Source organism: Ictidomys tridecemlineatus, chromosome 3 (genome assembly GCF_052094955.1).
Source record: "Ictidomys tridecemlineatus isolate mIctTri1 chromosome 3, mIctTri1.hap1, whole genome shotgun sequence".
Taxonomy (NCBI): Eukaryota; Metazoa; Chordata; class Mammalia; order Rodentia; family Sciuridae; genus Ictidomys; species Ictidomys tridecemlineatus.
The window spans coordinates 130030320-130585993 of record NC_135479.1 but is presented as its reverse complement, the minus strand read 5'-3'; the positions used below and the strand labels follow the sequence as shown (position 1 = coordinate 130585993).

The 555674-nt window shown below is 37.8% G+C and overlaps 5 protein-coding genes, 1 long non-coding RNA gene and 3 pseudogenes across 13 annotated transcripts; 5 read left to right on the top strand and 4 right to left on the bottom strand.

The window, feature by feature from the left end:
* The first annotated feature begins 13044 nt into the window (after positions 1–13044).
* LOC101954746 (peroxisomal bifunctional enzyme) lies at positions 13045–44471 on the top strand. Of its 2 annotated transcripts, XM_005331025.5 has the most exons (7): positions 13045–13204; positions 18139–18242; positions 21997–22169; positions 24448–24559; positions 29424–29528; positions 40047–40388; positions 41160–44471. In XM_005331025.5, exons 1-7 carry the CDS (start codon positions 13131–13133, stop codon positions 42419–42421), a joined length of 2172 nt encoding a protein of 723 aa, XP_005331082.2. In that variant the 5' UTR covers positions 13045–13130; the 3' UTR covers positions 42422–44471. The 2 variants fall into 2 exon arrangements, with proteins under 2 accessions (XP_005331082.2, XP_040126105.2); XM_040270171.2 differs by lacking the exons at positions 21997–22169; positions 24448–24559.
* An 8887-nt stretch (positions 44472–53358) lies between these two features.
* LOC120884689 (U2 spliceosomal RNA) lies at positions 53359–53451 on the bottom strand (annotated as a pseudogene).
* A 7479-nt stretch (positions 53452–60930) lies between these two features.
* Positions 60931–64432, bottom strand: LOC144375731 (transmembrane protein 101-like; annotated as a pseudogene).
* A 14793-nt stretch (positions 64433–79225) lies between these two features.
* On the bottom strand, positions 79226–84403 carry LOC144376346 (uncharacterized). Its single transcript, XR_013436697.1, has 2 exons — positions 82731–84403; positions 79226–79603 (listed from the first exon to the last, which is right to left on the bottom strand). It is a non-coding gene; the product is annotated as an uncharacterized LOC144376346 (long non-coding RNA).
* A 12-nt stretch (positions 84404–84415) lies between these two features.
* LOC144364734 (peroxisomal bifunctional enzyme-like) lies at positions 84416–118939 on the top strand. The gene is made up of 7 exons (XM_078043814.1): positions 84416–84620; positions 93447–93550; positions 99418–99590; positions 102773–102884; positions 106908–107012; positions 115295–115636; positions 116252–118939. Exons 1-7 carry the CDS (start codon positions 84547–84549, stop codon positions 117511–117513), a joined length of 2172 nt encoding a protein of 723 aa, XP_077899940.1. The 5' UTR covers positions 84416–84546; the 3' UTR covers positions 117514–118939.
* A 2462-nt stretch (positions 118940–121401) lies between these two features.
* Positions 121402–149727, top strand: LOC144376345 (uncharacterized). 2 transcript variants are annotated; one of them, XM_078043813.1, is made up of 4 exons: positions 121402–121855; positions 131767–131905; positions 145578–145643; positions 147947–149727. In XM_078043813.1, exons 1-4 carry the CDS (start codon positions 121712–121714, stop codon positions 148105–148107), a joined length of 510 nt encoding a protein of 169 aa, XP_077899939.1. In that variant the 5' UTR covers positions 121402–121711; the 3' UTR covers positions 148108–149727. The 2 variants fall into 2 exon arrangements, 1 of the variants encoding a protein (XP_077899939.1); XR_013436696.1 differs by having other exon boundaries at positions 121411–121855; positions 145546–145643.
* Positions 149728–165848: 16121 nt separating this feature from the next.
* Positions 165849–191502, top strand: LOC120884434 (peroxisomal bifunctional enzyme pseudogene; annotated as a pseudogene). The gene is made up of 7 exons (XR_013436695.1): positions 165849–167485; positions 178298–178372; positions 178900–179264; positions 179684–179803; positions 180053–183146; positions 185400–185511; positions 190205–191502. The product of XR_013436695.1 is annotated as a peroxisomal bifunctional enzyme pseudogene (transcript).
* A 17927-nt stretch (positions 191503–209429) lies between these two features.
* Positions 209430–285154, top strand: C3H3orf70 (chromosome 3 C3orf70 homolog). Of its 2 annotated transcripts, none has more exons than XM_005331026.3 (2): positions 209430–209765; positions 280377–285154. In XM_005331026.3, the coding sequence occupies exons 1-2, from the start codon at positions 209570–209572 to the stop codon at positions 280931–280933; spliced, it is 753 nt and encodes a 250-aa protein (XP_005331083.2). In that variant the 5' UTR covers positions 209430–209569; the 3' UTR covers positions 280934–285154. The 2 variants fall into 2 exon arrangements, with proteins under 2 accessions (XP_005331083.2, XP_077899938.1); XM_078043812.1 differs by lacking the exon at positions 209430–209765 and adding an exon at positions 224964–225215.
* An 8841-nt stretch (positions 285155–293995) lies between these two features.
* Positions 293996–550837, bottom strand: Vps8 (VPS8 subunit of CORVET complex). 4 transcript variants are annotated; one of them, XR_013436694.1, is made up of 48 exons: positions 550739–550837; positions 538623–538857; positions 537790–537858; positions 531216–531346; positions 529211–529304; positions 525009–525041; positions 523796–523850; positions 515334–515458; positions 514496–514582; positions 512086–512153; positions 510555–510708; positions 510386–510445; positions 508430–508537; positions 504480–504560; positions 494299–494469; positions 483913–483987; positions 483126–483161; positions 482310–482400; positions 482013–482059; positions 481335–481424; positions 468864–468910; positions 459844–460066; positions 457058–457147; positions 454567–454618; positions 446820–446862; positions 445050–445122; positions 444646–444765; positions 433758–433829; positions 428978–429097; positions 427693–427749; positions 423538–423620; positions 422485–422569; positions 421433–421531; positions 416921–417010; positions 412690–412736; positions 395530–395677; positions 390936–391025; positions 389044–389092; positions 385504–385607; positions 365554–365635; positions 365135–365217; positions 348814–348894; positions 346268–346437; positions 343011–343176; positions 327195–327240; positions 325227–325280; positions 299127–299207; positions 295482–295582 (listed from the first exon to the last, which is right to left on the bottom strand). XR_013436694.1 is itself a non-coding variant. In XM_013361064.4 (47 exons), exons 2-47 carry the CDS (start codon positions 538773–538775, stop codon positions 295433–295435), a joined length of 4287 nt encoding a protein of 1428 aa, XP_013216518.2. In that variant the 5' UTR covers positions 538776–538857; positions 550739–550837; the 3' UTR covers positions 293996–295432. The 4 variants fall into 4 exon arrangements, 3 of the variants coding, with proteins under 3 accessions (XP_013216518.2, XP_077899937.1, XP_040126107.2); XM_013361064.4 differs by lacking the exon at positions 327195–327240 and having other exon boundaries at positions 293996–295582; XM_078043811.1 differs by lacking the exons at positions 327195–327240; positions 494299–494469; positions 504480–504560; ... (11 more) ...; positions 538623–538857; positions 550739–550837 and adding an exon at positions 493256–493385 and having other exon boundaries at positions 293996–295582.
* Between the last annotated feature and the right edge of the window lie 4837 nt (positions 550838–555674).

Here is a 555674-nt window from a genome sequence, read left to right as displayed (position 1 = left end):
AGGCACTCAATAAATGGTTATAGAAGGAAGGAAAACCCAGAAAAAACACACATACACACACACACACACACACACACACACACACACACACGAGACCAGTTGAACTGAGAGTTTATCCTTAGGACAAAAATTTATGAGGGGGGGGGGAAGGAACTCTAGAGGTTCTTTTAGTCAACCTCTCGCCTTTTCAGGTAAGGAGAATTGGATCCAGAAAAGCAACTAAAAGTCACACTATTAATGACAATGCTAGGATCAGAAGTAGAGCTTTATAATGCTCACCACCTCTCCCCTTTTCCAAAATGTGCCTCGAAGTGTTAGTATGGTAAAAGCAGATTAGCTTTTGAGGTCATTGCTCTTAAGTGCAAAGGACTAGAAACAACCCCAGTCTAGGAGAGAGATGGCCAGTATAACCTAGCAGATGCCTCACAATTCTGATGATCCTTAGAATGCTCTGGTGTGGGCACTACTGGGTTCATTTCTAAAACATCCCTCCCCTGGCAAACTTCTCATACTGACAAAGAAGCATTTGGTAATGTGTGATCTCTATCTGCAATTTTAACTGACTGCACAGGAATAAGTAACTGATCCCAGCAGCTCTAGAAGGTAAACATAAACTGCAAATGCCTTGCCAATTACATGGAAAATTTTCATTTAAACTTCTTTTAATTGGAAAAAAATTTAACTGTTCAACCTTTGCTGTAGGGGATATTACAAAACTCCATAGCTATTATTACTATTATCATTAAAATATTGGTAATGGGTCTGTGGTCCAAATGAACCAGTAATCCCATAGACCCATAGAATATATTTGGAACAGATAAAATTTGAAGTTTCTTCCAATTCTATCATTAAATGCATCAGTGATATTTTTAGTAAATTTATGAGTGATACAAATTCAGTAATTTGCCCAAAGTCATAAAGTTAGCCAGTGGTAGTCAGTTCTAGAATCTCAGCCTCCTAATTCCATTTATGTATTTATTCAAATAAGACATTCAGCCAGGCATTATGGATACAAAAATGAATAAATTAATCCCTTGCCTTCGAGGATCTTCCTGTCTGATAAGGGAGACAGACCTCTTAATGGAAAAATAATTCAATTCCATGTTATAAGCTCACCTAGTTTCTTCATTCAACCAATGATGTTTCCCCATCGTTTGCTATCAACATAACTAATTTTTGTTAGACCAGGACACAAGAAAAGACCACTGACTCCAATTAAAATCAAATTAAAGCAAGCTTATTATTTCGACCGGCAGGGCTGCCTTTCCCTCCCAAAACAGCGGGAACAAAACAGCAGCCTCAGCTTTCCTGCAGCCCAGCTTTATAGCCCAGCAAGTTACACAAAAGGGGGGGTTACAGATAACAGAACTCTGACAGGCATCACACTAATGGTAGTTTACATTTTTTTTTTTTTGCTGGCCCCAACATCAGAATTTATGAGGACCATTAGAGCCTCAGAGAGGGTCGTTGTCTGGCCAGGGAAGGCCAATATTTATGAGGTGTCACTAAAGTTTCAGAGAGGGCTGCTATCTGGTCAGAGAGCCAGGCATGGGTGAGTTCAAGACAAGGGCAGGCATTCCAAGCAGGTTCAGAATTTGCAGTAATTTATAGTAAAGCCGAAATTATCTTTTCATCGCTTTGTGGCAAGATGGCTCCCAATTTTAATAAAAGATCAGGTTGGGTCTATCAATTTTAAATGAAAATATGATGTTTTAATCAAATTTTAAATCATTCATATCACACTTTTAAGAGTTTGAAGCATGGGCTGGGGATGTGGCTCAAGCGGTAGCGCGCTTGCCTGGCATGCGTGCGACCGGAGTTCGATCCTCAGCACCACATACCAACAAAGATGTTGTGTCCGCCAAGAACTAAAAAAAAATAAATATTAAAAATTCTCTCACTCTCTCTTTAAAAAAAAAAAAAAGAGTTTGAAGCAGGCACAATTTGCATAGGTCTAAAAGTTTATTTGAGTATAACAGACTTGGAGACTAAACCGTGTGACCTTGTGTTTCTTATTATCCAGTTTTTTTTTTTGAGGGCGGGTACTGGGGATTGAACTCAGGGACACTCGACCACTGAGCCACATCCCCAGCCCTATTTTGTATTTTATTTAGAGACAGAGTCTTACTGAGTTGCTTAGCACCTTGCTTTTGCTGAGGCTGGCTTTGAACCTGCAGTCCTCCTGCCTCAGCCTCCAAAGCCACTGGGATTACAGGTGTGCACCACCACAACCGGCTAATTATCCAGTCTCTAAATGAGGAAATTAGGACTTGAAAATGTCACAGTTCCTAAAGTCCATTCTTTCAATGGCATTCAAACTTCATCCATGGTACCACACCTTTTCCAGATAGCAAAGGAAGCAATAGCATATTAAGAACTGAGTTATTTTTCTCCTCATCTGCATATACTGAAGGTCTTATTCTCTGTCTTCTGTGATAGTTGATTTTATGTGAACTTACCTAGGCCACAGTACCCAAATATTTAATCAAACATTATTCTAGATGTTTCTGTAAAGTTATTTTTTAGATGCGACTAGGATTTCAGTCAGTAGGCTTTAAATAAAGCAGATAATCCTCCATAATTTGAGTGGGCCTCATTCAATCAGTTAAAGGTCTTAAAAAAAAAAAAAAGAGGTAGGTTCCCCGAGGAAATTGGAATTCTGCCTCCAAACAGCCTTTGAACTCAAGTTGCAAGATCATCTCTTATGAATCCACTTTGTTTGCCTACTCTTCAGATTTTGGACTGCTAGACTCCACAATTTTGTGACCAAGTTCCTTAAAATAAATAAATATTAACTAGCCTATGACCTTAAGCAAGTCAGTTTACTTATCTTGGCCTCAATATTCTTTTCAAGGAATTACTTGGACAAATCTTGTAGTGTTCTGTCCAGTAGAAAAAAAATGCACGATATCACTCCTAATGGAAGGTGGTGAGGGATTCTCTCTTTTAAACTTTATTTCTTGTTTCTTTTCCTTCCTTTTTACTTTTCTTTCCTTCTTCTTCTTCTTCCCCGCCCCCCTCTGGTTGATCTGATGAAAGACAGCACTGTGGCACCTATCTGAACAGCCACCTATATTGACAAAACTTGAGTTTCCCTAAGACTTTGGGAGATGATAATGTAATGGGGCTCACTTAAAATTAGAAATTTTCAAAGAACCCCCTAATTTTTTTCCTCAGTCCCTACCATTTCCTGCTAACCTGTTAGTTAAGCTATTTTCTCTATCCTAGCTTCCTATGGGTGATCATTTCAGGCTGAGAATGAGAGCTGAAAGTGTCCCCCAAAACCCCAGCCTGGTGCCAGAAGTATGCAACAAAAGTCAAAGAACCAGAATTATATTTCTTGATCACACAGCCTGGCTGAATCTACCTTTGTGTATTTCCTGGGTGTTTGATCCTGTGAATTGTAGTTCTGTAGTATGGGCAAAGGCAGATTAGCTGCCTTCCCAGTTTGGGTCAAATGGTCATGAAATTTGTTTTTCATTTTTATATCACCTTTCACTTATTTCTGATGTGGGTTGGTGACTTAAGTACAGTTAGTCAGGACCCTAGATTCAGGCCTCTGGCCTGGGCCCCAGTAACAGTAAGTCTAAAATGTTTGCTTAGTGAATCAAAGAATGAATGGATTCCACGATTACTTCCGGGCTCTTCCATTCCTTACTATTACTGCCCCTGACCCTTTTCCTATTGAAACACTTCATTTAAAAAAAAACTGTAGTAGTGGGGAAAGGAAGAAATGATGAGACAATAAATAAGAGTTAGATTGGGAGGTGAATGGAGAAAAATAGTGGCATTTCATTCCATTTCAAAGAAAACATTGATGCACTATAGTATTTATGAAAAGAATTATATATTGTCTAGGGATTATTTTAAAATAATGTGGGAGGGTAACAAATGATAAATATTTGTTATTTATTATATCATTGTTTAATTATAATCTATTTATTGCATATGCTTGAAAGTTTCCGTAATACAGAGTTAAAATTAGAAAGATTGTGAGTGCATTTTCTTTCCTCTAGATAAAACTGGGTTCAAAGTATCTCATGGAATCTCAGAATTCTTTTGCCTGATGTACAGAAAACTTGTCACAGATTGGATTTTCCAGCAGATCATGATATGGAAATGGGGAGGAAGTAGAATTATTCAGAGGAAGAAGTTAAACTGTTATTCAGGTCCAAAGAATCTGCAGGCATCTTGGGAGGGAGCCCTAGTTTAAGTATTGCCCATGGGAGTGCAACCTCCTTGTCAGGCAAAAAGGGCTAGCCTATTATTCTGCTTCCTTGAAAGAGAATCTGTGAAGTATATCTTTGTATCTTCCACAAAATGCATCACAAATTGGCCTAAACAATAAGTGATGTATTGACCTCTATCACTGGAATGTTATGATAGGAATCAGGGTTGGTTGCTCCAACAACTCAGTGGTATCATCCATAATCCATATTTTTCCCTCTTTGCTCTGCCTTCAGAATCATCTGCTTCCACTTATGAAGACCAGCTTTCCTCAAGGTGGTAAAACATCTACACACTGTGTCCACCCTCAGAAACAATGAACACAGTCAGTAATTCCAAGGAGACTCTCAGACTAGAAAAGAGAAAAATGCACATTAATATCTGAACCAGATCTGCTCCTCTGTACAATTTTAACTTTTCAACTGTAGTTAGTGGGTTTACATTAGTCACCATTAAATTTCATACTGTCATAAACTCATGCCAGAATCCTGTATCCCTTGAGATAGGCAGACTAGTATTGCAGTAACTCATTTCAGTTTCTTTAAGCAACACAGGTGTGTTTCTTACTCATGCTACAGAACTACTTGGGACTGCAGAGTAATTGCTCAATTGTGGTCACTCAAGAACCTGGGCTGACTGTATAACCACTATTTTAAACATTGTCAGTACCTAGGCCAGAAGTAAAAACAATCATTGGCCACAGCAATGCCACATGAGCTACCTACTTCAACAAGGCAGGCAAGTACAATTCTACCAAGGATGAGAAGGGCAGAAAAACTAAAAACATTTGTGAACAGCATTAATACTATTACAAATCCAGCTCTCTAAATGTGGGTCTCAGTGACACGAACCCTAGAATCCAACTGTACCAATTTGAATAAAGCATGAAGCAGCAGGAAATTTCCTTGATAGTTTCCCTTATTTAATGATGTTCTCATGTGAGCAGTTATACACAAGGTTGTTCTCACATTATGAGTTGCTTAGCTTGGAAAATATATAGTTCAAGGCAGGATGGTATCAAGAACAGTGTAGTCGAGTACAAAAACCTCCTTCTGAGAATTTCTTAACCAAAAATATAGGTAAGCACTTTATCACTAAAGTGAAGTGAACTAAACACACCCACATTGCTTAAAGAACACCCCCAGCCCTTGGGGAATTTTTAAAAACTGCTGAGTCCACCCAGAATCAGAATTTCCCAGAGTGAGTGCCAGATATATGTATTCAAAACATGCTTCTCTTTACCACTCCATCAGTTAAGAACTTGTCCCTTTGCTAGAAATGGTGGTGGGCACCTGTGGTCCCTGCTACTTCAGAAGCTGGAATGGGACATCACTTGAGCCCAGAAGTTTAAGACCAGCCTGGGCAACTGAGCAAGCCTATCTCAAAATTAAAAATATAAAAAGGGATGGGGTTTATCTCAGTGGCAGAGTACTTGTCTAGCATGGGAGTAGACCTTGGCTTCAATCCCCAGCACCACAAAGCAAACAGGCAAACAGTCCTCTAAATTCTATTTTGTAAGAAACACAAAGGCAGGTACCATGTCTGGGTTTTTGTTTTTTTTTTTATATTGCATCAGCAGTGCCTAATTGCTCAATAAAAATGTGATTGGTCAATGTTAATAGCAGCACAATTCACAAAAGCTAGAATGTGGAACCAACCTAGATGCCCTTCAATAGATGAATGGATTAAAAAAATGTGGCATTTATACACAATGGAGTATTACTCAGCACTAAAAAAATAAAAAAGATCATGGCATTTGCACGGAAATGGGTGGCATTAGAGCAGATTATGCTAAGTGAAGTTAGTCAATCCCTAAAAAACAAATGCCGAATGTCTTCTCTGATATAAGTGGGGTGACTCAAAATGGGATAGGGAGGAAGAGCATAAGAAGAAGACTACCACTAAATAGGGAAGAGAGATGGGAGGGAAAAAGAGGGAGAAGGGGAGTTGCACGGAAGATGGAAGGAGAACCTCATTGTTATACAGAATACATATTTGATGTTGTAATGTGAAAAAGAAAAAAAAGTGTGTCACATTAGATTGGATAGAGAGAAAGGATGGGAGAGGAGGGGAGGAGTAGGGGGATAGGAAGGAGAGCAGAATATAATAGACAATATAATTGATGTATGTACATTCCACGTATGTATTATATATCAAAATACATTCTGCTGTCATGTATGACTAAAAAAATAAAAATAAAAAAATGTAATTGGTCAAATATTTATTCCTAAAATGTGGTCATCAAATAACACACAAATATCCACAGAGTTCCTTTATTTAAATATGTGAAATTCCTTTAGAAGACTCAGTGCAACATTGATCTGATGTGTTAATCCTCTCAAAAATAGATATAAAACTAATTTGGTGTAACTTGTTCTTAGTGAACACTATATATCTTCTGATAATCACAAGTTCTTTAATTATTCCAATATTTCATAAGGTATCTATATAAAACCTACCAGTCTACAGCATCTTTTATCATCTTTTTGCCCATTACAAAACCCAACCATTTTCCCATTTTTAGTCTCTGCCCCTCCCATTTTCATTGGAATTTCTGAAAGCCATATCATATCAGCACAATCTTCATGCTTAAAAACAAATCACTTTATGGGAAAATGTGGAAAAAAATCTGGGAAAAAACCCTGGAAAGTTGTTAGAACATATGATTTACATCAAATTGTTTTACTTTGACCTTTACAATGAAGGGTATATATATATATATTTTGTTATTCAAAGAAAATAGAAATTCAATCATGGAAGAAAGACAATCTAATTTGATTCATCTCGAATGAACATAATTCTAATAATAGCTAATAATATGACTGTTTTTATTGAATGTTTTCCATAAACCAGGCAGATTTTAAATATGTATTCAGCCAGAAAGGAAGAAGACCACTCTTGATGATAGAGAAAGACATGATATAACTCATATCTAGGAACAACTAACCTAATAATAAAAGAGATTGATAAGAAATATTGGTGAAGACATGGAAAAAATGAAGACCTCCTACATTTCTAGTGGCAATGTGAAATGGGATAGCCACTTTAGAAAACAATTTGGCAATTCCTCAAAAAGTTAAACATAGTTACTATATGACCCACCAATTGTACTCCTATACATAGACTTAAAAGAATTATAAACATGGTTCACACAAACATTTGTACATGAAATGTTTGTAGCAAGATCATTCATAGTAACCACTCAAATATATTTCAACTGGTAAATGGATAATAATAATGCGGTTTATTTGTGCAATAAAATATTTAGTCAGGGGCTGGAGTGGTGGCTCAGTGGTAGAGCGCTTGCTTACCATGTGTTGAGGCAATGGGTTCGATGCTCAGCACCATGTACAAATAAATAAATAAGGATACCCAAAAAAAAAAAGTTTATGCTCTTCCTTTGGGCTGGGGCTGTGGCTCAGAGTAGAGCCCTTGCCTAGCATGTGTGAGACCCTGGGTTCGATTCTCAGCACCAATATAAACAAATAAATAAATAAAGGTCCATTAATAACTAATAAAAATATTTTTTAAAAAATTTGGTCATAAAAAGAAATGAAGTACTGATACATGCTACAACATGGATGGCACTTGAAAACATTATGCTAAATGAAAATAGCCAGGCTGGATGGGCTTAGTGGCATAAGCAGCTTGGAGGCTGAGACAGGAGAATTGCAAGTTCAGGGCTAACCTCAGCAACTTAGCAAGACCCTGTCTCAAAATTAAAATAAAATAAAAGATCATAGCCAGGCACAAAAGCCTATACAGTGTGATCCTAATTATATGAAATATCTAGAATAGGCAAATCCATGGAAACCAATTCCTTTATTAGAGAAGATTTGTGGTTGCCTGGGGATAGGGAGAAAGAGGAATAGTATATGACTGATTTGTGGGTCTAGGATTTCTTTTTGGAGTTATCAAAACATTTTATAATTAGATAGTGATGATCATTACTTAACATACTAAAAACCACTCAATTATACAATTTAAAAGGGAAAATTTCATGGTATGTGAATTTTATATCAATAAAAATGTAATTATCTTTTTATTTAAACAAAGCACAGTTGAGCATAGTGGCACATGCCTGTAATACCTGAGGCAGGAGGATCATGAGTTCAAAGCCAGGCTCAGTAACCAAGTGATATCTTAAGCAACTTTGCCAGACCCTGTCTCTAAATAAAATATTAAAAAGGGCTGGGAATGTGGCTGAGTGGTTAAGTGCCCCTGAGGTTCAGTCTCTAGTACAAAAAATAACTCACATTGCTTTAAATTTAAAAAGAAAAATGTCATTATGGTTAAGGAAAGAGAAAACAAGACTTAAGGAACAGGAATACTATAATACTGAATGGTGACAGGTGCACAGAGAATGGATGCTAGTAAAAAGGGTCATTGACAAATTGGGCTAGTGTCCTGAACCAACTGGAAATACCTTATTATACAAGAAATTTTAGCATGTAAGAAAAAGCCTAAGAAGAACAGCTTAGGATAGACTTGTTAGCATCTTGAAATAGTTGATGAAATACAACTATTAAAGGGAGATTTATTAATTATACATTAACTAATGTATAATTCCTAAAAACCAAAGAAGAATCAGGGAGTGGAAGTTCCCAGGGAACAGAACCATTATTTAAGTAGAACTGTCTATCACACAGAGAACTGGGTTCACAATCACTGGAAGGAATCACACAGAGGTGGGCCAGTAATCTTGTGCTAGGAATATTGTTGGAGCATTCCTGTTTTAGAAGGAGTGTCAGGCTAAGTAACTGGGGCATCTCCCAAACTGATGTCTCCTTTGCCTCTTTCTAAATAGTGTTAGTTGTCAGAAAAAGTGAAAGGGATCACCACTAGTAAATGAAATATTCTCTTTCCAGTAAAATAACATAGTGGGAAATTGTGACAAAGATCTGTGCACTCTAGCTTAATGGTTCTTTTGACACAAAATGAAAATGGACACAGGAAAATGTCAGAGATGCCATTGAAGTTGCTCATGCTGCCGGGAGCAGTGGTGTCTGCCTGTAATCCCAACGGCTCTGGAGGATGGGGAGGATCACAAGTTCAAAGCCAGCCTCAGCAACTTAGTAAGGCCCTCAGCAATTCAGCAAGACCTTGTCTCTAAATGTAAAAAGAGATGTAGATGTGGCTCAGTGGTTAAGTGCCCCCAGGTTAAAAAAAAAAAAAAGTTGCTCATGCTGTGCAAAGGGACATTTTCTGCAGCATTTTCAGTTTAGAAGCTGACAGAGATCAGAGATGACCTCATGGAAAACTACCTGCAAACCTGAGGTGGTAAGTGAAGCTCACTGAATAGTTCAGTGGTATACCCTCAGCTATGGTATTTGTACCTTTAAGAGGTGGGGCCTAGTGGGAGGTCTTAAGTCACTGAGGGCATGGCCCCAAAGGGGATTTGTGGGTTTGTTTGTTTTTTTTTTAAAGAGAGAGAGAGAGTTTTTAATTTTTTTTTTTTTTTTTTTTTTTTTTTTTTTTTTTTTTTTAGTTTTAGGCAGACACATCTTTGTTGGTATGAGGTGCTGAGAATCAAACCCGGGCTGCACACATGCCTGCCAGGCGAGCGCTACCGCTTGAGTCACATCCCCAGCTCCCCAAAGGGGATTTGATTTGGTCTTTGATTCTCTCTGTATATGCTTTCCAGCCACATGAGGTGAGCAACTTGCATTAGCACATTTTGCATCACCACAGGCCTAACAGCTATGGGACAGCCAACCATATACAGAAACCTCCAATACTGAGAGTCAAACTAGATCTGTCCTCTTTTAGCATTAAGTAACTTAGGTATTTATTAGAGTAACAGAAATCTGGCTATTGCATGCAGCATATGGGTGTGATCTTTAAATGTGCTCAATAATGCATCATGGAGCTGTACCTTATTTCACCCAGTGAAGATAATCAACAGGTGGGTCTTTTACACCACACATCATGTACGTTCTCTCTCTCTCTCTCTCTCTCTCTCTCTGTCCTCCCAAGTTTCAACAGTTGAGGCTTGAATGAGCCAAATGAAATGATTGTCATTATGAATATTATTGGTATAGTGAAGAAGTTCTTTTTTCAATTCCATCTCTCTTTCAAACACTTCTGTAAGCAACTTTTTTTTCTTTTTTCTTTCTCAATTGTCAGCCAGCTTTGTTCTGGAAGTGCAAACTCCCAGCTCTTTGTTTGTTGTCTCAGGACAGCTTAAACTTCTTTCACAAGTAACCAAATTTAGATATTGTTCTGTAACAGTCCATGCTGGTGCTGTCAGGGAACAGCCTTCCTCCTCAAACTATTTGGAAAGTCAGGCTTCTTTTATCTGTGGCTGTGTCCTCCCCTGGGCCTTGAGTACATCTGTATCTCACAGTGAAGTAAAGGGCATGGTAAACAGTGTGTGAGAGATTTTATCACCGAGTCAGGAAAGCATTATTTTGTTTGGTTCAGGAAAACCTGATTGGTTTACCAGAGAAGTCAGCTTTGAAGCCTTTATGTCATTATCAAATGAAGTTTCACACATAACACTCTGGGTTCCAGAGCCAATGGATCATCAATGCAGGTGAAAGTAGGTTTCATAGCCATTTCTGTTCTTACTATGAATAAGATTTGCATGATCCAGAGGTTCTGTATTTGCATTGGAATCCAGTTCTCTGCTTACCCTTTGGGTATTATGCTAAGTTGTAGGGTTTACATTCTTTTATTATTTTTTTAAGCTTTAATAAATCACTTCTGAACACTTTGCCTGTTTTTGTGAAATGGGGATATAATGCAACATAAAGGCAATGAAACAAGGAAAAGCAGTATCATTCAAATGATATGGAAGTGCATCAGCCAAAAGGAAAGGCATCCCATTAAATATCATGGTACCGTGACATTAAATGAGAAGATAATTTAAGAATACAACAACTCATACCGATGACCAAGCAAGCATTAAGCAGCAACATAGTGGCACCTGCTGTTAGATTTTCATACTTCCAATGAACTCAACATGTAAGGAGCCCACAGGAATATAGACAGTTTATTATTAACATAAACAGCAAAATAAAAATCACCATGCTATTAGCTCCCTATATCCCCAATCCCACAGCATGACACCAAAAAAAGAGACTAACATATCAGGAATGGTGAATTGCTCTGTGTGGAGGAACAGGCCAAGGCCAGTGTTGCATAAACCTGAGGGTGAGTGTCCTCTTAAATTTTGTCCCCTAGATACCTCATTTGTCTCATCTTGGTCAATGTCCAGTTGAGGAGCAACTTTAAACAACTGCCACACAGTTTTGTAGATTTACACCATAGATTTAACTCTACCCTAAGGTGGGAGCACAAGGCAAAGAGTTCTGCCTTCAACTGAAACTAGGGAGATAGATGAGAAATGACCTGTGACAGACTCCTAAAGACAGAGATGAGTCACTGCCCCAAGATGGTTCCACACCAGGCTGATTCTCTCCCTGACTGCAGAAGGAATCAGGCCACTGGGAGTTATTTGGCTTTACCTATGTGGACTTAGTGGAGATGCTCAGGTTGCTGGGATGCCACCGCAGAGTTGTTTCCCTAGAGATTAGTATCTGAAGAATGATAAATCTCAATTTATTGCTTTCTGTAGGAAAGTAGAATTGGACTGATCGTGCACATTCTCTCCAATCAGAACAAACTATTGATCTTAGACTTTTTTTTTTTTTTTTGGCAAAGAGGTGTTTAGATAGTAGTCATTTTCAGAGGCATTAGGTAGAGATTGGTACAAACAACCAAGGAGCTGGTTATTTCCATGAGGCTATTGACTCTCAGAGGTACCACACCCAGCTCTTGGAGATTAGCTGTCCTTAAAAGGCTGGCTTTGATCTTTGAGCTATTGGCCTTGCTGGATTGCATGAGGTCCTTACTGCTACTGGTTACTACGGCTTCAGGACCTTCATTACTTCTCTAGTTATGGGAACCTTTTTCTATTTTTATAGGTAAAAGAAAATCTATGTATTTTAGTCCTTAAACCTTTTAAAATTAATAAAACATCAGTGAAGCAAATTTTCATATCTACCTGTATACACACACTTTTTCCCCCCTCGGAAACTTCCAGAAAACTTTCTGATTACTTGACAATTTAGAACAGCAATGTCCTACCTGGAACTTTTTTTTTTTCTTTTTAACTTTTTTTTAGTTATACATGGACACAATATCTTTATTTTGTTTATCTATTTTTATGTGGTGCTGAGGATCGAACCCAGTGCCTCACATGCAAGCGCTCTGCCAGTTCCCCATCTGGAACTTTTGGAGGGAAAGGGTTGGGCTTTGTTTAGTCTCCAGCCTAGGTCCTGCATATGATTGGTACTTGATTCCCGGATGAATGGGTGAAGTATTAGAAACCCCAGCCCTTGGGAAGAGCCGCAGAAGAAAAACAGAAGGCAAACAAGGAGCTCCTAATGCGTTGCTAGGTTGCTCTGTAAGACAGGGAAGATGATTTTTGTAAATACTTAGGAGATATTAGTACCGTTCTTCATGTGGGTTACATGCACATTGTGTGTGTTACCTCAGTTCCAGGGTGCACTGTTTCACATAATTGTCAGGGCGCCAGCTACCTGGTACCTGTCCCAATTCATAAGGATTGTGAGGATGGATACTGGGATGAGGATAGCTTGGCCAAATCCAAGCGCTAGAACTTGGACGGAGGAGCCCTGGCCTCTGCGCTAGGGATTTGCGAAGCGAATGGTAATTCCGCCTTCCACAGGACAGGAGCCAGCGAAGAAAACAAGGCTAGGAGCGTTGCCAGAGCTGGGGCGTGGTGACGGTAGGGTGTCCCGGGAAGGAGTAGCGGGTGCGAGCTGGACTGCTGACTGGAGGAGGCCGTGGGGCGGCGGGAGGCGGAGCCCGGGCACGCCTACACAACTGGCCGTGCCTCGGGGCGGGCGGCACTGCAACGTAGGCAACAGAGGGAAATGGCTGAGTACTTGCGGCTGCCCCACTCCCTGGCGCAGATCCGCCTCCGAAACCCGCCGGTCAGCGCGATCAGGTAACGGGCTCCGTCCTCTCGGCGCGCAGCGTCGCTGGTCTGTGGCTCTGCAAACTTTGACTCTCCCTGCTGGTTGAAACTGAAGACACTAACAGTAGGGGCCATGGCTCACAGCAGGGCCTTTTAACCTAAACTGGCTGGGTTATGCTTGCCCAGGTAAGCGGGTGGAGGAAACTGTGAGTGATGGAACTGAGCGGTGGAGAGGGGCGTGCTAAACCTTTCTGCTTGCTTGCAACATCTACTTCTCAAACGTTCAGTTGCAAAGTTCTTGGGTGAGTGCAGGACCATGATCCAAAGCTCCAAGTGTCCTACAGTAAAGGGGCTAGATAAAGGAAAAGGGATGAGGGACTTGCTCTGGGGTAGAGACTTGCCTAACTATGCGTGAGGCCCGGGTTCATCCCTGGCCCAACATAAAATAGAAAGACACATAAAATAAAGTAAGTCCCAGTGAATGCCAACACAGTGAGTAAAGGAGATTTGTCCCTGGGTAGGAAACACTAAATTATTTCTCCTGATCTGTTCTAAATCTCAGGGTCAGAGAGCATCCCTAGAGGATCTATTCCGAGTAACCACTATGTTAGCAGTTTCTGAAAGATTACATTTTAACTAATTTAATTTAATTTGATTTATTTCTGCAGTGCATGTAGAGCGTTACTTTAAAAGTAAGACCAAAACTCCCGGTTTGAAAATTGATGAAGTTCATTTGGTGTGGTTCTTCTAGATCTCTGAATAAAGCCACCCATCCTCTGAGAGTCAGATTAGTGAAAATTATAATTTACAAAGAATATAATGAATAGATAGAAAGGTCTTTGATGAAATTCTCATTACATGTTGCGGGAGCAAATAGAGATGAAAAGAGACCTGCTAATTTTAACTGAGCTTTTATCCTATTGTCCTTGTATTGGACTTTCAGTCTTAGTTTTAATATTACCCTTCTTATAATTTGAAGGTAGGTAATTATACAAAAAGAGAAGAAATTAAATCACAAATCTGTAATTGTCATTCCCATAAAAATGTAAAATATCCATTATGTTGGTTTTGACAAACATGTAAGTAATATGATTCCATAGCCCTTTGGACTGCTTACTGATTGGATTATTAAATATTAGGATTCTGCTGCTACTGGAGTTTCTGCTCATAATGGACAGCTATTCCCATCAAGAAATTAGGGGGAAAACAGTTTCATAGCCTAATACTCATAACTAGCAATGTTTTGTGATAACTGCTTGATATATTTCTGGCATTTAACCTGATAGCCCCTCTACCCACCCAAGAGTAATGTATATACTTACCTCACAAAGTTGTTGTGTGGAGCCAGGCACAGTATTCATGCCTGTAGTTTCAGTTACTTGGGAGGCTAAGGTAGGAGGCTTGCAAGTTTGAGGCTAACCTCAACAACTTAGTGAGACCTTGTCTCAAAACAAAATTTAAAAAATGAGTGAGGTTGCAGCTCACTGGTAGAGCACCCCTGGATTCAATCACAAAAAATAAAAAAATATATATAGTTGTGAGGATTAAATGATATGAAGGTTTTAAACTTCCTGTTAGTGAGAAGGCCTGTTACAAGCCCTTGTCAGCAGACCTGATGCCCAGGATCCACTTCTGTTTTATCAAAAATTACTCCATTTGGGAACAAATCCTTTCCTGTCCTTACTCATTTGTCTTTCTCTGACCTTTTATTTTAGTTAGGGTATACATGCTGGTGTTCACCAAGTTTAACAGGTCTTTTTTTTGGAAGTTTTTTCTTCCAGGCTCACTGTTTCTTATTTGAATAACAATTTTTTTTGCTCAATTTAAATATAATTTCTAATTTAGCCAGCCATGTTTCCTTATTTTGGTGTCAGCCCCATCCATTGAGTGTAGGATGTGCATAAATATTAGGCCTATTCATTACAGAGAACAGAGATGACCCCAAATTTACCCAGAACAATGGCTGTAAGAAATCTCATGTTGTACAGGACTCAAGATATGTATACCTGCCTGCACATGCAAAACAGAAAAGAAAGTTTCCTGAAACTAGTCCTATCCTTTCATAGTATATAATTGGGGAAATTCTATTTTCTTTCTTAAAAAAAAAGAAAGGGGGGCTGGGATTGTGGCTCAGCGGTAGAGCACTCGCCTAGCATGGGCAGGACCCGGATTCGATCCTCAGCACCACATTAAAAATAAAGGCATTGTGTTGTGTCCATCTACACCTAAAAAATAAATATTAAAAAAAAAAGAAAGGAAGAAAGAAAAGAAAAGAAAAAAAGCTGGTAACAAGCCACTAATTGATTTGATGAACTTTGGGAAAAAAAGAGAGAGAGAGAGAGAGGGAGGGAGGGAGGGAGGGAGAGAGAGAGAGAGAGAGAGAGAGAGAGAGAGAGAGAGAGGGAGGGAGGGAGGGAGGGAGGGGTGTGAGAAAAGGCCAAGACCTACTCTGACAAAGAACCTGAAGCCTCCTGGTCAGCACTCAGGAATGTCATCTTCCCCCACACTCCATGCTCCACACCTGGCTGTGTTAAGATGGAGAAAATACTTTCTTAGCCCATGTGACCTTTACCTTACAGGGAAGCTGTGGTCCCTTCAGTCAGCAGAATCTAGTAAAACTGTCTGTTACAGCCATTTTCCTTAAATATATATTTTTAGTAGTTGATAGACCTTTATTTAATTTATTTATATATAGTGCTGAGAATAGAACCCAGTGCTTCACATATGCCAGGCACATGTACTACCACTGAGCCATAGTCCTAGCCCCTCCCCCTGTTTTTTGAGTTTTTCAAAATTAACAAGAGCATAAATAAAACAGGAAGGCTTGATTGGAATGAGAAAAGCTAGTCTTCTTTCCTCAGTGACCATGATGAAGATGATTTTGGCTCATTTTGTGGTCATCCTTTAACCCAGAAGAAAATACAGTCAGCTCTCTATATCCCCTGCCATTCAACTGTGGATAGAAAATGTTCTTTGGTACGTGATGGTTGAGTCTCTAATAAACATGTAGTCTTTTTCTTCTTATCATTATTTCCTGAACAATGTGGTATAATATGTATTTACATAGCATTTACATTTTGTTGGGTATACTAAGTAGTCTAGAGATGAGTAGGTTATGTACAAATCCTACCATTATTTTATATAAGGGACTAAGCATATGAGAAATTTGGTATTCTAGTTGGGGTGGGTAGTTCTTGGTACCAGTTTTCCATAGACACCAAGAGAACTGCATATGCCTTATGGATTTTTCAATATTGCATAATGGTGTAGTATCTGTTTTCATGGTCAGATGTGACTTTTAATTAACTGGTGGAAAACAAGTGGTATTGTTTGACTTCATCTAGGTTAAGAGGTGAAAATTAAGGAAGTAGAAGATAATTATCATACAAGAGAGCAAGTATCTCTTTTATGCTCTGAGGTTTTAACTCATAGTTGCTGGTTTTAACAATAAGGGGTTTACAGAGGTTTGTTGTTTGTTTTAAGATTGTTTTCACTCTGTATACAGAGATTACCCAAAATATGGAGAATTTTAAGGCAAAACTGATTATGGTCTGCTTCTATCAATTTTTTTAGGCAGTTTTTTACTATGTTTTGTAGTTCTCCCTTGCTAGATCTCTTGGCCCTATTAATCATGTGATTTATGGAAAACTTCCTCTCCTTGATCTTTATGAATTAGGTTTCACTGGTGCTGGATCACTGTGCTAGGACCCCCTGTGTCTTAAATGAAGACATATCCAGAGAATTTGCCCTCAGTTTACATTGGTTTTCATTTAGTGGACTCATCCAATCTTGGCTTTATCTGTCTTCTCTGGATGACTTCCTCATATACCGAAATTTGGCAAATTTTGCTCTACATGCCCTCACATTGCCTTTATACCTTAAATTATCTAGGATTGGATCAAATTTTAGTGGTAGAAAACTGATAGTAATAATGAATTAAACAAGCAAAAATTTTCTCTCAACAGCAGTATCCTGGAATGGTATTGATACTCCACAAACATTCATCCCCCCAATTCTCTCTTTTGCTCTGTTATCCTCAATACTTGACTTCTACCTGTTGGTCCAATAAGGCTGCTTCTCATCTAGTTATCACATCTGCCTTTCTGTCAAGAAAAGGGAGGGAAGAAAAAAAGAGGAAAGCATACCTAGTCCTTTAGGAACTCTTCCCCCAAATCGCATAAATATAATTCCATCTAATTGACCAGAACTTAAAGCCTTGAACAGAACTTACTTAAAGCAGGGTGGAAAATGTAGTCTTTTGGGGGGGTATCATGTATTCTCTTCAAATGTAGGCATTTTCATAATCTGGAGGAATGGGTAGCTGAGGTAACTAGCAGCTTCTGCCACATCTCCTGGGCCATTTCTCTGCTATTTTCCTTCTGTTTCTGTCAGCATGGCAAATTAAAAGTAACATGCTTGCCTTTGAACTTCCCCACCACTTTTTTTTTTAAATATTTACTTGTTGTCAATGGACTTTATTTTATTTATTTATATACAGTGCTGAGAATTGAACCCAGTGCCTCACTTATGCTAGGCAAGTGCTTTACCACTGAGCCACAATCGCAGCACCCCCATCATTTTCTTTGTACTTTTAGTGTAGCACTTACCTTACTGCACCTTACATGATAGTTGTATAGGTTTATCAGGTAATCCCTTGCACTTTTCTATATTAAGCGTAAGAATATATTAAAATTGGTTAGTGCTGATTCTAAGTGGTTAACATTAGAGCAGAGTGGAAGAAAATAATATTACTTTTCAAGGGGACTCATTTAATTCGCTCACTGCTTAATTCACAGTAGACATATTGTATGATGAAAAAATTAGTGAAAGCCTTAATGGTAAGTTTCTACGGCTTTTATACAACGTGCATGTGATTAATTTTTTAGGATTAAGAAAGGAAAAACTCTGAGATGGCAGAACTTTAATTATGAATAATTTGCATCATGTAAATTTTTTTCTTTTAGTTTGGCTGTATTCAATGGAATAAAAGAGGGACTAAAGAAAGCCATATCCGACCATACAGTAAAAGCCATTGTGATATCTGGAGAAAATGGAATATTCTGTGCAGGTAACACTTGTCTGACACTCTCCCATTATCTATAGAATCTAGTCACAGACTGAGATCCACACTGCATTAGCTGTCCCTCTAGGTAATAATATGAGAAATAAAGTAATGTGTGTGTTAGATACGGGAGACTAGAGTGGGACTGAGAAACACTGTGGAGAAAGGGACAGATCCCAAGTGAGACCCAGAGAAGACTCTGGCTTTGTCTCTTTTTTATTGAGTTGAGACTTTGGTGAACGTTCAGGCTTGATGGCCGTGACACCTGCTGCTATACACATGCTGATGCATATACTGGCTTTGTACATCTCCACCCTATCTCCATAATCTCCTGAACATCAACTTCTTTATCTATGAAGTAGGGACAGTAATGTCTATGTTAGGGGTGTTTGAAAGGTCCAGTGAGATGCCTTCTCTGAACTCTCTTCATACAGCATCTACACACAGAAGGTGATCAGCAAGGGTTACTGTTCACATATAGTCTTGAAATGAAGTTCTTTTTCCTTCTGGTGGGCACCTACCTCAGTGCCTGTGGCACTGCTTTATTGGGTCATTGTCTGAAGATGCTCAGATGTGGCAATAATATCTGAAGTGGTGATTTATTCAATGATATAGCACCTCTTCCTTTTTTCCCCAATGTATATATGGAATTATTTGACAAAAGGCACATGGATATTAAGGTTTGGTGAATTTTTCCTACTAGGGCTATGTAAGTTATTTATTAATTATAATGAAGATAGTAGTAGTGTTTACTTGTTATATTTTAAGCTGAGTAAATCCTACACTCCCCATTTACAGATGAGGAGGGTGAGGTGAGCATTGACTAGCTGTGAAATGGCTTACTCACTGTATACTTAAACTTTTTTAAAAATCTTCTTTTTATTTATTTATTTATTTTGATGGTGCTGAGGGTTGAACCCAGTGCCTCACACGTGCTAGGCGAAGCACTCTATCACTGAGCTATGCCTCCAGCCCTGGACACTTATACCTGATGGGCAGCTAACATGATGACTTTGGGGCACAAAAAGTGAGATCAGAATTATGAGAACTTTATATTTTATTGTAAGAAAGAGGTGAAAGGGGCTGGGGTGGTGGCTCAGTGATAGAGCATTTGCCTAACATGTGCGGGGCCCTGGGTTCGATCCTCAGCAGCACATATAAATCAATAAAATAAAGGTATTGTGTCCAACTACAACTAAAAAATAAATGTTAAAAAAGAGAAAGAGGTGGAAAATACAGAAAGTAATTAGAATTTGTGAGCAGAAAAAAATTATTCTTCTAGAAGAACATTAGAAATTCTCAAAGTTAACATAATGGAAAGGTCTAGTATAGTGTACCCAAACATTGGAAAATATGTGTTTTTCTTAAATACATGTACAAAAATTAAGCAGGTCCTAAGTACTTGGGAGGCTAAGGCAGGAGGATGGCAAGTTCGATACCAGTCTTAGCAAATGAGTGAGACGCTGCCTCAAGGTAAAAGATAAAAAGGGGTAGGGGTTTAACTCAATAGTAAAGTATCCTTGGTTCCATCTCCAATACTGAAAAAAAAATACTGAGCAAGGAAGGCCTGGATCATCAAAGTTTGTCTTAGGCTTAGGTATAGCCAGTGATAGAATACTGTTTCATGTTCTCCAGGCCTTGGGTTTACACTCCAGCACCAAAAAGAAAAAAGAAATCCATATGCAACAAAATGAAACTAAACCCCTCTCTCTCTCACCATGCACAAAACTCAATTCAAAATGGATCAAGAACCTAGGAATAAAACCAGGGAACCCTGCGTCTAATAAAAGAAAAAGTAGACCCTAATCTGCATCATGAGGGATTAGGCCCCAACTTCCTTAATTAGACTCCTATAGTGCAAGAATTAAATCAAGAATCAATAAATGGGATGGATTCAAACAAAAAAGTTTCTTCTCAGCAAAATAAACAATCTGTGAGGTAATTAGAGAGCCTACATCTTGGGAGCCAATTTTTACCTCTCACACATCAGATAGAGCATTAATCTCTAAGGTATATAAAGAACTAAAAAAACTAAACACCAAAAAAAAAATAATAACCCAATCAATAAATGGGCCAAAGACCTGAACAGACACTTCTCAAAAGATGATATGCAATCAATTAACAAATATATAAAAAAGTTCAACATCTCTAGCAATTAAAGAAATGCAAATCAAAACTACTCTTAAGATTTCATCTCACTCCAATCAGAATGGCAGCTATTATGAAGACAAACAACAATAAGTGCTGGCAAGGATGTGGGGAAAAATGTACACTCATACATTGCTGGTGGGACTGCAAATTGGTGCAGCCAAGATAGAAAGCAATATGGAGATTTCTTGGAAAATTGGGAATGGAACCACCATTTGACCCAGCTATCCCTCTCCTTGGTCTATACCCAAAGGACTTAAAAACAGCATAGTACAGGGACACAGCCACATCAATGTTTATAGCAGCACAATTCACAGTAGCTAAATTGTGGAACCAACCTAGATGCCCTTCAGTAGATGAATGGATTAAAAAATGTGGCATTTATACCCAATGGAATATTACTTGGCAATAAAAGAGAATAAAATCATGGCATTTGCAGGTAAATGGATGAAGTTGGAGCAGATTATGCTAAGTGAAATTAGCCAATCCCCCAAAACCAAATTTCGAATGTTTATCTGATATAATGAGGCTGATTCATAGTGGGGTAGGGAGTGGGAGCATGGGAGGAATAGACAAACTCTAGATAGGGCAGATGGGTTGGAGGGGAAGGGAGCGGGTATGGGATTAGAAATGATGGTGGAATGTGATGATCTTTACTATCCAAAGTACAGGTATGAAGACACGAATTGGTGTGAATATACTATGTATACAACCAGAGATATGAAAAATTATGCTCTATATATGTAATATGAATTGTAATGCTTTCTGCTGTCATATATAAATTAAAAAATTATATAAAAAGAGTTTATGATAATTTTTAAGATTTTACAGTATTCTTTCAATAATAAATATATTTATCAACCTTTACTTAATTCTCACATCAGTCATTTAAGATAGGTCATGAGACAAAAGATTCAATAACTTACTTAATGTCATAAAACCAATTACACATATTCATAGGGAAAAGACTAAGAATTTGCCAAGTCTTAAATTATTATTTCTGTGTGGTGATATTTAGGGTGATCCATATGTTCTTTATAATTCTGTACATTTTTCAACTTCCCAAAATGCATGTGTTATTTTTATAATCAGGAAAAGCAAGAAATATTGTTATTTTCACCAATCATAAAAAAATCTATCAAGGTATAATTCTAAGCCAGTCAATTAACACAGCTCACAAATATGTATACATTGTACCCTGACATTTTGTATTATGGCTCATAATATTAGCAAAGATAAGAGACTAAACTTCTGTGAATAAGATTGATAAACAGATAATGCAAAAAACCAGAGGCCAACTCAGTCTCAGAATGATGGTCTTGGGTGGAGACCCCTGTGTTCCTTCTCTGATATTTTAAATTTGCCTAGAGCTAGAATTGCTAGGTAGTATGTGGAAAGAAAGATCTTAGACTGTTACAGGGCTCATGGAAGATATTTAAAGATCTCATTTTGTTCTGCATCTCTCAAACTACTTGTTTCATGTGTGTCCAGCCTGAGGACAAAGTGTCTCCTGGGCCCAAAGAGATCTCAAGGTGATCAGGTCCCTACATATTAATAACAGAAGCATGTATCCTTCTCAGCCATCTTTTCTCCTTGTCTTTATGTCCTGTAGGTGTGGATATCCACAGCTTCAGCACTCCTGGATTCTCTGGCTTTGATTTGGGAAGTTTAGTAGATGAATTACAGAGATATCAGAAGCCCGTGGTAGCCGCTATCCAAGGTGTGGCCTTAGGAGGGGGACTGGAGCTGGCCTTGGGCTGTCACTATAGGATTGCTCACGCAGAGGTAACAGCTGAGCCTCGATGTGGAGGTTGGTGTGGGGCTTTTCTCTAGGGAAAGTTCTAACTGTAGCCATGAGCATCAGAGGTGGACATTTTGAATGGTTAGCTCTCTGGTTACAAGTCCTGGGTATCTCCAGCACTGGTGCTGAGCTGTCCTGTAGGGGTCCAGCTATTGTTTGGGGGATGAAATACTTGCATTCTGGTTGGTAAATAGCCGCTGCTCTGAGCCTTCTGTCTCTTTGCTTCCCTTAACCTCTCCAGGATCCACTAACTAAAGGGAAACTCCATTCTTTTTTACTTCCTACAGGTTTTTTCCCTATGTAATTTTTTTTATAGTCTATCCTCCCTTGACACACACAAAAAATAACATTGGGACTTTATTATATGTGGTTTATACTCTATTACAAATATATTGATATCATATTTATTTCATTATTAAACATTCTTTATCCTGCCTTGTTTTCTGTTTTTTTTTTAATTGAGGGGTTGGATGTGTGTGTGCGTGTGTATGTATGTGTGTGTGTGCATGCACACACATTACAGTGGATGAACCCAGGTCCTAAGCATTCCTAGGAAGGTGCTCTACCACTGAGCCATATCCCTTGCTCCATCTCTACCTTTAAATTAAAGAGTTTAATATATGCTTACATTTACTATATTTACTGATATAGAAAAATTAACTTATGACATTTTTCTCTTTGTTTTCTGCATTTTATGTCTTTGTTCCTTAGTTCTTTGGTTGATACTGTCACTTGTGATTAACAGGTATTTTTCTAGTGTGTCCTGTTAATTGTCCTCTGATATCTTTTAATGTATTCTTTTGAGTTATATTCTTAGTGGTGATGGCCTTAGTGATTGTAACTAATATCCTAATTTATAACAGTCTAGCTCAGATTTATATTAACTCCTTTTCAATAGTATGTAAACATTTTCTCCACTATTGCTATTACCCACCTCTTTATGCAGTTACTGTCCCAAATTATAAATTTATACATTGGATGTTCATTAGTATGTTTATGCGTATTGTTTTTTGTAGTTATCTTTTAAATTTGAGGATAAAAATGGATTGCAAACAAAGAAGTGTTAGCACTGTCTTTTATGTTTATCTACATAGCTGTGCTTAACCAGAGTCCTTTGTTTCTTCATGTAAATTCTAGTTACTATCTAGTATCCTTTCATACCAGCTGAAAGGATTTGTTGTAGGATTGGACTGCTAGCAATGAATTCAGTTTTTATTTACCTGGGAAGGTGTTAATTTTGCCTTTCTGCCTATTCTGGGTAGTTGATATAAATGAGTTCATACAATATGTGGTCTTTCATGACTGGTTTCTTTCATTTAGCATAATGCTTTTATGGTTCATCCATATGGTGGCAAAAATCAGTTCATTGTTCCTCTCTAGTATTGAATAATATTCTGTTGTATGGTTATACCACATTTTATTTATCCATTCATCAGTTGATGGATGTTTCAGTTGCTTCTATTTTTTTTTGTTTTTTAAGAACAATGATGCTTTGAAAACACCATTAAGATATTTTTGTGGGCTTATGTGTTCATTGCCCTTGGGTTTATACTACATGACCTTGCTGGGTCACATGATAAATCCACGTTTAACTTTTGAGAAATTGCCAAATTGTTTTCCAAAATTTCTGCACATTTTACCTTTTTGTCATCCATGTATGAGTGTTCTGTCTTCTCCATATTGTCTGCCTTTTTTCTTGAATTCATACTAATGGGTGTCAAGTTGTATCTCATTGTGCTTTAGGTTTGCATTTCCCTGATAGTTAATGATATTGAGCATCTTTTCATGTGTTGATTGGGCATTTTATCCCTTCTTTAGAGAGATCCTTTGTCCAGTTTTAATTGGTTGTCTTTTTATTTGGAGTTATGAAATTTCTTTGTGTATTCTGGATACAAGTCCTATATCAGATCTATAATCTGCCAATACTCTCTCCCATTCTGTGAGTTTCCTTTTCCTTTACCTATGCTTCCTGGCTCTTGCAAGTTCCCAGAAAGCTTTTCCTGAAGGATATTAAAATTTTGTTGTCTGAGACAGGTCATAATTGACTAAAAAAATGTGCCAGAGCTAGAAGTATGTTTAAGCATGAAGACTTAGAACAGCTCTGGTTATGCTGTTAATTAAAGGAGAGCATATATTTTAGTTTGCCCGGTGGAAATTCTTGCTGAATCCAATTAAACAATGTTTGGGGGGGTATAAGAAATCCAGGGGTTGTTAATCTTAGATATGAATGTATTACCTCATTGTCGGCCTTCAATCTGATAGGCTCATATTGGCTTCCCAGAAGTCACACTAGGAATTCTTCCTGGTGCAAGAGGAACCCAGCTTCTCCCCAGACTCATTGGAATTCCTGCTGCACTTGACTTAATTACATCAGGTCAGTGTAAACCTTGCCTGTGACTGTCTAGACCAACCTGAGGAACTGGACCAGCATTTAGGAAAATCCTGGCCTGGCCAGTAGCTACTATATAACCTTAAGGGGACAGTTTAACTTTGTCTTCAAATTTTCTCATCTATAAAATGGAAACAGTATTTCTCTTGACAGCTTCTCAAATGTTACTATAATGATCCCATGTGCAAATCATGGAAGGAAAGTATATGCAAAGCACTAATCAAATTTAGAGTTGTATTATAGTTTGTTGAATTATTGCTGTTCACATAGGGAACATTATATTCAAATCTTGTTTAGAAATTTTAATAATAATAAGATTCAAAGGGCTGGGGTTCTGGCTCAGTGGTAGAACACTTGCCCAGAATGTGTGAGACATCACATAAAAGTAAGTAAATACAATAAAAGTATAAAAAATTCATAATAAGTTTTTTTTAAAGAAAAGATTGAAAATCAAAATTTTCAAGGCAAGGTTTAAAGTTTTACTTTACAAATAACAAATTTTCATTTCTCAAGTATTAAGATATTAGCTACAAGTGGAAATTTTTCTTTTTAAATAGGGATTATGAATAATATAACACTAAATCAGCACAAAAAAGAAACTTGGTATCCTTTAGCAGTAACTGTCCACCCCCTTCTAGATTTACCAAATATTCAGGTTTGTAAGACAAACCTGAATTTACTCTAAACAAGTATAATTAATTATGAGATCCTGTGTTAGGCAATTTATCTTTCTTTTCCTTAGATTTCTCAAACATGCATTTAATAGTAGGGGTGATGTGGTGGTGAACACTAGGTAGGTTAATACATACAGTGTGCTTAAAACCCTCCTAGATATGACAGAACTTAGCTATTTACTGTTATTCATATATGTCTTTTTTCTGAGTAAAATTAAGATGAAAATCTTAGTAGTAGACTGACCCTGAAGAATGTATGAGAAAAAAGAGCAAATTATTAAATTTAAAAAATTATTTATTTTGCCTAAAGATATGTTAAACTATAATGAATTTATCACTATTATTTTAAAATTATTTAATATAAATATTTTTTAAAATTCTCAATTTTAATTCCTAATACAGTAAATATTGATAGATATAACCTATATAAACAATAGGATTTTGGAATTCTTTATAATATATAAGAATGCATAGGGGTTCTAAGACTGCAGTGTTTGAGAATTGCTAATAGATATCTGTATGTGTTGACAAAGAGACTGTGATATAAAAACTGCATATGAGACAATATCAAAAATAATGTGATTCTATATGCATTAAAATAGCTTTGTTGTTTTAGATGAGGTGGTGTTATAAGTCCTATAGACTATGAGAGGAGACTTAGAAAAACTGAAATATTAAATTTATTTTAAAAATCTAATGAAAATTGTTTTAATTTACAATGATAAGTACATTTTAAATAATGTGAGTCATTTTTAAGTGTCTGATTTAGAATTCTTCAGAGGATGCTCAAATCCAACATACTAGAGAAATTCACAGCCCATGACAGAGTTTATTGTGCAAAAGACAAAACAGAAAGGAAAAGAAGCAGCATGAAATATATCAAGAGTTGCAATGGTGTGAAATGAGTCTGTAAATCCTAAAGTTTACTGAATTAAGCATATAGAGGAACATTGAAGAATTTTGTGACCCTGTTTTCAGTAATTGGTCTGAAAGATGATAGTATCTTAGGGAAAATCAGGAAAAAAACTGGCTTCTTTGATAAGAAGAAATGAAGCAAACTACAATTGTTCTATTCTTAAAGCACCGCTTCAAGAAATGCCACCATATTTAACATGATGAAGAACAAGTAAAAACAGCAAGAAGGTGACAGATTTTTTGATTTGCATAGAAAAGGTCACAGTGAATTAAAAGAAAGCTACCATTAGAATCATACACCTGTCTTTTTGAGTAGACTGTATAATTTCAGGGAAACTTATGATTGACATCTGGGAAGTTTCCATGAAGAAAAAAAAAATGTAAAGTTTGGAAAAGAAGTGATGAAGAAAACAGGAAAAATTTGAGATTCTCTGGCTTGAAGAGAATGTTTTCTAACTCAGTTGCCATGGGATCTCCTGACATTGACCTACACAGAGCTCTTCTTGGAGCCTGTTGGACAAGGGTTGTTAACTATATTGGCATCAGATTTGCCATTTTAGGCTGGGAGCCATTTTATCTAGAGGCTCCAAAGTTTTGATTCTAAGGCAATGCTGCTTAACTTCCCATAAGAACACGTGCCTGCTGAATGATCAACCCCACCCCGGTTTACAACACAACTCCTAAGCAGCTTATGAAATTCCTCTGTGGGCTATAAAGCTGCTCTTTGAGGGTTGACACACTGCTGCTCTCCTCAAAGGCCAGCCATGTCGGTTTGCTTCATGCTACTGACAATAAATCTCTTGCATGAGATTCCAGTGTGTGGTGTGATCTCTGGACTTTGCATGGACTCTGTGGGTGTCCTTTCAATCTACACTGAGGGCTGCCCAAGGAAAAACAAGTTTAAAGCACAGCCTGAGGATTTGATTTGCACATCTTAAGTCCTTAGTGTTGCTGAAAGCTTGGTCCTTGTCCCTAATGCCAATCCAATAATGAGGACACAGTTTTGAGAAAAAGGAAAAATGTTTATTGCTTTGTTAGCAAAGGAGAATCACAGGGGACTCCTGTCTGAAAGGCTGTGTGATTCTGCCCATCGGCAGGAACAGGGAACTTTTAAAGAGGTGACTCAAATGCTACATTCCACATGTTCTCTGTTGGAGCTATAATTTCACTTGTTAATTTGGGAGATATCAGTTATTTCTGATATCTTCTGGTACCATCCCCAAAGTCTGCATTGGTTTTTCCTATCCAGAGAAGATAAATCTGCTTAAAATGGGGAAGAAAGGTAATCCTGTCCCTCCTGAGATTAGGGATAGGGAGAGATTAGGGAGGAGCAGGGAGAGAGGAAGAAAAAGAAACAGTCCATTATAAAAATAAACTGTAGGGCTGGGGCTGGGGCACAGTGCTGGTGCACTTGCCTAGCATGTGGGAGGCACTGGGTTTGATTCTCAGCACCACATTAAATAAATAAAATAAATGTCTATCCTCAACTAAAAAAAATAATAAAGTAAAAATAAACTGCAGTGGCAGAGCAGCAAGGGCTATATTCAAAGCATAAAGTGGACCACTGTTACATTTGTTCTTTGAAACAGAATAAGCATGCTTGGAACGTGATTGACACTGGAAGAACAGCAGTGGTACTCTCTTTTTCATGAAATTAAAGCCAGAAGAAATCAGTACAGATGAAGAGCTTTTCATTCTATTTGTGGGTGGCTCACATTCCCCTGCTTTGCTGTCCTAGAGATCCTTTTAGCACCCAGGTTTCCATCTTCCATTTATGTCCCCTCAGAGCCCTTAACCTGGTTAGGTTGATTTACTTAACCTTTACCCAAGTAACTGTGTACATGGAACACTTGACCCCTGACACCACTCACCTACTCCACACCCGCTCCACACTGCAGGAGAGGATCTGGAAGCCTGCTTTCAAGGCACTTCCAGAAAAGTGCCCCAAGACCGCTTTCCAGCAGGAACCCTGGAAAATCACTGAACTGTTCACCTGGTCACGAAAACCCATTTGTAGCTCTCTGAAGAACTCACGGGACCCAGGAATGGAGGTTTTTGTTGTAGAGGCGGCATCTACCAACACGTGAAGGGCAGGGAAGACCCAGGAATTATTGCCACCAAGACTGATTTGATGAACCCTTTTCCAAAGTTGCAAGTACGCAAATGCTTTGTCACTGTCTCCTTCTTACTGGCCCTGTGCTTAAGGCCACAACCCCCGCTTCAGAATATGCACATCGGATGACAAAGATAAAGAACTGCCAGGACAGATCTTTAGTGATGCAAACCCTGATAAACTTCTGTAACGCCCTTGACTTTCCATACTGAGGCTGCCAAGATGACCCTGAACACAGCAGGTTGCTAGCACTGCCACTCCTGACACCCAGTGTTGCCACCTGTGAGGTGAGATTTAAACTGTCGCTATTGCTTAGTGTCATTGACACCAGACTGATTCAGACCCTCAACAGAGCACTTGTTTCACCATTGCTTCTTGGGACTAGAAGAGCAATTACCTTTCAGCTGTTTTCTTTTCAGCTTACATAGTAGGAGCCAGGGCTCCCAACCACATAAAATATATTCTACAAACCAAGGAAGGGTGGAGAGTCTTGGTAGCCAATAACTATTGGAATACTATACCATTTGTCCTGTGTAACTTTCATTAGACCTATATAACATCAATTTAATTGATATAGTACTTTTTTCCCCCCATCTACTCAACTACATGTGTGTAACATCAATTTAATTGATATAGTACTTTTTTCCCCCCTATCTACTCAACTACATGTGTGTTTGGTGACCATTTTGTAAACCAACTTCAGTCCTGGTGTGTGGTAGGTACAAGGTAAATAGTAGTGCTGCTTTCACTTCTATTAATTTTATCCAACAGTCACCATCTTCTATATTTCTATAGAGATTTGTAGGTTGTAAAGTGCTTCTATAGTTACTTAGAGACTATTAGGAGAATAGATTATATGATTTTCACCCTAATACTCAGAATTACTGAGATAAGCATAATTATTCCTATTGATCGGTGAGGAAATTGTGTTCCTGGTGCACATCCTCCTGGTCACAAAAACAGGAAATGTGGGGCTGCACCCTGAATCCAAGATCTCTGGCTACATCTGCATGATGTTTCAACTCCAGCCATCAAGGGTCCTTGTTCTTTTCTCTTAATAGCAGATGTTTATATTTGGGGAAGACAGCAGGGCTCCCACTTTAATCTCACATCGCTCTTTGATTTGCTTTATTTTGTTTTGTTTTAGGGAGACACATTTTGGCGGATGAAGCACTTAAGCTGGGCATTCTAGATGAAGTTGTGGATTCAGATCCAGTAGAAGCAGCAATCAAATTTTCCCTGAGAATTTTAGGTAAGAAGATAAAGATGATAACTGCACAAGATTAGAAACAAGCTAATGTCCATTTTAATAAGACACTCCTTAAATACCTTAGGGGTCACCCATGTGATAGAGGATGATAAAACTTAAAAATGAATGTACTAACATGGCATAAATTCCATAAAATATTGCATTATTAATGATATCACATCAGTTGTGGTAGTTTGCCAATGGTCAGGGGTGATGGTATAGAATGTATATATGGGGAGACTGGATAGATGTCACTTTTGGCCTATGCACAAAATATTTATGCTAGAATCTCACAAGAAATGAGTAGTTGCCTCTGGGAAAGGTTCTTGTCAGCCAGCAGAAGCAGTTTATTTTTTTTTTATTTTTTATTTTTTTAGAGAGAGAGAGAGAGAGAGAGAGAGAGAGAGAGAGAGAGAGAGAGATTGTTTTTTTTTTTGTTGTTTGGTTTTTTTTGTTTTTTTAAAGAGAGAGAGAGAGGGGAGAGAGAGAGAATTTTTGATATTTATTTCTTAGTTCTCGGTGGATACAACATCTTTGTTGGTATGTGGTGCCGAGGATCGAACCTGGGCCGCACACATGCCAGGCGAGCGTGCTACCGCTTGAGCCACATCCCCAGCCCCAGCAGAAGCAGTTTAAAGGAGACTTTTTACAGTTCGCCCTTTTGTGCCATTGGAATTTTTAAAATCAGAAGTGGTTTTTCAGTGAAGAAATAGAATTAAAGCTGAAACAGATGGAGGAGCACACACACTTCAGCCAGTAGAAGTTACGCTCTCTAACTCCCCACAATAAAAGCCCTGGCCTTTGAAACTCCTGTCTCAGCAAGGCAAGTTCCATCCCTCAGGCCTTCTTGCCTTACACACTCAGGAGTGTGGAAGGGAACTCTAAGAGCTCCTTTCATGGCAAACTCCTTTGCTTGCTCATTTGCTTGATTTTTAACGGTTCCTTTTCAGTCTGTGGAGGTTGTGAGCTCTAAATGAGCAAGGAACAGGGTGGGGAAAAAATCCCAAAATAAATAACTGGGAGGAGTGTTGGGCCACAGGCAGGATGGAGTGTGTGCTGGTCTCCCGCTGGGTGGCAGCAAAGGCTCAGGGTAATTCCAGAGCTTTCCTGGGAAAGAGTTATTGTTTTGCTGACCCAGGCCAACACTCTCTTGAAGTCTTGTTTTCTTGTGAGTGTGGCTCCAGCCAGTTACTGTTCCAATGCAATGGTTAAGGCTTGCAATGGGGAGGCCAGGGACTGTGGGGAGAGAATACTGGTAGCTCCTACAGAGTTGGCAAGTTCCCACCCAAATGGAGGTGGACTCCCTGCTGTCCTCTGTCTCCAGGCTGTCTTCACTGGGTCTGCCCCACAGAGCTTCCTGAGGGGGCTGCTTATTTTGTTAGAAGTCATTTAGTTGTCTCAGAGCAAAGGCTGTGTACAATTGAGGGTCCTTATTTTATTCTTTGCACTGGGGCTCAAGGTATACCCAGGTCAACATTTACTCCCGGGGCTTTAGTTTATAAACACCTCAGCTGTTTTCCTGAATTTTTCTAGATTCTGATTTGAGAATTAAATTTCTTCAAGAAATAAATGAAAATCATGGTCTAGTGAACTTATAAAATGGTGTGATTTTCCTTTCTTACTCTGTTTTAAAGTTAATTTTAAGTGTTAAATTTAAAAATTCAAATGACATGTAACATTTCTGTTTTATCCACTTGAATTGAACCTTACACCATTTATCCACTTGGTGGCATCCTAACATTGAGGTTCATATGCTTTAAGCCAGTAATTTCACTAGTTCTGGCTTTGAACAATCACATGTAAAATTATAACCATGAGGACAATATACACATAAAGTCAAGTGCTTGTGATCCAGAAATGTTTTAAGATATTAATGTACATGGCTGCATAATTGCTCAGTGGTAGAGCAAGGCCTACCCCTGGATTCAAGCTTTAGCCACAGAAAAAACAAAGCAAAATAAAAACTATCTTTATCTATCTATCTATCTAAATTCATATATATCTTATAATTATACTTACATAGAATATGTATGAATACATACAAGAACTGAAAGGAAATAGGCACGAAGTAAAGATATTTTGTCCCACAATTTCCTAAACATTTAGTCTTTGCTTGTTTTGATTTTTTTCTAGCCTGCAGTATGCTAATTTTCTCAAGCATTCCAAAATTATTTTTGGTTCTGTTTCTGTTTTTTTCAGCTTCACATATTCATTTATTTATTTTGCAGGTCTATTTGGCTTCTTTTGTGACTCTAGAATCAAGTAGTATTTTTAGACCACCCACAGCTCAGAATGCCCCCTCAGCTTCACTGAGGTGTAATTTTCACACAATAAATTCATCCAAGCCAAGTATAGAGTGGTGAGTGTTGGTGACAGTGCATAGTCATGTGCCCAGTGCCACACCAAGGTGCAGCTCTGTCACCCAAGAAAGTATTCTCAAGACACTTTCTGGTAGGTCCCCTTGTCTTTCACTTGGCCACAGGCCACCAGTGACCTGCCTCCTGTCACTGAAGTATTATGTTTTTTAGAATTTCATGTAGATGGAATCCTGCATACAGAAGGTGTCTTTGTGTCCAGATTTTTTCATGTAGTACATTGCTTTTAAGTTCATATGTTTTTGTATCTTGAGTTAAGTTACACTGGATTACTGAAAAATGTCCATAATGTGGGTCAACTCCATTTTTTTTTAATCTATTCATCAGCTGATGAACATTTAAGTTGTTTCCACTCCAGAACTTCACAGGTCTTTGTAAGTGTATATTATCATGTCTCATGGGTAAATTAATACGAGTAGGATTACCAGGTTGTAAAGTAAGTGCATACTTAACTGTGAAATGCTTTCTAAACTTGATTAATGAAAGAATCATTAAAAGTCACTAAATTTTGCAAAGCAAATAAGAAAAGATAGAAAAATAATGGGGCGAGATTAAGTTTAAATAAGTGCTCATTGTACTGATTGTAATACATCCGATTAAGAGGGCAATTAGGCACTCAGGTATTGAGGTTTTAAAGTATTCATATCTTTGCCAGGCATGCCATTGCTAGCCTGTAATCCCAGAGGCTTGGGAGACTCAGGCAGGAGGATAGCAAGTTCAGAACCAGCCTCTGCAACATAGCAAGTCCCTAAAGCAACTTAGTGAGACTTTCTCTAAATAAAAAATAGAAAAGGACTTGGGATGTGGCTCAGTGGTTAAGCGCCTCTGGGTTCAATCCCCAATACCAAAAAATAAAAAGAGAGGCTGGGGTTGTGGCTCGGTGGTGGAATGCTTGTATGAGGCACTGGCTTCGACCCTCAGCCCCACATAAAATAAATAAAAGTTAAAAAAAAAAAAAAGAAAAAGAAAAAGAAATTACTCATGTCTTTGACTTAGTGTTTCTATTCTTGGTAATTTACTATAGAGAAATTATAACAGAAGTACAAAGATTTGAGCATAGTATTGATCACTGAAGCTTTGTCAATATAAAACATTGGAAACAACTTTTACCTTAATTTTATAGGATTAGTTACGTAATTAATGATGGAAATCAAAGAAGCAACTCCATTTAACCATTGGAACTTCGATTTTTGAAGAAAAATGAAAAACTTGCAAATACAGATACATATTATATATATTATATTATATACTATATATATGTGTGTGTGTGTATATATATATATATTTTTCCCCTTTTTTGGTACCAGGGATTGAACCCAAGGGTGCTCAACCACTGAGCCAGATTCCCAGCCCTTTTTATTTTTTAATTTTGAGACAGGGTTTCACTAAGTTGCTTAGGGTCTCTTCAGTTGTTGAAGTTGGCTTTTAATTTGTGATCCTTCTGCCTCAGGCTCCCAAGCCTCTAGGATCACAGGCATGTACCACAGAGCCCTGCTACATAAATATTAAGAAAAAGCCCAGAAAGGAAATTTCACAAATATCACTGGTTCATATACTTATTTGCATAAGGAAAACTCTTACCAGAAGATATAATAGTTTTTTAAACAGAAGTTTTACTGGAGTGGTAGGTAACTGAGATTCTTGGTTAAAAAAATATCTATGTACCTATCTATATATGTGTATGTGTGTGTGTATCTTTTCCTGGTATCTGAGTCATTAAATTTACTGAAAGAAAAAATGGAGGTCCTACCAATGTGGAAGGGGTGCAGTCTCATAGAGAAGGCTCAGGACTGGGTGATGGAAGACCTCGATTCAGATCTCAGCCTGAATCATGTGGACCACAACAGATCTCTTCTTTGGGGTCTTATTTTCATTATTCATAAAAGAAAAGTGCTCCTCAAAATTAATTGGTTTCAAACCGTATTGCAAGAATGCAAAGGCTACAAGTGAGCTCTCAGTGTTGGTTCTTTTTTTTTTAAATTTTATTTTATTGGTTCTTCTTAGTTATACATGACAGTCGAATCCATTTTGATAAAATTGTACAAGCATAGGATAGATCTTATTCTTATTAAGACCCCATTCTTTTGGGTGGGCAGGATGGTGAGTGTTTGGTTCTTAACTACAACTGAAGTGTCTGTCCTGCATCTCTTTTGGGGTTTAGTAATTAAAATCCCTTGGGAAACTCTAGGATGCTTACTGATTACTTTTATTTTTTAATGAGTACTAATGTTTGAAATTCTGTGATGTCTTGGTGCTGCTTTGTCATACATAAATGCTAGAGTCAGAAGGTAGAGAAATGGGGCTGATCAACAAAGGACTGACTCAGGGAATCTTATCTACACTTGCTGCTTGTTAGTTCACAAAATGTTTAGCTGTGCTTATTGATTTTTTTCCTTTTATTTGTCTTTGTGCACTCTCTCTCAATGCTTTCCTCTTTTTTTTGTTTAATTTTCCTTTGTTTGCTTTTAAAGGTAGCTATAGGAATGTGTTTTTTTGACAAAACAAAATTGGTATAAACTTGATGGGGAGGATCCACAAAATACTAATGCACTAATTAATATTAAATACATATAAGTTTATTATAAATGAATACATGCATGTGTGTTAATCTGTTTTTCAATAAAGCTAGTGCAATTGCCTTCACATGGAGCAATGGTTCTCTAATTTTACTGTGTATCAGAATCTCTTGATTGGCTTAAAACATAGATCGAAGGGATCCACTCATTATTTTCTGATTCACTACATAGAGGGTAAGGACCAAAAGTTTACATCTCTATCAAGTGCCTATGTGATGATAATGCTACCTTCTGGGGACCACTCTTTGAGAACCATTAAGGAAGGGAGGGTAAAAATGGAGACAACATTTTCTGGGATTTACTTTTTCTACATGGCTTGTAAATACTGCTTAAGGTCTTAAAGACATCAGTAAGTCAGTTATGAAAAGTGTGGTTAAAAAGCCATGTGACTTTTGAGGTATGTGAATGATATCACAATTTAAATAATGGATGTAAATGTTTTAAATTCCCATTTTTCATTTGAAAAAAAATTGTATTAATTCAGCCTGTTCCCTTACTCACTGCTCAAATGTTCAGTTAATAAATAAATAAATTAATTAATTAACAAATTAAAAGACACAAAAGGAAAATATTAGAAAGACTTATTTAATTTCCACATCCTATAGGAAAAGAGAGAGGGAAGGGGATTCGCAGTGGTCTATATTCTAGTCAATACTTTTGGAAACAGTTATGGGTAAGACAGGACTATAGAAGGTTACATATCTACAGATATGATTTGGGAAGTCGCTGTAGATTTCTCTACAAACTTTACAACATATTCTGGAGAGTTGGCTGTTTTAGCTAATTAGCTTTACACATCTTAATTTTCTTGTTATATGACGCCCCTTAGTCTACAGCAGTACAATAGACTTAGTGGAGGAATGCAGGATTCCTGGGTCAGACCTGCTTGCTTTGGCTCACCTGGAAATGGGAGGGTTGTGTGAGAGGCCATCTGTTTGCACTTGCATGTGGCCAGCAGCTGGCTTGTTCCAGAACTGAGTGAGAATTCCTAGTCCCCATGTGTGCATTTCTGGCATGAAGCTGCAAGTGAGAGCAAAGACCAACACCCTGTGGCTCTGTGCCCCCCTTTCCAGCAGGGATGGGCCCAGGGCATATCCACCTGGGAGCCTCAAGTCGGTGCTTTCTCTTTGTCTATTTGGCTATGGCTGTGCTGAGCTATTGGCTGTTTGAATAATTCAAATTCTGCCCAAAGAACTTAGTGTATTTGTTCATTTGGATTTGTAGCTTTTAAAAAACCTTGGGGCTGGGGATGTGGCTCAATCGCCTGGCATGCGCAGGGCGCTGGGTTCGATCCTCAGCACCACATGATAATAAAAATAAAAGTGTTGTGTCCACCAAAAACTAAAAAAAAAAAAAAAAAAAAAACATATTTAATAATTCTCTCTCTCTCTCTTTAAAAAAACAAAAACAAAACAACAACAACAAAAAAACCTTAGTGGTTTCCTGGGCCTTCTCCCTCATTTTACCTTTTGCTCTTTGTAATTTCTTTTTACTCTCTGTGAACATTTATATAAACAACTTTCAAAATACAGAGTGACCCTGTCTCACATTGGAGGCCTGAGCACATGTCCACATTGAGCTTCCTCTTGGCCACTTACTGTGGGTGATCTCCCTGAAGCCTGTGACTGTGCAGTTGTTTCATCCTTTGCAGAGCCTCAAGGGTGTACAGAGGCTACTGCTTATCACAGCTAGGGAGAAGACAAACGGTCCTGTGTGTCTGAGGAAGGGAATTCTATGAACTGCATGCTGAGTCGCTCTTTAGCTTAGGCAGAGAGAATCTCTTCCTGTCAAGTTAGCAGAAGGGTGAAGGAGAAATAATCAACTTCTTTTTTTCTTTCATAAGTACAATTTTGCACATTGTTTTATCAAAATTTGAGTATACTTCATCTTTATCTTTATGATCCTGAATAGAATGAAGTCAAAATTCATGTGAATGGGCCAAAGAAGAGTTCAGTTATGAGTACACTTGAATCACTACATAGTGCCTCTCTTCAGCTTTCCCTGGGCAGCTACTGCTGACCTGCCCACACTCGGCTCTTATTCTGTAGGTACTGCTGAGTGACTCATTTACAACTGTGTCATAACTTTATTTAACAACTTAGTAAGATCAAAAATGATACTTCTCACCATGGTATGTGGAGAACAAAATTAAACCATACACAGTGGCTAAAGAAAAAGTATTCCACTCAACACTGCTCTGAGTGACATTAAGATTACCAAGTGTAGAAGAAATACTTTCCAAACACTGTCCCTATAGATGTAAAGGGGAAGTTCTGCCTGTGTTCTTTGCTAATAACCCAACAGTGGAAGAAAACAGCATACTTCAACTACAGCCACAGAAAGAGAGAGACAGGAGACGAGGCAGGGAAAAGCTGGCTGACTGTGCCCTGACCAAACCTGTCCCATGGATGTGCTTCATTTGGCTCTAGGCTGTCCTGGACAGGTGCCTGGGAGAGCTCCCAGGATGACCACACACAGCCTGAGAGGTTCTGAGGATCCCAGGATAACAGGATTACGTGAATCAGAAATAATTGCTTCATTCCATTAAGCAGGCTTTTCTTTTCTGGTTGGTTTGCTCATTTTCTCCCTTTTATTCTTTCCAATTACTGGCCTCAGACAAACTTGCCAGACCCTGCGGCTGTCCCAGAGATAGTGGCTGACACACCCCCTGCTCTTGGACCTTTTAGAGGTATAGTTCAAAACAACTGTTAAAAACTCTTTTAAAAATCATCCTGCTCAGGCTGGGGTGGTGGCTCCATGGTAGAGTGCTTGTGTGAGGCACTGGGTTCAATCCTCAGCACCACATAAAAATATAAATAAATAAAGTTATTTTAAAAAGTCATTAATTGTTTAAAAAAAATTTGCCTGGCTCAGGCCCCACCCTTAAGGATTCTTAACTAAATCTGTGGTGGGCCCTGGGTGGGCATCTTCAACTCTTGAAAGAAATCTGATATGACTGTGCTTTGAGAGGCAGCCCCAGGCATGGTGGGAGCAGCAGTAGTGTGGCAGGACAGAGCTCCAGCTCTGGGACATCCAGACCCATCTGCCCTGTTCCATGGAGAGGGTTATGCCAGCAGTAGGTTCAGGTCACAATGCAGACAGCTGGGCCTCTTTCCTCATCCACTTGCCCTCTACATACATGTCCTCCCCTTCCTGCTCTCCCCCCTGTCCTCTCTTGCCTCCCTTCTAGGCCACCAGTGAATGGAGCCAGCAGTGGACTGTAGCTTGTCCCATCCTTCTCTGCTGAGCTTGCCTCTCCTCACATTGAGGACTGAATAGTTGAGCAAGTAATCTGTGGGTCTCTTGAGTACAGTTCACATTTCTCCAAAGCAGTAGGGTCAGCAGGGACCTCATGCTAATAACCACTGTCTTTGCTCCTCTCCTGAGTGCTGCTCTAACCATGTGACATCATTCATTTAGAAAAGCATTCTTCTCAACTCTGCAAGTAATCAAGTATTAGGAATAGGCTTGCTTCGTAGCTTAGAGCAAGGGGATGAGATTTCATAATGCCCGTGTGCACATGATGACATCCAGACTATGATCCGTTCCCTGGGACACCACAGGCTCCACACTAGTGCCAGGGTCAGAGGTCTTTTTGTAATGGAGCTGCTTTATAAGCTTGGTATGATTCCTGTGGACATAACTAAGACATACATTTTTCATACAATGATTTACTCTTGAAATAGTAGCACTGATAGAAAATAGTGTCTGTAATAGCTGGACATTTGGCATCTACAATTTGTCACACATTTACTCTTTTATACAAATGTTAGTAAAACTTGAGCACATACATAACCATGAGAGTATGATATCCAAATAGCTAATAAGCATGTGATAAAGGCTCAACATCACCATGAAGGAAAATGCACGTTAAAACTACAGTGAATGTGTAGACAGCCTCAAATAATAGGGCGTCATTTCTGAGGCTGGGTTACCAATGACTCTGGCTATAGTCTTGCCCATCTCTTGCTCACTCACTTGCCCACACTGACAGAAGCCAGTGACAGGATGTGAGCGGCCCTGAGGAGAAGCCATGTGGCAAAGAACTGAGGGTGACCTCAGCCCATAGTGAGGGAGGAACTGAGGCTCTTGATCCAAAAGCACAAAAGGGACTGAATCCAACTAACAACCCCTTGAGTGAGTCTGGAAGCAGGTCCTCCCCCAGTTATCCCTGAGATGACAATAGCTAGAAGCCAAATCTGGATCACAGCTTTGTATGAAATATGTGCTATAGATAGCTGATACAGAATCACTGGAATGAGTGTAGTAAAAATGACATCAATAACAAGTGTTATTTGGTATTAATATTTGATAATAATATGGAGTAACTAGAATCCTTCTCCCATATGAAATCCACAGCATTGCCAGCAGGTCCAGACTATCATATGGTATATCTCTGATCCTTTCTGTTTATTGAATTTCTCCCAGGTGATTATATTGGGCCACACAAATAATAGGTTACCTCCCATCTCGGTCTTTAATCTTAATTCCATGTATAAATCCATTTGCCAGATTAGTTGATTTGTTCATAGTTTCTGGGGATTGGGACATGGACATCTAGAGGATGACACTTTCTGCCCACCACTCTAATATTTTCTCCTATGGATCTTCATGTCATTTTATTAATGATGTCCTTTGTAGTATAAAAGTCTTTCATTTTAATTTGTTCAATTAATTAATTACTTTTCCTTTATGGATTATGCTTTTGGTGTTATATAAGCTATCACTTAGCCTAAGAACACAAAAATGTTCCTGTTTTCTTCTAGAAATTCTTACAGTACCCACCCCCTGACCTTTTTTTTAATACCAGGGATTGAACCCAGGGTAACCACTGAGCCACATCCCTACCCTTTTTTATCTTTTACTTAGAGAGGGTCTCGCTAAATTGCTCAGAGCATTGCTAAGCTGCTGAGGCAAGCTTTAAACTCACAGTCCTCCTGCCTCAGCCCCCAAAGATCAGTTTTTATTCTTCAATGGATTTATGATTCATTGATAGATTGTGCTAGGTAAGGATCTATGCATACCTCATTAATTAATTAATCAATTTTGTAATTGGGTATTCAGTTCTCCCAGCACTACTTGATTAATTTTTTTCTATGTGTTGAAAATCAAATAGCCAATCTTGAAAGATTTATAATGAACTTTCAGTTCTCTTCCATTGATATGTATACCTACCCTTCCAACCATATTACAATGTCTTCTATCATGGGTAATTGAAAGGTTTCATATTTTTAAGAATAGTGTTCAGATTATTTCAGATCTCAAATAGTAATTCTGAACTGTTTTCTATAACTAAAAATAATAGGGGATAAAAGAAAATATAACTTTTATGCATTCATTTGGTAACTTAAAAATCCTTTGATTCTCTTGGATTCTCTTATAGGACTAAGTTATAAAAATGTCAGAAATATGGTATTGGTGTTCCATTAAATATCTTGATGAACAGTATGTACTTCTGTACTTTGAATCTGAACCAGGTATTGTTGTTGCTGCTGCTGCTGTTATTATATAATCAATTTCCTTTGTTTAAGTAACATTCTCAAATCTCTGATCATGCTTATTCTTTTCAGATCAATCTCTAGAATCCCGCAGAATCTTGAACAAGACAGTGCCAAGCTTGCCCAACATGGACACCATTTTCAGGGAAGCCTTTGCAAAGATGCAGAAGCAGTACCCTGGGTGCCTGGCTCCGGAGACTTGTGTCCGTGCAGTCCAGGCCTCTGTGAAGTATCCCTATGAAGTGGGCATCAAGGAGGAAGCGGAGCTGTTAATGTACCTTCGGGGATCAGGGCAGGCTAGAGCCCTGCAGTATGCTTTCTTTGCTGAAAAGAATGCAAGTAAATGGTCCACTCCCTCTGGGGCCTCATGGAAAACAGCATCAGCACGACCCATCTCCTCCGTTGGTGTCCTTGGTAAGCAGGTGGGGGCAGTTCATGGGCTTCTCCAAATGTGTGCATGTCAAGAGCTAACTTTTACTTCAGGACACCAGGTCCCAGGTTCTATGCTGAAATCACTACTCCTGTTAGCTCCAGTAATTCTCTCCCAAGTCCTCAAACTGCCTTCATCTTATGTGTGAGGCCTAGAGATGCTAACCTTTTCCAGAGTGAGCTAAACTCTTGTGGTGTGAGGGCCTGACCTTGGCTGTCTGTCTCCAGACTGTGGGCACTATTTACTCCTCCTCTCTAACCCTTCTCTGTATGAATCTCTCGCTCCAGGATTTCCAAACAGTGATTGATATTTGTAGCACATTTCAAGCATGGCCTTTCACTCTTGCAGCTGAGTGATCAATTTTTGGGATCAATTTTCTTGTCTTTCTGGTCCCTGGATGTATTCACACCTCCTACCTCAAAACCACCATCAGTTTGTGATGTAGTCTTCCACTGCTCTCTTGTGCCCACTAGAAAGCTCTGACATCTATCTGGGTTGGATGTGGTTTGGAAAGTTTGCCAGGGGTAAGGTCTTACTGGACCCACATTGCCTCCGGGAACTTCTGCCAAAAAGTGAGATAATACAAGATACTACCCGATTCCTGATATGGTCTGTGAATCAGAACGATATGGGCAACAAGGCAGGGCAGGGCTGGTATCAGTATGGCACATTTCCATAGAAATTGTGGTCCAATAAGCTAGTTTCAAATTCCCCATCCATTGAATCATTCATTTTCTCCTTCACTGTCTCTGCAGGCTTGGGAACCATGGGCCGAAGCATTGTCATTACTTTTCTAAGGGCGAAAATTCCTGTGGTTGCTGTAGAAGTAGACCAAAAGCAGCTCAAAACTGCAAAGAAGATAATAACTTCCAGCTTGGAAAAGGCAGCATCCGAAATGCCACAGAATGACCAGCCTTGGTCAGGACCAAAACTCAGGTTCAGTTCATCTATGAAGGAACTTGCTAGCGTAGACTTAGTTGTCGAAGCAGTATTTGAGGATATGAAGCTGAAGAAACGAGTCTTTGCTGAACTGTCAGCCGTGTGCAAGCCAGAAGCATTTTTGTGCACCAATACTTCAGCCCTGGACGTGGATGAATTTGCTTCTTCCACGGATCGGCCGCATTTGGTCATTGGCATGCACTTCTTCACACCAGCTCATGTAAAGAAGTTGTTAGAGATTATTCCTAGCCAACACTCTTCCCCCACCACCATTGCCACTGTTATGAACTTAGCCAAAAAGATTAAGAAGATTGGCGTAGTCGTAGGCAACTGCCATGGCTTTGTTGGTAATCGAATGCTAGTCCCTTATTTTGACCAGACGTATTTCTTGGTAGAAGAAGGTAGCAAGCCAGAGGAGATAGATCAGGTGCTGGAGGAATTTGGTTTTAAAATGGGACCCTTTCGAGGGTCTGACCTTGCTGGTTTGGATGTGAGTTGGAAAGTTCGCCAGGAACAAGGTCTTACTGGACCCGCATTGCCTCCTGGTACTCCTGTCCGAAAGCGGGGTACTAGAAGATACTGCCCAATTCCTGATATGCTCTGTGAATCAGGACGCTATGGGCAGAAGACAGGGCGGGGGTGGTATCAGTATGACAAGCCATTGGGAAGGATTCACAAACCTGATCCCTGGCTTTCCAAATTTCTGTCACAGTACAGAGAAACCCATCATATTGAACCCCGTGTCATTAGCCAGGATGAGATCCTTGAGCGCTGCTTGTATGCACTCATCAATGAAGGGTTCCGTATCTTGGGAGAAGGGATGGCTGCTGGCCCAGAGCACATTGATGCCATCTACTTGAATGGGTATAGCTGGCCAAGGCACAAGGGTGGGCCCATGTTCTATGCTTCCACAATTGGGTTGCCCACAGTTCTGGAGAAGTTGCTGAAGTACTACAGGCAGAATCCTGATATTCCCCACCTGGAGCCCAGCAACTACCTAAAAAAGCTGGCTTCCCAGGGAAACCCTCCTCTGAAAGAATGGCAAAGCTTGGCAGGGCCCCCCAGCAGTAAATTGTGATTCAGGATGTGCCTCCCATGCTGGCATCGGGTAAAACTCACTGGATTTCAATAAAGTTAATTCCAAGAATCCAGAGTAAGAATACTCTGAAATGCAAAGCAAAGGAAGTAATTGGTTACTTAAACCTTCCTTCTTGATTCTAATGAAGGAAATCTTTATGAAAGTGCTTTCTATGCCTCTGAATGTGTTCCTTTCAGATAAATTTAGTAAATGAAGTTGTGTAAACATAATTCTACAATAGCTGATGAGAGAGCCTTAGGAATACGTTGAGGTTCCCAAGTGCTTTGATTGTTGGAGCAATGTTCAACATTTAATAAAATATAAATGTAGCTAAATCATAAACTTCTTTTGTCTTGGGCTGGGGATATAGCTCAGTTGGTAGAATGCTTACCTCACATGCACAAGGCCCTGGGTTCAATCCCCAGCATCACACATACACAGAAAATTTCTTTTGTCTTTTTAACCTCACATACGTATTCTTGATTGCAAATCCTATAGGTTATACAACTCCAAACAGTCACTGAGCACCCCCTGAGTTTCTTGCTCCACTTGAGAGCACATGACAGTCCTAGAGCCCAGAAAACAGCATCAGCACGACCCATCTCCTCCGTTGGTGTCCTTGGTAAGCAGGTGAGGGTATTAAACTAGTATAGAAGCCTGTGTTGCTGTTGGGTCCATACTTTCAGAGATGGAGATCATTGGCAGGGTAGAGTCTTCAATGAGGGTCTCTATGGGCGGGGGGCATGGAACACTGCCTAAGGATAAGTAGATTAGTAGCAAGAAAGAAGGCCCATCAGAGTTGGAAATTGGTGAGGGCTCCAAGTATTTGAGACCCAAACAGGGCACTTCAGGGCAGCTTGGCCAATCATGCTCATAAGATCAGTTCTGTCCAAGGCTCAGTCTCCTGTGCTTGCTGCTTTCAAGCGGCTCAGTGATATTTGTTGTTTATTCCCCAGGATGCAGAACATCTGCAACGTGGTCTTTATGGTCTTTTCTATTCAAGGAGAAGTAATAGAAAGACTAAGTTGTTCCCTTAGTTTAAGAAGGGATCTTAGTGAACATCTAACGTTCAAGGATTTCTTAATTAAAAAAAAAAAATTTTGTAGTTGTAGATGGACAGAATGCCTTTATTTGTATATTTTTTAAATATGGTGCTAAGGATCAAACCAGTGCCTCACACATGCTAGGCAAGCACTCTGCCACTGAGCTACAGCCCCAGCTCAAGGATTTCTTAGTTCTTAAGCAGTGTAACAATGCCAGTTTCCCTGTCAAGACAAGGACCTATGAATATGCATTTGGAAATGGTTGAATTTGAAAAATCTAAAATTATGGCAAAATAGATCATGCATAGTTTTGTTATTGCTGTTAATATCCTTCTCTTTTTGACTTTTTGACTTGTGTTGTTCAAAGTTAAGGCACTACGCAACAGAAAAACTTGTCAGAATTACACAGACAAAAATTCGAGACAACCCAAATGTCCACTAACCAAATGTCAACTAACAAATGTGGTCTGTTCATACAGTCAGCTATTACTCACAAAAAGAAATGAAGTCCTGGGCTGGGGTTGTGGCTCAGAGGTAGAACATTCACCTAGCATGTATGAGGCACTAGGTTCGATCCTCAGAACCACATTAAGTTGTAAGTGTCCACTTACAACTAAAAAATAAATGTTTTTTAAAAAAGAAAGAAATGAAGACCAGATATCTGCTACAGCATGAGGAACCTTGAATACACCAGGCTGAGTGAAAGAAGGCAGTCACAAAAGACCATATGTTATATAAACATTAAAGGGAATGTCCAGGGTAAACAAATAGAGACAGAAATAGAAGTTTCCCAAGACTGGAATTTTTGTTTAGTAGATAATGGGGATTGAATGCTAATGGGTACAGAATTTCCTTTGGGTTTTATGAAAATGTTCTAAAGTGATTGAATTGTGATGGCGGTGGTATAACTCAGTAAACTAAAAAATTGTTGAGTTGTTAATTTATAGGGATGAATTATTGGATATGTGAATTATATCTCAATAAAGTTATTAATAAATGGTGGGAAAGGTGTCCTTCAGTGTGGTATAAATGAAATGTTTTTACCACAGTTTCACCTGTGACCCTTAATAAAATCATCAAAAATCCTAATGGAGCCACATGTGGTAGAGTGAGCCTATGTCACCCTCTATCCAGGAGGCTGAGGTGGAGAATCACTTGATCCCAGGAGAAGCCTAGGCAATTTAGCAAAACTCTTGGCTCAAACAAAAAAGTCCTGATAGAGAAATCTTGAATGAACTGAGAACAAGTTTTCCATTTAAAAAAAAAAAAATCCGGGGCTTGGGTTGTGGCTCAGTGACAGAGCACTTGCCTTGCACATGTGAGGCACTGGGTTCGATCCTTAGCACCACATAAAAATAAACAAACAAGATAAAGATATTGTGTCCATGTAAAACTAAAAAATATATTTTTTAAAAATCCAAGAGCTTTTCTTTAATTGTGGTTTAATTGAGACTAATTTTTGAGTCATATACTACTAGATTTTATATAGTTCACTTTTTGAAATTAAAGATATCATGGGAAAAGTTCTTGAAAATAGTAACTATCTCCGGGGTGATTTGTTTTCAAATTAATGTAGAAAAAGAATCACATTAATGTATTTTTTTTGGGAAGAAAAGTCACCTTATTCTAATTAACTCACTAAGAATAACATCAAAACAGCTGGTGAAGGAGGCCACACAATTGCCCAGCCCCAAATTCAGTATCAACTTGGTGAACTCAGTTAAAACATCTTTCCATTGCCATTGGGAAACATGAAGCTACTAAGAGACATTTAACTTATGGTTTTACATTTTATACTTTCGCTATCAATTACATTTTATGCTAAGGTAACTTGGTTATCAAAGCCAATTTTCTACTTCTTCAATTTGAACTCCCACCCCACCCCCGCTGCCATACCAGGGATTGAACACAGGGAAGCTTAACCACTTAGTCACTTCCATCTCGGCCCTTTTTTATTTTTTATTTTGAAATGAGGTCTCACTAAGTTGCTGAGGCTGGCCTTGAACTTGGAGCCCCTTGCCTCAGCCTTCCAAATAACTGGGATTACAGGCATGTGCCATCACGCCTGGCAATTTGAACTTCTTGATTAGACGAACCATTTGAAATTCTGCACTGTTTTAGCACCTCACTGAAACCCTCACAGAGCTTAACAACACCCTGGTTCTGGGTGGACATCAAAAAAAATGTTTTACCTCATAAAAGCGAGGGCCACCAAGCAACTGCTACTGTGTGGGCTGGGTTCCCTGAGACTCCTGGTCATTTCAGGCTTTGAGGGCCTAGCATTACTTCCACCACTGAAGCCCCAGTGATGGCATGCCCAGTGTGTGCCCAGAGCAGAGCCCACTGCCACACCAGCTGCAGTGATTGCCCTCAGGCCATCAGACCTGGCTGCCGGGATCCAGCATCTGGTGAGCCAAATGCAAGTCGTGGGGGCGGTTGCTGGTGGCTGAGCTACTGGTGCTGGCCAGGGAGCAAGTCTCAGCTCAGGGTCCTGGCTGGCTCAAGGGCCACAAGAAATATGGCTTCGGCTCCCACACTGCTTCCACGCTGCTTCTGAAGTGTGCTGTGAATGAGCATCTGGAAGTGTGAAACTGCAAAAAGCCTGTGACTTCTACCAAGAAGGAGAACAGAAGACAGGCACGTTAACTTTTCTCCTACAACCCTGAATGAATTCTGTTTTGAGTTCTTAAAACTTCCTCCCTGCGCTAGCTTCTAGTTTGAAGTTTTGAAACTAGAGGGACTATGAGTAGATTTTATAAGTCAATAATATTTTATGATGAAGTTTGTATATGTGCAGTACTTGGAAGAGGCCTAGGACCCACTAAAACTTAAGTATCAATACTTTATATCAACAATGGGAAAAACAAGGATGGGCTCATGTATTCTTATTTTATAATCAAAGGAAGCAAAACTGATTCTAATTTGTCTGGTGTTACCTATAATTGCATTAATAAGATGAAGCTTTTAAGCATATTCTGTCCTGTTGTTGAAAGTGCACTTGCTTAAAAAGCTGATTTTGCTGTTGTTAATTTTTAAGCTACTCATCTTTATGGGGGAAAAAACCTTCCAAACCCCATTTTTAAAATGTGTTTTAATGGTAATTGATTCTGCAGAGGACTATATATTGGTAACATCCTTATACTTTTTTTTTGTATGACTCTAGCTTTAAAGATAAGACTGATACATCTCAAATCAATAAAGCTAATGGCTGCTATAGTTGCTAGTAGTCATTCATTTCCAGTGGGAACAGGTGTCCATGAAATTTCTGATTTCTAACTGCCTATTTTAAAGACAAGTGTAAGACCTACAAATTTCAGGTTTATATCCTAAAATGAAATGTTGCAGGCTCACTAGATAATCTAATATAAAGTAGTTGTAATTTTGGATACAAGATTCTTGGTTGGAATCCATTATCTTTCAACGTTTGAAATATTTTTTTTTAAAAAAACTGATTCTTAATAAAAAGAAAAAAACACAAGAGAACAGATTATTCTTGGGAAAGTTGGTACCATCGGCTCTTCTTGTCAGTTTATGTGTATTTTGAGTTTAACAGTTTAGTTACACATCATACCACTCTGAGGGACACCATTCATATAATATACCAATGGGTGGTCATTCAGATAGAAAAATGTGAAGACGCCACTCAGCATTGTGGAATACCCAGTGTTGTCCAGGGCTCTCTCTTCATGACCAAAAGTCTTCTGTTGATTACTGTAAATATCATTCTAAAAGAATGTTCATTGACAATGCTGTGGGAAAATCTCCATTTGAAGTGGGTTTCCAATGGTACCAAATATTTAGGAAGAACTTGCATCTTGTTTATTCTTTTTAATAGCTTCCCCAACCAAAGCCCCCTAAGAAAGAATGTGAGAGAGATGATCAGGTGTGGGAGTTGGACTAGCATGTGGAGTTGGACTAGCATGTGAATCTGTCTCCCCTTCTGATTGGTGCGACATCGTGGGTCAACCCAGATGATAGCCCCAATCTTTAGGGTGTGAGCAACTGTGTATTCATGCATGGGTGTGCCTTCCTACATCCCATGGGTGGAGCTATGCTCACCTGTCCCTTTATAATATTACCCCTTGCCCTGTTTGGGATAGAATATTCCATGGAAACACCCTTTGTGTGTCCCTTTCTCTTACTGTGCCTTTGGGTGTGGCCTTCTTAGATGTCAGTCAACCTGCTGAAAGCAGACATCATGAAGCTAGATTCAACCCCTTGAAACCTAACCCTCTGCCTCATTTGAATAGCTTCTCCTCAATAAAAGGGGTCAGCACATGCTCTCTCTCTCTCTCTCCCTGTGGATCCTTAAGGTCAGAGGAGCTGTCACAGCAACACCAAAGAAGAAAGTATTTCTGTCTCTTGTGTGGTTATTTCACGAAGCCCAATTAGCCCAGTTCCCCTGGAGTGACCCCTGAGTGTTTTAGTCGTGAACAAAACCTGGCAATCAGGGCTTTTCATTCTTCTCCCTAGAATTCTTAAGTTTCTCCATTGCAGTATTTATTTGTTGTCTTTTACCCAGTGTAAGATAACCTGTTAGAATGAGGGTCTGAGAGCCTCTTGGAATCTATCTGGGGGTCTCCTGTGGCAGCTTCAGGACTCTCCCTTAGGGGGGAAAAAAAGATGTGCATTCTTTTTCTTTTTTGTTCCTTTTTACACTTTGATGCCTGGAACACAAATGTGATGGTTGGAGCTCTATCCACTGTACTGAATGTGAAGACAAAGGCCACTCCATAGAATGGAGAGCAACAAGAATGGATCACCAAAGACCTCAGGGAGCATAGTTGCCACTATAAATACCTTCCCTCATAGTCATTTACGAGAGAGAGATCTAGCTCCTATCATGGGTGGGTCAGTATTACTGTAAGTCTTTACTCACAGTTAAGTCGAATCTAAACTAATGCAGGTGGGTTTGAGAAGTAGTGTTTTTTTGTTGTTGTTGTTTTCATTTTGCTTTGTTTTTTCTTTGTGCCATAGGTAATTCTGATGCACTGGCAATTTTGAGAATCTATTCTTATAAAACAATTTCTTCCTTTAATTTTTTTTGCCAACCTGTTTTTCAATTTTATGATGAATGCATATTTTTATATCATACTCAGCATATAATTGTTGTAAGCAGTTTGGGGAGCTGTCCACTATGAACCTGAGAGTAAAACTCTACATCAACATTTAGTAGATTTAGTAGGAAAGTCTCCGAGGCATACTTGAACCTCAAATTGCCCACTACATACTGAGAGAGAAAAGCACTCACAGTGAAAGTGCATTATCAGAGAGACGGTCAACAATGTCACAATGGGAAAGAAGAGCAATTGGAAAAGCAGTACCTCTTAGCCAGGACCAAAGGGGACATACCAAATTTTGGGGAATCAACCTTCTCACTAGATCACAGATCTCTAAAATGGGATCCCAACCCAAGGAGGTGTAAAAGATGATGCATAGAAGTGCAGGCAGAAGAAAATAACTTAGCATGCTGGATGCCCTGTGTTGAATTCCCAGCCTAAAATAAAAATAGAAGAGGGAGAATTTTAGCTGCAATGTAGTACTAATAAAGACCTCAATCCAGTTAACATCACTGGAAGCGCTAGAGCTATGTTGTCTCTGCAAGAGACCAAGCGCCCCTGGGAGGGTTGGAGATGAAGGGTTATGGAAAATGATAATTCTACAAGATAGCCACAGAGAAAAATAGAAAGATGGTGTGGCTCAGGAGGAAGGAGGGAAATTAGCCAACTATTAATCTTTTCCCAGTAAATCCTTTTCCAGTAACAATGGGCCCCAAAGGAAAAAGCAAACATTCACCCCTTGAGGAGCTCATCCCAGCATCTCCACCATTCATCCTTTCCCAACCACAATGGGTCCTGAAGGGAGGAGGTAGCGACTGGGCCCTGGACTTTTTTACCCTTTCCCATTTCCTAGAAGGAGAAGAACACGCCCCCCACCACACACACACACACACACACACACACACACACACACACACACACACAGAGAGAGAGAGAGAGAGAGAGAGAGAGAGAGAGAGAGAGAGAGAGAGTGTCTGCACCCAGCTCATTGCTCTTGCACTCAGCTAGCTCATTGCAGAACTAGACAAGTTTGGTCTGGGTGGGCTCGGGAAGGATCTGGTGAACTCGGGTGCCAAGGGAGTCGCTGGTCCCTGAGATGTGCCCACCAGAGCAGTAGCTTTGGAACGCAAGGGAAGCTGGTCGTGGAGGGTGTGCGCCCTCCAGGGACTCTACTTGATTCTGGAAGGGATGTTAGGAGGGATATATGAGACCTGTTCAGAGAGGGTGAGGCTGGGGCGGGGTGGGGTGGAGAGAGAAGAAATGAGCCCTGGAGCCGGAGCCGCCTGCACACCAGTCCTCCAACCATGCGATGGGCTCTCCAGTGCTTCAAGTTGCAGTGCTGTTGTCACCTAGGATGGTGTCACTGTAAGTGGAGCCGCGGTCCTGGGGTCGCCCGCGGGGCTGTTCAGATTGCTGCCCGCGCGCTGCGGCCGGTGGTTCCGCTCTCTCCGCACCTTGCCGCGCCGCGGGCTGGGGCCGCGCTGGGTTCGGGGTCTTTAGAACTGCCCTGGAGCGCGACGCCTGGGTTGGCGCTGCCTTGGCATCTAGAGGAATTCCAGGGGGTGGAAGCTAGCTCTGGACACTGGCACGAAAGGGGATGCCCTGGCCCCGGCAAGATCGGACTCCCTTTTTCTTTGGTACTGGAAACGCCCAGGCCGTGTGTTGAGAAGTGGCAGAGCGACGGCGGAATTGATGGTCGGTGGAGTTGATGGCCAGCGGAGTTGATGGCCAGCGGAGGGGAAGCCTCCGTTGCGGGGTCGGTGGTGCCAGAAGCGCCTCACTTTCTTCCTCACTTGGCTTCCCGACTGCTGTTTAAAAGTCTTGGAAATTGAACTTGTCCCATTGATCATATTCCAACTGAGAAAGCGCTGAAGGGTGAGGAATCGCTTCCAGGAAGGTAAAGGAACTGTTTTGGAGGGCACACTCTTTAGATACCCAGTTACAGCATTTAGAGCCAATATAGTGTCTAAGAATTACAAAATAAAGCAAATTAAGGTACACTTAAAGGATCTTAAACCAAAGTATGAAAGCCAGAAGTAAATAACCGAGGCTCTTTCTCTGTATTTTTCTTGCTTTTCGTTTTTAAGTAGATTAAACTTAAGTAGCCATTGAATCAGAATTCCACAATGTGATTAGTCCACGACATTTGGCCTGCTATATCTGGTGAATCATTTCTTTTTAAATATATTCCAAGGTCAGTTTTCACATAATCTTAGAATAGAGGGTTTTGGCTTGCTTATTTAGTGAAGGATATGGACAATAAGCCCCAGGGATGGAACTTCAGGTACAGTTCCCCCACCTGCCCAGCCCCTCCCTAAATGAACCCACCACCAAAACCCCTCTCCTGACCTGGCTCTGCCCGCCAAAAGGGCCAGCAAAAATAACTGTTCCCATGACCTGGCTCTGCTAAGGCCCTATAAAACCTAGTCCCTCATGATGGCCCACTGCCATTCCCCCCTACCCGCAAGATGTACCCCTGGTGCTTAGGTCTTCCCCCAGTTTCTTTTTCTTTTTGTATTCTCTTTCATGTGCTTTTATTTAGGACACAAATTTTTCCAAGTTAACTTAAGTGAAAATTATTTTTTTTTCTTGTTGGTTAGAAAAAAATAGCTCCCAACTGGAGGTGCAGTGTGTAACAAATTCTTATTTACATTAATTGAACATGGTTGAATACTGTTAATTGGATTCATGAATTAAAGGATGGAGAATCCTTGATTTTTTTTTTTTTTTTTACAAATTCAAGCCACATGGAACAGTATTGCTATTTTTGTGTCCCATCTGCTTGATGGGTCCTTTCTCTCATTATAGTTATTTGTGCTCAGAAATGTTCCAAATTAAAAGGCTTCAGAGGGGAGGTTACAGAATTGGAATTAGAAACTATGGGAAACCTGGAATGCTGAAGTACACAAGTAGATGAGTGCACTTCCTGGGAGAGTACAGGTCAGTGTGGAATGTGAGGATGGTTAAATATAGTCAAAGTCAGTACCTGCTTCATCTCAGCAGTATCCCTGGTAAATATGAAGCAGCTTCTTCAAAATTAAAAGCAACTTACAGAAAACTGCTTTTCTGCTTCTGGAGTTTCTACCTGACATTGGAAACTGAGAGGTTGGCATGCCCTAGCACCAAGGAAAGGAATTTTAACACATTCTCTGGCTGGCGCAGCCTACCTAAATCTACATATATTTATTTCCTGAAATTTTCCTATAAATTTTAATCACTTCTATAGGACTAGGGGAAAAGCAAGTTTGCTGATTCTCCAAGTTTTGGCCAAACTGCCTAAAGTCTTTTTTTTTTCTTTTACATTTTTTTTATTTCTTCTGCAGGCAGGCAACAGAATCCAGCCAGCTGGGATCTCCGTGTGTTCCCTGGCTTGGTTGCCAGTAACCAGTGAACCATTACAATCTAGTAGACAGGCTCTTCCTTTATTAGTCTTGATTTTTAAAAATACTCATCATTATAGTGAGCTGAACTTAGTTACTTTCGAACTGCTTTCCACTGGTCCTTTTTATATCACATGAAATGATGGAGAACCATCTAATTCTATTCCTGATCATGGCTGTTTGACCCTTCCAATAAATCCATCTGAATATATAATAGGAATTTCTTGCAGTGACAGCCTATCTCGTCTTTGTATCTCTGGGTCATTCTCAGAATGAAATAGGGTTTCTCAGTCTTTCCTGGATGTGGTATGGAATTCATGTTCATTAAATGACTAAATGAAGTTAGCATTTTCCTTTTCCCTCTACCTGTCCTTTTTTTTAGAGCAGTATCCAGGTTCTTAAACATCCTGGTGGTTCTGTTCTGAACATATGCTAATGTAGTTATAATCCCATGAAGACCATGACCCCCAGAAATGTAGGCAGTATCCCAGTTGTGGACTGATCTGTTCACAGTTGAGCAAGGCTGTTACCTCCCATCTCTGAGATACTTCTATTGCTGTATCTAGAGTCACATTAATCTCCTGATATCCACATGTCATCATACTGAGCTTACTATTGTCATATTGAATAAGCTTGCTACCCACTTGTATAGTCCCCAAAGGAAAGGGGAGACAGAATGTCAAGTCCTTGTCCCCCAAACCTAGCCAAGTTAAGGAAACAAAGAGCAAGCATGGGCCAGAAAGTCCAGATACATATTATCTTGAAGGACACTGGCTGTCTCTCAGGTACACTGGGAAGTGGAGCAAGTTAGTGTTATCTGTAGAAAGTCACTTTCTGGCAAGTACACTTAGACAGTTGCTGCTTGGAACGCTGGTCATACAAACAAACTTAGCAAGCTAATGCTGATGATGTCACTGCTTCTGCAGTACAAGATATGAAATCCCTCTCCGAGTGGAGACAGGCGGAACTGAGAGCGCTGTGGACAGGATACCTGTCATCTGTCCAGCTGAATGTCACCGGACAAAGGGAGAGAAGGCACTTCTTGACAAATCACTGTGAGGGACAGAGGTGCCATCAGCCTTTTACTACTGAACTGTTCTTGGAGCAGTCACTGATCTCTTGTAAACTTTTCCTGATAAACCATGCCTCCGATGCTGTCTCTGGGTACTTTCTTTGACTTGTTTGCAACCTGTTCCACTGTCCTGGCACAACTACACTATGGACAAGATACCACTTAAGCCACTAAATGGCCTTTTTATTTTTTAATTTCTATTTGTTTTACTTATTTACTATAATGATTATGATTGCTTTGTGGTACTCGGGAATGAACCCAGCCGTCCTCTACCCTTGGAGCTACATCATCAACCCTTTCTGTTTTTTTGAGACAAGGTCTCACTAAGTTGCCCAGCTTGGCCTTGAACTTGTGATCCTCCTGCCTCCACCTTCCAAGTCACTGGGATTACAGATGTGGGCCACTGCACCTAGCATATTTAAACTGATAAGAACAGATACTACACTTGATCTTAGCCAAAAGGCTGAGAAGCGGTAAACACCTAGCATATTTAAAAAAAAAAAAATTGTGACAATTAAACTACAACTTGTTCATCTTAAAGTTATAGGTATATTTTTGGACACAGGTGATAGATCCCTTAGGTATTTTTCCCTATTTTAAATCCTATTTGAGTTAACCCATTTTTCAGGTGTAGAATCAGATTCTGGGTGAGTTTCTTCCAGGGATAGATAAATTGAAAGCATCTTTCCATCTGACTGCTGCTTTGTCATTGATGCATCTGCCTCAGCAATAACTGCACGTGCTACTTATGTGCTGGCACATATTTTTTTCCCATGAGTTAGTTCATTTAATCCTCATAGTCTTATGAGGTAGATGCTCCTACTATCCTTATTTTTCAATTAAGAAACTTGCCCAAGGTCATATATAAATATGTGTGGCAGTGTGTGTGGCTGCACATCCGAATGTGACAGATTAACTGGCAACAGGGCAGCTGGTTTCTTGGTTCTACTGAAGGTACTGTGAGGGTGAGTTCAGCTGTTTTAAATTTTTTGGAACAAGCAGAAATTAATATAAATGAGAATGGCTTCTGGTTTTAAGAGAAGAGCAAATATATGTAATATGAACATTTCAGAGTAGTTTTGAGCTATATAAAACTGGTTTTAATTAAAACAATTGTTTGAATAACACATTTATTTTCTTTTTTCAGTGCTGGGGATCAAATCCAGGGCCTCATAGGTGCTAGGCAAGCCACTGAGCTATACCCTCAGCCCTTGAAAGAAAAACACATTTTTTTTTTTAAAATTGAGATAGGGTCTCACTAAGTAGCCCAGGCTGGGTTTAAACTTTGTGATCCTCTTGCCTCAGCCTCCCAAGTATACAGGCATGTGCCACCAGTCCTTCCTAGCTGTCTGGCTGGTTTCCTCTCTTTCTTCCCTCCTTCTTCCTTTTTTTCTTGGTACTGGGAATTGAATTCAGGAACATTCTGCCTCTGGACTACATTCTCAGCCCTTTTAAAAAAGATTCTATTCAGAGACAGAAACTTGCTAGGATACCCGGGCTGACCTGGGACATGTACCCCTCCTACTTCACTGCCCATATGGCAGGAATTTCAGGTGTGCACCACTTCACCCAGCTCAAAAAGGTTGTAAAAAGCAAAAATGTATTTGTATGGCATGAAGCCTTAGAGGTGTCTTATCCTCAACTAATTTCTAACTGATACAAGTCTTTTTTTGGTTAAACTTCCATATGTACCATTTTTACTAGTGGCTTCTAAGTTTATTGAATTTAGAGATTTGAACTTTGTGGGTTTTTATTGTTTTTATTAGTACATTGTAGCTACACATATCTACTAATTTCCATATAATCACACATACATAATCACATATAATTTGCTTCATATGTGTCCCCATTACCTCTTCTCTCACTCCCTTTCTCCCCCAACTTGTTCCCTCTCCTCTACTCCATTGGTATTCTCCAATTTTTTAAAAAATAAATTGGTACTTTATAGGTATACATATGAGTGGAATTCAACATGGTACATTCGCACATGTACACAGCATAATTTGATCTACCTCATTCTGCTGTTCTTCTACTTTCCCATTCCTCTCCCTTCCTCAACCCCCATCCTCCACTTCACTGATGACCCTTCCATTTTCATGGTGTCTCTCCTGCTTTTCCTCCCCTTACTTTGCTCTAGTTTCTGCATTTGAAAGAAAACATTCGACCTTTGATTTTCTGAGTCTGGCTTATTTCACTTAGCACCATGTTTTCCAGTTCCAACCATCTACAGGCAAAAGCCCTATTTTCTTTTCTTTTTTTCTCCCTGTTTTTTTGTTGGTACATTACAGTTATACATAGTCATGGGATTTGTTGTTACATATTCATACATGCACACAATATAACAATATAATTGGGCCAATATCGTTTCTCAGTATTTCCCCTTTTTCTCTCCCCTTCTCTTGGCCTTGTCCTTTTTCTCTACTGATGTCTCTTCAATTTTCATGAAATTTCCCCACTCTACCTTTTTTCCTTTCTTCTCTTTAGCTTCCACATATGAGTTTGGCTTGTTTCACTTAACATAATGTTCTCCAGCTCCATCCGCAAATGATATAATTTTGTTTTTGTTATAGCTGAATTAAAGTATATTGTGTATATATACACTCTATTTTCTTTATCCATTCATCTGTTGATGGGCATTTGGGCTGGTTCCATATATTGTATATTATGAATTGTGCTGCTACAAATATTGATGTGCTTATGTCACTATAGTATGCTGATTTTAGTTCTTTCAGATAAATACCAAGGAGTAGGATAACTGGGTTGTTTGGTGGTTTCATTCCTAGTCTTTTGAGGAATCTCCCTACTGCTTTTCCAAAGTGGTTGTATTCATTTACAGTCCCACTGACAATGTATGCATGTACCTTTTCCCCACATCCTCACCAACATTTATTATTCCTGTTATTGATGATTGTCATTCTAACTGTAATGAAATGAAATCTCAATGTAGTTTTGATTTGCATTTCCCTGATTACTAGAGATGTTGATCATTTTTTTCATATATTTATTGGCCACTTGTATTTCATCTTTTGAGAAGTGTCTGCTAGTACTTTTGCCCATTTATTGATTGGGTTCTTTGTATGTCTGTGTGTGTGTTAACTTTTTCTCAGTTCTTTATATATTCTGGATATTAATCCCCTGTCAGAGGAGTAGCTGGCCAAAATTATCTCCCATTCTGTAGTCTCTCTCTTCACGTTCTCAATTGTTTCCTTTGCTGTGCAGAAACTTTTTTTTCTTTAAGAGATTATTTTTTGGTGGACACAACATCTTTGTATGTGGTGCTGAGGATCGAACCCGGGCTGCATGCATGCCAGTAGAGCGCGCTCCTGCTTGAGCCACATCCCCAGCACCTGTGCAGAAACTTTTAAATTTGGTGCCATTGCACTTCTTGATTCTTGATTTTATTTATTCAGCTTTAGGAGTCTTGTTAAGGAAATCAGTACCTGTGCCAATATGTTGGAGCACTGACCCTTAGCTTTCTTTTAGCAGTTGCAAAGTTTCTGTTCTAATCCCTAGATCTTTGATCTACTTTGATTAGATTTTTGTGCAAGGTAAAAGGGATCTAGTTTCATTCTTCTACATATGAATATCCAATTTTCCCAGCACCACTTGTTAAAAAGGATATCTTTTCTCCAAGGTATGTTTTTGGAAACTTTGTCAAGTATCAGATTATGCGATCTATGTGGTTTTATCTCTGTGCATTCTATTTCATTCCATTTGTCTTCATGTTTGTTTTGATGCAAGTATCATGCTGTTTTTGTTACTATACCTCTGTAGTGTAAGTTGAAATCAAATATTGTGATGCTTTGGGCATGACTCTTGTCAGGATTGCTTTAGCTATTCAGAGTTTTTTATTCTTCCAAATAAATTTTCGGACAGTTTTTTCCTAGTTTTGTAAAGAATGTCATTGGTATTTTGATGGGGATTGCATTGAATATGTATATTGCTTTTGGTAGTTTGGCCATTTTGACAATATTAATTCTGCCTATCCAAGAACATGGAAGGTCTTATTCAATTTCTTTCTTCAGTGTTCTATAGTTTTCATTGCAGAGTCTTTCTCAGGTGTGTGCCACTGCATCTGGCTCCATGATTTCTTTTATGACCTATTCCTCATTCAAAATTATTACTTTATCTCCAGGTGTTAAAATGATTTGTTTTTGATCTTGTTGATTGATTTCTAATTTTATTCTATTATGATCTGTCAGGATTCAAGAAATTATCTCTATTTTTTTAATTTGCTAAGATTTGCTTTGTTTCCTAAAATATGGTCTATTTTAGAGAATATTTCATGGACAGTTGAAAAGAGTTAATTCAGTTTTTGGTGGATAAAATATTCTATAGATGCCTGTTATGTTCATTTGATTAATAATATTTTTTTAGTTCTGAATAGTCTTAGTTTATTTCTGGATGACCTATTAGTGAGAGAGGTATGTTGAAATCACCCAGTATTATTGTACTGGGATCTATTTGATTCTCTATATTGAGTAGAATTGTTTTATGTACATATGTGCACCAATATTAGTGGCTTAAATGTTTGCAATCATTATATTTTGTTGTTGGATGATTCCCTTATCCAGTATGAAGTGAGATTCTTTGTCTCTTCTGATTAATTTTGGCTTGAAGTCTACTTTATCAGATAGTTACTCTTCTTCTTCTTCTTCTTTTTTGGTGGCATAGGCAAGTTTATTCTAAATTTTACATGAAAAAGCACAAATACAATTTTTGAAAACAACTTTGAATGTGAGGAATGGAGTAAAAGGAATGATTCTACCTGATAAGGCTTTTTATATAGCCATATTTATAAAGGCAATGTGGTATTGGTGAAGGTACATAGATCAAAGGAACAGAATAGAAAACTCAGAAATAGACCCACATGCATATCCAAAATTTGAGAAAGATGTAAAAGCAATTTAATAGACCTATGTTGAGTGAAGAGGACCAATCTCAAAATTTTCCATACAATATTATTCCATTTATACAACATTATTAAAATGACAAAAACTGTAGAAATGGGGATGCCAGGGTTTAGGGAGATTAGAGGGTGGGAAGTGGATGTTTCTGTAGAAGGATAGCACAGGAGATCCTTGTGATGTAACTGTGTGTTATTTTTATTGTGGCGATGGTCAAAAAGCATATAGGTATTATAAAACTGCAAAGAACTGAACACAAACACACATTTACATGTATATAAAACTGATGAAAACGGAATAAGATTGGTAGATTGTATCAATATCAAATTCCTACTATTATTTCATTGTAGTTACACAATAAGTTACCACTAGGAAAATCTGATTGAATGATATCTTCTCTGCATTATTTCTTATCACTGCATGTGAATATACAGTTACTTCAAAATAAAGTGTTAATAAAAAGGATAGAAGAGTAAGTATTGTATTTTTCAGAGGAAAGCATTGTAAGCTTTCAAATATCACTGTTTGAAAATAGCCTTATTCAAGTGTTGGTGGTATTATGCATTAAATGATTGTTATAAAAACTATGGCTAGTTAGTCAAAACAATCAACTTTTATTACTAATGAGAAACTACAATTAGGAAATAAGAATATGATTTCTTGCTGAATGTCTTCTCTGACTCAAAATGACTCAAAATGGGCTTGGGAGGGAGAGCAAGGGAGGAAGATTACCTCAGATAGGGAATAGGGATGGGAGGGAAAGGGAGGGAGAAGGGGAATAGCATGGATGGTGGAAGGAGACCTCATCATTATACAAAATACGTGTATGAAAATATGAATTTGGTATCAACATACCTTATATACAATCAGAGATATGACAAATTGTGGTATAAAGGTGTATTAAGAATTGTAACGCAAAAATAAAAATAATAAAAAGAATATGATTTCTTAAAATAATGTTGAAATTATGCATAAGATAACTAAAGAACTCTACAAAACTAAAGCATGATAATTTATGACTGATAACCCATGACATCTATTCTGGAATAAACATTAAGTGATAATACACAAATTATAGATTATAAGTGATAAAATATCTGCATGCACTTATTTTTATAAAAATGGTTCTAGCAAAGAGAAGAGGAAATGATGTCCTGATATCATCCCCAAACAAACAAATAATGTAAATGACCTTTAACATATCTACATGGAGATTAAAAACTGAATCTAATTTACAATCAGCTTATCTGAGTAACAAATCTGTTTCTTACAAGAACATATTAGTTAATACTGGCTCCCTAGTAGCAACATTTTCTGAAAGAAATAATATTACAAAATGAAAGACTGACAACAAAATAGGCAAATGGAATCAAGTGAAAATTAAAGTCCCATGAAAACTTTGCCTTAAAAATCAAGATATACCTATGCTACAAGATTTGCTATTCCCAGTGAAGTTCTTATTTGAGGGGTAAGTATTTTGCTGTTAAAGACTAGCAAAATAAACATCTTTTTAGGGATGCTAATTAATGAGAGTAGCTACTCTTGCTTATTTTTGTTCTCTATTTGCCTAGTATATCTTATCCCATAATTTTGCCTTTAGCCTCTGGATGTCTTACCCTTATTCTGCCAACCAATGTCTTTTGATTGGAGAATTTAGAACATTAACATTCAGGGTTGTTATAGACAGATGATTTTTATTTTCTGCTATTTTGATTTATTTCTGATGTTTAAACCAGATTTGATTCTTCTTTAACTGACTTTTTCTAGTGAGATTTATTCATTTACAAGCTCTGATATTTATTTTTCATTTCTTCTTCATGAAATCTCTTATGGGGTATGTTTTGTAGTGCTGGCTTAGTAGTCATGAATTCTTTTATTTTCTGTTTATCATGCAAAGTTTTTATTTCATCTTTAATTATTTTTTAAAAGTATTTTTAGCTGTAGATGGACACAATATATGTATTTTATTTTTTTATGTGGTGCTGAGAACCGAACCCAGTGCCTTCCATACGTTAGACAAGTGCTCTACCACTGAGCCACAACTCCAGCCCTCATCTTCAAATCTTAATGATAGTTTTGCTGGCTATGGCAGTCTTGATTAAAACCAGTTATCTTTCAGGGCTTGGTAAGTATTATTCCATGCTCTCCTGGCTTTTAGGGTTGGGCTAAGTAATCAGTACAAGTTCTAACTGACTTATATCTAAATGTGACTTTTTATTTTTATTTTGTGACTTTTAGAATTCTGTCCTTGTTCTGTACATTAGGGATTTTAATTATAATGTGCCTTGAAGAGAAGCTGTTTTGATATTTTTTTGGGGGGGGGGAGGCTCTAAATCCATTCTATATTTGAATTTCCATCTTATATCTAAGGTTTGGAAGCTTTTCTAGTATCATTTCATTGAAAAGGTTGTACATTCCTTTATGTATGCCAATGATTCTTAGATTTTTTTTTTTTTTTGGTCTATATAAAGTGTTTATTTTTGGAGGACTGCGTGGTCTGGTGTTTGGGAGGACACTCTACTCCCACCAGGCCAAGCATACAGCTGGAAACAGACAGCAGGGATGGGAAGCTGGCTGCTGCCTGCTCCACCTCTGCATATCCCAGAGAGCTGGTACTGTTTCTGCCCCCAGCACGCCCTAAGAACTGTATGACTTCTGTACTGCCAACTCTTCTGCTCCTCTAGGGCCTGAGCCATATGTATCAACACAGTCTGAAAAGCACCACAGAGCTTAGCTGCATCTGCCACGTTCAAAAGGAAAATTTTCCCATTCATGTACTTCTCAGTCTCCATCTTCCTTCCTCTGTCACTCACTCTCAGCAGCTGCACCCAGCCTCACTCCCTTCTCAAGAATTCTCCCCTTCCTGGGGACCCAGGAAGCAGCTGGCCTCAGCTCTCCTCTCAACAAACAGGAAAACAAACAAACAAAAAATCATGAGGCATTAAGTTCAGGGATCCCACCTTCCCAAGGACAAGCCAGGAACCGAGAAAAAGAGACCTGTCTCTTAACTATGCAAAAAAAAAAAAAAAAAAAAAATGAGAGGGAGCCAAAGAATCAAACAGACCAAGAAGCATAAATAAACAGCAACAGGGCCAGCGAAGCAGTAGCTCCCTGTGCCCATATCAGCCTCTTGCTGTAAAACTCAGCCATCAGTGGCCAGAATGACAGCAGCCCCGAAGATGCCCACGCTCTCGCCGAGGAGTTTCATCTGGTTCCAGAATTTTACATGTCGCATGTTGTGCCAGTAGGCAATGTTGCCATCAATGAGCAGCATGACTGGGGGCAGCAGGACAGCCAGGATCTGAGCAGCCAGAGTTACATAGTAACCTGACAAGAAGGCCAGGGCCAGGATGCCGTACAGTACGAAGAACAGCTGGATCATCAGCTCCCCTCCTGGGAGATGGTTCAGATATGCCAGTCGGTCTTCCTTGCTGTGTTGCAGTGAGTAGGCCTGGAGACACACCATCCTCTAAGACTCTCCAACAGGCTGGGATGCCCATCTGGGGAAGGCCACCCATGGGATGGCACCTGCACATCAGCCCTGAAAAATGGGCCACTAAGTCCTCTCTCAGAATGGGGACTCTTTGAAAGTACGACCTGTTTCCTTCTCTAACTACAGGGCCCCAGCAGGTTAAGCTGTATTTCCTCTTCCCCAAGGGCTCCCCCCCCCCTGCTGGGAATGGAATATGCTAGGCAAACAGTCTGCCCCTGAGCTATACCCCTAGCCCTTTTAAATTTTTTGAGACAGTGCCTCCCTAAGTTGCTAAGGCTAGCCTCAAACTTGTAATTCTCCTGTGAGTCTCCTGAGAAACTGTGACTACAAGTGTGCAGCACTGTGCCTGGCCTCTGGGGCTACTGAAGAAAGGAAGTATATATCCACAGTCACACTGGGGAGGTCCCACCTCTGAATATACTATGGAATCCCACATGGAGTCCTGCACAAGGGTTTGATACCTGGCAACTAAGATGAGGCCAAGTACCTGGGGCCTGTTCATGTACTCTTCCACACTGGCCTCCCCTAGCACCAAGGAGAGTACCCAAGGTACTCCCCATCAGCTCTAGGTGGCAGAGTCCTAGCTCAATCCCATCAAACCTCTCCTCTGTCCACTTTCCCAGTCCTCTAGAGGCTGAACCCATAAGAGAAACCACCCTATCTTGTTCTCCTGTCTTTCAGGGTTGGAACTGAATGGTCAATCCAACTTCTCTACCTGGTGGGTTTAATGTTGGAAGAAGGGCTCTCAGCTAGTTCTAAGGTGCCTGGAGGGCTGGTGAGGCCCAGAAGCTGTCCAGGGCAACCACTGCCAGCCAGGCCATCAGCAAGCCCTTGTTCTGACTATCTTCCTGGGTTCTGTCAGGCCTGGGCTCACATTTCATTCCCAGTCAGGCACCTCCAGATATTGGAAACCCAACCTACCTCGCAGATGAGGTAGATGCCCAGGAACACCTGGCCAGTAGACTGAAGAGAGTGGCTGCGGGGTTTCCGACGGTATAGCTCCCCAGCACCGCTGGCTAGCACCAGAAAGCCACCGATAATGGCAACTGTACGTGAGTACATAAGAACCTAAGGCCAGGGCAAGGAGACTCCAGTCAGGAACTGCAGCCACCACATTTTTACTGGCTGCCCAGAGTATAGAACTGCCCATCTCTACACATCTGATTCCAACTGATAATCCCTCTTATTTCTAAGGGTGGTTGGAAGATACAGCAGAGATAGATATTTCTTTTTTACAGAAGTGGAAACTGAGGCCCAAAGGGGTTCAGAAAATTGTCCACAGTCTTACTGAAAGTAAGTGACAGAACTCAGACACCACACATTGCCCCTTTCCCCATCCTGCAGGTGTGGAGACTCTGCCGGTGTTCTTTCCTCTATACAGTATATAGAACAGAGTCAGAAAAAGGAAGAGAGGGAGAGAACAGAGTCAGAAAAAGGAAGAGAGGGAGAGACGGAGGGAAGAAGGGCTGAACTCACTCTCCTGTAACTGTGCACATATCTGCCTCCCCTATTGGACTGACAGTCCCTTCTGCGAAATCAGTCCTTTTCCAACCTTACCTTTAAGCCTGTAGTGCTCGGCATAGGTTCTGACATTTACAGGTTTAAATGCTGCACTAAGATTAATTACATTTCATAAAATGAGATGGTTGAACCAGATACTCACCAAGGTCCTTGTTGATGTATAAATCTGGGATTACTAAACTAATAGTTTAGAGGATTCTTAGCATATGTGACCTGGGTTCTGATCCTACCAAAGAATGATGTAATATGATCTCAGTAAAAAGTCTTTCCCATCTCTGGACCTCAGTTTCCACACACTGAAGGGGAGGTGTGTGTGCGCTCGCTTAAGGATCTTCCGTTTCTGCCCTTTTACACAAGTCTAAGGACTCCATCCTCCCAGGATTCACATCTGACGAGCACAACACGCAAGCCCACTAAGTGCCCTGGGAGATGGTCTGAAGCTCCCCCTTCTGGGGCCAAAACGCTCACCTTCAGCCAGTCCCCATAGTGGACGTAGCCAATGTAGGTGGCGTAGGTGCTAATAGCCAGGTGCAGTGCTGCCCCCAGTGCGAACCTGTTGAGAGCCACAGCCAAAGGGGCCCCAGCAAACTTGCAGCTGCCAGCAAACTTCCAGCTGCCGGCTGATGATTGGCTCACAGCAGCCCCAGCAACATCTAGCTGATTGGCTCCTCTGCGGTGATGTTCATTGGGCTGTTTCCCTGCCCTTCAGACTGCCAGCTGATGATTGGCTCACAGCGGCCCCAGCAACATCTAGTTGATTGGCTCCTCCACGGAGCTGCTCATTGGGGGACTTCTTTGGCTCCGCCCACACAACCCAGCCAATCGGCCTCAAGAGCAGGAGGATTGTGGGAGGTGGAGAGGCTGGTGTGAGTGAGAGGCTTGTGGAAGCCCGTGGTGGCAGTTGGGCTCTGAGGGTTTTTCCTGAGGAGCTGTTTTGCTTGGCGTTTGTAGTTCTAAAAATAAAGTTAGTTTCTTTTGACAAGTGGCTCCTGAATTGTGCCCAGCCAGACTGCAGCACGAACCAGCGCCGCTTCACTTGGAAGGACATGAAACTAGCACACAGCACGGCTGCCCCCATGTCGAAGTAAGGGTATGGCATTGGGATATCGGGCTTCCTGCGAGCCGAGAAGCAATGAGGACAGAATAAAACCGGGAAGAGCCTTGAGACCCCGTGAGTTCCCCCCAAGCCCCGCTGCTCCCTCAAATGAAGACCCCTCTCACGGCTAGAACCACCACATCAGATCTGGCCAGATGCCCAGACCATAGCACCCCTCCCAAGTTCAAGGCACCAATTCCTCCCAGTCCAAGAGTCCCAACTTCTGGGCCCCAACTTCTTTCCCACATCACTGCAACCCACTTCTCAGGACAGGCCGTATTGCCCCCCACCGCATTCAGCGGCTGCATGGGCATGCCTCGGCCCTTTTGGTGTTCTGCATGAGCTGACTAAAGCAGCCCCAAAATGGGCAGCGTGTCAGCAGCACGGAACCCAACTGCATGATCAGCTGCAGCATCCATCATCTCGAACCTATCTTCATGCCATCTTGGGAAAGGGCAGTTCTTGGCAGCCTCGATTCTTAGATTTTAAAAATTTTTAAAATTATTTTGGTACTAGGGATTGAACTCAGGGGCACTGGACCACTGAGCCACATCCCCAGCCCCATTTTGTATTTTACAGAGAGGCAGGGTCTCACTGAGTTACTTAGTGCCTTGCTGGGGCTGAGGCTGGCTTTGAACTTGTGATCCTCCTGCCTTAGCCTCTAGAGCAACTGGGATTACAGGCATGCACCACCACACCCGGCGATTCTTAGATTTTTAGTTATCCCAGATTTCTTGAATATTCTGGTCATGACCTCTTAACATTTTTTTCTTTATTGTCAACTTTATTTTCAAGATTATATACTTATCTTCAAGGTCTGAGAATATGTCTTCCAAATGGTCTAATCAATTGGTGATGCTTTCAACTGAATTTTTAATTTAATTCATTGAGTTTTTTAATTTCCAAGATTTGTTTAGTTCTTTTTCAGAATCTTTTATTCAAATGTTCTTTCACTTCCTATTTTTCTGTTAATTTATCCCTTAGATCTTCTTTTAGTTCACTGAACAGTTTGATTTTCAACCTACTAAATTATTTGTTTAGTATTTTCTCTACGATTGTGTACATGGGGTCAGTTGTGAGTTATTTGGGATGGTTTATTCCCTTGACTTTTCATATTGTTAGTATTTCTACCCAGATTCCGGAATAATTCTTTCTTCTAGTTTTATATTGGGAATTTTTTAGTGAGCTGCTTTCTCTTTACTATGTGCCCTGAGTTGGGCACATATCTTGGTGTCAATATTTTCACTTAATTTGAACTTGCTACTATGTCCAGTCTCTAACACCACATTGAGAGGAGATACTAATCCTGTAATTACAAAAAACAAAACTGGGGCTGGGGATGTGGCTCAAGGGGTAATGCGCTCTCCTGGCATGTGCAGGGGCGCTGGGTTTGATCATCAGCACCACTTTAAAAAATAAAATAAAGATGTTGTGTCCACCGAAAACTAAAAAATAAATATTAAAAAAAATTCTCTCTGGGGCTGGGATTGTGGCTCAGAGGTAGAGTGCTCGCCTAGTATGGGCAGAATCCAAGTTCGATCCTCAGCACCACATAAAAATAAAGGCATTGTGTTGTGTCCATCTACATTAAAAAAAAATATTAAAAAATAAAAATTAAAAAAATTCTCTCTCTTTCTCAAAAAAAACCCCCCAATAAATTAAAAGGAAAAAAACCCCAAAGAAATAAAAAAGTCACTACCTCTTAGAAAAACAGAATAGTAAAGGGTTAATAAAAGAAAAAGTAAAATATAGGAGAAAAAACTAGAAATATATGTGTATACATATATATAGATTAATCAATATATATTACAATATATTACAAATATATTCAGCACAACAAATAAAAAAGTGACAATACTAAAGAAGAAAAGAAGAAATTCTTAATTAAAAAATACTTAAATTTTCCAACTGAGGTAACTGAAGTTAAGTATTTGCATCCTACTCTAGACTTCCCTTCTCTCATTTGCTTCTTGGGCTATGAGCCTCTTAGAGGGGGCAGAGGCTGGGTGATACTAAACCCTGCCTCCTTTTGTGATTATTTTCCTGCTCTGCCTACTGGAATAGATCGCAAGTATATAGATGGTTGAAATGGCTCTCAGCTCCTCTGTTTGCCAGTCCAGGAGGATGGAACTCGAAGTACCGTCTATTAGGATTTTGTCTATATGTCTTAGATCATTGCTTTTTTTGGTTGGAAGTGGTGCAGAGCTCTATTTGGGAATTTCTGGCTTCTGGGGATGAGTTCAAAGCTGAACTTTGGACCTTGTTTGGGGTTTGTACTCTGGAATGCTTAAATCCTTATACCCCTAGGGCTGAGTAGATGTTTTTTTTTTTTTTTAAATTTTTTCTTTGAATACATAAAGTATTTTTTATTTGTATCCAAAAATTTCAACATCTAAATATTATGTATATCTGCTCCTCAGTCTATTTCTTGGCTTTCTTTCTTTTTTTGTGGGGGCAGGGCACCAGGGATTGAACCCTGGGCACTTGACCACTGAGATACATCCCCAGGCCTATTTTGAATTTTATTTACAGACAGGGTCTCACTGAGTTGCCTCACTTTTGCTGAGGCTGGCTTTGAACTCAAAATCTTCCTGCCTCAGCCTCCCAAGCCCCTGGGATTGTAAGTATATGCCACCACAACCAACTTTCCTGGCTTTCTTTAATGATGGTGATTTTCTGACATTTCAGGGATTTTTTTTTTTAACGTGAACTCATATTTTGAGAACTTTGCAGTTGGCAACTTTTTGCACATGGGTCAAGAATTGTTTCCATTATAGAGGTTTTTACTTGGCTTCTGTCTATTTCCAGGGCTACTACCAACCCCGCACACTTTAAAATAAATATTCACCTTGAAGATTTTTTGATAACCTAAGGTAATATGAAGCCCCATAAAATGTGGCTTATAGTTAAGAATACTCAGAATTGTTCTTCCTCCCACCATCCCCACAGTTTGAGAGACAGGAATGGAGCTGACCTTCTATGGACTGAGACCTCTGAAACCATGAACTCTCAAATAAATTCTTTCTCCTCTTTTAGCTCTTTGGTCTCAGTGGTGAAAAGGTTGACTGAAACAGGGAGAGGGACATTGAATGCTTTTATAAAATATGTTGAGTACAACTTCCTAAACCACCCCTTACCTGAGCATGTAGCCTTTGTAAGCTTTTATGGGGATCTCTTTTTTTTATTGGTTGTTCAAAACATTACAAAGCTCTTGACATATCATATTTCATACATTAGATTGAAGTGGGTTATGAACTCCCAATTTTACCCCAAATACAGATTGCAGAATCACATTGGTTACACATCCACATTTTTACATAATGCCCTATTAGTAACTGTTGTATTCTGCTACCTTTCCTATCCTCTACTATCCCCCTCCCCTCCCCTCCCATCTTCTCTCTCTACCCCATCTACTGTAATTCATTTCTCTCCTTGTTTATTTTCCCATTCCCCTCACAACCTCTTATATGTAATTTTGTATAACAATGAGGGTCTCCCTCCATTTCCATGCAATTTCCCTTTTCTCTCCCTTCCCTCCCACCTCACGTCTCTGTTTAATGTTAATCTTTTCTTCCTGCTCTTCCTCCCTGCTCTGTTCTTAGTTGTTCTCATTATATCAAAGAAGACATTTGGCATTTGTTTTTTTAGGGATTGGCTAGCTTCACTAAGCATAATCTGCTCTAGTGCCATCCATTTCCCTGCAAATTCCATGATTTTGTCATTTTTTAGTGCTGCGTAATACTCTATGGTGTGTAAATGCCACATTTTTTTTTTATCCATTCATCTATTGAAGGGCATCTGGGTTAGTTCCACAGTCTAGCTATTGTGAATTGTGCTGCTATGAACATCGATGTGGCAGTATCCCTGTAGTATGCTCTTTTAAGATCTTCAGGGAATAGTCCGAGAAGGGCAATAGCTGGGTCAAATGGTGGTTCCATTCCCAGCTTTCCCAGGAATCTCCATACTGCTTTCCAAATTGGCCGCACCAATTTGCAGTCCCACCAGCAATGTACAAGAGTACCCTTTTTCCCACATCTTTGCCAGCACTTGTTGTTGTTTGACTTCCTAATGGCTGCCAATCTTACTGGAGTGAGATGGTATCTTAGGGTGGTTTTGATTTGCATTTCTCTGACTGCTAGAGATGGTGAGCATTTTTTCATGTACTTGTTGATTGATTGTATGTCCTCCTCTGAGAAGTGTCTATTCAGGTCCTTGGCCCATTTGTTGATTGGGTTATTTGTTGTCTTTTTGTCTAATTTTTTGAGTTCTTTGTATACTCTGGATATTAGGGCTCTATCTGAAGTGTGAGGAGTAAAAATTTGTTCCCATGATATAGGCTCCCTATTTACCTCTCTTATTGTTTCTTTTGCTGAGAAAAAACTTTTTAGTTTGAGTAAGTCCCATTTGTTGATTCTAGTTATTAACTCTTGTGCTATGGGTGTCCTATTAAGGAATTTGGAGCCTGACCCCACAATATGTAGATCGGAGCCAACTTTTTCTTCTATCAGACGCAGAGTCTCTGATTTGATATCAAGCTCCTTGATCCATTTTGAGTTAACTTTTGTGCATGGCGAGAGGAGGGGATTCAGTTTCATTTTGTTGCATATGGATTTCCAGTTTTCCCAACACCATTTGTTGTAGATGCTATCCTTCCTCCATTGCATGCTTTTAGCCCCTTTATCAAATATAAGATAGTTGTAGCTTTGTGGATTAGTCTCTGTGTCCTCTATTCTGTACCATTGGTCCACCCGCCTGTTTTGGTACCAGTACCATGCTGTTTTTGACACTATTGCTCTGTAATATAGTTTGAAATCTGGTATCGATATACCGCCTGATTCACACTTCCTGCTTAGAATTGCTTTTGCTATTCTGGGTCTTTTATTTTTCCATATAAATTTCATGATTGCTTTATCTATTTCTACAAGAAATGCCGTTGGGATTTTGGTTGGCATTGCATTAAACCTATAGAGAACTTTTGGTAATATCGCCATTTTGATGATGTTAGTTCTGCCTATCCATGAACAGGGTATATTTTTCCATCTTCTAAGATCTTCTTCTACTTCTCTCTTTAGGGTTCTGTAGTTTTCATTGTATAAATCTTCACCTCTTTTGTTAGGTTGATTCCCAAGTATTTTATTTTTTTTGAGGATATTGTGAATGGAGTGTTTTTCCTCATTTTCGTTTCAGAAGTTTTGTCACTGATATACAGGAATGCCTTTGATTTATGCGTGTTGATTTTATATCCTGCCACTTTGCTGAATTCATTTATTAGTTCTAGTAGTTTTTTTGTAGACCCTTTTGGGTCTTCTAGGTATAGAATCATGTCATCCGCAAATAGTGATAATTTAAGTTCTTCTTTTCCTATTTTTATGCCTTTAATTTCTTTCGTCTGTCTAATTGCTCTGGCCAGTGTTTCGAGAACTATATTGAATAGAAGTGGTGATAGAGGGCATCCCTGTCTTGTTCCAGATTTTAGAGGGAATGGCTTCAATTTTTCTCCATTCAGAATGATGCTAGCCTGAGGCTTAGCATAGATAGCTTTTACAATGTCGAGGAAAGTTCCTGTTATCCCTGATGATGTCAGTCCATTTGGCATGGTCTCGACTGGAGGTATCATCAGTAGCCAGGAGTTGGTAATTCCTGAGGAGAAGCTGGTTAAAAGCTTAATTAGAAAATTTTTACCCACCTGAGTCTGAATGAACTTTAAAGGGAAGGAACAGACGCAGGGAGTTTTTATAGCCCAAATCTAATGGGGTCTCTGGGTCTGCAAGCTGCCTTGTTGGCACAAGGGGGGGGGGTTAAGTGTTCATCCTTAAGCGGAGGCGTGGGTGTTTGGGCTTGAAGCAAACCAGACAGAGGGTTTGAGAAGCCAGGTCATCCTGCAGCTAACTTTTGTTTGGCATTCCCTGCAGACCAACCTGTCCTGCACCTAACACCGTCAATTCCACTCTTCATTTCTAGCCCAATCTAGCTCCCTCCCCTCTCTATTAAGGTTGCAGGTTTTTTTTACAGGGCATGAAAATGTTCTGGAACCAGATAGTACTGATGTTCATAGAATTTTGTGAATATGCTAAATAAAACCATAGACTTCTTTTAGTACTTAAAAGGATGAATTTGGATGATTTGAATTTGGATTAAAAGGATGATGTGATAGTCACATGTTACCAATACAAATTGTATTAAAATACTTGTTTATTTCATTGCCTTTTGGATTGAGAAACAAATTTCTTTCAATATATTTATTTATTGGCACTGGAGATTGAACCCAGGGACACTTAACCACTGAGCCACGTCCCCAGCCCATTTTTTTATTTCTTATTTTGAGACAGGGTCTCACTAATTTGCTTAAGGTTTCACTAAGTTGCTGAGGCTAGCTTTCAACTTGTGATCCTCCTGCTTCAGCCTCCTGAACTACTAGGATTAAATGTGTGCACTCCATGCCTGGGTGTTTGCTTTTGGAGACAGAATCTTGCTAAGTTTTCCAGGGTGGACTGGAATTTGCAATCCTCTTGCTTCAGACTCCCAAGTTGCTGGGTTTAAGAGCCTGAACCATTATTTTAGTTGCCCACTTTGAGGATGTCTGTAAGCCAAGATATCAGTGGGTGTTTGACTTTTGTTTTATAATCATAATGAAAATATTATTTATATATTGATCTATTTCTTCTAATATGGACTTTTGTTCTGGTTGTCATATCACTTATTGCTTTTTTGTTTGTTCTCAGAGTTATATGAACAAGCATGTGAACACTCTTTTATTTTAATAAAAATAGTTTGGTATAATATAAAATATACTTAATTAGGCAATATGTAGATTATGTAGATAATTACATTATGTAGTTAATATTGTTAGCACATCTGTTTAAGTAATTACCTTTTATTGCACATAATTTTATCAATTTATGGTTTCACCCTTTCCCCTGTTGATAAGTTTCTTCCTCTTTTATTATTAATTTTGCTAAATAGCAGTGTTGATGTTGTTAGTCACATTGCTGTACCTGTATTTTATGATAGTATTTTTACAAAACATGGTTAAATTCATAGTCATTCTGTTAATTCATTAATTAGTATATCATGTGAGTGTCCTGTAACTGTTTATGAATACTATTGATCAGAATATAAAATTAGAGAAACTTGAAAATGATGTGAGACTAACCTGTTACTTTGGATCTTTTCTACATCAAAAATGGCCTTCAGCTTCTGTAAAGGCTTAGAAAGCCACTGATTCCATCACTGAACAGTGTTATTAGTAAGTTATTTCTTCTATTGAGAAACTTACTTTCTAATCCATCTTTGTGCTGGCTTGCTCACATTGAAGAGCTTCCTCACCCCATCTGTCATTCATCTCCTGCTGTCTGGAGCATTTCCTGTACAGATAGGTGCTAGGAATAGAGCATTGAAGAGGAGAGCCATGATTTCTGCTCTCCTGGCAGGTAAGACAGATATGAAATAACTGTTATACCAATAAGCATTTGATTACCACTGCCATTTCTGTTAAGAAAGAAGGTATGGAAACTTGGAGTTTGGGATAAGTTGCGGAAGGTGACAGTGGGGAAGGCTTGTTTGAGGAAGTGACCTTGGGTTGACAGCTCGAAGTGTAGGGAGGATCTGCCTGTGAAGGCCTCTGGGATGAGTAGGGAGGTGAGAGCAGTCCATACAGAGGAAGAGTATTAGGCAGTGGTTCAAGGAAGTAAAAAAGAGTACAGTGTGTATTTTTATTGTTGTATTTGTTATGTATGAGCTAGTTAGTTGGACATGTGAGTGGTTTGATCATAATTTGCATTTATTTATTTATTTATTTATTTAATTTGAAGCTCTTCATTTTGAAATAATTACATCCTTTAAAAATTATAAAATAGTCAAATATTTTTGACAACTTCTTATTCAAAGTTGTCAAAAATATTCAGTCTTTATTCAAATTTCCTATTGAATTCCAGTTCAATACTATAAATATCAAAATCAGACCTATTGCATTTTTGGTAAGGCCTTCAATTTAAAAACAGATTTCACTATTTTTTCCTGCACCGTGCTAGGGATTAAATTTAGGGTCTCATTCATCTTAGGCAAGTACCCTATCATTGAGCTACATCCTCAGCCCTATTTTGTTTTCATTTTGAGATAGGGTTTCTCTAAATTGCCCAGGCTGGTCTTGAATTTATAATCTTCCTGCTTCAGCCTCCTGAATACCTGGGATTACAAGTGTGCACTGTTTTGCTGACTAGATTTTACATTTTTTAAGGGTCATTAAAAATAGGATAGAAGAACATACTATAGAAACCTCATGTGGTCAATAAATCTTAAATATTTACTGTTATGCACTTTATACAAAAAAGTTTATACACAGTGATCTACCCCATACACTTCCCCATTTGTTCCACTTATGTGCTTTCCGAATATTTGTGTAAATGATTAAACTTGCATACATTATTTTTACTTACTTGATTAAACACTGTGCATTCAGATCTGTCTGTGTGTTTGTTTCTTGTTGTTCAGAATCAGATCCAGATGTCATGTTGCATTTAGTTGTTATGTTTCTTTAGTCTTCTGTAATCTTCTGTAATCTGAAAGTCTGAAGAATCCTCAGCCTTTTTTGATTGTTCATTTCATGACCTTGATCCTTTAAAAGAGAACTGACCAGTTATTTTATATAATGCCCCTCAATTTGGTCTTGTCTGATATTAAACTCAGGGAACATACAATTGACAAACTTACTTTTTGAGAAAGTCAAACATTATGCAGATTGCTGTCAAATGATTATAGAATTATAATCTCTCAATTTTCAGTCTGAGAACAATACAAATTGTAGACTATTCTTTCAAAGTGTTAGAGTAACTTTAAAAAAATTATGAACGATTGTTTTCAAAAAATATTATGCATGATATTTAAATTTAGGAGCTATTTCCTTTATTACAAATTTACAAAATTTTGTTTTCACTAAAATGAATCTATCAGTAAAGTGGTTTTACTGTTTTATAAAGTTCATCTAGTAATATGTCATATGAATAACAAAGAATTATTGCTAACAATTTTTAGCAGTTTGTGAAGCTGTGCATTATAGTGATATGTGTTTTATGCCGAGCTTGTTAAAATGTGACCAAAGTTGCGATGCTTTTTAAAGTATTTTATTTAGGAGCTACAGTCAGCCTGTTGAATTTATGTATTTAACTTTATATTCACTTTAAATAGGATCACAGATCACAGATGAGCTTATGTGAAAAGTTTTCCATTTTATATACAGTTATCATTTCGATAGCTCTTCACCTTGAAGAATGTGTAAAAGTGATATTTTGTTGCTAATCTTATTCAATCATTGCATCCCTTTAAAATAAAATAACTCAAGGGTCATGTTTATATACTTGGAGACTTTCTATTAATGAGAAGTCTATAATTGAAATTAAAAATTGTGATCCATATGGTGGGCACACAATGAATATTTTTTAAATGATTAAACTCAGACATTACTTTTAAGTATTTGATTAAATACCATGCATTCAGATCTGTCCCAGCATTTGATTCTTCTTATTCAATGTAGCCATCCTTAATAAAGACAGTGTATTAATAATGGCATTCTGTTTTATAGCATAAGTAAAATATTTCTGCCTAAAGTAAAACTTTAAAAAATCTAAATTTACCTGATTTTTATTACCAAATGCAATGACTCATACATTCTTAGAATGATAGAAATCACACCAAGATCTCTAGACATTAGAAAAGAAAGTAGCTAGAGATCAAAGCTGTGTTTCAGAGCTTTTCAGGTTATGCTGTAAGGTAGAGCTCAATGGAAGTGCCTGGGAAATTCACACTTCTACCAGGTGTCTATATATATGGAAATACTGGATAAATCATCAGTGTTGGGCTGGGGTTGTGGCTCAGTGGTAGAGCTTAGCACATGCGAGGCCCTGGGTTTGATCCTCAGCACTACATAAAAATAAATAAATATTAAAAAGAAACAAAACACTTTAAAAAATCATCAATGTTTTCATAAAAGAGAGAACGTTTTGTTTTTTCTAGACTTACTATCCTTCAAAGTTAATCAGATCTGAGGATTTTGGCAATATTTGCCTAAGAAGACAGGAAAATGGTATAGAACATTGGTGGATTGGGCCTTGTATTGACGTCCCCTGGACAACCTCCTTAGCTTTGGCAACTGCTGATCTGTTTTTATGCTCTGTAGCTTTGTCTTTTCCAGAATGTTTTCTAGTAGAATCATGCAATATGCAACCCTTTTTTGTACTTCTTGTAGTATTTCAGAATGTTATATAAATGGAATCATGGCAGATGTAGCTTCATCCACTCACTGTGGGTACCCTTGGATTCATCCCTACAGTTGAGTGTATCACTGGTCATTCCTTTCTTTTGTGGTTTACTATCAATGTGTGAATACATTGCAGTTTATTTATCCAGTCACTGTTGTTTATAGTTTTTGCCAATTAAGAGTAAAGCAGCTATAAACATTTGCATGCATGTTTTTGTGGAGACATATGTCTTCATTTCTTTGGGGGAAATACTTCCTAATGAGATTTCTGGTTCATATTAATGTGTGTTTTATTTTTAAGAGACAGCCAAACTGCTTTCCAAAGCAGCTGAGCTATTTTGCATTCTTATCAGCAAAGGAATGAATGCCTGTTGCTCCACATTCTTGTCAGTTCCTATCATCAGTTTTTTTAAATATATATTTATTTTTTGGTTGTAACTGGACACAATAGCTTTATTTATTTATTCATCTTTATGTGGTGCTGAGGATCGAACCAAGTGCCTTACACATGGTAGGCAAGTGCTTTGCCACTGAGCCACAACTCCAGACCCCTAGTGTCAGTTTTGTTCCCTCCCATATTATCTATTTAAATATGTATATGTAGTGGTATCTCACTGTAGTTTTAATGTGATTTCTTTGATAACTAATGATGTTGATTTTATGTGCTTACTTGTCGTTTGTATAATCTTTGGTGGAATATCTGTTCAAATTATAGACTCGCTTATTTTTTTATTTTTTTTTTTGTACTGGGGCCTGAATTCAGGGGCACTTATCCAATGAGCCACATCCTTGGCCCTTTTTTATATTTTATTAGAGTCAGGCTCTCACTGAATTACTCAGTGCCTCGCTAACTTGCTGAGGCTGACTTTGAACTCGTGATCCTCCTGCCTCAGCCTCCCTTGCTACTGGGATTACAGGTATGCACCATCACACCTGGCTTAATTTGTTTGTTTTTTAAACTATGTGGTAGAGAGAGTTCTTTGTAAATTCTGGATATTAGTTCTTGGAGACATGTGTTTGTAAATATTTCCCCTCAGTGACAGGATTCTTTTTTTATTTTGTAAATATATCCAGAGATGAGTTTCAATGTCAATGAGGCCCAATTAAACATTTTTTTTCCTATTTTGATTTGTGCTGTGTTTTGTTTAAGAATTCTTTGATCCACAGTCACTAAGTTTTCTTCCTGTGTGTTCTAGAAATTTTGTTTCACATTTAATTTTGTGACTCTTGCATTTTGAGATAATATTTTGCAAAATACAAAATAGATTTTGTTATTTTTGTATACAGTTAGATATTAGTTGGAATTTCTTTTGTTGCATATGGATAGTCAATTATGTGAGCACCCTTGGTTTAAAAGACTTGCTCTATGGAATTACATTGGCTCTTTTTTAAAAATATTTTTTAGTTGTAGTTGGGACACAATATCTTTATTTTATTTATTTATCCTTATATGGTGCTAAGGATCAAACCAGCATCCCACACGTGGTAGGCAGGGGCTCTACCACTGAGCCACAACCCCAGCCCCTCCTTTGGCTCTTATTTAAAAGTTATTGACTATAAATGTGCAGAGGTCCTCTGTTATGCTGCATTGATCTGTGTGTTTACCCTTTCACCAGTCCCACACTTAATTTATAGCTTTATTAGCAGTCTTGAAATTAGTCAGTATGAGCCCTCCAACTTTACTGTTCTTTTCCAAAGTTGTTTTAACTATTATAGTTCCTTTGCCTTTCCATGTATATTTTAGAGTCAGCTTTTGGATTTGTAAGACAAAACAAATACAGGATTTAAACTGGATTGGCACTGAATCTGTGTATCAATTTAGGGAGATTTTACTTTCTTTTGCATATTTTGAAGCTCTGTGTTTATGTTTTAGTATTTAGGATTGTATATTTTCTGGTCAACAAACCCTCTTCTTGTTAGGTAATATTCCTATTTACCCTTGGGAACAGTTCTTATTCTGAAATTTACTTTGATACAATTATTGCAGTTTTATTTTGAAGTATATCTCCTTTATACTTTTATTTTTAAGCAATTTATATCTTTGTGTTTAAAGAGGATTTCTTGTAGATAGCATACTATTGTGCCTGCATTTTAATACATCTAACATGGCTTTCTTTGAATGTCCTGCATGACCTGGCCTTCTCCCCCAACTTCTAGGATCTTATTTCACGCTCCCTCCTCTGCACTAATCTACCCTAATAATAGCCTTAATTCAGCTTGTAGAACTTGCAGAATTCTTTCTTGCAAAAGAGTCTTGTTCTTGCTGGTGTTTCTCATACCCCAGAGCATCCTATCATTCAACACCTTCTGGGCTCTCATGCTGTGAGCTTCACTTAGTAAACCTCCTCCTTATCCTTCAAATCCGCACTTAGCCACAGTATGACCTGCTCACAGGTGCCTTTCCTGACCACCCTCTATGGAGTAGGTCCAACCTATTCTTTGTAATAGAATCTTTCCTTCTAACCATAACCACAGTCTGGTATTGTTTATCTGCTTTTATGTCTGCATGTTTACTATATATCTACCTTTCTAGAATGACAAGGTTTTACAGGTAAAAGAAGCTTACCCATCTTGTTTTCCTTGAATGGTAATATTCAGTAGTACAATGTCTGGTATATAGTATGTATTTATTAGTGTATAAATCAGTAATTTTCAAAACTTGTTTCTTACTAGGAATTACAAAACCTCACAAACTTATATGTATTGACCATTAGGCAAAAATATATTTGCTAAATTATCCTGTAGCCATTTGGAATCACTTACACGACCCAAAAAATCCATATTAGTATTATTATATAACTAATAAAGGATCTTTGTAAGACATTTTATAAAGCTTATCTTCATTTTTCTAAAAGCAATCAAAATTCTCAACACACAGATACCCCCAGCAGACCCTAAACTGAAAATAGATTAGTGGTGTGCTTTTCTGACAAATTCAGTATTAATACAGCTGAAAGTCTAACTCAAAACTTTATAAACACTTACAAATGCCTTTTTAGTTCCTTTTCATGTTTGCATATGTAATGGGATGTGGTACACTGTGTTTAGATGTGACATTTGACAAGTAATGTGAAGCTCTATAAAATGGCAGTAAATCACTAATGAGAACTCAGAATCTGTTTATCTTCAGTTAATCATTAGAATCAACAAACTTTGATAGTAGGAAGAATAAATCTATTTGGAAAGTAATTAATACTTTTATTTTCAAAGAACATTTGTGAAGAATGTATGCTTAAAATAACATTTTAAAGAGTAATTTATGAGAATAGGGAATTTCCAGGTGAATAAGGAATTTTCCATAAGACAAAGTAATATCTTCCTCCTCCTGCAAACCCAGATAAATTTTGCATTAAATATAACAACAACTAGTTGGGTACAGTGGCATGCACTTGTAATCCCAGTGATTTGAGAGGCTGAGGGAGTAGCTTCTCAAGCTATAGGCTAGCCTCAGCAATTTAGCAAGACACTGTCTCAGAATAAGAAATAAAAAGAGTGGTGGATGTAGCACAGTGGTAAAACACCCTTGGGTTCAATTCAACTAGAATTACTTTTCATGTGTAGAACTTTTTTTTTTTAAGTTATAGATGGACACAATATCATTTTATTTATTTGTTGCTGAGAGCCATAGCCAAGTCCGAATGACACATGGCATTTTTGCCAGAATGGAGTGTTTGAGAGGTGACGCCAGCAAGCCATTGAGATGATAATGGTTATGTTAAGCTGCATATATTAGACCCCTATAGTCCCTCGGCCTGCTACTTTGGAGTTCTCAAGCTACTTTGGAGTTCTCACGGGGATTCCCGGAGAGTTCCCATTGGTTGGGGAAGTGCCGGAGGAGGGATTTCCGGTGGGTGGTTGCTGGAGGAGCCGCATGAGTGGCGTTTGGGAGAGTTCCCGGGGAGTGTGTGTGGAGTGTACTGGTGGACTTCAGAAATAAAGTTTGTTCCTGCTTCAGTGGCTCGTGATTTGTGCCCAGCCAGACTGCGGCAATTTGTTTTTTATGTGGTGCTGAGAATTGAACCCAGTGCTTCACATGTGCTATGTGAATCTTCTACCACTAAGCCACAACTCCAGCCCTCACATGTAGCACTTTTGAAGGCAGAAAAGGCCAAACTCTGGGTGCCAAAGGGAAATGAGATAGGAAGTTAAAGTCTGGGGATCCATGAGATAGGAACTGGATGAACTATTGACCAGGGCTGAGAATTGAGATCATGGCAGCACACATAAATCTTGAAAAAAGACAGGTTCCTGGAGTACTTTCACTTCAGGAATCAGATCATATGCAGGAAAAAGAATTGCTAGATAAAAATTATGACAGGGTGACCAGCACTCTGACAGAGTAGTTCCTGCTCAGAGGTGTGAGCTGCCTGGGAAAAAGTCTAAAATTAAATCAGTAAGAAATAAGACAAAGCCAAATATTAGATTTAAAAAGCGGAACACCTGATGGGTCTTCCAGTCCTGGTAGGAACTGGAACTGAACAATTTAAAAAGGCCCAATTCTTTATTTAAGGGGGAGTACATCATAAGCAGGGATAAAGTTTCAGTGGGAGGAGTCTTGTTTGGGTGCTTGCTTCTTGGTATGGTAGCGGTCTTGTACTAAACAGCTTGATTGGCATTTGGCAGGCTACACCCATCTCTGGGAGGCTGTGCTTGAACTTGAGCTGGGAGCTAGAACAGGGTGTCAAGGTGAAACGGGCATTCTCACATCAGGGGTTCTGCCTGGGAGTTCCCCAAACTGGGCTTCCCTGCCTAATGGCTGGATCAGGTCACACCCGGCTCATAGATGGCTATGGGGGGGGGGTGGGGAATAATCCAATTTTTGTTATAAAATAAAACAAATGATCTGCCCATTAGTTATCTATTTAGATTTGATCAAAGGTCAATGTGTTATTACTCATCTTTTACTACTAGAGGCCTGACTCTGGGAGTCCCAACAAATGGAGTCTAGCCATCGCTCCAAAAACCAAGCAGAGAAGGTAATGGTGAAAAGCAGGGAAGGAAACTTTAATCAATAGGTTCATTTTGGGGAAGGCAAAGTGAGATCTAGCATCTCAGCCCTGTCTTCAAACTGTTGACATGAGTCGTAGGTTTAAGTAGAGGAAGAACTGGGACAGGATGTACATAAATAATTAAGCAGTCTTGGTCAAATGGTGGTCTTGTTTGCATATTATTTCAGTTCTGGTTCTTCAAGATAACTCCAGAAAAATCTTTATCCCTTGAGGGGTGATCTCCACTTGTTGCTCAGGATGTTTTATCTATCAGATCCATGATCCTAGATGGGGATCAGTTGCCATGAGATGATTGCTCCTGCTTAGGGGCGCTGTCATCATGGGGTGCTGTGCCTGCCTTCTGCTGTTCCTGGAAGGAGTCAGACAATGACTGAAAACTTCTAGGCACTGCTCAAAGGGTCTGATGCTGTAAAAGCTGATAACAGAATCTCCCTGCACATCTTTTCTCAGTCTTGAAAGGGGATGAGACAAGTTAGATAAAATTAGGGCTAATAAACCTTAGATTACTAATTTTCAGATAAACAGACCTTAAATTGTTAACATGGCTCCATGTAGATCTGAGCATGTCAGAGTTTAAAGTAATAAATTAGACAGACATAAAATAAAGACAGGGATGTCAGGCTTTATTCTGCCTTTGATTACCCAGGAGCTATTGGCAGACCTAAAAAAAAAAAAAAAAGCTTTTAGGAAAAGCAGCCTCTCTAAATCCATGTTCCACTTTTGGTCTCTACCCTCTGTCGCCCCCTCTTTCCCTTTGAGTTTTCATTTTAATGCACTTCAATGTTGTAATGTACAAAAATGGGCAGTCTCTGGTCATTAACTTTGTTCAGGTTTCTTGAGTATAATTAATAAAAATTATACATATTCAAGGTGTACAATATGATGTTTTGATATACACACACATCGGGAAATGCTTCTCCCAGGCAAGATGTTAACACATCCATCACCTCACATTGTTACTTTCTGTGTGTATGCATGGGATAGTAAGATCTACACTCTTAGCAGATTTCAAGAATATATTATTATTAACTATGGTCACTATGCTGTAGAGAATCATATGCGATATATTAGTACATGAGAAAGAGCCTTAAAAGGGCTGCTTAGGATGGACTTGGTAGCATCCTTAAATATTTGACGAAAGACCATTCTAATAAAAAAAGAGTTAATATATAATTTCTGACATTTAAATAGAATTGGTGTGTGGAACATTCTGGGGGACAGAACTTTTTACCCCTTGTGTTGAGGATTGAAGTCAGAGCTTTGTACTTGCTAAATAGGTGTTGATCTACACTTCCAGTCTCAAGACCATTTGTTTTATTGAGCAGAACTAATTACTGTGTAGAGTATTGGGGTCTTCGTTACTAAAATCACTCAAAGAGGGGTGGGCCTACGAATGTTGTTGAGGACTTCTTATTTTAGAAGGCATATCAGCTAATTGAGTGTGATGGCACAACCCATAATCCCAACAGCTTGGCAGCCCGAGGCAGGAAGATTGCAAATTCAAAGCAACTTAGTGAGGCCCTGTCACTAAATAAAATATAAAAACTGAACTAGGATGTGGCTCAGTGGTTAAACACTCTGGGTTCAATCCTTGGTACAAACAAGACAGGAAGGAAGGAAGGAAGGAAGGAAGGAAGGAAGGAAGGAAGGAAGGAAGGAAGGAAGGAAGTTAGGATAAATTACCTGAGTATCTCTCAAACTTATGTCTATTTATAATGTCTTTCCAAATAGTGTCAATTTTTGGAAAAGATGAAAGAGATTATCATTAGAATGAAATATTATTTCTAGTAAAATACATGGTGGAACATTGGTAGAGAGAGCCTAATGTGGCACCCTTCTTACTTCCTTTCCAGTACTGGGGATTGAACTCAGGGATGTTATACCATTGAGCTACTTTTATTTTGAAACAGGGCCTCCAACTTGCAATCCTGCCTCCCAAGTCACAGGAACATGGGTGTGTGTCACTGTGACTAATAACTTAATGGCATTTTCTAAACAAAATGAAAGTGAATCATGAGAACACCACAATGCCAGGAAAGTTGCTTGTTCAGTGCAGAAGTTTCTTGTTCTTGCATGATTTTTAGTTCAGAATCTGAGAGAGATAACATCAAGGAAAGCTACCTGCAAACCTGAGGTGACAAGAAAAGTTCACTCAATAGCAAATCTCAATGCATGCTCATCTCAATTTTTGGCTGTGTTTAGCTCTGATGTGTAGCACATGGGCATGATCCTTGAACATGCTCAGTAAAACATTGTTGATGCATTTCAGCTGGTGAAGGTAATCAACATGTTATTGAGTCATTTTTGCCACAGTTGGTCTTTGGGTATCTTGGTAGCATATCTTTATCATTGAACACTGGACACATAAACTCACCCTCTTCTCCCACAAAGGTTAACACTTGACATTTGAACAAGTCACTGAAAATTATAATAAATAGGCATTTCTGATATTATTGGTATAGGGAAGAATTTCTTTTTTAATCCCATCTCTCATTTCAAACACTTCTCTGAACACTTTTTCTGCTCAAATGTCAGCCAGCTTCACTGTGGAAAACTATGCATGGCTTGTTTCTTCATTGTTATAGTTAGTACAGCATAAAATATCTTTCACACACAGAAGCAAATTTATGTCTTGCTTCTGTAACAGTCTATACTGGTTCCAATTAATGAATATCCCTCTTCCACAAACCAATTGGGCTTCTTTTATCTGTGGCTTCCCTCCCCTGGGCCTTGTGTCTCTCTCTATCCCATAGTGAAATAGGAAGATCATGGGAAACAGTGTGTGAGAGATTTTATCACCATAGCAAGAAAGCATTACTTTGTTTCAAAAAAAAAAAAAAAAAACAAAACAAAAATCTGAATGTCTTACTAGAGAAGTCAGCTTCAAGGACTTCAGGTCACTATTGAATGAAGTTTCACACACAACACTCTGAGTTCCAGGGCTAACAGATCACCAATGCAGCTTTACACAGACATTTCTGTTCTTACTACTAGAACAGATTTGCACATTCTAACTTGCAGAGGTTCTGTATTTGCATTGGAATCCAGCTCACAATTTACACTTTGGACTTTGTGCTTAGTTATAGTTTTACATTCTTTTATCTTTGTCTCAAGCTTTCATGAACCACTTCATGAAACACTGAATGACAACTGTGAAAACAATGTGCTTAACAAGCAAAAGCAGCAACATAACATGGCGTGCAGGTGCTTAGTCAGAAGGAATGACATCTTGTTGAGAAGTGTTCATTGATACAAATTAAATGAGAAGAAATTTTAAGAATTTAACAATTCATACCAACAATCAAGAGACCTTTGAATGATCAGGCAGTCTAAAAAACAACAGCATGGTGGCACCTACTGAATTAGTTTGTCACACTTCCTTGGACTCTGCAAGTAAGGAGGAGAGAGAGAGAGAGAGAGAGAGAGAGAGAGAGAGAGAGAGAGAGAGAGAGAGAGAGAGACACTTCATTACTTACACAGGCAGACAAATATCATCATCATCATGGTCTCAGCTCCCTGTATATCCATTTCCACAGTGTGGCAGCAAATAGAGTGGCGGATGAGTTGCTTTGTTGTTGAGGATCAGGACAAGGTCAGCACTGAGACAACTTAGAGCAAGTGTCTCCTTTATACGTTGTCCCTCAGGGGTCTCCTTGGTCTCACCCAAGCCCCTGCCTGGTAAGGAGGCAACTCAAAACGACCATGGGCAGTTTTATGGGTTTGCATGGAAGTTTGCAGGTGTATGCTAAGGTAGGGGTGCAAGACAGAAAAGTCTGCCTTCAAATGAACCTAGGGAGATAGAGGAGGAATGGCCTATCATTGACTCCTACAAGGCAGAGATGAGTAATTGCCTCAAGATGGCTTCACACCATGCTGATTCTCTCCTCCTGCTGCAGAGGAATTTCAAGCCAGTCAGAGCTGTTAAGCTTTACCTATTTGGCCCTTGTGGAGATGTTTCAGTAGGATGCCATGGCAGAATTGTTCCCCTACAGACCAGCAGCTCCATGAAGACAAAGCTCAATTTATTGCTTCATACTTCAAGGAGAACTAGGCTGGTCATGCAGTGTTTTTGCAAGCAGAACAGACCTTTGATCTTGTTTTGTTTTGTTTTTGGCAGGGTAGAATTAGGGATTAGCCATTTTCAGAGGCATTAGATCAAGATTGATATCACCTATAAAAGCTGATTGTTTCCCAAGAAGCTGTGGTTGGTTGTTTGCATTCAGAGGCACATGCACTGTGCTTTTAGTGATTTGGTATGTTGGCTTTGATGGTCAAGATAGTTGTCCTTGCTGGGCTGAATGGGTTGTGACTGCTATTTGTGACCAGGACTTTAGGGAAGTCAGTAATTCTCTAGTTGTGGGAAACTGCTTTTATTTTCAGCTATAAAAGAATATGAATAAAAATAATCCTTAGTCCTTGTTAAAATTTGTAAAACATCTGTGAAGAAAATTTTCACATATATTTTTTTCCTTGAAACTTCCCGACTGCCTCCTGACTACTTGATGGATTATGGTGATCAGGAGAGGAAAGCACATTTAGAAGAACCTTGTTCTACCTGGGACTTTTAAAGGGAAGGGCTTGGGTATTGTTATCTTCAGTCTTAAGCGTAGGTCCAGAACATGAGTGAGAGGTGCTCAGTTCCCAGACGAACAGATGAAGTATTAGAAACCCCAGCCCTTCGAAGAGCAGCAGAAAACGAAGGATTGGGCAGACAAAGAACTCTTAGAGTTGCAGGGTTGTTCTGTAAATTAGAGATGACTTTTGTAAATAATTGGTTGACATTAGTACCATCCTTATTTGAGTGGCATGAATGATATATGTAGTACTTCTATTCCAGGTGTGTATCATTTCACATAATTGTCAAGGCACCAGGTACTTGCTTCTGTACCTAAAGATCATGAGGATGAATACAGGGTTGCGAACAGCTTGCCTGACTCCAATAACCTAGAACCTGACCAAGAAGCTAACGCTTCTGGGCCAGGAAGTTGCAAAGCAAAAAGGCAATTCCACTAGATATATTGGTCATCTGTGCACAGCTCTGGGGTGAGAACAGGATAGGAAGGAATGAAAAGGACTAGGCTGCCAACATCGCCAGAGCATGGGGGCGGGTCCTGAGCAGAAGGAGCCCAGACGCTGTCGCCGGCCACAGACAGCGGTGGGGCAGCGGGAGGCGGCGCCAGGCTCGCATTGGCCCAGCGCACGCGGTCCTCCTCTTAAAGCTGGCCCAGCGCGCAGGGAAAAGCGGCTGTGTTCAGTGGCCGGAACTACAGGCAACTTTGGCGACAGAGGAAAATGGCTGAGTACTTGCGGCTGCCTCACTCCCTGGCGCTGATCCGCCTCCGAAACCCGCCGGTCAACGCGATCAGGTAACAGTCCCCTCTGCGCGCAGCTCGGGGACGGCAGGGCATTGCTGATCTTTGGGCTCTGCAACCTTTGACTCTTCCTGCTGGTTGAAACTGACATCAAGGACACTGACATCTGGAGCCAGAGTATATGCCAGAGTCTTTTCGTCTAGATTAGCTGGTTTAATCTTCGTGAAAACTCTCGACCCCTCTTGACTGGTCAGGAAACTGAGGCTGAGTGATGCTCCTGAGTGGTGGAGCTGGGCGTGGACCGAATCTGTCCTTGCCCACTGCGGGCTGAACCCTTCTGCTTGCTTGCAGCTTCTTCTCAAACTTTCAGTTCCAAAGGACTTGAGTTAGTGCAGAGCAGAACCTTGATCCAGCTGCACTCCCCCTATTGGGAGCGCAGGCTGGCTGCCCTTACAAGGAGTGGTAAAAGCTGCAGGTGTCCTACAGAAAGTGGCTGCCCATTTCTAAGAGAGAGTAAGGGGCTGAGGGCGTTGTTCCGTGGTAGAGCCTTGCCTAGCATGCCTGAGATCCTCGTTTCATCCCCAGCACCACTAAAAAATTAAAAAATACACAAAATGAAGCAGGTTCCGGTGAATGCCAACACGGTGAGTAAAGGGAATTTGTCCCTGGCCCAGAATTAGTTTCTCCTGATCTGTTCTAAACCTCAGGACCGAAGAACTTCCATGGAGTATCCATGTCACAGTAAGGCCCAAGTAGCATTAAAAACAAACAAACAAACAAAACAAACTGAGAAAGTTAATCTTTTATTTCATCCTGAGGTTCTTTCTGAGAAAGCCAAATGCACTTGGAGCATTACTTTTATTTTTTGTTTTTTTGTGGTGCTGGGGTTTGAACCCTGGGCCTTTTGAATAGAGGCAAGCACTCTACCAACCGAGTCATAACCCCAGTCCCCTGGGGTATTAGTTTTAGAAGTGAAATCAGCGCTGCCTTTATGAAAATTAATGAAGTTCACTTGGTGCAGTTCTTCCATATCTATGATATAGTTCTACATTTAGGTTGGGAAGAGCCACCCATCCTCAGAGTCAGATAAGCAGAAATTATAACTTATAGAAAATATATAAAGCATAGCTAGGTCTTTAGTGAAAATTCTCATCACACACTGCTGGAGCAAACAGAGATGGAAAGACAGCTGTTAATTTTAACTGATTTGTTTTTCTTTTTTATCCTACTGTCATTGTAGTTGATTCTTAGCCTTAGTTTTAATATTGCACTTATTATAATGTGAATAATAGGATTTAATAATACAAAAAAAGAGAAATTAAATCACAAAAATATCTGCTTGCCATTCCTAGAAAAAAAATGCAAAATACCCATTGTATTTGTTTTGACAAAGAAACATGTAAGTAATATGATTCCATATCCCTTTAGACTGAGTACTGATGGAATTATTACATATTGAGATTCTCCTGCTACTGGAGCTTCTGCTCATATTGGGCAACTATTCCCATCCAGAACTTAGGAAAAAAGGTTTCATAGTCTAATACCTCCAGCTATAATATTTTCTGGAAATTTCTTGATGTATTTCTGGTATTTAGCCTGCTAGCTCACCCCCAATCCAGGAATAATGTAAGTACTTAATTCATAATGTTGTATGGAGCCCCAGGAGTAATGTGCATATCTATAATTCTAGGATCTCAAGTTTGAGGCCAGCTTGGGCAGCCTAGTGAGACCCTGTCTCAAAATAAAAAGTGGGTGGGGATTCAGCTCAGTGGTAGAGCACTCCTGGGTTCAATCCCCAGTATCAATCAACCAATCAATCAACATTGTGAGGATTAAATGAGTTGGAGGTTTTAAATTGGCACTTAATTCCTGACTTAATTCCTGATAGGGGCTTGCAACAGGCCTTCTCACTATCAGCAGGCCTGATGCTTAGGATTCACTTCTGCTTTATCAAGATTAACTCTACTTGGGACTAAATCCTTCCCTGCCCTTTCCCATTTGTCTTTCTCTATCCTTTTATTTTAGTTAGAGTATATATGCCTATGTTCACCAACTTTAACAGTTCTGTTTGTTTGTTTTAAACTTTATACCTTTACTTCCTTTCCCATTCCCATTTCTCATTTCATGTAGGAAGTTTTCTCTTTCAGACTCACTGAGAGATCCTTATTGGAATAATTCTTTTTCTTTTATGTCCAGTTTAAATCCTGCCTTGCTACTTTAGCCAGCCATGTTTCATTCCATTCTCATGAGTGTCAACCCACTTCATCAGTGCAGGACATGCCTGAATACTAGGCCTGTCCTCCAGAATGGCGTTCATACATTTTTGTTATTGTTATTTTATTGCCACCCATATAGTAAGAACCTCATGTACAGAATAGCTCAAGATACTTATAATCCCAGCAGCTCGGGAGGCTGAGACAGTGGATAGTGAATTCAAAGCCAGCCAGCAACTTAGCAAGGCCCTCAGCAACTCAGTGAGACCCTGTCTTAAATAAAATATAAAAAAGGACTCGGGGAGGGGCTGGGTTGTAGCTCAGTGTTAGAGTGCTTGCCTAGCAAGGCACTGGGTTCAATCCTCAGCACTACATAATAAATAAATGAATAAATAAACAAAAAAATAAATAAAATAAACATGTTGTGTCCATCTACAACTAAAATAAATAAATAAATAAGAGAAAAAAAGGCCTGGGGATGTGGCTCCGTGGTTAAGCACCCTTAGGTTCAATCCTGGTGCCAAAACACAAAAAATAAGATACATATACATGAATAACTGAAAATAAAATTTCCTGAACCCAAACCTATTCTTAACATTTTCCAGAATTTGGGATAATCTAGTTTTTCTTCTATATTTTATTTATTTCTTTGAAAAAATGCTGAGGACAAGCCTCAAACTTGATTTGATGAATTTTGATTTAAAATAAAACTGACAAAAAGCAAAGACCTGCTATGATGGCAAACTGAAGCCTTGTGGTAGACACTCATGAATGTCATCATCCCCAATTTCATCCTCTACACCTGGCAGTGGTAAAGGCCACCACAAAGTGTTTTCCCCTAATCTGGCTGGGAGGCTGTGGTTCCTGTAAGCAGAATCTAGTAAAGTTGACAAAGAGGTAGCTGTTTTCCTTTTTTTTTTTTTTTGGTTTTGAATTTTTCCTGATTAATAAGAGCGTAATGAAACAGGAGAGGTTGGTTGAATGGGGAAAAGGGTGTCTCTTCTCCTCAGATGGCACTGACTAAGCTAATTTGGTCTCATTTTGTAGCCTTCTTTTTCCCCAAAGGAAATACTGTTAACCCTCTGTATCTCTGGGTTCCACATCTGCTATTCAGCTAACCATAGATTGGAAATGTACTCAGGGGGCTGGGGTTGTGGTTCAGTGGTAGAGCGCTCGCTTAGCATGTGCGAGGCCCTGGCTTCGATCCTCAGCATCATATAAAAATAAAATAAATTGTGTCCAATCAACTACAACTAAAAAATAAATATTAAAAAAAAAGAAAATATACTCAGTTCCATGATGGTTGGGTCTCCAGTGACTACATAGAGTGTGTGTATGAAAAAGAGAAAGGGAGAGAGAGATTATTCATTTCCTAAACAATGAATTATAACAACTATTTGCATAACATTTCTGTTTTATGGGGTCATATAAGTAATCTAGAGATGGTGATGTAGCCTAGCTTATATTCAGATACTCCACTATTTTATATAAGGGACTTGATCATATATGAGGAGTTTGATATGTTAAGGGGGCAGTGGGGTTGCTGGACCAGTTCTCCACAGACACTGAGGGACAGATGCATGTGCCTTTGGACTGCTCACTATTATGTAATGGCCCAAGATCTGTTGCTCAGGATGAGATTTGGTTTCTAATTAACCAGGCAAAAGCAACAGATTAGTGTTTGTTTTCCTCTAGGCTAAGAGGTGAAAAGTAACTAGGTGAAAGGTAATTATCATACAGGAGGGCAGATGTCTCCTGTATCTTAACAATAGTGCTTACACAGATGTTTGCTGCTGTTGGTTTTAAATTGTTTTTACCCATATACTAAAGCACAGAAATTTTAGATCCCAGCTTGTTCAGCAGGTCTAACAGTGTCTTGATTTTTTTTTCTTTATACTTTTCTTTCATTCCTTCCTTCCTTATTTACCCTTCCTATTATCATATTTGGGAAGTTACCACATCCTAGCTCAGTAAGTGAGAGATTCTTATTTTAATAATTATTTTTTCCCCAGATCGTTTAAATCCTTCATTGCTACTTTAGCCAGCCATGTTTCCCTTCTATTCAGATGAACATCATCCTCTTAATACATGTAGGACATGACTCTCAAGTAGGCCTGTTTCCTGGAGCAATGACTTTACACATTTAGAAAACTAATCCACATAGTAAGAAACCTTATATTTTACATAGCAACTAAAAACACACACATACAAATGTACACCCAGAAACAAGTTTCCTAAAACCAAAGCCGCCCTTCCTTGCTTGGCACATTCCTTGGTGCAGAAACTCTTGCTTTCTGTTTAGTTCTTTAGTCTCCGAGGCCTTTTCCTTGCCATATCTGTTTCATCCATGTGGTCTTTAGAGAGATTTGTTGTTTAAGATTTTTGTACCTCATGTTTTTCTTTTTTTCCTACTTCTGAGTTTGTCACTATTAACAAATGAATAAAACAAGGAGAGGTTGTTTGAAATGGGAAAAACCAGACACTTGTCCACAGTGGCACTGACTGAACTAATTTTGGCTCATTTGGTAGCCTTTCCTTACTCAGAAAGAAATACTCCGTATCCCTGGATTCCACATCTTCCATTGAGCCAACCTGTGGGAGGCCAACCTTATGGGTGACTGAGTTACACTCCCCAGCTGGGTGCTGAGGTGCTCAGTCACAGAAATGGATGTGTCTTGCTACAGCCCCATGGGTGAAGCTATGCTCACCTGTTCCTTTGTAATATAACCCCTTGCCCTGTTTAGGACAGAATCTTCCATGGAAGTGCCTTGTGTGTGTCCCCTCTCTTACTGTGTCCTTGGGTGTGGCCTACCCAGGTGTCAGTCAACCTGCTGACAGAAACCTGACCCCTTGCCTCATTTGAATAGCTTTTCCTCAATAAAAGGGGTCAGCGGGTGCTCCAACTCTCTCTTTCTTTCAGCGGACCCTTAAGGTCAGAGGAGCCATCACAGCAACCCCAAAGAAAAAGATATTTGTGTCTCTTGTGTGGTTATTTCGTGCAGCCCAGTTAGCCCAGTTTAACTGGAGTGACCCCTGAGCCTTTTAGTCTCGAACAGAAACCCGGCACCAACCCTGGATAAAACGTGGTTAGAGATCCAGGATGATTGGATCTCTAGTAAACCTTTAGAATATTTTTACCTGTCACCATTCTCAAATCAACATGGTATAGCAACTGTTTACATAGCATTTATATTTTATTGGTTATTAAAAGTAATCTAGAAATGATGCATGTAGTTTATATGCATATACTACACTATTTTTCATAAAGTATCTGAGAATATGAGGATTTTGGTTTCCCGAGGGTGGAGTGGTCTTGGATTCAGTTTCCCATAAATACTGAGAGATGGCTACATACGCCTTTTGGACTTCTCTGTATTATGTTAATGGTGCAGAAACTGTTTATATGATTAGATTTGATTTCTAATTAACCAGTTGAAAGCAAAAGGTCTTGTTTGATTTCCTAGGAGGTGAAAAGCCACTAGGTGAAAGGACAGTCCTAGTAATTTTTGACTCATTGCTGCCTGCCTTAACCATATGGCCTTTAGAGAGATTTGTTGTTTAAGAGATTTCATGTTTTTTGTTTTGTTCTGTTTTGGCTTTATACAGTTTTTTCCCCTCCCTTCCTTCCTTTTCCTCTTCCTATTTCTCATTTTATGGAGGAAGTTCTGTTATCTTAGTTCACTGAGAGCTTCTTATTTGTTATTTAATTTTGGGGTGCTGGGGATTGAACATGGGGTCTCATGCACACTAAGCAAGAACTCTACCACTGAGCTACATGTTTGGCTCAAGAAATCCTCATTTGAAAAATTAATTTTCCCTCCCAAGAAAATAGTTTAAATACTTCACTGCCAGTTTAGCCAGCCATGTGTCCTTCCATTCAGAAGAACATCAACCTTCCTTATAAATGTAGGACATGACTCATGCATGACTAGGCCTCTCTCCAGAATAAGGGCTTTCACACTTTTTTTAAAACTGTGTGCATATGTAAGAAACTGTATGTTTTAGAAGAGGAAATATGATCAGTCAACAAATATGAAAAAATGTTCAACATCTATAGCAATTAGAGAAATGCAAATCAAAACTACATTGAGATTTCATCTCACTCTAGTCAAAACAGCAATTATCAAGAATATAAGCAACAATAAATGTTGGCAAGGAGGTAGGGAAAAAGGTACACTTGTACATTGTTGGTGGGACTGCAAATTGGTGCAACCACTCTGGAAAACAGTATGGAGATTCCTCAGAAAACTTAGAATGGAACTACCATTTGTCTCAGTTATCTCATTCTCCTGTTTAAATCCAAAGGACTTAACATCAGCATACTACAGTGACTCGGCCACATGGATGTTTATAGCAGCTCAATTCAAAATAACTAAACTATGGAACTAACCTAGGTACCCTTCAATAGATGAATAGATAACAAAATGTGGCTTATATACACAATAGAATATTACTTAGCCATAAAGAAGAATAAAATTATGGCATTTGGTGGTAAATGAATGGAACTGGAGAATATTATGCTAAGCAAAATAAGCCAATCCCAGATAACCAAAGGCCAAATGTTTTCTCTGATATGTGGGTGCTAATTCACAATGTAGGGGTGGGGAGGTTAGGAAGAATAGAAGTACTTTGGATTAGACAAAGGGGAATGAAGGGAAGGGAAAGGGAATGGGAATAGGAAAGATAGAACAAATTGGACAGTATTATCCTCCTGTGCATATATGATTACATGACCAATGTCATTCTACATCACATCATGTAAACCAGAAGAATGAGAAGTTATACTCCATATATGTATAACATGTCAGAATAATTCTTTCATGTATAACTAATAAGAATAAATAAAAATATTTTTTAAATAAATGATAAGTAAAAAAAAATTGAAAACCTAAAACAAAGAGAAGGAAACTGTATGTTTTATATAACAACTGAAGATACAGATGTACATATGGATAAATGAAAAATATGAAAACTTGTTAAATAGTTTGACACATTCTGTTTTCTGTTTCTTTATTTGAAAAAAACTTTAGTTACAGCCACAGACTTGATGATGAACTTTCATTAACTAAATAAAACCCCAGTTGCCCCAAAGCAGAGGCCTTCTGTGGTCACAGAAGCTGAAGGCAGGAGAGAAAGAGAGAGTGTGGAAAACCAGCAAGGAAGGGGCTGGGGAAGAGAAATGCCCTTCCACAGCTCATCCCACCTCCTCCAACTAGGTCCCACTTCATGCAGTTTTTGCATCCAGCTGCGAATCTCTTACTGGATTCATCCATTAATGAGGTTAGAGTTTGCATGATCCAAACACTTCCCCAAATCCCCACCTCTGAACATGGCTGGTTGGGCACCAAGCCTTCAATACATGAGCCTTTGGGGGGACATTTCAGACACAACCATTGCACAGTACTCACTGTTTTTTGTAGGTCTTCCTCTTTCACTATTCCTTTTCCATGTTAATCTCCTGGTTCATGGAAAATCTACCCGCCATTGGTCTTTATGACTTGGGGTCCTTGGTGCAGGATTACTGTACTGAACCTCTCCTCCTTCTTGAACAAGGATGAATCCAGAGAATCTGCCCATGGGTCAAATTTCTTTTTATTTTCTGGACTCTTACAGTCTTGGCTTTAACTGTCTCTTCTGTGGATGACTCCCTCAGATACTGAAAACTGAAAAAAAATCTATTGTTGTACATGCCCTATCTTTCTCTGTCCTTTACCTCCTTAATTATTTGGGATTCAACTAAATATCAGTAACAGAAAACTCAAAAATGAATTAAATAAGAAGAAATTAATTTCTCTCACACTGGTATCCTGGAATGATATTGGATGCTTCACAAATATCAATGATCCCAATTCTATCTATCTTTTGCTCTTGTCTTATTATATGGCTTTTACCTGTTGGTCCAACATGGATGCTCCCCATCTATCTATCACATCTGCATTCCTGTCAGGTACAGAGAGAGAGGAAAAAAAAGGGAGGAAAGTATATTTAGTCCTTTAGGGACTCTTCCCCAAAATTGCATAAATATGGTTCATTGACGAGAACTTAAGACCTTGAGTCGAACTTACTTTAAAGCAAGATGGAAAATGTAGTCTTTGGGGCGGGGGGCTACAATGTATTCAACTAAAATGTAGGCATTTTCATTATTTGAAGAAGGCAAGGAGGGATGGATATCTGAGGTAACCAGCAGCCCTGCCACATCTCCTGGACCACTTCTCTTGTTACTTTTCTTCTCTTTCTGTCATTATGATAAATTGAAAGTCATTTGCTCCCCTCTGAACTTCCTCATTACTTTCTTTGTATCTTTAGTGTAGCACTTACCTTACTGCTCCTTACGTGATCATTGTGTATGTTTGTCAGTTTGTATGTTTTCTATAGTAAGTGTAATGATATTTTAAAATTGGTTAGTGCTGAATTCTAAGTGGTTAACATTAGAGCAGAGTACAAGAAAATAATATTACTTTTCAAGGGGACTCGTATAATTAGCTCACTGCTTAATTCACAATAGACAATATTGTATGATGAACAAATTAGTGAGCTTTAATGGTAACTTTCTATGGTTTTTATACAATGTGCATGTGTTTAAAGTTTCAGTATTAGGAAAGGAAAAACTCTGAGATGGTAGAACTTTAATTATTAATTATTACTTCGTGTATTTTTTTTCTTTTAGTTTGACTGTACTCAATGGAATAAAAGAGGGACTAAAGAAAGCCATATCCGACCATACAGTAAAAGCCATAGTGATATCTGGAGAAAATGGAATATTCTGTGCAGGTAACATTTGTCTGACCCTCTCAAATTATCTCTATAGAATCTAGTCACAGACCGAGATCCATACTGCAATAGTTGTCCCTCTGGGTAATAACTTAATGTGTGTGGTAGATACGGGAGACTAGAGTGGGACTGAGAAACACTGTGGAGAAAGAAACAGGTCCCAGGTGAGATGCAGAGAAGACTCTGGCTTTGTCTCTTTTTTATTGAGTTGCGACTTTGGTGGACATTTAGGTCCTGACACCTCTGCTATACACATGCTGATGCGTACTGGTTTTGCACATCTCCACCCTATCTCCATAATCTCCTGAACATCAACTTCTCTATATATGAAGTAGGGACAGTAATGTCTATGTTAGGGGTGTTTGAGAGGTTTGGTGAGATGCCTTCGCTAAACTCTCTTCATGCAGTGTCTGCCCACAGAAGGGGATCAGCAAGGGTTACTGTTCACACATAGTCTTAAAATGAAGTTCTTTTTCCTTCTGGTGGGCATCCACCTTAGTGCCTGTGGTACTGCTTTATTGGGTCATTGTCTGAAGATGCTCAGATGTGGCCACAATATCTGAAGTCGTAATTTATTCAATGATATAGCACCTCTTCCTTTTTTCCATCAATGAATGTATGAAGCTCTTTGACAGAAGGCACATGGATATTAGGGTTTAGTGAATTTCACCTACCAGTGGTATTTAATGTATATTAATGGTAGCCTGAAAAGACAGAGATGAGTGGAATCATGACAATAGATATTAGTACTGTGCTGGTTATATATTAATTATAATGAAAATAACAACATTCTTACATACATCATATTTTTATGCTGTGTAAATTCTATAATCTCCATTTACAAATGAGGATACCCAGTCTGAGAAGTTAAAATAATGTGCCAACCATTAACTAGTTATAAAATCATTTACTTATTAGAAATTTACACTTGGACAGCCAACGTGATGACTTTGGAGCACAGAAAGAGAGATCAGAATTATGGAGAATTTGATTTTTCTTGTAAGAAAGTGAAGATAGAATGTAATTAGAGTTCCTGGACAGAAAATAATATTATTCTAAAAAAGAAATGATCAGACTTGACATAACGGATATGTGTAGTATTGTGCACCCCAAATATTGGAAAATATACACACTTGTCAATTACATATGGAACATTTACAAAAATCAAGTGAGGCCTGGATTGTGAACGTCTAGTGCGTTCGGGTCCCTGGGTAAGGGTCTCGAAATCACCAGGACACAGGGGATGCAGAGCCAAGGCAGCAATTGCAACTGCATGCTGAGGTTTATTTGCAAGTTCCTTTTATATTCTTCTTCTAACAAAGCAAGCAATTCTTCAGTAACATTTCATCTACATTGCCCAAATATCATGCCTCAGCGGGTACACAGAGCTAAATTCAGATTGTTCCTGTTCATTTGATAAGTACCCTCCCAAAGTTCTTTGTAGACATTATCTAATCCCTGAATGTACTGTTCCCAGGTCCAGTATGCAGAAAGCTTCTTCCTCTAGGCCAAACCATGCAGAAGCTTGTGTCTTGTGATAAGGGGAAGAGGACTTTTCCTCCTCCTAGCGAGGCATGCCTTCAGCTCACCTAAATCACAGCCACAGCTTCTTGCAAAGTGTCAGGCTGAGGGAGCTAAACTCTGCACACTTAAACCCCAACACTGGATCATCAAAGTTTGTCTTTGTCTTGGATTTGGGGTTAATTCAGTGATGGGGCTTGTGCTTTGTTTTCTCCAGGCCTTGGGTTTACTCTCTAGTACCAAAAAGAAAAGAAAAAAAATAAAGATGTCTCAATAAATTTCATTTAGAATATATGCTCTGACAATAATGGGTTAGGCTAGAAATGAATAACAGGGATAAAACTCTATTATGTTTGGAAATTAATTTCTTAACCTGTTAGTCAAAACAGAAATCTTAATGGAATTCAGATAATATTCTAAACTGAAGGACAATGAACACATTTGAAACTTGAGGGATGAAGCCAGAGTAAAAGACCAAAGGAAAAAATGCTTTTAAAGTCTATATTAGAAAAGAAAAAAAGATTGAAACATAACGAAACATAACGAGCTAAACATCTCTATGGTGAAACTGGTAAAACAAGCAAACAGTAAAACAGACCCAAATAAAGTAGAAGGAAGGACATAATGAAATAGAAAAACAAGAGTGAATCAAGGGGAACAACACGGTCAAAGTTAGTTCTTTGAAAAAACTAATAAAATTGACAAGCCTCTGGGGAGATTGATCAGAGAAAAAGAGAAGGTGGAGCAATGCATATGAGGAGAGATCATAAAGTTTTCCCTGCAGATCATATCATCACTAAAAAAGAGAATGACAATATTATGAAGCAGGAGACACATATAGCTTGCCAAATGGACTCAAGGAAATATAGAAAACCCGAGAAGTTCTATAACCATTACAGAAATGCCATCAGTAATAAAAAACCTTACAAAATGAATTTCATGTCCAGATGACTTCCTTGGCAAACTGCTATAAAGTCAAGGAGAATATTATTCCAATGTCACACAAACATTTTAGAGAATCCAAGGGGAGGGAACCTTGCCTTTTTTAGTTTCCTAGGGCCACCTTAAGACATTTTCACACACCAAGTGGCTTAAAACAACAGAAACAAACAGCTGTTTGTTTCTCAGCTCTGCAAGCTAGATATTTGTAATCAGGATATCAATCGGGCCACTCTTCCTCCTAAGGCTTTAGGGAAGAATCCTACCTGTCTCTTCTAGGTGCTGCTGTTGCTGCTGCTCCTTCTTTTTCTCTTCCTCCTCCTCCTCCTCCATTCTCTTCCTCTTCCTCTTTTGTACTAGGGATTGAACCCAGGGATGCTTAACCAATGAGCCACATCCCCAGCCCTTTTTTATTTATTTTGGAACAGAGTCTTGCCGGGTTGCTTAGGGCCTTGCTAAGTTGCTGAGGCTGGCTTTGAACTTGCAGTCCTTCTGCCTCAGCCTCAAGTGGCAGGGATAACAAGTGTCTTCCAGCTTTTTGTGGTGCCACCAGTCCTTGGCTGGTAGATACTTTGCTCCAATCTGCTGCTTCTGTCTTCACATTGCTTTCTTCCCTATAGGTCCATATCAATTTCCTGAACTTACATAGGGCCACTATCTTCTTAACTTGATTACATCTGCAGAGACCATATTTCCAAATAAAGTCACTTCCCAGGTTCTGGGTGGGCACTATTCAACCCAGTCCATGTCTCAACTCCTTTTGAGAAGCTAACATAAGCTTAACCCCTATACTTTACTGTCAGTATAAAGAAGCAAAATCACAGGCCAATTTCATTCATAAATGTAAATATAAAAATCTTAGTGCATTCTGAAACTGAACCTAACAGTATATAAATGGTATAATATATCACTTATGTCCTAGAAATACCAATTGGTTGAACAATAGTTTAATGTTATTCATCCTGTTAAAAGATTCACCAGATCAATCATGATTATTTCAAGAAATGCAGGAAAAATATCCAATAACATTTGACATGTATTTAAAATAAAAACTGTTAATAAACTAGATAAAGAAAGGAAATGTTTCAATCGGTTAAAACATATCTTTTTTGGGGGGCTAGGATTGTGGGTCAGTGATAGAGTGCTGGCCTTGCATGCATGAGGCACTGGGTTGGATCTTCAATATCACATAAATGTAAAATTAAATACATTGTGTCCACCTAAAACTAAGAAATAAATATTTTTTAAAAAACATATCTTTCTTTAAAAAATCAGCATATATAAAGCAAATGGTCAATTAAAGGGTGTCTTTATAAGAAAGAAAGAATTGAAGGCTGACTAATCTTACTATTTCTACTTGATAGTGTATTTGAGGTCCTGTGTGGCCCAGTGAGCTAGAAAAAGAATGTTTGAAAGAAAGATATAGTAACGTTTGTAGAAAAAGGGAAAAAATCTTATCAGAAATTTATTAGGATTAAGAAAAGAATCTAGCAGTTTTGCTAGATATAAAATCAGTATTCAACAATTATTGGATTTCTCTGTGCTGGAAATAATTTAAAACAGATTTCTAAGCTGTGCCTTGGTTTCTGTCAAATTGGAGCAATAATAACACCACCCTTATATGATAAGAAGAAGACTCTAATACAGCATTTAAGCATCAGGATTTGTAACCAGACTGCCTGAGTATAAATCCTTAGCCTAGTTGTATGTCTCAACTCATCAGTTAACATCTCAAAACCTAACTTCTTTATTCATTAAAGGGAAATTGTTAAACTAGGTGTTTTGAAAACTAAGTGACATACTATATGAAATTGTTTAGTGTTTTAGTCAGCTTTTCCGCTGCTGTGACTAAAGGACCCCACAAGAGCAATTTTAGATGAGGAAAAGTTTATTTAGGGGCTCACAGTTTCAGAGGTCTCTGTCCATAGAAGGCCAGTTCCATTGCTCGGGGATTGAGGTGAGGTAGAACACCATGGCAGAAGAGTGTAGTGGAGGAAAGCAGAGAGAGACTCCACTGGCCAGATACAAAATATATACCCAAAGCCACACCACCAATGTCTACCTCCTCAGCCACACTCTACCTGCTTTCAGTTATCACTCAATTAATCCCAATTTGCTGATTGTGTTAAAGCTATTATAACCCAATCATTTCTCCTCTGAACCTTGCATTGTCTCACACATAAGCTTTCAGGGGACACCTCACATCCAAACCATAACCCTTAGCATAGAGCCTGATATATTTACTAATAAATGTTAATTTCTATTAGTCATTAGACTCCATCTCATTTTGAAGCTGCAGGAATGATGGGCCTGAGGCTCAAATTAGGAATTGATCTCATTTCTCTAGAACCAAAAGGAATCTTAAAAACACACAAAACACTGGGCTGGAAAGTTAAATACAAAGGATTGGTGAGAAAAAAGCAAAAGCCCTGAATTGATGCCCTGAATAGGTAGCAAGAAGAAAAAGAAAAAGAATAGGTGAATAGGCTAAGCATGAAATAATTAATTTTTAAACTGGTGCCATACTTATTGCTTTCAAAGAATAGATAATGCTATAGGAAAAAAGCTCACTGTGTATAATGACATGAAAATATAAAATGTAAAATAAGACTTTACAGTATGCTGTCGATATTCAAAATACCATTAAACTTTAATTCAATTCTCAAATCAGTTGTTTAAGAAAGGTATTGAGACAAGGATGAAATAACTTATTCAGGGTTACATAACTATTTATATATGCATGGAGAAAACTATTAATTCACCACATCTTAAATTATTATCTCCGTGTGGTAATATTTAGGGTGATCCATATGTTCTTTATAATTTTTTTGTTTTTCTACTTTTCTATAATGCATGTATTAATTTTGATAATCAGGAAAAGCAAGAAATATTGTTAGTTTCCCTAATCATAAAAAAAATCTATCAAGGTATAATTCTAAGCCAGTTGATTGACATATAGTTCACAAGTACGTATTTTACCCTGGCATTTTGTATTATAATGACTCATGCTCTTAGCAAAGATAAGAGACTAAATTACCATGAACAGGGTTGAGAACAGATCATGAAAACAATGGAGACCAACTGAATCTCAGAAGGATAGTCTTGGGTGGAGACCCCCTGTACCCCTTCTCTAAGCTTTAATTTTAAATTTGCTTAAAGCTAGAGTTGCTACCTACCATGGAAACACAGAGATGGTTACAGGATTCCTGGTAGAGATTTGAAGATTCTTCTCTCATTTAATTCTGTGTTTCCTGGACTAGTTGTTTTGTGTGTCTCCAGTATAAGGACAAAGTGTCTCCTGGACTCAGTGAGGTTTAAGCCTTCCTAAGAGTGATCGGGTCCCTTGTATTAATAACAAAGCACTTGTCTTTCTCAACCTCTTTTCTCTTTGTCTTTGTGTCCTATAGGTGCAGATATCCACAGCTTCAGCGCTCCTAGATCCTCTGGCGTTGGATTGGGAAGTTTAGTGGATGAAATACAGAGATACCAAAAGCCTGTGGTAGCTGCTATCCAAGGCGTGGCCTTAGGAGGGGGACTGGAGCTGGCCTTGGGCTGTCACTATAGGATTGCTCACGCAGAGGTAACAGCTGAGTCTCCTTGTGGAGGTTGGTGTGGGATTTTTCTTCAGGGCAAGTTCTAACTGTAGCCATGAGCATCAGAGGTGGGCACTTTGAATGGTGAACTCTCTGGTTAAAAGTCCTGGGTATTTCCAGCACTGGTGCTGAGCTGTCCTGTAGGGGTCCAGCTATTGTTTGTGGGCTGAAACACTTGCATTCTGGTTGGTAAATAGCCGCTGCTTTGAGCCTTCTATCTCTTTGCTTCCCTTAACCTTCACCCTAGCGCCTCCCAGGGAAGCTAAGGGGAACTCCATCCTGTTATACTTTCTATTAGTCTTTTTTCTTACGTAATTTTGTTCTTTGCAAGTGTTCCCTGCTTTGGTATCTTTTTATTTTTTTTAAACCAACATTTGGGATTTTATTGTACTTAGTATACTGTATTTTTATGCTTATATTCCATTTATCCCATCATTCAGTTGGACAGTTTAACATACATTTTATACTTAACATCTTTACTGATAAGAAAGCACTGACTTCTGCCACTCTGCTATTTGTTTTGTGTTTTTGTCTTTGTTCCTCAGTTCCTCCACTAGGGCTTTCTTTTGTGAAAAATAGGCATTTTATAGTGTGCCCTGTTAAGTCCCTTCTGGGTTTTTTTCCTATATACTTTTGAATTTTGTGTGTGTGTGTGTGTGTGTGTGTGTGTGTGTGTGATGGTGGTACTGGTGATTGCAATTAACATCTTAATATTTAACATTCTAGCTCAGATTCAGACCTCTTTAATTTTGATAGAATACAAAAAATGCTTCCCTTTATGTGGTTATTATCACAAATCATCTTTTTACATATCATAGACCCAACAATGCAGCTTTATCCTTATTGCTTTTTGTGGTGGTCTTTTCCATGATATGAGAAAGGAGGAATTATAAATTTAAAAATATATTAGTACTGTCTTTTATGCTTACTTACATAGTTATCCTTTATGAGTATTTTTCATTTCTTTCTGTGAATTCAGCTTACTCTCTGGTATCTTTTCATTTTAGCTTGAAGGGTTTCTTGTAGGACAGTTCTAGCAATAAGTTCAGTTTTTTTTTATCTGGAATGTGTTAATTTTGTTCTCATTTTCAAAAGGTATTTTGCTGGCTATTCAATTCTTAGTTTGGCAGTTTTTTCTTTCAGTGCTTTGAATGTCATGCCTGTCTTGGTCTTCAATGGTTTCAGATGAGAAATCATGTTATTTTTGTTATAACATTCTTTTAAAATGTCATTTAAAAAGATTACATAATTTTCCATCATATAAATACATAGATTGAGCATTTCTAATCCCAAAACCAAAGCCTCCAAAATCCAACAATTTTTAAGTGCCACAAGTGGAAAATTCCATACCTGATCCATCTCCTGTGGTAGGTGAACATTAAAAGGCAGGCACACTCAAATATTGTATAAAATTACCTTCTAGCAACATGCATCAGGTGTGTATGAAACATAAAGATGTTTAGCCTTGGGTCTCATCCACAGATCTCATTGTGTATATTCAGATATTGCAAAATCTGAAATCTGAAAACACTTCTAATCCCAGGTATTTAGGGTAAAGGATGCTCAACCAGTACTATATTCCATAGAGTGTTCAAATAAGACTTTGAAGACACATGCATATTGTAAGTGCTCCTTTAATGTGTTCCTCTCTCCCCAGCCTTCTGTATAGTGAGGGGAGATCTCAGTGACTAGTAGGTCAGGAGGTTGGGATGAGCAATGGGAACATGTGTGGTGATCTACTGTCAGGTAGACCTCCTGGGAGAGAGGCTCAAATAGGCAAGGTATTTTGGAACTGTTAGCGTAACCATCTGGGTATGTGGCAGCTTCCTTCAATCTGACTGTAAAGGAGTAACAGAGCTCTACCCACTTTTAAATGGCTGGGAAAGGCAGGGTGGTAAGGACTCAAGCTCACCCTCTTGTGTAAACTGAGGTTACTGTCAGGCCTGTATGTGTGCATATACGTGCCCTTTGTTGAGATGTAATTCACCTACCATACAATTCACCCCTGTAAAGCATACAGCTCAGCAGTATAGGAATATATTCACAGAGTTGTACAATCATTCCCACATTTAGAACATTTCACCACACCCAAAATAAACTGGATCAGTTAGTGGTAACCTTGTATCCTCTTCTTTTTGTAAGCAGTCACTAATTTGCTTTCTGTATCAATTGAATTGTCCATTCTGGATATTTGATATAAATGGATTCATCCAACATGTGGTCTTTTGTGACTGGCTTCTTTTACTTATCTTAATGCTTTCATGTTCACCCACATTGTGGGATGAATATGTTCATTATTCCTCTTTGGTGTTGAATGTATTGAATGGCTGTACGACATTTTGTTTATCTATTCATCAACTGGTGGACATTTGGGTTGTTTCTACTTTTTCAGCATAAGAGATTTTTGTGGCCATGTGTTTCCATTGCTCTTGGGTTTACAATAACTCTGTTTAACCTTTGAGGAATTGTCAAATTGTTTTCCATAGTGACTTCACCCTTTTACATTTCCACCATCAATGTATAAGTGCTCTGTCTTCTCCACATCTTCTCCAACACTTGTTATTGTCTGCTTTTTTTCTTGTACTCATTCTAGTGGGTGTGAAGTTGTATTTCATTGTGGTTTAGATTTGCATTCCCCTGATGGCTAATAATATTAAACACCTCTCCTTGTCCTTATCCCTTCTTTGAAGACATGTCTGTTCAGATCCCTTGTTCATTTTTAATTGATTTTTTTTTACTTTTTCACTATTGAGTTGTGAAAATTCTTAGTGTATTCTAGATACAAGTCCTTTATCACTGTCTATAATTTACCAATATTATCAACCCATTCTGTTGGTTCTCCTTTCAGTTTTTTATGCTTCCTGGCTCTTGCAGGTTACCAGAAAACTGTTCCTGGAGGCTATTTGTTTTGTTGTCATAATTGACTCAGAGAAGAAATGTACGAGATGTCTAGGGAGCATAAAGTCTTGGACATGTGAAACCTAGCACAGTTCTACTTGTGCTGTTAATTAAGGGAGAGGATATACACTAATTTTCCCTGCGGAAACTCTTGTTGAATCCAATGAAACAATGTTTTTGAGGGTATAGGAAACCAAGGGCATTAATCCAGTTTGTCTTAAAATCTGAATGTATTACTTCATTGTCGGCCTTTATACCTTCAATGTGATAGGCTCACGTTGGCTTCCCAGAAGTCACACTAGGAATTCTTCCTGGTGCAAGAGGAACCCAGCTTCTCCCCAGACTCATTGGAATTCCTGCTGCACTTGACTTAATTACCTCAGGTCAGTGTAAACCTTGCCCATGACTGTCTAGACCAGTGTGAGGCTGGCTTGACCACTTTTGCTACCACCTTAAAGGGATATTTTAACTTTTTTGTCTATAAATTGTCTTATCTGTAAAATGGAAACAATGTCTTCCTTGAGACTTTCTCAGATGTTACCATGAAGATCTCATTAATTATAAGATCTTGGGTCAGTCACTTTACCTCTCTGTTCTTTAGATTTCTCACATATGTGGATAATAATAGTGCCTATCATATAGTAATGTGGTGAAAATCAGGTAGGTTAATACATATCATGTGCTTAGAACCCTCCTAGACATGATAAGAACTCCATAAGGAAAGCATATGTGTGTGTTCATCAAATTTAGTTATATTATAGTTTAAGTGACTGTTCATAGACCCTGTGTTCATATAGGGAACATTATAATCAGATCTAATTTAGAAATTTTAATATCAATTAGAGTTAAAGCCAAAATTTTCAAGATGAACTTTCCAGTTTAAGTTTACAAATGACTGAATTATTCATTTCCCAAGTTTTAAGTTATTAGCTACAAATAGAAGTTTTTCTTTTCAGTGGAGAAGGTGAACAATATAACACTAAACCCTAGATTTGTCAAATGGTTATGTTTAAGATTATGGAGGCCTTCAGTTGAGGAAGCATTGGAGAAAAGAACAAATACATCTATTTACTCCAAACAAGTATAATTAATTCTGCCATCTTAGATCAGTCACTTTACCTTTCTTAGATTTCTCACATGTGTGTATATAATAGTACTGGCCCTATGATGATGTGGTGAGGATCAGATAGGTCAATACATATTAAGTGCTTTGAACCCGCCTAGACATGAGTAAGGACTCCATAAGCTTAGCTATATATTATTATTCTCATGTCTGACTCTTACTGAGTAAAACTAGGATAAGGATTTGGTGTTAGACTATATATATATAGTAAAAGGAGCAAATTTTTAAAATTTTGTAAATATAGTTATTTTGTATAAAAATGTTTTAAATAGAATGATTTTATCATTATTATTTTAAAATTATTTCATATGGGGTTAGAGTTGTAGCTTAGTGGCAGAGCACTTGCCTAGCACGTGTGATGTACTGGGTTTGATCCTCAGTGCCATATAAAAATAAATAAAAATAAAAGTATTGTGTCTATCTACAACTGAAGTTTTTTTTTAAAAAAAAGACCTTGTTAAAAAATTATTTTAGGCTGGGGCTGTGGCTCAATGGTAGCACACTTGCCTGGCATATGTAAAGCACTGGGTTTGAGTCTCAGCGCCACATATAAAAATAAATAAAATAAAGATCTACCAAAAACTAAAAAAATTTTTTTTTAATTTTTAAAATTCTCAGTTCTAATTTTTAATACAGTAAGTATTGATGGATATAACCTATATAAACAAGAACGTTTTGTAGTCCTTCATTAGTTTTAAGAATGTGAAGGGCTATATGACTTAAGCATTTGAGAATTGCTATTAGATATATGTTGTTTGTTTGTTTTGGTTTTTTTTTTTTTTCCTGCAAAACTGGGGATTCCATTCAGGGCCTTTTACACACTAGGCAAGCACTCTACCCCTTTGTTACAACCTCAGCCCTTTTAGTAAATTTTATTTTGAGACGGTGATACCAGAACAATACAAGGGAAAATTGGTCCAAGGGATAGAAAATAGACAAAGCTTTAGTTGGGGAACTTTTCCTCAAGGAGAGGGGAGTCAACTCTGGTAGAGATCACACTCCCTCTCTGAACAAATGAAAGAGCTAGTTTTATTTGTGTGGAGGAGTAGACTACAGTTTAGAAACTTTAATTGACTTTGGGTACATTACAAAAGTGTTTTCTTTTTCTATGTGAGCACTTGAGTCTCCGGGGAAGGGCAATCAGTTGTGCAGTCTGGAACCAGATGTTACAGTCTGTCCTACTGATGCTTCATTCTGTCTGTCATCCTTGTCCTGTAATGAGATGAGTTGCTGGCTGTTAGGAGGACACCTGGAGGGAGGAGTAGAAGAAAGCAAAATCATGGGGGTAACAGGTTGAGGGGCCAGGGAATTTGTCATTAGCCATTTGCAGCAATCCCCAAATAGTTTCACTCTGTTATCTAGTTTATCTTTGCAGATGTTAAGTCAAAGGCATCCTGACTTTAGCGATGTACCTGGTCTTTGAGGTCAGTAAGATTATGGAGTGAGGGATAGAGAAGAAACATACCACACTTTTCAATGTGGAACAGGCTATGAGTTCAAGGTTGGAGAGCAGGAAAAAGCAAATAGCACACATTTAATAGCTGTCAGGCTATGAATTAAGTCCCAGGACTGCATTTGTCCTTTGTCAGGGGGGCTCACTGTCTCAACAGGATCTCCCTAAGATGCCCAGACTGACTGTGAACTTATAAATTTCCTGCTTCGGCTTCATGAGTAGTTGATATTACAGTCCTGTGTCACTATGCCCAGCAAAATCTATATGTTTTGACACAAAAACTATAATACAAACTGTGTATACATTAGAAAATTATATCATGGTATATGCATTAATTTTTTTTTCTTTTGTGATACTGAGGATTGAACTCAGGACCTCAGGGATGCTAGCTAGGCAAACACTCTACCACTGAGCTATATCCACAGCCCTGACTTTATTCTTTAAAATGATGTGGGTAGCTTATTTTCCCTGGAGACAGCAAGATCTGGCCCTGCCAAGGACATCCACCTTCACTGTCCTTTTTAGTGCTTCTTTAGTACTATTTACCTCCAATTCCCTCAATAAAATTATTTGACTTCCCCCAAATAAGTACATTAATTAATTAATTAATTAAAATAAAATGAGATGGGACTTATAAATCCTATAAAATATGAAGGAAAATTAGAAAATTGAAAGCATTAAATTTATTTTAAAAATCAACTTACAAATTGTTTTAATTTATAATGCTATAAGATCCTTTTACAGAATGTGAACTATTTAAAGTATCTGATTTAGAATTCTTGCCTTGGGATCTTTTGACATTGACCTACACAGCGCTCTTCTTAGAGCCTGTTGGCAGGAGTTGTCATATACACTGAGGGCGGCCCAAGGGAAAAACAATTTTAAAGCACAGCCTGAGGATTTGGTTTGCCTATCTTAGTTCTTTGAAAGAGAGTAAGTTTGCTTGGAATGTGACTGACACTGGGAGAACAGTAGTGGTATTCCTTCATTTTTTGTGAAATCCAAGCCAGAAAGAAATCATTACAGATGAAGAGCTTTTCGTTCCATCTGTGGGTGGCTCATATTCCCCTGCTTTGTTGTCCCAGAGATCCTTTTAGTTTTCTATCTTCCATTTATGTCCCCTCAGTGCCCCTAACCTGGTTAGACTGATTTACTTAACTTCACTCAAAATGACTGTGTACATGGGACACTTGACCTCTGACACCACTCACCTACTCCACACCCCCTCTGCACTACAGGAGAGGATCTGGAAGCCTGATTTCAAGGGACTTCCAGAAAAGTGCCCCAAGACTGCTTTCCAGCAAGACCCCCTGGAAATCATTGAACTGTTCACCTGGTCACGAAAACCCATTTGTAGCTGTCTGAAGCACTCATAGGACCCAGGAATGGAGGTTTTTGTTGCAGAGGTGGCATCTGCCAATATTGTAAGGGCAGGGAAAACCTGGGAATTATTGCCACCAAGACTGATCTGATGATTGCTTTTCTGAGGTCAGGATAGTGCATTGCAAGAAAGAAAGTTCCTGTCATTTTCTCCTTCCTTCTGGCCCTGTGCTTAAGGCCACACCTGTACTTCAGAATATGCACATCAGATCACATCTTATAAGTGGTGAAGAACTGCCCAGACAGTTCTATAGTGATGCAAACCCTGATCAATTTCTGTAACTCCCTAGAGGTGACCTTCCTTCCAATACTAAGGTTGCTGGGACCACCCTGAACGCAGGAGGCTGGCAATTCATAGTAGATGTTTCTATCCTAACAAGACAGACTTCTCTACTAGAGAGAACAAGATTCTCACTTTAACCTCATATTCTTTGACTTGTTTTATTTTAGGAAGACACATTTTGGCCCGTGATGCACTCAAACTGGGCATTCTGGATGAAGTTGTGAACTCAGACCCAGTAGAAGCAGCAGTCAAATTTGCCCAGAGAATTTTAGGTAAGAAGATGATGATGATAATTTCACAAGATTGGAAACAAGCTAAATGTCCATTTTAACAAGACAGTCCTTAAATACCTTATGGGACACCCATGTGATAGAGGCTCTAGTGGTTGGGTTCTCTTTTGTGTAGTCCTTGCTACCCTCTGAGCAGCCTCACCCTGTCTGATTTGGAGTTCGATGACTAGAGTCCCAAGAAAATTTCCAGGACATTTACTGTTTATATTTTTAATGAGTACCAGTATTGAAATCCTGTGATGGCTTGATGCTGCTTTGTCATAGAACTTAAAAATGAATGTACTGATGTGGCATGAACCCATGATATATTATATTAGTTAGTGAAAAAAGCATCATTTGTGGTGGTTTGCCATTGTTGTTATAAAAAGAGGTGACGGATAGAATGTATTTTGGGGAGAATGGACAAATATAACTGTTGGTCCATGTGCAAAATGTATGTTAGGATTCACCAGAAATGGCATGGTTGCCTCTGGGAGTGGTGCTGTCAGTCAGCCAAAGCAGTTTTTTTTTTTTTACAGTTTACACAATAAATTTATCCAAGTTGACTGTAGGGTGGTGAGTGTTGGTAATGGTGCACAATCGTGTGCTCGGTGCCACACTAAAAAAGTATCCTCAAGCCACTTTCTGGTAGGTCCTTTTGTCTTTCCCTTGGCCACTGACCTGTCTCCTGTCACTGTAGTGTTATGTTTTTTAGAATTTCATGTAGATGGAATCCTGCATACAGTATGGTGTCTTCTGTGTCTGGCTTCTTTCACTTAGTGTAATGTTTATAGAGTCATAGTATTGTTGCATATATTTGGTTAGATTTGATTACTAAAATATATTTCATAAAATGAGAAAACCCCAATTTCTGTATGTGTTTATGAATTGGTGGACATTAAGTTGATTCTACTCTAGACCAATTTATAAATAGATATTATTTTGTCTGTTAGGTAAATACCTGAGAATGGGATAACTGGATTGTAAAATAAATGTGTAGTTAACTCTCACATGCTTTTTAAACCTCATAAATGGAAAGAAAAATTCAAAAGTCACTAATTTTTGCCAAGAAAATTAGAAAAAAACAGAAAACTAATGGAATAAGACTGAATATTTAATAAGCTTTCCTTGAACTATTTGTAATAATACATCCTATTTACAGGTCAATAGGCCACTGATATACTGAGGCATAAAAGTATTTATATTTTTTTTACTTAGTGTTTCTATTCCTGGTAATTAGAGAAATCATCACAGAATTATAAAAAGATTCAAGCATAGTAATGATTACTGAATCTTTATCATTGAAAAACAATGGAAACGGGCTGGGGTTGTGGCTCTGTGGCAGAATGCTTGGCTCGAAAATGTGAGGCACTGGGTTTGATCCTCAGCACCACATAAAAAATAAATAAACAAAGACATTGTGTCCATGTGTAACTAAAAAAAAAAAAAAAACTTTAAAACAAATGGAAACATCTCAAAAATCTAATTTTAGGGAATTAATTACCTAAAAGATGATCCATCTCAAAGACAATTCTATTCAGCCACTAAAACTTGTGTCTGAAGAAAACTGAAGAACTTGAGAAAATATTTACATGTAGTATTAAGAAGAAAACTGCCTGATGTGAAATTTCACAAATGTCTGGGTGTTCACGTACCTATTTGTATAAGGAACCAGTATAATGAACTATAATTGATTTTTTTAAACCTTATTTTTATGTGGTGCTGAGGATTGAACCCAGTACCTCACATGTGGGAAGCCAAAGTGCTCTACTGCTGAGCCACACCCCAGCCCTCACTATAGTAGATTTTTATCACAAGTTGTATTGGGATAATATATAATGAAAATCCTTAAGTTTTAAAAATATTTATCTCTCCCTATTACCCAAGTCACTAATTCGAAAGGAGAAAGGGGGAGCTGGGCCAGCATGCAAGGAGTGCATGAAATGGGCTTCGGACTAGACATCAGAAGAAATGTGGACCACAATAAATTTCCTTGTGGAGTTTTATGTTTTTTTTCATCCATAAAAGGAAAAGTATCCACAAAATTGTTTTCAAATCATATTCTGATACCACAAAGGCTCTAGTGGTTGGGTTCTCTTTTGTGTAGTCCTTGCTATCCTCTGAGCGGCCTCACCCTGTCAGATTTGGAGTTCAGTGACTAGAGTCCCAAGAAAATTTCCAGGACATTTACTGTTTATTTTTTAAATGAGTACCAGTGTTTGAAATCCTGTGATGGCTTGGTGCTGTTTTCTCATAGATAATAAATGCTAGAGATATAAGGTAGAGAAATCGGAGTGATCAAAACAGGACTGACTCAGAATTTTATCTCTACTTGCCACTTAGGTTCTCACAAAATGCATAGTTTTGCTGTGCCTATTCATTTTGTTCCTTTCATGTTCACTGTAGATTGTGTGCTTATCCTTTCTTTTTATGTTTCCCTTTTTTGTTGTTGTTTGCTTTTAAATATAGCTCTATGAGATCATTTGGCAAAACAAAATTGATGTTTTGACTTGATGGAGAGGTACCACAAAAATCTAATGCACTAGTTATTAAATATATATGCATTTATCATAGATAAACATATGAATACAAGGAGATTTATGCTTCTGTAATGCTGGTGCAATTGTCTTGATATGGAAAAATGGTTCCTTAACTTTCCTGTGTATCAGAAATTCTTGGATGGCTTCAAACACAGATTGCAGGCTCCACTCTTTGCTTTGTGATTCAATATATGGAGGGTGGGGGCAAAGAATTTGTCTCTGTCAAGTGCTTAGGTGATGTTAGTGCTGTGTTCTGGAGACCACCATTTGAGAACCATTGAGTAGAGGTCATAGGGGTAAGAATGGAGATTACATTTTCTAGGGTCTACTTTTTCCACGTGATGTGCAAGCAATGACTGCGGTCTTTTTTTTTTTTAAGAGAGAGAGGATTATTTTTTTTAATATTTATTTTTTAGTTTTTGGTGGACACAACATCTTTATTTTATTTTTATATGGTGCTGAGGATTGAACCCAGCGCCGCGCACATGCCAGGCGAGCGCACTACCACTTGAGTCACATCCCCCGCACCTGACTGCCGTCTTAAAACATCAGCAAGTCAGTTATGAAAAACATGGTTAAAAAGCCACATGACTTCTGTGGTATGTGAATGATATCTTAATTGAAACAATAAGTGCAAATATTTTTAATTCACTTTTTCCAGTTGAAAAATTTGAAAAAAATTTTCATTTGAAAAATTTTGATTTCGGCCTTTTTTCCCTAGTCACTACTGAAATATTGAATCAAAACAAACAAAAGTAAAGGTTAAGAAGATATATTTAGTTTCTATATCTCATGAGATAGGGAATTCCCTTTATATCCTATGGTTACTATTCCACTCATCAATTTTGGAACCAGTTATAGGTGGGAAAGGAGTATAAGAGGTTACATATCTACAAATGGGTCTACTAATGTACTGCAGATTTCTCTACAAACTTAACATATCCTGGCAAATTGGCTATTTTAGCTAATTAGCTTTACACATCTTAATTTTCTTGTTATATGAAGCCCCTTAGTCTATAGCAATACAATAGACTTAGTGGAGGAATGCAGGATTCCTGGGCCAGACCTGCTTGCTTTGGCTCACCTGGAAAGGGGAGGGTCCTGTGTAAGGCCATCTGTTTGCACTTGCATGTGGCCAGCAGCTGGCTTGTCCCAGAACTGAGTGAGAATTCCCAGTCTCCATGTGTGCATTTCTGGCGTGAAGCTGCAAGTGAGAGCAAAGACCAACACCCTGTGGCTCTGTGCCCCTCTTTCCAGCAGGGATGGGCCCAGGGCACATCCACCTGGGAGCCTCAAGTTGGTGCTCTCTCTGTGTCTATGTGGTAGTGGCTGCACTGGGCTGTTGGCCTTTTGAAGAACTCCAATTCTGCCCAAAGAACCTTGGTGTATTTGTTCATTTGGATTTGTGGCTTTTAAAAAACCTTACTGGTTTCCTGGGCCTTCTGCCTCCTTTTATCTTTTGCTCTTGTAGTTTAATTTTATTCTCTATGAACATTCTATATAAACAAGTTTCAAAACAGAAGAGTGACCCTGTCTCATGTTGGAGGCTCAGCACATGTCCACATTTAGTTTCCCCTTAACGTGCTACACACTCCCTGAAGCCTGTACAGTTGTTTCATCCTTTGCAGAGCCTAAAGGGTGCACAGAGGCTACTGCTTATCACAGCTAGGAAGGAGACAGAAGGTCCTGTGTGTCTGAGGAAAGGAATTCTGTGAACTGCATGCTGAGTTGGCTCTTTAGCTTAGGTAGAGAGAATCTGTTCCTGTCAGGTTAGCAAAAGGGTGAAGGAGAAATAATCTTTTTTTCCTCTCCTTCATAAGTACAATTTTACAGTATTTTTAATCAAAATTTGAATACACTTCATCTTCATCTTGATCCCAAATAGAATGAAGCCAAAATTCATGTGAATGGGCCCATGAAAGAGTTTAGTTATAAGTACACCTGAATCACTAGGCAGTGCCTCTCTTCCCCTTTCCCTGGGTAGGACTGCTGACCTGTCCACTTGACTCTCTTATTCTGTAGGTACCACAGAGTGATGTGGGAAGCCACTTGTGAATTACTTGAGAGTCTTCTCCTGGTATGGTATCCAGGGAGAATTTAGGTTTAACCTTGGGTACTATCTGTGACTCTCCCACACAATAGATTGTCCAAGGTACATGACCTTTATTTCTGCTCTATTAGGAAGATCCCTCATAGTATCTCTGGAGATGGGCATAACCCTATAGGAACTGGACAGCCCACCTATAACATTTTTTGGTAAAGAACATTCTATGGAATGCCTTTGATGTTCCCCAATATAAATAAAGCAAGCGGGGTCCATTTTGCCTTTTCGGTATAGAAGCTCCATCCTCTGTATGATTAGTTAGACTGACCTGCCCTCACTTTTTGAAACTATTTTCTGTGTCCTGTGATTCTTTCCCTGTTCCATTTTTCCTAGCTTTTATTTCTCAGCCAGCCCATTCCATCCAGGGGAACCTCATTCCCATCACCTGCACGGGACACAGGTGAGAGAGCCATCATAATTTCTCATGTATAGCTATTTAACAAGTTAGTAAAAGTCAAAATTGATAGTACTCATTATGATTCAGAGAGAAAGAATAGTTCTCACCATGGTTCAAAGTTAAAGAATACACAGTGACTAAAGGAAAAACATTCCACTCAGTGCTAGTCTGAGTGACTTTAAAACTAACTGGTCTGAGTGTAGAATAAATATTTTCACAACAACTCTCTCTGTAGACATAAGGGGGGGAAGTTCTGCCTGTGTTCTTTGCTAATAACCCAACGGTGGAAGAAAACGGCATCCTTCAACTACAGCCACAGAAGGAGAGAGACAGGAGACGAGGCAGGGAAAAGCTGGCTGACTGCGCCCTGACCAAACCTGTCCCATGGATGTGCTTCATTTGGCTCTAGGCTGTCCTGGACAGGAGCCTGGGAGAGCTCCCAGGATGCTCACACACAGCCTGAGAGGTTCTGAGGATCCCAGGATAACAGGATTATGTGGGTCAGAAATAATTGCTTCATTCCATTAAGCAGGCTTTTCTTTTCTGGTTGGTTTGCTCATTTTCTCCCTTTTATTCTTTCCAATTACTGGCCTCAGACAAACTTGCCAGACCCTGCAGCTGTCCTGATATAGTGGCTGACACCCCTCCCTGCTCTTGGACCTCCAGGAGAGATAGCTCAAAATGACTGTTAAAAACTCTTTTAAAAATCATCCTGCTCTGGCCCCACCCTTAAGGATCTTAACTGAGTCTTGGTGGGCCCCAGGCCATCTGAATGTCTTCAACTCGAAAGGAATCAAGAGTGAGTGTGCTTTGAAAAGCAGCCTCAGGCATCGTGGGAGCAGCAGCAGTGTGGGACAGAGCTCCAGCTTTGGGACATCCAGACCCATCTGCCCTGTTCCATGGAGAGGGTTATGCCAGCAGTAGGTTCAGGTCACAATGCAGAGAACTGGGCCTCTTTCCTCATCCACTTGCCCTCTACATACATGTCCTCCCCTTCCAGCTCTCCCCACTGTCCTCTCTTGCCTCCCTTCTAGGCCACCAGTGAATGGAGCCAGCAGTGGACTGTGGGTTGTCCCATCCTTCTCTGCTGAGCTTGTCTCCCCCTCAACACTGAGGACTGGGCTAACTCACTGGACAGTTGAGCAAGTAACCTGTGGGTCTCTTGGGTACAGTTCACTTGTCTCCAAAGCAGCAGGGTCAGCAGGGCCCTCATGCTAATAACCACTGTCTTTGCTCCTCTCCTGAGTGCTGCTCTTACCATGTGGGACATCATTCATTGAAAAGCATTCTTCTCAACACTGCAGATATTCAAGTATTAGGAAATAGTCTTGCCTCGTAGCTTACAGCAAGGGATGAGATTACATAATGCCCATGTGCACATGATGACATCCAGACCAGGCTCCCTCCCTGGGGACACATGTTCGCACATGGTACCAGAGTCATAAGTCTTTCTCTAATGGAGGTGCCTTGTAAGTGCTTGTAGATTTTCTGTCCATTTTTCATTTAATGATTTATTCTGGAGACAGTGGCATGTTGACAAAATAATTTCTCTAATACCTAGAGTTTACACATTTATTCTTTTATGTAAACATTAGGTTCATCCTGTTGAATTATTTAGTAAAATATAGAACCACAAGTGTTCTGAGTAGATGTTCCTATATAGTATATGTGGAAAATGTTTATATTTTTATATTATTAAATATGTATATCCAGGAACATGGGGTCTTTCTTTACTAAGGTTTGATTTTGTGTTCGTCTATAAGATGTTACAGTTATCTTCTGAAAGATCCTGTACCTGACTCAATTCTTTCATTTCCAGGTTACTTTTACAGCTTCAGTGAGTCCTAATTTGCTGTGCAGTATTCTGCAACTGTCCCTGTTAATCAATTAAAACTTTTTCACTTTCACAAAAAGTTATTTTATGCTCCTTATTGCTGACTCCTGCTCCAAGACCTAGAAAACCATTGTTTCTTTTTTTTTTCTTATGATAAATTTTCCTTTTCTGGGCATATTATAAATGGCATCCTATGATATGTGATCTCTTGCTTCTGGCTTCTTTCAGTGATCATAATGGTAGAGGCCCTTCTTAGTTGTTGAATTTCTCCCATCACAGTTGTGATTAGATTGGCCTACCCAGATAACAGAGGGAAATCTCCCCTTCTCAAAACCTTTAATTTAATCCTACCTATAAATTCCATTTGCCAGTTAAGTTTACCTGTTCACAGGTTCTAGGGATTGGGACATAGACATTTGTGGGATGGTACTATCCTGCCCACCACTTCAATTTTTCACCCACACTGTGGATCTTCATGCCATTTTACTAATGGGGTCCCTTGTAGAATGCAAGTCCTTAATTTTTATTTCATTCAATTTATTGATTATTTTTCTTTTATGGATCATGCTTTTGGTGCTATATATAAGAAGACATCATCTAACCAACATCACATATATATCCCTCTGTTTTCTTCCAGAAATTCTTATGGTTTTAGTCATTCAATTGATTTTATGACTAATTTTGAGGTTTTACAGAAGTTGCTAGGTAACAATCTGAGTTTAATTAATTAATCTTTTTTGCATATGGGTATTCAACATTTGTTCAAAAGACTCTCCTCCACTGAATTGCTTTCCACCTGTGTTAAACATCAATTAGCCATAATTTGATTTATTGATGAACTCTCAATTCTCTTCCATTAATATATATGCCTACCCTTGCATCAGTATCACACTGTATTCTTTTATATGTGTTTCTTAAAATATTATTTAGTTATCAATAGACCTTTATTTATTTATATGCAGTGCTGAGAATCAAACCCAGTGCCTCACGCATGCTAGGCAAGCTCTCTACCACTGAGCCACAGCTCCAGCCCCTTTTATATGTGTTTTAAAGGTTTTTTTAGTCATAAGAATTGAGTTAACTTTATTTTGTATATCAGATATTATCTCAGAACTGTTGTTAGACTCTTTGACACAATAATATTTAATCTATTATAAAATTATCTTGTCCTTGGAATAAAAATAGAATGTGACTTTCACGTGCGAATAAAGTAACTTAAAATTGTCTTGAATCGTTAAATTCTCTTAAATGACTAGTTACAACAATGACTAAGATTTTGGTATTAGTGTTCCATTAAATATATTAATAAATATTATTTACTTTGGAATTTGATTATCATTGTTATTATATAATCTAGTCCCTTTGTTTAAGTAACATTCCCAAATCTCTGATCATGCTTATTCCTTTCAGATCAACCTTTAGAATCTCGCAGAATCTTGAACAAGACAGTGCCAAGCTTGCCCAACATGGACACCATTTTCAGGGAAGCCTTTGCAAAGATGCAGAAGCAGTACCCTGGGTGCCTGGCTCCGGAGACTTGTGTCCGTGCAGTCCAGGCCTCTGTGAAGTATCCCTATGAAGTGGGCATCAAGGAGGAAGAGGAGCTATTTATGTACCTTCGGGGATCAGGGCAGGCTAGAGCCCTGCAGTATGCTTTCTTTGCTGAAAAGAATGCAAGTAAATGGTCCACTCCCTCTGGGGCCTCATGGAAAACAGCATCAGCACGACCCATCTCCTCCGTTGGTGTCCTTGGTAAGCAGGTGGGGGCAGTTCATGGGCTTCTCCAAATGTGTGCATGTCAAGAGCTAACTTTTACTTCAGGACACCAGGTCCCAGGTTCTGTGCTGAAATCACTACTTCTGTTAGCTCCAGTAATTCACTCCCAAGTCCTCGAACTGCCTTCATCTTATGTGTGAGGCCTAGAGATGCTAACCTTTTCCAGAATGAGCTAAACTCTTGTGGTGTGAGGGCCTGACCTTGGCTGTCTGTCTCCAGACTGTGGGCACTATTTACTCCTCCTCTCTAATCCTTCTCTGTATGAATCTCTCACTCCAGGATTTCCAAACAGTGGAAATTTGTAGCACATTTCAAGCATGGCCTTTCACTCTTGCAGCTAAGTATTTGGGATCAATTTTCTTGTCTTTCTGGTCCCTGGATGCATTCACACCTCCTACCTCAAAACCACCATCAGTTTGTGATGTATTCTTCCACTGCTCCCTTGTGCTCACTAAAATGCTCTGACATCCATTTGTGTCCTTGAATCAGTCTTTTTAAATGCCACATTGCCATAGAAACTGTGGCCCAATAAGTTAGTTTCTAATTCCCCATCCACTGAATCATTCATTTTCTCCTGCACTCTCTCTGCAGGCTTGGGAACAATGGGCCGAGGCATTGCCATTTCTTTTGCAAGGGCCAAGATTCCTGTGGTTGCTGTAGAAGTAGACCAAAAGCAGCTTGAAGCTGCAAAGAAGATAATAACTTCCATCTTGGAAAAGGAAGCATCCAAAATGCAGCAGAATGGCCAGCCTTGGTCAGGACCAAAACTCAGGTTCAGTTCATCTATGAAGGAGCTTGCTAGCGTAGACTTAGTTGTTGAAGCAGTATTTGAGGATATGAAGCTGAAGAAACGAGTCTTTGCTGAACTGTCAGCCGTGTGCAAACCTGAAGCATTTTTGTGCACCAATACTTCAGCCCTGGACGTGGATGAGATGGCTTCTGCCACCAATCGACCACACTTGGTCATTGGCACACACTTCTTCTCACCAGCTCATGTAATGAAATTGTTAGAGGTTATTCCTAGCCAACACTCTTCCCCCACCACCATTGCCACTGTAATGAACTTAGCTAAAAAGATTAAGAAGATTGGCGTAGTAGTGGGCAACTGCCGTGGCTTTGTTGGTAATCGAATGCTAGTCCCTTATTATAACCAGACGTATTTTTTGGTAGAAGAAGGTAGCAAGCCAGAGGAGGTAGATCAGGTGCTGGAGGAGTTTGGTTTTAAAATGGGACCCTTTCGAGTGTCTGACCTTGCTGGGTTGGATGTGGGTTGGAAAATTCGCCAGGAACAAGGTCTTACTGTACGCACACTGCCTCCTGGTACTCCTGTCCGAAAGCGGGGTACTAGAAGATACTGCCCAATTCCTGATATGCTCTGTGAATCAGGACGCTATGGGCAGAAGACAGGGCGGGGGTGGTATCAGTATGACAAGCCATTGGGAAAGGTTCACAAACCTGATCCCTGGCTTTCCAAATTTCTGTCACAGTATAGAGAAACCCATCATATTGAACCCCGTGTCATTAGCCAGGATGAGATTCTTGAGCGCTGCTTGTATGCACTCATCAATGAAGGGTTCCGTATCTTGGGAGAAGGGATGGCTGCTGGCCCAGAGCACATTGATGTCATCTACTTGAATGGGTATGGCTGGCCAAGGCACAGGGGTGGGCCCATGTTCTATGCTTCCACAATTGGGTTGCCCACAGTTCTGGAGAAGTTGCAGAAGTACTACAAGCAGAATCCTGATATTCCCCAACTGGAGCCCAGCGACTACCTAAAAAAGCTGGCTTCCCAGGGAAACCCGCCTCTGAAAGAATGGCAAAGCTTGGCAGGGCCCCCCAGCAGTAAATTGTGATTCAGGATGTGCCTCCCATGCTGGCATCGGGTAAAACTCACTGGATTTCAATAAAGTTAATTCCAAGAATCCAGAGTAAGAATACTCTGAAATGCAAAGCAAAGGAAGTAATTGGTTACTTAAACCTTTTTTTTGATGTTTTTTCTTTTTGATTCTAATGAAGGAAATCTTTATGAATGTGCTTTCTATGCCTCTGAATGTCTTCCTTTCAGATAAATTCCATGATTGATGCAGCTAAGTCATAAACTTCTTTTGGCTTTTTAATCTCACACATTATTAATGGAAAATCCTGTGGATCATATATGCCCCTCACCTCCTGAGCACATGGTGGACCTGGCATCCAGAGAGCATTAATCCAACATGGAATCCTGTGTTGAAGTTAGGTTTGTATCAGAGGTGGGGTGGAGATGGTTTGTAGGGTAGAGTCAGCCGTGAGGATCTCTATGGGAGGGGGCATGAAACACTGCCCAAGGATAAGCAGACTAGTAGCCAGAAAGAGGCCCAACATAGTTGGGAATTGGTGAGGGCACCAAGTATTTGAGACCCAAATAGGGCACACCAGGGCAGCTTGGCAAGTCATGTTCCTGGGATCACTTCTGTCCAAGGCCCGACTCCTGTGCACAGCTGTGCCTGCTGCTTGCAAGGGGCTCAGCAATGTTTGTAGTGTATCCCCTGGGACATAGAACATCTGCAACCTGATCTTTCCTATTCAAGGAGGAGTAACAGAAAGAATAAGTTGTTAGCTTACGGAAGGATCTTGGTGATCATCTAGCCTTTAAGGATTTCTTAATTCTTCAATAGTGTAACTATGCCAGTTTCCCTGTCAAAATAAACTTTTGTGAATTCACATGTGGATATGGTTGAATCTGAAATATCTAAATTGATTGCAAAGCAAGTTTTGTACAGTTTTGTTTCACTATAAGTGCCCTTCTTGTGTAACTTTTTGCCTTATGTGGTTCAAAGTTCAGGGACTAGTCAATATAAAAATCCATACAAATTTTAAGAGCTGAATTACTCATAATATCCAAAACTGTAAACAGCCCAAATGTCCATTAACTGATAACCATGTGGTATGTCCTTAGAGTAGACTCTTACTCATCCATGAAAAAAGATGAAGTCCTGATATCTGGTACAGCATTATAAACTTCCAATACATTTTACTAAGTGAAGGAAGCTAATCACAAAACACCTTACATTGTATAGACATTTAAGAACATGTCCAAGGTGGGCAAATAGAAACAAAGTAGATAAGAATTTTCCTGAGTCTGGAATACTGGAATGGGGAGTGACTACTAATGGTTTTCTTGGAAATGTTCTAAAATGATTGTGGTAATATACTAAAAAGCTGTTAAGTTTTGTAATTTAAAATAGTGACTTGCCTGGTATGTAAATTCTGTCTCAATAAAGTTATTACTCAACAGATAAATCGTTGCTAATATTGTTTTCCTTCAGTATGAAGCAGATGAGCTGCTTTTGCAATAGTTTCACCTGTGAGAGAAATTTGAAAAGCCAGGAATCAAGTTATTAGAAGTCCTAATAGAGCTGGGCATGGTGGTGCCAGCCTGTAGCCCCTGCGAGGAAGGAGACTGAAGTGGGAATATTGCTTGAACCCAGGAATTTTAGGCCATCCTGGACAACTTAGCAATACTCTAAGAAATCTTGAATGCATGGAATATGAGGTTTTCCATTGGAAAAAAAAATCAAAACTAAATATAAAAATCAAGTGTCTGTGTTTTCTTCTTATTGTTTGGCAATACTTAGAATGGAACCCACAGGTGCCATACCTCTGAGCTACATCCCTTTCATTATTTTGAGACTGCATCTTGTTATGTTGCTAAGGCTGGTCTGGACTTTACCATCCTCCTTTCTCAGTCTCCAGAGTCACTGGGATTACAGGACTGTGGCATTGTCCCTCGCTAAATTCCTTCCCTTCAGAGTAATTTTTAAAATGTATACTACTAGGTTTTATATAACTTGGTCTTTGAAATTAAAGGCATCAAAGGGAAAGATTCTTGAAAGTGGTAACTGTCTCCAATTTGTTTTATTTTCAAATGAATGTAGGCAAAAACCACATTAGCTTTTTCTTCTACAACCTTGAAGGAATTTTATTGTTCTTAAAACTGATTTTACTCCCACAGTATCTTCTAGTTTGAGGTTTTGGAACCATGAAGAGATTTCATGAGGCAATAACCCCTGAAATTTTATGATAAAGTTTGTGTAAAAGTATATGACATATGGAGGTTCCATATGTCACATCATTCCAAAAAGTGGTCTATGAACCCATAAAGGTGAAGGACCAATACCTCATATAGAAAATGAGAACAAATGTAAGTTCATGTATTATTTTATATCAAAGGAAGCAAAACTAATTGGGATCCTCAGTAGCAGAACTGGAAGTACTGTAATGTTAAGTACATTGCAAGGTAGAATGGTTACATCTGAGAAGAACTTGGCCAAAAATTTTTGATCCAGAAAAGTATCAGAAGTGTAGATTTTTGTTATCTAACATTTATGAAGTTTGCCCTACGTGTATATTTGCTTATGATATTAGCTAACAGTTATCTGAACCCATTCCCTATTACCAAACCATTTTAACATATTGCACCACCTCGTCATTTCTAAATTCCTTGTTACTGTGTTCTGCAATGTACACGTATATCAATATAACATTAAAATATGTAATTTGTAAGCCAATAATCATCCTTTTTAGAGATGTATCCTAAAAATTTAGATAATGTGTTTCCCAGCTCCTCTTTCAAGAATGGAAGGTTTTTTTTCCTCCTGGCTGCTACAAGGCTGCCAGAAGACAGCTTTTGCTCATCCATCTTCTCCCAAGTCATTGGCATCCTATGACTGTTCAATAATGTGGTTAGTTTATACCTGGTCCCCTTGCCCCAAAGCTGAAGGTCTGAGGTAGTCTGGAGCTCCCATTTTCATTGAGTGGGTTGAGGCCTTTGTTGGTACTGTATTGGAAGCTTGATTTCTTACATATATTTGTGTGTGTGTGTGTGGGGGGAATTCAACCCATGCCTCCTGCATGGTAAGCAGACTTTACCACTGACTTACATCCTCAACCCCCTACCCTTTCCAGAGGAATTGATGCCAAGATCACTGTCTCAACTCTGCAACCTCCATCTCTGAGTTACTTTATCATTAACATAGTCTGCACACAACTAATTGCTTTCACGCTAAGCTGGGAAGGCTGCAGCCCTAGACAAGCTCCGTGTTAGTGTGGAAAGGAACAGGGGAGCGCTGGAGCTGTGGGAACCGGGCCTCAAGCCGCCATGCACCACTAGAGACTAGGAAAGACACGTTTGGGAGTATGGGGCGCAGAGGGGCATGGGCGAATCCTGCCCCCTCTGCGCGCAGGGAGGCTTGCTAGACATTCTGGGAGGCTGTGTGTTGGGGGGAAAGGGAGAAAAAGACCTCGATCAGAAATGGCCCAGAGCCATCCACTGAGGGGGTCGGGAGGGGTATATGCGGTGTGCATAGCCTTCCGTGGAGGGCGTGTGTGTGTGTGTGTGTGTGTGTGTGTGTGTGTGTGTGTGTGTAAGATTCTCCAAATTCGGAGGGAAGCATTACAGGGAAGCGTGTGTGAGAGTACATTTTACATTGCAAGGTAGAATGGTTATATGTGAGAAGAACTTAGCCAAAAATTTTTGATCTGGAAAATGATCAGAAGTATAGATTTTTGTTATCTAACATTTATGAAGTTTGCCCTACGTACATATGATATTAGCTAATAGTAATCTGAACCCGTTACCTATTACCAAACCATTTTAACATATTTCACCACCTCATCATTTCTAAATTCCTTGTTATTGTGTTCTGTAATGTACACGTATATTAATATAACCTGGTTAGACCAAGAAACCGAGGTGTGGTGGCCCTGACGCCTTTGATCAGGGACTGTGGGAGGAACACAGGAGTGTGCGGGATGTGTTTGCCCCTGGTAGGAGGCGACACCAACGCCCACATTCCAGGGCCCGGCGTGCACGCGGAGGCCGGGCTCACCGAGGGGAGAATGACCGAAGCAGCCACGGCAGATCACTCCTGTCCATATGTGGGTGCACGTGAGTGTGGGACTCCAGAAGAGGAGCCAGACCCAGTCCGGTCGCAGCGCCCTCTAGCCCGAGACAGCCGCTGACGCCGCAGCGCCCTCCTGTGTCTGCAGCCAGCTGGCATTCAGTTCACCCAAATGCTGCTTCCTAGGATTTCTACCTGGGCTCCGCTCAGAGCTGCCGGATCCACGCCGCGCCCGCCCCGGCGCGGAGCTGCGCCGCCCGCAGACTGGACTTCCAGCAGTGCGACGGGCTTTCCATCAGTGCCACTCACAGCCATGGCAAGTACTTCAAGCTGCACTGGTGCAGTCACCTAGGATGATGACACTGTACGTGGAACCGCGGTCCTGGGGGCGCCCGCGGGGCTGTTCGGATTGTGCCCCGCGCGGTGCGGTTGGTGGCTCCTTGCTCTCCTGGGGCTGTTGTGCTGCAGGCTGGAGCCGCGCTGGGCTCCGGGTTGCTAGAATTGCCCTGGAGCGCAACGCCTGGCGCTGCCTTGGTAACGGGAGGAATTCCCGGGAGGGATGCTAGCTCTGGTCACTGGCAAGGCGTCCTCGTCCCGGCCAGACAGGACTCCCTTTTTCTTCTTCTTAAGGACCCGAAATGTTCAGGCCACGTGTTGAGAAGTGGTAGAGCGTCGGTGGAGTTGATGGCCAGCGGAGGGGAAGCTTCTTTTCGGGGTTAGATGGTGCAAGAAGCGCCTCACTTTCTTCCTCACTTGCCTTTCCGAATGCTGATTTAAAGTGTCCCTCAATAGGTGAATGGATAAAGAAAATGTGGTATATATACTAGGTGGAATATTACCCAGCTTTAAAGAAGAGTAAAATTATGGCATTTTCCAGTAAATGGTTGGAGTTGGGAGAACATCATGCTAAGCAAAATAAGCCAATCCCACAAAACCAAAGGCCAAATGTTTTCTCGAATATGCAGATGCTAATTCACAATAAAGCGCAGGGGTGGGGGCACTAGGGAAGAATAGCATTACCTTAGGTTAGGTAGAGAGAAGTGATGGGAGGGAAGGGGAGGGGATGTGGAGACAGGAAAGATAGTAGAATGAAACAGACATTATTACTGTAATAATATATCATATATCAATATATAACCTTGATATATGATATATATATTATTACTATAATAATACATCAATATATAACCTTGGTCTAACCAGGTTATATTGATATACGTGTACATTACAGAACACAATAACAAGGAATTTAGAAATGACGAGGTGGTGAAATATGTTAAAATGGTTTGGTAATAGGTATTGATTTCAGACTGTTAGCTAATATCATAAGCAAATATACACCTAGGGCAAACTTCATAAATGTTAGACAGCAAAAATCTATACTTCTGATCATTTTCCGGACCAATATGATTCTGCAACATGTACACTCAGAAAAATGACAGATTATATCCCATCTATGTATAATGTATCAAAGTGCATAAATGCATTCTACTGTCATGTATAACTAAAACAAATTTTTAAAAAAAATTTTAAAAAGAGTCTTGGAAATCAAACTTGTCCCATTGATCATATTTCAATTGAGAAAGCGCTGAAATGGGAAGAATTGCTTCCAGGAAGTTTAAAGGAACCATTTTGGAGGGCACACTCTTTAGATACCCAGTTGTAGCATTTAGAGCCAAGTGTATGAATGTATTTAAGAATTAGAAAATAAACTGACTTGTAGGTATGCTTAAAGGATCTTAATTTAATGCATGAAAGCCAAAACTACATTGTCTCGGACCTTTCTCTGTATCCTGCCTTTGATTTTTAAATACGTAGCCATTTAATCAGAATTCCACAATTTGATAAGTTCATGATTTTTGGCCTGTTCTATCTGATGAATCATTTATTTTTAGAAATACATTTTGAAGTTAGTTTTCACATAACTTAGAATAGAGGCTTTGGGGGTGCTTATTTCGAATGCAAAATTTTCAAGTGAACTTAAGTTGAATATTGTTTTTGTTGTTGGTTAGAAGAAAAATAGTTCACAACGGGAGAAGCCATATGTAATAAAATCCTTATTTACATTACTTGAACATGATTGAATATTTTGATTGAATTTATGAATTAAAGGATATATAATGTTTGCATTTTCTTTATAAATTCAACATACATGGAGATGTTCTGATTTTTTGTGTTCCCTCTGCTGATGGGTCAAGTTCTACCTATCTATTTTATGTGTGTGTGGGGGAGGGGGGGACAGGACTGTGGGGTCATTAATGGCATTTGAACTCTGGTCGTGACCATATTAGGCAAGTGCTTTACCTCTAAACTACATCCCCAGCCCTTCTTATTTTCTATTTTAAGAATTAGAAAATAAGCTGACTTGTAGGTATGCTTCAAGGATCTTAATTTAATGCATATTTTCTATTTTGAGACAAGATTTCAATAAGTTGCTCAAGCTGGTGTGTATTTTTTCCCTCCTTGTTGTTATTGTGGTCAGATATATTCCCAACTAGAAAACATTCCTTCTGGGAGTGGTTTACAGAGTTGGGAGTTGCAACTGTAGAAGACCCACAATGCTAACGTCTACACAAAATCTCTTTAAGAATCCATTTCCAGGGGAAGCATCAATCATAGTCCAAGGTGAGTATGGTTAAATATGGTTCAGATTAGTGCCGTTTTTATTTCAGCTGTGTCCCTTGTGAGTACACAGTTACTGATGGGAACCTTACCCTCCAATCAGATAGCATGCTCTTTCATTAGTCTTGATTCTTAAAATATTCTTCCTTCTATGAGTGAATGCATACTTTCTAACTTGTTTTCCACTGATCCTATTTGTACCTTCTTGTGTAGAAACAATCTAATTCTTTTTCTGATCATGACTGTTTCAGCTCTTCCGATAAACACATCTGAATATACATAGGAATTTCTTGCAGTCATAACCTATCCTTTGTATCCCTGGCCATTTACAAAATGAAATAAGTTCCCATGGGTTTTCCTGAAATTGTAGAATGCAATTTCACTAAATGAAGTTAGTTAGCATTTTCTCCCAAATCATTGTTTTGAACCCATCTTCTTCTTGGTAAGTTTCTTCTGGGATCCTAAGCATTCTGTTTTTTTTTTTTTTTTCTGAACATTCGCTAATGTATTTATGTTCCTGGGAAAACCGCAACCACCAGAAAGATAGGCAGTATCTCAGTTGTCATGTGATCAATCCAAAGTGGAGCAAAACTGATCTCTCTCATCTTGAAGTACATCTGCTGCTGCTAGAGTCCCATTAGCTATTCTGATATCTACATCTCATCATACTAAACCTACTGCTGTCACATTGAATTAAGCTTGCTTTCATCTAATGCTATTAAAAGGACTTTTAAATAAACATTTGTGGCAAATAAGTCACAGCTTATTCATTTTAATCTTAAGGGTATCTGTTTGGACACAGGTGACAGATCCCTTAGGTATTTTTCCCTATTAAATTTTGTTTCATTAGAGTTAGCCCATTATTCAACAGAGGTGTGGAATCAGGGTCTTGGTAAGTTTCTTCAAAGCTCCTCCATACATGAGAAAGTTGATAGGGGTCTTTCCATACAATGGATGTTCCAGTTTCATCAGCTTCAGCAATTAGAACGCACGTGATTTTTTTTGCATGAATTTATTCATTTAATCCTCACAACAGTCTTGTGAAGTAGATGCTCTTGCTATCTTCATTTTTTCAACTAAGAAGCTTGCCCATGGTCACAAATGCATGTGTAGTGGCCAGTGGTAGCTGTTCATCAGAATGTGACAGACCACCTGGCACCAGGGCCGCTGGTTACTTGGTTCCACAGAAGGAACTGTGAGGATGAGGTCAGCTGTTTTAGATGATTTTTGAAACAAGCAGAAATTAACTAAATAAGTAAAATGAGAATGACTTCTGATTTTAAGAGAAGGGCAATGATCTGCAGCATGGATGTTTTTGGTGTGATTTTGATTTCTATAAATAGATTTTAGTAAATAATAAATTATTTGAATAAAACATTCTATTTGTTTTGTTGTTGTTGTTTATTTGTGGTGTTGAAGATTGAACCCAGGGCCTTGGACATGTTAGTGCTCAACCACTGAGCAACATCCCCAGCCCTTTTTATTTAAAAATTTTTGTTGTTGTTGTAGATGGACAATAAATATTTATTTATTTTTATGTGGTGCTGAGGATCGAACCCAGTGCCTTACACAGGTGAGGCAGGAGCTTTACCACTGATACCACCCCATCCCCAGCTTTTTTAATTTTTTTTTTTCAGATAAGGTGTTGCTAAGTGGCCCAGGCTGGCCTTAAACTTGACATTCTTCTGCCTCAGCCTCTCTAATAGCTGAGACTATGGGTATATAACACCCACTCCTGTTGTTTTTAAAAAGGACAAAAGTTATTATTTGTATGAAATGAAGCTTCAGTCATGTCATATCCTCAATCAATTCCTAACTGGCACAAGCCTTTTTTTTTGGTTGATTTTTCATAAATCCTATTTTATTACTGGCTTCCAAACCTGTTGAACATGGGGATTTAAACCAGATACTTTGGAGGGCCCTTCCATGGTAATTTACCAGACTCTCACATCATTTCATGCCAAGAATGGAAAATGAGAAGCTGCCCCTTGGCCTGGGCTGGTGGAAGGGGAATAGTGACGTTTCTCTGGCTAGCACAGGCTGGATAAATCAACATAGGTAGGTTTCCTGGATTGTGTTCCCACAGATTGTAATGTTCCTTCAAGACTGGCAGAGGTAGATTAGCTACCTTTCCAGTTTGGGCCAAACTGCAATTAAATTCATTTTTCCATTGTTTGCTTATTTCTTATGGAGGTGACTGAATTCCATTTATGAGAACCCCACCGGGGCTGCTGGTCTGGAATGCTGGCAACCATCTGAATTCATTCTCTTATGTCATATAATCTCATTGATTACTGAAAAAAAAAATATTTCTGGAGAAATTGGTTTTTTATTCTGAACAAATATAGGAATACATGTTTGAGAACCAAACGTTGTCCAGTAGATTAGTTTTCTTAAAAAAAAAAAAAAAAGGAATGTTTTCTACACAGAATGTAGAGGGCAGAATGTTGATCTAGAAAGAGGGAGCACTGGAGTCAGATACACCTGTGCTTAATCATGGTCCTTTACACTATAGCAGTGTGACTGTAGACAGGTAACTCTCTCAGATTGTCTTCTCTTTTGCAAAATAGGAATAAAAACCCTACTTCACAGGGTTGTGAAGCTTAAACAAATGCAGAATTCAGTAAGAGTGGCATCAACTCCCCCCACCACCACACCACCAAAGAAAACGGTAAAAATACTTGATAATATAATGACCTCATGGCAGGCTCTTGACTTGGACTTTGTGCTTCAGAATGGCTGTGCCCATTTTCTAGTTATGGGGCTTTGAGAATTTAGGTAACTTCCTCATTTTCAATATGGGGATAATAATAATAGCAGCCTCATAGTGTTGTGATCATGCCTGGAGTTGTGTAGAAGCAAGAAAACAGAAGAGCTTGAAGGACACAAAAACATGCACACACACAAAAAAAATGACGGCTATGGCTAACTTTATATTTTCAACCCCAGGGTCCAATCCAGAGCTACATCTGTTTGTTGTATCACTTTAGTCTCCCTTAACCATTTTAAAGCAATTAGACATTTTTCTATAACATTGAATTTTTGAAGATTCCGGGTTAAGTATTTCTGAGTGTCCCATATTACAAACTTGCCTAATTGTTTCCTCATGATTAGATTTCGGTTAAAATTTTTGTCAGGTGACCTTGTATCCTTATAGCATCATAAGAGAAGGCACAAGATGTCAGGGGCTCCACTATTGCTGCTGCTGACATGGTTATTGCCAAGTTGCCCTGTTGTAAACATACCTTTTCCCTTTGGGATTTTTATTTATTTATTTATAAATTACAGTGTAATTTTTTTTTCAATGTGAAATTTGTCTGGAGAAACTTTAACACTGAGTGAATGTCCTGTTACTCAACCAACTTGCATGTCGTCATTTCAGCATCTGCTGACGATCCTTGAATGATTTCATATTACGTTGGTGGGTGCAAAAGAGTAATCTTCTCTAATCGACATTCCTCCAGCCCTTCTACGGCATCTTCTCTGTAAAGAGGATTTTCTCCTCTCTGCCTGCACTTTTTCATTTTATGTGTTATTAAAGATCAATTGATTCTTCTTATTCAGTGTGTTATAATAAAGCATCATAATTCTTTTCAGTGCTTTCATTGTCTTAAGTTTGGCCAGAAGAGCTCCTTCAAGCTGGCCCTTGTGTTCTGTGTCCTTTTGACATGTCAGCTGATGGTCCTTTGGAGGTTACCTACCTCTTTTCTCTCTAGCTGCCTATAAGGTAGTCTCTTTGTTTTTTAGTGCTTTATACTGCACTGTGTCCAAATGTGGAATTCTTTTTATATCCTATTTTGTATTAATTTAGTCTGTGAATTGATGTCTTCTATCAATTTGAGTAAGCCCTTGACACTCACTTTTCAAATACTGCACTTTCCACATTCACATTATTTTCTTCTTCTGGATCTGTGATTAGATGTGTAGTTTACATTTTTACTTCATCGCTTTTAACCACTGTTCATAGTGTGAGTCCCTGTGTCACTACCACTACATTCTGGAAAATTTCTTTGGATATGGCTTTCAGTTTATTAACTGTTCAGCTGGTTTAATCTACTGATAAACTACTTCATTGAGTTTTTCATCTTACTTTTTGTAGTACATTATAGCTCTTCTGTGTGTTTCTTTTTCAGGTAGCCATTTTGAAAAACCGACTTTCTCATTTTTTGCAGTTATTTCTCTATACTCCTGTTTTCAAGTCCTTTTATTTCTTCCAACAGGATAGACATGCTCATTTTATATTGTGTGTTCTAGTTTGGATCTTGAGTGTCACCCCTTAAAGGCTCCCCTTGACATCCCTTGAAGGCTTGGTTCCTAGACACAGGCTTTCCTGGAGGTGGTGAAAACTTCAGGAGGTAGGACCTAGATGGAGAAGGAAGGTCACTCGGGGCACACCTTTGAAGGGTGCACTTTGTCCCTGGCCCTTTCTTCTTTTTGCTTCCTGGCTGCCACGACATGAATAGCTCTCTTCCTGCTTGTACTTCTGCCATGATGGGCTGCCTCTTGGTAGGCTCAAAGCCACAGGGTCATGTGGTCATGTAACCATGGATTGGAGCCTCTGAAACCATGAACTCAGTAACTCTTTCCTCCTTTGTGATGGACAGCTGATTAACATGTTGTACTACTGAGAGTTCCAGTATTTTAAGTTTTGCAGATTTAATTCTACTGGATTCTACTATGGGCTTTGCTCATTTTGCATGTTTTGTGATTTTTTAAAAAAATATATTTTAGTTGTAGATGGACACAATACCTTTTTATTGATTTTTTTAAAAAAAATGACAGCTGAATGTATTACAGTTCATATTACACATATAGAGCACAATTTTTCATATCTCTGGTTGTATACAAAGTACATTCACACCAATTCGTGTCTTCATACATGTACTTTGGATAATGTCCGTCACATTCCATGCTAACCCCCTGCCCCCTCCCTCTTCTTTCCACCCTCTACCCTATTTAGAGTTCATCTATGCCTCCCATGCTCCCCCTCCCTACCTTACAATGAGTCAGTCACCTTATATCAGAGAAAAAATTCTGCATTTGATTTTTTGGGGATTGGCTAACTTCACTTAGCATTATCTTCTCCAATTCCATCCATTTACCTGCAAATGCCATGATTTCATTCTCTTATTGCTGAGTAATATTCTGCTGTATATATATGCCACATTTTTCTTTTTCCGTTCATCTACTGAAGGGCATCTAGGTTGGTTCTACAGTTTAGCTATTGTGAACTGTGCTTCTATAAATATTGATGTGGCTGTGTCCCTAAGGTATGCTGTTTTTAAGTCCTTTGGGTATAGATAGAGGAGAGGTATAACTGGGTCAAATGGTGGTTCCATTCCCAGTTTTGCAAGGTATCTCCAACAATACCTTTATTGTTTTATTTTTTTATCTGTATAGGGATCAAACTCAGTGCCTCATGCATACTAGTCAAGCACTCCACCACTGAGCCACAATCCTGGCCCCTGTTCTGTGATTGTTTTACTGTGAGCTCCTGTTTCTTGGAACATTATCCTTTGGGATTTCCTGCAAATGGGATTTGCTTTTCCTTTTTTGAGATGCCTGAGAGCACTATTGAAGCAGGATTGCTTTCAACTGAACAAATAGCTCAACATATCTAGGTTGCCTGAGAGATTTTCTTGGAACAACATGGAACGTAGACACATGTTTTTAGGAATTCAGTATAATGAGAGAAAGTGAGTAGATTAACATTCTGTTGAACCAGATGTTATCACGTGACTACTTTTTGTTGAGTGTTAAGCACCTCCTTTAGGAAAACTGTGGAAATTACCACCTAATTAGAGGCTTATTATGGTTAACTTCAGGTAAATTACAAATTTTGTAAAGTTATTTGCTTTGCCTAATGTGGAGAGTCACTTAATTGGTTACCTTTTCTATACTGTCAAACCATTTTAGGATAGTTTCATGTGTAGGGGGAAGAAATGGGGATGAACCCAGGGCCTTATGCATGCTAGGTAAGCACTCTACCACTGACCTACATCCCCAGCAGTAAGATCACTTCTTCAAGTAACAATGAGACACGAGTTTGCATCTGCTAGGATGGCAATAATCAAAAACACAGATAATAACAAATGTTGGTGAGAAGGTAAAGAAATTGGAGCTATCAAACATTGTTGATAATTCATCTAAAATGATAGAACCATTTGGAAAACTTTGGCAATCACTTAAATTATTAAGCAGTTCTACTCCTAGATAACCCAAGAGAAATGAAAACAAAAACATGTACACATACAATCATAGCAGCATTATTGAGTATAGCAAAAAAAATGGAAACACCCTGAATGTCTATCTATTATAAATGGATATGTATATATAATATGTATGTGTATCTATATGTGTATATATTCACATACATATGCATATATGTACACATGCATGGACTACTATTCAACAATAAAAACAAATGGCCTAGAGTAAAGAAACATACTAAAACATGGGTGAACCTTGAAAACATTATGTTCAGTGAAGGAAGCCAGACACAAACCCCTACATACTGTATTATTCCATTTATATAACTTGTACAGAATAGGCAAATTCAGAGACAGAAAGTAGGTTAGTGGGTGCCATGAGCCGGGGGATGGGTGTGTATTGGAGGCAGTGAAAATGTTCTACAATAAGATATTTGTGGAATTTTGTGAATATACTAAAACACACTGAATTGTATTTTTAAAAGATAAATTTTGAATTCTGTGCATAATAAAAATTACATTAAACACCCTTTATTATATAGCTTTTTATACTGAGAAACTGATTTCCTTCAATATGTTTGTTCATCTATTTATTGCAGTACTGGGGATAAAACCACATATAATCATAATGAAAGTATTGTTTATACTTTGATCTACTTTAATGTAGATTTTTTTCTGGATGTCATATAATTTACTGTTTCATAATCTGCTCTTAACTCAGTTCATATCAAGGTAGGCTTGATATGAACAGGCATATTATAATTTTCTTTTGTTTTAATATAAATAGTTTGGTCATAAAATAAGTCCACAAATTCCTTCTTAATTGGGCAGTAAGTAGATTAAGTAGGTGTTAATATCATTAGCATATATACTTAAATAATTATATTTTATTTCTTATAACTTTATCAATTTATGTTTTCACTATACTTACTCTTTCCCTAATGAGTTCTTAATAAATTTGTTCATCTCTTAATTTTGTTAAATGGTAGAGCTTAATTTTTTTTAAATTGGTACATTAAAATTATACATAATAACTGTATTTATATGGTGAGTCATATTAGTCATATTGCTCTACCTGGCTATTTTTATAAAATATTGTTAGACTTATAATTATTCTGCCAGTTCACTAATTAGTATACCATGTGAGTGTCCTCTAATTGCTTATGACTAATATTAGCCAGAATATAAAATTAGAAAAACTTAAAAAAATGTGAGACTAACCTGTTACTTTGGATCTTTTCTATATCTGTTTCAAAAATAGCTTTCAGCTTCTGTAGAGGCTTAGAAAGCCACTGATTATGTCCTCGGACAGTGTTATTAGTAGTTATTTCTTCTATTGAGAAGCTTACTTTCTAGTCCATCTCTGATACCGTCTCTTTGTGCTGGCTCCCTCTAGTGCCACACTGAAGAATTTCCTCACCCCACCTGTCATCCATCTCCTGCTGTCTGGAGCATTTCCTGTACACAGGGCCCTGAGCTAGATGCTGGGTATACAGCATTGAAGAGGAGAGCCATGATTTCTGCTCTCCTGGCAGGTAAGACACACATGAAATAACTGGTTACACCAATAAATGTTTAATTACCACTGTCATTTCTCCTTTTTAAAGAGAAAAATGCAGTGTGAGATAGAGGGGGAGAGGGTAATCGTGGGGAAGGCCTGTTTGAGTTAGCGTTCTTGTAGACAGCTCAAGTATAGGGAGGGTCTAACTGTGAAGGACTCTGGGATGGGAGGGAGGAGAGAGCAGTACATGGAGGGGGAGAGGATTCCCAAAGATCTTTAGGGACAATAGAGTATCTGTCAGTGGTACAAGGAAGTGAAGAGTCCAGTGTGTGTTTTTGTTATAGTTATTTTATATGAGCTAGCTTGTTGGATATGTGAATAGTTTGATCTTGATTTGTATTTTGTTCACTTATTTAACCTTAAAGTCTTCATTTTGAAGATTTCATACTTAGAAAATACCCCCATCCGGATTCCCTATTAATTTTGGAGTTCAATACTATGATTATCAAAGTCAGTATACTATAGCGACATCGATGTTTACAGCAGTTCAATTCACAATAGCTAAACTATGGAACCAACCTAGGTGTCCTTCAACAGATGAATGGATAAAGAAAATGTGGTTATATATGCACAATGGACTATTACTCAGCCTTAAAGAAGAATGAAAAGATGGCATTTGCCAGTAAATGAATGGAGCTGGAAAACATCAGGCTAAGATAAATAAGCCAGTCCCAAAGTATCAAAGGCAGAATGTTTTCTCTGATATGCATATTCTAATACACAACAAGGGGGCAGAAGCTAGGGAATAATATATATATATTTTGGATTAGACAGGGGAGTGAAGGGAGGGGAGGAGGTTTGGGGGTAGGAAGGATAATAGAATGAATCAGACATTATTACTCTCTGCACATATATGATTACACAATCTGTGTAATTCTACATCATGTACAACTAGAAGAATGAGAAGTTATATTCCATTTATGTATAATGTGTGGAAATGCATTCTACTGTGATATGTAACTAATTAGAACAAATTAAAAAAATCAGCCTATAGTATCTATGGTTAAGGCCTATGAGTTAAAAAACATATTTCACATTTTTAAGGAGTGATTAAAAATAAAGTGTAGAGGAATATGCCATAGAGCTCTTATGTGGTCCACCAGTCCTAAAATATTTACTATTTTGCACTTCACATGAAAAAAATTTGGATCACAGATCTGATCCATAGACTTTAGTGAAATTTCCCCATTTGTCTCATTTGTCCTTTTTATGGTTCAGAATCAAACCCAGGATGTCATGTTGAATTTCATTGTTATGTCTCTTTAGTTGTCTTTGATCTGGAAGAATTCCTCAGCCTTTTTTGTGTTTCATGACCTTGATCCTTTTAAAAAGAACTGGCCAATTATTTTGTAAGATGTCCTTCAATTTGGGTTTGTCTGAAGTTTGCTTGATATTAATTTCAGTGAATATACAATTTGTTAAACTTGCTTTTATTTTTAAAAAAGTAGGGGCTGGGGATGTGGCTCAAGCGGTAGTGTGCTCACCTGGCATGTATGCGGCCCGGGTTCGATCCTCAGCACCACATACAAACAAAGATGTTGTGTCCGCCGAAAACTAAAAAACAAATATTTTTTAAAAAAATTCTCTCTCTCTCTCCTCTCTCACTCTCTTTAAAAAAAATTTATTTTTAAAAAAGTCAAGCATTATATATATTGACATCAAATTATCATAGTTATAATTTTTCATTTTTTAGTTTGAGAACAATACAAATCATAGACTATTCTTCCTCAATTTCATATTTTAGAGTACATTAAAAATTTTTCTGAATGATATTAGTGTCTGTCTCTGTGTCTCTGTTTCTGTCTCTCTCTTTTTGACACTAGTAGCCAGCAGGGGAAATCTCTGATGGTATTTATATTGCTTTTTGTTCAAGAACTAATGAGTATAGTAGAATTGTTGGCAGAAATATAGTTTTGTCTTGGTCTTGCTATCTATCTGCTTTCAGCAAATAATATATATAATAAAGTTAAGCTATTGCCTTTATTATAATTTTGCAGAATTTTACATTCATTACAATGAATTCACCTCTAAAGTGTTTTTGTTTTATAAATCTCATTTAGTAATCTAAAACTTCATTTGAATAACAAAGAATTATTACAAGCTATTTTTAGCCACTTGCAAAGCTGTGTTTTAGTATTGATATATATGTCACACTGAACTTGTTTCCTTGTGGCTATAGCTGTGACACTTGTTTTCATATTTTAAAGCTACAATCAGTGTGGCTAGTTTCTGTATTTTATTATGGATTCACTTTAAACAGGATCGAAGATTCACAGATGAATTTACGTGAAAAGTTTTCCATTTTATGTACAGCTATCATTTTGATAGCTCTTCACTTTGAAAGTAGTATAAAAGTGATATTTTGTTGCAAATCTCATTCAATCATTGCATCCTTCAAAAATGTAAAAATTTAAGGGTCAAATTTATAGGCTTAGAAACTTCTTTTTAGAGACATAATTAAATTTAAAAATTTATGATCAGTATGGTGGGCACACACTGAATATTTTTTAAATGATTAAAAATCAGACATTATTTATTTTAAAGGACTTGATTAAATACCATACATTCAGATCTGTCCCAGCACTTGTTTCTTGTTTAGAGTAGCCAACCTTATAAGGACAGTGTATGAATAGTATGTGTTATAGCATACTATTTCTGTTTTGTGTAAAAATATACAAATATATAAACTTGTCACATTTTTGAAACCTGCAGTGACAGAATATATTCTTTAAAAATCCAGATGTTCTTAGTGTGATAGGAATTGCCACTAACTTCTCTAGAAGTTAGGAAGGAAAGCAGATAGAGATCTCTGTGTCAGAGCTTTTCAAGTTTGCTGTAAAGTCGGCTTGATTGAAGTGCCTGGGAAACTCACAGTGAGGGTACCGGGCTGTGGGACCCCATCCCACTTTACTCAGGCATCTGTTTATCTGGTTTACATAAAGTGGAAAAGCTGAGGAAATCATAAAAATTATCATAAAACAAGGAGAGTTATGTTTTTCTGGACTTAGTGTCCTTGAAGGTTAATCAGATACAAATCCATTCATTTTCAGAAAATGAATTAGTGTTTGCTAAATAGAATAGGCAGAAACCTCTCAGTTTCCTGACTCCTTGTTGTTGTTTTTCAGTGCTGGAGATGGAACCCAGTCCTCAAGTGTGCTAGGGCAAGCGCTCTACCACTGAGCTACACTCCCCACCCTCTAGCTTACTTATTTGCTCACTGATGGTTATACATTGTAAAGTTGTTGTGAATATTAGAAATAATGTAATACCTCATAGCACTGTCAACATCATTGCCGGTATAGTCTTGGTTTTCCACACTCCTGCCCAACAACAACAGTGACAATGAGAAGGCAAGTTCCAGGCTCATGGCTGAAAGTTTTCTGAACATGAATCTTAATTGAGTGAGGGGATGGATGTTTGGGGGAGCTAGTGAGGCCTTTGAAGTGCAGAAAAAGTGATAAGATCAATATCAACTTTACTTTAAAAGTCAAAAGAAGCCTTGTGATGATCCACTCTTGATGCAGCCACCATTTCTGTTCCCTGCCCCATAGTACAGGGTGCGAAGTTTTTGATATCAGCTTTTGATCTGAGTTTCCAATGTTGTGGACTCTTGGACTTGACTTGGTGCTACCAACACTATAGCAGAAATTTGAAGAGAAGATCCTAGAAGCAACAAAGCAAAATAAAACCCCTAAAACTCAAGTAAATAGAAACATTACTACTCTGGACTACAAAAAAAAAAAAAAAAAAAGTGAATCAGCAGGTGTGGAAAGGGAAAGCTGGTTTTCTGTGCCTGGCTATTTTGCATCTTTCCCTAAGATTATATCGTTTGACCTCACCAAGTGGAAAGAAAGGAAGTTGGGCAACATCTGGATTCTCTGTTATAGTGGCCACTCCCATTTCTCAGACTATATATATTTCCTGAGCCATTTTCAATGCTTCGATGTCACAGTGTAGGGATTGATTCTCTTCTCACTTTTCATATCCTGCTCTCCAAGATGTAGCAGGTTATGTGTTGGTGGTTTCTGCTTGCTTATTTTGAGCTTACTGAACATAGGGACTTATTGACAAGTTGTTCATTCACTTAAGGGTTTTTTTAGGGTCGGGATGAATTATGAATCATTTCTGGGCTTAGAGATCCTTCTTTCCTCATGGATCCATACTACTTATTTATGGTCTTTTTAAAACGCTTTTAGTATGCTATTGTATGGATGCAGTAGGTGGACATTCTCATTGTTCCTAGTTTTTGCTGATTAGTTTTTGCTGTGGTAAAGCTGCTATGAAGGTTTGCATGCATGTTTTATGGGATGTATGTCTTTATTTCTCCTGAGAAGGTACATAGTAATGAGATTGCTAGGTCATGTTAGTGTACGTTTAATTGTCTAAGAAACCACCAAGCAGTTTTCCAAAGTGGCCATGCTATTTTGCATTCCTACCAGCAATAAGCAAGTGTCTGTGGCTCCTTGTCCTTGTCAGCATCAGATGTGGCCTGTTTTTATAACAACTTCAATATGTATGCAGTAGCATCTCATTGTAGTTATTTTTAAATATTTTTTTAGTTGTAGATGGACACAATACCTTTATTTTATTTATTTATTTATTTATTCATTCATTCATTCATTTATTTATTTTTATGTGGTGCTGAGGATAAAACCCAGTGCCTTACCCATGCCAGACAAGTGCGCTACCACTGAGCCACAACCCCAGCCCTCATTATAGTTTTAATGGGATGTTTCTGATAATTAATGATGTTGAAGTCTTTTCATATGTTTATTTGCCATCTGTATAATCTTTATTGAAATAGCTGTTCAGATTGTTTGTTTGCTTATTTGTTCAGCTTGTTTTATTTTTTTAAAACTATTTGGTAGTGAGAGTTCTTTATATGTTCTGGATACCAGTCCTTTGAGACATATGTGTTTGCAAATATTTTCTCCCAGTGTGCATACTGTCTATTTTTTATTTTTTTGGTACTGGTGATTGAGTCTAGGGACACTTAACCATGGAGCCACATCCCCGGTCCTCATCCATGTCATTGGTTTAGTGAAGAAGTTCTTTTTCATCCCACCTCTCATTTATGGCACCACTTTGAGCAGCCTTTCCCCTCCAATGTCAGCCAGTTTCACTGTGGAAGAGTGTACCCCCTGCCTGTTACTTTAGTCAGGACAGGTAGGTCATCGTGGTCAGGCTGGGGTCTGGCGGATCATTGTCTCAGGACTGGTTCTGTGGAACTCTAGAAGGTCATCGTTACTTGAAATGGTGTCTTGGTTTCCTGCTTAGGAGGGTAGGTGATTCTGTCAGGGGGTAATTGCTCTCTCTTAGGGGGGTCAATCTCACAATGGAGTGATCTGTTCTATGAGTCCTGCTGAGGCTTGGGGATAGTTTAAGTTCCTGTCAAAAAGATACTTATTGACCAGGCCTGTTGTTCCTGGAATCTGAGGTACTTGCAGAAGAAAGTGGCTGAAATGGGGGCGAGTGGAGTTAAAAAGGCAAGTGGAATCAGAAAAGGACAAAATGGAGTTGGTCTGGTCTGTGACGGGGCCCTCCTTCAGTTTTGCAAACTTAGCAAGAACATAAATCTATTCTCTGCAGTGGCACTGATTGAGCTAATTTTGGCTTATTTTGTAGTTCTTTACCCAGAGGGAAATATATGCCTTTTGGACTTCTCAGAATTATGTAATGATTCAGAATCTATTTTTCACCATCAGATTTGATTTCTAATTAACCAGTAGAGGGCAAGAGGTTTTGTTTAATTTCATCTAGGGTAAGCGGTTAAAGGTAATTAGGTGAAAGAGAGTCATTATATTCAAGGGCAACCATTTTTCCTGAAATTGCAAGTTCTGTTACTGATGTTCAACCAAAAAAACTCAAGGAGAGAGAAGTTGTTAGAAGAAATGGGTTTATTCAAAGTTGGCTCTGAAGAAGTTAGAGAGGAAACTTGGCCATCTCAAATCTCCATCTTCTAAACGAGGAGGAGGTACTGTGCAACAACAGGCAGGAAATATGTTTGCTGGGCAGAGTTAACCCTTCTCAAAGTATACCTCCAAGTATCTGAGTCTCTGTTCCCTTCTCAGAGCATTAAAAGGAACCTAGATCTCCTGGGACCAGCATCTGCATTTTATTTTCAGATAGACACATTACCTTTTTTTTTTTTTTTTTTTTTGGTACTAGAAATTGAACCCAGGGTGCCTTACCACTAAGATACATTCCCAGTTCTTTTTTACTTTTTACTTTGAGACAGGGTCTGGCTAAGATATTGAGGGGCCTAAGCAGCTCAGTGAGACCCTGTCTCAAAATAAAAAATAAAAAGGGCTGGGGATGTGGCCCAGTGGTTAAGTGCCGGATTCAATCCCTGGTATCAAATAAAGAAAAGCACCTTACTGAAGGAATTGCTTTGATACAGTATCTCCTTTTTATCTGAATTTTGACTTCTTATGGCTGGCCTTAACTATGTGGCCTTTAGAGAAAGTTTGTTGTTCTTTAAGATTTTTCCCCTGCCTATGAAGAAATAGTGATTTTACTGCATCCCAACTTTCATCTAGCGTAACACGTTCTTCAAGTTTTTCTTCTTTATACTTTTTTTTTCCTTTCCTTCCTTTTCCCCTTTCTATTTTTAATTTTATTTGGGAAGTCATCTCATATTAGCTGGCTGAGAGATTCATATTGGAATGAATGGCTTTTATCCAAATACATTAACTCTTTCAATGCTACTTTAGTCAGTCTTGTTTCCTTCTATTCAGATCAATGTCAAGTCTATTTATAGGAGTAGGGCATGGCTGGGTACTCTGCCTGTCTTCAGAACAATGGCTCTCATGCTTTTATGAAAAATGGTAAGAAACATCATTTTTACGTAATAAAAATGCATAAACAAAAGAAAGTTTTGTTCAACCAGACCTGTCCTTGCATCTAACATATTCTGGCATGTAAACAAACAAGAAGCCTCTATAAAGGCTGATGGTTAAAACCAGCAACGATAAGCCAGAAACCATATGGAATACTGGAGACACCTGCCCTTTTGTACAATAATTACCTTTCTCCTAGTTACTTTTCACCTCCTAACCTTGACAATTAAACAAAACCTCTTGCTTTCCATTCGTTATTTAGACACCAAATCTGGTCATGAAAACAGATTCTGAACCATTACGTAATACTGAGATCAAGTCCAACAGGCATGCATCTCCTCAGGGTACAAAATGAGCAAAGTTATAGTACAATCAAGGCCACTGAGGAGAGAAGAGGAGCTTTTCCCATTTCAACCATTTTGTCTTCTATTTCTTTGTTCACAAACCACAATTTGATGACCTTTGGTTTAGAGATAAATAAATAAATAAAAGTTGTCCAAGGGAAATGTCTGCTGTCGTCAAAGAAGCTATAAGTGGTTCAGAAAGAAGAAGGAAAAAAGTTTAAAAAAGCACATGGAGTCAGAGAAGGACAAAAATGGTGTTGGTTTGGTCTGTGACTGAGCCCTCCTTCAGTTTTTCAAAATTAAGTGGAATGTAAGTAAAACAGGCGGGGTTTGTCACATGATCTTCAAGTTTCTCTAATTTTATATTGATTCTCTTTGTAAGCACTTATAGTATACTCACATGCTATACTAATTAATGAATTAGCAGAATGACTATAAATCTCACAATATTTTATAAAAATAGGGTTGAGGTTGTGGCTCAGCAGTGGAGAACTTGCCTAGTACATGTGAGGCCCTCAGCAACACATAAAAATAAATAAAATAAAGGTATTATGTCCAACTACAACTAAAAAAGTAAATAAATAAATAAAATAGCCATCATAAAATACAGGTAGAACATAATTATAATGTGTCCAGTTTTTTAATATTCATTTTTTAATTGTAGTTGAACACAATATCTTTATTTTATTTATTTTTATGTGGTGCTGAGGATCCAACCTGGGGCCTCACATGTGCTAGTCAAGCACTCTACCACTGAGCCATAATCCCAGCCCAATAAAGCATCCAGTTTTTAAAAAAAGATTACACGCAACTACTTAACAAAATTAAGAGAGGAACAAAAACTTATCAACAATTTGCCAGGGAAAAGGGTAAGTATAATAAAAATATAAATTGATAAATATATAATAAAGTGAAATTATTTAAATACATGCTAACAATATTAATGCCTATTTAATCTACTTACTGTCTAATTAATAAGGCAATCTTAGACTTACTTTTTCCCAAACTATTTATATTAAAACAACAAAAATAATAACATGCTTGTTCATATCATTGTGAGTTAAGAGTAAGTTGTAAAACAGTAAGTTCTATGACATCCAGAAAATAAAGTCTTCTACGTTAGAGTAGAGCAAAGTGTAGACAGGACTTTTGTTATGATTATACATGGGTTCAATCTCCAGGACACAATAAGTAAATAAACAAAAATATTGAAGGAAATTAGTTTCTCAATATAAAAAGCTATGAAATAAAAAGAGCATTTTAATAACAGTTTGAGTCGGTATCATTCACATACCTCAAAATTCATCCTTTAAAAAAATACAATTCAGTGGGTTTTAGTATATTCACAAAGTTCCACAAATAACACTACTATCTTATTCCAGAACATTTTTACTGCTCCCAAGAGAATTCCCATATTGAATCTCAGTCCCTCTGTATTCTTCCATCCCCCAGCCACAGCAATCATTAACCTCCTCTACCTGAATGGATTTGCCTATTACGAGCATTTCATGTAAATGGAATGATACAATATGTAGGGGTTTGTGCCTGGCTTCCTTCACTGAATGTGTTTTCAAGGTTTTAGTATGTACTCCTGGCCATTAATTTTTATTGTGAAATAGTAATCTGTGTGTACACATAAATACATGTGAATGTGAACAGATACATATATACAAACACATATGTATACCTACATATATACACATACATATCACATATCATAGACCTATTCATCAATTGATAGACATTCAGGGTGTTGCCACTTCTTTGCTCTACTCAATAATGCTGCTATGAATATATGTGCACGTTTTTATGTAGACATATTTCATTTCTGTTGGGTTATCTAGGAATAGAATTGCTCAATAATTTAAGTAACTGCCAAAGTTTTCCAAGTGGTTCTACCATTTTAGATTAGCTACCAACAATGTTTGATAGCTCCAATTTCTTCACCTTCTCACTAACATTTGTTTTTATCTGTATTTTTGATTATTTCCATCCTAGCAGGTGTAAACTCATATCTCATTGTTACTTGAAAAAGTTATCCTACCACTGGGCATATTGCTCAATGGTAGAGTACTTACCCAGCATGCATATGGCCCTGGGTTCCTCCCTAGCATCTCCTACCCAACCCACTCCCAAACCCCACCAAAGTAATTCCAAAATGGTTTGACAGTATAAAAAGGTAAACTAATGACTATCTACGTTAGCCAAATCAAAATAACTTTACAGAAGTTGCAATTTACCTGAAGTTAACCATAACAAGCCTCTGTTTACGTGATAATTTCCTCAGTGTCCCCAGTGGCGGTGCTTACCACTCAACAAAAAAGTAGACACGTGATAACATCTGGTTCACCAGAGCATTCATATACTCACTTTCTCTTATTATGCTGAATTCCTAAGTACATATATCTATATTCCATGTTGTTCAAAAAAGTTCTCATGCAACCTAGTAAAAGACACAATATAGTAGGAACTTTAAAAAAAAATATTTATTTTTCAGTTTTTACGTGGACACAATATCTTTATTTTACATTTATGTGGTGCTGAGGTTTGAACCCAGGGCTTCATGCATGCTAGGCAAGCACTCTACCACTGAGCCACAAACCCAGCCCGGAACTTTTTTAATAGACTTATTTTTGAACATGAAATATAGTAGGCAACCTGACTAACCTGCTGAAAATAACTGAGAAATGCTGGAAAAGATTCTGACATTTCTCAATATATCAATGAACTGAGGAAATGGTAATGCATAAGGAAAAAGTTATCCTATCACTTCAATAGGTTTCAACCAAACTTTGTATTTCCTTGGTAATACAAATATGTTGAACTGTTTGTTCGGTTGAAAGCAATACTGCTTCAATAATGCCTTCAGGCATCTTGCTAAAAAAAAAAGCAAATCCCATCTGCAGAAAATCCCAAAGGATAATGTTCCAAGAAACGGGAGCTCACAGTAAAAAAAATCACAAAACATGCAAACGAGCAAAGCTCATAATAGAATACAGTAGAATTAAATCTGCAAAACTTAAAATACTGGGACTCTCAGTATCCATCACTGTGACAAAATACTTGAGACAAAGGAGAAAAGAGTTATTGAGTTCATGGTTTCAGAGGCTCCAATCCGTGGTTACATGACCACATGACCCTGTGGCTTTGAGCCCACCAAGAGGCAGCCCATCATGGCAGAAATACGTGGAGGAGGAGAGCTATTCATGTCATGGCAGCCAGGAAGCAAAGAGAAGAAAGGGCCTGGGACAAAGGGCACCCTTCAAAGGTGCGCCCCCAGTGACCTTCTTCTCCATCCAGGTCCTACCTCCTGAAGTTTTCACCACCCCCAGGAAAGCCTGTGTCTAGGAACCAAGCCCTCAACACAGGAGCCTTTAAGGGGTGACACTCAAGATCCAAACCAGAACACACAATATAAAATGAGCATGTCTACCCTGTTGGAAGAAATAAAAGGACTTGAAAACAGGGGTATAAAGAAAGAACGATTAGCAGGCATGGTGGCACATGCCTGTAATCCCAGTGACTTTGGAGACTGAAACAGGAAGATCTCAATTTTGAGGCCAGCCTCAGCAACCTAGTAAGACCCTCTCTCAAAATAAAAAATAAAAAGGGGTGGTGATGTAACTCAGGGGTAAAGCATCCTGAATTAGATCCCAACTGGAAGCCATATCTAAAGAAACTTCCCAGAATGCAATAGTAGTGACATAGGAATTCACACTATCAAACAGTGGTTAAAAGCAATGTATATGTGATGACATGAAAAAATAGGATGCATGTCTAATCACAGATCCAGAAGAAAATAATGTGGATATGGAAAGCACAATATTTGAAGAATGAGTGGTCAAGAGCTTACTCAAATTGCTGAAAGACGTCAATTCACAAACTGAAGAATCTAATTTCTATTCTAATTTCAAACATTTTGAATTTAATTTCAAACATTTTATCTTCTGATTCTTTGTTCATAAGCCACAACATATTTGATGACCTTTGGTTGGGAGAAAAAAAAAAAGGACCATGACTGGGCCCTTTTTGAGTTGTTAAAAATTAACTAAAATAAACTAGAACCTAAGTCAAACAGGAAGGGTTGGTTGGAGTGGGAAAAGCCACTGTCCTCTCCTCAATGGCCCTGATTGTGCTAACTTGGCTCATTTTGTCTCCTCCTTTACCCGGAGGAAATGCGTGCGTGGTGGACATCTCAGTTCAGAATCTGTTTTCAGGATCAGATTTGGTGTCTAAATAGCTAATGGAAAACAAGAGGTTTTTGTTTGATTGTCTAGGTTAGAAGGTGAAAAGTAACTAGGAGAAAGGTAATTATCATGCAAGGGCAGGTGTGTCCTCTGTTCCATGTAGCTTCTGACTCATTGGTGTTCTTAACCACATAGCCTGTGTGGAGGTCTCTTATTGTTTAACATTTGTTTTTACAGACCCCCATTTTTTTCTTTCTTTCCTTCCTTTTTTGTTCCCTATTTCTAATTTTATGTAGGAAGCTCTTCCTGGCTCACTGAGAGATTCTTACTGTTTTGTTTTGTTTTTTTTTTAATTTGCTTGCTTAACCCCCTAAAGTGCTAGGAATTGAACCCAGGGCCTCACGAATGCTGGGCAAATGCTACATCCCCTGCCTGAATGTCAGTTCTCTTTACAAGTGTAGGATGTGACTGATGACTAGGCCTTTTCCAGAACAATGACTTTCATGACTTTCTTTTTTTTAAAACTATAATCCACATAGTAAGAATCCTAATGCTTTTCAAAGACAAATACATAAATGCAAAACTGGTATGAAATTTTCCTAAAACCAAACCTATCCTTACTTGTTATGCAGTTTGGCCGATTCTATTTTCTTTTTTTATTTCTTCATTTGAAAAATGACCATCACAAGCCAAAACCTTCATTTGACAAACTTTCATTAACAAAACCATAATGCCAAGGCATCCGTCCCAAAGCAAAGGACTGTGTCCCAGAATGGGAAGCCTTGTGGTTAGCCCTCGTGAATGTCATCTTCCTCCACACTCCATTCTCCACATCTGGCAGTGTTAAGGGGGAAAATATTTCCTTGGATGTTTTACTCTGCTGGGAGGCTGTGGTCCCTGTCACCTGAATCTGGTAAAGCTTTATCTGATACAAAGGTTTTCCTTTTCTTTTTTTCTGCTTTTGAATTTTTCAAAATTAATAAGTACAGGGGCTGGAGTGGTAGAGCACTTGCCTACCATGTGTGAGGCACCGGATTCATTTCTCCGCACCATATATAAATAAATAAAATGAAGGTCCATCGACAACTAAAAAAAATTAATTAAAAAATCAAAAAAATTAATAAGAACCTAAATAAAACAGGTGAGGTTGGTCAAAATGGGAAATGTTAGCCTCTTGTCAGTGGCACTAATTGGCCTAATTTGGGCTCATTTTGTGGCCATCCTCTATGCAGAAGGAAATGCAGCTGGTCCTCTATGTCACTAGGTTATATATCCACCATTCAACCAGTTATGGACAGAAAATGTAGTTGGGTCCATGATGTTTGGATCTCTAATAAGCATGTAGAATCTTTTTTTTCCTTATCATTTTTCCTGCACAATGCAGTCTAACAAATATTTACATAACATGTATCTTTCATTGTGTATTATAAATTGTTGATAAATAGAATTATACTGGAGCTGGGGTTGTGGCTTAGAGTGCTCGCCTAGCATGTGTGAGGCACTGGGTTCAATTCTCAGCACCATATAAAAATAAAAAAAGGTATTAAATATAGTATTATACTATTGTAGCATTATATTACTGTTATGCTATTATTATACCATTATACTAGTATTATACTGTTATGATGAATGTAATATTATATTATTATAGTACAGTATTATACAAGTTATATATAGTATAGTATTATAGTGTTATAATATTAAATTTCTTATAATATTATGAACACCATTTTTACTATTTCTCCTTTACTTTCCCTCTATTTCTGTCAATATGGCAAATTGTAAGTAATTTCGTTCCCCTCTGAATTTCTGCATCACTTTCTTTGTACCTTTAGTAGAGCATTCATCTTATTGCACCTTATATAATAGTTATATACATTTATCGGGTAATTCATTGTACTTTGCTATCTTAACATTTTTAATATCATCCTTAACTTAACAAAATATTAAGAATAATATTTTTGAAATAGTTACTGCTGAATCTAAGTGGTCAAATTAAAACACAGTACAAGAAAATAATAATGCTTTAAAAGTAGATTCATTAAATCACCTCACTGCTTAATTCACAATAGAAATGTACATTGTTTATTAAACCAATGAGTGAAAGTTTTAGGGAGGACTATCTATGGTTTTTATCCATTATTCATGAGCTTTGTTTTTCACTATTAGGGAAAGGCAAAATCTCTGAGATGGTAGAAATTTAATTCTAACTCATTTGCTTCATATAATTTTTTTTTCTTTTAGTCTGGCTGCATTCCCATGGAATAAAACTTCAGAGAGCTGTGTAGACAATATGATCAAAGCCATTGTGATTTCCAGAGCAGATGGAATGTTCTGTGCAGGTAACGCTTGTCTGACCCTCTCTCTTTATCTCTAGTATCCAGCCACAGACTGAGATCAATACTGCATTAGCTGTCCCTCTTAGTCATAACTTAGTGTGGTTAACAGATAGAGGGGACTAGAGAGGGACTGAGAAACATTTTAGAGAAAGGGATGGGTCTCTTCCAAGTGTCCCCCAGATGAGAACTTGGCCTTCATCTCTTGTGTACTAGGTTGGGCCTTTGGAAGACACTTAGGTCCAGGCGGGGGTAGCTGCTGATATGAATCTTTCTGCTCAGATCTCCATCCTGTCTGAGCCAGGGCAAATCTCCTTGATCTCCTAAATCTCAGTTTCTGTGTCTGTCGTGTAAGGACAGCTGTGTGTATCTTACAGTGGTTTTGGGAAGAGATTCCATAAGCATCACCCTTCAGTTCACACTGAGTCTTGAGGAGAAGTTCTTTTTCCTTCTGATGGGTACCCTCCTCAGTGCCCTTGGCACTGCTTTCTTGGGTCCTTTTGTGAAAATGCACAAGTATGGCAAAAGCGTCTGAAGTGGTGATTTATTCAGTGCTATCTTAAGCACCTCTTCTTTTTTTCCCCTGAATGAATGTATTAAACCTTCTCACAGAAATCCTGTGGATTTAATAAGTACTTCCCTCCCGTTCACAGTTGAGAAGTCTGAGCCTGAGAGAAATTAATGTGCTAATCATTAATCAGCTATGATATGCCTTCCTGGCTGTTTGGACACTGAAACTCGGGTGTTCAACACAATGACTTTAACATGTGGAATGAGGGACCAGAATTATGGAACACTTGACTTTTTTTTTTTTTTTGCAAGAATGTGTAATTAGAGTTCATAGCAAAAAATATATATATATATATATATATATATATATATATATATATATTGTTCTTCCAGATAAATATTAGCCCAAACAAAAAAGCTTGGGCTACAGAGAAAGTAAATTACTTTCTCCATGTTATACCTGTGTCATGAGTTAGCTAGGCCATTAACATAGACCCAACACATTTGTGTCTTTCCACAATGTCATAATTTATTGACTAACTTTTGTCAGTGGCAGTTCACTGGATACTTGTGAGTCGTCTCATAGTCATAAGCCAGGCAAATGGAAGTTCTTTTATTCCAATCATAACTCTGATATCTATAACACTCAAATCACACATCACACTTCACACAGTGACATATATGTTACAGAAAGGCTAAGGAAAGGTTAAGATAACCACAAGGGTTCAGGAGGCTGAACTGAGAGCAAAAGCAGAGAGTAGATAGAATGCAAGGAGTCACTATAGGGTCCAGACAGATGGCAATTTCACAGTGTCAGCTTGGAGTGGTTTGTGAATAGTTGGCAAGGGCAGGAGAAACTGTGCTCTGCTGAAGTCTCAGAATAGAGATTTTGAAGTTCCTCCCTGTGGCGATTTTCCTGGGCAAGGTTCATGATGAGGACTCAGGTGATAGGGTCAGGATATCGCAGTGTCCAGTTTTGGGATACATCTCCTTTTATGGGCCTTAAGTGAGGGGACTGCTTTATTCAGTGGTCTGATATGTTCTATAAGCTCAGTGGACCTGGTTTTTCAGATCAGAATTTGATAAGCCCATGCATCCATGTGCTTCTAATTAATTTGATAAGTCCACAGGTGGACATTTGATTAACACAGTGAATTTATTTATCAGTTTGTACATTATGGCTGTGCCAGGCAGATGGTGGTTGTTTACTTGTACAACAAGATTTAATCATTCCACCTCAGTCTCAATCTCAAAATGGAATATCTTATGGCAAACTACTGCTTTACAGAATGAAGTACTCAGATTTAGGCATAGCCTGAAAACTGATGTTCAATATGTCATGGAATAACTCTGAGCAGGGTACAGCCTGCTCTCCACAGCTGAACTAGAACTATATTTGTTTATTCTTTTCTCTTATTCTCACCCTGGTATAACAACTCTTTGTATTTGCTGACTAAGGATGAATGAAAAGTAACAATTGCTCTTCAGAATGTTGGATTTGCAATCATCAGCTTATTTATAGGAGGGACAGAGGTCCAGCACTAAGGGGTATTTGGACAAATGAAACAGAAGTAATTCAGAATTTACCTGCTGAGCTAATGCCACTTGCCTAAACTCAACATTTAAAGCTAACTTCCCACTCATCCTTTACACCTTTGGACCTGACCTGATTAATATAGTTGGATACAATTTTAGTTATTTTAGAGATGCCAAATTTTAGAGTTGTGTTCTTGGTTCCAATGTTCACATCTTCAAAAGAAAAAATTTTGTTGTTTGTTGGTTTGCTTTTTTCCCTACAGCTGGGGTAACAACTCTAATTGAATGGCTCATTGGACTTGGAGGAAACATAACCTACAGTGCACTGACTGCCAATAACATTTTAGCAACCATGGTGGGGCAGGCGTTGCCACCAAAACTGGACAAGACTTTAAATTGTCAGCACTATCTTTGGATTCATTAACCCAGATAGATAATAAATTAGCTCTAGATTATTTGTTAGCTCAGAAGGATGGAGTCGGCGCTTTGGCCAACACCTCCTGCTGTTTTCTGGGCACAAAGAAACTAGTGCTGAAGAGATTTTGCAAGAGGCTGCTTGGCTTAAAACTATTTACCAAGGTAATGCCAATGACATATGGAAAATTATTAGAGATCCCTTGCCTAAACTTCCTGGTTCTTGACACCATTAAGACCTTTGTTTCCTGTGCTTCTATTCCCATTGCTGTCTTTTAACCTCCTTGTTAAATTTGTCTCTTCTGGATTGCAACCATTTTGAATTACAATATTAGTCATTCAGGACTTCCAACTGCTTCCTGCAGAAGATGACCTGCCTTTGACAGTCACCAGTCATTTAGAGCTTAGGGCCAGAGAGTTTTACTCCTCCAGGAGAAAGTCCTAACCCGGAAGAAGCTACAGAAGATGGACCTTCGTTCCTCTATTCCCCTTAAAAATAAGGAGGATTAAGTCTTTTGGGGAGAGGGTTGAGACAAGAGTATGGGATTAAAGTTTAATTTGGTAACTGTTGAAAGAAAAGAACTATACACTCTATACTTGAGGTACGTGGTAGGAGAACCTTCCCAAACACATCCATTGCTTAACACAAACAACAAGAATTACTGCAAGCAGATCTGACCACACTGCTTGCCTGAAAGTAACCTGACCCTCATTTAGATGCATTCCCATGCTAAAAGATACACACAGGGTAGAAGAAAACACAATACTATTTCCATGGAAGGTTCTATCTTAAATAGGGCAAGGGGTTATATTACAAAGGAACAGGTGAGCATAGCTTCACCCATGGGGCTGTAGCAAGACACACCCATGAAGGAGACACCATCCCTAGTTGATATGCACACAGGAATGCAAAATGGTGAGGGCACAGTAATAACATAAGCATAGCTTATGAATATGCTAATTTTAACCCACAAACATATATATGCCATTCACCCTTTGATTTCCTGGCTACTCTGCCTATGGAGTAGCAACCTTGTGGGAGACCAACCTCACACATGACTGAGTCACACTCCCCGGCTGGGTGCTGAGGCACTCAGTCATAGAAATGTGGCAGAGTTTTCCCCACCCTTCTTGGGTTCCAGGGATGGTGCATGGGTGTGTCTTGCTACAGCCCCATGGGTGGAGCTATGCTCACCTGTTCCTTTGTAATATAACCCCTTGCCCTGTTTAGGATAGAATCTTCCATGGAAGTGCCTTGTGTGTGTCCCCTTCTCTTACTGTGCCCTTGGGTGTGGCCTACCCAGGTGTCAGTCAACCTGCTGACAGTGGACATCATGAAGATAGACTCAGCCCCCTGAAACCTGACCCCTTGCCTCATTTGAATGGCTTCTCCTCAATAAAAGGGGTCAGCACATGCTCTCGCTCTCTCTTCCTGCAGACCCTTAAGGTCAGAGGAGCCATCACAGCGACCCCAAAGAAAAAGGTATTTATGTCACTTGTGTGGTTATCTTGCGCAATCCAGTTAGCCCAGTTCAACTGGAGTGACCCCTGAGCCTTTTAGTCACAAGAACAGAAAGCTGGCATACCCTGCTGTGTGAATCAATAAAATAAATAATTCTTACTTACCCTCTCTTTGTTTTGTTGGATTTTTATCCCATATAAGCTAAAGGACTCACATGGCCAGTGACACTAGAAATATCAGAAAGGGGCTGGGGATGTGGCTCAGTGGGAGAGCACTTGCCTCACATGTGTGAGGCATTAAATTCAATCCTCAGCATCACATAAAAATGAATAAACAAAATAGAGGATTTTGTCCATTTACAACCCCAAAAAAATTAAATAAAAAGAAATATCAGATGGGTTGAACACTGGATCAATGGTATTCATTCTATTAAGTGATTCAAATGAACAATTGGTATTATTTAAAGAGATGTAATCAATAACATTTGGCATGCATTTAAGGTCAAAATTCTAGGTAAATTAGGTATAGAAAGCAATGACAATCAGGTTAAAGATACTAGTTTTTAAAAAAACATACAGCAAATCCTAATTAGAATACGATATAGTCCATGTTTTTATAAATGTATCAAAATATATTGTACTGTCATGTATAACCAAAAAGAACAGATTTTAAAAAACCTACAGCAAAGGCCAATCAAATGGTAAATTGAAAGAGAAGGCTGACTGCTCTCGCCATTTCTATTTGACATTATATTTGAGGTTGTAGGCATCCCAGTGAGCTAGAAAAACAAGTCAAAGGTATAAGATTGGAAAGGAACAGAAAATTTTATTATTCAGAAGATTATTATAATCTTGGTTAAAAAAAACCCAAAGTAACAGAAATTTGTTAGAATTAATAAGAGAATCTAGCAGTTTTGCTGGATATAAAATGAATGTCCCCAAATTAATTGAATTATTAATGCTGAAAAATAATTAAAAAGTAAAATCACCATACCTTTGTCTATGCCCTGGTTTCTGTCAAATTGAGATAATAATGTAAGAAACATGCTCACCTGTCCAAACCCAAAGAATGGATTAAGAGACACAAGGTATAGCAAAAGCAAGGATTTTTGCTGATGGTCTTGCAACAGTGGGTGCCTAGGGGGAAGCAAGCACCCTCAGAGCAGTTATAACCAGCATTTTAAAATTATAATTAGTTATACATAACAGTAGAATGCTTTTTCAACACATCATACATAAACGGAGTATAACTTCTCATTCTTTTAGTTGTACATGATGTCGAATTACACAAATTGTATAGTTATATATGCATATAGTATAATAATGTCTGATTCATTCTACTATCCTCCCTACCCTCATATGTTCTCCCTCCATTCACTCCCCTCTTTCTAATCCAAACTACCTGTATTCTACCCTAGCCCCTGCCCCCTTATTGTGAATTAGCATCCACATATCAGAGAAAACATTCTACCTTCCGTTCTTTGGGATTTGTCTTATTTCACTTAGTGTGGTATTCTCCAGCTCTATCCATTTACCTGCAAATGCCATCATTTCATTCTTCTTTAAGGCTAATATTCCATTGTGTATACAGACCACAGTTTCTTTGTCTATCCATCTGTTGAAGGCATCTAGGTTGGTTCCATAGTTTAGCTATTATGAGTTGAGCTGCTATAAACATCAATGTGGCTGCCCCACTGTAGGATGCTGATTTTAAGTCCTCTGACTTAAAAACCAAGGAGTGGGATAACTGGGTCAAATGGTGGTTCCATTCTAAGCTTTCTGAGGGATCTCCATACTGCTTTCCATAGTAACAACCAGCATTTTATCCCCTAGAGTGCAAGCCCCCCTCCCCGCCCAGTTCCTCATTGGCTGAGTAGTAATGTCTCCTAGATTTTACAGTCTCCTATTGGGTTCTTTAAAGAAATATGTCTTTGGTTGTCTCCACCTCCCTTTGTTCTCTTGTGGTAGAGAAAGTCCCCTTGGATTGAGTGCCTTTTGGCATTCTGCTGGTCAGGTCAGGACCCCTCCTTCTTACCTCCTCTTTTTCAAGAGGCTGTTAACTGCTTGTAACTTTTCATCCTGAAGGATCTGGAAAATAGGAGCTTCCCTTATCTAACTTTTAACTGTTTCCCCGCCTGCCCTCCTGCCCCACCCTAAATGAGCCCACCACCCCAATTCCTCAGTGACCTGGCCCTGCTAAACCCCATAAAACCCAGACCATTTTCCCTCCCTCCATTGTTTAATAAAGCACCATTGAGGTCTGCCTCCATTTCTTTTTCTTTTTGTATTCTCTTCCATTTGCTTTCACATCCTCCTCTCCCTTCCAGCTGCCTTTTTTTTACATCCCAAATAATTTTACATTTAAAAAATGTAATTTGGGGGCTGGGGTTGTGGCTCAGTGGTAGAGCGCTTGCCTCACACGTGTGAGTCCCTGGGTTCGATCCTCAGCACCACATACAAAAATAAACAAGTGAAATAAGGTTTTGTGTCCAACTACAACTAAAAAAATTTTTTTGAAATGGAAAATTAATAATGTATTTTGAAAATGGACTACCAGACTTTCTTGCAATAACAACATTACCCTTATGTGATAAATGGAAGACTATAGTTGAGCATTTAAGAATCCGGGTTTGTAATGTAAATCCTGCATTAATTTAAATCCTTATTCCATATGTTACTTGCCCTGTGCCTTAACTAATCAGTTAACATCTCAAAATCTTTACTTCCTTACCTGCAAAATAAGAATTGTTAAACTATTTAACCTAGATGTTATGACAATTAAATGAGAGGCTATATGAAACTACTTAGCACAGTTCCTGATGTATTTGTTCAACAAATGTTAATTTCTATTATTCATGAAAACCCATCTGAATCTAAAGTTATAGGAATGATGGGCCTGAGATTCCAGATGAAAATTATATAATTTCTACAGAAAGAAAAAGAATCTTAAAAACAGCACAAAACAAAATACTGGACTGGAGAGTCACATTTGATGAATTGGTGTACAAAAAGCATAAGCCCTGGGCTGGGGCTGTAGCTCAGTGGTAGAGAGCTTGCCTAGCATGCGTGAGGCACTGGGTTCGATCCTCAGCACCACATAAAAATAAACAAATAAAATAAAGGCATGCTGTCCATCTAAAACTAAAATAATAATAATAATAATAACAATAATAATAAAATAAGCATAAGCTCTGGGTTGATGCTGCTTGAGAAGCAGATAGCAAAAAGAAATAAGTGAAAAGTCTGCCCAAGGAAATAATCTTTACAAGATAATGCTGTAGTAAAAATCAGGGGAAAGTGAGGGATGAGAGACGGGTAAGCAAGAAATGAAAGACGGAGACCAGACCAGAGTTTCACACAAGAGTCCCTTTGTCAGAGCTGACAAATAAAGCCCATCTCTCTCTATAAGAGAGAGAGGCAAAACAGGCTTGGGTTCTGGGACTTTTTCGGGGGGGGGGGGGCTCAGGAATCAGAGCCAGCTGGGTCCTAATGTGGGAGGTTAAGGGGTGGGTTGGTAGGAGGGAGTGGGGAATCTTTCTCAGAAAGGCCTTTGGGTGGGAAAGTGAAACTTTTTCCTTAAAATGGTGACTGTCATTTAAGATGGCTGTCCAGATGCTAAGCAAGGACCTTATATTCCCCCGTTTTGGTTTTTATTGGGCTCCTTACAGAACAGGGATGTAGGTCAATCTTCTATAACTGCTTTCTGCTGGGAAGGGGTGGCATTTGAATCCCTCATTAGAGGTATAAGATGTCATTGGAACGATGACGATGACGAAGGTTGAGTGGTGGTGGAATGATGTCGCTGGCAGCCCAACTTTGGTAAAAATAGCATTCCTCCTGTAGGTACAAAGTTGCCTTTTTCAGCAATAAGAAGATCAATGCCCCTTCGACTCTGCAGAACCACAGCAGCTAAAGAATCAAGCTGGGATTGTATGGTTAATATGGTCTGAGCAAGTTGCTGTAAGTCTTCTAGAGATTGGAATGCTAATTTCTGATAATGGTACCCCTGGGAGGTAAATGCAGAATGAGAGAGGAGGGCAAAAATTAAAAAGAGAAGGGTAGTACTCATGGTTCTGCAGTGTCCTCATGGTCCTCAGAGACTGAAGGAAGATTGGGGGTTCTGGCCTTGGAGAAACACAGCTTGAGAGGGCCTGTGAGTCTCAGTGTATTAAAGGTGAAGAAGAATGTTTTAAATGGGAGTTATGAACCCAATATGGGATGCCCTCAAGACAGGCCGCTGAGGGAATGGTAAGAATGACCCCTTAGAGTTCGGTTCATTTTATGGAGAATTGAGAGGAGGAGGGGAGCCTGGGTGAGGGGCAAAAAGTACTAGATCAAGCTGGGGTTATGGCTCAGTGGTAGAACGCTTGTCTAGCATATGTGAGGCCTTGGGTTTGATCCTCAGCACCACATAAAAATAAATAAATAAAATAAAGGTATTGTGTGTAAATACTTCTAAAAAATAAATATTAAAAAGAAAAAGTATCAGGTGGCCAGGAGACAGAGTGGAAGAAGGGGAAGAGGCAGAATTAGGCTTTTCCAGAGCAGCATCGCTGTATTGCCAAAGAAGGTTCCTAATGTATGCAAGAAGGGGCCAGAAAAGAGGAGGAGCAAGGGGTAGTGGAGAATCAGAGAGTGGAGAGCTGATGAGGGAGATAGGCCGTCCATATAGAAGCTCAAAAGGGGAGATGTTGAGTGGCTTCTTTGGGAGGTCTCCTAACCCAAGAAGAGCCAAGGGAAGGAGTTTAGTTCAATTTAAATGTAATTCAAGAGATAGTAGGCATTGAGGGAGGCTCCCTTTGCCAAAATGAAGGCTCCGATGAAGGCGACAAGTTCAGCTTGCTGATATTGGGGAGGGGAGCTGCTTCCAAAACCGAGTTTAGAGGGACTATATCAAACCCTGCCAAAGAACTCCCTCCCAAAGGAGAGGGAGCCATCTCTGAACCCTGCGTATGGTGCCTGGAGCACAGGGCCTTCCTGTATGTGGGAGGGATGTCCAAGAAGCTCCTCCAGAGTTTCAATGCATGAATGGATAAGAGGAGAAGAGGTGGAAGAGTCCTGAGGAGCAGAGAGGAGAGTAGCAGGGTTTAAAGGTGAACACGTGTGGAAAGTAAGACTGGGATCTTCCACAGGGAACCCCAAATGAGGCTGGTGTGGGGGTGAAGAAGAAGAGTGTTAGGTGAATGGGAGAAGGTGTGTGGTGATTGTCCTGGGCCCTCAGGCCAGGATCCCAAAGCAGTTCAAATCCCTGGAGGGAAGAGCAAAGCTGAAGGGAGAATGTGATCAAGGATGGGGGTTTTTGAGACAGATGTGAATGGGCTTGTGGTGTGAGGCAAAGGAAGGACTTGAAACATCCCAGAGAATAGGGTCCACCTTGGAAGGGGGTAATGGGAAGGCACTGGCAGACGGAATAGGGGATGGTCCTAAGATAAGGGTGAGGATCAGGGGAACGGCAGATGAGTCTGGATGGAAGCATAAATAAGGGAGAAGGAAAGCATAGCCCCCAATTTTATGAGAATGTCCCTTCCCATAAGGAAAACAGGGCACTGTGAAATGACCAAAATGGAGTGAGTAAAAATTAGAGAGCCAAAAGCGCAAACAAGGCTAGGTGTCTGTAAGGGTTGGTAAGGTTTATCCTCTACCCCAACAATAGAGGTCATACAACGAGTGGTAGGCCCCCCAGAACTCCTGGTGTCTAGGAGGTAGGAGACAGGCCTACCTGAAATACACAGAGGTATCCTGGGTTCCCATGGAGTGATGATGGTCGTGGTTGGCTGTTCGGGACCTGGGCCTCGTCGGTCCTCTGCACTCAGTCCCAATATTTGGAAAGGGGAACCAGAAGGGCCAGATGGCCAGGGGCCACTATAGGCTTGGGGACAGTCAATGGCCCAGTGTCCCTTCTGATGTCATTAGGACAAGGGCCCACAGGCTTGTGAGGCTTAGGATATGTACAAGTCCAGTGACCCATCTGACCACATTTAAAACAGGGTCTGGGTGGCTCCAATGGACCCTTCCGTGAGTCAGTAGAATCAGGAACAGAAGCTAAGGCCGGATGGACAGCTAGAGTGAGCATCTGATATTTCTGCTTCAGGGCCTTCTCATCTCTCCCACTATAGACCTTAAAGGCCACTTCCAGTGCCTCAGCTTGGGGAATTACAGGCCCCCTCTTGAGGAGCTTTAGTTTGGCCTTAATATAGGGGAAATTCTGGGAGAAAAAGTAGGTCATTAGTAGTTGTCTCCCAACTGGAGTTTGAGGTATTATTATAAAGCCTTGATGAGGTGATCTAAAAATGTTGAAGGGTTTTCATTCTTATCCTGGAAGATTTCCTGGAGCCTTTCATAATTGATAGCCTTATGGGCTGCCTTTCTAAGTCCTGCCATGAGGCAAGTAATGAATCCGTTTCTACTAGTTACTCCTCCAGGTGAATTATAATCCCAATTGGGGTCCCAATGAGGGACTGCTTCAGTGCCAATTAGATGGGTAGGGGAGGTCTGATGTATCTCATCAGCATAATTTCTAGCTTGGTCCCAAACTTGCCTGCACTCTTCGGGTAGGAGAGTGGATGGAGAGTGTTAGACAAGATCATACAGACATTGTGGAAGGCCAAATTAAATGATTGAGTCAGATATTGAAACTCTTTGATATAGAACCTGAGCCACTTTTCTATGTGTGAAAGATCTGACAAAAAGAAAGGCACTTGAGCCTGAATTACACCATATTCCCCAGCCACCTCACGTAGAGGACACATTACAGGTTGGGCAGTGACAGCCAATGAGCATGTAGCAGGAGGAGAGGAGGACAGAGAGGTCAAGGGGACAGTTGCTGTGGAGGCTTCATTAGAAAGAGAATTGTGGTATGGTCGGGGCTCATCTGCTGGGTTGAAGGAGAAGGAGTCCTGGGTAGGATCTTCTGTCCCTTTGGAAGCAGGTGTAGGGGAGGTGGTAGAGTATTTGCCTAGCTAGCATCCCTGAGGTCCTGAGTGCAATCCTCAGTATCACAAAAGAAAAAAAAGTAATTTTTAATGCATATACAATGATATTATTTTCTAATTTATACATAGTTTGTATTAAAATGTTTTGTGTCAAAACATATAGTCATGAGCATCAGAGGTGGGCACTTTGAATGGTTAACTCTCTGGTTAACAAGTCCTGGGTATCTCCAGCACTGGTGCTGAGCTGTCCTGTAGGGGTTCAGCGATTGTTCCAGGGGCTGAAACACTTGCATTCTGGTTGGTAAACAGGCCCCTATGAGCTTCTGACCATCTCTTTGCTTCCCTTAACCTTAGGACCTCCCAGGATTACACTAACTAAAGGGGAACTCCACTCTTTGTTACTTTCTACTGGTCTTTTAACTATGTAATTTTACTTGCAGTTTTTCCTCTTTGGGTATCTTTTTAAAATAACGTAGGATTTAATCATCTTTAGTTTATACTCTACTTTTATACTAATATTGAAACTGGGGGACAAAAGGCAGTCAATGTAGATAATAAATAATTGGGTCTGATCAGGAAGATGGGGGCTGGTTGGAAAGGAAAGAAATCAATTGCTGACATCTCCAAAGCCCTTCCCCGCCTCCTCCAACCTGATGCTAAGGTAACCTGCCCCAGGAATTGTTCCTCCCTTCAGGGAGTTAGAGTTGTTACTTAATGCCTCTTAGGCTGGTTCCTTCCTTCCTTAACCCCTAAGCAGCCTCATTCAGCCCTGGAATCCACCTTTTGGCCACTGGTCACCTATGCGGGATGGAGAGAAGAGAGAGGTCAGATAAGGGGAGAAGGAGAGCAGGAGAACAAAGGAAATCTAAAATGTATAAAAGGGGCAGGACACCCTCACTTCTTTGGATATCCATCTCTGGGGCCCCTTCTCTGTGGAGAAGTCTGTCTCTGTTCTATCCTTTAAGTAAAAGTTGCTTTCTACGCTTCTCTCGGCATTTCTTGAGTATTCAATCTTCACACCTGGGGAAACGGAACTGGGCCCTGATTGATTTTCACCACCACTTATCACTATCATATCTGAAGGATTTGGAAACAACCACCCCCAGGGAGAGAAGAACAATGGGCTCTGAACTTTCACAATTTCCCATTCTACATCTGTTTCCCTGACTGCCCGGGGACATACTCTGCTATGAGTAAGTCTCACTAAACCCCATAAAACTCAGACCCCTTTTGTGACCAGTTGCCATTTTCTCTCTTGAAAATGTGTCACTGTGCTGCTTAATAAAACATTGCTGATTTATTGAGGTCTGTCTCTGTTTCTTTTACTTTCTCTTTCATGTGCTTTCAATATGTATCCCAATATTAAATATTATTTATTCTGCCTGACTCTGCCTTATTTTTTTGTTCATTTTGTTTCACTGTTTGACATTTTTGCAGCACTGGGGCCTTGTGCATCTTAGGGAAGCGCCACATTCCCTGCTCCATCCCTGCCTTTTATTTGAAGAGTGCAATAGCATTTACATTTAGTGTATTTACTGGTAGGAAAAACTGTTAGGTTGGCAGGCTCTTCCCTTCCCCCTCCCCTTTCACTATAGCTATGGATGGGGACTTTCCACCTGGCTGAAGAAACCTGAAATGGCCAATCAGAAGCTGACATGGCAAGGGACCCCAACCACCACAGGTTCCCACCTGCAGAAACAGTCACCCTGTCAACTCAATCAGCCCTGACCAACTCGCATAGGCACAGTTCCCCTAAATTGGGCTCGGCCAACCTGCTGTCTTTAGCTGCAAGTTAGATGGCCTAGGTCCTCCTACCTCCAGTTTCCTTTATAGCCCTGTGCTTGCCTTTCCTGCTTGCAACTTCCCCAGCCTTCATCCTTTCACAGACCCTGAATCTCGCCCAGGAGCACCTCCCAAAAAGCCTGCATTTGATGCCTCATTCTTGTTCCATGGTTCCTGATCTCACGTGCCCCCTTTCTGCTTTACACTAACTTTGCCACTTTGCTACTAGTTTTCTGTCTTTGTTCCTCAGTTCCTCCATTAGGGCTTGCACTTGTGTTAAATTCGTATTTTCTAGTGTGCCCTCTGAATTGTCTTCTTGTTTCTTTTTCTACATATTTTTTTAGCTATTTTCTTAGGGGTGGTAGTCTTGGTGATTTATTTTAATATCTTCATTTATGACAATCTAGCTCAGGTTAATATCAACTTAATAGTGTACAAAACATTTTCTCCTCTGTAGCTGTTACCTGCCCCTTTATGCAGTTACTGTCACAAATTCTGTATTTCTTTTATTTATTTATTTAGTTGTAGTTGGACACAATACCTTTATTTTATTTATTTATATGTGGTGCTGAGGATCGAAATTGGGGCCTCACATGTGCTAGGCAAGTGCTCTGTTGCTGAGCCAACCTCAGCCCACAAATTCTGTATTTCTATATAATGTGGCCATCAATATGATCTATCCTTATTGGTTTTTTTTTTGAGTGGTCTTTTAAATGAGAAAAGCAAAAGAGGAATTGCAAACAAAAATGTATGCAGGTATTATCTTTCATGTTTATCTGTATAATTATCCTTTATCACTATTCTTCATTTCTTCATGTTTATTAAATCATCATTTATCTAATGTTCTTTCATTTCAGTTTAAAGGATTTCTTCTGAATTTGAAGCAATAAATTCAGTTTTTGTTTACCTGAAATGTGTAAATTTGACCTTTATATTCAAAAAATAGTTTCACAAGAGTCAGAATCCTTGGTTGACTTTTTTTTCATTTAGCACTTTGAATGAATATATATATATATATATATATATATATATATATATATATATATATATAATTCCTATCTCTGGTCTCCATGGATTCTGGTAAGAAATCATGTTATTCTTTTTGTAAATATTCTTTAAAAGGATCATTTTATAAGGCTGAATAGTTTTATAACATAGAGATATATGGATTGAGCATTCCTAACTTGAAATCCAAAACACTTCACATTTTTAATTTTTAAGGGATGACATGATGATACAAGTGGAAAATTTCACACCTGACCACATATAACAGGTGAAAGTCAAAAGGCAAGCATACTCAAAATATTGTGTGGAATTATCTTCATGCTGTGTGTACAAGACGTGTACAAAGTATAAATGAATTTGTGTTTAGACTTGGAATTCATCCCCAAGATATCTCATGGTACATATTTAAGCATTCCCAAATCCGAAATCTGAAATACTTTTGACACGAATCATTCCAGATAAAGGGTATTCAACATGTATCATTTTTTTAAGTTTTTCCTTACAGTGTTTTAATTTCTTGTAAAAACTTATGAAGACACATGTAAATCCTACGTGTACCTTTTCTGTGTCCCTTTCAGCATGACCTTCAACAGAATGAGTGGACATACAGGTCAGTAGCCATAAGCCAGCAGGTAGAGGTGAGCAGTGGAGAAAGTATGGTGAAATGAGATTAGGAGAGCCTCCTATGAGAGAGGCACCAAATACCCAAGGTACTTTGGAGCTATTGACATGACAATCTAATTACCTTGAAGTCTGCATTTCAGTGCCTCCTATTCCTCCTTGTGACTGGAAATGAGTGGCAGAATTTTAGCTACTTTTAAATAGCAGGGAAGGCACTTAAGGTCTCAAGTTCACCCTTGTCTGGACTGAGGTTGCTGTTGTGTGACCTTTTTAAATTTATTTTTTTTTCCTTTGGTGTTAGCTTTATTGAGATATAATTCACCTACCATACAGTTCACCCATGAAATGCATGTGGTTCCATGGTGTAGGAGTATATTCATAGGGTTGTACAACCATTACCACAGTCAATGTCAGAAAATTCTCTCCTCACAAAAAGAAACTTTATATTCAGTTGCAGTAACCCTTTATCCCCTTTAGATTTTCCAAATATTAGATTTGTGAGATATATAAAGGGACTTTCAGTTGAGGTAAAGTTGGAAGAAAGAACATGTGCAATTTTCTCCATACCAGTATAAATATGAGATCTTGGGTCTTTCATCTTAACTTTCTTTTGCTTAGATTTATCATAATGTACATATGGTGGTATGGTGAAGATTAGGTAGGTTAATAAAGTGTGCTTAGAACTCACCGGATATGGTAAGAACGCCATAATTCTTAGCTATACAATATCATTCCCATATCTATTTTTTTCTGAGTATAATTAGACGATAAAAAGAGCAAATCATTAAAATTTTCAAAATTTAGTTATTTAGCATAAAAATTTATGTTAACCTATAATGAGTTTATCATTTTTATTATAAAATGATTCACACATAAACATTTTCAAAGTTCTGTTTTAATTTCTAATGTAGTAAATATTGGTGGATGTAACCTACTAAATAATAGCTCTTGAGACTCCTTCATAATTTTTAAGAATAAAAAGACTAAAATGTTTGAGAATTGTTAAAAGATAGATCTCCGTATGTTTCAACAGAAAAACTACAATACAAAACTGCCTATGGGCCAAATTGAGAATTTGATTCTATATACAGTAAAAAATGGCTTTGTACTTTTAAATGAGGTGGGTATTATGACTCCTTAGAATATGACAGGAGATGTAGAAGAACTAAAAGTATTAGATTTATTCAAAAAAATCAAGTGACAAATTATTTTAATTTACAATGATATGATAAATACATGTTAAAGAGGGTGAACTATCTTAAGCGTCTGATTTAGAATTCTTAAGACGAGGCTCACCATCCAAAATACTAGAGAAATTCAAAGCACTTGAGACAGTTGATTGTGCAAAAGACAAAACAGGAAGCAAAGAAGCATGAAACACTCAAAGTCCTAATGCTGTGAAATGAGTCTTAAATCCGGAGGTTTACAGAACTCAGCACATAGGGGACTATCAAGGAAGGCTGTGACCCTGTTTTCATTGTTACATGTGAAAGGCAAGAGCATTTGAGGAAAATCAGGAAGAAAACTGGCTTCTTTGACAAAAAGAAAAGAACCAGGTTTGGTCTCTTCCCAAAGCATGGCTTCAAGAAATGCCACTATTTTCAACATGATGAAGAAAAGAAGTAAAATCAGTAGGAAGGTGGCAGATTTTTGATTTACATAGAAAAGGTCATCACATGAATTAGCAGCAAGCTACCATTAGAGCCATACGCCTGTCTTTTTTAGTAGACGGGATGATTTAGAGGAAATATAGAACGACAACTAGAAAGGATTCCAGGATTCTTGTTGTTTTTGAAGTTTGGAAAAGGAATAATGAAGAAAACTGGGGGGCAATGAGATTCTCCAACTTGAAAAAGACTGTTTTCTGCTCAGTTGCCTTTGGATTTCCTGACATTGCCCTACATAGGACTCTTGTTGGACTCTTGTTAAAAAGGGGTTGTCCCCTACACTGAGGGCTGCCCAGGAAAACAAAAGTTTAAAGCACAACCTGAGGATTTGGTTTGCACGAGCAGAGCCATATCTTATGTCCTTAGTTCTTTAAAACAGAATAAATGTGCTTGGGATGTGACTGACACTGCAAGAACAGCAACGGTACTCTCTTCTGTGAAATCCAAGCCACAAGAAACCATTACAGAAAAACAGCTTTTCATTCCATTTGTGGTTAGCTCAGGTTCCCCTCTGTGTTGCCCCAGAGATCCTTTTAGTACCCAGATTTCCATCTTCCATTTGTGTCCCCTTGGGGTCCTTACTGTTAGGCTGATTCACTCATCTGTTAAGTCACCCATGTGACTTAACACATGGAACCCTTGACTCCTGACACCACTCACCTACTCCACGCCACCTCCTCACTGCAGAAGAGGATCTGGAAGCCTGTTTTCTTTTTTCTTTTAAATACCTTTATTTATTTATTTTTTATGTGGTTCTTAGGATCGAACCTAGTGCCTCCTACATGGTAGGCAAGCACTCAATCACTAAGCCACAACCCCAGCCTGGAAGCCTGTTTTCAAAGGCACTTCCAGAAAAGTGTCCGGATACTATCATATCTATTATTATTATCCAATAATGGTCGTCTCTTCCATTTCTACAGAGATGGATCTAGAAGTTATAGAGTGCTTCCATGCTTTCCATATTTAGAAAGTATTAAGAAAATGTATTTTCTTCACCTAATACTCAGAATTTCTGAGGTAAATATAATTATTCCCATTAATCCGTGAGGAAATTGTGGTCCTCGTACAGATCCTGGTCACAGAAACAATAAAATAGAGAGCTGCAGCCTGAATCCAAGTTCTCTGGCTATATCTGTAGAGGCCTTTCTATTCCAGCCATCAGAAGTCCTTATTTATTTTACTTAATAATGAATATTTGTATCCTGGGAAGATAGCCTTCCCTGCTATAGAGAGCAAGGCTCTCACTTTAATCTCATGTTGTTCTTTGATTTGTTTTATTTTGTTTTGTTTTAGGAAGACATGTTGGCGGGTGAAGCACTCAAACTGGGCCTTCTGGATGAAGTTGTGAACTCTAGCCCAGTAGAAGCAGCCATCAAGTTTGTCTGGAGAATTTTAGGTAAGAAGATAATTTCACAGATTGGAAACAAGCTATTGTCCATTTTAATGAAAAAAATTAAAAATATCTAATGGGACATTCATGTGATAGTATATAACAGGACTTAAAAATGAATGAACCAATATGGTATGAGACCCATGATATATTTATTGTATTATTTAGTGAAAAAAAAATCACTTGTGGTCGTTTGCCACTGTTTTCATAAAAAGGGGTGATGGGATAGAATGTATTATGGGGAGAGTGGATAAGTGTAACTTCTGGTCATTGAACTATAGGTGTTTTTTATTTTGAGACAGCATCTTGCTAAATTGCCCAGGCCAACCTCAAACTTGTGATACTACCACCTCAGTCTCCCGAATCTCTGGATTCACAGCCGTGGACCACCATTTTCTTTTTTTTTTTTTTTTTTGTTTTTTGGTCATGAGTGTTTTCTAAGTGTGAAATAGAATTAAGGTTGAAACAAATGAAAGAGAGAATGCGTGTGTGTGCGTGCGCGCGCACACACACATACACACACACACTGCAATCAGTAGAAGCCAGACGCTGTAACTCCCCACAGTAAGCTGTGGGCCTCTGGAGCTCCTGTCCCTGGAGCTTCTGCTGCATTCCTCGGAGGGCTTAGAGCTCCTTTTGTGGCATGGCTGAAGTTTGCTTGCTCATTTGCTTGATTTTTAACGGTTCCTTTTCAGTCTGTGGAGGTTGTGAGCTCTAAATGAGCAAGGACCAGGGAGGAAAAAAATCCCAGAATAAATAATTGGGAGGAGTGTTGGGCCACAGGCAGGATGGAGTGTGTGCTAGTCTCCCGCTTGGTGGCAGCAAAAGCTCAGGGTTATTCCAGGGTTTTCCTGGGGAAACCGTCATTGTTTTGCTGACCCAGGCCAACACTCTCTTGAAGTCTTGTTTTCTTGTGAGTGTGGCTCCAGCCAGTTACTGTTCCAATGCAATGGTTAAGGCTTGCAATGGGGAGGCCAGGGACTGTGGGGAGAGAATCTGGTAGCTTCTAAAGAGTTGGCAAGTTCTCACCCAAATGGAGGTGGACTCCCTGCTGTCCTCTGCCTCCAGGCTGTCTTCACTGGGTCTGCCCCACAGAGCTTCCTGAGGGGGCTGCTTGTTTTGTTAGAAGTCATTTGGTTGCCTCAGAACAAAGGCTGTGTACAATTGGGGGTCCTTATATTATTCTTTGCACTGGGGATCAAGGTATACCCAGGTCGACATTCACTCCTGTGGTTTTGTTGTTGTAGAAACCTCAATTTCAGTAGCAAGTTCTTTTCTTCAGTTGGTTTTCTTAGATTCTGAGTTGAGAGTCAAGGTACTTTAAGAAATAGATGAGGATCATGGTCTAGTGCAGCACCTACACAATGATCGGGTTTTAGTTTTTACACACCTGAGTTTTAAATTGATAAAAAAATACATCTATAAAGCGTAAAATGATGTTCAATCTCAGAAACTGCATATTTTGTCCACTTGGTGGCATCCAAATATCAAGGTATCACCTGCTTTAAAACTTGGAAATTCATATAATAGTCATGATTTTTGACAATTTAAAATTATAATCATGAAGAGTATATAGAGATATGTAAAGTTTCTTGTGATACAAAAATGTTTAAAATATAAATTTTCACAGCTAGGCATGTAGCTCAGTGGTAGAGCCTAACGCCCCTAGACAAAAAAGCTATCTTTATCTATATGCATATATACATTTATATGTATTTTATAATTTTAGCTACACAGCCCATGTATGAATGCACCCAGGAATTGCAAAAAAACAGATGGTTTTCTCCAAAATCTTCTTAAACAGTTTTGCTTGTGTTTTTTCCCAATTTCTAGCATACAATGTGTTAATTTCCCCCAAACATTTCTACATCATTTTTGCTTTTTTAATACTTTTTCAGCTGTATGTGTTTGTTTATTTTGTAGATCTTAATTGGCTTTTCTTGTGATTCTAGAATCAAGCTGTTTTCTGGATCAAATACATCTCAGAATGCCCCAGCAGCTTCACTGAGGTGTAATTTCCACACAATAAATTCATCTAAATCAAGCGTAGAGTGGTGAGTGTTGGTGACAGTTCATAATCGTGTGCCCCAGTGCCACACTGAGGTGCAGACTGTCACCCCAAGAAAGTATCCTCAAGACACTTTCCGGCAGGTCCCCTTGTCTTTCCCTTGGCCACAGGCAACCATAGACCTGCATCTTGTCGTTGTGGGGTTTTTTTTTTTATGTTTTGTAGAATTTCATGTAGATGAAATCCTGCATACAGAATATTCTATTTGCAGGTGGCCTCTTTCACTTAGTGTAATGTTTTCAATATTCATCCTGTGTCACATGTGTTAATATTTGGTTACTTTTGTGACTAAAATATATTTCATAATATGGGAAACCCAAATTGCTTTATCTGTTTATCCATTGATGGATGTTAGGTAGTTTTCACTCTGGACCTTCACCATTCTTCATAGACCTATATTATTGTTTCCCTTTGGTAAATAACTGAGAATTGTATTGCTGGTGTAAGGTAAGTGTATACTTAACTCTGAAATGCTTTTTAAACCTGATTAATGAAAAACATTCGTGATTTAAAAGTCACTGTTTTTTGTAAAGCAAACAAAAAAAAAGAGAAAAGAAAAATATGGAAATATGGGGTGTGATTAAGTTTAAATAAGTTCTTATTACATTGTTTATAACATATCCTACCATGATTAGAGCAAAGGTATTCACATTTTTGACTTACTATTTTCTATTCTTGGTAATTTACTATGGATGAATAATCATGGAAGTACATAGATTTGAGCCTCTGTCTTGATCATTGAATCTTTATCATTGTAAAGTATTAGAAACAACTCACATAACTAATTTTAGGGCATTAGTTACCTAAAAGTTATTTTCCTTTCTTTTTATGCTCCCCTAATTTCCTCTTTTTTTTTTTTGTTTTTGTTTTTAAATGTGGCTATTAGTGTGTGGTCATTGGGCAAAACAATCTTAATGAAACGATTCCATTCAGGTATTAAAACTTCCTTTTTTTTAGGAAAATTGAAAAACCCGAGAAAACATTTATAGTCTTAGGAAGAAAACACCCATATAGAAAATTCCATAAATGTCTGTCTATATGCCTGCTTCCAAAAAGGAATCACAGTGAGAAGATATAACACATTTCTTACAGATGTTGTGTTGGAGTGATGGATAATGAATAGCCTTGATTTTTTAAAATTAATACTTTCCTAATATCTGAGTCATTAAATTGAACAAATGGAAAAAGGGGGGGCCTTGCCAGTGTGCAGGGGGTGCTGTCTCATAGGGAAATGGGTTCAGGATCATTGCAGGAGACTTGGATTCTATTCTTAGCCTTTAACATGTGGACCACAACAAATCTTTTGGGAGTCTTTGGACAAAAGGAAAGTGCTCCATAAAATTGGTTTCAGGCCTCTTTCCAGGCCTCTTTCCAGGCCCAAAGGTGGTCAGGCTCCCAGGGTTTGGTCTTGTTACAACCTGAACCTTCACCCTCTTTGTTTTAAGGCTAGTGACTAGAATCTTATGGAAAACTCTAGGGCCTTTTACTATTATTTTTGAATGAGTAGCCATGTTTGAAATCCTATGATATCATGGTGCTACATTGTCACAGATAAATGCTAGAGATATAAGGTAGAGAAATAGGGCTGATCGACAAAGGACCAACTCAGAAAAATCCTACCTATACTTGCCACTTATTGTCTCACAAAATGCCTAGGTATTTTTTTTTCTTTCATTTTTTTTTAAGAGAGAGTGAGAGGGGGGGGACAGAGAAAGAGAGAGAATTTTAACATTTATTTTTTTCTTAGTTCTTGGCGGACACAACATCTTCGTTTGTATGTGGTGTTGAGGATCGAACCTGGGCCACACGCATGCTAAGCCAGCGCGCTACCGCTTGAGCCACATCCCCAGCCCATTTTCTTTCATTTTCATCTGAGGCTTTATGATTTCCCTATTTTACTATTTTCTATTCTTGGTAATTTACTATGGATGAATAATCTTTTTATGCTCCCCCGATTTCCTCTTTTTTAAAAAAAAATATTTATTTAGTTGTAGATGAACACATAGTATCTGTATGTATTTTTATGTGGTGCTGAGGATTGAACCCAGTGCCTCACACTACAAGGCAAGCACTTTACCGCTAAGCTACAGCCTCAGCCTCTTTTCCTTTGTTTTTAAATGTGACTATTAGGGGTCATTTGGCAAAACAAAATTGCCATGCTGGCAAATTTGGTATGTTTCCACAAAATATTAATACGTTAATTAGTCAATATTAAATACATATGATTCATTATAAATAAAAATATACATATGTGCAAATCTATATTTCTATGAAACTAGCGCAATTGTCTTGGCGTGGAACAATCATTCTCTAACTTGACTGTTGTCAGAATCTCTTGGATGGCTTAAAACCCATTGCAGGGCTCCACCTGTGGATTTGCATCTCTCTGGAATGCCAAGGTGACATTAATGTTGTGTTCTGGAGACCACACTTTGAGAACCACTGAGGCAGGGAACACAAAGGTAGGAATGGAGATGACTTTTCCTGATTTTGACTTTTTCCGCGTGGCATGCAAGCACTACCTATAATCTTAAAGATATTGGTCAGTCATGAAAAGTGTGGTTTAAAAGCCACATGACTTTTGTGGCATGTGAAAGATATCTCAGTTTAAATGATATATATACATATTTCGAATTCCCTTTTTCCATTTGTAAACGTATTCCATTAATTCACCCGATTCCCACACTGAAATGTTGAGCTAAAAAAAAAGGAAAAGATTAAGAAGAATTATTTATTACCTTTTGCATCCTATAGAAAAATCTATAGGAAAGGGAATTCCCAATGGTCATGGTTCTGGTGCTTTTGAAGCCATTTATGGTGGGAAAGGAGTGTAGGAGGTTAAATAACTGTAGGTTTCTCTAAAAACCTAATGCAGAATCTTGGAGAGTTGACTATGGAAGCTAATTAGCTTCATATATCTTAATAGTCTTGTTATATGAAGCCTCCCAGACTGCTGTGCCACATTAGATTTAATGAATGCAGAATTACTTGGCCAAATCAGATTGCATTGGCTCACCTGGGAAGGGGAAGGCCTTATAAAATGTCCTGTCTTTGCACTTCTATGTATCTGGCAGCCTGCTTGTTCCTGAGCTAAGAACTGAGCTCTATGTGCAGGCTTCTGGTCTAAGCTGAAAGAGAGTACTGTTCTTCAAAGACCCAGAGCCTGTCCTTCCCCAGCAGGGATGGGCCCCAGAAATGGGCAACTGGGAGCCTCAACTTGGGAAGCTGAGCTCTGTGTCTCTGTAACAAACACTAGTCCTATAGCTGTGCTGGGCTGTGTTAATCGTTTTTAACAACTCTAATTCTGCCCAAAGACTTTGGTCTATTTGTTCATTTGGATTTCGTATCTTTTAAGAACTCTCAAAGAAGCTTGGTTGTAGCTGAGTGGTAGGGTGTTTGCATAGCATGTGTGAGGCCTTGGGTTCCATCCCTAGCTCCACAAGAAATAGAAAGTAAAGTGATAAAGTGTTTTTTAAAATATTTATTTCTTAGTTATAGTTGGATGCAATATCTTTATTTTATTTTATTTATTTTTATGTAGTGCTGAGGATTGAACCCAGGGCCTGGCACATGCTAGGGGAGTGCTCTACTGCTGAGCTACTACCCCAGCCCTGATGAAGTGTCTTAATCTCTTGCTTTACCCTTACCCCTGGCAAATGACTATGTTCTTTGCACATTGTATTTCACCTGCAAGTTCAATTTTAAAAAGTTAGTGGTTTCCTTGGTCTTTCTCTTTGCTTTTGCTCTTTGTACTGAGAACATTTATTTGGTTTATATGACCCTGTCTCATTAGAAGGCTCAGTGCATGTCCACATGGATCCCCTTGAGGTATTACATATGCCCATGTGGGTGACCCGCCCTGAAGTCTGTGACCTTACAGCTGTTCTGTCCTTTGCAGAACCCCAAGGATGCACACAGCCTGCTGCTTATCAGGGTTAGAGAGGAGACAGCCCTTTGTGTCTGAGGAAAGGGTTTCACTGAATTGCATGTGAGTCTCAATAGTCTAGGCAAGGAAAATCTTTTCCTATCAGGTTAGCACAAGGGATCAGGGAAAATTATCACCTTAATTTCTTCCTTCAAAAGTATAATTCACTTATGTTTTATCAAAACTTGAATATACTTCAATCTTAGAGGACTTTATAGAGTGAAGACAAAATTAAGGCCAGGTGCAGGGGTGCCACCTATAATCCCATCTACTGGAAGGCTAAAGCAGAAGGAAGGAAAATTTGAGGCCAGCCTCAGCAACTTAAGGAGACTCTGTCTCAAAATAAACAATAAAAAAGGACTGAGATGGGCTGGGGTTGTAGCTCAGTGGTAGAGCACTTGCTTCACAGGTGTGAGGCACTGGGTTCAATTCTCTGCACCGCATATAAATAAGTAAAATAAAGGTCCATCGACAACTAAAAAAAATTTTAAAAAGAAAGGGCTGGGATGTAACTCAGTGGTAGAACACCCTGGGTTCAATCCCCAGCACCACAAAATAAAGAGAAAAAAAAAGAATTTAGAAAAAGTTAATGTGAATGAACTATGGAGAGAATTCAGTTATTAGTACACTTGAATCACTATGTAGTTCCTATTGTCCCCATTCTCCTGCACAGCTAATGTAGGCTTGCTGACATTTATCTTTTATTAGATAAGTTCCAGTGTGTGATAGTGTATTTTCTTGATTACTGTTGTGTCATAACATTATTTAAAGACTTACTAAAATCTAAAATTGATGTTAATGAACGTAGTCAGTGGAGAACAAAGTTAAAGAACACCAAGTGGATAAAGAAGAAGCATTCCAACCAACAGTGGTCTGAGTTCACAGAGTAGAATAACTCAACAATGGTCCCTGTAGACATAAAGGGGAAGTTCTGCCTGTGTTCTGTGCTAAACAACCAACAGTGGAAGAAAACAGCATCCTTCAACTACAGCCACAGAAGGAGAGAGACAGGAGACGAGGCAGGGAAAAGCTGGCTGACTGCGCCCTGACCAAACCTGTCCCATGGATGTGCTTCATTTGGCGCTAGGCTGTCCTGGACAGGAGCCTGGGAGAGCTCCCAGGATGACCACACACAGCCTGAGAGGTTCTGAGGATCCCAGGTTAACAGGATTATGTGGGTCAGAAATAATTGCTTCATTCCATTAAGCAGGCTTTTCTTTTCTGGTTGGTTTGCTCATTTTCTCCCTTTTATTCTTTCCAATTTCTGGCCTCAGACAAACTTGCCAGACCCTGCAGCTGTCCCAGAGGCAGTGGCTGACATACACCCTGCTCTTGGACCTCCTGGAGGGATAGCTCAAAACAACTGTTAAAAATTGTTTTAAAAATTGTCCTGCTCAGCCAGGCATGGTGGTACACACCTGTAATCCCAGCTGTTCAGGAGTCTGAGGCAGGAGGATCGTGAGTTCAAAGCCAGCCTCAGCAAAAGCGAGGCACTGAGCAACTCAGTGAGACTTGTCTCTAAATAAAATACAAAATAGGGATGAAGATGTGGCTCAGTAGTCGAGTGCCCCTGAGTTCAGTCCTCAGTACCAAAAAAAAAAAAAAAAAAAAATCCAGGCCCCACCCTTAAGGATCTTAACTGAGTCTTGGTGGGCCCCAGGCCATTTGAATGTCTTCAACTCTTGAAAGGAATCAAGAGTGACTGTGCTTTGAGAGGCAGCCTCAGGCATCGTGGGAGCAGCAGCAGTGTGGCAGGACAGAGCTCCAGCTCTGGGACATCCAGACCCATCTGCCCTGTTCCATAGAGAGGGTTATGCCAGCAGTAGGTTCAGGTCACAATGCAGAGAGCTGGGCCTCTTTCCTCATCCACTTGCTCTCTATACACGTGTCCTCCCCTTCCAGCTCTCCCCACTGTCCACTCTTGCCTCCCTTCTAGGCCACCAGTGAATGGAGCCAGTGGACTGTAGGCCATCCATTCTTTTCTGCTGAGCTTGCCTCCCCCTCAACACTGAGGACTGGGCTAACTCACTGGACAGTTGAGCAAGTAATCTGTGGGTCTCTTGGGTACAGTTCACTTGTCTCCAAAGCAGCAGGGTCAGCAGGGCCCTCATGCTAATAACCACTGTCTTTGCTCCTCTCCTGAGTGCTGCTCTTACCATGTGGGACATCATTCATTGAAAAGCATTCTTCTCAACACTGCAGATATTCAAGTATTAGGAAATAGTCTTGCCTCGTAGCTTACAGCAAGGGATGAGATTACATAATGCCCATGTGCACATGATGACATCCAGACCAGGCTCCCTCCCTGGGGACACATGTTCACACATGGTGCCAGAGTCATAGGTCTTTCTGTAATGGGAGGTTTTCTATGTATGAAGCTAAGACATACATTTTTTCATACAATGATTTATTCTTGAGACAGCAGCACTTTTAGAAAATAGTTTTTGTAATAGCTGAAGTTTTGATAACCATAATATAGTACACATTTATTAGTTTATGCAAACTTTTGAATCATCTATTGGATTATTTAATAAAATATAGAATCATAGTGTTCTGAATAGATATTTCTATTTAGTAAATGTGGACAGTGTTTATATTTTATACTATTAAATATGTGTATCCAGGAGCATGAGGTCCGTCTTTATTAAAGTTATTAAAGTGTAATCTTTTTAAAAAATTTTTTTAGATGTTGATGGACCTTTATTTTATTCATTTATTTATATGTGATGCTGAGAATTGAACCCAGTGCCTCACACATACCGGGCCCCAGCCTTAAGGTGTGGTCTTATGTTCTTCTATAAAATGTTATAGTTTTCTTCTGAAAGGTCTTGCACTGCTCTTGATTTTTCATTTCTAGATATAATTTTAGAACTTCTGTGAGGCATAATTTGCTATCTATAGTTCTGCAAACATCTCCTTATATCAATTTTAAAACTTGCTCACTTCCCAAAAAGTTCTTTCATGCCCATTATAGCTAAATTCCATCCTAAAATCTAGGCAACCTCCTTCCGTCTCTACAGATTTGCCTTTTCTGGACATTTCATATCAGTGGCACCATCCCATATATAATCTCTGGCTTCTTTCAGTGAGCATGATGTTCGGAGGCTCACGTGTGTTGTAGTGTTTATCAGTAGTTTGCTCCTTTTTTTAATGCTGAATAGTATTCTGGTGTGGCTATACCACACTTTTTTTTTTAATCCATTCAACAGTTGATGAATATCTGAATCAGCTTTTCATCTCTGTGACAAAAATAGCTGACAAGAACCATTTAGAGGAGGAAGGGTTTATTACAGCTCTGGTTTCAGAGGTTTAGACCATGGTGGGCCAGCTACATTGCTGTGGTCCTAGATGAAGCAGAACATCAAGTTCTGAGGTCACGGTGAAGCAAAGCTGCTCATATGACATCTGGGAAGCAGAGAGAGCTTGAGGCACAAGAGACAAAGTACAACCCCCACAGTCACACTGCAGGGACTACTTCCCACCTGCCTACAGTGACCACCAGTACAGAAGTCCTTTCAAATTAATAATTCATCAAGTGGATTAACCCACGTATTAGTTACAGTTCTCATAACCTAATCATTTCATCTCTAAATATTTCTGCATTGTCTCAAACATGAGCTTTCAGGGAACACCTTATATCCAAACCGTGACAGTGGACATTTGGGTTGTTTCCGACTTCTACTGTGAATAATGTTGCTATGAGTGTTTGTACACACATTTTATGGAGACAGATGCTTCCATTTCTCTGGGTGGCAGATTTCTAGGAGTAAAAATCCTGAGTTGAACAATAATTTTAAGAAACTGTCAAACAGTTTTCCAATGTGATATACTGTTTTACAACTTCACAAGCAATGTACGAGGTTTCAAGTTTCTTTACTTGCTTATAAACCCTGGGTACTGATGTCATTTTATTATCACCATTCTAGTTGGTCTGTAAGTGCATAACAATTTACCCTCAAACTTGGTGACTTAAGATAAAACAATTGTAAAACAATTTCTGTGGATCAGGAATCAGGTCTGATTAGCCAGGCTCTCTAACTATAGATTTTTTTCCCCCTTCTTTGTGATGCTGGGGATTGAACACAGGGTCTCATGCTTGCTAGGCAAGTGCCCTAACACTGATATACATCTCTTCCTGGTTGTAGGACTTGGTACAATGCTTTAATCCAGATTTGGATTGTAGCCCTAGGCTGTAGCTGTCCTCATCCCAGGGATAACTGGGGGAGGATCTTCCTAGCTTGGTTGGATTCCATTCCTTTTGTGCTTTTGGACCAAGAGCCTCAGTTCCTCCCTCACTATGGGCTGAGGTCACCCTCAGTTCTTTGCCACATGGCTTCTCCACAGGGCCACTTACATCCTGTCACTGTAAGCAAATGAGTGAGCAAGAGATGGGCAAGACTACAACCAGAGCTTGTTGGTAACCCAGTCTCAGAAATGACGACCTATTATTTGAGGCTGTCGGCATTCATTGTAATTTTAACGTGCATTTCCCTTATGACTGCTGATGTTGAACTTATTTTTTTTGTTCTAATTTTTTTTTAATTTTGCCTAATTAGTTATGCATGACAGTAGAATGCATTTTGACACACTGTACACAAATGGAGTAAAATGTCTCATTCCTCTGGCTATACATGGTGTATAATTACCTGTCAGGTAATTATGACATGTAATAGGGTAATAATGTCTGTCTCATTCTACCATTCTTCCCACCCGCACAACCCCTCCCTTACCCTCACTACCCTCTGCCCAATCCAAGTTTCCTCTATTCTTCCCTACTCCCCCGCCGTTATGGATCAGCATCCATTTATCAGAGAAAACCTTCAGCCTTTGGTGTTTGGGGTTTGGCTTATTTTGCGTAGCCTGATATTCTCCAGCTCCACCCATTTACCTGCAAATGTCATAATTTCTTTCTTTAAGGCTGAGTAATATTCCATTGTCTATGTATACCAAAGTTTCTTTATCTATTTGTCTATTGAAGGGAACCTAGGTTGGTTCCATAGTTTAACTATTGTGAGTTGAGCTGCTATAAACATTGATGTGTCTGTGTCACTGTAGGATGGTGATTTTAAGTCCTTTGGGTGTAAACCGAGGAGTGGGATAGCTGGGTCAAATGGTGGTTCCATTCCAAGTTTTCTGATGAATCTCCATACTGCTTTCCTGAGTGGTTGCACCAATTTGCAGTGCCACCAGCAATGTATGAGTGTGCCTTTCCACTACATCCTCACCAACACTTATTATTGCTTGTAGTCTTGATAATTGCCATTCTGACTGAAATGAGATGAAATCTTAGAGAAGTTTTGATTTGCATTTCTCTAATTGCTAGAGATGTTGAACATTTTTTCATATATTTGTTGCTTAATTGTATTTCTTCTTCTGTGAAGTGTCTGTTCAATTGACTGGGTTATTTGTTTTTTTCATGTTAAGTTTTTTGGGTTCTTTTTATATCCTGGAGACTAATGCTCTATCTGAGGTGCATGTGGTTAAGATTTTTTTTTCCCATTCTGTAGGCTCTCCATGTTATTAATTGTCTCCTTTGTTGAGAAGAAGCTTTTTAGTTTTAATCCATCCCATTTACTGATTCTTGCGTTTACTTTTTGCACTTTGGGAGTCTTGTTAAGGAATTCAGTGCCTTAGATGATATGGTGGAGATTTGGGCCTACTTTTTCTTCTATTAGGCTCAGGGTCTCGGTTCTAGTGCCAGAGTTTTGATGCACTTTGAGTTGATTTTTGTGCAGGGTGAGAGGGGTTTAATTTCATTTTGCTACAAATGGATTTCCAGATTTCCTAGCACCATTTGTTGAAGAGGCTATCCTTTCTCCAGTGTATGTTTTTGGTGCCTTTGTCTAGTATGAGATAACTGTATTTATGTGGGTTTGTCTCTGTGTCTTCTATTCTAAAGACTATGCCGTTTGTCTTGATGTGTACCATTGGTCTACATGTCTATTTTGCTGTCAATACCATGCCATTTTTGTTTCTATTGCTCTGTAGAATAATTTAAGGTCTGGTATTGTGATGCCTCCTGCTTCACTCTTCTTGCTGAGGATTGTTTTGGCTATTCTGGGTCTCTTATTTTTCCAAACGAATTTCATGATTGCTTTCTCTAGTTCTATGAAAAATGTCATTGGGATTTTTTTAAACAAATACAACTTTTTAATATACCTTTATTTTATTTATTCATTTTTATGTGGTGCCAAGGATTGAACCCAGTGCCTCACACATGCTAGGCAAGCTCTACCACTGAGCCACAACCCCAGCCCCATCATTGAGATTTTAATAGGAATGCATTAAATCTGTATAATGTTTTTGATAGTGTGGCCATTTTAACAATATTAATTCTATCCCAAAACATGGAAGATCTTTTAATTTTCTAAGGTCTTCTTCAATTTCTGTCTTTAGTGTTCCACAGTTTTCATTGCAGAGGTCTTTCCCCTCTTTTGTTAGTTGATTCCCAAGTACATTTTTTTGAGGCTATTGTGAATGGGGCAGTTTTCCTAATTTCTCTTGTAGTGAATTTATCACTGATATATAGAAATTCATTTGATTTATGAGTATTGATTTTATATCCTGCTACTTTGCTGAATTCATTTATTAGATGCAGAAGTTTTCTGGTGAATTTTTTTTTTTGATCTTCTAAATATAGAATCATGTTGTTGGCAAATAGGGATAGTTAGAGTTCTTCTTTTCCTATTTGTATCTCTTTAATTTCTTTCTTCTAATTGCTCTGGTTAGAGTTTTAAGGACTATGTTGAATAGAAGTGGTGAAAGAGGGCATCCCTGTCTTATTCCAGTCTTTAGAGAGAATGCTTTCAATTTTTCTGCATTTAGAATGATGTTGGATTTGGGTTTAGCATATATAGCTTTTACAATGTGGAGGTATGGTTCTACTATCCCTAATTTTTCTAGTGTTTTGAACATGAAAGGGTGCTATATTTTCTCAAATGCTTTTTCTGCATCTATTGAGATGATTATATGATTCTTGTCTTTAACTCTATTGATGTGATAAATTACGTTTACTAACTTCCGTATGTTGAACCAACCTTGCATCCCTGGGATGAAACCCACTTGATCATGGTGCACTGTCTTTTTAGTATGTTTTTGTATGTGATTTTCTAGAATTTTATTGAGAATTGTTGCATTGATGTTCATCAGGGATATTGGTTAGAAGTTTTCTTTCCTTGATGTGGACAAAGAGGGAACAGAAGTAGTGTGGGATGTGATGTTTATGAGGGAGAAAGAGAGAAGATAGAGGTAAAAATTTATAGTGAGAGCAAAGGAGGAATTAATAGAGGTTGGCTGTTATCATGAGAGAAGTGAGAAAGAGAATACAGGGAGACAGATAAGTGAGGGAAAAATATATACAGATTTTAAAAAAAACTATAAAGTCCCCAGTCTTCAGCTTTCCACAGGTGTGCCCACGACACCCAGCTGCAATCTCATGGACCTGGGCTTCAGATTCCCTGGCTCTGCCTTCCTGCAGTCCCAAGATCTCAATGCCATTCCAACTTGCAGAAAGACCACCAGGGATGCACTCACTTAAAGGAGAGACCCTGCAAAGAGGCAGTAAGATGGTGACCGCTAGCACACCCAGCAGAAAGACCTCAGGTGCAACCAGGCCTGCGGGTACCCTAACAATAGATCTCCAGGCCCTGGCCAGTGTCCCCAACTAAGATGGCTGGGCTATGATATGGTGGTGGCAAATCTGTAGGCCCCTTGGCTCTGGACTCCCAGGCCCTGGTAGATGTCCCAAAATGGTGGTGGCTGCATGTAACCAAACCTGCAGGTACCCTGACAATGGACTTCCAGGCAGCAGTGAGCAGCGGGCCATCTGTGGTCATCAGGAGCGTAATCCGATGGTGAATGGCAGGCGATTGAGGTGGGCAAACAGGGCAAAGAGTGGGGATCGGCAGGTAGCAACGGCTGCCTCACAGAGAAACAGTATTTCCTCTGCTTGAATCTCAAGTCACAGAGTGACAAGGTATTTTTTTTATACTTTCATTTTATTTATTTATTTTTATGTAATGCTGAAGATTGAACCCAGTACCTCGTATGTGCTAGGCAAGTGCTCTAGCCCTGAGCTACAACCCTAGCCCAATGTTGAGCTTCTATCACATGTTTATTAACCACTTGCATATCATACCCTTGTGGATATGTATGTGCTCAAGTTTTTGCCCCTTAAAGAAATTGAGTTGTATGCCTTGTTGGTTTGTGTTCTAAAAGTTCTTTGCATATTCTGATTAGAAGTTCCTTATAAGATATTTGATGTGCAAGTTGTATTGGTTTTCTACTGCTCTAATAACAAATCTAGCACTTCAAATGCAGAGCCATATTATCTTACAGTTCCATAGGTAGAAGTCTGGTAGAGGTCTCACTGGACTAAAATCCAGCTATTGGCTGCCACACTCAGTTCTGGAAGTTCTGAGGAGGACTGCTTTCCTGATCCTTTGAGTTGTTGGTGGAATTGAGTTCCTTGCATTAAAGGACCAAGTTCCTGAGGTTCTTGCTGTGTGTAAACTGGTGGGTTCCTGACTTCCAGAAGCCACTACATCCTTGGTCCTTGGTCTCTTCTCTCATATGAAAGCTACAGCATTGCCAGCAGGTCTGGACCCTCTCATGGCATATCTCTGACTCTCCTTGGTTGTTGAATTTCTCCCATCAGAGTTGTGATTATATTTGCCCACCCAGATAACAGAGGGTAATTTCCCCTTCTCAATACCTTTAACCTTAATTCCACCTAGAAACTCCATTTTCCAGGTAAGTTTACCTGTTTACAGTTTCTAGGGATTGGGACATGGACATTTAGTGAATGGCACTATGTTCTCCACCACACTAATACTTTCTCCCACACTGTGGCTTTTCATGTCATTTTCTTAATGGTGTCCTTTGAAGTAGGAAAGTCTTTAATTTTATTTTGTTCAATTTATTGATTATATTTATTTTATAAAATAAATTGTGCTTCTGGAGTTATATTTAAGAATTTAGTACTTAACCCAACATCATAAAGATACTACTCTGTTTCTTGCAGAAATTGTTATAGTTTTAGTTATTCAATGGATTTATGATCTACTTTGATTTAGTTATATGAATGGTGCTAGGTATGATATGAGTTTAATTAATTAATCTTATTTGCATATGGATAATCAGTTATCCCAACCATTTGTTCAAAAGACTCTCCTTTCCCCCATTGAACTTTCTTTCTGTATTGAAAATCAATTAGCCATAATTGGATTTATTGATGAGCTGTCAATTCTCTTCCATTGATATGTATGCCTACCCTTCCATTAATATCACACTGTATTCTTTTATAGGTGTTTTTAAATAACTTTGTTTATTTTTTTAATGTGGTGCTGAGGATCCAACCAAGTGCCTCACAAGGACTAGGCAAGGACTCTACCCCGGAGCCACAACCACAGCCCCTCTTTTACAGGTGTTTTAAAATTTAGTTATACTTAGTAATGGAGTTAAGATTATTTTAAACATCAGATATTAACTCAGAACTTTTTTGTTTAGATTCATTGACAGATTAATACAGAATCTATGAAAAACTTGTCCTGGCCATAAGTAAAAATAAAACACAATTTTAATGCATAAACATACTTAAATAACATAGTTGCCTCAGATCTCTTAAATTCTATTTTATATGACTAAGTTATAACATGACATAACTTAGTCATATAAAATTAGATTTTGGTTTTAGCTGTAAATGGACACAATACCTTAATTTTATTTTATTTTATTTTTTATTTTTATGTGGTACCAGGGATCAAACCCAGTGCCTCATGCATGCTAGGCAAGCATTACCACTGAGCCACAACCCTGGCCCATGAAAGAGATTTTTATGTTAGTATTCTAAATATCTTGAAGATAGTATTTACTTTGGCACTTTAAATTGAAACTGGTTATCATTGGTGTTTTTATATAATCCTAATCCCTTCATATAATATCATTTCCAAGGTTCCAATCTCATTTATTTCTTTGGATCAACTCTATAATCCTGCATATTCTTGAACAAGCCAGTTCTGAACTTGCCCAACATGGACATCATTTTCAGAGAAGCATTAATGGAGATATGGAAACAGCACCCTGGGTGCCTGGCTCAGGAGACTCTTGTCTGTGCTGTCCAGGCCTTTGTGAAGTATCCCTAAGAAGTGGGCATCAAGGAGGAAAAGGAACTATTTCAGTACCTTCGGGGATCAGGGCAGGCTACAGCCCTGCAATATGCTTTCATTGCTGAAAAGAATATGAATAAGTGGTCCACTCCCTCTGAGGCCTCGTGGAAACCAGCATCAGCATGACCCCTCTCCTCAGTTGGTGTCTTGGTAAGCATATGGGGCCATTCGTGGGCTTCTCCAAATGCGTGCATGTCAAGAGCTAACTTTTACTTCAGGACACCATGTATCAGGTTCTGTGCTCAACCTGTTTCTTCTATTAGCTCTAGTAATTCTCACCCAATTCATGAACTCCTTTCATTTTATGTGTGACACCTAGAGATGCTAACTTTTTCAATGCTGACTTACAGATGTGACCTTGGGTCTCTGCCTCCATACTGTGGGCACTTTTCACTCCTCCTCTAACCCTTCCCTGTACGAATCTCTCACTCCTGGGTTTCTGAAGTGATTGTAATTTGTAGCAAATTTCAAGCATGGCCTTTCAATTTTTTTTTTTAAGAATGAGAGAGAGAGAGAGAGAGAGAGAGAGAGAGAGAGAGAGAGAGAGAATTTTTATTTATTTTTTTTAGTTTTTGGTGGACACAACATCTTTGAATGTGGTGCTGAGGATCGAATCCAGGCCTCATGCATGCCAGGCGAGCACGCTACCACTTGAGACGCATTCCCAGCCCGGCCTTTCAATTTTTTCAGTTAAGTATTTGGAATCAATTCTCTCATCTTTCTGGTCCCTGGATGCAATCATACCTCCTAGCTCAAAACCACCATCACTTTGTGGTATAGTCATCCACTGCTCCCATGTGCCCACTAGAAAGCTCTGACATCCATTTGTGTCCTTGAATTAGTCTTTTAAAATGCCACATTGCCATAGAAACTGTGGTCCAATAAGTTAGTTTCTAATTCCCCTGAAACATTCATTTTCTCCTTCACTATCTCTGCAGGCTTGGGAACCATGGGCCGAGGCATTGCCATTTCTTTGCAAGGGTCAAGATACCTGTGATGGCTATAGAATCATACCAAAATCAGCTCAAATCTCAGAGAGGGTAACTTCCGTCTTGGAAAAGGAAGCATCCAAAATGCAGTAGAATGGCCAGCCTTGGTCAGGACCAAAACTCAGGTTCAGTTCATTTATGAAGGAGCTTGCTAGAGTAGACTTATTATGAAGCAGTATTTGAGGATATGGAGCTGAAGAAACGAGTCTTTGCTGAACTGTCAGCCGTGTGCAAGCCTGAAGCATTTTTGTGCACCAATACTTCAGCCCTGGACATGGATGAGATGGCTTCTGCCACCAATCGACCACACTTGATTATTGGCACACGCTTCTTCTCACCACCTCATGTAAAGAAGTTGTTAGAGATTATTCCTAGCCAACACTCTTCCCCCACCACCATTGCCACTGTTATGAACTTAGCTAAAAAGATTAAAAAGATTGGCGTAGTAGTAGGCAACTGCCATGGCTTTGTTGATAATCGAATGCTGGTCCCTTATTTTGACCAGACATATTTCTTGGTAGAAGAAGGTAGCAAGCCAGAGGAGGTAGATCAGGTGCTGGAGAAGATTGGTTTTAAAATGGGAACCTTTCCAGGGTCTGACATTGCTGGGTTGGATGGGGGTTGGAAAGTTCACCAGGAACAAGGTCTTACTGGACCCACATTGCCTCCTGGTACTCCTGTCCGAAAGCGGGGTACTAGAAGATACTGCCCAATTCCTGATATGCTCTGTGAATCAGGACGCTATGGGCAGAAGACAGGGCGGGGGTGGTATCAGTATGACAAGCCATTGGGAAAGGTTCACAAACCTGATCCCTGGCTTTCCAAATTTCTGTCACAGTACAGAGAAACCCATCATATTGAACCCCGTGTCATTAGCCAGGATGAGATCCTTGAGCGCTGCTTGTATGCACCCATCAATGAAGGGTTCCGTATCTTGGGAGAAGGGATGGCTGCTGGCCCAGAGCACACTGATGCCATCTACTTGAATGGGTATGGCTGGCCAAGGCACAAGGGTGGGCCCATGTTCTATGCTTCCACAATTGGGTTGCCCACAGTTCTGGAGAAGTTGCAGAAGTACTACAGGCAGAATCCTGATATTCCCCAACTGGAGCCCAGTGACTACCTAAAAAAGCTGGCTTCCCAGGGAAACCCTCCTCTGAAAGAATGGCAAAGCTTGGCAGGGCCCCCCAGCAGTAAATTGTGATCCAGGCTGTGCCTCCCATGCTGGCATCGGGTAAATGCTACTAAATTTCAGTGAAATTGGATTTTTAAAATCCCGAATAAGATTACTCTGAAATGCAAAGCAAAGGAAATAATCGGTTAGTTAAACCTTGTCTTTGGGTCTTTTGCTTGTTCATTCTACTGGAGGAAATCTTTAGGAATATGCTTTGTATGCCTCTGAATGTATTCCTTTCAAATAAATCCCATGAATGAAGTATGTTAATATAATACCACAATAGCTGATGAGGGAGCCTTAGGAATATGTTGAGGTTCCCAAGTGCTTTGATTGTTGGAGAAATTTGTCAACAATTAATAAATAACAATTACAGTGAGTCAAATTCATTTTGACCCTTTAGCCTCATATACTTAGTATTGATGGCAAATCCCATGGGTCATCCTTGCACACACAGTCACTGAGCACCTCCTGAGTAGATGGCAGACCTAGAGCCCAGAGGGTGTTATAGCAGCATGGGAGCCTGTGTTGAAATTGGGTCCTTAACCTCAGAGGTGGGCTAGAGATGGTTGGCAGGGTAGAGTCAGCAGTGAGGATCTCTAGGAGGGGGACATGGAACACTGCCCAAGGACAAGCAGATTACTAGCCAGAAAGAGGCCTGGCACCACTGGAAATTGGTGAGGGCACCAAGTACTTGGGACCTAAATGGGACATCCCAGAGCAGCTTGGCAAGTCATGTTTCTGGGATGACTTCTGTCCAAGGCTCAGTTTCCTGTGCAAAGCTGTTGTTGCTGCTTGCAAGGGGCTCAGCGATGTTTGTTTATTCCGCAAGACACAGAGCATCCGCAACCTGGTCTTTATGGTCTTTTCTATTCAAGGAGGAGTAACAGAAAGACTAAGTTGTTAACTTAGTTTAAGAAGGGATCTTAATGAACATCCAGCCTTTAAGGATTTCTTAATTCTTCAACAGTATCACAATGCCACTTTTCCTGTCAAGACAAAAGTTTGCAAATTCACATCTGGAAGTGGTTCAATCAAAAAACATCTAACATTATCTCAAAAGACAAATTTGCATCGTTTTGTTGAAACTAAGTATTTTTCTCTTGACTTTTTGCCTTGTGTGGTTAAAAGTTAAGGCACTAACAAACACAAAAACCTGTAAAAAATATTGACAGCAGAATTACTTTTAATAGCCAAAAACTGGGTACAACCTACATGTGCATTAACTGATGACTGGATAAACAAGATGTGGTATCTCCACACAGTAGACTGTTATGCAGCTATAAAAAAGAATGAAGTCCTGATGTCTGCTACAAAATGATGATCCTTTAATACATTATGCTAAGTAAAAGAGCCAGTCACAAAAGACCACCAATTGTATGAACATTCATATGGAATGTCCTTCGTAGGCAAATCTCTAAAGACAGAAATCAGATTAGTTGTTGCCTAAGGTCAGAATTGTTGGTGGATATAGAAAGGGAAATGATGACTAATAGTTACAGAATTTCTTTTTGGTTTGATGACAATGTTCTAAAAGTATTGTGCTGTGGATTGTAGAACTGGGAGGAACCTTAAAATAAAACCATTGGGTTGTATAATTTCAAGAGATAAGTTGTTTTACGTGTGAATTATATCTCAATAAAGTAATTAATAAACAAAGGGTGCTGAAGTTGATGTCCTTCAGAGTGTTGTAAATAAACTGTTTCACAAAAGTTTTGCCTGTGAATCCGCATTTATCAGGAGTCCTAATCCTCCAGGTGTGGTGGTGTCAACCTGCAGTCCCTGTTAGAAGGAAGGCTGAAGTAGGGGGATTGCTTGAGCCCAAGAGTTCAAGGGCAACCTGGCAAGACCCCCATCTCAAACAAACAGGTAAGAAGTCCTGGTAGAAAAATGTCAAACAAATAAAATATAAATTTTCTGTTGTTAAAAAAGTACCAAGGACTTATATTTAATTGCAATTTAATTTTAGAGTATTTTTGAGACATATTCTATTAAACTTTATATAATTTGGGTTTTTTTTATTAAAAGCTTTCATGAGAAAGCTTTTTAAACATAACAACTTTGTCTCTAAACTGACTTGTTTTCAAGTTAATGTAGACAAAAACGCATCACATTTTCTTCTTCAAGTCTTGAGTAGATTTTGAGTTCTTAAGTCTTATTTTCTCCTTACTTTAGTCTCTAGTTTGAGGTTTTGAAACTAGAGGAACTATGAACAGGTTTTATGAGTCATTAGCCCCTGAAATTTTATGATAGTTTGTGCATATGTATCCAATTGCATTTCCCGAAAAAGTTCCCATGTATTGCATCATGTTCTCAAAAGTGTCTTTGACCTAATAAAAGTTAAGGACTAATACTATAGAAAATGGGAAGAACAAATATTCTTTTTTAAAAAATATATATTCTTAGTTGTAAATGGACACAATATCTTTATTTTATTTATTTTTATGTGGTGCTGAGGATCGAACCCAATGCCTCACATGTGCTAGGCGAATGCTCTACCACTGAGCCACAACCCCAGCCTCTGTATTCTTTACATCAGAGGAAGCAAAACTAATTCTAATTTGTTGGATCTTCCCTATAGCAGTATTTAATATGATGAAGGCTTTCAGGATATCCTGTCCTGTCCTTGGAAATGCACTGATTTAAAAGGCTGATTTGGTTGTTGCTAATCATTTTAAAACTATCTGTGAGAAAGCCATCTTTAAGGGAGAAAAAAACCTTCCTGAATGACTTTTTAACAAATGTGTTCTAATTAATCGCAGTGGATTCTATAGAGAACAGTATATTGGAAACACCCTTGAACTTGTGACTCCTGCTTTAAAGATGAGACTAATGATACATCTCAAATCAGTAAAACCATTTGGCAACTGCAGTTTGCTACAGTTCATTCATTTCCAGCAGAAGCAGGTGTATGGGAGAGATAAGTGAAGCATGTTATTTCTAGAGTAGCAACCTATAGTCCTGGAATTTCTAGAGTCTTACACTAGTCTTTAAAATAGATAGCTAGAAATCAGAAATGTTGCAGGCTCACTAGATTATCTGAACCCTTTTGGTAATCATCAGTGAGATTACTTGATGTCTCTGAATAGAGAGAGGTTTCTGCAAGAACGGTCTCTGACTGTTCTTGGGACTGTCAGTGCCACCTGCTCATCTTGTCCGTTTATGCATATTTTGAATTGAACAGACAAGTTACATGGCATCCAGGCAGGACAGCAGTATCAAACCACTCCGGGGGAGACCAGTCCTACTGGACACCAATGGGTTGTCATTCAGATGAAAAACGTGAATGCTAATCCACAGCACTGTACAATACCCAGGGTTGTCCAGGACTCTGTGAGGAGCCTTCATGTCCAAAACTCTCCTATTGGTTGCTGTGGATTTCATTCTAAACAAAAGTTGTTTGACATTGTGATGGGAAAATCTCCATTTAGATTGGGTTTCCAACAGGATCCATTTTTAGGAAGGGAAAATATCTTGTTTGTTCTTTTTAGTATTTCTTCTTTAGCACCCTGAGAGGGAATGAACAGAGCTTTCAATTCTTGTTCCAAGGATTCCAGTACATTTTCGTTATAGTGTTTATTTGTTGTCTTTTACCCATTTTAAATAGCTTGTCAGAATGAGGTCCCAAGAGCATCTTGTAAGATGATCTGAGCAGAGCTGATAGAATCTGTCTTGTGCACGTTCTCACTACGCTGAAGTTATTCCATCTTCTCTAAGCAAGTTGCTAATTCTAGCCAAAACATGATGTCTTTAGGAGAAGGTCATAACAAAACCTCTCCAACCAAATCATAAATGCACTTGGATTTCCAGAGCCAGCCAAGACCTGGAGAACCGTTGATTTGTAAATTTTGGCAGAGACCATTGGCTTCTACCCAGGATTTTACTTCTACTCTAGTAATAAATATCCCATTATTTGAGCATATAGTTGTCCAAAATACACAATATATGTGCCAATTTCTATTACATTAAATTGTGGACATGTGACTACATTCTAGACACTACATTCTAGATTTGGGGATCTCCTGTGATAGCTTTGGGAAGCTCCCTTAACAATAAGATGATGTGTATTCTTTACCCATTTCTGTTTTTGCTCTCTAATCCATCTTCATGCCTGGTACACAGATGTGATGGCTGGAGTTCCACCTGTTGTACTGGCCCATGAAGACAAAGGCCATGCCCCAGAATAGAGAGCACCAAAGAGTTTGGAACACTGAAGACTTCAGGGAGCACAGCTGTGAGTCCAAATAGCTTTCCTACAGTCATTTAGGTGAGAAAGATCCAGTGCCTATCATGGTGAGGAGGGTGTCACTGTAGGTCTTCAGTTGTAGCCTACCTGAATCTACACTAATGCAAGTGGGATCCAGGAATTAGTGGCAGGGAGTCTTTTTGTTTTTGTTTTCTTGGTGCTATAGGTAATTCTGATGCACTGGCCATTTTGAGACTTTAATCTTATGAAACAATTTCTTCCTTTAAATTTGTTTTTTTTTGTCAATTGTGTTTTTTCAACTTGATGTTAAATTGCTCATTTTAAAAAATATTATGCATATAATTCTTGTAGGCAGTTGGTGGAGCAGTCCACTATGAACCTGAGAGTAAAACTGTATCCACATTTAGTAGGAAAAAATCTCCGAGGCATACTTGAACCTCAAATTGCCCACTACACACTAAGAGAGAAAAGCACTCACAGTGAAAGTGCATTATCAGAGAGATGGTCAACAATGTCACAATGGGAAAGAAGAGCAATCGGAAAAGCAGTACCTCTTAGCCAGGACCAAAGGGGACATACCAAATCTGGGAACACCAACCTGCTCACTAGATCAGAGATCTCTAAAAGGGGGACCCCAAGGAAATGTGAAAAATGATCCAGAGAAGTGCAGGCAGAAAATATTGGAACTGCTCTTTCTACTTATTTTCATCTAAAAATAAGAAACCAATCTTCACTAATGTTTTGTGTTGCCCTCACTGCGTTGCATCTTGCAAGGTCACATATCAGGAATGAGGTGTTCTGAGGGAAGACGGCAAGACTAAAGTACAGACAGGTTGAGAGTGGCCACCTCCTCCTTCATCTGATTTCAGCATATGGAGAAATATTGCAAAATTATATGCGCTGGGGTGACTGGATTTCCATACAAAATTATTTAATATAACTGAACCCTCACAACAGATTCCTTGAAATAAAGAACAATTGAGGATAGATAATTCAAACAAAGGGGAACCCCGGAGGCAGTGGCCAAGCTGGCACTTCTCATCTCAGCATGTAGCTAGCTATGTTGCAAGGTAGAATGATTCAGTCAATCTGGCAAGAAATTATCCAAAAAGTCTTGATATTATCTGGACTATTAGAAATATCCATTCCTACCTACCATTCATGGTGATGTTTGTTCTAGTGTGCTGTCTTGTGATATTAACTAACAATATGAAACCATCACCTATTACCAAAACATTTTAATAGATTGTTTAGTTCATCATCTCATCATTTCTAAACTTCTTTTGACGACGTTTTATCATGTGAATGTACAATTTGTAAATTAATAATCATCCTATAATTAGAGGTATACATTACAAATTATGTAATGTGTTACCAGATCCTTTCTCAGGAATGGAAGATTTTATTTTTTCCTCCCTCCTGCTAGAAGTGCTGCCAGAAGATGGCATTCTTTGGAAGTTTCCTTGCTCAAAATCACACTTTCTTCCGGGGTTAGCTGGCATTTAAAGACTGCTCAACAGTGGAGTTTATTTGTACCTGATCTCCTTGCCCCAACTCTGAAGGGCTGGCATAGCTTTAGAGCTCCCCGTGACGGTTCCTGGGCTGAGGTCTTCATGGGTACTGCATTGCAACTCAACTTCTCCCTCTCTTTGCTCCTGCTTTCCTGTCACAGGAGTTGATGTGAAGATCACTCACTGCACACCCAGTGGTTGGTTGGTATCCTGGGATTCAGTGTTGGTCTCTGGTGAAAATTGTACATTCAGCAACCAGATCATCTTTGGTGAGAGGGATCCCATTCTGTTGGTTTACCTGTAGTCCTGCCCCTTCTGGTGATCACCTTCACATCTTTTATTATATTTCTCTGGTGCAGCCATGGCCCCCAGCAATAGCCATCTGATGCCATGTAATTACAACTTTCTATAAACCTTTCAAATGCCTGACATATTGCCCTCATTACCTTCTACTGGTATCCCATCCCAACTTCTCCCTGGTAAAACTTTTATAGTTCAACTTTTATAGTTATAGCATGCCAGGGACTATAAATACTCCACCAGTGGTGATTACTGGTTGACTGGTTAGTGAACCAATTACCAAATTCTATTTAGAGTTTACTTCCTAGAATCATTTTTGTTAGCAACTATCATAGACCTAGTTCTCCAGGAATAGCTCCCTACAACCATGCCTACTGTGTGCATGGGCCATTCATGACAGCTCTAAGATGGGAAATGAGAGTGAATGCTGGCAATAGCTATCCCACCCACTCTATCTACCAAGTTGTCTCTTCATATTTTGTGGTGGATGTTTCCTGGAGGTCACTGACATTTGACACACAACTTTTCACCCTTCATTCCCACTTCCATAGGTCCATCTCTCAATTCCCCACTCCTTAGTGCTCTCTATCCTCAAGTCTTCCTCCTTTAACACCCTGACCAACCATCCAAGGTTTTTGACATCACCCATATATTCTTACCTCCAGCCACTTTTCTAAGCCAAATACTCTTTTCTTCTACCATCTTTCATGGAAGTTCTAGCATTTCTACTTCACTAAGTGCATGTGCCTTCATTTCCTCTAAGTTTCCAATAGTCAACCCAGCAGTGTCTTAACAATGTCTCCTGGAGTGATAAGATATGGAATCCTGTATCATAATGAATGTTTCCGTATTGTAAACTCTACCTACCAAGGTTTATGTTCTGAGCCCTCAATCTAGCATCTTCAGGGTAGGGTCCCATGCTATTCTCCTGGCTTTGGGCAGCTACATGTTGGCTACTTCATACAGCTCTTTAAGGGCATAGTCCCTTTTCTCCTTTAGTAGTTTTGGCACTTCTCTGAAAGATTATTTTGGGACATAACTGTAAGTATTGTTCTGGTAGTCAGGGTGGCAGGTAGGGATATTTCCTGAGCTAGATGTGTGTTGCCTTGCAAGACAGAAGCCTCTGAACTAGCTTTTTTTTTTTTTTTAAATTATTTGTTCTTTTTAGTTATACATGACAGTAGAATGCATTTTGATATGTCATGCATACCTGGAATAGAACTTCCCATTTGAATTAGCTTTGAGCAAGGAGAGGCACATCAGTGTTGAGCAATGGGGCCAGGCCACCTGAAAAGGCCCAAAGCATTCAGGGAATCTCAGAATTTGAGATTTTAAAATTAATTGATCCAAGTGTCCCCAAGTCTTCAATAATCAAGGTCCTAAGCTACACATAGTAAACTTGCCATGAGCATTCAACCTTCTCTGGAATTCCATTTCCCTTATAATTAAGTCCTGTGTCTGATTCCTCTGCTTTATCTCTTCTGTGACTATAAGAGGCGATTCTTTTATAAGTTGCTGGAGAAGTTATCTGATGTTCACAGTTCCTCTTACATTGGTAATTAATCACCTTCACACCTTTTATTATATTTCTCTAGTGCAGCCATGGCCCCCAGCAATAGCCATCTGATGCCATGTAATTACAATTTTCTATAAACCTTTCAAATGCCTGACATATTGCCCTCATTACCTTCTACTGATATCCCATCCCAACTTCTCCCTGGTAAAACTTTTATAGTTCAACTTTTATAGTTACAGCATGCCAGGGACTATGAATACTCCACTTACTACCAGTGGTGATTACTGGTTGACTGGTTAGTGAATCAGTTACCAAATTCTATTTAGAGTTTACTTCCTAGAATCATTTTTGTTAGCAACTATCATAGACCTAGTTCTCCAGGAAAGACTCCAAGATGGAGATATCCATGTCCAACATCCACTGGTGAATGGTCTGCTGGTGAATGCTCTGGAGAACAACATCTGTAAGGAAGTGAAGAAAGCAGGATTGAACTGTGATGTGACACAAGGGAAGTTCCACTGAATCCATTGGCAGGTTTGAGGCTGAGGCTAGGCATTTGATCCCCACTTTGATTTGCTTTTGGATATGAGTTGCCCCTAAGGAGAACAATGGCCTGGGACACCACTCCAGCTAAAATCGGTGTCTTTAGAGGAGCTCAGGCCCTTCCTTCTTCCAGGAACTCCTAGCAGCCAGGAGAGTCAGTGCCTTAATGCTGATGGGGAGAGTCGAGTTGGTTCTGCATTGGGCACCAGCATTGCTCTCAATGTACTTGTATGTTTTTGTCATCTACTTCCTGATATCTCTTATCTTCTGGACTCTCATCTCTCTCTGGCATCTCACTTTGTCTCCCTCAACTCTCCAGTTCTGTCCCCCAAATCCTCTGGAATTCACAATTTGTATCAGCAACACATTCTCTAGTTTCAAAATGTTCCCTGAACATTCCTTCATCTTGGCAAAAATTCTTAATGTGTTTAAAGGAGCCTCCAATGGATAGCTTCATCAGCCAGCTTCTGAATCAATTGAGAGATAAAACAAAAAGTAACTATGAGGGCTAAAATGCTACCTTTATTAGCAATAGAGCCAGGTAGGAGGGTGTGGTCTTAGGTATGTTAACCCTATCTACTTCATAACATTGCTCCAGAGAACTAGATGAGAACTAGAGGCCTGGATGATAACAGCGCTGGACCACACATACAGCCCCATCTTTTATGAAGCCCTCAGTTCAGAAGCACTATAAATCTGGAATGGCCCCACAGACCCATATGTTAGAGATTTGGTGCCTATCTTGGTTCTATGTGGAAGTGATAGAAATTTTAAGAGGAAGGTCGTTAGGGTCACCCCTTTGAAGGGAATATGGAGACCCAATGTCTTCCTTTCTTCTTTTTTTCCCCAGACACAAGAGGAGTAGTTTTGCTGTGCTGTGGACTGTACCTGCCATGATGTGCTGCCTTATCACAGGCCCCAAAGCAACAGGATCAACTGATCATGGACTGAAACCTCAAAAACTGTGAACCAAAATGAACATTTTCTCATTAAGTTGATTATTTCAGGCATTTATAATAACAGCACAAAGCTCATTAACAAAAGTAGTTTTCAATAATTTTCTTATCGCATGGAGATTACTGGGGACCCTATTTAGAAATGGGTGATACACAGGCTTAATTAGTAGAAGGAAGAAGAGGAGGAAGAGAGGAGAAGAAGAGGAGGAGGAAGAGGAAGATAAAGAGGAGGAGGTCCTTAGCTCTGCATTTTTTTCATAGCACAATTACTGTCTGACATATTATATATTCATTTGTTTATTTACTTATTCCCTATGTCCCTCTCCACAGATGTAAGCTCCTTGAAAACAAGCTGTTATGGCTTGTACATAAGTTGTCTGTCAAAAGCTCCTGTGTTGATGCAGGAGTATTCAGAGGTGAAATGATTAGATTATGACAGCTGTCGCATAGTCAGTCCATCTGTTTGAATGGACTGACTGGGTGGTAACATAGGCAGATGGTGCGTGGCTGAAGGAGGTGGATTAATGGGGGTGTTCCCTGGAAGGGTGTCTTTCTGTCTCCTCTTCTCTTCCTGTCTCCCCTCCCCACCTTGTCCTCCTTCTCCTTTCTGGCAGCCATGTTCCCAGCCCTCTACCTCTTCCTCCATACCCTTCTGCCATGATGCTCCTCCTCACCTGACTCAGCCATGGAATCAGCAGGCCATGAACTAAACCTCTGAAACCTTGAGCCCGAAATATACTTTTCCTCCTCTAAGTTGGTCCTGTCGGGTATTTTGTTAAACAGCAACAAAACCTAACTTGCATACAGGAATTTTGAGGAGGCCCCACTGTGCAATCATTAGGACTCTGGACTTTGAAAGCAGGCATTTTGAATGTTTTACTTGCTGTTGTGTCTGGAATGGAAACCAGTGCCTGAACATAGGAGATGCTCAATATAATGCGTTGAACAAATAAAAACCTTAGTTTACCCCTTATCTTAAGACTAGCCATTCTAAAACATCACACTTCATGTTCTCCATACTGAGAATTAGCTCAGGCTATCTTAGGAACTCTAGAGGAAGGCTATAGAAATATTGCCTATCCACTGTCTCAAAACTACCTATCACAGCTTAACATATGGTAATAGAGAAGTTAAATTTCTATTAGTATCCTAATTTTTGACTTGTCTACCTATTCCTAACTATAGATTCCAAATAATGTTTTTCCTAATGTGTGGCTTATGTAAAGAAATTACAAAGAGGGCTGGGGATGTGACTCAAGTGGTAGCGCGCTCGCCTGGCATGCGTGCGGCCTGGGTTCGATCCTCAGCACCACATACAAACAGAGATGTTGTGTCGGCCGAAAAACTAAAAAATAAATGTTAAAAATTCTCTCTCTCTCTCTCTCCTTCTCTCTTTCTCTCTCACTCTTTCTTTTAAAAAAAGAAATTACAAAGAATGAAAAGACTATTAATTTTGTATAATAAGTAAACATTCTCTCTTTGAAACAGTAATATTACATAAAAATACAAAACTGAAGAATATTTGTTATTGGAATATATGGAAAACTTTAAAATCTGAAAATTTGCGGAAAACCTATTGTTTTTCATACAACTAAATTGTCAGTTACCGAAGAGATCCTCATGTGTACTGCATAATATAGACCATGTGTGGGGGAAATGGAACAAACCTAGTGAAGAGCTATTGAAATAAATCACTTCCAAGAATAGTATGAGATTTTTTTTTCTGTATTCCCCACCAGGTGGTGCTGCTGAGAAGTTTTCTTAAACATTCCATGTTGGGGGCCCACTTATTAAGCAATAGAATATAATTCATATGTTCAATAATGATTCTCTAAACTAACATTTGCTTCAATCACCTCAGACAAAATGTTCTGAAGGTTCCTGGAGCTTGTGGTTGGGTAGATGTGGGTCACTTTAAAAAAATAACAGGAATCATGAATAAGTAGAAATTGGAACTAGAATTTCAGCTGCAATGGCATTTGACCTTATTAGATTTCCAGTGATCATCATGTATTTGAATTACAATAATCTCTCTGAGTCTTAAAAAGTTAGGTGAAGCCGGGCATGGTGGTGCACACCTGTAATCTCAGCTGCTTGGGAGGGGAGGCAGGAGCATAGTGAGTTCAAAGCCATCCTCAGCAACTTAGGGATGCCCTAAGCAACTCAGCGAGACCCTTACTCTAAATAATAATAATAATAATAAAAAGGGCTTGGAATGTAGCTCAGTGGTTAAGCACCCCTGGGTTCAATCCTTAGCATCAAAAAAAAAAAGTTAGGTGAAGTTGCGTAATTTATTTGTAGCTCTTGTTCAACTTATGAGAGTTATCATAATAATATCATTTCAATTTAAAAAACCCATTTGCTTAATCTTATATGGTTTATAAAAATCCAATTTCATTAATTCCTTAAGTATTGCAAGACGTTTACAAATAATAATTTAACAGTTGGATTTTTTGGTTCTTTCTATAGAGACATTTTGTCTGTTAGTAAACTCAGAATTTTTTTCAGTGTATAATACACATAGTATATCAATGTAATAATAAGAGCCTTGATAAAATACAGTACTTAGTTTGCTTGATCCCAAGAGCCACTAATTTCAATGGGAAAATATAGTGGTTATATATATTGGATTCTATAATTTGCTACAGATTTGAGTCTTTTGTAGAAATCTGAGGGGTCAGTAACCTCTTATTTTATCCATGATAGAAACAGAACCTTGCTTTGAAATCATCACTACACTTTCTATCTAGATTAAATTCCAAGGGGCTGGGGTTATGCTCAGCAGTGGAGTGCTTGCCTAGCATGTGTGTGGCACTGGGTTGGATTCTTAGCAAGGCATATAAATAAAAATAAAGGTCCATTAACAACTAAAAAAAAAAATCCAGCTTTCTTGTATTTTACATGTTGATTCTGTGTTCCCTCTTTTAATCATTATTGTTACTTTCTCCTAGTGTTAGCAGAATTGGGGTGAGAAAAGGGAAGGCATCATTTACATAATTGTCTGCCTAATCATGTACATTTATTTGCATAAATTATAAATCTATCTCAGAGAAGAAAAGGGCAAGCCAGAGTGAGAACTGAGCTCAGTGGTTAAGCATCCTGGGGTAGGGGGGTCAGCACTTCCCAAAGGTCCTTCAGGGAGAAGGAATGTGAGATGACAACATCCAAGAGGTTGGAAGAGCCAGATAAGCAGGCATCTGGTCTTGAGGGCTTTGGGGGCTGCCTGAGGGGACAGACTTTGAAAATGTCACTAGAAAAAGCAACAAAGGAAAGGAAAGCCAGAAACATAGCAAAGCTCCATGCACTTCTCTCTGCTTTTCCCTGCAGCTGATGTCCCTACTTCCCAGTGCCTTGGCCTGAACATGGGGTGGAGCTCCATGCAGGGCATCAGCAGCTGTTTGCTGGGCTGCTGGTGGTGGGGTGGCTGAGCACACAGACCCCTTTCTTCTTCCATGGAGGGAGTGGACAGTTGCTATGAGTTGAGCCTTGTTTCCCTGTCTGTACCCTACTTATCAAAGGGAACCTCTGTGAGGCCCTCTGTGTCCTGTTCCTGGGCAAGCCAGGCCAGAGGACAGCACAAAGAGAAATAGCTCCCACATTCCAGAGCCTTCCTTAGACCCCATGGCTAGAGAGAGGCTGACTTGCCACACACATGCTAGGCAAGCGCTCCACTGCTGAGCATAACCCCAGCCCCTTGGAATTTAATCTAGATAGAAAGTGTAGTGATGATTTCAAAGCAAGGTTCTGTTTCTATCATGGATAAAATAAGAGGTTACTGACTCCTCAGATTTCTACAAAAGACTCATCTGATATAATTTTTTTTCTGTATCTCCATTAGGATAGATAAAACAGTAATAGTCAAACTTTTAAAAGCACATTCACAGAAAAGATGCTATTCCAAGGACACACAGAGGCAAGCCCAAGGTTTTCACCCAGGCAGAGAAATGCTCTTAGCTATTATGCCATAAGTATGTATTTATTTGTAAATCTTATAGACAGGTTACTCTAATATACCTCATGAGATACAAATATCCATGGGCATTTTAAAAGGTAATGGTAAAAATCTGTATAAGTAGAATTTTTCATGTTTTCTTCCTTCACCCCAGTGGACGGTCTTATAACCATTTGAGAATGTAGAGTTCTGGGAAAAGAGGCAATTACAACAGGCTCTGGGCACATGAGCTGTTCCACTTTATTATCAATACAGGGGACTTCCAAGCTTCCCAATACCATGTCCCCAGAAATGAGTTTGAATTCTTGTTCCATGTATATGACATGGAATCCATAATGAGCTTTCTGGGCCAGAGACTCCTCTTTTGTAAAATGAGGTTATCGTACCCTTGCTTGTATGTTGTAAGTAGAGCTATATATGAAAAGTCTCTGGTGCATATTGACCCAATAAAGGGTGGTACTCATTCTCAAAAATAGATTTACTCTGAAGTTAGCAAAGCTTAAAACTTAGGATGCAGCACTGGGCTCTGGCCTTTCCAAAACTTTTCAGACTCCAGTTGTATCCTCCCCAATTCTGGCATGGAATTAAAACTTACCAAGGGCTGATTCTGAATAATGTCCTTAGTGAGTTATTCTCAACCCTGCTACACAGGAGAATCAATCTGGGAGCTTTGAAAAAATTACTGATACTTAGGCCAACCCCAGGAGATTCTGACTTACTTGGAATTGGGTGGATCCAGGTGCTGATATTTTTATATGCTCCTCAGGGGATGCCAAAGTGAAGTCAGGGCTGAGAACCTCTGTCTAAATGACTATGTGGTTTTGGCAGAACACCCAGTGATACCAAACTTAGTGGCCTGCAGTGGGCTAGGTGGAGGCAAATGGCACAAACCTTTCTTAGGACTGCTGAGAGCCAGCACTGTGCTAGGAGCAAACCTGACCAAGAGCTACAACTGTCTTAGTTCACAAAGTATTTATAAGTTAGTTAAGGTGAAATGCACAGGCTGCCATGATGCTTGAAAGAGGAACTTTTGGTTCAGCTAAATATGTCAAGGAGGGCTTTCCTGACTACCTTGAGTCAGAAAAGATAAAAATAGATGCAGCAGGGAAAGGGACAGGATGATCCACACAAAGGAATACCTGCACACACAAAAAGTACTTGCACAGAGGCTTGGAGGCAGAAACTAGGGAGGAGTGTATTGGCTGGGCTGAGGGTACTGAAGTGGCCTGAAATTTGAGCTAGGTAAGGAAAACATGGGAGGGAAAAAGATGCAATGAGCTCTAATCAGGTGAGTTGAAGGGCAAAGATGACATTGGGACATTGGGCAGGATGAAGGAGGCTGTCAAGGGCAGCTGGTTGGAAGTGAGCCAGATGAGCTGCCTATGTGAGCACAGGAAGATGGGCTCAGCTTCCCAGTGACCAGGAAGAAGCACAAACTACTATGCCCATGGGGTGCAGGTCTCAATTCCAGGGACTTGAGAGGCTGAGACAGGAGGATTGCAAGTTCAAGGCCAGACTTAGCAACTTAGCAAGGCCCTTCTCAAAATAATTTTTTTTTAAAAAAGGCTAAGAATGTAGCTTAGTGGTAGAGTGTCCCTAAGTTCAATCTCCAGTACCAAAAAAAAAAGGGAAATGAAAATAAACAGATCCCCACCTTCCACCAGGCCCATATGAAGCTCCTTTGGACTCCAGGATACAGGAAGCTGAGCACAGGACCCTGGATAAAACTAGCCAAAGAAGATGGTAGAATGGGGAGAGGACCATCTTTGCTCTGTTGCACTGCCCTTTGGCTCATATGGAAGGCTAATGACCTTTCCTTGCTCATACCTGGAAAGGCCTTTTGGCATTAGAGAGTGAGATTTCAGGATTTCAGGCCATCCTGAAATTCTGTCCATCACCCCATTGGCCTGGAACGACCCTTTCCAAAGTTACCTATTCAGGAGCTCAACAACTGGTGTTTCCTCTCCATACCACATTTTGTTTGAGAGTTGTTTTGCTTTGTTTTTAAAGTTGTTGATAATATATTTAATGCTTCTATGAAACTTTTTTACTCTCCTCCATTGGGATACAAATGTTTTTTTGCTTGTATTTCCAGATTGTTGAACCAGTTTTTTTTTTAGTTTCTATTTAACACACTGACTCATCATAATAACTACTGTGTTCCTGTTGTTAGGCTAAATGCTTTACATACATTGTCTATATTATTTCTCAAACTATCCTCAAGATAGGCATTATGAGTCCCATTTTACAAATAAGGAAAAAGGAACTGAAGAATGTTTAGAGATTTGCCAAAGATGATCTGATTCTAAGTATTACTCTTAATTACTGTATATGTAAATATGTCTTCTACCAGTATCTAGTCATCTCAATAGCAATTAGTAGTGATTCCTTCCTCACTTGTACCACTTCCTCACTTGAATTTATTTGTCAAATTTCTACCTTTTTTTCTTGGTATTAAGAATTGAACCTAGGGGCGCTCTATCACTGAGTTACATCCACAATCCATTTTAATATTTTATTTTATTTTTATTTTATTTTATTTAGGGAGAAATAATATATTTTATTTTATTTAAAAATATATTTTATTTTATTTAGGGAGACAAGGTCTCCCTAAGTTGCCCAGGCTGGACACAAACTTGGGATCCTCCTGCTTCAGTGTCCAGAGTCGCTGGGATTGCAGATGTGCACCACTACGCCTGGCTTTATTTGGTTCAACAACTTTATTCTGTATTTAACTTAATACTCCATTTTTTTATAATTGTCACTTTGTAATTATAAAATTATATAAATTTGAAATTTAAATATTTTAAATTTCAGTAGCAAAACATATACAAAATATGTCAGTAATCATCTTGCCTTTTATAATAAATATACTTTGACATTTTTCTTTTTATACCAGAATGCAATTCTATACACTTATTTTGCTAAAAAAAAAATAAGAAACTAACATTAATAATTTGAAATTAACTTTCTATTTGCTTTACTTGGAAAATCTACATTTAACCTTGGAAATACTATTATATTTCTTTTTTCTAAGCAGGCATAACAATTGATTTATTAACAACCCTCTTTATAATTTCTCAGAATAATGTTTGTCAGAAGGTAAATCAATTTCTATGTGTTTATTCTGCTTGTATTAGAACATCAACAATAGAATCTATTTTTATTCCTCATATTTTATTCCTCATATTCCTCTTCTATTTTTATTCCTCACATGTGTGTGTATACATACATTTATATATAATATATACACATATACAAAATTTTTGGACGATTTAGAAAGTGTGCATTTGAATTCATTACTTTTGGTGATTTTTAGTTGATTCCTTAGATGTTTAGGTCTGTAATCATGCTACCTGAAAAATAGATATTTGCTTTCTTCCTTTCTAATATTCATATACAATATTTTCTTATCTTGAATAGTTATTGACTATATGTCTAGAACAATAGATATTGATTAAAAAAAAAACAATGAGAGCCTGGGCCATCTTGATAAAAAAAAAAAAAAACAAAACTTTGTTTCTCAATCTGTGATTATTGTGCTTGGCTTCCCTGGAACCTAGAGGGAGGGTGAGAGAGTGGTGAGCAGGGTCAGGGCGTGGCTGGGTCCTGGTCTCTATAGCATGGCCTCAAAACATCAGCATAATAACCAACAATGGGTAGGATGTTAAAAGTAGTAATTGAGACTGAAAATGCACAAAAGCATAAGCCAGTTCCTTTCTATACCTCTAGGATAGCAGGAAAAGCCGCAATTTGGGGATTAGGAACCATGGATTCTATTTCCATTTCCATCCGAAGTAGATCTTAGAAGGAATGGTTTTATGACATTGGCAAGCATAGTCTTTCTGTGACTGTACTTTCCTGAAAGATAAAAGGGGCATCCACTTAACCATTCCTGTCAGATGAGGAATCTACAGATCTCTCCTCTCAATTGTTTTCAAGCTATTTACACTTTCAGCTTCTAGACAGGAACACATTGGAGACCTAAGGGAAGTGGAAGGAGGGCAGGGAATGTCCAGCTTGTGCCGCTGGAACTGGGTGCTCTCCCGGAAGAAGGGGATGAAAGTCTCCCTGGGCGAAGTTCTGAAAGTAAGGGAAAAGGGGCCTTGGCCTGACCCTGATTTTACCCCAGATGAACTAGCTCTGATCTAGGCTGGAGTAACAGCAGTGACCCTCAATCCCACACAGGGACACACCTAGCCAAGTAGGAATAAGTAGCAGAGAAAGAGAGCAAGACTTATCCTTATCTCTTTGAAGCTGGAGCAGAATCAGCATTCATTTTTCAACAGTTGAGTAAAGAACCTAAGCTCAGCCATCACAGACATGATGTTTGGTGCTAACTGCATCCATGAGTCTCTGTACCTGGTACATTGGGTGGGAGCAGGAACTCCCAGAAGAAGATCTGGTTTTGTACTGGTTACATATGATCTTCCTGCAACCCATTCATGCTGACTTTCAAAATAAGAGCATGATATTTCTTGTCTTCTCTGTGGCCCCAGCATCTAGTGGACACACACTCATGTGATTACACCAGGCTGTGTCAGTCATGATGCCTTCTTGCCCACAGTCCCTTCTATGGGAAATTGTCCATCTGTTGTCCATCTGTGACTCCAACTAGCTCATTAATTTAGATGGCTTTAACATCATAGGACTTCCCTCTTCCTCCTCCATATGCAAATGACTGCTGAGATGGTGTTTGAAAAAATCCTCACTTAAAGGTATTTGAACTGGGAGGGAAGAGGAAAAGGCTGGTCATATCAAGAGCTAGTGTGAGTGAGATTGGGATTTTATGGGGTCAAATTAGGAAGAGGCAGATACAATGAGTAAAGAGAAGATGCAAAGCACAGAAAAAATAGAATAAGTGTGTTGGTGATATAAGGCATTAACTCATTGGTAATAGCAAAATCACATTTCTGGTGCATACTGATGAAGCTACAGTAAGTTCTGCTGCTGCTGTTCCCAGGACTGTCTTGGATTCCACCCCACTTCCTGGAGGCCTGAAAGCACCAGGAGTTCTGTTCTTGGGGTTTATACTGCACCGTGTGCCTCCTGACATTAAACTTCCCATCATTTGAGGTACGCACAACTGAAAGATAAATACACACATGCTCACTCCCCTCCCCGTCACTGAGTACTGAGAGTTCCAGCAGGGATTTTCCATGATGGCTCTTCTGCTCTCTGAACAGAATGGCAAGGATCTCTGTGTTCTTCAATAGAAGATGATAGCTATCATTATTTCACTAACATGATAGCAGCTACCACTTCTCAAGTGCCTATTTTGTACCAGAAACTGTACTTGGCATTTAATAATCATTTTCTTATTCAATCACCACATTCCTGCTGAAATTGATATTTCCAGTCCATTAGGCAGCTAAGGAAATGCCAGCTCAGAGAGCATAATTAACTTGTCCAGGGACACCAGTAAGCAAGTGGAAGAGGCAAGATTTGAACCTTGCTATCTTGCTCCCAAGCTCCTGCCCTTTTCCTCTGCTGCAACTCCTTACTAAGCAGTGCTGTAAAAAAGCCAGCATTTCATGGGACAGAACTGAGCCTCACAGAAAGCACAGCGTTTCACACGTTTACCTGTAGTTGAACACAGTCCTTGCCACTTCCTATTACATTATACCTAGGACTCTTCTGTCCTTTTGTTACTGGACCTAAACCCATCTACTCACCTCTTAAAAGCCAATACTTGGGAGATGAGAGTTTGTGGGAAGAAAGGTCTATTCAATGATCGGCACACTGAGAAGATGGAGAGCTCTTGTCCCCCCAAAAGACAATTTTAGAGAACTCAGGTATGCAAAAATAAGAGAACTCAGGTATGCTGGGTGGGGGTCTTCATCATCCAGGACATACATCTATTTCCCCCACCCTCTACAGCTAGAACATCGCCTTTAACCTTGATCTCCTGAGGCTAGTTCCTGTAATTCTTTAGACAAACACTACTTCTATAAGCTAAGCCTCACAGCAATCAATGTACATGCCTTGGGTTAGTTGATGCACAAGACTAAAGAATAAGGAGGGGTGCTGCAAACTCTGGCATTATTTCATGTTCTGGGTTTCTATAAAGCTGAAGAAAGATTATTAGCAATTGACATCTTAATCATTCAAATGTGCTTTTCTTTAGAATTTAGAATGCTAGGCAAAGGGAGAGAGGGCGACATAACTAAGGGACAATTCCCAAAGGAGCAGCCACTGGTATGCTTTGCTATATTCTTGGCCTCCAGGAGGGCTGAAGTTTGCAAAGTGAAGCTCCTGAATGCAGAAGTACAATTTTTATGCAGAGTACCCTATTTCACACAGCTCTGAATGGGGTACTCAACTGCCCTTTAGCATTCTCCACCCACATAACTCCCAGCACTTCTTCTCCTGCACATTCCAAATTAAACTCTTTCTCTCTCCAAATTTGTTCTCTCTTCTTTGTTCTCTAGCTAATGACCAGCATTGTCCTTGCAACCCCACTGCTCCCCAGAACCAAATCACCCTAAATCTTATTGATTTTGCCTGCTCGGGATTTATACCATGTCTATCCCGCTCATCATAACCATTCAGGCTCTCTTCAGCTCTCTCTTGGACTGGCAAGTCCCTTATCTCTGGTTTTGCCCCATGCAATGTATTTTCTTGGGTATTTCCAGAGTTAGCATTTAAAATGCACATTTAAAAAATTAATTTGTACTGCTGCATTATAAGTATTATGTTATATACATAATACTGGGATTCATTGTGACACATTTGTACATGTACATAACATAATTCAGTCAATTTCATTTCCCAATACTTCCCCTTTCTACCCTACCCCACTTTTTCTTGGTCCTTTCTTCTGTTCTACTGTTTAAAATGCACATTTGATCTGTTACTCGGCACAAAATTCCTTAGTGGTTCCTGAGGAACCATGTATTGAGGAACGACAGATTTTCCCAAAACTTAGAGAGTAAACAACACTCACTATTATCTCACAGTTTCCATGGCTCAGGACTCTACATGCAGCTTAGTTGGCCAGGGGCATGATCAAGGGGTTCACCAAGACTGTAGTTTTATCTAAAGGTTCAACTGGGAGAACTTGCTATTAAGCTTCTGTAGTTATTGTCAGGAATTGGGTCTATACTAGCTATTGACCAGAGATGTTCCTTGGTATATGAGCCAAAGAGGAACAAAAGATCACTCACAAAATGACAGTTGAGAGAGAGAGGGCAAGACACAGAAGTCACCTTCCTTGCAACCTAATCTTAAAAGTGATCCCCATTGCCACTTTTGGAGTTTTTAAGTCTAGTTTCCACTGCAGGGGAGGGAATTATGCAGGATATGAAAACCAGCAGGTATGACCAATGGGGGGCCACCTGAGAGGTTTCCCAGCTCCTGGAGCAGCGGTTTGCTCTGGTGTCCTGAGGATTCCAGACAAGTAGGGTTCCAGCATTTCTCATCAACACACATCAGTCTCCACTGGAGCAGCTGGATTTTATAAGTCTGTTTCATTTCTGTTTCTGAAAACACTTCCACTTAACAAAGTGCTTCTAGCTCAAAGCTGTACAAAACCTTCAGTTTCAAAAGACGGAAGTCTAACCTTGTGTGGAGTTCCATGATCTGACCTCTGCTTTCCAGGTCTGCCTCTTATTTGCTCTTTCAGGCTCATGTTACTTTCAACAAGAACCCTCAGAGCAACCCTCTGCCTTTGTGGCTGCTGCTCATGCTGCTCCCTCTCTCCCAGTACCCACCCCGGCCTGTCTGCATGGCCAGTGCTAACTTGTCCTTGCTGGGAAATGTGTTTTGATGGCTCCAGGCAGACATATGTTTCTTCTTCATTTTCCTTTTGTGATTTTTAAAAACCCTTTAGTCCGAACAATTTCCTTTTATACTCTTTGGCTGGCTTATGTCTCTCCTCTAAATTGTCCCCAGCATCCTGCCCAGGCCTAGCACAGAAGACATTGATAGTTAGGCTGGAGTGGATAAAGAAGCCCAGCCTTGTAAGCCGGCTGCTGCCTTAGTGCTTGGGGGCTGGACAGAGTACTGACCCCAGCCCAGTCTTCACGGATTACATGTGATACCTCAGCTGCCTCATTTATAATCCATGATTCAGTCACCATCTTCCAGATTGTTCTTCACTGTCATTATAGCCTTTAACTGCTTACTGAAATGAGCTAATTAAGGCTGAATTATTTTAATTGCCAATCACCAAGAAAAATATTTTGTTAAAAAAAAGGATGCAAATGCAGAATGACTTTGTTATCCCACCATTAAAAGGAGCCAAAGTTCTTGTTTCCAGATTATGAGAGGTCCACTGCTCCCAGAAGTAGGTTGGACTGTCAGAGCGTAAAGAACAGGCTGTGTTGTGTGGAGCGCAAAATCGACCCACATCCTGCTCCTCTTAGTGTCTCCTCACATCACTCAGGAGAAGCTCAGTGGTTATTGGTCCAGATGAGCATGAACCCCTGGAGGATTTGATGTCCACAGGCGGTCAGGTTGTTTGTCAGGTTAAGGACAGACTTTTCTGCCCTCCCCTTTTATGTTCAAATCCCCCCTAAAGGCTTATTGTTCCACTAAAAATTGTCAATGATAAAAATATTTCTCTAGTTGATAAAACAAACTGGCCCCAAACTGCTGTGTCCTTTTCAAAAAGCAGCTGAGAAAGAGAAAAATTAAGAAAAAAAAATCTTATTGAGGTGATCCACAAATACCAACCACTTCTACTCCTTTAAATATACAAGAAATGCTATTTGGAGCTGTCTCAGGGTCCATCTGGCTTTCAAACTTGCCTTTGATGGTGGCACAATGATGTATTTTGTGGAAAACTGCCCTTCATGGTGCGGTATCAAAAGGCTAGGGAGGAACCACAATTATTTCTGTTATGGGTCTGTCATTCTTACAATGTCTAAAATACCTCTTTGGATTTATAGTTGTCCCAGCTCAGATCACCTACAGAGGTAAGACATTCAATAAGATTTCCAGGCAGTTTTTAAAGTAAGGCTTCAAAGGAAGCTGCTCATTCTGCAGATCTGAGATTTGAAAAGCAGGTATTTTGTCCTTCCATTCTATTTATGAATTTTCAGTAATATATATTTTGATGTGCCCATTCAACAATATGTGCTAAGTGTCTCTGATGCACCCAACACCATCCCAGGCACTGGGAATATACAATACTTGTCTTTCTACTTGAGGCACCAAATGGTAGGCACAGAAAGTCCCTAAGAACACAGGAGAGTGAGCTGGCAAAAGGCTTTGGGTAGCATTTGAGTTAGAACTTGATGCAGAGTAGGATTCCCTATGCATAATGGGGGTTGGACATTTTAAGACAAAGAGGACAGAATGAGGGCAGCATAGGAGCAGGTAGAGAGGACAGTATTTGTCCAGAAACAAAACAATAATGAAGGGGGGTGACTGATCTGAAGGCACGGGGGAGGATGGCTGGAGAAAAGGCCAGAACAGCTTTGTATCTATTACAAAGGAGTTTCAGTTTGTCCAACTGGCGATGAGAAACATCAAAAAATTTAAGCACAGGTGTGACATGATTGATTTACATTGTGGAGAGAATGCTTCACAGCCCCCTGAAGGAAGGATTAGAAATTTTATAGTTGGGATAAAGACAATCTGTGAATACAGAGGGGGTCTGGAGGTGCTACAAAAAAAGGAGAAATAATATGTATTGAATAATTGCAATATACCAGATACAGAGCTCTGCTCTTCATACATATTATCATATTTAATGTTCATGGCAAGTGCATGTGGTAGGAATTATAATTCCCATTTAAGAAACCAGGTTCAATAACTTGCCCAAGATCCCCAGCAAAATGGTAGTGGAGCTGAGCTTTGATCAATTCTGATTCCAAAACTGCTGTTCTTTTCTTGACACCAAAGGGAAAGATGAATCTGAATTATGCCAGCAGCCACACTGAAGAGGCATCCTCTCTCCTCAGAGGCTCTGAATTCAGTTATATCGAATTTGGAAGCTACTCCATCCACTCCATCACTCTAATTGCTTTAATATGACTAATTGACCAATTACTAGCAGGTTATTTATAACCATGGTGGAATTAGTTGCTTGGTTCAATCAAGCAGCGAAAAACTAACTGATTTGTAATGACTCGATTTATCAAAGTGTTTGGAAGGGTTGGTGTGCACAGACAGCTTCTATTAGCAGTAGAAAAATATGTGTGGTACAATAGGAAGGGAGTATTTGACTATTCGCAAATGACACCTGAACCAAAGGAATTTAACCCTAGCTTTGTAGCCAAGTGGACAAGTCATAACTTTGAGTGTTAAGGATATTCTAGAGAAACTTCTGTTTCTTTTGTTTTTGTTTTGAATAAAGAAACTGAAGCTCAGAAGTATAAGGGATCTGTGATGGTCTTTCAGCCAGTAAACAACAGAGGTTAGACTTGAACTATTTGTACTGTTGCAATGCCAAGTCTTAGAGATCTTTTCCTACAGTGCCTGGTGCACTGTGACATTGAGCAAGTTATTTAGCCTCTTGAGTCCTCAGTTACTTTGTCTAAAACAGAAAAAGAACTGATGAATGTTTCAGTCAGCTTTAGCTATTAAGAAGCAATCTAAATGTGGTAGTTTAAAACAACAAACATTTTTATTTATCTTGCTATTCCATAATTTGTACTGGTGGTTGTTCTGCTCTGGACTGACTTGCCAGATCTCTTCTGGACTCTCATTTGCTTCTGTGATCAATTGGTAGCTCCAGCATGATCTAGTACAGCCTGACTCATAGGTCCAGTGGTTTTACAGACTATTAGTTGGGAATTGGCTGCTTATCAACGGGGAGTGCCTCCATTCTTCTCCGTAAGTTATTTCATATTCCAGCAGGCTTGCTCAGGTTTGTCTACACAGTGGTCTCAGGGTTCCAAGCATAGGAAGAAAAGGCAGACCCCAGTGAGCATGCTCTTTGCAAATTTTTACCATGCCGTCTTTATTAGTCTCCCATTGGCTAAAGTAAGTCACATGGTACAGTAGTCAGCTTTTCAAATTGTTCCCCATAATGTATTCCAGCCCTTGTGGAACCTCCTGTCCTGTTGTAGGGCCACACTTAGTGACTTGATTCTAATGACTATAAAATGGCACAAGTGATATGAAATCCCTCTCTAGATTAGGTTATGAAATATTGTTACACACACTCTCTATCTTTTTTTCTCTCTCTCTTAGTGGTGCAGGAGATCCACTTCAGGGCCTCACATGTTTTAGGCAACACTGAGCTATCCCTCCAGCCCTGACTTTTCTTAAAGATAGGCTTTCTCTGTTAAAACCAACTGTCACATGTGAGCTATCCCCTGCAGAGGTCCATGAGGAGGTCAAACACATCCCAACAGTTCCCTGAGGAACTGAATCTAGCCCAAAATAAGTGAGTAAGTGAGCTTAGAAACAGAGTCTTCCCCAGTTGAGCCTTGAGATGAGAATGCAGCTCTGACCCACACCTTCACTGTAGCCTTGTGAGAGATGTTGAAGCAGACGACTTGGCTAGGCATCCCTGGGGTCCTCACCCAAAGAAGAAGTGTGTTGTTTCAATTTGGGGGTCATTTGCTACACAGCAATAGATAAGCTAATATGCATAGCTAAGCTCAGAATTGGTGTGGAAGGGGGGTGTCTGAGGATGGGGCTATAAGAAAAGTAACTATATAATAACTATTACTCATATGTATGCAAACAATTTACCAAAGCTGAAATTTTCCTAATGTTATGGAGTCTGACATGGATTTATTTTCCCTATTTCAATGTTTATTTGTTCTCTGTGCTAAGTGGTTTCATAGTTAGGATCTAGAATGTCCCCAGTCGCTCATGTATTAAAGGTTTGGTCCTCTGGTGGTGGTATTGGGAGATGGTGTAAACTTTAAGAAGTGGGGACTAACTGGAGGAAATGGTTCCTGGGGCCATATTTCCTAGCCCATACCCTCTCCACCATAACATTCTGCCATATCACATACCCAGAAACAATGAAGCCAAGATACAATGGACTGAAATCTCTGAAACTGTGACCAAAATAAATCTCTTCTCCTCTTAAAATGCTTTTCTCAGCTGTTTTGTTATAATATCAGAAAACTAACACAAGTGGAAACAAGATAGTGAACAAGACAGAGGTCATATTTGTGCCCTTAAGGAGCTTACAGAGAGTTAAAGATTAAAATCCTAGTTGTAAAAAGAAGAAGAAGAAGAAGAAGAAGAAGAAGAGGAGGAGGAGGAGGAGGAGGAGGAGGAGGAGGAGGAGGAGGAGGAGGAGGAAGAAGAAGTAGTTTACAGTATGTATGGAGAGAGGGAAATGGAAAAAGACATTAGTTCCATAATTCCTTCATATAGTTTAAAGTTGGGATAAGTGATATGAAGGAAGAGTGTATATAATTTAGTCTGGGTTTGCCAGAGAAAGCTTCTTTGAGGAAATGTAACTGAATTTGAATTTGAAGAGGGAAGAAGAAGGGGGAAGAGGAAAATTCCAGGCAGAGAGAGTGGCATTCTTAAAGGAGAATTAGAGATGTGATTAACAATTGTGGGACAAGTTTATCTTTATGATCAAATTGTATGCTTTTATGTGATACTGGTATTGTGTGTTATCATTTTTAAAAGTTCCTTTAGAGATACATATTTGGACTGAAATATTTATGGATGAGATTATATGTTGTCTGGGATTTTCTTCAAACTAATCTAGTGGCAGGGTGAAGGTCAGGAGTGGGTGAAGTTATAGATGAAATAAGATTTTTTTAGATGATTTAATAATTTATTGAAATCAGGTGATGGGTACAGGAGTTCATTTTACTTATCTCTTGACTTTTGTGTAGGTTGGAATTTTCCATAATAGAACTCTAAAAACTGATATTCCAAAAACACATACTAAAAGCTGTTTGTATATTTTTGAGAGGTCACTGCACTTACCTCTTTCTACTTGGTAAACATTAAAATAACATATTTAGGGCAAGGGAGTGGAGCAAGTGTCATGAATTAGAAAATACACAGATGTCTCAGTTTCTGGTCATGTGACTAATGTAAGAAGAATGTTCGGGTATTTACGGTACCTCTTGGCTAAAGCATTATTTTATATTCTTTCTCATGCTCATTTTTCACTAGCCAAAGATGGTATGTTTCATATTTAGTGGAATCTTATAACATGGTTCATTTTAGAGTAGAAGCCTGTGGAAGTATTACTGAAGGGATTCTATTATTAAGTTTAATATGTTATAGACAGTATTAGAGGGAATTTATAGGTTGGAAGAGAAATACAGGGTATAACAGATGGAAATACCCCTTCCTTAAAAAAATTCTTGGTTGGCTTGGTGTGGTAATAAATGGTGTGCATTCCTTTGATTTTCTTTTCCTTTTCTCATGTTATTCTGAGGTGGACTAGAATATGAATTTAACAGCAGGAAGGAGTGGATTTTATAAGTTGGCTATGTACTGAGTGGGGTGGGCACCTAGGGAGGAAGGTTGAAAAATGAAGCCTCTTGTTTACATTTGTTTCAGTGTTAGGTCAATGGGGAATCATCATTTGTGATTTAGATTCAGACATTTCTTGAAAATACCTTTGCCACCAAAGTGAGTTTCTCTCCATTCCCTAATAAAGATTTCACTAGAATCAGATATATGCAAATTACATTTTCCTTCTCAAGCCAAGGTTAAATAAAAGGGAAAATGATGAAAGATTGCTATGGCATCACGGCTTTTCAGGGCTTGAGGGTGAATTTGGCTCTCTGTAAACCAGGATGAGTCTCATTTTCAGTGCAAAGCAGGAAAGGAAAGTAGTGGAGAACAAGGGCTTAGGCATAAACATGTTCCAGCATAGCATTTGTGTTGAAAGGCTCTCTTTTCCCTGAAACATCAGTTATTATAGGCACTTTTCCAGCACTCTGAAAATCGTTTGGCAAATAAGGGTGTCCCATCCCTTTCTGCATTCCAGGCTGGGTTCTGGTCCCATTGCAGGGAAACACCAATCCCCAACAATGCTCCCTAAAAGCAAATGCTTTGTTCTCTCTTCACTGAATGCAGCCTGGGGTCCATTCTCAGCAGCAGGGCCTGGCATGGAAAATCTACTTGGAGCAACTTGTGGCCAGGAGGGAAAAATGCAAGCCCAGTGTGTGGGGGAGTGGCAGGCAGCCACCAGCAAGGCCAGTCATATCCACTGGCCAGGGTAGGCAACAACACTAAAAGAAAGGCAGACATGAGCACTAATTGAGTACCAACCCATGCCAACTCCATCCTTATACACCATGCACATACTTGCCCTTCCAGTCGCATGCACCACACTGTCACACACACATACACACAGCCATATACACAGTATATAATACCCACCTGCATGCCCATACACACTCCACTCAGATATCACCCACGCTACATTAACACACATCTGTGCACGCACGCTTCATCAAACAGTGCATAAGGGACACACATACACACACAAACAGACTGCAGTCAGTTGCTTGCTTTCCCATTAAGTCAGGTGGGTGCAGACTGGAAAAGTTGGGTGTCGGAGGGAAGAAGTGGTGGTGCTGGCCACTATCCTGAGCTGGACCTGGGAGTAGAAGGCAGGCCCAGGATTGAGCGTGCGTAGGGGCATATGTGTCCCCTAGGACTCTCTCTGGTCGCATGAGAAGGGTTAATGAGAGAAATGTGAGAAGCGCCTGCAAAGAGGCTATAGTGTGTGTGTGTGTGTGTGTGTGTGTGTGTGTGTGTGTGTGTGTGTGTGTGTGTGAGAGAGAGAGAGTGAGAGAGAGAGAGAGAGAGGGGGGGGGAGGGGGGAGAACACCTCGCTCAGAGACGCGTCCAGAGCCTCCTATCAAGAGGGTCGGGCGGGCGCGTAAGCTGTGTGCACAGTCCTCGGTGGAGCGTGTGCACGTGTCTGCCATTCTCCAGGCGACTCTGCTCGGAGGAAGTGTGTGAGGGAAGCGTGCTTGAGAGCTGGTTTGCCTGGCCAGACAAGGCGACCAAGGCGCGTTTGTCCTAACGGTCCTCTGTTGGATTCTGTCGGAGGAACAAGGGAGTGAGCTGCAAGAACTCGCCTTGGAGGGAGGCGACGCCAACGCCCGCGCTCCAGGTCCAGGCGTGTGTGAGGAGGCCGGGCTCATCCAGGGCGCGTGGCGGAAGCCGTGGCGGCGAGAGCGCGCGTGTGCTTGTGCGCGTGCGCGTGGGGGCGCGGCGCGGAGAGAGGTGGCAGGCCCAGCCCCGTCGCAGCAGCAGCCCGGGGCGGCTCCTCCTCGAGCCTGGGACCGCCGCGCACCAGCCGCCGTGGTCGCCGCGTCCTCCCGCGTCTGCAGCCGGCTCAGCGTTCTGTCCGCCCAGACGCCACTTTCCGGGCTCCCGGCCTCGGCTCCGTGCAGAGGAAGAGGAAATGAGTGCGGCCGCCGCGCCGGCGCCCGAACGGGGTTGGAAGAGCGAGAAAGTGGACGAGGCGCAGGCCCTGGCGCGGAGCTGCGCCGCCCGCAGACCCGACTTCCAGCCGTGCGACGGGCTCTCGATCTGTGCCACTCACAGCCATGGCAAGTGCTTCAAGCTGCACTGGTGCTGTCACCTAGGATGGTGTCACTGTAAGTGGAGCCGCGTGTCCGCTACCATCGCGGTCCTGGGGGCACCCGCGGGGCCGTGCGGGTCGCGGCTAGCGCCGTGCAGCCGGGGGCTACGTGCTCTCCTGGGGCTGCCGCGCCGCAGGCTGGGGCCGCGCTGAGCTCCGGGTCGCTAGAACTGCCCTGAAGCGCAACGCCCGGGCTTGCGCTGCCTTGGCAACGAGAGGAATTCCCGGGGGGAGGTTAGCTCTGGTCACTGGCACGGAAAGGGGATGCCCTCGTCCGGGCAAGCTTTTTCTTTGGTACCAGAAATGTCCAGGCCGTGTATTGAGAAGTGGTAGAGCGTCAGCGGAGTTGATGGCCAGCGGAGGGGAAGCCTCCGTTGGGGGGTCGGTGGTGCAAGAAGCGCCTCACTTTCTTTCTCACTTGGCTTCCCGACTGCTGTTTAAAAAAGTCTTGGAAATTGAACTTGTCCCATTGATCATATTCCAACTGAGAAAGCGCTGAAATGTGAGGAATTGCTTCCAGGAAGTTTAAAGGAACCGTTTTGGAGGGCACACTCTTTAGATACCTAGTTGCAGCATTTAGATCCAAGTTATGAGTGTGTTTAAGAATTAGAAAATAAACTGACTTGTAGATACGCTTGAAGGATCTTAATTTAATGTATGAAAGCTAAAACTACATGGTCCGGGACCTTTCTCTGTCTTTATGCTGCCTTTGATTTTTTAAGTAGATTAAACTTAAATAGCCATTTAATCAGAATTCAACAATTTGATTAGTTCATAGTATTTGGCCTTCTCTATATGATGAATCATTTCTTTTTAGAAATACATTCTAAAGTTAGTTTCCACATAATATTAGAAGGTTTTCGTGTGCTTATTTAGGACACAATTTTTCAAGTGAACTTAATATTATTTTTTCCTTGTTGGTTAGAAGAAAGTGACTCACCAAAGATGCCGTATATAACAAATCCCTTTTTACCTTAACTGAACACGATTGGATATTTTTAGTCGAATTTGTGAATAAAGGGATAGAAAATCCTTGCATTTTCTTTACAAATTCAAAACACATGGAGCAGTACTGTTTTTGTCTTCCATCTGCTGATGGATCAGTTTCTTCTTATGTCACATTATTCTTATTGTGCTTAGAGAAAGCAATGGGGACAGGTTACATAGTTGGAAGTAGCAATCACGGGAAACCTGGGTGCTAAAGTACACAAGTAGGAGTCTGGTGAGGCATTTTTCCTGCGGAGGCATAGTGTGGACTATGAGGAAGGTTTAAATTGGTCCAAGTCAGTGCCTGTTTACAGCATCCCTTCTAAGTGCACCATTACTGTTGGAAACCTTACACTCTAATCAGCTACCTTCTTCCTTCATGAGCCTTGACTCTTAAAATATTCTTCCTTATAAGGAGCTGAAATCTTTACTTTCTAACTTCTTTCCTTGGGTCCTATTTGTGCCTTATGAGATCATATAGAACAAATTCTTTTTCAGAAGAATTGGCTGTTTGAGCTGTTTACATATATGTATCTGAATATGCATGGGGATTTTTTTTTTTAGACAGTGATTCTTATCTTTTTATCCCTGGCCATTCTCATAATGAAATAGATTTTCCTGGTGTTTTCTGTAATAGGTTTGAACTTCATGTTCATTGAGTGACTGAATGAAGATAGCCACCATTTTCCTCTGAAGCCATTCATTGTTTTATAAATTTACACTGCCTTTTGCCCTTTTATGGAAGAGTATCCAGGCTCCTAAGCATCCTGGTTCTGTTCTGAACCTGTGCCAATGAACATGATCCTGTAAAGGTTGTGACCCCAGAAAGGCAGGTAGTATCCCAGTTGTGGTCTGATCAGACCAGAGTGGAGCAAGACTGCTACATTCCCATCTTTGAGATACTTCTGTTGCTGCAGCTATAGAATCACATTAGCTCTTCTGATATCCATATCTTGTCATACTGAGCTTGCTGCTGTCACATTGAACTAAGCTTGCTATCAACTAGAGCCATTGAATGGGCCCTTCAAAAAAAATATTATGGGGGCAATTAAGCCAGTTGTGGCAGTATCCTTTTCAAAATTATAGGTATATTTTTAGACTCAAGTATAGATAACCTTAGATCTTTTTCCTTATTTTAAGAGGATTAGCCTATTTTTCTTACTATGTTTTTTTCGTTCCAGCTTTTTAATACTACATATTAGTTATTCCTCCTAGGTTCATGTTATGCCTATCTTAGATGCCAACAGTGTATATTAACTTTATATACCTTCATTCTAATTATTAATAAAATAGGAAAATTAGGAAAAATTTATAGAGTCCTGAAACTCAATAGCAATTCATTAATGACTACTTAAAGTTGTTCACACAATTACCTAGTCACCTAAGCATACTTTTATCCATCTTTTATTTCTCACATCCACGTGGCTGTAACAAGAGTTGGTCAGATGACCTTGTTGCAATCCTACCAACACAGGATTTTTACTGCTTCTTTCTGATCTATGATCTATCTTACGAACTGTCTCTCTCTAAAACACACACACATACACACACACACACACACACACACACTAATATGGTATAACTCAGATTGGTTCCACAAATCGTCACCACTTTCTTTTCTAAATAGTTAGTAGCTGATTTTGAATAAATGATCTGAATTTTGAAAAGGATTGATGTCAGGTATACTGCACTGTTGTGACAATTCTCTCTGATTTTAAATTTAGACCTACATTCGTTTGCTCTTTTCTAGTCTTCGGCCAGGCTCTGATTCTCATGCTTCCTGCCTGGGCAGCAGTTCAGTGATCCATTCACAAGGAGCTGAGAAATAAGTCAACATACTTAAGAAGTTCGTTCATATTCTCATTCTCTCTCTCTCTCTCTCTCTCTCTCTCTCTCTCTCTCTCTCTCTCTCCCTCTCCCTCCCTCCCTCCCTCCCTCCCTCCCTCTCTCTCTCTCATATCTCTTTCTTTCTCTTTCTCTCCCTCATTCATGAAACACTTTAGTTCTAAGCATGCATATGTCATGAGCATCTTCTCTTTATGAGACATTATTATGAAAATAATACAAATATGAATACATCTGGATTCTGCCCTTTAAGCAGAGTCTAGGAAAAGTTGCATGCTATATTTTCCTTGAAAATGGTGGATTCAGAGTAAATAAAGGAAGTTTAGCAATATATAACTGATGTTAAAATTGTAAAACTTATAACCTTATTTAATAGAAAAGGCTGAAAAAAATGAACATGTTTATAAAAGATGTGGAAAGCTTATATATATATTCATATTCATAGATGCAGTGCTTGGTGCACTATTACATAATTAGTATATTTGGGTGATGACTGACTTTTGATGTCTAGGAGCAAAACTGTAGCATCTCCTATTGGTGTTAAAGATAGATTATGGTGTTGAATAAACCGTGACTCTGAATCTGTTACTTAAACTTTCTTAGTAAGGAATGATATTAGACTGAATTAATAAGTGAAGGGTTTTTTTTTGTTGTTGTTGTTTTTGTTTTTGGTACTGGGGAATTGAACTCAGGGGCACTCAATCACTGAGTCACATCCCCAGCCCTTTTTGTATTTCATTTAGAGACAGGGTCTCACTGAGTTGCTTAGGACCTCATTAAGCTGCTGAGGCTGGCTTTGAACCTTCAATCCTCCTATCTCAGCCTCCTGAGCCACTGGGATTATAGGCATGTGCCACCATTCCTGGCCATAAGTGAAGGTTTCTAAGAGGAGTCTTGAGAAAGGAAAAGATATGACTTGGTTAGAGTGGAAAGATGGGGGAAAAACCATATGCAGGTATTATGAGGTAGATTTTTGTGGGGACAGATTATTTAAAAGGAAAAAGAAATAGATTGGTGGAGATAGAGATAAGTGGGTGGATTTGAGAGAAATCTGAGGTGAAATCTGTAGCTCAATAGATTTGAAGAATAAGAGGCAACTTATTAAAAATAACTTCTGGACTTTTGGAATTCTGCCTTTTGCAGCTTAAATGGATGGAGAAGCAGGATTGGGAGGAAGATCATGAATTTGTGTTTGGATTTATTGTGTTTAAGCTGCTTTTGTCATCTCATGGTGATGTCAGTAAGCCATTAGATAAAGAATCGGAAACTGGGGGGGGGGGCGGGGTCTGGGCTAGAGATACCATGGAGGTCATTTACTTATTATAGTTGGCAGTTATAGCCATGAAGTGTGAGATTGCCAAGGGGGAGAAGGTAGCACGAGAAGTGAAGAAAACCCTTAGGCTTTTCTTTAAACACCAGTGTTTAAAGTCTGGACCCAGGAGGATAACTTCCAGAGGAGACTTGGAAGAGATGGCTATAGAAGAAATATATGAATAGTATTTCAGAAGCCAAGGGACATGAATATATGAAGAAAGAATACTAAGATGAACCCCATTTTCAGCAAGTTCTTAGACATTCTTGGAATGTAATAGTAGTAATTTTCTTTATTGAAGAGGAAGATGAAAGATTGAGCCTTGACTTTAGGAATATATGTAATTGAAGTTTGAATCCAAGCTATTTGTGGCAGTAATACTTCAAGGTCAAAAGGAGGTAGAGTGCCAGGAGTATCCTTGATTAGGACACATAGATGATTTTAAATATTTATTCAATGATTACTTTGTGCTGGAATAAACTTAATATACGGAGTACTTTCTAGTCAGTTATGTCATTGTATCCATTTTAGAGCTGAGAAAAAAGCCTAGAGAGAGGTGTTAAGGGACTTTCCCTTGGGCATAGAGCTAGTAAGGACTGGAGCCTAGATTTGAATCCGTGTTATGACTGATTCTAGGACCTGGACTTGGAACCACCATTGGTGCTACAGAGCAATGTGAAATTAATGAGTAGAGCAGAACCCAGAGAGCTCAACTTCATTAAAGCCAGTGATGGCGAAAGTTTAAGAAATGGGCAGGTGGTATGCATTGTAGCAGTGAAATCCAGAAAATGAGAACTTTAAAAAGGTCACTGGATGTTGAACCGTACAGCTCAAGTGAAGGGTTAAGAAAGAGTGATTAGAAGGTGACAGGTGGGGTTGAGTGGGTGTACAAGATATGACGTAGGTGCCACCAGCAGAACTCAGAGTTGGCTTAGTAAAAATCACATAAAAGATGAGCTCAACTTTCTGCAGAAGACATCTTAAAAGATGTCGGTTTCTTTCAGGTTGAAAGCAGGAAGAGTGGGACTTGATGTTGTCTAATAGATGGCATTAGCATATCTAAAGAAAGACTGTCACAGCAGAAGGTGGATGGGCAGCCTAGAAATGTGGAAGGAATGGGGACGGGAAAAGCAGGTGCTTTGGGGGGACTGTTGAAAGAAGGTGGTATGCTGCCTAGCCTGGGTGGGCTTGGGGTGAGGCTGTCCCTGCAGACCGTGGCGGCTATAATTCCTATTTATTAGCTCTCCCTACACGGAGACAGGAGCTGTTAGAGAATTCAAATGTCTGGTCTTTAGGGAAAACAAATATGCTTCTTTCTGTTAGTAAATTAGCACGATATTTCTCATGTTATTCTGTTTTTCCTGCTTTTATACAACTCTATGGAAACTCAACAGGGTCAAGCTCTGACTTCCGTAGGGGAAAGGTAGTTGGTTTTTCTAGAGAACTTCTTAATCATTTCTATGACACTAGCTAGAGAGAAAGTATTCAAGAAGGTTGACAGTGAAACCCAGACCCCCCCCCCAAAAAAGAGTGGGAAGCTGATTAGCTAGAAAACTCTAGCTATGCTTTTTTCCTGAGCATGAAGATTCTAACCATGTCTAGTGATTCAAGGATGAGAAGACATTTTTTAAGAGAAGAATAGGGTTCTGGATGAGTTTCTTCAAGGCTCTTCCAAGTAGGGAAAGCTGATAGGTAGGGAAAACTGATGGCGTCTTTCCATCTGAGTGGGGCTTCAGTCATGACTGCACTGACCTCAGCAATAATAAGTACAGAAGGGCACAGTAGGGATTGTTTTGTATGTGTTAGTTTATTCAACCTTGCAACAAACTTGTGGGGCAAACACTCTTACTGCCCTTTTTTTGATCAGGAAACTCACATAAGGTCACATGTAGCACCTTTGGTGGCCTGTAGTGGCTGCGCATCAGAATGTGACAGACCAGCTGGCACCAGGGCTGCTGGTTTCTTGATTCTGCTGAAGGTACTTTGAGGAGGAATTCAGCTGTTTTAAATTATCTTTGGAACAAGCAGAAATTAAGTAATTAAGTAAGAATGGCTTTTGATTTTAAGAGAAGGGCAATTATCTGCAACATGGATGTTTGTGAACTCCATAAAACTGAGCTATTAAAAAACACTTGAGGCCAGGCATGGTGGCACTCACCTGTAATTCCAGCAATTTGGGAGGCTGAAGCAGGAGGATAGCAAGTTCCAGGCCAGACTCAGCAACTTTGCAAGACCCTGTTTCAAAATTAAAAAATAAAAGCTGGGTATGGGGGCGCATGCCTGTAATCCTAGCAGTTTAGGAGGCAGAGGCAGGAGGATTGTGGATTCAAAGGCAGCTTCAGCAATTGGGAGGCACTAAGCAACTCAGTGAGACCCTGTCTCTCAATAAAAGACAAAAAAAAAATAGGGCTGGGGATGTGGCTCAGGGGTTGAGTGCCCCTGAGTTCAATCCCCAGTTATTTATTTATTTATAAATAAATAAATAAGATTTGGTATAGCTCAGTGGTAAAGTGTCTCTGGGTTCAATCTGCACACCCACAAGTTTGATAATGTACAATGATACTTTTTAAAAAAAATAGGCAACAATATATTGTATAGCATGAAGCTTCTGTCATGTCATATCCTCAAATAATTCCTAACTTTTAGGTGCAAACCTTTTTTGGGATTAGATTGCATACAGACATTTGAATTGTCACTTGCAGGCCTGTTGAACTGAGACTTGAATCAGATGGCTTTTGAGGGCCTTTCTGTGGTAATTTATTACATTACAAAACCTTCGTTTCATTTAAGTTTGTTCTTTCGTGTTATAGCATCTCATTGATTATAGGAAAGAGTATTTCTAGAGAAATTAAGTAATATTGATTTCAGATAAACCTAGGAATGCCTTTGACATATGTCTCATAAATGAGCTTTTTTGAAAATGAACATATGGTTTATACATACACTGTGGAAGGCAGAGTTTTCCTAGAAAGAACAAGAGCTTTGATGTCAGACACACCTGTCTTAATCATGGTCCTTCTACCTCTCAGCATTGTGACCCTGGACAGTCTTCTTAACTTCTCTCAGCTTCAATGTTCCTTTCTATAAAACAGGAGTAAAAACCCTACTTTCCAGGGTTAAGAACATATAAGCAAAGTAGTGGACAATGTAGCGTCCTTGTGGCAGGCTCTTGAGTTGGACTTTGTGTTTCCATCATAGCTCTTCCCATTTTCTAGTTATGTAATTTGGGAAATTACTTAAATCTGTCTTTGAATTTCCTCTCTCTCCCTTTTTCTTTCTTCCTTTTTCTTTCCATAACTAGGAATTGAAACACAGGGGTACTTTATCACTGAGCTATATCCCAGGCCTTTTTATTTTCAGACACACTGTTGCTAAGTTGCGCAGGCTGGCCTCGAACTTGTGATCCTTCCGCCTCAGCCTCCCGAGTAGCTGGGTTTATGGGTGTGTGCCATCACCCCTGGCAGTTTCCTCATTTTCAGTATGGCGATAATAATAATGTCAGCCTCAAAGTATTGTGATTATCCTTAGAGTTATATAGAAGCAAGAAAACTGAATAAATTGAAGGACACAAAAGCACACAAAATGACTGTTATGACTGACTGACTTTTGTTTTTTTTAATCCTGGGTGCCATCCAGAGTCACATATGTTTATTTTAGTCTCCTTTAGTCATTCTGAAACAATGTTACTTTTTGTTTATGGCATTGAATTTTCTTTTTTAGAGAGAGAGAGAAAGAGAGAGAAAGAATTTTTTAATATTTATTTTTTAGTTTTCGGTGGACACAACATCTTTATTTTATTTTTATGTGGTGCTGAGGATCAAACCCAGCGCCCCGTGAATGCCAGGCAAGCGCACTACCGCTTGAGCCACATCCCCAGCCCAAAGACATTGAATTTTTTGAAGAGTCCCTGTTAAGTATCTATAGAATGCCCATATTACAAATTTGCCTGATTGTCTCCTCATGATTAGATTTTGATTAAAATTTTGTCAGGTTGCTTCATAGGTGACCTTGTCAGTGTCACGAGAAAAGACACAGGATGTCAGGTGCTCCACTACTGCGCTGCTGAGGTGGTTACTGCCAGGTTGCCCCGTTGTAGGCAGATCTATCTCTTCCCTTTTGTTTCTTCTTTTTAAAATTATGGTGATATTTTGTTTTTAAAAAGTAATTTATGTGGTTGGTGATACTTTGACATTGGATATCCTGTTCCCTAACCAACTTTTTAAAAAAGTTTCTTTTATGGGGCTGGGGATATAGCTCAGTTGGTAGAGTGCTTGCCTCACATGCACAAGGCCCTGTTCAATCCCCAGTGCCACCAAAAAAAAAAAAAAAAAAAGAAAGAAAAGAAAAGAAAAAAACAAAAAAAAATTTGTAGTTGTAAAATAGACGGAATGCCTTAATTTTAGTTGCTTATTTAATTTTTTTTTTCAGTATCAGGGATTGAACTCAGAGACACTCAACAACTGAGCCACATCCCCAGCCTTATTTTGTATTTTATTTAGAGACAGGGTCTCACTGAATTGCTTAGTGCCTCACCATTGCTGAGGCTGGCTTTGAACTTGCGATCCTCCTGCCTCAACCTCCAAGCTGCTGGGATTACAGGTGTGCCCCACTGCACCTGGCTTATTTGTTTATATTTATGTGGTGCTAAGGATCAATCCCAGTACCTCAAACATGCTTGGGAAGTGCTCTGACACTGAGCTGCAGCCCCCGCCCTCCCCAACCAACTTACACCATGATTTTGGCATTGACTGGAGGTCCTTGCATGTGTCATTTAGTGATCTAAATATGTCATTCCTTCTGCCATCCAATGGCACCTTCTCTCTGAGGAGGAGTTTCTCTTCTTTACCTTCATTTTAATTGTTATTATAAAGTGTTGTTTTTTTTTTGTCCCGTGCATCATACATAATCAAATGTTATAATTCTTTTCGGTGCTCAACTGCCTTAGGTTTGGGCAGGGAGCCTTCCTTCAAGCTGGCATCTGCGTCTGTCCTTTTCACAAGTCTTCTTGTTTGTTGATCACTTCCCAGTTTTCTGGCACAGCAGGTTTGTCCAGGCTTATCTAATAATTCCCTGCCCCAGATCAGAAAGCTGGTATTTTTCCGAGAATCCCAAGTTCTTTTTTTGTGAGAAACGGTGAGAAAAACCATCATCTGGTCTCTGGGTGTGCTTGTTTCCACTGGATGCTGTTGCATTGTCGGGTGTCCTTCATCTTTCCTTAATGCCTGCATGTACCTCCTTTCTCTGTTATTAAACCCTGCTTTCCAGTACATTATCCTATTTACTCATTCCTTCTGTGCTCAGCTGCACACAGGAGAGTTTAGAAATTACTATATTGGTACCACCAACAACAACAAACAGGTGACTGAAGTTTAAGATTCCTTGCATGCCTTTGTCTTCAGATGGAATCCTAGAAGGGAGGTGTAGTGAAAGAGCACTGAGCTTGGCTGTTTGTTGAATTGCATGTCTGTTTCCTAATGGTCGTCTTCTTGTTTCTCATTCTGATCAATTGCTAGATTTTCTTTCAGTGAAACTTTTATTTGGAGATAATTGTAGCTTCACTGCAGTCTTGAGAAATACTATAAAAGAGGTCCTAAGTACCCTTTATCCAGTTCTCCAGTGGTAACATCTTGCAAAGCTATAGTACTGTACCATGTGACATTGGTGCAGTCAGGATAAAGGACAGGGATGGCTCATGCTGGCCTTCTAGAGCCACACATGCTTCTTCTCTGGCCCCAACCCCACATCAGTCTCTGGCAATCCCTAAACTGTTCTCCATTTCTATAGTTTTATTTCCAGAATGCATAAACATGGACACACATAGGATGTAATCTTTCATGATTGTCTTTTGACACTCACCATGACTCCTTGGAGGTCCATCCAGGTTGCTGAGTGTACAATGGTTTGTTTATTTGTTTTTCTTTGTTTCTTTCTTAGAAACAGGCAAATCACAGATTTATTGAAAGGGTAAGTGAAAGTCACACTCCGTAAAGTGACATGGTTTTTCTGAGTGGGAGAGCCGCCCCGGCCCCCCTAGTTTCTTTTCACTGCTGACTAGCATTCCATGGCTTACACACACCACAGTTTGTTCAGCCATTCACCCACTGAAGGATGTTTAAATTATTTCCAGTTTTAATACAAAAAAATGTAAATATTCATGTACATTTTTTCTGTGTGACTTCTTTTCTCCTGGATAAATGTCCATGGATGCAACTGCTGGGTTGTATGGTAGTTACATGTTTAATATTTGCAGAGGGACTGTACCACTCCTACTCACTCACACCTGTGTGAGTGGTCCACTTTCCTCATCACATCCTGCCAGCCTTTGGTGTAGTCACAGTTGTTGTCTTAGCTGTTCTCTTAGTTTGGGTTACTATGACACAATACCATATTTTGTGCTTATAAACTAGAAGTTTATTTCTTTTTGGGGGGCGATGGTACCAGGGATTGAACTCAGGGGCACTTGACCACTGAGCCACTCCCCAGCTGTATTTTGTATTTTATTTAGAGACAGAGTCTCACTGAGTTGCTAAGCACCTAGCCATTGCTGAGTTTGGCTTTGAACTCGAGATCCTCCTGCCTCAGCCTCCCAAGCTACCGGAAGACATTTATTTCTTATAAACTTGTCATGGAAGTTCATAGCCCAGTCTCCAGGTACTGACATAGAGGGTCATCTTCCTGGTTGTAGATTGCTGACTTATCAGTATCTTTAATAGAGAAGAGGATAAAAGGCTAAAGAGCACCCTGGCTTCTCTTTCAGAAGGGCACCAATCCCATTCATGAGAATTCCACTTTCATAACTTATTACCTTTCAGAGGCCCTATCTTCCAATACAGTCACTCTGATGATTACATTTCACTAAAATCTCATCATCAGAGTGACTATATTGGATGTTCAGTCAAAAAGTGTGTACCGATGCCTTGTTTGAGATTTAATTTTCATTTATTTATTGGCTGGTGTTCATGTGCCTGTATGCTACTTGTATGTCATCCTGAGTGAAATGTCTCTTCATGTATTTTGTTCTCTTCTTTCCAATTCATTGTATGAACCTTGTATTACTCTGATACCAAACCCAGACAAAATAGTAAAAAGAACTATCAACCAACATTACTCATGAATACAGATGTAAAAATCCTAAACAAACTAATAACAAATAGAATTCAGCAATACATAAAAAGAATTACACACCATAACAGATGTTTTTTATTTTCCTTCGATGGATTGATTGTGCCTTTGGTGCTTTTAAGAATTCTTGCCAAGCTTGAGAGCTCAAAGATTTTCTCATTTTTCCTAAAAGTTCTACAATTCAAGTTTTACGTTTAACCCCACAATCCATTTTGAGTTAATTTTTGCATGAAGTGGGTGACATAGACCAAAGTTCACCTTTTTGCATGTAGGTGTTCATTTGCTCCAGCCCCATGGAATAAAAGGCTGCTTTCCTCTATTAAATTGCTTTGGTGCCTTTGTCAAAAATAATATCCTATGGGTCTATTTATAGACTTTCTATCATATTCCAGTGACTTGTGTGTCTCCTCTGCTGTAATATCATAGTCTGATATAGCTGCACAGTATAAGAAATTTTTATATGGGGTGAACTGATTCTTTCCACTTCTGTTTTTCAGAATTACTTTAGCTATTCTAGTCCCTCTGCCTTTCCATATGAATTCTAGAATAATCTTGACTAAATCTCTGTAAAAATAACTTGCTGGTATTTTGATAGGAATCACAGTAAATCTGTGTATCAATTATAGATGTCTATGTTTTTCGTCAGTATTATATAGCTTTTAGCATAGGAGTCCTACACGTTTTGTTACAATTTTGCATAAACATTTAAATTTTTTGAGTGGTTGTAAATGTTTTTACATTTTCAGTCCTGGTTCATGGCCAGCATGTAAAAATCCCATTTACTTCCTGTATTCTCTTTTGATCCTGTGACCTTGCTGAGGTACCTTTTTAGTTTTAGGAGGGTTTTTAAATTTTCAAATAAATTCCATTGGATTTTCTACAGAGACAGTCTTCCATTTTAAAACAGGGATGGTTTGAGTTTTTGCTTTCAGATCTGTAATGCCTTCCTGCACCCTGCCTTTTCTTGTTGTATTACACTAGCTAGAACTTCTAGTTTAATAGGAATGGTGAGAGAATGTGTTTGTTCCTTTTCCCCCCATCTCAGGAGGAAAGCCCTGAATCTTTCACTTTTAAGTGTAATGGCAGCAGTAAGCTTTTTGTAGATGTTCTTTTTCAAGTTGAGGAACTTCCCTTCTGTTTCTATTCTGAGAGGTTTTTTTTTTTTCTGTTGTGAATAGGTATTAAATTTTCAAATTCTTTTTCTGTATCAGTTGATGTGATCCTGTAATTTTTTCTCATTAGCCTATTAATATGGTGAGTTATATTGGATTATTTTCAAATATTGAACCAGACTCACATTCCTGAAATGAACCCCATTTTGTTATGCCATATAATTGTTTTTAGGTGTTGCTGAATTCTGTTTGCTAATAGTTTAAGGATTTTTATGTTTGTATTCCTGAGTAGTGATGGTCAGTTGTTTTTTGTACTGTCTTTGTCTGAATTGGTATCATACTAATACTACCTTCATACAATGAATTGGAAAGTTTTTCCTTTCAGAATTTCTGGATAAAAATGTGTAGACTTGATATGAACTTTTCTTTAAATGCTTAATAGAAACTTCCAGTGAAACCATATGGACTTGGAAGATTTTTTTTTTTTTTTGAGTTTAAAATTCAATTCATGGGCTGGTGCTGTAGCTTAGCGGCAGAGTGCTTGCCTAGCATGCTTGAGGCACTGGGTTCGATCCTCAACACCACATTAAAAAAAAAAAATGAACAAATAAAGTAAAGGCATCCTGTCCATCTACAACTACAAAAAAAAAATCACTTCAATTGAAACATATTCAGTTTCCTCAATGATTATAAGGCTATTCGTTATTACCAATGAGTTACTAACAATGAATTATGGTAGTATGCATTTTTAAAGGAGTTGTTTCATTTCTTTCTAAGTTGTCATCCTTTTGTGTGGAGTTAGTTGTTCCTAATATTTCCTGGTTAGTCTTGATGTTTTTAATGTGTCTGGTGATATCCTCTGCTTAATTCCTGGTTTTGGTAACTTGTGTGTTTTGTCTTTATTCTTGCTAGAGGCTTTTCATTTTTGTTGACCTTTTCCAAGAACCAGCTGCTTGTTTCATTGATTGTCTCTATTGTTTTTCTGTCTACCATCTTTGAGTTCTGTTCTAATTTTTATTATGCCTTTCCTTCTCCATTTGGATTTATTTTGAAAGCTGCTTTTTATAGCTCAGATCATGAGGTGGGAGCTTAGATTACTGACTTGAGACGTTTTCTTTTTTTTCTAGAGTATGCATTTATTGATATAAAATTCCCTTCAGCACTGCTTTAGCTGCAAATGAATTTTGATGTGTTTTATTTTCATTTTCATTCGGTTCACTGTATCTTTTTTGATTTCCCATGAGACTGACTTTTTGACCCATGGATTTTGAAGTGTAGTTTAGTTTCCAGGTGTTTGGATATTTTCCTGTTCTCTTTCTGTGAATTAATTTCTAGTTTGATTCCGTGTTGTATGATTTTAATTTTTATGACATGGTTGAGGATTTTTTATGGCCCAAGATATGGACTGAGTGTCACGAACACTTGGAAAGAATGAGTATTCTGCTATTATTGGGTGAAGAATTCTCTGTGTATCTCTCTGTTTATTCATTGGGGTTGTCTACATCTTTATTTTTTGTCTATATGTTCTGTTGGTGATTGAAAGAGGGGTGTGGATATCTCCAACCAGTTGTGGATCTGTCCTTTCAAGTCTGTCGTCTTTGCTGGACCTACATTTGCATTTCTTTTGTTTAGTACATACATATTTTAGAATTGTTATGTGTTCTTGTAAGATTGACCCATTTGTCATTATCTAATTTCTCTGTTTCTGGTAATTGTATTTGCTCTAAAGTGAAGTCCACTTTATCTGATATTAAAAGAACCACACTTGCTTTCTTTTGTTAATGCTTGCGTGACCTATCTTTTCCTTTTTTTTTTCCTTCCATACTGTTAAATAGGGAGTGATTTTCTTCTATGTAGCATAAAGTCTGTCATGCTTTTTAAGTCACTGTCAATCTGTCTTTTATTTGATGTATGTAGACCATTTACATTTAATGTAATTGATATGTTAGGGATTAGGCCTGCCATTTTATTTTTTTGTTTCTTTATTTTTATTTTTTTCATTTCTGTTTTCTTTTTCCTATTTCCCCAGGAGTTACTTGAACATTCTTTTTGCAATTCCATTAGGATTTATCTGTAATATTTTGAGTGTCCTCTTTGTATAACTTTTTAGGGGTTGCTATGGGTATTACAATATGTATATATAATATCATAGTTTTGACTACTTTTAATTAAGTATAGAAATCACACCTACCTTCATGTCCTTTTGGCTTCCTCCACTTAAAATATAATCTTAATATGTTAATTTTGTATTTAGAACCCTATAGACAGGGTTATAGTTTCTGTTTTAACTGTCAAATGTAATTCAGTAAACTCAAGAAGAAAAGGAAAGTATCTATCGTTTTGTCTTCTTCTATTTTCCTGATTTTTCAAAATTCTGTTCCTTTTCTAAAGAAAACTTCTTTTAGCTATTCTTTTATAATAGATCGGGTTGTGGCAAATTCTCTCAGCTTTCCTTCATCTCAGAATGTTAAGATTTCTGTTTTATTCCTGAAGATGTTTTGGGTGGGTATATGGTTCTGCATTTTTTTTTTTTTTACTTTCAGCACTTGGTGGGGTAGGGGGGCAGAAAAGTGGGGACCTGTGCCACTTCTTTTGGCCTATGATGAGAAATCCCTTGTCATTTGAATTGCTTTTCTCTTATAGATAAGGTTCTGTTTTCCTTTGGCTTCTTTTAAGATTTGTTCTTTTTCTTTAATTTTCAGAAATATGAACATGATGAACACTGGCTTGGATTTCTCTGCATTGTCCTGGTTCAGCTTCTTGACTCTGTAGGTTTATTATGTTCCTGGCTAACTTTGGGGAGTTTTCAGCCTTTGTTTCTTCAGGTGCTTCTGCAGCACTGCCCCTTTTCTGCCATTTTATTTTATTTTTTCTTCATTTTTCTTCTTTTTTCATGTCTTTTCTTCCTGTCAGCCAGGAAATACCAATGGTTCATTTCAGGACTCCAGTAAAATGAATTCACAATAGCTAAACTGTGGAACCAACCTAGATGCCCCTCAGTAGATGAATGGATTAAAAAAAACGTGGTGTAAATTCACAATGGAATATTACTCAGCCATAAAAGAGAATAAAATCATGGCATTTGCAGGTAAATGGATGGAGTTGGAGAATATAATGCTAAGTGAAGTTAGCCAATCCCCCAAAACTAAATGCCAAATGTTTTCTCTGATATAAGGAGGCTGATTCATAGTAGGGTAGGGAGAGGGAGCATGGGAGGAGTAGAAGAACTCTAGATGGGGCAGAGGGGTGGGAGGAGAAGGGAGGGGGCAGGGAGTAAGAAATGATGGTGGAATGTGATGGACATCATTATCCAAAGTACACGAATAAAGACACAAATGGTGTGAATATACTTTGTGTACAACTAGAGATATGAAAATTTGTGCTCTATATGTGTAATATGAATTGTAATGCATTCTGCTGTCATATATAACAAATTAGAATAAAAAATAAAACAATGGATATTAGATTTTTTAAAAATCATACATGCTTGGTCCCTAAGGCTCTTCCTTTTTTTTTTTTAAGTATACTTTCTCTTTATTTGTTTAAATTGGGTGATTTCTGTTGCTCCATTTTTAATTCAGCCTGTCACTGTGATTTATTTGGTATTATTGTATTTATTTTGGTATTATATTTTTTAGTTATTGTATTTTTATATGGCTCTTTATTCTGTTTCTCTCTAGAGACTGTTTCTCTTCTGAGGCTTTTATGCCTTCCTTTGTTTTGAGCATACTTATAGTTGTTCACTGAAGCATTTTTTTTTATTATTATGGTTGATTCATTGTCCGATAGTTCTGACCATTTCTGTCATCACAGTTTTGACATCTGTTGATTGTCATTTTTTATTCCATTTGAATTCTTCCTGGTTTCTTGCTGAGGCAAATGATTTACAATTAAAACCCAGACATTTTTGGATTATATTATGGGACTCTGGGTCTTATTTAAACCTAGTATTTTTAGTGGCTTTAAAAAAAAAAAAAAAGAGGCACACCATTCTGGCAGGGGAAGGAGCGTGTCAGACTCATTACTGCCAGATGGACGTAGAATCCAGACTTCACACTCGGCTCCCTTTGGTACTCTGGGTGTGTGACTCCTTCTTACCGCTGGTGGGAATGGGAGCTATTGCTCTCTTTTAGGTCTTCCCCAACACCATGGATGTGGCCTGTTTACCATGAAGCCCTGACTTTTCACTAGTCCTCAGGCACCTCCAGGGTGAGGTGTTGAAGTACCTCATCAGAACATTTCAGGGTGGAAATCAGCTTACCCTTCCGCCTCCGATCCCCAGGCTTTGCTGGCATGAATTAGGGGGATATACAGTTGGTTTTTTTTTCCTCTGATGGTTGACTGGCACTGAGGAGTTATCATCTAAAAGTTTTCTGTTATTTTAGGTTGTTCCTTTCCTGTTGGCTAGAAAGAGAAAGCATGTGTTGGGGCTGCTTTTTTTCTGCTCCATTGGTATTTCCTGGTTGACAGCTCTTCACAGGTGTCTGGGATACATAAAGGGAGACAAACACCAATAAAATGAGCCCTGGGAACTCCCTGTCATTGGGTTGGTGGTTTCTTTGGCTCCGAGGTTTCTAGTGGGTCAGGCATCTTCTGTCTGCCTTTCACTGTCTTTTTCTGTTTTGCTTCATATTTAATGATATTTAATTATGCTTAGTGGGAAGGAATAGGGAAAAGTATGTCCACTCCATCTTCCTGAAAATACTAGCCTCCACCCTTTGACTGTTAATTTTGAATATATAAAAAAATTTGTGGTTAAGAAGTCAACATACATAGCTGGGTGCAGTGGTAATCCCAGTGGCTCTGGAGGCTAAGGCAGGAGGATCACAAGTTCAAAGCCAGCCTCAGCAACTAGGCCAGGCCCTAAGAAACTCAGTGAGATCCTATCTCTAAATAAAAAAACACAAAAAGGGCCGAGGATGTGACTCAATGGTTGAGAGCCCCTGAGTTCAATCCCTGGTACCAAACAAACAAACAAAAAAGTCAATGTACATAAAAAGAATACTGAAAAAGTTCAGTTGTATTTCTGTACTTCTACTTGATTCTCATTCACCTCTTCTAGATATGATTTTGATTCATTTTGTTTTTATTCTGTTTCTTTTTGCAAAATTATATAAATTGTATGTGCGTAACATACATATATATGTGCCTAAACATGTTCATGTTTCCTTTTTTAAATAATATTTTATTTATTTATTTTTATGTGGTGCTGAGGACTGAATCCAGTACCTCACATGTGCTAGGCAAGTGCTCTACCACTGAGCCATAGCTCCAGTGCTCCCCGTTTTTTCTTAAAAGCTAGTCATACTATAGTATTTTTTGCCTCGTGATTTTTTTTCATTAGACAGTATATCCTAAAAATCACTTCATATCTATTTATAGAGATCCTTCTCATTTCTTTATGCTTGTATGGTACTTTGTTGCATATATATGCAGTAGATTTTTAACCAATCTCTTATTGCTGGGCATTTTGTTTGTTTCTCATGTTCTATTCTTTTTTAATATATATTTTTTTAGTTATAGTTGGACATAATACCTTTCTTTTTTATTTTTATGTGGTGCTGAGGATCAAACCCAGTGCCTTGCACGTGTTAGGTGAGAGCTCTATTGCTGAGCCACAACCCCAGCCCCTTGTGTTATATTCTTTGGAAGCGTGTCTTTAAAGTCCTAGCACCTGGTTGCTGTGTTAGAGAATTAACTTTTGTGTCAGTGTGTTAGGTATTGCCAAGTGTTGATTGGGTTGTACAATTTGTCCTCCCACCAGTAACATATAACAATGACTGGTTCCTTGGTATGCTTCCCCAGTAGGGCATGTTGCCCGGTTTTTGAGATTTTGCCACGTTACAGGGGAAATAGTCTGTCAGTGTAGTTTTATTTTTACCTTTCTTGTATTATCAGTGAAGTTGGACCTATTTGTTTTACCTCCATTCTTCTGAGATATTTTCACTGATTATAGTCTTCCAGTGAAGTGGAGACATCAGCCGTTGTCTTCTGGATTTCCTTGTTGCTGTGGAGAAGCTAGCTGTCAACTGACATTCTTTTCAGGGTTATCCACCTCTTTTTCTCTTTAACTGCCCTTAAGGTAGTCTGTCTGCCTATCTTTCTCTCTCTCTCTTTTGTTGTTGTTTGATTTTGTTTTTAATTTTTTTATTTATGATTGTAGATAAATCCAGTACCTTTATTTTGTTTATTTACTTAAATATTTATGTGATGCTGAGGATCAAACCCAGTGCCTCATGTTTGCTAGGCAAGTGCTCTACCGCTGAGCTACAACCCCAGCCCCAGTCTCTTTGTTTTTAATCTACATATCACCATGTTTAGATGTGGAATTCTTCTTACTTATCCTGTTTCAGATTCATTGAGATTCTTCAGTCTGAATTGATGTCTTTCATTAATTTAAAAAATACATGACCACTCACTCTTCAAATGTTGTTCTTTCCCTAATTCTCACATCTGGAACTCTCATTAGGTGTGTGTTATGAAATTTCACTTTATCATCCATATCTTTAGACCTCTGTTTTGATTATGAATCCCTTTGTCACTTCTAATACACTCTCGGCAATTTTTTCAGATATGGCGTTTAGTTTACTCAGTTCATCTAGGTTGAATCTGCCATTAAATTAACTCATTGAGTTTTTTATCTTCCTTCTCTTTAAGAGACAGTGGTCTCACTTTATTGCCCAGATTGGTCTGGGACTGTGGACTCAAATGATCCCCCCTTCTCAGCCTTCCAAGCAGCTGGGATGACAGCCACACACCACGGTGCCTGCCCTTTTGTGTAGTGTATTGTAGATCTTCTGTTTGGTTCTTTTTCAGATAGTCATTTTGAAAAGAACCTGCTCATTTTTCATATTTACTTGTTTTCACCCACTTGTTCTAATTCCTTTTATTTCTTTAAACATGATGAATGTGCTTATTTTGTATTCTGTTTTTGATAGTTTCAATATTTGAAGCTTTGCTTATCTGATGCTACTGTATTTTACTGTGTGACTTGCTCGTTTGCATATTTTGAGATTTTTAACTGTGAATTCTTGTTTCTTGAAATATTACCCTTTGGGAATTCTGTAGATAGGATTTGCTTTTGCTAGAAGCCTGAGTGCACTATTAGTGCAGAATTGCTTTGAGCTAAACAAATAGCTTGACATGTTTGGACTGCTTAGAAAGGTGAAGTTTGACTGAAACCTATTGAAGGAGACACCTTTTATTTATGAATTACATTTCCCCCTCTTTTCTCACATCCTGGGTTTAAGACATGTAAAACCCCTGTAGGAGTAGGTTTATTTCTTGTGTATCTTTACATTAATACCAAGTTTTGGGAGAGTTTCCTTTTAGACTATCTTTGGTAGGCCCAAAGCTTTGTCTTCTGAATTCTGAGCTACCAAAAGGCCATAGATATCAAGGCTAAAAAGTTTACCTATCCAAACAAATATCCTCAAAGTGAATACCATGTTCACTTTTAATCTTGATTCACAAAGTTTCTACCTTCTATTTTAAAATGTGTTTTACTAAATATTCCTTACTCCCCCCACCCCAGATCATCAATGTAGTGCAGAATACTAAAAGTTTTCCAGCAATTTTTAGTAATTTCAGTGGGACACTTAGGTTGCCTGCTATATCTTCTGGTCAGGCAAGTCTATTTTAGAATTCCTGTTATAGACTGGGTATGGCAGCACATGCCTGTAATCCCAGTGACTTGGGAGGCTGAGGCAGGAGGATCTCGGTTCAAGGCCAGCCTTAGCAACTCAGTGAGGTGCTAAGCAATTTAGTGAAAGCCTGTCTCAAAATTAAAAATAAAAAGTGTTGGGGACTTAGCTCAGTGGTAAAGTATCCATGGAATGTGAATACATGTACATATGAATTCAGTATAATAAAAGGCAATAAATATATTAGTTATTTATTGAACTAGATATCAGACTTAAGGCAAACTATTGTAAAAGATGACATTGTCTCTTTCTGTTGGTTACTTTTTGTTGATTGCCAAGCACCTCCATTCAGAACTTTGAGGAATTACTACATAGTCAACAGACTTATGGTTAACTTTCAGGTTAAATTACAATTTTTGTAAAATCATTTTGGGCAGAGTGGATAGTCATTTATTTGATTAAAATTTTTAGATTGTCAAGCCACTTTAAAATTACTTTTTAGAGTCACGGTGAGTTATCAATTTATCAATTGAGTTATCAATTTATATCTTCTATGTTGGCAGTACTAAAAAAGAGAGAATCACAAGTGTTGATAGGGTTGTGGAGAAGTTGGAGCACTTATGGATTGCTGGTGGGAATATGAAATGACACAAACAGTTTGGAAACCAGTTTGGCAATTAACTCAAATGTTAAGCTTAGAGTTATCATATGTCTTAGTAGTACCACTACTGGATAATTCAAGAGAAATGAAAAATATTCCCATACAAAAACTTGCACGCATACATCAATGGCAGGATTATTGATAATTGTCAAAAAGTGGAAACTCCCCACATTATCCGTCTGTTAATGAGTGGATGACCAAGGTATGCTATTATATGTAGCCTATTAACCATAAAATGGAATGGGATAAAGTACTGATACATACTAAAACATTATATTAAGTGAAAGATGCCAGACACAAAAACCTATAAACTATATTTTAAATGAATTGTCCAGAATAGGCAAATCCACAGAGAGAAAGTTGGCTAGTGGTTGTCACAGGCTAGGGAAGAAAGAATAGAGAAGGATTGCTCTTAATGTGAGTTTCTTTTTAAAGTGATGAAAATGTTCTGGAATTAGACAGTTTTGATGTTTGTAGAATTTTATGAAAATACTAAAACCCACTGATTTATATTCTTTGATGAATTTTATGATACTTGAATAATGATAGTAAAAATTATGTGAAAAATACTGTTTTACAGCTTTTTATATTAAAGAACCAGTTTCCTTCAGAATGTGTATTTTTAACATAAACATTTGTAAAAAAAACATTTTGGTGGGGTTGTTGGGGATTGAACCCAGGGGTCTCATATATTATACTAAGTCTATACTTTACTACTAAGCTGCACCCCAACCCTAATAAAATATTTTATAGAATCATTTTATAATATATTGATATAATGTGAGATGATTTCCTAGGTAATAAAAACCAGGAAATGCAAGTTCTTTAAAAAAAATGTCAATTATTCTATGAGAGATTGTATCTCAAGTGGCACACTGAAGAGGAGTTGGCTGATATTTAGTTGCTCGCTTTGAAGAGGTTTCTAAGCCAAAAATATCAGTGAGTACTCAGCTTTAATTGTGTAACCATAGTGAAAATATTCCTTATGCTTTGATCTGTTTCCTATAATTTTGATTTTACATTTTGGATGTTATATCACTATTGCTTTATAATATGCTTTTAAGTCAGAATGAAATGAACTTCTTATAATTTTATTTTGTTTTAATATAGTTTGATATACAATAAGTCTAAAATTGCCTTCTTAATAAGTAGATTAAATTTGATTATTAATATTGTTAGCATGTTTTAAAAATAATTGCCCTTTCTTGTATGTAATTTTATCAATTTACAGTTTCTTTAAAAAATTTTTTTGTAATTATAGAAGGACAGAATGCCTTTATTTTATTTGTTTATTTTTTTATGTGGTGCCAAGGATTGAACTCATTGCTTCATGTGTGCTAGGCAAGCACTCTGCCACGGAGCTACAGCCCCAGCCCCAATTTACATTTTCACTGTACTTGTCCCATTTTGCCTGCCAAGTTGACAGGTTAGTTCCTCTCATTGTTAATTTTGTTAAATGGCAGGGTCTATCTTGTTAGTCACATTGTTCTACCTATATTTTATAGTGGCTGCTTTTAAAAGAAATATTCTTAGATTTGTAGTCATGCTTCTATTAATTCAGAATCTTAAATTAACATTTGAGTGTCCCATAATTGCTTATGACTAGTATTAACTAGAATATAAAATTAGAAAAACTTAAAAACCATGTGAGACTAACCTGTTACTTTGTATCTTTCCTATATCTTTTTCCAAAATGGCTGCAGCTTCTTTAGAGGCTTAGAAAGCCACTGGTTCCATCTTCGGACAGTGTTATTAGTAAGCTATTTCTTCTATTGAGAAGCTTACTTTCTAGTCCATCTCTGATGTCTGTCTCTTTGTGCTGGCTCTCTCTGGTGCTACCCTGAAGAGCTTCCTCAGCCCACCTGTCATCCATCTCATACTGCATTTCCTGTATGCAAAGTCCTGAGCTAGGTGCTGGGAATACAGCATTGAAGAGAATAGCCATGATACTTATTTTCTGGGAGCTTCCTTTTTAGTAGGTGAAGTAGACATTAAATAACTGGTTACACCAGTAAGTATTTAATTACAACCACTTATTTTTGTTAAGAAGGAAGATACAGCCTGCATGGGTATGACATGGAGAACAGGAGCAGGGTGACCATGGGGAAGGTTTGTTTGAGAACATGCTGCTCTGTTGAGACTGAGGTGTAGGTGGAAACTAAGTAAGTAAAGCACTGTGGGATAGGAGGGTGAGAGAGCAGTCCATTCAGAGGGAGAGGATGCACTAAGATCCTTAGGGAGGACAGAACATCAGTGCTGAAGTGAAAAGAGGCCAGTGTCAGAATTTGTTATAGTTCTTGTTTATTAGTTTATTGAATGTGGGAATAATTGAAAAATCAGGATTCACATTTATTTATTTCCCCATTTGTCTCATTTGTGCTTTTTCTGGTTCAGAATCAAATCCAGGATATCAATGTAATTTTGTCTTAGTCTTGCTGCATGCTTTCATAAAATAATATATATATTTAAATCAAAGAGCTATTTCCTTTATTACAATTTTATGTTCACTAAAATGAATCTACCTGTAAAATGTTTTTATTTTATAAATTTCATTTTGTAATATAAAACTTTATTTGAGTAACAGAGTTATTATTAGCAGTTCTTAGCAGTTTGTAAAGCCATGCTTTATAGAATTGATATATACTTCCCATTGGATTTGTTAAATTGTGGCTAAAGCTGTGAAACTTATTTCCATATTTTATTAAAAAGCTACAATCATTGTGCTTAATTTCTTTATTTATTTGGGTTCATTTTAAACAAGATCACAGGTTCACAGATGAGCCTTCGTGGAAAGTTTTCCATTTTATCTACAGCTGTCATTTTGAGAGCCCTTCACCCTGAAAAGGGTGTAAAAGTGATATTTTGTTGTTAATCTCATTTAATCATTGCATCCCTGTAAAATAAAATAATTCAAGAGTCAGTTTATATACTTAGAAACTTTGTTGAAGTACATATAGAATTTTAAAAATTGTGATCAACATAGTAGGCATATAATGAATAGTTGTTGAATGACTGAACAGCATTATTTTTACTTGCTGATAAAATACCATATGTTCAGATCTGTCCCAGCATTTATTTCTTGTTCAGTGTGGCCAACCTTATTAAGGATAGTGTAAAAATAGTGTTTTATAGCATAGTTAAAATTATATTTCTACCTGTGTAAAAATACACAAAACTATAAATTGGTCCTATTTTTGGTGTAGTGCAGTGGCAGAATATATTTTTGAAAATACCCATGCTTTTTTTTTTTTTTTTTTTTTACTATGATAGAAATTACCACTAAGGAAAGCAGCTACAGATCAACTGTCTCAGAGCTTTTCAAGTTATCCTAAAAGGCAGGGCTCAATACCTGGAAAATTCATAGATAGGATGCTGTGTTCTGGGCCCCATCCCATTTTAGCCAGGTGTCTGTTTATCTGATCTGCATAAAAGTGGAAAAGCTGAAGAAATTATCAACATTATCAAAAACAAGGAAAGTTATGTTTTTCTGGACTTGGGTCCTTCAAGGTTAATCAGATACAAATCTATTCATTTTCAAAAGAGGAGAAAGAAAACTCAAACTCAAAATTCACCATTTAAGCATTTGCTAAATAAAGTAAGCAGAAACCTCTGAGCTCTGGCATACTGTTTTTAGTGGGACAGGAGAGAGGTTCCTGGCATTGAACCTAGGGCCTCTTGTGTGCTCAAGCAAGCATTCTACCATAGAGCTACAGCCCAGCCCTCAGTTTACTGGTTTGTCAACTGGTGGTAATACATTGTGAGAATTAGAAACAATATAATACCTTGTAGCAACTACCATGATCATAATTGTCATTATAGTTTTGGTTATCTAGACTAATCTCAGCTTAGATTTTAGAAATAAGAATATTACACTTTTAACTATATTTCATATGTTTATGGATCATAGAGGAATAACATTTGGTTTGGTGATATTTTTCACTTTTTCCCTGGATGTTTTATTATGTTCTAAAAGTAGTCACTAAAGTCCTCAGGGGTGACACGCTCTTAAGAATCTGTTCTGTGCCCAAGAGTACTTGTAAAATTTCAAGTCATTCGAGTCACTGTCTAAACACACCATTGTTTGTTATTTTAAGTTAATGTTGCTAATTTGAATTTTACTGGTTTGGTTTCTTATAATGAGAAAATCAGTTTCGGCTTTGTAGTTGTGTAAAAGTTATAAGAAGTTTACACTTTGCTTTTTTTTTTTTTTTTTTTTTTTGCATTTTACTGATACCATACTAGGAAAAACATTTATGCTAACATTGAGGGGAAAATCTTCTAGAAATCTTATAACCTTAACTCATAAATTCTGTTTCTCAATCTCTCAATTTTTTTTTTTTTTTTTTTGGTGATGCTAGGGATTGAACCCACAGCCTTGTACATGCGAGGCAAGCACTCTACCAACTGAGCTATATCCCTATCCCCCTCAGATTTGTTTTAATATTTATTTATTTTTTAGTTTTAGGTGGACATGATATCTTTATTTTATTTTTATGTGGTGTTGAGGATCGAACCCAGTGTCTTGCGCATGCCAGGTGGGCACGCTACCACTTGAGCCACATCCCTAGCACCCCCCTCAGATTTTTAATGCGTGTGTATCTGCTCTACATGTTTTCCACATTGATTATATGGACTTGCCTTTTTGAGGGAGTCACTTTCCTTGGATATTAAAAATAATATTATCTAGGGGCTGGGTTTGTGGCTCAGCAGTAGAGTACTTGCCTTGCATGTGTGAGGCTCTGGGTTCGATCCTCAGCATCACATAAATAAGCAAAATAAAGGTATTAAAAATAATAGTATCTAGATCTTAGTCCCTTTTAAAGCTGATTTATATAATAATATCTTCTTACAGAGTTGGAGATTAATTACACTTTTCCTTAAAAATTGAGGTAAAATTATAAAAAGTTTACCATTTTACAACAGTTACCTTTTTAGTGGACCTTTCTTGTTTATCTGCTATTTTAGTCCTACTCTTTGAAGTGATTAATTACTTCCCATACAAGTTAGCTCACTTTCATTCAAATGTCAAAACAAAATGTTTTAAAATGTACTTTTAAAAGTGTTTTTAAATTATAGATGGACACAATGACTTTATTTTTTTATTTATTTTTATGTGCTGCTGAGGATTGAACCCAGGGCCTCACACGTGCTAGTCAGGCGCTCTACCACTGAGCCACAACCCCAGCCCCCAGCTATTGTTTTTGAGACAGGGTCTTGTTATGCTGCAGGCTGGTCTCCAACTAGAGGCTCATGTTGTCCTTCCCACTCAGCCTCCCAGGTAGCTGGGGCTACAGCTATGTGCTGCAGCACCTGGCACCTAGTCCTGCTCTTTGAATTAACTAATTTCTTCCCACATGAGTTAGTTTATTTTAGTTCTCATATCAAAGTGAATTTTAAAATTTTTTTACTTTTTCTTCCTGGGATTCTAGAGGGACAGTCCATAATGATGTGGGAGCATATAAAAGGGACAGCCTACAGGAGGCACTGGATGGATTGTTTCTGATATTCCTGGGTATGAGATGAGGGAATTGGGGAATTTGGTAGAAAAGATGGATGATGATACCTAGAGAACTTTTCTGAGGCAGTAAAGTGGATTTTTAAAAGCTACAGAATCTCCTCTGGAGAGTAGAATATGAAGATATTTAATATTTTTATTGTGTGATGAGTGCAGCAGGGGAACAAAAAAGAGACACTTGCATGTTTAAAATTTGTCAGTGGACCAGACCTTCTCTCTCAGGCTGTTTTTGTGGCCATGGAACTGTGCATTTGGACAGGCCCATTCAGAAAGGGTCTTGTTCTTGGTTGATCTAGAAATTCTTCATAAGTTTTTGCTGTAGTTTGGATCTTAAGTGTCTGTCGTAGGCTTATGTGACTTATCCCCCGGGATGGTGCTACTGGGAGGTGGTAGAATTTTTCAAAGAGGTGAGACCTAATGGGAGTTCTTTGGGTCATTGAGGGTGTTCTCTAAAAGGGAATTAGGAAACCCTTGTCTCTTCCTTTCTCTTTGTTCGAAGTCTGACTTTCGAGGAGGTACACATTTTTGCTCTACTAAATGCTTCCACCCTAGTGTGCCACTGGAGACCCAAAGCAACAGGATGAATCAATAATGAACTGAGACTTCCCACATATGAGCCAAAATGAATCTTTTATCTTCATAAGTTGATTTCCTTGGACATTTGTTACAGTGATGGAAAGATGACTAACACAGTTTAGAACAAGGGGATTGTTATTTTTGCACTAGGATCCACGTATGTAGTCAGTTCAGTCCTACCCTTTCCCGTGAATGTTCCAATTAAGGCAAAGAAACATACATGCCCTTACTATAAAGGAAAATAATATATTTCTTGTGTTGTTTAAAGATGAGGGGAGCTAAAACATACGAGAGCTCAATGCTGAGCCTCCTCACTGTTTTCTGTATTATTTCTTAGGCCTTACTTTCTAGCTTCATGTAGTGGAGGCACCCAGGGAAGTTATTTGGCACTCCTTGTAATAACCATTACCAACTCTGTTTAATAGCAGTTGTTTCTCATATCCTTGAATTTCACTTGTCTGAAAAGACAGTGCCTTCAGAATGTGACTCACATGTCCATTTTATCATCTTGCTGCAAGTTCTCTAAGCAGTTTCACCTGGAAGAGTGGTCGAGAACTATCCGCCGTGGGAATTTTTAGCCATGCCAGCTTGAACTTACACTGCTGTATTCTTTTGATATTTTTTTTTTAAATTCAAGAAATTAAGTTAAAGAGCAGGCTTAAAATAAAATAAAATAACATCTGAACCTTTTTAGAAAAGTTGAACATTATAGAATTATAAGATATTTATCATTTTTACCTTCATTTTTCATGGGCATCTTGTTCTACTTACCATGATCCTTATTTCCTCTTTTAAAAAAGTTATGTTTATTGAATGTAACTTAGATACAATAAAGCTCACACATTTTTTAGGTGTATAGGTCTGTGCATTTTAGTGACTGTATGTAATTAATTGATATAGTATTTCTTGTAGGGAAGAACTGGAATAATAAAAGTTGAGATGAGGGTTAGGGTTAGTGGTGTCTCAAGATTGTGGGGTACATAAGACATAGTAGTAGGCTTAGTGTTCATTGCAGGCTCAGGAGAAATGTATGTAATTGTGTAGCCACTGCAGCATCAAAGAACATTTCTCTCACCCACATGATTTCCTTCAAGCCCCATTTGTAGCCATTCCCTACTCCCACTCCAGCCCTGGCAACTGCTGATCCGCTTCTGTGCTCCATAGTTGTTTTTTTTTCCCCCCCCAGAATGTTTTTGTGATGTAGTTACAATACTATATTGCAGTTACTATAATATGCAACCTTTTTGGGTTACTTTTTTGTAATATTTCAGAATGTTATATAAATGGAATCATGGTGGAAGTAGCTTCATCCACTTTCTGTGAGAGTCTTTGGATTCAGCCATTTGAGTGTATTGATAGTTCATTGTTTTGTGGTTTACTGTGCCATTATGTGGCGGTACTACAATTTGTTTATCCAGTCATCTGGGGTGGACGTTTGCATTGTTTTTCTGGTTTTTGGAAATTAAAACCGCTGTACACTTTTGCATACATTTTTTGTGGGGACATATGTCTATATCAATTGTGTGTGTGGTGATAAGATCTACTCTCTTAAGCATATTTCAAGCATTTATTATTATTAACTGTTCATTATGGTTGCCCATTTGGTCCCTAGAACTTATCCATCTTGCAACTGCAAGTTTGTATACTTTCTTGGTAATAAACTTTTTATTTAAAAGTTTGTTTCTGAAAAACTTTATGTATTCTTGGTTGAGGAGAGGCTACCTTACAATAATAAGATATAGGGAAAATGCATAGTCATTATAACAGAACCAGCCAAATTATATAAGCATTCATCTTTATATTGTTTTAATTATGTGTATTAAAAATCACTGGAAGCACAGTTAATATTTCAGAAGTCTAGAGGGGTAGATCATGTGTTAAGAAAAATGAATTTGCATTAGCAATCAATTCTTCTCTTTCAGCATAGGAAGTAGAAGAAATTTACAGAATTATCTCCATTAGTCTACAAAAGGATAAAGTCCTTTGCATGGGGAGTTCTTAAGTTTTAGTATCCTTTTATGGGTATGGTGCCATGGCAGAGTGGTACTTGAGATAATATCATTATTTAAAAATGACTCAACTTGCATAATGTACAGTGTTCAACTTTTCTGTTTTCCTAGAACTATACATGATTTTAATCGTCTGTGAAATTCTACTTAGTGTTTTGATATTGGCTTTAACTTTTATTGTCTTTAAAGCAAAACAATGAGACGAGTACAAACCTTTTATTAGGTCACCATCTTTTCTGAAATATTTTAAATGTAATTTAAATATCTGGGTTTTATTTCAAGCTTTATTTTACCTTCATAGTTTTTTTTTCACTCAATAGGAGTTTCTGCAGACAGATGAGAACCTATATAATCAGATGCAGTGTACACATATTCCTATGTATTTAAGCATTTGCTTAGTGCCCTGTGTGAGGCATGTGCCTCTATGGATCATATAGAATGAAAGACAGTCCTTATCCTTAAATAACTCATCCTGAAGGAACTAGTGGGAGTAACAGACAGTACAATGAAAATTATAGTCAAGTGTATGTGCATGTCAAAATGTATCGAGGATGGTACATGTGACCACAAAAGTGGAGAAGCTAACTTGGACTTTGGGCATCAGGAATGCTTCCAGAATGAAGGTTTCCTAGAGCTGAGTCTTCAAGGAAAGCAAGAATTTGCCAGATAAAGAAGAAAAGGGGACTGGAGGAATCATTCTAGATCTGCAATACCTGTAGATATGAAGGCACATTTACTTGACAAGCACTTTTTGAGCTGTATGCCAGGTATATATAATGTATAATCTATATTGTGGACATATTGAATAATAAACTCAGACACACTTCCTGCTCTCTTGGAGTTTACACTCTATATGGAGAAAGAGATTAATAGAATAGTAATTTTAAAAATAACAGTTGTAATACATGCAGTGAAGAAGTTCAAGGTGTTGTATAATAGAGTTGGGGTTGAGGCAGTATTTCCTTCGGAAGTAGCCCCAGTCCTGAGAACTGAAGGCTGGTTCTGTAAATAAAGATTGTGCAAAGTTGTGTTTATCTTTCTCTCTCTCTTTTTTTTTTTTTACCATTTTCATAAAACACAAGTTCTTGGTGACTTTAAATATCTCCAGAAAGTCCAGAATGGCTGGAATGAAGGGTCCATGAGATGAATGAAAGGGCATGAGACTGGAGAGGTGAGTGGAAGCAAGAAATAGAAGGACTTTCTGAAACATTTGGCTTTCATCTTGAAGGCGAGGGTTATTGTGAACCATTGAAGGATTTGAAGCCAACTGAGAGACTTAATCAGAATTGTGTTTTAGGAAGTTCTCAAGAAAGGTTATGTGGGTGATAGGTTGGAGAAAGTAAGTCTGTATTAATATCTACTTGCTTCTTTGCCATGTAATACATGCTGGGTTCTGTATTTTCAAATATTATTATTTTTTAATTTCTTCAATTCTACCATGTCAGTGATCATTTTTTTTCTTTTTTTCCTTTCCTTTTTATGATATGTGTGTGATAAGAACTGTGGTTTTTACCCTAAGAGGCATGGCTTCTAAATATTTTTCACAGGTCTTATAAGAACAAAATTGGAGAAAATAGATTTTACATACTTGAAAGTGATTGCACTGCTCCAGAAATAATACTCACTAGTGAGTGGCCAAATCATCCTCTGATGAGAGCCACTGTCTTAATTTGATGTGTCGTATCCATACAGGAAGGCAAATGTGTGTGACTGCATATTGAAAAAACTACCTGTTAAAAAGCAAACACAAATCATAGACTGTGATAGCTGGAAAGGTCTTTAGAGGTCATCTAGTCCAACCCTATGTAATTTCAGATGAGATGAAAATTTCTGTTGTTTATAAGCCACGTAGCCTAAGGTACATTGTTATAGTGCCTGAACTAAGATACTTTCTGTGAGAATGTTAGAACTTGTGTTCTTTTTGCTTGGTTTATTACCAAGAGGGCAAAAGAAGGAGCTGATTGAAGCATAAATGATTTATTCTTTCCAGTTTTGCCAAACAATAAGCCATTTTTCTCTCTTCTTAGTAGAGGGAGGAAAGTCAGAGGGACAGGAGTTTTGAACTAAATGAGCTCCCTCCATGTGAAAGGATCAGGGAAGAAGCAGCCTGCTCCATTATTGGCCTCAATGAACGCCAATCAGATTATGCTATAGGTCCACCTGAACCATGAGTGTCAGCAAAGGATGAAAGGAGAATATATGTGTTTTTTGAAATTTATATCTGCTCATCAGTTAACTGATGATCTAATGACTACAACCAAAATAAGGAAAAATGAATTTAAATTTTATATCATAAAAGTTGAAACCTTAAAGATTAGTCCATTGTATTTCAATATTGTTCATTCATGGACTCACTTGAGAACCTTTTAAAGAAATACTAATGTCAAAATTAGGGAAATGCAACTCAAAACTACATTGAGATTATATCTTACTCCAATCAGAATGATAATTATCAAGAATACAAATTATAGTGGATTTGGTGAGAATGTAGAGAAAAAGATATACATGTTGGTGGGATTGAAAATTAGTATAACCACTCTGAAGAGCAGTACGGAGATTCCTCAGAAAACTAGGAATGAATCACCATATGATCCAGCTATCCACTCCTTGGTATATGTCTAAAAGATCTAAGAACAGGATAGTATAATGTTTCAGCCTCATCAGTGTTTATAGCAATGCAGTTTGCAATAGCCAAGTTATGGAACCAGCCCAGATACTTTTCAGCAGACAAACCGATAAAGAAAAGGTGGTATTTATACACAGCAGAGTTTTATTCAGCCATAAAGAAGAGTGAAATTGTGGCATTTGCTGGTAAATGGATGGAACTGGAGAACATCATGCTAAGTGAAATAAGGCAGACCAAAATAAGGGAAAAAAAGTAACAGAGGTGGAGGTAGATCCCATAAATAGGAGAGAACATAATGGAATAGAGTAAGCAGATTGATGGAGATGAGGAGAGATAGGGAAAGGGTATAACAATGGAATGAAACTTTCCTGTGTACATATATGAATATAGCACAATTAAATTTCACCTTTATGTGTGTGTCTATAATATACTAATTTTAAAAACTATAAATAAGTAGAAGAAAGATTAGTTCAGTAAAGGAAAGGGCAGGGCAGGGAGGAGGAAAAAGGAAAGGGAAGAACTGGGGACTGCTTGGAACAAATTATATCCCATGCTTATAGTCATGTCAAAATGAATCCCAATATTCTATTACAACTATAATGCACTAATAAAAATAAATAGAGAAATGCTGATGCCTAGGGTACCATTCACAACCACTTAAAATCTTGGGTGGCAGGGGGCATGTCCTAGGCATGGCTATTATATAAAACGCTGCTCAGAGGAAGTCTAGATTGGAATCACAGATTCAATCTAACTTCATCACTTTATAATGGGAGGTGGGATCGGAATCCCAAGGAGTTTGGGTGACTTGCCTAATGCCATAATTAGAGTAAAGAATCTGGCTTTCCACCTCCAGTGTTCAGCGCTTCTTATTGAAAACAAAGCTTTTGGTGGGTTCACTTCTTTCTCATAATTTTAGTAAAACAAAAGAACTTGCATAAGTTTTATATTGGGAGACCCAGATTTTAATCTGGGCTCTCGTGTTAAAAGGTAAAGTCATTGGGATTTGGTTTTTAAAAATTAGAGGGTTAGACTCATTGTTATACAGAATATATGTATGATGTTGTGAGGCGGAAACAAAAAAGAAGTGTGTCACATTAGATTGGGTAGAGAGATGTGATGGGAAAGGATGGGAGGGGAGGGGAAGGGGGGATAGGAAGGGCAGCAGAATAAAACAGACATTATTATTGCTGTATGTATATATGTGACTGTATGACCAATGTGATAATGCAACCTGTACAATCCGAAAAATGAGAAATTATACCCCATTTGATTCAAATGTATATGTCAAGATCATTGTAACTGTCATGTGTAACTAATAAAAAAAATTAAATTTAATTTAAAAAAAGAAAACAAAAAAAATTAGAGGGTTAGAAAAGATAGTTTCCAAGGATTTTTTGGTCAGTAAAACTGTATGCTTCTGTAGTTTCAGATACAAAGCATGAACTTAGATAGGGCTCCTTAGATAGAGCTGATTGCTTTTAAATTTTATTAAAGCAAGTGTGATGCTAGGTGCTTTCATTTACATTATGTTGTTTTAATTAAAATATTTTAGGGTATGTTTCTGATGGGAAATCTTGAATCACTGAAATCTTAATACTACTACTGTTTAAAATTATAATCCCTGGGCTGGAGTTGTGGCTCCAAGGCAAAGTGCTTGCCTCACACATATAAGGCCTTGGGTTTGATTCTCAGCACCATATAAGTGTGTGTGTGTGTGTATAAAATATATATATATATATAATACAAAATAAAGCTATTGTGTCCATATATAACTATAATTTTTAAAAAATTATAGTCCCTTAAATATCTGAGTTTCTTTAATTTGTTTCATTAATTTACCGTAAATGTGCTCTAGGGACATATATACATGATGTGGAATGTTAGGAAGAATGTTGCTAATTAAACTTGAATATTTCCATGTGTGAATATTTCCCAAATACCTGAATACCTATTTAAGTCCTTTTAACTTAATCCAAATATTTCTAAACACATAAATGTATCTTGCAACAAAATTGCTTCATCCTGTTATTTTTTTTTAGTTATTTTTGTGTTAATTTGACTGTTTTCTTATAGTTAGCATTTTGGTAAATATTATTTGGAATTTAAGTTGTCCAGTGGAATTGTCACAGCTTCTGGTTTGTTGTATTCCAGGGACTGAGCTTTTGTACCTACCTCTTCCCTGCCCCACATAGCTTTGTCCCTGACATTTAAGAAGTGCCAAATAAATTTTGGTTGACTTAATTACTGTTTTATACTCTGGTATTAAGAGCTCACTGTTTCTTTTTTCAATATATATCAACTGGAACTTTTGGCACCATCTAGGAATGAATTATAGTAGAAGCACTGCGACTAATGAATAGGCTTATTTCAATAAGTGTTTCTACTAGTGCTAGTTATTTATAGGCCCTTCTATGTTTGTCTGTTGTTTTATGACTGGAGAGGTTTTTTTCAGTCTTCTTCTTCCTGAATTAACTTCAGATGGGGCAGGAATCACAACATTGCTATTTTCAGCCACATATGAAGAAAAGAAATAGTCCCTTTAAGCAATGTTTACATTTCTTTCAGCTTCTATTCTTAAATTCTATTCAGAAAAGTATGTCACAACTAGTTCTTTGTAAGTCTCATTTGTCTTTTTATTGCCATTAACTTTCTGCATAGTGTAGATATTTAGATTAAAAACTTATATTTGGGTCAAATGCAGTGGCACATGCCTGTAATCCCAGAGGCTCAGGAGGCTGAGGCAGGAGGATTACAAGTTCAAAGCCAGCCTCAGTAACTTAGGGAGGCACTAAGCAACTCATCAAGATGTTGTCTCTAAATGAAAAACAAACAAACAAACAAAAAGTAGCTCAGTGGTTAAGCACCCCTGGGTTCAATCCAGGTACCAAAACAAACAAGCCCCTTTCATTTAAAGGTATACATTAGATATTAGATATGCTACTTTATTTTTTTGTCATAAATACCTATAAAATGTGCATGTCAAATCTATCATTTTGAAATTGAAATATTACAGATCTAACTCATGTTCAGTTACTCAGGTTGGAAATAATGTCATGGGAGTTTTTACTGAATTTAAAATTCTTAAGTACCATGATAATTAAATAATATTTTTATTTATTATATACTGAGAATTTGACAGTATGTAATATTGGAAAATGATGTTTTGATTAGTATAGAGAGGCCAATTCCAGGTGTATAAAAAAAAATACATTCAGTGAAAATTCAAGGTCAAGGTCATATCTGGAAGATATGGGGTAGAGTAGGGAGGACCATGAAATAGCAGATGAATAAGAGAGATTTCAACTAAATTGTTGGTTTTAATTGCTCTTGGATACATAAAATGCATTATGTTATTCTTTATACCTTTGTGTAAGATAAATATTTTGTAATAATTTTTTAATGTTGAAAGTGAACTGGATGGGGAGAGTTTGTGCACATACTGTAAGTATAATTTTTAAGCTTATTGGGGAGTGGTAAAAATGAACTGTTTATTGTAAAACTTTACAGAAATAGGTTTTCCAGTGAAATTTGAAAATAACAGAATTGTTTGGCCATAGAAGCACAGTGTTTGAAGTCTAGAAGATGGAAGAAAGCAAAGCTAGAGAGAAGTATTGGGTAAGGAAAGAGGGTCGAGTGGCAAATGATCATTTGCTCAACCAGCTTCTTGTTATAAGAGAGTCTCAGGGTACCCTGTACACCTGGGACTGCCTCGGAATTCATTTCTCCAAGTTCAGTTCCACAAGGGACCACCGGATACTTGATACAAAAGACATTAGTGACAGGTTGCAAAAGTCTTGAGATTAGGAGGAATGTGAGAGAAAAGGAAGGCTTGCAGAGTTTAACTAAATCTTTTTTGGGGGGTGGGGGTGGGGGGCATAAATAAGATCTAAATTATCTTCTACCCGAGCACACATCAGGACTTAGAATCACTGTCTTTCATTATTTTGAAATTCTGTATCTTGGAGCACGAGGGACTCAAAACCAGTCATATGCTGACAAATGTAATACTATAGAGCCCTGGAGGGGTCATCCAAACTTTCTAGGTGCAGGATTCCAGGGACATCCCAATTAATAAATCTTTAGGGAACTAAACTTTGTTCTATGAAATTTGGTTAAAATTGGGCTGGGGATGTGGCTCAAGTGGTAGCGCGCTCGCCTGGCATGCATGCGGCCCGGTTCGATCCTCAGCACCACATACAAACAAAGATGTTGTGTCTGCCGAAAAACTAAAAAATAAATATTAAAAAAAAAAAAATTCTCTCTGTCTCTCTCTCCCTCTCTCACTCTCTCTTAAAAAAAAGAAATTTGGTTAAAATTCTTTTTAAAAATTCATATATCATTCAAGGCATATATGTATGTGTTATTAAATATTTGTGTTTGGATAAGTGTCCCCAAAGGTCCATGCATTAAAGCCTTACTCTCCAGTGTAATGCTATTGGGAGGTGATGGAACCTTTAAGGGGTCCTTGGATCATTTCGACTTCAACCCCTTCTGGTCTCTATTGTTTTGCTCCCTGCCACATGCTCCTGCTATAATATACTGCTCATCAGAGACCCAAAGCAATGGGCCAACTAATCATGGACTGGAACCTTCAAAACTGTCATCCCAAATAAACCTTTTTTTATTTATAATTGTCTCAATTATTTCATTATAGTATTGATGGATTAGTCCGCTTTCCATTACAATGACAAGAACCTGAGATAATCAGATTAAAAAGAGAAAAGGATTATTTTGGGATCACAGTTTTGGAGTTTTCAATCAACTGATAGCTGACCTTGTTTTTATATGTGTGTGTGTGTGTGTGTGTGTGTGTGTGTGTGTGTGTGTGTGTGTGTGTGAGTGAGTGAAAATAACTATTCTGTTGTTTTCAAATTTCACTGGAAAACCTGTTTTCACTGGAAAACAAAGTGGACTCTGTGTGTGTGTGTGTGTGTGTGTGTGTGTGTATGTAGGCAGTAGATGCACACAATACCTTTATTCTATTTATTTATTTTTATGTGGTACTGAGGATCGAGCCCAGGGCCCTATACATGCTAGGCAAACACTCTACCACTGAACTACAACCCCAGCCTCTTGACTCTCTTTCTTATGGGCCTGTGGTGAGGCAGTACATTATAGTGAGTTAGTACATCATGGAAGGAACATGTGACAGAGGAAGCTGCTCATCATATGGTGGCTGAGCAGCAAACACAGAGGAAAAAGAAAGAGCTGGGATCCGAATAGCCCCTTCAGGGCATACCCCAAATGACCTACCTTTTTCCCATTAGTTCTTACCTCTTAAATATTGCATACCCTTTCACTAGAGCCACAGGCTAGGAATTAAGTCCTTAACACACAGGTCTTCGGGGGATGTTTTAGGTTCAAGCTATAGCAGGTGGAAAGGTTACAGAAAATTGGTGCCAGAAGTGGGGTGATTATTGCTATAACTATGTCTGGTGATGGAAAGAAGCCTTTGAAATTGATTTACAGGAGAAATTAGGAACAGTTTGGATGAACAAACTAGAGGAAGCCTAAAATGCTCTCAATGGAGTTTAACAGGTGATTCTGATGTCAGCTGAAAAGACCAAAATGCTGATAGGAGTGCAGACAACAAAGTGCAGACAACATGCAATTTCAGATGTGAATGGGGAGGCTACAGGGAATCAGACAAGAGGCTATCCTTGTTACACCATGGCAAAAAATTTTATATGCTTTTTATCCATGCCCTGATTCTATGTGGGAGGCCATTCTTAAAGGTGATGGACTAGCTTACTTGATGGAGAAAATTTCAAGGCAACAAAATATCCAGATTGTGGAATGGGTAACTTTTAGCCACATTTACAGTGAGAGTCAAGAGCAAAGAGAAACAAAGTAGACTGAGTTTTACTTACAGCTGTTTGATCACTAGCACCACCAAAAAAAAAAAAAGAAAAAGAAAAAATAATTACAGCTTGACCAGGGAAGAAATGTATGCAAAGGTGTGTCTGATGAGGTTGTAGTTGCTAAAGAGATGAGTGAATTTTTTTTAAAAGCCAAGTACTTTACATCAGAAGAGTGGGAAAGATGTTCAAGGGCATCTCAAAAAATTGACAAGGCTCCAGTCATCACAGGCTCAGAAATGTAAAAAAGAAAAAAAAATGTTTTGAAGACTTTGTCAGGCAGAATCATTTCAGAAGAGAGCCTCAGGGTACCCTGGACGCCTGGGACTGCCTCGGGATTCATTTCTCCAAGTTCAGCTGGCCAGCCACTCTGAGGCTACTACAGCTCTGGTTCATGGGGGCCCTCGAATAGCTCATGCCATCAGGGGACCGTGTTGAAATTCATGTGATGTTGGTCTTGCAGACATGCAGAATGCAAGGATTCTGGGGTCATGACAGTTTCCACTGAAATTACAAAGGAAAGCCTGGGAGACCAGACAGGGTTTCAGGGTCAGAGTTTCTACAAGCAATACCCAGCAGGGTGATGCATATTGGAATTATTACTGAAAACCCAAAGCTGAAACAGAGACTCCAGAAAGTTAAAGGTGCCAGCAACATGCAATGAAGATAGTCATCACAGCCAAATTTAGAGAGTGGCCACATGGGCCACACCAGCAAAAATATAGGGGTGTGGCTGCCTTTGCCCTTGGGAGCCCACATCCTGCCACTCTGTGCTTCCTGGACACGGGGCTTTAGGATTGATTTAATGGTTGCTTTGTTGGATTTTGGTCTTTGGGCAGATCCTGCCTTACCGTTTTTCTGTTTCTCCCCTTACAAACAGCAATGTTGGGGCTGGGGCTGTAGCTCAGTGGCAGAGCGTTTGCCTTGTAAGCATGAGGCACTGGGTTTAATCCTCAGCACCACAAAAAAATAAAGATATTGTGTCCAACTAAAAAAAAATTGGAAAAAAAACCACACCAGGAATGTTTACCCTGTGCCTTATCCACCATTGCATCTTAAAAGTATTTAGCATTCTGTCTGAATTTTATAGGAGCTCACAATTTGCCTTGAGTTTCAGAAGAGATTTTGAACTTGGACTTTTGAGCAGAGTTGGAAGAGTTAAGGCTTTGGGGACTCTGGGAATAAAATAAATGCATCTCATTATGAGGTGGACACAAACCTTTGGAGCCAAGGACAGAATACTATACTTTGATAAATGTCTCGCAAAAGTCTATGTGTTAAGACTTGGTCCCTCAGATGGTACTTTTGGCAGTGGTAGAACTTTGAGGAGATAGGGTCTAGTGCGAGGCCCTAAGGATTTGGGTTGTGCCCTTGAAAGGAACAGTGGGGCCCTAGCCTCTTCCTGCATCTCTTTTTTGCTTTGGGACTGATGAGGTGATGAGGTTTGCTCTACCACATGCTCCCACCTTGTGCTGCCTCATCAGAGACCCAAAGCAATGGGGCCAACTGAACATAGACTGAAACTTCCAAACATGTGAGCCACAATATTTTTTTAATAAGTTAGTTGGCTTAGGTGTTTCATTTAATCCAGTTGAGGTATGGTATGTACTTTCTCATACTTCATAAAGGTCCAGAAAGAAGGGGAGGCCTTGTGAAGATGGAGGTGGAGAGGGAGGCAATACAGTCACAGAGAAACCTGAATCCCAAGAGGCTGAGGAGGTGAGGAAGGGTTTTCCCCCAGAGCCTCTGGAGGGAACATGGTCCTGACCATGTGTTGACTTTGGCCTCCAGACAGTGAGCATAAATTTCTCTTCTTTTAAGCTACCAAGCTTGTAATACTTTCTTATGCAGAGTTAGTGAAATTCCTTGTTGATGTCAAAAAGAGTGGGTATTGATCTTTTCCTTTCTGAACCTTTATTTCCTCATCTGTAAAATGAAATAATTAGATTGGATGTCATCTAAGGCACTTCTTGTATGAATTCTTTAAAAGCAAACTTCAGTCAGTTAAAACCAAAAATTTAAGCTAGGGAAAGGAATTACCAGACATAGTCATATCTCAAAAACAAAAAAGGAGTCTTTTAGTCAAATTATGAGAGTTTTTGCCTTTATCAGTGTAAGTGAAGAATAGCTTATCTCTATCCTCAGTGAAAACTAAACCAAAGCAAACATGACAAAATAAGACCTTACTAGAGAAAACAAAATTTAAAAACCATTCTAGAAAATTGTGATGACTGTCAGGCTTCTCTTGGCTGGGTAAATTGTCCCTTTTGTTATTGTTAACTTTATTTTTTAAAGGTTGAAATACTGACGTTTAAAAATAGTTCTTGTTTTTACCATGTGTTTAGTTCTCTATGTTCTTCACTGTGTGATTCCTGTGACTGTACCTTTCACTCAGGAAGCACCTCATCAGAGTTTAGTATTATTGTGCCCTGGCTGTCATGGCGTCTCTTAGTAGACTTATAGTTTTTTATGTCCCTTAAAATCCACTGTAAAACATATCTGTACCATTTATTAGCACCCCCTCAAATTAAGTTGTAATGGATGAGCTTTTAGTTGGTAGGCCAAGTCTCTAAATAAATGTGTATTGGGACTGGGGCTATAGTTCAGTGGTAAAGCACTTGCCTTGCGTATGTGAGGCACTGGGTTCGATCCTCAGCACCACATAAGAATAAAGATACTATGTGTTCATCTACAACTAAATAAATATTTTAAAATGTGTACTAATTTTAGGATGGATTTCTATAGCAAGATTTTCCCAGTAAATTCATTTTTTTCCAGTGAATTCTTTTTTTTTTTTTTTTTGGAGGGGAGGTACAGGGGATTGAACTCAGGGGCACTCAACCCTGAGCCACATCCCCAGCCCTATTTCCCTATTTTGTATTTTATTTAGAGACCAGGGGCTCACTGAATTGCTTAGTGCCTGCCTTTTGCTGGGGCTGGCTTTTAACTCACTGTCCTCCTGTCTCAGCCTCCCAAACCACTGGGATTACAGGTGTGCACCATTTTTTAATCAGTGTTTTCTCAATTGTTTGCTCTGAGTAACCTAATTTGCCAAAACCAAAAATTTGTTTAAAACTACCTTTACATTGTTTTATTTCTGCTTCCTTTATAAGAAAGTGTGTGTGTGTGTGTGTGTGTGTGTGTGTGTGTGTGTGTGTGTGTCTCCTCATAGTAAGCGTTGGGTAGACATTAAAGTCCAGTTGAGATATAGTAAATACTTTCTAATGCTTCATAAAGATCCAGATTTCTTAAAAAGCAAAGAAAAGGAAAAAGAATGACTAAGTTGTTAAAAATATTCACTGTTGGAGACTGGGGGTATATCTCAGTGGTAAAACACTTGCCTAACATGCAGGAGGCCATGGGTTTGATCCCTAGCATTGATCTAAAAAGAAAAAGTATCCAGTGTTGAATTAATTATCTATCAGTCTCTCCTGGAATATCTCAAATGTGATTTGATTACCAATATTTTACTTGAACTATTTTTGGCTTTGCTTATTCTTTCCCCTTATATATATATATTTAAAACAAACCCCTAAACTTAAAAGTTTTCCCAGTTCCTTAATTTAAAGGCTTTTTATTTTGAAGTAAGCATAATGCTAGACTAGGAACAAACTGCTCCCCTGACCCATAATTTAGAGACACTATCAATGTGGGAAAGCACTAATGTCATTTGAACAATAATGTATGGAAATTGAGCTGTTGAATGACATAAAATAGAATAACATAGGCCTTTATCTAACTGATCATATAGTTATTTCCCTAGCGTCCTTTATAATCTCTTCCTAGAAAGAAGTTAGTTTTGAAGAGAGTAACCAGTCTTAAGTGTCATGTAAGAGCTTCATTAGAGTTTAACTTGCATTTATATCCAGAGGACTTCAGGGATGCCCAGGGTTTCCTCTGAACCTTCGGGTGTTGATAGTGGGCGTTGAGCAGTAAAGGTCTTGGGAAGAGGAATCTGGAATTTCATATCCCTGGAACGGTGATTTCAGACTGCTGGAAAGAAATGATAGGTTGTATATTAAAGTCCTTTGGTGTCTTCCTTGAAATGTAAATTAGTTCACCAAAGACAAGCCGGAGTCAGAGTCCCCACAGTGATTTAGCAAAGAATGTCCTCGGGGGCCAGGTAAGGATTTAACACTGAGTGTGTGTTCATCCATGTGTTGATGTCCCATGTAGATCTGAGGAACTTTGAATAAATGTCTCAGGAGTTACCAAGTATAAACTTTAATTTTGATGCTAACATGCTTTTTTACAAGTACATACATTCCCCTGTTGAAATTCTGGTACGTCTTCACAGAGACCCTACTTCACACTCCCTCCTGTTGAAAATTGCTGTTCTCTATGTGCTAGCAGGGATGATAATACTCATATCCATGGCCTCAGAGACTGTGGACTCCTGAAACTCTGTCTCCTTCAGATCTCTCTCCTGTGTCTGGGTATGTGTTCTGCCGCCTGTGAGATGACCAGGTATGGATATCCCACAGATATTTCAAGTTCAACATGTAAAACTGTACACATCATCTACTCCTCTTCCAAAACCCACCCCTCTCATAATTCTTTTTAAAAATAGTCTATTGAAAATAAAAGTCACTTTTAAATAAGAGCACAGTCTGCTAAGTTTTGGCATACATTTAAGTCCTGCAACTGTAATCAAGATAATGATGACTTGACCTTGGGGCTGGGGTTGTGGCTCAATGGTAGAGTGTTCGCCTACCACGTTTGAGGCCCTGGGTTTGATCCTCAGCACCACATATAAATAAATAAATAAAGGAATTGTGTCCAACTATAACTAAAGAATAAATATTTTAAAAAGATAATGAAAGCAGTCACCACTCCCAAACATATTGTCCTTTTGTAATTCTTACCTTGCATTTCTTACTGTGCCACTACCTTCCTTTCCCACCCCCAGCTGCAACCACCAATCTTCTTTCTGTTACTGTACATTAGTTTGAATTTTCTAGAGTAAGGCTTGGCAAACTGTATAGCCTAGTAGCTAAGTCTGGCCAACTGCCATTTTTATGAATAAAATTTTACCAGAACACACCACCACTCATTCACTTATTTATTATCTGTGGCTGTCTTTGTGTTACAATGAGAGAGTTAAATATTTGTTACAGAGACTTTATGGTCCATAAAACTTGCATACTTACTATCTGATCCTTTATAGAAGAAGCTTACTAATAGTTATTCTACAGTTTTATGTAACTTGAATCACACAGTATATATTCCTTGTTTTGATCTCATCTTGTTAACTTAGCATATTTGAGATTTTCCCAGGTTTTACATTTATTAATAATTCCTTTTAAAAAAATTTTATGTTTTAATTAGTTATAAATGACAGTAGAATGAACTTTGATACATCATATATAATGGAGTATAATTTCTCATTCTTCTGGTTACACATGATGTGTAATCCCACTGTCATATGTTTACGTATGTACATAGGGTAATAATGTCTGATTCGTTCTATTGTCCTTCCTAACCCCCACCCACTTCCTTCCCTTCACTCCCCTCTACCTCATCTAAAGTAACTCTGTTTTTCCCTAGCCCTGTCCTCCCATTGTGAATTAGCATCAGATAATTCCTTTTTATTCTTGAGTTGTATTACATTGTGTGAGTATACCACAGATGTTTTTAAAAATATCTACTCACCTCTTGGTGGAAATTTGTGTCATTGCAAATTTTGGGCTATTGCAAATCCAGCTGCAGTGAATATTTATGTGTAAGACTATGGTTGTGTATTTTCATTTCTTTGGGATAAATACCTAGGAGTAGAGTGACTGGAACATGTGGTACTTGTATGTTTATAAACTTCTCAGACTGTTTTCCATACCATTGTACCATTTTACATTTCTATAAAGAATTTATGAGAGTTCTAGTTCTTCTATATCCTTGCCTGCACTTGGTATGTTACTCTTTTTTAATTCAAACCATTGTATTAACAGCTTATTATGGTTTAAACTGCATTTCCATAAATTAATGATGTTGAGAATCTTTTCATGTTCTTATTTATTATCCACTTATTTTTGATGAAGCATCTATTCAGTTCCTCCCCGTACCCTATTGTGGTGCTGAGGATCAAATCCAGGGTCTCATGCATGTTAGGCGAGCACTGTACCACTGAGCTATATCCCCGACCTTTTTTTGCCCATCTTTAAAGTGGACTGTTTGTTTTCTTATTGAGTTTTGAGAGTGCAGATATTTTCTTCCAATTTGTACCTTTTTATTCTTCGAACAGTATGTGTCAAAGAGTAGCCTTTTTAATTTTTATTAAGTCTAGTTTGCCAATTTGTTCTACTAAATCATGCCTTGGGAGTATCTAAGATTGCTTTCTCATAATACAATTAATAAAGTTTCTTCTGTGTTTTTATAGGAATTTTGTATTTTTAAGATTTGCATTTATGTTTATGATCCATTTTGAGTTTACTTTTGCATGTAGTGTGTCGAGCATGGATTAAATTTCATTTCTTTGCTTGTGGTCATTCAGTTGTTCGTACCATTTGTTGAAAGATCATCCTATCTCTACTGCATTGGCTTTTATTGTTGTCAAAAATCAGTAGTTCTTATGTTTGTGAGCCAATTCTAGGTTGATTCCTTCATCAGTTTGCCTCTTGGGATGCCTGTAGCACACTGTCTTTTTTACTGTAGCTTGAAGAGAAGTCTAGAAATCAGGCTGTGTTAACTCTTTGACTGTTGCTTTGGTTATTCTAGGTTCTTTATATTTTCATATGACTTTAGAATCACTTGTCAGTTTCTGAAATTTTGATTGGGATTATGTTGAATTTATATGTCAATTTTAGGACCCCCAAAAGCTCATGTCTATCTCACAATGCAAAATGCACTTAGCCCATCTCCAGGAGTCCCATAGTCTTTGTTTCAACATTGCCCCAGAGTCTAAGCCCAAAGTCTCCTGTGAGACTCAAGGCAAACTCTTGACTATTAACCCTTAAAAATCAAAAGCAAATTACATATATCCAATATATCAGAGTAAACGTTTCCATTCCACAGGGAGGAGTAGGGATGTAGAAGGAAGAGACGAGGCCAAAGCAAGACCTAAACCAAGCCAGGCAAATATTTTTTGTAGCTTCATCTCCAGAATTTGGGGCACATGGTGGTGAGATGTGATTTCCCAAGGGCTTGGGCAAACCTGCCCCTTTGGCCTTGATGGTGACAGCACACATATGCTTTCCTTCAGCCAGGTTGTCTCTGCAGCCAGCAGCTGTTCTTGGCAGTCTTATTAGCATCTCTTAATTCCTGGGGTCCCCACTCCAGTTTTGGCTTCCCTTCATAGCTTTAGGTATCACTCTTTCAGGGGCAACCTGCAGGGACCCCAACTCTGCTATATTTTGCTTGGCCTCCCAGGCCTTCCTTTAAAAATCTCAGTGGAAGCCTCCATGATCCCTTAACTACAGCATCCTACATTTCTTCAGAATCAGTACCATGTCTATGGTGCTGACCTGGCAGCACCAAGGTCTGCTTCCAGGTTGTACAGTAGCTGAGGTCCCTGGAATCATAGTTGCAGTGTTCCTTTGGTGCCTTGGTGGTTGAGCATGGTGAAATAACTTCCTAGTTCCCCTGTGCAAGCAGGGTGCCCTTGTGATCTTTCCTTAAAGATATTTTTCCTTCTATATATTTGAGCCTGCAGTGGTTATAGTCTTGCAAATTTCTGAGATGCTTTTCTGATACCTCAATGCTTTTCTGATACCTCAATGCTTTTCTGATACATTCAATTGTCTGTCTGCAAAGTACTTAACATCTTTTTAGTAACTGTGATATCTTTAATAAGAATAACTTTCTTTGGGGCTGGGATTGTGGCTCACCGGTAAATTGCTCGTCTAGCACATGTGAGGCCCTGGGTTCGATCGTCAGCACCACATAAAAATAAAATAAATACAGTAAAGATATTGTGTCCAGTTACAACTAAAACATAAATATTAAAAAATATTTTTTAAAAAAGAAGAACTTTCTTGGCCTCAGTTTTACATGCACTGTTTTGGCCAAACTAGAAGTTTTAAAAATCCTTCGGCTTTGCTTTCTGCTCCTGCTTCTCACAGTCCCACTGGTTAAATGCTTGTAGTAATATCTATGCCACCTCCTGATATGCTGTGTACTGCTTTAAAAATTTCTCCCCCACATTAATTAGTCCATTACTTTTAAATTCAGCCTCACACAAATTCTCAGGTCATTGGCAAAATGTAGACAGGTTCTTTGCCAGAATGTAACATGAGTGGCCTCTAGTCCAATTCCTAGTAGAGCCCTTATCTCCCTCTGAAAGTTCGTGAGTGCAGTTTGTATTCTTATCAGCATTCTGGTCTTCTGAACTCCCACCAGAATCACCCAGTAAGCTCTGCTTACTACATGCTAAAGCTTTTCCAGCTTGCATCTCTAAACTTTTTCAAATTTCTCCTGCAAACGAGCTCCAAAGACTTCTGAGTCACGTAGTCAGGTTAGTTACAGCAACAACCACACTTCTTCGTACCAACTTCTGTTTTAATAAGCTTTTTCATCACTGTTACCAAAATATCTGACTAGGACAACTTAGAGAAGGAACAGTTTATCAGTCCATAGATGGCTGAGTTCGTTCTGAGGCAGAACATCATGGTGGAAGGATGTAATAGAGGACAGCTGCTCCAATCATGGCAGCCAGGAAGTGTGTGTGTGTAGGGGGCTGGTGCTCAGGGAAGATGTACGATTGCAGGGCATGCCCCAGTGACTCACCTCCTCCAGCCATGTCCCACCTGCCTATAGTTACCTTCTATTCCATTTAAACTAGGATGGACTGATTAGGTTGTAGCTCTCAAGAGTCCCGTCATTTCACCTCCCAACATTCTTGCATTAACACAGGAGCTTTGAGGGGGACACCTTATGTCCAAACCGTAATACCTCCTTAGTTATGCTTATTTCTAGGTATTTTGTTATTTTTGATGCTATTGTTAGTGGGACTGTTTTACTTTTCAGAAATTTTGTTGTTAGTATGTAGACATGCAACTGATTTTTGTATGTTGATTTTGTATCATGAAACTTTACCTTTTGGTTTTAACAGTATTTTTTTAATGGCATCTTGAGGGTTTTCTGTATATGGGGTCATGTGAATTACTTCTTTATTTCCAATTTAGCTTATTATTGGTTTATTATTTCATTGTCTTGCCTAAGTTCTGGCTTGGACACCACTATTTTCTTGGATAGAAATGGTGAGAGTAACTGTGTCCTTGCCTTGTTTTTGTTTTTAAAGAAAAGATTTTAGTTTCTCACCATTCAGTAGTATGTCTTCTGTGGGTTTTTCATATATGGTCTTTATTATATCTTCTGTTCTTATATGTTGAGAGTTTTTATCAAAAATAGTGTAGAATTTTATCAGATACTTTTTATGCATCTGTTGAGACATGTGATTGTTATCCTTTATTTTGATAGTGTATCACATTAATTGTTGTTCTTCTGTTAACTGGCCTTGTATTCCAGGGATAAATCTCACTTCATTATGATATCCTTGTAATGTACTTTTGGATTCATTGTGCTAGTATTTTGTTGAGGAATTTTGCATGAATTGTGAATATTGGACTAAAGGTTTTTTGTTTTTGTTTTTTCCTGATGTCTTTCATGTGTCAGCATTTGAAAGTGTTTCCTCCTGTTTAGTATTTTGGAAGAGTTTGAGGAGAATTGATGTTAGTTATTTTTAAAATGTTTGGTAGAATTCGTCATTGAAGCCATCTAGTCCTGGCCTTTTCTTTAATGGGACCGACCTTCCTTCCTTCCTTCCTTCCTTCCTTCCTTCCTTCCTTCCTTCCTTCCTTCCTTCCTTCCTTCCTTCCTTCCTTCCTTCCTTCCTTCCTTCCTTCCTTCCTCCTTCTCTCTCTTCCTCCTCCTCCCTCCAGCCCCCTACTTTCTTTTTTTTTTCAATCTCCATACTAGTTATAAGTCTGTTCTGTCTATTTCCTCATGAGTTAGTCTTGATAGATTGCATGTTTCTGTGAATGTTTGTTGTATGTTGTAAGTTATCGAGTTTGTTGGCAATGATAGTCTCTTATGATCCTTTTTATTCCTTTTATTCATTTGAAGTTGTCTTTTTTCTTACTGAAAGCTTTTTTTTAAAAAAAGATGGGCACAGTACCTTTATTTTTTTAATTTATGTGATGTGAGGTTCAAACCCAGTGCCCCATGCATGCAAAACATACGTTCCACCATTGAGCCACAACTTCAACCCACTAAAAGTTTGTTTTTAATCTTGTCAAAAACCATCTATTAGTTTTTGTTGAGTTGTACATTGATTTTCTAGTCTCTAACTTGTTTATTTCTGTTCTAATTTTTACTGTTTCCATCCTAATAACAACTTGGGGTTGATTTATTCTTTTCCTAACCTCTTGATGTTTACAGTTAGTTTGTTTATTTCAGATATTTCTTCTTTTTAAATGTAGACATTTATTACAATAAAATTCCCTCTGAGGACTGCTTTTGCTGTATCCCAGGAATTTTGGTATTTTTATTTGTAAAACAACTTTTGTAGATTTAAACTATTGGTGTTTTCATTTGTGAGTTGAATCATGCAAGTCAGGGACCCTGTATAGTTGGATCCTTTTTTTCTTTTTTAATCAGTTCTGGTACTTTACGTCTTTTGGAGAGTTTAAGTTACTTAATTGTTGATAGAGTAAGATTTACTTTGCCAATTTGGTAATTGTTTTGTTATTTTTAAAGTTCCTTTGTCCATCCCTTTCTTACTTACTATGTTCCTTTGTGTTTTTTGGATTTTTATTTTGATATTGTTTTATTTCATTGTCCTTTTCGTTCTTGTAACTTCTATAAGTCTTTTTTTTCCCCCTATGGTTACCTTGGGATTTACTTAAAATACAATTATAATGATATAGATTAAGCTAATAACAAATCCAATCACATCCAAAAACTCTAGTTATCCCCTCATTTTATGTTATTGTCACAGGTTTCGTGTATTCATGTTGTAAAAAAGCAGGAAAAAGTAAGAATTATTTCCAGTAGTCTGTATTCATGTTCACTGTTTCATCTGTTTCATGTTTAGTCTACTTGATCTGGTCTGCTGTCAAACCTCTCTAGTGAATTGTTTAGTACAGTTATTGTGCTCTTGAGCTCTATGGTTTCTATTTTTTAAAAAAGAAATTTTTCATCTCTGTTGGAATTCTTACTTTGTTCATGTATTGTTTTTGACTTCAGTGGAATATTTAACATTTTAGTTTTAGTTATTTTAAATAGTTTTGTCTTTTAACTTTCATACTAGAATTAAAAGTGATTTGAGCAGGCTCAGTGGAGCATGTGTAATCCCAGTTACTCAAAAGACTGACGCAGGAGTATTCTAAGTTTAAGGCTGGCTGTGGCAAGTTAGCAAAACTGTGTCTTAAAATTAAAAGGGCTGGGGATAAGCTTTGTGGTAGAGCTCCCCTGGCTTCAATCCCCAGTACCACCAAAGAAGAGAAAAAGTGATCCACTCCCCTTACAGTAGTACATAATTCTATGTCTGTTGATTGATTGATTGGCACTGGGGATTGAGCCCACAAGTGCTTTACCACTGTGCTCTTTGAGTCAGGATCTCATTGAGTTGTTGAAGGCCTTGTACCAATTTGCAGTCCCACTAGAAATGTATGAGTGTATCCTTTTCCCCACATCCTCGTCAACATTTATTGTTACTTGTATTCTTAATAATTGCCATTCTGAACTGGAATAAGATGAAATTGCAGTGTAGTTTTAATTTGCATTTCTGTAATTGCAAGAGATGTTGAACATTTTTTCATTGTTGATTGATTGTATTTCTTCTGTGAAGTGTCTGTTCAGTTCCTTTGCCCATTTATTGATTAGGCTACTTGGGTTTTTTGGTGTTCTGTGGTTTGACTTCTTTATATATTTTGGAGATTAATGTTCTATCTGAGATGCAGGTGGCAAAGATTTTTTTCCCCATTCTGTAGGCTCTCTCTTCACATTCTTGATTGTTAACTTTGCTGTGAAGAAGTTTTTTAGTTTGGCACCATCCTATTTATTGAGTCTTGATTTTTTACTTCTTGTGCTTTAGGAGTCTTGTTTAAGAAGTTGGTTCCTAAGCCAACATGATGGAGAGTTGGGCCTACTTTTTTTCTAGTAGGCACAGGGTCTCTGGTCTAATACCTAGGTCCTTGATCCACTTTGAGTTGAGTTTTGTGCAGGATGAGAGATAGAGATTTAATTTCATTTTTCTACATATGGATTTCCAGTTTTCCCAGAACCATTTGTTGAGAGGCTATCTCTTTTCCAATGTGTATTTATGGCACCATTGTCTAGTATGAGATAACTGTATTTATGTGGGTTTGTCTCTGTACTATTGGCCTATATATTTGTTTTGGTGCCAATACCATGCCAGTTTTGTTACTATAGCATAGTAAATAACTTAAGGTTGTGGTATTGTGATGCCTCTTGCTTCACTTTTCTTACTAAGGATTGCTTTTAGCCTGTAAGACTTCTGCTGACAAAAATAATCTGCTGATAGTCTTATGAGGGTTCCCTGTCACAAGTTGTTTTTCTCCTGCTTGTTTTTCTTTTTGTCTTTAACACTGGACAGTTTGATCATAGAGTTTCTCCTTGTGGATTTCTTTGGATTCTTCCTATTTGATGCCCTTTGGAATCCTTCTTGGATCCCTTCCTAGATTTGTGGAATTTTTAGTTATTATTTCTTATATAAACTTTCTGATCCTGTCTTTTTCTGTTATTGGTTCACTTGATGTGTCCTATCCATCCCCTTAAGTTTTCTTTATTCTTTTTTTATTCTCTTCTCTGAATTATTTCCAGTGAAGTGTTTTCATGTTCATCGGCCCTTTCATCAACTTGATCTTGTCTGCTGTCAAACCTCTCTAGTGAATTTTTCAGTGCAGTTGTGTTCTTGAGCTCCATAGTTGGTTTGTTTAAAAAATTCTTTTTTTTCTCTCTCTACTGAAATTCTCACTTTGTTTATGTATTGTTCTCTTGACTTCAGTGAATATTTTCATGGCAGTTATTTTGAATTCTGAATCAAATAAATAATATTCTTATTTCATTAGGATCATTTTCTGGAGGCAAAGTTTGTTCCTTGGCTGAGAACATGTCTGCCTGATTCTTCATTCCCTTGGTTCCCTGTGTTGGTGTCTGTGTTCTAGATGAAGGAGAACCTCCTGTGGTCTTCTCTGATTGGCCTTGTAAGGAGAAGCTTTCCGTTAGTATGCTTGGCTAGAGTTTCTGGGGTGTCCCTCCAACTCTTTCTCTCCTCAGAGCGAGGAAGGAAGCTGTAGGGTTTTGTCTACTCGCGCACTAAAGAGCCAGGGGTGCCGAGGAGCTACAGCTTCTACCACTCCAAACTGCCATCTCCATTTTCCCTCAGGCAGCTTAAATGTGCTGGTCCCATCAGAGCTCCATGACTGGAAAGACCAGCCAATTCTCTGGGGAGCCCTTCAGGAAAGTTGAGGTGCTATACACATGAATTATGCCTTTCCTCTCCTGGGGGGTAGGGGCTCTCTTCTTGAACCCATGGCCCTATACTGGGGATAGAGATTCTGGCAAGAGTGTTCCAAATATATTCCTGCCAGCTTCAGTGACTCTGACTTTACATTTGTGGCTGAATGTGGAGTCTTTCACATCTTTTCTCGATTTCTCACAGAGGAAATTTGTCCAGGAGATATTGCTGGATTGATGTTGGTGGAGAGAGGAGAGACCAGGGCTTCCTATTCCTCCATCTCTTTTATTGCTCTTTTGTGTTTTTACTCTGACTGCTTCAAGAAATACTTTTTCCTCTCTTTACTGTGATTTTTTTTAAAGACAATTTTATATTTGTTGAAATTGTAAAAATTGTATTATATATATCCTGTTAAGTTTCATATCCTGGTAATTAGTTTCTTTTACATTTCACAGAAGTATCCACAGCAGATTGGAAAGTAAAAAAAAAAAAAAAAAACAAAAGGATTCCCTTGCCACAGATGGTTTGAGAAGCATTGAGTTATGGGTGGAGCAAGGGTTTTTTTTTCCTGTGTTCTTTTTAATTCTGTTTTTTAAAAAGATATAGTCTACATATCATTAAAATCACCCAGTTTAAGTATTTTTAGTGTATTTACAAGGTTGTACAACCATCACCATAATCTCATTTCAGAACATTTTTATCACCCTTCCGCTCTCTACTGTTCTTCCAACCTAGGCAACCACTGATCTTCCCCACCCCACCCCCGTGTGTGTGTGTGTGTGTGTGTGTGTGTGTGTGTGTGTGTGTGTGTGTGTGTCTGTCTGTCTGTCTGTGTGGTCTGCCCATTTCACATAAATGGGATCATATGTCATCTTTTGTGACTGACTTTTTAAGTATTAACATTTTCGAGACTTATCTGTGTTGTAGCATATATCAGTACTTCATTCCTTTTTATGGATGATTGATGTTTCATTGTATTTTTATACCAACTTTTGGTCATTCATCTGTTGATGGACATTTGTATTGTTCCCTTTTTTGGCTATCATAAACGATATTATGAAAATTTGTGCGTAAGTTTTATGCATATATTTTCAATTCTCTTGATTATATAGTTAGGAAAAAAATTGCTGGGTCATATGGTAACTCTATATTTAACTTTCTGAGAAACTGCCAAATAGTTTTGCAAAGCAGCTGTACCATTTTACATTCTCATCAACAATGTGTCAGAGTTCCAGTTCTCCACATTCTTGCTAGCTCTTGTTATTGTCTTTTTGATTGTAGTCATCCTAGTGGGTGTAAAGTGGTAGCTCATTGTCGTTTTGATTTGCATGTCCCTACTGGCTAATGATGTTGAACATTTTTTCATGGGCTTATTGGCCATCTGTATTCTTCTTTGGACAAATGTCTGTTCAAATCCTTTGTCCATCCAGGCTCAGTGGCACTGGCCTGTAATCCCAGTGATTCAGGAGGCTGAAACCAAAAAAACAAAAAAAAGCCCCACAACTTTTTGCATTTAAAAATCTAGATATTGAAATGGAATTTTAAAATTTTTAAATGTAGTTTTAAATGGAATTACCTTTGGCCCTAATTGTTATAAGAGTTAAGTCCCTTGCCAGCTAGATTTGATGGTTTGTAGATACTTTATCCCTTTCTGTGGGTGTAGTCTTTTTACTTTCTTTATGGCTTCTTCTGAAGCACAAAGAGGTTTGTTTTTGTTTTGGTTCTGGAGAATAAACAGTGAGCTAAGTCCCCAGGCCTTTTTATTTTTTATTTTGAGACAGGGTCTTGCCAGGTTGCTGAGGATCTCTGTAAATTGTCCAGGCTGGCCTCAAATTTGTGATTCTCTTGCCTCAGCCTCTTAAATTGCTGGATTACAGGTGTGTGCCACCACAACTACAAATGGCAGGCGTTTTGGTTTGATGTGACTTACCTTGTTGGTTACTAGATACTTTTGTATTTCTGTAAACCTCCTTGAGCTTTGTTCTGGGGTGCAGTTATTGGAAACGGTTCGATCCTTTCTGGTTTTGCCTTTTGGGTTGTTAGGTTAGCAGTTTGTTAGTCCTTGGGCTCTCAGCTTTGCCTTCTTTTTCATTGAATGTTTTGGGCTTTGCTTGGGTTCCCCTTCTCTGTGCCGTGGCTGGGCATTAGTCTGAAGGCAGACACTTTGGGAGCTTCTGGGACTGACTTCTTTTGGTTTTTGCTCTCAGAGGCAATTGTTTTTGTTCTTTAATATCCAGGGTCTTGAAAACCATTGTTGCATGCATTATATCTGTTGTTGTTGTTGTTGCTTTTCTGGCCCCTATTACTCCAGAAAATTCAGGAGTAATAGGGGCCAGAAAAGCAACAATTGATTCAGGCTCTCATTCATTGCTGTCTTGCCACCTTAGTCAACTTTCTGGCCCTTCAGTCCTTCTTCGTACTACTTGTAGTGGTGTTTCTAAAACAAAAATGTGTTCTAATCTCTCTGCACTTCAGATCCTTCAGTGACTCTCGGTGTCTTCTGTGTCACTGTAGATGCAGTCCCAGCACGTGGCATACACAGGCTTTTCTGGCATGGTCTCTGCCCATCATCCTTCCTCCTCACATCTTCCCCTTGTTTGGGCCATAATGAAGCACTATAATCCTCTGAAGACCCTTGCTCTTCTGTACTCCTGCGCCTTCACACACCAGGGTCTGCTGGGAATGCTGGGCTTTTTCCAGCTTCCCGGTGCCTCGGTTCACCAGACTCCTTTCAAATGTCACCTCTTGCCATTGTTTCCTTGCCCTCCTGCCCCACCCTGTTGTTGACTCCTCTCCTTTGTTCCTCCGGACTCTGTACATATCCTGTCTCGACACTTATATTGTAATTGTTATTTCTGGACTGTTCTCCACCATAGAAATGATGGCCATTTTCTAGGGATGATCCTGGGCTATCTAGGGATTATTTAGCTAGAAAGGGATGCAAAATTTGGAGTAGAATCATGAATTCCAGTATCAAAACTCATACTAATTGAAGGAAATAATGAAATAATGCAAAATAGTTGAGGTACTTAACATCATTTTCATCTGATTTTACCACATTGAGACCTAAGACTGGATACAGTTTGGCCTGTATTCACTCTCACAACCAAGATGAATTTGCACAAAGAATAATGTCTGAAAAAAAATAATTGTTTTAAAGTGATAGGAGTCTCAAGTATTGGTAACCAAAAAGCAAGTGGGAAAAATCACACTGACAGTATTTAACAGAAAACCAATGGAAATATCTGAAGAAAAAAATCTATGGATGTATGTAAAGTCAATCATTTTATTAGAGGAGAAATGAACTAGATCTAGCTATATAATCTAATCAATTTAGAATATATAAAACATATGCATGTTTGCCCTTAAGAAGATTGGGGCTTCGCAGGGCTGCTTTTTGGCAGATGTTCTGAGGGCCTAATGACGATAGGTAGTTCCCCCTTATGGATAGTCTCATGAAGGAAAAAGAGTATTAAAGAGTTGAGTTAGTGTCTTTTTGTTTTAATAATTAATTTTTAGTTTTTGGTGGACACAACATCTTTATTTTATTTTTTATGTGGTGCTGAGGATCGAACCCAGCGCCCTGCACATGCCAGGCGAGCGCGCTACCGCTTGAGACACATCCCCAACCCTAGTTTCTTTCTTTCCATTAGTTAAAGTTGATCATATTTGATTATATTACCATGGCATCATTTTACACAAGTGCAGGTAAGATTTGCCCCACTGTATTAGTCAGTGTTTTCAAGAGAAAAAAAGGGAGGGATGGAGACCGACCAGACCAGATCTGCAGTGTGGACCAACAGACTTGAGACTCAGGAGGGCCAGTGATGCCGGTCTGAGGGCAGCCTGCTGTCCAGCGAACCTCAACAGACTGCAGTCTGCTGCTTAGAGTTCACTGCTGCTTAGATGTTAATTTCATCTAAAAATACCTTCCAAGTTGACATTAAATAACCCTCCCACCTACCAAGAAGTAAAATGAGTAATTAGTTGTGTTCATAAAACTGTTAACTGCATAGCCCCATCACATTGTTTTGTAATCCTCTTGGATTTTATGGAAAAAAATAAAATTTTTTTATTAACACTAGTCAATGGAATCTAAGAGATACTTGTGAATAGAATGTGGCCTCCTTTTTTTTCAGCAGAAGCAATAAAAACCTCATTAATTTTTTTTGTTTGAAACCATCAAAAAGATATCACTGACATTTTAGGATCTTGGTCTGTAAAGGATTCACAGAGATCCTTTCTGGTCCTTCATTAGTGACTTTTGTTTTTTAATTCCCTAATTGGTATGCTGGTTTCAGGAACAGCTGGGGACCTCTTTGAACCAGCCATCTGCACAGGGAGACAATCCCCAGGACGGTTTTATTTGCTTGGATTAGCCCAGGCACATCCAGAGCAACTGCACCTCAGTGTGTTTCAGCCTTGTGGGGCCCTTGGCTTTGTTCCTCTGCAAGGCCATACTTTTTCTGATGGTGTCATAACATCACTACCAACAAGAAATTCCATATTATTCGTGCTCATGGAATCAGTTTGAATCCAGTCAGAAGGTAGAAACCACACAGTAGATTCAATGGGGGGGGGGGAGTTTAATATAAAGCATTACTAAACTCCAAGAAATTAGTGACTGTGCCATATAAGGAAATTCTGTGTGGTTCCCTGGCCCCAGGAGAGTACCCTAGGAAGGAAGACAGACTTGGAAGTAGTCTCTTCCCTGAGACTAGGGTTCACACTTCACTAGAGAAGGTGTAGTTCAACCCGCATGGTAGCAAGAAATTTGCCCGTTTGTCCAGGCTCTCCTGGTGTGCAGTTGCTTGGCAAACAGGAAGCAACTCTCTCAAGTTCAGGGTGGCACAGGCAATAGGCAGCTGGTGGCGTGGCTGAGTAGAGAGAGAGCAGAAGCTTGGTGTGTGGGCAGGAGGCTTTTGTTATGCTGATTTCCATGTGGAGAGGCCAGGCCAGGTCTGTAAATTTGCCAAGGAACTGAATGTCCTAGGTGCATGGCTGAAATAGAGCTACCCTTCATACTCGCACAGCCATCAGTGGGAGAACCCCTTCCTCCCTCAATGTCCCTCCAGCACCCTCTACCCACACATGTGTAAAGGCAACAGGCTTAAAGGAGTTCTGCCCATTGTGGCAGAGCATCCATATTAGGGAAAAGTTGGAGCTGAGAGGCCACACAGCCAGTGCATTCCTAGTCTCTCCATGTCTGGACCCCTCCCCCTTTTTTCTCTTTACTATTCAATATCAGCTGTGGCCTGACTCCCTCCATGGATTTTACATCCCGACTACTGTGATGAAGAACTAGACTAAGAACAAAGCTCTAAATTGAGTTTTGGTGCCATAATCTGAGCCTCCTTATTCCCATACACTAATAGTTAAATGGGTTGTGAAAGTAGAGATGCTATTTAGCTGTTACTTATTAATTTGTTACTTTTTACCCCTAATTCTTGGGATTTCTCCAGTGGCACCTGTTTTTGAGTTGGGTAGCCTAACTATATACAGGAAGCAACTCTCCTGTATATGGAAGAAACTATTACAACTGATTAAAGGAAAAATATACGTATATTTTCTCTCATTATATTTGGGAAATAATTTATGTATGTAAATATTAATAATTTGGTTTAAAATTATAGATATTTAGAAGGTTTCATTTTTATTGTGGCTAATTATTGAAAAAATAAAGTTCTAGAATGCTATATTAGTTTGTATAATTTTGAAAATGAAGTTCTTGGATAACAGACAGGTGACCTGCAAAAATAGCCCTTAACAAAGTTACATTTTTAAAAATTCAGTAGACATTTCCTACGGAGCTGTGCTAAGCATAGATACTTCAGATGCTTCCAGATCTTGCTTTGCTTAGATCAGGTTGCCTAGTCAGCATCCTTTTCTTGTGAATTTCTGAACTTCTCATCCTCAGATCAATAAATAAACATGACGGATGTCTCCTACTGTCTCCCTTAGTTTAGTCTGTCGGCAGTATCCCCCCTCTGAATGAACGGCTGCTAATGACATGTTTGAGATCTGTGGAAAGCCACAGCTGTTTGCTGGTAGGGAGGCAGAGCCATGCCAGAATCCTCATGCTCCATGTTCTCTGTTTTTGCTGGGCTCCTTAGGGATCTTTGTTCCCACATGGATTTTTCAGACTGCAGGTTTAGAAATCTGTTGTCCAGTCTGGTGACTCAGCTCATGCATGGTCATTTAGCAGAGAAAGGGAGGAGGTTGAGGTGGTCTCATAAAATGTAAGGTCAAGGCTTATTACAAAAAAAATAAAAAATTATGCCTTTCATTTTTATTAACCACCATCAAAAGGGTGTGGTGTTCATGCAGCTTTTCTCACCTTGTAATTGATGGTAGCTTCTACATTCAGCCACGTCCCCATTTATTCCTCTTTCCCTCCATCACCTTTCTGAATGTTTTCCTGCACTGCAAATTGCAGACAATTACTACATTCTGGTTGAGTCTCTGTGCACTCTCTCGGCAGCCATCCTTTTTCCGAACATATGGTTTTTATGCTTCATGTCACCCCTAGTGACCCATCTCGGGGAGAAGGCACGCTCAGCTCTTTTCTAACTGGTTCCTATATTCCATTAGCTCTGCAGAATAGCTCCAGACAGATAAATAGGAGTTTCTAGCTTAAGTGAAAGAGATAGACCATTTACTCTATGAAATCCTGACTTGGCCGCCTGAAAGGAACTGGTAACCTAAGTCAGTTCTCATTCTCCTACGTGCAACCCCCCGCATGGCCTGTTTAGCTACACATACATCATTGGGATGATTCTGAGGGCTCTGGTTACCATGGGGCTCTTCCAACTGGACTTGCCTGTCTGTGTCTGCTAGACTTAAGGGGTTCCATTGTTGCTCTGTCAGCAGAGCAACCTTTGCTGTGTCGACCTCCCACAGCAGAGGAAGGGTTTTGCTCTTTCCAGGTTTTCTGAGTTGTAAGGCTGGTCGTGGTTGAGATAGAGCCCTGTACTCCAGCCAGGCTGCTCACCTCCCTGTGCCTCAGACACCCCACACTCCCTGCCCCCTGAGTTTTAGCACAAGGCATGCCATGCTTTCTGTGTTTTCTGTGGAGCCTTCTCCAGCCCTTCTAGCCCTCAGTTTTCCCTGAACTCTTAGCACTATGGGACCTCCGTACCTACAACTTAATATTTATCTTTCCCTTTGTGGTGCTGTGGATATTTCTGTGGCCCAAACTGGATTATAAGTGGGATGGGTTTTATACTTGTTCTCGTTCCCCTAGTTGTTCTCTGGCAGCTTCTCGTTAAAATACTCAATAGTTTGTTGCATGTATCTGTTGGTCCCTTAAAGCAGAAGACATGGGTTCAGGTGTGACTAAACATGGTTTTAAAAGCATAGAGCCCTCCAGGCAGCTCTGCCTTCTAACAACAGAAAGCATGATGGAATGTTCACAGTGTGCCAGATACTGAGTTAGTGCAACGAGAACTCATTGTTCTCGTTCCTAATTGGCTACAGTGGGTTCGTAAGTGCGACAGCTAGCATCTCTATTTTTGACTTATAGTTCTTATGGAAATGTCCTCTTTAAGGCAGGTGCTGCCACACTTCAGGGTGTTAAAATGTGGCCTGGGTTATAGAATTCTCTTGGTAAAGGACTCCTGCCCTGCACAAGCTGCTTGGAGGCACTTTCTTCCGCCTGCTTCATTCCGTCTCTTACCTCCTTGATGTCAGTCCAGACCTGGTGTGAGCCTGGGAGGAGGGCAACGGCTTGGCTGTTGAGGGCTGCATGCTCCTGTCCCCTCCACCGTCATCTCAGCCTGTTCCCTCCTGGCTCATTGTGCTCTGGCCACTCTGGGCCTTCCCCCTTTCTTTGCCTGTTTAACTCTACTCCGTCCTGAGTGAGATGCACTAATTATGGTCTCCTCAGGGAGGGCTTCTCCGACTTCCAGCCCCACATCCAAATCAAGCATCCCAAGTCTGGAACTTTTTTTTTTAATTTTTAATTTAAGTTTACTTATTTTATTTTTTAGTTACAGGTGGACACAATATCTTTATTTTGTTTTCATGTGGTGCTGAGGATCGAACCCAGTGCCTCACACATGGTAGGTGAGCGCTCTACCTCGGAGCCATAACCCCAGCTCTAATTTAAATTAATTTTTAACTTATACTTAAACATAAAATTATACATGTTTTTAGGGTGCCATGTTATGGTTCTGTACATGTACACATTGTGTAATATTTAAATCAGGTTAAACATCTATTTCCACAAACTTCTTTCTTCCCTTCCTCTCCCACCCCTTCCTTCTGCTGGGGATTGAACCCAAGTCCTTCTGCCTATAAGTATGTGCTTTACCACTGAGCTACACCCCAGCACCTATCATTTCTTTATGGAAAAAGTGTCCAACTCTCTTCTTATACTTTTTTGAAATGTACAATACATTATTATTATCTGTAGTCACCATGTTGTGCTGTTGCACACCAGAACTTCTTGCTTCTGTCTAATTGTAGCTTAGTATCATGGATCAGCTTCTCTCTGTCCCTTCCTTCTCCCCATCTCTGGTAACCGCCAATCTACTCTCACCTTCTATGAGGTCAGCTTTTTTCAATTCCTCATATGAGTGAGGTCAGGTGGTACTTGTCTTTCTGTGACTGACTTCTTTCACTTAATATGATGATAAATAGTTCCATCCATGTCATTGCAAAGGGCAGGATTCCTTTTTCATGTGTTCTTTTTATTGTTAGTTATCATTAATCTCTTACTGTGACTGGTTTATAAATTAAGCTTTATTATATGCATGTATGTATGAGAAAAAAAAAACAGTATTGTACAGGGTTTGGTACCGTCTGTGCTATTTATGGTTTCAGGCATCCTGGGGTTTGAGAATGCATCCCTGATTGATATGGGGAAACACTGTGTACTTCCAGAGACTGGGAGGGGCAAAGAGGCAGAGGGAAGGGTTTGGTCTTAAATAGTCCCACCTAGTAAAAGTGGGGAGTCAAAGAGATGCTGACTAGTTGATAGTGCAGTATGTAAAGGCATATTATTATGCATTATGTTTGTTCATGTATTATGTACATTATTTTGTGTTACCAAGGTAATTAGTACTAGAACAACAATATTATATGACTATATTGGGGGCACAGAAGCCTGAAGTGGACAAGGTGGGTGGGAGGCAGTGGCTCACAGGGAGAAGATCCCTGCTGAGGGGAGCCATGAATTTCAGGGATTCCGCTTTATCTCCTGAACCTGAGGTGCTAGAACCTTCTTCTGACCAGATATCTGGGTCCAGAAGACTTATCAATAGGCAACTGTAGTCACTCAGAATCTTTCTGGAATGAATGAGTGAAACAGAGTTTGTGGGCTCCATTTTGAACTACCAGTGCATGTAGCTCAGTCTTTGGCTTCTCCTCCAAAGGCTTCCTGGCGCAGGGTTCAGGGGTTCAGTCCACATGTGGCCGCCTCCACAGCTCTGGGCTGGAGTGAGGCAGAACATCACCGTGGAAGGGCGCAGTAGAGAGAAGCTGCTCAGGATGTGGCAACAGGGAAGCAGAGGCCTAGTCTATAATTTTGAATCATTGATTTTTACTTGTCCTCATCACTTTTTGCCTGTCACTTTTAATAGTTTATAATTATATATCCTTTTGTGTGACAATTTGTTTAAAGTATGTGTCCTTTCCTAGAGCATAGGATTCTGGGACTGAAGTGTGTTTTGTTTGGTCTTTTAACCACACGTCTCTAGCTCAGTGCCTGGCACACAATGGAGGTTCAAAATATTAGTTTGAAAAATGGAATGAAAGCAGATGTAGGGTTTGGGGTAGACGATAAAGCAGGGCAGGCAGAGAACTGGGTCAGAGAGGAGCTGGCAGAGGAGCCCATAGGCTCCTGGCTGCATTCAGTGCATTCAGACTGGAGACTTGGAAGACACAGCTTGGCAGAGGTGGCCAAATGGTGACGTGGCAAGTGTCTGGACTGGCTTGGAGAGCCCTCCAGGCAGCTCTGCCTTCTAACAACAGAAAGCATGATGGAATGTTCACAGTGTGCCAGATACTGAGTTAGTGCTAGAAAGCATTTTCATGTTTGATTTTTTAACCACTCCATAAAGTAGATATCACTCTCTACTGTTATACTGGGGAAACTAAAACCGTGAGAACTTGAACAACCTTATAAAGGTCAAACAGCTAATGAGCAGGAGAGTTGGTGGAATCTGGTGTCTGACTTTGCTCTGACCTCCATGATTGGCCACCTTCACAAGGTGTCTCCCGTTTTCTCCTCCACCACTGTCACGTGGCTTAAGTCAGAATACCATGCCTCAAAGTCTGCACAGCCTCCTCTTAAGTTGCATCTCTCCTTTCAGTCCATCAGTAGCTTACCAGACTAAAGGCTTAACCTCCTCCTTGTATCCCTACGACCTGACTCATGGTGATTTTTTAGCAGTTTATCCTGCTACCAAAACCCAGAGCTGCTTGGCTTTGCATTTCAAACCCCATCCAGTCTCAGGCTTGCTCACAGACCTCGTCCTCCTCTGCTTAGTCCCCAATGCTGAACGGACCAACCCAGCTCTGAAACCTGCCTGGAGCAGTTCTGCTTGCTGCCTGATACCATGTGGAATCTCTGGGAAGTCTGGGCTTGTGTTCTGCTGCCTGCTGAGCACCTTGTGTACATTCCTGTAGATTACTTTTTATTTTCTGTTCAGATTTGAAAGTTCTCAGAAGTTCATTTTATTTTCCTGCAGCATTTGATTTAGTAGGATGAACATAGTAGATATTCAATAACTATTTGTTAAATGAGCTCACAAACCATGCTTTTGGTTGTCTGTCTCACTAAGGATTTGCTACACATTAATATTCCATCATAATAGAGATTTTACAATTCAGAAATGAAGTTCTTGCTTAAATTTCCAAATGGGAGCTTCAAGTGTTTTCATAGTCAAATACAAAAGTTTTGGTACATTTACTGCCACTGGTGTAGGATGGGGAGTCAGGCCATAACAAATACTTTGAGTTATACCAAATGCTATCTTCTTTTAGTCTGTGATATGCAACTCAGAGAATGATGCACATTGCAGAAATTGTTAAATAACAGTATCTATCTTGTTTTCAAAATATTAAATACTCTCAGGAATAAAATAAATATAATTGTGACACACTATTTGTTTATTTATTTGGGGAATGACCTCAGGGCTACTTGACCACTGAGCCACATCCCCAGCCCTATTTTGTATTTTATTTAGAGACAGGGTTTCACTGAGTTGCTTAGCACCTCGCTTTTGCTGAGGTTACCTTTGAACTCATGATCCTTCTGCCTCAGCCTTCTGAGCTGCTTGGATTACAGGCAGGAGCCACAGCACCGGGTTTGTGATACACTATTTAAAATCCAAGAACTGAAATTTGCATACAGTTCACCTCAGGCCACTCTTCCCGTCCTCAGATTTCCTTTCTAATTATATTTTGCTTAGGCTAACATTAAAATTACTTCACAATCCCTGGGAGTGGTATATTCATGTGTCAAGGGGGACACACATTTCATGACCATAAAACTATCTGCAAAAGGCAAAGAGCTCATTTCCCTTCCAGATGATCTTTAAGAATCAAAATACCCAACTGATTTTAATTTTAAAAAAAGATTAACAAGGTTTATGCAATTTCTTAAAGGGTCATATAAATTTTAGTTTACTTTCTATATTTGTTTTGGTGTTTTGATTTTTCTTCTCTTTATATTCTACAATAAAAGGAATCATCTTCAGGAAATTTATCTGCTGTGTCATTACACTGTGTTACAAATGGGAGTGTTAGCTAAAGCAACTTGCAGAGAATACAGTGGCAACAACAGTGTCATCTAGACGTAGGTGTGTGTTTGCAGATGGTGTCTTCCAAGGACTGAGTCCTAGAACTGACTCCTGTGTTAATGTATGAGCTTGAGAATGTAATAATAACCTTCCTAGAAAAGAACCAATATAAGAGCATAAATCTTTAGTGTCTCATTGAGGCATTGGGAGAAGAGTGAGTACTATATATTATTACCAAACACAAATGGGGGAAAAAATCAGGACTAATATGAATCAATACTTTAATAGTGGAAGTTACATATGTTATGGCTTTGATTGGCCTTCGTTTGAGACAACTGAATGGGTTAAACCAGGTTTCCTGTAAAGAAAAATGTCTGAAATTTATTTTTTAGTGATCAGTCACAGTTTTTTGTGATCTTAGTTATGTTGTTTAATCAGCTTTATTATTTAGAAAGTGACCTTGGCTCCTTTAAAAATCTAACAAAATTTTTGTTTGCTGGTATTTTTTAAAATATATTTTTATTTCTGATCAGCAAAGTAATTGTATTTATGAGATTCAGCATGACATTTCAGTATATCTACACAATGTGCAGGGTAACTGGCATATCTATCATCTCAGACACTTATCATTTCTTTGTGTTGAGAACCTCCAGAATCCTCTTTCCTAGCTATTTTGAGATAGCTGTCATCCATGCTTATGTTACTGTGCTATAGAAAATTAGGGTATTCCTTCTATCCACCTGTACTCATTAACTCTCCTCTCTCCATCCCCCTCCCTGAACCCTGCCCAGCCTCTGGTTCCACAGTATTCTGTTTTATTCTCTACTTCTGTAAGATCCACTTTTTAGCTTCCATATATAATTGAGAACATGCAGTGTTTGTCTTTATGTTCCTTACTTAACATGTCTTCCAGTTCCATTCAGGTACATGCAAATGACAGTATTTCCTTCTTTTTATGGCTCAATAATATTCCATTGTGTAAATACACTGTGTTATTTTTAGGCTATTAGGTTGATTTTGTCTTGGCTATTGAGAATAGTACTACAGTAAACATGCAAATGCAGATGTCTCTTTGATTACTGATTACCTTTCCTTTGGAGATGTATATACACTTAGTGGTGGGATTGCTGGATCATATGATTGATAGATTCCTAGTTTTATTCTTTTTTTTCCCTCCATGCTGGAAGTTGGACCCTGGGTCTCATTAGGCAAGTGCTTTACCACTGAGCTATATATCCGATCCCTATTTCTAGTTTTTGAGGAGCCTTTATACTACTTTTCATAACAGCTGTACTAATTTCATTCCCACCAACAGAGTATGAAAGTTTCCCTTTCTCTTCATGTGCACCAGCACTTTTTGATAATGGCCTTTCTTGTTATGGTTTTGATTTCCATTTTCCTGATGATTAGGCACATCAAGCATTTTTTTTTTCATATACTTATTGGTCACTTACATCTCTTCAGGTCATATCCATTTTTTAATTGGATTTTTTTTTGCTGTTGAGTTCCTTACATATTCTGAATATTAATCCCTCGAATAGTTTGCATATATTTTCTCTCATCTGTAGGCTGTTTCTTCACTTTCTTGTTTCCTTTGCTGTGCAGAAGCTTTTTAATCTGATATAAGCAAATTTGCCAATTTTTACTTCTGTCTTCTTTTTCTAGACCAATGTCCTAAAGTGTTTCTTCTGTTTTCTTCTAGTAGTTTTAATTAGTTTTGGGGTCTTTTAAAAGTATTTGATACTTTTTGAGTTAATTTTTGTATATGGTAAGAGATAGGGGTTCAGCTCCCTTTGAAAAGATTGCAGATAAAAATAAACTTCACATAGCCAGCTGAGGGGGCAAATGCCCCTTAATTCCAGCTACTTGGGAGGCTGAGGTGGGAGGATCATGAGGCCAGCCTGGGCAACTTAGCAAGACCCTGCATCAGATGAAAAAAGTAAATAAATACAAAACAACAAAACCTTCACAAATTCATTTTTTATTTATTTGTGAAATGGATATTAAATAGTGCAATGAGGTATAATGTTCTTCTCCTATGTATGAGCTCTGTGAGTGATTTGAATAGCTGAGATTCCACTTCTTAGGAATATTTTGAGAACAAAGTTAAGAGCAAGTTATTAATAAAGAGGACTAGAGCTCTTAAGAAAAAGCTGATGCTGAGATTAGGGCAGGAAGAGTACAAATAAGCCAGTACTGTCTTCACACCACAATGGGAGCATGTTGAAAGGACATAGGTGCTATTTTGAAGGAGCTCTGTGTCAGTCAGCTTTCCATCACTGGGAGAAAAAAAACTGAGATAATTAACTGAAAGGAGAAAAGGTTTATTGTGTCTGTAGTTTTGTTATGGAAAATACAGAAAAATATGGAAAATTATAGCCCTGGAAAGAGACAAGCAGCCCTTGGAGATGTAGGAGAGCAAGGATTATTCTGCACTGGTGCAGGCTCAGCAGAGTCCTTTCAGAAAGCTGAGCACAGCCCTTTGTTCTTGGTATCTTTTATACAGTACAGATTTCTGGGTTTCAGGACTTTGCTACGCAGGTAATCTTGATGTCTCCCCCTTTCTCCAGGCAGCTCTGGTTCCTGCCGTGGCTGCTGAGCAAGCATGATTACAGAAGCAGAAACTAGCAGGTTGCAGCTATTAGCAGAGATGAGAAGGAGCATCTTGGGGAGGAGTTGCTGCTTCAGTTTCAGAGATTTGAGTCCATGGTTGGTTGGTTATGTTGCTTTGGGGCCTGTGGTGAAGCAGAATGTCATGGTGGGGAGCCCGTGGCGGGGACAGAGCTGCTCACCTCCTGGCAGCTAGAAAGCAAAGAGAGAGGAAGGATTCAGGGTCCCCATATTCCTCGAAAGGCATGTCCCCACGACCTTCCACTAGGCCCCATCTCCCAATAGTGCCACGGGCCAGGAACCAAGCCCTCAACACATAACCTTTTGGGGGCATTCAAGATCCAAACTGTAACAAGCTCCCAAGAGCAAAATCTGGCATGATTTGAGCAACAAAATAAATGAGAGTAATGAGTAGCAAATCCATGGAATAAAACATCTATGAGTCTGTGCTTACATAAATAATTGAATAAATGGAGAAGGAGCAGCTGTTAGTGTTTATGTAGAATTCTAATTATTAAATACAGAAGGAATTACAGAAGTAGAAACACCATTTTAATGATGGTGGCCACCACCATTATAATAATGATTGCAGGCAGGATCCACCTGTGCTTGCTAAAGTTACTGGGTGAAAGCATGATGGGATATTTTTATAGTTTCAAAATATCTCTTACAAAGAGAAAAACAAACTTTATAATGGAGAAACCTAGATACCAGGTCAAGCATTACATAATCTGTAATGGGGTGTATCGACTGCACCTCCTGATACAGTGCACTGGTGGAAAAGGGTGTTACAACATGAGTTCTGTGGTGTTTTTTCCTTCTATTGTTTGTTTTTTATTTTGAAAAATTTATAGATTCATGTACAATTTTGTGAAAAATAGTGTTTCCTTGTCCCCTTTACCCAATTTCCCCCATTGGCAAGTAAGTTACAAAACAGTAGTGCAGTGTGACAGCTGGGTATTAGCATCAAAACAGCCGAGATAAAGAATTTTCCATCACCAAAAGAGCCCTCCTGCTGCTCTAAGGGGGAGCCACACCCTCTTTTTATTTTTTAATTGGATTATTCATCTCATTATCGTAAGAATTTTTTTCTATATTCAGTTTCTTCCCACAGTCTATGAATATACTGAGTTAATTTGTTAAAAGTTTTAAAATTGTGGTGTGTGTATTTGCCATCTTGACCATTTCTCAGTGTACACAGTTCAGAGGTACCTCGTCACAGCTGTCCATCTCTGCAGCTCTTTGTCTTGCAAACTGAAAACACGCATTAAACAACTCCCCATGCTTCTTATCCCCCAGCCCTGGAAAACAGCATTGTCCGTCTGTCTTTATGAATTTGATGACTCTGGGAACCTCAGAAAGTGGAGTCATACAGTATTTATTTGCTGTGGCTTATTTCACTTAGCATAATTTTTCTCAGGATTCATCCATGTTGTGTCATGTGTTAGAATTTCCTTCCATTTAAAGGTAGAGTAATATTCTGTTTTATATATGTGTATATCCTGTTCACCTGTTGGATGTACTTGGGTTGCATTCACCCTTTGGACATTGTAAATAATACTGCGATGAGCAAATACCTCTTTGAGACCCTGCTTTAATTTCTTTTGAATATATGCCTAGAGGTGGAATTTCTGGAGCATAAACAGTCTATAGATTTTTTTTTTACTCTCCTTTTATTTTCTTGAAGGCTGGACTCTGATTATCTTTACTGTTTAGATTTTAAGTTTTAAAAGTTCTCATGCATCTATTCTTTAAATAACATAATAAACTCTTAATTAAGAATGCTATTTAGAGTATGGTTATTGAATTTCCTGACTAAATGTCCAGAAATTCTTTTGTTTTGGTCCTTACTATTGAACTGTGTTAGTTCATTTTACTCTTATCAAGTACAGTAGAATGGACAGAATTGAATCCCGATAATTTGTAACATTTCACTTGCAACAATAGTAGTTGTGAACATGTGGTGTACCACAGGGTGTACCACAGGGAGAGAAGTTTTAGGGGAGTGGAACAAAATATTAACCCCTCTACACTGTAGAAAACTAAATCCTTGATGTGAGGTGGTGGTGGGTTTTTGTTTGTTTGTTTGTTTGTTTGTTTTGTGGTGGGTCAGTGCTGGGGATGGAACCCAGGGCCCCACTCATGCCAGGCAAATGGTGTACCACTGAACTATGTCCCCAATCCTATTTTGTTTTTATCCTTCAATGTGCACATAAGCAAATCAAACATATGATTAGCTTATACAGGAAAAGTGGTTACAAGACTTTATTTCCCACGTGGTCTCTACTGTTCTTTACTTCTCTTTCTTCTTCTTTGCATCTGTACCCCAGGTCATGGCTGTCACCCTAGCTGAATAAGCATATTTAACAGACGTCCCTTACAGGAGGAATGGAGTCTGCAGTGCAGGGCACGCCTTCCTTTCCTAGTTGCATTTCTCTTTCCTTTACTATCTGTTGTGGTCACTTCAGACTGCTGTAATGAAGTGCTGTAGATTAGGTGACTTTGTCAATACTTTTCCCTCACAGCCTGGAAGCTGGGAAGTCCAAGATCAAGAGTCTGGCAGGTTCAGTGTCCAGCGAGGTGCAGGTCCTGGCTTGCAGATCCTGAATCGGCACCTGGGGGGGAAAGTGGGGGGCTCTGGTCTCTTCCTCTTGTTATAAGGGCCTTTGGTTCGTCGTGCGGGCTTTACCCTCTGGCCCTCATCTCAACCCGCTGACCTCTCAAGGCCCCACCTCCACTCCATCACACTGGGAATAGGGAATGTCAGCATTTGAAATTGGGGGGCAGGGGGCACAACATTCAGCCCATAGCACTATACCTCATAACAGACAAAAAGAGCTTTGGGGGAGAGGGGACTGAGAAAGAAGAAAAACAGGAGAAAGACCAAAGAAAGTATGAAGAAGCCCAATAGAGGGAAAGGAAAAGGAGAAGGGCGCTGGGGGCCTCGGCCAGAACAGCAGAGGGAGATTGGGAAGGCCCAAGGCCAGGCCTCACGGCCTCCATCTCTGGACTAAATGCAGCCTTGTTCCCTCAGGGTCTGAGGAGGGTTATGAAAGGCAGGAATGCACTGCCCGCGTCCTCTAGGGCTGTGACAAGATGGCTAAGCCAGAAGTCACTTAGGTGGAATGAACTTCATCAGCTTTCTGGGGCAAGCATCTGTTCACTGAGCCAGCCACAGCCTCAAAGCTCCAGAACCTCTGGCCCAGAGTCGAGGAAACCAAACCTGCATTCCAGTCAATTCCAGTCACGTGGTTCACTGCTGTGCAGGCAGGAGAGGGTAGTCCCACGTCTCTTCTCTCTTCAGTCCTGTCCCCATACACACCTCTAACCCTGAGCTGGAGGATCTGCAAGAAGGCCCGAAGGCCGGCCTCCCTTTTCTCCGCAGTGTCCAGAGGCAGGGTCCTTCTGTGCCAGCTGTTAGAGCTGACCTTTCACTCTGCCTGGCAAATAGTAATGCCTTCTTTTACAGATACAGAGCAATGGAGATACCTGGTGTATTTTAAACAGAGTTCCCAGGCAGATGTGACCGGGTTCATCTAACTTATGTTTTTATCAGACCATAGAGTTTGAGTGATATTTGTCCACGTTTTGAAGCTGACCTTGGGAGCCCAAAGGTGTGATGATTTTACACATGCCTTTTCTATGCTTAAAGATGAAGATATTTTTAGAGTAAGTTAGTTACAAAGAAATTGGGGCATCTAGGGTACTTTTTTTTTATATATACAGGAGTCAAGAAACAAAAAATATAAGCCAGCTGGGTTGATTTTAATAGATCACCTGTGGCATGGATACCACCACATTTCTGATCTGAAGTTGCCATTCTTCTATGGCTTAATTAATGTTAGAAAAAAACCTAGCCTGGGGCATGCCTGTAATACGAGCTACAGGCTGAGGCCAGCCTTAGCAAAAGCAAGGGGCTAAGCAACTCAGTGAGACCCTGTCTCTAAATAAAATACAAATAAGGCTGGGGATGTGGCTCAGTGGTTGAGTGCCCCTGAGTTCCATCCACAGAACCAAAAACAAAACAAAAACTCCTAAGACCATTTTCATTTCAAAAGGCGATTCCATGCAAAGATTTTCAGTCTGACCAAGAACTCAAACAAGGCCACGTGACACACATAATGAGTGGTTTGCCTATTAAAAAGATGCTTATGAGGATACCATGAGTGATTCTTGTCTGGGAGGGAGGTGACCAGTCATAGGAGGTATTGGACAAGGTCTGGCCACATGTGGTATTCTTGCTTGGGAAGGATCCACTGTTGGCATCTACTGAGTGGGTAGAGACCAGGGATGCTGCTGAACACTGTATAGTGCAAGGATAGAACCTGCAACAAAGAATTATCTGGTCCGGAATGCCGGTAGTACTAAGGTTAAAAAGCTGTGTCACAAATATGTGCAAAAATGTTTGAAGCCAGCCTCAGCAGCTGAGGCTCTGAGCAACTTAGTGACAGAGTCTCAAAGGGCCAGAAATGAGGCTCAGTGGCTAAGCATCCTTGAGGTCAATCCCTAGTATGAAAACAAAACAAAACAACCCAAATATGTGCAGGGTATGTGACATGGATGGACTGATAACCCTTCATCTAAATTGGGAAAGACCCAAGATGATGCCCAAGGTTGTGGTTACTGTCTCTGGATTTGGGATGGGGTTATCCACTGATGACTTCTAATGATTTCAAAATAAAAATCTAAGACTTATAGACTGGGTATTTTTCATCTCTATCTCCTTAGCACTTGACACATGGGAGACTTTGTTAAATGTGGAATAAAGAGACTGAGAAAAGGGACTTATTGGGCCAATCCCTTTAGGTCTCACATCCATGTTAACTGTGAGAAGTGTTGGTTGAGGGCTGGCAGCAGAGGGGAAATTCAGGAGGTGAGCTGCTTGGCTTCTGTAAAAACCCTTCAGGTGGCCCCCTCCTGTGCCTGTACGTCTGCTTGGCTTAGGCTGCAGTGACATTGGTGTTAGGCTGCAGATGCACTTTGTCTCTAGAGAGATCATTAGTCCTTACCCATCATGGAGGTCAGAACAGTCCAGTAGGCCATTACTTATTAAGTGTGTGTGTGTTCTGCTTCAAACATGGAAAACTAGGGGTTGAGGTTATAGCTCAGTGTTATAGCATGTGCTCCCCATGTGCAGGTTCTGGGTACATTCACTCACACCACCAACAAAACCAAACCAGACCAACAAACCAGCATGGAAGCCTAAGGAGTGAACATCCCATAATTCTTTTTCCTTTGTGAAGTACAGGGGATTGAACCCAGGGGCACTCTACCACTCTACTGCACACGCAGGCCTTTTTATTTTGAGACAGGGCCTCACTAAGTTGCTGAGGCTGGACTTGAACAAACACACACACACACACACCCCTCAGCCTCCAGAGTTGCTGGGATCACAGGTGTGCACCACCATGCCTGGCACCATGCTCTATCTTGATTACAGCAGTGTTCAGTGATTTCATTACCAGTTCATTTCTAGATGTTCCATATTTTTAAGAATGTTCTTGAGTCCTCAGAAAGAAACCATTATCACTGTGTTAATACAGTCTGTGCCATGCTCTTAGATTTCAACCCTCTCCTTTGTGTCCCACAGGCAAATACGTATACCAGCCCATGACCCCTGTGGAGCAGCTGCCAAGCACTGAGATTCCTGCCAGGCCTCGGGAACCCACAAACACCATTCAGATCTCAGTCTCGCTCACCGAACACTTTTTGAAATTCGCATCTGTCTTCCAGCCTCCCCTTCCCCCGGACTCCCCCAGGTACTGTATGATTTCAGACCTCTTCATCGACAACTATCAGGTTAAATGCATCAACGGGAAGATGTGCTACGTGCAGAAGCAGCCGGCGCCACATTCCCACAAGATGAGCCCCGAGGAGGTCTCTGCACACGATGCCTTAATTTTAAAAGAGAGCAATACGCCAAAAATAGATCACTGCTCTTCTCCCTCAAGTTCTGAGGACTCTGGGATCAATGCGATTGGGGCTCACTATGTGGAGTCATGTGATGAGGACACAGAAGAAGGAGCAGAACTGAGTTCAGAGGAAGATTACAGTCCAGAGAGCAGCTGGGAGCCGGATGAGTGCACCCTGCTCTCCCCCTCGCAGTCTGACCTGGAAGTGATCGAAACAATAGAGACCACCGTGTGAGTCCAGGCGCCCTGGGACCCACACTGAGCTTTTGTACTTTGGTCTGATGGACCCTTTTCCAATGCTGTTGATATTTTCTACCCCTCCCCACCAACCATAGCAGTTCAGTGGTCTGCTGATTAGTGTCACTCTTAAATTAGTCTTTTAACCAAGACCTTCTTTTTATTACAAACGGTTTTCTTTTGTATCTCGACTTACTTTCTATGTAGCATCTGGTGTCATGGATTGTGACCCAGCCTTAATTTCCCTGGGAACTGTGAAAGCAGTGAAACCATGACCACAGAGTATCATGGATCAAGCGGAGGAGCTCCCTAGAGTGATGGCGACAGTATTTTTCTAATAGCCAGTCCTTTGCAGAAAGACTCTTGGCGTCCTGTGGCATGCTCACGGCACCCCTGTCCTGCTAGTCCCACGGGCAAGCAGCTCCCCAGGGGACAGAGTACCCACTGGTTGATGCCATTCCTCCCCTTTACCCTGCTCCCCACCATCTGTACTGGGTCTGGACCAGAGTTGCCTCCACTTGGAGGACAGCTTGGCCCTGGTAACGGCCAGCGTTTGCACAACCCATCACAACTGGGGCTCAGCTAGACCTTCATGTGAGAAGAGATGACCTCATCCGTTTCATGGTCACTCCAGCTTTAGCTGAGCACTTAACATGCTGCGGGGGCTGTGGGGATACAGAATGAAGATGACCTGATTTCTCCCATGAAGGGCCCACATCCCAATAGGGGACTCTATACCAGCAGCTAGCGGTATCCAGTGCTCTGGGAATGCAGGGGAAGGAGAGGTGGACGTGGCTTGGGGACGGTGCTACAGCATTTGAGCTGGCCGTGTGGGTTCTCCAGCATCTCCCTGCTTTCTTTCATCGTTCTTCAAAACTAAGGAAACACTTAGGAAGTTATTTAGGTATTGTATTTAGGAGGCAGCCACATCTGACATCTTAAGGAAAAAGAAACCAATAGTTTTAGTTAGCATGGAAATGCTAAAAGACAGAAGTCCTTTAGGGATTAGGAATGAATCTAATAGGTTTGATTAATTCTGCTTCATTTGGTTGTATGAAGCATTAGAATGGCTTAGGTGAGAAATGAATTAGAATTCAGTATGATGCATGGATTTTTTTATGCAAATGCAAAAGCAGTTGAAATAGTTCACTGCTGAGTCAGGAGAAAATATTTTGTGTAATATTCATTTACTACACTAATATTTATAGTCCATTGTATATGTTCTCTTCTTTCACACACAAAATAGACAATAATTCTTAGCTCTCTTCAGAATTCTATTCCTAATCTCTATTTTATACCAACTATCCTCATGAGTTGGTTATCTGCCATTTCTCCAAATTTTCTGTGAGGCATAGTTAAGAATCCAGGAACTTTCAAGTATTGCCTAATGAGATGAGAACCATCAGTGCTGCAGAGAGAAAAATGACTCTTCCATCTCCGCTCTCTGGGAGTGTGCTCCTGTGGCACTGTCTTGTGCTCTGTCCACATCTCTCCTGTGTCTTGTTAAGTGTTTTAGGAAAGAAGAAGCCGTATTCTTCCCCAAATCCTCCACTTGGTATCCTTTACAAACTACTTGAGAAAGAATCTGCTTTCCTGGTTATATGTGTAGTCCAAGTGATTTACTAGATTTTTGTTAGGTTTAGGTGCCCCAAATAGCCATAGGGTCGAAGGCAGAGCATGCATCTTCCTTGGAAACCAGCATTAGTTAAAACTTTGCGTGTTGGACGAGGATGCAGCATAAGGTTTCCACTTATTGAAATGTGGAACTCAAAATGAGAACCTGAGAAGGTAGTACTACAGCTTACTCCAGGAGCTTCCAGGGTGGGTGTGAGCCTGAGGGGCTTTCTCTGCTTGGCCCTGGCTGCCCTGTGACCTGGGGACATCTGATGAGCCCTGCCTGAGCTTCTTGGTGCCTCCCTTGAGGGAGTGGCTGAAGGCAGGCATGAAGGCAGTGCCTACAAGGGGCTCACCAGCTATTGTGTACTCAGGGTTGTAATGGCACCCGAGGGCCCTGGCTAGGTGTGCCCCTGGGTGAGCACCTTGACTTTCCCCCCAAAGGGCACAGGCAGGGGGCTGTTTCTCTACCCCGGTCCCCTCAGTTTTCTATTCTGGGCCCATAGCCACAGAGTGAACTCACTGGAGTCAACAACCAGGGCCCCAAAGCCCTGGAAATACATGGTCATGCCTACGTTTCCAGAGCTTGGCTGTGTGTCAGGGTTGGGCCCTTTTATCAGTAATATCTATGACTTTTGTTCAGGTTCCTGTTTTTTAAACTCCTTTACTGCCACTTAGATCAGCCACAATTTTAATGGAATTTTTGGATATGATAATGGTTGATAACCACTTTAAACATTTGCACAAGTCTCTTTATAATTAAAAACTCATTAGGCTTCACTTACTGTTTTATAGAAGTACAGATGTTCCCCTTGGATTCTAAATATCAGATACTTCTGGATCTCAAAAAAAGTCTTTTTTAAAATAAGCACAAACAAGAATTTCTTTGGTCCTAGCACTGTTAATGCTAATAACCTGAAATACAATTGAACTGCAATTGTTCTTTATTCTTTCATTCTAAAACCAACTGAGGAGGATATAAAAATGTGTAGTTTCAACTTAAAATCTAGGTATCTTCTGTTCTATAGAATATGAAAGAATTTCTCTGTAATCCTGATATTATATTGCTAATTTGCATAAGCATATTTATAGGCACTTTAGAAAATACTTAGACTGCAATATGTAGTATAGGCATTAAGCACAGTCATGTTAAAATAGATTTTTGATTAATACTTGTACAAAAAGAGAGAGATGAGGGCTTCATCATTTGGGCCTCTTGGAACAGGGCTGGGTCATGTGGGTGGATAAACTGCTTTCTTGGGGCTTTTTGGAAACCTGGCACCTTTCCCGCTTTTAGCAAGTTGGTCTAAAGGCTATTAGGCAGAGGCTTAATTTCACTAAATGGAGAATTTTGCTTTCTTATCTAACCAGGATTTCAGAATTTAAATTTCAAATATGCTTACAACTTTTCTGAGAAACGACAAAGCAATTAAAGTGCTTTTGTGATTATAACTGTTTGGTACACTGAAAAATAAGGCTTTATTGTCAAATCCAGGTATTTTTTACCTTGTAATTTCTTAAGGTATAATATTGAAAATTTGAGGACAACCCTGTGGGAAAAAGAGTTGCTTTTCTGGAAAACTTGCAGTTCAAGGTCATAGAAAAAACGATGCAGTTATTTCCTGATTTGATCTAGGATTTGTTTGTATCTTGGAAGTGGTAGTTTTATTTCTTAATCTCCACTTCTTCTTGGTCTATTTGAAACGTCACAGTCCTTCTGGGACTGATCATAACAAACTCTTTTGCAAATTTAATTCTGTTTGGGGAATAGGATACAACCAGATACTTGAGGAAGCTGTCAAAATACCCAAATGCGTTTGGCAGTGTGGATACCACTGGGCAAGAAAAAAAGCACAAGTTAAAGGAATGTTTATATTGTCCCTTCTTAATTACTCCCACATCCTGTTTGCAAAATTTTATTATCATGTTTTGGCTTTTCACAGGAGGAACACAGTTTGCCCATTTTCTTTCCTACCCCCTTGTCCAGAGGAGGTATGAACCTGAAAGGAAGTGGCCTGTTGTACTTTGGCTTTTGGTAGTGGGTGGCCTCCCTGCCATCGAGGGTGAGGCTGCGGGGGAGGCCAGGTGAGCCCACTCACTTGTCAGTGCCACCCACTCGGGGATGTCAGTTTTCCTTGAATCCAAACATAAATACAAGGGCACTTCTCAAAACGAATTCACCATGTAAAAATTGAATCATGATGATGGAAACTGAGCGTCGGTTGTGCTGGGGAAGGGCCCCCTTCCTGCCAGCGGGGGCTGTTTCTGGAGGAGGAAGCAGTGCTCTTGTCCCCCGCCCCCCCCCCCATGGACAAGACAGCCAGCTGCCGCAGGAAACCCATGGCTGCTGGTGTCTGTGGAGGCTCCGTGTCGTTCACGCGCGCTGCTTAAGGCTGTTCACACCTGGCGATGTTCACTTACTGTGCTGTTTTTTTTTAAACTTGTCTATTTTAAAGTTTTAAGCACAATGTTGACCCTTCTGTAACTTCCTAAAATTACATTGTTTTCCTAAGACAGCTCAACTTTCCTTTTGTGTGTAATACTTTAGGAAAACACTGCCTTGTGAAATAAACGTGATTTTTTTCTTCTTTTGTACTGGAACAAATCTGCTCTTTGAGTGTGGCATCTCCCACCCGCCACCCCCCATTGGAGAGTTCTAATTCAGATGACAACCACAGTGTGAGCTGGAAACAAAAACCCACAGTTTCAAAATGTGAGACATTTATATTGAGTGTTTACTGCAGTTTATGCCCATTTAATATCCCATTTAAACTTTACAGAACTTCATGAAGTGCAGGTGGATATTGTTATCTACACTAGGTGCTTGTGGTCGTTACTCCCAACTCCCAGAAGTCTTTTTAACAAGGACTTTTTTTTTTTTTTTTTAGCTATGTTAGGTTTTACCCAATAAAACTTGGTATTCTCCATAAATAGCATTTATTTCACACACAGTTACAAGCTTTGTATTCAGTTAACTCGGGTCCTGTAAGATAGTTCTCATGTAGGGGTGCAGTGAGGGCAGCTGCTGCCTGCAAGGCCCTGGATACAGGGCACCCCCAAGTCCAGGAGCTCAGTTGTTTTTATTTGACACACTAGAGAACAGCGTTAGGGCTGCTTTCTATTGAATAGCCTTCCTAGAGACTCTTATAAATCATCAATAATAAGTGTCTGTCAATATTAGTAATCATAGCTCAATAGCTACCTTACTGCTTTCTGTGCATAATCACAGCACCCTGGAGGGCAGATTTGGGCACCCATTTCACAGATGAGGAAGAAAGCTCATGTCATTCACAGTGGCACCACTTGTCAATCTGGGGAGCCTGGATTTGAACCCAGGTCTGCTCAGGAGTCATTCCTCTTGGCTCGTTGCCTGCATTACTCCATTGGGGGTCCTATCCCAGAAAATGGCTTCCCACCGCCTGGTGGCTCTCCTTATCCAGCACAGCTATTTCCCAGGAAGGAGAAAGGCTGACATTCTTCCCTCTTCTTTCCTCACCCCGCTTTTTTGTGCTTCATGCAGACCTCCCCAACACAGAAGCACATGAGCGTGTACACACACCCCCCCACACACACACGCACACTTCTGTATATATTTCAAGGCTCAAATTAGGCCTTGAAATATATACAGAAGTGTGTCTTCCATGTCAATCATATCCTGACCAGCACTCTAGGCTAGCCCTTTTTGCCTTCATGAAAGATAACTTGTTTTTTAAAGTGACTCCTGCAGGCGGCTAATTTCATTTACTGCATGTGCATTTTACTAATTTAGCTCTACATAATTGTACTGCCAAGTTCTGGAAGGCAACTTATTGTAGCCTTTTACAAATGCTGACTGTGCACACTTCTGTCTGCAGTAAACTTGAAGTTAGCATCTTGTCCTCGTTACAGTTCAACCAATGGGAATTGGTAATGCCTTCAACCCTGGTGTTCCACCCAGTGGTGCCTAATGAAGCAGGTAAGGCAGGACCTCAGGACTCAGGCCTGCTGCAGTAGAGCTCTAGAAGGGGCAATTAGAGGTCAGGCGTAATGCTTCTGGAGAAAGATGTGGGTATACAAGTGAAAAAAAAGTAAGAGCAAAGGCTATTAATGACATTTTTTCTTATTGGCTTTTTGAATTTTCTAAAATTCCGGGACAGCTAACACAGGTAGAGCTCAGTTTTGCTGGCTCCGTGGGTAGAAGTGGGGAGTTCAGACAGTGACTGTACCCACTGTGCACCTGCTGAAGAGGCTTTGGAGACCTGGGGAGCATGTGAGCTAGAACTAACTGGCTTCCCCTAAAGAGTGACCCCATCCCAGGTGCCACAATCATGGCTGGAACATTCATGGGCTAGGTGGGTCTTCCTGTCTGTCAGTTCCCAGCTTGAGCCTCTCCCTGTGAAACTGGAGATGGCAGGTCAGAAAGCCTGAGCTCAGGGGAACATCTTAGCCCTGACTGCCACCTCGCCTAGCACCTGATCCAGAACCCCAGATGATTGTCTAGGCAGAGATCTGGAGCTCCCCCTCAAGATGATGACGAAACACACAGCCCCGTGAATCAGTGGAGCAGCACAGCATGCAAAAAGGGACCTAGAGTTCAGGAAGGGTTTCCCCAGATGGCAGTGTCTGTGCCATATCTAGCAACTGTGTGGTGATGGGCAGGGATGATTGACAGTTTATAGCTGAAGCAGGCAAGTTAAAGTTGGATCCACGATGGTCCCATGGAAGGTAAGTAACAAAGCCAGAACCCCTGGCCCAGCTGATTTCAGTCTAGCCTGTGGGCCTCTCCTGTGGTCAGGCCCCTGAATCAGACCCATCCTGCCCTGGCCTTCCCTCACTGGCTCTCTCCCGCCCTTAGCTGCAGCCAACGCCTCACAGCCTGCCCACCCAGATGGAGGCCAGCCCTGGCCGTGGAGGCAAGTGCAGGAGCCTCTCTCAAGCTGTCTGCTGCTCTCAGTGACCTGAATGGTTGTCAGGTGGCTCTGGCTTTGTGTCAGCATGGCTTGATCTCTACCTGAGTCTGGTACCTGAGACCCAGACTCTGTCTTTTGGTCAGGCCTGGTCCCAGGATTTAAGAACTCATCTTGGTTATTGGGCTCGGAGGTTGGCACTATAGGAGTCAGCTGCTTCCGTCTCCTCCTGCCCCACTGAGGCCCGTGATACCAGCTCCTTTCATCAGTGATGACTCTCCCCAGCGTCACTCCAGTCCCCTTGGGCTCACCTCCTGAGCCAGGCCGCTGCAGGCTGTGTCTGGTCACCCTGGTGGGCATCTCTGTCTGCCACAAGCAGCCCTGTGCAGCAAACAAACAGCTGAGTTTCTACCCTCATGTTTACAAACTGCCCGTATAAACTGATGCCCAAAACCACAGAGCAAATGTAGGCAGCGCCCTTCGTCTGCAGAAGGACCTGGAAAAGTCATCCCAGTCTAACAGCAGGGCTACTCTAGGAGGCCTGCATCTCAGAAACCCTTGAAAAGGCCCAGAAGGGGCCCCATGGTATCTGGAGAGCAGTGTCACTGAGGCCTAGGTGTGATCTGCCTGGGGGATACATCTGTTAGACCTGGGAATCTGGAATAACAAGGCGACTCCAGCAATGATTTAGATGCTGCATGGGTTTCCCTGGGTGAACGTGGCCAGCAATGGGAATCTCTGGACAAGTCACTGAGAGGTCAGCACATGATCAGTGCGTTCAGATAGAACTTACTGAGGTCCCTTCAGATTACTAGGGACCCCTAAGGGGTCCGTTCTATCCCATGAGAATTCAGTCTCTCCCCATAACCTACATATCAAGAACCGTAGAGAGGCCATGAATTCCTGGAGCTGTCCTGGTTCCTGTTTCCTCTATCTGGGCCCATGGTGTCTTCCTCAGATGAGCTACTCACAGAGGGACTAGTGGGGTCATGAAGAGATCAGTGATGGCAAACGTGACAGTGGGCACTGGTTGGATGGAAGTCACATCTCAGGTAGAGGAGAGAGTGGGTTATGGGATGTTGAAGGGTGACGGACAGCTCATTCTTTCAAAGAGAAGAGGAAAGACTGGGTTCCAGAGTTTGAGATTCCAGAGTTTTCTGGAGGTTGAGGTGTGGTCTCCCAAGACTGGACCAAATCCTGACCTTTGACATGGGTATAATGCAGAGTTCTGAGGGAAAGGGTGTCAGCAATGGGGGTGCCACTGTTGGCTTCTTGATTGTGTAGAAGTGGCTCAGTGTGAAGCCAAGACCCCCTGCCCCTCGCTCCTGCCCTGGTCAGGCCAGGCCCAGTCCCACCCCGCAGCCTAACAGCAGATCCTGCCAGGTTCTGAAGCCACCTCTGTGCTGGCTGAGGTAGGGTAGCAAGCAAATGGTGGGGTCTTATACTTAAATCCAAACTCAGGAAAGTATTTGGAGGGAGGTGGGGTGTGAACCATCGCCCGTCGTGCCCATCCTCTGAAGCAGTAGACACTCATTCATGCGGGCATTCAAAAAGGCATTAAACATGTCTCCCCCTTCCCCTACAAGACCACTCCCAAGTTTATACCTAGAAGAAATGTATGTATGTGTTCACGGAAGACAGGAACAAAAATGGCAATAGGCCATCACTGGATGTAACCCAAATGCCCATTAACAAAAGAACGAATGGACTGTGGTCCGTCACAGCTCAACAATGAGAACACACAACGTGGGACACTTCAAACAATGTTGAAGGAAAGAAGACATTTCTAAAAAAGCATATGAAGTATAATTCCATTGGTATGAAGCTCAGAACATGCAAAACTATGCTGTTAGAATTCAGGACACAGAGGATATCTGGAGTACTGGTCATTTCTAGGTGATTGATCTGATGCTGGTCATACAAGTGTGTTCACAGTGAGTCCAGTCACACCATGGTTGGTGAACATCTCTAATTCAGAAACTTTACTCGAAAAAGACAGTGACTTTGAAGAAAAGATGGTGATACCTGTTTCCAGCAGACCCCGACATGTACTTGTCACCCAGTGAACAACTTCACTGTGCCTGGGAGGACACGGGATGCACCAAACAAAATCCACCTCAGTGGTGGGCAGGGTCAGGTGTGGGGTGATCCCTGGAGCATGTGGACAAGGTGAGAACCCCATGGCCATTTTCCTCGGGACCCAAGGATAGCTTCATAGAGGGTGAGTGTGTGGAGGAAGCTCGGGGCAGAAGGATGGCCCTGGATGTCCTGGGGAGGAGGGGCCGCTGGGATGTAGAATGTGGGGAGCACATCTGAGCTGGGGCTGCCGCAGAGCTCAGGGGTGCTCAGACTCCCCAAGGCCTGTGGAGTCCCCCCGGCCTGCCTGGAAGAGTCCCCGGGGGACCTTCACTGCTCTCTGGGCCCAGGCATCTGATTCTGCAGCTGCATCTCCGGGAAACGATCCTGAGCAGGCAGAGCCGAGTGGAAATACACTGCTTCCAAAAGGATCCCAACGCTCTGAATTATTCATTCACTGGAGCATTCATCATTGATGAGGCCCCAGCCGGCTTTTCGTTTCCACAAACTCCTTCCCCCACCCTTCCCACAGCAGGCTGTTTTGGTCACATGGGACCTTTGCTGTGGGTGGAGATTTTCTAAGGGTCCAGCAGCCTTCCTTGGCTCACACAGATTAGGGGCAGGGTAGGGCTGGGCCTGGAAGCCCCACTCCTGACAGGAAGCCCAGGGCTGTCCCCAGTGGTCCACTCTGCCTCTCCTGAAGAGCAGACAACAGGAGGAAGGGGCAGATGCAGGGCTCCGGCATCCTCCAGGCACCCTGCTGATGGGCTCTGCTAAGCTTGCTATCTTTCCTCCAGTCAAGTCCACAGGGACATCGACCTCCTCCTAGAAGCCTTTACTGTCCCTGAATCTTGCTGTCTAGCTGGGCTTCCAGGTGCTGGCCAAGGTGAGCAGGGCCTGGCTGCATTCTGGGAGCCTGCCCTGGGTACACAGCTCTGGCCTGAGGACTGACCTGTCCCCAGTGGCTGACGAGCCCCTGCTGGACCCAGAATGCTTCCTGTCCCTCCACAACCTGGCCCCCTGGCTTGATTGTCCCCCACCCCACTGTTCCCCCCTGCCATGTGGTGCTTGTAGCTGGGTGGCGGAGGCTGGCACCACTAAGCCCTGAGCTTTGTCAGATTCTGCAATTCACTGACTCCAATATTTTAAGCTGCTGCTCAATTTCTGCAGGGATATGCTGTGATTCCTGTGGAATGGTGACTAACAGAACTTACCAGAAAAAAGGTGGTTGGGTCAGAATTAAAAGACAACGTTCTGCACAGGCTGGGGCCCTTTCTCTGCTCCCCTGATGCACTTAGACCTCCCCCTCCTTAAGAGAGGAGACCTCATCTGACCTGCTTCTCCCCACTGCAGGTGATGACGCCTGGCATGTGGCCAGCACTCAGGAAACAACCAATGACAGGCACTGGCTGACCATGGGCTAGAATCCAAACACAATTTCTTTCTTTCTTTTTTTTTTTGGTACTAGGGATTGAACCCAGGGGTGCTTAACCACTGAGCCACATCCCTGGTCCTTTTTTAATGTTTTATTTAGAGACAGGGTCTTGCTGAGTTGCTTAGGGCTTTGCTAAGTTGCTGCAGCTGGCTTTGAACTCGTGATCCTCCTGCCTCAGCCTCCAAGTTGCTGGGATTACAAGCATGCACCACCTTGCCTGGCTCCATGCACAGTTTCTGATTCTTACTGGAGCCCACATGGGGCAGTGCTATCCCAACATCTTCACCTTTTTACAATTTCAAACACAGAGGAGATGTGCCAGTCATTTGCTCAAGCCAATCGCGCATCCCCTTTCCTCACTGTGGATGTGTCTACACTTGCATGAGGACAAATGTCAGCATCTTTCAGGATGTCACAGTGCTCATGGGGCTGGGAAACCAGCTGCCTGAAAGAATTTGCTCAAGACACCCCTGGAGCTGGGGAAAGCCCTCCAGGGATTGAGGTGTCTTCTCATGGCAGGATCAGCCAATTCCTCACTTGCTGGCCCTTTCCAAGGCCTTGGATGTCCCCCAAATGCAGCACAGATTACTAATAAGAGCCCATAAAATGTGCTCTGGCAGGCTCCTCCCCCCTGCTCTCCAGCATTTTCCCAAGAATAGCCGATTCCTTTGTTTCCTGTCCCTTTCAGAGGGACCCTGCTCTATTCCACTTCCCCCTAGTAGCCCATTCCCTGTTAGTTGAGGCACTACTGCAGAAGGGGATGCCTCCCAGCGAGGCTTTCACTCTTCATCCCCAGGTTCATTTGAGTCTTGTACCCCGAGCTCCAAGTGCGCCTCAGTTGGGAGGGAACCCACTGGCCTCCGAGGAAGACGGGAAGCAGCTGCCTGGGGTTAGCGAGGTAGAGTGGCCAACATACCGTGCAAAGGTGCTCGAGGCCTGGTGGCTGCTATCTGGGCGTCTAGGCCAAGCCAGGTTTTGCCTGGATTTACCCAGGTGGGATGGGGGGTGGTGGTGCAGGCTTGAGGACAGCAGTGACTCCTAACTCTGGTGCTCCAGGCCCTGCATGCACATCCACCCAGTAGCAGGTGTGGGGCTGAACCTAGTGCAGGCTAGGTCATGGCTAGAATGGAAGCTTGGGCCAGCTGCAGTATCTGGACACCACCCTGTCCACCATCCTGCCAGATGCCCTTGGACTGACATCTCTGACTAAACCTTGAATCCAGGGCTCTGCTTACCCTCACTGGCTCAGTCCCCGGTTAACATTGGGCAACTTACACCACAGCATGGAGGAAAGGAAGCTTGGATGTATACCTCACACCATGCCGTTCGATAAATTCCAGAAAAATAAACGTGAACACATACCTATTCACAGATGTTGTCTCAGGCCATTTTGTGCAGCTATAACAGAGCACTAGAGAGCAGAGTAATTTGTAAAAGATAAAATTTGATTTCTTATAGTTCTGGTGTTTGGGGAGTCCAAGATCAAGGTGCTGGCAGATTCAGTCCTCTGGTGAGGGCTGCTCTCAGCTTCCAAGATGTTGCTTGTTCCATGAGCTCAGGGGGAGACTCCCCAAGTCCTCCCTCCCCACAGAAAGGGGGAAGGATGATACAGCCAATTGCTGCAGGAATCCTCTTTTATAAAGATCTTAATCCCATAGGAAGGGAGGAGCCCTCCTGGTGTAATCACTTTTTAAAAGCCCCACCTCTTAATACCACAGCCATTAAGTTTCAACACCCGAATCTTTTTCTTAACCTATTAAATAAAGCTTTATTGCAGACAAGCCACAATTCATTGACGACACGCTGAAAGAAAGGGATTGAGATTAATCAGAAAGTTATCTAATAGTATTAATCATGTTACGTTTTTGTCCAGAACATGTAAGAGAATGTTTAAAGAAAAAGCAACATAACCACCCTTCAAACCAGATCCCGCTGAGAAGAGAAATAAATGAGGTTAAAGTATGCAAAACTCCTCACACAGATGTGGATGAGGCACTTGTAGGGTTCTAGAGAGCTTTTCAACTGGGAAAAGCAAGTGAGAAATGCACCGTCCAAGGCAGGGAATGTTAATATCTTGCCTTTACATGAGACTTTTCAGTTTATTTTTTAACTTGTTGTTTTTAGATATACATAATAGTAGGGTACACTTTGACATATTATACATACATGGGGTGCAACCCATTACTATTTTGATCCCATTCTTAGAGTGGAACATGATGTGGAGTTACACTGGTTGTGTATTCATGTATGAACATAGGAAAGTTATGTCTGATTCACTCTTCTATCTTTTCTATTCCCAACCCCCACTCCCTTCCCTTCATTCCCCTTTGTCTAATCCAATGAACTTTTACACTTTCCTTCTCTACCCTCCCTTGTTATGGGTTACCATCCACATATCAGAGAGAACATTTGACCTTTGTTTTTCACTTAGCATGATATTCTCCAGTTCCATCCATTTACCAGCAAATGCCATAATTTCATTCTTCTTTATGGTGGAGTAATATTCCATTGTGTGTGTGTGTGTGTGTGTATATGTATGTGTGTGTGTATATATATACATTTTCTTTATCCATTCCTCAGCTAAAGGGCACCTAGGTTGGTTCCAAAGCTTGGCTATTGTAAATTGAGCTGCTATAAATGTTGATGTGGTTGTGTCACTGTTGTATACTGATTGATTTTAAGTCCTTTGTGTACAAGCTGAGCACTGGGTAAAATGGTGGTTCCATTCCAAGTTTTCTAAGGAATCTCCTTACTTTCCAGAGTGGTTGTATCAGTTTGCTGTCCCACCAGCAATGTATGAGTGCATCCTTTCCCCCACATCCTTGCCAACATTTATTGTTACTTCTTGATAATTGCCATTCCGACTGGAGTGAGATGGAATTTCAGTGTAGTTATAATTTTCATTTCTCTAATTGCTAGAGATGTTGACCATTTTTTTCATATTTTTTGACCATTCATATTTCTTCTTCTGTGAGGTGCCTGTTCAGTTCCTTTGACTTTTCTTTTTTAAAAAAATATTTATTTTTTAGTTGTAGTCAGACACAATGCCTTTATTTATTTATTTATTTATTTTTATGTGGGTGCTGAGGATCGAACCCAGGGCCTCACACATGCTAGGCAAGCACTCTACCACTGAGCCCCAGCCCCAGTTCTAGTTAAAAATCTCAAGGCTCCTCGGCATCAATTTTAGGCTTCCTGGGAGACCTTCTGATACATACACTGGGGAGGCAGCACCGCTGGAATCACAGTTCAAAGCCCTGCTCTGAGTTCAAAGCCCTGCTCTGCCACTTCTTCACTGTGCCTCTTTGTTAAATTACCTATCGTCCCTGAGACACCTCCTGTGGCTGCCATGGACACCCATGGCAGTCACTCAGTGCTCCACCACTTCCTTCCAGATGTTAGGAGGTGGTGCCTCTTCATACCCTCTTCCAGGGGCAGTAAGTACCCTGTACTACTCTGGGAGGAGTCCATGATGAAAGCTAGGCGGGCACTTCTGGGCATGTGCCACACACCTGCCCAACACTAACTGCTTGCATGTGTGATCTCATTTCATCTTTATAACTGCTCTGTTCTACAAGGAATTGAGGCTTCAAGAAGTTGTGATTCATTCAGGAACACAACTGTGCATGGATCTATTTTCTGTTAAAACTCACTATCTGTATCTAGTTTTACATCTACTTCCTGTGGGTTTGGTTAGCATCTATCATGAGAGCCAGATCATTCCTGAGTGAACTGATGAGTCAGGGTGTCTGAGCATCTGAGGTGTGAGCCTAGGTCTCTGGGTAGTGATCTCCTGTGGCTCCTGATTCAATGGTATACAGTGCCAGGACTGAAAACTGTTCAGGTCCCACTCTCCTTAGTAGTCCTGCCCCTGCCATAGGAGCACCTGGGTAGCTGGGTTCTGCATGGAGCTGTTTGTCTGAATAAAGTCAGTGTCCCCTTAGAGCTACTCAGCTGTGGCTCTAAACATCCTCCATGAGTTAACAGACTAACAGCCAGCCTGCCAGCCTGCAAGACAGAGACATTTATTATTAGGGAGGGCGTCTCCCACTCACATGGGTTTTAACATAAATACATCAACAGGGGTGCCTTGCCCCCAAGCCCCTGATCTCTTCACTGCTGTTTCTGTTACACTGTAGCTTGGCCAAGCTCTGCTCCCAGCAGCTGAAGCCCCCCATGCTACCCACCTGGGATGCCATCTTCTGAAACTACACCGACTCTTTAGATTTTATGGGAAATGGGAGAAAATCCCAATGAGCAAAATGTATTTTCTAATGAACTGGATGGAGGTATGTGACATGCCAAGCAAAACAAAATCAGCCAGTTTGGTGGACTAAAGCCGAGACAACACTGTGTACGGGGAGGCTACAATGGGCTCACGGGTGGGGTTTTTCCAGGATCCTCTGCTTGGGAGTGTCCAGAGGCGAGGCCCCTCCCCACTGCCCTGGGACTGCCTCTGGGCTCCAAGGCTGGGCTCTAGGGTATTTCAGTCCTCAGTTACAGGTGGGGGAATGAGCTGCAGCTGGAAGTTCTCATTCTGAAAGATGCTGTTGAAGGCTGGTCCACTCTGGGAGCCACTGAACGGCCTGTAGCCCTCACTGCTGCGATTCTGGGAGAGTTCCGTAAGGAGAGCCAGCTGCAAAGAAGGGGACACACATCAGGCAAGCTGGTGGGGCAGAGAATCTGTGTGGGGGTGGGGTGGGGGACAGAGGTACACAGGGCCTCAGTTCCCCACCTTGGCTGAACCAGGTAGTGCTACTTTGTGGGAAGAGTAAAAAGAAATGGTTTAGACCCCAGGGCTGGAACTCACAAGCTAGTCGTGTGGCTTCAGGGAAGTCCCCATTTGGTAATGATGAGACTGGACGTTTGCTCCCGGGGGCACAGAGACTGTGCTCTCTGACCCGGCAGGGCTGTCTGATCCTGGCCCACCCACACCTGTTCTTTTCCACCTGCTGTGTGTGACCCTTCTGCCACCTCTCTCCCTGTGGAGGTGAGGTTCTCCACTCCCAGTTCATCTCATCCTCCACCCCACCTCTCTCGGAGCCTTCTCCCCAGAGAAAGTGACCCTGAGTTATGACTGCTGGCTCTGCCCTCTCTCTTTTATAACCTGGATAGCTCCAAAGAAAGGGACATTCAGCCACAAACTCAAACTCAGGGCCTCAGAGCAGAACTAGAGGCTCTACCTTCTCCAAATGAGTGCTCCCTGCTCTCTACTTCCTATTTCCACCATAGCCACTATAATAGCTCTGTTCTGAAAGACCAGTCAGGAGGGAACATATAGCAGGAGGCAAGGGCATGCCAGCCCTTAGGAAGCCAGCTCTGCCCCTTTGGTGCCCTCCCTCTCACCTAAGGAAGCTTTCTGTGAATTGGGAGCTTGACGGTCTGGCCCCGAAGATGTCCTTAATGGTCAGAGAAGAGTCCCACACCTTGGGGTCTGAGATGTTCCACCTGCTCTGTCTTCGCTTGTTGCTCCCCTTCTTTAATAAAGGGAACCGCCTGGACCTGCCCCTCAGTGCAAGTTGAAGGCAAACTCAGGGACACCATGCAAAGCTCCCCAGTAGCTGAGGATGGGACCTCTGTGTCCCATCACTAACATTTTGAGGAAACCTGCTTAGGCTCGATGAGAGCCTAGGGAAAGTGACCACCCTGGAGAGAGGGTGACTGTGAAAAGCCAGCCAAGGCACTCCTCAGAGCAAGCCTTCTGTGTTTGGCGCCATGTCAGAGGTTACTAGGGACCTATAACAGCCTCAGGGAACTGCACTGAGTATCTTTCCAGTGCCAGACAGGTGTTGTCCATAGTGTTATTCTAATCCTCCAACAACCCTCTGGGGTGAAAATGCCGGAGTCCTGAGAAGTTAGGGTCACCCAGCATTAAGCAGCAGGATGGAATTCAAACTCAGGTCGAAAGGCCACTGTGGCTCACCCAAGCTGCCCACAGCCCTGCCTTGTAGCTGTCCTCTGATCTCTGGCAAAGGGTCTCCTGTCATACTGGCAATAATGGCACATGGCTCACATGTGTCCAGTTGTCACTTCTGTGAAGAGACCCATCTGAAAGCCCTTAAGTGCTAAGTGCCAATATATAAAAAATAATCTAGTCCCAGGTCCTGCTTGTGACACGGCCATGGTCTAGTTCACAATCAATAAGTCCCAATACAGAAGCTCTGACTGCAAGCAGTGAGCTGGCCAGGGACACACATGGGGGAGGCTGGCTCAAGAATGAGTCAGGGCTTCCACTGGTACCTGTGCAGGTTACACAGAGACATCCCTCGCTCTCCTTGAGCACCACCTTGTGCCACCTCCTTTTTTGCTGTGAAGCATCTGAAAGGAGATTGTCCCCTGGGCTTTAAAGAATGGACAAAGACACTCAACTCTTGCTTTCTGACACCCTGATGTAGAAAAACCAACCATAAAAAATTTTTCTGGTCCTGTAAGATGGTGGATGCCTATGATTCCAGAGACTCGGGAGGCTAAGGCAGGAGGATCACAAGTTCGAGGTCAGCCTCAGCAACTTAGTGAGATCCTGTCTCAAAGTAAAATAAAAATGGCTAGGGATGTAGCTCAGTGATAGAGCACCCCTGGGTTCCCAGTACCACACACATGAAAATGTTTCTTCTTAAGAAAAAAGATATTTTTGTATTCTCCTTCTGTAACTGAGCGATCAAGAAATTGATGGGCCTGAATAAGAGCTTAACATTTAGAAGCAGAAGATTGTCCTTGGAAAGCCAGTACCTCAATTACTAGGAAGAGCCCGGCTGTGTCTGGGAAGGGATGGGGTGACACCAGTTCAACAGAGTTGCTGGGAGACATTCAGGAGGCCACTGGAGAAGTCTCCCAGACAAACTTCTACCCAGATCAGCTCTTGAAGCCGAAGGCCATTTTGGGTCTGGGCTACAGAGAATGGCTTGGCCTCACAGGTGTTTGCCTAGAAGTGTGGGTGGGCACAGGGCACCCAGGCAGAGGCACAGCACAGGAGCAGCTGGATAGGGAGGAACTCAGGGAACAGCTGGGGACAATGGCAACAGCAGGATAGAGGTTGGTGGCAGGGTTTGGACTTCCTCCCTTTAAGCCATGGACAGCCAGGAGAGGTTTTGAGAAAAGGGTCAACTGGTCAGTCAGATTTGGAAAGAAGCTCTAGGCAGCAGCATGGGTTGGGGACAGGAGCACTGCTACCTGATCAGAAGACCTGAAGTGGCCTCTGTGGTGACAAAGAGGTCTGCCCCAGGACAGTTGCAGTTTGGAGGGAAAAGAGAAATGGAGAAGATGCCTACAGTGAGTGGATGGAGGGTGGAGGATGAGACCAGTGCTACTCTGAGGGACTGAGGCAGGCACTAGGCAAGCAAGAGCAGGCAGAGAGGCGAGTGAGAACACTTCTGAAGTGCCCGTGGGACGCCAGACTGATGTGTGGCTGTGCTCTCGTAGCCCTCCCTCCATACCTGTACTCTTCTTCCAGTTATAGGAAACCAAGAGTTTCAGCCCATGGCCTTTGGAATTAAGGACAATTTCCCCGTCTCCACTGTAGTAGGAGTGGCCATGGGTCTTCCCTCCAGACCGTGGAGATAAGAGGAAGTGGTCTGTATGACTTCTAGCACTGTCCTAAGAGGGAAGGCTCATCCTCATCTTCCTTTTTATAACCATATAAAAAGGAAGCTCTAACCAGGGTGTCTGCACCCTGCTGCAGCAGCCATACTGAACCATGTGAATCTTAAGCCACAATGTAAGGACAGCAGAGTGACGAAAGAGGAAACCCGGAGGGTGGTTCATAGAAGATGCCCTGGCTACCTGCGTTTCCACTTCTATCTTGTTTAAGCCACTGCTGCTTTGAATTTGATTTCATGGTCCAAACTAGTTGGATCAATGCAGATGCCCAGGACCTCAGGACAGATTAGGCAGCCACTGACACAAATAAAGGCTCTGGCTTTTTTTCACTGGAGGCAGGAACATAGAAGCCAACCCATGTCCCCACAGACCAAAGTGGGTAAGGGCCAGATCTCTTTCCACTTCTGCCCGCTTTGCTAAGTTCTGAGTGCTCCTTGGGCTAGAGGACCGTGTGGCCATAATAGGGATGCCAGGGAACCTCCCAGGCTAAGGAGAAGGCTAGACGGAGGGCTCCAGGACACGGTCTTTCCAAAACAGTAAAGTATAAATGGGGAAACAGAGGTAAACAACCACACAGACTTTACCCTGGAACTCCCTCGGTACAGATGGCAAAGCTGATCAAATGCCTGGATTTGTTGTGGATCCAGAACAGGTTCTGAGGTTGCCTAAGAAATAAAAAATAGTAAGGATTAATTACACCATGTGGCTGGTTCTTGGGCAGTCAGTGAATTTGTCCCATACCACGGCAAAGCAGGACATGTGGTTCCTTCATTCTTCTGAAGAAAATCTATTCTACCAGCTATCAGGGAGACAGATTTTACTGAGCATTTATTACAAATGGGCTTGTCCCTCCAAAGTCTTTCCTTGGCACTACCCAAGCGGACCTATCTACGGACTCTTTTCCCAATGTGGTCTGTAAGTTTCCTTGTGAGCTTCCTTTAGGGCGTCTTAATTCCTCTCTGCCATTACTGTGTGAAGCAACTCTGCTCCATCCAACCTGAATTCCATATCCATCACTTGATATGGCCAGCAAAGATGCCCCTTCTCTGTGACAGAAGTGGGGATGCACTATAGATGAAACTGTGCCACTTCTGTTTCACTGTAAAGCTGGCACCCACCTGAAGGGTTGCAAGATGAGTCTGCTGCTGTTTGGGAGAAAGTCTAACTTGCTCTGTGGAGTAGTGTTGCTCCACCTGCCGCTGGGGTGGAACAGGCCACGACTGAGCTCTACTCTTAGTGGATCTGGTTCAACTCATACTTGGACAGAGTAGTAGGATCCTGGGGGTGGCAGCCTTAGGACCTGGAGTCAGAAGTTAATCTGAACACTAGTTCTCACACTGGCCTGCTATGTGACCTTAGGCATGTCACTTTACTACTCTTGAGACTCACCTGTGACCAATGGTTATGCTTACCCCATGAAGTTACTGGAAGTTAAACCAGCTGAAATTGATATCTAAAGCCTGCTTGGCAGCATGCAAAGGCTCAGTATATGCTAGCTTTTATCACAATTTAGAGATACCCTTAAATTGATTTCAGAAGTGTTTTTTTTGTGTATATGTTTTTTCTTTGCTCTGGATTATGAACTCTCTGGGAAATAATTCCATAACATAAACCCAATGTAAGATGGATTCAGTGATGGAGGGCCTTGGTGTCCATGTGAGCTGGGTGAGGGAAGAGGCACTGACAGGGCTGCAAGAGGTGGTCTGAAGACATATGCTGGCCTTGCAGGAGTGCGTAGGATATGGAAGAAATTCAGGAGGATGATGAGCAAAGGAGGCCTAGGACAAATACAACCATAGGACAAATACTACCACTGTAGCAGTTACCACATACTGAGAATCTACTGTGTGCCAAGCTGTGTGCTGTTTCTCATGGGTCATTGCATCAAATCCTCAAAACCACTCACTCTATGAGAAAGGTCCGGGCATGTCCATTTTTCCCCCCACTAAGAAGAATCTGAACTTTAAAAGAGCTTGACATACAGAAAATTTAAGAGGTATGTTAATTTAGTTTGTCTTCTAGGGATGGCTTTCTTCTTTCTCTCAAAATTTTCATCATCCTTAGGAGAAAAAGCTTACACAAGGCTAACAGAATGCAAAACACTACGGGAAATTCACCACAGTTCTGTCTCTTAGCTAGGTGGAAAGGATGTCTCAAGATCCAGAGAGCAGCAGCCAGTGACAGGGCTTCTAGAATCCCCTGTGGCACCCCAAAGATAACGTCAAGAATGATCTAGGTTCAGACACCAGTGCAGGGCACAGCCACCTCAGTTCCTGTATATTCAGCAATGTGGAGACGGCTGAGAAGGAAGTGCTGAGCAGGGCAGGGTGTCCCCGAGTGAGCAGCAGAAAGGCGGGAGGCTCCTGGAACTCCCCCCCTCATTCTCTGAGTCTGCCAGACACACAGAAGTCCCTCTATAACCTGAGAAATGTTAAACTTGCCTTCACACATTTTAACACATTTTTCCTCAATATTATTTAGTAGGAAAGATAATCACATTCTTGGAGAGAAAGTGTGTGGAACACTGATATTTCTGATTTTCTTTTTTTTTTTTTGTATTGGGAATTGAACCCAAGCTACATCCCTAGCCCTGTTTATTTTTCATTTTGAGTATCACTAAGATGCTGGGGGCTGGTCTCAAACTTGTGATCCTTCTGCCTTAGCCTCTGAGTGGCTAGGATAATAGATGTGCACCATAGGATTCTATGGAAAATGCCCAAGGGAGTTCCAAGTCAAAGAAGATCTGAAGGTCTGACAAATACTACAAACCCAGCTCAAATCAGAGTACAAGGAGGAAAAATATAATTACCTCTGAGGGACTTAACAGTGGAAAATATGGTCCTAACACCTGACTTTTCTAATTCCTTTAGCGTTACTAACAAAAGCTGGGGAGCAGAGCAGGGTTAGGACCTGTGCCCTATACAGTCCACTCAGCACCTTGGCTGTGGGCTGGCTCACCCACATTCCACATGAGAGAGAGCCACCTTGTCTGAGTTGCGCTTTGCTGAGTGCCTGGTTCCCGTGGTGAGGGTTTAATAAGGAGGACCCAAACAGACAAGGAGAGGAGAGATGAGGTAGGGCACTGGCAGTGAGGCAGGTTAATTAAAAAGGAGGCTGCAAAGACCAAGTTGGAAAATGACAGAACAACAAGAACAAGAAAAGATCATGCCCTACAGGAGTACTTGTATAAAGCAGCCCTTTGCCTTGAAGGGACATAATAAGCAAAAAAAAATCTCATAAAATTGTATATTTCATGAATAGTTCATATACATGAGACACTACAAAGGAAAATATAGGTGGTGCTGGCCACTTCTGAAGAACTGGTGAAATTTCCACCAGATCATGCATTGAGAGAAGCTGTGTCAGACACTGTAGTCTTGTATTAATTGTTTTCTTTTTTGTTTCTATTACAAGGGAACTCTGTCAGAGCCACAGGGTCTGCTGCACAGAACTAGCAATCGCATGGACGCTATGGCAAACATTTCTATGTGCTGTGATAAGCCCTGGTTTTATATTATTATTTCCCAGAGACACAAAGTTTTTTAACAATATAGATTTCCTCGTTTATTTATTTCATCCTATTGGATATATTTTGGAAGCCTATTCCAATCTTTCTGGGAAAGTGAAGGTCGTGTCAGATCATAAATAGAGAATGCTACTATTAAAAATAGAATCCTGCTGTCAAGTCCCCAGGAAACACTGCATTGCATATGGGTCTATGCTAGGCAGAATAAACAGCTCGAGCCCCTGGGGATTTGCTCACTGAGGCAGAAAGTACACCAGTCTCAAATGATGGCCCAGTCCATGTTTTCAGACCCAGCACTTCTCACATTTTAATATGCATAAGAATCATGGAAGGATCTTGTTAACAATGTGGGTTCTGGCTAGCAGGACTAGGATGGGGCTTAACATGTTCCTAAGCAACACTGTCCGCACTTTGGCTATCTGGGCTCTCATCTGTACTAGGGAGCAGCTGAGGGTAGCTGGAGACTGCCCTGTTCTTCACTGAGTCCTAATGGCAACAGGACAATCTCAGGTTATGGGTTTTGTCTTCTCCTGATTCAAAATATACCAAAGTAACTGATTAATTAGCATTAATTTTTTCTAAGGTGACCTGATAAGGTATGCTGTGTGCCACATTCATGGAGTTTACAAGCACCTTGGCAAGCCTTATTAAGAAAGTTTAATTAGGGCTAGGGTGGTGGCTCAGTGATAGACTGCTTGCCTAGCATGTGTGGGTTCGATCCTCAATACCACATAAAAATAAATAAATACAATAAAGGTATTGTGCCCATCTACAACAACAACAAAAAACATTAAAAAATATATTTGATTAGAAGAGAATGTCCTTGCTATGTGGTTTATCTGAATCTTCATGAATTACAAGACTTACACCTATTTTACTAAGTGATAGAACAGGGTTCTGTAAATTGAGGAAGAGAAGGCCAGGAAACCTGCCCAGTATGAATGTAGACACCGGCAGAACCATCTTTCAAGCCACAAGGCACACCCAGAGGAGTGGGCAGGGCTGGCATGAAGCTCTGGACTTGGCATAACTCCGTTTCTCCTCTAGGTTCATAAACTTCTAGAGATGCCAAGAGGTTTTCCAATGATGACATCCTTCCAAAATTGAAAAATATGGTTGTTCCATGGGTATGAGATAATGGGTGACAGATTCTTTCTCAAAACATAAATCATTACCTTGGGCACCCAGAGACCATTCACTGGAGTGACTGTTGGGGATGTCTAGATCCTCTGGAAGTAAAGTCACAGCTGGAGAGACATACCTCATTAATGGGCAGAGCAACATGCATATCTGTGGTAAAGTGTCAAAAGCCAGGGCACTTGAGGGGAAATGAGAGAAATGTCTATTTGTAGACATGCCTAGGACTTCATAGGTCCTCAACCTGCCTTAAAATTCTTCCCAAAGCCAGGCACAGTGGAGCCTGCTGCAATCCCAGTGACTCAGGTGGGAGGACTGCAAGTTCAAGACCAATCTCAGCACCTTAATGAGACCATGTCTCAAAATAAAAATAAAAAAGGAGCTGGCGATATACTTGAAGGTAAAGCATCTTTGGGTTCAATCCCCAGTATCACCAAAAAAAAAAAAAAAAAAAAAAAAAAAAGGAAAGAAAGAAAATCCTTCCATGAATAAGAGTATCTTCAAAAAAACAAAAAAAAACCCCACAAGCATTGGTGATAAGAATATAAGAATATGTCATGAAGGGAAGGAACTCTGTACTTGTACTCTAGGCCATGGTCCTGGGGTTCAAGAGATGGGACATGAGTACTGGGAGAGACAGACCCCTCGAAAAGTAGATCTTCACAGAGGACCATGTGGCTGACCCTGCCCATGCAGACTTCTGAGGTGCTTCACAGGCTCATGGCCCTTCATGTCCAAGCCTCATGAGTGGGGTTAGGTTCTATAGTTCAACAGGAGTTAAACGTCTCACAGATTCTGGGGTATTACAACCCCACATAGAGATTTCATCTTCTCCATTGTTGATAGAAAACACTAGAGGTTCTTAAAAGTATGAAAATCATATATTGCATATCTGCTAGGGCAGGTCTTATTTGAAATATACTCTTATACTATCTACATAAGCCATCAAAAGGTTTCTGAAATTATAACATTTTTGGGGTTCTGTACATTGGGCTCAGAAGTCTCAGCTCTGGCCCCCTCCCAGAATGCCTCCACATGACCCAGGCATAATCTGACTGCTGCACTCACTGTGGACTGTATTATCTGTCTTCCCCACTAGACTGGGAACCCCCTGAATATCAGTACTGGACTTTCATCTATTGAACTTCTATGCCCAATGCTCTGTATCCCAAAAAATGTTTGACAGATTTACCAAGTCATCCCATATCCTGGCTTGTTTTGAACTGTTGATTTCAGTTGTAACAACAGGCAGCAACTTGCTCTCCTGGTCCCATGTGAAATTACTGGCATTTGTCTTCCTATTTTCAAGAACTTAGACTTTGTAAAGGATTTTAGTGATCTCTGGTATGTTTGTCCTATATCAGTTGAACTATCCATTTCATTTTGTTTAATTCAGGTTTAGGGAAGAATTATTTTTAAAATGTCATAAAATATAAGTACTAATTCTTTTAGGAAAGTGGTAAAATTTTCCAAATGAGTGGACTTTGGATAAAAGTCCTCCTATTAGGCTGGCTTGGTGGTAGAGCGCTTTCCTAGCATGTGTAAGGCACTGGGTTTGATCCTCAGCACCACATAAAAACAAATAAATAAAATAAAGGAACTGTGTCTATCTGCAACTAAAAATACTCTTAAAAAATAAAAAGCTCTCCTACTGTCACTCCCCATTCAGTGAGACTAAGGCCTGCTGGATGGGTCAGGACCTGCTCCCAAGTGCTGTGACACTCTGGAGGCAGGGGGAGGGGCCTGTGCTCTAGAGTTCTCCTGCCCAAGTCCAAACCCTAGCTCCAACAATAACCAGCAGCCCACTTTAGGCAAATTGCCTATTCTCTCTGTGCTGGGTGGTTTTTGTTTTTGAGAACATGGGGACAGTGATAATAGCTACACCACACAAAGGGGTTGAGAAGACAACAGAAGGAAATGCACGCAGATGCCCAGGACTTAGTATGTGCTGTTAACTGCAGGCACAGCACACAGAGCCAGTCTCCATGAGGTAAGTCATGTGGTCCTTGTCCTAACATGGCTCCAGAACCAGAAAGAAAGGAAGCACTGAAGCATGGTGCACTGGAAAAACAGGCAAGACGAGGTAATGGAAGAGGGGGATGTTGCCCCTGAGGGCTGTGGGGACTGAGAGGGGAAAATTTCATGACAATGAGAACCTGAGGACAGGTCCCTATTTGTCTGGTCTGGTCACCAGAGTCCAGCACTGTGCTTGACATAGAGCAGCTGTGGAATCATCATCTACTGTCAAATCGAGGAAGGGATGGAAGAGTGAGTGGCAGATTTCTGCTTCTTAAACCCTCTGCAGTGCAGAAGAACACAGGGAGAGGATCTGGCTGACAGACCTGGACTCATCCTGGATTTTAGTTGAGTGCCTCTGGGCAGGGCATGTGGCATCTCTAAGTCTTGGTTTCATTAGCTGTAAAACTCGACTTTGCAGAATTATTGTAAGAAATAGAAATAACATGCAAGCTGGTATCTGTTTGATGTTTAATAAATGGCAGTGGTGATTTGTGCCTGAGTTATTTACACCCCGAGAGAAGTGCCAGGGAGAAAAAACCAGAGGCTGGGAATCAGGAAACCCAAGCTGTCATCCTGTCACTAGCTCCATGTATACCCTGAGCAGGTCATACCACTGCTCCGGATCTATGTGCCAATTTATTACAAGGCAATGCCAAGTTGGGCCACATCAGGGAAAGACCCGGTACCATGAGATAATATGTATTTAGGGCATAAGAGTTTCAAGAAAAATAGTAATGTTTATGGAAACTAATCATGGCTTTTATTGCATAATCAGAAGCAAACTAGGGCAAACAACTAGAGGTGCTGTCACAAAGACTCATGATAGCCCTGAAGGGAAATAACAGATTCAGCCTATAGATGCTGTACAGAGAAACCAATTTTCCAAATCAGTGTCATGCACAGAATAAAGGGGGAACAACAAAATTTGAACACAGTCTTAGTCTGGCAAATCCATAAACACATAGCACCCTTCCTGGCATTACCAGACCTCGAACCTCCAGCACAGAATTGATGAGGAGCGATTTTCCAATTGCAAAGAAAGGAAACTCGCACTTGATGCTGTCTGCTACAGCAAATTTCTTTCTTCCCCTGTAATGAAGTCCAGTGATAAGAACTGAAAATTAAACTATAGCAGAACATTAGAGGAAGAAACAGTGACCGCCCTAGAGATGACCTTGTAATACAAAGCATTAAAGTAAATCCGGTGGAAAATGAGGTCCTGATGATCTACGAGACCCCCAGGGAGAGGGACATGGGGCTAACCCAGTGCGCCAGCACATTTCAAAGCTCAGTGACTCACAGATGTGGTGGAAGTGAGAGCTGTAATTACATCCCCTGGAAGGAAGAAACAAACCAGGGCTGTCAGGATCCACAGGCCTCTTAACCAGAACATCAAGCTCCGCCGCAGGGAAACATGACCACTGCCACCCTGAAGGCTGGTTCCCATTATTAGGGATAATAATCATTCTAGGGATTCTGGATAAGAAGCATTCCAACAGACATGTGAAGACAGTCACCAAAGCCTAAGCTCTGCTTGTTCATTTTTTATTCTCTATAATAAATAATACCTTAAAATCCAAATCCTAACATTTCACTTCCTAGTTGTCTGCCCACACTAAAAAACAAGAAGGTCAAACCTAATTTGTAAGACTTGGAATACTTTGTATTCTTCCGCAACATTATCATCTTTTTTTTTTTAGGCGCCTTCACAGGCATTTCTATAATTTGCTGGCAGAGGTAGAATAGTATGAATAGAATGAGAACCATATTGCCCAATTCTCTCCTGACTGCCCTCCACTTCAATTTCAAATTTGTCCCAAGACTCAGGAGACCTCTGCCACTACCTATGCTGTTTCATACTGGAGGTCCCAACCATTTCAAGCTCTTGCTTAAAATAAGATATTGGCTTCAGATATGAAAGCAAACCAAATACCTATTTCCTTCCCTAAATACCTATTATCTTTCCCTTTCAAACAGAAAATAACTTTCAAAACTCCCACCCAAAACACAACCTGATCCCTCATACCCCTGCATGTACTAATGCCTAAACTCTCAACAAGTCACAACTAATAATGAATTAGGTAATAAAATAATAAAAGAGACAGACAAGTTGCTAAGATACCTTCAGTGTGGGAGAACTGGGCAGAATATCTCTGAAGAAGATTGCACTTGGAGTGGCAATCACAGCTCTAGAACAACAGTTACAGTGTGACCTCTTATAGCAGAAGGGGATGTGCTGGTTAAAGTCTTCTGTGACATGAGGAAGAGAAAAAGCCACCAGCACTGCAGGAGCAGTTCACATACACTGGGCATGTAACTGCTGTATGCCAGTCACGACTGCAAGCACTGTACACTTATCACCTCTCTGATCATCACAAAACCTGGTGAGGAAAGCACTGTTGTTATGGTTATTTTATAGTTGAAGAAACTAAAGCCCTGGAGTTCAGCCAAAGGTTACTCTGGTTGGTGGTGAAGCCCATATCAAAATGGCAGCAGTCCAGGTCAAGTGCTGTGGTGCACACCTGTAATCCCAGCGGCTCAGGAGGCTGAGGCAGGAGAATGGCAAATTCAAAGCCAGCCTCAGCAATGGCAAAGCACTAAGCAACTCAGTGAGACCCTGTCTCTAAATAAAATACAAAATACGGCTGGGGATGTGGCTCAGTGGTTGAGTCACCCTGTATTCAATCCCTGATACACCCCTCAACCCCCCCCCCAAAAAAAAAAAAAGAAAAACGGGGCAGTCCATTTCCAGAGATTTCTTTCATCTGCCATGTTTCTTAGTATCAATCTTGAAGATACCTAACAAAAAGTCATTTTCCAGGAACACAAAAGGCCATGTCAGGAGAAAAGTGGGATTTGCATAGTCAGTAAGCTTAAGCCATGCTCTCAAAACATTGATGGCCTCTGGCCCTCTGAGGTCTTTCATGATTATATTCTCTTTAACTTTGGCTCATCAGGCCTACACAAAAGGATGGGGGCAGGAGGGAGAAATATTGTAGTTATTAGCTGTCTGCTTAAAAATGCCTTCAGATTCATAGGGCTGGGTTGAAGCCCAGTCAGTGAGTGGCAACTATGTTAAGAACTAAGCTAAGTTCAGCCGTGAGAAAACTTAAGTCCAATGTAAAGACAGTTTTGTGCACACATTGGGTACTCATGAACACATTCTAACACCACCGGAAAAACTCTGAACTCAAGCCAGGTTCCATGGCACATGCCTATAATTTCAGCAGTTCAGGAAGCTGAGGCAGGAAGATCACAAGTTCAAAGCCAGCCTCAGCCACTTAGTGAGACCCTGTCTCAAAATAGAAAATAAAAAGGGCTGGGGATGTGGCTCAGTGGTTAAGCACCCCTGGGTTCAATCCCTGGTACCAAAAACCAAAATCAAACCAAACCCAAATCAAACCAAACAAACAACAACAACAACAAAACAAATAAAAACCAAACAAACAAAAAACCAAACCAACTCTCAAAAAACAAAAAAACAAGAACAAAAACAAAAAACAACTTTGAATTTGGTTCTGACACTCATCAGTGACACTGGTTGTGCTGATATCCTTGATATGAATTATCTCATTTATAAAATGGAGAAAATAAAAGCATAGCTTGCCTTACAGAGCTCTGATGAGGAAAGGGAAAGGAAAGGAACAAAACATACTTTCCTGGTCTCTGGACTTATGCTAACTACTTTCATGCATATAACATCAAGCCAAGTGTGGTAGGATTTATTATCTCTAATTTATATAGTTAAACTGAGGTTAAGACATATTAAAATATAGTTTGTAAGAAGGTGGGTCCATGATACCATGTTTGTGACAAATCCAAGGTGCTATAAATGTGCAAGGCGTTGTGGGCGTCTCATGGCAGCTGCCTAGTCTGCTGAAAGGCTGATGCTGCACCTGCCTGAGTATTCAACCAGGACCCTCTGTGGTGCCACCCATAAGATTAGCATCACATACATTCTGTGTCATTACATAAGGGAACACAGCATTTTTTCTTATTTGGTTTTGTCCAAGCATTTTGCTGTCACAAAAAGAATTATCCCTAAACTGGTTGAAAGTCCTGAAACCCATATGCTATACCCACGCCTGCTTGGCTACTCCTTGCCTAATCTGCTTTGAAAGGTACAACCTGGGGAAAAATCTGTGGTGTCCAAAGCTGATGATCTCATCATGCTTAAAAAAGTGGAATTTTTAAAAAAACTGATTAGGTACCTGCAGAATGTTGTCTGAAAATTTAAATAACTGATGGAACTCCTTATCACAGTCATTAATACATGCCTATACTCTTACAGGGGTTATTATTATCAGTAGGAGGCACTGGCCAGCTTGCAACTGCTGCACAGGCACAGGAAGCTCAAATTCCCAAACAGTTGAAGAAATGCCTCCTGAATGTTGCCACCCCCAATGTAACAAAGGCACTATCCAGCGTTGTCATTATCCACAGACGTCAAGACAGAGAGTGGGACTGTTGTGAACAGAAATGAAAATGACAATACTGTGCTATGAGGTGGATGACAGTGAGGCTGGGGCCCCAATCTTGTTCCTTCCTGAGGGCCCTGTCCTGTATAATCTAGACGCCTTGCCACATGGTATATTATGGCCATTCCACAACTGCTTTTTCTTTTTGTCAAGCAAGATCTAGAAATATCCAGAAAGATGTATTTTTATGGGAAGCAGAGTTACAAAGAGCTGCTTTGTTGGGCGGCATCCTCCTATTGCTAAGTTGTGTTACTAATGGCCAAGTATTCGGCCTTATTTAAAAAAAAAATCAAAAGCAGGAAAAGCATGCATTTCATATATGAGATTAAGATTTGCCACCCTTTGATTATCTAACTGATTGTTGACTATTTAAGAAGAAAGTCAAATGATTATACCGGTAGATACTGCCATGGGACAGCAAGTATGACAAAGAGCTCCTCTGAGGAGCAGGGGGTTTTTCATGAGTTTTCTATCAGAATTGTGACTGCTGAAATATTTTTAGTTCTAGTATTCCTTTGCATCTTAACTATATCAACCTAAGAATGATAACCTGATAATAAAAGGAATATAGAATCAGCTGGAAGAGCAGGTTTAAGCCTAAATTTAGTGAAACCTAACACAAGTTACAATAAAACTATAAGCTGAAGGAAAAGTACCGATGCATATAGCTGTACTATCATTACTAAAATAACCTTCCTATGTACATATATGAATACACCACAGTGAATCTCCATATCATGTATATCCACAAGACTGGGATCCTAATTAGAATAGGATATACTCTATGTTTATATAAATGTCAAAATTGACTTTACTGTCATGTATAACTAAAAAGAACAAATTAAAATAAAATAAGCCTCAGATATCTGTAGGTAATTTAACAGTGAAAACCTTCTAAAACAAAACTCACACGTCTCTAAAGGAAGACAACAAAATCTAGATGTTCAATAACAGAACATCTACAATGTCTACCATACAATCAAGAGTTTCTAGATATGTTTTGTTAGCTTTGTGTTGCTGTGTCCAAAATATCTGACAAAAACAACACAAGGGAGGGAAAGTTTATTTGGGCTCATAGTTACAGAGGTTTAGTCCATGGTCAGGTGACTCTAATGCTCAGAGCCCGAGGTGAGATAAAGCATCATAGCAGAAGGCTATAGTAGAGAAAGCAGTTACTTCAGGGTAGTTAGGAAGCAGAGAGAGAGAGCAGAAAGAACCAGGGACAAAATATATAATCCCTAAGGTATGTTCCCACTGACCCACCTCCTCTAGTCATGCTCTACCTGCCAATAGTTACCACCTGGTAATCCATTCAAAATTTTCATTCCATCAAATGGATTAATCTTATTGTCATAGCTCTAATTAACTAATCATTTCACCTCCTGCATTAACACAGGAGGGTTTTTGTTTTTTGAGGGGGTGGCAAGAACCTCATGTTCAAACCAATAAAAGAAAATGTGACCCTATCATCAGGAAAAACTGCACAGAAATATAATATATGGCATCTATTTCATAAATATGTTTAAAGATTATAAGAAAATAATAGAACAAACAAATTAATATGGTGGGAGAAGCCCAGTACAGAAATGAAAACAATTAATCAGAACTAAATGATGGGAGGGTAGTAAATGAACCCATAGTATTATAAAGTTCTCCATTTTTGGTTAAATAGTAATTTTTTTTTTTTAAAAGAGAGAGAGAATTTATTTATTTAGTTAGTTAGTTTTCGGCGGACACAACATCTTTGTTTGTATGTGGTGCTGAGAATCGAACCTGGGCCACATGCAAAGTGAATGAGAATGAAACATCAAAATTTGTGGGATATAGTTACAGCAGTTGTTGGATGGAAATCTACAGCTTTACATTTTTATGTAAGAAGAAAGGTTAAATATCAATGATCCAAGTGCCCACTATCAGATGCTAGAAAAAGTAAATTAAATCCTAAGTAGAAGGATGGCAAAAGAACTAGACAAATTGTAGAATTGACAAGTTCATAATATATCATAGGAAAAACTTGCTGGATGATCTTGACAGCAAACTTGTTCTATATGGATACAGGATTGGTTATGTTAGTAAAGAGTGAGAAATCTCCTTTGGAGAAGGAGGAGATAAAGATGAAATAGGGGCTGTTGATGCACCAAAAGCCTTGACTTTTAATCTAAAACTATTTAAATTTTATTTTATTAGGAACAAGGAGTCAGGGATGTTTTCTAAGCATTAGGCGAGGAGGAGGATGGACTGGGGCCCCAAGACAGAGTCAGTGAAGAGATTTTTGGAACAGTAGAAGAAGTACATACTCTGATGTGTCAAAATGCATTCTACTGTCTTGTATAACTAATTAGAACAAGTAAGAAATTAAAAAATAGCCAAAGTATGTTAACAGAAATTAGAAAAACACTGCTTGTTAAAATGGATGAGGAGCAAATGACGTGTAGCAAGACAGCTCAAGTTCTGCTAACCTGCTCCCAAGTGAAACTGAAGACAGTTAAGTCAGCTTTCATTCTTATGGGGTTAACAAACATATTAGAAAACCAGAGTTAAAAAGTGGATGAATTTTTAAGGCTATAAAACTAAGATAACACATCTGGAGAAAAAAAAGAAGTAGTATATACTGAGGGGAACTGATAGCACTGCTGAAGTGTGTGAAGGAGAGACAGCTGGCCTTGTTGAAGGCCTCTCTGAGTTCAAAGTAAAATGCAGGGAGAGATAACTGGAGTTAATAATTTCTTCCCAATGATTGCAAAGAAATTATGCAGATGAGAAATTTCTTATTTTTTCCTGTACACTACGTGAAATTGCCAGAAACAAATATAAATGGCCCCTTTCTTTTAATACATAGAAAGGCAGCCTCACTTGAGAAAGTTAAGTGACAACCAATAGGGCGAGATTGCTCCATTGAGGGTATGCTATATCTGGAATAATACCTGCCATCAGTGGATATTTCACTACAAAACAGAGAGTAAAAATTTATTCATGTAATAACAGAATCCAAGTAAATCATAACTAGAATGACCAGGTTATTTTAGAAAACAACAAAACACAAATAACCCAAGATGGAAACTTCTATCAATTAGAATAGTCTGCACTGAACACTGGCCCACATTTTATCTTCAGCTACTCTTCCCTTTCTTCTGCTTTAACCAAAGGAGATTTATCAGATTTTTTACTTACCCAATCTAGCGTTCTGATATTATATGAAAGAGTGTGCATTTTCAGGGACAGCCAGTAATTGATTTGGGACAGTGGTCCAGACAAAAGCCTGGACTCTGCAGGAACAGTATATCAGCCACCTGAGAATCCTCATCCATTAGGGCAGCTCAGATTCTGCAAAGCTCTGCCGTTTAGATACTATGACCTTTACAAATAGGTGATAATTCAGCATAGTGCAATTAAGAATGGCCTGTCGAGTTGTTCCAGTGCACAATAATAGACTTTAGTTGCTCTGTTGCATGTACTGAGCACTAAAAGGCTAACTGCCTGATATTGTGGGAAGGGGCCTAAAAGATTCATCAGGAAATACCACTGAAGGGAAAGGACCACTTGTAATTTAATCATACTGTATTGGTCCAACATTTCGAGATGGTAGACATGATGGTTGTTTTGATAAGGGAGTTTACTTATAAAGAGAAGGCACAGGATAAGAACCACCATTGGCACTGAGGTAGTCTCACACAGACCTCCAATGACAGACTTGTGATTTAAGAGGAAACAATCACAAAAGGTGTCATACTAAGAAGCAGAAAATTCACACTTACTAGTTCTCAACTGCTGCAGTATGGTGACTAATGAGTGATGCTACTTGGGTTTCTACTAGTGAATTGCAGGGCTCTATCCTTGTTTTCTTCTAATAAAAATATTTTATTAATGGTTTGGGTAAAGATAAAAGAGGCCTATACATAGGATGAGAAATCATGATTCCCAAGGTCATAAGCTAAAACAGTACCAGGAAAGTCTTGAATTCAGCTTCAGAAACCAATAATATGCACACCAGTAGCATGTGTGAGCAGAATCAGGAGTGTGAGATCAATATGTTCACTGTGAGTCAACAGCTGCTAAAAAAGCTAATGTGCATTTGATTCCATTTATGGAAAGAAAATCTAGAATAAGGAAGATGATGATCTCATTTTGTTCTAAAATTATTTCACCTGAAGTACCATGGTAGTAGTAAAGAGATGTGACATGATGGGGTGGAGAAGACAGAAGGAATAAAGGATGGATATTCTGATGGACAAGAGAAGACTGGAGGCTGGGGACTTATTACTTCAATTACATGAAGAACTATAGGCTGCTCTCCAAGAGAGGTGTTACACATCTTTTTGTAGCTTCCAGAGGAAGGACCAGATCAATGAATGGGTAGAAGAATTCTGTTCTGTCTCCTGAGACCGCCTCCTGAGGCAGATGGAACATTGTGCCTCAGGAGGCGGTCTCAAGAGAGACAGAACACTGCTTGTTAAAATGGATGAGGAGCAAATGACGTGTAGCAAGACAGCTCAAGTTCTGCTAACCTGCTCCCAAGTGAAACTGAAGACAGTTAAGTCAGCTTTCATTCTTATGGGATTAACAGACATATTAGAAAACCAGAGTTAAAAAGTGGATGAATTTTTAAGGCTATAAAACTAAGATAACACATCTGGAGACAGGAGGCTGGGAAGTCAGCTCAGCTTCTAAAGACTATGTGGTCAGTGGAAATACCAATAAGTTAGAGCCAAGAAAAACAAAATCAAAACCACTGAGGCAGAGCAGAGATATATCCTGTTCCAAAATCCAATTTGGAACTTTCCAGATGATAAAGGGCAAATTTCATGTGAAAAGAGACAAATGCAACTGTACAACAGTTACTAAAGTAACCTATAGTTTCCTTTATTAGCATAGTAAAAATCACACCCCAAGGTGGGGACTTAAGGTGATAATGAGACATTGTTGCATGAAGAGGCATGAGGAAGATTTCATGCCTCTACATGCAATGACATCAACAGGCCATAAAAGCTGTACACCTTTGTCCTTTGAGTCAGCCTGGGATTTCTGTCTCCTGCATGCTGCCTTCCTTATGCTTGAGCATAAGAATAAAAAGCCTTTTCCCACATCACAGTGTCTGTATTTCCTTCTGAGATTATTAAGAACCCAGAGTCCATACTATATACATATATTTTATAGGAAAACTATATAAATATATTTTAAGAAACCAAGACATTTAAAAACTCTGTAAATAGTCTTAAGAGCAAATAGCAAATGAAAAAATAACTATTAAAAAAATCTATGAATTCAGTTAACAATGGTAAGGGGCTTTATGTGTGGACCAACACTATTCCCTTCTCCCCTCCTAGCTCAACAACACATAGCAGACTCCCTTCCTCTTTCCAAAATCCCAGCAAGAGGGCTTTCTGTCTCAGTGGGAATTCACCCCACCCTGGACCTGCTCTTCTCTAAGGACAGGGTGCCTGAAGGCCAAGTTCCTTTTTGGGTGCATTAATCAGAAACAGGTATATCTTCTAAGATAGCTGCCAGAGTGAACTCCAGACAATCTCTAATTTCACTATAATAAAAACATGGATATTCCTCCGCTTATTAACCTTATATAACCTCAGAACTCCCCACAAAAAAGTGGGATGTGAATTTGCAAGTTTATCTTTCACTTCTCCTATTATTGATCACAAATAAAATTCTCCTTCACTGTCCAATCAGTGCTTGGTCTTGGTTATTAGTTCCATAAATCTGGGAGGGAAAATGAGCCTAGACTTTTGGGTCAAAAACTGATAATAGGCACAGGACCTCAGTCCCTCTCATCCTGCCTTCAGCTATGCATTTCTGGGCTAAGCTCTAGGTGAGTGCCACTAGGGTGGTGACAGGAAGCAGACAGACATGATTGGTAAGAACAGAAGGGAATAAATCTAGCATTCGTGAGGCCAGGGTTTGATCTCCAGTATGACAGTAAATAGATAAATAAAACAAAATAAGATAAAATAAAATTCCTAGAGAGTCTCAACATTAGACTTGAACTGGAAGAAGAAAGAATTTGTGAATAGATTCTGAAAGCTGAAAAACAGAGAAAAAAGAGTGAAGAAAAATGAACAGAGGGCTGGGGTTGTGGCTCTGAGATAGTGCGCTTGCCTAGCATGTGCAAGGCACTGGGTTTGATCCTCAGCACCACATAAAATAAAAAAATAACGATATTGTGTTCACCTGTAACTAAAAAATAAAATATATTTTTTAAAAATAAACAGAGCCTTGGAGAAATGTGGGTATCATCAGCACAGCAACATATACTGATGGAGTATAAGGTGAGGAGACAGAGTAAGTGTTACTGGAGTTGTGGGCCAGAGGTCCAGCTCTGGGGGCTCTAACAAATCAGGTCTTGCCACTTGCCACACACACATTAAAAAAAAAAAAAAAGGAAAGAAACTTTAATCAATATAGCTATACCTGGAAAACAAAGGAGACCAGTGTTTCCAGCCCTGTCTTCTGAGGTGCTGACATAGCTCACCAATTATATAGACAAGGGAGACAGAAGTATGCACAGTTAAGCTGCCCTGGTCAAACAGTGGCCCAGTTGATCATTATCTCAGGATTGGTCAGAAGGGGCCTTGTTGGCAGTAGTGATAAAGTTGCTGTTGAAGGAGGGTAAGTTTGGATTTATCAAGAGATGTTTATTGATCAGGCCTATTCCTGGAATCCATGGTAACTGACTTAGAGCAGACAGCAGAGATAGCAGAGATGTCATTTAAAAAAAAATTTATTTTTGTAGTTGTAGTTGCACACAATAACTTTATTTTGTTTTATTTTATTTGTATATGGTGCTGAAGATCGAACCCAGGGCCTTGCACGTGTGAGGTGAGAGCTCTACTGCTGAGTCATAACCCCAGCCCCCATGATACCATATGTTTTACTCTGCTTTTAGTTATATATTGAATATTTAAAGGCCCAATTTGATAAGTCAGTGTTTTTAGGGAAAAAAGTAGAAGAAAAACAAAAGGCCTTGTTACAAAAGGAAAGGAAAAATACTTGAAGAAATTATGCCTCAAAACTTCCCATAATTATTGAAAAATCTTACACATTCAGGAAACTCAAGGAACTCTAGGATAAAAATACAGTGATTAGTAAGACAAGGTGAGAATCTTGAGAGCAGCAAAAGAAAAAAAAAAAAAAGACCAGTCACTGACAAGAAACCCCAATAAGATTAACAGCAGAAACAAGAGGCCAGAAGGCATCACATATACAAAACGTTAAGCAAGGGGCTGCAGTTTTAGCTCAGCACCATATAAAAAAATAGAATAAAATAAACTTATGTCCATCTACAACTAAAAAAAATTATATATATATTTTTATTATATATAATAAATAAAAGAAAACCCTGTCAACTAAGAGTCCTACATCTAGCAAAGCTATTTTCCAAAACTGAAGATTAAATATTTTCCCAAACAAAAAATGAGAGAATTTGTTGCTAGCAGACCTGCCTGACAAGTGCCACTAATGAAGGTTCTTCAGCATGAAAGCAGGTGACTCCAGAAGCTAATTAAAAAAAAACATTAAAAAAAAAGAACCAGAAAAGTTAACTATGAAATTATAAAATACTGTATAAATGCACATTTTCCTCCTTTCTTCTTATAAGTGGATTTTTTAAAAAAAAGCAATTGTATAAAATAATACATGTATAATAGAATATTGGACCTATAATATTGTAATATAAATATTATTATATTGAAATGTAATATAAAGCTGAACATGGTGGCATATGCCAGAAATCCATTATTTGGAAGGCTTAGGTTGGCCTCAGCAACTTAGGGAGACCCTTTCTCAAAAATAAACAAACAAATAAATAAATGAGTAAATTAAAAAAAACAAAAAGGACTGGGGCTGTAGCTCAGTGGTAGAGAATTTGCCTAGCATGTGGGAGGAGCTGGGTTCAATCCCTATAACAGTAAAACAAAACAAGAGTTAAAGAAATGTAATATATGTGTAACATATCTGTACAAAGTGATGTGGAAGCAAAGTTTTATTGAGCTACGGAAATGACAGCAGATAATAAGGTAATAATATTGAAACACATTAATAGATGTCCTATAATAATAAAAAAGGGGAAAGGAAGTAATGCTTTAATATACAACTGAAATTGAGTTAGTTTAAATCAGAAGCTGAATCAGAAAAGCTAAGGTGCACATGCTAAACCCTGTGGCACCACGAAAAAACTAAATAAAAACAGAATTAATTCCAGAAAGGGAAGAGGGGTGGGAGAGAAAAGGAGGGGGGAGGGGATTAGCAAGGATGGTGGAGTGTGATGATCATCATTATACAAAGTACATGTATGAAGACTTGAATTGGGTGTCAACTTACCTTATATACAAACAGAGATATGAAAAATTGTGATATATATGTGTATTAAGAGTTGTAATGCAAAAAAAGTACATGTATAATGGCATAAATTTCGTATACACAGATACGAAAAACTGTGCTCTATATGTGTAGTAAGGATTGTAATGCATTCCACTGTTGTCGTGTATTTAAAAAAAATAATAAAATCAATAAAAAAAAGAAATGATGTACAGGTATAAAGACAAACAAAACAAAACCCAAAAAACCAAAACCTAAACAAAAACAAAAACACCTAAAAAGAACTCCCCAAAATTCTGAAAAATCATTAAAATCTTCATTGAAAAAATATACAGATGGCTTATAAGCATATAAAAAGACACTCAGTATCATCTGTAACTAGGGAATTGCATATTTTAAAAATGTGACAGCACTGTATACTTATTATAATGGATAAAATCCAAAATACTGACAACACAAATTCTGGAGGAATGCAAAGGGAACACTGGTTCATCTTTGGTAGGAATGCAGGGGTATGTAAAGAGAGTTGGTATAGTTTGGATGTTGAATGTTCCCCCAAAGGCCTATGTGTAAAGGCTTGGTCTCAGGGTGGCATTATTAGGAGGTATTGTGGGCCTTTAAGAGGTAGGGTCTAGTGTAAGGTCCTCAGTTACTGCCTTCAAAGTGGGGTGCAGAACCCTGGGCTCAGTCTTCTCTCTTCCCTGGTTTAAGATGTCAGGGGTTTGTTCCACTAAGTACTCCCATCATGATATGCCACCTTTGCCCAGAGTCCCAAAGTAATATGACCACCCAATCTTGGACTGGAAGCTTCAGAACCATGAGTCAAAGTGAAGGACTTCTCTTTAAGTTGTCTCATGCCTTTATTTATAGTGATGAAAAACTGACTAATACTATAATACTCTTACCATATAATTCAGCAATCCTGCTCCTATATATTTATACAAATGAGCCAAAAACTTATGTCTTCACAAAAATCCACACACAGATGATTACTTCAGTTTTATTCACAACCTGAATGTAACTAAGAAATTCTTCAATAGGCGAATGGATACACAAACTATGGTATATCCAGACAACAAAATGTTATTCAATGATTTAAAAAAATGAACTACTAAGCCATGAAAAGACATTAAGAAAATTTAAATGCTGATTTCTAAGTGAAAGAAGCCCATTTGGAAAGCTTATACTGTCCAGTTAAATGACATTCTGGAAAAGGTTAAACTACGGAGAAGAGTAATACAATTTGTAATTGCCAAAAGTTTTGGGAGAGGGAAAGAAGTGCAAATAGGAACACAGAGATTTGCAGGTGTGTGTGAAACTACTCTGTATGACACCATGATGGTGAATACATTTCTACAATTTATCAGAACCCACAGAATATATAACAACAGCGTGAAATGTAATGTAAACCATGGGTTTTAGTTAATAATAATGTCAGTATTGGCACATTTTTGTAACAAATATACATAATAAAATTCTCACACCAAGCTGATACCTCCATCTACACAGTGGCTTCCCATGGGTACCACTTCTGTCTTCCAAACTATTAAGAATGCTATGCTTTCTTCCAAATTAGTGCCCTCCAGGTGTCTGAAGGCAACTATACCCCAGCTTCTTCACTCAGCAGAAGCACTTGGCTTGCTGAGATCTTTGATCCTGCCTGTGCAATAACAAAGATCAAATCAGTACTATTTCTTTTCTTTTTAATCAGTAAAGTCATTAAAGTCACATTTGGATATAAGCCCTACTATGACAAAGACTCTGAGGAAAGAATGACTGATACCCAAGGACTGTCAGTTTGGTGTTTATGAGAACGTGCATCTTTGCAAGAAAGAGTCAAACAAAAAGGCAAAGGAACTTCATTTAAGCCACCATCAAATGATGGCCATCTCCATGTTTTCTCTCTCTCATATGTTTCTCTTGACTTTTGTGAAACTATTAACCAGCTGTTTTGGGGGGCAGCCAGCTGAGACACTGCATCCAGCTTTCCTGTTGCTATGGAGACAGTGGCTTGGTGATACTCTCCCTTAAAACAAAATGAAACCAAAAAACTCAGCAATTCAATAAAAATCATGAGCAAGTGTAGTTGTCTACAACTGCCAAAGGTGTCAAGATTAGAACTTAGGCCATAAAAACCTTACTTTCCCAGAGCACTTGGAATAAAAAAACAAAACAAAAAAACCCCAAAAAACAGTTTCATTCTTAAAATATGCTTGAATATTTGAGAAACTGAAAATCAGTTTCTCAGAGGCTTGCATATTAAATTCATGAGTTCAGTCACCATTAGCTTGTAAATGTGCTGAGAGCAAGAACTATATCTCACTGACCTTTGTCCCTCCAATGCCTGCCACCTGAGGCTTCTTGACTATCGAATAGAATCAGAGATATTAGAAGGGCTTTGTGCTCTCTTATTCCCTGTGCCTTGGTCCTAACTGGAAGAAGTGATACTGAAGAGAACATCAACTGTGAATATTCCAGTGGAATGACCAGCCTGAGGGGTCCTCCATCCAAAAAGCCTGGCATATTGATCTTTGCGGAAATACCAGTAGGGAAAGTTCATCTGCTTCAGATAACGACTCAGCAGGTAGATTCAGGTTTCTGGGGTCAAACTTGAAGACAACATGCTTTCTTTGATAATTATGCATTAGACCAGCTTTGCTAAAAAATTCCTGGTGAGTGTTTCTTCATAGTCAAAAAGAAATGCATCATAGCCTAGTAGTCTTTGATGCTGCCTCAAACTAATGCTTTGAATTCTGCCAACACCTCCAAATTGTATCTACTCTAGGGAGTGCATTGTATTGGACTTTTGTGTCAATTTTCATCTAACAGAAGTGCCTCCTGATTTTAAAATTTCTGGTCATTCATGATCAAATTCTGAAAAGGTCACAGGGAAGCATATGCATCTTCCAACTTTGTTCTTGAGGTCATCAGACACAATGAAGAAGAAATTTTATATATATGATATATAATATATATATGTATTATACATATACATATTTTATACAATAAATATTTCTAAAGCTTTTGTAAAGCATACCTAAATGCAAAATGCTTGTGAAAAGATACATGCTATGGAATGTGCTATACGCTCTGTCACGTGGCAGCAGAATAGAAAAGGGACACCCTAAAAAGTGACTGCTATGAAAGACATGTGTCCCAAGAACTTAGCAGAGCCCCATGAAGCATTCTTCCTGTATCTTCAGCACTTGAATTCAGCTCTTGACAGGGTCAATGTTGATGGCAGACTCACCAACACTTCTTTTAGTTATGGATCAAGAGATTCTTTGGATAGATCAAGAACCCTAAGGGTTACACATGTCACTTTGGCAGTCACTGTTCAATAGCTATATTGCGACTTCTATTTGTCAATGAGACTTTGGGGAAAGAAGTAGCTCAAGGATAAGAACCAGAATATATATGTGTGTGTGTGTGTGTGTGTGTGTGTGTGTGTGTGTGTGTGTGTGTGTGTATATATATATATATATATATATTCACCAAAATAAAAACCTGAGTAGGGAAGTAATAACTAGGCACTAAGTTTCACATTGATTGTCACTGCTGACTCAGCACAAATGGTAAAGACCTGACCATGCAGGGAATCAAGCCTTGGTCAAAAATGATACTTTATTTGTTCTTCCTACATTATCTGTGCCAGACACTTCCCTTTCACCCTCACTTCCCATGAACAACCAAAGTCCTGTGAGATTTTTTTCCTATATTTCTCATTGGATTATGAGTGACTATCTTGTTTTATATTTGAGGATACAGTACTAAAATAAAACTGATGTGGTTCCTGCCCTGAGGAAACATGTGGTCTGAAGTGAGATATACCATTAAGTGAAGAGGCAATTTCAACACATCAAGGTAAGTATGTTGGTATAGACTGGTTCAGGGTACTATGAAGGACACTTAACTCATACACAGGAGGTGCCAAAAATTTTTCTGGGAGAAAAAAAAAACTAAGATTTGAATTTATCTCATCTCTTCACTCTGTTAGCAGAGCCTAGGGTTAGGACCTTTTATCTTGCCTTAACAACAACTGTCCTGTTCTTTTAATTGGCCTTTCTGCCTTTAAACTTACCTTTGGTAAAGCTTTATCCTAAAGATAAAAGCAAACTTCACAGACTGTGTCTCTTTGAGATCTGGATCCCAACTTTCTCTCACCAGACTTCCTCATGCTTTCATATTTAAGACATACAGAACTCACCTCATTTTCTCCAATGTTCTATAGTTAGCCATGTCTTCCTGGGATACAATTCCCTTTATTTTTCAAGGTTAGATCAAGCTTTCCCTCCTCTGGAGGGAAGGCTTTTCCAGACTCCTTAGTCTGGGACAGGCACCTGTATGATATATATGTGCTGAAGAGTCTGATAATAAATATGTATCATTTAGATACCATAAATAATCTAATAATAAATATGTACTATTTAGTTTGGGCTTCAACTCAGGGTTGGTCAGTGGCCCTAATTAAGAATCTGTATTTCAGGAGTTGCCAGATAACATGAACTCCCATAGACAGTTATTAAAATCTCTGCAGCACCTCATTTATTGACAAGTTTTACTCAATACTTTGCAAATAGCTAAAAACAAAAAACAAAATACAAAACCCCCCCACTCCTCCCAAAGCAAATATTTTAATCAGTGAGATTAATGCCTTGTTAATCAGTTTGGTGTTGAAAACTGGAAAGAGATTGTTACTGATGAAATAAAAAGTTTTCAAGCTATGTAGACTGAATGAACTACTTCAGAGAGAGTTCCAACTTTTGCACAGGGATAGAATGAGTCTACACTTTACGGCTTAGGAATGCCACTGTCCAGTCCATTGGTGAAGGAAGTTTCTGTTTTCCTGAAGTAGATTAAAAGAATAACAGAATCCATTTATTTAATAAATGCTTATATATGTGGCAGAATTTGCTTTCGTTACAACCTAACAACCAGGTTGTAGAGGAGAAGCTAATCAGTCCTTAAAGTTCTTCACCGAGCCTTTTACCATAAAAAACATAAATTATATTATTACATTATATTAGCTCAGTCATTTCAAAACAGGGCCTCTTCTTGGTGCTGGCAGCAACCTTCACTCGTGGCAGGCTGTTTGGTAATTGTCAGTTTACCTTCTACCATTCCCATTAAATGCTGAAGTCCTTGAGAGAAAGGATTGTATTTTTTATCTCTTATCTAATATTTAGCTCAGTATCTAGTATAAAGAAACATTTGCTGATTGGACAATAATACATAGTAGCATAATAAACAGAGGATACATGATTAGTCATGTATCCTCTGTTTGGAAGGCTTATGCTTTAATACTAGTATTGACAACAACTTGAGAACTTATTATGTGTCAAACACAATGTTAGGTACTTAGTATTTCATTTAATATTTATGAGAATTCAGAGAGGGAGCATTACTATTTTACATAGAAAGAAAAAGAAAGGCTAGCTTTTTGGGGGTTATTCAGATAATTAAGAAGAGTAAACCTTTAAACTCAACTTGGGTTGTATCCTCAGCACACATTTTTAATCAGTACTTTGGAAGTGTTTCCCATGGCTAAATTTGGAGAGCTTATACAGGAAAAAAAAAAACTGCCCTTGCATTCCAATTTCCTTATATGTTTATTGAGACTGTATACATTTCAGCAGCACTGCTGCAGCTGGAGAAAGACTCAGGCTTTTACCGTCGTTTCGATGTTAAATGTACCCAAAAGGTCCATGTTTTGAGGACTTGGTCCTTGGGGAAGCAGTTTTGGGAGGTACTGTGGATCTCAGGGAAAGGGGGCCTAATGGAAGGTCCTTGAGCCATTAGGCCCAGGCATTTGGAAGGGATTGTGGGACTCTGTCTAATCCTCTTTCTGCTTCCAAGCTTGTAATGTGAGCAGCACTCACTCTACCATGTGCTCCTGCCATGATATGCCACTCTGGCCAGGGGCCCAAACCCACAGGGCTGTCCAATCCTGAACTTGAACTGCCAAAACCATGAGTTAAATAAGCCTTCTTCTCCTGAGTAACCTATCTCAGGTATTCCCTGTAGGAGCATGAAGGTAACTAAGCTCCCTGCAGTACAGTGTGATGGTTCTGAGTAGCAACACTCAGCGCCTCAGGCTTGCTGCCCTTGCTGCCTTGACAAGAGTGCAAAAGACTTTCCTGCACAGCATGCTACAGGGCTTTTCAGACCACAACTTTTGTTTTTCTTTTTTCTTTTGAAAAAGTCTCAGGGGCTTCTGCAGGCAGAGAAAAGGGACCCGTTTTTGGCACATTGCTTTGAAGCTAAAGCCTGCTGTTAGTCAAGAGAGACAGTGAATTGTTATTTTTGTTCTACAATCCTTTGCTGACATGGATGCTGGCTGAAACTGCAAAAAAGGCTAAGAAAAGAAAATGCTTCACTATCAGAGAAAGAAAAATGGTAAAAGAAAACACAAGAGAAATGTCAGTCTATTTATGTTTCAACCATACTGTTGGAGCTGAAGAAAGAAAAGGGTTTTAGTGGTTCTCTTGACATCATCTGAGGATTGCTCAGGTGAAGCACTCACTCAGGTGAGGTCCATCTGAGCCACCCAGTTTACAAATAGGAACTAAAACACTACAGATGACAGGTCTAGTCTACCAGTGTTTGTTTTAGGCACAGCTATCTAGAGGAAAGCACATGATTAAGGAAATCTCACCCAAAGTACTCTGGATTTGAAAAAGGGGAATAAGGGAAGGGAGGGGGGAATGGGAATAGGAAAGATAATAAAATGAATTGGACATTACTAGCCCATATGCACATATGATTACCAACAATGTAATTCTATAACTAGAAGAATGAGAGTTATATTCCATATATGTATAATATGTCAAAATGCATTCTGCTATCATGTATAACTAATTAGAACAAATAACAAAAAAAGAAAAGAAAATCTATACAGCTTTCTCCCTAGAATATCCTTCATCTGCTGCCACTCACTGATAACAGGATGCCATGCCTGTTGTAGAGGATGGGAATTCTAGAACATGGTAGTTTCCAGGAGACTGATGCTAGGCCCCAAACCCCACCTGGCTTCTGTGGAAGAGCCAAGGAGTCCTGGCAATGTGCCGTTAAAGCAACCAATCAAAAAGGATCTCTGACAGCATTAAGATGATTAAAAATCCTTGCCACTTTGACAAGACAACAGAGGAAAATAAACACACCAAAGATGGAATTAGTTTTTGCCTTTAAAGCTCACTCACCTTCTTAGCAGCAGGATCCCCTCTGGATTGATGATATGATGGAGACATTTTTACCTGGGGAAAAAAAAGGCAAACATTTTAACATCTTTTTAGTTACAGCCTAGTTTTATTTGATTCACCTTCAAAAAAATTCAACAATCTGGTGCAATTGAGATAAAACAGATATTTTCACAAGAATGATGAATAGATTTTATGTTAAGTCCCATCAAAATTTTTCTAGAGATCAAAAAGTCAGTTGTTTGCCAAGATAAAAATATGATTAGGGTAAGAGAAATGGAACAGATGGCTCAAATTGGTTTTAATCAAATGGTGAGAAACTAAATAGATATAGAGCCTTGCTGATATTGTTAATCAACTGATGTAATAAGCAATGGCAGCATTTCTTGCAGAGGTCAGTAAAAAGGAATGAACACTTGATAAAATAATGTAAATGCACCTCAAATAATTATGCTGAGTGAAAGAAGTCAGAGAACAAAGCACATGTTTTATAATTCCATGTATCTTAAATTCTAGAAAATGCTAACTATGTGACAGAAAGCTACTCGGTGATTGCCAAGGAACTGAGTAAATTTTGGTGATGGCAGATAAGGCTATTATCTTGATTGTCATAAATAATTCATGGATGTGTGTTTTTATCAAATTTGTACTTTGTTTATGTATAGTTTATATCAATTATTACCTCAAAAAAGCACTTAAAAAATTTATGGAATTTTCTAAGTGGTTGGAAAGAAATTTATAGAGGACTTTGGGGTTTATATTTTGCCCCTGGAGCCTCAATTTCTCTCTCTGCTTCCCTGCTGCCTTGAGCTGAGCAACTTTTCCTCTCTGTGCTTCTCCACCATAATGTTTCTGCACTGGAGCCAGTAGCCCAAGGATTGAATCCTCTGAAACCAAAGCCCATGTCCCCAGACCCAACAGTAACCTCATAGACTCTAGGCCTACTGCCCCCCAGGGAACATAGCCTTGGGAACACTGCAGAAAACCAATACCTCAATCAACACTGAATCAAAAAGAGAATGCAAGCCACATGTGTCGTTTTAAATTTGCTAGTGGCCACATTCAGAAGAAAAGGAACCCAGATGGAGAAACTAAGGCATGGGAGACCACCCACAAAGTCACTTTGAGGAGCCAAGAGTGGAAGCTATGATCAGTAGGCCCCAAGCATGGAGTCAAGATTCAGTTAAACAGGGTTGGGGATATGGCTTAGTTGATAGAGTGCTTGCCTTGCATGCACAAGGCCCCAAGTTCAATCCCCAGCACCACAAAAAAAAAAAAAAAAAAAGATTCAGTTAAACACGAAGGCACAATAACAAGAAGAAAGAAGAAAAAGAAGTTATGCAGATAGTATGCTGGAGAGAAAACAACAAGCATGCCAAGCATGCTCGCTAAATGCACTTTCCTCAAAACTTTGTCAACAGCATTCAAGGACAATGTTAATGAATGATAGCAAGGAGCCCAGCATACAGTAGGTGCTTGATAAGTACTAGTTTTTCTCAAGCTATATAGTTTGAATTTCTATGAACAAGTGTTTTTCATTCATATGTGGTCAATCTTTAGTGTAGCACCTAAAACACTTTCAAATCATTTTTAAAAAGATGTCTATTTTAAATAAAGAAAGAAATGTTTCATGGTTCAGACAGAATGGGCAAACAATATTTTGGAGAGATGTGTAAGCAAACACTATAAAATAAAATTTGTGTTTTCTCAAAAAAAAAAAAGGAAATTTAGAGCTTTACATGCTATGTTGGAAAATAAGGAAGGCTGAAAAGAAGGGCCTACACTTCCAATTTGAGAAACTAGAAATACAAGATCAAAATAAAACCAAACTAAGTAGAAGGAAGAAAATAATACAGAGCTAAAATCAAACAGAGAATATTAACAAAGCCAAAGGTTGTTTCTTTGAAAAGATCAGTGAAATTGATCACAAGTTAAATGAAAAGGACACATTCCTTAAAAAACAGAACTTACAAAACTGGACCCAAGATGACACCAAAAATATGAACAATCTTCTTATCTATTAAAGAAATTGAATTTGTTATATCTTCCCACAGTGAAATTTCCAAGTCCACTTGGAATTCTAGCAAATATTAAGCATGTAGAAACTAATGTATGAAATTAGAACAGCCACTTTTTAATTAACAAGAAAAATATAATTATTACTGTCAGTACTTCAATAGCTATTAGACATGATATGTCTAGAATGATGAAGAGGGGTATAAGGACTCAGCAACTGCTCTCAAGATCTCAGGCTTTTTCCAACTCAGGTCTAATTATGAATCAGAAGATGAAGATGTTTCCTCTTACTGTCACATCACCATTCAGGTAGGACCAGGTTGCAGGCTTTTTCACTTTTCACTGACTTTAAGAATAACTTCAGAAAACATACCTCAGCTGAAGGATCAAAACTGCTGGCTTTTCAGACTGCTCTTTCAGATTTAGCAGGTCTGCAAAAATTAGACTTGACAGTCCTTGCTGTAACATACCATGACACTAGTACTCTGGAATTCTCTCCAGATGTGTGATGTAGCTAGCAAAAAGTGATCCAATTTTAACTCCTGCTATGCTCGTTTTGAAAATGGAGAAAATAGATTTTCAAAGCAAAGTAGATATTTAAGCTTAAAAAAATGACCTCATGAAAGAATCTGCAGACTTTTTAAAACAAGCCAAGAAATAGATTTAGTGGTGGACAATTTATCTGAGAAGGCTGTTCTCTGGAGATTAAGTCAGAGAGTGTTTGATGTGGCAACAGAAATGGTTCAGTATCCCTCATGAAAGGTCTTATTTTTCATTTAACAGGATTCCTTCTGGAAATGCTTTAGGCAGTACAGCTTAAAAGAGATACTTTAAATCCAGGTGTGCAGACACTAGGTCTGGGGATATGGATGCTATACTGAGCTATGGCCTTAATAATGCTGAACTTCTGTGATCTTTGTTAATAAAATGATTCCTGATTTAAGCAACCTGAGCTGAAGTTTAAAAGCAATAGGAATGCCTTCCTTATCATTTTGCTTTTAAAAAATTCTCTCTCTCTCTCTTTTTTTTTTTGCAGTTCTGGGGACTGAACCAGGTCTGGCATATGCAAGGGAAGCACTCCACCACTGACCTATACCCTCAGTGCTTTTTTTTTTTTTAAAAAAAATAGCCTTATTTTTCTGATTACAAAAGGGATACATGGGCACTGATGGAAAGTTAGAAAATACAAAAGAGCCGATGTGATTCTGCAATTTGTATTTGGGGTAAAAATGGGAGTTCATAACCCAATTGAGTCAAATGTATGAAAGATGATATATCATGAGCTTTGTAATGTTTTGAACAACCAATAAAAAAAATACAAAAGAGCAAACAATGCAAATAAAAACCACAATCCAACCATGGAGCTAGAACTACTATTAACATTTGGAATCACACTGTTTTTTGATCTTTTCATGTTGTAGGTTATGTGTATTTATTTAGCCATCCCAGTATTTTTCTATAATGGATTTTTCATGATGAAGAGAGGTATAAGGACTGCTCTAAAGATCTCAGGCTTCTGATGATTACAAAGCAATTCATTCATTGTATAAACATACTATAACTAATTTACCTAACAATATGCTGTTGGAACATTTTGGTTGTTTTCTATTTTTTTTTTAATTATTCAAAAGGTTGTCATAGTATCCTTGTATGTAACACTTGGACACAAGATTTATTATTTACATTGGACAGTTTCTTATAAGCTGCTGCATCAAAGGGGTATAAACATTTAGAAATTTCTGTCACCAGTTCTTCTCCTAACAAGAAGGTCCACAAATGTTTTTCCTATAATTCTGAAATCCCAAAAAAGCTCTGAATCTTAAAGGATTGCTCTAAAAAAAAAACCTCTGGCACCAAAAGTCATCTGGCAACAAACCCTGACCTGAGCTGAAGTGAGGCTATGTATAGCCTTTATCTCACATGAGCATTTGAGTGTGGGATGCTGCCCAAGTCCACACACAGACTGTTATATAATGTACAATACCAGCACCATATTGCCCTTCTTTTAGCACTTTAAAAACGTCAATTGGCCTGTTTTCCTAAATGAGAAGTCAGCCATCATTCTTATTGATGTTTTATCCAGTTTGACTATGACTGTGGTTTTCTTTATATTTATGCTTATAGAGTTTTTTTTTCCCCCCTATGGATTCATGTTTTTCAGAAAATTTGAGAAAATACCAGACTTTATCAGGTCAAACTTCCCAAGTCTCCTTCTTTTTCTTGTTTCCTCATCATGTTTTAAAATTCCAAACATGCACACAATACAAACTTGATATTGTTTCATAGGTCACTAAGAGTTCTTCACTCTTTTACAATTCTTTTGTCTCCATGTTTTTTTTAATAGTAAATTCTATTGAACTGTCTTCAAATTTAGTAATAATGTTTTTTCTCAGTGTTCTCTGAGATGTTGACATACTACAAAATTTTGTTTTATCTCTAGAATTCATTTTTTTGTTTTTTTATGTAAATTTTTAAAATTTATATATGAAGTAGAATGCATTACAATTCTTATTACATACATAGAGCACAATTTTTCATATCTCTGGTGTTATACATAGTATATTCACACCAATTCGTGTCTTCATACATGTACTTTGGATAGTAATGATCATCACATTCCACCATCATTAATTACCCCATGCCCTCCCTTCCCCTCCAACCCCTCTGCTCTATCTAGAATTGTCCATTCCTCTCATGCTCCCACACCCTATCCCACTATGAATCAGCCTCATTCGGCATTTGTTTTTTGGGGATTGGCTAACTTCATTTAGCATTATCTTCTCTAACTCCATCCATTTACTTGCAAAGGCTGTAATTTTATTCTCTTTTATTGCTGAGTAATATTCCATTGTGTATACATGCCACATTTTTTATCCATTCATCTATAATTTTTACTTCATAGTTTTATTTCATAGATTGTATTTCCATGCTGACAGTTCCCCATGTGTTTAATCATCTTGGTCATCTCTTCCTCCAGATCTTTTAAGATATTTATAATTGCCATTTAAAATTTTTTTTTTAGATGTTGATGGACCTTTATTTTATTCATTTATTTATACCTGGTGCGGAGAATTGAACCCAGTGCCTCACACATGCTAGGCAAGCGTTGTACCACTGAGCCCCAGACCCGGCCCTTTATAATTGACATTTTAAAGTCCTTAATTACCAGTCCCAACATCTGAGTCATTCATAGGTCTGCTTCTACTGATGCTTTTTCTTTTTATTTTAGATTATATTTTCTTTCTTATCATTGATCCTATCATAGTTTAGGCTTTGACTGTATTAGAGAGCATTGGTTTTATTTTGCCCTTAGTTTTGGAGAAGGCTTATTCTTAAATTATAGCTTTTCTGTAGTTTCAACACAAAATCTGAAATATGTATCAAAGTATTGAACATAAGAGGATTTACATTCAAAACTCAGCACCAGGCAGCTGCTGAAATCTCTGCTCAGTTCTTTAGTCCTCCTGATGTTGCTTTCTAATAGGTTTCTTGGAGCACTGTGTTTGTATATTTTAGAATGCTAAAGAGAATTTGAGGCTCCATATTCTTTTTGCGATCTGCCTCCCTCAATTTATAGCTAGTCTTGACCAAGAATGCTACTTTCTGCTTCATCTCTTCCTCAGTATTCCAAGGCAAACCAAGAAGGACTCTAGGGAAAAGCTAGACATCTAGGTTAAATGCAGACATCCCTTCAGTTGCTTTCCTTCTTTCAAGGTTTATGTTTTCTACAGTTTCTGTCTATTTCTGGTTGCTTTCTATGTTTTCATATGTTGTTCAGAGCTTATAATTCATTGCAGGAATCATCCAATACAGACTGCTCTGCCATTACTAGAACTGGAACTCTGTTACATGTCTCCAAATTTTTTTTTTCTGGTACTCTCCCTACTGCTGCTTCTTCAAATTACAAGTACATTTAGCCACCTGAAGTTATTCATTGATGCTCTACTCATTTCAGTATTTTTTCTCTCTGTGTTTGATTTGAGATAGTCTGTACTGCTATACATTAAAGTTCTCTAATTATTTCTTCTGAAATCCCATTCTGCTATTAATCTCATCCAGTATATTCTTTATTTCAGACATTAAAATTTTAGCCTCTAGATGTTCCATTAACTTTTTCTAACTTTCATATCTCTGTTCAACAAGTTCAGTATTTTTATCACTCCTTAAAATACAGAACACAAAAATAATGACTTTAAATGTCCTTGTCTACTAATTCTATTATCTGTGTCATTTCTGGGTCAGTTTCAACAAATTTTTCTTGCTCTCCATTATCTTATAGTTTCTTCCTTCCTAGCATGCCTGGTAATTTTTTAAACTTATTTTTTATCTCTAGGTGGACAGAATATCTTTATTCTACATTTATGTGGTGCTGAGGATTGAACCCAGTGTCTCATGCATGCCAGGCAAATACTCTACCACTGAGCCACAATCCCAGCCCCGCCTGGTAATTTTTGATCAAATGCCTGACATTGTAAATTCTATCTTGATGGGTGTTAGATATATTTTAAATTCTTAGTATGTCCTTGAGCTTTGTTCTGGGATGTAGTTAAGATACTTTGAAATAGTTTGACCTTTTTAGGTTTTGCTTTTAAGTTTTATTGGATCAAAGCAATAGTAAGTCTAGGGTTATTTCCCCTACTACCATCACTGAGGTTAAAATTTTACTTAGTTCTTATTCTATCCTGTGAATTATAATGCAGGGAGGAAAAGGCATTACTATTATTCCTAGCTCTATGTGAGTTTGGGACACTGTTCCGTCTAATCCTTTTGGATGGTATGCTTTGTAACCTCAGTAGTTTTCTCACATAAATGGCTCAGTACTCAAGTACTCCAAGTTGCCTTCTGTAGATTTTTGGAGTTGCTTTCTCTCATTCCCTCTCTCTCCTGCCGAATACTCTGTCCTGGGAACCCAGTCACCTTGGCTTTCTTGGACTCCTAACTCCATCTCCTTAACTCAGAGAGTCTAATGCGCTGTTTCAGTTACCCCTTTGAGTCATGCAGTAATTCAAAGACAACCGTAGGTTGTATGTCATTTGTTTGTGGTTTCTCAGGTGTCACTATCTTCTTTTGTCTGATGTCCAATGTCATAAGAACTATTGTATTTTATTCATTATTTCCAAGAAACTCCTAATGTATCTTATTCAGAAGTGCAAGTCTCTATATTATCTTTGTAAAATCCAAAACATTCTGAATTCTGAGATGTACCTGGCTTAAGTGAACTTGGCAATCCCACAAGTAGTGTAGAAAAATGTCTGTTCTCTCAAACTCTTATTATCTTAGTCTGTTTTCTGCTACTATGACAGGCTACCACAGACTGGGTAAACTATGTACAAAAGAAGTTAATTTGGCTCATGGTTCTTGAGGCTGAAAAGTCTAAGATGAATGTCACATTGGTGACAGCCTTGTGTTGTGTTACAACATGGTAGAGGGCATCCCATGGTGAGAGTAAGGGAGAGTGCTACCTAGCTCAGGTCTTTTTCCTAATAAGATCATGGGGACTTCATCTCATGACCTCATCTAATCCTAACTTCCTCCCTGAAAACCCCACCTCCAAATACGATTAACATGTGAATCTAGGGGTTAAGTTTCTAACATATTGACTTTTTCAAACCGTTGCACTTACAAATATAAATATATTTATATTTGTAATATATATATTTATGTTTATATAGTTATATTTTAATGTGTGTCCATTTAATGTATGCTTTTAAAAATTTGCCAGTTGAGTACATGTTGCTATTTTAACATGCAGTTCTTTGATAACTGGTAAAATATTTTTTCACATTTAACTGTTTACCAGAATTTTTTATGTCCCTGGTTTTTATTTCCATCAGTCTTAGTTCCACATAAAGAAGGAAAGCACTTACTTGGTACTAATGTCATCCCTAGGTCTCTTGGACACAGGAAGATGTATAGATTTAAAGCATTAAGCATCTGATTATTAAACACTTCTGAAGAAGAGGTAAGGGGTGGATAGGTACTATAGATATGACTGTCTATACATTTTCCACAATCATATCCCTCCCTTTGTTTTAAACTCTTCAACGTTTCGTACAAAGAATAAAAACTGAATCCTTTACTCAGGTCTTGTCTACCTACCTCTTCAATCTCATTCTTTCAGTCAGTATGCTATGTTTCAGTCACTGATTTTTCTTTCTTTCTTTTTTTCAGATAAAATCTTGCTATGTTACCCAGGCTGGTCTTAAACTCCTAGGTTCAAGAGATATTCCTGCCTCAGTCTCCCAAGTAGCTGGGACTGCATGTGTGTACCCCTGCACCCAGAGTAGTCACTAACTTTTTTTCAGGTCCTGGAACAAATCATTCTCCTCTGCAGATCCTTTGTGATTGTTCTTTTGTTGTCTGAAATGTTGTTCATGTGGCCAGTACCTTTGTATCCCCTGGTTCTGGGCTTAAAGGGTGTCTCTTATAGACATTCCCTGGTCATTTCATCCAAAGCAGGTTTACCTCATGTTACTCTCCTCATAACATTCTATTCTTTCCCCTCACTTCAATTATTTACCTATCACAACTCAAAATTATATATTTGATACAATGTTTGCATATTTAATTATTATCTAGCCCCCTTTTTTGTGGGTAAGGTAAATAATGAGGGGAACTATTTTTTGTTGTTGTTTACCAATGTATACTCAAGAGAGTACCAAGAAGGGTGTTTGACCCAAGGTAGGAATATGATAAATACTGGCTAATGTAATGAATCACTTAATACGTGTAATGATAACAAGATTGCTAGAAAATGGGCTAAAGTCTGTTCCCCAAATTTCATTAAGATTACCAATAATCTCTATGAACTTCTGAGACATATTAATCTTCATGTAATTTGTAACTTTAATTTTGAAGGTATCTTTCTGAGACATGTTGCTATTACAAAACAATGAAATCTCATCTTTTAGTATTTATTTTGAATTTACCCTTTCTGTAACAGGGAGCTAATTAACTCTTTAAAAGGGGGCTGGGGATGTAGCTCAGTAATAAAGTACCCCTTGGGTTCAATCTCCAGTACTGCAAAACAAAAACAAAACTTTAGTGAATTTGACATAAATAATAAAAATAACTTTTCAAGTCGCATGAAATTGATAAAACCATCAGAAAAAGAAAAAATATGGACACAACAAGGAATTAATATCAGTGTTACTATTTCATGTAAACCAAATCTGTAATTTTAGTGGGAATTCAAAATAAATCTGCAATGTATTAATAAAAAATTATGACTAGTGAATGAATATAAACTACTGCATAATTACTTGGAAGTTGTAAAAACTTCTGACATTATTTACAAATTTAACTCAGAAAACAAAACATTTTTAGAAAATGCTCAGGAATATCATTTAATTCTCTTCTTTTGTAATTATTAAAGAACAAGTGGGTAGCTATATATTTAGTTCCAGTTTGTGTCCTCCTCACACATTTTATCTTTTAGTGAAAAAATGAAAACCACTCTGATAATTTTAGATGCTTCTAGATCTATACTAATAAAGGCTGACTTCACACAATATATTTTAAAGCTAATAGTGTCAAATGCTCTTGGTTTTTAAAACTTTAAAAGAAATAACAGCTTGAAAGTTTCTGGTACAATAGTATGTTAGATTACCTGTTATCAAGAACTTCAAACATTGTTAATAATAATGCTTAAATTGAAATTAGTGAATCTTATTTTTTAAAATTTTATCAAGCTGATTAGTGAGCAATAATCACTGTTTTAAAAAACTTAATAGTAAGCTAATTTCTTCTAATGTTAATCAATGAAAATTAAGATGGTTATTTGCGACTGTGAAAGTAATAAAGGATAATTAAAGATGAAATTTAAATTATTTGATTAATATTAGTGAATAACATTTGTTGAGAAAATATAATGGAATATTGAGTATTTCTGCTGAAATTCATTTCTCCTGTTTATTTCACCTGTGGGCAATATGTAGAGAAAGCAAAAAAAGAATCAGATACAATGATTTTCAGGTCTATTCTGTATGTCTGAAAAGTTTCAGCCTGAGCTGCTATAAGCCTTAGGAGTTAGGAAAAAAAAGTCATTTGGGTCATTTATCTTATTTGTAAAAATAAAAGTCTTTATTCCAGAGGAAAGCAGGCTTTCTAGGGAATAACTCCCATTATGCCCATGTGAATTTGCTGGCAGGCAACTAATATGTCAGAGTTACTAGTTTACATAATGACCAGAGATGATAAAAGAAGTGAGACAGAATTACAAAAGAAAGACTGTATCTCTCATGACCACAGTTTTGAGGGTGACTGTTGCATCATTTTTAGCTGCAGTCAGAAGCTGAAGACCATTATCTCAAGTTTTGGAAAAGGATGAAAAAAGAGCTATTTGATAGAAGGATCATGTTACAAAGGCAGTGAGATGCTTCAAATGCATCCACTATCTTCTGGATATAGAGAGCAACAGGTGGAAACTAACTGGCTGTGCCAGCTGGACTTCTGAGTCAGTGGGGCCTCCCGATTGTCTCCTTCATATACTGTGTAGAAACTTAACCTGGGATGATAGATTTTCAAAGGAAATTAAGAGAACAAAGTAAAACTTTCCTGTAATAAAGTTTAATGTAAGCCATCATACCAAAGAAATAGTATTTCTCTTTTCAAATTAACAATGTAAAACTTTGATAGTTTCATACAATGTTGAGAAATCGTCAATAGGAAATGGATATATTTTTAAAATCAACTTTAATACGTTTTAAATAATAAAAGTAGTGCAGAGCTTGTAGCAGGAAAACTGGGAGCAATGATGGTTCTCCAAACTTGAGTTCAAGTATCAGCCCTCCATCCCTAAATTACATGTTTTCTCAGTTGTAAAATAGGCAACATATTAACTTATAAAGTTGGTGTGAAGTACAACACAATAAAAATATCTAATACATGTGTTTGATACATTTGATTTCCCTTTCTTTCTTGGGTTACCAATCTACTACATCTTATAATATCTGATGCAAGAAAATCAAGTGAGATAGACAGCTAGTGGAAAATTTAAGAAAAATTTTAAGTTTTCCTTCTAGCTCATATACCATTATAGATTTGATTTTTTTTCTTTTCTTTTGGGGGAGTGGGGAGGAAGGGGTCCTGGGGATTGAATGGAGAGCTTTGTACAAGCCTACCACACAGCAAAATCCCTAAATTTGATCTTAATAAAATTTCCTGAACAATGGAAAAGTTGGCTTATCTCTGTTCTGAGAGTAGGAGAACCTCAAAAACAAAGTTAACACTGATATACATACTCAATTTAAAAATAATTTCTGCTTTCTAGATGTGCTTAGAGAAGACAGGAGGAAAGTCATTAAAACAGATTATTTTCTTTCTTCACTGCATGAGGTGTAGGGAGTGAGAAGAGGGCAATGTCTATAGTGTAAATGAGTTTTAAATTCAACACTTACTTATAAAAAAATTCTCAGCAAGACATGAAATAAAAAGGCATTTCCTAATTGTGATATGAATGTTACATACAAAAAGCTCACAGTTAAAATTACACTCAATGGTGAAAAATTAAATACTTCCCCTCTAAGATATGGAAAAAGGCAAGGATGTCTACTTTTACCACTCATTTACTGAAGGCCAATGCAAGAAATCAAGAAAAAGAAAAGGCATAAAATTGGAAAGGAAGAAATAAAATACTCTTTCTTTGCATATGACAAATTGTTTACATAGAAAATTACAAAGATTTTATAAAAACATATTAGTATTAATATGTTATCTTAATGAAGTCATTAGTCACTGGATATAAGGTTAATATACAAAATTCACTATTTCTTTATACTAGCAATAAATAATTAGAAACTGAAATGTTAAACAGTAAAATACGTACTAGCACCAAAAGTAATTAAATGCATATAAAATGTGTAGAATTTACATGGTACAAACTACAGAACACTGATGAAATAAATTTTAAAAAAAATTGTAGAAATTGAAAGATATACCATGTTCATGAACTAGAAGACTCTCTAGCAGTCAGAGAAATGCAAATCAAAACCACCCTAAGATACCATCTCACTCCAGTAAGATTGGCAGCCATTATGAAGTCAAACAACAACAAGTGCTGGTGAGGATGTGAGGAAAAGGGTACACTTATACATTGCTGGTGGGACTGCAAATTGGTGCGGCCAATTTGGAAAGCAGTATGGAGATTCCTGGGAAAGCTGGGAATGGAACCACTATTTGACCCAGCTATTGCCCTTCTCGGACTATTCCATGAAGACCTTAAACGAGCGTACTATAGGGATACTGCTACATCGATGTTCATAGCAGCACAATTCACAATAGCTAGACTGTGGAACCAACCCAGATGCCCTTCAATAGATGAATGGATAAAAAAAAGTGGCATTTATACACAATGGAGTATTACTCTGCACTAAAAAATGACAAAATCATGGAATTTTCAGGGAAATGGATGGCACTAGAGCAGATTATGCTAAGTGAAGCTAGCCAATCCCTAAAAAACAAATGCCAAATGTCATCTTTGATATAAGGAGAGCAATTAAGAACAGAATAGGGAGGAAGAGCATGAGAAGATCACCATTAAACGGGGTCGAGTGGGGGGAGGGAAAGAGAGAGAGAAGGGAAATTGCATGGTAAAGGAAGGACACCCTCACTGTTATACAAAATTACATATAAGAGGAAGTGAGGGGAAAGGGGAAAAAAACAAGAGAGAGAAATGAATTACAGTAGATGGGGTAGAGAGAGAAGATAGGAGGAGAGGGGAGGGGAGGGGAGGGGGGATAGTAGAGGATAGGAAGGGCAGCAGAATACAACAGACACTAGTACGGCAATATGTAAAAAAGTGGATGTGGAACCGATGTGAATCTGCAATATGTATACGGGGTAAAAATGGGAGTTCATAATCTGCTTGAATCAAATGTATGAAATATGATATGTCAAGAGCTTTGTAATGGTTTGAACAACTAATAATAAAAAAAGTGACAAAAAAAAGAAGACTCAATATTGTTAAGGTATCAACTTTTTCCAAGTTGATCTACAGATTCAACCTAATCTCAAAAAAACTTAAGAAATGATTTTTTTTTTTTGGAAACCAACATGCTAACTTCAGAACTTATAATGAAAGGCAAAAGAGTAGAATGGTCAAAGGTTAGAACAAAGTTGGAAGACTAATACTACCTGATAACCAGATTTACTAGAAAGCTACATTACTAGAGAAAGGACACACAGACCAGAATGAAGCAAAACATAAGATTCAGAAATACACCCACACATACACAGTAGACTGACTTTATCTAAAATGTAAAAGCAAGTTAACAGATATCTGCACACAAAAGAAGGAATCTCCATACATATTTCATATCCTATGTAAGAATGGGGTTATAGTGATTGCCTGGAGTTGAGGTCCAACCAGGAAAGGTTGACTACCAAGAAATATGAGTCTTTTGAAGGGAGGAATTAACATTGCTCTATATCTTTTTTTTTTTTTTGTATCGGGGATTGAACCCAGGGGCACTTGACCACTGAGCCACATCCCCAGCCCTTTTTAAGTGTTTTATTTAGAGATAGGGTTCCACTAAGTTGTTTAAGGCCTCACTAAGTTGCTGAGGCTGGCTTTGAACATGTGATCCTTCTGCCTTAGCCTAACAAGCCTCTGGAATTACAGGAATGTGACACCACGTCTGGCTAACATTGCTCTATATTTTGACTGTGGAGGTGGTTGTCAATCTTCACAAGTGAATTTTCCCATTTATACATTTTTTAAAGGAGAAAAGTCTATTTTAGTGCTAAATACTGTCTATAAAGAATGAAAGCACATCTAATTGGTAATATCCAGGCAAGAAGATTCATGTAATCTTAGGTTGGTTATGTTGGGATATAACTAAAAGGAAAAATACTAAAGAGCCCCAAGATGTAATGCCTGAAGCATGTGCATTAAAAAAGTTCACTCATTTGCATTAGATTCAGTCTAGAAAATGATGGAAATCACATCTTATCTTTTCTTCTTTAATACTTTTATTCCATTTATTTTTATGTGGTGCTGAGGATCAAACTTAGGGCCTCACATGTGCTAGACAAGCACTCTGCCACTGAGCTACAGCCCCAGCCCAAGTCCTGTCTTTTTTGAATGCAAACAAGAAAGTGTTTTACATGACTAGTTAGTGAAATTTTCAGTATGGAAACCATACCAAACATCTTTGCCTGTATGTCTTGTAGTCATCTCTAATTTCAGCAATGAATTATCTTATTTCTAAAGTAAGTGGTACTACTTATTACTATTCTGTTAGTAAGTAGTACCACCATCTTGTGCTGTTGTTCAATAAAGAGACCTGCATGTAATTTTTGAATCCTCCTTCTGTCTTTCCCACTCTATTTTACAAATTTACTTATCACGTTATGATAATTCTATTTCTTACATAGAGCATCTCTGTTGCAAATTCTCTTTTGGATGAAACTAGAAGTTGAGTATGATTCAATCTAGAGGGTGAGAGTGATAGAGATGAGGCTAGTGAAGTGAGCAAGAACCATATTAATTATTTTGATGTTTGTGCTCATCTCAAACACATTTCAAATAAGTATTTTCTTCTCCAACTCCAGTTCTATCATTTTAGTATAAATTACCACATATCTACTTCAACAATCTATTGGTCTCTTTATATCCATTCTTGCTTCCATTTTTTTTTTTTTAATATACTGGAGATTGAACTTAGGGATGTTTTACCATTGAGCTACATTCTCAGGACATCCTCCTCTTTTTTGGGGGGTGAGGCTACCTGGATTGAACCCAGGGTGGTTTAACCAGTGAGCCACATCCCCAGACCTTTTTGATATGAGACAGGGTCTCACTATGTTGCTTGAGGCTCACTAAGTTGCTGAGGCTGGCTTTGAATTCTTCATCCTCCTGCCTCAGCCTCCTGAGTGGCTGGATTACAGGCGTGCACCACCATGTCCAGCCAAGGACCTCCTCACCTTTATAGAAATTTTTGAGACAGTCTCATAAGCTATTATCCATCTTGTGAGCCTCCTGCCCCAGTCTCCTGAATTGCTGGGATTTCAGACTTGTGCTGCTGTGCTTGACTCTTGCTTCCATTTTAGTTTATTTTCTGCATTGCAGTTGGAGTGTTCTTTTTGAAATACTGTTTGGAAGAAGGGAAAAAAATGCTCTTCTAATCAGTTCATATAATTTCTTCCTTAAAACCCATCCCTGAGCTGGGTGTGGAGCACATGTCTGTAATCCCAGCAGCTTGGGAGGCTGTGGCAGGAGGACTGCAAGTTTAAAGCCAGCCTCGGCAAAAGCGAGTGCTAAGCAACTCAGTGAGACCCTGTCTCTAAATAAAATACCAAATAGTTCTGGGGATGTGGCTCAGTGGTGAGTGCCCCTGAGTTCAATCCCTGGTACCAAAAAACATAAAACAAAACAAAAATAACCCATCCATGGCCAGATGTGGTGGTACAGGGACTCAAGATGCTAAGGAGGGAGAACTGCAAGTTCAAGGCTAGTTGGGAATGTAGCAAGACCCCATCTCAAATAAAAAAAGTAAAAAGGATTAGGAATGTAGCTTAGTGGTGAAGTACCCTTGGGTGAAAAACAAACAAACAAACAAACAACCTCTCCATTTCTTCCTATTCTTTTAGTGCAAACATTAAAATAACTAATATAGTCTGGCTCACCTATCTAGCCTCATCTCCTATTACTCCCTTTCACTCCACAGATTCATTATGCCCGACTTTTAGCTCTATGTGCCTTTCTGCTTCAGAGTAGAGATACTGTTTGTTCTACACAGTGTTCCACTGCCTACAGTGCTACTTCTCTTGCCTACCTTTATTTCTAAATTTCTCTTGCTTCCTTCTTTTATTCCTTCAAGGCTAGCACTTGTAGAAAATCTTCTATAACTTTTCATGTTTGGTATATATATATATAAAATTTTTTTTTTCATTCATTTCTGGGAGCACTTAAAACCTGTGGAATCTCCTGAGTGATAAGAGTCTCTTTTGTATGCTAATGACATGATGGGTGGCTAGGCCCCGGGATAGCTTTGGGATGATGGTTGGTTGCCAGAAAGACCAAGCCATAAATACAGATTTTGAATTTTCTGCCCCACCTCCTAATTTCTGGGGAGGTGAGAGAGGCTAGAGATCAACTTCAATCACAAATGACCAAAGATTTAATCAACCATGTGTACATAATAACACCTCTAAATACTGGGGCCTAAGGATCTTCTGGGTTGGTGAAGGCACAGACTTGTTGGAAAGGTAGTGGCCCAGAGAAGGCATGGAATCTTTGTAAGTGCTTATGCCCAACCAAGTTGTAGCCTTTATAAAAAAAATAGTGAATGTAAATAAGGTGTTTTCCTCAGTTCTATGAGTTATTCTACTAAACTATCAAAACTGGGGGTGGGTTGTTGGGACCCCTGAATGTGTAGCCAACTTGGACAGAAGTGTACTACCATGGTTATAACCTTCCATCTGACATGAGAGAAGCCTTGTGGGTCTAAACACTTAAACCATTAAATCTCTAACTTCAAGTTCTTAAGAGTATTGAATTAAATTGTTGGACTCTCAGTTGGTGTCCAGAGAATGAATAGAATTTTGGTGTCAGAACTGGTGCTGAAAAGAAAACATAACACATTTAGAATTAGAACTTGGGAGCATGTATTAAAAATCTGCTTATAATTTTACTGCCTGTAAACAAGACAAGATCATATTTGTCTTGGCTACCCTTTGATCTCCAGCACCTAGCAGAGTGCCTGGCACACTGCTCAATATGCACTTGGAGAATATGTAAAAAGAATGTCTGCTTCTTAATACTGAAATTCTAAACTCTTATCTGGGAGAAAAGCTGGTCATGGGTCTGCTTCTGATAAAACACTGCAAGTTGACGATACAAAAAGAGTAAAGTAACTGGCCCAGGTTTCACTATGTGATGTGAAGCCTGATTATAGGATAGTGTGGAACAGAAGAAGGGGCAAGATGCAGCAAATGTAGTTAGAATTCAAAGAGGAAGTATAGTGAGTACAGCACAATATAAGGACACAGCCCTAGCAAATTATTCACATTGAACCCCTTGCTTTGTCAAGTTCTGTTTCCCCAAAAGCTATCAGGCAGGAGAGTTCAAACTCTGCTCCACTGCCCGTTTTTAATGGACATCATTACCCTAAGTGCATGTATGAAGACATGAATGGTGTGACTCTACTTTGTGTACTACCAGATATGAAAAATTGTGCTCTATGTGTATAATATAAATTGTATCACATTCCACTGTCACATATAACAAATCAGAATAAAAAAATTGCAAAATAAAAAAAATGCTATAAAATAAATTAAAATTGTCTAATCCATTAATCAGACTCTGAAGGCAATGAAAAACTTCTCAGGGAACACCAGAGCATCAAGATTTTTAAAGAAAGTTATCAAATTGAGAAAACCACATACAGCGCACCCATGTTGGCCACCTTGTCCATCATCAGCACTGTAGAAGTGGTGAGTATACTCTTGTGCATACACGTACTCATAATATTTGTTAAGTACTCATCTGTACTTGCTGACCTCTTACTCTGTCAAAAGTTCTTAAAAGTACACTCATGTGTATATCCTCTCTGTTCAGCTCGTTTCAAGGTTTTTAAAAGGAGAACATGTCTTCTTGGTTTTTGGTGCTGAGCAGAGAGGAGAGGTCCTTCAAACACTAAATAGGATTTAATAGAGGACAGTCAGGTAAATCTGTTGAGAATGATATGGAGCCGGAAGAAAACGAGCCCAGGACCAAAAGACATTGGCAAGAAAAGACCATGTGCACCTTGCCACTGAAACGAGTCTTACCTGTGATGGTGTTATCCTTCCCTTTTTAATTTCAGATGAATTCTCACTTGGTTTTCCTACTTGTTTACTTGAGTTGCATTTGTAGCACGTCCATCTTGTTTGGCCCTCAATTTCGATGGTGCATTCTTTGTTTTGTAGACAGAATGAATGATACAAATGGCCACAGCTGCAAAATGAAGTTAACCAACTCACACTTTCCATTGTCATAAGTCCATAAAGTATGATAGAGTGTACTTATATACAATAAAGGCTCTAACAATCTGGAATGTACTGATGCTAGTACAGGACAAGAAATAGGAAAAGGAATGTATTCACTGTTGTCCTCTCTTTTTAAAAATCCTAACAAACACATCTGTATCCTTAAGTTGTGAGTAGGAATAGAATCATAGTTCTCATGGAAGATAAGCTGAACTTCTGTTCATTTCTCAAACTATGAAATTCTGACCGTATTTTCAGATTAAAAAAGGACAAGCAGAAAAAATCATAATGACACAAGTAGCTTGATAACACCATGAGTGGTCTGTCTCACTGACCTTAAGACAAGAGTTATGTTTAGATAAAACACTGACAAAAAACTCATTGCTATAGTAAATTCTTGCAGTATTTCTATGAAGATGTTCCAAAAGAACTTTTAGTACCAAAAGGGCTTTTGGAAGGTGAGCACTGATTATGCCTCTCAATCATCCTCGGCCTTTCTCCAACTTGAAATGTTGAACTATCCCAGAAGTCAATCCTTTTCTCTTCTGTAGTCTTTACACTTTCTCTTTTCTACACTTAAAAAAAATATATATATATATATAAAACCTGTTTCCTGTACACTCTTCCTTTCCCCACCTACTGTTGCTCCTATAGTGATTACTTCTAGTTCCCAACCTTTAAAATATCACCTAGAAGTTCATGACTACCACATTTATGCCTTCAGCTCAGCCCTCTTCCCTAAACCCTACCTGTCTGACTCCTCAAGAACTCTGTTTTGGATGTCTAATGCTATCTTAAATTTAACATGTTCAAAACCAAAATCCTGATTTCCACCTTACTCTGTCTCCACTGAATACTTTCATCCAACTTACATTCTTGCAGTTTTTCAGGCCAAGAAGTTTGGAGTGATCTATTTTCTTTCTTTCACACTACACATTTAATTTATAAGCAAATTCTATCAGCTCTACCTTCACAACATGTCCAGAATCCTCCCACTTCTGAACTTTTTTGTTATTGCCATCCTTCCCCCACATGGGCTATTGCAAAAGCATGACTGGTCCCCCTGCATTCCCTCTTGACTTTCTATAGCTCCTTTTCAACACAGAAATCAAACTGACCCAGAAGACCTATCCTCAAAACCACCCAGTGATCTGGGCATGGTGGTGCACACCTGTAATCCTAATGGCTCAGGAGGCTGAGGCAGGAGGATTGCAAGTTTAAAGCCAGCCTCAGCAACTTAGTTGGGCCCTAAGCATCTTAGTGAGACCCTGTTTCAAAATTTAAAAAAATTTTAAAAGGGCTGGGGATATGGCTCAGTGGTAAAGCACCCCTGGGTTCAATCCCTGGTACAAAAAACAAACAAAAACCCAAACAATCCAATCCAACAAACCCACCCAGTGGGTTCTCATCTCAGAGAAGCCTACTTATCATAATAACCCAGATACGGCCTCTGCTTCTCCTTTGAAGTCCTCTTTTGTCATTCTCTCATTCCTTTCTTCTGCTCAGGTCCAGAGCCTACTCACTCACTATGGCTCAAGTGTGCTAGCAATGATGCTGTCTCACAGTCTCCACACTCATTGGTCCTTTCTGCTGGGGATACTCTCCCCCGAAGTTCCATGGTTACTTCCTTAGGTCTCTAAATGTCACTAGACAGCAAGGTTTTTCCTGACTAGTCTTTATAAATTAGCAAAGTTCCCAATAATCTTTCCTCTATACAAGTTTTATTTTTATTAATATAATTATTAATCAAATTTTTAATAATTTTTCTAAATTATGTGTTTTTAAGTTCCTTTAACAGTGAGACATGAGGCATTCCCTGACCATTCCACAAAATGTCCACATCTTGTATCCTCTTGTCCCTGAAGGAACCTTGAATCATCTTGTCCCTCAATGTGTTTTACTTTTTTCCATAGTAGTTACCATCTTCTGGGATTTAACTTATTTGTTTTTATCTGCCCCTGCTACTAGAACACAAACTTCTTAAGGGCAGTTCTTTTGCTTTCTTCATGCTGTCCCCTATTCCCTTGAACTGTACCTGCTATATAGTAGGTGCTCAATAAATATGTTGAATGAATGGGTTCTTTGTGCAGTGCTATCTTCTCTTCTAACCTCCAAATCTACCAATCCTCCTGCATAGCTAACACTGATATAGTATTTACTCATGCAAGGAACTGTTCATAGTACCTTATATAATTTTCTCATTTAATTTTCCAAAGCCCTCAGATGTAGGTATTATTACCATCTCAATTGATAAGAAAACCAATATACAAAAAGATTAATTAATTTGTCCAAAGGATCATAGCTCGTATTTGGTTGGCATAGTCAGGATTTGAACTTAAGAAGTTTGGCTCCAGAATCCATATTATGTTGTCTCTATTCATGTATTTTGAATGAACTGTTTTTGCTCCTGAGACTAACCCCTATACTTCTGCAGTAGACTTCTTCTTTCTTTGTATTGTGGCTTAAATATCATTTACATGCTAATGATTCCTAAATTTGTATTACTAGCCCAATATGTCTTCTGATTTATGACTAGACTCTGTCTATTGGACAATTCTACATGGATGTCAAAGGGTTATATCAAACCTAACATCTATAAGGTCAAATTCAGGATACCATATTCACCCAGTTACTAAGGCTAAAGACCTCATTTTCTCCCCATACCCCATATCAAATACACCAGCATGTTAGCCCTGCCCTTAAAATATGTCCTGAATCCAAACAACTCTCAGCACCTTCACTTCTAACTCTCATTCTGCTCTAATGTCACCTTAAGAGATGCCTCTCTTCATTGTGCTTTCTTAAGACAGAACTCTTAACCAGAACACTTCTTCTTTCCATCCCCCTGCCTTGTGTTTCATTTTTCTTCATTGCTTGGTATTTATTTACTGTCTGAGCACCCTAACTTCTACCTCACCTCACTCCGATGCAGAACATAAATAAGGTCTGTGAGGACAAGAACTTTGCCTGTCCTATTCACTGCTTGAGTCACACATGAATTCCTGCCTGGCTATAGCACACATGTACACACACCAGACAGTAATCCTTCTTTCTCTTACCTAAAGACAATAATTTCATCGGCCATTTCTTGGCGTCTCTTATACTGTTGCAAACATATAGAGCAATAATCCTGTTTGGGATTTAATCCTCTAGTGACAGAAGCTCTCAGGTTACACAATGACCAATGGAGATCTTGGTTTAGAAGGCTGGTTGTTGTTTCAAGCAGGGTCTATGAAAGACCAAAACAAAAAACAAACAAGGTTATCAAATGAAAGGTATAAAAGAATGGAGAACAGAACTTGTTTAGTTTTCAACTACAAACAACTGAAACTAGAAGATAAAATTGATGAGACAAACATCAAAACCCCCAAAACTCAAGTAGTTAATGTGCAGTATAACAAGGCTCAAGTCTGTCACTAATTCCTACTGAGAAATGTGTATTCTGCCATTCTGTGGTTTAATCCAGTTTAATTTAATTGATGGCTTTCAAACAACTAGATAAGCTCAAATCTATTTATTACATTTATATAATAACTTCTGTCTTGATAGCTCAGGCTATTGTAACAAAGAACAGTCTGGATTGCTGGTTTTTTATCGAAACTGCATTCACGGCAATGTTTCAAATAACCTTTCGCTGAAAAAGCTAATGGTCATTACTCAGTTTTCATCTCCCTTGGGCAGGGATCACATTTTCCTGATCAGCACTCATAAATCATTGTGATCCACTCAAAAGACTCTGCCATTGTCAGTAAGTTACATAAAGAATTCTCACAATTATCACATTAAGTCATCTTAAGGTTCTTGTGCTTATAAAGTATTGTTTCCATACTAAACTAATTCTCAACATTCATTTTTGATCATTTGGATATACAGCTGGATTTTTTTGTTTATTGATTTTATTTTTTTTTAAATATACAAAAGCGGAATTCATTACAATTCTTATTACACATATAGAGCAAATTTTTCATATTTTTGTATATAAAGTATGTTCATGCCAATTTATATCTTTATACTGCTCATCATCTGTAGCAACCAGAGAAATGCAAATCAAAACTACTCTAAGATACACCTCACTCCAGTCAGAATGGCAGCTATTATGAAGACAACAATAAGTGTTGGTATAGATGTGGGGAAAAAGGTACACTCATACACTACTGGTGGGACTGCAAATTGGTGAAGCAAATTTGGAAAACAGTATGGAGATTCCTTGGAAATCTGGGAAAGGAACCACCATTTGACTCAGCTATCCCTCTCCTTGGGACTTAAAAACAGCATACTACAGGAATACAGACACATCAATGTTTACAGTACAACTCACAATAGCTAAACTGTGGAGCCAATCCAGATGCCTTTCAGTGGATGAATGGATAAAAAAAATGTGGCATATATACACAATGGAATTTTACTCAGCTGGGTTCTTTTTTGTCAACCCAAAGTGGAAGATGGAACTATGTACTGTCCACCCTCCTTGCTATAAAACTTAGCTTTTTAAATTGCAATATAAAACTTTTAGTTGTAATTACCTAACTATCCTAGTTCTTTCCAATCAATGCCATCATTTTCTCTTCTTCTATAGCTCTGCAATTGGCAAAAAATTTCCACCTTGTACTCAGCTTTACTTTACTTTTCTTCTGCTACCCTGGTCTCTGTGCCTGCAGGGGTATCAAACTTCACTGGCTTATGCCTAGCAAAGCTGCAAGTTTTACAACATCTAAGAAAAACTCTATCTCCCAAATTATTCTTTTGCTTCTCTCTCATATTCTTAGGAGGTGGGGGAAAGCTGTAACATACCTAAATGGAACTTTTCCTAAGAAAAATACATGTCCACCAAGCCGGTTCTTAACTGAGAATTAAAGCTACAAGAAATTGAAAGTTAAGGGAAGACTAATGACCATTTTTGGCTAGTGGCAATGATCTGTTTCAAAATATTAAAAATAACTAATTTAATTTAATTTTATTTTGCACTTTTCTATATATATATATATGCTGACCATCCTTTTCATGAGTTATTGTTTTATCAGCAATTATTTTTCCAGAAAGATTTTTGTAATTTCATTTTGAAAGGTAGGTATTAGTCTCACTGTCAATCAATCAAAAACGATTCTGAATTAGATGCATTTCCATATTTTAGAATAAGTATATACATGTAAATTAAGGTCAAGAGAAATTTAAAAATAGGGAGAAAATATACACTTATCTCGATTTACATTACTTTCAGTAAAGAGATGGCAATTTTTAACGAAAAAATATGGAGGCAAAGGAGAAAAAAAAGAGAAAATTATAAAAATAGCCTTTTTTCTACCTTAATCAAGCTGAAATCAATGAAATTGAAACAACTAAAAAAACTGACAAAGCAAAGGTAGTTCTTTGAAAAAATAAATAAAGTTGGCAACCCTTAGCTATGCTAATGAAGAAAAGGAGAGAGAAAACTCAAATTACTAACATATGTGATGAAAAAGGTACACTTATCTCAATTTACCTTACTTTCAGTAAAGAGATGGCAATTTTTAAAGAAAAAAATATGGAGGCAAAGGGGAAACAATTATAAAAAAAGCTTTTTTTCTACCTTAGAGCATACTCAGATAATAGAAAGTGATTTACTTACTTGTTCATAGTTAAAGGTATCTAACATTCCCAGAATAAGACCCTGGATTTCTCCAAGTTTTCCTTTTCCATATACTGGATCCTAATTAGAAAAACATATAATTGTTATGATTCTTGGTATTTTTAAATTACTTTAAGAAGTAAAATACCTGAAAAAACCCAAATATACTCAAATATATATATACACACACACATACACATACACACACACACAAATATAATATTTTTACTTTTTAGGTGTAGACGGACACTACACAATGCCTTTTATTTTTATGTGGTGTTGAGGATCAAACCTGGGTCCCGCCGGTGCTAGGCGAGCGCTCTACCGCTGAGCCACAACACCAGCCCTTCAAGTATATTTTTTACAGCCACAAGATATTCATTCTTTCATGAATCTTCACTGGAAAACGTCCATTAGTTTTCATTTGAACATCTCAAATACTTTGGAAAAATAAATGTTAAATGATCTAATCCCCTTTCTTAATAATCTTCTTTACAAGACTTATTGTTGTTTGTTTTCATAATAGTTGTCATTCTGACAGGAGTGAGATAAAATTTTAGTGTAGTTTTGATTTGCACTTCTCTAATTGCTAGAGATGATGAGCATTTTTTCATATATTTGTTGATTGATTATATATCCTCTTCTGAGAAGTGTCTGTTTAGGTCCTTGGCCCACTTATTATTTTTTTGGTGTTTAGCTTTTTGAGTTCTTTATATATCCTAGAGATTAGTGCTCTATCTGAAGTGCAAGTGGTAAAAATTTGCTCCCAAGATGTAGGCTCTCTATTCAGTTCACTGATTGTTTCTTTTGCTGAGAAGAAGCTTTTTAGTTTGAATCCATCCCATTTATTGATTCTTGATTTTGTCTTCTTTACTTTCTTTCTTTAGCATTCTGTGGTTTTTAGAGATCTTTCACCTCTTTCATTAGGTTGATTCCCATGTATTTTATTTTTTTGGAGGCTACTGTAAATGGGTACTTTTCTTCATTTCCTTTTTGGAGGATTTGTCACTGATGTACAGAAAACGCTTTGGATTTATGGGTGTTGTTTTTGTACCCTGATACTTTGCTGAATTCATTTACTAGTTCTAGAAGTTTTCTGGTGGAATTTCTCTAGGTATAGAATCATATGATGCTGAGGGCCATTGCCAAGTAGGAATGATGCATCGAAATTTCCTTGCCAGCGTACCCCATGTTGCTTAGAGGACATTCGATGGGACATCGCATGTATGCTTTAGTAAGGTGACCTTGCTCAAAGACCAGGGTGTATCCGGGTTTAGAGCTGATCCGGTTTTAGGGAGTATCCCGTCCTTGGGTTTAGGGAAGTTCCAGGTTTAAGGTGTACCCTGCGGGGGAATAGGGCGTATCCTGCTGCCTCAGGCACGCCCAATCCTTGAGTTCCCGTGGAGAGAAAGTTTTGGGAAGTGAATTGTGCGGCAGATTTTGGATTTCCCCAGAAAGTGTTTGTACAGGGCCAGTGTGAGTTCCGGAATAAAGGATTGCTGTTTGAATCTACAAGGTGTGTGGTGGCTCGTGATTCTGTGCCAAGCCGAGACATTGGCATCATATCATCAGCAAATAGTGCTAGTTTGATTTCTTCTTTTCTTATCTGTACACCTTTAATTTCCTTCATCTAGTTGCTCTGGCCAGTGTTTCAAGAATTATGTTAAATAGAAATGGTGAGAGAAGGCATTCTTGTCTTGTTCCAGTTTTTAGAGGGAATGCTTTCAAATTTTCTCCATTTAGAATGATGTTGGCCTGGGGCTTAGCATAGATAGCTCTTATAATATTGAGATGTGCTCCTATTATCCCTAGTTTTTCTAGTGTTTTGAACATGAAAGGGTGCTGTATCTTACTGAATGCTTTTTCTGCATCTATTGAGATGATCGTATGATTCTTATCTTTAAGTCTATTGATGTAATAAATTACATTTATTGATTTCCATGTATTGAACCAACCTTGCATCCCTGGAATAAATCCCACTTGATCATGATATACTATCTTTTTGGTATGTTTTGTATTCAATTTGCCATAATTTTTGCATCTATGTTCATTAGAGATATGGGTCTGAAGTTCTCTTTCTTTCAATGTCTTTGCCTGCCTTTGGAAGGAATCAGGATGATATTGGCCTCACAGAATGAGTTTGGAAGTGCTCCCTCTTTTTCTATTTCCTGAAATTTTTCTATTTCCTGAAATAAATTGAAGAATACTGGTATTAGTTCTTCTTTAAAGGTCTTGTAGAATTTGGCTGTGTATCCATCTGGTGTTGGGCTTTTCTTGGTTGGTAGGCTTCTGATAATATTTTCTATTTCATTGCTTGAAAGTGATCTGTTTAAATTGTGTATATCATTCTGATTCAATTTGGGCAAATCATATGACTCTAGAAATTTGTCAATGCCTTTGATATTTTCTATTTTATTGGAGTACAAATTTTCAAAATAATTTCTAATTACCTTCTGTATTTCTGTAGTGTCTGCTGTGACAGTACCTTTTTCATCACATATGTTAGTAATTTGAGTTTTCTCTCTCCTTTTCTTCATTAGCATGGCTAAGGGTTGTCAACTTTATTTATTTTTTCAAAGAACTAACTTTTTGCTTTGTCAATTTTTTCAATTGTTTCAATTTCATTGATTTCAGCTCTAATTTAATTATTTCCTGTCTTCTATTGCTTTTTGTGTTGATTTGTTCTTTTTCTAGGGCTTTGAGATGTAGTTAGGTCATCTATTTGTTGACTTTTTCTTCTTTTAAGAAATGAACTCCATGCAATAAACTTTCCTCTTAGCATTGCCTTCACAGTGTCCCAGAGATTTCAATACGTTTTATCTGTGTTCTCATTCACCTCTAAGAATTTTTAATCTCCTCCTAGATGTCTTTTGCAACTCATTGTTCATTCAGTAGCATATTATTTAATCTCTAGGTATTGGAGTAGCTTTTTAAAAAAATTTTATCATTGATTTCTAATTTCTTTCCATTATGATCTGATAGAATGCAGGGTAGTATCTCTACATTTTTATATTTGCTAAGAGGTTCTTTGTGGCATGATATATGGTCTATTTTAGAGAAGGATCTATGTGCTGCTGACAAGAAAGTATACTCACTCTCTGAAGGATGAAATATTCTATATATGTCAGTTAAGTCTAAGTTATTGATTGTATTATTGAGTTCTATAGTTTCTTTGTTCAGTTTTAGTTTGGAAGATCTATCCAGTGGTAAAAGAGACATGTTAAAGTCACCCAAAATAATTGTGTTGTGGTCTACTTGACTCTTGAACTTGAGAAGAATTTGTTTGATGAACATAAATGCTCCATTGTTTGGGGCATATATATCTATAACTGTTAAGTCTTGTTGGTGTATGGTTCCCTTGAGCAATATGAAATGTTCTTCTTTATGCCTTTTGATTAACTTTAGCTTGAAGTCTACTTTATTTGATAAGAGGATGGAAATCCCTACTTGCTTCTGCAGTCCATGTGAGTGATATAATTTTTCTCAATCTTTCACCTTCAGTCTGTGGATGTCTCTTTCTATGAGATGAGTCTTCTGGAGGCAGTATACTGTTGGGTCTTTTTTTTTTTTTTTTTTTTTTTGATCCAATCTGCTAGCCTATGTCTTTTGATTGGTGAGTTTAGGCCATTAACACTCAGGGTTATTATTGAGACATGATTTGTATTCCCAGTCATTCTTGTTATTTAACTTGACTTGGTTTCTCCTTTGACTAATTCTTCCTTTAGTTTAATACCTCCCTCTGCTGATTTTCATTTTGTTTTTCAATTCCTCTTCAGGGAATATTTTGCTGAGGATGTTCTGTAGTCAGGCTTTCTAGTTGGAAATTCTTTTAACTTTTGTTTATCATAGAAGGTTTTTTATTTCATCATCAAATCTAAAGCTTACTTTTGCTGGATATGAGATTCTTGGTTGGCATCCATTTTCTTTCAGAGCCTGATAGATGTTGTTCTATGATCTTCTAGCTTTCAGGGTCTGGTTTAAAAAATCTGCACATAATCTAATTGTTTTCCCCCTATATGTAATCTGATTCCTTTCTCTCATGGTTTTTAATATTCTCTCCTTATTCTGTATGTTAAGCATTTTCATTATAATGTGTCTTGGTGTGGATCTGTTGTGATTTTATACATTTGGTGTTCTGTAGCCTCTTGAATCTGGTTTTCCAATCTATTCTTCATGTTTGGAAAATTTTCTGATATTATTTCATTGTTCATTCCTTTGGTTTGGACCTCTATGCCTTCCTCTATCCCAATAACTCTTAAATTTGTTCTTTTTATGCTATCCCATATATCTTAAATGTTCTGCTCCTGGTTTCTTATCATTTTCCCTGTGTGGTCTACATTATTTTTGAGATTATATATTTTGTCCTCATTGTCTGACATCCTGTCTTCTAAGTGATCTATTCTGTTGGTGATGGTTTCAATAGAACTTTTAATTTGATTTATTGTTTCTTTTATTTCAAGGATTTTTTCCAGAACCTCTATCTCCCTATTGAAGTAATTTTTGCTTCCTGTATTTGTTTATGTTGCTCTGTGTCAAAATGATCTTTTGCTGCCTGTATTTGCTCGCTGATATCATCCTTTAATTCACAGAACATTTTAATTATGTACATCCTGAACTCCTCCTCTGTAATTTCTTCTGATGTGCTGGCCATGGATTCTAATAATGTATTATCTTGATTTGTTTGGGGGATGTTCCTTCCTTATCTTTTCATGTTGCTTGTGTGTCTTGCCTTCTAGTACTGTGGATCCGAGGTGTTTTTGTTTTTATCCTATAGGCTTATACTGTTCCTGTAGGGTTCCAATACCTCTCCTTTGAGGGGAAGGACAAAGTTAAAGGATCCCAATATAAACAATATACAGTCTTAAAAACAGTTGCTATTAAGACATTTACAGTTTGGTCACAATGTACCGAAATGATGAATTCAATTATTATCTATAATATAATCGGTAGGTTTATAAAGGGTTTATAGTTTCTGATGGTAAACAAAGAACTAGGGGTGAGGTGTAGGATAATATGCTGAGGAGTCAGAAGATAAAGATATAGAATTATTATATCTTAGGAAGTGTGGAAGAGAAATCTAAAGAAGAAGGTTAGTAGCAGAATAGAGAGGAAGTAATTTTGGGTAGACAAGTAAGTGGGAAGACAGTAGAATACATAAAACAAACAGATGGGCTGGTGTGTTGGGTGGTAGAGCGCTTGCAAGGCCCTGGGTTCAATCCTCAGCACCACATAAAAATAAATAAAACAAAAGTATAAAAAATTTTTTTAAAACCCAGATATATATTAAGAAAAATACAAATGTTAAAACAGTAAAAATTGGAAGAAAAAAAGAATATACAACACAACTGTAATATACTATTCAGATGTTCCAGACCTCAAAATCCTAATTCACCTAAAGTACTTGGTTTCACGTAAGTTGGGGATGTGAGGGCAGGAAAATAGGAAAGGAGAAGAAAAAAAAATCTCAAAGGAAAAAACAAGAATTGTTTTGGTTGAAGATCAGTATCTTTCTTGCTTCCCTTCTCATCCAATAGATGGGGTCATCTGTTGTTAGCTGGTATCTCTGCCCTCAGGATGGTGAAGGTAACCACAGTGTCACTATACTGGGGTAGTGGCTGCTGGGAATAAGGGGGAGTTGAAAACTGGGTACCTGGCCAGCTGGAGTTCCAAACTGGGAGTTGCCCCCCTAAAGATGGTGATGACAGTGACCCAAGATGGAGGTGCCTGCTTTCAACAATGGGGTGTCGGGTCAGGTGATGGCATTGGATGTGGATGATGTGTTCAGACAGAGCTTGTGGCATGCAGTGTGTGGTTTTGGCTGTCTTCAGAGCCTGTGTGAAGTTCCCAGATGCAGGCAGGCTATGGTGTGCAGGAGTATATCTCTGTTGCTTTCAGAGTCCCAAGATGGAGGTGACTGGGGAGCCCCATGTTGGTAGATGGGGGGGAGTGGTGGCCAGAGTTCCTGCGCCTGGGTAGCTGCTATTGTCCTGCATGGGAGTGGTGTCTGGGATTTCTGCTCAGGTGGTGGCTGAAAGTTCTTTGTGGGTGCTGATGCCTATTATCCTGCATCCAGTAGTCCAGGGACCCAGTAGTCCTGCATGGGCGTGTAGATGGGAAACCTACTCTGCTGCTAAGGCTTAGAGCCCTGCACGGGCACAGTGGCTGTGATTCCTGCCTGGGAGCAAGAATATCACATGCAGAGAAACAGTACTCTCACTGCTTGAGTGCCAGGTCACAGAGTGACACAGAATGCTGCCTCCCTTTGGCCTGCTGTCTTGGATCCCTCTGTTTGTATTCTTGGTAACTTCCATTCTGACTGATGTGAGATGAAATCTTAGAGTAGTTTTGATTTGCATTTCTCTAATTGATAGAGATGTTGATCATTTTTTCATATATTTGTTGATCGAATGTCTATCTTCTTCTGATAAGTGTGTGAATTGCCATACTACCCAAGCCCTACACAGATTCAATGTAATTTCAATTAAAATCCCATCATTATTTCTTACAGAAATAGAAAAAGCAATCAGGAAGTTGATTTGGAAAAATAAGAGACCCAGAATAGTCAAACTAATCCTCAGCAAGAAGAGTAAAGCAGGAGGCATTGCAATATCAGACCTTAAACTATACTAAAAGCTATAGTAACAAAAACAGCATGGTATTGGCACCCAAATAGACATGTAGACCAATGGTACAGAATAGAAAACACGGAGACAAACTCACATAAATACAGTTATCTCATACTAAATAAAGTGCCAAAACCATACACTGGAGAAAAGATAGCCTCTTTAGCAAATGGTGCTGGGAGAACTGGATATCCATATGCAGCAAAATGAAAATAAATCCCTATCTCTCACCATGCACAAAACTCAACTCAAAATGGATCAAGGACCTAGAAATTAGTTCAAAGACCCTGCACCTAATAAAGGAAAAAGTAGGCCCAAATGTTCATCACACCAGATTAGGCCCCAACTTCCTTAACAAGACTCCTAAAATGCAAGAAATAAAATCAAGAATTAATAAATGGGATGGACTCAAATTAAAAAGCTTCTTCTCAGCAAAAGAAACAATCAATGAAGAGAGAGACTACATTTTGGGAGCAAGTTTTTGCCACATGCATGTCAGAGTGCTAATCTCCAGGATATATAAAGAACTCAAAAAATTTAACACCAAAAATACCCAAACAACCCAACCAATCTTCTCTTCACTGCTGCTGACTTGAGGTATGCCAAATAATCTGGAAAATGCAACCTCCAAATCCTCTCCCACCAAAACAAAATATCCAACCACCCAGAGATAAATACTGTTTAATGTATACTTATCAGTCCTGTTTCTAGAGGAGAGAAAGGGTGAGAATGAGAGATAAATTTCCCAGCATACAAAATTTGCATATTTCAAATACAGTACTTTTATATCTGTTTTTTTCCTTACTGTACTGATATATCCTGAGCATTATCCAGTGTAGTTTCTAACTGAGATTGGTTTTCAGTACTCTGAGTTTGGCTAGATAAGAATGAAGCTGTCTCCCATAGGATCCTCTATCCTCCTAGCTGCTGTAGTTGTGCTGAAGAAATGGAAGGTACAAAAGAACTGTGTATTTGTGTACCAATTAACAAATTGAAAAGTTTAGGCTTGAATAGATCATGTAAAGCTTAATAGAAAAACTTTTTAGAAATCATTATCTCTAAGCCAAAAATACCTGTCCAGAATGTGGAGACCACTTACAAAAGGCAAGAATGTGAATATTTAAAAACACTGTTCCTTTATTAGAAAAGCACCTCAGGCTATATACCTACCAGACAATTTCCTCATTTTATTTTCCTTACATAAAAGCAGAATTATGTTAATGCTTTCACCATTACTTAATTATGATTTATTCAATATTTCAATAAATACACTTGTTTCTTAGTCAAAATGTCCATGGATAGTGTAATATTTTATCTACAATAATATTTGTAACCAATATGTTAAGGTAGTTCTGGCATGTATTTATGACAAGGGTGACTTGGAGAATAAAGATGTCTTAAAAGGTTAAATTCTGGGAAATAGAAGAAATCTTTATAGGTCATTTCTATATTTATATCAGTACATTCTACTTTAATATACATAATTTAAAAGCAAAACCATGAAAACTACCTCATGCTGGGACAACATATAAATTATAGAATGCAAAAGTGAGCTCAAGGCTTCTAGCACAGCATGTACACAATCCACTAGCACTTCAAATTATTTTCCAAAGATGTCAGCTGAATTCTTCAGCAATGAGTAACTACTGAGGCTTCTCTTAAACTTGTTTGTAAACTATGAAAAAAGAGGACATTTGGTACACATAAAATTTTCCAAAAGTGCACTAAAGAAATGATTACCACTTTTTTTCTTACTGCTTTCTGGCATTTACTGAATCATGTGTGTATGATTTGTTTTAAAATGAAAATCTTTACTAATTGAGCATAACTTTAAAATATAAATGATACTCTATGCAGGAGAGTATATAAATCACTTGCTTGCTTTAATTCCTACAGTAAGAAATTCATAAATAGCTTCTTAAGAACCAAAAATTACTTTTGCTATTGAGTGAAGACTATATCTAAATATATGACATAATATATATATGGGTAACTTAAAAACACTCCCTCACTTATCAACTAACATTCACTAGAAAAGTCTGTACAATTCAGGTCTGAGGCATCAGTTTGAATAAAATTTGGAGGTCAAGAAGATCTCAAAAACCTCTTATAATTTGACATCATGTGAATTTTTATTTTGGAAAAATGGATTTTTTCAGTTGAGTCAGAGAAACTGTACATCTAAATAACTGCCATTCTCTATTTTCTCCCCTACCCCAGGACCTGATAAAGATGAATATAAAAAACATCTTGACTCATGTTATATCAGAAAAAAAGCCCTAAAACTTGAAATTAGAAGACCTGGATTAAACCAGTCATTCTAACACAATAAAGGAGTAAACTAGGGCAAGTCATTTAATCTTTCTGAGTGACAATTTACTCACTAGATTTGAGGGTGCTGTTATTTAATGTACATAGAGATCAAAAAAGATAATGAACACAAAAGTGCTTTATAAGCTTTGAGAACTACTCAAGAACATTATGTAATTGAGCTAATATTTATTGAATGTATACTATGTTCTAGGTACTGTGCTAGGTGCTAGAGATAAAAAATGGAATATGATAGATACAGTTTGTACTTTTATAAAACTCACAGCCTAGGAGGTATTATAGAGGTGGGACAGTGTGGTACTGGCGAAAGAATAGGAAATAAATCAACAGAAATAAACCCAGAAAGAGACCCATATAATATAGTCGAATAACAAATGGCAATGGAGAAATTTCAATAGAGAAAGAGATAGGTCTTTTAAAAAGTGGTGTTGAAACAACCAGATATGCAAAAAAAAAAAAAAAAAAGAATTGACAGTGACCATACATTTTTTCTACAAAAATTAATGCAAAATTGATCATGGCTCTATATGCTAAATGAATAACTACAAAAATTCTAGAGGAAAACAGGAGAAAATATAGGTAACTTTAGGTTTGGTGATGAGTTTTTATATGCAATGCCAAAAACATGACTTATGGAAGAAAAGTCAATACATTGAACTTCATTAAAAGTTAAAACTTCTGTTCTATAAAAGAAATTAAGAGAATCTAAAACTAGCCACAGACTGGGAGAAAATATTTGCAAAATACATAACTTATAAAAGATCTTATTCAAAATATACAAAGAACACTTAAAACTCAAAAATAATAAAGCAAACACCTTAAATAAAAAATAGGCCAAGGGGCTGGGGTTGTGGCTCAACGGAAGAGCACTTGCCTAGCATGTGCGTGCCCTGGGTTTGATCCTCAGCACCACATAAAAATAAATAAAGGTATTGTGTCCAACTACAACTAAAAAATAAACACTTTGGAAAAAAATAGGCCAAATATCTGGGTAGACTCCTCCCAATAAAATTATGCAGCTGAAACAAAAAGCATATGAAAAGATATGCAATATCTTATGTCATAAGGCAACTGCAAATTTAAAAGACAAGGTACCACTACACACCTATTATAATGGCTAAAATTCAAAACACTGACAACACCAAATGCTGATGAGGATGTGGAGCAACAGGAACTCTCATTCATTGCTGATGGGAACATATATTACTAAGGATACTTTGGAAGGCCATTTGGCAATTTCTTGCAAAGATAAATATAGTTTATACAATTCAGCAGTCACACTTTAGGTATGTACTCAACTAAGTTGAAAACTTACATCCGCACAAAAACCTGCATATGAATGTTTACATAGCTTTAAGGAAACTCACAAAACTTGGAAGCATCCAAGAGTTCTTAAATAGGTCAATGAATAGACAAACTGGTATATCCATACAATGGAGTATGTATGATTCAATGATAAAAAGAAAGGAGCTATTGAACCCCCATAAGATATGGAAAAACACTAAATGCACATTGCTAAGTGAAAAAAGGCAATGTGATTTACTATTCAAATTATATGCCATTCTGGAAAAAACAAAATTTAGAGATAGTTAAAAAAAAAAAATCAGTGGTTGCCAAGGGATCAAGGCAGGGAGTAGGATGAAGTGGAGTACAGGAGACTTTTAGGACAGTGAAACTATTCTGTATGATACTGTGATGGTAGATACATGACATTATGCATTTGTCAAAACCCACAGAATTATACAAAATAAAGGGTGAATCCTAATGTAAAGTATGTGCTTTAGTATCAACATTGATTCATGAATTTTAAAATGTCTCATACCAATACAGATGTTAATATTAGGGGAAACTAGGGGGACAGGGAAGAAGGGGAAAATGGAAATTGTCTGTACTTGGTGCAAAATTTTTATGTAAACTTAATACTGCTTTACAATTTTTTTTAGCCCTACACTTTATTCCCCTCCTCTACTGTATTTCCTATCCCTGAGTCTAAAACATTCTATATTTTAATTTCTCTTGCTAATAGGCTAATGGTAATGTATACAAGATAATAATCTAGGAGGGAAGGAAAAGTATCTTCTAGGTTCTTAAGTTCTCATGGGCTGGGACAAGAGAATGGCTAGCTTCTGGTTAGTGTAACCAATGAAACACCTTAGGTTAGAGGTTCCCTTGCTCTGCTCATTGTTACTCCTATGTTTTTCAAATGTTTTTTGAAATCCCTAATAAGTTGATGTATTCTTTCTAAGGAAATATCATTTTAATGCCTCTGTTATCTTTTTAATTGGAGGGGGTGCTTGGAAGAGGGAGAAATGAATACTTACAGGTTTAACTATAACTCAATCCTTGACTTTTTAAAACAATAGCTTTGAAGAGGTCTAATTGACATACAATTTGATAAATTTGGACATATAATGAATATATCCATCAGATCTAAAATGTTGTGTCCTAAAAAAATCCCTCCTCACTCTCACCCTGAACCTGCATCTCCCAACACTATCCCCTACTTTTCACCACCTACCATCCTACTTTCAATTGTTTTAGATTATTTGGCATTTTCTATAATTTCATACAAATGGAACCATACAGTATGTATTCTCTGGCTTCTTTCACTCAGTAATTTCAGGATCATCTATGTTGTAGGGTGCTACAGATTGAATGTTTGTGTTCCCTCATCCCCAAAGCCTTAATCCCCAATATGATGGATGGTACTTGGAGACGGAGTCTCTCAGAGGGAATTAGGTGAGGAGAGTACAGCTCTCATGGTGGGATTACATTTTGGGAGCAAATTTTTACCACTTGCACATCAAACAAAGCAAATAACAACAAATAACCCAAACAATAAATGGGCCAAGGACATGAACAGACACTTCTCCGGATATTCGATCGATCAATCAACAAATACATGAAAAAATGTTCATCATCACTAGCAATTAGAGAAATGCAAATCAAAGCCACTCTAAGATTTTATCTCACTCCAGTCAGAATGGCAACTATCAAGAGTACAAACCAATAAGTGTTGGCGAGGATGTGGGGGAAAAGGTACACTCATGTTTCTGGTGGGACTGCAAAATATTTCAGCCAACATAGTAACCTTATAAAAAGACATAGGAGAAAGTTTGTTTCTTCTTCCACTCCCATGTGAGGGTTCAGCAGATGGCAACTATCTGTGAACAATGAAGATAACCCTCAGCTGGACCTGACTCTGTAGACAGGCTAGTCATGGACCACCTGCCTCCAGAATTGTGAGAAACAAATGTTGCTTAAGACATGCAGTCTGTGGCATTCTGTTATAGCAGCCTGAGCTAAGAGGTAGTGTATATAAGTAGTTCCTTTTTATTTTTAAGCAACACTCTACCATTATGGGTATACCATAAGTGCTTATCCATTTGACTGTTTTACACTATTTCTAGTTGTGGGTTATTAGATATGAATATGCTATGAAAACTTGTGTACAAGGTTTTGGATATATGCTTTTATTTATATAAAAGTTTAACAGCTGAATCATATGGTAAGTATGTTTAACTTTCTAAACATGGGCACAGTGCTTACCAGTAGGGCATACTTCATTTCCTATTTTTCAAGAATCACTGTCATTTATTGTATGACATTCACTATTTTTGTTTTTGAAAATCACCATTTCATATATTTTGTCCAGTTTGGGGTTGTTTCAAGTAGGACAGCAATTTGGCATCTGTTTTTCCATCTTTGCCAGAATAATTCCTTCATCTTTGATTTTATGCATTTTAGAAATAGTTACTTAGTACCTATTATATGCAAGATGCCTCTGTGCTAAGGTTCTGGTGATAGAGCAATAGTCAAAGTGTAGTCTTACCTTTCAAGGTCCATATAATCTAACAGGAAATAAAAATAAGTAAATGAGTCTGACTCAGACATTTCTTAGAACTCCATCTTTGGCCTTCTGTTTTCCTTGCTAACCCATTTTCTCATAAAATTCGTCCAGTTTCAAGTATTTAACTACTATATCTATGTTGATGACTTCCAAGTATACATCTCCACTTCTTGCCTCTTCTGCTAAACTTCAGTCTTATACTCTCCCACTACTGTTGGCCATATGCACATGAAATCGAAAGCTTAACTAGATTCTTTGTGTATCCTTTTATTTTTGTGTGTCCTCCTACCACAGCCGAAGTCCAGTGAATTCTATCACCCAAATGATTTCAAAGTCTACCTTCTCTTCTCCATTCTTTGTAATCCAATTCCCAAACTCTGAGTACCTACTACCTTCTAGATATGTTTATGTCTTTAGTCTTAATCCCTTCTAATTCATCTTGTTTAATGCATATTGAGTGATCTTTCTAAAGAGAAACTTCATTCTATCATTTCTTTGCTTAAAATCTTGATGACAACCTACTGACTTCAGAATAAAATCTGAAGTCCTTATCATGGTTCACAAAGCAATTAAGGGCACAGTCTCTGCCTATCTCTACAAATTTCAGTTCCAAGATTATTTTTTATTCTTGTCCTATGTGCCAAGCATACTTAAACAATTACAACTTCCCCATGTTTTCCCCTCAATGTTTTTATAATGTAGTTCTCTCTGCTTAGAATAATCTCTGTTCTTTCTCTGATTCCTTTAGGCTCTTAAAAGACCTCTTTTCTTCCAGGATAACTTTTCAAATCCTCTGGTCTGTTTCAGTTATACAGTTTTACTAGTACTTATTTGGTTATATATATTCAGAAATCCACTTCAGTCTAACTGATTCAAAAAAGATAATTTTTGTAAAAAGATAATTTTTGTAAAGGCATTATTGTGGTTCAAGTTTAAGCAAAGGAATGCAAATAAGTCTTAAGAACTAGAATGAGGTACTAAGGTCATCAAGATCTCCTCCTGGTAATGTCTCCTCTGCTGGTTTGTGTGTTTTGAATCTTTTTTATACACCTGTTCATTCTCTTCTTTGTGTCTGTTTCATTCTTCTCTCTGGTGATTATCCTTTTTTCAACATTCCAGTCCATATAATCAGAAAAGAAATTACTTGTTGGTTCCTGAAATTTGTACCCTAAATAATCCAGAAACCCCACCAAAAGACTTAAGTATCTTTCTCAAGTTCAGTTCTAAAAAGAACTCTGATTGGCTACACTGAAATCAGCTAGTGAGAGCCAGGAGACAGGGTCACACTTTCCCATGGCTGCTCCTGGTCTTGTCATGTGGAGTGAGTGTAGAGATACTGATATGGCAGTTTTCCATGGCAGTTACAAGGAATTTAGAGCAGAAAATCCTTAAAGGTGAACATTATTACTTGCTTAGAACCCTATGAATAGATGTATCAAAACATTCTTTGTCTCTTATAAAAGCTATCTGTGTAATGAATAGACAAAGAAAAATATAATTAAAAAATTAATGACTAGCTCCTTTAAAGAGCAGAGACCAAAACAAATAAGTTTCAGTGATGTAACAGAAAAAAACATGAATTAGGAAAGACTGTGGTGGTAGTCCAGGAACTGCCACTAAAGATAGGCTGAGATTTAACTTCTCTATATTCTAGTTTTCTCCTTTGTCAGCAGGAATTGTTATAGTAGTTCCATCTACCTCAAGATTGTGGTGTGCTTCATGAGATATCTGAAAAAGTACTTTGAAAACTTCTTTAACCTATGGTAAGATAAATGAGGTAAAATAGAAATAACATCTTTCCTGATTAGTGAGGAGTTAACAGCCACTAAAAGAAAATGATCATAATAAAAGTCAGTATAATTCAAATTAAAGTGGAGATTTTCAGATATTAAAAGGCTTCAAAGATGCAAACCTTGAAATACAAAATTTTAATTTTGCTAGAATTTATGTATGGTAATATGTGGTTAAAGCTCTCCATAAAGCAAAATATATACACTGAGCTAGATACAGTGGTAAATGCCTGCAATCCCAGCATCTTGGGAGGCTGAGAAAGGAGAATTGCAAGTTCAAGGCCAGCGTTAGCAACTTAGTGAGTCCCTAAGCAAGTTACTGAGACTCTGTCTCAAAATAAAAATAAAAAAGGGGCTGGGGGTGTAGATCAGTGGTTTATTGCCCCTGGGTTAAACTCCTAGTACCCAAAACAAAACAAAAAAACAAACAAACAAACAAAAAAAAAAAAAACAGAGAGAATGTATTTTTCGCTTTAGAATTTCTTTTCTTCTAAATTTCCTTGGTAAAATACCCTGCCTTGTGGAGATATTACTTTACATGTAATTAAAATTTTTATGATTAATATATTTTTAAATGGATACGAGAAGTTGTCTATATTAAAGAATCATTCAAAACACGTTTTTTGTAGTTGTAGATGTTCACGATATATTTATTTTGTTTACTTAGTTTTTTTATGTGGTGCTAGTAATCGAACTCAGTGCCCCACATGTGCTGGGCAAGTGCTATACTACTGAGTCACAACTCTAGCCCTCAACACTTGATAGTTGCTAAGGATCTGATGAGATATATGTAAATGTATGTTCTTAATGATGGTGTACTATGTGATGACAGAGATTACTAGATGCAGAGGTCTTTATAGAATAAACAAAGAAACACTACAGACACATTATAGTCAAAGAAACACTGCCCAGAGGCTTCACACCACATGGGAAGTGGAGCTTGGAGAGTCCTAAAAGAGCTAGAGAGCTGATGGGGACAATATGATTAGATGAAAAACATTTGAAAATTATAAAGACCAATGGCATCATATTACATTTTAATATATATATATTTGTGTGTGTGTGTGTGTGTCTCTATAACTCAGAAAGTGAGAAAAGATAAAATGGACTCTAAGTATAATTCCTGCTGTTTCTCCAAGAATATTCACAGGTCTTTCTAAAAATATATCTTACTGTATTTTTAGTGTTCTCTTTTTGAATAAGCTGAGAAGACACAAGTTTTTTTTTTTTTCCCTAAAGGAAACAGGCAGAAATGATGTATCCTACAAAGATTTAAGACAAAAAGCCAGCTAAAATTTAGAGCTGGAGTTGAGAATTGAATATAAAAACAGTTTCACAATGAGTTATAAAATCTAAATAACAACAAATGATCAATAAATGTCTATATTAACAATTTTTAGGTTATCTTTTTTTTTAACCTGAAAAGTAAAATCAGATGGAAATACATAATTCTCTCCTAGTTGACACAGCAATAGGAAGTGTGTGTGTATGAATCCCAAGGGAACAGTGACCTTCTGAACGTTGCACACCTTAACTGAAGGTCAGTTATAACATATCCATACCCATGGGGTGACAGAAAAGTTTCAAGGATTAATTCAAGTTAGATATTTAGCTAGTTAGAAATTTGGCTGCATTATGCTTGAGACCCTTTTAAATATTAGCCTAATTTACTGGTAAAATATTAGTAGAACTCAATCAACATTTAGTCTCCCACCTCTTTAACTCACCTGTAATATTCTTTGCAAGATTGATGGAAGGGCAATAAATGCTGCCATGCTGTTTAGAACTTGCATGGTCAAAGACTTCAGAGCTGTTGTAACAAAATGTCAATATTAAAGTTAGTTTAGAATAAGTGTTTTCACCTTGAGATTCAGAGGAAAATAGTGGGCTCATATTAGCTTCTTAAAAACTTAGTCAACCAAATCCAATTTGATATTTTTAGATAAATTGTTGATACACTGAAAAGATAAACTATATAACTAGCACAACAAAAAGAACAAACCTGAAAGATGAGATCGATTCTTAATATGGTTTCATTAAGGAAAATAACAAGAAATTGAGAAAATATATCATAATGACAATTTCTATAGATAAAAATTAGGTGATGACAGAGACGGCTCTGTCTCTGTGGTTCTGATGAACTTACCTTCAGAGAGTAGAGGAGGGGCAGCTGAACTGGACAGCTTCTGAGGGGCCATCATTGCCTCTAATAATGGAAACCAGAGTGCCTATAAGGTCAAAGGAAACCCAAGAAAAACCAAAGTCTCTGTTATTTTTGGAATAATGAGTATCAGTATAGTGTTCTGCAGGTTGAAATGTACTTTCTGTGTACATTTGTTGGTAAAAATTAGAAAAAGAAGAGGGAACATTCGATGAGGAAGAGAAAAAACATTAAAAGCAGTGATCAAAGCTAAAAAGATCTTTAGCATGAAGCCTTGGGAAACATAAGGAAGACTTGGAATTGCAATTCTGTTATCTCTAGAGAGGGTAGGATCAAGAAAGTAAGAAAGAGCTTCTGTTAGGTTCTTACCTTCTTTTCTATAAATCTATCACCGAGAAAGCCTGAATAACTTCATGTACCACCAAAAGGACTAAATATCCCCATAGCTACTCTCTTCCATTTTTTCTTCAGCAATGTCAAGCAATAAATGAATAAAGGTTATCCAAAGTTTTCTTGTATCAAGAATTATTTGTATTTACTAAGTCTCACAAGACCAGGAAATAGCAGTCAATATTATCTTAGTCAGCATTACCAAATTTATCAAGAGATAAACAAATAGATCTACCATTCATTCACTGATGTTCTGTTAGGTACTATATTAAATGCCTTATGTATATTTTGTCATTTTAATCTCATAATAACCTTATACAGTAGGTTTTATCTTCACTTGAGATAAGAAATTGAAGTTAATAGAAATTAAGCAATTTTCCTACTATTGTACTATAGTAAATCAGCCCTCTGATTCCAAAGTCTGTTTTTCCTAAGCTTCAGGAAAATATTTACTATAAAAATCAAGCTAATACATTTTAACAGTTCAAACATGTTTTTTGTTGGATAATAATTTACAAATGTCCTAATCCAGTATCTTAGGAGCAACCAACTGATGCAAACATCCAGGAGATATAAGGAAAAGTCAGTATTGACAGACAAGAGAGGTTATTTACAGAAGAGGATACACTGTACACCCCTACTGCGGAACTGACTGGCAATGAAGATATGGGAGTGTTTAAGGAAAGGGGAACCCACTAAGGACCCTGCAGACTTTCCCATTGTGTGAAGATCTCCACCAGGAAGGCTTTATCTGCCCCAACAGAGGTTAAGGCCAGGATTTTATACTGTTCATTTTTTATTACATTCATGTTAGTTTAATCATACTTACTTTTACTGGCAATCCCTGTTTTATTTAAATTTTCATTCATTTTAACATTACTCATGATCTTTTAACCCTATATTTTATTCTTAATTTCATTAAACTTACCTTTAAGTTGCCTATTTTAACTCATTTTTGAGAAAATATCATTTATTTCTGTGTATTTTGTGGTCTTCTATAGATTAGGTATATTGCTAGTTTCGGAGCAAGCTGAACACTCGACCCTCACCCATCTGGTTCCTTATGGCTTGTTTGCCTCAAGTCTGACCACTCAACTCCACTGAACACTCGACCCCCGAGCCCCCCAACTGTCTGGTGCAACAGAAACCCACATCTAGCCCCTGCCTAGTCTGCCTGAAGGCAGAAGATGACACCCTTAGCAACTACTGTATGATCCAATCATTGTACGCCAACAAGATAGCTTGCAGACCCCATTAGATTTTGGCTATAAAACTCTCCCCTCTCCCCTCTTTCTCCCTTTCTTCTCTATTTCCTGGCGTGCTCTCTCTCTCTTGCTTTGCTCTCTCCTTCCCCCTCTCTCTTTCCTAGATCTCTTTCTCTTGTTCTCTTCCTTCCCTGTTAATCATACACTGCTGCAATAAACATATCTTGGTCGCCCCGAGTGTCACGGTCACTTTCCTTTCATATATGACATACCTAATTTTTTACCTTTTGGTTTTTATATTTATTATGTTCAGAAATTTGATTTTTGGGCAACCCCTATCAGGTTTGCTCCTGTAAGAGCTCTTTTTCTGTTTTTCACACTTGAATAAATCCTATTCCTTTCACTCTTTAAAAAAGAAAAAGAAATTTGATTTCAATTTCAAATTTGATTTTCTTACTTAAATCAGACAATTTAGAAGAATTATCTTTTTAAAGGTCTTATTCCTGTTTTCTAAATATCAGATAGGAAAGCATGATGTGGAACTAAAGAAAATCCATGGGATGTGTTCATGCCCTAAATAGGAGTTGTTCTTCTTCCATTAAATCTCCACATCAACACTACTATATGCTGAAAAACTTTTAAATATTTTTATCTCTCTTACTCTTTAATATTGATTCTTAAAATGTTAACTTGGAGGGCTGGGGCTGTAGCTCAGTGGCAGAGCATTTGTGAGACACTAGCACGTATGAGGCACTGGATTCGATCCTTAGCACCACCACATAAAAACAAAACAAATAAAGGCACGCTGTTCATCTACAACTACAAAAAAAAAAAAAAATTAACTTGAATAACTCTAAAACCCCACAAGTTAAAATAACTCTCCATTATAGAAAATTCCATTTCCTGAGAGAACAATAAAACTAAACCTGAATTACTTTCTCACAGAATGTAACAGTTTTCATTTCAGAGAATTGCATGCATAATGAAAGCATAGGCTTTGTTGTATATGTCCCTGGACACTAGGGTAGCAACACGGACAGCTAAGCAAAGGTAGGTGAGTGCTTAGAGACACTACTGTGGAAAAGAACTGAGACCCCAACTTCCTGGGGTCTAATCTTCCTATGAAACTTTCAGTGGGGAATCATTATCAAGCTTTGGACATCTCAAATTTTCTAGTTACTATTGGTCTGTTGGAACAGCTCTTGTTCTCACTTTTTCTAACACAAAAATAAATAAATAAATAAAAAGAGACAAAGCAAACAGTCATTAAAATCCCCCAAACTTAATATTTAGTAATATGTAAAAGCCTAAGATTTTCATAAAATGATATTTACATGAAAATGAAACTCAAATTTTTGTATTGTTATTAAATCTGTTCGGAAATAAAGCAGAAATCAGTTGTGAGTGGGAGTGGGCATACAGAGTGGTGTGTGTGTAACAGGGAAGAGGGACAGACTTCTCCTACAGGTAGACTTTTCTTAAATGCAGCCAGTAAATGGTCTAGTATCAATCTTAGAGAAATGAACATTTCAAAAAATAGAAAGAGGTCTAATAGCTAACACCTTTATTAAAAGGCACAAATTTCAACTCAGACATATTTTTTTAACAACAATAACAAACAATTTTCCTTTTGCAACATCAAAGTGGCAAAAATTCATCTTTGATTAAGAGCTACAGAGTTCAACTATAGAAAAAATAATCCCTAGTAAGGCTTCGATATTCAACTCTACTGTTAATATCTGTGAGTCTAGACTATTTCATTTAAGTATACCTAAACTATTATATTTTAAAGAGATAGCAAAAATGTCTTTTTTCCTTAAATTTCCCATGTGGTATTATCAAAAGGTAGTAAAAGGTATCAAAAATATATTTGAGAGGAGATAGACAAAACATTTTTTAAAAAGCTTAGCATTAAAGTGGAAATGAGCCAATCCCAAAGAACCAAAGGCTGAATGTTTTCTCTGATATGTGGATGCTAATTCACAATAAGGGGGTAGGGTGGGGAAGAATAGAAGAACTCTGGATTAGAGGGGATGAAGGGAGGGGAGGGGATAGGTGGGTACAAGGACAGTAGAATGAATCAGACATAATTACCCTATATGCATAAATGATTACACGATAGGTGTAACTCTATCAGAAAGAGAAGTTATATTCCATTTATGTATGTGTCAAAATGAATTCTGTCATGTATAACTAATTAGAAAAAATTTTTTAAAAGAAATAAAACCACACGCAAAAAAAGCTTAGCATTAAACGCATATAAACAAAACTGTAAGGTGTCTATACTTTCATGTTTCTCTATCAAAATGTAAACGTGTCCAAATACAGCCAGTCAACCAAACGATAAATAAGAATAAAAACTCAGGAATGGAAAAATCTTGGTAAAAGGACTGGAATTAAGTCCATAATCCATTTAAATAAAGACAAAACAACTATGAGAATTTTGTATATAGAAAAGAATGTATTATAAAATTTAATAAGGTATAATAACTAAACTAATTAAAATTAGGAGGACAGAGAGGATATCAGGAAGCAAGGGTTAGTTCATGTGCATTTCCTTATTGGCTTGACATTGTAGACATAATAAAAACCAAAGTGTAATAATATTACTTTATTAGTTATTCAGATTTTTTAATGTTAGACTTATTAAGAGATAATATGGTAAAGAAACATTTATTTGAAAATTACAAATTCCTCAGTTTTATATAAGCTTCCTAGAGAAGACTATAATATTTTTAAAAGCAAACATTATTTGATTCATTTTTTCTAAAATTATATCAACCTTGGCAGACAAAAAATATCTATAGTAATGTCCACCAAATGATAATGATGGTTATTTCTGGGTGATTGTTGAAATATATTGATAATTTTTTTAAAAAACATTCTTCTTTTAACTTTCTATTTTGCATGCTATTAAAATATAAGTATGTATCATTTCATAAAATTTTTTATAAATAAAAATTCTATATGCAAATGTATTTGTTATGCACAATTTATATGCTAAAGAATTTTCATAATTTATGACCTTGAAAAAATCTTTGACAGGGTTCAGGAGAGGACCTAAGTTAGAGGAAGAGAGCTAGGTGGTGATCCTCAATCTCTCCATAGCTCAGGAAGGAGGCAGTGAAGGAACAGCTGTCCAGAGAGGGAGGTGACAGAATAAATAGTATAAGACCCAAACTGAAATAGAAAATAAGGGCAGAGATCCTTAACTTCAACTTGGACCAGAGAGGAGGGAGGAAGAGGGGCTATAGAGAAAGAGTAAGAGGAAAAACAAATAAGCTTACTCCTGTATCAACCACTGGAAAGAAAAGCAGACCAAATAAAAATACAACAGGAGCAGAGTGGGGTCACTGAAAAAGATCAAGCCATTTAATCCAAATCATGGGGAAAAAGCTGTGCTGGAAAAAGCTGTGTGTGGCAGCCATTTTGTGGAACTCACAGCTCATCAGCTACACTGAAAGAAATTAAATCAATAGGGCATCTTCCCACCTCCAGATAGCAACAAATTAAACCAGAAGAATCCCAGCTGTGACATGTCTCAATAATTTGTTTAGAAGGAACTTGTAGAGGGATTGCTACTAGCTGCCCCAACAAGGGCAGCAGGGTGTAATAGACCCACCCCCAGGAAGTAGAAGCCTGGGGATCTCAGACAGAGATGGAGCAGACTCACTGGGGAGTGGGAAGTGAGTGCTGAAAACCAGGTGGGAAAACAGTCATTTATCCTGGGCAGTGGAAAGAAATGGTGCCTGGATTCAGTGGGTGGGAGTTTGGCCACCGGCAGGACAGCTGCCTCTGTCCGAGGCAGTAGAGGGAAGTGGTGCCTATGGTTCATAACGGTGGGCAGTGAAAACTAGAACCCAGGTGAACCACTGAGTTGCTTTACCCAGTAGTAGGGACAGTGCCCTGGTGATCTGTGTTGTCAGTGGGGATGTTCCTGTGCCCTAGAGTATCCACAGAAACCCCACAAACAGAAGTTCCATACTTGTAGACAGCCAACAGAATGGAAATAACCAACAGACAAAGTACCACACCCTCAGAGAATTCAGCCTCAGGCCTCTGGATCTAGGCTGACAATTCAGAACCAGAACGGGCTGGTGGGTCATCCATAGAAAATAGGGGGTGGCTCTTGTGCCCTAGAACCTCTGGGGAAAACCATAGCCAAAGGTGATGGACATCTTCTAAAAGTCCCAAATCCTGATGAAATCCAAACCAAGACTCAATAAAAAATTTTCACTTGGTATGGTTTACTATAAATAGCTCGAATATCAACTTTGATCATATATATTCTTATTCATAATTTTGATTTATAGTTATTACTGTATTACCCAACATTGTGACCTCAACTCATCTGACTGTATTTCTTCCAATGTTTTAAAACATTAATTGGAATAATTCTTTGTTCTCCTAGCTCAGGTTTACACTTATTCCCTCTTTCCCTCTTATATTCCAGCTACTACTTTAATCTCCCCCACATTGATCTTTTTCTTCTTTTTATTATGGTGTTAATATTCTTTTTAAACTTTTCTTTGTTTTTTATTTTTTCTCTCTTCTTTTTTAAATTTATTTTTTAAATACATGACAATAGTGGAATGCATTACACTCATTATTACCCATATACAGCACAATTTTTCGTAACTTTATATATAAAGTATGTTCATGCCAAATTATGCCATTATACATGTACTCTTTTTTTTGCATTATGATTCTTAATACACATATATACCACAATTTTTCATATCTCTGTTTGTATATAAGATATGTTGACACCAAATTCAAATCTTTATACATATATTTTGTATAATGATGAACATCACATTCTTGTATTCAATTTTTCTCTCCTCCCCCTTTTAGCCCTTATGTAATATTACGGCAATTTACTATATTTAATAACTAATTTTTCAACCTATTCCCAAACTTTAATACAAGTTTATACTTGTCTTAAAGGAACTGTGGAGAACAGTATTAACAAGTTTTTCACTTTTTATAAGGTTGAATAGTTTGCAATTTTGCTCTGAAGTAATCATAATAAAGAGAGTTAAATGTTTTCTCTCAAAGTGGTGCTGATACTAGGAATAGCAGAGGACATACATGGAGTGCAAGTATCAATACCTGGTTATGTGCCAGCCCAGGGCTCTTAAGATAAAGAAGCTCACAAAATAGTCCTTTGCATTAAAGAAGTGATAATCAACCCAACAGATGGGTAGATATATAAGCAGTATAACAAGCAAGAAAACAAAGCATTCTAAACAGCCTTCAACATTTCACCAACTAACCACATTGATACCACAGTGGAGGAAATGTTGGAAAAAAAATTTAGGAAGTTCATGTTAAAATGTTCAACAAGCTAAAAGGAGATGTAAGAAATAAAATTAGAAAATACAGGAAGTAAATGATCATTTTGATAAGGAAATATTATGAGAAAGAACCAAAACAAAATCCTGAAAATAAAAGACTCAATAAATTAAAAAATTCAATGGAAAGCATCATAAATAGATTAATCCACTTTGAAGAAAGGTTTTTCAGACCTTGAAGACAAAGTATATAATCTTGAAAATAAAGTCCACAATAAAAAAAAGATGTTAAAAGACCATGACCAGAATATTCAGGAAATTTGGGATAACATCAAGACACCAATTTTAAGAATCATGAGGGTAGACAAAGGCTCTAAAATACACATTTAAGGAATGCGCAATTTTTTCAATAATATAATACTAGAAATATTTTCCAAATATTAGGAAGGAGATAGAAATCCAAGAATGAGATATATATAGAACTCCAAACAGGCAAATCAAAAAAAGATACATTATACCAGGTGTGGTGGTGCACAGCTGTAATCCCAGTGGCTCAGGCTGAGTGAGGCAAGAGGATTGTGAGTTCAAAGCCAGCCTCAGCAAAAGTGAAGTGCTAAAAGCAACTCAGTGATATCTTGTCTCTAACTAAAATACAAAATAGGGCTGGGGATGTGGCTCAGTGGTTGAGTGCCCCGAGTTCAATCTCTGGTAAGGCCCCACCCTAAAACAAAACAAAACATATTCAATGAAATATTTCATAGGAGAAGGAGAAGGAGAAGAAGAAGGAGTGAGAAAGAAAAAGAAAAATGAAAATCAGCACAGGGAAGAAATACACTAGAAGAACAGTCAATTAAAGGAGAATTAAGTCTGAAGCACTAGAATTAAATCAAAATGGCAGGAAATAAACATCAATTCTGTATAACAACCTGAATGTAAATGAACTACACTCTTTCATCAAAAGACACAGATTGGCAAATTGGATTAAAAAAATAAAACCAAGCCATATATTGTTTAAAAGAGACTCACCATATAAAGACAACCACAGACTGAAGGTGAAAGGAGGGAAAAGATATTCCATACAAATGGATACCGAAAAGCAAGCAAGGTTAGCTACTCTCACATAAAACAAAATAGACTTCAAGCCAAAATTAATCAGAAGAAACAATGAAGGTCACTTCATAGTTGGTTAAGGGATGCATCCAAATTAGAAATCAATGACAATAAAAAACAGAAACTAAGTAACACCTGGAGATGAAATAACACTTTTTTTTTTGTACCTGATATTGAACCCAGGGTGCTTAACCACCGAGGCACATACCCAGCCATTTTTTATATTTTATTAGAGACAGAGACTCACTGAGTTGCTTAGGGCCTCCCTAAATTGCTGAGGCTGGGTTTGAACTTGCAATCCTCCTGCCTCAGCTCCCTGAGTCACTGGGATTATAGGTATGTGCCACTGTGCTTGGTGAAATAATACACTTTTGAATGAAGAATGGGTTACAGAAAAAAATCAGGGGAGGAAATTTAGAAAAATTCTTAGAAACAAAAGAGAATGGAGATACAACATATTAAAATTTCTAGAACAGTATGAAGGCATTTCTAAGAGGAAAGTTTATAGCACTGAGTTCCTACATTTAAAAAATAGACAAATAATCTAACATTATATCTCAAGATCTTAGGGAAAAAAAGACCAAACTAATATCAAAATGAGCAGAAGACAGAAAAAATTTTAAGTCAGAGACAAAATTAATAAAATTGAGAATAAAAAAATACAAAGGATCAATGAAACAAAAGTTGGTTCTTTGAAAGGATAAACAAGATTGATAAATCTTTAGCCAAACTAACCAAAATACAGAAGACTCAAATTAACAGAAGTACAGATGAAAAAGGAAATATCACCAGAGACACTACTGAAATACAGAGAATCATTAGAAACTATTTTGAAAATTTATACTCCAATAATCTGGAAAATCTTTAAGATAATGACAAATTCTTAGAGATATATGACTTACACAAATTGAATCATGAGGATATAAAAAACAGATCAATATCAAGTAATGAAATTGAAGCAGATATTAAAAGCCTTCCAATAAAGGAAAGCCCTGAACCAGATAGAGTCTCAGCCCAGTTTTACCAGACCTCTAAAAAAGAACTAATGCCAATCCTTCTCAAATATTCCATGAAATAGAAAAGGAGGTAACATTGACAAATTCATTCTATGAAGCCAGTATTACCATGATACCAAAATCAAACAAACAAACAAACAACAAGGAAAGAAAATTTCAGATCAACATCTTTGATGAAGAACACAGATGAAAATATTCTTAATAGAATATTGGCAAACCACATTCAAAAACACATTAAGAAGATAGTGCACCATGATCAAGTGGGTTTCATCCCAGTGATACAAGTTTGGTTCAACATATGGGAATCAATAAATGTAAATCACCACATAAATAAGAGTTGGGGACAAGAATTACAATAATCTCAACAGATGCAGAAAAAGCATTGGACGAAGCCCAGTACCTATTCATGTTTAAAACACTAGAGAAACTAGGGATATAAAGAACTTGGCTCAACACTGCAAACACTATTTAAGACAAACCAAAGGCCAATATCATACTGAACAGAAAAAAAAAATGAAAGCATTTCTTCTAAAATCAGGAACAAGACAAGGATGTCTACTCTCACAAATCTTATTCAACACAGTTCTTGAAACTCTAGTCAGAGCAATGAGGCCAGAGAAGGAAAATAAATGGATACAAACTGGAAAAGAAGAAGTCAAATTATTTCTATTTGCTGATGACATGATCCTATATTTATAAGACCCTGAAAACTCCAAAAGACTTCTAGAGCTGATAAACAAATTTACCAAAGTAGAAGGATAAAAGATCAATATACCTAAATCAATTGTTTTTCTATACTCCAATAATGAATATTATTTAAGAAATTTAGGAAAACTATCCACAATAACCTCAAATTTAAAAAAATTAGAAATAAATTTAACTGAGATGAAAGACCTCTACAATGAAAACTATAAAATACTTAAAGAAAGAAACTGAAGATGACCTTGAAAGATATAAAGACCTTCGATGTTCTTGGATAGGCAAAATTAATAAATGGCCATACTACCATACTACTAAGTGTAATACAGATTCAATGCAATCCCTATCAAGATGTCATTCTTCACAGATCAAGAAAAAACAGTTCTAAAATTCATTTGGAAAAATAAAAGATCCAGAATATCCAAAGCAATCTTAAGTAAGAAGAGCAATGCTAGAAGCATCACAATACCAGAGCTCAAATTATACTCAAGAGCTATAGTAACAAAAACAGCATAGTACTGGCACCAAAACAAATATGAAGATCAAATGAATAGAAGAAAAGATACAGAGAGAAACACACACACAGACACAGTCAACTGATACTTGAAAAAGGTGCCAAAAACATACATTATAGAAAAGATAGCCTAAAAACAAAAAGATAGCCTTTTAAACAAATAGTGCTCTGAAAACTAGATACCCATATGTAAAATGAAACTTGATCCCTAACTCTCACTCTGAAAAAAAGTCAACTCAAAATAGATCAAAGACCTAGGAAGTAAACCAGAAATTCTGCAACTGCTAGAATAAAATGTAGGCTCAACATTTCAACACATTGGCAACAAATAAAACAAAAAGTCAGTAAGTAGGATGCCATTAAATTAAAAGTTTCTGCACAGTAAAGGAAACAAGAGCATGAAGAGAGAGATCAGAATGAGAGAAGATCTTTGCCACCTGTACCTCGGGGAATTAACATACAAAATATATACAAGAACTCAAAAACCTGGACACCAAGAACAAAAACAACACAATTAACAAATGGGCAAAAGAATTAAACAGATACTTATCAAAAGAAGAAATGCAAATGGCCAAGTATATGAAAAAATGTACAACACCTCTTGAATTTGCATATTAGGGATATGCAAATCAAAACTACATTAAGATTCCATTTCATTCCAGTCAGAATGGCAATTATCAAGAATACAAACAATAATAAATATTGGCTAGGATGTGGGAGAAAAGGTATTCTCTCATACTTTGTTGGTGGGACTGCAAATTAGTACAACCACTTGGAAAACAGTATAGAGATTCTTCAAAAAACTAGGAATGGAACCACCATATAATCCAGCTATCCCACTGCTTGGTAGATATTCAAAAGATCTAAAATCAACATACTATAAGGATGCAGCTACATCAATAATTATAGCAGTACAAATCATAAAGCCAAGCTATTCGAACAGTCTACGTGCCTGTTAACAGATAAATGGATAAAGAAAAGGTGAGAGGAAAGAACATGGCTGCCAGCGAAGAGGCAGCACATACAATGCCTCCGTGGTAAGGGGATCAGAGAGACTCATTAATACACCCACATGCGTCCTGCTGGGAAACTTCAAGCAAATTTCCTCTGAAAGGAGACCTTCCTGGAACTAGTAAGTTTAATAGGAGGTGTTAGATTGTCACAAAATACTGAATCTCGGCAACCCAGAGCAGGGGCACAGTCCCGCCGGGGGCCGCCGAATGGCCCCTGCCTACACATTGCAGTGAGCATAGGAGCGGGCACTAACCGCCTGGACCCCTGCGAGCGGGCTCTGTGAACCCAAGCCGACCGCCGCCCACGAGCGGCAGCGAGTTTAGGAGCAGGAGCGACCTGCCCAGGTCCCGCGAGCTGGCTCTCTGAATCGCAGCTGGCGCAGGCCACACGCTGCATTGTTCGTGGGAACCATTGCTGCCTGCCTGGATCCCCGCGGGCGGGCCCTGTGAACCCAAGCCGACCGCCGCCCACAAGCGGCAGCGAGTTTAGGAGCAGAGCGACCTGCCCAGGTCCCGAGAGCTGGCTCTCTGAATCGCAGCTGGCGCAGGCCACACGCTGCATTGTTTTTGGGAACCATTGCTGCCTGCCTGGATCCCCGCGGGCGGGCCCTGTGAACCCAAGCGGACCGCCGCCCACAAGCGGCAGCGAGTTTAGGATCAGGAGCGACCTGCCTGGGTCCCCACAGCCCGGCTTTGTGAACCGCCCACACGTAACATCGAACTTGGGAGCAGTTGCTGGCTGTCTGCCTGTCCCCCCTCCCTCCCCCGGGCTGGCTTGGTGAACCTCAACCAGCCGCTGCTCACACGGCGCAGTGAACTTGGGAGCTGGCGCTGCCTGCTTGGCTGCTTAGGCCCCCCGCAGACCAGCTCTGTGAACCGCCGCTGGCTACCGCCAAGCGGCCGCTGCCTACACCCTTGCAGTGAGTGGGGGAGCAGACACTGCCTGCCCGGCCCCGAGGGCCCGACTCTGTGAACCTCCTCTGGCAGTTTGGAGCTGCAGACGACCACCCTCCACCTGCCAACCCAGTGCTGCAAACGACCCCTGACCAGCTCTGCAAAAGGCCCCGCCCACACAGCGAACAGCAGGAAGGGAGACCCGCCCAATCCTGGAGGAAGTACCGCTGCACAGTGATTGAATCCAGCCTACTGAGAGGAGAAACTTGGCCCGGTGGGCATAGCTCCACCCACTGGAAGAGCAGAACTCTAGGACTGCATTTATAAATTTTTTTTTTTTTTACGGTCTTTTTAAATGTTTTTTAATCCATCTTATTTTATTTTATTCTATTTTTTAAATCTCATTTTCCATTTCTACTATTATTATTTCTCTTTAAATCCCTTTTAATCTTCTATTCTTTTCTATCCTTCTTTTCTCCTGTCTTTACATCTCTTTTTAATTTTCTTATTCCCCCTTCCTTGAATTCTACCTGCTTACTCTTATTCTCTTTAGTGACTTCTACCCATCCCTTCTAATACCTTTCCTCCCAAGCTTCAAATATATTTATAGGAGTAAACAGTAACTCAGCAGTCAAACAGAACAAGAAACAATATGAACAGCATGAAAAAGCAAGGAAGAAAAGGAGTGCAAACAATGCAGGGCAGCCTAAATATTCAGGAGGATATAGAACCACCAGAAAAATGGTCATATAAAGAACTCATGGAACACCTGAGACAGATGGAACGGAACCTTAAAGAGGATACAAGACAGCAAATTCAAGCAGCGAAGGAACACATTGAGAATGTATTACACAAACAGATAAAGGAAGAAGTTAAGCATCTTTATCAGGAGATAGAGACTATAAAAAAGAATCAAACCATAATCTTAGAAATGAAGGAAACTATAAACCAAATTAAAAACTCAAATGAGAGTATCATTAATAGAGTGGAGCAAGTAGAAGCTAGAACATCAGATAATGAAGACAAAATATATCATCTGGAAAAGAGGCTAGCCATCTCAGATAGGCTGGTTAAAAATCATGAGAGAAGCATACAAGAGATATGTGATAGTATAAAAAAACCAAATTTAAGAGTCATTGGGATAGAGGAAGGGATAGAGATTCAAACAAGGGGAATGAGTAATCTACTAGATGAAATAATCACAGAAAACTTTCCAGAATTAAAAAAGGAAACAGATATTCAAATTGTAGATGCATACAGGACACCGAACATACAAAATCACAGTAGACCAACGCCAAGACACATTGTTATGAAGATATCCAATATACAGAACAAAGAGAAAATATTAAAAGCTACAAGAGAAAAGAGAAAGATTACATTCAGGGGTAAACCAATAAGGTTAACAACGGACTTCTCAACTCAGACGCTGAAAGCGAGAAGATCCTGGAATAACGTATTTCAAACACTGAAAGACAATGGATGCCAACCAAGAATTCTGTACCCAGCAAAATTAAGCTTCAGATACGACAACGAAATAAAAATCTTTCACGATAAACAAAAACTAAAAGAATTTGCAGCCAGAAAACCAGCATTGCAAAGCATCTTGAGCAAAACACTTCACGAGGAAGAAACAGAAAACAATAACCAAAGCCAACAGTGGGAAGTACCTCAGTAAAGACAGACGGAGGGGGGAAAACTAATCATGGTGAAACAAACGCAACTGAAAAAAAAAAAAAAACGAGATAAATAATCAAATATGGCTGGAAGTACAAACCATATATCAATAGTAACTCTAAACATTAATGGTTTAAACACTCCAATAAAGCGACATAGGCTGGTAACATGGATCAAAAAAACAAATCCAACAATATGCTGTCTCCAGGAGACTCACCTGACTGGAAAAGACATACACAGGCTAAAGGTGAAAGGTTGGGAAAAAATATACCACACACACGCTCCTCGCAAGCAAGCAGGGGTGGCCATCCTCATATCGAATAAAATTGACTTCAAGACTAAGTTAATCCAAAGGGATAAGGAAGGACATTATATACTGTTAAAAGGAACCATTAAACAACAAGACATAACAATTATCAATATTTATGCACCAAATAATGGCGCTTCGAAGTTTATAAAACAAATTCTCCTCAAGTTCAAGAATCAAATAGACCACAACACAATAATTATGGGCGACTTCAACACACCTCTCTCACCATTGGACAGATCCTCCAAGCAAAAGTTGAATAAAGAAACTATAGACCTCAATACCACAATCAATAACCTAGACTTAACTGACATATATAGAATATACCAACCATCATCGAATGGATATACTTTTTTCTCAGCAGCACATGGATCCTTCTCAAAAATAGACCATATATTATGCCATAGGGCAACCCTCAATAAATATAAAGGGGTAGAGATTATACCATGCATTTTATCTGATCATAATGGATTGAAACTGGAAATTAATGATAAAAGAAGGAAGGGAAAATCCAATATCACATGGAAAATGAACAATATGTTACTGAATGATCAAAGGGTTACAGAAGACATAAAGGAGGAAATCAAAAAATTTTTAGAGACAAATGAAAATGCAGACACAACCTATCGGAATCTATGGGACACAATGAAAGCAGTTTTAAGAGGGAAATTCATCGCCTGGAGGTCATTCCTCAAAAAAAGGAAAAACCAACAAATAAATGAGCTCACACTTCATCTCAAAGCCCTAGAAAAGGAAGAGCAAAACAATAGCAAATGCAGCAGAAAGCAAGAAATAATTAAAATCAGAGCGGAAATCAATGAAATTGAAACAAAAGAAACTATCGAAAAAATTAACAAAACTAAAAGTTGGTTCTTTGAAAAAATAAACAAGATTGACAAACCTTTAGCCATGCTAATGAAGAGAAGAAGAGAGAGAACTCAAATTACTAACATAAGGGATGAAAAAGGCAATATCACAACAGACGCCACAGAAATACAGAAGACAATTAGAAACTATTTTGAAAACCTATATTCCAATAAAATAGAAGATAGTGAAGACATCGATAAATTTCTTAGGACATATGATTTGCCCAGACTGAGTCAGGAGGACACACACGATTTGAACAGACCAATATCAATGGATGAAATTGAAGAAGTAATCAAAAGACTACCAACCAAGAAAAGCCCAGGACCGGATGGGTATACAGCGGAGTTTTACAAAACCTTTAAAGAAGAATTAATACCAATACTTTTCAAGTTATTCCAGGAAATAGAAAAAGAGGGAGTCCTTCCAAATTCATTCTATGAGGCCAACATCACATTGATTCCGAAACCAGACAAAGACACAGCAAAGAAAGAAAACTACAGACCAATATCTCTGATGAACCTAGATGCAAAAATCCTCAATAAAATTCTGGCGAATCGGATACAAAGACACATCAAAAAAATTGTGCACCATGATCAAGTAGGATTCATTCCTGGGATGCAGGGATGGTTCAATATACGGAAATCAATAAATGTAATTCACCATATCAATAGACTTAAAGATAAGAACCATATGATCATCTCGATAGACGCAGAAAAAGCATTCAACAAAGTACAGCATCCCTTTATGTTCAAAACATTAGAAAAACTAGGGATAACAGGAACTTACCTTGATATTGTAAAAGCTATTTACGCTAAGCCCCAGGCTAGCATCATTCTGAATGGAGAAAAATTGAAGGCATTCCCCTTAAAATCAGGAACAAGACAGGGATGCCCTCTATCACCACTTCTATTCAATATAGTTCTCGAAACACTGGCCAGAGCAATTAGACAAACGAAAGAAATTAAAGGCATAAAAATTGGAAAGGAAGAACTTAAATTATCACTATTTGCAGATGACATGATTCTATACCTAGAAGACCCAAAATGGTCTACAAAAAAACTACTAGAACTAATAAATGAATTCAGCAAAGTGGCAGGATATAAAATCAACACGCACAAATCAAAGGCATTTCTGTATATCAGCAACAAAACCTCTGAAATGGAAATAAGGAAAACCACTCCATTCACAATATCCTCAAAAAAAATAAAATACTTGGGAATCAACCTAACAAAAGAGGTGAAAGATTTATACAATGAAAACTACAGATCCCTAAAAAGAGAAGTAGAAGAAGATCTTAGAAGATGGAAAGATATACCCTGTTCATGGATAGGCAGAACTAACATCATAAAAATGGCGATATTACCAAAAGTCCTCTATAGGTTTAATGCAATGCCAATCAAAATTCCAATGGCATTGCTTGTAGAAATAGATAAAGCAATCATGAAATTCATATGGAAAAATAAAAGACCCAGAATAGCAAAAGCAATTCTAAGCAGGAAGTGTGAATCAGGTGGTATAGCAATACCAGATTTCAAACTATACTACAGAGCAATAGTAACAAAAACAGCATGGTACTGGTACCAAAACAGGCGGGTAGACCAATGGTACAGAATAGAGGATACAGAGACTAATCCACAAAGTTACAACTATCTTATATTCGATAAAGGGGCTAAAAGCATGCAATGGAGGAAGGATAGCATTTTCAACAAATGGTGTTGGGAAAACTGGAAATCCAGATGCAACAAAATGAACCTGAATCCCCTCCTCTCACCATGCACAAAAATTAGCTCAAAATGGATCAAGGACCTTGATATCAAATCAGAGACTCTGCGTATGATAGAAGAAAAAGTTGGCTACGATCTACATATTGTGGGATCAGGTTCCAAATTCCTTAACAGGACACCCATAGCACAAGAGTTAATAGCAAGAATCAACAAATGGGACTTACTTAAACTAAAAAGTTTTTTCACAGCAAGAGAAACAATAAGAGAAGTAAATCGGGAGCCTACATCATGGGAACAAATTTTTACCCCCCACACTTCAGATAGAGCCTTAATATCCAGAGTTTACAAAGAACTCAAAAAATTAGACAATAAGACAACAAATAACCCAATCAACAAATGGGCCAAGGACCTGAACAGACACTTCTCAGAGGAGGACATACAATCAATCAACAGATACATGAAAAAATGCTCACCATCTCTAGCAGTCAGAGAAATGCAAATCAAAACTACCCTAAGATACCATCTCACTCCAGTAAGATTGGCAGCCATTATGAAGTCAAATAATAACAAGTGCTGGCGAGGATGTGGGGAAAAGGGTACTCTTATACATTGCTGGTGGGACTGCAAATTGGTGCGGCCAATTTGGAAAGCAGTATGGAGATTCCTGGGAAAGCTAGGAATGGAACCACCATTTGACCCAGTTATTGCCCTTCTTGGTCTATTCCCTGAAGACCTTAAAAGAGCGTACTACAGGGATACTGCCACATCGATGTTCATAGCAGCACAATTCACAATAGCTAGACTGTGGAACCAACCCAGATGCCCTTCAATGGATGAATGGATTAAAAAAATGTGGCATTTATACACTATGGAGTATTACACAGCACTAAAAAATGACAAAATCATGGAATTTGCAGGGAAATGGATGGCATTAGAGCAGATTATGCTCAGTGAAGCTAGCCAATCCCTAAAAAACAAATACCAAATGTCTTCTTTGATATAATGAGAGCAACTAAGAATAGAGTAGGGAGGAAGAGCAGGAAGAAAAGATTGACATTAAACAGAGGCACGAGATGGGAGGGAAAGAGAGAGAAAAGTGGAATTGCATGGAAATGGAAAGAGACCCTCATTGTTATAAAAAACTACATAAAAGAGGTTGTGAGGGGAATTGGAAGAAAAATAAGGAGAGAAATGAATTACAGTAGATGGGATAGAAAGAAAAGATGGGGGGGAGGGGGATAGTAGAGGATAGGAAAGGTAGCAGAATACATCAGTCACTAGTATGGCATTATGTAAAAATGTGAATGTGTAACCTATGTGATTCTGCAATCTGTATTTGGGGTAAAAATGGGAGTTCATAACTCACTTGAAACTATTGTTCGAAGTATGATATGTCAAGAGCTTTGTAATGTTGTTCACAACCAATAAAAAAAAAAAAAAAGAAAAGGTGATACACATACACACACACACACACACACACACACACACACACACACAATGGAGTTTTACTCAGGCACAAAGAAGAACAAAATTATGGCACATGCTGGTAAATGGATGGAACTAGAGAATATTATGTTAAGTGAAATAAGCCAGACCCAGAAAGTCAAGAGTTGAATGTTTTCTCTCATATGTGGAAGCTAAACCAAAATAAGGGGGAAAAGAAAAGAAGGAAGAAAGGAAAAACAAAGAAAAAGGGAGGTATAGAATTCCATGAAAGTAGAAGAGAGATCAGTGGAGTAGAGGAAAGGGACTGGGGGGGGGGAGAAGGGATGGGAAAAGGGAAGAGCGGAATGAATCTGACCAAACTTTCTCATGTACATATATGAATATACCATAGTGAATCTAATAGGTATATGAAATACATATACCTTTTGTATATCCATAGTGTACTAATTTTAAAAAACTATAAATTATTTAAAAAAGTAAAATCAAAATAATAAAATCCTTGATAAAAACTTAAAGGAGAAATTTATCCATCTCATGAGAACAATAACTATACCAATATTTTTTTGAGGCAGGGCGGTTTACCAGGGATTGAACTCAAGGGCACTCAACCAGTGAGCCACATCCCCAGCCTTATTTTGTATTTTATTTAGAGACAGGGTCTCACTGAGTTGCTTTGGTGCCTCACTTTTGCTGAAACTGGCTTTGAACTTGCAATCCTCCTATCTCAACCTCCCTAGCTGCTGGGCCAATATTTGTTCTCATTGTAAAACGTCCAACTAAATATTTATGAAAAATTAACTGTTACCATTTTAGAAACTCAGATTGTGGAAAGAGCTCAGGTGGTGTGATGTCAGACCTAAGTTCTGCAGGGAAAGGTACAGAGGAGTAATACAACTCTACTTTTTTTTTTTTTTTGAAAAACATTTATTTTTTTGAAGTAGTTGACACAATACCTTTATTTTATTTATTTTTATGAGGTGCTGAGGATCGAACCCAGGGCCTCACACGTGCAAGATGAGCATTCTACCGCTGAGCCACAATCCCAGCCCTGCAACTCTACTTCTTAGAGCAACTGTAGAATTTAGGTGTCAATCACACCTTGCCTCATAGTTTCTGCTTCACTGCTGTAATTACTACTTGCTTTAGGTGCTCATCTACACCTCCTACAGTTTTGTTTTTTTCCTTTGTGCAATCTGGGGTCTGTTATAGCAGTGGTTCCAACTGTGGCTCTATACAGGAATTGTGTAGGGAGCTCTAAAACATACTGAAGACTGGTTTCCAGCCCCAGAGAGTTTCATTTAATTAATCTGGGGTGCAGTCTGAACAAAAAGATTTTTCAAAGCTTCCCAGCTGACTCTAATGTGCAGCCAAGACTAAGAACTACTATATCATATCCTCCTTTGACCTTTTTTCATATCCCTGAGGGCTTTGCTTCATGCTCACTTTCAGCCACAGGGAATAGAAAAGATGATAAATGATCATATATCCATAGTACCACTACAAGGAATACACAAAATCTCAGTCCAAAGACACCAGGGACATCTCATAGTCACAAACCTACATTTTGCTTAACAGCCAAATCTAAGAACCATAAAGCCTTTTGTGGGGAAGAAAGAGGCCAAACACTCTTCATAACTTCAGGAGTCTTATACTCCTGGGAACACTAAAAGTGATTAATGCCAGCTGAATTAATTCAGGTGGTTGACAGGGCAGTGGAAATAGAATTAATTCCTGTTTCAGAACAGAACAGGCTTTAAAATTCCTAAGTAATCATTCTCCTACCTCTCGTTGCTGCTGGTTCAAATTATGTGAATTTCTCTGGCAAAGAGCAATTGTGTCTACCATGGTATCTTCAACATCCTTCAGTGAGGCAAGTTCTCTGGTATCTAGATTCAGAAAGAGTATAAACAACACTTTAGGACGTGTTTCTGTTAATCTCAGAGTTTCTGTGAAAAAAATGAAATTCTCTTTCTTTTGCATAGCCTTAATTTTCCATTCTAAGGAATTCTATCATCCATAAGACCAAATACTGAGATTTAGTGATTGAAAGATCATTCTGGGCAATAGGAGTGTTCTATATAAATGTTTGACATTCAAAGTACACATAAAGTACATTGTACTTAGCATCTCGACATGCTTTGGTTATGGGAATCATCTGTTTGTGGATTAGTTAGTAGAAAGATTATCCTTCACACCTTCTGCTCTACCATCTTTTCCTGTCTTAAATGTAGGTGTTTCCCTAAGAGTCTGTCTTACATTCTTTTTTCTCATTTTTCAATGATTTCAGCCACTCCTGTGGTTTCAATTCTCAAGTTTTTGTTAATAAGTTTAAAGTATACACTTCAGCCTTTACTCCATTCATAATTTTTCAAATGACCCTAGGAAAAAATCTCCATGTCCTCCAAGCACTTTGAACTTTATATGGTGCAAAGTCCATCTTATCTTCCTCATTTCAAATCTGCTCCTCCCCCAACATTTTCAAAGTTAATGGAACCAGCATGATTAAGTTAACCAGTTTATAAATCTTCATCATCTTTGATGCTTCCCTCTCCTTAATTCCACACATTCAAATAAAGTGTTTATTTTTATTGATTTTACTTCAGCCCTTGCCCACGCCCACCACTGTTACCCTGGCAGCATGCATATCTGCTACTGCAACAGTCTCTTCACTGAACTTTTGACTTCCAAATACGGCCTCTTTCATTCCCTTTTATATTGTTACCAGGGTTTTCTTTCTTTTTTTTTTTAGAGAGAGAGAGAATTTTTAATATTTATTTTTTAGTTCTCGGCAGACACAACATCTTTGTTGGTATGTGGTGCTGAGGATCGAACCCGGGCTGCACGCATGCCAGGCGAGCGCACTACCGCTTGAGCCACATTCCCAGCCCAACCATGGTTTTCTTAAACACAAGTCCAAACATATTATTTCCTTCCATAAAGATTAAAGATTCCTAATGCTTAGAAACAGAATATTAGTAAGATTCTGACCCTAGGTACTGTGTAAAGATTCCATCTTATCTTCTCACTCTCTGTACCCTGGTGTCACAGATTATTTCTTAATCTCTGAGGTTAGAAGCCAGGCACTTCCATATTTGTGTCTTACTCTTGCCCTGCTTCATCTATTAAACCCCTAGTCCTCCTTTGACTTACTTTAAAGGTAATACACGTCTAACACTCAACTCTTGACTTGACTCATGGGTCACAAACAGTTCCCTGGTTTTCAACACTCCTTTGCTACCTTTGTGCATTCCATTTGACTTGTGTTAAAGTGTTAATTTGTATGCATCTCCTTCTTGAGACCAATTATTCAAGGAAGGGACGGCTATGTTTTAGACATCTGTCTGTAGCCTACAGGAACTAAGCACAATGTCTTGAAAGTAGCAAATGCTTCAAACTTTTAAGCATGTTGTCAAATTGAATCTGAAAGCAGATGGCTATTACTGGATTGGTTACAAGACTATTACTGGAAAATTTATCCTTATAGGAGTTTTAAAAACTGGCTTCTCTAGATATACCACCTACAAATCATGGCAATTTGGAAGAAATATACTTCTTACTTTTCCCTCAATCTTTCATGTATTGTCTGAAAAAATATTTTCAGAACATTAAATTTAAATAGAAAAATGTCATAAAATGCAATAAACCTAACAATGAAATAGACTGAACACACACTGACAATTCAAAAGTAATAATAATTAAATATCTAGTTGGATTATCATTATGGAAAAGTCAACAAGTACTTCCTGAGGTTCCAAAAAGATTTAGTATAATTCAAGATGATCAAGATATAATAGAGACTACCATGCAATATTCAACCATCAAAAAATATAGATACTTTATCTACAGAGTTATGGTAAAGGGATATTAGAGGAAGGGTCAAGGGGTGCAAAAAATATGTTGTGAAACAGGTAGAACAATCTAAGTCACTTATCAAGGGATTACTTGATCTTCAGGTGGGATATTTAAAAAATATCAAGGAAAGGAATGCAAACAACCTGACTCAAAAGTGGAACAGACATTTCTGCAAAACAGATATACAAATGGCCAAAAAGGTACATGAAAAGATGCTCAACATCACTAATCATTAAGAAATGCAAACTAAAAGATACCACCTCCCCCTCCCCCATTAAAATAACTTACTATCAAAAAAACCCAAAAGTGTTGGTGAGATTACAGAAAATCTGTAACCCTTGTGCACTTTTGGTGGGAATATTAAACAGTGCAGTGGCTATGGAAAGTGGCATGGCAGTTCTTCAAAAATTAAAAATAGAATTACTACTTGATCTACCGATCCCACTTCTAGTTATATAGACACACACAAAAATGAAAGCAGGAACTTGAAAAGATATTTGAACAACCACGTTCATAGCAGCATTATTCACAAGCCACATGAAAAAACAAAATGTGGTATATAAATACAATAGGATGGTACTCAGCTTAAAAAGGAAGAAAATTCTGACATGTTTGACAAAATTTACAAAATGTAAAAACATTATGCTAAATAAAATGAGCCAGTAACAAAAGAATACTGTATAGTTTCTTAAAGTAATCAAGTTCAGAAAAAAATAATGTTGGAAAAAGTAAGTAGAATGGCAGAAAATAGAATGGTGGTTGCCAGCAGTTGGGAGAGGAGAGAACGGGGAGTTACTGCTTAGTGGGGAGATTTTCATCTTGGGGAGATGAAAAAGTTGGAGACAGATCATGGGGATGGTTTTATAACAAAGTGAATGTGTTTAATGCCACCAAATTGCACACTTAAAAACAGCAAATTTTGCGTTATACATACTTTACCACAGCTTGAAAAAAAATGTTGAAATGTCAAAGAACATGATGAAATTTTTAACTATTTATGTTCAAGCGCACTCAAGATTCCAAACTGTCAAGTTTTACTGCTTTGGGCTAAAATTATACAAATTCAGTACAGAAACACTGGCTATTACTTACTGCTTGCGAACTTTGATTTGCAGTTGTTTGGTACATGAACTTAATTTTTATTATATTATGTACCTCATTAATATAAAACCAAATTATAAGTACATAAATATAACTAAAAAGATAATCAACAGCAGTTGAACAGTGTCTATTTCTTGTATATTTAAATCTACTGACAATGAATACCACCAAGGCACTTATAATATTTCCTATTATGATTACTTGAAAACTAGCTAAATTTTGGATCCATGTTAAAGTAGATAAATAGTAATTATGCAGATGGACCAATATAATTATTACTTAACAAAGGCAATTCACTTTTAAATAATATTTTTTTAAATATGAAGGCTGTGGAGAAAAATAAATTATGAATCACATTCAAGAACTTACTTTTTTCACCTTGATGTGTTGTTATCTCTTGCAGTTTGCTTTGTAGTCTCTAAGAGGTAAAAAGAATACAGGCAGTAATAAGAACATTTTACATTTCATTGTACCACAAATCTGAATTAACATATTTTATAGGAAAGAAATAGCAAAGCTATAAGAATGATCCCTTACTGTCATTCAGAAGTGAATACTTGTGCATATAGTTAGCAATATGGCAAGGGACCCAAAAGATCAAGTTATCACTTATTCTGTCCTTGTCTGCTTTTTTTTATAACACATCATTGCCACTGACATTCTTTGGGCATAGTAATGAGGATTAGTATTTATCCATGCTTAGGATTAGGGTATAAAAATTCATACTGGATTATGAGAAAAAGGGGTGGATTGGATGGATGGGAACACAAAGGAAATGACAAGTCTACTCCAGAGCATAAGTCACAGCCTTGGGTGTGATTTCTCCCAAATGTGCAGTCATAGTACCCACTGCTCTACTGAATTCTAGATCCTTAGACACCTTTAACTCATACTGCAAAGGCCTTTTGAGCTTGATCCCTAATATATCCCTTCTACTTCAAATTTGCTCCTTTTCTTGGGGTCCCTTCAGGATCCCAAATGACAGAATCTTAAATCACAGAATTTTAGCTTATAACTAGAATCATTATTCACTATTCCATCTCATTCATCTCATATCACAATCAGATGATCTATAAGTTCTCAAATCTAGGCCCTCTTCTTTTCATTACTCAGGTCAAGTGCTTGTTGACTCATATCTGTGCTACTGCAAGTATTCTCTGCTTTCAGTGTTTCCTCTCCCTTCTCTGCATCTCACCACCCCCACCTCCCACCTCTTCTCCCAGTCACCAAAGCAGTTTCTATAAAACAAAAAAGTAAGTTCCCTACTTCACAATTCTTCAGTGTGTCCTATAAAGTCTGTTCAAACCTAGACCTAGACTTTGTTTCTGCCTATATATTGTACAGTTGAAATCTAGGTAAGTTGTGATCATTCTCCTAGCGGCCCACATTTTTTTTGTTGTTGTTCTTCTTAAGGTTTTGCAAATGGTGGTAATGGTCCCCTGCCCAGTTCTCCTGCCTCTCCTTCCCCTATTCATGCCAAGAATACTTTTAAAATTTTTTATGAGTACTGAGGAGTGAACCCAGGGACACTTAACCACTCAGCCACATCCCCAGCTCTTTTTAATATTTTATTTAGAGATGGTCTCACTTAATTGCTTAGGAACTTGCTAAGTTGCTGAGGCTGGCTTTGAAATCACAATCCTCCTGCCTCAGCTTCCTGAGTCACTAGGATTATAGGTATGTGCCACTGCACCTGCCCTGCTAGGATCACTTTTTACTTATTCTTTTATACTAGCTATAGTGTCAACAAATAAATTACAAGAAAAAAAAAGGAGATGTAATTTACAGATTAAAAGAAATCAAGAGACTATATTAAGCTTTTGAGGGGTGTTCTTCCTGGCATGTTTTAGAATCAAATAAACTAGGAGCCAACATGGGTCATTTTTTTGATATAAATAGGACCTCCTTATTATTTTCCTAGCTGGATGAAAATATATTTTTAAAAATGAGGGAACTTTGTGGAGTGAAGATAATGTTCTCTATCTTGATAAAGACTTCAGTTAGACAAATGCATGCATTTGTCAAAAACTTATCAAATGGTACACTTAAACGTTGAATTTTCATTGTATATAAATATTATGTTTTTTGCAAAGTACCACAAAGAAATACTGAACTGCACTCAATGATATGCATGATTAAAATATTCAGGGGTAAAATATACTTTTGTCTGCAACATATCTTGAAACATAAGAAATTAAGATGGACTAATGAATGCATTGAGATAGAAAGAAATAGGACAAAACAAATGCAGCAAATGTTACCTCCAGCATTATTAGAAAGGCACCATGAATATCTCCTTTCTTTTCCAATAAATAAGCAGTGACTTCATGGAGTTGATACTTTTGAGTAATCTAGGAAAAAGAAAAAATACATATTTTTATTCAAAAATCTTATTTGTGAAGTGGAAAGATCTATTAAAGATGGGGAAAAATCCACTATAATATATAAGACATGCAAACCTTGGTATATGCTGTTTCACAAATATTTGTGCAAATATTTGATTTTTGTGTCTTATAACGGTCCATTGGCTGTTTTAATTGGACCAAGTATATTCATTTTTTCACATTTATTTTAAAAAATTATTACACACATGCATAGTCACCAGAGAAAAACATATACATATAAATAATAATAATAAAAACTAGAAATTTATCAAGTTTACTTCTAAACAAAATATTCAGAATGAAATGACTGTAAAAATACTATACACTAACTTATGAAATCCCCATAAAAATAAACTGAGAATATCTAATCAGCGAAAAAAGAAAGAAGTAGGGCTGGGGTTATGGCTCAGTAGAAGAGCACTTGCCTGGCACATGTGAGGCACTGGGTTTGATAAATAAAATAAAAGTATTGTGCCCATCTAAACAACTAAAACAACAACAACAACAACAAAATAAGCTAAGAAGATAAAAGAAAAATAAAAGAAAATGCCAGAAAGCAAAAAACAGAGAGATTTAACAAACTCAGACTTAGCTTCTTTAAAAAGAGTAATAGGAAAAAAAATCTTCCTAGAAGAAAAAGGCAAGAATAATAAATTATCAGGTTAACAGATTAAAGAAGAAAAACATCTGAACATCTCAATAAATGTAAAAAAGCATTAGGTAAATATGCAGCACCCATTAATGACAAAAAAAAAAAAAAAGACAAAATACCTGTACCCAAACTGGAAACAGAACTTTCTTAATAAAGGTTATCTATCAAAATCCTATAATAGAAAATGCATTTTTTAAAGCTGCATTTGATGGAAAGTATTAGATATAATCCCTTTTAAATTAGGACAAGGTTAAAAGATATACTATCACTGCTTCTACTCAACAATATCACTGAGCTCCTATATATCTGATAAGAGAAAGAAAAAAGTGTAAGACAGGAATGAGAATAACAAAACTGCCATTCCTCTTATATAATATTATTGTTATAAAATATCTAGAAACTATTTGAACTAAAAAAATTCAGTCTGACTGCTATGTGTAATATAAGGCACAAAATTAGTCACATTGTAATACTATAGTAGCAAACAATAAAAAATGTCATTTAAAAAATTTCCTTGTATCATGTTAACAAATGCTATAAAGCATCTAGGAATAATTTAACAAGACATGTATAAGAACCTTATGTAAAAGTTATGAAACCTCACCAAAAGGTAAAAGAGGCATTTTAAAAAGACAACTACATGGCTTAAATGTAAAAAATTAATACTATAGAGATGTTAATTCTCTAAATTAATCTATAGATTCAGTATATTTTTAAATCAAAATTCCAGAAGGATATTTTTTAAAAAGGAACTTGATAAGGTGATCGCTACTTTGATGTAGAATAGTAAGAAACCAAAAGTAGCCAAAGTATTTTAAAGAAAAAGAATAGGAGGCAAAAATCCTTTTCCAAATAATAAGCCTTATTTTAAAGTTATATAAACTAAAATATGTTGGTATAGGTACAGGGAATGACAAAGGACCAAAGGAACAGAAGAAAACTCAGAGATTCATGAACATTTGACAGTTTGCTATCTAGCAGTATGGCTTTGGAAATCAACGAGGAAAGGTTCATAAAATGCCACATGAAACATTAGCCATCATGTGGGGAGAATAAGAGAGAAACCTCTCTCTTGATCAGCCTACAAAAATATATTTCAGATGGATTTAAAGCCTAAAATGTAAGAATCTAAATTATAAAACTTAAATTAGTGCCATTGAAATAGGAATGGAAATAAGATACATACACACAAATGTAAACCTTAAAGGAGATGGATAAATCAAAATGGAAGTCACTAAAAAACAAGTTAAAAGATGTGCTACAACAGATTAGAAGAAGACATCTCCAACACATAAAATTATCAAATCCGTGATCCAGAAATTAGAAAGAACCTCTAGAACTGAGTAAGAGTAAAAAACTCAATAGAAAAATAAATAAGATGACTTAAGAATCATAAATATACTGCAAGATATCCAATATCATAAGTAATCAATAATCTCCATCACTCTGGCAAAAATTAAGAAGTCTATAAGTATTAGGAATGTTCAAGGATGTGAGAAAATAGCAAATGTCAAACAGTGCTGATAAGAACAGAAACAGGAAATCAGCTGGGCAATATCAGTAGAATTAAGCCATCTATTATCTAAACAATCCCCTTTCCATTAATAGTACTTTGAAAAATCTCACATGGGTACAAGAAGACATGTAAAGGATGTGCACTGTGGCTCTGTTCATACTAGTAAAAAAATTTTAAAAATCCTAAATATCTATCAACAGAGAAATAAACTGGTATATTCACTTCATAGATCATGACCATTAAGATAAATGAAGTACATCTGCATGTATATAAATGAGTTAATTTTTAAAAAGTGAAAAAAATTGCAATAGGATTTGCACTATGGATGACACTGTTAGTATATATTTTAAAAACATATAAAACTGTACCATATATTTTATAGGCACATACATATATAGGGGAAAAATGAAAATCATGGACTGAAAGGATAAACACCACCTTTAGGCTAGTGATGACCTCAGAAGAGAAGAGGGAAAGGGACAAAAGGTGCTTCCTTTTTTAAAAAAATGTTTTATTAGTGTTTTATAGTTTATACATAATAATGGGGCCATTTTGATATATTTATAAATGCATATAACAGGGCTTGCTCCATTCTAACTAAGGTGAAATGAAATCCCCATGTAGTTTTCTTTTTCCTCATTCCCTCCCCTCTTCCCTGTCCCTTCTTCCCTTCCACTGCTATACTGGTCTTCCCTCTATTTATTTAATGTTTTTCTTAATTGGTCCTTTATAGACATACACAAAAGTAAAATTCACTATGGTATATTCATATATGTACGTAGCAAATTTTTTCAATTTCATTCTACAGTTCCTCTCTTTTCCTATTATTCTACCCTCCCCCTAAATCCCTTTCCTCTACTCTATTTTTATGGGATCTGCTCCCCCCCACACACACTTTCCCCATTACATTACGCTAGCTTTGCATCTCCCTGAATGCTAAGGATATTAATCATTTTTTCATATATTTGTTGGCCATTCATATTTCTTCTTTTGAGAAATATCTATTTAAATCTTTTGCCTATTTATTGAGTGGGTTATTAGTTTTTTTGGTGTAATGTTTTTTGAGTTCTTTCTATTCTGGTTATTAATTCCCTGTGGGAAGATAGTTGGCAAAGATTTTTTTTAAGACTCCTAAAGCTCAAGAAATAAAACCAAGAATCAATAAGTGGGATGGCATTAAATTAAAAAGCTTCTGCACAGCAAAGGAAAAAAGAATGTGAAGAGAGAGCCTACAGAATGAGAGAAAATCTTTGCCAGCTACCCTTTGCTTTATTTTTAGAATAAACAAGACAACAAAGATCTAAAGCCAGCCTGACAAAATGTTAAAAAAAATATAAAATTGAGTTAGTGGATATATACATAATTGATATTTTGCACATTTCTAAATATTTGAAACATTTTATAAGTATTTTTTAAAAGTATGTGGGCAGTTCAGGAGATAATGCAGAAAATACAAGTTTCTGTTGATAGCAAGAGAAAAGAGATGCTAGCTGGGCATGCTGGCACACTTCTGTAATCGCAGTGGCTGGGGAGGCTGAGGCAGGAGGATCTCAAGTTCAAAGCCAACCTAGCAACTTAGTGAGGCCCTGAGCAACTCAGCGAGACCCTGTCTCTAAATAAAATACCTAAAAAGGTAGGAATGTGGCTCAGTGGTTAAATGCCCCTGGGTTCAATCCCCAGTACCCTGCCCTACAAAAAAAAAAAAGGAAGGAAGAAACAGAGGGAGGGAGGAAGAAAGAGAGAGAGGCTATTTTGTAATAACTTTCAAATGGGGAACACCTCTAATGTTGTAATATTGCATTGATATGTGTGTGGGTACAAATGCACGTGCACGCACGTGCACACACACACACACACTCATTTGGAAACAGAAAATATGGGAAGTGAATCAAGACAATAAAGAGTTAAAGCTACTGGATTGCTATTTAGCCTATTAAGTTTTAAGGTTCAACATGACTGTCTCATCATCACTATCTGAATACAACAGCTTGGTCTTTTCCTTTCAATATTTAGTACTGAGTCCTTTTTATGGGCTTACTGTGTTAGCCAGAATTTCTATAAAGCCAGATTCAAAACAGGGATGAACACACGTTGTTTCTGATTTTAACAGAATGAATAGGAAAGCAGTTCATCACAATTATTGCATGCAAGGGGTTAGACTATCCAGGTTCAACTTCAGGCACTACCACTTACTAGCTCTCAGCTTCTATAATAACTTCATATTTGAGTTTCCCTTTGCTCGCCTGGAAAATAGAAAAGTTGACTCCTGTCTGTTGTATGCTGTTGGCATGTACAAAACTTACCTGAATAGTTTCTTCTAGGCGGTAGCACTCAAGGACTTGTAGTGTCTCTATGACTTGGTTTGGGTTGAACTGACACAAAAGCTCAATAAACTGCTCTGTAATACAGGGAGATATTTGTAGCAATTCTTGATTTACATGAATACCTTCCCTGAAAACAAAAGGCAAGAGAGTACTAAATTTAGCATTACTTAATTGCACTTTATAATTAAAGGATACAGGCAAAAAGTGTTTTAAGTTGAAACCAAGACTTCCTTCTGGTCAGGTAAAAATATGGATTCAAAGTCTCAATGTAACTAGCATTATCTGGATAAACTATACAGTACATTAGAGACATGCTAAATAGAAATATTTCTCAGTTTATACTGAATAATTAAGGAAAAGAAATTCAGTTTTAAGTCATACCAAAAGTTATACTTTGATCTAAAAGAAAGAGACTCCAGTCAGTCTAAACAATTTGACCCATGAGTAACTTAAGTCTCACCAACTGTCATTACCATCTTTCTCTCACACTACCAATCCCACCATGTTGTATTACTTCTTTATCTATTTTCTCTAAGGCAACAAATTCTATGAGGGCAGGCATCTTGTAGCTTCTCACTTATGGATTTTCAAAGTCAATCAGTGCCTAACATATAGTAAGGGCTAATGTTCTTGTTTACTGTTAAAAGTGAGGCATAATAGGTATACCATATTTATAGGCTAATTTGCCTTGTATTCCAACTATTCACAAAGCACACTATTCATAAGGCTTGCCCCAAAGCTTTGGTAGTAGTAGTTTTACCATGCCAGGCACTCAACTCCTGGTGGCCAAAAGGAACTATTCAGAAAATTAGCTTCTGCTCATTGGATATCTAAGAAATTTCTTTCTAGCTTCAAAAGAAGTCAGTTCTGGGGATAGGGTTGTGGCTCAGCAGTAGAGTGCTCGCCATGCACATGCGAGGCCTGGTTTCGATCCTCAATACCAAATAAAAATAAATAAATAAAATAAGGGTACTGTGTCCAACTACAACTAAATATATATATGTTATATATGTCAGTTCCTTCTTAGAGTTCTATCTTCTCTTCAGAATTCCTAAACCAAAGCTCTATATGTAAAGAAATGGAATAGGGTAATTAAGAAAAAAATGAATGCAAGGGAAACAAGACTGAAAAAAAGACAGTTGTTGTCTAAAGCAGTAGTTTCCAGCTTTTCTCATATCATGACATATAGAAAATGCTGACATTGTACGGCTCATACAAGTGAAATAGGATTACTCATAGGGTACTCCCAGGGGACCCTCTGTCTTGGGAGCTGAGGTTTCAGGCTCTAAACACACTTGCAATCGTCACAATGTGGGAATCTCTGCATTCCAGAGAAAAGGATCTGGATTTGATAAGTGTTCTATAAATGATGGTAAGCAGCATTCTTCTTATTACTAATAAGAGGCTTGAGTTACAAAAAGAGGGGTTACATTCAGACATAGGGAATCTTTCCTAACTTATTAGCTCAGTGATAGTCAGTCTTGATCAGAAGTCAGAGATGAATTTTCTGCTGCTTGAGGCTTTCAATTCTTGCTGAGGGGGTGGTGGACAGCAGACTATGCCCTACTCTGAGTTATTCCATGTTGTTTAGAACAGTACCTTTCAGGCTGTGCCCTGCCCTACATTACTCCATTTTATAAAGCAGAAGTTTGCCCTGAGTTACTTCATTTTGACTACAAGTGCCAAGGCAGAACGACTTGGTAACTCATCTAGGCAAATACACAGAATAACTTCAGCTGCATAGCATAAGAACAACTGATAAATAAATTAACTGTGCTACTAAAAATTACCAAATGGACACAGATGCATAATTGTATCAACTCCACATCAGAGAAACCAGGCCTATACGTCCAATCACTGGACAGACCATACCACCAAATGATGCTGAGATAGATAAGAATTTTGGGATACAGAGAAAGATACTGAGTCTCAAAAGAGAAGCACCCATGAACCACTGCAATGCAAAACAATCAACTCCTGAGCAACCAGCTCATACTTGGCTCATGTCCTTGCCTACAAAAGTAACATGATGAGAGGGTAATGTGAAAGTGTAGGGGAAACTGGACCAAAATTGTGTAACCGCACCCTAAGTCCACCTCTAGTTCAGCTTCTAGCTACTGTCCTTCTATTAATATTAACATCCCAGACCAAGGGATTGCAGCTTGTCACAGTTGAGATGGACTGCTTTCTCCCTGAATGTATTCCTTGCTTTACCACAAAGGCTTCTCAATTTCAAAATAGCTCATATTATCCCTTGAATGTGTCTCTGCTTTCAAATAAATTTGTCCCTCTAACTGGCATGTCCTTAAATGATTTTTTTTTTTTTTTAGTACTAGGGATTGAACCCAGTGGCACTTAACCACTAAGCCACAACCCCAAACTCCTTTCTGTTTTTTATTTAGAGACAGTTGTCTCGCTGAGTTGCTTAGGACCTCGCTAAGTTGCTGAGACTGGCTTTGAACTTGTGATCCCCCAGTTTCAGGCTCCTGACTGCTGGGATTACAGGCATGCACCACTGCGCCCAGCTCTTAAATTTATTTCTGCAATGTCTGTCAAGAACTCCACTTGTCCTGAGTTGAGGTCCCTGCCCCCTATCACGGTGGAACTCCCCAGATTACTTCTGGTGCAACCCCCTCATTTGAAATACATAAAAGGAGAGACATCTAAAAGAGTGGTACAGCATCACACAACAACTTGTCATCAGACCATTTGGTGAACACATCCTGAGAGTGACAGGTCAGGAACTCCTGACTGTCCTAGTAGCTTTAGCTCAGCTCCATAGCCATGCTTGATGTGGCCCACTTTGAAACTGCCTGCTGCCCGGGCACTCACCTTGAACAAATTCTGAACTCTGGACAGTTCCTCACCTGGAACAAGTTCTGTGGCTGGAACCCGGAATCATATCTGACCATGTTCAGATGACTGTTTGCATTTGTGTCTGCTCTCTACCTTTGCTCCTAGTAGGGCTTCTTGAAACCCTGTTAACCTTGCTTAACTTTTGCTTAACTTTTTCAGTCTTTCTGTAACCTATATATTTTTGTGTAAAGTGTGGTGTGACTTGAATGTTGTAGATATTAATAATTAAGATTGGAATGAAATAAAAGAACTTTTGAATGCCCTGCTCACAGCTACCAAGGGAGCCATGAAAACTCAGTGAATTAAAGCCAATAAAATTGATGTAGCCTGTGAATTTATTGTTATTCTATGAATTCTGACATTGTGGAAAGACACAAACTTATCTGGTCTACTTTAATGTCATAGATTGCTCATGATATAGGCAAATTCAGTATTTCCAAAGTTGACTATAAATTCCAAAGATCAAGTTTTCAGTTGAAAAAAAAAATTTGTTGTTGTTGTATCTCAACAACTGCCTTTCATATAGAATTTTTTTTTAAGTGACTGACTATTCTCTACCTTTTGGGGGGGGTGATGGTGGTACGGGAGATTGAACCCATCAACATTCTACCATTGAGCTACATTCCCATTCCCTTTTTACTTTTTCTTTTGAGACAGGGTCTCACCAAATTGCTGAGGCTCATCTTGAACTTGCGATCCTCTGAGCTGCTGGGATTACAGGTATGCATCACTGCACCCAGCAGTGCCTAGCTATTCTCTATATATATCATCACCTAAATTCTTACCATATAACTTGAAAATTATCTGTTTAAGTGCTTGTGTCCCCAACTATACTATCAGCTCCATAAAAGCAATGACCATGCTGCATTCATTATTATTTCCTCAGCATTAGCACAGCATTCCCCAGCATCTTGGCATATAAGAGTGCTCAGAAAATGCATGTAAATATAACTAAACTGACAGGAAACAGTGCACTGGACTGCCTTCCAGAGGGAAACAACAGAGGGGTGAGAATTACAGGGACTAAGGCTACTAGCTCCACAGACAGCTAGGAACAAATTCTATTAGAAAACTCTAGATGAAGAAATTTTCTAAAAGACACACATGATAAATCTAGTTCTTTATGATGTGGGACTGTGATGTTGTTGCATAATAAGAAATACATACTTGGTCTCTGTCCTTGGTTTTGAGCACACAGAAGTTAAAATCTTTGGGAACTCCAAAGTAGTAAGTATTTTTTTCTTTATGCTAATGAGATGATTGGTGGCTACAGACTCCAGGATAGCCTCTGGATAGGGGTCTAGTTGCCAGGGGAACAAACCATGTGGTCAGAGGTTGGAACTTTCAGTTATACTACCCATCCATCTCTGGGGAGACAGAGGAGTTCAAAGTTGCATGTATCAACAATGGCCAATGAGTTAATCAATCATGCCTACATAATAAAGCATCCATAAGAACCCAAAAGGGAGGGGTCTGGAGTGCTTCCAGACCGCTGAGTATGTGGAGATTCTTGTAGTAGTGAGAGGTCCTAGAAAATCTTGCATCTTCCCACATGTCCTGCCCTGTGCATCTCTTCCACCTCACTTTGCTTTTCTATCCTTTGTAATATTCTTCCTAATAAACTGGACATGTTAAGTAAGGTGTCTTCCTGAGTTCTGTGTCCTCCTAGTAAATTAATCAAGTAAGGGGTCATGGGAATCCCAATTTATAGCTAGACAGAAGCACAGGTAACAATCTAGGGCTTGTGATCAGCATCTGAAGTGGGAGCAGTTTCATGAACTGAGTCCTTAACCTCAGGAATATGACACTAACCACAGCAGACAATGAAAAATTGAGTTAAACTGAAGTTGGTGTCCAACTGCTTGCTTTATATGTGAAGCAACCTCCCCAATATGTTTTTATGACAAAGTAATTTGTTTTTTTCTTATATCTTCTTGGAGTGACATGTTTGTGTACCAAAAATGCTATTAGGCAGAAGAAAACAGGAATGTTAACCAATGTGTCTCCACATTTGGGTAAGCCAGAATACTTTCCAGATGTTTCTGCCAAACTGGTGGTGTTATTAGTATTTTATCTATATCAGATTTCTGTTAATATGTCTTATAAATGCAAGACTATGGAGCAAATTAAGATTAGATATAAGCACCTGCTGATGAATCACAGTACTTAATTCTTCTCAGAACATTTATTGACAAAACCATTTATAAAAGCAGAAGATGTGGATATGCATCAAACCAAGCAAATCATTCTAATGAATAGATTTTGATGCATTCACTTATGAGGGAAATAATGTGGCTGATGGGAAATGATTAGGCAATATCAACATAATCAAAACTCCAATAAATAAGCTGTAGTATTAATAAATTTACATTATTTCTGCCTACTGCTTATAAATCCTGCACATAAACATGATCTGTTATATTCACTTGCCAAAGCTATTTCTATTAGTCTTCTATTAGCTACCATTTATGCTATATACATACTACTAACATCAGTGGCTGTCAAAATTATGACTTTTAGACCTAAACCTCATCTACTATTTGGGGAATCTATTTTAACAATCTCATTGGCTATAAAGGTAAACTTATATGTATACAAAAACATATACATGCTTTCTTTTGTCGGTTTTAAAAGAAAACACACATATGCCTTGTGACACATGTGTACCTGAGCATATACAACCCCCATGTACTCTGAAATTCAGGTTTAAGAATATATTCTGTTACCCAGGATATGAAAATCATTTTAAATTATAACCTTAAACATCAGACCATTTCTAGGGAAGGATAAAAATATAAGTATTTTACAACTTAAATTAATATGATTCTAAAACTAAAATTCTGACTTCCTAACATTTGACATGGAAAATAAATGTGTTGGGGTGAAAAGGGCTTGTTCAGTGCCCCCTCCTGTCTAAAAACTGCACACATGCAGGCCAGTCCAAGCTCTTCTTCCATATCACTAGGGAGGGAAATTTCTACTTGTTTAGACAATTTAGGCCACTTTAGCTTATCCTAAGTCCTATCTGCTTCAACACCCTACTCATTCCCATACATCCAGTCCTTGAGGTGTGGCATACAAAGGACCACTCTGTCCCTTTTAGATTAAGAACTTAACTATATCACTCACTATACATGAAAATAAAGAAAACTATTTTTTCTGTAGCTTTCATTCAAATCAAGTTGCTTCACAAGGTCTGTAGGCTGAGCTTTCAGCTTCTCAAGCACATTTCATATTAAAATTGCCATAATGTAATCTTGTGCCAGCTGAATAAAACATACACAAGTGTGCCGATCTGCCTGAAAAATAGTTAAAATGTGATTCTTACAGAAGACAAAGACAACATGTAGAAAATTTATATGAGACATAAAAAACTCGGTAATGCCTACAACCCGCTAAGCAATTGTCTTAGATGGAAATCTATACTCTGACAATAAGAAATCCAATGGCATCCTTTGGTCTCTTACTGTCCATGATGACCCTTCATCTTGTGAATAGTTGCCAGAAGTCCCTCAGATAGGAGCAGCTACAATCCCTTATAAACTTTTATGAGGCATAGACCGAAGCAGACAAGCACATGATTCCATCTGATAGCAAAGATTCTGCCATGCCAAACTAAAGCAACAGTAGATCTAAGAGAGTTGGCTTTAAGGGATTTTGGTCATTTCTCATTTCCTGGTTTGACTAATCAAGTGGCAAAATGTACTTCTTCAAAAGTTAATAAAATTTTTGTTATTCCTCTGACATTCATGAAAAAGAAAGTATTGTTTTGATTATTCTCCTGAACAGGCAGGAAGAACAGACTTCATAAGCTAAGAAATATAAAAGCTTGATGATTTTAGACAACCATTTATTTTCATAAATATATCAGGTAGAGAGAGTATTTGGATCAATCCAATGCTATATAGATTTCAATTAAAAACCCACAGTGGTGCTGGTTGTATAACTTGGGGTTCAATCTCCAAAACCAGAAACACCCATAGGGTAACTAAAATTTTTCCAAAGTAGTATAATAAGTAATGATAATAATAATTTCTGTAGTCATTTTCATCATGTATATTTTTCCTAATGTAAAGTTCTCCTTACCACAAAAATCTGCTAGTCATCACATTCACAAGGGTTGTTTGGCCCAAGTTGAGAAAGACTGGAAATATATAGGCAGTGGCATCTTTAACATAATACCTAAACTGGTATACTTCCAGGGTTAGGTGAGAAATTTGATGCCAATCTCTCCCTCAGGTCAAAGTTGGAAATGAAAGACATACATAAGAGGCAATTCTGTGACCCTATCTTTAAACTAAACAAATTCCAGAAGTGGTTTTGGAACTGATTCGAGGGCAGACTACAATACATTATTAAGATGACCACATAAAACTGCACATACACCAAACAAAGACTTTGGGTTTCTGGTCTGGCATGTAAATAGTCATTCCATGCTCACACGAAGAATGCTGAAGTGAAAAATCAACAACACTTCTTAGCTCCATCAAAGAATTAGGGCAAGGGCAAACTGTTGTCCCCCAAACTAGAAAAAGACAGAGAGGTTGGTACAGAGAATCACACCTTATTGGAGTATAAGTGTGGGAGCAGATACTGTGGCTTCTGGAGTCAGAATGGGGTAGGAAAATTTAAAATTGTCATTGACAAATTGATGAAGGTCCATCATAGACAAATTTGAAAGTTAAAAATTCCAGGGGGTTCAGTCTTTGGAGGGTTCCCATACTTCTGGAGTTTAGCCCCCTTCCCCCTGAGAACCACCGTGTTCTTACTGTAAAGATCAGAGAAAAAAATATCTCCTGTTTCTACCTGGGGAAGGGGGAAAGTAGACATTTTGAAACATGCCCACAGCATTTTGTTCTTCTCAAAAACACATGATAAATTCTGTTTTCCCCCAAATCCATAAACTGAAGTATAACTCTCAGTATCTCAAAATGTGACATCATTGGAAATAGTCTTCACAGTTGTAATTAACAGGATAAGTTAGGATAAGGTCACACTGGGGCAGGGTTGGTCCTTAATCCAATATGGCAATGTCCTTATAAGAAGGGAAAATGACACAGACACACACAGGGGGAATTCTGGTTTAGATGAAGGCCAAGATCAGTGTGGTGCTTCTCAGAGTCTAGGGGTGCCAGATTGCAGCAATCCACCAGAAGCTGGGGGAGAGGCACAGAATAGAACTTCCTTGCAGCCTTGGGTGGGAAACAATCCTGCCAACAACTTGATCTCATACTTGCAGCATCCAGAATTGAAAAACAATAAGTTTCTGTTGTTTAAGTCATCCAGTTTGAGGTACTTTGTTAAGGCAGCCTGAGCAAACTAATACACCTGCCCTCGAGGAAAAGTATTTTATCAGAGTCTGAGTGGGGTTTTATCAGAGTCTAATTAACCTGGGGAAGCAAAATAGGCAACTAGAGTCCCTATCTCACTTCAGTAGGTGGGGTAGAGGGTGTAACATATGCTTAATGGTAATAGGAAGGAAAGGAAAGAAGGATTTAAAACATTGACAGTTTTCCAAAAATTAATGACAGACAACAAACCGCAGATCCAAGAAACTCAACACCAAGCAGAATAAATAGAAAATAAAAAAATCCACCCCTGGGCATATCATATTTGAACTGCAGAAAAAGAAAATCTTAGCAGAGGCTGGCTGGTCACAGGGAAGGAGGTACATGGAATACCTTACCTACCTTACCTGTAGAGGAGCAAGGATGAAAATTACAACAGATTTCTCTTCAAAAATCATGCAAAGAAGAGGTGAGTAGAATGAAATATTTCAAGTATTTAAAGAAAAGAAACAATACCCCATCATCCTAGAATTTTGCATCCAGCAAAACTGTCTATCAAAAGTGAAGAAAAAATGCTTGCTCAGACAAAGAAAAATTAGAAGGAATGTGTTGCTGTTAGACCTGCCTTGCAAGAAATGTGCCTTACAAGAAGGAAAGTGATATAGAGCAGAAACTTGAATCTACATAAAGAAATGAAGAGGATTAGAGAAGGCATAGTGAACATAAAAAAAAAAATCTTTCATTTTTCTTATTCTTAACTGACCTACTAGATAATGGTTTGTTTGAAAGAATAGCAATAATGCATCCAGTGATTGTACATGGAAAAGTGAAATGAATGACAGTTATAAGGGATAGAAGGGAAGCATTGAGAAGATTCTATTATAAGGTATTTATACTACCCATGAAATGTTACAGTAGTATTTGTAATTGAACTTGGATGAATTATAATGTGTACTTCTAACAAAGAACAAGCACTAAAAAGGTTAAAAAATAGTGTAAGCTTTTATGTTGAGATTAAAAAATGGATTCATAGAAAATGTCCAACTGAAACTAAAGAAGGCAGATAATGAGTGAAAGAAAAGGAGAGACAAAACACACTAGCAATGAATAGAAAAGACTAACATACATAACAGTATGTTGACACAAGATACTTTAAAACATGTCCTTTGCATTGCAAAATAGGGTAATATATTTGGAAATACTATTTAAGTAAAAATAAAGCAAATATTTTTGAAATTTTAATATATAGCACTTACATGCCAGTTTTCATTGTATCAGAAATTTGAAAAGCAAAGAACCCTTCCAAAGTACCAACAACTACTCTCATTTTTATTATTAACTTAAACTAATTTATGGGGGAAAAGAACAAAATGATCATTAAGCTATCCATGTTTCTACATATTCTCTTTCTATTATTCAATCACACAAACAGTATGTGACATACTATTAAATGTTACATATTTTTCCAATTTAGATTTATTTTTAAATTCACATTGCTGTTTGCCAATTTGGTATTCAATTAAGTTTACATATTAGTGTTTAATTGGCCATCTTTCCATAACCCCCCTTTTAAAAATAACTTTTTCTATTATAAATGTTAATATAGATATTTTACTATTACTTTTTAATTTCAAAGTATTTCCTTAAAACATATTTTCCAAAATGGAATCACTGGATCAAAGCACATAGCTTTATAACTTTTAAAAGATAAGTAAATTGCTCTCAAGAAAACAAAATGGACAGAGGGAGGAACATGTATTCAGAGGAGCAATGACAATATGTATCCTAAGAGCAAGTAGTTCAGAACTGCTGAGGAACAAAGGAGAAAAGGATGGAAGACAATGAAGCTGGACAGGCAGGCCTGAACCAATCAAGAAGGGCCTGTGCAGTTCCTTAGCCCATTTATTGATTGGGTTATTTGTTTTTTTGGTGTTAAGTTTTTGCAAATCAAAACTACTCTAAAATTTATATATCCTGGAGACTAGTGCTCTATCTGAGGTGTGTGTGGTAAAGATTTTTTCCCATTCTGTAGGCTCTCTCCGTATGTTATTGTTTCCTTTGCCGAGAAGAAGTTTTTTTTAGTTTGAATCCATCCCATTTATTGGTTCTTATTTTATATTTCTTGTGCTTTAGGAGCCTTATTAAGGAAGTCAGGTCCTAAACCAACATGATGAAGGTTTGGGCCTACTTTTCCTTCTATTAGGCATAGAGTCTCTGTTCTAGTGTGTAAGTCTTTGATACACTTTTGAATTTATTTTTGTGCAGGATGACAGAGGTTTAATTTCATTTTACTACCTGTGGATTTCCAGTTTTCCCAGCACCATTTGTTAAACAGGCTATCTTTTCTCCAGTATATGTTTTGGGTGTCTTTGTCTAGCATGAGATAACCATATTTATGTGGGTTAGTCTCTGTGTCTTCTATTTTGTATCATTGGTCTACATGACTATTTAGGTACCAATACCATGCCATTTTTGTTACTATCGCTCTAATAGTATAGTATAAAGTCTGGTATTGTGATGCCTCTTGCTTCACTCTTCTTGCTGTAGATAGCTTTGGCTATTCTGGGTCTCTTATTTACAGAAGAAAAAAAATACAATTTATCAACAAACATATGAAGAAGTGTTCATCATCTGTAGCAATTAGAGAAATGCAAAATAAAACTACTCTAAAATTTCATCTCACTCTAGTCAGCATGGCAATTATCAAGACTATAAGCAATAATAAGTATTGGTGAGAATGTGGGGAAAAAGATACACTCATACATTGCTGGTAGGACTGCAAACTGGTGCAACTATTGTGGAAAGCAGTATGGAGATTCCTCAGAAAACTTGGAATGGAAACTCCATTTGACCCAGCTATCCTACTCCTTAGTTTATACCCAAAGGACTTAAATCAGCATACTACAGTGATGCAGCCACATCAATGTTTATAGCAGCTCAATTCACAGTAGCTAAACTATGGAACTAACCTAGATTCCCTTCAACAAATGAATGGATAAAGAAAATGTGGTACATAAACACAATGGAATATTATTCAGCCTTAAAGAAGAATGAAATTATGGCATTTGAAGGCAAATGGGTAAAACTAGAGAATATCATGCTAAGTGAAATAAACTAATCCCAAAAAACTGAAAGCTGAATGTTTTCTCTGATAAGCAGAAAACATAGTAGGTAGGGGAGTAGGGAAGAATGAAGGAACTTTGGTTTGTGTAGAGGGTAGTGAGGGGAGGGGTGGGGGTTTGGGGATGGGAAGGATGGTAGAACGAGACAAGACATTATTACCCTATATACATGTATGATTACACTACTGGAGTGACTCTGCACCATGTACAGCCAGAGGAAGAAGTTGTGTTCCATTTGTATACAATATGTCAAAATGCATTCTATTGTCATGTATATCTACTTAGAATAAAAAAAAGAAGGGCCTGTACAACAAGAGTTTGGATCTCACTTTGGGTAATAGGAAATGAAAGAACTGTGAGAAGGGAGGGGGACATTATCATTATTTGCTTGTTGAAAACGGAAGCAGCAGCTGGATGGGAAACCAGCTACAAAAACCAGGAGAGATGCTGAGTGCTTGAAACTGGACACTGTGGGTGTAGACAAGAGGAGAATTCACATGTGAGAGATACAGAAAAGACAGTTTATAGATTTTTGAGGAGTGGCTCTATGTGGTGTGGCTGAGAAGGCTAAGTAGCATTGGATCAAGAAAGTAAAAATATGATCATCACTTTGGGCACTGAAGACACTGATCATCACTCACTCAAGACACACTAGAATTGCCTGCTTACTCCTCCATTAGAATGTCAATGCTCTAAAGGCAGAGCCTTTATTCACCTTTTTATCTCCCACACCAGCCATAGTACTTAGTATGCTATGGTTATTCCCAAATTAAATAAAATAGATGGGTAGATGACACCATTTACTAAGGCATAAAATAAAGGAGAGGAGACAGGTTTGGGTTAGAAAAACTGATTACGAACATCAATCTCACAATAAATAATTACTAAATAAAGGAATCAAGAAATAAATGCATATACACAAGGTGGAACGAGGAGGGAGAATTAGATGATGTTAGGTAGAATTTCAGCTTCTAATAAAATACTAACAAAAATCTGATACCTACAAGGAAAACTGAGCAAGTTGACAATCACCTTGGCCACTGAAGGCGCTCATTGAAGAAGGAATGTGTTTTAATATGTTAATGTTCATGAACATTTATAATGTTATAATCTTTCATCTTAATTTTGAAACATGTTATTTAACACAGAGGGGTGATATCTTAAAAATGTTCCTTCCATTCAAAAAGAGCCATAGTAATACTGACAGATTAAACTAAATTCCAGTGTATAACAATTTCCATAATCTATATTTTGCTTTTTGGCAAAGTTACTCATTTTCTTAGCAAAGTTCAATGTTTATTTTATTTTGATTAAAGACTTAAAAATACAATGTGACATTTTATGTGTTTTTTCCCCTTCAAAAAAATAGTAATACATATTTAGAGGACTAAATTGACATTACCAGGAATATCACACTGATAATATTTTGAATATAAATATATTTGCAAGTTCTCTTTATTCCTATACAGCTCAAAGCCTCACAAAACCCATCAGCATCCTTTTGTATTATCTTTTAGGCATGCCCACTGCACAACGGGGCTTGCATCTGGATGTGAGAATATCCAAACTGTAAGAATTGGTGCCCAGTGGGAACACAGGGAGTGGAGGGTAGAGTAGGCCTCTGTTCAGCAGCTGTCCAAAGGACAGAACTGGAAGAGGATGCAAATCCTTTCTCCCAAGCTGTTGGCCTCAATTCAAGCAAGTAATTTGTTTCTGGAGGATTAACCCCATCTCCCTGCAAAACTATTTAATCTTTCCATGTACAGATGCCACCAATACTTCAAGTCATTCTGGTGATGAAATTATTATATAACAAAGATGACTTAAAGAAATTGGATAAAGAAGCAAATATATACATATGAATTTAACTGGATGATTTGTTACTTTAAAAATGTTGCTGACAAAATGAAAAACTACTCCCTCAAAAATAACTTGATATAAATGTTAAATCAAATATGCACAAACTGTATATACAGGAATGAGATCTTATTCACTCAAGCTTTGGGGGCAAGAACAACAAAAAAGCAACATTCTGATATGACATGTTCTTATAAGTGGTTAATTAGATGATGTTAGGTAGAATTTGAACTTCTAATAAAATACTAACAAAAATCTGATATCGACAAGGAAAACTGACCAAGCTGACAATCATCTTGGCCACTGAAGGCACTCATTGAAGAAGGAATGTGTTTTAATATGCTAATGTTCATGAACATTTATAATGTTACAATCTTTCATCTTAATTTTGAAATGTTATTTAACAGAGAGGGGTGATATCTTAAAAAATGTTCTTTCCATTCAAAAAGATCAAAATAACTAAAAATAACTTTTCTTTCATTTTCCCTACTTTCCAGAATGCTTGTATAGACGTTTCATGGGGGGAAAAAACCTGGAGCTTTAAAAAAAAAAAAAAAAAAATCTATTGCTTAAGAAAAGAAAGAAAGGCAAAAACAGTGTAACAGTGTAAAGCCTGCGAAAGCTGTGAGGCTGGGCCAAATACCTATTTTTTAATGTTCTTTTGTTCCTACATCTTTTCTCATACCTCCTTAGTTTTCCCAGTGACTGACAAGACTTTAATCCTTTAGGTTAGTCAACAAATACAGTGTTGGGTCCCAGAAAATGATACCCCCAAACTGGGTGCTTTGACATGCTGATTGGCCCTATAACCTATCTCAGATCCCAGGTTCCTCCCATGTTCTGTGTCTCCCCTTCTATTGCATTTCCCCCTTTTGTACCTAAGATCCAGCCCACCAAGGAGAAACAATCTCCTCTTGCTTCCTGACTCTTCATTAACTGAAGTCACATCTTGGGAAGAGACGGAAGTCTGTCAACACACCTAGACGGACTTCGTCCTCCACTTTGGTCCCATAGGTAATCCTTGACATACTACTTTCCATTCTGTGGGCCAAACAGATTTTGTTCCAAGCCTCTGTATATTCTCCAAACCCACCAAGTACCCCTAAAAATCATTTTATTATTCCCCTAAAAATGTTCCTCATTCTCCCCTTTCCCTATAGAAAAAAAGGCATATATTTTTCTAAATAACATTGAATCTTTGTCAGAGAATAGCTCTGAAAACAAGAAAGCGAGAACAACTTCTTTCTTTACTTCCTCTGAACTCAACCTTCTTTATTTCTCTCCCTTAATCCAGAATTCAATATATTACTAGTATTATATATTTACACTATAGGTAAACAGGCTTTGATAGGTTAGGTTGAAATACAATTATTTACTGAGTTTTTTGTTTGTTTGTTTTTTGGTGCTGGGCTTTGAACCCAGGGTCTCTCTCAACATGTTTGGGAAACACTTTACCACTGAGCTATATCCCCAGCCTTAAAATACTTTTAACCTAAAAATTATAGAAAGGCCAAACATCAAATTGAAAAAACAAACTTAAAGCATAATATGAATTGATGTTTGACTCCTGTATTAGACACAAAGTAAGAGGATAAAGTCTGATGAATTCAGGAACCAGGGCTTTCAAAGCAGAATGAGGTCTTTGACATCTGGAGGTGGATTAACAGAACATGAACTCTTTTTGAAAGTGTAGCTAAAGTATCAATCTGGTTAATTCAAGGCTCTTTACTTCTGTTAGGCATAAAGCAATGCTGGAGATTTGGCTGCTGTCAGAGTGAAGTCATTCTAGGTCACCCTGTTTTTTATGGGGAGGGAAGCAGAGGGCTTTGGTGTACTGCTTCTTTCCCAGGAATGTCAGAGAAGGCTCCTGCAGTTGAACTGATATCACAGGAGAGGAATCATGTGACAACTTAATTCAGAGTAACTATCCAGGTTTAGGGTTACTTTAGGGATATAAAATATCCTTGCTTCTTAAGTATAAGAATTTTGTGGTTTGCTACTGAACAAAACAACTTTCACAGTATTCTTAAAGGGTCTCATCTAATTAGAATCTTTTAAATCTAGGTATAGGTAATAACCAAGAAAGTCTTTCCATTGAACACCTCTATCCTTCTGTTATTTGTCATTTTTATTACTGAGAAGCTTAAGCAGCAATCATGACACCACAAGCAAATGACTATAATGATATTTACATTACCTAATATTGACAATTTTTTTCTAAAAAAATGATATCTGGTCACCACCATGACTATACTTCCTTGCATTTGAGAAAATGCCAAGTTCAAAGTCGAGCTTCCTTTGTTCTTCCAGCAGGATGGTTGGGGAAAAGACTTGGTTAAAATAAATTATCCTAGAGAAGAGCTTAACACTGGAAAAAGCATGGGTAAGGGACAGATGGAATTTGGCCATGGGAACAGAGGGGGCCAGGACCTGGAAAAAGAACAGGGAAATACTCTTCCTGGATGCTGGGTGCTTCTCTCCTCTTCTATCAGTTCAGTCTCCGACTTTTCTCTGGTCTCCCCTACTCAGTTCTCCGCCATTCCCTTTCTAACTCTCTCCCTTCCCTTCTACCCCCAACCCCAATTCTACAATATCTCCATCAGTTAATCCTAGAAGTAGATAGAGGCCCAAACTTATTCTGAGAGCAATACAAATAATGAATAGAAATTAAAATTAAAAATGTCTTAGTCTCAGTAATAATCTGAGAACTTGGAATCCAAACAGATACTTTGAAAAGGTCTTGAACTGGGGTAGAATGACATATGCAGTCAGACTGCTTTTTACCTACACATTTGCTTGACTCTAAATTTAAATGCAGCACAGCTTGCTCAAGATGTAAATGACTAAACTTTCCAAAAATTATCCTGATCAACAGAATTACTGGTATTTTGGTATTTAAAAGTAGCACAGAATACTGGAATAACTAAAATTGATATTATAATTGCTACAGTAAGTAAATAAAGAGTGTATATTATAATGAAACCTAAGATTTTTATGTCTAATATGAAAATAACATCTTCAGATATTACACTTAAGATTAGGAAAGTTTTCCGGGGGCAGTGGTGCATGCCTAAGATCCCAAAGGTTTGGGAGGCAGAGGCAGGAGAATCGTGAATTCAAAGCTATCTTCAACAAAAGTGAGGTACCAAGCAATTCAGTGAGACCCTGTCTCTAAATAAAATACAAAATAGGAATAGGGATGTGGATCAGTGGTTGAGTGCCCCTGAATTCAATCCCTTGTACTAAAAAAAAAAAAAAAAAAAAATTAAGAAAGTTAGTGTTCAACTTTAAGTGTGCGTTAAAATATCCCCACCCTCAATCATTCTGTGGTGTTTTTGAAATTTCAAAAGCCTCTCTGGTTATGCTGATACATATTTATATTAACTTAGAGGATGTTACACATTATTACATTGAACTCCCAATGTACTCCACTTAGTCACAGTAAAAATTTAAGATCCCACATGCAAAGCTCTTTGCCTACTAATTTCATCATCTCCTAGGATTTGTTTTTATTTGGTAAGTTCTACAGTAACAGGTGAAAAACACATTTAAACTTTCTTTCCCTACCATTAGGAAGTTATTCAGCACTAAATATATCAAGTGAGAGTTTAAAAGTAATAGATTTAGAGGTGGGCTTGGAACTAGATATTTTTAAAAGTAAAGCTATTCATCTACCACACAGAATAAGGAACAGGCAGGAGTGAAGCTAAGGTTGAAAAGGGAATTATATGATCATCAAATTCTTCCTGAAGCATGTCCTCAAAAATGGATTCATTGTTTTCATTTACATTGATGAGAACTTATTACACATGCTCACCTTCAAGTGGAAAGAGAATATTAACTGGCGATACCTATTTTGAGACCATGAACAAATTAATCTATGTAATAGTTACTCTGATATTAAAAATCACGAGCTAATTATACTATTTAGATACTTTGAATATTATCTTAACTTCAGTTTATTTGCTTTTATTTCTCATCTACATATTATGAAAAGCTAAAGTTTCTTAACATACCTGGGGTCAAGAAGACTCCTCAAAAATTTGAAAAGTAAAACCTGGTTCTGAAGAGAAAAACAATAAAAAAAATATAATTAAGCACTAAAATGAATTTTCCAAATTATGAACTACTTTAGACAGCCTCTTAAAAATACACATATATGCTTAACATTCTGTTAAGCCTCTATACATATCTTCCCATTTCATTAAGCCTCTCTAAGGTTCTAAGAAATTCTAAAGAATCATCTGTAGGTCCTTTATGTCCTTCCAACAGTTCTAATCATTGTCACACATTCAATTTTGAGTGCAAAAGAGATACAACTTGTTATCTCAAAAAAAAAAAAAAAAAAAGATTCCTACTAAGAAAAACTCCTGAGCTGTTCCCAGAATGAGGCCCTCCAAATGGCAGGTGTTTAAATTGCTCTGCTGGTGGCACTGATAGGTTTCAAACTGCCTGTATTCCTTGTGTCAACAGCCTGCTGGGAAATAGTTTATTTAGGTAGGGTGGGAGTTTGAGGCTCAAATTAACAAACACCATCAAGACAAATTCCCTGTTGATATAATAGTCGTTCATACAATACAAGTTCATTGTTGATACACTGTTGATACATTAGATATAGCAATCAAATTGCAATGTGTCTGCAATCAATATGCCATAAAATCTGGGATCTGCTTCTGACACTCATTAGCTATATGACTTTGTGTTAGCATTCAATTTCCTTAGGAGGAAGCAGAGAGCAGAGAGACAACAATATCTTCTCTGCCTTCTGCACAGGGTAATAGTGAGAATTAAATGAGATAAATCAACTTATACCCCATGTTTCTAAGTTTTGGGGAACCTAAATAAAAATTATACATGCTTAGTTTTTCATCTTTTTTTTTTTCCTGACACACTCAACCCTCATCTATAAGAAGGAGGAGACTTCCAAAGTGAAAATAATTAATGTCATGTAGAATATAATTTTTAAAATATATTTCAGTCTTGGGGCTGGGGTCATGGCTTAGTGGTAGAGTGCTCACCTTGCAAGTGCAAGGCTCTGGGTTCGATTCTTAGCACCACATAAAAATAAATAAATAAATAAATAAAGTTAGCATGTACAACTACAAAAAAGGTAAATATTTAATTTATTAATTATATAATTTATATTATATATATTTCAGTCTTTAAGAAGATTGACACCCCAGGTGCAATGTGTAATCCCAGCTACTTGGGAGGCTGAGGCACAAAGATCACCAGTTTGATGCCAATCTGGGCAACTTAGGGAGACCCTGTCTCAAAATAATTTTTTTTTAAAAAGGGTTGGGGATATAGCTCAATGGTAGAGTGTTTGTCTAGTATGTTTAAGGCCCGGGATTTGATCATCATTCTGCAAAAAATAAAAATTTTTTAAAAACCCAAAACTGACACATATATACTTACTAGTCTTTATCAGTCTTTGATTTCCTATCTTTTCTCCATCATTTTGCTTTATTTTATATGACTTTCCTCCTGGTTATAAATAACTTAACATTCTTACTTATTTTTCTTTTCAAGAATTCTGAAAACTATTAGACAGAGACACATTGCTTCTCATCAGAAGTAAAGGTACTTTATAAGATCTTTGTAGAATATACAATCAATAAAACTCTAGAATAAAATTTCTTTAAAAGAATACTCAGCAGGGCTGGGGATGTGGCTCAAGCGGTAGTGCACTCGCCTGACATGCGTGCGGCCCGGGTTCGATCCTCAGCACCACATACAAACAAAGAATACTCAGCAAATGGGCCACAGTCAAATAGACACTTTTTTTTCTTATCCAATACACTTCAGCTTTTATATATTTACGTAATGAATGACATTATATTTGATTACTAGGCCTCTCCATTTCTTAATATCCTCATAGACAGAATATAGGAAAAAGAAATCCTGAAACTGATAATATTACATTTTAAAGGGCAATGATGACAGTATCATCAAAATAAGTAAGTTATTTACCAGATTTTTAAAGGGTAGAGAAGCTCTGGGGATTGAGAATGGTGTGAGTAGAAGTATCTGTCTTCCCAGCTCCCAAAAGACTGGTTATAATGTGTTGTTATGGTTTGGATGTGAGGTGTTCCCCAAAAGCTCACTCATAAGACAATACAGGAAGGTTCAGAGGAGAAATGATTGGGTTGTAAGAATCTTAACCCAATCAGTGATTTAATCCTCTGATAGGGATTAACTGAGTGGTAACTGAAGTGGTAGGGTGTGGCTGGAGGAGGTGGGTATTAAGGTGTGGCTTTGGTGTATATATTTGTATTTGCAGTGGAGTCTCTGCTTCTGCTTCACCATGATGTGAGCTGCTTCCCTCTGCCACACTCTCCCACCATGATGTCAGACTCACCTCAAACCCTGTGGAATGGAGCCAGCTTCTATGGACTAAGACCTCTGAAACTGTGAGCCCTCAAATAAACTCTTCTTCCTTTATACTTGTTCTGGTCATATCCTTTAGTCATGGCAGCAAAAAAAAAAAAAAAAAACTGACTAAAACACCTGTCCCTCCATGTACTTTCTCAATATCCTGGGCAGTACGCTATCATTCCAGCCAAACGAATCTGTAATTGCTTTTCAGTTTATTTTCTTCCTTGGAAGCAGTGATTGTATTTATAGAAATTAAATGTTTTTGGACAAACAGAATAAATATTTGTGGAATTAACAGATGTATCTTTGCCCGGAGTTAAAAATGGGCATAAAGCTGGACAATCAAGCCTTATATCTGGGAATTGTTTTTAAATTGTCCCATTATATTCAATTAACTTCAAAGTGCTATACATTTTACTTCATCTGGAATCTGTCCTCTTCACTACTAATGACTTTGTCCTGGTCCTCACATCTTTTGCCTAGACCTTTTGCTTTCTAATTGTTCTCTCTGTTCCATTTGCTCTCCTTGCCACTCCACTCTCCACACTGCAAGCCAGAGTTACTTTTCTACAAAATGGATCTAATGATGCCATCCTTTGCCTAAAAGACTTAAATATTCCCCAACACATAGAAAGTAAGTACAAATTTCAGGCCCAAAGCTAGATTTTCAGCCTCTGTAATTTTAACTTATCTCTTCCAACGTGTCTCTAGCCCACTGTTGTTCTCCACGTATCACACCTCACACATATCTGACATACTCTGAACACACAGGCTGCTTTATTCCTTTAAGTCTTCGAATGCCCAGATCACTTATCTAGAAAGCCATTCTCCATTCTGTTTGGAAAACTATTATTGATTATTCAAGACCCAATTCAGATAGTTTTGGGAATCCTTGTCTGACTTTCTCATAGTCCATCAATCTCTTCTTTAATGTAGCTCTTATACCATTATATTATAGTTATATAAATGCTTCTCTGTTCCATAGAAAAAATTAAAGGAAAGGCTGTCTTCTTATTCATGTCCTCATGCACTCTGAGGAACAGAGTAGAGCTGCAACATGTATTTTTTAAATATTTATTTTTTAGTTTTAAGTGGACACATATCTTTATTTTACATTTGTGTGGTACTGAAGATCGAACTCGGTGCTTCAAGCATGCTAGGCGAGCACTCTACCACTGAGCCACAACTCCAGCCCCTGCAACATGTATTTAAACAAATGACTTCCATATCTTTGTCTCCATGCCAACTGTCTCCCACTCACTCATGTTCTGGTTTTTACCTTGCAGTTATTCACCACCACTATTATTGCCCTTTGAAGATTCTGTGTTGTGTTTTATGTCCCTGTCATTGCCTATTCCTTACCTCTATCATGTGGCCATATGGTAGTGAGTAACTAAGTAAAACAAACCTAAAAGAGAATAAGACTGCGGGTCCTATAGCAAAATAAGAGGGAGAGAAGAGGAGATTTTCTATGAGTTGTGATTTTTAGAATAAGTATAGGTTACAGTTCCAAAGATGTTTCTTTGTTATGCCCAAAGACAAACTCCTTTATTTCCAGACTCAGAGATCATCACACAGCTACTCCCAAACACATACACACCCAACATAGAGATTATTATGTGGCAACTATAAACTTAAGAAATGACTACAATCAGAAGTTCTTAGGTGGAAATTCATTTCTTTCCACTGTTATCTTTTTGCCCAATATATGTGTGTAATATTTACCTGAAAATTTTTTAAAAATATTTTTTAGTTGTAGATGGACACAATACCTTTATTTATTTATTATTATGTGGTGCTGAGGAGTGAACTCAGCACCTCACATGTGCTAGGCAAGTGTTCTACCACTAAGCCACAACCGGAGCTTACCTGAAGTTTTTTAATGACTACTTCAATCTGTCCAGAAAAGTGGGTAGCAACCAACTCAGCAGCTTTACAGGGCTTCAGGGATACCAGTTCCTGGAGTTAAATGAAAAGAAAAATTCATTTTTAATGGTACTTTTAAATAGAATATTCACAGATGTGAGCTATGATTACCTATTTCAATATTGTCAAAAGCTTTATATTGCTTTTCAGGAGACCTTGATTTAGCGCTGCAGTTTAAAGGGCACACTGCAAATGAGCAAATTTAGATGTGTACCTTATAATAATTCAGAGTTCAATTTAACAAAGGGTAATTCAGAGTTCTTAGAAAATGAAAGCACTATAATACTATGGATTCTGGCTATGATATCTATAGGATGGACATAAAGAACAAAAGCTTCCCTGTCAATGAATTTTACTCTTGAACCTAAAGCAATAAAGAAATGAGAAAGAGTATGGTTGCAATTTCTTGCCTAAGAATTCTAAAACTTTATCTCTGGGCCTTGTGGATCTAGAAACTGGAAGAATCTTCAAAAATCAACTATAGTCTTAAGGAGACTAAAACGTCAACCACTGTTAATTAACTACTGTTAAAAAGGCTTATTTTTGTCAAATCAAAGAAAGTATTTATCCTTGGATTCTAACATCTATGATTCTGCCTTCCCAGCTGTACCTTTTCGGTCTTAAAAAAAAAAAAAAAAAAAACCACCAAAAGTAAGAGTAGTCAAGATGTATGATACATGTAGCCACATGTATCAAATGAGTGGTATCAAATGAATAGTCAAGAGTCATGTCACATGGAAAATGCGAAGCCCAAATGGCCTCACCATTTAGTTCTAATGACCATTTAGGGAAGAAATAACACCAGCATTAATTAACCTCTTACAGAGAATAGAAAACTTCTTTTATTGTATAAGGTCAGCAACATTTTGATAACTAAACATAATGGGACAATATTAAAAAAAAAAGAAAGAAAAGTGTGCATCAACCTTACTCCTGAATACTAACACAAAATTCCTGAAAGAAAAAGAAACCCAATAAAAAACACACAGAAAAAACAATATATCAGGTTTAAATTGCATTTACCTGTGGAATTCAGGGTTGGCTTAATATCAACAAAATTTATCAACAAAACAAACAAGAAAAAAAAACACCATTATGATAGAAAAGGTGAAAAATTTCAAAGTCCATTCATAAGGAAATCCACAGGATGTTAAGGAACCTTCTACAAAGGAAAAAAAAAAAACCTTATAGGAAACATCAGACTTTGTTTCATGTGAAAATTTCAAAAATACTGTTACTAGAAGCATTAATAAAAATACCAAGTTGTAGTTAGCCTTAGTAGCATATGCCTATAATCCCAGTTGCTCAGGAGGCTGAGGTAGGAGGATCAAAACCTGAAGACCAGCCTCCACTATGTAATAAGATTCTGCCTCAAAATAATAAGACTAGCCTCCACTACGTAATAAGATTCTGTCTCAAAATAATAAATGAATGAAGAAAGAAAGAAAGGAAGGAAGGAAGGAAGGAAGGAAGGAAGGAAGGAAGGAAGGAAGGAAGGAAGGAAGGAAGGAAGGAAGAAGAAAGAAAGAAAGAGAAAGAAAGAAAGAAAGAGAAAGAAAGAAAGAAAGAAGGCAGGCAGGCTGGGTATAGCATCCCTGGGTTCAATCCCTAGTACCCCCCACAAAGAAGTTGTAACAGTAAATCTAACAAAGGATGGAAAATTTCTACAGAGAAAAATCATAAAAACTATAGAAAGATATTGCATAAAAGATTATACCATACAATCACAGATTAGAAGACATAATTTATTGATGCTCTTTAGCATCAATTATCTTCACAATCATGGGCAGATTTAATGCAAGGCCAGTCAGAATCACAAAATTTGTTTCTTTTTTGATGAAATTTTATCAGCTGATTCCAAAATGTACTTGAAAGTATTCAAAGTTTATACTAGCTATGACCTTGTTAAAGATATAGAGATATACTATATATCTTAAAATAGTATGGTACTGATGCAGAGATAGACAAAGAGGCTAATGAAACAGAAAGACCAGAAAGCAGCCCAAGTATAGAGATCCTAGATATACTTATGACCATGTTATAATAAATGCTGCTGGGAAGACAGGACATTTGTATTTCTTAAAAATAACAGGATACCTCCAAAATTAACTAGATCCCAGTTTTATATCACATATGAAAATTGCTTTCAACTGGATCCCAGATTTAAAGATTAAAAAAAAAAGACCCAAGAGTTAGGGATGTAGCTAAGTGACAGAGCACTTCCCTAGCCCTAAGTTTCATTCATAGCACCACTATAAAACAAATAAACAAAACAAAAGCTTTTAGGTGATAATAAAGGAAGATATTTTTTAAGTACAGGAGAATAATTGATTATACTATTTAAAAAACACTTTTCTTAAAAAGAAAAAAGATTGAGGGAAAAAGTCAGTGAATGGGAGAAGATGTTTGCAGTACATTTTTGAAAAAAGACTAACATCCATGATACATACAGAAATCCTACCAATCAATAAGTATAAGACATTCAATTGAAAAAAATTGGGCAAAAGACTTCAACAGGCACATTACCAAAGAGGAAATTTAAATAGCCACTAAACAGGGAAAGGCTATCTATAGCAATTAAGAAAATGTAAACTTAAAACATAATTAAATACCATTACACATCACCAGACTCACAAAGTTTTCAAGTCTGGCAAAGATATAGAGTGAATTAGAACTCTCATATTATGCTGGCATCCAGTAATATTTAAGGTATTAATTCCAATTAACTAGCAATTATATACCTTAAAACAGAGATTTTAAGTAATCATGCACCAAAATCAGTTGGAGGGCTTGTTAAAACACAGATTGCTGGGTCCCCCCCCAAGAGTTTATCATTCAAGAAGTCTGAAGTCTATCAAGTTCTTAGCTGATGTTGTAATGTTTGTCTGAGACCAGACCGAGAACCACTGCCCTAGAGAAATGCATGTGGCTGTGCTCAGGAGGCATACCTAAGAATAACTGTGCATTGATTATTTTTAATAGTCAAAATCCAGAAACAACCAAAGGTCCATCAACAATAAAATGAATAAATTGTGACATATTTATAAAAATGCTACAATAAGCAAGAACTGTAACTACGTATAGAAATGGTCCAAACTTCTTAAACAAAATATAAAGCAAAAATAAAATAGAAAATAGAGTATAATTTCATTTAAGTACAGTTCAAAAGCATGTAAAACAAGAACACAATTAGGGACGCATGTGGATGCAGTAACAGTATATAGAAAGGCAGGAAATTATCACAAAAACTGGGATAATGAAGATAGTGGTGGGAACAAGGAGGCAGGCGTTTGGGATCAGGAAAGAATACAAGGGAAGAGTCTAGAGTATAAGATGTATTTTAGTCTTTATTTGGACCTAGAATGTTTGCTTTTAAATTTTTTATTAACTATATTTTATACTCTTTTCTGACTTTTTAAAAAATATTTTTTAGTTTTAATGGCTCTTTCATTTTATTATTTATATGCAGTACTGAGGATGGAACCCAGGGCCTCACATATGCCAGGCAAGTGCACTACCACTGAGCCACAACTCCAGCCCCTCTTTACTGACTTTTTAATTCAAAAAAATAAAAAGTATTTTTAAAAACCTAATGATATATTTTGTCCATATTGGGAGAACCATCTGAACTAGAGATTCTTTACCAGGAGTCCACAAACCCAATCTGTGAATGGCTTAAAAATCACTAAAACATTAAAATATTAAACTCCTAAAGGTGTCTGGGCAACCCTGAAATAACAAAAATTATTCAACAAAAACTCCATATACTTGTAATCATGGTGTTAAGAGACATGTAAAGGCTCAAGGTAAAAAAATATACATATGTAGAAAAAATAGTCAGCAGAAATAATTGTTGTGTAGCAAAAATACTTCTTGTTTCTTCAGGGTAAGTTTCTGCTGAGTAATTTGTTTGCTCATTGATTAATTCATCATGTTTCACATTATGCAGAGAGACACAGCTTCACTTCTGGATGCCTGAGTCCATGTGTTCAAACCACTGCATAATACAGATAAGAAAAAATAAAGGATTAGCCCTACTGTGACTGTGGAGACTTGAAGACGATGACAAAAAAGAATACAAAACGCAAAAAAAAAAGAAAAAAAGATAAAACTCAACACTGGAGGAAGGTCTCATTGGGTTCTTTCACCAAGATCTATTTATCTTGTTAGTAGAAAGATAACTTTAAATAACATTCAATAATATATATCAATCCTATAGTTAAAACAGTATGGCGATCATTGCAGACCACACACCTCAGAACTGACTATCCCAGCTTTCAAACCAGATGTTTCACTTTAGAAGCTCATATGTGATCTGCTTAAATGTGAAAAAGACTTCTAATCCTCCAGTAAATCAATGCAATAATATGATACCTGCCATTCCTTAGCTAGCATAAAGTTAATTGGGAAATTAACTCAAATGGGGAAGTTTCAAAAGTTGTGTTGAATCAATACCTCTATATGGTCCATTGCTTTCTTCCACACAGACTGCTTCTCCTCGGCACTGTGGCCAGGAATGGATAAGATGTTGTGAATGTAATTAAAGACTTCTTCCTGAACAACACAAGATGATATAATTTATTCATTAATTCACTCAGGCAATATTTTGTCACTATTATCTGTATCAGTCCTGGTAAATATTTATTATTTGGAGATGGAAAACCATTTGATATAGATATTTAACTGATGGAAAACTGACACTGAAAGATCCTGAGATGAGGGGAAAAGACATGTTCAGGGAACTGAATAGAGATCATATAGATGAAATGAAAATCAGTATAGGTGGAGCATACTAGACAAGAGCAAGAAGGTTTTTTTGCCAAGAGGCGGGGTCGGGTACTGGGGATTGGACTCAGGGGTACTCAACCACTGAGCCACATCCCCAACCCTATTTTGTATTTTCTTTAGAGACAGGGTCTCACTGAGTTGCCTTTGCACCTTGCTTTTGCTGAGGCTGGGTTTGAACTCCTTCCTCAGCCTCCCCAGCCACTGAGATTACAGGTGTGTGCCACCTTGCCCAGTGCAAGAATGTTTTGAGATGAAATTAGCGATGTAAACAGGGATCACTGGAAGCAAAAATATTACATATCCTTTCCATATGGCTCTTTGCTTGACTGGCTTCTCAAATTCCAAAACTCACTTTATACGTCACTTTCTCTGAGATAACTTTTCTGGCTTCTTTGTATAAGTCAGTTCCCCATTATCCTTCAAAGTGGTACCCAGTTTCTCTTCCCTAGTACCTATCATAATTTATAATTTTATACTTGGTTTTATTTGTTACCAGTCTCTATTACTAAATTTTTAAATTTAAAAATTGCAGAAACTATCTCTCTTTTAATTATCAATATGGACTTGGCTTAAACCAGAGACTCAGTAAAAACTGGTGAATAAATGAAGAAAACCTTGGGTCAGCAAACATATGTCTAAGTATTTCTAATGAATAGTTATTTCTATGTGATAAGGGCAGGAGGACTGAGAAAAAAGAGCAAAGAAGTCTCTTAACTTACCTCTCTCAGTGGGTCACGCAAGTAGCAATCAATAATTTTGTCATATTGGTGTTCTCGCTCATACATAAATTCACAAATTTGATAGCTAGAATGTAAAAGGAAAAACTTCAGTGTACCATACAGGCAGGTGGATATTAGTTTATTGCTATCTCATAACATACAGATTGATATTTTTTTAAATTAATAATGTGATTTCTACTGTTAAATAAAATTATACAGTTGAGCACTCTTAATCTACAAGACTTAAAGAATTTTTGACATCACAGCATTTCAGATATTGGATTTTCATATTAGGAATGCTCAATAGGTAAGGCACATACAAATATTTCAAATTCTAAAATGTAAAATACTTCCTCTCCTAAGTGTTTCAGAGAAGGGATACTCAACTTTCATTAAATATATAAGGGAGATGAATATATAATATAATAATTATATATTAATATAATAATATTAAATATAATAATAATATATAATAAGTTTAAGATGCTTCTGAATGCTATGTTTATAAGAAATTTCAAAGCTGGGTACAAAGAATGTTAAGAAAACAATGTGTCACATAAGAATCAAAAAGTTAGCTATTAATAAATAATATGCAAAAATTTTATGTGAAGTCTCTGTTCAAAGTATGTCAAAACATTCAATGAACTATGCAAAGAAAAGTGTTAGCATATTGCATCTTATTTACTATGTTAAATTCTGCATTATTTTTATTTTATATAATTGTCAGAAAAATTTATAAAACACCATGAAATATTAAGTCTTAAAAATCTAAAATAATAAAACATTTTAAGTTTGCAGTTTTGCCTTCATATTAAAACAAATGTAAAAAACAAACATTTTAAATTTATCTCATAAAATCCTACAAAATTTACCAATTTCTAGAATTCAACTGACGGCCAAAACATTCATACTTAGGTTTTTGGTGGTGTTGTTATTTGTATAACCTTTCTTAATTAAAAAAGCAGCAATGCATCAATAAACTGGGCTTCAAGTTAGATGAATATAACTTAATAGTTGTATGGAAAACTAATATATGGCTTCAAAACAACTTACAATTCAGCTTTTTCTGCCATACGGATGAGCCGACTCTCTTCAAATTGAACAATACCTCCAGCCTGCAGCAATTCTAAAAGAACCTGTACATTTAAAATAAATGAGTAAAAACATTTTGGAATTTATTTTTATTTACTAGCTTTATAAGGATCCATTTAACCATGCAGACCATAGCATTTTTTTCTTTTATACTCTTACTTGGTATTTTGGCTCACTTTCACATATGCATGGGACTACTGCCATTAAAATGTTGACCATATTGTATTTAAAAGTCTTATAATAGATAGCTCTGCTTTTCAAACATCGCCAGAATGCCACAGTATTTGCAAATAAAGCCTTGTTAGAATACTGATCTGATCTCAAAGCTAAAAATGTCAGTATATATCTTTTTAAGAAGGGAGTTTTTGCTTGGCACTTTATTTTTTTTATTTTTTGGTGGTGGGGGGTGGGTGTTGGGGAGGTGTCAGTGTGGTACCAGGGATTGAACTCAGTGGCACTCAACCACTGAGCCACATCTCCAGCCCTATTTTGTATTTTATTTAGAGACAGAGTCTCACTGAGTTGTTTAGCACCTAGCTTTTTGTTGAGGCTGGCTTTGAACTTGAGATTCTCCTGCCTCAGCCCCCTGAGCCGCTTGGATTACAGGTCATTGTGGCCGGCTATTGACAGTTTTATATCCTATGGTTCTTTAGAATCTGTTGTCCAGGGCTGGGGATGTGGCTCAAGTGGTAGCACATTCGCCTGGCATGCACGGGGCGCTGGGTTCAATCCTCAACACCACATTAAAAAAAAAATAAAGATATTGTGTCCACTGAAAATTAAAAATAAATAAATAAGTAAAAAAAATCTGTTGTCCACATATAGTATCAATGTTTACATGCTAATTTTAAAAAACAAAACATTGTTTTTTTTTCATAATAGCACTATGCAAAATATTCTAAATCCAGAAATGACCTAAAGGTCCATCAAAGGTGAATGGATAAACAAAATGTGGTATACACATACAATGTGATATTATTTGGCTTTAAAAAAGGAAGAAAATTCTGACATATGGTGAAACATGGATAAATTCAAAGATATTTTAATAAGTGAAATAAGTTAAAAATAAAAGAAAAGATACTGTGTAATTGCACTTATGTAAGAAATCTAGAATAAAAATATCCAAAGTCAAAAAGTAGAAGGATGGCTGTCAGGGGATGGGGGATTAAGGAATGGGGAGTACCTGTTTAATGCAAAAAGTTCAGTTTGGGAAGATGAAAAAGTTCTGGCAATGGATGGTGATGATGATTGTACAACAATGTGAATATACCTAATACCACTGGACTGTATGCTTAAAATGGTACATCTATGTTATGTATATTTTACAACAATAAAAAAAATATCGCAGCTCATATAATTTTTACCATCCTAAGTAAATGAATAAAAAAAGGACTAGAATGTTGAGCAGGGTTCATCAATATTTTAAATAAACCTCAAAAAACAACTAAGGCATTACACAGTCATTAAAACAGTATGAGAAAGGTCTCTCTGGCATCTAAATTCAGAATCCAGAGTAACGTGACCATTCTCAGAACTTTAAGAAACCATCTAACAAAATTATTTTTTTAACATAATAAATTTTTATTGTTTCAAATTAAATAAAAACTATCCAAATTGTACATTTTAGAACCCAAATTTAGTCCATTTGGAGAACATAATGTACTGTTATATATAATAAATATGAAGTGAATTGTATCTGCTGTGCCAATTTGAAATACAATAATAAAAATGTCATTGGAGAAGTTCATCTTAGCAATACACTGAAACTGTTAAATTTTCAAGAATTTTGCAAACTCATTATTAAAAAGAGCTTCTATGAAAAATCAAATTATATTAACAATTAAATAAATTAAAAACAAAGATAACTGATATTCAAAAGTCACTCATTCCTAAATGTTTTATTGTATTTTATATTATATACACTTGAGGTTATTTACATATAACTGCATCTAAATGGTAGAAATATTATAAATAAATGTGCTACTGTGCATCTTTTCAACTCCATGTTCAGTGACAACCCTTTAGTAAATTCATTCAGCCACAGTGATAGTACTTAAACCATGGAAATTGGCAAATGCTACAAATTAGCAAAATGGTATTAAAATGTTATTTTTTTCTTTCCTGATACTGAAGATTGAACCCAAGGGTACTCTACCACTGAGCTACTCCCCAACCTTTTTAAAATTTTTCATTTTGAGACAGGGTCTCACCAAGTTGCCCAAACTGGTCTTGCACTTGCAATCTTCCTGCCTCAGCCTCCCCAGTTGCTGGGATTACAGACATGCACCTTCTTATCTGGCTAAATATTCCATTTAATTTTTTTTAATTGTAGATGGATACAACATCTTTATTTATTTGTTTTATGTGGTGCTGCGGATTGAATACAGTGCCTCACATGTGCTTTACCACTGAGCCCCAGCCCCAGCCCTAAACAATAAAATTTAAAAGGATAGTTGAAAGAAAGAAAGAAAGAAAGAAAGAAAGAAAGAAAGAAAGAAAGAAAGAAAGAAAGAAAGAAAGAAAGAAAGAAAGAAAGAATTGATTATATATATATTGTGTGTGTGTCCCACAAAATCTAAAATATTTAATCTTTGGCTCTTTATGGAGAAAGTTTACAAATCCCTGGTTAAGAAAGTGATAAAAATATTAATAAGGCAATTAAACTTAAAAGGTGTAAATGTCTATAGACACTGCATTGTGAAGAAAACAAAAAACTGAGGCATTATTTGTCCAATACTCAAAAATTTTTCTATTTCAGCAAGCATTTACTGATGAGTGAGTAAAGTTCTGACATGCTTTCTGACTTCCATCTTGGACATTTACATAAGTGAAAATATCAACCAATATTCATTCATGTCAGAAGTATATTTGGAGAAGCAGTTGTTACGTATTTATCAGCATACCAATGAAATACACTAAGAAATACTTCATAAACAAAATTTGATATATAACAAGAGAATGAGTGTTGGGCTAGAAGTTCTGTTCTAATCTTAACTATGACCTTGAACAACTTACTTCAATGGTTTTTATGTTTCTAAAATGAGGCAAGGGGGAGAACTAGATAATCTCAAAGTGGACACCCAGTAATTAATTAATTAATATATATATATATATATATCTCATACTATGATGACATTCCAAGGTTTGGCATATATGTAGATTTGGCTTTTCTTTCTGTTTAGGTATTATACTAAATGTTTTTATCATTTTATTTAGATAATATCATGCATACCATGATCTACATTTGCTGCCAATAGAGAAAACAAGGACAAAATGAGGGGACCCTCAATATTATTAGTTCAATATAATTTATGAGGTAAACAACACCTTAGCAGCTGTTCTTTCTTAAGATAGTCTGCAGTAATCTCTGGGACACAGTTGTGCAGACAAAGGGGTTACTGCTGTAATTTTATGCTCTTCATTTGAGTCTCAACTTGTGAGCTGTGCACTACAACCACAAGTCAGCACAACCCTCAAAATACTTAACTTTTTTAGTTCAGTTACCTGACAAAGTTTGGCTATCAATTTTATGTAGGCTGAGTCTCTTAGTGCTCAGCTTTAGAATGCATGAGCTTTCAAAGAATTTTACTCCAAGAAAGGACCCTCAACAAAGTGGCATGAACAGAGGGAAGAGGTAATCAGTCGTTATCTCACAGAGACTAATGGAGGGGGAGATAGATTATAGTCTGCAGAATGATAAACCCTAGGCATGGGAACATAAGGAACTCCCAAAATTTAGTGTGCCAACACAAAGAATCCTGTAGCCTTTTTGGTTCAGGGCCAGAGCAACCAGCAGTGTTTACTAGACTGATGATACTGGTGGAATGCAGAGGACAGCAATACAAACTATTGTTACATAAAGGCAAAGATGAAGTATTCTCTTTGGAGTCATGCTGTATGCAAGACAGGCCCCTGTCTAGGTATTTAGTCTGATATAAGTTCCTTACACAAGCACCCACACTATTTTCTGGTTGCCACTATCTTTAGTTTAGAGTTACAGTTTGGCACAAGTCCTTTCTCCCTTCTGTCTAGAGAGGCCTAGCACAAAAGAGTTCTTTCTGGCTTACTCTGACTTTTTTCCCATCCTTTAGTAAAATAAATTCTAGGAGTTCAAACCTGCTGTCTTTCAGAGTGTCGGGAGTCATCATCAGGACTACAGAGGAATTCAAGTACCTGGCCAAAGAAAAGGTAATCTTTACTGAATATCAGCTCTCATACTATAACACTGTAATAATGGAAACAGCAATAACTATCTTTTAATATCAAAAATTTATTCACACTTGGCCATAACAAATATCACAATATGCAGGACCTTCCCAACCAACTGCCCAGTACATGAAAACATCAAAGTCAATCATGCAAACCATTTCATATGTGCCAAATGCACATGTTTCTTTATTGTTCAGAAACACAGCTAGAAGGCAGTGTCAGCTGTATACCTTAAGTTCCTGGATTCCATAAATGGAGCAAGCATGGACCTTATGCTGGACACTTGGATTTAAATCCTAACCTTACCAATACATGACAATAGCATTACTATTACTATCACTAAGTATGAGTGGGTGAGTTATTTCACCTCTCCAGGCATCATCTGTAAAATGAGGATAACGGCACCTATTTCAAAATCATTAGGAAGATTGAGTTAAACATGTACATTAAAAGCTTTAAGCAGTGCCTGGTACTATGAAAGGCTCAGTAAAATGTTAGTCATTATGGGCTACTTTCTCCCACCAAGTGTTTTCTTTGTCACCTATGGATATGTAGGAGATATTTAAGGGAGATTAGAAGATACCTTCAGTAAGTAAGTAATACCTTTAGCTTTTCCATAAGTAATCTTTTTATCAACATAGTCTTACTACCAATAATGATGGGGTGACTTTTTTTTTTCAGTTGAACCACTGAGCTACATCCCCCAGTCCTTTTTATTTTTCATTTTGAGATCGAGTCTCACTAATTTGCTTAGGACCTTGCTAAGTTGCTGGAAAACAGGTGTGTGGCACTATGCCCAGCTTGAAGAGGTAATTCTTAAATCAGAAATATCTTGAGCCAATATTTCTAGGTAATTTACAGCAAGAAAATAAATGAGAAAACAAAATCCCTAATAATCACACTCCCATAATACCAAGTGTTTAGGCAAAGTCTTATTACCAAGAACACATCATTAAGGAAGGCAGGCAGGCAGGCAGGCAGACAGACAGACAGACAGACAGACAGACAGACACACACACACACACACACACACACACACACACACACACACAGAATTTAGATCCAAAACCTTAACATGCCTGTCCTTGATAAGACATTTATCTAATAGTCTGTCATTTTAAGAAACAGGGCAATCCAGTATACTTTCTATGAACAGAGAAAAAATTCTGGTCCTCACTTTTAAGACACTTACCTGATCAAAGAGGGTTCTGTTCACAAATAAGGTATTGTCAGGTTTTGCAAGCTGTCGAGCAAGGAACGTAAAGAGACACCCAACTTGTGAGGGAGTAAAATCTGAATTCTCCACCATAACCTGGTGAGCCAAAGAAACCATTTATTCAATACATTATCTGGTTTGATGCAAATAAAAATATACAATTAGAAGGGGGGAGCCTCATTACTAAAGACTCATGAAAAGATTCTTTAATTGACTGTGCAAAAATTAGTTCAATACCATTCAGGGAAGGAGCATAACTACTTGCATGCTCTGAAAGGAAAACATTTTAGTGACTTTGAGCATATATATAGCACAATTTGAAAGAGAACTAAATTGTTAAAGAGGGAATATAAGAGTTCAAAGAACTAGTAATCATGTTTCCCTCTGGAATTCTTATAGAATTCTAGTAAAGTTAAATTTAAATAACCCTATTAAAAATCTATCAACAAGAGATGAAGAGAGTTGCTTTGGGGTTTAAAATGAGATAACCATCCAGTAAAGGCACCCCAGAAAAAGAAATCAGTTACAGCCGGCCTGCCTTGTTACTAGGAAGTTCTTGAGCTGCTGTTATGTACAACAGATATTTTACAACCACACAGAGTAACCAAATTCCAGTCAGTACTTTGCTTTAATTCAGCCCTCATTTCCTGAATCCCCAGGGAATCTGACAGGAGCTTTTAAGGGAATTATGAACTAGAAAAGAAGCAAGATGGGTAAACACATTAAATAAAAGACATTATACAATTACACTATTATAAGGGCACAAATAATTTTACAGTGCAGAAAATTTAGTTGAATTGGCTTATGAAGGAATTTGAGAAGAAATGAGAAAAACAGCTTTTAAGCTAAGCAGAAAAGCCACACAGAACCTCTGGCAGGGGAAATGTCAGCAGAGAGAAGAGGGTGAGCAACAGCATGGACATAGTTTGTTCTGGAAACTGTAAAGTTCCATTAGGATGCAGCAGCATGCCTGAAGGGAGAGGAAAAATCAGACTAAGAAGACTTGCCACCCTAAGGAATCTGAATTTAGTCTACAGAAAATTAGAGAGCCATGCATAGAAGCTAGAGAGGAAAAAGTAAAAGAAAGGTAGTGGGTAATCTCATGAAAATCGAAGGGAGATCAGTAGAGTAGAGGAAAGGGACCAGGACACAAGAAAAGGGAAATACCAGGAAATGGTATTGGTCAAATCATGTTGTTCTGTTGTGTGTATATAAAGATGCAACAACAAATCCCACCTTTATGTACAACTATAATGCACCAATTACATGGATCATGTACAGCCATAAGAATGGGAATTCTAATCAGAATAAGTTATACTCCATGTATGTATAATATGTCAAAATACACTCTACTGCCATGTATATCTAGAAAAAAACAAATAAAGAATACTTTTTTTAAAAATATGGGGAAAAAAAGAAAACTGAAGAGCTACTAAATGTGTTTAGTCAGGAAAGTAGATTGTGATCAGTACTGTACTTAGGAAAGTATCTTGTTAATAGTATACAGGAAAAATATCAGAAGGAAGAAAGAGAAGGCAGGGATACCAACACGCAAGTGACTACAAAGGTCCCACAGAGAGAAAAGGAGTTCTGAACTGGGGCAATGGCACCAAAATGGAACAAGGAACAGGTACAAAGGCACTGCAGAGAGAGGAGACAGGACAGGATTCCTATGTGTGTCATTAAAAGAACAGTAAAAAAGGACGGATTTGAGCATTATTGACCAGTAGCATACGATGCCATTAATAAAGAGAGAATGCAGAAATTTGTGAGGGAAGATCTGTATTATTTTGGGCTAGCTGAATTCATGGGAGCAACTCTATCACAAATTAGGGAATAGTACACCTGTTAAGAAGTTCCACTCTCTCTCTTCTATCCTCCATTTAAAGTGAAGTGTAAGATTAATCTTATTATATAGCACTCCCTAGGGCCTGGCTCCTGATCTGCCTTTTCTGGTAGCATATCTGTCACTTTTACCTATCAATAGGTCTCAGCCCAGCAATTACCACTTCTTCAACCGTATAACCATTATCAGAGTACAAGCACAGTTTAAGTTATAAAATCCCTTTCTATCCATACCCATATGCACACATATACATTCCAGTCCAGAGTATTCAAAGAGCTTTCCACAGCTTTAAAGTCCTCAGCCATTAACCATCTCAGTGTGCAGGTCCCTTTTCTAGGACTATACTCTTGGGCCCCACTGCTGCTTTTCTCTCCTGTTAGCCCTTTGCTTTGTAAGTGGAAGCCCCTAAATTGTCTGACCCTACAAACACCTTTTACAATAACTGTTTCAACTGACAGCCAATTTCCTTGCCACTTCAGCAAGTCTCTATTGGTTATCATCTTACAAATTCCCCATTTTCTACCTTTGAAATAGTTCAGAGACTGTACTTATAAAATTTCCTGGGAAATCTTGTAAGAAATCATGAATTAAGCATTTCCTCCCTCTGTGTCTGCAGCCATCACACTTAACGATGCCCATTTATCTGTTCTCTGGTCACTGCCTGTGCTCCCACTCTCATTGCCTCTCTCCAAAGAATGTTTTAACAAGTTAGTACAATTCCATTACCAGAATGAGAAAAATAATCTCCAAAGTTCACTCTTCACTGACCTGAGGCAAATATTATCAATATTAAGAGTGAGCCTGACCCCGAATCACTGGCTTCCTGACTTACCATGTGATCATTCCCTCTTCTGCACACTCCCTCTGTCCCATCTACCATACCGTGACACAGCCAAAGGGGCCCTCACCATAGATGAAACAAATGGGGTCACCCAATCTTGAACTTTCAGCTTCCAAAACTGTGAGTTAAATAAATCTCTTTTCTTTATTAAGTACCCAGACTGCCATTTTCTTATGAAATTAAAACATGGTCCAACATCTATTCTTCCCTCCCAACTTAGAAACAGAACTCCTAATTTTTAGATAAGCTTGTGGTTAACCAGAACACAAGACTATATATCTCAGTCTCTCTTAGCAGCTAAGGGCCATCTACCCTAATTCTGGACATTATGATGCAAGCAGAATTATAGTACACAACCTCTCAGAAGCTTCCTTTTTTTTCTTTTAACTTTTTATTTTTCTAATTAGTTATACATGACAGTAGAATGCATTTCAACATATCAATATAACTTTTCATTCTTCTGGTTGTAAATGATGTAGAGTTACACAGATCATGTAATCATATAGGCACATAGGGCAATAATGTCCGATTCATTCTACTATCATTCCTACCCCCAGGCCCCCTCTCCTCTGTTGACTCCCTCCCCTCTGTATAATACAAAGTACCTCTATCCCCCACCCCGACTACTGTGAATCAGCACCCACATATCAGACAAAACATTCAGCCTTTGGTTCAGAAGCTTCCTTAATGACAGGACACATTTCCTTCTGAATTTCTTTTTGTATCCAGGCTGGCTAGAATGTGGAGGTGATGTCTGGAGCCTGAGCAGCCATTTTGAACCAAAAGACACAAAACAGGTACTAAGTATAATAGTAAGACAGAAGGAAGATGAATCCTGATTCAATTTGCAAACCTATTCTACCAGATTAAATTGCCTACCTCCAAATTTATATGAGAAAAATAAATTTCCAAGGATGATATCACAATTAAAATATGACCATTATGTGTTTTTTCTCAATCATAGCAGAACTTAAATCCAACTGACCTAACAGGAAGCCACAGAAAAATATTAGAGAAGGAGAAACATTAGGAATAGAGAGATCATTTAGAAAGGTCCCTGGGGAACCCAGGTGAAGTTTTCCCATACTAACCATCTAGATTAAACTGGAATTACCTGGGAATTTAGCAACACTATTCTCATATTCATCACTGCCTATCTTACAAGTTTAATAAATAGAGTTCAGATTAATCAACAGTTCAAAGAGATAATGTATATGCTATAAATGTGCTTTGAATATTATAAAAAACTAGTATAAATGTAATACACTGGTACATACATGCATAGATGATATGCACAATTAGAGAACATTTTAATTCTGTCTCTTTTCCAAAATAATCTTAAAGTCATTAAGAGGAAGAAAACTCCATTTTACAGCCAGATGAATAGAATAAAAACTCTAAGCTTCCAACAAAAAGCCTACAGGAAGTTGTGCAGATGGGAAAGACGGGAATCTGTCTCTGCATTTGTTCATTAGCAAGAATATGAATCTCAAAATAGCTTTTTACTGAATCTAGTAAAATTCATATTGGGATGGTCATCTCTGTATTCCTCAAATCATTTTTTTAAAATATATTTTTAGTTGTTAGTGGACCTTTATTTTATTTATTTATAAATGGTGCTGAGAATCAAACTCAGTACCTCACAAATGCTGGGCAAATGCTCTAGCACTGAGCTACAACCCCAGCCCCCTAAAATAATTCTTAAGTGTCACCTGTCGTCTCAGATTCACAGTAAAAATATGGCACCACCATAGCAATGAAATGATGCTGGAAGACACTGAAGATTCTTCACATTATTTTCTCAAAGCACATGATCACATAACACGGAATTACCACAATGTGCATTTCTCAAGAGTAGTATTCTGTATCCCAGTATCCAGTTTGAAACAGAATATTAATGCTGAATATTCCATTTAGCTCTTGAGCACCAAGACACCATAATAAAATTATAAGACATGCTGCAACAAAAACTTCACTAAACAAGATTATTTTAGAACCTGATATAAAATGGTTCAATTCTCTTGTCTTATAAATATCAATACAAAGACATGTAATCATTGAATGCTTACTTTCAACAAAATATCCACAATGCGTTGTTGATATTCCACAGCTTGCTTGTCATTTTTAAAATCTTCAAAAGTCTAAAAAGGAGAAATGTTTAAAAGTAATTATTACTTGCAAATTTGAAAAGGAAACATTAAATTCTTTGTGGATAAAATCCAAGTAAATTCCCAAATATGATAACCACTCTACATTTTCTTATACACCTTTAATGATAAGTTATTTTTAGGAACTCAAGTAAAAAGTTAGAGTGCTTAATATTTCTAAGACCTTAAAAAAAAATCAGTCACTGGGGCTGGGGATGTGGCTCAAGCGCACTCGCCTGGCATGCGTGCGGCCCAGGTTCGATCCTCAGCACCACATACAAACAAAGATGTGTCCACCAAAAACTAAAATATAAATATTAAAAAAAATTCTCTCTCTTAAAAAATCAGTCACTAAGAAATATTTATATATTTCATATATGTGTGTGTGTGTGTGTGTGTGTGTGTGTGTGTGTGTGTGTATGTATATGTAGTGGTTATCATACAACCAAGAATCGTTTGAAAAAGTAACGCTATCCCAAAGAAGGCTATGAGTGTGTAAAGAAAAGAAAGAACACTAATGGCAAGTGGAAATTTGGAAACAAAGGTCAGAACAGATGGATGAAATACCACAGACTCAGACATCATTCAATCTGTTACTTAGAAACAACTGAAATGCTGCTTATTAATTGTCATGAAAAATAACTCCCATAATTTACATGACAATTTAGAAAAATGGATATTCAAAGACAGATTATTATGGTAAAAAATGTCTAAATGTTAAAATTTTTAACTCTACTTAAAAAAATTAGATATCTTAACCTCAAATCATTGCCAAATAAAGTACTTTTTTATTTTATATTAGTGCTTAAATGGACCAAATATATTTTAAATATAACATGTATCAAAGAAAATGACTACACCAGATTCTGTTTGGCAATATATGATAACGGGATGTCACATAAATACCTAGAACATACAGGATTTATACATGAAGGAACTGAAATTGTATCCATTATCCAATAGTGGAAATTAGAATGTGTCCTATATAAGAAATTGACAGAAGACTTCAAGATCTTTCTTATTGTTTTCACTTAGCACATTTGGGTCTGAGAAATGTTTAAATCCACCCAGCAATAAGTTACTGCTATTTTCTTGAATCAAGAACAATGGTCCATCCCAGCAGCTCAAGAGGCCGAGGTAGGAGGATTTGTGAGTTCAAAACCAGCCTCAGCAACAGCAATGCGCTAAGCAACTCAGTGAGACCCTGTCTCTAAATAAAATACAAAATAGGGTTGGGGATGTGGCTCAGTGGTCGAGTGCCCTTGAGTTCAATTCCAGGTACCAAAATAACAACAAAACAATGGACCATATATCGTCCCAATAGGTTACCTTTCTCCCAAAATGGAATTTCATAGCTATGAACTTTTAGGAGTACCTCAGAGTTCTATTCAAACCAGAATACTTGCTGGTCTTTAAACGGGCCCTGAATTGCCCCAGCTTCTCCAAATGCCATTGCTCTATTAGCATGCCTTTTCTTTCATTCTCTTATCTGGCACACAAAAAGTGCTTTAAAAATGACTTTTGAATTCTCTAATTATTTACAGAGAAAAACAGAATATCTTTTAAAAAATTGGTTCTAATCAGTTATACATGACAGCAGAATGCTTTTTGAGACAATGTACACAGATGGAACACAATTTTTCACTTCTTTGGTTGTACATGAAGTAGTGTCACACCACTGTGAAATCATATGTGTACCCAGGGTAAAGATGTCCATTGCATTCCACCATCTTTCCTACCCACCCCCCCTTTTTCTTTTTTCAACTAGTCTGCTTTGCTGCCAGTTAGTTGAGAAATCCTGAAATGAGTTACCAAGGAGATTATAGGATCTCTTAATCTGGAAAGCTCAATCAGAAGATATTTTTATGTTTTATGTGGGTTAAATATGACCCTGCTTGAATTCAAGAAAATACAATAGAAAATTTCTCAGTTATATCTTTTGACATATGGGAATGCCACACACACACACAGACACAGACACACACACACACACACACACACACACACACGTTTCTCTCTCACCCTCATCCCAGTCTGCTGGGATGAGATGTCACTCTGTAGATACACAGGGTACAATCTGCTAATGTAAGTGCTATTCATCTAAAACACGAAAGCATGGAGCATTAACAAATGTATTTTAAAAACTACAGCAGTGACAGCAAAGAGAAAAGAATTTTCTTAGCCACTTTCCTTTTGGCAGCATGCAGTCACTGTTCTGAAACAGATACTGAAAATCTGTTTCTATAAATATAATTAAGTGGTGACATACTACAGTGTGAATGTTATGATACACATAATGACATATTTTGGTGGTAGTTAACAACTGCCACCAAAATGGCACATCATTGCTAGAACATTATCATGCCACAAAGATGCTTCTAAATATTCAATGTTTGTTAGAGGAATAATAAGCAAAGATGTCTTAATGGAGAATTACAGTTGCTTAACCAAAGGTGGACTTAAAACCCTAGTTTAAACTAATCTGTGAATTTAGGCATAAAATCTTCTTCTGGAGTCCCTTAAAATTTACTATGGGGTTTCTGGATGATAATGACAGCAAGCTAAATCCTAATCCAGGAGTCAACAGACATTCTCTATAAAGAGCCAGATAGTAAATATTTCAGTTAGTAAATATTTCAGATAGTAAATATTTCACCACTGTAATTCTAGTTCACCATGTCAGAATTCTGGAAGCCTTTGTATCTAACTATATAATTAGCCCTGTCTTTTCACATCTTGGTTATCCATATTGCCACTGTCCAAATTTAAGCCACCATTATGTTTTATCTATATGACTCCAAAAATTTGCTACCAGATCTCATCTCCAATCTTATTTCATTTCAATCAATTTTCCACATGCTATGGTTTAATGTTTGTCTCTACCCCCTCCAAATTCATTCTGAAAATTGAATTACCAATATGACAGTATTAGGAGGTGAGCCCTTTCAGAGATGATTAGAACATGAGGGCAAAGCCCTCATGAATGGGATTAGAAACCTTACAAAACAGGCTCCAGAGACATCCTTTGCCCATTTGCACCACATGAGAACACAGCAAGAAGGCCACACATGAAACAGAATCTGCCATCACCTTGACCTTTGAATTCCCAGCTTCCAAAAAATGTAAGAAACAAATTTCTTTTTATTTATACACCACTCAATCTATGGTGTTTTGTTATAGGCTCAAACTGACTAAGACAAAAGAGTCAGAGGGGAATCTCTTTAAATCATGATATTCCTCTTCCTAAAAGGCTTCAACAGTGACCTACTTTTGTAGAATAAAACCCAAATTTCTTACTATAGATTACAAGGCCAGTGTCTGCCTCTCTATATATATTTCTTTCTGAACTTCTTCCTATATTTAAAGATGCAGACATGCTGAACTTTTTTTCTACTTGAGTACTCATTGGTCTGTCTCATTTCCAGGCTTTTGAAAATATATTCTGACCTTCTGCCTAGAATATCTTTCTGTACTCTTCACTGAACTTCTACTCATCCTTGAGATTTGGTATGAGTATCATTTCATCCAAGAAATCTTCCTTAATTTTCTTTAGGTGCCCCTCCTAAGTGTTCCCAAAGCATTCTGCACTTCCCCTAAGGCATGTGTTACACTGTGGTATAATGTGTTACCTACAAGTCTGGATCCACTTCCTCCATGAGGGCAGGATTTACATCTTGTCAGTTAGGGATACATCCCCCAGTTAGTATAATATCCCCTAACACAGAGAATATACTAGGCACTCAGATATTTTCCAAGCAAATAAGAGAAAGAGACCATTCTGCAGCCTTACTATAAATGCCAATATCATAATTCAGACATTGACATAATACCAATTGTGCTTCAGTACTACCACAGCCTTTAAAAAATAAAAATTAGGGCTGGCATTATAGCTCAGTCGTAGAGTGCTTGCCTAACACAAATGAGGCATTGGGTTTGATCCCCAGCACCACATAAAAATAAATAAAGAAAGAAAAAAAGAAAGAAAGAAATTATGTCCATTTGCAACTAAATATATTTTAAAAAAATTTAAATCATGCAAAATTCTTTGTTTTCTCTACCACTCTTCCCCAAACCCCCATCATTTCCTGTTTCTTTTTGCCTAAGTGCCAACTTATGTTCTCCTGTAGAGGTCCAAGGTCTAAACCAACTAGACCTAACCTCCAGTTCTGAGTTTCTTTTCCCTTCTTTTTATGAAACTAAAGTTATGGCTGCTGAAGTCAGATTTTCAAATTAAACCAATTCAAGCTATGATATAATAACATTCTGATGGGTACTTATCTTTTTAGAATAATTTAATAGTTTATTATTCAACTTAAAAAAGTAATATATGCTCACAGGGAGATCTGACCCATCTTACAAAGTTAATTATTTTTTTTCAACTGTACTTTCATTTTATTTTCATCTTATTGTAGAAATCATATTAAGGTAGTTCTATAATGTACAGTAGAATAATGGGGGGAAAACTTTTAAAGTCATTTTAGAAACTACAATGTGTTTGTTCATCCTAATAACATTCTTTTACATAATAATTTCTTAAGAGATTTCTCATTTTAAACCAATATTACTTTTTAGTTGATGAAAACAGGAGATTGGAGTTTATTATTGGCTGATGTGGAAATATCTTGCAGAGAAAAGATGCAGTGAGTTAAGACTGAAGTCATATTGAGGTTCTTGAGATTGAGTATAATTCAGAAAATAATCAGGAATTCTTGACCACATCTTGACTATAACTTTGATAGGATTATTAGTCAATGAACCCTGGGTGGTAGCCAACGGGAAATCATGCCAGGGAAAGTAGTTGCCAGAGGACCTAAGTTCTGTTCAATCTATACAAGTGGAGTAGGCTGCCACATTGTGAAGACTGAAAAGTTTGTTTGTTTTTTAAAGTTTTTGCTAAATAGACTTTTAAGTAGTAAAATAAAAATCCAATGTAACTCTCATAAACCAGATCCTCTGTGAAAATCAATATATTCTTCAAAAGTTATTTTTTATGTCTAAAACTGCTTTGCATGGGAATGTTAGCAAAAATGACCTAAAAGTGAGTTATCCAAAGAGGAAGCTGGAAGTGGTGTTAGAAAAGGACATTGATTTTTGTCAGAAATAACCATGAAATGACCATAGGTGTATTGTTGACATGGGAAAAACAATCTGATAATGACAAATCTCAGAATTTTAAAATTTAATTAAAGAAGAAAAGTTCAAGTTTTTTAGAAGAATACTAAGAATGCAAGTACTTGTAAGATGTTGCTATGATCCATAATATATAGTAGTAGGGTATTCTTGATATATATACATACACACACACACACACACACATACATATATATATATATATATACACATACATATATTTATATTATATAATAGGGTGTTATTAATTAATGATACAGAACATTTTGAAGAACTTTTGTAGCCAGATGTTAATATTAATTATGAAAACATATGCTGATTGTAAAAAAATGCTTAGAGTATTAATAGAGAGTATATACTGACAAATAATTTACATATGCAAATATAAGTGGAAATCATCTTAATCTAATCATCCCCAATTTGCTCTGTATTGCATTGCTAATGTTGTAACTTTAGTTTGGCTTTTTTTATATATTTATTTTTTAGTTTTAGGTTTTAGTTTTAGTTTATATATTTATTTTTTAGTTTTAATTTATATATTTATTTTTTAGTTTTAATTTATATATTTATTTTTTAGTTTTAATTTATATATTTATTTTTTAGTTTTATTTTTATGTGGTGCTGAGGATTGAACCCAGTGCCTCATGCATGTTAAGTGAGCACTCTACCACTGAGCCACATCCCAGCTCTAATGTTGTAACTTTAAACTCACTTTCCTATCATGATGAGAGCAGGGTACCAATATCTCTTCCAAGAAATTAAAAGATTTTATGAGAGCTTTAAAAAAAATGGGCAAAGTTAAAATGAAGGAGAAAATTCCTTTTAGACCATTTAGATAAGTTAGATGTCACTATACTTGAAATCAAAGGTAAAATATATACTCAATTAAATTTAGCTCTAAACTTACTGGTCATAAAGACAGAAATGGAAATGATCTTACATAACTGCCACTGATTATTAGTTCTACAGATTTTCTTTTCTCATAATCCTTGTTTGAGTTACTCCATAAACTATAAAGAATAATCCACACTACATGACATTCTGTTATTACTTAAAAATTGGTACCAAAATCTATTGTATTCTGATGATCTGTCCTGTATTTGTACAAAATAGTATCAGCATACACTGAGAGTTTACATGGGAAGATGTAAGACTCCTACCGAGTATTTTTTTAAATTTCATCCCTGATTTCTTCTGCTATGCATTGGTCATGCAATAGTATATTATTTATTTCCAGATGTTAGAGTAGCTTCTATTTTTTATTTTATCATTGATTTCAGATTTCATTCCATTATGTTCTAATAGAATGCAAGGTATTATCCCTATTTTTTTGTATTTTCCAAGAGTTGCTTTATGGTATAAGATAAGGTCTACTTTAAAGAAGGATTCATGTGCTGCTGAGAAAAGACTATATTCAATCATTGATGAAAGAAATACTCTATATATGTCTGTTAAATCTAAATTATTGATTGTATTATTTAGTTCTATAATTTCTTTGTTCAGTTTTTGTTTGGAGGCTCTATACAGTGGTGAAAAAGGATTGTTAAAGTCACCCAGTATTATTGTGCTGTGGTCTATTTGATTCTTGAAATTCAGAAAGCTTTTTTTAGATACGTGGAAGCTCCATTGTTTGGGGCATAAATACTTTCGATTGTTGATTCCTTTAAACAGTATGAAATGTCCATCTTTGTCCCCTCTGATTAACTTTAGCTTCAAATACACTTTACTGATATGAGGATAGAAACCCCTGCTTGTTTATGCAACCCATGTGAATGATATGCTTTTTCCCATCCTTTCACCTTCAGTCTGTAGATGTCTTTGCCTATGAGGTGACTTTGGAGTCAGCATATTGTTGGACATTGGTTTTTAATCCAATCTTCCAGTCTATGTAATTTGATTGATGAGTTTACATTCGAGGTTATTATTGAGATATGATTTGTATTCCCAGTTATCTTGGTTTAATTTGTATTAGTTTCTCCTTAGACTGATTATTCTTTTAGTATATAGTTCCTCTCTTTGCTGTGTTTCACTTTTCATTTCATCTCCATGGAATTTTTGCTGAAAATGTTCTATAGTACAGGCTTTCTAGTTGTGAATTCTTTTGTTTATTATGGAAGGCTTTTAGATCATCTTCAAATCAGAAGCTTAATTTTGCTGGGTATAGAGTTCTTGGTTGGCATTCATTTTCCTTCACAGAGTGGAATATATTATTCCAAGACTTCCTAGCTTTGAAGATCTGGTTTGAGAAATCAGATGAGATCCGAATTGGTTTTCCCCTAAATGTTATCTGAGATTTTTCTCTGGCAGCCTTTAAAATTTTATCTTTGGGCTCGGGTTGTAGCTCAGTGGCTGAGCGCTTGCCTCAAATACATGAGGCACTGGGTTCGATCCTCAGTACCACATACAAAAATAAATAAATAAAACAAAAATATAAAATAAAATCCTACCTTCATTTGGTATGTTAAGCATTTTCATAATAATGTGCCTTGGTGTGAGTATATTGTCATTTTGTACATTCAGAGTTCTGTAAGCCTCCTATATTGGATTTTCCATTACATTCTTTAAGTTTGGGAAGTTTTCTAATATCATTTCATTAAAAAGATTATGCATTCCTTTGGTATGTATCGCCATACCTTCATCTATCCTGATAAATTTTAAATATGGTCTTTTCATGTTATCCTATATTTCTTGGAAGTTCTATTCATGTTCTCTTAACATCTTCTCTCCATGGTCAACTTTATTTTCAGGATTATATATTTTGTCTTCATTCCTGAAGTTCTGTTTTCTAAGTGATTTAGTCTGTAGATAATGCTTTCCATTGAATTTTTAATTTGGTTTATTAATTCCTTCACTTCAAGGATTTCTGCCTGATTTGTTTTCAAAATCTCTATCTCTTTATTGAAGTGATCTTTCACTTCCTAAATTTTGTCTCTGATTTCCCTCCTTATACCATCCTTTACCTCATGGGTCAGTTTAACTATGTACATTCTAAACTCCTTCTCTGACATTTCTTCTACTGTGGTGCCAGTGGATTCTGCCATTGGCACATTTTGGTTTGTTTGGGATAATTTGTTCCCTTGTTTTTTTATGCTATTTGTGTATCTACCTATTTAGCAGTGTAGATCTAAGGCAGTACAGTTTCTAACCTGTAGACTTATAGTGTCCCTGAAATTTTCCAGTACCTCGCCTTTAAGGGGAAGACAAATAATAACAGCAATCAATGCAAACAATATACAGCCTTACACCAAATAGCTCCTACTATAACATCTACAGTTTTGTTGCAATAAACAGAAATGATGTGTTCAGTTATTGTCTATAATAAAAACTGTAAGTTTGCAAAAGGGTTTACAATTTCAAATGGTGGACAAAGAGAAACAGGAGTAGTATAGAATATGATGTTTATGAGAAATGAGGAGAGAAGATAGAAGTAAAAAAATTATAGGAAGAGTGAAAGAGGGAATAATAGAGGTTAGCTGTTAGCAGGAAAAAAAATCAAAGGAAAAAGAAAAATAAGAGAAAAAACATATATATAATAAAAATTTTTGAAAATAAAAAATTAAAATAAAAACAATTAAAAATACAAAGATAAAAGTATAAATGCAAGAAAACAAAGTGAAACTGCAATATACTATTCAGACATCCTAATCCTCAATAAACTGATTCATGGAAAATAATTGGTTTCAAAAATGGTAGAAATTTGGGAGAAAAAATAAAAAAAGTCTCGATGAAAAATTGAACAATTGTTTCTGTTGGAGCTCAAAAGTTTCTCAACTTCCCTTCTCAGCAGTTAGATGGGATTGTTTGGAGTCTGATGCTTGCTCCACCCTCAGGGTGGATGGGGTAGCTAGGGTGAGATGGTTACTCCTGGAGGCAGAACTCCTCCAGTTGGGGTATAAGCTCAGGTATGCTTCTAAGGTATGCTCTTCACCAAATGACAACTGGTCTATAGATTTTAAGTCAAAGCACCTTCAGGACCTAGTAATTGCCAGTCCATGCTAGAAGACTGCACTCCAGAAATCTCCTTTGGGTTCCACTGTGATATAGGAGCCTGTTTTTAGTCCCCTACATTGCCTGAGGGCCCCACAATTTCTGGTCTCTAATTCAGTCTCCAATCTCAATCTCTCCAGCCCCTGTCCTTTTGAATTCCTGATCAGGTGCTTCTCTCCCAACTGGTCCTGAGGTCTGGGAGCAAGGACCTGCATGCCAGTCACAAAGATAAGTGCTGGACTGGGTGAGTCTGGCGGCTATGTGATGCATGGGGTGAGTTGAGGTCCTGCCATATTGGGGCCCTGCTGTTTTGTGTTGGGTGGATCAAAGACAGGCACTGAGACCCAATAGTCAGCAGTGAAGCTACAAGGGATGGGCTAGATTGGGGGCCAGGGAAGGGATTGGGAGACTGGAGACTAGGGACTGGGAAGCTGGAGGGCCATGTTGGGTGCCAGATTGATACCAGATTAATTCCAGACCTGGTGGGACCAGGGGACTGTTGGATGCTGGACTGAGTAGGGAGTTAAAGGACTAGGCTGGTGCCAGGACCAGCAAGTGCTGGCCCAAGTGGGCCTCCAGGAACCTGGTAGGTGTCAGACCAGCTGGCTGGGCAGGCTGAGAGCAAAATAGCCTCACACCCTCTTCCAACCTTCCAATTTTGATCCACTATAGTCAGCCCTGTCAGTCCTTGCAAGTCTCAGACTCAAGGAACTAAGGAGAACCCAGCTTTATCCTGCCTCTTTAACCTGGGTTCCCCTGGGTGAAATACTCCCAGTGTTTGACTTTCCACAGGATGGCTGGGATCAGACAGGCCCACACCAACCTAGTTACAAATTCACAGATCTGGGTTTCCGGTTTCCAAAGGCTCTGCCACACTGCACTCCCCAGTTAATCACTATTAACATTTAAGTATGCTTCCTTTTTGTCTTGTTTTTTTTTTTTTTTCCTCCAGATACTGGGTAAATGTGAGTGTGTTCCACATAATTGTGAGCCAGATGTTTTCACTAAACACTATAAATAAATGCACTTTCCATCTTACCAAAAGCTTTTTTAAAAAAATAATTATAATACTATTAAATGGGATGATTCATCATGTTTTATATAATTATTCCCCTAGGGACATTTTCACAGAAAACCTAGCTCATCCAAATTCATCTCTAATTAAACAGGTACAAGGGTGTTTTACAGCAGGAAGCTTCCATGTTCAATTTCAACTCCAGTTATTTTCCACTGTCATCATCACCACATTTCTTCAGAGCCCTTGTTCATACAGTTTGATGGGTGCCATAGTTTATGAAATCAGAGATGCACTACATTAGTCTTGTTCTTTTTAACTTTTGATGAATATGTTTTAGATGGTATGTTGTTGGTGATCTTTGTTTTGTTTTTGGTGCTGGGGAGCTGGGGATCAAACCCAGGGCCTTATGCATACTAGGCAAGCACTCTACCACCAAGCTTTACCCCAGCCCATGAGTATGCTTTAGAGACAGACACACAGCGGTAGAAGAGGAGAGGTAGAGCTCTAAGTAACTAGAGAGGACATAAGGGTGGCACAACAATAACAAACATCTGAAACACTGCCCAGGGCATAAAAATTACACTCACATAAAGATTTTATTTTTTCTTTCTCTCTATTAAAAAAATTATCACCTTGATGCCTTTGTCAACAACTTAAAATCAAACTGTTTCTTACCAGTGCCAATACATTTAGAAATTCTCTTGTGTCAAAATGTAGCAAAGTCCGAACATAAGGATAGATTTCTTCCTCAGGGGATGCTTCTGCCGAATGTAGGCGAATCAGAAATTCGAAAACCTATGAGGAGAAAAGCAAATTGTTGATCATTTTCTCTTATTGAAGCAATGATGCCCATCTGGATAAAATAAAGGCAAACTAAATTCAGTTCAAATCACCACTGTGTAAAAAGTTCTCTCTTAAATCCTCTCTGAGCTAAAACTGTCCACTTTAGTGAAAGCAAGTAGGCTCTCTCCTATACAGGCAGTAGTCGCTGAGCCAAGTATAATCCTCATCTGCAATATCTTCAGTGCATCTCAGTAAGAAGTGTAAACAACTAAAAATGCAATGAAAACAGTACCAACCTGGTTTTTAACCAAAGGAACAAGATCTTCAGGGATATCACCAAGGGGATAGGCTCGACCTGCCAGACAACAACTAGAAGAAAAGAATGGGAACAGATCTGATCACTTGCAAAAGCGCAACTTTCGAATAACACACTATTCCTCAAACCTGAGATACTAGTTTGATTTTGAAGTAGACTCAGTTTTTGTCAATTAGGTCAAGTTCAAAATCAGATCACTGTTAATTTACTGTAGAGTTATATATTTAATGATAATATACGTATACTTCAAAAAAACTAGAAGAAAGAATTTTGAATCTTTTTTTATCACAAAGGATGTTTGTGGAGAGAGGTTTACCCTGATTTAAATATTATGCCATCTATACATTTGTTAAGACATGACATGGCACCCCTAAATATGTACAAATTTTATGTTTTATGTACTCAATAAAAAACCTAAATTTTTTTTTAAAAGATGACATACAGTTCAGAAAATATAGGATATGAAAATGATGGTGAAGTACCACATCCTGTGACAGAGTGGTGGCTTCCATTTCCTGCACTAAAGGGGCAGAAAGGAATGAGAACACACTACCCTTACACCTCATACTTAGTATTTAGAAAACTGAATGGCAACATTAAACTATGAGTTACCTGTTAAAAGCCCCACTCTTAGAGACATTTAAACCAGTGATTTTAAGAATGGTGATTTTAAAAATGGGGCATGAACTAGCATAATAAATATCTGGAAAATGTCTGCAATAGGACAAGCCTTTAAGGAGAGTTAGAACCTGAGGCAAAATTCACTCTATAGTTTCTTGTTGTTGTTGCTATTTTGTTAATTTTCTTATTTTGCAGTGGTGGTGCCTCCCCCCAGGGCCTTATGCATGCTAGGCCAGCACTCTACCACTGAGCTACATCCCAAGATCCTCTTGCAGATTCACCTCCAAATAAGACCTTCTTTATGATTAATGACCTACCTTGTGGACTGAATTATGATAAATTTCTTCTGAATATGTTTTCTTTTTGGTTTGGGGAAGAGCAACTTTAAAAATCTTTGAACCAGTCATCAATTTTCAATATTAGCCTAGAGACAAGTGGATACCAGCATACTCTAAAGAGTTTAAAGTACAAATGATAAAGTACTAAGAAAACACAATGTTCTTTCTCACTAAAGAGTCAATGCAACAATGTATAATGGGTCTCAAAGTTAACCCTCATGCTAAACAAGAACTAAAATGAGACTGTGACAGGTTCTGCCACCTTCCTATCTTCCTGCCAACCAGTTATCTAGCTAAAAGTTCTCTTTGGAGTCAATTCCAAGCCAATATAGTCTATTGGAATCAATTCTGCTCCAAGAGTAAGAGACAAAAATTCTAGTTTTAGCTCTATCACTTTTTCATGATTTAAACAAATCTCTTGTCCTTACATATAAACTAGAAGTACTATATATCATACAGAATTTCTGGTAGTAAAAATAAAATATCCTATATCAGGGTTTCTCAACCATAGTCCTATTGATATCTTGGGCTACGTAATTTTTGTTTCAGGGATTACACTATGCACTGTGGGATGTTTGACATCCTGGCCTCTGCCCACTAGATACCAGTAATATCCTGGATGGATATAACTAAACATGTCTTTAAAGATTGCCAAACATAAGAACCACTACTCTGCATAAAAGAACTTAGAAAAATGAAAAGTATTATATGGCTAAGACATAGAATCTCTTAAATATATAGGAAAGTACAGAAGAAACATGATCACAGATGAATAAATAAAAATCTCTTACCTAATATATACAAGAAGCTTGTTGCCCATAACAACTTGCTCATCTAAAATAGAAAAATATCTTTAGCAATTCTTTCTCAAAACCTTGTCAGAAACACAATCTTCATGTGGAAACAAAATGTAAAACTTGGCATTTAAGATGAGATCAATATATTTATTTCCAAATAACAGAAAATTGAGATAAGACCACTTGAATTTAAAAAAAAAAATCATTGGATTCTATTCATAGAAAAAAATCCATGAGTTAGTCAAAGACACATGTGGAAGGAATAGACCTGAGGGTAGAAATCTATGTGCTGTTATCTTAAACCCTAGCTTAGGACTAGGGAAAGGTGTAAAGCAGGCAATGAGTTCAACTGTAGATCAAGACCAATTAACTGATACTAAGGCATAACTATGTCTTCTCATTTATTAACATGGACTTTTACCACTCCTAGTGCAGTAGGGTTGAGAAGGCCATTGTTTCTAAATGTTTAAAGTAACTTAGCTCAAATAAATGATCTTTAGAGCCCTTTCTATTCTAACATGTCAAAAAATGTAAAATTCTGTCATCTGATTATATAAACCAATATGTAAACAAAAAGGTATGTGAAAGATAATTAGGTCAGTTTTTAGCCCAAAATGTCAAAGGCAACACAGAATGAAGTAAGGGTGAAGTAATCAGGAATTTGTGTGGTATGCAGATTATGGGAATCTGTGGTTGGTAATAAAAATAAGGTAAAGTTTCTAATTTAGATATGTGAATATGAGACATAATGCCAGCAAATACATATGTTTTATCCTTTTTAAATACTCTAGATATGTGATGTAATTCATACAAATTTGAGTTGCTAAAAATTGTATGAATAATTGAATTTTGCTTCAATTTCAAATGTTATTTGATTCAACTCAACTAGTAATATATGGTAGCAATTGCCTTACGAATATACCATATTCATGTTTATTGACTCATTAGGTAAACACTTTAATTGTTAGAAATCTCAGGTAGAATGTGTCTAGCTCATAATATTCTTAGAGTTAAATTTACTTGTTTAACATGTGTATCACCATTATTCCACTCCTATGAATTTATTAGGAGCAGGTTATCTGTGTTATCTCTATTTCTAGCACCCAGTACAACGTCTAGCACTCAGGAGGTGATTAGTAAATGCACAGTGAACTGAACTGATAAAGTTCTTAATTTTGTACAACTGAACTCTCCCCAATATCCTCTTTTATAAAAGCTCAACAGTTCCATTTGGATGTTTCAGTACTATACTACACTTTCGTTTCTGGTGGACATTTATGTGAAAGTCAATTTTCAAGTCTGTTTCAAAAAGATTAGGTTCAGGGCCACTGATAGGCACAAGAGATTAAGACTATACAAAATGACTCCCCTTGCCTCACCCTCAAAAAAACAAAACAAAAAATCCTGTAAAAGCTGGACATAATAAAAGAAACTACCCAAAGTTATTAAACAGTGAATAGAAGCATAAAATCTGGCAGGGGGTTCAGATTCACTTGGGGGAAAGACAGGCAGCCATACTTTTATCTCCTATGTGTCCTTTCCCTGTGTTACAGTGTAATGTGACTCGAATACATGAGACAGACAGACAGCACATGGAAAAAACCCTGATCTTTCTGGCCTAGGGGAAAAGTGAAACCAAGAAATCAGGAATGGGCTGGAGTTGTAGCTCAGTGGTAGAGCACTTGCCTAGCATGTGTGAGACACTGGGTTCAATTCTCAGCACCAAATATAAACAAATTAAATAAAGGTCCATTGACAACTAGAAAAAATATGTTTTTTAAAAAGTCTTTTAAAAAAGAAAGAAAGAAAGAAAGAAACCAGGAATGGAAAAGACAGACAGAAAGGAGGGAAAAAGGAGGGAAGGAAAGGTTGCACATAGATATGAGTGGTAGGAACATGAAGTTAAATGGATAATTCTACAAACTGGGCCTATTGCTGTCCCTTCTCATGTTTTCTTTTAAAAGCAATTTACCCAAGACCATTCTGGTCCTGCTCTGGCTTAAGTCAACAGGATATGTTACATCGCTCCACAAGTGACCCATTATATGCAGATCTATTCTCCAGGCTGAGGAACTTAAGATTCCTTCCTTCCAATAAGAAGGACATGAGTCACCCTGAAGAAGAAACTTCTGTGACCTTTATACCAACCAGAGTTCAAGACCCAGAAAAACAGGATAATTAGAAACAAAGCCCACTGACTATAAAAATCTGAAAAAACAAATTCAAATTAGAACCAGTCAGTATAGGGCGAAGTGACCAAGAGCTGCCTTCAGATCTCCAGCATGTCATTTTAATCTCATATATACTAGTAAAATCTTTTCCACCCACCATGGGTTTCTCTTGGGTGCCGATGAACAAAATCAAGTGCATTAAGAACTTCAAAATATGCTACCTACTGTTAGTCAAAGGTTGAGAGGTGGTACCTGGACAAAACTCTCTAGAAACTTCCCTGAGACCTCCTCTAAAACCAGGGAACAAATGGGTACCACTGCTCTCTCCTCTTTGAAACAACTCACATTCTCCTTTGAGGGTGTCTTTCCCTTCTCTAATAAATCTTGCTATATTTCTACTATATTTTGTGTTATCCCTGAACAAATACAATTCTGAGATAAATAAAAGATTAGAACTAATAGAAAAGAAAGGAAAAAAAAGAAACTATAATTATCCTCAATGAAGTAAAATAGAACATGTTTCAATGCATGAAAATTTCAACAGATAAATGAAGATAAATCTAGCAGAACCTATAAAAAATAACTAAATAGAAATTACAGATTCAAAAGCACAATTGTTGAAAACAAAAATTCACTGAATGGAATTAACAGCTAAATTGACATGAAAGAGGAAAGAGCAAGTGAACCTGGGGGTAGGGCAATAGAAATCATCCATGGTGGAGAAAATAGAGTGGGAAAAAGCACAAACAAAACAAAAATTAGGATCTGGGGATACAGCTCAGTGGTAGGGCACTTACTTAGCATGTGTGAGGCTCTGGGTCTATCCCCAGCACCACAAACAAAATAAAAATCTAGCAGGACACACTCTGAAATGGTGGAATGCACTCCTCCAAAATCCTGTTCTTCCATGAAAGTAAATTCTTAAAATCAACTTTTTTAGAACTCTTGAAAAAGTAAAGAGTTGCTATAATCTGAGGAATATTTATTCAAGAAAAATGCCTAAATCTCAGAAATAACTATGAGTGGGCTTTATAGTGTCTAACTTTACCTACCACCGTGCTATTTTTCCCAGCTTCACTGTAGATTTAAAACCAATAACCTCACAACTTCCACAGCTGTGAAAACCAGCAACTAAGAAGCCACCTGAAGGGGAAAAAATGGGGTTAGAACTCTCAACTGCCCTGTCTCAGAGAGTTGGCTAGCTCTAATCTCAGGAAAATTACCTGAGAAAATTAGGGGAAAAATAAAATAATGGAGAATAACAGAATCCACATGCCTCTTCTTGTCCTGACTCAGAATTCATTCTGTAGTAACAGCACTATCCCTGACATTTCTGAAAACAATCAGTGCTCTCCAAAAAACACACAAGGATAAACAGAAGAAGGGTCTCCAGAGGTGTCTGAAAATCTCTATGTGCAGGACTGTATAGGTGCCCAGGGAAGATCAGAATCTATAAGCTGTGGCTGACTCTGAGGCTCTGCCTAAGTCAGAAGTGAAGGCTAAGGAGAAAATTGTAAACTGCCTGCCAAAGGACTAAAAATTCCAAAATAAAATTAAACAAGAATTGGGTCCCTGGTTTCCAGTCTTACCATGTGATCCTTCTTACTTGTGTTACTGTAAGGATATCTAACGTAAGGCCCTCACAAGAGCCCAGCAAAAGCTGATACCATGCTCTCTAACCTCCAGAACTGAGGACTCCGAGAGAATAATGAAAACCACCAGACCAAACATGGGTGAAAAAACTCAGACAGGGCTGGGGATGTGGCTCAAATGGTAGCGCGCTTGCCTGGCATACATGCGGCCCAGGTTCGATCCTCAGCACCACATACAAAGATGTTGTGTCCGCCGAAAAACTAAAAAATAAATATTGAAAAATTCTCTCTCTCTCTCTTAAAAAACAAAACAAAACAAAACAAAAAACAAACAAACAAAAACCTCCTACATAAAACAGGTTGCACTGACTCCTATCATGGCTCTGACTGACTTCTGCATTCCTGTAGAGAAAACAACACTGGGGACTGTGGAAGGGTGCTGCAGACAATATAAAGAATGGCGAATATTTATAGAACTGATTGACACAGCAGAAATAATCAGAAAGGCAACATCTTAGTCCTTGTTCAACTTGGACAAGTTGGGAAGAGGGAAGAGAACCTAGGATGGAATTGCCATTGTTATGCTATACTTGTGCATTTTATTAGGGATATGAAATCATCAACCCTGTTCATCACCCATTACCCACCAGTTTATTAACTAGAGAAAAGTTACAACAGGTGAGGAATTGCCATGTGAGATTTTTGGTCATTGAGGATGAAAGCAAACAGAAACAAGCCCTGATTTTTGTCACTTTTAAAAATCAATCAGCAGGGCTGGGGATGTGGCTCAAGCGGTAGCACGCTCGCCTGGCATGCCTGTTGCCCAGGTTCCATCCTTAGCACCACATGCAAACAAAGATGTTGTGCCCACCAAAAACTAAAAAATAAATATTAAAATTCTCTCTCTCTCTTTCTCTCTCTCTCTCTCTAAAAAAAAATCAATCAGCAAACTACAATGAAAAGTTATAGACTAAATGTGTAAACTAGAAGACATTCCTGGAGAAATTTTAAAGCAGCTCACAAGTCAAAAGGTGGAAGTATGAAATACTTCAAATATGAAAAGGAAAAGGCTATTTTGCAAAGTTGTGGATGACAAACAATGCAAAAGACCTGCAAAACTGGATAGGCAAGTTTGAAATGAAAGAAATACATACTTCTCTTCTTGATAACAATGAAGATTACATTTTTAACAAAAAATGGAAAATTAAAACTACCAACTGCACAAAATATTTCTCTAGTAATAGACTGTGTGACATGTGAGCATAAAATTACGACCATGCCATATTTCTAATGAAAACAAAACAGTCTCTAATAAAGAAAGTCTTTTTCAGGTCCTGCCTTCCTGACTTTCTGAAGTATAGATGCTTTTAAATATTGATTTCTACTATATAATCACAAAATTTCAAGGACAATAAGTTTCACATAAAATAGAAAACTTCTAAGTAAAGCCTAAAGTGGTAGAATGCAATTAATGAATTTTTGGAAGGTGTTCTAAATATTTAATTCACATTTTTGTTTCAGTTTATATATGTGGCAACTGAGTGAATCTGGAAGGAACATCTATCTTTTCATTTGAACTAAAATTATGAAGACTTCTGTTTCCATTTTGCATCAGTTTCTTCTGCTCTGGGATACCTTGGATTCCAGGAACAATAAGTCTGATTAATAAACATCTTGTGATAAAACTAGCACCAGGAAACAGCAACTTTTTTCTGTTTGTTGGTAATTTTGGAGAAGGATAGGGTATTGGGGATTGAGCCCAGGAACACTTTACCACTGAGCTACATCTCTAGTTCTTTTCATTTTGTATTTTAAGACAGCATCTCACTAAGGTGCTAAGGGCCTTGCTAAGTTACTGAGTCTGGCCTCAAGCTTGCTATCTTCCTGTCTCAGATTCCTAAGTCACTGGAGTTACAGGTGTGCACCACAGCAACAGCAACTTTCTTATGCACAAGGCCCTGCCCAACCAGTCCTGGGATAATGATCAATCAGACCACACAGTGTGATCAAGACTGCTTGACTATGCACATTTCTGGTCTACTTTTTCTATGTAATCTGGAAACTCATGTTAATACCACCAAAGACAGGATTGGAAATGGTATTCTCCTTAATCTTCCCGGTATAGCTATATTGATTCAAGTTCCTTTCCTGCTTTTCATCATTACTTTTCTCTTTGAAAAACACACACCCACACACACTTATTAGTTATAGACAGACACAATATCATCTTTTTTTAATTTATTTTGATGTGATGCTAAGGATAGAACCTAGTGCCCCACACATACCAGGCAAGCACTCTACTACTGAGCTCACTCAGCCCTCTCTTTACTCCAGCCCTCTCTTTGGTTTTTAAAGCAAGTAGCCAGACCTGATTTGTTGGTATCTTCAAGAGATGGGTCTTAGGCCTAGGACTATGGTAGAAATGCCACCAATTTATTCACCATGAACATAAGAAATGTTTTATAATAGAATTATCAAAGCTTTTGAAAACTAGAGCACAAAAGAAAGATTGTATAAAATTCCAGAAGTATCATAGTTTTTAAGCAGGTTACAGATTGTTGGATGAAACTGTCATTAATTCAAGTAATAAATATTTTGTGTATACTTGCTATAAAAAAATAAGCAAGAATTGACAGAACTGAAGTGAGAAACAGACAATTCAGCTGGGCACAGTGGTGAATGCCTATAATCCTAGCTATTCGGTTAGATGAGGCAGAATAATTCCAAGTTCAAGGCCAGTGTGGGCAACTTATCAAGACTGTGTCTCAAAAGAAAGAAAAGAACTGGGGATATAGTTTAGTGGTAGAGCACTTGCCTAGTATGTGCAAGGCCCTAGGAACACACAAGGAAGAGACAATTGAACAACTGAAGACTTCAATACCATACCTTCAATATGGATAAAAGAAGTAGTGGAAGATAAATAGGAAATAGAAGATTTGAACAAACTATAAGCCTGAAGCCACTCAGTAGATTAACTTGCTCCTACTGCTAACCAGTCTGATAATTGAAGCCAGTGAAGAGGAAAACTTGTTTCTAGCACTAGCAAGTCATTTTTCATAGTTTGTTTTGTGTCACTCTCCTATGTCTCACTCCTCAAATAATTAACCAGTAAAGTCAGCTTTACCTGTCAAGAAAAATAAAGGGAAAAAAATCAAAGAATAACTCCAGTCACATGACCTACTAATCAGTTCTTTCTTTATATATATATTTTTTAGGAACCAGGAATGCCTGAATACCTGGTAACCCATGAACAACAGCAAAGCACATCAAGGGAACTGACTACTCCAAGAATTAATGACCACTCCAGTGCCCACAAGGCTATAACTAAATTTAGACTATCCAGACTTATCCATATAAGCTTTTATGTTAGTGATCTCTGACTAGACAGAATTTGGGTGACAGCTCTCCATCTTCCATCAGCTGGCTTACTGCCCATAAAGTTCTTTCTTCTCCTGTCACTCAGTCCCTCAAATTATTGGCTTCATCAAGTAGCAGTGGAACTGGACTTTTGATAGTTCCAAGCCTCCCAGACAGCTACCGAATGTTCCACTAAACAACAAAACACATTCAATACATTATTCTCAACTGTACATGAAACATTCTCCAGAAAAGACTACCTGTGAAAGCAAAAAATAAAAAAAAAAGAAGTCACAGAAAGTATATCCTCTGACTACAGAACAAAAATAGAAGTCAATATCAGAAGGAAATTGAGAAATTCACAAATAGGTAGAAAATAACACACTTCTAAACATCCACTATCACAAGGGATATCTGAAGTACAAAGGATTACATGGAAAATTTTAAGTATGAGTAATTACATAGTTTCGTCTATGGTTTGATTAGGGTGGTGATTATATGATTATAATGATTAGCAAAATTCCCACTGTACACATATAATTGGTGAATTGAATTTTATAACATTTAAATAATACCTTAAAATACAAAAGAAAGAAAAATTAAGGCTTAGAAAAGTAATACCTGTTAGTGTTTTTCCTGCATTCAGAGGAGGAGCAATGACTCTGAAAAGCTTCTGCATTAAAATTAACAAAAAAACAACATCATTTCAAAGGACAACATTTTTTAAAGATAATCAAGAATCTTATTTTATCAATTTCCTTTCTCTGATGGAATTCGATTAAATATAAAAACTTAATGTGTACATGAACTATTTAGAAATAGCACAATGGAAAATCATTGTGATATTAAACATTTAATACCAGTTACATGAAGGTCTTTGCTGAGATTATAATTTTTGACATAAGACTTAGGTTCTTACAGAGGCTTTCTTCTTTTAAGAAAATAAGCAAATGAAGAGATTAATATCTCACCAAAGTGATGATGAAGATTACTTTAAGCTAAAAACATCTAAACATCCATAGCATAGAAAAAACTATCTTAATTTAAGCAGGGCCTCCCCAAAATATAGTCTCATGAAACCCCTAGAAGGAGTGTCTTATTTGGGAGAAGACTGACCTTTCCCAAGGAGATGCAAATTCAGTTTCTATTAGCATCAAAAAGCCTAGAACTTTCCATAACTTCCCATTGAAGTCCCAACTCCACTGTCTCCCCCATTTTTGTTAAGCTGGTATACAAAATTTCACCTCTGGCTACTCAGCAGAGCTACTTATTAGTGAGTGCTCCCATGGATAAGCCTTGTCTTTTCTCCTGTAAATATGTATATTGTCAGATAAATTCATATCCTCCTCAACACCCCCTTTGTTGCCTCCCATCATTGAGACCTAAGTTGATAGAGGAAACATTTGTCCTCTTAACACAAGGCACTACTTTTCCTTCAGAAGCAGCCAAAACTGAACAAAGGAAAGACTTCAGAGGCTACAGTAGTCACTTCAAACAGGATGACAATGTCTTTCATTTAGAAAATCTAAAAAATTTCAAAAGACAGGATATCTTCTCTTAATGCAGACCTCCCCAAGTGCTAAAAGAGCTAAACTTTAAATACTGAAAAGTGATTTCCTTATAGACAGAGAATTATAAAAGAAGAACCACCTAACCTCCCATGGTTAAAATCTCTAAAATGACTGTTTATAACAAATACCAAGCTCCTGCTGAAAGCCATTAAACTTAGAAACTACTCTGAACACAAAAAAGGCAACCTCAATAGCCTGGTGTTCCATTTGAGATGTATAGGTATAAATGCAAATCAGACTGTGAGGAATAAAACAATCCATACAAAAGAAAAATTTCAAAAGCAACATAAAAGTCAGCAATCATTTTTGTAAATGTAGAATGTATCAAATTTGGATCTGCTTTGAGGGATTACTTTGAGATACACTAGAAACTGAATTAATTCTTCCCAACTGGGGACTAGTGTTGGCACAGAGAACATTTCTGTACATAGGATAGCACTGGACCTCACTGAGGAGGTAGCTAAGTCTTTCTCAGGGCCTTTCTCAGTAATGAACCTCGATGATTTAGCAGCTGAGAGGTATTAAGAGAAAGAATCCTTTCTTAACATATACACAAGCAGGGTCAAAACCTGAAGAGTAGGGATGAAGCACTCAAGAGATGAGAGGTACAACTAAATTTGAAGAGTTATGAATTAAAGGAATAAACACACTACCAAGCTATTATGCTCAAAGAAGGCTGAAATTCCATAAAACAACTGCAGACTTAGTAATACTGAGAACAGTTTTTGGATGGTATTAAATTTGCCAAATAAAATTGACTAGATGTTTTCAGTGGATTCCTGACTCTGTTGAGGTGCATTAGTCACTATAATAAAGCAGTGGGTTGGGGGTATACCACATATATCTGCAGCGCCATTATCCAATCTGTCCTTAATGTAAGGCAATGACAAGATGGATAAAATAAAAGCATAAATGCTTTTTTAACTCTCTTGGAAAGGAGAATAAAAAATTACCACAAATGTTATAAAATTTCAAATTTGGAAAAACAATACATTAGTAATTAACAAATAATGACATCCTACCATTCTCAGGACTTCCCTCAGCAGAATGCATATGCAAAACAGCAGTAAGTAACAACACATTTATTATTTACAATAATTATATAAAACAAATTTCTTAAACCTTTTAGAAAAGTTGCTACAGTTGAAAAATTCCTTGGAGGAAAAAAGCTTACAGTCTAACAAGTAAGCATTACTTTTAATTTTTTCAACTGTTCCCTGGGATATAAATTTCTATTTACATGGATAGGCAAGAAAACAATGGCAGAAGACATGAAATTAAAGACTGCTGGGCTGAGGTGTAGCTCAGTGGCAGAGCAAATGCTTATCATGCATGAGCCCCTGGGTTCAAGCCTCAGCACCAAAAATTAATTAATTAATAATTTAAATAAAAACTACTTAAAAGACCCAAGTTAAAACAGATGCAAGTCTAATAAATCAAGAGGAAATTTTAAGATAATCAGATGTTCAAAGCAAAATAAGAACAGGGAAAAAATTAGTAGACAATATTAAATGTATGTCTTAAGTTACAAAATATCTTACCTCCATTGGACTAATAAACTCATTCATGCCTCTGTTATAGACATAGATCATTGCATCATATAGACGATTTTCCCAGCACATGAGAACTACCTATAAAAAAGGAAAAGTCTCTTGATCTATATAATTTAGTAAGTTTCACCAATTAAATCACTTAAAGCTTTAAGAATGGAAAATATCTTGAGTTTTCTTCCTTATTTGTTCTTCTTTCTTCTCTGGTAAAAACTGAAATTGAAGCAACTCAAACATAATGCCTGAGTAACAGATATTGTAGGTTCAATATTATTTTAATAGTATAATAACTACTTTTAAACGTTGTCCAATGTCTAATTTTATTTCCTCTCTATCCTTTCCATTATTCATTTTGCTTTTTCTCAATAGTTCTACCAAACACTTATATTTGGGTCCTCTTAGGCACTGAGGATAAAATGACAGACAAATCCAGATCTATTCCCTACCTTTATAGAGCTTACATTTATCCTAGATACCCAATTAAAAAAAAAAGGAGTACAAAATAGTATGAATTTTGATGTAGAGAAGATATTCAAGTATATAAAAAAATTAATGACCTACAAATATGAAAAACATTATAAAGGAACCTAACTTGATTTAGAGTATTCAAAAAGTCATCCCTGAGACAGGTGCAGTGGCATGCACCTGTAATTCCAGCAGCTTGGGAGGCTGAGGCAGAAGGATCGAGAGTTCAAAGCCAGTCTCAGCAATTTAGCAAGGCCCTTAGCAACTCAGTGAGACCCTGTCTCTAAATAAAATATTTTAAAAGGGTTGGGGATGTGGCTCAATGGTTAAGCACCCTGGGGTTCAATCTCTGGTACCAAAAAACGAAAAAGCTGAGAGTACATGCAACATTTAAGCTAGTACCTAAAGGATGCATGCATGGGGACAAAAAGCAGAAAAGGAAATGAGGGATTCTGCAGGCAGAAGACAATCAGGATGAAAGAACTATAGTGAAAAGGAGCTTGAAGTATTTAAGGATGGAGAGAAATCACCTTGATAAAACACACACAAAAAAGGAACAGATATGACTTGAACTACAGGTTATTCTATACTCTGTTCCTATGAGAATTATATAATACCACTGAGTGACAAGAGGACTGAAATAGAAGATCAGAGGTTGGAGAATGATAGACACTAGCCAGAGGGTTAAATAGAAAAATGGAAGGGAGGTGTCCTGGGAGAGTGTCTCTAGAAAATGGAATGTTCTGGGACTCTTCTCTTCTTTCTCTATCCTCTCTTTAGCCAGTGCCATGCTCATACATCTCTTTACTGATAACTAACGCACTTGTAACCTCAGCCTTAACCTTCTCTCTGACCCATCCAACCACTTCCTTAATATCTTCACCTGAATGTTCAGCAGCTATTTCAAAATAAAATGGCAAAGCAAGACTCCTTATTTTGTCTCTCAGACTAAGACTTTCTCCAGTCTTCCAATCTTCTTAAAGGAATCACTATCCATCCTATTTCTCAAGCTATTAAACAAAACAAAAACTTGGACATTGCCTTTAAATTCTCTCATTCCTACACTGACATCTAATTCATCAGCAAATCAATTATACCTCCCAAACAGCAAAAATCAGGCTGACTCTCTCCATCTCACTGCTACCATCTCTGGAACCAGGGTGATCTTTCTTAAAAAATTGTAAGCGGGATGCAGTAGTTCATGCCTGTAATCCCAGTGGCTAGGGAGGTTGAGGCAGGAGGATCATGGCAAGAGGATTGCAAGTTTAAAGCCAGGCTCAGCAACCTAAGTAACTCAGTAAGACCCTGTCTCTAAATAAAATACAAAAAAAAAAAAAAAAAAGGCTGAAGATGTGGCTCAGTGGTTAAGTGCCCCTGGGTTCAATCCCCGGTACCAAAAAAAATTCTAATGATTTTATTAAGAACCCAGAATAAAATGGGAAAATGTGTACCTCGCCCTGCAGAGTCTATTTCTCTTTTCCATTATGTTCCAGATCTGCTTGCCCTTTTACTATTACTTGAAAATTCAAGGCAGAATCTTCTTTTAAAAAAAAAAAAACATTAGCTTCACCTATAATAGTCTTCTATTCAAAGATCTTTGCATTACTGATCCTTCTTGTCATTCAGATTCTAAGACTCAATGTCACCTCCTCAGAAAGATTTTCTATAATTAGCCAATCTAAAGGAGCGTCTCATTCTCTACTATAGCACACTATTTATGCTAATTTACCTCTCATACCATTCTCTGCATTTCAAAATTTAACTCTGACCTTATATACTAGCTATCTAAAAAGTGGCATCATATGGGCTGGGGTTGTAGCTCAGCAGTACAGTGCTCTCCTAGCATGCATGAGGCACTGGGTTTGATCCTCAGCACCACATAAAAATAAAATAAAGATATTGTGTCTACCTAAAAATATATATATATATTTTTTAAATGGCATCATTCTCTTAGGTAAAAATATTCTATTGTTTATGTGAAAGGACCCTTAGTTGAACTAACAAACTGGGATCAATCAAGAAGCATTTATTGAGCAATGTCAACTCTATACCAAGAGCTCTGGAGAATGTTAAAGAAATATAAGGCATAATCTCCGGTTTGCAAGCATTATATTATCCAGCTTACATACAGTCCTAAGCTTATATAGAGTCCTAACAACTATACTGAAAAATACAAGTTTATAAGACAACTTGCCAGAAGTACTCAATTGGGCTTTTAGAGAGGCAGAGAAAGGCCTTACCAGTCAGGTAAATAAACTCAATAAAGGAATAATATTTATTCTGTTAAGTTAATATGCTGTCTGTAAACTCACCTGCTGAATATCTAGGCTGGTGATATCCATATGTACAATGAGGGATTCCACATTTTCCATTAATTTTTTATCTTGGAAATGAACAATCAAGTCTTTCATAACCTGGGGTGTGATCCCCACCAATTTATCACTCAAAATATATGGTTCAAGGCACTCCAGAAACACTCCTTTGGCCACTGAATTCTCACTTAATTTGTCATACATCTGGCTAAATAAAAGATCCCTATAACAGAAAGGGAAAAATAATTTTAGAAACATTCCAAATACCCATTAAATTTAGTCTGCTTAGTATATATCATCCCCCCACATTTCAAGAACTTAATAAAAACAGTAACAATATCTGTGTAGTTTTATATTGTAAAAAGTCTTTATCTCAATATGTATCTATATGTAGATATATATACAGATACAGATATTAATCTTCCCAATACTTCTTTTTATAAATAAGAGAAACTGAATAACTGGTTGCTGAAAGGCACATAGTGAACAATCAGAACTGGAAACCAGACTTCTGGCCTAAATTCTTTGTTCAGTCTATTATGGTACACTGTTTCTTACAGGCAGAAGTAAAGGGTGTAGGTAAGAGAGCAGCCATGATGGAGTAGGGGAAAAAAGGACTATTTATAATTTAACTTTTCTATTATCTAAATATTATAGGTGACCTTCAGAACCAATAAACTTCTTTAGCTCCAAACTTTTCTTCCCAAAGGGATTGGGCAATGATTATTAATGAGAGAAGAAGAAAAATGTTTAATGTTTAAAACACATACCTAGAAACAATTTTATTGCAGAAAAAAATTTAATTACTCTCAGTGCCACCAACTTCAACACTATGTGTGACTCATCTCATATTTCTTCTGTAAGCAGTCCATAATTTAAGATATACTTAGCATAAACAGTTTGAATTCTGTTTTCATGACATATGATATAATAAGTATTATTCTAAATAGCTATTTACTCTTCTGGGGGTGGGGTTTGTAGAAGTCTGCAATTTTAAATATATTTCATTTATTTAATTGTTTGTTTAGTGATGGGGGTCTCACTATGTTGCTCAGGCTAGACTCAAACTCCTAGGCTCAAGTGAACCTCCCATCTCAGCCTCCTGAATAGCTGGGACTATAGGGGTGAGGCACTATACCTGGTTTATTTTTTTTTTTTTTTAAAGAGAACATAATGTATGTTTATGGGAAACAGTGTGATATTTCAATACTTGTATACAATGTATAATGATCAGATCATGGTAATTGGCATATCCTTTACCTCCAACATTTATCATTGCTTTGTGTTGGGAACATTCAAAATCCTATCAGCGATTTTGAAATATACAGTTAATTGTTGTTAACCATAGTTGTCCTACTGTGCTCCCAAACATTAGAAGTTATTCCTTGTATTCAACTGCATTTCTGTACCCTTTAATCCTCCTTTCTCCATCCCCTGTTACCCTCTATCCTTGCCAGCCTCTGGTAACCATTATCCTACTCTTTATTTCTAAGAGCTCAACTTTTTAGCCTCTAGACATGAGAACATGCAGTATGTATCTTTCTTCAACTTGTATCATTTAACATAATGTCCTCCAGGTACATCTATGTTGCCATAAATGGCAGGACCTCACTCTTTTAAGTCTGAAGAGTAATTCCACTGTGTATATCTACCGTATTTCCTATATCCATTCAGAGTTGATGGATCTTTCAGTTGATTCCATATCTTGCTATTGTAAATTGTTCTGTAATACACAAGGGAGTACTGGTATTTCTTCAACACTTTGAATGTCTATTCAGTAGTGGCATTGCCGAATCATATGGGAGCTCTACTTCTAGTTTCTTGAGGAATCTCTATACTGTTTTCCATTTTGACTAGACCAACAGTGTATAAGAGTTTCCCTTTCTCAGTAGCTACTTACTCTGTAAAATTACCATTTGTTTAACAATGCTTCAACATCAGAATTTGCTTAACTATTCTTATAATGTTGGATATGTCACTATATTTGCTTTTTCAGGTGATGTCACGATAAACATCTACATATATGTCCTTTTCCACATTGGGGGCACAATTACTTAGTCATTCAACTTTTAGAAATTTAATTTAAGTGAAAAGATATGAGAAGTAGGGGTTGTAGGTGAGTAATAGAGTGCTGGCCTAGCATGTGAGAGGCCCTGGGTTTGATCCCTAGCAAAAGGAAGAAAAACAAAAAGAAAGAAAGAAAGGATAAACTTGAAATGTGTGACTAAATGTGCACTTGAAATGTGTGATTAAATAATCTTCAAAAAGTATCACAGTATCAATTAACAGTGCCACCAGCAATATATTATCATATGAGTTTCATGAGACAACTGGTTTTTCCTCTTAATAATTTAACAAGTACAAATTAAACAACATCATTGTTTTTAATTTTTTATAAATGGCAAAATTGAACAATTTCTGTTTTAATTCACAAACTTTATTGTCTTGTATCATTCACTTATTCATTCCATTTTTAAAATATAAAAACTATGCTAATTTTATTTACCTGTTAGGATCATTAATTTTGTTGATATGTATAATGTGTGTGTGTGTGTGTGTGTGTGTGTGTGTGTGTGTGTGTATCTTGTCAACTGTTCAACTGTTGGAAAATGGTGGATGATTTGTTTATCCACTTGTCTATTCATGACAAGTTCCAATAAAAGATCAAGGAAGCTCTTGATCTTTTAGGGACTGGGGCTGGGGGTTTAGCTTGGTAGCAGAGTGTAGCTTGGCACACTCAAGGTCCCAAGTTCAGTGCTCTGGACATCAAAAGAAAAAAACAAAACAAACAAAAGGAATGGGATGGGGTTTTGCCTCATCTGAAGTCCTAGAAGTGGATAGGTGGCAGACTGTCTGGCTTCAACTATACTAGAATCACATGTCACCTTCCAAGGAATAGCATTCACAATATCCTGGGGGAAAATCCATATCCATTTATTTTTTCTCAAATACACAAATATAACTTTTCCATCATTTTTCCCCTTTGCTTCACATTTATCAGAATATTTTTCATGTTAGTTTCATTTTAATCAATAAGTCATCACACTTTGTGATTACTGATTACTAGCCAGGCAAAAGAAACTAAGATTAATCAAGTTTTACTATAAAAAAATAACAAAATTATGAATTCACAGAAAATGTCATGTTTCACAGACCTTGTACTATATAATGTACTTTTAAAAAACAACATGCTAAGGAAGATAATTATATATTTTAGTTCAATACAAAAAGCCTTGACAAGGAGAATAAAAGATAGCTAAAATTTAAGTAAAAAGAGCATAAAAGTTGACAGACAAGGTGCTCCTGTGACAAAGAGTAGCATGCAATTTGATAAGATTAATGGAAGACCACACATTTTGTTTTTAACTAATCAAAACTATAAAAAGGCAGCAAAAAAAGTAAAACTCAGCAACTCCTACCTGCATCTCTACCTCAAAATAAAAAAACAACAGAATTCTAAGGCATAGTTTCATCTTTCTGGGAGAATATTTATTAGGGCATCAGGAGAGGGAGGAAAGAGATAAGCACGCGCGCACACACACACACACACACACACAACAGTCTTTAGCTCTCATGTTTCTTTCTATATTTAGGTATTCTCCAGGGTGCAAACTTTGTATCCTAGAAGAGCTGGCTGGATTCAACCCTGCTACTTACCATTTCAAGCTGAGCTTCCTATAACAACTATCACAGAAAAATCCACCATGAATAAGAGAGAGCCATCAAAGAGATTTTTCTAATACTCATACTAAAGAGATTTTTGAAGTTTATCATTTTTACATGAAATAGAGAAAAATGGCTAAATTCACTTCATACATTATCAATTGAATAATTTTATTAATATGAACTGCTTTGATTATGAGATAATTACAAATTCTGAGACAGAGAGCCTGGGTATCATCAATCAAAAGTACCTGCCAATTATACTAAATATGTAACCAGAACCAAATAAATTAATTTCCATTAAATATAAGTGAGATTTAATAAATTCAAAGTTGATTTGGTGTTTTCTTGTGTACTTTTACTGTGTAAAAGCAAAATTCAAGTGAACTTTAAGAAGTTGTGTTCAAAATGTTGTAAAGATTTTTTAAAAAAAAACACGAATTAACTTGATGTGGAAACTACTCAATTATATACTTTAAAAGGGTAAATTTTATGGTATGTGAATTATACCTCAACAAAGCTATTATAAAATTAAAGATATGGTACCTTTCTCCCCTATTTTTTAATAATTAAAATTTAAACATGCAGTTATCAAGAAAATGGTCACCCAAAACATCTAGTTCCTCAAACATGCTTCATGATTAAGATATTTCTGTTTCTCAAACACTAGGCCTGATGTTGAACACCATGACTAACAAACACTCTACATATCAAAAAACCACTGAAGCTTCACTTTGGATTTAACAGAAATACTTTGGGTTCAACTTCCTATATAACTTTAGTCATTTGAATGATGGCTTCTCAACAGCTCTGGAGATTTCCTTAGAGAAATATAGTGGTCAATATCATGTACAGAGAACATTAATCTTTTTTTACTTTATAACTGCTTTATTGATATAATTCACATATAGTAAATGTCTATTTTTAAACAATGTTCAAAATTATGATTATGTTTCACATAAGCTCTGGAGCTATTTCCAAAATAAAACTGCCATTATAGCTACTAGAGAGTTATACAGTATGTATGTTTATAGGCAAAATGACCAATCATTAAGAGTCCTATAAAAAGCCTTGAAACAGTTTGTATTATTTGTCTCAAACTGAAAAAAAAATTAAAATAAAATTGTAGAACAGAGACTGAATTATGAAAATAAAGTACAAATATACAAAAACAGAATTCCTGTCATTTCTGATTTTAAGTAAATCACAAAAACTCTAAAGCCAAATCTTAGTCCATAATGATGTCCACGATACACTGATCAGTATGCCCTATAAGAGAAAAACAAATGTGGTTCCTGCCATAATATGAAGGACTTTATATTATAAAAGAGATATTAAATATATATTAAAAAGAAATATATATGATATATACATTGGTTCAATTAATATTGCTGTGTGTAAGGGTATAGAATTATACTATGAGGTAATAATGGTGATTACAGTGTAATAATGGTGATATTGAGTTAAAATTAATGTCAGAGAGTATATTACAAATATAATTTGGCCCTCATAAGAAATAATATGATTTATGAAAATAAAAAGACAAAATTTGATCCCTAGCAGGAAAGTGGCTTCAGGGAGGGGGGAGTGTGCCTGAGTGCAATGGTACATGTCTGGAATTCCAGCAACTTGGAAGGTTAAGGTACAAGGTCGCAAGTTCAAGGACAGCTTAGGCAACTTAGTGAGACCCTGTCTCAAAATAAAATTCAGGGCTAGTGATGTAGCTCATTAGTAGAAAGCAACCTGGCATTCAACTTCCAGTACCAGAGAGAGAGGGGAGTGGGGGGAGAGAGAAGCTGGGCGCCATGGCACACACCTGTAATCCCAGCAGCTCCAGAGGCTGAAGCAGGAGGATCTAGAATTCAAAGCCAGCCTCAGCCAATAGTGAGGCGCTAAACAATTCAGTGAGACCCTGTCTCTAAATAAAATACAAAATAAGGCTGGGGATGTGGCTCAGTGGTTGTGTGCCCCTGCATTCAATCCCCAGTAACCCCCTCCCCTCAAAAAAGACAGAGAATAAAAAGAATGTATTCTATCAGAAGATATTAATATAAAGGCATCTGTGGGCCAAGACTGAGGATTTGAGTGGTGACTCTACAAGTGGAAGAAGTTATTTAAATTGGATTAGAATTAGAATATGTTTTTTAAGATTGTATTTGCATTATGTACAATCTGAGCATTCCTTAAGGCAATGTTAATGTCACAAATATTTTGCAAACATGGGACTGTAGAAGACTCTAGACATAAGTGTAACAAAATGTCAAAGAAAATGGTATAAAGAGAATATCAGTTTAAGAGGAAAGATACCATAACTGAATGAACTACACATATCTAATAATCCTTTGCTTCAATTAAGCCTAGGGAATTCATCATTTTTAACTTTATTATCTATGCCAATTTTAAGAAAAAATTATAAAATCTCTACCATTAAGAGTGATTACACTGAACTATTTAATTAAACATAAAATTTTAACATCTAATAAAGCTATTAATTATTGCATGTTTGAAAGGGAAAGGAACTAAAAGACAGCCTGGATACAAAAAATTGAGTTATTCCATTCTTTCTCCTAAGCCCATGCCCATATATAGGATCTTAACATTCAGATTTTTTTTTAAAAAGCAGTAAGGTGAAAAGAAAACAAGAGCAAGAAAATGAATCTACAACAAAAGAAGGAACGTCTAACCCACTGCTTAGTTTAAAAGCACCAACTTTCTGATATTGATGGCAATGCTGCCCTATCCCTTCTGACTTTACTAGAACCTAAAAAACAGAAGTAGGAAAAGAAACCAGGAATGAAAGAAAGACAAAGAACACATATGCTGGAACTTTTCTAAGAAGAAAGTCAGATCTAGTATAATCTAATCTTCAGCCTCTGGTAAGAGAATTGAGAGAAGAAAGCCATACTATTTGAACCATCGTTTGGGGGAAAGTGCATGCCCTTGATCAAAGAATGCATGAAGAGAAAGGAAGGGAAGAACTATAAAAAGGTCTAGAAACAGCTGACAAAGGACTCCTGACATCACCTCCCTAAAGGAGGTCAGGAATATACTCTGACTACTGGTCCCTCCCTGCCAAGATCTCAAAAAACAAATACTAAATTTGCTTTTAGTATAGCCCAGACAAAAACATGCTAAGGAGTCCAGGAAAGTTACAGGAAAGAAAAAAGTTGATAATGAGATAACAGATTCTAATCTGGTGAAAATTCAGACAAGATTTTATCTTTTGTGTTATATATTGTGATTTAATGCAAAAATTACTGTACTCCCAGTCAGTCAATAGGTTAAATAAAGCTAGAGAATATTTTCAAATCACATATAAAAGCAATGCTTATCTCCAGAACATCTGCTTTTATTTTTCCTTATATTATCCTTTGTTTTACAACTGTTAGGGCCATTTTGAGTTTATGTCACTATGAGAGTATTCAAGTGCTCCAAGATAATGATCACAAGTGACCCTGCAAACCATAATTCTCTTGTTAATTCAGCCATCAGGCCAACTAAATAGCTACTTTGTGCCAAATTCCACTCTAGGTGAAAATATTCCATGTTTAGGGTAAGATATGCCTTCTTACTCTAAACAGAATTTAGTCTTTGAGGGATTTCATTTCATCACATTTACAATTATCTCAATTTGAAGATCTGAGTTGATTGCAGTACTCATTAGTATTAAGAACACCTCCTAACCTCCATTTTTTTTCATCTGAAAAGGAGAATAACATTATCTTTCTTAATTATAAGGATTGAATGAAATAAAATATGTAAACTGATCCACAAACTTTTAAGGCTGTTCTAAAAAATACAAGATAAATAACAAGACAGTGCATGGAAACACTAGGTTAAGAAAAGACAGAGTGGAGTTAATGTACAATGGTGCTTTGTCTTCTAAGAAGCAATGATTAGCTATCTGATTTACTGTCTATCAGCTAAAAGTAAGCTAGCAAAGGTATTTCAATCCCTAATACCTGAAAGAAACTTTTCCCTTATACTCTTCTAAGGGAGACAACATATAATATAATGTTCTCAATGACATTCCTATCAAATACACATTTTGCTAATTACATTAACACTATAGCTAAAATATTAGAATCTGAACCCCAAGTAAACAAAGTTATAGCTATCCATGACTTAACAAAGGCCTGACATATCAAATAATTGCCCTCTTGATAAATTTCATTTATACTTTCAACAATTTAGGAATCAGGCTACTAGAATACATATAAATTCATGAGTCAAGTCAATATCATACAGGATTTTAGAAGTATCTGTATTAGATTACTGCATTTGTTCTCTATTAGAAGGTGGTACAAACTAGTGGTTGAGACCAAGAATATAGGAGCTTCTGGGTTTGTATCCTACCTTTGGCACTTCTGGAAACATTTCTATAAAATGAGGATTAATAATGCCTACTTCATTGTTACAAAAATTAAATAAGTTGCTACAAAAACTAGATAAATAAATGTCAAGGACTTAAAACAACACTAGACTACTATTATGAGTGTGAAAAACTGAATTAGCATATGTGGATTAATTTAATAGTTACTATTTAAACCAACAAAGCCTAATCAAGAGTTTATTTACACTTGTTTATTTTAAACAAAAAGAACCTTAAAAAAACCAACACTGCAGGCGGGTGTAGTTACACATGCCTATAATCTTGGTTACTTAGGGGATAAGGCAGGAGGATCACAAGTTTAAGGTCAGCCTGGTCAACTTAGAAAGACCCCTGTCTCAAAATAAAACTAAAAAGAACTGGAGATGTAGCTTGGTGGGAGTTATTCCTGGGTTCAGTCCTTAGTTTGTTTAAAAAAACAACAACAAAAAAAAAAAAAACTGCAAAATGAATCTGGCTATTTATTTATTTATTTATTTATTTTTAGTGCTATGAAATCTGTATTTTAATGATGGTTCACAAAGAGTGTATGTATAGCGCTAGGGATATAGCTCAATTGGTAGAGTGCTTGCCTTGAATGCATAAGACCCTGGATTCAATCCCCAGCACCACAAAGAAAAAAAAAGTGTATGAATTAACACAAAAAGAGTGTATACACTACACTGTACATGAATAATATACTTTTTACTTTTAAAATCCCTATGTAGTATTTCTTTTTTTGTTGGTTACATTCTTTGCCTCCATTATCATGATACACAAATTCAGAGATGATACACCCATAAGAATTTGTTTTGGCAAAGTTAATTTCATTAGATGAATGGAAAACTGTTAAAAAATCAAATTTCTGTAAATTCATTTTAAAAATCCCATCTAGTCAAATTTATAGAAGTCACATCAGTGAATTATACATAAACACTATGCTTCCTGGGTTCAAAATAATTGAATGTGACAGCCAGTGCATACTTACTTTCGCTGCAGCAGAAGGCAGTAATCAACTATGACAGGTACCATATCCTGTAGAGGAACCATAAAGAAGATCAGCCCCATGCCCCTGTGCACAGCCCATTAGTAAAATACGAGGTCTGCTTAAGATGCTGTTGGATTATTAGGATAACTCTAGGTCAAGCTTTTGTAAGCAATTTGACACTATGTGTCAAAAGTCTTAAAAATATAGAAACACTTTGACCCAGTAATTCTATTTCTAAAAAATTATTCTAAACACATTTAAGGAAAACAATTATGCACTATGGTGTTTATTGCAAATCTATAACAGAAGGAGCAAAAGGAAAGGAGGGGGGAGTACAGGGAAAGAGAAAATAAAGTGATTTAAATTTCATATACAACATGGGATAATAAGTAAAATTTGCAATTTATAATATTATATGTTTATATAAAGTTTATATTAACATCAAAACAGACACTAGTTAAAATATGTGTTTATCTCATAACTTTGTACAGAAAATTTGCCAAGAAAAAAAAAAACAGAAGAAAATACATCCAATTGTTGGTCTGGTTGGTGGCTCAGGTGATTAAGGTTGCGCATATTTTGTTGCAATCTCCAAACTAGCTATTTTAAGGTTGATTTAACTTCTCAGTTTCATAACATCTTGATTGCTTTAAATCATCATGTATGGACTCATACCAAGTAAATGGCAACCCGTAATTTTGGCCTTTTTCAAAAGTAACAGTTTGAGGGAGAAATAGTAGTTTATTATGACTGGAAACTGTCAAGTAACCAAGCATCAGATTTCAACAGTATTCCTACATTTGCTAATGGCTACAGGGAACTGCTTTCCTTTTAAATATCCTAGAAAACCTAGGTTCTAGGCAGAAAAACAATGCCATCAGATGGAAAAGGCAATGCATGAAAAAAAGAGTATCATATGCTTATATTTGTTGGAGAAAATGGTCAAAACTAAGGAACCCCTCTTATTTGAGAGAGAGAAATCTGAATAAGGACCTGCAATCCTGGAAGGATTCTAGGGGCTTTCCCTAACTCATCCTGCCTCCTTGTCATCAACATTCCTCCTGACTGCATATTATAGGTTTATAATCTTATTCAGATTTTTCAAAAACAGGAGCCAAAATCACAGATCTGAAAAGGGTTAGAGTTACATCAAATCTGAACACTGAATGAGAATATAGTAGGCTAGATTATGGGGAGGGGTAAGGACTCCCCAAGAATGTTGGGGAAAATAATATCCTTTAAAATACACAGCTGAGTCCCCAAGAAAATAAAGACAATAGTCAGGGTCAAAAAAGTGGAAAAGGGACTGAAAAACCAAAGCAATAAGCCTTAAGCAATCACTGAGACGAACCTATAGGCCTATTGGTCACAGAAGAGCTTGAGTTTGAATACCAGAAAGAAGCTGAGGCCTTAGATCCTGCAAAATAGAGAATTAAAGCAGGGGATCTGCCTAAAACCAGAATCTTTTAAAAAGTTGCATTCTTAGTAAAAGGAAATCATAAGAGAGGGGAAAATCCACCTACTAACATAGGAAGATGACAAGGAAGTTTGTCTCAGCTGGACTCAGTGGGGGTTAATCTGTATTCTCCAAGATCTGTAATCAAAATCCTGCCCTCAGGTAGATTTGGATTTGAACTTACACTATTTTCCTTAGTGTGTAACAATCAAGCCAAGAAATTAACATAAAAAATGATCCTGACCAAGGATATTCTTATGGGCACTTGAAAGGAGCATATTTAAAAATTCTCCTGAGACAGTCCCAAAGGCAAAAAAAAAAAAAAGTAACTGATAAGGCACAAATGAAGACACACTCAAAATTAAAAATTTGAAAGCACCTCATGAAATAATGCCATGTCATTATGTCAGCAGAAACTATAAATAGCAGCAACAGACCTCCAAAACTTCAAATAATATAATTACCAGGTAGAAACTATATTTAAAAGTATATTTAGAATTATTAAAGCCATAAAATAGGAAAAAAAAAAAGTACCTGGCCTAGTACTAAGGCCTATAAGTAGCCTACAGGGTTTAATGGAGAATGAAACCATCATATTCACACATTTAGACAGCTCACTATGGTGACTGTATGGTGGGAGGATCTGAAAAAACCAAGACTGAAGATAGAAGCCTATTACAGCAGGTAAAGAAACAAACAGGGAACTAAAACAGTGGGTAGTGACAGCAGGCATAAAGAACAGTGGACAGAAGTAAGAAATATTTATAAGTAAAACCGTTGTTGACAGATTGATTGTGGGATGGAAGACATCAGGAGGAGTCTATAACTCCTAGGTTTCAAGATTGACTGATGGATGGATGAAGATGAGAAAAGAAATAAGGGAGAAGGTATTAGAAGAAATAAGCCAAGTGCAATTTGGGCCATGGTAGATTTGAGAAACATCTTTACCTGGATACTGAATAACAACTCGATACACATGTTGAATGTCCCTTATCTGAAATGTTTAGAACCACAAGCATTTTGAATTTCAGATTTTTTTTAAATTCTGAAATAGCTACACATATACAATGAGATATCTTAGGGATGTGACCAAGGTCTAAACCCAAAATTCATTTATGCTTCAATATATCTTATACAGATAGTCTGAAGGTATTTTATACAATATTTTTAGTGTACCTACATTTTGACTACATATGAGGTCAGGAGTGGAATTTACTTGTTGTATTATGTCAGGAGTGGAATTTACTTGTTGTATTATGTCAGCACTCATATGAGGTCAGGAGTGGAATTTACTTGTTGTATTATGTCAGCACTCAAAACTTTTTGGATTTGGATCATTTCAGATTTGGGATTTTTGGATTAGGAGTGCTCAACCTACAGTAACCTGAAATATTTGGATTAGAATTACAGATTTCTAAGTAATCAAAGAAAACAAGGTAATAAACAAAACTGTTCAGGGACAACAAAGAAAGACAAAAAGCAATCAACAATGGACTAACTCCTGAGAAAGACCAATATTTATAAGATGGTCAGAAGATGGAAATAAAATCCTACTCAGGAATAGTCACAAAGGAAAATGAGAAGAGCACACAGCAGGCCACCTACAGGATACCAAGAACTTAAGGTAATAAAATAAATAGAAAGAAGAAAAGGTGACTGGTCACCACTGTTTAAAACAGCACTGAGAATGAATAAGATCTGAAAAATGTTTATTGTATTTAGCAATTAGGACACCACTGGTATCTTATAGAGTGTTTATCTTCCTGATTTGCTAGTAAGTACAATGGCAAGGTGGGATTCAGTCTCCAGAGAATGGGGTGGTGAGTGAAGCATTTGGTGGTGAAGGAAGAGAGAGAAAAAAAGAGGAAAGAGAAATGGAAGGAGAGTGAAAGAGAGAAGAAGGAGAGGGAGAAGGGGAAGCATCAATATATGCACAGCTGGAATCCCTGAATCAGAAAATTACAACAATGGAACCAAACAAGTAACTCAACATATAATTTAAGATAAAGTCTTTCTAAAATAAAAAGACTTAAATCTAACATTTAAAGTACATCATGGGCTAGGTGGAAATGGCCTAAAATGATATATTGAGACCAAAGCAGTAAAATGACTGGATTTAAAAAAAAAAAAAATCAAGAAAAAAATTGCCATTTACGAGAAGGAAAAAGTCAGGCTAGCTTCTCATTTTTCCACAGTGACATTCAATGTCAGAAGATAACAGAACAGTATTTCCAAGATCCTTAATGAAGGCCAAAATATTTTTCCAACTAAAAGCTGAAGAACAACAATCTGAAAATCCAATTACTTGAAGAACTCTGTTCTAAGCTTTTCTTGAAGAGACTGCTTCAACAACCAAGAAATGACAGCAAGAAATGACTGGATTTTTTTGTCTTCAAGTAAAAAAAAAGAAAAAGAAAAAAAGAAATAATATACTTCCTTAGTCTCTTCTTTAATGTACTTCCCTCAATTGGCCGAAACAGACTGCTTCTCATGTTAGATATTTGTATATATTTAAGATTTATGAAAGAGGGCAATATGGATATGAGAATAAAGAACTGAGCTGACGGAAAACCTAAATTTAAGCATGTCATTGTTTGAGTGACTGAATAGATTATTTCATTGCACTGTGACTATCTTAACATCTACCAAGTGAAGAGATAATCTATGCCTTCCTTATTTTATAGGGATGATCTGAAAAGAAATGAGAACAGATGCAAATTCCTTTGCTTTTTTGGAGCAATGACATTAATTCTCTTAATTTATATTCAAAAAGTCATCCAGGTAATAAAAACTGGACTCTTTGAAAATGATTCAAAACTTTAACTGATAGTCACTGTGTGTGTGCTTGCACAAGACACAGATAGATCTCCATGAGCTGTCAGAGTTCAGCAGCTAGTATTCCTTATATTAGTATACACATACCCTGAGCAGTAGTGCTATTCAGATATGGATATTTCTTTGTATGTGTTTATGTGTGTATTTTTCCTTTTTTCCAGTTACAATGATAAAATAACCTTTAGGAAAGACCTGACTCCCCAGAATCAATATTTGAATCGAGGCTCAGGGAGAGAGTAGGGTGCTGGAAATCAACACTGTTGTCCTTTCCTCAGATAATTTCAGGGGAAGCATCAGTTAGACAAAGAGAACTCCTAACACCTCATTCTGTTTGGCTTTCAGTCACTGTTCACTATTGGCTATGACATTTAATGCAAAAAATATAAGTTCACAGTGCTATGATAATGACCTTCAATGATTAAGTCTCATGGAAATTTTAAATGATGCTCCAAGAAGAGGTTGGTATAGATTAACATAGGCTTCATTAAGATCTTTTATCTTCATTAAGATAATATTATTTTAAAAATCCTTTTAGTTTGGTTCACATTATTAAAATGACTCATATATAGTCATACCTCTACCTTGTTCTAGAAATAAATATATATATATATATATATATATGGCACATAAAGTAACCTGAAATATTGCTGCCACCATTAACTGACCAGCTTCTGAGTTTGAAAATACTATTAGCAATTCAAATCAATCATTCAAGTATGTTTACCATAATTATCCTAAAATTGATTGTTATATTTTCACTTTTTAAAAATATATTTCATTATCTTCCCAAAACTCATAAACTACTTAGTCTTCTCTATTTCAAAGTGAGCTATATTATATCAAAATGAATTCTACTGTCATATATAACTAAAAAGACCCAATAAAAAATAAAATACTGGTTAAAAAGTGAGTCATATGACAATATACTGATTTGAGATTATAAAAGAAATATTGTAGATAAAACACAGTATAAGGTAGGACAGGACAGAACAGGATAGGTCAAATCATGGTTCCTGAACCAGACAGCCTGGGTGTCTACTGTGGTTCTATTTACTGGCTTCAATGATATTAGGCAAGTTACTCAACCTCTCTGTATATCTATTTATTCATCTATAAAATGAGATAAATACTAAAAACTACCCCTCAATTATAAGGATTTAATAAAATAGTTGTCAGGCTTATATCACAATAATATTAGCCATGATTATGGGCATTTATGTTGTAAATGTCAAGGTCTCTGTTTGACTCCCAGTTTGATCTCTTAGAGTTAGATTTAAAACATACTCCCAAAGCAAACTCTGTATACAACACAAGTTTTTATATTTCTAAAAATTCCTTCAACAAATATTTATCAAAGTCACTCAACCAGATGCTGGGAATACAGCAGTGACAAAAATCAGACATGGTCCTTGAACTTATATAGTGTAGCTGTATAAGAGTGACACTGAATGAGTAATTTCAGTGCTTAGTCTTTTATAAAGAAATGAGCTGACTGAAACTGGGAGAATCAATTAAGCTGAGACTTGAAAATAAATAGGAGCTAGATGAGTTAAAAAGAAGTGAGGAAGAATTGTTTTATGCAGAGAGAATATCATGGGCAAAGACTGTGAGTTAAGAGAGAATGGGGACACAAAGAACTTTAATATGGTGGGAATACAGAGAGAATTAGTAGCAGTTATTCAAGGTTATATCATGTAAGGCCATAGAAACTGTTGAGGAATCTCGTTTTTACTCCAGGAACAATGGGAAATCCTTAAACTATTTTTAAATTAGGGAGCATCATATCTAGATGATATATATTTTTCTTGGGTTGTGTGGAAAACGGAATAAAGTGCAGTAATAACATGTACAGGGAGATCAATTAGGGGGTTATTGTAACGTACTAAGAGCGATGATGGACAAATGAACCAGGACAGAGGCAAAACAGAAGGATGATATAAACAGATGAGAGAAATGGTCAGGAGGCAGTATAGAATCATGGAGTGAGTAGAAGGCAAGAACTGCTTTAGGTGAATGGTGGATCAATTCACTAAAATTGGGATTGTGAAAAGGGTTTTGTGAAGGAAATATTCATGAGATTGAGATACCTATAAAACATTGAAGCAGAGTTGTAAATGGTCAACTGACCATACAGAATTCGGAACTCAGAAGAGTAACCTCAGTTAGAGACATTGGTTATATAGTTATTATATTATAATTACCTATACTGCGTAGAAAGAGAATGTAAAACAATGATCCTTAAGACTTTCATGTGCTTAGGAGTCACCTTAGACACTTATTACAAGTCCTGGCCACCAAACCCAGATAATCAGATTTAGCAGGTATGGGAAAAAACTTGATAAAAAGTATTTTTAACTAATATCTTCAAATGATTTTAAAGCAAATGGTAACTGGAAATATAAAGAAACACTGATAGAAAAACAAAAGAACCTTGTGAAAAATACAAACCTTTATGGGTTAAGGAGAAGCGAAGGAAGAGGTAATAAAGCCAATAATTGACCAAAAAGATGGGGGGGGGGCGGGGGCGAGGATTGGAAAGATTGGAAAGAAGCCAAAGGGACAGACTGTTTTGAGAAGTTATTAATGTGCTGAATGCTGCTGAGGACCAAAAAGATCTACAGAATTTATATAGATGGTGTATGTTTACAGAATGAGAAGGACGTAAGGAAATGGGAGACAACTCTGGCTCTGTAAAGAATGTGTAAACAAGAGCCCTAAGGATATCAGGGATGATGTGAAGAAAGGAAGAGATTTTTTTATTGTTTGACTTTGTTTAAGTATGGAAAGAAAATACCTGTATATATATGAATGCAGATGTAGCAAACCCACAAGATTACGTGAATCTCAAGATGTATAGGACAGAGAACATGTTAATTCTTTTGATTCTACCTGCTATTATACAAATAATTTAGGATTATAGGTTCAGGATTTTTTTCTGAAATAAATAGAAGTCAAAATTACCACAAGATCCCAAACTATTTTCTCTAAGACAGGACAAAATACTGATTGATCTTTGTAGTACTGCATAGTATTGTGTATTCTGACTATAGGAGACAGATGAGGCTGCTCACCAAAGTCGAAGAAGCAGGAGTGCCATCTGCTGGTAAAATACCAATTCTAGTATTCTAACAGAAACAGTCTGCCTAGGAATTTCAACTAACTGGATTAGAGGTTATCTGTTTCCAATAATAGTTTCTTGACACTGACACAGCATCTCAGTTCTTCTTACCCAGCAAAGGAAGTCTTTTAAAAACACTCCTCGTCAGTTGGCAGTCCTCCCTTTATTGGGAATGCATTTGAAATAGGAGAAGCGTGAGTCCAAGAGCTGTTACATCAGCAGCAGGTCATTCTAACTGAAATGTGCTATCTCCTAATTTCTACCTACTCTTACCAGACTTCCCTCTGCAGTGAATTCCATAAAGCCACCCTTCATCACCTTTAGGTAGGCATGTTACTTTCACCTCAGATTACATGAGTCCGTATTATATTTTAACTGCTTTTAAAACCTTCCACCATCCCAGCTGTGGAACATAGCTTAGTTTGCCAATAGCTCATGAAATACCTTAGAGGCTCCATTTCCAAGAGGAAACCCAGTGGTACTCCTATTGTTCTTTATGTGAGCTTGAACACACTACTGGCTCATAATAAATTGGTGGTCAACTAAAATCCTATCCAGTTAGATCTTCCTACTTTAGTACTCACAGTTTAATTACTTTAATCTAATGCAAGTCTTAAGGCTTATCCTTGTTAAGTTTAATTCCATAATGATTCTTGTCAAGGTCATTTTGAACTTTGATTCTTGGTGTTATCTAAATCTGACAGGGCACTTGCTAAATCTACAACCAAATCAATGATAAAAACTTAGGTAAGAGGGGCTGGAGTTGTGGCTCAGCGGAAGAGCGCTCGCCTAGCATGTGTGAGGCCCTGGGTTTGATCCTCAGCACCACATAAAAATAAAATAAAGGTATTATGCCCAACTACAACTAGAAAATAAAATATTTTTTAAAAATTTTATGTATGAAAGAGCAATAAGATGTAATTAACACTAAGCCACCAAATAATTCTTTGAGTAAAGATGTTTATCTAGCTGCAAATCTATTTAGTATTTACAAATCTATTTCAGTCATGTGGATAACGGAAAAAATCAGACAAATCCTTTAATGCAATCAAGATGTTATGTCATGGGCATCTCCTGAATACACTATCCTCATATTCTTTTCAAAGAGGCAATTATATGATCTTAACACGATGGTTTTGAAGTAAACTAATCAAAAATGTGCACAAACTACATTGGGGTTTTAGCCAACTATTTTCTAAATCTACTCTCTTTAGAAAGATACTTTAGGAGTCAAATAAAATAACTATTCTAAGGTTAGTTTATAATTAAATGGTTAAAACAACAGATTTGTAGCTAACTGCACACATTTCATTCAACATAACAGGCTAAAGATCACCATTTCCAGAAGAAAATTGTCCTCTTGAATGAAATAAATTGTGTCTCCCCTGCCTAGATATCCACTCTGAATTCAGAGAGTCCTCTCTGAAAACTGATCCAAAGTGACTTACAAACTACTAAGGTGACTCAGACTATTCCAATAGTATCCAGGGTTACAATTCCACATCTTAAAATGTAAGCAATCATAATGCAATCACATACATCACATAAACTAGACTTCAACTTTAAAATATACTTATTTGGATTTTCCCACTTTAAAATCATTCTTTGGGCTTATGAAAAAGAGGCAAAATAAGAAGTTGTTGTTCTATAGTACAATATAGCACTCCAGATGAGAACCTTGAAGCCCAAATGATTGGATCCAAATCCCAGCTCTATCATTTATTAGCTGTGTGACCTGGAACAAATTATTTAACCTCTATGCCTTAATGTCATTTCTAAGTGTGAGTAACAACAGTACCTATCTTAGAGAGTTATGATTGGAATTAATGAGTTAATATGTATTAAGGATGTTTTGGTTTGGAAATGGTTTTGGTGTGTCCCCCAAAGGTTCATGCACTGGAAGCCTGGCCCCAGTGTGGCAATGTTTAGGTCTGGTGGGAGATGAATAGGTCTTCAAGAGAGATTAATGCTGTTCTTCCAGGAATACATGTGAACAGGTTGTTATAAGAAACCTGTAATCTCTCCTCCATCTCTCTTCGACATGCACTACTTGCCAGTATCTCACACAGTCACACCATTGTAATGCCATCTGCCATGAGGCCCTCACCGAACTCAGGCAGATGCCAGCACCATACTCCTGTATCTTCAGAATTGCAAGCTAAGTGAAGCTCTTTTCTTTATAAAGTTACCAGGCTAAGGTATGTTGTTATAGCAACACAAAATAGACCAAAACAAAGGGCTTCACAGTGAGCATCAGATGTTTAGAAAACAGAAAATGTAGCTATTTATCTGGAACTATTCCTTTTTTCTTTTGGTACTGGAGATTTAACCCAGGGGTGATTTACCACTGAGATATATCCCTGTCTTTTTAAATTTTTATTTTTTTGAGGCAGGGTCTCACTAAGTTGCTTAGGCCTCCATTAAATTGCTGAGGTTGGACTTGAACTTGCACTTCTAATGCCTCAGTCTCCCAAGTCGCTGAGATTACAGATGTGTGCCAGTACACCCAGCCTGGAATTATCATCCTTGATCATCTATCAACATTGCCCTTTCTCACCCATTTTTTTCTTGTGCTTATTCTGAAAATAGAAGTATGATATAATGATTAGTTAAAAGCTGGGCTTTAAAGTCAGATTGAGCCCTGGTTCCACCACTTGATAACAATATTACCTTGGAAAATAACCTAACTTCTAAGTTTCTTCATCTATAAAATGGGGATAAAAACAATAACTATATCATTGAGTGGTTGTACAAAGTAAATAAAAATGAATGTTACTTTGCATGATACTGGCACAAATAGTATGTACTCAGTGAATCTTTGCTAAAAATTTCTTTCTTTTTTTACCCCTTAGTATTTTGGTAGGCACAATATGGACAAGGCCACTCTCTTTCTGATAGCCTTACAGGTTTATGATTCTTTTTGGCACATTATCTTTAATTATATACCTCTCTGCATATTTGTTGATTTTCTGTGATTTGCAGACAGATTCTTAATATTCCCCCTCCTTTCTTTTCATCTTGTATTGTTCATGTTACATCAAAACTTTAGAATTTTTTTGTTATATGTGAACACCATTCTTTTTTGGAACCTATAGTCATAAGATTGAGCCCATATTTTTTCCTGAAATATATGCTTTCTGAAACACAGAATTTATGCTCAGTGAACTTTTCATTGTTATTATAAGCTGATTTTTCTCTCAAGAGTCTTTCCCTTCTGCTTGCCAATCACTTGTAAAAATTAAACCCAGAATAATGGTCCTCTCCTCTGTTTCCTTTACCTTATCAAATCACTGATAAGTCAAAAATTATCAAAATCAGATATTCAATGAGACTTCTAAAAGATAAGTAGATGATTACAGAATACATTACTACTATAGTCTGTTTCTATGACTTTTTGTTTGTTTGTTTTTGTTTTGGGGGATTTTCCCCCCTTTGGTGGTGTTGGGGATCAAACCCAGAATCTCACACATGCTAGCAAGTACTCTACCATGAGCCACACCTTCAGCCCTCTCTATAAGTTTTATAAACCTATATTAGAAACCATCATCTACAGTCCCCATCATGCTGAAATTCTTGAAGTAATTTTTACAATGGAACATTATTCTGTTCCTTTCTTTTTTTAGAAAAAGCCTCTCTACATTTTTCTCCAACATGCTGGCTTCTATATTCTCTCTCTCTCTCTCTCTCTTTTTTTCTTTTTCTCTCCTAGTTCCTCTTAGCTTTCCTTATTAGATATTTGTTTTCAACAAAGCATTTTCCAGTGGCCAGAATCTTTCACGAATACTGTCCTAACACTTCTTGGTGATAGGTATATTCCTGTTAAGTATTTTATTTTTTTATCGGTATTGCATTAGCATATAAAAACATTTATATGTACATTAAACAGTACAGTTCAAGAAACCAAATGCTCCTCTGATACCATCCAACTCCTAATTGCCATATCTATCCTTGTGTTCCAAAGTTATAAACATCAAATGGAGATATAAAAAGACAAAAACATGCCTGTTCCACAGAACTTCAAAATCCCTGAATTTTTTCTAAAATTTCCATGAATATATAAGAAAAATTTTTGACTGAATTGCAAACAGTAAGATTACAAAGACCGTGTATATTTACTTACTACTGCCCAGCGCCTCATACATATTAGACCAGAGGACACATACGTTAGCCTATGGACCAAATATTGCTCACTGTTTCTGTATAGTTCACAGCCAAAAATGGTTTTTACATTTTTAAAAGGTTGTTTTAAAAAAGGGAAAGAGATGGAGTGTAGCTCAGTGGTAGACCATATACTTAGCATGTGGAAGGTTCTAGGATCAATCCCTAGCACCAAAAAAAAAAAAAAAAACAGAAACAAAAGAAAGGAGAATATGTGATAGAGACCATAGGTGACTCACATCTGGCTTTTCTTAGAAAATATGCTGTCCCCTGTATTTGTTAAAAGAGAAGGTATGGGAAGAGGAGGGAACTATAGGTAATGGAGGAAAAAAAACAGATTTGCAACAATTTTAACTGGAAATCACAGCAAATAGGAAAACTCACACAATAAAATATATATATCTTTAAATTGTTCCTTGGCTTTCATTTTCATTAAGTTCCAAAATAAACAAAAGGTCTTTTAATTATCATATTCTGTAGATTTTTCTTTTTGTAACTAATCTATTTTTCAGTCACAGGTGCTCCTAGAAGAACTAAATTTAAATCTTAAGAGAATATTTTTTCTCCTAGTTAACAAAGGTTAGTCATCAGTAAGGTGTCATCCACTGTAAGGTGGCAATTTATAGGTGTGTCCCCTCATGCATACATTCTTCCCTTCCACACAGCATCTAATAGCTAAGCCCTAAGCAACACTCCATGACATTTTACTCATCTGTTCCAATTTGACTACATACCTAATTCTTCAAAATTTAATCATGTAGAATATCTCACAGCCCTGAAACAAAACTTTGAAAACTAAAAAATGTTTAACCCAAACCTAAAAGTCATGATCTCAATTAATATAAAAAAGCAGTATTCAACCCATTCATATCACCGTCTACTGAAAGCACATATACAGGTGTACCTGAAAGTGCTGCTCCATCACTTGGATTTTCCCCTGGTCTGGGCACTTTTTCAGAGCTCTATCTGCATAGTGGAATAGGATTTCTACCATCTGTAAAGAAAAGAGCCTGACATAGAAATCAAAATATACCTCCCAAGTTTTTCAAAACTTAATACATGTGTTCCTCCTAAATAATACAGAATCAGGCTTTGTTATTTTATTAAAAATACAATTAGAATATTTAGTGGCTTTATTTCCTGTTTTTAAGTGTAGCATAATTTCTTTCAGCATCAGGGCTATTACTAATTTCCTAATCTCTCCTAAGAAATATTTTCATGTTCTAAACCTCAATACTATCTATATTTCTCAGGAAATTAAAAAACTGAAGCTGCCAAGTTTTGCTCTAAAAAGTATGGATGAGCAAATCATTCATGAATCCAAATCCCAGGGTTTTCATCTTCCTTTCTGCTGTCTTTTGACTATGGTACTATTTTATTATTTTCATATGAGAGTGAAGAGGGGGTGCATGATAAGGAAACTTAAAAAGCAGTAAAGATGACACCACAGAATTATAACCTGACAAGTATCTTATATACTTCCTCCATGACTATAACCAATTACTTAATCATGTGCAAAATATTAGCAAATATGAAGCAAATATGTACTGAACACTAGTGAAGACTACATTAAAGTATTCACCCGATCTGCCACGACAGCCTTTCGTTTACTGGCATCCCCTGATAATCCTGCAGAGAAACAAAATCCAACATAAAAACAAAAGTTAGTAACATGTGTTCAGGAGTGAGCCTGTATTCTGCTAGTCTCTTTACATCCTTTGCTAAGAACAGATACAATTATAACAAGCCTTAGTTTCAAAATATTGGCCCAGACAGCATACAATGAACATCCCCCTTCTGCTTTCATAATAATTTTTTCTTATGAAAGAATTTCAAGAAGTGACAAATCAATTTCTATACCTTCTATTTATTTACTTACCCACTACAGCTTTTGCTTTTCCTTCATGGAAGGACCATGCAAGAGCCAAGGCTTCTGTAAGACAATCTTGTTTCAGGAGATGATCCACTCTCTAAAATAAATAAATAAAATAAAGCTAGATCCCTTTGTCTGACCAACCACTAGTCAAATTCCTATTCTACCTGCTAGCTATCCAGAATTTGCTATCTATCCAGAATGTCAATGTAGCAGAAATGGAGAGTTGTTTAACACAACATCTATTCACTCTCACCTCCTTAGTGTAAGTCACAAGTATATCTGAATTCACCAGCTAAAGGAACTTTCTAAGACTCCCTTGTAGCTACTTGAGGCAATGTAATTAAACTCTCATCAATGATAAGTGGAGTGTCTTCTGGTATTTCCATGATGTATCCTTAAAAGATAGCCAGCCTTTATTTTCTCTTTCCTCCTTCCTAGAACATAGACTTAACAGCTGAAGTTCTGGCAACCACACCTAACTATAAAATGATCTTTAGTCTAGAATTCATTAAAAGATGGTATGACAGGGCAGCATACTTAAGACCATGGAGCACCCATACTAGCCACAGGCTGCCTATCTCCAAATTAATTTTATATAAGAGAGAAACCTTGTGTATGCCAATATTATTGTGAAATTCCTGCTCATGTAGCCAAATTTAATTCTAATTTATATAATAAGTATTAGCAAACCATGTACCTAACAGTTATTATCATTTTTATGTATACTTCTGAAATTAAAAAGCACCAATCCAAATAATATTCAGCAAAGCCAAAGCAATTATTAAGATACTCTAACCTATAAAATTACTTTGAACTCACCTCTCTCCAGCTCCTCAGCATCATTACATAAACAGACTAGAAAATTAAAGAGAAGAAAATTAAAATAACCATCTTAACGTTGTTTAGGAGACACAACTGTCCAAGTCATCTCATTTTAGATCTCTCTAAGTAAAAACATTTCCCACTACAGTTAGAAGTATGTCTTAGAATTTACTAAAGGGTCTCCAAATGCTCACATTAAAGAGTAAGCTAAATATTTAAAGGCCAATAAGACTACAATCCAAGGAGTTAACCTCATGGACAATGAATAAACAAAGTCCAGGCTCACCCCCCTGTATTGACTTGACAATATTTTGGATGAATTTTAATAATAAAGAAATGTTTCTTCATTACAAATTGCAAAAAAATAAATAAAAGCACTGGAACATATTGATACACAGAAATTTTCTATTCCCACGATTCTATTCCAAGTTAAATGTCTGAATGCATTTTAATGTATCCTGAGCTGATCTAAGCTAAAAACCATCTTAATTATATGATAACATACATGGTTTCATTTATCTTCCTGATCATTAAAACAAATAGTAAGGGAAGTTATCAAAGCATATCCCTGAATCAAGATAATAAGCATCCTATCAAAAGTAAAAATGGGTCTAAAAGTGGAGGAAAGAAATTAACTAAATACCATAACTACCTAACCATTAAGTTTTGTATTAGGCCTGATCAGTATTTACTTTACAATACATTACCCTCTTTAGCAGCAACCTCATTCTGCCCCAACTATCCTGATACACACAAATACTAAATCAAGAGTGAAAGAGCTTACTTTTGTCCCCAAATAAAATATCTGACCACCGTAACTGCTGATGGATTGATAACAAGCCTTCTCTCCAACCAAAGCCTGTTAAAAAAAATGCACAAGGTAAAAATTACATGCATTTTAAGGTTCATGAAGTTTCAAAGAATGTCAATTACAGAGAGATTTTAGGTCAACAGAGTCTCATCATAAGTGAGTGGGGAAAAAAATGTCAATCGATTGCCAGTCTGACAGTAAGAAGTGACATAGAAAAGACAAAGTTCAAGAAATAATTCTCTGCTAACATAAATAGCCTGTTTATTTTTCCAGAATTATGTGAGAAAGGAAAAAAACATGCCAAACTGTAAACATAAACTGTTACGCCCTATGTCTTACCGAGTGGCAGGTAGTCACTACTTCTGGAAAGGAATGGGACTGACTAGAAATGGTACCTCCAAGTTCTTTGAAATACATATCACATAAAACACAAGAGGAAACAGGAAGACAAAACAGCATAGTATATGGGAGTCAGCACAGCAAGAAAAATAGAAAAGCTCATTGATAAATCTGAGTCATAAACTTTGGCTCTGCCACTTACTGGGTATGACATTAACAAATTTCAAAACTCTTTACATTGTTTTCCCATCTCTGAAAAACCCTGCACATTTTGTGAGGTTTAAATGTTAATATTCATAAATGTGCCAAAATATATATGGTCAATACCAGATACCTATGATGTTTCTAACTTTTTTATTTTGGGAACTTAAAATGTATATAAAAGTAGAAAGAATAATAATCAATCTCTAATTGTATTCATTAATCAGCTTCATCATGATCAACTCATCACCAAACTTGTCTCAGCTATTTTTCCACCACTGCAACATAATATAATACTGAAGTGAATTCCACATTCTGAATATCTCGTTGATAAAAACTATTACATATTTTTAAAAAATGAGTCCTTTTAACATAATTGCAATACCATTAACATACTTTTAAAAAGAAATCATCATTCCTCAATATCAAATATCTAGTCAGTGTTTGGATTTCAAATTGTCTAGTAAATGTTGAGATTTTTATTTTTTGTTTTTGTACATTTCATCTGTCTGAATCAAGATCCAAACAAAGTTCACATATTAGAGCTAGTCTTAAGTCTCTTTTAATCTGTATGTTTTGCCTTCATTTTCTCAAATCTTTATTTCCCTGAAGTTTTTTGTTGTTGTTGTTGTTTGTTGTTTGTAAAAGCTAGAACATTTACTCTACAGTTTTCTACTACTTGGATTTTGCTGACTGCATTCCCATGGAACCATTTAACATGTTCCTCTGTCTTCTATATTTTCTGTAGAGAAGGCTTAGTCAGATCATGATTTTGTTTGTTTGATTTTTTTATTGGTACCACTTTAAGTATGATGTTAGTTGTCCTTGATTATGAAGATGAAGAAGTCCCCCTCTCCTTTTTTCTTGTTGTTACACAGAGGCGCTTTACCACTGAGCTATATCTCTAGTCCTTTTTTATTTTTCATTTTTGAGACAGGGTGTTGCTAAATTGTGGAGTCACTACATTGCTAAGGCTGACCATGAACCTGCAACAAGAGAATGTTGGTCTACAGCGTTCTTTTTTACGTCTTTGGTTTTATTATCAGAATTAACCTAGCCTCATAAAATGAGTTAAGTATACCCTTCTCCTCCATTTTCTAAAGACTTTTGTGTTGTATTACTCCTTCCTTAAGTGTTCAATTAGACTTTACCAGTGAAGTAACATGGGCCTGAAGTTTCTTTATAGGAAGATTTAATTACAAAATTAAGCCAGGAGTATGGTAGCAAATACCTATAATCTCAGTTACTTGGGAAGCAGAAGCTAAAGAATTGCAAATTCTAGACCAACCTGGGCAAATTAACAAGATCCTGTCTCAAAAAAAAAAAAAAAAGGGGGGGGTGGGGGTGTAGTTCAGTGCTTGCCTAAGATGGCAAGACCTTGGGTTCAATCCCCAGTATCACCTCTGCAAAAAAAAAGGAAAAAGAAAAAAATTTCAAAATTAATTTCTTTAATAGATGTATGGCACTTAAATTTTCTATTTATTTTTGAGTCAGCTTTGCCCATTTATGTCTTTCAAGGAAATTTTTCATTTCAGATAAAGTTGTTTCATTTACTGGCATAAGGTTACGCATATTTCCATTTTAATATTTATACAATCTACGGTGATATCATTTTTCTCCTAATATTGATTATCTGGCTCTTCTTTTTTCTTGATTAATCTCACTTCAGATTTATCAATTTAATTCATCTTTCAAATAAATCAGTTTGGTTTATTTGATTTTCTCTATTGCTTGGCCTTTTTTGACTTCTTTATTTGATCTTTATTATTTCTTCCTTCAATTTACTTTATTTTACTTTTTTGGTAGTATGGTCATTTTGATAATATTAATTCTAACTATTCAAAAGCAAGGTAGATCTTTCCATTTTCTAAGGTCTTCTATGATTTCTTTCTTTAAGGTTTTGTAGTTTTCATTGTATAGATCTTTCACCTCTTTTGTTGATTCCAAGTTTTTTTTTTTTTTTTTTGAGGCTATTGTAAATGGGGTAGTTTTCCTCATTTCCCTTTCAGAGGATTTCTCATTGATATACAGAAATGCCTCTGATTTATGAATGTTGATTTTGTATCCTATTACTTTGCTGAATTCTTTTACTAGTTCTACAAGTTTTCTGGTGGAGTGTTTTGGATCTTCTAGGTATACAATCTTGTCATCAGTTTGAGTTCTTCTTTACCTATCTGTATCCCTTTAATTTCTTTCATCTATCTAATTGCTCTGGCCAATGTTTAAAGAACTATGTTAAACAGTAGTGGTAAAAGAGGGCATCCCTGTTTTGTTCTGGTTGTTAGAGGGAATGCTTTCAATTTTTCTCCATTTAGAATGATGTTGGCCTGGGGCTTAGCATAGATAGCTTTTACAATGTTGAGATATGCTCCTGTGATCCCTAGTTTTTCTAGTGTTTTGAACATGAAGGGGTGCTATATTTTATCAAATTTTTTTTGCATCTATTGAGATCATATGTTTCTTATCTTTAAGTCTACTCTGTGATGAATTACATTTATTGATTTCCGTATGTTGAACCAAAATTGCATCCCTGGAATGAACCCCACTTGATCATGGTGTATTATCTTTTTGATATGTTTTTGTATTTGATTTGCCAGAATTTTATTGAGAATTTTTGCATCTATGTTCATTAGAGATATTGCTCTGAAGTTTTCTTTCTTTGATGTGTCTTTGCCTGGTTTTGGAATCAGGGTGATCCTGGCCTCACAGAATGAGTTTGGAAGTGCTCCCTTTTTTTCTATTTCCTGAAATAAACTGAAGAGTATTGGTATTAGTTCTTCTCTAAAGGTCTTGTAGAACTCGGCTATGTATCCATCTGGTCCTGGGCTTTTCTTGGTTGGTAGGCTTCTGATGGTGTCTTCTATTTTATCACTTGAAATTAATCTGTTTAAATTGTGTATGGGCAAATCATATGACTCTAGAAATTTGTTGATAGCTTCGATATTTTCTCTTTTATTGGAGTACAAGTTTTCAAAATAATTTCTAACTACCTTGTGTATTTCTGTAGTGTCTGTTGTGATAGTACCTTTCTCATCACATATGTAATTTGAGATTTCACTCTCCTTCTCTTCATTAGCATAGCTAAGGGCCTGTCAATTTTATTTATTTTTTCAAAAAACCAACTTTTTGTTTTGTGAATTTTTTCAATTGTTTGTTTTGTTTCAATTTCATTGATTTCAGCTGATTTTAATTATTTCCTATCTTCTACTGTTTTTAGTGTTGATTTGTTCTTCGTTTTCTAGGACTTTGAAATGTAATGTTAAGTCATTTATTTTGTTGACTTTTTTCTTCTTTTAAGGAATGAACTCCATGCAATGAGGCTTCATAGTGTCCCAGAGATTTCAGTATCTTGAATCTGTGTTATCATTCACCTCTAAGAATTTTTTTAATCTTGGTATCTCTTGCAACCCATTGTTCATTCAGTAACATACTATTTAGTCTCCAGGTGTTGGAGTAGCTTCTATTTTTTATTTTATCATTGATTTCTAACTTCATTCCATTATGATCTGATAGAGTACAGGGTAGAATCTCTACATTTTTGTATTTGCTAAGAGTTGCTTTGTGGCATAAAAATGGTCTATTTTCAAGAAGAATCCATGTACTGCTGAGAAGAAAGTGTACTCGCTTGTTGAAGGATGAAATATTCTATATATGTCAAGTAAGTCTAAGTAATTGATTGTATTATTGAGTTCTATAGTTTCTTTGTTCAGCTTTTGTTAGAAGATCTATCCAGTGGTGAAAGAGGTCTGTTAAAGTCACCAAAAATTATTGTGTTGTGGTCTATTAGACTCTTGAACTTGAGAAGAGTTTGATGAATGTAGATGCTCCATTGTTTGGGGGCATATATATTTATTATGGTTATGTCTTGTTGGTGAATGTCTTGAATTACATATAGGTCTCCCCCTATATGTAATCTGATTCCTCTCCCTTAAGCAGTATGAAATATCCTTTTGATTAACTTTGGCTTGAAGTCTACTTTATATGATATGAGGATGGAAACCCCTGTTTGCTTCCACAGTCCATGTGAGTGGTATGATTTTTCCCAACCTTTCATCTTCAGTCTGTGGATGTCTTTTCCTATGAGATGAGTCTCTTGGAGAAAGCATATTCTTGGGTCTTTTTATTTCATTCAAATCTGCCAGTCTGTGTCTTTTGATTGGTGAGTTTAGGCCATTAACATTCGGGGTGATTATTGAGACATGATTTGTATTCCCAGACATTTTTGTTTATTTTTGGTATTTCACTTGACTTGATTTCCCCTTTGATTAGTTTTTCCTTTAGTGTAATACCTCCCTTTGCTAATTTTCATTGTTGTTTCTCAATTCCTCTTCATGGAATATTTTACTAAGGATGTTCTGTAGTCAGGTTTTCTAGTTGTAAATTCTTTTAACTTTTGTTTATCATGGAAGGTTTTTATTTCATTGTGAAATCTAAAGTTTAATTTTGTTGGATATAAGATTCTTGGTTGGCATCCATTTTCTTTCAGAGCTTAATATATGCAGTTCCAGGGTCTCCTGGCTTTGAGGGTTTGGGCTGAAAAATCTGCTGAAATACAAATCGGTCTCCCCCCTATGTGTGATCCGATTCCTCTCTCTTGCACCCTTGAAGATTCTATCCTTATTCTATATGCTAGGCATTTTCATTATAATGTGCCTTGGTATAGATCTGTTGTAATTTTGTACATTTGGTATCCCATAAGCCTCTTGTATTTGATTTTCCCATTCATTCTTTGGGAAATTTTCTGATATTATCTTATTGAAGAGATTGTGCATTCCTTTGGTTTGAAACTCTGTGCCTTCCTCTATCCCAATAAATCTTAGACTTGGTCTTTTGATGCTATACCATAATTCTTGGATGTTCTGCTCATGGTTCCTTACCATCTTCACTATATGGTCAACTTTATTTTGCAGACTGTATACTTTGTCTTCATTATCTGACATTCTGTCTTCCAAGTGATCTAGTTGTATTCAAATGATTCTGTTGGTGAGGCTTTCTATTGGTTTTTTATTTGGTTTATTGTTACCTTCATTTCAAGGATTTCTGATTTTTTTTTTCAGAATCTCTCTTGAAATAATCTTTTGCTACCTGTATTTGCTCACTTATTCTTTGTCGGTAAGATCAATGGATGCCTGTATTTGCTCCCTTATCTGTTTATTGGTGTCATCAATGGTTGCCTGTATTTGTGTTCTTATCTCTTCATTGGAGTGATCAATTTTGCCTGTATTTACTCATTTAGGTTATTCTTTAATTCACAGATCATTTTAATTATAAACATTATGAACTCCTTCTCTGACATTTCATCAACTGCACTGACCATGGTCCTGTTATTATAGTATCCTGGTTTGTTTTGGCACTTTCCTCCCTTGTTTTTTCATGTTGTCTATGTGATTTCCTTACTTGCAGTATGGATCTGAGGTATTACAGTTTCTACCATATAATCTTGTAGTAACTGTGCAGATTATCTGTATCTCACCTTGGTATTGGGCTTCCAAACCGTGCTGGTGTCCCAGGGTGGATACTACTACAACTATAAGTGGTGGTAGCAATAGCAGGAGGTAACTTGAGATAGCAGTAGAGGTGCCCCAAGATGGATGCAACATCTTTCAGAGATGGGGCTGAGGCTGGGCACAGTGGCACATGCCTATAATCCCAGCTACTCGGGAGGCTGAGACAGGAGGATCGAGAGTTCAAAGCCAGCCTCAGCAATCATGAGGTGCTAAGCAACTCAGTGAAATCCTGTCTCTAATAAAATTCAAAATAGGGCTGGGGATGTGGCTCAGAGGTTGATTGCCCCTGAATTCAATCCCTGGTACAAAAAAAAAAAAAAATGAGGCTAAAAGCGTGGTCTTTACACTGGCTTTGGGATGCCTGCTCCAAGATGCATCTGCTTCTAGGCCCTGTCTGTTGTGCCAAGGTAGAGGCTAATGCATTGGGAAGGCCATGGGGATGGCTGCAGTGTCTCAAGAAGGAAGTGGATTAGACCTAGGCCCTCAGGTGGGGAGTGCAGGGGGCAGACCCAAGCTTACCCTGGGCCCTTCTCCTATGCAGGTCAGAGAGGCAGATCTGGGCTGAGCCTGAGCTCTGGCGGGTATCTCTTGAATATCTTTTTACATCACATTTTGTCATTGCTATCAACTTATATTTTTTAGTGACTGCTCTACAGTTTATAATGTACAACTTCAACTTATCTCAATCTACTTTTAAATAACACTATATTATTTGATGAATATTGTAAGAACCTTACAATGATGCCCTTACATCCCCTACTCCCTGCTACCATGTACTTTTTACGTCATATATATGACATTTATGTATCATAAACCTCACAACACATTTTTGTTTTAATCAGTCAACTGCTTTTGTTAAACAACAGTACTGAGGTACAATTTATATGCCACAAATTTTGATCATTAGATACACAACTCAATTATTTCTTAAATTAACAATTGTTCAATCAACATCAAAATCCAGCTTAAGAATATTTTAATCATTCCACAAAAATCCTTATACTTCTTTGAAGTCAATCTCTATTCCTACCCCCACTAATCACTAATGTATCTATGTCTGTCTCTTTAAATTTGCCTTTTCTGGACATGTAGATAAGTAGAAGCAAACAATATATAATCTTCCCATATGCCTTCTTTCACTTTAATATAGCAATAGGAGTGGGGGTAGTGTTACCAGGGATTGAACTCAGAAGCACTTGAACATCTCCACATCTCCACATCTCCAGCCCTATTTGGTATTTTATTTAGAGACAGGGTCTCACTGAGTAGCTTAGTGCCTCACTTTTGCTGAGGCTGGCTTTGAACTCGTCATCCTCCTCCTCAGCCTCCCTAGCTGCTGGGATTATAGGCAAGCACCACTGCACCCAGCACTTCATCCTTTTTAACTGTGGAAACTATTCTATTATATGGCTGTGGCACATATTTTGTACCCATTTACCAGTTGGTGGATACTGAATTGTTTCCACTTTGGGGCTACCAAGAATAATGCTTCCATCTGCAAGTTTCTCTGTGAGTATGTTTCCAATTCTTCCAGGATTAGAATTCTAGGTCAGATTATAATTCTATGTTTAATTTTTTTCAAGGAATTGCCAAAGTATCCTCCACAGTATTTGCATCATTTCACATTTCCACCAACAGTGCATGAGGGTTCCAATATCTTCATATCCTTGCCAACTTGTTATTGTCTGCTGTTTAAAAAAAATTATTAAAGCCATCCTAGTAGATCTGAAGTGGTATCTCATTGTGATTTTGATTTGCATTTCCATAATGACTAATGATGGTGAGCACTTTTACACATGCTTGTTCATTGTGTATCTTCTGTGGAGACTGATACAGACTGGCAGATGAAAAATCTGCTCTCAAACTCACTGCTCCTCTGCATTTGATGTCTTTTTTCCTCTGGCCACTTTAAAATTTTTCTCTTATTATTCATTTTGATCAGATTATATATAGCTTTCTATTTCTCTTGTGTTTGGGTTCACTGAACTGAAGTTTTTCACAAGTATTTCTTCCAATTTTTTCTTTTTTCAGTGAGTCCAACTTCAATGTATTAGGCTACTTTATGTTGTCTCATAGCTCACTAATACTTTATTTTTTCTCTCTATTTCATTTTGGATAATATCTACTACTCTTATTTTTAAGTTCATGAATTTTTTATCCTGCATTGTCTAACCTGCCATTAATCCCTTTTAGTCATTTCTTTTCTTTTCTTTTTTTTCTTTTTTTTTTTTTTTTGGTCTTATATACTATAGTTTTCATTTCTAGAAGTCATATTAGCATCTTTTTAAAGACAGCCTAGTTCTCTAACATTTTGGACACATGGGACATAAAAACTTCCTAAAATTGTAAACCCATTCAAGAAGCTCAGCATATCCTTGACTGATAATTCTAATATCTATGTCAAGTCTGAGTTACTTTTGATTGATTTTTTGTCCTATTATAGATTGTATTTTTCTTCCTCTTTCCATACTTAGTAATCTCTAACTGAAGGATAGAAATTGTGAATTTACATTATTGGATTGTGGAGATTTCTGTATTCTGTCAATAGTCTTGTGCTTTGTTCTGGGGATGGTTACATTACTTGAAAACAGTTTGATCCTTTCTGATTTTGCTTTTAAGATTTGTTAGTGGAGGCCCATAGAGCATTTACTTTAGTCCTAATTCCCTACTACTGAGGTAAGATGCCTCTAGGGACTCTATCCTGTTTTCTGTGAATGATGAAGCTCCCCATTCTAACTCGTGTTACAAGAACTACATTCGGTCCTGATTGAGCACTAGATACAGTTCCTTCAAAACATTTCCAATGCTTTCCCCATCCTTGGGTATTATCTTCAAATGCATTTGCTGATCAGCAGTCTGCTAAATACTCAAGAGAAATTCTTTGATAGGATTCTTCTCTCTGGTATGCTACACTGCAAACTCAGTTCACCTTTATCTTCCCGCAGTTTCAGCTCTGTTTCCTCAACTCATGGAGTCCTCTAGGCTCCAGATGAGCTCCTCCTCCCTGAGACACAGCCCAGAGATATTCAGGTTTGGAAGCTAGGGCAATCACAGAGCTCACATCATTTGTTCTTTCTTTTGTCAGACATTGCCATGTCTTGAGAACTACAGTTTCTTTTTTTTTCCCACAGTTATTATTATTATTATTATTACTTTTGATTATCTTAGAGCTAAGAGAGTAAATCCAATCCCCATTAGTCCATCTTGGCTAAAAGTTCAAGTTCAAAGTGTGAAAGAAAATACCTATTTCGGGTAGTAATTATTATTACCTTAGTAAATCCTATTGCATTATCATCTCTTATTCTGGATTTTCTTGGTTTTTAAATTGTAGGACTGGGGGCTGGAGTTGTGGCTCAGTGATAGAGCGCTTGCCTAGCATGTGTGAGGCACTGGGTTCAATTCTCAGCATCACATATAAAAAAATAGATAAATAAAGGCCCATCAATAACAAATAAAAATATTTTTAAAAATTGTGGGACTAGAGCACCCATATTTTATATACACACACACACATACATAATATATACATGCATACATATATATATATTGCTTTGAAGTTATAATTTAAAGAAATTTAAGCAATGCCTATATATCATGTTACAGATCTTCATTAAATATGATCGTCATTACTACTTCTTTCAAGAAATCACCCAGGAAAGTCTTACATCAGTCTGTTTTTCTTATTTAAAGATTAATGGTAGGAAACATAAGATCATGATTCAAAGTGAGTTAACCATAAACTACTTATATAAACTGCTTAAGGCTGTAACTGTAGTTGCCTATAATAAGAGTAAAATTAATACTAAGATCATAAATTTTCTGTTATTTTCCCCTCTTTAAGGTCCTATACTTCATCTACCACCTGCCCTAAAAGAATTTTCTTTCTCTGAAAGCCATCTGTGCTTTTCAATGCCTACCACTACCATTTCTTGTCAAGTCTCGTAGACCACTTTTCCCTTAAATGTACCAGGCTTATTGTCACCAAATTGAACTTCCTAAAATATTTTGATTTTATCAATTCAAATTAAGTCATGTACAAGGACAAATTCTCAATTTCATTCACTTTTCAGTATAAAAGTTAATAACTCTTTGGTATTAAGTTAAATTAATGACATATCTGAAGAAAAAATAACAGGTTAGGCTCACATCCTGATATCTACAAATACCTCCATACCCATTTATTTCCACCTAGTGGCTTTCAAAGAAACACCTCAAGACAGGAAAATAGTCCCCATAACTTCTGATTCCTTTAACAAAAACAACAAAACACCAAGTTTATCAAAGTAACACTAAGATAATGGATTACCCTTACCAAAGCCTGGCTGACATTTCCACCAGTGGCGAGTGACTTGAAATGGCTGCTGTTATATACCAATTGAACTTCTGAGATCTCCACTGTTTCCAGTTCTTCTTGTGTCTGCCGATCAATCACATGCAATTTCTCTACACTGTCTAAGAGCACAACTGTACGAGAGTTTATCCACTGCAATTTAAGCACACAACAAAATAAAAGTGAGGTCCAGCCCACATCATCATTCAGGAGAAGAAAGGCTGGCCATTCAGCTAAATTACATCGAGAACTTTATCTATTTAATAACTTAAAACATGGTAACACAATCATGGCAAGAACTATTCAGTAACAGTCCAGAGAAAAATAGTACTGAATTTTCACAGTGTTAAAATAACACTTTAATAATGTAAGAGATGACTGACTAAAGGCTGTAATAGATTACAGACTATATGGGATTTTATAAGTTTTGTTTAAAGTGGATTGGCACAAATGACTTCAGTGCAATGACAAATTTCACATTTCTGCTTTTTATATTAATTAAACAAAAGAGAAAATTTAGCTTCATAAACCTACCTGTTCAGAGGATGATTGCTAGCACTGAAGCAATACATATTTTAAAACAGAAGTTTTGAAACATATGGTTCCTTCTAAAACTCCCTAAAAATTAAGGGAGAGTTGTCTTTCTATTATTTTGTATCTTCTGAATTTTCTTTAATAAACACCACTGTAATTTAAATAATACTAAATTAATAGTTTTAAAAATCTTATCCGGGCACAGTGGTCATGCCTATCCCAGCAGTTCAGGAGGCTGAGGCAGGATGATCACAAATTCAAAGCCAATCTCAGCAAAAGCAAAGTGCTATTCATATCAGTGAGACTCTGTCGCTAAATAAAATACAAAATAGGGCTGGAGATGTGGCTCAGGGGTCAAGTGACCCTGAGTTCAATCCCTGGTACTAAAAAGAAAAAAAAGAAATCTTAACAATACCACTTTGATAAATTTCTTGAGTTATGTGTAAAATAAGATTTCTTATTTTCAAAAAGAAAATTAGAAAGCACAATCCTTCTCTAAGAAATAAATGAAATCTTAAAATCTGCTCAATCAGAATTATCAAGTAGAACAAAGTGTTTACACTGATATATTTGTAAAACCTATTCCATTTATTAGATTATTTGCATAATGCCATATCAAAGAAAACTAAATTGAAAATGGGTTTTCTTTTAGCATATGCTACAGTTATGCCCGATCACCGTAGAGCAGCCACTAAAAGGTCCTTCACCCCAATCTTTGTCAAACAGAGAAAATTTGATAAGCAAAATGTTTACAAAGAATTCTTAAAAGGTATTCTCTTGATTAATTTGAAAAACAAAGTATTTTCTAGGAAAGACACTCTACCCTTATACAACCTTAAATCGGTACTAGATTTTAGGTACTTTAAAAGGTCACCTGGCTAAAAGAAAGAGAAAATCACAGAAAGAATTAAGTTTAGACATTATTCCTGCAATCAACCTCACAACTGCAAATATTGACAGGGTTGTAAACAGTCCTTTTAAAGGTCATTTATAAAATAATATAGTAAATGGTCACATCGTGGATCTGCCAAAGGACAAATGAAATCACCAACTGACCTACTAGGAAGAATGGCTACTTGTGATTGTGAAAAAATTTACAGTGACATAGGAAGATGTTTAAAACATTGTATTTCAATCATCTTAAACAGAAGTGATGATCATGAATTCTACAAAATTATGGTAGACGATTCAACAGTGTTTTGGGTGATGAGAAAGACAATGATGTCTTACAAAAATCTGAACAAAATTCCAACATGGCGGCTGGCGCAGAGAGATCAACTCTCTGACCTCTCCAGCTGCGCGGGCATAGGGAGTCGTAAACAATGTAAATTCCGTTTGCTCAGGATCACTAGGCAATGCTGAGCTGACGTGGATCTGGGGTGATCAGTCTGGGCCTCTCAGAACACACACTGAGCCCAGATCAGCTGAATCCAAGCTCCTGTTCGCCTGCTTCCCGCACACAAACAGCTGTGACTCAGCACTAATCCATCCGGCTGAAACAACTGGTCAGCCCTTCTGATCTTACGGAGGTAAATGCCTACCGAGCCTTCATAGGTAGTGGCCACAGGTTTGAAACGGGGCTTTGGAGAGACAGTAAGGACCCACCCATTCCATTGGTCACCCGGCAAAGGGAAACGAACTGTCGCCATTTGCAAGAGATACCACCATGGCAGAGAACTGACGTCACCAGACTGCGGCGGAGGAGACAACTGCATTGAAACCTGCGGCTACAGGTGTGTGTAATCCCTAGCCTTCCCTCTCCACACTTCGGGGAAACCTTAAGGGCTCCTCCCGGCTCTCCCGTGAGCACGATACCAGACAGAGGGAATCAGACGTGGCGCGGGACCCGCGGCATGGAACTCCCGGCTACAGCTCCCACCAGTGCTGACACCTGAGGTCTCTTGCACCAGCTACCGGGGCGTGGCTACCAAAGGGCAAGTAAAATTTGCTGAGGAATCTCAGCCCCAAGCTCCACAAACTTAGGGTCTGAGGGAATGGCAGACAAGGAGAGTGTGCCCAGTCATTCTTGAAAACAGGGCTCCCGGGAGCAGCAGACCTGGCGTGTAGCCAGTATTGTGGTGAGCGGCACCCGTGAGAGGGGCCTGGCTAGAAGAAAAGTGGGGAAGTGACTAGACACAAGAGGAGGCCCTAGGCACTCAGGATTGGAGACTCGCTCAGTCTGGGAGGAGAAGCTGCTGCACAGTGATTGGTTCCCACGTATTGACAGGAGAAACATGGCCTGGTGGGCACAGCGCCACCTACTGGAAGAGAAGTTAATCAAACTCTAAGACTGCATTTATTAGTTTTTTTTTTTTTAATTGGGTTTTTTCTTTCATTTTCATTTTTCTTTCTTGTTGTTTTTTAAATTTTTTTCAATTTTTTTTCTTCTAATTTTAATTTTTATTTTTTTATTACTTTTTAAAAATTTTTTTTCCTTTTTTTATTTCCTATTTTTTTCTTCTTTTGTCTTTTCATTTCTTTTCAATTTTCTTATTCCCCCTTCTTTGAATTCTACCTGCTTACTCTCATTCTCTTTAGTGACTTCTTCCCTTCCCTTCTAATACCTTTCCTCCCAAGCATCAAATAAATTTATAGAAGTAAACAGTAACTCAGCAGTCAAACAGAACAAGAAGTAACATGAGCAGCTTGAAAAAGCAAGGAAGAAAAGGAGTATAAACAATGCAAGACAGCCTAAATATTCAGGAGGACCTAGAGACATCAGAAAAATGGTCATATAAAGAACTCAAGGAACACCTTAGACAAATGGAATGGAACCTTAAAGAGGATACGAGACAGCAAGTTCTAGCAGCGAAAGAACACATTGAGAATGAATTACATAAACAGATAAAAGAAGAAGTTAAGCATCTTTATCAGGAGATAGAGATTATAAAAAATAATCAAACAATAATTCTAGAAATGAAGGAAACGATAAACCAAATTAAAAACTCAATTGAGAGTATCACTAACAGAGTGGAGCAAGTAGAAACCAGAACGTCAGATAATGAAGACAAAATATATCATCTTGAAAAGAGTCTAGCCAACTCAGAAAGGCTGGTAAAAAATCACGAGAAAAACATCCAAGAGTTATGGGATAACATAAAAAAACCAAACTTACGAGTCATCGGGATAAAAGAAGGTACAGAGATTCAACCCAAGGGAATGAGTAACTTGCTGAATGAAATAATTACAGAAAACTTTGCAGAAATAAAAAAGGAAACAGATATATAACTTGAAGATGCATACAGGACACCAAGCACACAAAATCACAGTAGACTAATGCCAAGACATATTGTTATGAAGATATCCAATATACAGAACAAAGAGAAAATATTAAAAGCTACAAGAGAAAGGAGACAGATTACATTCAGGGGTAAACCAATAAGGTTAACAACGGATTTTTCATCACAGACGCTGAAAGCAAGAAGGTCATGGAACAATGTATTTCGAAACTGAAAGACAATGGATGCCAACCAAGAATTCTGTATCCAGCAAAATTAAGCTTCAGGTATGACAACGAAATAAAAATCTTTCATGATAAACAAAAGTTAAAAGAATTGGCAGCCAGAAAACCAGCATTGCAAAGCATTTTGAGCAAAACACTATTCGAGGAAGAAATGAGAAACAATAACCAAAACCATCAGTGGGAAGTGCCTCAGTAAAGACAGAGGGCGAGGGGAAAGATAATCATGGAGAAACAAACTAAATTTTTTTTAAAAAACGGATAAATAATCAAACATGGCTGGAAGTACAAACCATATATCAATAGTAACTCTAAATGTTAATGGCTTAAACTCTCCAATAAAGTGACATAGGCTGGTATCATGGATTAAAAATCAAATCCAACAATATGCTGCCTCCAGGAGACACATCTGATTGGAAAAGACATACACAGGCTGAAGGTGAAAGGACGGAAAAAAAATATACCACACACACGGTCCTTGTAAGCAAGTAGGGGTGGCCATCCTCATATCGAATAAAATCGACTTCAAGACTAAGTTAATCAAAAGGGATAAGGAAGGACATTATATACTGTTAAAAGGAACCATTCACCAACAAGACATAACAATTATCAATATTTATGCACCAAATAATGGTGCTGCGATATTCATAAAACAAATTCTCCTCAAGTTCAAGAATCAAATAGACCACAACACAATAATTATGGGTGACTTCAACACACCTCTCTCACCATTGGACAGATCCTCCAAACAAAAGTTGAATAAAGAAACTATAGAACTCAATACCACAATCAATAACCTAGACTTAACTGACATATATAGAATATATCAACCATCATCAAATGGATATACTTTTTTCTCAGCAGCACATGGATCCTTCTCAAAAATAGACCATATATTATGCCATAGGGCAACCCTCAGTAAATATAAAGGGGTGGAGATAATACCATGCATTTTATCTGATCATAATGGAATGAAACTGGAAATCAATGATAAAAAAAGGAAGAAAAAATTCTACATCACATGGAAAATGAACAATATGTTACTGAATGATCAATGGGTTACAGAAGACATAAAGGAGGAGATAAAAAAATTCTTAGAGATAAATGAAAATACAGACATAACATATCGGAATCTATGGGACACAATGAAAGCAGTTTTAAGAGGGAAATTCATCGCCTGGAGGTCATTCCTCAAAAAAAGAAAAAACCAACAAATAAATGAGCTCACACTTCATCTCAAAGCCCTAGAAAAGGAAGAGCAAAACAACAGCAAATGTAGCAGAAGGCAAGAAATAATTAAAATCAGAGAGGAAATCAATGAAATTGAAACAAAAGAAACTATTGAAAAAATTAACAAAACTAAAAGTTGGTTCTTCAAAAAAATAAATAAGATCGACAGACCTTTAGCCATGCTAACAAAGAGAAGAGGAGAGAAAACTCAAATTACTAACATACGGGATGAAAAAGGCAATATCACAACAGATGCTACAGAAATACAGAAGACAATGAGAAATTATTTTGAAAACCTATATTCCAATAAAATAGAAGATAGTGAAGACATCGATAAATTTCTTAAGTCATATGATTTGCCCAGACTGAGTCAGGAGGATACACACAATTTGAACAGACCAATATCAATGGATGAAATTGAAGAAGCAATCAAAAGACTACCAACCAAGAAAAGTCCAGGACCGGATGGGTATACAGCGGAGTTTTACAAAACCTTCAAAGAAGAATTAATACCAATACTTTTCAAGTTATTTCAGGAAATAGAAAAAGAGGGAGCTCTTCCAAATTCATTCTATGAGGCCAACATCACCCTGATTCCGAAACCAGACAAAGACACTTCAAAGAAAGAAAACTACAGACCAATATCTCTAATGAACCTAGATGCAAAAATCCTCAATAAAATTCTGGCAAATCGCATTCAAAAACATATCAAAAAAATTGTGCACCATGATCAAGTAGGATTCATCCCTGGGATGCAAGGCAGGTTCAATATACAGAAATCAATAAATGTTATTCACCACATCAATAGACTTAAAAATAAGAACCATATGATCATCTCGATAGATGCGGAAAAAGCATTCGACAAAGTACAGCATCCCTTTATGTTCAAAACTCTAGAAAAACTAGGGATAACAGGAACATACCTCAACATTGTAAAAGCAATCTATGCTAAGCCTCAGGCTAGCATCATTCTGAATGGAGAAAAATTGAAGGCATTCCCTCTAAAATCTGGAACAAGGCAGGGATGCCCTCTCTCACCACTTCTGTTCAACATAGTTCTTGAAACACTGGCCAGAGCAATTAGACAGACGAAAGAAATTAAAGGCATAAAAATAGGAAAAGAAGAACTTAAATTATCACTATTTGCGGAAGACATGATTCTATACCTAGAAGACCCAAAAGGGTCTACAAAGAAACTACTAGAACTAATAAATGAATTCAGCAAAGTGGCAGGATATAAAATCAACACGCATAAATCAAAGGCATTTCTGTATATCAGCAACAAAACTTCTGAAACAGAAATGAGGAAAACCACTCCATTCACAATATCCTCAAAAACAATAAAATACTTGGGAATCAACCTAACAAAAGAGGTGAAAGATTTATACAATGAAAACTACAGAACCCTAAAGACAGAAGTAGAAGATCTTAGAAGATGGAAAAATATACCATGTTCATGGATAGGCAGAACTAACATTATCAAAATGGCGATATTACCAAAAGTTCTCTGTAGGTTTAATGCAATGCCAATCAAAATCCCAAGGGCATTTCTTGAGGAAATAGAGAAAGCAATCATGAAATTCATATGGAAAAATAAAAGACCCAGAATAGCAAAAGCAATTCTAAGCAGGAAGTGTGAATCAGGCGGTATAGCGATACCAGATTTCAAACTATATTACAGAGCAATAGTGATAAAAACAGCATGGTACTGGTACCAAAACAGGCGGGTGGACCAATGATATAGAATAGAGGACACAGAGACTAATCCTCAAAGTTACAACTATCTTATATTATCAAATATAAGATAAGGGGCTAAAAGCATGCAATGGAGGAAGGATAGCATCTTCAACAAATGGTGTTGGGAAAACTAGAAATCCATATGCAACAAAATGAAACTGAATCCCTTTCTCTCGCCATGCACAAAAGTTAACTCAAAATGGATCAAGGAGCTTGATATCAAATCAGAGACTCTGCATCTGATAGAAGGAAAAGTTGGCTCCGATCTACATATTGTGGGGTCAGGCTCCAAATTCCTTAATAAGACACCCATAGGGCTGGGGATGTGGCTCAAGCGGTAGCGCGCTCGCCTGGCATGCGTGCGGCCCGGGTTCGATCTTCAGCACCACATACCAACAAAGATGTTGTGTCCGCCGAGAACTAAAAAATAAATATTAAAAATTCTCTCTCTCTCTCTCACTCTCTCTTCTCTCTCACTCTCTCTTTAAAAAAAAAAAAAAAGACACCCATAGCACAAGAGTTAATAACAAGAATCAACAAATGGGACTTACTTAAACTAAAAAGTTTTTTCTCAGCAGGAGAAACAATAAGAGAGGTAAATAGGGAGCCTACATCCTGGGAACAAATTTTTACTCCTCACACTTCAGATAGAGCCCTAATATCCAGAGTATACAAAGAACTCAAAAAATTAGACAATAAGATAACAAATAACCCAATGAACAAATGGGCCAAGGACCTGAACAGACACTTCTCAAAGGAGGATACACAATCAGTCAACAAGTACATGAAAAAATGCTCACCATCTCTAGTAGTCAGAGAAATGCAAATCAAAACCACCCTAAGATACCATCTCACTCCAGTAAGATTGGCAGCCATTATGAAGTCAAACAACAACAAGTGCTGGCGAGAATGTGGAGAAAAGGGTACACTTGTACATTGCTGGTGGGACTGCAAATTGGTGTGGCCAATTTGGAAAGCAGTATGGAGATTCCTGGGAAAGCTGGGAATGGAACCACCATTTGACCCTGCTATTGCCCTTCTTGGACTATTCCCTGAAGACCTTAAAAGAGCATGCTACAGGGATACTGCCACATCGATGTCCATAACAGCACAATTCACAATAGCTAGACTGTGGAACCAACCCAGATGCCCTTCAATAGATGAATGGATAAAAAAAAAAAGTGACATTTATACACCATGGAATATTATGCAGCACTTAAAAATGACAAAATCTTGGAATCTGCAGAAAAATGGATGGCACTAGAGCAGATTATGCTTAGTGAAGCTAGCCAATCCCTAAAAAACAAATACCAAATGTCTTCTTTGATATAATGAGAACAACTATGAACAGAGCAGGGAGGAAGAGCAGGAAGAAAAGATTACCATTAAACAGAGACATGAGATGGGTGGGAAAGGAAGGGAAAAGGGAAATTGCATGGAAATGAAGGGAGACCCTCATTGCTATATAAAATTACATATAAGAGGTTGTGAAGGGAATGGGAAAATAAACAAGGAGAGAAATGAATTACAGTAGATGGGGTAGAGAGAGAAGATGGGAGGGAAGGGGAGGGGGGATAGTAGGGGATAGGAAAGGTAGCAGAATACAACAATTACTAATAGGGCATTATGTTAAATTGTGGATGTGTAACCGACGTGATTCTGCAGTCTGCATTTGGGATAAAATTGGGAGTTCATAACCCACTACAATCTAATGTATAAAATATGATATGTCAAGAGCTTTGTAATGTTGTGAACAACCAATAAAAAAAAGAAATCTGAACAAAGTTACTTTACAAAACACGTATGAAAAAAAATATTACAGGTTAAATATTCCTTACATGGATTATTTAGGACAAGAAGTGTTTTGGATTCATTTGGGAATTTGAAATATTTACATATATAATGAGATATCTTGTAAAAGGGACCCAAATCTAAATATGAAATTCACTTATGTTTCATATACACATACCCTGAAGATAATTTTATACAATATTTTTGGCATACCTGCATTTTTAACTAAAACCTGTCACATGATGTCAAGTGTAGAATTTTCCACCTGTGCCATCGAACTGGCACTCAAAAAGTTTGGGGCTTTAGAACATTTCAGTTTGAAGATTTTCCGATTAAGGATGCTCAACCTTATTTCTAAATCAATAGTTTATGAGTGAGTTCAAAATGTAAAGTGGGACAGGCCCAATGGTCCCTGTATGTAGTCCCAGAACTTAGGAAGCTGAGGCAAGAGGATCATTTCAACCCAGGAGTTCAAGATCACTCTGAGGAACATAGTAAGACCTGCCTCAAAACAAAAAAAGCAAAGCACAGAAGTATAAGCCTGTAGTCCCAGTTACTTGGGAGGCTGATGGAAGATTGCTTAAGCCTAGGAGTTTGAGACCTGCTTAAGCAAGACTCTGTCTCTGGGGGTAAAAAATGCAATATGCAATTAAATTAATAAATCATACATCATAAAAAACATATATATTTCATCTGTATCCTGAAAATTATACATTACAAAATTGGAGGGAAAAACAATTTTATTAATCTTTTTATTGGAAAAATGAGGTTTTCCCTTATATTCAGGGCTGCCTATATTCATTCATGTACAGAATATTTCAATGGACACCAGATACTGATGTCCTAAAAACAAAAGTAATGAGAAATAAAAAATACTGTAATTCCACTATTCTCAAAACTAATACACTAATACACTAAAAAATAATACACTTGAAAAATAAAAAAATAAAATTTGATTAAAAAAAGACAGCTTTTAAAAAAAACAAAAACCAAGATGTCATTCAGAACTGAGATATCAGGTATAGAGAGAACTCAGTAGAGTTTTTAACCACAAGAACAGTAATTTAATCTCCCCTACTCATTTAGGACAAGCTCAGAAATACAAAAGTGTGTTCAGAGAGAAAGTGGGGCAATAATCCTAAAGAAAGCCATCTAAATACTTCTGAATCCAGACTTCTCTTTGAATTAATCAAGACATCAAAGAAAAATTGCCTGGTCTTGTGTGTTCAGCAAAACATCAGGCTAAAAGGAAATAATTATGTGGCATCATTCAATATAAGCAGGATTTCACTTCTGCCTGTATGTATATGATCCTTCTGTTCAAGGCAGAACTCCTATTAGCTTTAATACACCATGTATTCAAAATAACTGCATGAAATCAATGGGGGCATTTAGTTTGAATGATACTCACAGTAAAGTTGATGAGGTCATAGTATAGGTGAAGGTGCTTTTGTTTAGTCACATGTATGGCTCCAGATTCATCTCTCTTAACCTGATGATGAAATTAAAACAACCTAAACATCAGTTATTGTTTGAAGTATTTAATTATTCACTACCTAGAGTATGAGTCCCACTGAATAAAGACAAGCCCCAAATATTGATAATTAGAGAAACCAGTACATGAATTTAGAAAAATCATTTGCTCTGTGATCTGTACCAAAACTCAAGGAATGTCTAGTTAGTGATCTAGCTGTCAGTGTTGCCAAATGCTATAATATGATTTTTATTCTGTCATAACTCAAAATAACCTAACTCCATCACATCAATAATTGTATATAGCTAGAAAATAAGATGGGATTGGTGACATGTGTAAAGCCAAACAAAAGTTTATTTTAAAAAAAAGCAACAGAAGCTAAAAGTAACAAAAAAATGTATTTTTCTAAACTATAATAATATTATAGTTCACACAACCCAAAATTTCCCAAAAGAACTCTAGTATCAATATTTTATTTCTATGTGTGTATGTGGGTATATGTATACACACACACACACACACACACACACACACACACACACACACACACACATATATATTCTCTGTAATCCTCAACCATCCTCATAATTTGCTTTCTCCACTTCTGCTCCAAGGTAACAGAACCGTGAAGAAGAAAAATAAAGCAAAAGATACACCTGGCCACCTGGAATTCACAACATTCAATTCAACCTGTTTTTCTTGAATGCTTCCACAGTAGTGTGCTAGATGTCTTTTAAGTCTCAATTGCTCTTTGCCTCCTAGTCCCACCACTTGCAGTGTTGGCTTCATTTGTTACCTTAAAAAAAACTGAAATCACTTAATGTGGGCCCTTCATACAGTCATCTTTACTTCACTAAATTACCTCCCCCAGGTGAAACAACATTCTGGTAAAATGATCATATGCTGCATATCATGAAAGTGCATATGATAAACCAGAAACATCAACACCCACATTGCCTATTCCCCTAAGATTTTCCAAAGTCCTTGAAGAAGATCACACTTCATCTGTAACACCTCTAACTCCTATCCCCTCCGTCACTGTTCAATGTTGCTCCTCCTTTGCTGGCACATTTAATCCCCCCCTTTTAAGGGCCCTTTTGCAGCTGGGGACATAGCTCAGTGGCAGACTGCTTGCCTAGCATGTGCAAAGCCCTGTTCAATCCCCAGCACCACACTCTCCACAAAAAATCTTAAGGGCCCTTTGCTTTTGTTCTCAAATATGTTTCTGATTTCATCTTCAAATAAAAAATAAAACAATCCCCCCAAAACCCTGTCCTTGATTTATTTCTTACAGATAACTATCTAACCAAACTCTTTCCTTTTACACTATGATTGTTTGAATTTGCTCTTCTAAAGACCCATTTCATTAACAAGGTTCTATAATCTAGCTTCTATATCCATTCCACTTTTTCCAACTGAAAAAGTTCTTGATATGTCCAGTGGTCTTCCCTTTGGTCTTCCTCTTCCTTTGCTTTACCACTTGCTCCCCAGCAGGATATAATGACTTACCACATGCCCAAAAGGCACAAAGCCAAACAACCATGGACTGAAACCTCTGAAAGTATGATGCAAACCTATCCTCTTTTAGGTTCATTATCTCAGATATTTTCTTATAGTCATGGAAAGCTGCCTAATATACCATGTATGCTCCAGCTTTTAATGTTGAGAGCTTCCAATAACTCCCATCTTAAAATTCTCATTTGTACTTCAGACCTGACATTTCCTCATAGAACACCCCCGACATAACACTTGAGAGTCCCACTTTTCACTTTCAACTCAATATTGAAATCATTCCTAATCATTTGCTAACCAAGCAATCTCCCTTTGAATATTTCTTGGCTCTAAAATGTAGACATGTGATGTTTTAATTATGTTTTTCAGCCCCTAGATCCCACAGGATAAAAAGCCTTGTCTTTCAGGGAATCATCCCTTAACTCATTATATCCAACCATCTCTGTTTAACCACATTGTACCTGTTTTATTATGAGAGCAAATCTTTCATTTTCCCTACTGTCTTCTATGCTGTTTTTATTTTTTGAATCCAGGGGCACTCAACCCCTGAGTCATATCCCCAGCCCTTTTTAATTTTTATTTTGAGACAAGGTTGCACTAAGTTGCTTAGGGCCTTGCTAAGTTGCTGAAGCTGGTTTTGAACAAATTCTGGCCTTGAAAAAAATCCTGCAATCTTCCTGCCTCAGCTTCCTGAGCAACTGAGATTATAGGCATGCGCCATGGCACCTGGCTTCTATACTCTTTTTGCTACTGGTCTTCCTTAAGTACAACTTGCATCACATCTTCACCTATGATGGTTCCCCATTACCAGTCTAGGCTAATCATTTTATAATCAAAATCAGGGGTATTTTTTCTGTGAAGAGTTCCAGAGCAAATATTTTAAGCTATAGACTATGCAATCTTCTATCACATCTACTCAACTCTACCATTACAAGTGAGAAAACAATCAAAGATATTAAAAATAAAAGGGTATGGCAATGTTCCACTAAAAATTTGTTTATAAAAACAGATAACTATCCAGATTTGGCCTAGGGGGTCACAGTTTGCCAACCCTTAACCTAGATCTACCCATGCATTCAATTTTATTTTCTACCATAGGTTTCTCCCTATCATTAATTCCATGAACATTTCTTAAGCTAGGATAAGTGGAAGAGAAAACAGAGCTTTCCCTATAGAAGTGACATCATAAGGCATTCCCACAGACTTGTTGGGAAGCTACTGTGGAGTCTAGGCCAGCAATCCATGTGGCTTAGCCTGGGAAGCACCTATGGAGGAGACAAAAAAGGAGAAAATCAACATTTGGAGATAGAGTCAACAGTCTTGGTGACGGAGCATGTCTGAAGGGAGAAAGGAAATGAACTGTTACTCCTAGGTTTCTTGCTGAAGAAACGAGGTGGATAGTGGTGCACTTGCTTCACTGAGTTAGGAACCTGAGAAGAGGGTACAGTCTCAGCTCAATGACTTCAATTTATCTCCTTTCCTCCAAATCCTATAAAGTCTCTCTAGAACATTCTAATATCTTTGAACTAGAATTTATATCAACTTTTAATTCTCATCACATAGTTCAATGCATAAACTGTTTTCTCTATTGGTAACAAAAATAATTGTTTTGTGTTTCAGACAATATTATAAGCTATGTGAAAGAATAAAACACTATTTTAGTCTTTCCTTCTTTCTTTCTTTCTTCTTTTTTAATGCAGGAACTGCATTATACAACTTGTACTAGGTACCTGGAAGACTCAGATTCACAGAGACAGACGGTAGAGTAGTAAATACCTCCAGGAGCTGGAGGTAACAGTAAGTGGAGAGGTTTTTATTTATTGTTGTTTCTTTGTTGTTTTGTGGTGCTGGGGAGTTAACAGGGCCTCATGCACACTAAGCAAGAGCTCTACCACTTTACTCTAAAATACATAAAAAAACTAAAATAGTCTGATAGGTAGACAGATGAATAAATGTATAGCTATAAAATAAAGGACAGTAAAATAAAAAAATAAATAAAAATATCCCAATTTATCTTCATTTGCTTTTTGTTCATCAAAATGTTGAGAACACAGCCAATGCTCAATGACACTTGTTCTCTAATACACAGATATATGTAGGTAGCATTAAAACAGACATGTTCACATTCATGTTTACATATATAAACCATTAATTATTTGTCATCCAAAAGAGAGAGAATTGAGAAACAAACAATGAAGAGTTATAGATCCGTCTTTTTTATATTAAAGCTTTAAATAAAATTAAATAGGTCACTCTTTCTCCAAAAACTTATAAGATATATTTCTTTGACACAATTTAAATTACTAATGAATCATTAAAAAAAATTATGATACCAGACTTTTTATAAAAGACATACCATCATTATCAGGACTTACCAGTAGAAAATGAACAACATCTCCTCTGCAGAAAGCAAGCATGGGATTCACATAATTATGCACAGCCACAAAGTGCCAGGCAAGCAATGGAACGCTAGAAGGATCCATCTAAGAAAGGAGAAGGAAGAGGGCGGTGGTGGAGATAATTCATCATAGTTAACAGAAGAATAACAAAGAAAAAACTCAGACTAGTGATCCTTGATAAAACCTTGCCCAACTTCTCGTAAAAATTCCAACAAAGCAGGGACTAAATGGAAAATGTCATAAGAGAACTTTCTGAGTTGATGGTATATTTTATATCTTGATAGAGGTTTTGGTTACAAAAATATATGAATTTGTCAAAGTTCAGCAAATGTACTCTAAAGATTTATATATTTGTTGTATATAAATTTTATACCAAAAAAAAAAACCTAAACAAATACTCTAGCTAATGCTATGCACACTGAATACTTAAGAAAAAAGAGATTTGATTTCTGCAATTTACTCTGAAATACATAAAAAAAACTAAAATAATCTGATAGGTAGACAGATGAATAAATGTGTAGATATACAATACAGGACAGTATAATGACAATGGCAGGTATACAAAGATTTAATAAAAAATTCTTTGAACTTCTTTATTTGTTTGAAAATATTCATTTAAAAATGTTGGGAAAATACCAATACAACACACAAAAAAGATGCAAATATATAATACTGTGATAAAAAACTTCAATTCGCTAATGAAGCTAATCTAAGAAATGTTAACAACAATCTAAGCCAGTTTTGCCATCTAAAAGAACAGACTCTGGTGCCCAGAGATATACAAGGTACCAACAAGAAAACAAGCATAAGCTCCCTCAGAATAGGGGATGCTTTCTGAACTAGCAGAGACCTGTGCTCCATGCCATTCCATCAGTACCTTTCCTTATATGCACATTATAAGATCACACTCTCTGAAAAACCAAGCAGGAAAGGCTAAACTGAGGTATGAATAATACAGTTGTCCCTTGGTAGCTAGGGGGATTGGTTCCAGGATACCTGCTCTGTCCATGGATCTATAATCCATAATGCTCAAGTCCCTTATATAAAATAGCATAGTATTTGCATATAACCTATGCATATCCTCCTACATATTTTACATCATGTCTACACTATTTATAATACCTAATACAATATAAATGTTATGCAAATACTTGTAATACTTTATTGGTTAGGAAATAATGACAAAAAAGTCTGTACATATTCACTATAGATATAATTTTTTCTGAATATTTTTGATGTGTGGTTGATCAGATCCATGTGGATGTAAAACCCACAAATATATAGAGCCAACTGCACATTCTGGGAAGTATCATTTCCTAAAGTAACATATCAGAGGCAGAAGTCAAGGAAAGCATATATAGTAGCAGTTTATGCTGGATAATACAGTGGAATATATTCTATCAGTAGTTCAATGTCAAAGCATCAAAAGCACAATCCTGCCTTAGGACAGCTGTCACAAAAAAAAACAAATGTCCTTCAAACACTGAAAATAAAGGCTGGGACTCAATATATCAACTTCTCCTCCAGCATTAAAACCAATAAGAGAATTTTACTGCCCTCAAAAGGGCAGTGAATGAAGCTAGGAAAATCCATGCATGAAATTAGGTGATCACAAAACACCAGAACAGCAAGACACAAAGACTAACAAACTGAGGTTAAAAATAAGAGCCAGTTATATGTTGTTTATGAGAGAAAAACATAAACTGGTAAAGACAAAAGTGTAAGATCCCATGGTTGCAAGGGCATTGTAATAGTCACAAGCTTGTCCTGCTTTGGTCAGCTTAAGGAAGTCCAGAAAACAGTCCTTAGAGTACTGATTTCCATACTGTCTAGATTTCTGATGATCTCATAGAACTGCCCCTCTTGAATCATCTCCCGCAACTTCCTGACACAGCCATTCCTTTTGCCAACAAGATGGAGAGGTATACTTACCCGTCCATAGGGAAAAGTCATCCATACTTTCAAGGATGGTTTCAATCCAATGACCAGAATCTTTAAGAGGAAAAAAAAATTACTACTTCCAATATTTACTTGATAATTTTCAAATTGTTGGTGTTCAAACATCTAAAAGTTATGAATTACATCTTCTATATACACCCACCTTTGTTAAGGATGCCATGGCCAGTAATGAAAACTGCGTGATGGGATGATCTTTCAATTCAGGCTTAGAATGCAGGGGCTCAATACAGCAAACTTCACCCTTGGAACCACTGAAGAGACATCGAGATTCACAAGTTCTCACTCCCATTACTCTCCTAAAAGTGTAACCAAACCGTTCAGAATTTAGTAATGGTCCAAGGCACCATCACCTCCAGCTTGGCCTGTCACTACAGCTTCCCAGCTCCTACTCCTGCCCACAACAATGCAAACTCCACATGACAACAGCAGAATCTTCTTATTAAACATGTCAGATCTCTCCTGCTTAAAACACTCCACTGGATTACCACTGTATCTAAAATGAAATACAAACTCTTTACCCACATCTTAAAATGATCTTACCTTCACTCCTCTCTACTGTCATTCCTGACAAAGTCAAGCTCCAGCCACACCTGCCTTCTTTGCATTGCCCTAGCAGGCCTTGTGCCCACTGCAGAGCCTTTGTATTCTAGTGCTCCTTTGCCTGATGCTTCTCTTCCGGCATTTGTTGCATTTGTTGACCAATTCATCATTCAGGTCTTTTTTCAAATGTCATCTAAAAGAGGCCTTTCTGAGTTATCCTTGAGTACATTCCAGTACACTGACCTGCCTTAGTTTCTTTATAGCAATTATATTTACCTGAAGTTATTTCATTTATGTGTTGGTTTATTATCTGTCTCCCTATCCTTACCCCAACTAAAATGTAAGTTCTATCAGAAGAGGAACCTCTCCTCATTTAAAGCCATAACTCTGGCATCCAGACAAATGCCTATACACACAAGATGCTTAATTAACATTAGTTGAATAAATAAATAGCATTTTAAAATCTGAGCTCTTTCTTTTAAACATCAGAAAATAAATCACAGATAATCGTTTGTCTAATGCTGCATATCCCATTTACTTCAGATTTATGAAAAACAGGTCACGTGGCCAATGTTTCAACAAATAATAGTTTTTCAGCAATACTATATGCTCAGTTTTTAGAGGCTATAAAAAATACAAGAAACAAAAATGTGTTAACCTTGAAGAAACTGTGGAAATGTAATAAATATTGAATATTATGTTCTATTTTTTAACTTCAGCTTCATAAATGTTCTCTCAGGTATTTAGTTTTTGTTTTTTTTATTTAAAGAGTAACCAGGACAGTTCTAAGGAATAAGATTTTTTATACTTGGGCATTATGGTTATAATCATCTGGGCCTGGGGCCCAAACCAAAATTAGTGAGCTACTCCAAAACAGTTGTTCCCAAGCCAGACAGCACGATAAGAGTCACCTGGAATGTAGGAATCTAAAATCTTAACTCAGATCTACTGAGATAAAAATGGGTGACCAGGCCTGGAATGCCATGTGTTCTATAAGCCTCTCCAACTAATTGTAATACATAGCATAACCTATTTCCAATCACATAGACTTTCCAGATCTCTTCATGTTCAATTTCAGATCACTAAACCATAGCTAGTCTTTTCATTGTCAATAATAGCCATTAGTCTCTTACTTAAACGTCAATTCAAAAACAGAGCCACCACTGTCGTTGCAAATGGCAAGAGTTGGATCATCTGTAAACTAAACAGAGAAGGAATTTATTTTCTTATAGATTTTTAAACAACCAGTCAAATGTTAAGAAGATAAAGGGGAAAAAAACTAAAAGTTTTTAAAAATCTACAATATAAACATTTAGCATTTGAAATAGCCTAACCTAGATTCACATTCTCACTTTAAACATACAAACTTACCATTATTTAGAATAAAAATGGTTCAGTATCTTTTAAAAACACTATAGAGACTTTCAAAAACAAAGCTACCTTTCATCAGAATAAAAGAAAATTTCAAACTATAGTTGATATAAACCCTAAAATTCTCTACTTGGGCTCTTACATTAAGGTTTTCTAATGAATAGGATCATTTGGATACTTTGGCAGTTGCCTAGTATTCCAGAATAAAGACACAGTAAAAGATATTTGGTATCTTTGGAAAATAAACTTGTCTGAATAAAGAGTTAATCCTACTATATCTAAAACATCTTAACTTTTCATATAACTTTTCCCAAACTGTGCTATCTTCTTGATCTTATTCCAGAGTGTACTTCAGTTACTATTACCTAAACTGGAAAACTCAGAATAATAATGTTCACAATATGCAGTTCTAAGGTCAAATGAAGAATGGTAAATGATATAGGACACAAAATGAAATAATGAAGCTTTTATCAGCTATAGTAACTAGCCCAAAGTTTGGGCTTCCACGTAAACCATCCTAGGATGGTTGAGATGCAGGAAGTCACTATAAAATTCTTCTTCTACAACCCCACACACAGGCATAGTACAGCGTCCTATTTATTTGCTCTCAAAGTCTAGATGAACAGTTGACAAAGTGAGAAGCATGTATCCTAGGGGTATGCATAAGATAGTCCACAAGAGTGCAGGAAACATAAGAGTACTTGTATTTCAGTTTGATTTTCTGTGTATGTGCCCATAATATGGTTAAAAATGTACAGTAGAATATTTGTATACTTATACACACACACACACATACATAAAGAATGAAAATCCAAATTGTTATTGATGGGATATATGGCTAAGTTTAGAGAACAAAGAGTTAGCAATACTGAAGTGCAAACAGCTACTGTCAATCCAAGACCGATCTCAGGAGTACTCAATTATACATATCTTTCTCTAATGTCAGTGTGTCTACATACACCTTCATCATCATTCCCCAACAACAGTGGCTCCTACTCTTATGCTTTTAATCTCAGCCACATCCTTCTCTTTTCTCTCTGCCTCTATTGTTTCTTACTGTTTCTCATAATAACTTCTTTTTTTCCAAGAGGACTATCCATTTACAAACATCTACCCTCTAGTTATTCCTCCAATCAAACATTTATTGAGCAGTTAGTATGGGTATAACACAAAAATAACTGACAAACATATTCTGACTTCAAAGATATTCCCATATTAAGAAAGAGAAAACACATACACAAGCAACTATAAATATTAAAAGTTGGTAAATGCCATATGAAAAGAAGTCAAGATAAGTTACTATCATGTACTGAAAGAGGAGAAATTCTCTTAACTTTTGCTTTTCTTGGTTGTTTTCATTGTTACTAAATGCTTCAATGCTGCTTTGTCACAAAAGACATTTTTGTAACTAACCTAGATGCAGACATATAAACTCCAGATGCTTGCAGACTTTAAAAAGCACATGTATGTATGAGAGCTCTGCACAGCTAAGCAACAAGATATGTACATGATTAAAATCTAGATCTGATTTTAGACTCCCCCAGCTATAGTCCTTTCCCCTTTATATACTTCCGAACATGGGCTTCCAACAACACAAGAATCGAGGTTCACACGTATTTATACATGAAATCTGTTACTTAAGTCAGTTTATTTTTTTTCAGGCCTAGAAGGAGAAAACCAAGACTAGGATCTTAATGGATTCCCTTTAGAGCCCTGAAAGAAAATAAACCAATGGATTCACTTCTAAACATAATCCAAACCCTAGTTCTTTCAGAACTGGTGCCCTGAGCCTCAGGCATCACCTAACAAAGGGTAACAGAGCACAGCACCTCAGCAGTAAAAACCTGGCAGATTTACAAAAGTAAAAAGACCTTTTAAGATTTCATATTAGTTTCCAGCAGGATGCTGCCTGTTTTTGTTGCAACTTATAGTCTAGGATCACATCAGTTTGCCCTTCTGCTTATATCTAATTAGGCTTCAATACAATCTGAAGCTGAATATTTCCATCTTAACCCATCTCTGGTTTTAACTTGGGGAAAATATCTTGTTGGGTCAAATAATGTTCAGCTTCATCTTTTGGGTTTCTGATTACCAACATAGATGAATGTATTTTAAAGTGGATATAAAGGCATAATAATGAAGATTATTAGCAGAAAAAAACAAAGCTGTTACCTTGATATGCAGTATTGCTGTTCCTGGAGGATGAGCATCTGTTATTGATCTGAGAAGTTTTCCACTCGCCAAATCCCACATGGTGATCTATAAGACAACTAAGTACTTTAAAAACAAATTTATTGCTCTTTTTTGGATTTAAGTATCCTGCCTTCTGGATGAAATAATCTACTTCTCATCTATAAACATTGCAGGCAAAGAACCATAAAGTTAAAACATACCTAAAAGTTGCAGATCCATTAGAGCATGGAGCCTTTTTCCATCTTCATCTACCTGTGCCCAGCCCACTTATCCCTTTAGATTTTAAATGCTATTCTTATATTGAGAGGTAAAAGAGATTTCTCTAATAAGTCAATCTGTTTAGCACTGGTAAAAATTATAGGAAAGGCTCACTGCCAAACCAGCTAGTGATGCATAAATCAGAAGCTTAAGAAAAACCATAACCTATTCCAGTTTAAAAAGTATAAAGGAAAAAAAATAGTTACCCAGGAACACAGAAAAATAATACAGAAAGCAGAAACACTCAAACTAAAAGTAGCCACAGTTGTGTATTACTACATAAGGAGATGCATTTTATACAACACCTTGTTTGGTTTATAAAAGTTATTTGTTAAAAGAGACACATGACTTAGAATATAAAAATTACAGACTCTAGCTCAATCAGTAACAATTATCAAGAAATTTGTACAAGACAAAAGTCTAAGCAATCTCAGGTTAGCTCTATAGATATAATACTTCATAACACATTATTCTGATTTTCAAAATACTGATCTAAAGATATTGTTTTAAAAATTGATTTTAACATTATCTTATAAGTGAAAGAAGTTTTGCATATTACCTGTCCTTTAGCAAAGCCACAAAGAAGTCTTGAGCAGTCATTATTGATACTGAGGGCAGAGATGGCTCCATACTGACCTCCAACACTTGTGTTACCCAGGCAGAGTCGCAATGCTTGATTCTGATCTAAAGAAAGTGGTTTGTAGAGTCAAGTGAAAGAAATATGAGTGAATAAATAAATACAGTTTATGCATGTTTTCAAAGACTTGGGAAGTGGCAAGAATCAAAAGAAGTATATGATAAGCATTCATTTTTTCACATTCATTTAAAAATATATTTATTGAGCCTCTGCCAGAAGCTGAGCATTAAGACATTAACAAAACAATAAGGGGAAAAAAAAGCTATAGGGGAGTCTAATACAAAATTTGCTAATGATAAATCAAAAAGTCCATAAGAAGTCCTACCTCTTTGAACAAACTTTCAACTCCCTCATCCTAAAATTGTACTTCTTGGCCATGTTTAAGATGCAGTGTTAAAGGAATACCACCTTCTTTAAAAGTAGCTTTTAAATTTCAAAAATCACAATGTATTAATTTAGATGTTGGCTAAAATTTACATTTATATTATCCATGAAGAGAGGTTTTTCTTAGCAAATTAATAGCATAAGTAAAATTATAGAGTGAACATTTAAACTACTTCAGAAAATTATTTCAAGCATAACATTTGATATGGTAAAAGCAAATAACTGAAACCTCTACTAGATTAAGTTATTGAAGACAAGGATTTCTGATTTTTCTAGGAGGTACTCAAAATATTTATCAAATTTTATTATCCTAATAATTTTTTTAAATTGCTCTAGGGTTTATCCTAGACAATGCTTATTTTGTGAAGAGTTTATGATTATACCCATTTGAAAAAAAATGAAATAAAAAATTCAAATGTAAGAAAGCATGCATACAAAATTTAACTGTTTAGAAAAACAAACAAAAAAACATACTTCCACAACCTGGCAATTTGGAGTTCTCTACCCCTGTAGCACTTGTATGGGCCTCTGTAACTATAGGGCATGATGTAACATGGGACATGTTGCATTAGAAAAGAGGAAACTTAACTTGCTGGCTACTACCTGCTTCTCAGTCCTGGGGCCACATGTGGCTAAGAGAGCACCTAGGGATTAGCCAGAAGGCATTGCCGTGGGTTGTGATGAAGAATCGGACTACCTCTAGGATGGACTCAGAACCCTTCTGCTCTCGGACAGCTGGACAGCTCCTGTTTCCCATTACTGCCTGTAGAATGGGTGTAGATTTTTAAATTCTCCCCACCCTGGTGACCTTTACCCTGATTGGTTCCTGAACATTATATTAGCTGTGTGTGTTTTCTCATTAAACAAGATCCTATAGGTCTGATCATCTTCCTGCAAGGGAGGGCTGGGTGCAGGCAGCCAGTGGACCTTTACCTTTCTTGGTTCTTCCTGGTCAGAGCGTGCTCCCCCAATCTCTGCCACAACTCAGGAGGGAACAGGGGGCTAAAAACTCCTGACATGTAACTATCTACATGCAAGTTTCATAGTATGGCTTACCTCCCTATTACACTGTGCTCAGTCTGAGGGCTAAGACCATGAGTGAATTAACACTCCCAGAATTCCTAACTTGGTGCCTTGCACTCAGGCATCTGACAGGCATTCTAACAGCTGTCACATTTGCAAATCTACCTCCTAAAAGAGTAAATCCAGTTACCAGAAAAAATCTAAAGATACTCATTCTCAGGTGTAAGAAATAATACTTGGTAGGTCACCCATCCAAAGTAAATGTCATAAGAGTGTTTTTCTGGGTTCATAAGCTGGCTCTAATAGTAATCCTCAACAGCAAGGAGTTCTGTAACAAAGAATGGCTATACTATATCCAGCACACAGAATATACTCAATATTTTTTTGCATCATTTTAGATTTTAGCCTTTCAAGGTAAACATTCAAAAAGGAATCAATTCATAAGTTAAAAAGGTCTAATATATTTTAAAAAGTCATTATATTTATTTCATATTTAGAATTGTACAATTATAGATTTTTTTCTCCATACCTCCAGAATAGTGTCCCTTAATATAATCCAAATTATTAAAATTTCCCTTTATTTTATTAATTCCTTGACTATAAATATGACATCATTTTTTCTTTCACTCTACTGAAATTGCCTACCTACAGTAGTGTCTTCCATGATTCTCACTGTGTCAGGACTACCTTATATAGTGAGTGGATTAGCCACAAATCATAATTTGCAAACAATATGATGCTTAGGCAATAGTATTCTCTATATACCACTACTTTTGGTCATGTATATAAACAACAGGTAAATGAAAATAAGAGGACAAAGACAGAGGCTGGTGTCTGAGCTGCCTGCTTTCTAGTACAGGTTAGTACTCAAATCACAGTGCTGAGGTCCTTTGTAGTCCAGTCTTACTTTGAGATAGAAAATTTCTAGTGTTCTAATTCACCAATATACTTGCTACTGCTTTCTGATTTAATAAAGTCATACTTAAATTAGGTAAATTTAAGTATCCTTATAAAGGGTGGAAAGTATAAGGAGAATTAAGATGTACAATCAAATAGAGAATAAGGAAAGAAAGAGGAAACAGAAGAGTGCCAATGGAAGGAGAGGAAGAAAAGGACATATCTAACTTTTAGATTAAAACCCTACACATCTCTGTGCTTTCCTGATTGTAGTTCCCATACTCCAATCTAACCAAGAGAGGAAACAAAATTACCAGCCTTGGTCACTCCTGAAAAATGTATTAAATTTACAACTTACAGGTCTGTGTCAATGAAAATGTTCTTACTTTTTTTTTTTTTTTTTACTTTTACAATATGAATTGAGATACCTGGATTTTAACCCCACCCCTACTCCTAGATAGCTACAGGCATTTCAACTATGTCTGGGCAGTTTTAGGAATGTTACTTAATTTCACTTAATCTATCTTCATCAATATAATGTAGAAAAATACCCTTACCTCATTGTGTTGCCAAGAGGAATAAATTAGTAAAGTTAAATAATGCACAAAGGGACCAATTTAATGTCCCTCAAATATTACTAGGGTTCTATTACAAACTAATTTATCAATAACATCTATATACTTTTCAAAAATAGCAAGTGATAGTAGGCAGCCAATGGACTGTGTACAAAATGTAATCTAACTCTACAAAAACACTTATCAATTCTTATTCTATCTTTATACATTCTATCTTTATGGTGCCATGTTAACCAACTTGCTATTATATAATTTAGGCTACATTCAAAAAAGGTAGAATGTCTATGGATAGAAGACAGCAGGTTCTCTTAGAAGAGTAACTAAACCTTCTGTAGTCCAGGTAATTTAAGACAATTCTGGGGGAAAGTGTTTGGCTAAAATAAACATAAAACCTTTCAAAACACTTAAATTTTATAGTTACATAGAAAGAACAAAAAGACCTGGACAGAAGCAAGAAAGGGAAAGTGAGAGCTCGGCCAGGTTGCTCTGATCTCATCAACTTAAAAGGAAAAGTTCTCTTCCCCCCACACACTCTGGAGCCTCCTCTGTCTACTGTTGGGGAGGAGATATTAAATTAATAGTAGATTTAAATTCATTTGCAAAAGTCACATAAAATTATATCTGTCTAATGTTGTCAATTAGTATTTAAAAATTGGAGAGGATCCTTATGAAGTAGGTGACCCCGGCAAGAAATATGAAATGAGACTATCAATTTCCCCTCAAACTTCAGAGTTCAAATAGAGGTAAACACCAAAATCCTATGAAAATTTTGAAAAGTATCAAACAGTACAAATACAAGGAATTATTAATGATAATAATATAGCTTATTAATTAATTATCAGAACTTAAAATCCAGATATCATAAAAAGCACATCTATTTGACACTGCAATGAATTATACCTATGTTCTTGTAGTACAAGTTGGGCATACTTAATCTAAAAATCCAAAATCTAAAATGATCCAAAATCCAAAATTTTTTGAGCATTTATATTGACACTCAGAAAATCAAATTCTCAAGCATTTTGGATTTTGAATTAGGAAAGCTTAACCTGTAAAGTCTATGTAAATATTTCAAAATCAAAAAAACTCTAAAATTTGAAACACTTCTGATCCCAAGTATTTTGGATAAGGGATACTGTACCTATATACCGTTAAAAAGATAATTTTCTCAAAGTAGATTTCAGCACATTCTGAGCTCAAGTGTAATGTGCTAAACAACAAAGAAAAGCCACAAAAACTAAAAGTTTATAACAACCCTAAAAATCTAAATTTGAACATACTTCAAGAATTTATAACTCTTTTCATATACCAAAATTAACCCAACCCTCTATTTCTTCACTCGTTATTTGTTTTAATTAGTTCCAAAGACAAAAAAGGAAATTCCTACATCTTAGAAGGGAGCAAGTTTAATGTGTGTGTAGAATTCTAATTTGCCAGTGTTCATCATTCTTCAATACTACTTTTTTCTTATCCTTTATTCATACTAAATACTCATTATAGCCAAAGGAAAAGAAAAGAGATCTTATTGGAAACATTTTTCACTAATTGTCCTAAAATAATAGAAGCATTTTTACCTGACCTCAATCTGACCAACTCACAGAATTAAACTTCTCATAAAGCTTACTGACTGAAGACCAGGGCACACTCACCGAATCTCCATGGCTAACCAGCTACCTTCCAGAATGCCAACACTTAGTAAGAGTTGGTTGTGTTCCTTCCCATACCTGTTCATGTCATTGTAACAATACATATTTTAAAACAAACAGAACATAAACTGATGGAATAGAGTGAAAAATAAAGAATATTTTTTCTATGAACATTAAGTGAATGTTTCAGGAAAACTTGGTAAAGGTTAAGTTGCTTTACAACACTTTTATGAAATAGGGTGTTGACAGGTAACAGTAAAAGATGAACAAAAGTTTTGTTATAATGTAGAATTTTGTACTCATGGATTGATTCACAGGAGCCTCAACTTTACATGACCCATTACTGATGAAGTTTATGACAAAAAAGGTGCTGCAGACCTCCACTGGCAGATACAAACTCAAAGAAAATGCTTTGGACTATATCAAAAGATTAGAAAAAAAATGGAAACATATTTTCAGTTAACATAAATCACTGAAGGTACACATGCGTTTATAGTTTTCCACAATTCCTGGCTCTAATAAATTTTTCAATTAGTTATTTATTTTTTATCCAGAAGAGGGCATCAACTCTAATTGATAGTATTCTCCTTCAGCATTGAAAGGTCAAAAGAACCACTCATGCAAACCAAATTTACTATACCTTTTCCTTTTGAATCCATGAAGAAAAGACCAAAAGAGAGAAAAAAAGAAATCAGTTCAAAAGGTCAGAGAAAATGCAGGTAAATTTTTAAGGTGTGACAACCTTTAGTTAACTGTGAGAATGATATTAAATGTGATTAAATGATGTCTCTATCATTTATGATTATATTCAGGTACTGGTTCTGGGAAAAGAGAAAATGCATAATATTCAACTTATAGCAGAGTAATAAGTAAATACTAAGTAAAGTAAGTAATAAGTAAGCCTATATTTTAGTTAGAAATGAAAACAATTTCAAAAAGATAATCTACTAAAGTACACTAACAATCAAAAGAATGGAAAAGAAAGGATCTTGTGATAAGAAAACATCTTCATTAAATTAAGAACCAAGATACACAAAAAATGCTATATATCTATTATAATTCCATAAGAATACACACAACATATAAAGTTTAAGAAACTATAACAATTACTATTTTAATGAATCAGGCCTCTATTTCAAAGAAGCTCTAATGGTACTTGAACAAATATAGTTCTTCCTGCTCTACTTACTTCTATGATCAACAGATATTTTTAAAAGATCAGCTCTAACCCAGATCTCTTGTCTAGACACTTCATAGTATCTGCTATTTGTTCCTGGGCTTTCAAGCATATTTTAATCCATTTGTTAAAAAGCATAGTCCAAACATCTGCTTCCTACAAACAATAATAAGTAAAATTTATTAACTATACTATTAAAACCCAAAGCTCAAACCAGAATACTATACTATGACTCCTTCTCAAAATGTTCTCTTGGCACACTTTCCTATGAGACTGTAATAAAACATCACTATTTCATCATATCTATAAGAAAGCTGCTGGGGATCTAAAAAAAACCAGGAAGCAGGCCCAAGGAAATGAAGGAGACAGTATCAAAAGATAATGTATTCTTCTCTTCTGTTAGTTTTTAAAGAATTCATTTTAATTTGTTTGCAGTAAGCTCCACATGGGTTTGATTATAAGCAGTCACATATCTGTACAAACTCTTGATAAAGAAGGGATGTTAAAAAGCACACCGAGTTGAGAAAAAAATGAGTATTTGTAAGTGGAAACAAAGAAATCAACATCCATTCTGCTGATAGATAAATATATAAATTATATTCTATCCTCAAGCACCTTAGTTTTTTCTATTTTTCTCTTCATATCTTAGAATTTGCCTCTTCTTCCTCTCAAAACAAGATGACTACTTGAAATAATGGGAAATGCACTGAGCTAGGATTTTGTGTTATCTAACTCTGAATTTGGCTCTGTGCTTCTCACTTAACCTCTCTGGTCCTCAATTACCTTAAATGAAAAATAAGAAGACTGAACTACAAGAACCTGTGAGATTCTTTCCCAAAAGTATATTGATCTAATATCAACTATACCCTCACAGAAAAAAAAAAAATTCTTATACCTGATACAAAACCACACTGGAAAACCTTTTCCAAAAGGCAGTTGGATAATACTTATCACAAAACACTAATGCTCATGTCCTGGCTCAAGCAATTCAACTGTTAGGAATTTGAACTAAGGAAGTGATCATAGCACAAAAATGCAGAAATAAAGATGTTTGTTATAGCACTGTTTGTTTAGAAACAACCAAATGTCTTATGAAAGAAGGCTAAGTAAGTACATTTTGATACATCCATTCAAAAAATACAATATACCCATTTAGAATCATGTTTTATATATATATACTTATGTATGTATATATGTAATATATATATACGTATATATGTGTGTGTATATATATACACACACACACATATATATACACACATATAAACATACACACAACCATATATGAAATTAATATATAATTGCATGGAAAGATATCCTCTATACCAAAAAGTAGATAATAACATGATCCCATTTGGGGATGTATACACACACACACATACACACACACACACGTATAAAGAAAAGACTAGAAGGTTATACAGAAATGTTAGGAACTATTTCTGAAGAATAGAAATAGTTGGTATTTTGTATCTTCAATTTTTGCTCATCTATATTTTCTAAATTTTCCCCTCTGCATATATATCAACTATGTAGTAAGAAAAAAAGTATTCTTTAAAGAATTAACTCTCAAATCCTTTCAAGGAAATTACATTTTTGTTTCTATCCTTCTGATCCCCAAGCAATAAAACTGTTATTTAAATCAATCATCATTAAAAAGAATAGGTTACAATTACATATTAAATAAAGTTTTTGGCATAATAAGTAGAGAGTCGAATTGTTCAAAGACAACAGAAAATAACTAGTGTCATTCATACAAAGATGCAAGGCTCCACAGAGATCAAATTACAGTTCTATAAAGTAATCCTTATCAAATGTTCCTTATTAAATTCAGTATCATTAGGTTTTCCATTTAAGAGAAGCAAAAGAACTCTAGAATCTAGAAAAGATTAGTGAAAAAGGCCAGAAAAATATTATCTAATGGCTTTTAAATAGGAAAAAAAGAACTAATAAAACTGATTTAAGTCTCAAATAGAAAAAAATTTTAAAATACAACTAACTTCTATAAAAATAAAACTACCCATATTCTCTTCTCAACCAACAATGTAATTACGGGCAAAAAAAAAAAATTTCAGTTTAGAGGGATTTACAAAGGAAATAAAACCAAATTTATTGTCAGTGAGTAACAGAAAATGGGAAATCCTGGGGAATTCCTTTCCCTCAAAGCCTTTTAAAACACCCATAACTGGAATATGATTTAGAATTAAAAAATCACCGCCACCACCATCAACTGGAGATAGACAAGATGGCAAGGCAAAGTTCCTTGCAACTTTATTCTTTTTTGTCTAAGTCTATAGGAAGTAAAAAAATAAAATTAAATTAAAAAGATAGCTTATAAATTCATAAAGAAAAAACTTGCAATGGGTAGCAAAATGAAGCTGTGAATCAAGTAATTTTTAACTATAAATATATGTACGTATTTTTTGAGATGAAAGTCTTGCTGTAATGGCCAGGCTGGCCTTGAACCAGCTATCCTCCTGCCTCAGGCTCCTAAGTAGCAAGGATTACAGGCATGAACCACTACATTCAGCAATTTTTAACTATAAAAATATTGACTGCTAATTTTATGTTTTTCTGGTTTTGTTCATGAAAATGAAGTCCACTATGACTATGTGATTAAGGAACATAAAACTCTAAAGGATTCTTAATATTTAAAAGTAAAAAAGTACTTAGAAAGTTTACCAAATATTAAAGCCAATCCATGAGATGTACCCACGGCTATCAAACTGGACACTGCCTGAAAACAAAAAGGAAGATTACATTTTAAAAATATTACATCAAAGATCTTGAAATAATCAGAGTTGAATTTGTTGGCCTGCCTTCCTCTAGGCACCAGATGATATACCAACTATTATAAATAACAAGAATTTCATCTAGGAGGCAGAACGGAAAATGAATCTCAGGACATTTTATTTCTGAGAATACGTATAAATTTACTCTAAGGGAAACACTATCAAAATTTCATTTGTTCAATATTATAGGCAACAACATGCCACTTAGCTATCTTTAAACCCACTTTTTAAAAAGAGTCAAAAAATATCAGGATCCAGACAAAAAGAAGCAAGCACTTATTCAACTCAAGCAAGAGCCTCTTATAAAGTGTGGGGAAGGGATGAGAGCACTTTTGTCTATTTTATCCACAGGAGCCAAAGGGCACCAGAAATGTTCAAATCTTAGCCCATTTCCTCATCAAGCAACTGACTAATGAGAAAGTCAGAGGAGTGCTGGGGATGTAGCTCAGTGGTAGAGCACTTATTTAGCAAGCATGAAGTCCTGGGTTCAATCCCCAAAAACTAACACACACACACACACACACACACACACACACACACACACACACACACACACAATCAAACCAGCCAGCCACAGGACTAAGAAAAGAGCACATTAGTGTGCTTTCAACATCCCCCATTCTCCACAACGACCCCCACAGATTTACTATTTGGCAGACTTGGCACTGGAGTCCAAAGCTGTTAAATGTACTATTTACCACAAAGTGAGTTCACTGAATGCTGTTTTCTAACAAATCACAACAGGCCAGATCACAGAACAGTAGGGTGATACTACATACAAATAAAACTGGAAAAGGCTAATCATTGTTCCATTATCTGTTTCTCAAACAAACAGGGGTGCTCCATGGTAAAGCTCCCCTGGGTTCAATCCCTAGTACTGCAAAAAAATAAAATAACTTTTTGTTATTGTTTTTAAATAACAAAAAGTAACAATTAGAAAAAAATAAAACATTCAACATGGACAAATTTTAAACCTGATTACTGGGAGTAAATGACTTAGGAATTTATTATCATAATATTTTATGTAAAAACTTTGAGCATTATAAATCAAGAAACCCCAATCTAATAAAAAGTTTACTTTAAAAGGTTTAAAGTATACTTACAATTGCTGTAGGCAAGCCAGCATCTACTTTGTCCTAAATAAAATTTAAAAAAAAATAGTATTTGAAAAGATATTCTCTTCTTAATCTAGAAAAAACTATAAGGCTCCCTCTTTACATATACATTAATCCAAATTAATTTGGACAAAAGGTAGAATCTTTATTTTTACCCTCAGTTAAGAGAAATGACAAAAGCTGTATATTATCAACAAAATCAGAAGAGCACGAGAGTGGATTATCTTATTTTACTAACTGTAACAGATGCTTTAGGAAGGGTACTGATTATAAATGGAAAGGAAAAAGACAGGAAAGAGGTTCTGTTTCTATAGTGTAAAAACTATAAGTACTAAGGAGCCAAAATGATAGGAGTCTATGAAGACTGAAGAAAAGGGAAGCCAGAATTGGTGGCACACTTCTGTGATCACAAGAACTCAGGAAGCTAGGGCAGAAGGATCTCAAGTTCAAGGTCAGTACTAGCAACTTAGGAAGACCCTATTTAGCAAGGGTGGGTGAGGGGCAGGGCTGGGGATATGGCTCCATGGTAAACCAACCCTGGGATCAATCCCTAGTACTGAAAAAAAAAATTTAAATAACAGCAGCAAAAAAGAAAACGTGCTCAAGACATTCTACTTTGAAGTAGGGGTTTCCTACCCAGCAGATTACCTACTAACCCTTAAGTAAAATCCCAGCAGTGTACATTCAGTTCTTAAGCATAAAAAGGTAAAACACTTAAGGGCTAGTTCAGTTCCTTACCACTAATTCTGACTGTGGAAAAGTCCCCTAACTTTTCTGGGTTTTATTGACTTCTCCTGTTCAAAGAAATACTAAATACTACCTTATTTATCTCAGTTGTCCTGAGAATTATTGTAAAGAATGATATAAATAAAAGAGTATTTATTTGATACTTAGTTTTGAATAGTAATAGCTTGCAATGATACAGCACTGTAGTAGCAAGTGGATTTCACAAACATTTACACTGTTTCTCAAATTTGGAGAGATAGAACAGTCAGTATTATTGTGATTTTCTAAATTAAGAGAATAAGTTTCAAATAGCTTAACTGTCTTGCCCAAGGCTCCTCAGTAAGTGTTAGAACTATGTCTCAAACTCAGCCTCCAAGGCAGGCTCTTTACATCATTTCAACAACTGTTATGTCTGACCCTGTCAATATGGTCAATTAGTTACTATAATATCTCAGAAGGCAGAATCTATTACCTAATTTTGAAGAACTTCCCAGGAAATACCCTAAGAAACTTCAGTGCATGGAAACATGAGAAACAACAATCACCAATGTTGCTGGATTCAGTGTTCTGGAGAGAAGCATATACCAGGTAGGTGTATGATGGGTGTGGGGGTGTAAAGCATAATGACTTACAATTAAAAAATATGCAATAAAAATGTAATATATGATTGATTTGTGCCTGAGACAGAGAAAAAGAAGAGACAGCAGATGAAAAGCATAAGCTATTATTCAAAATGGAACCTGAATAATGAAATCAGAAGTCATCTGACTTCAAAAGTTAAAAAGCACAGATGTGGGAAGTATTTTAGAGATTACAGAATTTTAGTACTGGTGCTGCAACATCTTAGAGTAGTGGTTCTCAAAAGCCAGACCTGCAATACAATCACCTGGGATGCCTGTTAAAATGCAGAACCATATACTATGCTGCTACATTACAATTCAGTAGATCTAAAGTGATACCCAGGAATCTTCATTTTAAAAAGCACCTCAGGAGATTCTTATGTACTGGACATATTTATAAAAATACACTACACTAAGATATCTACAGTATCTTAAGATTAATCATCAAAATGATTTTCAAAAACCTTAAAAGGTTACTTTGAGGGGCTGGGGTTGTAGCTCAGTGATAGAGTGAAGACTTGCGCATATGAGGCACTGGGTTAGATCCTCTGTACCACATATAAATAAGGAAAGGTATTGTGTCCATCTACAACTAAAAAATATATATATATTTTAAAAAAAGGTTACTCTGAATTAATTTTAAGTATAGACATGTCACATCACTTTGAGAAGGATCCCAAAATTAAAGAATGAGGTTCACAACTCCAAAAATTTCATCTCTCTTAAATGTTTTTCATGCTTAAACTCCAAAGCCATGACAGTCAAGACTCAAAGCAGCCTGATAACATCACTAACCATCATGCTGAAGGCACTACTGAACAACTCTTCAGGAAAAATACCCAAAAATATAACTAGCTTTACATGTTAATAAACCAACCATCACAGAAAAGCATGCAATTTAAATTGAGCTGGTAATCCAAAATTAGGAAGGCACCATATGATGACTGTCAAAGGAAAAGCAGTTTTCATTTTAACATACCAAAGGAGCTCAGCCATAGCAATGAAATAAGAACAGAATGCAAACACTCTGGGATTTATTAGAATTTCCCCCTCCTCTTTAAGAGGGAGGAGAAACCCTTTTAAATAACAGATTTATCTAATCATTGCTCAGTGTCTGAGTTTTAGTTCAGTCTCCATTATTCAAAATATTTTTAAAACTGCACAGGTGGGTCAAATGACTGTTCTGGTTCATCTTGATTTTGAAAGGAATGAATTTCATCACCTACATAAGGATTAAATTCAGAAAACGTCATGGAAATGTAATCCTCAACAGGTGGTTCCTATTCTGGCAAATATGAGTTACTCTCCACCTAAAAAAGGAGGACAATCCCCCAGCTTTCCTCCATTGCTTGACCATCTCTCTAAACTGACCTCATGATTTAGAAACTGGGTCAGGATACACCAGTTGCCCAGAGTGAACACCTTTTTTTTTTTTTTTTTTTTTTTTTGGAGTCTGCACTAAGAACTTTCTCTGATAAACCTGAAAATTGTACAGAATTTTGGAGTCATAATGCCACTCTTGTAACAACCCCTTACCCTCTTAAAAGATCAAAACCTGTATTTTTTTATTTATTTTATTTATTCTTTTCCAGTGCAGGGATAGAACCAGGAATTCATGCATGTTAGGCATGTGCTCTACCACTGACCTTACAGCCAGCCCTCAAAACCTTTATTTCTCATCCAAACTGAATATGTAAAATACCAATTAAACTCCATGAAAAGAACATAAAGCCACATCAAAGTTCCTGGGTTATGAATCTGTCATTATGAGTATTACTATTATATACACACTGAATTCAGAAAACTAAAATTGAAAGATTACTTAAAAGTATGAGCTTTGAGGTCAAAGGAAAGTTTTATCAATATCTACTGTCTTGATAGACTATTAAATATTTTTTACATTAACCTGGCACTCTCAAAAAAGGCCAGATAGGGACTGGAGATATAATTCAGTTGGTAGAGTGCTTGCCTTGCATGCACAAGGCCTTGGGTTCAATCCCCAGCACCACTAGAAAAGAAAAAGGCCAGATATTCTGTTCTAGTCATTATACAATGGCCACATTCACCAATGCCACTTCCTTTCCACAATAAGAGGCCCTAAACTTGGAGGCAGAAACACCAATTTTTGAGTAATCATTCTGCTACATCCTAATGGAATGATGTAAGCAAGTTAAATATCACCTTTCTAAGCCTATCTTCTCATTTTTAAAATAGGACATAGGTTACCTGCTCTCCAAGTTGTAAGAATAAATGATATAAGTACATGAAAAGATTTGTGAATTCAAATAAAAAAATTTTGGTTGTAAAAGATTCTGATCAGGGATGGGGCTGTAGCTCAGTGGCAGAGTGCTTGCTTTGCATGTGTAAGGCACTTGGTTCAATCCTCAGCACCACATAAAAATAAATAAATAAATAAAAATATTCTATCCATCTACAACTAAAAAAAATATTCTTAAAAAAAGATAAAAAAAGATTCTGATCAATCACTTATCCATATGAAAAGACTAAAAACTCTACTTCAACCAAACACACAAAATGGCAACTAACCAGAAAAGAATATAAAGAAAAGGCAGATAGTGTTTCTTTTAGGCTTGAGGCCATATTTCATTTGGGTATACCTACTACTCTGAGCAGACCTTTATTTTCATGGCTGTACTAATTTCTTTGTCAAAATGTGTAGTCATATCTTAGGAGTCAAAAATAATCACACAAAAGCCATGAAAGCCAGATTCTATTTTTCTTAAGCCTCAGGCCAAGAGAAGAGCTGTGCTTTATTTTATGCTCATTCCTACTTCATTATGCTATTGCAGGTTATAAAGCTGGGGAAAAGAACAAAATACTTACAGCTGCAGACACTATCTGGGCAGAAATTCCCTTCAGAAGTGAATGTCGCATAACTGATCCATGGAGTGAAAAAGAATCAGGTAATTTCTTTTTCCTTTAAAAAAAAATGTTTAAGAAAGAACAGAAGTATGAGTTGAAAAGGCAAGGTCCCAATGCTTTGAAAGAAAAAAAAACACATAAAAATAACACTATAATTTGTTTTAAAGAGGTAAAAAGAATCTAACAGTCTCACATCACAATGGATACTAAACCCACCGTGAACCTCAGTAAAACACAAACAGGAAAATGAATAAAATCAACATTCCTTTTTCATTGACTGAAACCACTCCTTGCCCTCCATAACTACTATGGCAAATATGAGTCACCTACTGTTCTCTAGAGGGTTGCCTACAGATCACTCCTGTTCTGTATGTCATTATTACCTCCACTTGCCTTCCTACACCTTCTCTCCTTTATTGCTCTTCTGTCCATGATCACCATTCCCATTCTTCAACCAATCACCTTCTCAATTCCTCACTTATTACACACTGTTGCTCCTGCTAATGGCACCTTTCACTTACAGCCACTAATCATCATACAAAAAGTGATTTACCAGACATTATAGAGTATCTACTCTGTATGACTAAAAGTATGCTCTGGGAATACAAAAATAAGGAAGTCACAGTTCCTACCATCAAAGACCTCAACCTAGCCAGAGGAACTGACAAGTAACTCTTACAGGATGAAATGGACAAGAAATACGAATACAGTAGTAGGAAATGCAAATGAAGAAGAGTTTAATCTGTTTATTTGGGGGATGTGAGGGATAGCTGTAGAAAAGAGAAAACATCTCTTTTAGCCTTGTTGAATGACTGTGAGTCTGTTGGGCAAAAAAGCACAAGCAGAAATGTGCAGATGTAAAGGTGTAAAGTATGCCTGGGAACACTAAGTACAAAAAGCATGGACCAGGTGGCTGAAGAGGGAGAGCTCAGAGATGAGCTCAGAATAGTAAGCAGAGTCCACAATGGCGTCACACAATAGCTTCTGAATTTATTGCACAGCAACAAGATGACATCATTTAAGCAGGTAATAAATCATCAAAAACACTTGTTTATTTATAGTACAGAGTGATGAACAGGTGAACATATCCAGCAATGGTCCCTACCCCATAAGAAACAACAACCTAAAGAAGATTAGGTTGAGAGACAGGGCAAATTTAAGAGAAGGAGAAGAAATACACAGCTAATTTTATCAACATTAAAGTTACACATGAATTCAATAAAGTATTTATATTACGCATTTCCACTTCTCTTTCCTTTTCATGTTTTCTCCAAGAATTTGCAAGGTAAAAAGCAGCCAAAAATGAAATTATTTATAGTTAGAAATCTTTTCCCCAAATCTTTAATCATCTTTGTGATTCCTCTCTGAACCCGTTCCAAGGGAATGAAGAATGCTAAAAGCTGCCCTTAGAGAGTGAGGGCAGCAGTCGAGTACAGGAATCAGAAGGGAGACAAGGTAGACCAAGCTCTATGTTTCCAATACAAATACTGTGCCATGTTTCATTTGTACTCTTTTCAAGAGCTCTACTTTTGCTGGGAGTCTCTGGCTATTAATAAGGCTTTTTATTAAAGGTTCAAATAACATGTCAGAGCACCCACTTTTTTGTCTTCCCCCTCAACAGCACCAAAATTTTAGGATCTAATAAGCATATTATTCCCATACAGATGGACCTTCTACTTCCCATACAGGGATTCAACAGACCATGCTAAACTATAAAAAGAAATTGACATTTTATTTTATTTTTTTTAAAGAGAGAGAGAGAGAGAGAATTTTTTAATATCTATTTTTTAGTTTTTCAGTGGGCATAACATCTTTGTTTGTATGTGGTGCTGAGGATTGAACCCAGGAAGCACCCATGCCAGACGAGCGAGCTACCGCTTGAGCCACATCCCCAGCCCAGAAATTGACATTTTAAATGACCAAATATTTCAATCATTCGTAAGTGTGATTTTACATGAATATTTACCTTTTTAAGTTGGTCCTGTCACCACTATCTGAGCTTGCCACAGATGAAGTATCATAGGAATGAGAATCAATAGTATCAATGTTTAGCAATGTAGGATCCTCAAGAACAAAAGACTCATCTTCATCATCAGTCTAAATTGGAAGAAGAAAGAACAACACATTCAAAATTCAAAATATTCTATGAAACAAATCAGATAGGCATTAATGGGTTTTTCCAAAGCATTCAAATGCTTACTTATGCTTTTCATCTCTATTCCACACATTCTTATTCACCAGAGAGGCACAGAACAGAACTACCTGAATTAAATTTCAACTCCACATAGATCTCACTCTCTACAAAAAGTTAATACCAAAAACTTCTTTCTTATAGCAAGAAGAAGCAGGAACAGTTATGCAGGTTGATATTAACTGCAAAGTACTTCTTCAAATTCAAACCTGAACAAATGTTTTACTAATTAACCAACAGCTATTGGCTAATTAAAAGATAATAAATATCACCTGACTTTAGTCTACCATAAGAAATATGACAAATAGAAGAAAAGCATTCTGGATGGGAAAAAACATATGCAGTCACAATGATTTCATACTATGAATTTTTGTCCATGGAAAAGGAAGTAGCCCAAAATGGCTGGAAAACAGTAGAACTTGGAGATGATCTTAGAAAGATAAGCTGAAACCCAAACTGTAAAATGCCTTATATTCCATTAAGCTAAGTGGCAGCAGGGCCCAAGTCTATCTTGTTCACCACTGTACCCATAGTGCCTAGTACACAACACCCGACACATAATAATTACTCATTTAATGAATTAGTATGCTAAATACAGAGGGCAGTGGGAAGGCAACTAAGATTTTAAGAAGTGGAGAGACGTGATGGAAACCATATTTTAGATATAAAAGGGGCAGTATTAAAAATGAACAAAGTAAGAAGGAGAGAATGAGACACAGGGATTACTAAGGACCAGTGAGAGGGCACTGCAATGTCAGGGAAGAAAGGAAATTCCAGCCTAGGAATGTTGCAGAGATCAGGAGAGGTGATGATCAAAGAGCCATCACTGAGATAAAATCAAAAGTCCTTGGTTACCAGTTAATTGTGGGGAAAGGAAAAGCAAGTGGGAAGACAAATAGGATTCCAAGGTTTCCAGCTTGAGCATCAGGCAAAAAATGAGACCACCGACTGAGATAAGAAAACACACAAATAGCAGATAAAGCAGGATAAGGAGCTGGTTTTGTACAAGTTAATTCTGAGTGACAGATATTAAAGAAGAATGTTCTAATCCTATCTTCTTCTCTTTCAGCAGATCCACCTCTGCCTTACGTTTCCAATCAATGTGTTTGATAAAGTAATCTATACTGATCCCCATTTTCTTTTTTGAAATTTTATTTGTTGTTTTTAGAGTTACATGATAGTGGAGTGTATTTTGACATATTATATGTACATGAAGTACAACCCATTCCAATAGGATCCCAATCTGTGATGATACATAATATGCAATTATACTGGTTGTGTATTCATATATGAGTAAAGTTATGTTTGATTCATTCTACTATCTTTCCTATTCCTATCCCCTCCCTTTCCTTTATCTGATCCCCATTTTCTCTATTCATTCTAAGCTATTGATTACTAACCTTGATGAAGGTAATAGTCAATTCTACTTGCCTATTTTCAGTTAGCAGATTCTTGTCCTCCAGCACTATTTAACCTTGTTGACCAGTCCCTACTTCTTAAAAATTTCTCTCCCCTTGAGCTGGTTGATCTCGATCTCCCCTAGATCTCTCTTTCCTGGTTCTTCTCCAATTTATATGGACTGTTATCAATCATGTTGTCTAGCTTTTTCTCAGCCAAACTTTAAAAGCTGTTGTTCCCCCAAAACTACAGTCTTAGCTCTCTCCCCACTTCACACACTTTCTATTTGATTAACCTTGTCCATACCTAAGGTTTTAAGAACCATATTATGCTAAAAATACTACAAAATCTGTTTTTAGTACCAATGTTTCTGTTCAGGTTTAGGTCTTTATTTACAACTTCTTTTCAGATATTGCTGCACATAAGTCTGCTAAGAAAAGGGTTAACACTGGCAAGGACACATTATGTTACTTGAGAACTATAAAAGATTGAAACAATTGCTGTAGGAAAAGAGAAAGGAAATAATTCAAAAATAAGAACTGTAACACCAAGGTCTTAAGCAAGAAAGTCAATTAAAACCTTATTTGATTTTCTAAAGCAGCCTGGGGACATAATTAAGGAAAATAGATTAGCTAAGTTAAGCCAAGCTTATAGGATAAGTGAAAGAAAAAGTAAAGAAAATAAAAGAATTCAGAATGTCAAGACCGAATTTAAAGCTACTACCACATAGTAATCAATTTTCTCCAAACTGATATGTAAAATCTACACACTCTTATCAAATTTCAGATAATTTGTGTGTATCTACGTGCATGTAAATCAATGAACTGATTCTAAAACTTGAGTGAAATGCAAAAGATCAAGAATAAGCAAAGCAATCTCAAAGGAGAATAACAAAGCTGGAAAACAGATATCAAGACCTATTATAAAGGTTCAAGCATTAGAATGTAATGTTGGGGGAAGCATAGACATACCAATGGAATCAGGTCCACATACACATAATCTCCTGACTTATAACATAGGTGACACCACAGATAATACTCCCCTCAGTAAATGGTGCTAGTGGACTCTACACACTAACACACACACTCAAAATTCTAGATGAATCACAGATCTAAATGTGAAAGGTGGAACAATAAAAATTTTAGGACAAAATATGATAATATTATCATGACCTTTGGAATTAGCAAAATTTCCATAAACATGACACATAAAAACTAACCAGAAAGGAAAAGTTTAATAAGTTGAACTGTATTAAGAACTTCTGTTCATCAATACACATTAGTATAGTAAAAAATGTATCTTATAGAACCAATGAAGATTTTTGCAATAAATATATCTAAATTCTAATAAAGGGCTTTTATTAGCATATATAATAAACCACTTTCTTTCTTTTTTTTTTTTTTTTGTGTGGTACTGGGGATTGAATCCAGGCCTTATGCACTCTACCAACTGGGCTATATCCCCAGCCCTAAACCACTTTCTTTAAAAAAAAACCTCAAGAGAATTAACTGGACTAAGGACAATCTGTAAAACAGATATCCAACAGGCCAAAACATATGTCAAAGTATCCATCTTCATTAGTTTTCAGGGAAATTCAAATTAAAAATATGATGTGATAATGCTATACACCTGTAAAAACAAAAGGCCAAAGTGAAAAAGAAAAATTCAAAAGCTGACAAGTATGTAAGCAGTAATCAGAACTCTTATATATTGCTCCCAGAAGTATATACTGATACAAATACTTTAAAAAATGGTGGCAGTACTCATGAAAGCTGAATACAACTATACCTGATGACTTACCAATTATCCTAAGGATGTGCCTAAAAGTAATATGTAATGCATGTTTTTTTAAATTTTTTTTGTGTGCATGCATGTGTGTATATACCAAAATCCATGAATAGGAATATTCTCTGCAGGGCATAGTAGTATATACCTGTAATCCCAAGAGGCTCAAGAGGCTGAGACAAGAGAAGCATAAGTTCAAAGCTAGTCTCAACAACTTAGGGAGGTTGGAAGCAATTTGCAAGACCCTGTCTCAAAATTAAATTTAAAAAAATGAGCTGGGGATATAGCTCAGTGGTTAAGTACCCCTGGGTTCAATCCCTAGTACCAAAAAAAAAAAGTAGAATGAATACATAATGTAATATACATAAAGAATTTTATACAGCAGTGAGAATGAATAAACAATTACATACAAAAATATGAATTGGGCATGGTGGTGCATGCCTGTAATTCCAGCAGCTCAGGAGGCTGAGGCAGGAGAATTGAGAGATAAAAGCCACCAAAGCAAAAGCAAGGCTCTAAGCAACTTAGTGAGACCCTGTCTCTAAATAAAATACAATACAGGGCTGGGGATGTGGCTCAGTGGTCAAGAACCCTTGGGTTCAATTCCTGGTAACCCCCTTAGCCTCCCCAAAAGAGAATGAACCTAAAAACATAAGTCAGACAAACTAGAGTATATATGCCATGTATAAAAATGTATGTGTACAAAAGTACATTATCCCATGGATATGAAGTTCAAAGCAGGCAAACCAATCAATGGTAAAAGTTAGAAAAGTAGTTACTCTGAGGCTGGGTACTGACAGAATATAAGAAGAGCCTGGGATGCTAGTAATGTTTCACTTCTTTATCTGAATTCTGGTTACAAAGGCTGTTTCATTTGTGAAAAATTTACCATGCTGTACACTTATGATTTGTGCATCTTTCTGTATGTGTGTTATACTTCAATAAAAAGCTCAAGAAGACATTTCTGCCTGTACAATCAGAAAGTAGGATCAAAGTAAACCCAGGACCACTCTGAGACTAGGAGGTTAGGAAGCATCAAGAGACTTGGTCTTGAGGAAGTCAAAGAACAAGTTTAATGGAAGTGAGGAAATGGTAGGAGGAGGTTATGGTTAAAGAATAGAATTTCAAAATTAAAAACCTCAGACACAACAGAGTTTCAAAGAATGACAGGCCTAGCAATATTATTTCAAGATCTAAGTTCTTAGATCTAGGATGTCTTGGTAATCTCTAACTTTTCATTTTTAAAAATATCTTGGATGTCTTTTTCTTCCAGCCTCCCTTCAAGTTAGTATTAATGAACATTATAGAACACAGGCATCTGCATATCCTATAGCAAAGACTTATTTACATTTCTGCTCCTTTCATTTTTTAAACTAATCTTCTTTAATACTGTCCTCCCCTATAGTCTTATAATGGTCTACAATTGAAACTATCTTTTCTTTTACTTATCTACCTGCCGAGCTCCCTGGAGGTTTAAAGGCTGGCCAATTTCCAATCCCATTTCTCTCTCAAGGACACAGTCATATAGCACTTAATAAGCCCAGCATCTAATACCATGCCCCAAACACACCATCCACCAAATTACACTTTGGATGATAACTGTATTATCTTCTCAGTAAACCACTAATGACAGTACTTATTGCTACTCAGAGATAAGAAGGTGTCCAAGGACAGTTTGTCTTCAGTATGAACTACAGTCTTATTCATATGAGCATTATTTTCTTTGCCAACATTATATAAAGATGTACAAATAGGGCATTATATACAGTCTTCCAAAATTATTTTCACTTCACACTTGGTAAGATAATTAAAATCAGAATGAGATTAAGACCATGTTAACAAAACTGACTAAATCTTCTCATCTCTAAATGAAAAGATTTCCCTATATTAGAAAGTAATAAATAAAGAACATTTCACTGTAACAGGATACTCTTTCAGGGTCCAATGCCACCTTTGTTAAAAATAAAACTGCTTAAGTCTCAATATAGACCATACAGAACATTTTGAAGTTAAAATAAATTCAAAGTAACAGCCACATCAATCTGATGTAGAAAATAGAAATGGAAGCCATAAAAGATACAATTCACAAAGAAAGTAGTTTACATTCTACGAAGTATTGTCTACAACCCTAAAAGTACAGGTAAAGAAGGGATACAGACAGCTCCAATCCATTCAGAGATACAGTTATCAGTGGGCATTTCTGTTGGGGAACAGTTGCATCCTCATCTTTTGGAAAACAAAACTATAGATCTGAAATAGATTTATACATATAGTCCTTCCCAAATTATAAGCTGAAACCTCTAAGAAAAGTCTTAAGAAAGTTTTTTAAAAAGTCAAAAAGACTGAGCTGAAGAGTTGTTAGTAGTACATAACAACAGACATATTGTCACTGACCATGTACTCTTATAAATCCCTTTGATCTGCCAATTCAGTAAAGAATAACATCATTTCAAAGCTAAAAAACTTCCTAATAAACACATTTTTCATAACATAAATACTAGAACATTTGTGTCCTTCGTATAGAAGAGTGATAAAGCACACTTTAAGATTGCAAAATGCTCTTTCGTGTTAGAGGATGAGCTATTTGATGATCACCAATAGAGATAACTAATCATTATGAGTACATAATCAAATCTTAAAAGTAAAATAAATTTAGTATTTCAATTCACTTAGGAAAAGAAAAATATGTATTTATATTCATTCATTTATTTATTTGGTGCAGGGGACTGAACCCAGAGCCTTATACAAGCTAATCATGCCCTCTACCACATTAAGTTATAGCCCCTGTCCTAATAAGATATATTTTTTTACTCTGCCAAGTGTTGGACATTATGCTGGGCACAGAAACTAAAGACAAACAAGATATGGTTTCTACCCTTAAAAAATTCACAATCTAGATTGGTGCTGTCCAACAGAATTCTCTGTAATGATAGAAATATTCCATATCCATGCCATCTATTAGAGTACAACATGTGACTACTTAAGACCTGAAATGCGCTTTGTGCAGCTGAGAAATTGAATTTTCACTTAATTGTAATCAATTTAAATTTTAAATTTGACTAGCAATACTACTATATTGGGTAGTGTAAATCTAGATACATCAAACTAACCCAAAAGTATTAAAATCAATACTACAAAATAACAGTGATCATTAGTATTTTCTTACCTCATTCAGTATGCTTTCCAGTGTTGGAGGAGTATCAACTTGAGGAATATCAAATTCCTTGTCATCAATCTAAATAAAGAAAAAAAAAAAACAATGCTCACATAATGATGCCTTTCCCCTTATCATAGTAAGGGTGTTTTAATTTATTAGAACCATTGTCAATTAAAAAAACAAAGTACCATGATCAGTCAACTCAGTAATCCATGACAAGAAGGGTAAAATCAAAATGTTACAAAACTGTCACCTTTTCTATCTATACATTCAGTGACTATCAAGGACATGTATGCACAGACTGCACCATCATGACAGCCTGTTCCAGAAAGCTTTGCTGTAGGACTTTTACACCTGCTTTGTGAAACATGATAAAACAACTAATTTCCTAAGTTTAGACATAAGTCATAAGCAACATGCAAAAATGTGACACCATGTTTCTTAGTTATTTCATAAATTATGTGAGAGATAATTAATTCAAGCAACTTATCATTAAATACAGTGGTAGAGACTCGTTAATATAATATTCAACCAATGGGGGGAAAAGTTGCTGTGTCAGACAAGAATTCTAAACCTACCACTAGCTCTATGACCTTAAAAAGTCATTTAATATAGCTGCAAATCAGAATTTTTACCTATAAAATGGGTTGTCATGTTGCTGTGAGAACTTTGAATATCAAATGACAACGAGAATATCATTCTAACCACCGCAATGGACCACACAAAGAGTCACAGTATCTCATTAAACTGTCCACAGACAGATTAAGAATATCTGGGTCATAGAGTACTCTCTAACCAACACTTTGATTAAAATCATCACTTGACAAGAGTTAAAACTTTACCAGATCATTTTTGAATTCCAGTTCCTTGTCCAGATCTATGTAAGAGAACTTTGAAAGTGAAGCTTCTAGATTAAAAGACTTATTCAATTCTTCTTCAGTAGTCTTGGCACAAAGGTTCTGTTCCACATTCTCATGGTCTGGTTCATTTTCCATATTTACTTTTTATCAATGTATTCAACCAATCCAATCAAGTATTCGTCTTCTTTTTGGCTTTAGAGTGCAATGATTTGAATCTCTTTTTTAAAACAAAAAGAAAAATATCATTTAGATTTGTCAACTGGACATTCCAAAGACTTACTTGGTCAGACCTCACTCAGTCATCTGGTTATAGGCAAAGAAAAACTGACACTGAAGTACAGGGTAAAATATGGGGGGGGGGGAGGGGTTCCCACAAGAGCATAAAAAAGGAACAACTAACTCTGATTCAAGGAGCCTGGGAAGTGGTCCTTGGGTCATAACCACCCAAAGTTATGAAACTGGTTACAGTAGCAGTCATGAATTAGTATGGCTGAGATTGATGTGTCTAATAGCATGAAGGTACAATTGTTCCAAGAGCTACAATTAATACCTTCCTCATATTCCCAAATCTCAGGGTAATTCTTCATTCCCCTGGAGATAAGGATATAGACCAGCTTTGTGGTTGGCATCCACATGGGGCCACAGATGCCTCAGGGAACTTAGTACAGACACCAAGAACACAGACCTAGTTAGTTAATACAAAACTAACATACCTAAGGGTTCGGACATATTACAGGAGACCCAGGATAAAATAACTACACATTCTACCAGAAGTTTCTATAAAGAAAGACAGTCATAGAGAAACATGGACTTTTTCAGGAAAAAATAAAATACTAAAGAAAACTAGACATGCTTACCTTTGTTAAATATTTCACAGCTCTAAACAACAGAACCCTATGATCTATCAAAAAACACAGATAATTTGGTATACTTGCAAAATTATCATTTCTGAAAACTAAAAATGTATTTTAAAATCTGTATAAGTTTAATAATTTAATACTAAATATTCTTTTCAAAGTTTTGAGGTAGTATTGCAATTAGACTATGAGACTTAATTTTTTTCAATCCACTTAGTTGTGCCAATTTAGAATTAAATAAAAATATGAAAACAGAAACAAGGTTACAGTAATAATAATAATAAAAATAAAGGTTATTTTGTTTCTTAATCTAGGTGTTTTCTTTTTTTCAGTATTTATTTTTTAGCTGTAGTTGGATACAATATATTTAATTAATTAATGTGTGTGTGTGGTTTTTTTTTTTTTTTAATATGGTGCTGAGGATTGAACCCAGGGCCTCATCCATGCTAGGGGAGCACTATATCACTGAGCCTCAACCCCAGCCCTTAATCTAGGTGTTTTCCACAGTACAGTATTCTCCCCTTATCCAGTTTTACATTCTGTGGTTTTGGTTATTTATAGTCAACTTTGATCTGAAAACATTAGATGGAAATTTTTCAGAAATAAAGAATTCATGGCTGGGAGTGGTGGCACATGCTTGTAATGCTAGTGGCTTGGGAAACTGAAGCAAGAGCATCACAAGTTCAAAGTTAGCCTTAGCAACACTGAGGTGCTAAGCAACTCAGTGAGACCCTGTCTCTAAATAAAATACAAAATAGGGCTGGAGATGTGGCTCAGTGGTTGAGTACCCCTGAGTTCAATCCCCAGTTTAAAAAAAAAATAGTAAGTTTTTAAATTGCTTGCTGTCTGGATAGTGCAATAAAAACCCCCGCACCATCCTGCCCTATCCCACTGAGAATGTGACTCATTCCTTTGTTCAGTGTATCCACAGTACATACACTACTGACCTGTCAGTTACTTAGTACCTGTCTTGGTTATCAGATCAACTATCACAGAATTGCAATGCTTTGTCAAAGGAACCCATATTTTACTTAATAATGGCCCCAAAGAACAAGAGTTGTGATGCTGGCAACCTGAATATGCCAAAGAGAAGCCATTAGGTGTGTCCTTTAAGTGAAGATAAAAGTTATTGACATAATAAGGAACAACAACAACAAATATGCTAAGGTCACTAAGAACTACAGTAATAACGAATCTTCTATCTATGACATTGCAAAGAAGGAAAAAGAAATCTGTAGTAGTTTTGCTATTGCACCTTAAACAACAAAGCTTATCACCATAATGTGTGATAATTGCTTCATCATTCAACTCATGTCATCTCATCATACAGGCATTGTACCATATCATATCATCACAAGAAGAATGAGAAGAGTAAAATAAGATATTTTGAGAACAAGAGACTACATTCATATAACTTTATCACAGCATATTATTATAGTTGTTATCTTTTATTATTAGTTATTGTTATTAATCTTACTGTGCCTAATTATAAATTAAACTTTATCATATGTTTGTATGTACAATTGATTCTCCATATCTACAGGGTTTGCATCCATGGATTCAACCAACCACAGATCAAATATGTAAATTTTAAAAATCTGCTTCTGTCTTGTCATCATTCCTTTAACAATATAACAACTATTTTCATATAATTTACATTTTAATAAGCATTATAACTTACCTAGAGATGACTTAAGTATACAAGAGGATGTGTGTAGGTTATTTGCAAATACTGCATTATTTTATATAAGGGACCCCCTGTGTCCACAGATTGTGGTATCAGTTAGCTGGGGGATCCTGGAATTAGCCCCCCATGAACACTGAGGGATCAGTATACATAGTTCAATACTCTCCACAATTTCTGGCATCAAGTGGGGATCTTGGAAGGTATCCCCCAAGGATGGGGGGTGTACAACCAGCATATCTCAGTGCAAAGCTTCTTCAAACTACACACTGCACTTGGGGGTATACTCACCATCACTACCACTAACCCTTAGCCCACAGTGTACCCTTCATAGGGTTCATTATTCCTTAAAGTTAAAAAAAAAAAAAGGACTGGCAACAACTCAGCAATTGAGATAACTTAATATTTTACAGTTAATGACGAGCTGGGAATATAGCTCATCAGTGGCAGTGTACTCGCTTAGCATGTGCAAAGCACTGATTCAATCCCTAGCACTGTGAAAAATATAAAATAAAAGCTAAATAAGATTAGTTGCTTTTAAGTAACGTGCCCTAAACTCACTAATAATTTTATCTAATGAGGTTCATTGTTTTAGCACCTATAACTTCCCTTTTTTAATGTTTCATTTTTATCATATTATTAATAACTACCATGTAGAAATATGTAGATTCATGAAAACTGATATTTCAAGAGCTGAAGCTAACTTTTCTAGTACCAAATGTATACTAATTTCTTTGACATGGTTCAGAAAATAAACCAATGCTCTGTCCTACAAAGCACATGCCATCAATACATTCCTAGAAGAAGTAACTGAGGGTACTCTGTATCTGGCAACATTTAAAAGTTATCTTTTCAATATCAAGTACTAAATGTACTATTCCTTAGCAAAGAACGAAGCGAGATAGCAGTATTAATGTTTATATGCCTTTCTCCAAAGAAGACTGAATTGGTTCATGACAAATTACTTTTTGATAGTCCCATTAAGCAAAACAGCTATAATTATTCAAGAACTATTCACAAACATATATAATTCACAGTCAGTGGCTCTCAAGGACAGTTATTAAAAGTTTTATTCTTCTACAGTTCTTTAAGGAAATGAGCATAAAGATAAAAACTTATTTAAATAATTTAATAATTTAAAATGCTTAATGCTTCACATTTATCTTTCAAAGTAACTCAGAAATGAAAACAATATTTTTCTGGTTCTTTTCATTTCCTTTCTGAAGTTAAGACATTTTAAGACCAAATAACAATTCAGCATCTATGAACACTAACATTCCTTGAAGTATCAAGAAATCAAGCATTCCCTGAAGAAAGAGAGAATATCATTCTGTCACAGGATGTCTACTCCATTCCCAACTTCACCTCGCTGAGCTCCTTTTACTTATGTTACGACAAAGAGCAAAGAACACAATCCAAACAGTCCACTAAAACCAGGTTTGAATCTAGACTTTACCAGCTCCTATCAGTGATCTTGGTCAATTTGGCTACCCTTTCCGAATCCCTTTATTCCTACATCTGTGAAATGGAACAAGTGTGGAAATTGGTGTTGTCTGCTCAGAACAGCACCTCACTCATCTCCTAGAAAATGAGGTGCTGTTCTTAAACTATACACTTTATTTGTAGGCTCCAGTCAAAACTCCCCTAGTAAAAGGGAGAATGTGATACAGAGTCCTTCATCAGCATTCACTAAAATGGAACTGAAAAGGAAGAACAATTTTCATGGTTCTCTAAACTGAGTAGCCCCTAGTTGCCCACCCAACACTCTTGTGTTAAAAAAAGAAGTCACTAATCGAACACCTATCAACTACACACCTACAAAGCATCTATCACTGGAGGCCCACTTCTACTGACAGAATTTATATTCTAGATACAGATTCCCTAGAATGAAATCAATGTTTTAAAAGAGAAAAGGAGGAAAGAGAATCCTGACATTACTCAAGACTCAGATTCTAGTCTTCCAAGAAGTTAGCTCTACTCATAGGCTTCTGGCAGTTTGGTTACATAAATCTACATACTCTCCTCTACCACACTTTTTTTTTCTTTTTTACTTCTGGTCACAACTCAAAGAGTCCTGACTCTGAGGAATACAGCTACCTATCTTGCAGTGCTACCATGATGAATGAGTGATATAATGACTGTAAAGCATTTAGAATAATACCTGGCCACACAATAATTTTTAAGAAACATTAGCTATTATCATTTACAATTTCCTCAAGATTTCCAAATTCTTCTAAAGTTAAAGACTCCAAAACAAGATCAAGTATTTCTGTAAAGGTCTAACCAAAAGTGCTAAGTGTATCCTACAGATTCTTCTGATGTCACATCAGCAATTTCTTCATGAGGTGAATGATGGTTTGTCTAACACTAGTGTAGTCCCCAGCAAAGTCAACAAAGACACTTAATAAAAACCTTTAATTGTGATATTGAGAAATGTTTTATACTGCTAACTCATTCTAAATCCACATTTTGGTCTTTTTTCACATCAACACTGGTCTACCCCTTATCACTGAAGTCAACCATATCGTCAACCATATCGTCTTCCTTAGCTCTTCTTTAGTCACTTTGAGCAGCTATGTCTTTCTTCTTGTTAGCAAATTTTTCTAGCCCAAATAGACCTGAAGTTACCCTATTCAGATTTAAAAGAACAGATCAGTAGAGCAGCTTCTGTGAATTTTTCAGAAATTAACTGAGCTATGGCTGCACCTATGGTAGAAAGAATGACAGTGTCGAAAGATTCTAGTCCTAGTTCCTTGGACCTGTGAATATGTTACTTTACATGGCAAAAGGGATTTTGCAAGTGTGATTAAATTAGGACTTTGAGATGAAGAGATTATTGTGAATTATTCATGTGGGGGGCCAAACATAATCATATAGTACTTAAGAGTAGAAGACGGAGACTGAAGAGTGTCACAGAGCCTGAGAAAATAATGTATCAAGAGAAGCAAGGTCAGCTTCTGCTATATGGCAGGCTTTGAGGGTGCCAAGAACCAAAGAACATAGGCAACCTCTAAAAACTGCAAAAAACAAAAACAAAAACACAAGGAAATGAACTCTAGAGCCTCCCAAATGGACCAAAGCCCTGCTCCAACACCTTGACTTTTGTGAGACAGGTGTCAGCCAGACATGAACTACAAAACCATAATATGATAAATCTGTGTTGTTTTAAGCCACTAAATTTGTGCAATTTGTTATGGCAACAATAGGAAATGAATATGCAAACTTCAATTAATTTGTTTTTGACCACATCTCCAACATTCTGAAATACTAACACCTCCCTTGTCAGTTGGTGTTGCACTCATACGTATTGAGCAAGCTCTTCATTCCAACATACAGACCAATGATGAAATGCTTAATAAATGATGCTTAATATAACACATTTGATGCAGATGCTGCTTCAGATATCACTTAAGAACTGTCCCAGTACAAAGGTTGACATTGAACTACTCATCTCTTCCTGTTGAGATGGAATTCTACAACGAGTTCTTCACCCAATCACCAGACGATCCAATGTTTTTAAAGTTAAGGGAATGCCATACTACGCAAGACCTGCAGACAACACAATAGCTTACATAACTATTTTTTAGTCTCTCCTAGAATGAAAACAGATTAATCTAACAGGAAATGTATGCCATGAAATCATTATTACCAAGGATGCAGTTAAACTAATAATAGTCCAGACTTAAGATTATCTGACATCCTAATAATTCCCAAGGTTATTTCCTCTGAATTAATAGGGTAAGTCCCAACTAATTAATAATAAAGGACTATTAAAAAGACATGTCCCATATAAACAGTAATGACCCCATTATAACACTAGCTGACTGAGTAAGAATTCTAGAATGTGACCTATAATGGACTAGTCAATATGGAACTCTAGCCAGTTTTTTATACTGACAAACATTCCCAGCTGTTCTCAAGTTCCAGGATCCTGTTTAACATTCTGACATTCTTTTCCTTCTAAACATGTCCTTATAAGATAATTTTCATATCACAGGGAAATCAGATTTTTAAAAATTTACTACATTGTGACAGAAAGATATCATGAAAATATAATATGGAAACAATGTAACATATTAGTTTCATTTTTTTAAAGATCCTCGGTGCCTACAGGATAAAATTCCAAATTCTGAGATTATGGTTCCAGACATCTGACCTTTCTACTTCCTCCTTCCTTCACAACTAGTTACATGCAGTCGGAGTCCTTCATGAACCACTCCCACTTTCCTTCCATGTCATCTTAAGCCGATTCACCTGCTCTTTCCTTTTCCTCTACATTTGTCTAAGTTCCTTCATTCCTTGTGGGCACTGTTCAGATGGGACTTACCAATCACTTCTTCCTTCCCTGACCATAGCCCAATCCAGAAGGCATGTCTTTTTGTTGTTGTTGTTGTTTAGGGCTGTTGGTACTAGGGACTAAACCCAGGAATGCTTTATCTCTGAAATGAATCCCCAGCCTTTTTATTTTTATTTTGAGACAGGGTCTCACCAATTTGTGAGGCTAGCCTTGAAACTGTGATCCTCCTGCCTCAGTATTTCTAGTATTTCTAGTTGGGATTAATGGTGTGCACCCCCACACTTGGCTAAGCATGTCTTCTTCAAAACTGGCTTGATGCTTTCTTCATGAAAACATGATATGGAAACAATGTAATATGTTAGCTTCCTTTCTGGCCTTCCTAATCCAAGTATTTCTCTTCTAATTCTTTGGTTTGCTTGTGGTTGGTTTGTGAAGAAAAGAATACAATACAGAGTTAACTTCTTATTAGGTTTCTACTTTCTCAATTTGATTTGTTAGTTGATTTACCATATGACTATATCTTTTCTCCCCAACTATGCAATAAAAATAGGGATGTATTTCCACATCACTGAGTTCACTAACTTGTATTCTATGTAGAATTTTTTAAATTGCCTACTAACACAGAATTGGGAGACAGGAATAACACCTGTGTTACAAATTAAACATAGGTTTTATTACCTGTAATTGTTAAGCTTCAGAGGACATTATTTGACTCATAATATATAGGAATCTGTGTCATAATAAGCCAAATTATAACTGAGTTCTACTTTTCTGTAATCAAGCTTGTCAACCACTACAGGTCATATTTACCAGCTAAAACTATTTCCTTGGGGCTGGTGTTGTGGCTCTGCAGTACAGTGCTCGCCTCCCATGTACGAGACTCTTGAGTTCGATCCTCAGCACCAAGAAAAATAAATAAGTGAAATAAAGGGTATTGTGACCAACTACAACTAAAAGATAAAAAATATTAAAATAAAAATAAAATTCTATTTCTTAAATAAATAAATATGTGGTGCTGTTTGACCAGACTCCCTGTTAATATGTACCCAACACATTCTTCTCTTCTATCACGGTTATCACATTACATAATTTCTTTATTGTCCGAACCACCACTACCACCACCACCACCCTACTAGCATAAAGGAAGTGAAGACCAGATCTGCCATGTTCACCACCATATTCCCAGTGCCTAATTACATGGAAACTCATCAACTGATCTATTCATCCAACCTCTTCTCCCTATGAAAACAGCCCCTCAACACTGGCTTCCAGAGCCTCAAACAGAAGTTCTGATTATTTGGTATTTGTTATAAGGTATATTAATCACTCTACTCCAACAAACCTCCCATCTGCACAAGTTCCATTGTTTTGCATCTAGAAGAGCTTGTTTGTTTTTAGATCCCTAAGAATCATTTTGTGTGTGTGGAGGGGGATAATCAGGATTGAACCAAAGGGTACTTAAACACTGAACCATATCCTCATTCTGTTTTTGTCTGTTTTTGTTTTGAGAAAAAGTCTCGTTAAGTTGCCGAGGTTGGCTTTGAACGTACACAATCCTCCTGCCTCAGGCTCCCAAGCCACAGGGATTATAGGCATGTGCCACTACCCAGCTAAGAATAATTTTTTTTTAATGATCACTTAGCACATGTATAGTATGCCACAAATTCAATAATCTTAAATATTTCATGTTCTTTCACATTAATTTAGCTCATACATGAAAGCAGTAGAAATGTATCACACATCTACTCAATTTATTGGAATTCAACTATTATCTTCAGTACGGAGAGAGAGAAATAGAAAACAAGAAAAAAATGATTCACATAGAGCCAGGTACTTCCACTTAGTAACTGTATGCTTCACAGTAAGTACAAAAAAGGAGGTGGACATCTGCAGTCCTTTTAGTCTGTCTCTTTCTGCATGCCTCATACACAAGCAATCTGCTTTATCTGTTTTTAAAATAATAAAAGCAGAGGCTGGGGTTGTGGCTCAATGACAGAGCACTGACCTAGCACATGCAAGGTGCTGGGTTCAATCCTCAGCACCACATAAAAATAAATAAATAAACTACAACTAAAAATATATAAAAAATAATAAAAACAGCATGCTACTCCAATGTGGAGCAAATACTGTCTGTGTCAGACTTCCTGAGAAGTCATATTTTAGTCTCTGATATGACTACTTTTCAGGGCACTTTGAGGGTACTAAATTTTCCAAGATATTTTTCAGGAGTACTTCGTGCATATCAATTTTCATCTTACCCAGGAACTTCAAAAACAGACTGTGTTAGATGCAATGGCACTATAGATTGGGATAAGTTGTTTCCTTGGTCCTAAAGTTTCTTCCCATTTAGGTAACAATAGCCCAAAGTGCATACAGCTGTCACTAAGAAAAAGTCTATGAAAAATTGTTTCTTTTCTTCCTCTGTTGGAAAATTGTTTAAAAGAAAAGAGTGGGGGCGGGGGATATAGCTCAGTGGTAGAGTGCTTGCCTACGTCCCCAAGGCCCTGGGTTCAATCCCCAGCACCACCAAAAAATTAAATTAAATTAAAATTTTTAAAAAAAAGAAAGAAAAGAGTGGTCATTTAAAACTTAGAAAGTATATAAAGAATAATACATGTTAAAAAGAAAAGTGGAAGGAAGGAATGGTACCTGAGATCTTTTCATACACAGTGCTAAATTAAGCTAGTACTACCAAATGGCAGACACAAACAACCCACAGTAGCACCCATTCTAGAAAAAAAAAAGATCTGATTCCATATCACAATGTACAGAATAAAAAGACTATAAATATATATAAAGTCCAAGTACTAACATTATGTATCAATTTCATATCAACATGTGTATGAAGTGATGAGTGAAATACAAGAGAAAAAATGACTTCTTTCCAGCTTCTAATAAGTCCCTATTATAAGAATCTTCCTTCAAAGATCCATCCCAATCCCAAAGGTCTCCTCCTATAAATCATAAAAGGCTTGTGTAAGCTTACTTATATTCCCTTTTCTTCTACACATAACTAGTGTTTGTGAATTATCTGTTAAATGTTCAAAAGACAGGATTCCATACAAGTTACAGGCTGAGTAGATTGGTGGCCTTCTTTATTAATCCTCAATTAGTTAAATTATCATCTCAATTTCTCTTGGGTAGATGTCAAGAAAAATGTAGTCACAAAATTTATTCTTCTTTTGTGGGCAGAGGGGAGGTAAAGGCAAGAAGAAACTTCTTGCTGAAATGCAGAGGGAAAAACAAAGGTTAAAATATCCTAGCACCTTTACCACCATTCCTTTGGGAAGGTGCTCCTGCTCTACTCCAACCATGTGATTTTGATGGTGCTGCTAATGAAATATCCTATCAGCGTTGGCCAGAAGAGCGAGCATATGATATTTTCAAGTCCACTCAGGCCAATCAGGGTCCTTCCTTGGAATCTGTAAACACTGAAGGCAGTTTTCTCTCTAGGGCACACAGCTTGGATGATGTGACACTGAAGGTGTCTGGAGTCCCTCTTTCATGCACTTACGTAATTGAATGGAATGAAACTTGCAATTAGAGAAGCAGTGATGGGGACTGAGGAGTTAGATATCCTCTTTTGGAGAGGAAGAGACACAAAAGAACATCATTTAGTGATTTAGTGAAATCCTAACCCTACCCTAGTTTCTGAGCCAATAAATCTTTTTGTTTAAGCTCCTTTGAATTGAGTTTCTGTCACTAGTAACAGAAAAAGCCTTAACTTGAAAAGTGTGATTGCTACCAGAGTAAAATCTAACAAATTCATAACAGTGAAAAATCCCAAACAAATCTATAGTTTTTGACTAAAACACGGAATGCATATATAGAGTGATGACAATTCAAACATTAATTCAGGACTCAGTTCAGAATGGAGCAGTTTGATCTTAAAAATATGTACAGATAACACCTGAAACTGTAGATCAAAAAAAGATGCCATCTAAACTTTTTGAAACCTAAAAATAGATCAAAAGTTTTATTAAGTTTTTATTTACTTTCACACATAAAATTCACATTTGGTGTCATAATGGTTGAAATGTCTATGGAACAGTGGGATACAGTTAAGAATCACCAAGATACCCCAATATTCTGGTAGACAGAAAAAATTCATCTGCTGCTGATGGTCCAGATACAAAAAAAACAGAAACAAAAGTCAACATACTATTGTTCAGTAGATCTGCAAAGAATTATCTCATATATAACTATGTATCTTTGATCATATGAAACCCAATAGTGTAAATGAAAATTTCCCTATTTACCTTTACAGTACATTCTATGGGCACCAGTTATTGCCAGAAGATTCAGTACCTACTCTGCTTAAATCTAACATAAGCAAACCCATGTCTTACACACACACACACACACACACACACACACCCCTCAGATGTAGTTATCTCACAAACACAGACATCTAGAATACAGTAACACCACAGCTAACATCTATGCTTCCTCTCCTTGTTGGTTTGGTTGGGGAGGGAGTATGGTAGAATGAGCAGTGTAGAAGACACAAGCTTTTCTGTGCATTCTAAAACTAGTCTAGGGAGTGGAAGGGACCAAAGGGGCCTGCTAATTTAGAGAAGTCTTCCCATAATCCAAAGCCATGTCTACCCCATCCCATCCTACCCTCCTCATTTGGTACACCCAAACATTTTGGGGTTTCCTTCTTGTAAGTTAAAAGTACCAGAGACAGAACTTCCTTCCGGTTTCCTTCCTTCCTCAAGTGCCACACCTGGAGGACTAGAAAAGGCATAGCGGTGGCTTCTACTTTAGGGATCCACCTTTCAACCTGCTGTGCTCACTCTGTGGCACACCTTGCAGGTAGAGACAGAGTTGGAACCAGCCTCACAAGAGCGCACCGCAATCCTGTAAGGTAGGCACCTCCACTGCGGTAGGCGGGCTGCACACCGCCCGAGGAAGAGGGTGGAAGGGTCAGCCACCACGTAAAGTCTCACAGTCGGGGGAGTGGTCGCGCCTGCCCCACAGCCTCCATACGTTTGGACCAACCAGTGGAAACTTGCCTGCCCGGGTTCCAGGCCAAACACAAGACACGCCCCTCCGCCCCAGAGTCAACCTGCCTGGCCGGTGGCCCCAGTCCAATTAGCCCATCAGGGGCTGCCCTGTCAGGTCCTGAGGCCGCGCCACTGCCGCGCGGAGGGGAAGACTCGGGCTCAGCGACCTGGCGCGCGCGCTGTCCTCCCACCCTGGATACAACCGGTCTCTGCGTCCCCTCCTGATGGCCGGCTCTCAAGAGATTAGTTACCTGAGCTTGAAGCCATTCCGGCCCAGGACTCCAGACTCACGTGACCCCGCCCCCTGCTCTAGCCTCAAGCATGCGCAGTACTCTACCATCGGCGGCCACGCTTCCGCTTACCTCCTCTCGGCGCGCTTTCTCTTGGGCGGTCCGCCAGCCTAAACCACGCCCCTATTTAAAGGGCCAGAGATACACTGTCTGGGGCTAAGGACTCAATGAATGATAACGTCAGAGGAGCGCAGATCATCGACCTTGAGACTAGCCCCTGCGCCGGCAGAAATGACTCACTTGAAGGCACACTTGATCATTAGCAGTTTTTAGCAATAAAATATTTTTTAATTGAGGCACGTACGTTGTTTTTTTCAGACAATACTATTGCACACTTGCTAGACTCCAGAATAGTGTAGATTATATATGCCCTGGGAAACTAAGTACCACTCCTTGAGACGAGGAAAGAAAATCTCTTCCAACCCTAGGTCAGTGTTTTAGTCAGCTTTTTCACCGATGTGACTAAAGGACCCGAACAGAAAAACTGTAAAGGAGGCAAGGTTTATTTAGGGGATCATGGTTTTAGAGGTCTTAGGCCATAAAAGGCCGCCTCCATTCCAAGAGGTTCGAGGTGAGGCAGAAAATCATGGCGGGAGAGTGTGGTGGAGGAAAGCAGCTCACAAGATCATCAGGAAGCAGAGAGGAATGTATCCAGGTGCAGATACAAATATATACCTCAAAGCCACCCCCAATTCCCCACCTCCTCCAGCCACACCCTCCCACTTCAGTTACCAGTTAATCCCTAAAAGGGGATTAATTCACTCACTGGGTTAAGATTCTCAAAACCCAATCATTTCTCCTCTGAACCTTGCATTGTTTCACACGTGAATTTTTGGAAGACACCTTTCATCTAAACCATGACAGTGAGTTCATTTGGTCTTCTGGAAGCGACCCTACCTTCAGCCAGCTCAGAAAGGATAGCTGATTCACTGACTTTGGGTTTTGCAGCTAGTAAGGAAAAAAAAAATTATTTAATTTTTGAAGATTAACACTGAATTACCAATTTTTTACTTTGCCACTAAAGATAGTAATTACGCATACTAAAGATAAATTTCTAATTTATCAACATTGCTCTGCAAAAAATGCATCATAAAATCAAAAATATAGAAGGAATGCACTCCCAAATCTTTAAAATGTTTATTTATTTCTATTATTACTATAGAAGAAAGATGAAAGCTTTTAGGACAGACTGGTTTTTACAGTCATCACTGTAAATAACATTGACCCCGAGGACAAAGATCTTGCTCTGGCTGGGTTTATGGTCAAGAAATTAGAAGAAGAAAGCATGCTACTAGAAGGAGATACAGAAAGAATATTCAGTTTGGCAGAGATGTGTTGAGCAATGACCTGGCTACATTTCTGGGCCTTGGGAGGACCCAGAAATGGGAGAGACACAGCCCTGTCCTCCAGATGCTCTTGATCTAAGATCTCCATATACAGACATCATGACAACACCAACACAGACTGATTATAGTGACATAAAGAGAGGTATGGGAGCATCATTTTAGGGTCAGAGATGAGGGGAAGTAGTCGACCACTTCAGGAAGAAGGTGGAATACATGTGGGCCCTGAAGGACTTCAGTAGGCAGAGAACAGGGAGAATGCCTAACTGAGGCAACAGTGGAGTCAATGGCAATCCAGAATGAGTTTGGAGACTAGTTGCTGTCCCAATGTGACCATTGTATGTATGGTCAATAGTTTTCAAATTTCTTTAATCATCACCTCCAATAAGAAATACATTTCAGTCATGACCACATACGAGTATATATATACACACTGCTTGTGTATGTATGTGTGACAGAAGGCTGTCTAGCATTTGATAGACCAGAATCCCTGTTAACAGAGAACTGTTGAAAGTATTGTATAGAAAGGAAATTGGCAGAAATTAAGGAAACAGGGCTAAGGGGGAGAGATGAGAAATTTTCTAACTTCTCTTTTCCCCCAGTGCTAGGGATCAAAAACCCAGGGCCTCACACATACTAGGCAAGAACTCTACCACTATTCCACATCCTCAGCTCTAACTCATGTTTTTGAAATATCTCTATGGCAATCATAAAATTATAGTGGGTACCTCTAGAAAGCAAACCTAGGATTTATGACTGATGTAGAGAAGAATATTTCAATTCACAATAAGAAAGGTTTTAGAAGAGTTTAAGCTGCCTCTGAGACCTCTCCAAAGTAACATCCCTTGTATGTTCCCCTGTCCATGGAGGGAAGGTCAAATGCTATTTTATTTTTAAAAATAAAAATATTTAATGCTTATTATGGAAAACTTGGAAAATGTGGGAAACACTTTAAAATAAAGTATAAATTACTCACATTCCAGAAAACAGTACTTACTATTTTGGCCTATTTTTCTTGAATCTTTTTCTTTTTATATTTTCTCTTTTTTTAAATTTTTTTCTTAGTTGTTGATAGATCTTTATTATTTATTTATTTATACGTGGTGTTGAGAATCAAACCCAGTGCCTCATATATGCCAGGCATGTGTGCTACTGCTGAACCACCGTCCCAGCCCTATATTTTCATTTTTGACATACTAGAACTGCATAAAATATACAGTTAACTGTCTATATCCTGTTTTTCCCCCAATACTATATCTTATTATGACAGGTGTTATGTCAACTGTCATTAAAATTGCTCACAAATATTATTTGTATTAGTTACATAATTATTGATTATATGCAGTACTGCTTATTAACAATGCACCTGGCTACCAAGAGTTCTAATGAAGATATATAATGAGAGTAATGTTGTTTTCATACCTGCTAACACACCATTCATTCTTCATTCCATGGATCAAGGGATAATTTCAACCTTTAAGTCTTAATATTTAAGAAATACATTTTGTGGAGCTGGAGATGTAGCTCAGTGGCAGAGCATTTATCTAGCCTGCATGAAGTTTTGGGATTGATCCTCAGCACTGGAAAAAAATTCATAAAACTATAGCTACCATAGGTAGTGTGGAAACACTGATAGATTTCTGCAAAGTAGATTAGAAACCTCTGGAAAGAATGTGCCATACTAATGCTAATGAAACCATTCATGACCCATGGAAGAAAGTCAAAACACCAAACTTTACTGGAGTTTGGAAGAATTTAATTCTAATCTCTAAGGATGACTTTATGGAATTCAAGATTTCACTCTAGGAAGTAAGTATAGATGCAGTTGAAACAGCAAGAGAACTAGATTTAGAAGTGAATCCTGAAGATGTGACTGAATTGCTGCAATCTCACGATAAAACTTGAATGCATAAGGAGTTTCTTCTTATGGATGAGCAAAGAAAATTATTTTTTGAGATGGAATCTACCCCCTGGTGAAGATGCTATGAACATTCTTGAAATAACAAAGAATTTAGAATATTACGTAAATTTAGTTGAAAAGCAGCAGCAGAGTTTGAGAAAATTGATTCCAATTTTGAAAGAAGTTCTACTGTGAGTAAAAAACTGTCAAACAGCATCACATGCTACAAAAAAAAAATCTTTTGTGAAAGTAATTGATGCAACAAATTTGCTTGTCTTATTTTAAGAAATTGCCATAGCCAACCCAACCTTCAGCAGCCACCGCCCTGATTAGTCAGTACCATCAACACTGAGGCAAGACCCTCTGCCAGCAAAAACTCACTAAAGGCTCAGATGATCAGTAGCAGTTTTGTGTTTGTTTTGTGGTACTGAATTTTTAACCCAGGGGTACTCTACCACTGGGCTACATCCTCAGCCCTTTTTATTTTATTTTGAAACAGAGGCTCACTAAGTTGCCCATGATGGCTTTAAACTTACCATCCTCTTGCCTCAGCTTCTCAAATTGCTGGGATTATAGGTGTATGCCACCGTGCACAGCTGATCACTAGCAGTTTTTAGCAATAAAGCATTTTTAATTAAGATAGGTACTTTGTTTTTTCAGATATAATGCTACTGTACACTTTTATTAAAAGACTAAAGAATAACGTAAATACCACTTTTATATGCACTGAGAAACCAAAAAAAAAAAAAAAGGTATGTGACTCACTCTATTATGATATTTGCTTGATTGCCTGGTCTGGAATTAAACCCACAATATCTCTGAAGTGTGCCTGTACTTTAATTCATTTCATTATTCCACTATTTTTGGACATTTGCCTGGTAGGGGTGGGGGGGGGTCTTATTTCTCAGTGTTAACAGAACATTGGCATGAATTTTCTTATACAGAAATCTTGCCTACATTTTAAAATTATTTCCTTAGGATGGAAACCTGTGCAATTACTGATTCAAAACCTTTGAAATCTCTTAAGTCTGCCAAATTGCTTTCCAGAAAGGTCAGGGCAGTTTTCATTCTCACAAGAAGTGCTCGAAGGTGCCCATCACACATATCCACCAGCATTTATTTTATCTTTTAAAAAAGCTTTGCCAATTTGGTAGATAAAATGGCCTCTTGTTTTAATTTGCATTGGATTACTAGTGGGGTGGAATATCTATAAATTTATCCTTCTTTTATAGTTACTCAGGAAATGCAGTCACTACCTACATTTGGATTTGTGATCGGCAAATAGTACTGAGTGAATTGTTGCGGTCTTACGAGAAAGAAAACAGGAAAGGATGTTAAAAATAAATGATGTGGTTACACCAAGCTATAACCAAATTGTATTGTGGTATACTAAACTAACAATAGTTAGTGGGAGAACTAAGCCATCACGTAGTATGTGATTAAATATATCTAGGCTATTGCAATCAGAATAATATTCATTCTGTGAGGGGTGATTTGATTTCACCAAAATATCATTCCTCATGTTAAACCAATATGGTAGATTTGAATTTCATCAGTTAGTAGCTTTGTTTGTATTACAAATACATATAAATTTGATTTTGTTTCCTAGATGCATAAAATCCATAATAATAAAGAGTCCTTTCTTTATATATGT

What these genes read in the sequence shown, in the direction of transcription:
- LOC101954746 (XM_005331025.5), top strand. Translation starts at nt 13,131, where the DNA reads ATGGCTGAGTACTTGCGGCTGCCCCACTCCCTGGCGCAGATCCGCCTC. An exon ending in AAATGGAATATTCTGTGCAG is followed by an intron (nt 18,243 to 21,996) that starts GTAACACTTGTC and finishes TATGTCCTGTAG; the next exon opens with GTGTGGATATCCACAGCTTC. An exon ending in ATTTTCCCTGAGAATTTTAG is followed by an intron (nt 29,529 to 40,046) that starts GTAAGAAGATAA and finishes TATTCTTTTCAG; the next exon opens with ATCAATCTCTAGAATCCCGC.
- LOC144364734 (XM_078043814.1), top strand. Translation starts at nt 84,547, where the DNA reads ATGGCTGAGTACTTGCGGCTGCCTCACTCCCTGGCGCTGATCCGCCTC. An exon ending in ATAGGATTGCTCACGCAGAG is followed by an intron (nt 99,591 to 102,772) that starts GTAACAGCTGAG and finishes TCAATGTGATAG; the next exon opens with GCTCACGTTGGCTTCCCAGA. An exon ending in ATTTGCCCAGAGAATTTTAG is followed by an intron (nt 107,013 to 115,294) that starts GTAAGAAGATGA and finishes TATTCCTTTCAG; the next exon opens with ATCAACCTTTAGAATCTCGC.
- LOC144376345 (XM_078043813.1), top strand. Translation starts at nt 121,712, where the DNA reads ATGCTGCTTCCTAGGATTTCTACCTGGGCTCCGCTCAGAGCTGCCGGA. An exon ending in CAGTGCCACTCACAGCCATG is followed by an intron (nt 121,856 to 131,766) that starts GCAAGTACTTCA and finishes GGCTCCCTCTAG; the next exon opens with TGCCACACTGAAGAATTTCC. An exon ending in GATTTCTGCTCTCCTGGCAG is followed by an intron (nt 131,906 to 145,577) that starts GTAAGACACACA and finishes ATAAAACTTCAG; the next exon opens with AGAGCTGTGTAGACAATATG.
- C3H3orf70 (XM_005331026.3), top strand. Translation starts at nt 209,570, where the DNA reads ATGAGTGCGGCCGCCGCGCCGGCGCCCGAACGGGGTTGGAAGAGCGAG. An exon ending in TCACCTAGGATGGTGTCACT is followed by an intron (nt 209,766 to 280,376) that starts GTAAGTGGAGCC and finishes TGTGTCCCACAG; the next exon opens with GCAAATACGTATACCAGCCC.
- Vps8 (XM_013361064.4), bottom strand. Translation starts at nt 538,775, where the DNA reads ATGGAAAATGAACCAGACCATGAGAATGTGGAACAGAACCTTTGTGCC. An exon ending in GTGGCTTTGCTAAAGGACAG is followed by an intron (nt 514,583 to 515,333) that starts GTAATATGCAAA and finishes GTTGTCTTATAG; the next exon opens with ATCACCATGTGGGATTTGGC. An exon ending in GAAATGTCAGCCAGGCTTTG is followed by an intron (nt 483,988 to 494,298) that starts GTAAGGGTAATC and finishes TTTTTTTAACAG; the next exon opens with GCTTTGGTTGGAGAGAAGGC.